We start from the raw sequence: 576716 nt of genomic DNA, 5'->3' as shown, positions 1-576716 counted from the left end.
AAAAAAACTGCCTCCTTTCGCGTATCCCTGACACTTATAACATTTGCGCCATAATTAAAATAGATCAAAATAATTACATACTTCTCTCTCTTGATTAATTTATATTATTACAGTAAAACGAACGTTTTATTGCTATCAGCTGTATTTATAACTGACAATAGAAACTTATATAAAAGTTTCTATTGTCAGTTAAGAGTTTCTATTAAACTGAAACCGATCGCTTCTTCTTTTCTCTGTATCTGAAACTGTAGAAGCCAAGTTTCCACATAGCATTGCGATCAAAGTATCATTGTAACTTTTAATCATATACAGCATGCTTGTCCTTCGATGTTTATTCCATGTATGTATAATTATATATAATATTTCTAATGTTTCAATAATATACCTATGGATTATTCCGACTGTTCATGATTCCCAAGGAAACGTGTGCAGCACGCAGAGTATTTTTTTAATAACTGACATGAGAATTGTAGTTAATGAGTCAGAGGTACTTAGGATATTGCAGAATTTAAATATAAATACTGCTGTGAGTTTGGACGGGAAATCAGCCCAGGTATTACGTGAGGAGTAAGATGCACTAACAATTTACTTGGCTGTTTAACTTAAATCTGAGTTCTGATAAGGGCCCTAGTTGCGTAGAAGGAGGATAAAATAGCTCCTTTGCACAAGGGAGGCTCTAAGACTACTGTAGAAAATTACAGACCAATCACCATCTCGGGTGGTGGTAAAAGTATTGGAAATTTGGGTTAAAGACGGAATTCGGAAATGGATGGATAAGAATATGATACGCTATGGGGACAACATGGTTGTGTTAAAGTTAGTCTTGCCTTAGTAATTTGTTAACTTTTTATAATAGAGTGACAGCTGAGTTGGACAAAGGGAATGGCTACACAGTACTACTGCTGGATTTTTGTAAGGCGTTTGACAGGATACCCTCCCATGGGATGCTGTTTACGAAAATTGGAACAAATGGGGATGGATATTAAACTGGTGATGTGGATACGAGAGTGGCTGATGGACAGATACCAAAACGTAGTGTATGGAGGAGCAGAGTCTAGAATAAAGCAGGTTACCAGTGGTGTACCATAAGCCTCTGTGCTGGGACCATTATTGTTTACTTTGTACATAAATAATTTCGAAATAATTTAAAGGGAGATATTCAGTTGTTTGCTGATGATGCAAAATTAGATAGCGTAATATTAATCAAACTGATGTAGAGTTTACAGGATGATTTTTAAATAAGCTGGCCATATGGGCAAAACATAATGCATATACCAGTTTAATAGGGGAAAGTGTAAAGTTGCGCATTTTGAGAATAAAAGATCAAGCTGTATACCACATTGATAGAACTGTACTTGGGAATGTTGGTGGATTGAGAGTTAACGTTCAGAAGACATATTGCTAAGGTGTCCAATGTAGCTCAAAGGATTATTAGTTGTTAAAGATCATGCAGAGATGAAGAAGTTATTATTCCTCTTTATAAAGAGTTGATATGTCCACATCTGGATTACTGCGCTCAGGTCTGGTCGCATGGATCCCTTGGAGATGAGGAAGTGGTAGAAAAGATTCAGAACAGAGTGATAAAGTCTGTGAGTGGTGTAAGGAATGTTCCCTACATTGATAGATTGAGAATTTTTGGATTACAAAAGTTGGTTGATTTCTGTAATCCACAGACTCCCCCTCTTCTTCTATCATTTCCCCTCATCGGAGAAGAGGGGAAATGATAGAAACATTTAATTTACTAAAAGGGTTTTATAGGATTAATGCAGAGTAAATATTTCAGCAGTTGGCTAATGGTGGAAGAATAAGAGGTCATCCCTCCTGGAAATTAACTAAGGGTAACAAGGTGTGAGGATTAGATTTTTGGTTGGAGAGTCTGAACGAGTGGAATGTGTTGTCTGACTCAGTTGTGAGTGCCTCGTCCATCAATGAGAGGTATGATAGATATTATGTGGATAGTTTGGGTCTCCCGCGTGAGTGTTCGGACTCCGTATAATTATAATAATAATAATTTAAATTAATTACAGATTGAACCAATATAGTTTCTTGCTTGGAATCAAGTAAAAAATTTCAGTATCAGTGGAAATTAGTCGGAAGCTTCAATAAAATAATCAAAATATTCCTTACATTTGAAAGGAAAGTTTTTTCAGTCGAATGCGACAGTCTCTGAAAGGACTGTGAATACCTAAAGAGGAGTTCTTACTTGTAGCACAAGAACACTTTGGCATTGCACTAACAAACTCAAGATCATTAATCAATGCAATTTTTTGATTCCTTTAACCGGATAGTAAAAATTAAGATGTATTAAATTCTCGACATATTATATTATATTATAATGATACATATATATAATCGAAAATTGATTTTGAAAATCAGCATTCGATTATTCTGACGCAAAGAGCATATCATTTCTCGAAGATCTGTAATTAATTGGCAGTCACGTTCTCTAGATCTCCCGGCTTCTTCCTATAGGGTTACCTGAAGGAAAATGTGTATGTGAACAAGCCCCAGACAATCCAACAGCTGAAAGAGAATATTCGTGAAGAAATTAGGGCACTGCAGCAAGAAACATTAACAGCTGTCATGGAACATGCTATAGAAAGAGCCTTTGTGATGCCGAAAATGGAAGGCGTTTAGGTTATGTCGTTTTTCATAACTAATGAAAAATTCTCCGGGTTCTGTATTTCTTTATAACAAAATAATTAATTATTTTATCTTTTGTTCATCAAAACCCCTTCGTGACTTATGTGCTACCTTGTGTGTGTGTGTGTGTGTGTGTGTATAAATGGAACATAGCATCCTCATTCATGTTTAGCTCGCAGAGCCTTAAGACTTTATGGTTGTATGATTGTTGGGTTTTGAGACTGTTGTGCCTCATTTTCCACAAGAGGATGTGTAATCTTTACTGCAAATAAATACGTTTTTAATCATTTTTATTTCAGAGGAGAGTTAAAGAGCCTTCCAAAGCCCATATTCCGGCAGTTTTTATGAAGCTTCTGTTCCTCCCTCTTGCGTAGAATGTCATAAGTATTTAAGCAAAGAAACGAAATTACAACATGCAGGAAGCCAACCTACACAAATAAACACACGCACGCACGCACGCACACACACACACACACACACACACACACACACACACACACACACACACACACACACACACACACACACACACACACACACACACACACACACACACACACACACACACACACACACACACACACACACCTTCTATTACAAAGCTCAAAGGCCAGAATTATATTAATATAAAAAGCACCAGCCCATAGTCTCATTAACGATGAAGAATAAGAATTAACCAAAGAATTCCGGTTTCTTCCAGACGAATGGCTCCGATAAAAGATATCTGGTCCACCTACAGGAAAGTTTCGAAATGCGTAATAGCAAGATGCAAGAATATATACCTCCCTTCATAATGAGTGACTTACAAGTAATTGAAAATTCTTGGGAATTTCAATATCAGAGCGATATTTATTCCCCCTCCCCCAACCAAATTATGAGAATATATGACAAATTAACAGAAAAGCCAAAACATGCTTTCCCCCCACTCCCCAAATAGAAGTTATCCTACTGTGTCTACCTTTCGTGACATTGATACCACCCAGTTCTCAGAAAATTCAGCCTCGAAATAAGCCACTCACCATAGCAATAGAATCTTGGCCTGTTGAATGCAATGTCTTGAAGCTTCTGCACACTGGAAAAGAAATCGACTTGTTATACTGTTATTATTTCCAAGTGGTTCCATAACAATTCTATTTAACCTAACAGAGAAAAGACATGCTTAATGATGTTCATTAAAATTTTTAATCACAATCTATTGAAAAGTCAACGATGTAGCATGAAAGAGATTGCAGAAATGTAGAAGAAAAACGCTCATGTGTTGCCAGGCAGGTTAGAACAGCAAAATATTTCGGCCTACCCGTATATGAAGTTGACTAGTCATATCAACTACCTTTGAAAAAAGTTAAGAACTACAGAGGCGAAATATTGCAAATATTCCACCTATATACCTTAAGTGTATACAGGATATTCTTCAAATAGATGAGACCCTGCAAATTGTATTATGCGATGCGATTAAGGGATAACAACATGTAATACTAATCAGTGGAGACTCATGGCTTGAAATCGTGGGGTGCTGCAACTTTCGAAATGTACATACACACTCTAAGTGCAGTGTGTTTGGATAAAATATCAAAATTATGGTAAAAATTTAAAAAAAAATTAAACATGAAAAAAATATTGTTTATTATCGATAAAATCATACAATTTGATATAATTCAAAATTACTTAAAAATAAAATATATTCTTCTTGTTTTGTTTCATGAAAAAATATTGTACGTAGTTAAATTGTTAATTGTAATTAAAGGAATGGATTTACAGTTTTTGGACATTACAATTAAATCCTTTAATTGTAATGTCCAAATATTTAAAGAGACGGAGTAAACACGATAAGCACTACGAACACTCTACTACTGGAAAACTGCATATAAACAATAGTGGAACTGCGCGACGGACAGTGCCGCATTACGCTAATAACTTGCATCTTACTATGACGTACATATGCTTGCGCGTACATATGCATAGCAAATACTAGCAATATGACACTGTGGTAAACACAGTGCTGCTGACGTCCTTCGCCCTCTTAAGTGCTACAAGAATTTTTATTATTTTTTATACAAAATAAGAAAATTGTATAGAATTGTTGATGATAAATTAAATATTACAAACAAATATTAATAATATATTTTTATAGCGAGAAAAATTGGGGGTACTGCAGTTCCGCAGTGCCTGTGCACAAAGTCGCCCCTGATTATAACTTTCCTGATAACGCGGATACAAAAACGCTTCATTTCCCTATATTTGTATATAACTGTAACGAACCTCCGTAGATCAGTTGGTATAATTGGGAAAAAAAAAAAAAAAAGACGTGTTTAAATCCCGTCTCTGATGTGAGGAACCTTTATCAAGTCTTTTCAACCAAATGGTGATTTACCAGTCTCATACGGTGGTAGAGGGTTTTATTCTTACCTGAAACTTGGGGTTTTCATCTCCCTCAGAATAGGCAAACCGGCCCCATGAATACAAAAATCTAGCAAAAGTGCGGGCTGCATTAATTCGTTTTGACCTCCTAGCAGGGGACTTCACCCGTCTAAGGGACCGACGCTAGAAAACAGATTATAGTAAATATTATATACTATACTATTATAGTAAATTCTTTTTTTAAAAAAGGGGGGAAATATTATATTAAAATGAGAATATTAAACTAATATTTAAAAAACGAGAATTTTCTTATTATATGTCACTTTCATGGCGTCCCATGATTAATCTCAGGAGGCTGCTCTATATTATACAACGACGCCACGCTACACTATACTACCCACTGCCAAACCGATACCAGCTATACTATACAATCCACTATCCATCCACACTGCATCTTTTACTACCTACATTTTTGTCTGTTTACCGAGTTTGTTCTCTGCTTGGGTTGCCTGTTTTGCGCAAGGAAAATATAATGATATATTATATTATATCAAATATTGAGAAGACAAGAATGTTATGTTATACTAAATACATAAAATAATCAAAATATATTTTATTTTTATTCAAAGAAACGATAACAGCAATTACTGAGAATAACACTAGCAGAAATACGGATGATTGATCGCGGTTACTGGAAGCATATTTATTAACTTTATAAAAAAAAAATTAAGATATAGTGGTAGTCAGTGCCTTTATCTTTAAACCCACCGCACAAAATTCAATATATAGAAAATAAGAAACATTAATGAACCAAATAAATATTTACCAATTTCTTCCTCCTCTAAAATTCTGGATCCAAGAGTGGCAGATGATCGTGAGTTAATAACAATAATAATACACGGCTATGGAATAAATGCCTAAATATTTTCCCTATCTCTGAAAACTTCAAAAAAGTTTGCCATCACAAGTTAACATTATTAAAATAATAAGTATTTTTTTCTCTGCTTGAAAATAATAATAAAAATTTGTTTCGCAAAACTTTCTCTTTCTTCATCTTCTTCCTCATTTTTTTTTAAGTTATTTTCAGTTTTGCTTTTAGATTTTTATACACTTGAGATGTTAAAATGTGTCATAAATTAGTTGCTTTGGGACATTTTTTTACAACTTCAAACAACAGAAAAGTTTCTTCTTATATCACACACTCATATATATTCGGAAATAAATTTCACAGTTATCACGTCATCGTGGGATTATAGCAAGATTAAACTCAATTATATACTGTATATTCTCCATTGATGGTGTATACACTTCGATTAATATATTCTGTGTCAAACGAAATGCGACCATTTTTATATTAAATACCAAAGTGGTGTATTCTCCATTGATGGTGTATACACTTCGATTAATGTATTCTGTGTCAAACGAAATGCGACCATTTTTATATTAAATACAAAAGTGGTGTATCCTCTCATTGATATTAATTGAAAGTTCAACAGTTGTTAAATTAAAAACTTATACTTCCCGAGAGGATTAACTTGTTTTTCCTCCCTCCCAGCTTCCATGCGTCACTCTGGCTCTCCATTCAGGAAGTGCAAGACGCTCTACTTGCTGTCAGTGAAGCACGTGAAACTCTGGCCTAACTTCATTTCTCTGTTTTGGCATCATGGCGTCTCCTGAACGGGGTGTATACGCCGGGGCGCGGACGTTTCAGCGATTTGCTGATTTTATTGGACTTCCTATTGATCAGGTGAGCAGTTATTAGTATATCATAAACTTCACAATAAATAACGCAATATGTCATTATGTAGAATCTCAAATATTGTGTTACCGTAACACGCGTACCGCGACTTGTTGCGTTTCATTCTAGTGTGTTTTACTTTTTAAAAGCTTGCAAACTTTCAAAACTAAATAAAAATTTAATGTAATCTGTTTTGGTAGTTATATATCATTGATATATGAAAATTGTGTAATTTTTTAAAATATATCTGAAAAGGGATCCGAAGTAGAAACCAATACGTTATCGTAATGTTCATTACCTTACTTTTAAAAACAGGATTTAATAACTTTGTTGCTATGTTTTGTTCTACTTATGATTACAATATTTTAATAATATTACTATACAATTATTAACGTGCAGCAAGTTTACGTACACACCTAAGACAACTATGCATTTCCAAACTTTAATAATATCGTATTTCACGAATATATTTTTCTCTGTTGAATATGCAAAATAAGCTTTCTGGACGCTCGTTTATAAATATTAATAGTAAGTTACGATATTTCCTAATAGTAGAAAATACAATCACCGAAATATTTTTATGCTTTGATACGTATTTATACCGAATGCTGTTAATCAATTTTTATATAGTTTTCTATCAGATTTAAAGAATATTTGATAAACTCAGTAGGCTGCCTGGTGTGTGGTGCCATAGGCTGGTAAACCGCAGGGGAAGGATTAGTAATCCTTGGGAATGATCACTAGGGGAGAAGGGTGTAAGAAGGAGTACCAGACTGCACACCTAAAGTCAGGAGAATAAATAAATAGGAATTAAATGGACGAATAGCATCATTAAACAGGAGTTGTAAAAAGAGAAAGAGAGAAGCTTGTGGAGTGAATTTAAAGACAAAGGCAATCAACAAGCTCTTGAGCAATATAAAGCACAAGCCGGAAGGGTGGCCAAATGGTAAGGAAGGCAAAAATCAGGGTACAAGAGGAAATTAGCTGATGAAAGCAAGGATAATCCGAAAGAGCTCTTTGGGTGTGTAATAAGTAAAAGAAAGAATGGCCGTGGTAGAATAATTTTGATGAATTATTCTACCACGTTTTGTAATGTTGATATTGTAATTCTGATAGTCAAAGGGACTGAAGCAGATGAAGTAGTTGAATTATTGAGTGATCATTTTGCAACAGTGTATCATCTAGATGAAGATATTGCAGTAATAGATGTGACATAGAGTTGATGTTGAAGTAGAGGTAATTGTAGCAGAGATGTATAGAATATTAATCCTATGTGAATACATATAGTTATGGATATCAGCAGGGCCATTGTAACCCACTAAGCAACTAAGGCAATGTCTAGAAGTGGCAAGTTCGGAGGGCAGCAAAATTGTATCTAAGCCTAGGAGTCACATATATCCTAACAGCATAACGGAAATAGTTTCCATTGCATAAAGGAGGCTCCAAGACAGAAGTAGCAAATTATCTACCGATCAGCATCTTCTCCAATACCTAGTGGCCAAGGTATTGGAGAAGTTGATTAAAGACAGAAATGAGGAATGGGGTGGATAGGAACAGGATACTGTATGGAGGGCAGAATGGTTTTGTGAAGGGTAGGTCATGCATCAGTAATTTACTCATTTTTTTATATAAAGTAATAGCTGAATTGTATAAGGAGAATAACTGCAAGATGATACTCAATGAGTCAAAGGACTCCATAAAGTTGCCCATGTAATAATAATATTGCTGAACATTGCAGAAGCATTTGACACGATACTGCATGGAACTCTTACATAAAGCAAATTGGTTTGGATATGAAGCTCGTGGCATTGATAATAGGGTGGCTAATAGATAGACATCAGAGAGTAATTTATGGAGGATTAGAGTCTAGGAGAAGATTCATTAACTAGTAGTGTTCCACAGGGTTCTGTACTCAGGCCACTGTTATTTAACTTGTACATTAATGATACTGGATATGATCTGAGGGAAAATAGTCAGTTATTTACTGATGTACAACTGAGTAGAGCAATAGTTAATAAGGATGATGTAGAGATGATCTTGCAGGATGATTTATATAGTACAGGCAAAGAAGAATAGCTGTCAGTTTAATGCAACAAAGTGTCAAGTTATGCATTTTGAGATGAAAATATTGCTAGCTGTGTATTATGTTGATCAAATTGGGCTGCAAAAAATTAATGAGGCTAAAGATTTGGGGGATACTAGTGGGCTCTTAAGTTTCAGAGGTCATATTGCAGAAGTAGCTAAAATAATGCATAGGATGATCTGGTCAGCAGCATAGCTAGGTTTTTGCTGCTGACCAGATGCGTAGCTATGTGCTGTTTTTCTTAGTGTGGTAAAATATCTTGTCACTGGTACCCTCTGAGACCGCTGCCTTTGGCAATTGCTCCAGTGCCATAGCACTGCTTCACGACGATATCTGGTTATTGAAGAACACACTGACGAGCAGAAATAAGAAGGTATTTCTTTATAAGGCCTTGGTAATGTCCCATCGATCGACTATTGACAATCTGAAGATGTGGAAAGGACCTAAAGGTGAGTGACAAGAGTGACAGATCTATGGTATGCTTCACATGAGGATAGACTGAAGGTTTGTGGATTATAGCAATTGGTTGATAGGTGGAAAAATGGTGGGGAGAGGAAATGTGATTGAGACATATAAGTTACTTAAAGTGTTTTATAGGATTGATATAGAGGAAATTTTTCAGTGTATGACCAGTTGGGGAGAAGCTAGGATCATCCCTGAAAATTAAGTAAGAATAGTTAAGAAGGGTGTGTGGACTTTTCGCTAGGAGTCCACTGAAGTCAAATGAAGCATGACAGATATTGTACAAAAATGGATATTCTTTTGTGAAAACATAACTGGACTTTCCATGATGTTAACAGACTAATATAATAATAATAACTAGATAAACTATTACTTAAAACATCAAATGCTTGCAGTGATATAGATTATCAGTAACACCATTTTATGACATCCAAAAACATTACTTTTAATACATATTAAACACATAAACTATTTTTTATTATAATTATATCCTAAATAAGGTAACCATTTAGCTGTCTTATTGTTCTTTCATCATACTTTCAGATTAGATAGACCTACCTGGGTTTGTTGATTAGATAATAAATAGCTTAGTTACTAATTACATTTGACTGCTAAGTAAATAGTCTTTAGGTTTGGATCTTGTCAGTAAAATGAAAAACTTTTACTGTTTTTTTCCCAGAATTAAGTAGTTTTTATTGCAGGTTATTGCCTGAGAATTAAGATTATTTACATCTTTTACAAGTTGCACTCATGAGGGCTACTTCACTGTTTTTTATTGATCTTGACCCTGTTATTATACTTTATACTAAAGTAGTTGGTTTCTGACAGATGGAGCAGAGTATCCACCGAGCATCTCTGGATGGCATCCTATATGCTAGACTATGTGCCTTTAAAAATGTTTATTTTTTTTACTTGCAACAAAGTAAATCTTGTCATTATTGCCTTAGTAGTTCTTGTTCAGAACTAATCCATAGACCGATTAATGATTTCAGAAATGTTTTCTCATTTGAAAATGTTTGCCAACTCTTTGAAAGATTGAACAACCTGCTCTTAAAGATGAAATAAGGGTCAAGAGGAATTTTTTAGAAATTTTAATTTTTTTAGAAGTCAAGGAAGAATATTCATTGATATTTTCTCAGGTATAGCTGAGGGACAAGCACAAATAATAGGTCTGCTTATTAGACACAGATATTCACAAGAATAAAGAATGATAATTTTTATTATTGCAAATATTTTAGCTAGAAATTAAAAGGCTATAATCAGTGCATAATCATAAGATGAAGTTAGAACAAAGAATGTTAATCCTATTTACAGAGCTGAGCCACATGCCAGAATGCTATGTGAGCAGTTACAAAATAAAATGAGATTACAATTAAAGCTAAAAACCGAAATGATTCAAAATACAAAAATTAACAAAATTTCAAAAAATAAAATGATTGAATGACATAGCATTATATTTAAAAAATGGGGGGGGGGGGGAGTAGCACATTATTGCTTGCCATTGCTATTTATAAGGATGAGACGCTCCCAAATCTTGGCAATGGGTAGACAGCATTCTGATATAATTTTGGGCAGTGTGGAAGTCCTTCAGCACTCTCTTTAAATAACTGCTCAAACTTAAATGTGCACTGATGTAAAAGGAGCGTATTGGAACAGAGGCTATTGTGATAAGTGTCCACTAAATGCTGAGCAAGACCAGATTTTTCAGGTTTATTATTGTTGATATAAGGTGGATGTTATAGGTGGTTTTCGACTGAACATTCTATTTATCTCAAGTATGAGTAGAGGCATGTTAAAGATACCAAGCAATTTTAAACCTGGTTTTTACTCCATTTTTCCCAAGTAAGCAAACAGACAAATGTCAAGTTTGCGCCTGCAATTTATGCAAGACTAGCTGATCCTACAGGTAGTGCAAGACCAAGGCAACTCGTGGTAAAGGTGGAGCAAGTTCTGATCACTAATCTTAATATTTACCCTTAATGCCAAAACACATCTCCAAGAAGGGGATGTATGATGTTTTGTATTAAAGGCAAGGGGCCACTACCCAGACCGGTTTCGACCTTTATTGAGGTCTCATCAGTGGGAGCCAAGCTAGAAATACCAAGATTTAGTAATGCAGAGCTTGTAAGTATTTTACCAAAACAAGTTACCATAAGGTGTTATAACCTTATTAAATAAAAATCTCAGGAGGAGATATAAATGTAGAAAGTATTTTTAACTTGGGTATAGTTATGTTAAAGATACCAAGCAATTTTAAACCTGGTTTTTACTCCATTTTTCCCAAGTAAGCAAACAGATAAAATGTCAAGTTTGCGCCTGCAATTTATGCAAGACTAGCTGATCCTACAGGTAGTGCAAGACCAAGGCAACTCGTGGTAAAGGTGGAGCAAGCTGTGATCAGAGCTTGTTTAATTTAAATGTTTCTATCATACCCCTCTTCTCTGCCTATCAGCCAATCTCTGCAATTCACAAGCTCTCAATCTATCAATGTAGGGAGCATTTTTTACATCACTTACCAACTTAGTCACTCTTCTCTGAACCCTCTCCACAGCCTCCTCTGGTCACCTGCACTCCAAGGAGTGCAGGTGACCATACCTGAGCACAGTAATCCAAATGTGGAAGTATCAACGCTTTATAAAGGAGAATAATAACTTCTTTATCTCTGGTTGTCAGTGTGTTCCTCAACGACCAAGTAATCCTATGTGCAATCTTGGACACCTTGGCAATGTGTCCTCTGAACTTTATCTCCCTATCTACCAACACCCCCTAAGTCTCTAGCCTCATCAATCTCTTGGAGTACTGTTCCATCAATGTAGTACACAGCTAGTAATCTTTTAATCCCAAAGTGCATGACTTTACACTTTTCCACATTGAACTGACATCCATTACCTTTTGCCCATTCTACCAGCTTATTTAAATCATCCTGCAAATGTTCAACATCAGCTTGCTTTTTTATTGTGCTACCCAACTTTGCATCATCAGCAAACAACTGAATATCTCCCTGTAAGCCATTTCCTATATCATTTATATAACAAATTAAACAACAATGGCTCAAGCAGAGAGCCCTGAGGCACACCACTGGTCACCTGCCTCATCCTGGACTCTGCTCCTCCATACACTACCTTCTGGTATCTCTCCCTGAGCTATTCTCCTATCCATATCACCAATCTAGTATCCATTCCCATCTGCTCCAATTTGCGTAACAGTGTTCCATGGGGTATCCTGTCAAAAGCCTTGGCAAAATCCAGAAGTACCACTGTGTAGCCAGTTCCTTTGTCCAACTCAGATGTCATTCTATTATGAAAAGTTAATAGATTGCTAAGGCAGGATCTACCTTTAACAAAACCATGTTGGCCTCTATAGAGTATCTTTTCCTGATCCACCCATTCTTGAATTTTGTCTTTAACCAACTTTTCCAATACTTTTACCACTACTTCTGAGATGGTGATTGGTCTGTAATCAACTACCGCAGTTTTAGAGCCACCTTTATGCAAAGGAACCACTTTGCCTAACTTCCACTGCCTAGGGACCATACCAGAGTTCAAACTTGAATTAAATATCCAAGTAAGAGGGGTTGACAATTCATTTGCACATTCATGCAACACCCGAGCTGATATTCCATCTAAGCCTACAGCAGTGTTTGCATTTAAATTTTGCAATATATTAAATACCTCTGATTTCTTAGCTTCAATTCTCACACATTAGTTATTGTGCAGAGATATCCTCACTTGGGTGATAGACTTTTGAAAAGTGATCACTTGGTAACTCGACTATTACATCTGATTTTGTCACCTCAGTACCATCAGCACCCACTAAAGTTATCCTTCCGAAGTCATTCTTCCTTTTACTTGCCACATAGCGGAAGAACTCTTTGGGATTACTCTTGATCTCTTTGGCTAAGGTCTTCTCATAATCTGATTTAGCTTTTCTTACTATGCTGGTAACCTTCCTAGCTTGAGCCTTGTACTGCTCATGGGTATACTGATTGCCTTTCTCCTTTTAAATTCTCCATAACATTTTCTTTTTTTTGTAGATCAAGCTTGATACTACTGCTCATCCATTTAACGCCTGCCTTGTTTGACTTCCTGACTATGGGGACACAATCTGATATTGCTTTCCTCAGATACCCGCTGATTTTATCCCATGCACTGCTAACATCTTTCCCCTGCAATATGTTCTGCCATGGGATGGCTGCAAGCTCACTCTGAAGCTTGTTATAATTGCCTAACCTGTAGTTCCGTATATTCCCCTTCTTAACAGAAAAATCCACAGATTTTGCAACCTCCCAAGTCAATACCACATGATCGCTTTCACCAATTGGAGGTAACGAGGACACCTTACTTATACATATATCCTCTGAACCAATAACCAGGTCCAACACTCTCTCACCACATGTCCCTTCAGTTATGTGCTGTTTCAAGTAATTATCTCGTAGAAGATGTATGAGCTCCATTTCCTTTTTGCTACGTGATATTTCCTCCTTCCAATTGATATCACCTTAATTAAAATCCCCCATAATAATCACTAAACCTGCATTCATTGCACTAATTTGCTGATGCATGAATTCAATATCTCCCCCTATACTCCCTGGCCTATAGCAGCATCCAACTGTACATTTGGTTGCATTGGTCACTATTTCGCACCAGACCGCCTCAAATGAATTCTCATTCACATGTCTATCATCTTGATATACTACTTTCTTTGGCTGCAACACATCAGCTATCATCAACAGTAGTACTCCTCCCCCTGTTCTATCTTCTCTATCCTCCCTGAAAATACTGTACCCATCACATTCAATTCCAGTGACCACATCTTCTACTGACAGCCAAGTTTCACTAATGCCTACAACTTTTGGTGAGATTGCACTGACTAATGCCAAAAATTCTTCTCTCTTATTTCGAATGCTTCTTGCATTGGTATACGAAGATTGCAGATTCCCTCTAGATCTTGTACTGGCTTTAGAACTGATATATAAGTCAGTAATTTCAGTAGTCCCCATGCCGATTTTTATCCCCTCTCTTCTGCAATTTATTCTGTGAATAAGGATCAATAAATATACAATCAGTGCTAAAGTTTCTCTCTCATACACTCAACCTTTTCAATATTAGTTTCCCTGCCCAATTACTTCAACTTGTTCAGTAACTTCTTCAATTACTTATGTCCTTCCATGTTCAGATGCAACCCATCTCTAGCATACAACTGTCTCTTTCCTTCATCAACCTTTCAGGATCTTTGCAATCACTTCCAAGATTCTTGTAATGTATGGAATATGGACTCACCATACAGGTTCAGGGTTCTTGGAGTCCAAGAAAACTTAACCTGTATGGCCAGGATGCACTTAAACTTCTTTGAGTGAAGCCATTCTGTAGTATGATGCAGGGTGTTTAGTATGGTATTTAGTTCTTGTTCAAGAGCTTGAGAATTGGAGCAGATAATATGTGCTCTGTTGAACAAAGATTCGAAGATGCTTATTTTTTGAGATGGACGATGGGCTGAATCTTGTTGTAGGTAGTGGCCTGTGAAGGTAGGTATGGCAAACAGATGTTGGAAAGGAGGATGTCGTGGAAGGCCTTTTCTTTTTTCATGGTAAACTTGATGTGTGGGTGTAGGCTATTGATTTTGGTTAATTTTGATCTTTGGTTAGAGATGCTTCTGAGTATGGCCAGATGATGATCGCATCATTCACATAGCATACCCAAATGTCTTCTTCTCTTCAATACAACAACCTCAATCTTCCTTTTGGTTACACTATGTGGATGATTTGTTGTTCCATAATCAGAAGCATGTCTATCGACTTTTTTAACCAAATTAATAGACCACACTCTCATCGCATTTTTATTTTGACCCCTCTTCACTGCCTTATTTGGTTACACTATGTGGATGATTTGTTGTTTCATAATCAGAAGCATGTCTATCGACTTTTTTAACCAAAATTAATAGACCACACTCTCATCGCATTTTTATTTTGACCTCTCTTCACTGCCTTAGTTATATTTTTTGGCATTCTCCTAGGAAAGGACTTCTCTAACATTCTATTCTGCACATTTCAAATCATTGAATCTATATATATTACATTCTCTATAGTTTTACCCACTCTTCTTATAGTGCTTTCTTTTTTTTTTTTTTCTTACGTTGGGCCCATATACGAGAGGTTGGCTGTTCAACCTATAGTACGTTAGTACCATATGTGGGTTGGGAGAGGAGAAACTTGTTTATTTGATTTAAAAGCCTGTATGTTGTATTCCTTGGGAAATACATCAGGAGGAAGACTGTTCCACAGTATCACTACTTTACTACTCGTGGCTTCTTCCTACTTCCATTCTCCTGTGACTTTCTCTCACTTCTGCTTTTGTTCTTCTTGCATTAACTAATGTTGGAAATATAACGAAGCAATTCTTCATTATATTTCCCTTTCCCCTCATCAGCTCAATCCTCATGTCTTCCATTTCCATATAAAGGAATTCATCTACCAGGAGTTCACTTATGATGAATATAACTTTCTGACATAGGATTGCTAAGATATTAAACAGAGAGCTTTTGCTCTTTAGGTTTCTGCCTGGTCTCTGATGGGAACTAGCAGTTCAAAACAGCTGCCAGGCCACAGGCTTTTGAGCATAGCAAATGAATAATTGCCACTTAAGACTCAACATATCAGACTTTACACCCACAAAGTTTGTACATGCAGTTCTCCAGACACTCATACACAAATAAGCTGGCAAACTATTTAGATATTTGCAGCCACCTTTTGAGCGGATATAACAAAGAAAGGTGGTTTCTTCCTAAGAACTATTGCAAATGGGACACATTGACAAAATGTAAATCCACTGCCAGAGAGAAAACAGCAGAGTTTAGAATAGAAACTCATGTATCCAAACTGCAGCCTTCAGCTAGATCTTCTGGGATTCATTCAGTCCTTGAACAAGGGCTGCGTGAATCTTAGTGGATGTAATATGTACAGTGTACACATTACTTCCATCCTCAGCTCACTGCCTTATCTCCAGAAACATGGGATGATTATCCCCAGGACTGGTGGGGGAGATTCTGGAATGAATTACGAACAAACACCTGATCACAGATCCAACTGTCCGACCTCCGGGATTCAATCTACCTTGACATCTTGGAGCCAGCTAAACAGATTTAGGAATGGACAAAGTTGCTGTGTTCACTTACTATATCTCTGTAGTAGTTCACAGTCACTCTTTTGCATGTATGGTGCTGTGCAGACTATACATCATATCACTGTTGACACTTCCCCTGGGGGCCTCTGGAACTTGCACTTACTCTCAAACAGTGCTATCAACTGACCTAAATGAACTACCAATCTGTATATAGTTTTGATCATTCATTTCTTATATTTACCCATACACTAAATAAATAAATAAATATAATACTTTTATTTATTTTATTTTATTTAAATCTTACTATTCTTTCATAGTTAATAGATAATCTAGCTGATCCCCTGTAGAAAATTTATTTCAAAAATTTTCTTAAATTTTATGTTGTGTATTTATTTAAAGATTGTGATAAAATTATTTCTCTAGACAACTACGTATATATATTTTACAAAAAGATGCTTAATCTGCTTATTTTCAAGGAACTGAAAGAAACTATTGTGACTCTGTTGCTGCAGAGATAGAAATCAGATTGTTTTTGAGAACTCCAGGCTTTATTTGTACAAATCTGAGTTAGTAAAAGTTTATAAAGGAAGAGGAAAATGCAAGATTCACTCAGAATCAGATTTATAAAGTTCAGCATGGATGGTTTTATTTTACATTACATGCCTGTTAGTATTTTATAAAGGATAACAAAGGTATTGGATGCAAGTTTCAGTTGCAGTCTGGTGTATCTAGATTTTGTGAAAGTATTTGATAGAGAATGACAGAAAATAGTGTGGTGGCACTATCAAATGTGGATATGCAATAGCAACATATAGCGTAGATTTGACAGGCATGGATAGTAAATTTGGTTAACAGATTTGTATGGTGGTATGTAATGGAATAATATCAGACAGAATGCAAGTGGCTAGTAAAGTATCAATGTCACTGATATTCTTATTTTTAATCAGTTTCTCCAAAAGCAGAAATAGCTTCCATTCAGTCAGATACAGGAATAGAGTACAATTCTTCAAACAACATTTATGACAGTCTTCATCCACTCGAACCAAACAGTGCAAAGAAGAAAATTTCCTATCTTATGCCTCTTGTCTCACTTCAGTCCTCTAATAGTTAATTTCACTTTTTTAAAGTTATTCCATAGTCTCCTTTGATAAAAATGTAACTTTTTTTTTTTAAATCTTCCAGTTCACTTATTAATTGCTTTTCAAAAAGTGATTTAAAAACTAAATTGAAAGTTGCATATTAAATATTCTTAAATTTTTAAAATTCTTTTGTAGGTAAATTATTTGATTGCACAAATGGCATGTTTAATTCTGGCAACATTCTATAGGAAAGTTCTCCACCCAAAACGAGTATCATGTGAAATACGTCACATAGTAACATTAGTAGCAGGAGTTGCAGTTGGATTCTTTCTATTTGGAGGGTATGAATATTACTGATTTTCCTGTTTGTTAATTTCTTGAATTATTTAAATTTCATTGAAATTTAAATCACTGAATTGAAATTGAAATCACTGAATATGACTCTTATATGATTGTTTAGCATCCCTAAGCAATCTTCCTTAAGAGCTACTGTCAGGTAGATATGATTAAGATGTAAGTTATAGCTGAGTATTAATGAGCAGTGGAATAACTGAATCATTGCATTGACACACACACACACACACCGTCAGTTACCATCTAACTTCAAACAGCAGAACCAATAAGGCAAATGATCAACCCTCATTAACTATGATCTCTCTTTCAAATTAGGCTTTTCTTCTATTATCCTTATTATATATATATATATATATATATATATATATATATATATAAAATTTGAAAGAGAGAGATCATAGTTAATGAGGTTGATCATTTGCCTTATTGGTTCTGCTGTTTGAAGTTTGGATGGTAAGAAAACAGTAATAAGAGTTCAAGTTGAGGAAAAACAATTTTGAATTTTGTTGATTTGAAATTGAATTTAAAATCTGTGCCAATATATAAATGGTGTAAATAGAAAAAAAACATAAGTTGATTATGGTTACATAAAATTGTGAAATAATGAATGGTAAATGACAATTGATAGAATTCATGTGAACAAATGGTATTTCTAAAACAGATGAGTAAACAGCTTGACTCAGAAGACTATATCGTATGGAATATGAAAGCGTATTTTTACAGAGGTTGGTAATCCACTTTCGTTTAGTAATCTGATTACTTATTACAATAAGGTGACGACTTCATTGGACAAAGGAGATGGATATACTTTGATTTTTCAAAGACATTTGATATATTACTGCATGATAAGTTGATAGTCAAACTAGAGCGAATGGGGTTGGATATTAGACTAGTGCATTGGATTGGAGATTGGCTATCTGATAGGTATCAGCAAATTATGTATGGGGGAGCAATATCCCAGAAGAAAAAAGTCACTAGTGGTGTGCCTCAGGGGTCTGTTTTAGAACCATTGCTGTTTAACTTGTATGTTAATGATATTGGGGAAGATTAGATAGGGATATTCAGTGGTTTGCAGATGATGCAAAGTTGGGATGAACTATGAGGAGTAGAGCAGATGTTCTGGCCTTACAAGAAGACTTGAATAGACTGAGTGAATGGGCACAAAAGTGGGGATGCCAGTTCATCCTTGCAAAATGTAAGGTTTTAAAATTTGGGAAACAAAGATAGGATGTAGAATTTATGCTTGGTGGAGATATATTGTTGGAGGTGGAGGAAATAAGAGATCTTGGGGTAAAGGTAGATAAGGATCTAAAATTTAGAGAACATATTGCAAAATTGTGAAGACAACACAATGAATTCTGGGAATGATGAGGACACTGACTTGTAGAAGTAAGGAGAGTCTTGTTCTATTGTATAGGGCCTTGATTTTAGGCCACATATAGACTACTGTGCACAGATTTGATCACCTGGTTTTCAAAAGGACGAGAAGATGTTGGAACAGGTCCAGAGGTGATTGACTAAGATAGTTTCTGATCTCTGGAATGTTGAATGGAGAATATGAGATGGTACAATTTACAGTCTAGTGGATAGGAAGAGGAGGGGTGATATGATAGAGATGTACGAGTTGGTAAGAAGTTGTTATAGGTTCAGTGTTGAAGAGGTTTTTCATAAAATTGTGGGAGATCAGGGCAGAATAAGAGGTCATTCCTGGAAGCTGTATAAAGAGGGCGACAAGGGAGTGAGAAGCAGATTTTTTGCATGTGGAGTTGTGAATGATTGAAATGCCTTGCCTGAGAGTGTGGTGTCTGCAGAGAATTTGAATGTGTTTAAGGCAAAGTATGATGAGCAAAGGGACCACCTAGATGAGTCACTGACTCCATCAGGTCTTAGGATAATAATAGTGGTAAATTATTTTAGATTACCTTAACCTTCACAGCCAGTTTTTTTTTTTTTTAACACTCTGGTTTAGCTTTCCATACAATATTCATAATTTTTCTAGCCTGTTCTTTATATATTTCATAACTCCTTTCATCCTTATTCTCACAATATTCCTTTCACTTCATCTCCTTGTTATGGATCAGTTGCTAAATAAGATTGTACATATATTTCACTCTCACCCTATTTGTTCATCAAACTCATCTTGATAGGTGGATAATTTCTAGTATAGTAATATAGACATATTTCAGAATGAGGAATTAAACAGTAAAACTGATTTGTGCTTGTGGTCCTTCAGAAGTTTCTATTTAGGAAAAAAAGTGGTGGAATTTTTTAAAGTCATTTGAGAACGCATTTGATATAAAGGAAAAGGTGGTCCTTGTTGCAGATTTAAAACAGCACAGTAGGAAATGAATCTCAGAACTCTATAGAAATGTTTTGGGAAAAGTTGAAGAAAAGGAAAAAGCTGATAATAATATAAACACCTGTTAGCAAAACAGGTGTTTTGATGCCAAAATGTCAGGAAAGAGACCCAGAGGAAGACCAAGATCTAGAGTTGGATTGATTTGGTCAGAAGTGTCTTAGAAGAACAAAATGGTAAATACAACAATATTAGAGTGCTGTCAAGTAATAGACTAATTTGGAAGAAAATTGTTGATAGGACATTAATAATAATGTAAACTTAATCATGCAGTGCTGTCATAGTAGCTTGAACACCCCTTGAGGGTACATCGGAAAATTGATGATGATGATTGCTCCTCTCTCTCTCTCTCTCTCTCTCTTCCTTTTCTTTATAATAATGATGTTCCTCTCCTCCCTCCCCCCAACAAAAAGACAAAAAAGAAGTCACCTGAGAAACCATTGAAATTTAGTATACCCATATCAGAACTGGAAATAAGTAAGGTCATCATCATCATCATCAAATTCCTGATATATATACCCTCAGGGGGGTGTGTACAGGATATGATAGTACTACATGAAAAATTTACATCATTACTAACTTCCTATCTGCAGTTTTCTTCCAAATCAGTCTGTTAAATGTCAAGACTCCAATATTATCAGGCTTTATATTTCTGTCTTCTAAGGCACTTTTTACTGTATCAATCCACCTATATCTTGGTCTTCCTCTGGGTCCTTTTCCTGCCAACCTGGCAGAGAACACTTGTTTTGCTAATCTTTCCTCTCCCATTCTGCTTAAGTGACCATACCACCTGAGATTAGCTCTGCTAATGCATTCCTCGATGCTAACAACATCAACTTCTTTCCTAATATCCTCGTTTTTAATATGATATTGCCATTGATGCCATCTGTTCACACCCCTAATTTTTCTCAGGACTCTCATATTTGCGGTGTCCAATCTTTGGTCAAGTGTTTTACTTCTGACCCAGCTCTAAGATCCATAAGTTAAAATTGGTTTAAACACTGTCTTGTATACAGCTAATTTAGTGTTTTGTCTAATTTCTCTCTTATTCCATATAAATTTATTCAGTTCACTTCCTACCATACCAGTCTTGTTGATTCTGTTGTCCATTTCCACATTTAACTTACCATCTTCACTAAAAATCGTGCCTAAGTAGATGAAATGTTTTACTTGTTGTATAAGTTCTCCATTCATAATGCAGTTGATATTTTCAATGTTTCTGCCTATTTTAATTGTCTTTGTCTTTTTAATGCTGACCTCCAATAAGTAAGGTTTATACCTATATTTCTGTAGAAGATTAGCAATCATCTTTCTACAGTGTTAACTGTTATCACCTTATGTTTATTTTTGGTTGTTGAGAGAAACAATGTTTTCATATAAGTCCTGCTGTCCACCATGCATATAAAACAGCCCACAAATGAGATCAAACAGAAAATGCACTTTACTTCACTTTATTATCCAGAAATGTTATTTCATTGCATTTAAGTATTTCTATTATTGTAAACCCTTGGAGGGTAATGGATGGCAATGTTTTTTTGAGCATGTGGCAGTGAATTTGAGCTGTGCAGAAGAAAGTGATTTTTAATCGTTGAACAGTTTGTTTCCTCCCCCCCCCCTTTTCTACGTTTTTGAGTGCTAAATTGTTTCTCAGAATACGAGTCTACTTCAGTGGTTGTTTTTTGGGAGTTAGTTGCTGTTACGATATAATATATTTTGGTTACCGTTGGAATCGAATGCATAATGGTGGAAGAAAACGAAGCTAAGTTTTCATTACTGTATTTAGTTATATTTCATTTTATTTAATTATATTTAGTGTACTTAAATGTTTTATTTTGCTTGTAATTGTTTGTACTTTTTTTTTCTTATTTATTTAATGGAATTTATTAATTGAATAATTATTAAAGATTACACTACTCGGCAGTAAGGAATGATGGCGGATTCAGTTGCAGTCACAAGTGTCGTATCGCCAAGTCCTCTGCCATCTAAGAACTCTATTATAAGCAATATCATAAGGGACTTTGTGGCATGCAGTACTTGCGGCATGTATGCATCTCAGGAATTGGATATGTGGCTTGTGAAGGAGAGCGTATGTGCGCAAAATGCAGGCAGTTGGAGGAAATAAGTGCATTAGAAATATCGATATCCGACCTTGTTGCTCCAGAAACGGGGAATGAATGTAGGAAGACAAGTAGTGTGATAGGAGAGAATGAAAAAATATATATATGAATGAGAAAATAATAGTTGATAGTGTGGAAGGTGTGAGTGACTGTGAAAGTTTAGGAGATGGTTTTGTTTGGGAGAGTGAATTTAGATTAAGAGTGACTGACTTGCAGAGGGAGATAGATGAGCTGAAAGAGGAGGTGGAATGCCTTGTGAATGAGAGCAGAAGTATGAAAGATAAGATTAGGATAATGGAAGAGATAAATGCAAGGCGAATCAGAGTAGGGGAGAGAGAGAGAATTTTGGGAGTGTTAGAAGAGGAGAGAAAGGAAACAGTAGAAGAGAGTGAGTGAGAGGTATGGGGGTGCTAGAAGAAGAGAGAATGGAAACAGTAGAAGAGAGGGAATGAGAGATAGGTATGGGAATGCTAGCAGACGAGAGGATGGAAACACTAGGAGAGATGGAATGAGAGAGAGGTATGGGAATGCTAGAAGATGAGAGGATGGAAACAGTAGGAGAGATGGAATGAGAGAGGGATATGGAAGTGCTAGAAGTGGAGAAAATGGAAACAGTAGGAGAGAGGGAATGAGAGAGATGTATGGGAGTGCTAGAAGAGGAGAGAATGGAAACAGTAGTAGGAGAGAGAGGTATGGGAATACTAAAAGAGAGAATAGCAGTAGAGGAGAGGGAATGAGAGACCTATGGGAATGAAAGAAGAGGAGAGAATGGAAACAATAAGAGAGAGGGAATGGTAAGAGGTATAATGTATGGCGACTCAATGATCCGTGGTGTTCAAGATAGGATGCGTGAGGAGTTTTTGCCAGGAGGAACAATAGAAAGGGTGGCTATGGCAATTAAGAGAGGTGAAAGGGTGGATGAGACGATTGTGATGGTAGGAACAAATGACTTGAGTGGTAATGTAAGTCGGGCAGCGAGAGATATGAGATTTTTGCTTGAGGCTGTACGGAAGAAGACAGAGAGAGAGAGAGGAAAAATAGTGTGCGTGTTGCCTAGGTATGATAATGACGAACTGAGCTGAAGAGCGGTAATATTGAATATAATAGCTAGAATGTGTGACAAGAGAGGACTGGTATATGTGGATGCTTGGAGTGTGTTTGAGGAAAGAGAGGAATTGTATTCGAGAGACCGCTTACATTTGAATGAGGAGGGACGTAGGCATCTGGAGAGATTGCTGTTCTGAACGAGTCAGTGTGTCCCAGGAAGGATGATAGCAGGGGTAGCCTCTTGTGGGAATGGATACTTGGGAGAAGGGAGACGACATCAGGTAACACTGAGCCCAGTGGAGTCTAGAGGGGATAATGCTGGGTATAGAAACAATGGCATTTATATGCTTTATACTAATGCCAGGAGTATCCGGAATAAGGGAGAGGAATTGATGGTGCAGATAGCATCAGCCTGGCCAAACATTATTGGGATCACTGAGACGTGGTTGACAGAAGAGGATATAATAACAGGAATAGAAGTCGCTGGGTACAGCATTTTTCTGCATGATAGGAGGGGAAAGCATGGTGGTGGGGTATTGCTTATGATAAGTTACAACCTATGTCCTCTAAGAGTGGAGGCTTCTTTGGAAGGCAGTGAGACAAATGATTTTGAGAGCATTTGGTGTGAGGTAGAGGTGGGCAAGACAGGATATTTAGTGGGGTGTTGCTACAGACCCAGGAGCACAGATGATGGGGACCAGGAGATGTTTAGACAGCTAAGTTTGGCAAGTGCAAGAAGAATGATTGTTATGGGAGATTTTAACTACAGTAGTATAAATTGGATCGAGGAAGATGCATTTAGCAATAGGGGAATGGAATTTCTAGAATTCTCGAGGGACAAATGTCTTAGGCAACATGTAACAGAGGGAACAAGAGGTTCAAGAGTTTTGGATTTGGTTATAGCATCAGAAGAGTTGATAATAACTGAGATGATATCTCTTCCACCAGTTGGAGAGAGAGTGACCATATGGTTTTGAATTTGAAAATGAATAGACATGCAGGAGTATCAAAGAGACAGGAACTTATGTGGAATTAAAACACAGGAGATTTAATAGTCTTAGACGTCAACTTCGGGAAGTTTCATGGAGGGAGAAATTGGAAGGCCAGGATATCATTAGTGCATGGGAAATTGTGAAAGAATATTTGTTAGCAGCAATGGTAAGTTGTATACCACAATTTGGAGTCAAGTGGATGACAAATAATATTAATCAGGAATTGCATGCAAAAAAGAGGCTATGGAAGAGATATAAGGAGACAGGTGAAGAGAAGATGCATGAAGAATATAAGACACAGGCCATAAGAGTGACTAGTGTGGTAAGGAAAGCGAAACTGGAATATGAGAGGAGATTGGCCCTAAGATCCAAAGAAAATCCTAGGGAATTTTTTAGCTATGTGGCCAGTAAGAGGAGAAATGACTGTGGAAGAATGATATTGTGGGATAAAAATGGGAATAGAGTGACTGATGCAGAGGACATAGTGGAATTGTTCAATGAACACTTTATTGGAGTATTTCATCCTACAGGAGTCAGTTTTAATGCTAGAGGGATAGGGCAGGCTCGAGGTTTAGAGGTACAGGAGGAGAGTGTGTTTGAGATACTGAGTACTCTGGATGTCAGTAAAGCTTAGGGACTGGATGCTATTTCACCACGAGTTTTGAGAGAATGTGCTAGAGAACTGATAGTGCCTTTAACCTGGCTTTTCAATGAAAGTCTGGCTGCGGGAAAGGTGCCCAGGGAATGGAAGGAAGATAAGATAATGCCATTGCATAAGGGTGGTAACAGACTGGAAGTGTCTAATTATAGGCCAATTTGTGTGTCATCAGTAGTTGTTAAGATCTTGGAGAAAGTAGTGAGGAACCGTATACAGCATTGGGCAGATGAGGGTAATGTTATCTGTGAGAGTCAACATGGATTTGTGAAAGGGCGCTTTTGTTTTAGCAATATGCTAGCCTTTTATAATAAAGTTACAAAAACATTAGATGAGGGAAAGGCATATACTGCAATTTTCTTAGACTTAGCAAAGGCATTTGACAGGGTGCCACATGATAAGCTGCATTTAAGTTGCAGCACATGGGTCTGGATGTCAGATTGGTCAACTGGATTCAGGATTGGCTGTCTGATAGGTATCAGAGAGTTGTGTATGGTGGAGCAGTTTCCAGGAGGCAGAGGGTTACAAGTGGGGTCCCACAGGGCTCAGTACTAGAACTTATATTGTTTAACCTTTATATCAATGACATTGCAAGGGGATATTCAGTTGTTTGCGGATGATGCGAAGCTGGGAAGGATTATTAGTAATAGTGCAGATGTGGTAGCCCTGCAAGAGGATTTGAATAAGCTAGATAGATGGGCAAATGAAAGGTGGTGTCAGTTTAATGCAACAAAATGTAAGGTCTTGAGGTTTGGGAAACATCGATGGGATGCTGCATACTTTATGGGAGGAGTTATACTGGAGGAAGTAGGGGAGAGAAGAGATCTGGGGTTGATGATTGACAGAAACCTGAAATTTAGGGGACATATTGCAAAGGTGGTGAAGGTAACACAGAGGATTGCTACGATTATGAGAAGGACACTGACCTGCAGAAATAAAAGGGTTATCATTCCATTGTATAAGTCTCTGATCAGACCACACTTCAACTATTGTTCTCAGATTTGGTCCCCAGGATTTGAAGGGGATAAATTAACTGTGGAAAGGGTACAAAGACAGGTGACAAAGATAGTTTCAGTACTGTACAATTTTGGTTATGAGGATCGGCTGAGGGAATGTGGACTGCAAAGTTTGGTGGATAGAAGAAGGAGAGGTGATATGATTGAGACTTTTAAACTGTTGAGAGGTGGTTACAGGGTTGACACTGGGGAGATCTTTCACTTGGTTGAACAGCGGGAAGGAGTGATGACAAGAGGCCATCCCTGGAAGTTACGAAAGGAAACTGTGAGCAAGAGGGTGAGGAGTGGTTTCTTTTCATGGAATGTGGTTGAACCGTGGAATGCATTGCCTGATGGAGTGGTGAGAGCGAGAATGGTGATAGACTTTGTGTTTCTTAGGGGGGCCTCCCCTCGATGAGTCTTGGCAGACTTTATGTTCTTAGGAAGGACCTCCCACGATGAGTCTTTTGACTCCATGGAGGCCTGAATAATAATAATAATAATAATAATAAAGACTCGGTTTTAATGGAACCTCTGACATCATTATTATTTAAATTATTGTTTTCCATTCCACTAAATACAGACTGCTCATTCATGCAAAGTACAAAAGACTATTAAATGAGAAGTTTGATGTTTAGCTGGCTCATAAATAAAAAAAATGCTTTATTAGCCAACTGCTCATGTGCAATTTGCATAATTTTTTAGAAGATTCTTTGCATAACACATGAAATTAAATTTAATATGACTTACTCAACATTATCAAAAGATACCACATACTATAAAATTTCACAGAACAGTTTATTCGGGATTGGCTAGAAAATATTTGTATGTAAAGCAGTTTGAAACAAGGTCATCACATTAAGAGATTGTGAGCTGTCATGTACTAAGTTACTTGATATGGGTAGCATTTTTTTTTTTTTTTCATTGCCAACAAATTTATTATATCTACCCTCAAAGGATATACAGGACCAATGCCAGTTTTTCTTCTATTTACATTAGTTTGCTATCTTCCTTAAAATTGTGATGCCTTAGCTGAAATATGTTAATATTTCTATAGGTTTCCCATTCAGGTCAGCTGAAGTTTTCAGTGCCTGTTTTTATATTATTATTATTATTATAATTCAGAACCTCCATGGAGTTACAAGACTCATCATGGGAAGCCCACCTAGAAAATACAAAGCCTGTCATACCGCTTCTTGAACTCAATTCCACAGTTCAACCACCCTCCATGCAAAGAAACCACTCCTTGCCCTCTTGCTCATGACTTCCTTTCATAACTTCCAGGGATGGCCCCCTTGTCCTCACTCCTTCCCTTTGTTCCATCAAATGTAAAAACTTCCCACACAACCTTGTAACTACCTCTCAACAGTGTAAACGTGTCAATCATATCACCTCTTCTTTTATATACCAAATTTTGCAATCCACATCCCCTCAGTCTATCCTCATAACAAACATTATAGTCCTGATATCATCTTTGTTATCTGCTTCTGCTCCCTTTCCAAAATTAATTTATCCCCTTCAAATCTTGGGGACCAAATTTGAGCACAGTATTCCAGATGTGGTCTGAACAGGATTTTATACAATGGAATGACAACTCTTTTATCTCTGCTGGTCAGTGTCCTTCTCAGTATTGAAGCAATCCTCCAGGTTACCTTCACTACCTTTGCAATATGTTCCCTGAATTTCAGGTTTCCATCAATTATCAATCCCCCCCCCAGCTCCCTTGCCTCCCCTGCTTCCTCCAGTACAGTTCCTCCAACAGAGTATGCAGCCTCCCATCAATGTATCCCAAACTTCAAGACTTTGCATTTAGTTGAATTAAACTAATACCTCATTCATTTGCCTGTCTATCAATTATTCAATTGACAGACAGGCAAATGTTATTCAATTTAGTTAACAAGCAGTTATTCAATTTAGTTAAGGAAACCTTCAGATTACTTGCACTTATTTATTTAGCAGTATAACATCATCTGACTTTCTTACATATTTTTCTTTTCCATATGATATTCCTTTTTATCTTGCTCATAACTAAATGCCAATCATATTTCTAATTCCCTCTATTCCCTGAACCTTTGTGAAAATATCTAACAACAATAACATAGCCAATTCAGACTTTTGTTATTTCTTACATCTTCTCTTCATGTGAATTTATGCATATCTTTATGCTGGGACGTGATGTTTTTTTATGTGGTTTGTATCCACAAAAAGTTATTAGTAAACTTATAATACATTTATAAATAAAAAGTGGTATATGGGGTATGTGGGTCTGCAAGATTTAAGGTAACCAGTGGTGTATCATAAGGATCAGTGCTTGTCCACTTTTATTCAAACTGTACATTAATGATATTGAGAAGGATTTGACAAGTGACATATAGCTTGCTGCTGATGCAAAGATAGGTGGGGTAATCACAAATGCTGCTGATATGCAGTACTAGCAGAATGATTTGAATAGGCTGTAATGGGCATGGGAAAATGGATATCAGTTCAGCGTCAGTAAATGTAAAGTCATTCACTTTGGTGTGATTAGATATCCAATGTCGTATTATATTGGTGGGATTATGCTAGAAGAAATTGATCAGGCTAGGGATCTTGGAGTGTTAGTAGATAAGAAGTCAAAGTTCAGGGGCCATGTTGCAAATACAATTCCGAAGATAAATGCAATGCTGAAAGGAATGTTCACATATAAAGATAAGAATGTCATTTTGCCTTTTTACAAGGCTTTGATAAGACCTTACTTGGACTATTTGTGTGCAGGTCTGGTCTCCTGGTTTCCGTTGTGATTCTGATATAGTGGAGAGAGAGAGAGAGAGAGAAAGAGTGTGCAAAGGAGAGTGTTGAAAATGATATCAGGATTATGGAATACTGATTATGAAGTCAGATTGAGAATTTGTAGACTGCAGACACTAGCACACAGGAGAAAGAGGGGTGATTTGATTGAGACTTACAAACTGCTGAAAGTCATACAGGATTTCAATTTATGGAGGGTGGGGAAAGGACAAGAGGACATCCTTGGAAGTTGAGAATGAATGATGCTAAGAAGGGGGGTAAGGGCTAGATTTTTCTCTCTTAGGCTGGTATGTGATTGGAATAGATTGCCATTGGATGTGGTATGTGCAAGCAGTGTGAATGAATTCAGAATAAGGATGATAACTGGTGCGTGTAGTATATGGCCTCCCTCGATGAGTCCCTGACTCTCTGGAGGACTTTCTTAATAATAATAATAATAATTTATACCGTGGGTGGGCTAAGTATTTTTTTTTCTCCATTTTTATTAATTTTATATATATTTTTTTTTGTTAAAAGAATTATTTATTTTTTACATAGTCTGAAAACTCTGCTCTAGAGACAAATCATGGAACTTTTTCAAGCCACTTCAGGCCTCCAATAATCAGGGTGGTGGTCTCATACTGGGCAGTGAAATTCATCTCCCACCTGAAGACAATCACAAACATCCATGCATGCAGCAGGATCTGAACCCACAACCTGTTGGTTGGAGAGTAGGTTTGCTAACTACTTGACTAAATAAGCTGGCAGTATAATGACTAATGCATGCTCTGAAAAATCCAGCAGGCACTTACATTATCAGCTTTTTCCTTTTCTCCAACTTTTCCTAAAACATTTGGCATCTCAATAAGGAGGATGTACTGGTAGTAGTGTTATGTTACCTGCTAGGATGATAGAGGGCAGTTTATTACAAATAAGAGTGAGAGACAGATTGTAATATTATGACTTATTTCATCCAAGAATAATTTTTTCATCTCAGGAAAGCTAAAGTTATCAATGTAAACCAGTTTAAATATGTTTACATTTATTTTCTTAGATTTTTGTTTTCTTTTGTATATACAATAGTTATATTAAATCTTATGAATGGCAGACTCTTTAAGAAATCAATATTATAATTATTAAGCAACTGGTCAGTTTTGGTATTGTCACCAGTATCATGAAGTTTTAATAAATACAGAATAAATAATATTTCCTAACTGCATTTTCACTCCTAAATAAAATCTTTTAGGCAAATATCTCATGTGATGGTGCAAGCAACATTAAGCTACATTATTATGAGTACTGCAAGTCCTCACACTGTACATGGGTAAGTATTCTTTTTTTAACTGTTCATATTTCAAGTGTTTTCATGAATCTTGTTGATTATGAACATGCACAGTGGGTGTCACAGAAATCCACAAATTTGGAGTTACATCTCTAACATTTGAAAGCTTTGAAAATTTTTTGTTTTTCCCATCTACTCATTTCCAATGATAATTAATTATTTTTCTTTTATATCACTCCCATACACAAGAGATTGCAAAGCCTATAGCATGTCAACATGTTAGCAGAGGAATGAAACTGTGACCAATTTCCTTCATCCCAAAAATTTAATTTATGACTTTCTTGTCATATATACAGTTATACAATTACTGATAATTCCTTGAAACAGCATGTTATAGAGTAGACCAGGGGTTTGCGAGTGCTGGATCAGGTAATAGCATCAGAAGATGTATCCATATCCATTTCCCACATTGGGGAAAGTGATCATACAATCTTATTCTGGGAGTTGCTAATTATGTGGAATTCTCATTTAAGAAAGGATTTATGTTTAACTACAAAGCTGGTAATTATGACAGACTTGAAAGGTAGTTTGGAGCAGTGCCATGACATATGAAACTATATGGAATGAATGTCATTAGTTCATGGGAAGTGGTCGAGGATTGTTTGAACAAGGCAGTATCAGAGTGCATACCCAAAGTCAGGAGGATAAACCAATTAGGGATCAGCATTACAAAGTGCAGACGAGAAGAGTGACTAGTATAATAAAGAAAGGTTAAATCAGATTATGAGAGAAATTAGCTAAGCAGGTCAAAGTAAATCAAAAAGATTTTTTTTCCTATGTAGTGAGTAAGAGAAAGAATGATTATGGAAGGATACCGTTCATTAATGCTGATGGTAGGAAAATGACAGAAGCAGAGGAAATAGTTGGATTACGAAGTGTCATCACCATGCAAGGGTATATCATCTAGGTGGAGATTTTGTAGTTGCTGATATGGACAGAGACTGATGTGAGAATTGGGGTAGATGAGCTAGAGGTGGTCAGCATATTGAAAAATATCAATACAACAGTGGGACTAGATAATATTTAGGCCTGTGTACTATGAGACTGTGTATGAGAATTGGCAGTGCCTCTGAAGTTGTCTAAGTTTCAGCTCTGGCAAGGTTCCAAAGGACTGGAACGAGGGTGTGATAGTTTCATTACATATAAAGGTGGCTCTAAGACAGAAGTAGTAAATTACAGACCAATAAGAATTTCATAGTGGTGGTTTAAGTAGTGGAAAAACTGGTTAAAGATAAAATCCAGGAATGGCTGGATAGGAACATGATACTCTATTGGAACATCATGACTTTGCAAAAGGTAGATCCTACCTTTTTGTAATTTACAGAGGCAGAATTTACTTTAAAGGTTTATTCACATTTTATAATACAGTGACAGCAGAATTAGAAAAGAAAGATGTGATACTACTGGACTTGGCAAAGGCACTTGACAGAATACCAGAAAACTATTACACAAGTTGGAGTAAATGTGACTGGATATGAAGGTGGGAGGGGCTGGTAGACAGACACCAAAGAGTAGTATGTGATAGATTCCACTCTACCATAAATTATTATTACGTGACACTTCCAAAGAGTCCAGCAGAATTAGAAAAGAAAGATGTGATACTACTGGACTTGGCAAAGGCACTTGACAGAATACCACATGGAAAACTATTACACAAGTTGGAGTAAATGTGACTGGATATGAAGGTGGGAGGGGCTGGTAGACAGACACCAAAGAGTAGTATGTGATAGATTCCACTCTACCATAAATTATTATTATTATTATTATTATTATTATTATTATTAAACAAGACCTCATGGAGTCAAAGACTCATCTAGGAGGTCCTTTTATCTTACACACACACATCTCATCATACCGTGTCTTAAACACATTCAAACTACTTGCAGACACCACGCTCTCAGGCAAGGCATTCCAACCACTCACAACTCTGCACGAAAAAAACCTGCCTCTCACTCCCTTACTCACACCCTCCTTATACAGTTTCCAGGGATGACCTCTGGTTCTCCCCTGATCTCCCACTATTCTCTGTAGAACTTCTCCACCATTGATCCTATAACAACCCCTTACCAACTTGTAGGTCTCTATCATATCTCCCCTCTTCCTTCTCTCCACGAGACTCTGCAAATTACATCTTTTCAATCTTTCCTCATACTCAACATTCCAGAGGTCAGAAACTACCTTAGTCAGTCACCTTTGGACCCTTTCCAACATCTCTTCATCCTTCTGAAAACCCGGTGACCAAATCTGGGCACAATAGTCCAAGTGTGGCCTAATCAAAGCCTTATACATTGGAACAAGTATCTCCCTACTTCTACATGTCAGTGTCCTCCGCATCATTCCCAGAAGTCTTTGTGTTGTCTTCACAATTTTGGCGATGTGTCCCCTAAATTTTAGATCCTTATCCACTATCACCCCCAGATCTCTTATTTCCTCTACTTCCAACAATATATTCTCACCAAGCATAAATTCTGCATCCCATCTTTGTTTTCCAAATTTTAAAACTTTACATTTTGCAACATTGAACTCACATCCCCATTTGCTTGCCCAATCACTCAATTTATTCAAGTCTTCTTGCAAGGCCACAACATCTTCACTACTCTTTATGGTTCGTCCCAACTTTGCATCATCTGCAAACAACTGAATATCTCCATCCAAATCTTCACCAATATCATTAATATATAAGTTAAATAGTAATGGCCCTAAAACAGACCCCTGAGGCACTCCACTAGTGACTTTCCTTTTCCTGGATATTGCACCCCCATACACAACTTGTTGATACCTATCAGATAGCCAGTCTCCAATCCAATGCACTAATCTAATATCCAACCCCATCTGCTCTAGTTTGACTGTCAACTTATCATGAGGTACTCTATCAAAAGCCTTTGCGAAATCCAAGTATATTACTGTGTATCCTTCTCCTCTGTCCAAGGAAGCAGTCACTTTATTGTAATAAGTAAGTAGATTACTAAAACATGACCTCCCTTTAGCAAACTTTAGCATGACCTCCCTTTAGCATTACGTGACACTTCCAAAGAGTCCAGCAGAATTAGAAAAGAAAGATGTGATACTACTGGACTTGGCAAAGGCACTTGACAGAATACCACATGGAAAACTATTACACAAGTTGGAGTAAATGTGACTGGATATGAAGGTGGTGGTGGGGGGGGGGACTGGCAGACAGACACCAAAGAGTAGTATGTGATAGATTCCACTCTACCATAAATTATTATTACATGACACTTCCAAGGAGTCCAAAGACTCATCAAGGGAGGGCAGCTACTCTACAGCGAATTGCATCATCTACACCAACAGCATGTACTGTCTGCCGCCACCACCACTAGTATTTTCACAGACAATGAGAAACATTCATGTCCATAGCAGAATTCGCAAACCCGCAGCCTTTTGGCTGGAGAGCAGATATGCTAACCAAGCTGGCATCAATAATGATATAATGAATGTTTTAAGGTGGGGGGATATTCAGTTGTTTAATGATTATGCAAAATTTAGAAGGACAATAGTTGATAAGTAATTATATATTTGTTGGTCAATTTAAATAAATTGGCATTGTGGGCAAAGGATAATGCTTGCAAATTTAATATAGTGAAATATAAGCTTATGCACTTCAGGTTGAAAAAATTACATACTGTATATCAAATCAATGATACTGGATTGCAGGAAATTGATAAGGCTAAGAATTTAAGGAGTGATTGGATAGAGAGTTGAAGTTCAGAAGACATAATGCAAAAGTTGCCAAACAATCTCAAAAGATTATTAGGATGTTGATAAACACACAAATAAAGATAGGGAGATTATCATCCCTCTTTATAAGGCTATGATTTGGCTGCATCTTGACTACTGTGCACAGATATAGTAATCTGGGTTTCTTGGGGATCAGGAGGTGGTGGAGAGGATTCAGAGATGAGTAACCAAGCTGGTGACAGGTCTGTTGACTGCTCCCTAAGAGTAAGGTTGAGGGTGTGTCTGGGTTGCAAAGTTTAGTTGATAGGTGCAAAAGAAGAGATATGATAGAAACTGTTAAGTTAAAAGGGTTCTATAAGATTGACACAAAGGAAATTTTTCAAACACATGATGAATTGAGAGATAACTAGTGATCACCCTTGGAAGTTATATAAGAGTGGGGTTAGTAAGGGTGTGCAGACTAAATTTTTTGTTTGGAAAGTGGTGAATACGTGGAATGAGTTGCCAGAATTAGTTTTGAGTTCCTTGACAGTGTATGAGTTTCAATAGAGGTATGATAGGTATTCTGCATATAAAGGTTAGTGGTGGTCTCCTGTGATGAGTCTTCTGACTCCATGGAGATACCCATATAATAATAATAATGATAAACATAAATATAATAATAATAATAAGTTATTTCTAAATATAATTAAAATTTTTTTCTACCTGTAGCAAATCAATACCATATGTTTTCAGAGGTATGATACTCTGACCAATTTCCTATCTCCTTCATTTTTCTTGAAATTTAAAACATGATTAAATATTTTCATTGTCATTTCTGAAAATGTCATAAGATTAGAACTATTTTAAAAATTTCACAATCTTAAATTATAACTAAATGATTTATTCTATCAGCATCATTGTTCTTAATTTCAGAATCCATTTTGTTATTTATCTGCTTGTTTTGAAATAAATATGGACCTGGAAATAACATATAGACTCTTAAAGTCAAAACCAATCCAGTCAATTGACCAGATTGGTTTTGACTTTAATATGCTGTTCCAGTTAACTCCTCATTTCTCTGTATCCAACCTATTATGTTAATAATCACTCATGATTATGGAGAGTGATTATTAACTATGAGATATGGAGAATAGGTTAAATATATATATATATTTTATTTATTGGTTAGGTTATTTCAGAATCATATTATGATGATCTATTGACTTCAAAATCAACATGTGGATGACAGAGGATCAGTCTCAATCTATAAAAATTAGATATTTACTGTGATTAAATATATATACACACACACACACACACACTGAGTTAGCTTTGCATTAGGAAACCCCCCCCCAAATTTACATATTCGATGCGATAATGAAGTACCATGTGGTATCAACATCATGTGCAGCCACTATAAATGGACACACCTATCCCTTGTACATAACGGGGAAATGTGGCAACGTTAGCCAATTTGACCATGGACAGATTGTTGGGGCCCAGAGGGCAGGTGCCAGTATTTTGGAAACAGCCACACTTGTTGGTTGCTCCCGTACTACTGTATCAAGGGTGTACTAGGACTGGATTAACCATGAACAGACATCCAGCAGAAGGACTCGCATTGGTCAGCCATGTGTGGTTGATCCTAGAGGTGAGCGTCAGGTGTCATGACTGGTATCTCAGCAATGATATACAGCATTCACACAGCTCACCCACCAGTACAATAGTGGGGCAGTTTGACCAATTTCCACATGCAATGTGTCATACCTTGCTTTGCCTAGAGTTCAACAACTGGAGACCAACAAGGTTACCCATGATGACAGCCAGGCATTGCAAACAATGCTTTGCATGGACCAAGGAATGTCAGCAATGGAACCTTGACAGATGGAAGATGGTTATCTGGAGTGATGAGTCCCATTTCCTGTTACATCATGCTGATGGCTGGGTTTGCATTTGCCGTAAACATCATGAAGCCCTCTCCCCTGGTTGCACAGTTAGGGTTGAACAGGCCAGTGGAGGTGGTGTTATGGTCTAGGGAGCTTTTTTCCTGGCATGCCCCTAGGCCCATTGGCTATCATCTCAAAAACACTAATGAAAACACTGAATAGTGAACTACAGGGACCTATTAGCCAACTGTATCCATCCATATCTGCAGGAAGTCATTGGGCTTGTACAACTACTGCATGGTTGGAGGAACACGACAATGAATTCACCACATTGCCTTGGACCTCAGACTCCCCTGACTGTAACCCAATTGAACATGTATGGAATATGCTAGAATGGGGCATGAGAACTGTTGATCCTCCTCTATGGAATGAGTGAGAACTTAGAGGTGCTGTAGCAGACACGGGTTGAGTTATGCGGTATGAGTTATGAGAGAGAGTTATGCGAATAATAGAAGAGGAGAGAATAGGAACAGTGGAAGAGAGGGAATGAGATAGAGTTATGGGAATGATCGAAGAGAGAATAGAAACAGTAGGAGAGAGGGAATGAGATGCGAGGGAGCACTGGAACCAGGGTTAGAGTGATGTCAGGAAGGCAGGTAAGTAGGGGAACACAGCTAACTTAGTGTATATATGTATTTTTGTATATGTACAAATACATACATTCTTGCATATTAAGTTATACTCTTTTAGACTTCTAAAGAAATTTGACAAAAAGTCATATTCTCTATAGAATTACAAATGGTAAATAATAAACTGGTCTGTGAGAAATCAGTGAGGCTAGAGATTTGCAATTGATGCATTTGAACTACAGAATTGTAGTTCAAATGACAAATTGTAAAGTTCTCTTTCTTTATAATGTTTTGGTATCACCTCATCTGGATTACTGTATACATAGATTAGGTCACCTAGGTTTCTTGGAATGCAGAAGTGGTGGACAGGATCTAGAGGCAAGTGACCCATTTTTTTTTTTGGTTTAGAATGTTTGGTTGATAGATAGAAAGAGAGAGAGATATGATAGACATAGGTGAGTTACTAAACATATTTTGTATCATAATTTTCTTATACAGTTAAACCTGTGGAGTATTCTTAACTAAAAAATCACACATATGCCATAGTAATTCCAAGACTGCTGTTGCAAATTACTGGCCGATCAGCATATCAGGAGTCGTTGTCAAAGTATTGGAGACGTTGGTCAAGAGCTAAATACAGGAATGGATAGATGGAAATGAGATACTGTATGGGGGGCAGTTTTCAGTTGAGACAGGGTATATGTGGAATTACCAGGCTGGTAAGTATGACAAGCTTAGGGGATTGCTTAGATCAGTGCCATGGCATGTAAAACTGCAAGGGCTGGATGTTGATAGTGCATGGGAAATGGTAAAGGAGTGTTTGAGGGGGGAGGTAATGGCTGACTGCATACCTAGAGTCAGGAGACTAAATCAATTGGGAGTTAAATGGATGAATAACACCATTAAGCTGGAGCCGCAAAAAAAAGAAACAATTGTGGAGGGAATTTAAGGAGAAAGGTGACCTGCAAGTACGTGAACAGTACAAGGCACAGGCCAGAAGGGTAACTAGTGTGGTAATAAAAGCAAAAGCAGATTATGAAAGGAGAATCCCAAACAGTTCTTTCAATATGCTGCAAGTAAATGAAAAAAAGTATATGGCAGAATGATTTTAAGGAATGCCGATGGTGGGAAGGTAACTGAATTAGTCAAAATAGTAGAATTACTAAGTGAACACTTTGCAAGACTATATCATCCAGGTGGTGATACTGCAGGAATGAGGAAGTCGATTGCTTATACGGGAACTGGGATGAATGAAATGAAGGTGAATAGCATATTACAGAACCTTAATGTGAATACATCTGTGGGATTGGATGGTGTTACATCCTGAATGAAGAACTTTTAAAAAGAAACAATTCATTCAGGATTTAACAAGTCAGAAAAATCAACTGAGAGAAAAAACTTGCACTCGAGCAGAAGAAATAAAGTACTAACTGTAAATAGAAATAGAATTACCTCCTTTTAGTAGAATTGTAATACCATGTAAAGAACTTTGTGTATAAATTAGTATTATATGAATGCATCATGTATACAATGAATGGGTAAATTAGATGTAAACAATAGTCCAAAGGTCACAGGTGGGCCTGAGGCATTGGCAATTTTGGAAAGCGATGCACATTCATTTCCCGGAAGACGCTGCTGGAGATCTCACGATGTGCTGAAATCCCCACGGATGAAGAAAATAGCGGGCGGGAAAAGATCGCAGAAAGTAAGAGGGTGCTATCGCAGCTAGTAACAGGGTGCTAAAAAGGGGGAAGTGAAGGGAGAATAAAAAAGGTTTGCACCCCTTTCTCGAGGCTTTTTTCACCTATTTTGCTGGATAATGATTCGACTTCTCCTGTGGACCGGAAGTTCCTGATGGTGTCTCTTGGCGATAGTACGATATTGGACAGTGAGCTTTTCTGCCGGTGTAAAGCGTGAGATGTCATCATATGCTGTCTTTGCTCCTTTGCTGAAAGTTCCAGTGGAATAATATCGCGGACGTATCCTATGAACCAGCAGTAGTAACGAGGATGGCCTGAAACTGATCCAGAATAGATGTGGGAACAATGCCAGGTACAGAGCATAGCATAATCTGATGACCATAGTGACTCACCACGTGGACGTAAGCTTATGGAAGTATCGAGAGGTAATTCAAACAAAGAAGGACAGTTCAGATGGACTTGGAGATCCTGCCCCAAGAAATGGTAAATTACAGATTTTGTTGTATAATTACCCAGTCAGTAAAAGGGAAAGATCATTGTAGTGTAATAATCGAGTATGGACAGTATTTAAGAACTTTAAGTGATTATTTAGCAGTGGCTAATGTCCATAAGACAAATTGTCTGGAATGATTGTAGATGATTCTGACTAGTTTAGCAAGACTAACATAGTAGGTAGAATATTGATTGGCAGTGTATAATGTGTATATTATGTGTTTAATCTCTAACTTAAAAGAAGGATTTATTGTTCATGCATTAGAGTATTAATCAGTTTGATTTAGCATGTCATTGAACTAATTGAAAGTGAGATTGGTCTAAGTGTATATGTCTTTAGATTCCAATAAATATGTTTTTTCTTCTAGACCTGAGTTATGCCTGTGATATGAATCAAAACTACCATTCATTAATCTGAACCATAGCAGGGGGGGGGGGATTGAAAGAAAAGTATAACATGTTGTTATAGAGGTTACGACTGCAAACCAGAATTTTCTTAGCCAGGAAAAGTCTTCCTGAATAAGAGTCCCCTCTAGTCTAAGATATTGGCTGGCGCAGCTTTAAAAAATAAATTTGTCAATATCTGAAGAGGAGATGGCCCCAGAAAGAAATTAGAGGATTCGTTTCTTTTAGCAAGGAATAACCTTTAACAGTCAGGGTAAGCATGTGAGTAAAATTAGAAATCGGCTAGAGATATAGAATTTGCTTTCCTTATAGAATGAACACGTAAGAAGTGATACATATATTAGAGTCAGGGAAATTTTGTAAGTCTTGTAGTCATTGTAGAGAGGTAAATTCATAAAGAAAGTAAATTATTTAAGGAAAAGTGATGACATAACAATGGTATACCTGCTCAAGTCTTAAGTGAAGTAGCAAAGGAATTTTCAGTACCCTTGACCATATTGTTTAATCTACCGTATATTATGTAGAAAGTATTTTTAACTTGGGTATAGTTATGTTAAAGATACCAAGCAATTTTAAACCTGGTTTTACTCCATTTTTTTCCCCAAGTAAGCAAACAGACAAAATGTCAAGTTTGCGCCTGCAATTTATGCAAGACTAGCTGATCCTACAGGTAGTGCAAGACCAAGGCAACTCGTGGTAAAAGTGGAGCAAGCTCTGATCACTAATCTTAATATTTACCCTTAATGCCAAAACACATCTCCAAGAAGGGGATGTATGATGTTTTGTATTAAAGGCAAGGGGCCACTACCTAGACCGGTTTCGACCTTTATTGAGGTCTCATCAGTGGGAGCCAGGCTAGAAATACCAAGATTTAGTAATGCAGAGTGCTTGTAAGTATTTTACCAAAACAAGTTACCATAAGGTGTTATAACCTTATTAAATAAAATCTCAGGAGGAGATATAAATGTAGAAAGTATTTTTAACTTGGGTATAGTTATGTTAAAGATACCAAGCAATTTTAAACCTGGTTTTACTCCATTTTTGCATATAATGCGAAAAATTTATGATAAAAAATACTGCTTAAAGTTAGGGGTTCGCATTATATACAGATCCTAAAAAATATAACCTCTTATTAGACTTGCACACACAATATATACTACCTAATGCCTATGCAACCAAATCTACTTGACCCACTTGCATTCGGCGACCGAGCACGCATCGTACCTGCGCATAAATGTGCGCTCAGTCGCCGAATGATAGAGCACAGTGAGATAGATAGAGCACAGTTAGGTATATCGGTTTAACCAGAGTTCATTTTAAATATTATTCGTTAAACAAACCTAGCCTGAAAATGAGCCAACAGAAACGTAAACGTTCATCTTTTGAAGCAGGATTTAAATTGCGTGTTCGTGCAGTTTGTAGAAGAACATAATAACAGTGTTGCTATGAGAGAATTTGGTGTAGCAGAGAGTAATATTAGACCCTGGCATAAGCAAACAGACAGTCTTGAAAAAATCCCCAAAACGAAACGTGCCCATCGTGGAGATGTAGCATCCTTTCCAGAACTCAAAGAAGAGCTAAATGAATAGATTTTGACGCAAGGACAAGATGGCATTATAGTAACAAGAAATGCAATTCGTTTTCGAGCTCTACAATTTCAAGAATGGTAAATTCAAGGACACACCAGGTATTTCATCTTTTCTTGTTTCATCTAGGTGGTGCAACAGATTTATGGAACATCAATTTAAGCATTAACATTACGACACCGAACAAAAATTGCGCAGAAGTTACCAAAGCAGCTTGAAGAAAAAGTTCAGTTCTTCCTTAAATTTATCATAAAATTACGGAAGTGTCACGGATATAAACTTTCCTAAATTGGCAGTATGGATGAGACGCCCATGTACTTTGATATGTCTGGAAATCGAATAGTAAACTCAGTTGGTGAAAAGGGTGTCTTCATAAAAACAACGGGACATGAAAAAAACCCATTTTACCATTGTTCTAGCCTGCATGGCAGACGGAACCAAATTAAAGCCGACAGTGATATTTAAAAGGAAGAAAATTCTGAAGCATATGAAATTTCCACCAGGTGTAATTGTTCGTGCCAATCAGAAAGGTTGGATGGATGAAGAAAGTGTACAATTATGGCTGGATCAAGTATGGAACATACGTCCAGGTAGCTTGTTATGTCAACAAAGCATGCTAGTCTGGGATATGTTCCGGGTGTATTTAACGGAGGCAAGCAAAGAGAAAGCATGTGAGCTACGTACAGACCTAGCAGTCATACCGGGTGGTCTAACTTCCGTTTTGCAGCAGCTTGATGTCAGCTTGAATAAGCTGTTTAAAGATCACTTACGTGAAAAATGGAGAGAATGGATGTCATCTGGTTTGGTGAAGATGACAAAGGGTGGGAATTTTCAGAAGCCTGAGATCACCCTAGCCACCAGCTGGGTTAAAGAAGCATGGGATTCGATATCATCTGAAATGATTCAATGCTCATTTCTTAAATGTGGAATAAATAATTCAATGGATGGATCTGACGATCATATACGAAAGCGAGGATGACGCACAACAAAATGGAGAGCATACAACTGCTACACTGATGACGCAATCCCTACAGATTAATTTATAAGTGAAATGTTTGATGACCCAAAAGATGAAGAAGAATTTAAAGGATTTTGACATTTTGTTTTAAAATAAATATTTCTTTCGTTAATTCGTATTGTATTATTTATAATGTTATGGAACAATATTAACAGATCGCATTATACGTGGACATGGCATTTTAGGGCAAGTTTTCAAACAAAATTTCTAGTTCGCATTATACGTGGATCGCATTATACGCGATAATATATGGTAATTCTCAGTTCTGCGTTAGTCCTGAGGGGTGGAAACAGGGGGGGGGGACAGTTCCATTGCATAAAGGAGGCTCAAAAGTATTGGAGAAGTTGGTCAAGAGCAAAATACAGGAATGGATAGATGGAAATGGGATACTGTAATGGGGGGGGGGGAAGCATGGTTTTGTGAAGGGTGTAGATCATGCCTCAGAGTAACTTGCTCATGTTTTATAATATAGCAATGGCTGAATTAGATAATAGTAATGGGTTTGCAGTGGTACTGCTGAACTTTGCAAAGGCCTTTGACAGGTTACCACATGGAGGATACTGTATGAGGGGGGGCAGCATGGTTTTGTGAAGGGTGTAGATCATGCCTCAATAACTTGCTCACGTTTTATAAAACGGTGATGACTGAATGAGATAATGCTAATGGGTTTACAGTGGTACTACTGAACTTTGCAAAGGCCTTTGACAGTGTTATATACTGCTTTTATGTGGTCTGTGTTCTGTGTGACTATTTGACTACCTTATTGTTATATCTCTAACTGTCTTTACTTTAACTTTACAGTTAACATTAATTTTTTTGTATCACTTAATATCAGATATTCGTTTGCCGACAAATTTGTATTGATTAAAGACTGTGCCAGCCGGCAACTAAACTCTGATACAATATCCAAGAGTACTTAAAGAAAATGTAGAGATCATGAGGCATGCAGTCCCGATTCTTATATCACTATTGGCTTCCCCCTTAACGCACGGTACGTAAGTTTTCAAACGGTAGCTCAATCCACAGAAAACATGATAAACTCATTTGATTGTATATAAAGAAACACATTTATTATGGCACAAAGACAAGTATACATGTTAATCAAATCCTTAATCTTAAAAGAGTCTGGGTTCCCTTTACTTAATTAATCACATCCAAAACTTCTATATTATAGTCCCTTACTTGACATAAATTTCTCACTTCTATACGTACATCTATTCTCAGACTCTTATAACTAAGTTACCTAATATTATCACACATGTAATATTGCATAGATACACAAGACAACTCAATAATTCTGACATGAACTTCTCTAGGGTAATACTTCTTATTCTTACTTAATCCTCCCTCCAAAATTTTAGCTAACATTTAATTACGTTCTGACCATATAACATTACTGTTCCTAAATTACACAAACAGTTCGGACCTCGGCCTCCTGTTCGCCTGGAGCCTAATATGCTTTCTTCTCAACCGCAGACAAAAGTGTCCAAATTGCAGACTGTTCTTATAGCACTACACAGAAATAGCATGTTTCCTTAACTTCTGCTTCCTTACTCCACGGTTACTTTAATCCAACATTTAACATAAGAAAATCTTACGCTTACCGTTCTTGCCTTGAACTGGATATTCTGGTCTGCTTACAGTATCTTCACTGATGGCGGCCTTGCTATTCCTTTGTTTCCATATGAACCGAAAACACTCACACACAGATTTGGACACTGACGTTGATCTCATCAGTGGCTCTTTCTTCTTATGGATCTGAATACATTGTAGATGCAGTCTTGGCCCACGTAGCATACATAGCAAGGGGGGATTCTTGCTACACTGGCGGCAAGCTCTACACAGCTCTCCGACAGGAAACTAGGTGCTGACGAAACCCAGAGACAAGAGAGTGATTCGAATCCCCGCCGAAACCTTTATACCTCAAAACAGCTCCCTCACTCGGCGGTGTCGTCACGCATACGGCGACTGCCGATTGGACGCCGTGGTCACGGACTGTTTTTACGTGGCTTAAAACATGCTCTAGCTTATACATATTTACTTTGCAATTTACACATGATTTTATATTCTAATTCATTTACAACTATTCTCTATTAAACTCATGGGCTATTTCAACATTGTTCAGAGCTTACACACTTGGATATTTACATGTTCTTGGGACATTAGTTGGTACATTTCCCATCCGGAGGCATAAGCATGTCCTTATCCACTCCTTCTGAGATAACTTAATGTTGGGTGGAAAAAAGGTGACTCATCATTTTTTTTCGACACAACAACAGGTTACCACATGGAATTCTAATCAGTACACTGCAGCACATAGCAATGGATATAGGGTTGGTGAAATGGATAGGTTGTGGTTGATGGAGAGATATCAGAGAGTAGTTTATTCAGGAGTAGAGTCCAAAAGAAGGCCTATGACTAGTGGTGTACTGCAAGGTTCTGTTCTTGGGCCACTGCTATTTAATTTGTTCATTAATGATATTGGAAAGGATCTGAGAGGAACTGTTCAGTTATTTGCCAATGATGCAAAGTTGGGTAGAGCAATAGTGAATAGACATGTCAAAATTTTGCGGGATGATTTGGATAGATTGGCAGACTGGGTTAAGGAGAATTAATGTTAGTTTAATGTGGCAAAGTGTACGGTTATGCATTTTGGGGTGAAAAGATTATCAGCGGTATACCACATTGGTGGAACTGTACTCTAGGAAATTGATGAAGCCAGAGACTTAGGAGTGTTAGTGAATAGGGGGTTAAAGTTTAGGGGGCAAATACCAAAAGTGGCTAAATCAGATCACTTGGTTACTGAAGAATACTTTGACGAGCAGAGACAAGCAGGTTATTGTTCCTCTTTATCGAGCCTTGATAATAATAATAATAATTATTATTATTATTTATTATTACGTAACATCTCCAGGGAGTCCAGAGACTCATCGAGGGAGGGCACCTACTGTACAACTCTCCATCTCCACCAACCACAACTACTTTCAGCATCTACACCAACACCATCTACTGCTGACCACCACCACCACTAGTATTTTCACAGACAATCGCAAACATCCATGCCCACGGCAGGATTCGAACCTGCATCCTTTTGGCTGGAGAGTGGATATGTTAACCACTTGGCCAACCAGGCTGGCATAAGACCCCCATCTACTGAGCACAGATCTGGACACCAGGGTTTCTTGTGATAGGGAGGAGGTAGAGAGGATCCAGAGGCGAGTGACCAAGATGGTAGCTGGTCTGTGGAATGAACCTTGCAAGAACAGGTTGAAGATTTGTGGGTTATAGAAACTGGTTGATATGTGGAAAAGGGGTGATTTGATGGGGATATGATTATATGATAAGAAATGATTGAGAAATTCAAATTACTGAGGGATTTTTACAAGATTAATTCAGAGGAAATTTTTCAGAACAGGTGTGATAGTGAGAGAACTACGGGCTGTCCATGGAAACTGAGCAAGAGTGTAATTAACAAGAGTGTTAGAACTAGGTTTTTTTACTTGGAGAGTGGTGAATGAGTGGGATAAGCTGCCAGAGTCTGTTGTGGGCTTCTTTCTATGAATGAGTTCAAAGCAATGTATGATAGGTACTGTTCAAATGCTAAATAGTTCTTGACACGATGTTTAGTACCTCCTTCGAAGAGTCTAAGGACTCCTCGGAGTTGCCTGTAATAATAATGATAATAATTAACTTTTTAATATATAAATATTTTGTCTTAAGTATCATAGGACATCATCAGCAGTTATTAAGCAACATGTTATGTAAACAACATTAGAAATTACATTCAAAAAATTAGTGCACATGCTTACATTGGATCCCTCTATGTATACAGTACTGTGTTTAAGGATTAAAAACTATTGGGCTGTAATTAAATGAAATTAAAATATAACTGATAAATTGTTATCCTCAGAAATTGAGGATAACAATTTCTGAGACCTTTGGGATAGTGAGACAGTCGTTCCTGTTAAGATTGGGTCTATGACATAAGGCTTCAGCACTTTCTTTATATAAATGCTCATGTTTACATGTGGATCTATGTAGTAACTTGGTGTTTTGCCATTGGATCCTGTGGTTATCATTTTCAACTAAATGTTGTGCGAGGCCAGTTTTGTGAGGTTTGATAAAATAGTTCACATGTGGTCTTGATCTTCAGAGATGCATTTATTTATAGATTTCCTGTTTGTCCATAGAAAGACAAGTTACAGGAACATGGCACTTCATATATGCCAGGTAGCATCATTAGTGAGAGTTTGTCTTTTGGAGAAGCTAACAAATTGTAAATTTGGTTGATTGGTTTATAGGTAGCAGCGAGTTTGTATTTCTTCATAATTTTTGACAAACATTCAGAGATGCCTTTGATATATGGTATAGGAATCCTATGTGCTTCTTTTTGTCTGGGTTGATGTGTAGGGGAGTGGCTAATAATTTTTTTTCCTTTTTTTTTTGAGGGGGGGGGGGATTATTGGATTATATCCATTTAGTAATGCTGTATCTTTAAAGATTCTTCAGAAGAACAAAAACCTGTGTGCTCTGGATACTAAAGATTTTATAATGCCATATTTTTGAGATGGTTGGTGAGCCAATGTATTGTGAATAAAACAACCTGAAGAAGTTGGTTTTCGATAGACAGAAGTGGAAATGGAACCATCTTGTTTACGTTGGATGTGTACATTGAGAAAGGAAATACCTTGTGATGATTCTTTTTCTAGTGTGAATTTGATGCGAGGATGTAGGTTGTTGATACTATTTAGAAATGAGTAGAGTTCTTGCTCTATATGACTCTAGACTGCAAAAACATCACCAACATATCGTAGCCATATTCTGTCTTCTAGGTGTTCAAGAAAAAATTGGCTAAGTTAGGTGATAAGAGTGAGCCCATTGCTGTTCTTTCCTGTTTATATATTTTATCTTTCCATATGAAATAACCTATGATTGTAAATTTGAATAATTTCACAATATCGGATGGAAATTTTTGGGTTAACAGTTATGTTTTCTCTTTGTGAGGGATATTAGTGAAAAGAGAGACAATGTCGAAGCTTACCAATATATGTGTATCTGACAGTTTAATGTCTTTTATTCTTGTATGAAATTGTGTGGAATTTTTTATTGAAGAACCTGAGTGGCCTATGAGGGGAATGAGGAAGGTTAGAGAGAAATCTTGATATTTTATATGTGGGACTGCTTATAGAATCCACAATAGGTCTAAGTGGACAGTTGCTTTTATGTAATTTAGGTAAACCACATATTCTAGGAGGTCTTGCATAGAATGTTTTGAGTCTTGTTTGATGGTTTCCTGATCTATGGATGTTGCTTCATCCAGTAACTTGTTGAGTTTTTTTAGCTGTTTTTTGTCTAGGATCATAATTAAGCAGGAGTATGTATTGCGATCTTGAAGCAATAAATTCATTTTCCAGTTATGTGATTTAGTACCTAAGACTACAGCGGTATTCCCCTTGTCGGCTTTGGTGATACCAATGTTACTTTTTCGTTTTAAAGAGTTCAGAGCTTTTAATTCTGATGGGGGGGGGGGGTATTCAATTCTGATGGTTTGGTATCTTAGGAAATCGATGACGTTTGGATGAAATGGCAAATTTATGACCTTGTGCTAATACATTCAGTTCATCTTCAGTTAGGGGATGGCCAAATAAGTTAACAACCCATTTGTCAGCAGGTAATAAGCACCTCTGTAGCACAATTGGAAGAATGAGGTGCATTGCACCCTTCGATTGGAAAAGGCCTAAGTTCGATTCTCATTGTGACAGGAGGAATCTTTATATGGGCTTCTTTCAATTGAAAGTGAGTTAGCCAATCTCATACACAGGTAGCAGGGTTTTTTCTCCCGGAAACTCGGATTTTTCATCCCGCATACAGACAAATCAGCCTTCAGGACATGCAATTTACAGACAAAAAATACTAGTGGTGGTGGTGGATGGTAGATGATGGTGACAGATGTAAGTATTGTTGAGTAGGTGCCCTCCCTTGATGAGTCTTTGGACTCCTTGGAGGTGTCATGAAATAATATTAATTTGGTTGTATTTTTCTTAGATCTTTCTAACAGTGTTAGGTATTTTTAGGGATTTCATGTATTTGACAGATCAGCTTCCAGTTCTGTTATTTTTATAATATTTAATGCTAATTCCTGTTTTGAAACTGATCACTGATTAAGCAACAAGGAATGGCTAGCTTTTTGATAAATTTTATGAATACCTGATTTAATAACTTCCTTTAATTTAATAAAGGTGGGAATAAGTTTATCACGTCTGCACTTCTTTAAAAATGAGATTCTGGCTTGCATCTTACCCTGTTTCAATTGAAGTTTTCCTAATGAGTTGCTCTTCTGTGCTGTTGGTCCTGAAGGAATAAGACTTTCTTATATAGTTAAAAATTGTCAAAAATTATGAAGAAATACAAACTCGCTGCTACCTATAAACCAGTCAACCAAATTCACAATTTTTTACCTTCTCCAAAAGACAAACTCTCACCAATGATGCTATCTGGCATGCATGAAGTGCCATGTTCATGTAACTTGTTACTATGGACAAACAGGAAATCTATAAATAAATGCATCTCTGAAGATCAAGACTAGATCCATTTTATCAAACCTCACAAATCTGGCTTTGCACAACATGCAGTTGAAAACGCTAACCACACGATCCAATGGCAAAATACTAAGCTACTACATATATCCATATATAAACATGATTATATATATTAAGAAAGTGCTGAAGCCTTATGTCATAGGCTCAGTCTTAACCAGAACAACTGTCTCGCTATTCCAAAAGTCTGGGAAATTGTTATCCTCAATTGTATAAAATAAATTTATCAGTTATATTTTAATTTCATTTAATTACAGTTCAATAGTTTTTAATCCTTAAACATGCTACTGTATACATAGAGAGATTCCAATGTATGCATGTGCACTAATGTTTTTTTTAATGTATTTCCTATTGTTGTTTAATAAATTGTACTGATGATGTCTTATGAAGACGAAATAATTACATATTAAAAATTTAATTACTGTGGTATGCGTGTGATTTTTTTAGTTATATCGTAAATGTATAAGAAATATTTTGATTCATGATGGGGGTGGGGAGGAGACAGTAGTCATTCATTGAAGTTGTAAAAGTGTAGATAAGATTTTTTTGTTTGAAGAGTGGTGAATGAATGAATGAATGAATGATTAGAGTAGACATTTGCTAGAGAAAGTCTTGCTTTCTTTGTTAATTCAATGAGTTTAAGTATGATAGTCATATATAATAGTCATAATATATTGAAAAATTATGCAAAAATAATTACTCAGAAGTAAACTTTTCTCTCACCATATTAAGTTTATAATCAGATTTACTGATATTAGACCACTCATCAGCTTACTAGAATTATGTATTTATTTATTTTTAAAGAAAATCAGAATTTTAAAAAATCAGAACTCCATGGTGGACACAGGAAGTTAAAGAGGCAGTGAAGGAAAAGAAGAAAGCATATCAAAAGTGCCTGGCAAATAAGTCAGCTTGTGCTCTTAGAGAATACAGAGACAAATGTAAGAAAGCTAAACACTGTGTAAAACTAGCTAAACAAAAGTCATGGGAGGACTTTGCCAAGAACATATAAAATAAATATCAAGAAGGTGGTAAGATATTCTGGAGGTTGTTGAAAGAGCTTAGAAATGGAGGAAAGAGTGCTGTAAAAGGAGTTAGAGATGATAAAGGTGACATAAAAATGGGAGAAAAAGATATACTTGAAGTATGGAGTAATTACTTTGAAAAATTGCTGAATGAAACAAGCAGTGATAGCACAGTGGTAAAAAACACTCAACAGGCATGCAATCAGGAATACATATCCATACTTGAAGTAGAAAAAGACATCAAAGGCTTGAAATGTGGAAAGGCAGCAGGAGTAGATGATATTCGAAAAGAGATGCTGAAGTATGGTGGTATAAAAGTCTCTCAGTGGCTGCACTGCATAGTTCAGAAGGCCTGGACAGAGGGGATGAATTCCTGATGATTGGAGTAGAGCTCTCATAGTACCCATATATAAAAAGGGAAATAAAACTGAATGTGAGAATTACAGAGGTATTTCCCTAATGAGTGTTCCTGGCAAGATTTATGCCAGTATACTTGAGAAACGGTTGAGAAGAATTGTGGAAGAAAAGGTTGGTGAAGAACAAGCTGGATTCAGGCCAAATAGAGGCTGGCAGGATCAGATCTTCACTTTGCGACAAATAGTTGAGAAAGCATGGGAATATAACAAAGATCTGTATTTAAGTTTTGTCGATCTGGAAAAGGCATATGACAAGGTGCCAAGAGAGAAGCTATTCAATACGCTACAGTTATATGGTGTCAATGGGGCATTATATCAAGCAATACTTGGACTTTATTTGAGTTGCAAGTCAGCAGTTAGAATTGAAGGAAGTACAGGAAGATGGTTTAATGTTAAATCTTTGTGTGAGACAAGGATGTACATTATCCCCTCTGTTACTCATTATCTATATGAATCACATTATTAAGGAAAGTGGTATTAAACATGATATCAGAATTGGAGATGTTAATATCAGCTCTTTGCTTTATGCAGGCGATGTTATACTTCTAAATAAATCTGCCACAAGCCTGCAAGATTCCCTAACTAAATTGAATAACTGTTGTAATGGATATGGCATGAAGGTCAGAAATAAAAAGACAACGACAGTGAAAATCGGTAGAATCGTTGAAAATGTCAACTGTGTTGTGAACGGAGAACCTGTGGAACAAGTAAAACATTTCAGCTACTTAGGCACAATTTTTAGTGAAGATGGTAAATTAAATATGGAAATAGACAATAGAATCAACAAAGCTGGTATAGTAGGAAGTCAATTGAATAAATTCATATGGAATAAGAGAGAAATTAGTCGGAACACTAAATTACTATATACAAGACAGTGTTCAAACCAGTTTTAACTTATGGATCTGAGAGCTGGGTCAGAAGTAAAACACTTGACCAACGACTAAAGACTGTAGATATGAGAGTCCTGAGAAAGATTAGAGGTGTGAACAGATGGCATCAATGGCAATATCATATTAAAAACGAGAATATTAGGAAAGAACTAGACATTGTCAGCATCAAGGAATGCGTTAGCAGAGCTAATCTCAAGTGGTATGGTCACTTAAACAGAATGGACGAGGAAAGATTAGCAAAACAAGTGTTTTCTGCCAGGTTGGCAGCAAAACGACCCAGAGGAAGACCAAGATATAGGTGGATTGATACGGTACAAAGTGCCTTAGATGATTGAAATATAAGATCTGATAATGTTGGAGTCTTGACAAGTATCAGACTGATTTGGAGGAAAATTGTAGATAGAAGTTAGTAATGATGTAGGTTTTTCATGTAGTACTATCATATCCTGTACACCCCTTGAGGGTACATGTCAGGAATTTGATGATGATGATGATCATTTTTAAAGTGAAATTGATTACTAAGACTAAAGAAGTGGCACAAAAAATAACATAAGACATTAGTGATGATTACTACAACACACTTATCTTAAGATCACATATAATTTTTAAATAACGTTTCTTAGCCATCTAATATAGATTTTTGTTGTCTATCTTCTCTTTCAGAAAAGTTTTAATGGTTTCTAATTGATTTGGCTCTATGGGTTTTGATTTAGAATTGTTTAGTAAATTATTATTTCGTTCTTTAAAACAGGCTTTTTGCCTTTTTTATAAAATCTTTATCAAGTAGCTTTATTTTTATCCTCCTACATGTTTCGCCAATCTGTTTCTATTGGCATCCTCAGGGAATACAAATCAGTTAGCACAAAATGAAGGTTACAGACTAGGTTTTAACCGATGGTTCTAAATCATACAAAAAATTGGTATTGTGCGTGTCTCGTTAATGTGATTTATTCGTGATGACTCATGACTTAATTGTTATGAAAGTTCATTTCTTTGATATTTAATGATCTGATAAAAGTTTTCCAAATTTCTGGTAAAATTAGACCTTGATTCTTGTTTAGGTTTTCAGTTTTACAGACGACTGTAGCTGCTTCTTTAAAGGTTCTTGAATGGTAGTTATCTTCTATGTATGGCATAAGGCTCTTATCCCACTCAATGTGATGGTTAGTAGAGGCAAAGTGGCATGAAAGGCCTGAAATGTCTTGTCTGTTATTTCTGACATATCTTATGTGTTCTTTCTTTCTCGTTTCGAAGCTTCTAGATGTCTGACCTACGTAACTAATACCACATGAGCAAGGAATATTATATACTCCAGAGTATTTGTAGAATGGGTGAGGATCTTTCGGTGATCTTAAAAATTTCCGAATAGTATTGATTGGTTTGAATGCCACTCTGATCTTGTGTGGTTTTAAAAGGTTAGCTAATTTTTTGGAAAGGTTGTTGACAAAAGGAATTGTAATTGTACTGATGTATTGGACGTCATCACGTTGTCGATGTGGTATATCAGTAAATAGAATCTTGTTATAGAGTCTTTTAGGGTAACCATTTAAAGAAAGTTCTCTGGATATTGTGGTTAATTCCGTTAGTAGGTCATCCTTGTCTGTCGTATACTGTATAGCTGTTTTCTTGAGACTATGGATAATGCTAAGTTTCTGAGCTATGTGATGAGTTGAGTTGAAATGGAGGTAACTTCCAGTATTTGTAGGTTTTCTGTATACAGATAGGTTGATACTATTATTGGATTGTTTCTTTATTAAAATGTCAAGGAATGGCAGTTTTTTATCTTTTTCCATTTCTAATGTGAATTTGATGGTATTGTGGAAACTATTGATTTGGTTGAGGTAATTCATTAGTTCTTCTTTCGTATGATCCCAAATGATAAAGATGTCATTTACATATCTGTACCAAATTTTCGGTTTTGGAAAGATCTGGGTTAAGATTTTTTTCTCTAGATCTTCCATAACTCAACACAAGGAGGTGATAGGGGGCTACCCATAGCTAATCCAGTGAGTTGTTTGTAGATCATTTCTTGCCAAATGAAATAGAAGTTAAACAGTGATTGAACAAAGTAGTGATGTTTCTTGGGAACAATTTGTCTAAGATGTTGATGACTTTAACCACTGGAATGTTAGTAAACAGAGATGTGATGTCCAAGCTTGCTAGTATATCCTCTTCAAAAATAGGGATGTTTTTTATTTTATCTATAAAATGTTTTGAGTTTTTAATATAAGTATCCGAAACGTGAATGTGTTGTTGTAAAATCTTCGCAAGATACTTGGATAGTTGGAGAATAGATTCCATCAACTATTGGACGTAATGGTATACCTTCTTTGTGAATTTTTGGAAGGCCATACAATCTAGGAGTAAGTGGGTGCATAGATTTTAATTTTTTTATAATTTCTATAGGCCAATTATTCATTCCACGTAATAATAGATAAAATAAAAAACATCCCTATTTTTGAAGAGGATATACTAGCAAGCCTGGACATCACATCTCTGTTTACTAACATTCCAGTGATTGAAGTCATCAACATCTTAGACAAATTGTTCCCAAGAAACATCACTACTTTGTTCAGTCACTGTTTAACTTCTATTTCATTTGGCAAGAAACGATCTACAAACAACTCACTTGATTAGCTATGGGTAGTCCCCTCTCACCTCCTTGTGCTGACTTATGGAAGATCTAGAGAAAAAAATCTTAACCCAGATCTTTCCAAAACCGAAAATTTGGTACAGATATGTAGATGACATCTTTATCATTTGGGATCATACGAAAGAAGAACTAATGAATTACCTCAACCAAATCAATAGTTTCCACAATACCATCAAATTCACATTAGAAATGGAAAAAGATAAAAAACTGCCATTCCTTGACATTTTAATAAAGAAACAATCCAATAATAGTATCAACCTATCTGTATACAGAAAACCTACAAATACTGGACGTTACCTCCATTTCAACTCAGCTCATCACATAGCTCAGAAACTTAGCATTATCCATAGTCTCAAGAAAAGAGCTATACAGTATACGACAGACAAGGATGACCTACTAACGGAATTAACCACAATATCCAGAGAACTTTCTTTAAATGGTTACCCTAAAAGACTCTATAACAAGATTCTATTTACTGATATACCACATCGACAACGTGATGACGTCCAATACATCAGTACAATTACAATTCCTTTTGTCAACAACCTTTCCAAAAAATTAGCTAACCTTTTAAAACCACACAAGATCAGAGTGGCATTCAAACCAATCAATACTATTCGGAAATTTTTAAGATCACCGAAAGATCCTCACCCATTCTACAAATACTCTGGAGTATATAATATTCCTTGCTCATGTGGTATTAGTTACGTAGGTCAGACATCTAGAAGCTTCGAAACGAGAAAGAAAGAACACATAAGATATGTCAGAAATAACAGACAAGACATTTCAGGCCTTTCATGCCACTTTGCCTCTACTAACCATCACATTGAGTGGGATAAGAGCCTTATGCCATACATAGAAGATAACTACCATTCAAGAACCTTTAAAGAAGCAGCTACAGTCGTCTGTAAAACTGAAAACCTAAACAAGAATCAAGGTCTAATTTTACCAGAAATTTGGAAAACTTTTATCAGATCATTAAATATCAAAGAAATGAACTTTCATAACAATTACATCATGAGTCATCACGAATAAATCACATTAACGAGACACGCACAATACCAATTTTTTGTATGATTTAGAACCATCGGTTATAACCTAGTCTGTAACCTTCATTTTGTGCTTACTGATTTGTATTCCCTGAGGATGCCAATAGAAACAGATTGGCAAAACATGTAGGAGGATAAAAATAAAGCTACTTGATAAAGATTTTATAAAAAAGTGTAATAGTCTTATGAATAATTGTCAAGAAAAAATTCAACATAATGAACAGGCTTTTTGCCTTTTTTACTGTTATACAAGTTTTTTTTTTTTTCCTTTTTTACTGTATCTACACGTGAAAGTGTAGATAAGATTGTTTATTTGAAGAGTGGTGAATGAATGAATGAATGAATAGAGTAGAGTTTTGCTAGAGGAAGTCTGCTTTCTTTGTTAGTCAGTGAGTTTAAGAAGTATGAATAGGCATTTTGTAAATGATGGTTAGTGTGGACTTCTCTCTATAACTCTTTGGAATCCATTGAGTTGCTTATGTATTAATGATAAAATTAAAATAACTGTGTGTGTATTATTTATTTATTTTTTCATTTTCAAAGTAGTATGTGAAGGCTGCCCCACAGAATTTTTGTAAGATAGTTATTCCATGACAATTTAGTGGGATACTATCACTTCTGTTTTATTGATTAATTAATTCTTTGATCATAACGAGTGCAATATCTGTTAGATGTCTGATATGTTATTTTGATTACTCATTGATACCACTATTGTAGAAGTATTAGAGGAGCATAAGGAAATTTAATCCTTTGCTTATGAAATATATTTATGGCACAGATTTGCTGTTGATGCTATGTGTGAAGTTCAAAGAATTTTTTTCTCTCTTTTTTCTTATATTAGGTTAGTTTTGCTTGTGTCCATGTTATATTTGTCTTCAGCTCATATGATGCGCCTTTTTCATCCTAGTGAATGGACATTGGATATTACTGGGTAGGCATAATTATTTGTTTTCACCATCTAAAATAAAAAAAAATTAACACAGCAGTTGTTTAATTTATAACCACTGTTAAAATAAAGAAAATAGTATATTTAGTATGTTACAAAAAATAAGAAATTATATTCTTCATTTTGTTGATATTATACTATAAATAAGCAAAATGGGGGATTCTTCTTAACTCTTATGGGGCTCTTGCATTATAGGATACTGCTTCCTCTTATTATGACATAAGGCTCTATGTAACTGTTTGGTTAGGTTAACTGAGCTCTGAAGACTCTCCATCGTTTAACCATGGAATTCACTGATATTGTTAGGTTGAGTTTAACAGATTATGGTTTCCTAATAAGGGAACCATAGATATTGTTCTTGAAGTAGTTAAGTGGAAAAAAAAATACATGATTTGCAGTGTCTAACTAGGCTAAAGCACTGATGGAATTGATATTCAAGCCATCTCAGTTTGAATACATGAAGAACTTCAACGAGTCAATCTGGAGTAACCAACTTTTCTACATACACCTTCATGTTGCTATGCCTTTAGTAGCCTGGATGTACCTTCCTCTCCTCCAGAAAGCAGGCATCAGTATTTGCTTTCCAAAAACCCATATAGATGAGAATTGGAGTGTGGTGACTACACTCCTTCAGAGGAAAGGCCATGCCCTTTTGGTATTAGCCAACACCAGGTAGTAGAGAAATTCATTATCTTGATAGGATAATGAACAGTACCACTAATTTGCTACCAGAGACTTTAAATAGGCAAAAACTCTGGACTGCAGTACAAAATCCTAGTTATGTTTACCTCATTTTTTCCAGGCATGCAGTATGAATAATGTTCTTAGAATTATGCTGGACATCGTGGAGAGACTCAACATTCATTCATTTTGAAGATACATTAAAATGGGTATTTTAGGGACCAATAGCTAAAACAGTATACTGGACTGAACCCAATAGTAATATTTTAAGAAGATTCCCAGGACACACTTGTGCAAACATCCTTGCATATACTAAATAAATCCAAACTGGAGGAGCACACAATCATCCTATCATGATAATCGCTTCTATGATTAAACACATTCACATCATTAACACAGTTGCATAACTTAGTTACTTTTATGTATTCAGTTTCACTATTTTACCCATAATGATCTAGTTTCCCTGACTCTGTAGGTCTTATACTATTAAATAATTTTTGTAGACTCCTAATATCAAGCACATTCAAGTGCAGTTCATCTTCTATAAATTCATTCTTCCCTCAAATTCACATCCATACATCAGAAAAGTAATAACCATTCCTTGTATGAAGACTATGCATAGAATCATTTGCCATCATAGCCCTTCTTTTTAATTCAGTACTGTCATATGATGGTTAAAAGATTAATAATTTCATTTCACTCTCTCACTTCCAGCAATCGTTTTTATGTCTTCTCTTATGTTGTGTTTATAGCTAGTTAAATTTATGTCCACGAACTATCTGTTTTACTTTTTGTTTGTTTTTCAATTGTATTTACTGTACTTTTGATTTTACTTTTGGAAAACTCAAGGTAGTAACACAGTCATCAATAGCATGTTTTATGAGTGAGTAACCAAACCATATAACATCATTCTTTATTTTTTATATTCTACTTTAGGTGATCCTTACTCAGTAATGTAGTACGTTTCAGTCTTTGTTGTCTGTACTTTCTTGTCTTTCCCATGCTTTTCTACTTCTAGATTTTTTGTAATTCCCACATAATCTGCCTAATAATTTGTTTTAGGCTTGAGATTTTGAAAATTAATTCATTTTCAGTATCCTAATTTGTTTCAGTATTGGCATTTCTCTGTTCAGTGGAACAAGCTTTCAAGTTAGCGTTTCATGTTGCTGGTCTGTTGTTCTTGTGCATTTTTGTCACCAGTTTACACTACTTTAATATTGTAATATCTTGATAATTATATTAGAAAATATACCAAATACAATAAAAATGTAAAAATCACCAGTGATATACTATAAAATACTCATAATAGTGCTTTACAGTGTAAACAACACCAAGAGAGGAAAAAATAAATTAATTTATTGAACATACTAATATTTCACTGGTTTTCTACCTAGCAGTATCTTCAGAGCACAAATTATAACTGTGACAAACACCCAACTAAATCACTGTAGAACAATTCAAGTTGTAACAGAAAATGAGTAATATCCTAATATGCTGCCCTCTATTTGCCGGATAACAATGAAGAATGAACAATGGCTATGAAGCACTTTTCTAACCTCAACAAGTTTAAAATAATGAGAGATTTATTATCCTCTTAACTTAATTTACGCCGCTGGAAAAATAGCCTCTTGGCCCTTTATCATAAAAATCATCTATTTTACCTGAATGTTAAACATTCAAAACTTGTTATATTTCAAATCCAATCTCCAACTTGAACCCAATTATGTTGAGATAGATTATATAGTAGAGAGAGAAAATAAAGAAGAGACTTATGAAGTTTTTTGTTTCTTTGTTTGGCTGTTAGAGATCTTCTGCTTTTGCATCTGAAGAAATTAGGGATCACTTGATAGGGATATCCACTTTTGACAGGAATACCTGTGACAGTCAAAGATAATATGCAGTAGAAGTACTAAATGTTCAGAAAAATTTGAGTTTTTAATTGTACTCTGTTGCCTGCCAGTTGACTGATATGATCAACCTCTTTATTTACACTCTAGAATTGATGGACATTCTTTTTTTTTATTGTAACATCTTTGTGTTACACGTTTTTACATTCCCCTTCAGTACAGAGTCATTACAGATAATGACTGTAGTGCAACTGGTGCTACATGTAAATCATTTCATATTGACAAACATTTGCAGTGATGTAAGAAATGTGATTGATGGCAGTCATTTCCCTATTTAAAACCACATATTTGCAACAAAAACCCATGTGGTATTGATTTACTAGTGGCCACTTTGCAAGCATATATCTTCTAGTGATGTTACTGCTTTAACACATGTGACAGATACTAATGTGGGAAAGCAGAGGTAGATGAATTGAAGATTCTTAGGATATTGCAGAATCTCAATGTAAATACAGCTGTGGGATTAGATGGGATATCAACTAGGGTTTTGCGAAAATGTGCAAGAGAACTGGCAGTGCCTTTGACTAAGTTGTTTATTTTAAGTCTCTGCTCTGGTAGAGTTCTAAGGGAGTAGAAAGAGGACAACATTATTCCTTTGCATAAGGGAGGTTCTAAGACTACAGTAGCAAATTATAGACCAATCAGTATCTCAGACATGATGATAAAAGTACTAGAAAAATTGGTAGAAAAGAATTCAAGAATGGGTAGATAAAAATATGATACTGTATGAGGGTCAACATGGCTTTGTGTGAAGTAATTTACTCATGCCTTAGTAATTTACTAACTTTTTATAATAGAGTAACAGCTGAGTTGGATAAAGGAAATGGCTACATGATGATTTTGCAAAGGTGTTATGGAACACTATATGCAAATTAGAACAAATGGGGATGGAATATGACACTGGTTAAGTGGATAAGAGGGTGACTGCTGGACAGATATCATAAAGTGGTAGGAGGGACAGAATCAAGGTGAAAACAAGTGATTAGTGGTGTGCCCCAAGGTTCAGTGGCCATTGCTGTTTAATTTGTACATAAATGATATAGGAAATAAACTGAAAGGAAATATTCAGTTGTTTGCTGATGATGCAAAGTAGAGTAATATTTAATCAAAGCACTGTGGAGAGCTTGCAGGAAGATTTAAATAGGCTGTCAGTATGGGCAAAATTAACGGGTGTCAGTTTAATGTCGAGAAATATAAAGTTATGCATTTTGGGATAAATTGATTACAAGCTGTGTGTCACATTGATGACACTGTACTCAAGGAAATAGATGAAGCTAGAGATTTAGGGGTGGTAGTAGACAGAGAGTTAAAGTTTAGAGGACATATTACTAAGATAATCCATAAGATTACTTGGCTATTGAAGAACACATTAGCCAAGTAATCTTAAGGAAGTTGTAATTCCTGTTTATCAGGCCTTGATATGCCCTCATCTGGATTATGTGTTCAAGTCTGGTCCCTGGGTTTCTTGGGGATGAGGAAGCGGAGAAGAGAATTCAGAGGCAAGTGACAAAGATGGTGAGTGGTCTGTGGAATGTTCCCTATGAGGGTAGATTAAAGGTGTGTGGATTGCAGAAGTTGGTTGATAGAAGAAAAAGAGGGGATATGATATAAACATTTAAGTTGCTTAAAGGATTTTATAGGATAGATGCAAGGAAAATATTTCAGCACTTGGCTAGAGGAACCAGAAAGGGGTCATCCCTGGAAGTTGAATAAAGGTGTGGTCAGTAGGGGTGTGAGGACTAGATTTTTTGCTTGGAGAGTGGTGAATGAGTGGAATGGGTTGCCAAAGTCAGTTGTGAGTGCTTTGTCTGTTAATGGGTTCAAGGAGAGGTATGATAGATTGTGTGAATAGATTGGGTCTCCCGTGATGAGTATTCGGACTCCATGGGAGGTGCCCATATAATAATAATAATAAGAAGAAAAAGCGATGCGATCAGATTGTTAAAACTTGAAAAAGAGTACTCTGTTCAGATGAATATAGACTCTTTTTCATGATAGATTGTTTGGAAACAACCACATGAGATAATTTGTCCTACATTGCACAACCTATAGGGAAATGGGATGACAGCAGATCATATTTACATAAAACCAGTTATTTAAAGAATATTCAGATTATGTACATCCTGCAGAGCATAGGGCCTCAACCACTGACTTCCATCTGACTCTATTCAATGCTTCTTTTTTGATCTCTTTCCAGGAACGTCCCAGCCGCCTTGCCACTATTTCTAGTTCTCTTCTCCATGTTATCCTGGGTCTGTCTCTTTTCCTCTTGCCTTGGGGATTCTATTCTACTGCAATTTTTGCTATTTCTTTATCTGGGTTCCTGATTGTGTGACCTATCCAGTTCCATTTTCTTTTAGTGATTTCATTTCTGATTTGGCCAGTATATTCCTAGTATCTTCCTCAAGCATTTGTTTATGTAGACCTATATTTTATTTATGTTTTCCTTTGTTAGTGACCATGTCTCAGCTCCGTATAGTAAAACTGGTTTAAGATTAGTGTTGAAGAGCCTAATTTTGGTTTTTAATTTTATTTCTTTGGACCCCCAAATTTTGTTCATCATATTGAATGCAATCTGTGCTTTCTATGCTATTTTATATATCCTGTTTGGTTCCTCCTTGTGTGCTGATCACTGTTCAGTGTTTTCCATAGTATTTCAAAGACTAATTCTTGTTTGGGGTTTATCTTCATTACTTAAGTCTTGTTATGATTTATTTTCAATCCACATTTATTTGCTTCCTGGTTTAAATTATCTATTTTTCTTTTGGAGGATGTTTTTGTGCCAAAAGGCATATATCGTCTGCAAAATCCAGGTCACTGATTTTATTTGACCATCCCCATTGAATGCCAATTCTTTCTTCAGATGTTTTCCTCACCACCCAATCAATGACAATCAGAAAGATGGTTGGGGAGAGTATACATCCTTGTCTTACTCCTATGTTTGTTGCAAATGGTTCTGATAGTTTGCCATTATTGATTATTTGGATTTTGTATTTTTCATGAGTTTTCTTTGTTATATTTATGATTTTATGAAGAATCCCATAATGCTTCATTAACTTCCATATAGTCTTTCTGTCTATGCTATCAAATGCACGTTCAATGTCAATGAATCCCAAATATAGGCTACTCTGCCACTCTATTGACTGTTCAACAATTATTCTTAATGTTATTATATGATCAATACAAGATCTGTTTGGTCTGAACCCAGCCTGTTCTTTCCTCAGTTTAGTTTCAATTTCTTGTTTCATTCTTTTTAGCAAAATTCTATAAATACTTTACTCACAACATTTAGAAGTGAAATCCCTCTTCAATTTTTACAAAGTGTTATATCTCCCTTTTTTGGCAGTTTAACCAGGAGTCCTGTATTCCAGTCTTCTGGCCATCCCTCCTTTTCCCATATTTGATTAAATAGCAGGTGTAGCATTTCAACAGTAGTGTTTATATCTGCTTTAAGTAGTTCAGCCTGTATATTGTCACTCCCAGCTGCTTTATTGTTTTTTGTTTTCTTTACTGCATGAGTTATTTATAGTTTAGTTATAGTTCCTGTATTTTTTTTAAAGTATTTCTTCTTCTGGTGTTTCTGGTATTTCTTGTTCTAGGTTATCTATTTCTCCATTTAAAATTTCTTGGAAATGTTCTACCCATCTTTTTTCTATGTCTGTTTCATTTGTGAGTAACTTTCCCTGTTTATTTTTTACAGGCCCTTCTCTTTTAAAACTCTTCCCAGCTAGCTTTCTTGTTATCTCAAGCAACCTCTTTGGGTCAAATTTACTTGCTGCTTCTTCAGCCTCTTTACACATTTCCTCCAGGAAAACTCTTTTATCTTTCCTTGCACTTTTTTTACCTGTCTGTTTTTAAGCCTGTATCTTTCATTTATCTTATTTCTTTTGTTTTCTTCTGTACTTTGCAGAAGTGTATTCCATAAAGCTTTCCTTTCTTCACATAATTTGATGGTTTCTTCAGAGATCCATTGTTTGTGATTCCTACTCTGCCCTCCCAGTTATTTTTTTTCTACTCTGCCCTCCTACTATCCTTGTTATCTCATATCATATCCTTGTTATCTCATATCATATCCTTATTATCTTGCTACCTCCTTGTTATCTCAAACAACATCTTTGGGTCAAATTTACTTGCTGCTTCTTCAGCCTCTTTACACATTTCGTCCAGGAAAACTCTTTTATCTTTCCTTGCACTTTTTTTACCTGTCTGTTTTTAAGCCTGTATCTTTCATTTATCCTATTTCTTTTGTTTTCTTCTGTACTTTGCAGAAGTGTATTCCATAAAGCTTTCCTTTCTTCACATAATTTGATGGTTTCTTCAGAGATCCATTGTTTGTGATTCCTACTCTGCCTTCCCAGAACTTCTTCAGAGGTACTATTAAATATATTCTTTATTTTTTCCCAGTTCTCTTCAATGTCTATTTCCTTATGTTGTTCTACAAAGCTTCCATATTTATTCCTTAATGTTACTTTATATTTGTCTTTTGTATCCTTGTTTTTCAGTTTGGATATATTATATTTAATTCTTTCGTTCTTGTCTTTAAATATTTTTCTTAGTTTCATTTTTATTTTTGCAATCAATAATAAGTGGTCTGTAAAGGCATCTGCACCTCTCCAAACTCTTACATCCATTCAAGAGGCTCTCCAAGGTCTGTTTATTAAAATATAGTCTATTTGGTTTTTGGATTTCTTATCAGGTGATATCCAAGTCTGTTTATGGATGTCTTTATGTTTAAATACGGTTCCTCCTATGATCATATCATTGAAAGTGCAAAAGTCTTTTAGGATTTCCCCATTTTTGTTACAGTTTCCTAAACCTTCTTTTCCCATTATTCGTTCATATCCCACATTGCTATTTCCTACTTTTGCATTCATGTCACCTATAATTAAAAGCATATCTTTACTTTTGACTTCATCTACTTCTTTTTGCAGCATGTCATAGAAGTCTTCTTTCTCTTCTGTTTTTGCATTGTTTGTTGGTCCATATATGTTTATTATTATTATTATCCAGGCCTCCATGGAGTCCAAAGACTCATCATGGGAGGTCCTTCTTATGAAACACAAAGTCTATCAAGACTCATCGAGGGGCGGTCCCTCCTAAGAAACACAGCCTGTCATACCACTCCTTAAACTCATTGACCATTCTCGCTCTCACCACTCCATCAGGCAATGCATTCCATGGTTCAACCACCCTCCATGCAAAGAAACCACTCCTCACCCTCTTGCTCACAGTTTCCTTTTGTATCTTCCAGGGATGGCCTCTTGTCATTACTCCTTCCTGCTGTTCAACCAAGCAAAAGAACTCCCCAATGTCAACCCTGTAACCACCTTTCAACAGTTTAAAAGTCTCAATCATATCACCTCTCCTTCTATCCACCAAACTCCGCAGTCCACATTCCCTCAGCCGATCCTCATAACTATCCTTGTACAGTCCTGAAACCATCTTTTTTATCTGCCTTTGTATACCCTTTCCACAGTTAATTTATCCCCTTCAAATCCTGGGGACCAAATCTGAGAACAATAGTCCAAGTGTGGTCTGATCAGAGACTTATACAACTGAATGATAACCCTCTTATCTCTATAGGTCAGTGTCCTTCTCATAATTGCAGCAATCCTCTGTGTTACCTTCACCACCTTTGCAATATGTCCCCCTAAATTTCAGGTTTCTATCAATCATCAATCCCAGATCTCTTGTCTCCAGTATAACTCCTCCCATAGAGTATGCAGCATCCCATCGATGTTTCCCAAACCTCAATACCTTACATTTTGCTGCATTAAACTGACACCCACATTCATTTGCCCATCTAGTCACATTTCTTTAGTTTTAAATCTAGCTTTGATGATTCTTTCAGAAACTGATTTCCATTCAATTAGTGCTCTTCTAGCATTGTTGTTAGCATGAAAACTACACCTTTGCTGTGTATGTCATCTTCATTCTGGTTTCCAGAATATAAAATGTATTTTGTTTATTGTTAGTTGGATTTCTCCGCTACCATTCCATCTTGTCTCGTTTATACCTAGTATTTCTATTTTGTATCTTTCCATTTCTCTAGTTAGTAAGTTAGCTTTTCCACTTTCGTACAAAGTCCTAATATTCCAGCATCCAATTTTGGTTAAAAGTTTTGGGCTAAAGAAGTTTTTTCTTGAAGTTTTCCTGTCAACTTCCCCAATGGGACTTTCACTGGCTTGCTTCTTTTCCCCAGCACTTCTCCCTCTTGGTTTTGTGTCGGTTTTCCAACAATGCTTGAGGTTTTTGTAGCAATATATTCTTTCCATATTATGGTTGCTAGCCACAAGTACAACCCTCCTCTTTTCTCATTCGGGGCTTGGGACCGGCAATGGCAGAGTTTATAATTATATAAGTATATAGATAAATTCCAAAACTGATTACAATCTTATAATAAAATGTTTTTTTCAATTTGTTTGTTGAGAAAGTAAAAAAAGGGTTCAGTTGAATATTACTGATTTTTACTAAAAGAGGTACTGATTGTACCTCTTTTAGTTCTAACTGCTGACTTAAAACTAAATATGGGCCATATAGTTGAGCTGTTTAATGAGCACTTCATTAAAGTATTCCATCCTCGTGATTGTAATACAGAACTTGAGAACAGTGGGAATGGAGGAGACAGACCTTCAGGTATGTAAGCCTACTTGTCATAGCCATTTAGTCACAATTTATTTGGATATCTGCGTATTTGTTGTTGATTGGAGCTGGCATGACATGTCAATTACATTTTGCTGTTATAACCAAATATCTCTCTTCATGCTTCATGGTATAGTGAGGGCGACCTCTTAGCAAATGTCTGGAACACATACCATTGATTAAAACACTGCCCAAGGCCTGGAATCACTTTGTGAGATTCCAAACTCTTTGTCAACATCAGTAATTCTGTGGCCTTCTTCAAGCTTTCCAATAATTTTTCTCCATGTGAATCATCTAGATGATGTCTTTGAGACATTACAAGACATCAAAGTTTGCAACTTGATTCCTTCATAAAAAGTGATTCCTTCGAACACAATTTGCTTAGTGTGGCCTTTTGCCTTTTAACCTTTTGAGTACTACCATGTAACCTTTGCATGCAATTCAAAATTTTGATTGTGTACCGGCTTTTTACTCATAATCATCAACTATACAAATTGCTGCATGCAAGCTGATTTGTCTTAATTTGCAGTTGTAATCTTCAGAAATAGGGTTCATCCTTGGACTTTGGAACCAGTGTATATAGTGTTAGGGTAAGGGACATGAAAAGACAGTAGTTGTTAGCTATATTTTTCCTGGGTGCCTTTGAAAATCCTTGATAGCCTTACTCCAGCTGTCAGTGATAGCTAAGAGTGGAGATTGTCTGCTTTCCAACATTCAGAAAAAATAGGACTTAATGGCCTTGCCTGCTACTACCTTTGGGAAATAAAAAGCATTTATTATGTATTTAAATCTAAATGATATTTTAAGAGGCTTATATAGTCAACTTCTCACTATAATGAACACTCTAATTTTGAAACTAGGATATTGTAACAAATAATCAAAAAAGTTCCAACTAAAGCTCTATAGCAGTGGGATTCTCTTGCCGGCCTGGTTGGCCAAGTAGTTAGCGTATTCACTCTCCAGCCAGAAGGCTGTGGGTTCAAATCCCGCCATAGGCATGGATGTTTGTGATTGTCTGTGAAAATACTAGGGGTGGTGGAGATGGGGAGCGGTAGAGTAGGTACCCTCCCCCGATGAGTCTTTGGACTCCCTGGAGATGTCACGTAATAATAATGATGATGAGTAAGCAGGAGATATATGAGGAATTGAGTAAACTTGATGTCAACAAAGCCATGGGACTTGATGGTATATACCACTGTTTGTCTTGAGGGAATGTTCCAGAGAGTTAACAACAGTTTTAACTTACATTTTTGACATGAGTTTTAGAATAGCCCAAGTTCAAAAGGAGTGGAAGGATGGCAAAATTGTACTGCTTCATAAACAGGGCGATAAGACTAAGGCTTTGAATTATAAGCCAGTCTGTTGTCTGGAGAAGCTAGTGAGGACTAGGATTCAGAACTGGGTTGAGAGCAGCAGTAGAATTCTCTTTAATGGACAGCATGGGTTGCTAAAGGAAGATTGTGTTTTAGCAATCTGCTTACTTATTATAACAAGGTGACAGATACATTGGACAAGGGGGATGCATATATACAGTAATGTATTTAGATTTTGCAAAGGCTTTCGATGGATTGCCACATGACAAACTAGTAGTTAAATTGGAACAGATGAGGGTTGGATTGGAGATCAGCAGGTTGGTTGTGTATGAGTGAATGATATCCAAGAAGAGGAAAGGGCTTAGATGTTGCAAAGTTGGGGAGCATTATGAGAAGTAGATCAGATGTAGCTTTGCAAGAGGACCTAAATAGACTGGCTGAATCAGCTAGCATATGGAGATGTCAGTTTAATGTTACAAAGTGTAAGGTTTTAAAATTTGGGAAGCAAAGATGTGATGCAGAGTATAGGATTGGTGGGGATATTTTAGAGGAGGTGGAGATGAAAGATCTGGAGTTGATGGTGGATAGGGACTTGAAATTTCATGGACATTTTATTAAAATTGTGAGGACAACACAGTGGATTATGGGAATGATATGAAAAACACTGACATTCAGAAGTAAGGATGTTTTGATTCCATTGTACAAGGCTTTGATCAGGCCACATATGGATTACTGTGTACAGATTTGGCCATCTGGTTTTCAAAAAGATGATGAGATGTTGGAGAGAGTTCAGAGATGATTGACTAAGTTGGTTTCTGCTTTCTGGAATGTGGAATATGAGGACAGATTGAGAGAATGCAAATTACAGAGCATGCTGGATAAAAGAAAGATAGGAGACATGATCTAGACATATAGGTTAGTAATGGGTAATTACCAGATTAATGTGGATGAGATTTTTCATAGAATATCTTGGAGATTATTATTATTATTACATGATGCCTCCAGTGAGCCCAAAGACTCATTGAGGAAGGGCACCTACTCTACAACTCTGTCTCCACCACTCAATTTACCATCTACAGCAACTACCACCATCATCTATACCCACGGCGGAATTAGAACCACCAGCCTTTTGGCTGGAGAGCAGATACGCTAACCACTCGGTCAACCAGGCTGACTTGATGGGGAGAATGAGAGGCCATCCCTGGAAGCTGTATAAGGTGAGTGTGAGCAAGGGGGATGAGGAATGGTTTTTTGCATGGAGAGTGGTGGGTGATTAGAATGCATTGCCTTAGAGTGTGGTGAGTGAAGGGACAGTGAGTGCATTTAAGTCAAGGTATCATAAGTTGTGCATTTGAGAGTGGGATCTCCCACGATGAGTCTCTGGACTCCATGGAGGTCTGTTGATAATAATAATAATAATAATGTCCTGCATAATATCCCAATTACACCATATAATTATTATTATTATTATTATTATTATTATTATTAAACAAGACCTCATGGAGTCAAAGACTCATCTAGGAGGTCCTTTTATCTCACACACATCTCATCATACCGGGTCTTAAACACATTCAAACTCCTTGCAGACACCACACTCTCAGGCAAGGCATTCCAATCATTCACAACTCTGCACGAAAAAAACCTGCCTCTCACTCCCCTACTCACACCCTCTTTATACAGTTTCCAGGAATGACCTCTGGTTCTCCCCTGATCTCCCACTATTCTCTGTAGAACTTCTCCACCATTGATCCTATAACAACCCCTTACCAACTTGTAGGTCTCTATCATATCTCCCCTCTTCCTTCTCTCCACTAGACTCTGCAAATTACATCTTTTCAATCTTTCCTCATACTTGACATTCCAGAGGTCAGAAACTACCTTAGTCAGTCGCCTTTGGACCCTTTCCAACATCTCTTCATCCTTCTGAAAACCAGGTGACCAAATCTGGGCACAATAGTCCATGTGTGGCCTAATCAAAGCCTTATACAATGGAACAAGAATCTCCCTACTTCTACACGTCAGTGTCCTCCGCATCATTCCCAGAAGTCTTTGTGTTGTCTTCACAATTTTGGCGATGTGTCCCCTAAATTTTAGATCCTTATCCACTATCACCCCCAGATCTCTTATTTCCTCTACTTCCAACAATATATTCTCACCAAGCATAAATTCTGCATCCCATCTTTGTTTTCCAAATTTTAAAACTTTACATTTTGCAACATTGAACTCACATCCCCATTTGCTTGCCCAATCACTCAATTTATTCAAGTCTTCTTGCAAGGCCAGAACATCTTCACTACTCTTTATGGTTCGTCCCAACTTTGCATCATCTGCAAACAACTGAATATCTCCATCCAAATCTTTGCCAATATCATTAATATACAAGTTAAATAGTAATGGCCCTAAAACAGATCCCTGAGGCACTCCACTAGTGACTTTCCTTTTCCTGGATATTGCACCCCCATACACAACTTGTTGATACCTATCAGATAGCCAGTCTCCAATCCAATGCACTAATCTAATATCCAACCCCATCTGCTCTAGTTTGACTGTCAACTTATCATGAGGTACTCTATCAAAAGCTTTTGCAAAATCCAAATATATTACTGTGTATCCTTCTCCTCTGTCCAAGGAAGCAGTCACTTTATTGTAATAAGTAAGTAGATTACTAAAACATGACCTCCCTTTAGCAAATCCATGCTGTCCATCAAAGATTATACCATTGTTGTCAACCCAACTCTGGATCCTAGTTCTCACAAGCTTCTACAACAACTTAACCACAACACCTGACACACAGATAGGCCTATAGTTTGATGTTTGAGTTCGATCACCTCCTTTATGAAGTGGCACAATCTTGCCCTCCTTCCACTCTTTAGGGATTTGACCAAGTGCAAGACTCGTATTAAAAAAATATGTCAAGGCAGGTGTCAACTCTCTGGCACATTCCTTCAGAATACGCGGTGATATATTATCAAGTCCCACAGCCTTATTTACATCTAGTTTACTCAACTCCCCAAACACCTCTTCCTCACTTACAGTCAGTCTCTCCTCCCCATCATCAACTGCTCTTAATCTCTCCATGAAGTCACATTCACAAGATTGAAAGATCTTTATGAACTGTTCATTAAGTATCTCCACCACACATTCTGCAACAGCTGTCTTTATACCATTTCCTCCAATCAATGTCATCCTTCCGTAATCATTCTTTCTTTTGCTGGCTACATATCGAAAGAACTCCCTAGGATTCTTTTTAGCTTCATTAGCTAACTGCTGTTCATACCTCTCTTTAGCTACTCTCACCAACCAAGTCACTCTCCTTGCCTGGTCTTTGTAGAACTCATGAAATTGGTTACTTCCACTTCTCTTATGCTGCCTCCACAATGCCCTTTTTCTCTGTATTGCATGCTTAATCTCTTTATTCATCCATCTCACACCTAACTTATTTAACCTTCTCACCCGTGGTATATATTTAGACATTGCATCCACTAAATATTTTTTGAAAATCCCCCAAGCTGCATTGATCTCTTTTCCAGCTAACTCCTCATTCCATGCTACACCTGCAAGCTGTCTCCTGAGCTCTTCATAATCACCCCCCTTGTAGTTCCACATATACCCTTTTTTCACTGGGGTCCTAGCACTGCTGGCAACCACCCAAGTAATCACCTCATGGTCACTTTCACCAATTGGTGGATGATTTGATACCTCATTGATAATTACATCCTCCGATGAGATGACCAAATCCAAGACCCTTAATCCTCGTGTGCCCTCTGTTACATACTGTCTGAGGTAGTTATCCCTCAAAAACTCAAGAAACTCATTTTCTTTACTTCCAGTTGCTATCTCTTCATTCCAGTCTATATTGCCATAATTAAAATCACCCATAATGATCACCCTTTTCTTATTTGCTTGGCTTATTTGACTATACATTTCACTATCACCACCATCCACATTACCAGGTCTATAACAACATCCCACCAAGTATTTGATTCTATTCACCTCTATCTCACACCATACTGCCTCAAAACCACTGGCCCCATTTCCCTCTTGCATCTCTACCTTGTATGGACATAACTCTTTCTCTGTCATCAATAGCACTTTTCCCTGCTCCTCTTGCACACCCATTCTCTCATTTTCTATACTCATACCACTCACTTCCACATTCATTTCCACTCCTTCAATCTCTCCTGTCTTACTCTCCTGCTCTTCCACATCACTCCCCTCTCGATCTGATTCATTCTCTCTATTCACTTCTCTACCTTCCAGCAGCAGTCTCTCCAAGCGACTCACACCATAACCACTCAAATGCAGTCCATCGCTCCCATACAGCTCACTTCGTCCCTCAAACTCATTCCACACATTAACAAACTCTACTCCCATCTCCTCACACATTTCAGCCAGAATATCATTCATAATCCTTGCTCTCCGCCTCATTTCACCACAATCATACCTAGGCAACACACTGACCACCCTTCCTGTCACACTATTCTCCTTTATCTTTCCAAGCAGTCTCCTGACATTCATTTTGACATGCTCTTTGTTCTCTCTCAAATCATTTGTACCAATTAATACAATTAACTCTTTTGCTCGTTCCCGCCTCATATTCAATGCCTCAATCACTCTACTCATTTTACCACCTGGAAAACATACCTTGTGCATTTTATCCTCTAGCACACCTTTAATAATGGAGTCGCCATACAGCGCCACTCGCTCATCTTTTGTTATCTCTTTCATGCCATCATGATTTATTTTAATAGTTTTGACCTAAATTCTCTTAATTTCATTCCGCATCCATTTCATTTCTTGCTTCATCCAATCCAATTCACCTTCTGAACCTCGCGACACATTCACTCTATCATTAAATCTTTCTAACTCTCGACCCCCTCTTCTCACTTTCCCTCTCATTCATCCTTCTTTGTTTCCGTACTTTCGGTCCAACATACGTCCAACTTTCACTATCATTCTTCTCACTCTCACATATCTTTCTTTGTTTCCGTACTTTCGGACTAACATGCGTCCAACTTTCGCTATCATTCTTCTCACTTTTACTGTCATTCATCTTTCTTTGGTTCAGTACTTTCGTTCCAACATGCGTCCAACTTTCGCCATCAGTCATTCTTTTTTCGCTATCATTCATTCTTTCGATTTTTTTTACTTGCGATTTCTGCACCACGCCATTTCTACTTTCATTCGTTCTCTCAATTTCGTTTCTTTCTGCCTTACTTTTAACATCCGTTACGGTTGTCAAATCGCTCTTTTTCTTTTTTCCTGATTTTTTAACATTTTTTCGCCTGTCTTTCCCGCCATCCTTCTCTTTCAAACGTGCACTCGCGACACTATCGGTACTAGCACTTTCTGTCATCAACTTCATATTCGCATTCATCAATTCCTCATTCAGGTCACATTTCGCACACACCCTTCTTCCATCCGCACTAAACATCCACAAATCATTTATGTAGTCGAAGGAATACATATAACAGACCTCACACTTAACGAACCGACTGAAATCCAAATTAAAATCATGGAATGACAATGCCGCCGCCATTTTTTTTTTCTCTGCAGGTTACTAGGTCTAATATTAACGTTTTCGTATTTAGTTTAAGCAAGAAAAAAACCCCACACTAATAATATCGGTAGCGTACAACGTTTACAGCCGCTCTTACTTAAACAATTACGCATATATACTTAATTATTCCTAGTAAAACTTATCTGAATCAGGAGCTCTTCAAAACATGTTCGTAGCGCTTGACCCACTAGCGCCCCTCTGATTCAATTACATAATTATGTAATTGAATGACTTTTTCATTTGCACACAGGGCTCTAGAAATCCACTGGCCATAGGTGAGTGATCAGAAAAAAGTGGTGAGCTTTTTTTTTCTTTTTTTTTTTTTTTTAATTTTTTGTGGACAGTAGATTTAAGTTGTATTTCTGGAGCCCTGTTTGCCCCTATCTATGAAACTTATATTTCCATGATTTATCAACTGCTTGTCTTAAAGAAAAAATCTAATCTTGTATTGACAACATTTGTTTGGTGTGAACACACAGCGGTTCTTCTCTAGAATTCTTTTCCAGCTTTCCTTAGTCTCTTTTCAGGTATGCTTGCATAAATATTGCTTATATATATAACACATGCATCTTTGCCAAAATGTGATGATAGTATTGTTGTCTTGTCTGGCTGCCTCATTTCTCTGATGTCAACCCACTTGAGAATCAGTGATCCTCAGTGCCTTAGAATGTGGTGTATGGAGATACTTTCAATCACTAATCACATGCTTGATACATCATATTCATTATGCTAATAGAAGGTACATTATGTTGGAGAATCTATTTGGCACTCAAGTAGGACTCTAATTTTCTGTATAGGTAGTTAAGTATATAAGTAAATTACAGAAGTGCTTATAATTTTATAATAAAATTATTATTTTTTTCATTATATTTATTTTTTTGTTATTATAGACCACTTATGTTGGCCACCCAAAAAGTGATTAGCTTGGCATTCAGTCTGCATGATGGCATGACAGAAAATATTGAAAAATTAACTTCAGAACAACAAAGACATGCTTGCAGGTAATAATAAAAGAGAGTGTAGTTATTTATTGGAATATTTTCTTTCACATATCTGTTATATTTTTCATATCAGTTGTGCTGATGTTACATTCACATTTTAAGTATCTCGCAATTTATTATAATGATTTTATAATATTATTATAAAATATATTATTAATTTTATATATTATTATTACTAATTCCATTTTATAATGATTTATAAAATGGAATTAGTAATATATTATTTATTTAGTCTAATATTTCATTATGATGCCTACCATAACTAAATCATAACAAAGACAGTTGTAACTGTTAGAAACAATTCAAAAACACAACTGGAATAAGTGGTGTTCAATAGTGATGATATTATCTAACAGTAAATATTAGATTTAAAAAAAAAAAGAGTAAATGTTTCTGTTTCAGATAACCACTTCCTATATTGAGATAGGCATAAAATCACTCTTATAAATTTCCATCTGCAGTGGAACTATATGATTTTGTTTCATTTTGATAAACTATGTCTACAAGTCTTGGTTAGGGTTTTTTAAGTTACAGTTAAGAGTATCACTCTACAACAACTCATAATACTATGTCTGCTGTTGATTTTTTCTGTCATTTAAATGTGTACGGTTATTCTGTCATTTAAACTGGAGATTTCTTTACCTAAGTAATCCATTATAAAAATAAATAAATAAATAAATAAATCTTATCAAGGTTAAGCACAGTTGAATCTCACTGTACCAATTATTGAGACATCTGACACTATAATAAAAAACTCACTCACTCACTATAAAAATAAAAAAAAAAAACTGCTGACAAGTCCTGACCATCATTATCAACATCAATTTCTTGATATGTTCCCCAAGGGCCATTCAGGATCCTGACCAATGATCTTAAATTAAATTAAGTTGCCAAAAAATTATATTCTGGTTTTAATCCTTTATCGAAGTGTAAGCAAACAAAGTTTGCATGTGAAGTATCTTTATGACTAGGCCACTTGTATATAGAGGCTAATGACCTCACATCAATTGTCTTACTATCCCAAAATTTTATAATGCAAAACACACTTTCTTTCAGAAGTGAATATTAGTATGCATTATGGGAAGGATCACCTTGTTATCACAAGCTGATCCTGAAGTGTATCACTTGTTATTAAAATACTCTGGATCACAGATATTTGCAGAAGGTTAGAAGTTGTACTAAGGCAATCGATGTGAAGTCATCCATCTTTATATACAAGTAGCCTAGTCATTACAATACTTAATGTACAAGGGAAAACTTTCTATGACCAATGATCCATAGATACAAAGCTATGCTAAAAAAAATTCACTTTAGCAAACCGTCTGCTTTCTGGGGTCCCACAAGTTTGCTATAGAGAGAGTCAGCTATAGTAACATTAAATATAATAGTGGCTATGAAAATTTCGAAAGGTTTCATTTAAATAATAAAGTTATTTGGTGTGTACAAAAAAAGTATTTTTTATGTAATCTGCATTTTCAGTTATTGATTTTTCTTTTGGTCATCATTAATGTGAAGAATTGGCATTCTTTATTGTTAAAAAAATCAATATGTATGGAACATAAGGCTTGTTAACTAATTCCATTCTTTTATTTGGTAATTGTTAGGTGAAGTTTTTCCAAGATCCAGTCTTTTTGTTTGTTTTTTCAGTACCAAAAATATTTATTTGGTTAATAAAGTTTTGGAAAATTTGGATCACACATAGTTGCCAAAATATTTTGCTATATGGATTGAATTAACTTACTTTATTTATAGACATAAACATTTCTGTTTCTACCAGGAAAAAGCCGTCTATGCTGGAATTCTATAGTTATTTGTTTCACTTTCAAGCAGTTGTGTGTGGTCCTTTAGTCTTTTACAATGATTACATGGATTTCATTGAAGGCACAAACTTTACTAAACACATGCTATCCACTGTAAGTATATTTTAATTATACTTGCTTTATTATTGAGATGCTTCTCTGTGTTATATGAATTTAGTTATTTTTAATCCTAATTTGCATTGTTTAATTTTAATGCATTGCATTATAAATGTGTTTATTATGATTTATATAATACTGTGCATACATGTTCTCTGAATATCTCCATTCTTAACATTGAGTTTTTAGCTGTTTTTCATTTCTTTATTTGAAAATAGCTGTTAATTTACAATACAAGTATAAAATTGTGTTATATTAATTTAGTTATTTTTAATCCTAATTTACATTGTTTAGCTTTAATACATTGTGTTGTAAATACGTTTATTATGATTTATGTAATACTGGATGTACATGTTTTCTGAACTATGCCCTCTCTATTCTTAACTTTGAGTTTTCAGTTGTTTCTCATTTTGAAAATATCTGTTAATTCACATACAAATGGCTATGCACTTCGCAACCATATGCCTGGGGAAGGAGTGTCCTAGGTCCTAGGTTCGATTCCCGTCGGTGACGTGAGGAGCTGAAGGATCTTCCTCAGCCATAGCCAAGTTAGCCAGTCTTGGGCGTGGACAGCAGGGTTTTGTCCCCAGTTTATTCTGGGGTTTTTCATCCCGCAAAGCAGGCAAACTGACCTTGAGAACTCAACACTACAGGCCATAGGATACACCGGGGCATAAGGCTTGACCACCTTATCCTGTAAACGGAGTGAGGTCCGATGATCAATGGACTCGACACCACAAGGTAAAAGAGGGTATAAGGAAGATGATGACATGATGATGATGATGACATGACACAAATGTAAAATGTTGCAGATTATTCCAGACTTAAAATACTTTCAATTCAGAATAAACCATGAAAAGTATTTCTTTTCCTGGCATTCTCCAAACCTTAAACAAAAAACCATGAAAAAGTTACCTCTTATTCATGGTGAAGTGGAATATATGCTGTTGATATCTTCAAAAATGATTTATACCTGGATATATTATATTTTGATATATCAAAGCTGAAATTGATACATTTTTCTGCTACTTACCAGAATATTGAAATCCTACACGAAATGTAACTGTACTTTTGGTTCATTCTTTATTTTTCTTATAAAATTGGATAGGAATGGATTTAAAACTGATTTTTGTAGAACATAATTACTTTCATTGTATCCGACACTATTCCAGCATACATTGATTTCTGATAACTGTCAGCCAACCAGTTAGGCTTCTCCTGAGCTTTCTGTTTGTTCCCAGTTCCACCAACCTAAAAACCATTCATTATTATTATTATCACTACATCATCTATACTCATTATGGGAGGCCTGCCATAACTGCCACAATATCCATCTTATCAGACTTTCACAGTCATGTGCCCATCTCTTTCTGCAATGCATTCAATGTCACTCTGGCAGATGCTATTGTGAAGTCCAGAGAGATCATGCTATAAATGAGGATAATCTTTTTTAAAATCCCACCTTTTTATTTTCTTTACAGAGTTACACTCAGAATCCATTCAGCTTGCTACAAGTAAATCTGCTACTCATCTTTGTGATGATGAATCTGTTTGATGCAGATACAAGACAAGAAACATTTTAAAAATCTCCCTTTTATCTATTATAAAATATTCCCATCGTTCATTGTTATGTATTGTTTGATATTCATTATAGAAGAATAATGGAGACTGTTACTATGTCAAAGTAATAATCATTTAAGTTATGATAAAATAAACTTAATTATTTGATATTTGAACATTCATGTTATGGTTATCTTCAGTACACATATGCATATATAGGAACACAATCTAAACTCACTTCCTACAATATACAGCGTTTGGCAAATTGTTCATCTTATTCTTATCTCTGGTTAGGGAAAATAAAAATTATTACATCAGTAGCTAATTGGCCAAGATTCATAAGATTTAATTAATTTGAGTCCTGTTATTTTTAGGTGGCTGGAGAACACATTAACATTTTATTTTATTTATTAGCAATTTCCAGTTTTGAACTATACTGGTTTAAAGATAGTGGCATTCCTTAGTTGTGATAGTTTGTAGCCTTATTCTTATTTTGATACCTGTACTCACAATATGGTTTGAAAAAGTAACCTACTTGGTGCCTAGAGCCCTGGAATCTACCACTCTAAGCATCAAGTAGATTAGTTCATGCTGTTGTCTATGTGGATAAAAACGTTTTGTTTGACATCTTAAGAACACTTGGCTTCCTGGGATAAACTTCAGTAATGAGTTGGATGTCTAGTTGAGGTTATGTTATAAGTCATATGCAGACTCCTCACATTTTGGAGATCTTGAACCATCATATCCATTGGGGTATTCTTAGTGCCTTACAGGATTTCTTAAATTTTCATTCATATAAAGTTTTGTAATGAACTAAGTAGTTCTACTGAAGTCAAGCATAAATGCTCAATTTCCTATATTCATTAAACACCGATATGCCATTTGTGTTCCTTTTGTATTGGTATTGTGCATGCATCCTGTTTTAACTATGTAAAAGCACGTTACACATATATTAGATTTGGTACATCCATGGGTAGACCTGGGGAGAAAAAGAATCCTTGTGATAGCTGAATAAGCATTTTATATTTAGGGGATTTAAAGGTAGTATTAAGATTATATTTTGAAGTTTATTTTTTCTTTCAGATATCCTTCATCATCATCAAATTTCTGAATTGTGCCCTCAAGGGGTGTACAGGATATGATAGAACTACATGAAAAATTTACATCATTAATAACTTCCTATCTACAATTTTCCTCCAAACCAGTCTGTTACTTGTCAAGACTCCAATATTATCAGATCTTATATTTCTATCGCCTAAGGCACGTTGTACCATGTCAATCCACCTATTTCTTGGTCTTCCTCTGGGTCATTTTCCTGCTAACCTGGCAGAGAACATTTGTTTTGCTAATCTTTCCTTGCCCATTCTGTTTAAGAGACCATACCACCTGAGTTAGCTCTGCTAATGCATTCCTGGATGCTTATAATGTCAAGTTCTTTCCTAATATCCTCGTTTTTAATATGATATTACCATAAATGCCATCTGTTCACCCCAAATCTTTCTCAGGACCTCTCATATCTGCAGTCTCTAGTCTTTGGTCAAGTGTTTTACTTCTGACCCAGCACTCAGATCCATAAGTTAAAACTAGTTTGAACACTGTCATACCAGTTTTTAGAAAATTGTATACAGCTAATTTAGTGCCGACTAATTTCTGTCTTATTCGATATGAATTTATTCAATTGATTCAATTGGCATGGTAGGAATTGAATGAAATCCTACCATGCCAGCTTTGTTGATTCTGTTGTCTATTTCCATATTTAATTTACCATCTTCACTAAAAATCGTGCCTAAGAAGCTGAAATGTTTTACTTGTTCCACAGGTTCTCCATTCACAACACAGTTGACATTTAAAACGATTCTGCCTATTTTCATTGTTTTTGGCTTTTTATTGCTGACCTTCATACAATATCTGTTACAACAGTTATTCAGGGAATCTTGCAAACTTGTAGCGGATTTATTTAGAAGTATAACATTGTCTGCATAAAGCAAAGAGCTGACACTAACATCTCCAATCCTGATATCATGTTTAATACCACTTTCCTTCATAATGTGATCCATATAAGATAATGAATAACAGAGGGGATAATGTACATCCTTGTCTCACACCAGATTTAACATTAAACCATCTTCCTGTACTTCCTTCAATTCTAACTGCTGATTTACAACTCAAATAAAGACTAAGAATTGCTTGATATAATGCCCCATTTACACCATATAACTGTAGCTTATTGAATAGCTTCTCTCTTGGCACCTTGTCATATGCCTTTTCCAAATCGACAAAACTTAAATACAGATCTTTGTTATATTCCCATGCTTTCTCAACTATTTGTCATAAAGTGAAGATCTGATCCTGCCAGCCTCTATTTCGCCTGAATCCAGCTTGTTCTTCACCAACCTTTTCTTCCACAATTCTTCTCATCCGTTTCTCAAATATACTGGCATAGATCTTGCCAGGAACACTCAGTAGAGAAATACCTCTGTAATTCTCACATTCGGTTTTATTTCCTTTTTTATATATGGGTACTATGAGAGCTCTACTCCAATCATCAGGAATTTGTCCCTCTGTCCAGGCTTTCTTAACTATGCAATGCAGACACTGTAAGACTTTTATACCACATTCTTCAGCATTTCTGGTCGAATATTATCTACTCCTGCTGCCTTTCCACATTTTAAGCCTTTGATGGCTTTTTCTACTTCAAGTATGGATATGTATTCCTGCCTATATGCAGTGTGAGTATTTTTTAACACTGTGCTATCACTGATTGTTTCGTTTAGCAATTTTTTGAAGTAATTACTCCATACTTCAAGCATATCTTTTTCTCCTGTTTTCATGTCACCTTTATCATCTCTAATTCCTATTACAACACTCTTTCCTCCATTTCTGAGCTTCTTTAACAACCTCCACAATATCTTACCATCTTCTTGATATTTATTTTTTTTATGTTCTTACCAAAGTCCTCCCATGACTTTCTTTAGCTAGTTTTACACAGTGTTTCACTTTCTTACATTTGTTTCTATATTCTCTAAGAGCACAAGCTGACTTATTTGTCAGGAACTTTTGATATGCTTTCTTCTTTTCCTTCACTGCCTCTTTAACTTCCTGTGTCCACCAGGGAGTTCTAATTTTTCTATCCTTGCAGACAACCTCACCACATGCCTCCCCTGCTGAATCAATCAGAGTTTTCTTCATGGCTTGCCACTGAATCTCCAAGGTTTTTGGTTCCTGTTCTCAAACTCTTTCATTTTTTCTTCAATAATCTTTGTGTATTTTAGTCTACAGGTCACATCTGAGAGCTGCTCAACTTTTATTCGCTTTAAAACTTTCTTACATTTTATTCTTTTCAATATGAAATTCAATTTTATCCTGCTCAAAACTAAATAGTGAACACTTCCAATTTCAAATCCTCTGTACACTCTGGTGTCCTGCACAAGGGAGAAAACATCACTATCAACAATAACATAGTCAATGAGACTTTTCTTATTCCTTGCCTCTTCTCTCCATGGAATTTGTGCACATTTTTATGTTGGAACATGTTGTTAGTAATAACCAGTCCATGTCCTTAGCAGAAATCCAACAGGTATTTGCCATTATTATTAGCTTTGCTCTTTTCTCCAAACTTTCCTAAAATATTTTTGTCTGTCTGACAATCATTTCCTACTCTGCTATTTAGATCCCCAACAAGGACCAACTTTTCCTTTTCATTGTGTCAGTTGCTTTCTCTAAAGCCTCAAAAAATTCTTCCACTTCTACCTTAGTAGAACCTTCTACTAAGATAGAAGCACAAATAAGTCTCATTGTCCAATTCCCATTCTGATATTTGCCCACATCACTTTACTTGAGACTGCCTGCCATTCAAGAAGATTAGCCTCGTATTTTGTGTTGAATATTACAGCTACTCCTTCTTTTCCTTGATTCTCTTTGCCTGAATATAACATTATGTATTTATTTCTTAGAAAGATCTCACCAGTTTTTGTCTTTTTTGTTTCAGTCACCGCTTCTATGTTGATCTGGTACTTATCTAATTCCTCAGTTATCTTCATTTCTTTTGCAATTCAGGCTTATGTTTCTAGTACCGATGTTTAAATCTGGTGATGTTGAGTTTGGGTGTGCTTTCAGATTTGTTCCAGTAGCTGACTTTTTGCTGTTCGCCCTGCTGATATTTTTATTTCCTTTTTCACTGCTTGCTCCTTACAGCAAATTTATTGCTCTTTTTATTTATTTATTTTTTTTTTTTTTGTGTGTTTGCTGGTTTAAGATACATCTATCTGTTAGTCTGTATGTGTAGGATTTTGACAGACATTGAAGGAAAGACAGCTGGAGGAACACATAATAATAATATAACACATAATTTGTGTGACAAAATAATGAATATATACCATCAACATATCTGGTATATTCATTTACTGAAATAAGAGCCAACAGGCTTACTTTCAAAATTAAATTCAAAATTTTGAATAATTTTACTTCAGCGAAGTAAAATTATTCAAAATTAAGTGGATATTGAATACCACATTATTTGTTAGCCGAGTAAGAAACTCAAAGATAAGAAATCTAATCTAAGAGTTTCATGCTGAATATAGAAAACTATATATATATATAAAGTTCGGCGAGTCCAAGCGTAAGCCAACACCTAGTAGTGCAATGTCAGAGCAACTCGTGGTAAAGGTGGAGCAAGCTCTGATCACTGTCCTTAATATTTTCCCATAATGTAAAACACAGCTTCTAGGGGATATATTACTGTTCAACATTATGAGAAAAGGTCTCGACCAGTTTCGACCTTTTTTGGGGTCTCATCAATGAGTAGGTAGACATAGATGTAAATATTAAAGTTTTAGTAGTCAGAGCTTATTTATTACTGTACAAGTTGCCAAAAAGGTGTACAAATACAATTACTGAAATAAGAGCCAACAGGCTTCACTTTGGCGAAGTAAAATTATTCAAAATTAAGTGGATATTGAATACCACATTATTTCTAACCTGAATAAGAAACTCAAAGATAGGAAATCTAATCTAAGAGTGGCATTGCACTACCAGGTATTGGCTTATGCATGGACTCGCCGAACTTTATATAGTGTTTTATATTCGGCATGAAACTCTTAGATTAGATTTCCTATCTTTGAGTTTCTGGGTGCTTAAGGGTCAAAGCTGTATAACTGAGAGGAGACCTTCACATAGCCTTTAAAGGAATGCGGAGAACCGACCAGGGCTTCTGACCTAATGTCCAATCCTCACCTTCTCGTGGTGCACCCTGTTGGGTATCTACTCAGATACTGAACGAACGAGGATAGGCTGGCAATTTGGGATTTAGCCGACCAAATTGTATTCTTATTGGTTAAACCAAAATAAAAAATGATGGTACAACATGACAAAATTTCATGCCGGCTGGGGCGTCGCCCGGTTAAACAAGGCCCCCGTTGTTTTCGCCAAGGAACCAGGGTGAACAGCGAAAAGTCAGCTACTGGAACAAATCTGAAAACACACCCCAACTCAACATTACCAGAGTTAAAGATCGGTACTATCAACATAAGAAGCCTGAATGGCAAAGAAATGGAGCTAGCTGAAGAATTAGATAAGTACCAGATCGACATAATAGGGGTGACTGAAACAAAAAAGACAAAACCTGGTGAGACCTTTCTGAGCAATGAATACAAAATGTTATATTCAGGCAATGACAATCAAGGAAAAGAAGGAGTAGCCATAGTATTCAACACAAAATATGAGGCTAATCTTCTTCAATGGCAGTCAGTCTCAAGTAGAGTAATGTGGGCAAATATGAGAATGGGGAACTGGACAGTGAGACTTATTTGTGCCTATGGTCCCACAGAAGGTAGAAGTGGAGGAATTTTTTGATGCTTTAGAAAAAGCAACTGACACAATGAAAAAAGGAAAAGTTGGTCCTTGTTGGGGATCTAAATAGCAGAGTAGGAAATGATTATGAGACATACAAAAATATTTTGGGAAAATTTGGAGAAAAGAGCAAAGCTAATAATAATGGCAAATATCTGTTGGATTTCTGCTCAGGACATGGACTGGTTATTACTAACACCATGTTCCAATATAAAAATGTTCACAAATTCACATGGAGAGAAGAGGCAAGGAATAAGAAAAGTCTCATTGACTATGTTATTGTTGATAGTGATGTTTTCTCCCTGGAGCAGGACACCAGAGTGTACAGAGGATTTGAAATTGAAGCGATCACTATTTAGTCTTGAGCAAGATAAAATTGAATTTCATATTGAAAAGAATAACATATAAGAAAGTTTTAAAGCGAATAAAAGTTGAGCAGCTCTCAGATGTGAACTGTAGACTAAAATACACAAAGATTATTGAAGAAAAAATGAAAGAGTTTGAAAACAGGAATCAAACCTTGGAGATTCAGTGGCAAGCCTTGAAGAAGGTACTGATTGATTCAGCTAGAGAGGCATGTGGTGAAGTTATCTGCAAGGATAGAAAAATTAGAACTCCATCGTGGACACAGGAAGTTAAAGAGGCAGTGAAGGAAAAGAAAAAAGCATATCAAAAGCCCCTGTCAGATAAGTCAGCTTGTGCTCTTAGAGAATACAGAGATAAATGCAAGAATGCTAAACACTGTGTAAAACTAGCTGAACAAAAGTCATGGGAGGACTTTGGCAAGAATATAGAAAATAAATATCAAGAAGGTAGCAAAATATTCTGGAGGTTGTTGAAGAAGCTTAGGAATGGTGGAAAGAGTGCTGTAAAAGGAATCAGAGATGATAAAGGTGATATGAAAATGGGAGAAAAAGATATCCTTGAAGTATGGAGTAATTACTTTGAAAAACTGCTAAATGAAACAAGCAGTGATGACAGCACAGTGGTAAAAAACACTGACCAGGCATGTAGTCAGGAATACATATCCATACTTGATGTAGAAAAAGCCATCAAATGCTTGAAATGTGGAAAAGCAGCAGGAGTAGATGATATTCGACCAGAAATGCTGAAGTATGGTGATATAAGAGTCTTACAGTGGTTGCACTGCATAGTTCAGAAAGCCTGGACAGAGGAACGAATTCCTGATGATTGGAGTAGAGCTCTCATAGTACCCATATATAAAAAGGGAAATAAAACTGAATGTGAGAATTACAGAGGTATTTCCCTACTGGGTGTTCCTGGCAAGATTTATACCAGTATACTTGAGAAACGGATGAGAAGAATTGTGGAAGAAAAGGTTGGTGAAGAACAAGCTGAATTCAGGCAAAATAGAGGCTGTCAGGATCAGATCTTCACTTTGCGACAAATAGTTGAAAAAGCATGGGAATATAACAAAGATCTGTATTTAAGTTTTGTCGATTTGGAAAAGGCATATGACAAGGTGCCAAGAGAAGCTATTCAATACACTACTGTTATATGGTGTCAATGGAGCCTTATATCAAGCAATACTTAGTCTTTATTTGAGTTGTAAGTCAGCAGTTAGAATTGAAGGAAGTACAGGAAGATGGTTTAATGTTAAATGTGGTGTGAGAAGGATGTACATTATCCCCTCTATTATTCATTATCTGTATGGATCACATTATGAAAGAAAGTGGTATTAAACATGATATCAAAATTGGAGATGTTAATGTCAGCTCTTTGCTTTATGCGGATGATGTTATACTTCTAAGTCCACTACAAGTCTGCAAGATTCTCTGACTAAATTGAATAACTATTGTAATAGATATGGTATGAGCCATGGGTTCACCACTCTCCCCACCCTTGGCCAATTTCTTTATGGAGACCTTGGAAGAAAAAGCCTTAGCCTCTGCCCCACAAAAACCAACCGTATGGCTTCGCTACGTTGATGATGTGGTCGCTATTTGGCCACATGGCTCTGAAACACTTCTCTCCTTCTTAACACACTTAAACAACCAACACCCCAGGATCAAATTCACTCTGGAAAAAGAGGAAAACAACAGCCTCCCTTTCCTAGACACACTAGTCACCCGCCAGACTAATGGATCCTTGGTTTTCTCAGTTTACAGAAAATCCACCCATACAGGCAGATACATTCACCAACAATCCCACCATCCCCCCTCACAACAATATGGAGTAGTGAAAACACTGTACAACAGGGCTAAACTAATCTGTTGAAACGACTTGGCCCTAAACACTGAACTAAATCACATCCTCAACACTTTCTCAGCCAATGGCTACCCCCCCCAAAAAATCCAAAATATATTAGAACCTACAAACCACAGATCCCCTCCCCCCCTCCACAACAATGATTACTCCAAATCCATCACTATTCCCTACATCTGAGGCACCTCAGAAAAGATTACCAAAATCTTAAAAAAACATGACCTGACCTCCTGTTACAAACCTTACAGAAAATTGGCATCCCTTATCCGCTCCATTAAAGACCAACCACTTCCCCTAGACCTACCTGGTGTTTACCAGGTCCCTTGCAGTTGTAAACTGTCTTACTTTGGCCAAACAGGCAGGACAGCAAATATCAGAATTTCGGAACACAAGGACTACATCCGTTTTCACAAATACAGTCATTTTGGACTTGCGGACCATGCTCTGGATACACGCCACAGAATATGGTGGAAGAAAGCTACAGTGATACACCGTAGCAAATACAAATTTGAAAGACTCTTTATGGAATCAGCCTCAGCTCTAAGAAATTCTTCAAACCTCAACAAATTTGGTTGTATGTGACTGCCCCAAATTTTGGAGGCCTACATCAGCAGACCTTCAGCCCAACAGCCAAGAACACCTACTTAGCCCGCTAGAAGACACCATCTGGACTGTTAGGAGAACAATAGCTTCATCTCTTCATTCCCAGTTTCTGTGTTGTAGTGCCTACGTGCACGTAACTTTTTTTGTAAGTTCCTTTAGAAGATGGCAACGTGACGTTGCCGAAATATCAGAAAATATTTATAAAAGTTTAATTTAATTTATATCCTTAACTACGTTGTTCAATTCCTTAAGTGTTTTAATAATGCATAACCAACGTATAAGCCTGTCTACGAGAAAGATATGGTATGAAGGTCAGCAATAAAAAGACAAAGACAGTGTAAAGAAGCAGAATCATTGAAAATGTCAACTGTGTTGTGAATGGAGAACCTGTGGAACAAGTAAAACATTTCAGCTACTTAGGCATGATTTTTACTGAAGATGGTAAATTAAATATAGAAATAGACAATGGAATCAGCAAATCTGGTATGGCGGGAAGTCATTTGAATAAATTCATATGGAATAAGAGAGAAATTAGTCGGAACACTAAATTAGCTGTATACAAGACAATGTTCAAGCCAGTTTTAACTTATGGATCTGAGAGCTGGGTCAGAAGTAAAACACTTGACCAAAGACTAGAGACCGCAGATATGAGAGTCCTGAGAAAGATTATAGGCATGAACAGATAGCATCAATGGCAATATCATATTAAAAATAAGGATACTAGGAAAGAACTTGACATTGTCAGCATCCAGGAATGCATTAGCAGAGCTAATCTCAGGTGGTATGGTCACTTAAACAGAATGGGCGAAGAAAATTAGCAAAACAAGTGTTCTCTGCCAGATTGGCAGCAAAACGACCCAGAGGAAGACCAAGATATAGGTGGATTGATACGGTACAAAGTGCCTTAGATGATAGAAATATAGGATCTGATAATGTTGGAATCTTGACAAGTAACAGACTGATTTGGAGGAAAATTGTAGATAGGAAGTTAGTAGTGATGTAATTTTTTTCATGTAGTACTATCATATCCTGTACACCCCTTTAGGGTACATGGCAGAAATTTGATGATGATGATCTTTGAGTTTCTTATTCGGCTTAGAAATAATGTGGTATTCAATATCCACTTAATTTTGAATAATTTTACTTCGCCGAAGTGAAGCCTGTTAGCTTTTATTTCAGTAATTGTATTTGTGCCTTTTTTGGAAACTCATACAGTAAAGAAATAAGCTCTGACCATTGAAACCTTAATATTTACATCTAGGTCTACTTACTCACTGATGAGACCTCAAAAAAGGTTGAAACTGGTCTCGGTAGTGACCCTGCACGTAGTGCAAGACCAAGGCAGCTCATGGTAAAAGTAGAATAAGCTCTGATCACTAATCTTAATATTTACCCTTAATGCAAAGCACATCTCCTGGAGGAGATGTATGATGCTTTGTATTAAAGGCAAGGGTAGAAAAGAGAAAATATAGGGAATATTTGTGTCTCTGTGGAGTGACCTTCTCTCTTATTGTAGAACAGTAATATATCTCCTAGGAGCTGTGTTTTACATTATGGGAAAATATTAAGGACGATGATCAGAGCTTGCTCCACCTTTACTACGAGTTGCCCTGGCATTGCCCTACGAGGTGTTAGCTTACTCTTGGACTCGACGAACTTTATATTTATATAGTTTTCTAGATTTGGCATGAAACTCTTAGATTAGATTTTCTTTCTTTGAGTTTCTTATTTGGCTAAGAAATAATGTGGTATTTAGTATCCACTTAATTTTGATATATTCATTATTTGGTCCCATATTGCGTTTTGAAGTAGTAGAGGCTATTGCTCAGTGCAGAGTTGTCTGTATAAAAGTTAGCAGTATGGGGGGATTGTGTTGAACTCATGATCTTGCTAAAAACACAGCTATGAATGATACTCCTCACCCACTAGTGTCAACACTTTTTTTAGCCACACTGAATTACAACCTGCCCAGCACTGCTCTCCCTCTATCATTGTCAACTTTTAAATGAAAACTTTTGAGCAGCGTTTTTATAAAAAAATTTTATAAATAAATTTCAAGACAGGTATATATATATATATATATATATATATATATATAAGTTAAAGATACCAAGCTATTTTAAACCTGGTTTTACTCCATTTCCCAAGTAAGGAAACAGACAAACAAGTCAAGTGTGCGCCTGCAAGTGTTGCAAGTCTAGCTGACCCTGCACGTAGTGCAAGACCAAGGTAGCTCATGGTAAAAGTGGAATAAGCTCTGATCACTAATCTTAATATTTACCCTTAATACAAAGCACATCTCCTGGAGGAGATGTATGATGCTTTGTATTAAAGGCAAGGGTAGAAAAGAGAAAATATAGGGAATATTTGTGTCTCTGTGGAGTTGATTGTTTCTAACATACCACGGGGCGTTCAGAGAATCATTCTCAAGCACTTGTTCTGCACTCGCTGTATTTTGATAATGTTAGCATTAGAGGTGTGGCTCCAGGCCGGAGAGGCATAGGTGATTATAGGACGAATCGTCATCTGGTATAGTTGCAATTTGATTCTGTTGCTGAGCTTGCTATTTCTATTAATTAGCGGACAGATCTGAGCTATGGCTTTAGATGCCTTTGCGCACACAGACTTGATGTGTTAGTTGAAAGATAGCTTTTTGTTGAGAATCACACCCAGGTAATTTGTTTCTGTCTGCCAGGGAATTTTAGTATTGAATAGTAACACATCTCCTGTAGGAAACATTGGTCTTTTTGAGAAAAGAACTGAGCTTTTCAGGGGGTTGACTTCCAGTCTCCATTTGGAGAACCAGCCCTCCAGCTTTAGAAGGTTTTCTTGAAGCTTTCTGTTAATGAAATGGGGTCTGAGAGATCTGGTTAGTATTGCCGTATCATCTGCATACAGGGCCAAAATGGAAGTGATTGGATTGTGCGGGATGTCTGACATGTATACAGAAAACAGCAATGGAGCCAGTACAGATCCCTGCAGCACTTCAGCTAAGATATGGCACTGGGGCGATGTAGAACCGTTGATTTTCACTTGCATTGATCTATTCTGAAGATATGAATGGATTAGATGAACCATTTTTAGTGATGTACCTGCTGAGATATGTTTCTGCAGGAGACCAAAATGCCAAATTTTGTCAAATGCTTTGGATAGGTCTAGGAAAACAGCTCCCGTACACTGGCGCCTGTTGTAGCTGGTGGTGATGTATTCGACAATTCTGTGGATTTGCTGATTAGTACTATGGTGTTGCCGAAAACCAAACTGTTCTTTAGGGAGGATGTTTAGGTCATTTACTGAGGTTTGGAGTCGTGAGAAGATGACCTTCTCTGCAACCTTACCCAGATTAGAGATAAGACTGATTGGACGATAATTTTGCGGTAGGTGTGGGTCTTTGTCTGGCTTATGAATAGGAATTACATCAGCCAGTTTCCAGGTGGAAGGAAAATAGTGAAATCTTAAGATTGCATTTATTATACTGGTCAGGTGCACTACAGCTTTCCGAGGCAGCAGCTTGATCACCCTGTTTGAGATGCCATCTGGTCCAGGAGCTTTTTTGTTCTTAAGTTTTTTAATAATATCATATAATTCAACAGGTGATGTGGGTGCAATATGGTCAGTGCTGGTATCTGGGAGATTTAAAGCATGTCTGACCTGTCTGTGGATTTTGTACAAGTGATTGAAATCTAAGTTGTTATAAGAGGGTTTGCACTGCTCTTTAAGAGACTTTAGTATGGCTTCTACCTTATCTACATCTGCGTGAACTAAGCCCTGGTTTGAGATTATGGGGGGGAGGGAACTGTTTTTATTTCTGATGTTTCTCAGTAACCCCCAGATAGAGTGATCAATAGGAGAGATGGCGGATAACTTTTTATCCCAAACATGGTTTCTATGAGTTTTAAGTGCATCTCTAACTGCCCCATTTATTCTGTTTAGAGCTGTTTTATCTTGTGGTGCACGCATGTTACGGAATCTTTTCCTAGCTCTGTTTTTGTCTCTGATCAAGTTCATGATGTCTTCAGGCAAACGATCTGGCGTGTGGGCAGATTTGTAGGAGGTAGCTACCTTTATAGCAGAATTAATTTGTTGTGTGAGATTTGTAACTACAGTTTCTACTTCTTCTTTTGTGTGTATGTGAGGAACAGGTCCAATATAACATCGAGTGCTGCTGACAGTCTTTCCCATGCAATGTAGGCGTGAAAAGGAGGACACAGGTATTCTTGATTTCCCAGCTGTAGTAGAATTGGATTGTGATCGGATGATAGTTCATCCATCTATATGATGCTGTATTGAAGTTTAATATCCTGCAGGATAGCTATATCCAGGATGTCAGCAGTGCCGAACGTACTGAGATGAGTTGGTTCGGTGGGGCCTGCCACAACAGCATTGCTTGATCCTAAGTAATTGGAAAGGATGCGCCCATTCTTGTTTGTGGTTGTACAATTCCATGCAGGATGCTTGGGATTCAGATCCCCTGCAATAATGGTGGGCTCTCTAATGCATAAGATGGCATTTAGGTCAGAGTGAAGTAGAGATTTTTGGGGAGGGTTGTAAGCTGAGTAGATTTTCAGTTTGCCAGTGGAGCTGGTGACTACTTCCATGCCTGTGATCTCAAGGTTAGTGGTTGAAGGATTGCTCACAGAGTGGTGCTTAATGTAGTTTTTAATGAAGATGGCAGTGCCACCGCCTCTGTAGAGTAGTCTGTCATTTCTGTATAGGGGTAGCCCTTGGTTGTAGGATTGTCTGAGGGTCATAAATGAGTTTCACTGATTAAAATAACATCTGGTTGATACCTATAAGTGAAATCTCGGAGTTCCAGAATTTTGTTTTTGAGGCCATTTGCGTTTCAAGCAACTATCTGAAGAGATGCTGGAATGAGTTTGTTACTATTCATTTATGAGAGCTGTGAGGATGACCTGCGTTTCACGAAGAAATCTTTTAGTGGCGCTAGCGTCGCCGTAGCACGTGGCAGTGAATTTGAGCTGTGCGAAGAAAGTGATTTTTAATCTGTGAATAGTCTGTTTTTTTCCCCCGTTTTTCTTCGTTTTTGAATGCTAAATTGTTTCTCAGAATACGAGTGTACTTCAGTGGTTGTTTTTTAGAAGTTAGTTGCTGTCGCGATATAATATATTTTGGTTACCGTCGGAATCGAATGCATAACGGTGGAAGACAAAATGAAGCTAAGTTTTCATTACTGTATTTAGTTATATTTCATTTTATTTACTTATATTTAGTGTACTTAAATGTTTTGTTTTGCTTGTAATTGTTTGTACTTTTTTTTTTTCTTATTTATTTAACGGAATTTATTAATTGAATAATTATTAAAGATTACGCTACTCGGCAGTAAGGAATGATGGCAGATTCAGCTGCAGTCGCAAGTGGCGTATCGCCAAGTCCTCCGCCATTTAAGAACTCTATTATAAGCAATATCATAAAGGACTTTGTGGCATGCAGTACTTGCGGCATGTATGCGTCTCGGGAATTGGATATGTGGCTTGTGAAGGAGAGCGTATGTGCGCAAAATGCAGGCAGTTGGAGAAAATAAGTGCATTAGAAATATCGATATCCGACCTTGTTGCTCCAGGAACGGGGAATGAATGTAGGAAGACAAGTAGTGTGATAGAAGAGAGTGAAAAAAATATATATATGAATGAGAAAATAATAGTTGATAGTGTGGAAGGTGTGAGTGACTGTGAAAGTTTAGGAGATGGTTTTGTTTGGGAGAGTGAATTTAGATTAAGAGTGACTGACCTGCAGAGGGAGATTGATGAGCTGAAAGAGGAGGTGGAATGTCTTGTGAATGAGAGCAGAAGTATGAAAGATAAGATTAGGATAATGGAAGAGATAAATGCAAGGTGAATCAGAGTAGAGGAGAGAGAGAATTTTGGGAGTGTTAGACGAGGAAAGAAAGGAAACAGTAGAAGAGAGGGAATGACTGAGATGTATGGGGATGCTAGAAGAGGAGAGAATGGAAACAGTAGAAGAGAGGGAATGAGAGAGAGGTATGGGAATGTTAGCAGACGAGAGGATGGAAACAGTAGGAGAGATGGAATGAGAGAGAGATATGGAAGTGCTAGAAGAGGAGAGATGGAATGAGAGAGAGGTATGGGAATGCTAGAAGACGAGAGGATGGAAACAGTAGGAGAGACAGAATGAGAGAGGGATATGGAAGTGCTAGAAGTGGAGAAAATGGAAACAGTAGAAGAGAGGGAATGAGAGAGATGTATGGGAGTGCTAGAAGAGGAGAGAATGGAAACAGTAGGAGAGAGAGGTATGGAAATGTTAGAAGAGAGGGAATAAGAGAGACCCATGGGAATGAAAGAAGAGGAGAGAATGGAAACAATAGGAGAGAGGGAATGGTAAGAGGTATAATGTATGGCGACTCAATGATCCATGGTGTTCAAGATAGGATGCGTGAGGAGTGTTTGCCAGGAGGAACAATAGAAAGGTTGGCTAAGGCAATTAAGAGAAGTGAAAGGGTGGATGAGATGATTGTGATGGTAGGAATGAATGACTTGAGTGGTAATGTAAGTCGGGCAGCGAGAGATATGAGATTTTTGCTTGAGGCTGTACGGAAGAAGACAGAGAGAGGAAAAATAGTGTGCATGTTGCCTAGGTATGATAATGATGAGCTGAGCAGAAGAGTGGTGATATTGAATGGCATAATAGCGAGAATGTGTGACAAGAGAGGACTGGTATATGTGGATGCTTGGAGTGCGTTTGAGGAAAGAGAGGAATTGTATGCGAGAGACCACTTACATTTGAATTAGGAAGGATGTAGGCATCTGGAGAGATTGCTGTTCTGAATGAGTCAGTGGTCCCAGGGAGGATGATAGCAGGGGTGGCCTCTTGTGGGAATGGATACTTGGGAGAAGGGAGACGATGTCAGGTAACACTGAGCCCAGTGGAGTCTAGAAAGGATAATGCTGAGTATAGAAACAATGGCATTTATATGCTTCATACTAATGCCAGGAGTATCCGGAATAAGGGAGAGGAATTGGTGGCACAGATAGCATCAGCCTGGCCAAAAATTATTGGGATCACTGAGACCTGGTTGACAGAAAGGGATATAACAACAGGAATATAAGTCACTGGTTATAGCATTTTTCATCAGGATAGGAGGGGAAAGTGTGGTGGTGGGGTACTGCTTATGATAAGTGATGACCTATGTCCTGTAAGAGTGGGGGCTTTGGAAGGAAGTGAGACAAATGATTTTGAGAGCGTATGGTGTGAAGTAGAGGTAGGCAAGACAGGATATTTAGTGGGGTGTTGCTACAGACCCAGGAGCACAGAGGATGAGGACCAGGAGATGTTTAGACAGCTAAGTTTGGCAAGTGCAAGAAGAATGATTGTTATGGGAGATTTTAACTACAGTAGCATAAATTGGATCGAGGAAGATGCATGTAGCAATAGAGAATGGAATTTCAAGAATTCTCGAGGGACAAATGTCTTAGGCAACATGTAACAGAGGGAACAAGAGGATCAAGAGTTTTGGATTTGGTTATAGCATCAGAAGAGTTGATAATAACTGAGTTGACATCTCTCCCACCAGTTGGAGAGAGTGACCATATAGTTTTGACTTTGAAAATGAATAGACATGCAGGAGTATCAAAGAGACGGGAACTTATGTGGAATTATAATGCAGGTGATTATAATAGTCTTAGACGTCAACTTCGGGAAGTTTCATGGAGGGAGGAATTCGAAGGCCGGGGTATCATTAGTGCATGGGAAATTGTGAAAGAATATTTGTTAGCAGCAATGGTAAGTAGTATACCATGAGTGAAGAAGAGGACACAATTTGGAGTAAAGTGGATGACAAACAATATTAAACAGGAATTGCATGCGAAAAAGAGGCTATGGAAGAGATATAAGGAGACAGGTGAAGAGAAGATGCATGAAGAATATAAGACACAGGCCAGAAGAGTGACTAGTGTGGTAAGGAAAGCAAAACTGGAATATGAGAGGAGATTGGCCCTTAGATCCAAAGAAAATCCTGGGGAATTTTTTAGCTATGTGGCCAGTAGGAGGAGAAATGACTGTGGAAGAATGATATTGTGGGATAAAAATGGGAATAGAGTGACTGATGCAGAGGACATAGTGGAATTGTCCAATCAACACTTTATTGGAGTATTTCATCCTAGAGTCAGTTTTAATGCTAGAGGGATAGGGCTGCTTCGAGGTTTAGATGTACAGGAGGAGAGTGTGTGTCAGATACTGAGTACTCTGTATGTCAGTAAAGCTTTGGGACTGGATGGTATTTCACCACGAGTTTTGAGAGAATGTGCTAGGGAACTGATAGTGCCGTTAACCTGGCTTTTCAATGAAAGTCTGGCTGTGGGAAAGGTGCCCATGGAATGGAAGGAAGGTAAGATAGTGCCAATGCATAAGGGTAGTAACAGACTGGAAGTGTCTAATTATAGGCCGGTCTGTGTGTCATCAGTAGTTGTTAAGATCTTGGAGAAAGTAGTGAGGGACTGTATACAGCATTGGGCATATGAGGGTAATGTTATCTTTGAGAGTCAACATGGATTTGTGAAAGGGCACTCTTGTTTTAGCAATATGCTAGCCTTTTATAATAAAGTTGCAAAAACATTAGATGAGGGAAAGGCATATACTGCAATTTTCTTAGACTTAGCAAAGGCATTTGACAGGGTGCCACATGATTAGCTGATATTTAAGTTGCAGCACATGGATCTGGATGTCAGATTGGTCAACTGGATTCAGGATTGGCTGTCTAATAGGTATCAGAGAGTTGTGTATGGTGGAGCAGTTTCAAGGAAGCAGAGGGTTACAAGTTGGGTCCCACAGGGCTCAGTATTAGAATCTATATTGTTTAACCTTTATATCAATGACATTGCCAGTGGATTGCAAGGGGATATTCAGTTGTTTGCCGATAATGCGAAGCTGGGAAGGATTATTAGTAATGGTGCAGATGTGGTAGCCCTGCAAAAGGATTTGAATAAGCTAGATAGATGGGCAAATGAAAGGTGGTGTCAGTTTAATGCAACAAAATGTAAGGTCTTGAGGTTTGGGAAACATCGATGGGATGCTGCATACTTTATGGGAGGATTTATACTGGAGGAAGTAGGGGAGACAAGGGATCTGGGGTTGATGATTGACAGAAACCTGAAGTTTAGGGGACATATTGCAAAGGTGTTGAAGGTAACACAGAGGATTGCTGCAATTATGAGAAGGACACTGACCTGCAGAGATAAGAGGGTTATCATTCCGTTGTATAAGTCTCTGATCAGACCACACTTCAACTATTGTTCTCAGATTTGGTCCCCAGGATTTGAAGGGGATAAATTAACTATGGAAAGGATACAAAGACGGATGACAAAGATAGTTTCAGTACTGTACAATTATAGTTATGAGGATCGGCTGAGGGAATGTGGACTGCAGAGTTTGGTGGATAGAAGAAGGAGAGGTGATATGATTGAGACTTTTAAACTGTTGAGAGGTGGTTACAGGGTTGACACTGGGGAGTTCTTTCGCTTGGTTGAATAGCAGGAAGGAGTGATGACAAGAGGCCATCCCTGGAAGTTACGAAAGGAAACTGTGAGCAAGATAGTAAGGAGTGGTTTCTTTGCGTGGAGGGTAGTTGAACCGTGGAATGCATTGCCTGATGGAGTGGTGGTAGCGAGAATGGCCAATGAGTTTAAAGAGTGGTATGATAGACTTTGTGTTTCTTGGGGAGGGGACCTCCCCACGTTGAGTGTTGACAGACTTTATGTTCTTAGGAAGGACCTCCCACGATGAGTCTTTTGACTCCATGGAGGCCTGAATAATAATAATAATAAATTTCAGTAGGATTTGATAGGCTGAAATTTTCTAGCATGTTTGCTAGTGAGGCCGTAATAACAGCTGTTAGATTTTTAGGTGCTGTTGGTTGATTTTGTTCCGGTATTGGCCTATTTGTACGGGTCACATCGGCATAACTTCTTGTTTGCTTTTGGGTGTCTCTATTTTTGGAGGTTTCCGACTGTGGTCGCTGAGTCTCCGGTTTTGATGCCTGGGCCTCTGTTGTTCTGATACTGTAGGAGTAGGGCTGATTAATTGCTTCCATCCGTCTATTCTTTGGGTGCTGAGTACATCCTTTGTAGTTCGCAGGATGAGGGCCACTGCAGTTGGGACATTTGGCCGAGGTGGTCCTGGGCTTTGTGCAGGTATTGGTTGGGTGGCTGTCCCCACATTTCAAACATCTATATTCTGCTCTACAAAGATTCTGAGCATGGCCAAATTTCTAACACCTGTGGCACTGCCCAGAAGATGATCTTTTCCGCAGTGGTTCTGGTGTGACGATGAGCCCACAAACTGTTTTTAAGTTGTAGATATCCCCGTATATTTATGAATCTCAACTAGGACTAATGCATGGGAGTCTTATCTGCTTTGTACATTCTGCTGACCTTGAGGTCAGCAGAATGTACAAAGCTTTCATGTCAGCAGCTATTTCTGCTGTGTCAATGTCTTCACAGACACCACAAGGACCACTTTTAAGTTTTTTTCGGAGCGCAAAGGTATGATACTGGATGCCTCTGCCGTCCAGTTCTTTGATCACCCTTCTATAATCTGTCACTGTTGCTGGCTGGATCTTTATGCCTTCATGCATGTTTTTGGACTTAATGAAACCAATGTGCAGATTGGACATTGTGGATCTTAAAACTGCCCACCTCTGCTTTTCTCTAAGGATGATTGGAGGCACCTTTTCTTTGGGAGAAATAGCGCCGTCCGAACCCTGAGAATCCTGTTCCATTTCATTATTGTCATTGTGTGGTTCTTCTGTTCTTCGCTTTTTGTGTGCTCGCACTTCTACAAAGTCTGAAGGAGTAGAAAGCATTGAATCTGACTGACCTGTGATAACGTCTGTGATGCTTTCTGGGGGAAATGTGTCGTACAGTTTCACTTTTCCCGGCCAATTGTTGTTAAGTAGTTCACCTACTCTTATAAATTCTTTATATACCTCCTCGAATATTGTCTCATTTAGTTGCTTTTCCATAACTATCGATGTGAAGTATCTATCTAAAAAAAAACAAAAAAAAACATGCTTACCGTGCAGTTGTAGTCTTACCGGCACTGCTACAGGACTCTGTACTGAGCTGGATCTCAAGGACTTCCATATAGTGTATAAACACAAAATACATCACACTAAAGGACTATCGTGAGACTGCAATCAACACTCAAAACACATTCGAATGACAATGAACAGCGTGACTTGGAAATATAGACTTTATGGCGAATTCTCATGAGAAACGAAGTCTTTACATGTTCATACCAAGGTTTTAGTAATACAGAGCCTTATCAACTTTACCTATACAAGTTGCTACAAGGTGTTTTTATTTTGAATAAGAATCTCTGGAGGGGATATTGATGTAAATAAGTTTTTTTACTTTGGGAATAATGTATATTAGGGTTACCAAGTAATTTTATAAACTTGGTTATTTTACTCCTAATCCCAAGTAAGCAAACAGTTTGAAACCGGTCTGGGTAGTGCCCCCACCCATAATATATTGCAGTATACATCTCTTAGTGAGATGTGCTTTACATTATGGAAAATACTAAGAATAGTGATCAGAGCTTTACCCACCTTTACAATGAGTTGCCTTGTGTTGCACCACCTTTAGACTTGAACTACATTCAGGTGCAAACTTAACTGTTTGCCTACTTGGGATTAGGAGTAAAATAACAAAGTTTATAAAATTACTTGGTAACCCTAATATACATTATTCCCAAGGTAAAAAAACTTATTTACATATATATATTAATTTCCATGTTGGAGAATCACGTCAGTTTCTAGATGGAAAATAACATTTTTTTAAAATAAATGTTTATTACTTGGAAATTATTTGTTTCTCTTATTGAGGTATTAAAAGCAATGCATTTTTTTTTTCATGTCAAAAGAAAAATATTTTTCTTTTGCTTGAAAATTTCCATTAGCTTTGTATAAATTTCTCCAGAATTAGTAATTATGAAAAAATAAATTATTATATTTTCACAGAAAGTTTGATACTGACTGGAATGGTTTTTCTGTTTTGTCCTTAGGAAAATAATACGAATAATCACTTCAAAAAAGTTTACCATCAGCCTTCTCCAAAAGTAAGTTACTGAAGAAATAATTCTAGTAGTTTGTATAAAAGGAATATCTAATTTATATTATATTAATATTTATATATCAATTTTACACATATTGCCTGTCTTCTAAAATTATAATGTTATGGATTGAAATTACATGGAGAAGTGTACTATCATCAAATTCCCCTCAAGGAGTGTATAGGATATTATAGTACTACATGAAAAATTTACATCACCACTAACTTCCTATCAACAATTTTCCTCCAAATCAATCTGTTACCTGTAAAGACTCCAACATTATCAGAGCTTATATTTCTGTCTTCTAAGGCACTTTTTACTGTATCAATCCACCTATATCTTGATCTTCCTCTGGGTCTTTTTTCTGCCAACTTGGCAGAGAACACTTGTTTTGCTACTCTTTCCTCTCCCGTTCTGTTTAAGTGACCATACCACCTGAGATTAGCTCTGCTAATACATTCCTGGATGTGATAGCAGAAGTGTACTATGCATTTGCCATTCTTCCCTCAGTGTTACTATGGTGAATTATGATTTATCAAATATTTTAGCTTTTTTTTTTTTTTTTTTTGCACCTGATTTTATACTGTTCAGTGTAATGTGTGTATTTTTAAATTAGATTCAGTTTACAAGAATGAAAAAAGAAATAATGAAACTGAAATCAAAATAATGAAACTAAAAATTTTCCATAATGACAACATGAATATCGAAAAAAAAAAATGAAAAAAGATAAGCATTTTTGGGAAGAAAAAAAAAATTGAAATATTACTGTCTAGTGATATTTGTAATCTTATACAGTTTTGGGTAACTGTCAGATACTAGAAAGCATATTTAAATTTTTTTCTTGCTTGACTGTAGTGGTGAACTACGGTTGGTTCTGTAGGATTGATTTGATTGTTAATTTCGAAAATTCTAGAGAATTTAGAGTTCTCTCGTGATACCCCGAAGTTATGCAGTATGTGGGACCACCGAAAAGCCCGTAAGTCGAATTCGTGTAACTCGGGGTATAATTTTGCATGTAATTTATGTATATACAAACATACAATTCGGAACAAAGGTTTACAAAAACACCTATATTTTTTAAGAAATATACAGTAATCATAATTGTAGTTTTTCGTACATAAAAAAAAGAAAGTTATTTTGATGTCAATGGTTTCATAAAATCTAATAGATTCATCTAATGGCATAATGTCTTTTTCTTATCACACAAAATTTCTTCATAGCAAGCCAGTGATTTTTTTATTCCTTGCCTTGTGGCTACAATTCGTTCCTCGTTAGAATCTATGTCCTCCAAAATCTGTAAACCTTTCTTAATTAAGCTGAGACCTTCTGTTAATTTTGCAATTGTCATGTGCTTTTCTGGTAAAACTGGATCTGAGGTTTTGATCTCTTCAGTAGTGCTTTGCTTATGCATCTCTATGAGCTCATCGATTGTAAGCTCCTTGTTATGTGAGTCTAACAGCTCCCTGACATCTTCACTGTCGACTTCTAAATCTAATTGCCTGGCAAGGTTGACAACTTCTTCTATTGCCTCAGCAACTTGATCAGTTTCTGGCAACATTTCCGTTTCGCATTTAAAAAAGGTTGGACAAAGTTTTTTCCAGACACCATTCAAGGTTTTTTGGGAAATTTCACTCCAAGAATCTCCAATAATCCTTACAGCATCTAAAACATTAAACTGTTTCCAAAACTCTTTAACAGACAGTTGCTCATTTTGCCTCATAACTTCTTTCAGACTTGCAAATGAACTTCATTCAGACTTGCGCGTGTAGTATGCTTTGAATATTTTGATAACTCCTTGGTCCATCGGTTGAAGTAAGCTGGTTATATTTGGAGGCAAGAAAACAACTTTTACACGTGGATCAAAATCAATTAAAGTTGCAGGAGGGTGACCAGGTGCATTATCAATAATGAGCATAACTTTAAACGGAATTTTTTTAAACTGGCAATAACATTCAACTTCAGGTATGAAGTGGTGACCAAACCAGTCTTCAAAAATAGAAGCTGTCACCCAAGCTTTAGAATTTGACTTCCAAATCACTGGCAAGCCGGCTTTAGATTTTTTTTTCAGAGCTCTTGGATTTTCGGAGTGTTAAATTAAGAGAGGTTTTAACTTGCAATCACCAGCTGCATTTCCACCAAGTATTACTGTCAACCAGTCTTTGGAAGCCTTAAAGCCAGGAAACGTTTTTTCTTCAAGTGCGATGAAAGTTCTCTTAGGCATCTTTTTCCAGAACAAGCCGGTCTCGTCTACATTAAATATGGTTTGACTGCTATATCTACCTTCCTCGATGATAGCCTTAAGTGTCTCAGGAAAAGCAGATGAAGCCTCTTTATCAGCGCTTGCCGCCTCTCCGCGATGCTGTGCCAGTTACAGCAATTTTTAAATCGGTTGAACCAACTATTACTGGCCACAAAATTTTCTTCTTAGGCCGCTTCTCCGGCTTCTACTTTTAGCCTCTCAAAAATCAGCTTGGCTACATATCATCATTTGATCAACTGGGCAGTTTTTTTACTCTCACTTGATTATCACACCATAATTTAAGCATCGTTTCCATCTCACCAATAATCCCATGACATTTACGAATTATGCTTGAATTCAATGATTGGGCACAGCAGCGAGAATTCTTTCTTTATCTTTCATGATTGTTCTTACTGTGGATTCATGTAGATCTAACTTCTTTGCTGGCTCACAAATTTTCATTCCTCTTCAAAATCCTTAATAATGTTGAGTTTTGTTTCCAAAGTCAATGTTTTTCTTTTCTTGCTAGCTGTAGAAGAATCAGACTTGCTTCTTTTGGATGACATTATTATTTTTTATGTGATTTTGTAGACTATAAAAATCGTGCATGAATGGAGACCACGCGAAACACGTCAGTGCTTGTTCACAGCATGTGCGACACTGGAAAATGCGGTCGGCACGGAAAGATACGACTAGTGGTGAGGCGTGACGGGAATACGTACATATAAGAAACCGTGTAACTCCGGATTCACGTAAGTCGGGGTATTACTGTAATTTGAATGAAAAAAAAAAAAAAGACAAAGCAAAACATTAGTTTAATTCCTGTTTTTGACATTAATCCTTCATAATCAGTGCAGATAAATGCACAATGTAAACATATGCAGGTATATGAAGAGGGGATAACTGAAAAATGTTTCATTAGAATAACACTAATCCTAATAGTGAAGTGCATTGATTCATTCATATACATTCAATTTAAATTTATATTCTTAAACATGTAGTAGTAGGAACAAGATTACAATATTTGTAACTTTTTATTATATTCTATTAAATTAATTGGTGACACTGATAGCATTAGCCTGGCCAAAGATTATTGGGATCTCTGAGACGTGGTTGACGGAAGATGATATAATAACAGGAATAGAAGTAGCATGGTACAGCATTTTTTGGCGGGATAGGAAGGGAAAACGCATTGATGCAGTACAGCTTATGATAAGTGATAACTTATGTCCTCTAAGAGTGGAGGCTTTGGAACGCAATGACATTAATGGTTTTGAAAGCATATAGTGTGAGGTAGAGGTGGGCAAGACAGGATATTTAGTGGGTGTTGCTACAAGCCAAGGAGCACAGAGTATGGAGAGCAGGAGATGTTTAGGCAGTTGAGCTTGGCAAGTGCAAAAAGAATGATTGTTATGGGAGATTTTAACAACAGCAGTATAAGTTGGGAAGAGGAAAATACATGTAGTAATAAGGGAATGGAATTTCTAGAATTCTTGAGGGACAGGTGTCTTAGGTAACATGTAATTGAGGGAACAAGAGATTCGAGAGTTTTGGATTTGGTCGTAGCATCAGAAGAGCTGATAATAACTGAGATGACATCTCTCTCTCCCCACAGTTGGAGAGAGTGACCATGTAGTTTTGACTTGGAAGATGAATAGACATGCAGGAGTATCAAAGAAAAGGGAACGTATGTGGAATTATAAGGCAGGTGATTATAATAGTCTTAGATATCAACCTTGGAAAAGTTCCATGGAGGAAGGAATTGGAACGACGAGATATCATTAGTGCTTGGGAAATTGTGAAGGAATATTATTATTATTATTATTACAGGCAACTCCAAGGAGTCCTTAGACTCATCGAGGGAGGCCCTAACATGTCAAGAACAACTATTTGACATTCATACAGTATCTATCATACCTCACCTTGTACTCATTCGTAGTCATGGCACTCACAACAGATTCTGGCAGCTTATTCCACTCATTCACCACTCTCCAAGTAAAAAACCTAGCTCTAACACCCTTGCTAACCACACTCTTGCCCAGCTTTCATGTATGACCCCTAGTCCTCCCACCACCAGTCCTATTCTCAAAAATATCTTCTGAATTAATCTTATAGAAACTCTTCAGTAAATTGAATGTCTCAATCATATCACCCCTTTTCCGCCTATCAACCAATTTCTGCAACCCACAAATCTTCAACCTGTTCTCATAAGGTTCGTTCCATAGACCTGCTATCATCTTGGTCATTCATCTCGTCTCTGGATCCCCTCCACCTCCTCCCCATCAAGAAGAAACCCTGGCACCCAAATTTGGGCACAGTAGTCTAGATGGAGTCTTATCAAGGCTCAATACAGAGGAACAATAACCTGTTTGTTTCTGCTTGTTAAAGTAATTTTCAGCAACCAAGTGATTTGATGAGCTGATTTTGCCACTTTTGCGATGTGCCCCCTAAACTTCAACTCCCTATCCACCAACACTCCCAAATCCCTGGCCTCGTCAATCTCCTGGAGTACGGTTCCACCAATGTGATATACTGCTGCTAATCTTTTCACCCCAAAATGCATAACCTTACACTTTGCCACATTAAATTGACATCCATTCTCCTTAGCCCAGTCCTCCAAACTATCCAAATCATCTTGCAAAATTTTGACATCCTATGCACTCACTATTGGTCTACCCAACTTTGCATCATCAGCAAACAAATGAACACTTCCTCTCAGATTTTTTCCTATATCATTAATGAACAAATTGAAAAGTAGTGGTCCAAGAACAGAACCCTGCTTCACACCACATTAGCAACAATAGTAAGCTATATTCCACAAGTGAAGAAGAGAACACAATTTGATGTAAAGTGGATGACAAACAATATCAAACAGGAACTGCAGGTGAAAAAGAGATTATGGAAGAGATATAAGGAGAGAGGTGGAGAGCAGATCCATGAAGAATATAAGACTCAGGCCAAGAGAGTAGCTAGTATGGTGAGGAAGGCAAAACTGGAATATTAGAAGCGATTGGCATTAAGATCCAAAGAAAATCCTAGGGAATTTTTTAGCTATGTGGCCAGTAGGAGAAGAAATGATTGTGGAAGAATGACATTGTGGGATAAAAATGGGAATAGCGTGACTGATGCAGAGGACATAGTGGAGTTGTTCAATGAACACATTGTTGGGTATTTCATCCTGGAGAAATATGTTTTAATACTATAGGGATAGGGCAGGTTTGAGGTTCAGAGGTGCAAGAGGAGAGTGTGTTCCAAATACTAAGTATAGGTAACCCTCATGTACCGTGGTATTTATACAACAAGGTTTTTATATAACGCGCTCTGTAAATTGTAGTAACCCTTGTTCAACACGGTGCTTATACATCGCGGTTCCGATATAACACGGTCTACAAATTGTAGTAATCCTTTATCTTTTCATATATATTTCACCGCAAGACTTAAAAATCTAATTTTATATTTCGTTGAATTTGCGTCTGCCAGTGTCGCGTATTTAGTTATAAGTCACGAATTTATATTAACGGGAAATACCCTTTTACCATGCATGTACGTCAATTGTTTACCGTATAAAGTGTTTGTTGTTGAAAATTGTCTTTGTTTTCTGCCAGGAAAGCACATTAAAAATCATAAGTGGGTTAATCTCAATCTGAGCACTTTATTTTCTGGTGAGTTACATACAATATGTAATGCTTTTTTTTATGTAAAAAAAATTGAATATTTCACGTGGCCACAATTTCGACCTAGTTCCTAAAAGAATACCTGCCGAGGAAATAATGATCCAAATAGAACGTGGGATTTGCAACCTTCCTAACCATATCGCCAACAATGTCAAACTGGATGTAGCTGGTGTTCTCACCAAAGCAAGACCTCCAAAAACCAATTTATCCAAAGACGAATATGCAGCTCTACTAGAAATGAAGAAAAACAAAAAAAAATAGTAATCACCAAAGCGGATAAGGGAAACGCCACAGTGGTTCTCAACCAAAAGGACTATACAAGTAAGCTGAAGACTTTATTATTAGACCGTACTACCTACCTCCCTATTGAATATAATCTTACCAGTTCTCAGATTAGAACTCTCCACAGACTCCTTAAGAAGGTCACTTCTTGGCCCGTGGAAGTTACTAACAAACTAAAACCTTTTAACTCTAGACCCCCCCCCCCCCCCCCGATTATATGGACTTCCAAAAACAAAATGTGCCATTACGTCCCATAGTGGATGGCATTGATTCCCCCACATATAAATTAGCCAAACATTTAGCCAAAACGCTCAAGCACTATACTGGCAACACACCATCACACATAAAAAACTCAGCTCACTTCAAAGCCGGTATAGAAAACCTCTCACTCCAACACACTGACATAATGGTCAGTTTTGACTTTTCCTCCCTATTCACAAATGTCCCACTCAAGGAAACCCTAGAGTTCATCCAAGCCAAATTTCTGCCTGATATCTCAGCCCTATTTCAGTTCACAATGCACTCAGGCTATTTCATTTGGCAAAGAAAATTCTACAAACAGATAGAGGGGACATCCATGGGTTCACCACTTTCCCCACCCTTGGCCAACTTCTTTATGGAGACTTTTGAAGAAAAAGCCTTAACTCTGCCCCACAAAAACCCACTATTTGGCTTCTGTACATGGACAATGTGTTTGCTATTTGGCCACATGGCTCAGATACACTCCACTCCTTCCTAATACACTTAAACAACCAACACCGCAGGGTACAGTTCACCTTGGAAAAAGAGGAAAACAACACCCTCCCCTTTCTAATCACTCGCCAACCTAATGGATCTTGGGTTTTCTCTGTTTATAGAAAACCCACTCATACAAGCAATTCCCCCCCCCCCCCACAACAATATGGGGTTATTAAAACACTATATAACAGGGCAAAATTAATCTTCTCAGATGATGATGCCCTAACCACTGAACTAAACCACATCCTCAACACTTTCTTAGCCAATGGCTACAACCCCCAAAAAGTACTAAAACCAGTAAACCACAACCCCCCTCCCCTTCGCAATAAAGATTACACTAAATCTATCACCATCCGCTACATCTGGGGCACCTCTGAAAAAATAACCAATATCCTCAAAAAATATGACCTAACTTCTTGTTATAGACCATATGAAAAGTTGGCATCCCTCCTCTGCTCTATCAAAGACCAACCACTTCCCCTAGACCTACCTTGGTGTATACCAGGTCCCTTGCAGCCTGTAAATTGTCTTACTTTGGCCAAACATTTGGGTGCATGAGACTGCCCCAAATTTGGGAGACTTACATCATGAAAACTTCAGCCCAACGGCCAAGACAACCCAATTAGCCTGCTAGGGGGGGGGGGGGGTACCATTAGGACTTTAGGAACAATATTAGTTTCTTGCCTTCTTTCTCATTTGCCTTTGTTAGTGCCTGCGTGCACATACCTTATTTGTATGTTCCTGAAGATGGCAACGTGACATTGCCGAAATATTGAAGGTTTTCATTAAAGTTTCCTTTAATTAATATCCGTTTTATATGTTGTAAATTCCTTAAGTTAATTACCAGTTAAAAAAAATTATTTTTATAGTAATGGCCACTTACAGAGCTTTTACAATATTTGTGAAAATGAAATTAGTGAATTAATTGCAGTACTGTCGACAGGGTGTAGCATAGAGGCAGCCTGTCTCACGGCACGGCTTAATAAGGGCGCTCGTTCAGCCATATTGTGGTAGGCATCATTGCTATGCTAACAATTCCTATTAGCGTAGCAAGTGTGGAAAAAAGTTTTTCCAAGCTTAAACTGATCAAAAATTATTTGTGAACAGCAATGACCCAAGAAAGATTGGTTGGTCTAGCAACTCGTATATTGATAGAGGTGGACATAGCTCATAATTTAAATTTAGAAGAGCTTGTAAACAGTTTTATTGTGTGATATCCTCATAGAGCAAATATTTAATTAATATTATTATATAATCGTTTTGCATTAATGTTTCTCTTGTAATAAAAACAAAATAGCAATTGGAGATTTTCTTATATTTTTGTCTTATAATCCATCAGGGGCGATAGTTAATTGTTTGCCTGAGGGTGGGATCTAATCTGGCAATGGCCCAGATTAATTGATTAGGAAATAGATTTAAATGAGGAGGAACTGGTACAATTAATAGATGATGTTGAACCAAATGCTGGGAAAAGTTCTGCCAAAGATTCTGATTGTGATGAATCCGTTAAAGAATTCAGTTTAAAGAAATTAGTAGAAGGATTGGACTTGGCAAGAAAGTTAGGAAGTTATTTTACCGATAATGATCCCTCAATGGAGCACTCTGGAAAATTCACGAGACAATTGGATATTTGTTTAGCTCCATGCTATATGAACTTAATAAAATATTGCAGCATAGTGGTAAGCAAGGTCTTATTACTGACTTCTTGATAACTAAACCAGCTGAAGTATGCAATGAGAATTATACAAATGATGTCCAAGAAATTTCAAGTGATGACATTGTCTGGGCACTCGTAAATAAAGAACATATATGAAATGTTATTTTTGTAGACAGTGGTGGCGATTAAAATGTACACTTTATTTTATTTTGACTAAAACATTTATGCATTTGTGCAATGAAGTTTACGTACAATTTGTAATTTTTATACTTTTATACTATGTATTTGTTTCATAGTTTGTATGTTTTCTTAACTTACATGAATTACCTGAATGAAATAAAAATATTTTTTTGTTGGATGAAAAAAAAGATTTCGGAACGTAACTCTACTTTTTTATGTGATCTGAGTCTCTCATAACGCGGCATTTCTATGGAACCTAACATCTGTGTTATATGAGGGTTACCTGTACTCTGGATGTCATTAAAGCTGTGGAACTGGATGGTATTTCACCACGTGTTTTGAGACAATGTGCTAAAGAACTGACAGCTCCGTTGACCTGGCTTTTCAATGAAAGTCTGGCTACGGGAAAGGTACCCAGGGAATGGAAGGAAGGTAAGATATTGCCATTGCATAAGGGTGGTAGCAGACCAGAAGTGTCTAATTATAGGCCAGTTTGTGTGTCATCAGTAGTTGTTAACATCTTGGACAAATTAGTGAGGGACCATATACAGCATTGGGCAGATGAGGGTAATGTTATCTGTGAGAATCAACGTGGATTTGTTAAGGGGAGCTCTTGCTTTAGTAATATGATTGCCTTTTATAATCAAGTGACAAGAGCAGTTGATGAAGGAAAGACATATACTGCCATTTTTTTTTTGGATTTTGCAAAGGCATTTCATAGGTTACCACATAATAAGCTGATACTTAAGTTGCAGCACATGGGTTTAGATTTCGGACTAGTCAACTGGATTCAGGATTAGCTGTCTGATAGGTATCAGAGAGTTGTGTGTGGTGGGGCAATATCAAGGAGGCAGAAGGTTACAAGTGGAATTCCACAGGACTCAGTACTGGGACCAGTATTGTTTAACCTTTATATCAATGACATTGATATAAAGGTTAAAGGTTAAAAGCTGTCAGCGAGAGGTTGAGGGGTGGTTTCTTTGCATGGAGGGTGGTGGAACCGTGGAATGCATTGCCTGATAGTGGTGAGAGCAAGAACGATCAATGAGTTCAAGGAGTGGTATGATAGACTTTGTGTTTCCTAGGAAGGATGAGTCTCTTGACTCCATGAAGGCCTGAATAATAATAATAAGAAGAAGAAGAAGAAAATAAGAAAATTAAAAAGGGCAAATGTAAATTCACATGAAATCTGAGGAAATTTTAGATGTCAAGTTTGGATTGGATCACGAATTGCATTTCACCAAAAATTGAGGTTGGTGTGTGTTAAAAAATAAATTATTAAAATGAAATCTCTGGTGGTTGTGCTACACAAATGAATTATTTCAGATTATATTAAAAAATCCTTTATATTAACTAAACAGGTAAAAAGTTGGAAAATTTATAGCAATGATATGTGATCGTCATCATTATCAATTTCCTGATATGTACTCTCAAGAGGTGTTCAGGGTACTATAACAGCACTACATGATTAAGTTTGCATTATTATTAATCTTTTGTCAACAATGTTTCTCCAAATTAGTCTATTGTGAGCATTCCAATATTGTCATTTCTAACATTTTATGCTTCTAAAGCACTTCTGACTGAATCCACAGACCTTGGTTTTCCTCTGGTTCTCTTTCCTGCCACCTTGGCATAAAATACATGTTTTAATAACCTTTCCTTACCTATTCTATTTAAGTGGCCCAACTTAGATTAACTCTGCTGACACATTTTTAAATGCTAAAAATGTTAAGTTCCTTTCTAATATCTTCATTTTTAATAGGATTCTGCCATTGGTTCACCCCCTAATTTTTCTCAGAACCCTCATATCTGCGATATCTAGTTTTTGATCCACTGTTTTATTTCTAACCCAGCTTTCAGATCCACAACTTAAAACTGGTTTGAACACTGTCTTATATACTGCTAGGTTTAGTTTGCCATCTTCTATAAAAACTTTGCCTAAATAGCTGAAATATTTTACTTGTTCTTTGTTCCTGTTCCTTTCACTTTCTTTCATAGTATTGGTATCTTTGTATTGCTGATTTTCATGCCAAATTTGTTACAGCTGTTATTCAATTTAGTTGAGAATTGTGGAGACTTGTATTAGATTTTTGTAGGAGTACAACATCATCTACATAAAGCAAAGAACTAAGTTTGACATGTCCAATTGTAATCAGGTCTAATGCTACTTTCTTTCATAAAGTGATCCATATAGATGATTGGATAAGAGTGGAGATAATGTGCATACTTGATTTTATATCAAACCATCTTGCTGTTTTCCTTCGATTCTAACTGACAACTTAAATATAGACTATGTATTGCTCTATATAATGTTACATTTACCCCATCTAATTGTAATATTTTGAAAAGCTTTTTCTCTGGGAACCTTGTCATATGGCTTTTCCAGATCTACAAAACTAAAGTAGATCCATGTCATATTCCCAGGATTTCTCAACTACTATTTGTCATAAAGTGAAAATCTGATCTTTCAGCCTCTATTTGACCTGAACCCAGCTTGTTCTTTTTCAAGTTTCTCTTCCACAATCTTTCTCAACCTCTTTTTAAGTATACTTTTATATAAATCTTACCTAGAACACTTAGTAGAGAAATGTGTAATTCCCACCTTCAGATTTATTCCCTTTTTTTATAGATGGGAACTATGAGAACTCTACTCCTATCATCTGGAATTTGACCTTCTTACCAGGTCCTCTGAATTATGCATTGTAGCCATTGCAAAGCTCTAATCTCGCTGCCTTTCCCCATTTTAAATTTTTTATGGCTTTTTCTACCTCAAGTATTGATATGTACTCCTCTTTGGATTCCTCTTGAAAATTTTCTAGTATGGTTCGTTCACTGCTTGTTTCATTTAACAGTCTCGAGACATCTAGGAATAAGGATATCCTAGATGTCTGGAGTAAATACTTCATGTCACCTTTATCATCTTTGATTCCTTTTACAGTAATCTTTCCTCCATTTTGCCACCTTCCTGATATTTATTTTCTGTATTCTTACCAGTTTTCCATGACTTTTGTTTAACTACTTTTACACAGCTTAGGTCTCTTACATTTTTCTCTATATTATTTTAGGGCATCTGCTGACTTATTTGCAAGGAACTTTTGGTATGCTTTCTTCTTCTTCTTCTTGACCTGGACTATTTCTTTAACTTCTTGTATACACAGTATATAAAAATGGGTTCTCATTTTTCTATACTTGCAGACAACTTCATCACATACCTCCCAAGCTGAATCATACCTCCCCTAGCTGAAACAAGAACAAAAACCTTAGAGTCTCAGTGACAAACTCTGAAGAAGAAGAAGAAGACATTGATTGATATGTGGACATGTAGTTAAAAAGAAAGTATATGAGGGAAACTATTTCAGAGAAGAGAGGTAGATGAAATGAAAGAAGACGATGAAAGTAAATTCACTGCATTTGAAACTGAACGATGAATGGATTACCAGCAGCTGCTTGTTTTTAGTCTCGGAAGAAAGTGGAGAATGATTGAAGCCAGTTCAGCAAATTGAATATACCTATATGAACAACATAAGGTAGGAACAGAATGTCTGTGACAAAATGATTGTAGTTAGTCTGTGAGAGAAAGAGTGGTTATCACTGACTAAATTGTCCTTCTGGATAGAATTAATGATGTTTAGAGAAGATTTTGGTCTACTACTCAAATGATAGAATAGTATTCTAAGTTGATGTGGATATGGAATAAGAACACCAAATCAGCTCAAAAAGAGAAACCTGATCTTGTCAGGGGATCTGAATATTATCAAAAGTAAGGAAAAATGAAGGATGGTGTTTTTTGTTAGAAATAAGACAAAATACTGTGTGTTTTGGTACCACAAGATTGTTCTTACCTGGAGAATGGCAAGGAGGTCAGGTTTTAAGTTCACTACATTCCGCTGTGGGCTTGGATGTTCGTGATTATCTTTAGGTGGGAGATGAATTTCATTGCCTCCAATAAGTAAGGTGGTGGTATCACTGTGATACCACCACCTTACTTATTGGAGGCCAGAAGTGGCTTGAAAAAGTTTGATGTTTGGTCTCTGGAATAGGGCTTTTGGATGACAAGAGAAGGTCTATGAGAGAAGCAAATATTTATAGACTAATCAGTATATTTGGTGTAGTTGAAGAGTGGCTAACTAACAGGTATCAGAGTGTACTGGTCACTCTGCTTCTCTCAGACTTGGCACTAGGATACCACAGGGCTCTCTACTTGATCCACTGTTGTTTGATTTGTATATTAATGAAATTAGGGTTGGTTTGAATAATAATATAGACTTATTCTTTTCTTTTAGAGTTACACTGTGATCAGCATTCATTTTAAAAATTTATGGAATTTACAACCATGTTAAAAAAAACTTTTTTATTATCCTGACGTTTCGATCTTCACATCAAGATCATCATCATCAATATACAAGACAAGCGAGTAACATTATTAACTGTAAGCTAAAGAAACAATGATTTGATCACATGTTATTCTACTGGCATGACCTCTAGTGAAAAAAAAAATTAAAAAATAAATAAATAAATAAAATAATAAAAATTACATCAAGCTAAATTCTGTTTACAATGACAGGAATAAACATTCTTTCAGATTGTTTTCTTTCAGAAACAATGAAAGGCATACATTTTGGCATATATTGATATATCAGATGGATAAAGTTACTTGTAGATTACCAGAAACATCAATAACTAAGAATATATTTGTCTACACATCGTGTTGTAATTCATTTACTATAAATAGTCCATTGGTTAAACTTTGCTAAATTTGTATAAATACTTGTATTTTGCTGAGAGAAGGCTAATCGGATTATGTACTGATAGCCAGGAGCAAAACACGTACGCCAAGTACACGTGCACGGTGGAAGGAGAGCACGCGGTCCCCCACCACCACCACCACCGAAGACCATGCTAGGGGAGATTATGGCACTAGGTGCTGGGAGATGTAAGACGTGAGCAAAGAGGGAGAAATTTAATGACGTAGTAAGGAAGTGTTGGGTGCGGGATTTAAAAAGCGAAGCAGCGCCAGCTCAGGGCTTTTTTTTGTTGTCCTCTTCGCTTGCCGATGTTCGTCCCCGTTCCTTGGAAGGATCATCGAAGCAGAAAGCATGGGAGAATGCCGAGGAGTCCTTGGGAGATCGCCAGCTAAGGAATTGTCCATCAGAGCTGAGTTCCTGATTAACATAGAGATAGCTAAGCCATGCTGAGGCAGATGACCAGTGAACGGCGAGCACCTGCCTTCGTCACCGGAGATATATCCAGTCCGGACCATTCAGTGGGGTAATGCTGACCAAGCAGAATGGAAAGTGGACCTGGAGGTAATGTTATATCGTGATATGTGTGATGTTCTAATAGTTCCCCAGCAATTGGTAAGGTAGAAACTTTAATCTGTTTAGTGAATGTATAAAAGAAGAAAGACTGTGATTATTAGTTGGACATTAAGCTTAGAAGGTTGTGAATTTTATGCAAGGACTTTAGAGATATAGTTTAAGAGGGCAGTGTAACTCTGAGGCATGAATAAAGAAATTAGGGTTGATTTTAATGTCAATGAATGAATAACCTTTAGTATTCTGGAGTTTAAGCTCATGATTTACCTTTGATAGAATGTTTTAACTGAACTGATACTTATACATGCTAAGGAAGAGTAAGAAGGGTTAGATAATTATGTTTTTCATTGAGATTGATATTGAAGCAAGCATGTGCCAAAGTTTATTTATGATATGTAATCTTACTAGAGTGTAATTAAATGTTTTCTTTAGATTCAATAGTTGACTTGCCTGATTTAATTTTCTATTGCACCGCTCACAAATAATCAAACCACGCGGGAGGTAATTTATAGAGGGAGGCTACGACTGCAAACTAAGTTAGAGATAGATGATGCTTGAACTCCTTCATGTAGTTCAAGAAATTAAAGATAGTATGCTATGCTTAGTTCTGGTTCTTTGATTTTCTTTGTTCAAAAATCTAGGATTCAGGGTGGTGCAGTATAATAGAAATTTTCCCTGAATCCGAAGATAGAACCAGCACCAGCAAAGAAACAAAGGAATTCCCATTGTCCATTGGAAATCTCTTTGTCTTCTGCCCACGTGCAATATCCTTAAAGTTGTTAATGGCCCAAAGTAAATGTTGAGACTCTATAAAATAAAGAGTTAATGAAGTATAATTAAGATTCTAACTGAAAGTGTTGAATTAAGGAATTAATAACGATATAGACATGAAGTAAATAATATAAGCAAAGTAAGAAGAATTATAAGGAAAGTGGGTACATAACAGTATAATATAGTGCAGAGATGATAAAGGACAGGTGCCAGTTGAGGAGTACAATTTGCAGGATACTATCAGAACCTGAAGCCTTTTATTGGTATCCAGGATACAGATTGTTAAAAATTCTTCTAATATCTTTTAATCTTTACAAGATTAATTCAGAGGAAATTTTTCAGAACAGGTCTGGTGGTGGGAGAACTAGAGGCAATCAATGGAAACTGAGTAAGTGTGTAGTTAGTGAGAGTGTTAGAACCAGGTTTTTTGCTTGGAGAGTAGTAAATGACTGGAATGGGTTGCCAGAGTCTGTTTTGGGTGCCATGACTGTGAATGAGTTCAAAGCAAAGTATGATTTTAAAGAATGAGTTCAAAGCAAAGTATGAAAGTATCATATCAAAAACTATCCAGCACAAATGCTGGATAGTTTTTGATATGATGTTTAGGGCTTCTCTTGATGAGTCTAAGGACTCCTTGGAGTAGACTGTAATAATTATAATCTAAGGCATGCGATGCAGTGTTTCAGATAAAGATGAAGGTAGTTTGCCTTGGTCATATATGCAAGAGCTGAATGAGAAAAATTATGTTGGAAAGTCAATGAGTCTATATTTATCCCTTTCAAAGTTAGACTTAGCCTTGTAAATAATGTTTTGCAAGTACCATGGGTTTCAGCATAGGCTGTGAATGAAGCTGGAGTTTTTGCCTCAAGCCACATAAAGTTTTTATTTCGGACCATCCTGTCACACTTTTTTTTTTGGAAAACCATGGCTTGAATATTAGGTGGAAATTTTGAACAGAGAAAGGAATAAAGCTCCTAATTTCAACATGAATCATTTCTGTAACAAGATCACAACAAATACCCAGATCTGGAGAATGGAAACAGTAGTATAATTGCAGAAAGGAGGAGCAAAAATGTTTTTTTTTTCCACCTTGTATAGTTGTATTGTCAAAGAACACAAGATTGTAAATGGCTGAAGGGAGAGTGTTCCATTAAAGATGAAATTTGGATGAGAAGTTACTTAAGAATAGTCACCTCAACAATGTATCTGAAAGAATAACTGCTTTAGAAAAGATCCAGAGTGCTGAGTGAGTTGAGAAGATTGTCAGGAATTCTGGTTGGGAGATAAACAACTTGCTTGCAGCAAACCTCAGCTTCACTTCCTGCTTGGTCACTGGAATTGGCAGTTGGAATTATTAACATTAAAGTCACCAAAGAAGATAAATTTACTGTCAAGTTTAATGATAAGAAATCAAAAGAGGTCTGAATAATACATAATAAGGCAAGGAAATTTTAAGTCACAGAACGTCTAAAGGGTTCAAGATTAGGCATCCATCCTTTGGCAAGGAACATTGGATCACACAAAAGCACAGTTATACTCTTGTGTTGGTAGGAATCTTATAGTTTGGACGGTTAAGATGGGCTATAGTCATAGTGGCATCAATTTAGGGTTCAGTCAAAAACAGATCAGATTTGGATGCTTGCAAGTGATGGTGCACATAATTTAGGTTGGTGTTTATACACGAATGTTGGTGAAGTGAATATGAAAAAAAAAAAATGTTTGTAAGGTTTTTTTTTTTTTTTTTAGTTTTTAATTGGGGGAAGAGATTTTTGAGGATGGTTTGTTTTTTATTTTAACCACAGTGATATATTTATTTAGGTATACTGTTAGTGTTTCAAATGTGAAAAGAAAAAGAGCAAGGGAACATACTTTTTTGGATTGTATAATAAAAGAAAATAGTGTATATAATAAAAAAAAATCATCATCATTTACTAGATGTACCTCAAGGGAAGTACAGAATACTATGTCAGTTCAAAAAATAAAATAAATAAATAAAATAGCCGAAATTGCTAATTTTTAAAACGTACAGTCATCACTTGCTATTGCAAACATAGCTATACCAAACTCACTCACTATAACAGATTATTAAAAAAAAGACCCAGCCTTCTATGCTCATTTCTATCCTGAAAGAAATTCACTATATCAGACTATTCCTGTGGTTCTTATGCATTGCTACAAAGACTATAAAAGGGAGGTCTGAAAAGTTCTCGGCCTAACAATGAAAAAACGAATTTATAATTTCAAAATTATTTTTATTTTTCAACATAATCTCCCTTAAGACTAATACATTTATTTCAGCGATGCTCCAGCACCATTATCCCATTCCTGTAGTGGTTCTTAGTAAGATCTGTGAAATACCCTTCTATAGCTGCAATCACCTCTTGATTCGAAGAAAAACTCTGACCAGCAATTAAGAGTTTTAGTTTTGGAAAGAGATAGAAGTCAGAGGGAGCCAAATCTAGGGAATATGGTGGATGTTCCAACAATTCATAGTGCAGATCCCTTAATTTTCCCATTGCCAAAACACCTTTGTGGGCAGGTGCATTGTCCTGATCAAAGATGATTTTTTTCTTCTGGAAACTGGGTATTTTCTCATGAATTTTTTCATCTAGTCTGGTTTAAACATTGGAATAATATTCCCCAGTTAGTGTTTTATCCTTTTCAAGATAATTAATAAAAAAAATGCCTTTAGCATCGCAAAACACCGATGCCATGACCTTTCCTGTTGATGGAACTGACTTTGTCTTCTTTGATGCTGAACAACCAACTTCTATCCACTGTTTTGACTGCTGTTTGGATTCTGATGTGTAATGGTGAATCCAAATCTCATCCATAGTAATAAATTGACACACAAAATCAGTTTTATTCTTGTTAAACCACTCAAAGCACTGTTCAGAGATTTTCATGCGAGTGCGTTTTTGATCTGCTGTGAGCAAGCGCAGCAACCATCTTGCACGCAAAGCTTTTTCATTTGAAATGCTTATAATCTCAGCAATTTCACGCACTTTAACTTGCCGGTCATCCAATACCACATCGTGCACTTGATCAATCATTTCGGTGTTGTTACACCCTTTTGGATGTCCTTCACGTGAATCATCTTCAAAGCTGGTACGGCCACATGTTTAAACTCGACAGCCCATTTCATAATTGTCAAAAACAAAGGAGAAGAGTGCTCGTAAACTTTTATGAACTTTGAATAAATTTCTTTTGGCGAATGAATTTGAATTTTATAACTGCACGATACTCAATTTTATTCATTTCAAGGGATACAAACAACAGTTTTGCTTCAGACAGCTGTATAAAACAAACTACGTGATAGAATGACTTGCAATTTCACATGGATACTTATGACAGATGTACCAACTTAGAAAAATAAAATCTTGCCGATAGTGTTGCCATCTATGGTCAAGGCCAGGAACTTTTCAGACCATCCTCGTATGTCATGTTTTCATTTACTGGATCTTTATTACAAGTTATTTATATTTTCCTGCAATGCATCTTTTTTTTTTTTTTTTTAATGCATATTCTATAAAGCAAAGGAAAAAATTAAGTTTTGAAACGTTTTAAATACTGGTTCCCCATAATGATATTTACAGTTGACACTCATAGGAAACTGCTATAAGAAATTTGCATGCTAAAAAATTGCAAAAATAAGAGCTCAGATGATCCACTGGTGCAATGAAGAAAATTCACTATATCAAATTCTTCCATATAACAAATTATTCCTGTGTTCCCTAAAAGTTTGCTGTAGTGAGAATTGACTGTATTGAACAAAATATTATTTTTTATAAGACATTTCATCTCATCTTCCTTTTTTCCCTCTTTTACCTTGCGGTGTTGAGGAACACAATTTTTTTAATGTCACTCCCACACATGAGAGGTTGCAAGATCTTTAGTAGATAAATATGCTGAAAGTAGACACAATCAGTTAGTCCCCTAATCAATAGCAATTTTTGAATAAGAAGAATAGTAATATAAAATACATTGGTTTTTCAGAAATAGCCAAATGGGATTGCACTGAGGAACAGATCTGTCCTGTGAACTGCTTGTTTTTGCCATTAATGAATTATAAATATATATAATGTTGTTAACATTATAATATAAATGATATCATTTGTCATAATTTCTCTATTTTAGGCTGCTGTGATAGCAAAGCTTGTGATGGGAATGCTGTGTGCTGTTATTGTTGTACATATTGTTCCTCATTTTCCTGTTAAATATCTAGCAGGTAAGTTAATGTTAATATGATTGAAATTTTCAATGCACAAATTCATATAAATGTTCATTCTTTTAAGGTTTTTGTTTACTAATATAGTGATTATTATGAATTACAGTAGTAACTTCAGTAATTATTATGTGCTGGATTAAAAGAGTTTGGACTATGGGATGGAGAATCTTTAGTATAATTTAGTTATATAATAAGAGAATTATTATTATGCAGGTATCTCCACGGAGTCCAAAGACTCATCATGGGAGGCAAAAATAACATCACTGATACAGTTATACCTCTCCTTAAAGTTGATCACTAACACAGCATCCATAATTGCCTCTGGAAACCCATTCTACTCATTTACTGTTTTTCATCATATGATAGCACAACATGAAAAATTTACATCATTACTAACTTCCTATCTACAATTTTCCTATCCAAATCAGTCTGCTACCTGTCAAGACTCCAACATTATCAGATCTTATATTTCTATCTTGGGGTGCTTAAGGGTCAAAGCTCTATGACTGAGAGGAGACCTCCACATCACCTTTAAAGGAATGCATAGAACCGACTAGGGCTTCAGACCTGATGTCCAATCCTCACCTTTTCATGGTACACCCTGTTAGGTATCTACCTGGATACTGAACGAATGAGGATGGGCTGGCAATTTGGGATTTAGCCAAACAAATTGTATTCTTATTGGCTTAAACCAAAATATAAAAATGACGACACAACATGACAGAATTTCATGCCGGCTGGGATGTCGCCCAGTTAAACATGGCTCCTGTTGTTTTTGCCAAAGAACTAGGGCAAATAGCGAAAAGTGTGCTACTGGAAGAACAAATTCTAAAAGACACCCGAACTCGTCACCAGAGTTCAAGATCAGTACTATCAACATAAGAAGGCTGAATGGCAAAGAAATGGAGCTAGCTGAGGAATTGGATAAGTACCAGACCAACATAATAGGGTTAACTCAAACTAAAAAGACAAAATCTGGTAACATTTTTCTGAGCAATAAATACAAAAGGTTATATTCAAGCAATGACAATCAAGGAAAAGAAGGTGTAGCTATAGTATTCAACAAAAAATACAAGGCTAATTTTCTTGAATGGCAAGCAATATCAAGTAGAGCGATGTGGGCAAATATCAGAATGAAATTGGATAATGAGACTTATTTGAGCCTATGGTCCCACAGAAAGTTCTGCTAAGGTAGAAGTTGAGGAAATTTTTGAGGCTTTAGAGAAAGCAACTGACACAATGAAAAGGAAAAGTTGGTCCTTGTTGGGGATCTAAATAGCAGAGTAGGAAATGATTGTCAGACATACAAAAATAATTTGGAGAAAAGAGCAAAGCTAATAATAATGGCAAATATTTGTTGGATTTCTCCTCAGGACATGGACTGGTCATTACTAACACAATGTTCCAAATGAACACAATGTTCATAAAAATATGCACAAATTTACATGGAGAGAAGAAGCAAGGAATAAGAAAAGTCTCATTGACTGTGTTCTTGTTGATAGTGATGTTTTCTCCCTGGTGCAGGACACCAGATAGTACAGAGGATTTGAAATTGGAAGTGATCACTATTTAGTCTGGAGCAGGATAAAATTGAATTTCATATTGAAAACAAGAACATGTAAGAAAGTTTTAAAGCAAATAAAAGTTGAGTAGCTCTAAGATATAAACTGTAGATTAAAATACACAAACATTATTCAGGAAAAAATGAAAGAGTTTGAGACCAGAAACCAAATCTTGAGAGGCAAGCCCTGAAAAAAACACTAATTGGTTCAGCCAGAGAGACGTGGTGAGGCTGTCTGCAAGGATAGAAAAATCAGAACTCCATGGTGGACATGGGAAGTTAAAGAGGCAGTGAAGGAAAAGAAGAAAGCATATCAAAAGTTCCTGGCAAATAAGTCAGCCTGTGCTCTTAGAGAATACAGAGACAAATGTAAGACAAACACTGTGTAAAACTAGCTAAACAAAAGTCATGGGAAGACTTTGGTAAGAACATAGAAAATAAATATCAAGAAGGTGACAAAATATTTTGGAGGCTGTTGAAAAAGCTCAGAAATGGAGGAAAGAGTGCTGTAAAAGGAATTAGAGATGATAAAGCTGACATGAAAACTGGTGAAAAAGATATCCTTGATGTTTGGAGTAATTACTTCGAAAAATTGCTAAATGAAACAAGCAATGATAGCACAGTGGTAAAAAACACTCAACAGGCATGCAATCAGGAATACATATCCATACTAGAAGTAGAAAAAGCCATCAAAGGCCTAAAATGTGGAAAGGCAGATGGAATAGATGATATTCGACCATAAATGCCCAAGTATGGAGATATATAAAAGTCTTACAGTGGCTGCACTGTATAGTTCAGAAGGCTTGAAAAGCTAGATTCAGGCCAAATAGAGGCTGTCAGGATCAGATCTTCACTTTCTGACATAGAGTTGAGAAATCATGAGAATATAACAAAGATCTGTATGTAAGTTTTGTAGATCTGGTAAAGGCATATGCCAGTTATATGGTGTCAATGGGGGCATTATATCAGCAATACTTAGTCTTTATTTGAGTTGTAAGTCAGCAGTTATAATTGAAGGAAGTACAGGAAGATTGTTTTATGTTAAATCTGGTGTCAGACAAGGATGTAGATTATTCCCTTTGTTATTTATTATCTATATGGATTGCATTATGAAGGAAAGTGGTATTAAACCTGATATCAAAATTGGATATGTTAATCTCAGCTCTTTACTCTATGCAGATGATGTTATACTTCTAAATAAATCTGTTACAAGTCTGCAAGATTCCCTGACTAAATTGAATAACTCTTGTAATAGATTTGGTATGAAGGTGTCAGCAATAACAAGACAATGAAAATAGTTAGAGAAGCATCGAAAATAACTGCATTTTAAACTGAGAACGTATAGAAATAGTAAAACATTTCAGCTGCTTAGGCACGATTTTTAGTGAAGATGGTAAATTAAATAATGAAATAGACAACAGAATCAACAAAGTTGGTATGCCTAGGAAGTCAACTGAATAAATTTATATGGAATAAGAGAGAAATTAGTCAAAACATTAAATGATCTGTGTACAAGACAGTGTTCAAACCAATTTTAACTTATGGATCTGAGAGCTGGGTTAGAAATAAAACTCTTGACCAAAGACTAGAGACCACAGATATGAGAATCCTGAGAAAGATTAGAAGGGTGAACAGATGGCATCATTGCCAATGTCATATTAAAAACGAGTATATTAGGAAAGAAGTTAATATAGTTAGCATCCAGGAATGTGTTAGCAGTTTCCTTCACTTTCCTTCATAATATGATCCATATAGATGATGAATAACAGAGGGGGATAATGTACATCCTTGTCTGACCAGATTTAATATTAAACCATCTTCCTGTACTTCCTTCAATTCTAACTGCTTGCTTACAACTCAAATAAAAAGTATTACTTGATATAATGCCCCATTGGCACCATATAACTGTTGAGTATTGAATAGCTTCTTTCTTGGCACCTTGTCATATGCCTTTTCCAAATCGACAAAACTTAAATACAGATCTTTGTTATATTCCCATGATTTCTAAACTATCTGTCGTAAAGTGAAAATCTGATCCTGACAGCCTCTGTTTGGCCTGAATCCAACTTGTTCTTCACCAAGCTTCTCTTCCACAATCCTTCTCAACCGTTTCTCAAGTACACTTGAATATCTCTTACCAGGAACTCTCAGTAGAGAAATACCTCTGTAATTCTCACAGTCAGTTTTATTTCACTTTTTATATATGGGTAATGAGAGCTCTAGTCCAGTCATCTGGAATTCGTCCCTCTGTCCAAGCCTTCTAAACTGTGCAGTGCAGCAACTGTAAGACCTTTATACCTCCATATTTGAGCATTTCTGGTAGAATATCATCTACTCCTGCTACCTTTCCATATTTTAAGCCTTTGGTGGCTGTTTCTACTTCAAGTAGGATATGTATTCCTGACTGCATGCCTGTTGAGTGTTTTTTACCACTGTGCCATCACTGCTTGTTTCATTTTGCAATTGTTTGAAGTAATTACTCCATACTTCAAGGATATCTTTTTCTCCAGTTTTCATGTGACCTTTATCATTCTCTTCTCTAATTCCTTTTACAGCACTCTTTCCTCCATTTCTGAGCTTCTTCAACAACCTTCAGAATATTTTGCCATCTTCTTGATATTTATTTTTCTATGTTCTTACCAAAGTCTATGTTCTATGTTCTTCCCATGACTTTTGTTTAGCTACTTTTACACAGTGTTTAGCTTTCTTACATTTGTCTCTGTATTCTCTAAGAGCATAAGCTGACTTATTTGCCAGGAACTTTTGATATGCTTTCTTCTTTTCCTTCACTGCCTCTTTAACTTCCCGTGTCCACCATGGAGTTCTGATTTTTCTATCCTTGCAGACAGCCTCACCACATGCCTCTCTGGCTGAATCAATCAGTGTTTTCTTCAGGGCTTGCCACTGAATCTCCAATGTTTGGTTCGTGTTCTCAAACTCTTTCATTTTTTCTTGAATAATGTTTGTGTATTTTAGTTTACAGTTCAAATCTGAAAGCTGCTCAACTTTTATTCGCTTTAAAACTTTCTTACATGTTCGTCTTTTCAATATGAAATTCAATTTTCTCCTGGTCAATACTAAATAGTGATCACTTCCAATTTCAAATCCTCTGTACATTCTGGTGTCCTGCACCAGTGAGAAAACATCGCTACCAACAATAACATAGTCAATGAGACTTTTCTTATTCCTTGCATCTTCTCTCCATGGGAATTTTTGCACATTTTTATGTTGGAACATGATGTTAGTAATAACCAGTCCATGTCCTTAGCAGAAATCCAACAGGTATTTGCTATTATTATTAGCTTTACTCTTTTCTTCAAATTATTTTTGTATGTCTGACAATCATTTCCTACTCTGCTATTTAGATCCCCAACAAGGACCAACTTTTCCTTTTTCACTGTGTCAGTTTCTTTCTCTAAAGCTTCAAAAAATTCCTCCACTTCTACCTTAGTAGAACCTTCTACTAAGGTAGAAGCACAAATAAGTTTCATTGTTCAGTTCCCCATTCAAGGAAATTAGCCTCGTATTTAGTGTTGAATACTATGGCTACTCCTTCTTTTCCTTGATTGTCATTGCCTGAATATAACATTTTGTATTTATTTCTTAGAAAGATCTCACCAGTTTTTGTCTTTTTTGTTTCAGTCACCACTTCTATGTCGATCTGGTACTTATCTAATTCCTCGGTTATCTCTATTTCTTTTGCCATTCATGCTTCTTATGTTGATAGTACCAATCCTGAACTCTAGTGATGTTGCATTGGTGTGTGTTTTAAGATTTATTCCAGTAGCTGACTTTACACTGTTTGCCCTGGTTCCCTGGCGAAAAAAAAGAAAGCGGGAGAGGGGGGGGGGGCTTGTTTAACCCGACAATGTTCCAGCCAGCATGAAATTCTCTCATATTGTACCATCATTTTTTATTTTGGTTGAAACCTATAAGAATACAATTTGTTCGGCTCAATCCAAAATTGCCAGCCCATCCTCGTTCGTTCAGTATCCAGATAAATGCTTCATGTAGTTTTTTATCTAAAATGTCAAAGCCATCAAGTTTTTTCATAGCTTGATGCTTTGACACATTGACTTGTCAGTCATTATCCTTGGACCAAACTACTGGTCTATTTAGATCATCCTTCTGAATTTCTACATCACCTTTATTAACTATTGCTTTCCCCAGTTTAGCATTGTCAGAAAATAACTGGATATTTCCCTTGAGGTTATTCCCAATATTATTAATGTACAATGAACAGCAGCAACCCAAGTCCAGAGTCCTATGGGACACCGCTGTCACTTGTTTTCTCTTTGATTGAGTTCTTCCATATACTACTCAGTGATGTCTATCCTTTAGCCACCTTATTATCCATGTCATTGTTCTCTGCTGTCCAGTCATATAATTGAGAAATTTTTAGCATCTACTCTGTAAAACCCCTTAAAAGTTTTTAAAGGATTTTTTTTTTAGAGTAAATGCTAATAACTTATGTGTTTTTATCATATCCCCTCTTTTCTGCTTATCAGCTAAACTTTGTAACCAATTTAGTCACTCGCCTCTGAATCGATCATAAGGGTAGCAAAAGTTTAATATGAGTAGCAGTTAGCTAATGAAATCAAAAAAATAAATAAATAAATAAATCCCAGGGAATTTTTTCATGTAGCCAGCAAAAATAAGAACAATTATGGTAGGATGGCATTGATTGGAAAAAAATTGTATAAGAACAACTGCTGTGGAGCATATTGTTGGGATATTTAATGAGCAGCTCATTAAGGTCTTTCATCCCTGTGATTATGACATCATGGAGAGTTTGGGAGCAATGGATGAGGAGGAGGAGGAGAGACTGACTGTGAGTGAGAAAGAGGTATATGAGGAATTAAGCAAACTTGATATTAATAAGGCTGTAAGATTGATGCTATATCACCATGTATTTTGAAGGAATGTGCCAGAGAGTTGATATCTGTCTTGACGTATTTGTTTAATATGAGTCTTACATTGGGTCAAGTTCCGAAGGAGTGGAAGAAGGCAAGATTATCCTGCTTCATAAAGGAGGTGACAGAATTCAAGCATCAAATTATAGGCCAATCTGTGTGTCAGGTGTTGTGTTTAAAGTGTTGGAAAGACTGGTGAGAATTGAGTTGACAACAAAGGTATTATCTTTGATGAATAGCACGGATTTGCTAAAGGAATCTCATATTTTAGTAATCTGCTTACTTATTGCAATAAGGTGACAGCAGCATTGGATGTGGGAGATGGATACACAAAATCTAATATATTTAGATTTTGCAAAGTCTTTTATAGATTACTGCATGATAAGTTGATAGCCAAACTAGAGTGGATGAGGTTGGATATTAGACTAGTGCATTGGATTGGAGATTGACTGTCTGATAGATATCAACAAGTTGTGTATGGGGGAGCAATTGCTGTTTAAACCTATATGTTAATGATATTGGGGAAGATTTGAATGGGGGATATTCAGTTGTTTGCAGATGATGCCAAGTTGGAACGAATTATGAGGGGTAGAGCAGATGTTCTGGCCTTACAAGAAGGCTTGAATAGATTGAATGAATAGGCATGGGAGTGGGGATGCCAATTCAATATTGCGAAGTGTAAGGTTTTAAAATTTGCAAAACAAAGATGGGATATACAGCAGCGAACAAATTAACCTGAACATTCGCATTTTAAAGAAAAAATTTAATTTCGCAAGAAAATAAGTACAAAATTAAACTCCACGCTTTATAATAATTTATGTGCTCTTCTGTTCCTAATAAGTTCATCAATTCGCTTAAGCATAGGCTCTACCAATTTTCTTATTTCTGCATCTCAAAACCATACTTCTAGAATGGATTGTATTAAGTTATCCTTTATATCACAATTTCATTTTCCAAGTCTCTTTTTCACAATGGCCCACAAATTTGATATTGAGTTAATGTCAGGAGAGTTACCTGGCCAATGAAGCAATTGTATGTTGTGATTTTTGAGGAACTCTTTCACTTTTTTTTTTGAAGTGTGGCATGGAGTGAGCTCCTGTTGGAAGATGATGAGGCTTGGTCTTTCTGGATCTGTGAGACCACTCTTTTTCTCCAATATTTTTATGTATTGGTCACTTTTCATCATGCTGTCAACTAGCACAAGTGATCCTGGAGATGTTGTGGGGTTGTTTTACAACCCCACAACATCTGAGTGACTTTGTAAAATCCAGCAATCTTATGGCATAGCAAAGTCAACTCCACCTTCCCATGATATGACCTCTTTCCTCAAATGGAGTTTTGGCAAGGTGAGTGTTACCACTTTGAAAGCATATCCTCTGTAGTCAGAGAAAATGCCAGCTAGAGTATGTGAAACAACATCACCCTGCATATTGAAAGTGTAATGTGGTTATTTTTATGTTTCATCTTCAGAGTAGGTCTCTGGCTTCTCACATCATTTCTTTACATATGCCGTATGAGCATGCTCTCATACGGTATATGTATGAGAGCATGCTCATACATATGCCGTATGAGAGTCTTCTGTTCGTTAATTAATTACAATGTAAACATCCATTTACATTGTAATTAATTAACTAGGGAGTCAGTATCTTCTACATTTGAGGGTACAATAGTAAAATGGTTTCTTCAGGCAGGCTGCTAGATATTATATAGGACTGAACCTGTTAATGCTTTGTGAGGCTTCTGCATATAGCATTGTGCAGGAGACACTGTTGAGACCACACTTGGAGTCTGGGCATTCTCTGTATGGACACCATGTCATAAGTCTTTCGCTCCTGCTGCAGTCTTGCTCTGTCGATGTTCTCAGGATTTCACTACCCTGAAATTTAGCATAACAAATGGTGGTATCACTGAGGTTAAAATAAAATTTTCCAAACGAAAAATTGTAAAAAGCAAATACATCCCAAAAATCCAACAAAGCAACAAAATTCCATGTTAAAAAACACCTCCACATCAACTTGACCAACATCCAGCATCTCAGTACTAACATCAGTGATATGTACCACCACCATCTACAATTATCCACTTTAATCCCTCTCACATAGATTCTGTTTCCATCTTATGTTTGTTTTATTGATACTTCCATAGATAGTGCTCTGCTGAATTGGCTGCTATCATTCCTCCAGAATAACAAGAGCAACTGCTAACCAACATCCATTTACAGTTCAGCTTGAAATTTAGCAAATCAGCTTCTCTGCCTCTTCTTTCATTCCATCTTCTTCTGTTCAGTGGAACAGTCTTCCCCACTTTGCCTTGTGCAAAGAATACAGCCTTCAGCTGTCCAAAAAAAAAAAAAAAAAAAAAAAAAAAAAAGATTCCTCCTTTCTTTCTATCCTCTTGCCCACATATGGCACTGATATGCTATAGGTCTTGTTCCCTTTCATGTGTGGGTCAGTTATTAAAAATAATTCTTTTATTTCTTCTTTCCATTCTGTTTAAGTATTTATTTGTTTTACTGATATACATTTTTTTTTCTGTTTGTAGTAATAGATTTAGTTTATATGCATGTTCATCATCATTTCATTTTCTATTTTTACCTTATTTGGTGTTATTCTTATATTTCCTATTACTAAAGGATGATCTGAATCATTATTGTAACATTTGTAAACGCTTACGCGATTTATCAAATTTAGTAGTTTGTATTTACTGCCAAGTAGATTGATTTTTGATTTCTAGCTGTCCAGGTAATTTTATGAGCATCTTTATGTCTAAAAAAACTATTCAGTATTCAAGGAGGGTGTGAACAAAGGAGTGAGGAGCAGGTTCTTTGCATGGAGAGTGGTTAGTGAGTGGAATGCATTGCATGAGTGTGTTGTCAATGTACACACGTTGAATCAGTTTAAAGCATAGTTGGATGAGCATTGTGTGCACATAGTGTATAGTGCACACAATGCATAGTGTATACCTCCCACAATGAGTCTCTGACTCCATGGAGGTTGGATGTTAATAATAATAATAATTATAATAATTATTATTTTATAAGTTGTAAGATGCCAAGTCTGTTAATCTTTCCCATTTTCATTAAAGATAATTTTCTCCACAATTTTCTATCACAGATAGTATTGATTCATTACCCATTCTTGTATTGATTAATTTGGATTTATTTTATCTAACGTAACTTGTAACAACTTATGAAATTTTTCACTTTCTTCATCTTTGCCTTCTATTGGGGTATATGTTCCTCTAACTGTTAGATGGGCCCTCTTTTTATTTTTATTCTGTTTCTAAGAAGCTTTCACTTCAAAAGTTATAACTTTGTGTATTTTCTTTCTTAGTCTTTGTTTATTCATATAATGTTTTTTGATTCTTTTATTCTGCTTAGTTTCTGTTTAGTTCTGGTTATTGCCAAATGTGGGCATTTCTGATTTTTCTATTTATTTGTTTTCAGTAACCATTTATTTGATCTGATGAAATTTCTTTGAAATTTTCAAGTAATATGACTTCCCTCAAGTTGATTACCAGCCAAAATGAGGTAAGTCTAGTAATTGGATTTGCCACTTTGAACTCCAGACTGTCACTAGAAATGGCATTTCTTCCATTCCAGGCATTATGGTTGTACTGCCAATGCTTGGTCATCAGAACCTTGTTTGTTTTTTTCCAGGCTGCATCATATATAACCAGGGTGATATGTGGTTGGGAGAGGTTATGTGTTGTACATTACCATTCTATTAGCAGCCCCCAACTCTAAAATCATCAATAAAGCCAAACTTTGTTGGCCAGGTAAAAATTAGTACAAAATACAAAAAAAATGTATTCAGGTTTGCAACCTTTCAAATCCAGTGTTACCAATTTTTTTTTTCTTTTCCTCAACTTTCCATCTATCCACAAACAACCTCTTATTTGATGGAATACACAACAAAAATAAATAAATAGAAATAAAATAAAAAGTCATAATCATCATAATGGAAATGACATCTTTAATGTGATAACAGATAACAAAAATTTTGTACTGATTCATATTATGAATTACAAAATTTATCTGAATATATATCCAGAGAACAGTAAAGTATAATACTAGGACAATGAAAAAATTTTAGAGCCTTCTATAGCCTGGTTGGTTGAATGATAATGTCTCCCTTTCCAGCATGCAAGCTGTGGATTGAAATCCCACTGTGGCATGGAAACTTGTAAAACACAGATTATACAAATTTCATATTATTTCATTATACAAAATGGCATAATATTGTTTATTAGACAAGTATTCACAAGAACATAATAGTTTTATCACTACAAAGTTTATTATAAATAGGATTAATATTCTTTGTTCTAGCTTCCCCTTGGGATTATTGTAATGCACTGATGATGACCAGTTAGTTTCTCGTCAAAATATTTGCAGTAATAAAATTATTACATTCTTGTGAATTACATGTGTCTAATAAACAGATTATACATCATTTTCATCACCCAGTTTGAATCACTGAGCTTCCCTTAGATGATTAGGCGTAGTTGTGAGCATAGTTCAGAGTTCTGTAGAGCAGAGTTCCTGGCCTATGCAATCCTCAGCCCTTAATAGGTTTACAATCTTTTTAAAGTGGGATTCATTAAAATAAAATATTTTTAAAGACACTCTTGCCATGAAATTTGAATCTCTGAAATGCAGATATGGTCTTGTGTATTCCAAAGCTGGGTAGCTGAAGAGTGACAATCAGATAGGTTATATCTAAGGTTAGTATTAAGATGGACCAGATTGAGGACAGTTTCTGTTGATTCTGCAATTCTTTTTTCCAGCTCATTGTAGCATCTAAAAATGTTTTCTGATTTGTTCCAGATCACTGGATGAGTGACAGAATCTTCATTTTTATGGTGAGCAGAATTAAGAACGTGATAGATAATGCCCTGGCTCTAGTTACTGCTTTGGCATACACAAGATCATGCCCATGTTAACATGTCTAACAATACTATGGCATCCCTAAAACCTTCAAATGTCAGCAATACATTTGCAAGTTAATTTATAGCTGTTGTTCTCTTGTAATGTATATTTTTATATTTCTCTTTTCATGTTATGCACCTGATGAAGTCTTCTAAGAAGATGAAACTAGTTGTGCATTTAAATAATAAATAGCTTTTTCTATTTTGGTATCTCTCAGTTTCTAGTCCTTAAATTTCTTTAATTATGTCATATAACCAAGTAAATCTGTTGCATCAAATATATATGTGTTGATGGATGACAGGATTGGAGTGTCATCCTTTATCTGGGCATGGATCACATTAATATAACTCTGTTAGTGTATACATATATTACATATATGTATATTACATGTCCGCGTGGTTAGTCTAGTGGCTATGCGCTTTGCAACCATATGCCTGGGGAAGGAGTGTCCTAGGTTCGATTCCCATCGACAATGTGAGGAGCTTAAGGATCTTCCTCAGCCATAGCCAAGTTAGCCGGTCTTGGGCATGGACAGCAGGGTTTTTCTCCCCAGTTTATATGGGGTTTTTCATCCCGCAAGTAGACAAACCTGTCCCGTGAACACACACACGGATTATAGTCATGAATATCGCCCTTAGGGGATGCAGCAGAGGAGTGGCGAACCAGCTGCATTAATATGCCAGTAACCCCTCATTAGGAGGGGACTCAACCTATCCAAGGACGGGCGAGAGGGATTTGATTGGTATATTACATATATGTATAATATATGTATATACATATATTACATATATATATATATATATATATATATTAGATTTAGTGGTCATCACCTGCTAAGTGCAACTATCAGTTGATTAACTCTTGTTAATTCATAATTGTTTTGCAGATTTTACAATTATTACAGACATTAATGGATTAACTTTGCTGATTACATTGTTTAAATCTTTCAGATGAAAATTTTATTAAAAATGTATCATGGCCATCCAAAGTTGTTTATTTAATTATTTCCACGTCTCTGGCAAGATCAAAATATTATGTTGCGTGGCTCTTAGGTAAGATTGCTAATATTAAAATAGTATTTGTTGTGGATACTGTGTTTTGTGATATATCTGATTAAAAATAAAGTATTGAGAAATATATCTATTTCATAAATCTTCATTGATTACATTCTCAGACTCCTTATAGAGTCTGAGAATGTAATCATTTCATCAATTGTATCAGTCATTACATAGCAACATTGTATCTATGTAACCATATAAGTGAAGGTAAAAGCTAGCTGTTTAACAGTGTAGAATAATGGTTATGAATCAAGATTGAACTTTTGAAGAGAATGCTCAAATACACATTATCATTTTATGCAAAGCTTGCAGCATGAGAGCATCCATATGGAAGTTCTGCTTGATGGGTGAAACCTTTTGAAGACATCATGCCAGTGTGCATGATCTCTAAGTGATGCATCTAATCCACTGTAATGATTGTTTTGAAAACTTCCACTCTGTAAATTTCACATACATCATATATAAATGTTTAATGGCATTACATTTCTACATGGTCTTCATCATCATAATACTAATTACAGGTATAGACCATATTGGTCTGTTCCAATAGACCATGTTGGTCTGAACCAAAATTCTTCTTTTATTCACTAAATGCTTATTGACAGTCTTAACTCTTCCAATTAGAAAAAAAACTTACAGTTCTACAATTCCCTTTTCGGAACCTACTATTAATCTTTCGATTAGCGTTTCCTCCAATATTCCTTTTAAAACGCCTATAGCAATATTTCCCTTTTATTTATTCACATACTTATTCCACAATAAAACTTAATAGTTCCACGATTCCTTTTTCGGAATATACTATTAATTTTCTTCCAACTGTCACATAAAAAAACTTAAGTTCCTCTGAACCTAAATATCTGCCGACCTGTGTTCTAAATTCCTCCCGAACGCTATCTTGTTTACTCTCCCGTTGCTTCGATACCGAACTTGTTAGCTGTCAATCACACATCAAACTTCTCGGCAAGCATGCACACTCCATGAAACTGGTAAACAAGAAGTTAGGTATAAATAATGGCTGACACTTTGTCTCCGTTAGCGTACAAGAGAGAATGTCTTCATAAAACACAATTTTAATAACTTTTGATAATTTTAAATTACAATAAAATTCTTGTAAGTAACACAAATATCAAATCTAGTAAGTACATCAATTTTTTAACTTCTTTACGTATCATTTTTGACAAAACAATTTCAATAATGGGCACATCGCAAGTGCCGACAATGCGTGTTATGAAACTAAAACTAATAAACATTTTAACATAAACAATTCGTAAAAATATTCAGAATTTTAATTGTGATTATATATATCAATTTCCTGATATATACCCCCAAGGGATGTTCAGGTTCACTTATATCATCAATCCATGGTGATTTAGGTCTGCATCATGGTCGTCTTTCCTATCATGGAATCCAATCTAGTACTTCTTTTCTTGATTGGCACCAAGTGGTTAGTGTATCCACTCTCCAGCCAAAAGACTGTGGGTTCAAATCCTGCCGTGGGCATAGATGTTTGTGATTGTCTGTGAAAATACTAATAGTGGTGGGCAGTAGATGCCGTTGGTGTAGATGATGATAGTAGTTGCAGTTCGCTGTAGTTGATGGATTGAGTGGTGGAGACAGAGTTGTAGAGTAGGTACCCTCCCTTGAGGTGTCATAATAATAATAAAAAAAACTTTCATTATGGTGACTCAGAGAGAGAGAGACAAAAGAAATAGTTTGTTGTAGTGGATGGTTTGCCGTGAATTTTAGCAGAAAAGTGATACTATGGGACTTTGGCTGGGATTTGTTTATTTGCTAGTTTTGTTTATTACAGTGAGTAAATTCACTATAATAGTGTTTACTATAAGAGGCGTACAAGTTGGTAAGGAGTTGTTATAGGCTTAACGTTGAAGAGGTTTTTCATAAAATGGTCGAAGATTTGGAGAGAATGAGAGGTCATCCCTGGAAGCTGTATAAGGAGAGTATGAGCAAGAGTGAGAAGTAGGTTTTTTGCATAGAGAGTTGTGAATAATTGGAATGCATTGCCCGAGAGTGTATCTGCAGAGAATTTGAATGTGTTTAAGGCACAGTATGATGAGCTGTGCATATGACAAAAAATACCTCCTAGATGAGTCTGTGACTTCATAAGATCTTAAGATAATAATAATAGTGAGAGTGAACTGAATACACAGTCTCACATTCCTGGAATTGGTAATTTATGGCAGTTTTGTCAATATTTTTCCTTAAGCTTCATATATTTGGGTTCTGTTCAGAGATGCAGTTTGTTTCTCTGTTTGAGTAGAACACAATTTATTTATTCTTATTTTGAAGTTCTAAAAGTATGTTCTAAAGGTTCCAAATGCTTTCCATCCAAGCATCGTGTGTCTTTTAATTTCATCCATAATATTGTGTTCTATTTCTGTTGTCCTAAGTATATGTGGTGATCTACTTGTTTAATTTCCTCATTATTGATTTTTATTATTTCTGGTTGAACATAACTTGGGTCTTCTTTAGGTTTATCTTTAGGCCAGCTGTTTTGCTAGCAAATTTGGAGGTCATGGATACAAGTGTGTTTCATACTCATTCAGTTTAAACTAATTTCATACTCATCCACCATACTTGATCCCCACTCTCTTGTTTATACATTCCTTAATCAGCTTCCAGAGATGTCCTCTTGTTCCTTCTACTCTATGAAAAATGAAAAAGCAATCTCCTTTTTTCTTACCCTTAAGAAAAGCATCATACTCTTCCATTTCTAACCAGTCATGCTTCACTTATTCCAACTATTTTCAAGCAAATATACTCGGCAAATGCAGTTGGTTAAGTTTATTTGCCTAATAATTCTTCATTCATAAATAAGAATCAATTTATTTCTTAGAACCAGTCCTACCCTTGTCATCCCCCATCTCTGACTTCTCCACATCTGCCCACCCTTATAGCTCTTAACCTCATTTATCTTCCCAGACTCTACTACTACTACTTATGCATTCCAGGCATCCCATTTCTATGCTGGCCATCCTCACACATGTATTCACTACTTCTAGAATCCACTTTCCTTACACTATCTCCCTAACCACCCTGAGTTTCCTGTTTTCACATCATATTCTCATCTCTTGCACTACTTTCCATTCTCAAGCATTTCAATATTCCTCCATTCTCCTGCTCATTCACATTACCTTTGACTTCCTCTGATTTCTTGTTCACATCACTTGTTACATTTCCTTCTAGCAAGAGCCTCTCTAGTTGATTCACACCAATCAATTTAAATGTAATTTTTTTCATGTATACAGTTCCATCTATCTCCTCAAATGCATTCTGCACATCAACAGACTGCACCTTTTTCATGTCACAATTCTGCTAGTGTACTGTTTATGATTTTTGCTTGCCATTTTAACTCATCATGATGCCTGAGAAGCACACTATCTACATTTCCTGCCTTTCATTCTCCTCAGTAATCTTGATATCAGTCCTCACATTCTCCCTATGTCCAGTGAAATTGTTCATTCTTATGACGATCACCACTAACTTCCTCATTTGTTTACATCTCTCCTATACAGGGCATCAATCATCCTATTCATTCTCCTTCCTAGAAAAAAAACTAACCTTGTGTACTCTCATCCACCACACTTTTAACACCCCAATCGGCCATTACGTTTGTAGACGTCCAGCTAAATCTGGATACAATTCTGTAACACCTGTTGAATAACATGGATAAGAAGTGTCTAGAAAAGCTTATGTGTTCATTGCACGTGTTGTTTAATTTTGACGGTATATATCAGAACATAGAATTATAAGTAAATAATTATTTATTGACTTATTGCTGATATTTCACTGGTGTTATAACCAGCATCTTCAGAGCACAAAAACACAATTTGTCACAGTATGCGAGACTACAACAACATGGTGTAACAAAGGGACTAGTTTAACAAAATTGTAGCAACAACACAAAGACTAAAGTCCTAATTAGGCACCCTCTATCTAAAAAAAGAAAAAAACAGAGAGAGAGAAAGCAGGTACTAGTTATGTCTTAAGATGACTGTCTCCCAAATCTTAGGCAAATTTATACAGCTATATTTGTTGAGATTCGTATGTTTCAAGTTTGTGTTGAAGTATGTTTCAAGGCTTGTGTTGCTTCTAAGAACAATCTCTCTGACTTTTAAAAGCTGTGCAGTACTTTTGTTTTCTTCCAGTTGATCCTATGTGCAGGGGTATCCAAAGAATGGTCTGCTAGGCCCGACTTGCCATAGTGATAGTGCCGGGTGTATCTTTTATGTTCACTGATGTGGATGTCTACAGTTATTCCTGTTTGACCATAGTAAGCTTGATCACACGATCAGGGTACTTCGTAGACTCCTGGATGTGATAAAGGAGGGATGTTGTCCTTGGGTGAATGGATGAGAGTTGCTGATTTGACACACAGTCTGAATACAGTGCATAGTTGATGTTTATTGAGAATTCTAGATATCTTTTCCGATGCCGTTAATGTATGGGATGGTGATTGTTTTGTTGTAGTTCTCTGTGGTGGATAGTGGGATGGGTTTCTTAGGAGCATTTAGTATTTTGTTTATCTTATGGGGATTATAGCCATTTGCCAAGAAGGTGTAGCATAAGTGAGCCAGTTCAGCATCAAGAGCATTGTCATTGGAACAGATTGCTCTCGCTCTGTGGGTTAGCGTTTTTAAGATACTATACTGTTGAGAAGGGTGATGGTGTGATTATTTGTGTAAATATCTCCCTGTATGTGTGGGTTTTCTAAAAACTGAGAATGATAAGGGACCATCTGGAAGATGTGTGATTAGTGTATCCAGGAAGGGCAGACAGTTATTAGTTTCCAGTTCCATTGTAAAGTGGATGTTGGCTATTTAAATGCATCAAGAATGTATCCAATGTGAGTGGCCAAATAGCAAGCACATCATTAACATAGCGTAGCCAAAGTGTTGGTTTGAGAGTGGCTGTATCGATAGCTAGTTTTTCAAGGTGTTCTATGTAGAAGGGGGAGGAGAAAGGGCTGGGGGGGAAAGGGGAGAGCCCATAGCTGTCCCATCTAATTGTTTGTATATTTTCCCTTTCCATGTGAAATATCCTGCATGTATTGTGAATTTAAACAGTTCAAATATATCAGGGGGAAAGTGTGACTTGAGCAGATTAAGGGTTTCAATTAGTGGTACATTTGTGAATAGTGAGGTGATATCAAAGCTCACCATTAAGTCTGAACTTTTTAAGGTATGGTGTTCTAAAATACTTTTTAGGTGGGCAGAATTTGACAAAGGACAGAGAATTGTTTGTGAGAGTGGCTAGTAGCTTAGCGAAATGTCTAGCCAGTTTGTATGTGGGATTTATATTTATATTATCTACAATAGGGCGTAAGGGTGAATTTTTGATGCTGCATATATCCTGGGTGTTTTAACATGGAAGGGCTTGAGATTTACTTATAATTCTGTGTTCTGATATATACCATCAAAATTAAACAACATGGAGAAATGCAATTTGGTCTCACTATTTCATCCACCTTGGATGGCAGGGAGGTTAATAATGGAATCTCCATACATTGATCTACATACTATCCATCAGTGGGGTGAGGACAACCTTGTTATGTTTAATGCCACCAAAATACAGTCTTGCCTTTTCTCACACAAAAGAGATCTCAGCTCACCTACCCTTATCCTCAGAAATGCACAAATCACCAGACAAGATCAGATCCCTTTGCTTGGATCATTTTACCTCTAGTCTTTCCTGGCTTAAACAAACCACACAACAATGTTCTCAGTATTTTAAAAAACAAGATATCTAAAAAGATTTTTGCTCTCCTCTCACACTGTATTAATTCAGGGTATTTTAAGTTTGAAGAGAAAATTTACAAACAGAACAAGGGACTAGCTATGGGTAGCCCCATAGCTAGTCCTTTGGGGAGAGAAAGGGCCTGTATTGTCTCCAATACTGGCCAACATTTTCTTCGAGGAAAAAGCCATCTCTAAAGAAACATTAAAACCTAGAACATGGCTCTGCTATCTAGATGATATATTCCTTATTTGGGAGCATGGTGTAGAGCAGGGGTTCCCAACTCTATGCCTGCGGGCACCATGGCGCCTGTCGACCAATTTGTGTGTGCCCCCCGCTGGTCAACTGTGTGCCGTATAGTTTGAAATAATCACGCAACAATTCATAGCATGCTATATGACACATGCGTTAGTGACACACGACGAATATTAAACTCATACAATGTAAAGTAAACATTGTGTGTATTCGAAGTTGTTCATTTCAATTTAAGAACTGGAATATCATCATATTCTCCTAATTATGAAGCAATGGCCAGTGAAATGCTATGCCAAAGATCACACTAACTTACATATATATATATACAGGGTGTTCGGGATAAATTTGACATATTTATAATTAATTATATTTTTCCGTAAGTTACATGTATTAACACACACTTCTCTTCATTTAAAAGTTTGGACCCTTCTTCATTCACATACAAGATGTCAGAAAGAATGGATAGCTGGAACCCACCTGAATCATGGAAGAGAATAACTTGTATCATGATGATTCGTGCCCGCCATCAAAATAAGGATATTACGACTGCTGCCCAATGCTCCCTGAATACAGTAAAAACAATCAGGAATGAACTAGAGACATGCAATGGTGACTACGAGGATGTAGCAAGAAGAAAGATCCCTAGCAGACGATCTGATTGCGTTCGTACAGCAGAATTCCTCGCAAATCTGCAGGAACAGGTGTTGAAGAACCCTGGCATTGGAATTCGGGCTTTGTTCGTGGAGTTGCTAACTGTAGTCAAGCCCTGGATAACAAGGGTAGCCAATGGTAGGTCGTATGTATGGCAGCAGGATTCGGCCCCTTGCCACACCTCTGGGAAAAGTCAAAAATGGTTGTCTGAAAATTTCTACGACTTCACCAGTCCAAATGTTTGGCCTCCAAACTCCCCAGACCTTAACCCCATGGATTATTTTGTATGGGGCGCAGTTGAAAAAGACACCAATCGCACTTCCAGTAATACAAAAGCCCAGTTAATGGATAAAATTAAAACAGTTTTTGCGGCCCTTCCCAGGGAGACTGTAGCATCAGCTTGTTCGAGGTTCCGAAGCAGAATTGAAGCTGTGATCGATGCTAATGGTGGTTATTTTGAGTAAATCTTGTTGATAGTATTGTAATTAACTCTGCCTGTAATGTTTTTTTGTCAATTCATTAAATTTAATAGATACAAAGAAGATTTTCTTTTTCCTTACGAAACTGTCAAATTTATCCCGAACACCCTGTATATATATTTAAATTTTTATATAATGTAAACTTTTGAGTAATAAAACATTTGATTATAATGTTAACTTTGTATGTATTCATTTAACAAAAGAATTCAAAAAATTTGCTTGAAAAAATAGATGGTGCCCATCGCCCTATCAGTATTTTAGAATGTGCTCTAGGAAACAAAAATGTTGGGAACCCCTGGTGTAGAGAATCTTCACATCTTCCTAAATCATTTAAACACGGATAGATACCTACATGCGTCCTCACATCACTATCCCACACAAAAGTTAGGTATCATTTCCACATTGGCTCACTGTACTCACTCAGTATTGTCCAATAAAGAATAACTAAAAAATGAGCTAACATATCCAGAAAGAACTTTCTTAAATAATGGATATTCTTCCAAAAACATTAAGAGGCAATTATGCCAGTGCCCTTGAAACAATACAGATCCCTAACAACCACAAGGGTTATATTTCTTTACCTTACATCAGCTCGTTCTCCCGGAAACTAGGAAGAATTTTGAAGAAATTTAATATTAAAATGTGTTCCAAACTTCCAAAACCAAGGTCAGTTCTAAGCCACCCAAAACAGGCTCATAACCATCTTCAGTTCCCTGGTGTATAAGGTAATATGTGATTGTCAGAGGCCATACTATGGCCAGACTGAGAAGTCAATCCTCCTACGGCTAGAGGAACACCAGAGAGACATTTCATATAATAGAGTCAGAGCAAGCGCACTCTCAAGTCGTGTCTTATTTTCAGTGAACACAAACGATGAAGGCTGCCAACATGGAGTAGATTGGGATGCAACATCAAACGTTTATATTTGTCACGATGAAGTAGAATGTCGCATAGTTGAATCCAAAGAAATTACCCTAGACTCGTCTCGTATCAACAGCAATCTTAGTTATAGTCTACCTGACTCACATAGTTCTGCCATTAGGTACCGGCATATGCAAGATCTCACATACGCTTGCATTTGCACAACAATAGAACTACAGAACGGACTATAACGGCATATTCAAACTTAACTTCAGTTCCAAGTCTGTTATTATAATGGCACAGTGTTTTTACTTTTTAATTTCTTTAAGTGTTATCACACCTGAAGAAGTCATTTTTGATGAACATGTTGTGTGCTCCATTAAATTAACTTGTTATCTATTTTCTCGGTTTCAGTCAGTCAAAAAAAGATGAACATATCCAATCACTGAGTCAATGTAACTTCTGATTTTATATATATATATATATTAATGAAATTAATTTTTTCTTTATTTTACTATTTGTTTTCTTTTCAGGAGATTGTGTTTGCAATGCATCAGGATTAGGATTTAATGGTTTTACGTCATATAAATGGGCTAAATGGGATTTGGTATCTAATATAGATATTTTTCATTTTGAAGTAAGTTTTTTTAATCCCTAGCAGAATGTGCTGCCATTTAATAAAAATAATCAGATGGAATTATTTGTATATTACATAATTTATTAAATTATAACTTTATTATTAGGTTTTAAATATATTTAGAAAGAAATCATTCTGAATTTCTTATATATGCCATTATTAAATTTATGCTAGCAATAGCATTCTCTTTTATTCAGTTTCGAATAAAAGTGTTTTATTCAGTTTCGAATCAAAATAATACATCATTCCCAATAATAAACCCTCTGTAGCACAATTGGAAGGAAGAACAACAGAAAATTGTGCTCCCTGATTGGAAAAATCTGGGTTCCATGGACGAATATTCTGGGTGTGCGGTGCTCATCTGCCAAATATCACTATCACTGATATTATATTTTTGCATTTATTCCCGTTAAAGGCTCCCCTAATTGTTTGCAGACTTCATGTGATTCCTAAAATTGAACACAATATACTAATGCTTTATTGTCCTCTTTACAAGGGTAATGAAGCATTAGTGCTTCATGAAGAGGGCACTTTTCGACGCATAAACATTGCATCACATTAGCGTAAATAGCCCAGGTGTGCTTTCAAAATGCATACACTTTTGAGCCCTTTGAAAAGATGTAAAGAGAGCACAGTGGGTCAAATTCTTAGCGTTCTAGTATTTTTAAACCTCTGAGAAGGCAACGCTGAGTGCTGGGAGCTCAAAATGTGAGCTCACCCAGCACCCAGCGGCTGTGATTGATTATTGTGTCAGCCAATCCAATTGAACATTGTCACTTGTCATGAGTTGAGCTCTTTCTGTATCCGATGGCTGTATTACAAACAGCTGCTACACATGTTTTCTGGAACTGAAAATTTGAAAGTGGATGTTAGGAGAAAAAAGCTAATTGTTTTTTTCTCTTGCTTGTGCAGTATAGCATCTGTTGAGGTTGCAAAGTTTTTTAACGGTATAGGTATTTTTAGTCTAGTCTTCAGAAACAACAGACAGTTAAAAAAAAATCTATCCCTGAATAAAAATGAATATTCTGTGTATTGTTATTATTACGGGCAATTCCAGGAAGTCCTTAGACTCATCGAGGGAAGCCCCAATCATGTCCATCACAGCTATTCGACATTCACACAATATCTATCATACCTTGCCTTAAACTCATTCACTGTCACAGCACCTACCACAGACTCTGACAGCTTATTCCACTCATTCACCGCTCTAAAAGTAAAGAACCCAGCTCTAACACCCTTACTAACCACATTCTTGCCCAGCTTCCATGGATGTCCCCTAGTCCTCCCACCACCAGCCCTGTTCTCGAAAATATCCTCTGAATTAATCCTATAGAAACCCTTCAGTAATTTGAATGTCTCAATCATATCTCCCCTCCTCCACCTATCAACCAATTTCTGCAACCCACAAATCCTCAACCTGTTCTCATAAGGTTCATTCCACAGACCTGCTATCATCTTGGTCACTTGCCTCTGGATCCTCTCAACCTCCTCCCCATCAAGAAGAAACCTTGGTGACCAAATTTGAGCACAGTAGTCGAGATGGAGTCTTATCAAGGCTAGATACAGAATAACATGCTTGTGTCTGCTCGTCAAAGTATTCTTCAGCAACCAAGTGATTTGATGAGCTGATTTGGCCACTTTTGCAATGTGCCCCCTAAACTTCAACTCCTTATCCACCAACACTCCCAAATCTCTGGCCTCATCAATTTCCTGGAGTACAGTTCCACCAATGTAGTACACTGCTGCTAATCTTTTCACCCCAAAATGTATAACCTTACATTTTGCCACATTAAATTGACATCCATTCTCCTTAGCCCAGACCTCAAATCTATCCAAATCATCCTGCAAAATTTTGACATCATCTGCATTCACTATTGCCCTACCCAACTTTGCATCATCCGCGAACAAATGAACTGTTCCTCTCAGATCCTTTCCTATATCGTTAATGAACAAATTAAACAGCAATGGTCCAAGAACAGATCCTTGCAGCACACCACTAGTCACAGGCTGTCTTTTGGACTCTACTCCTGAATAAACCACTCTCTGATATCTCTCCATCAACCAACCTCCTATCCAGCTCACCAATCCTCTATCCATCCCCATATGCTTCATTTTACTGATTAGAATTCCATGTGGTATCCTGTCAAAGACCTTAGCAAGGTCCAGTAGAATCACTGTAAACCCATTACCCTTATCCAGTTCAGCCATCACTGTGTTATAATACGTGAGCAAGTTACGAGGCATGACCTACCCTTCACAAAACCATGCTGTCCCCGATAGAGTATCCCATTTTTATCTATCCAATCTTGTATTTTCCTCTTGGCTATTTTCTCTAAGACCTTGATAACGATTCCTGTTATGCTGATCAGCTGGTAATTTTCACCAGCAGCCTTGGAACCACCTTTATGCAGCAGAACTATTTTCCCCTCTTTCCACCCCCTTGGGACTGACCCAGATCCGAGGCTCAAATTAAACAAAATGGTCAAGGGCACTGACAATTCTTTAGCTGCTTCTCATACTAGACGAGCTGATATACCATCCAATCCCACAGATGTATTGACATTGAGGTTCTGTAATAGACTATTTACCTCCACTTCATGATAAACTCTTGCAAAGTGCTCGCTCAGTAATTCCACTATTCAGTCTATAGTTGATTATAAGACGTTGTTGATCTACAAAAAAATACTAGCATATGTGAGATTGATAAGACAGAAGAACTGCTGATACTAAAAAAAAAAAAAAAAAAAATACTAATGAATGTAGGATTCCCAAAAGTGAATAATTCCAATGTTATGTATACTGAGTCTCAGTAAACAAAAGAAAATTCTTGGAAAACGGAGCAAAATATACACAAACCAACAAATTTTATGAGATGATTTGCTGCTCCATCAAACCATATTTATTCCTGCCATACTGTCTGTCTCTTCGTAAGTTTTTTTTTTAATTATGCCATCATAAATTCACTTATTCATGTCTAGACTTTATAGGATCGTGCTATTCATTCTACCCAGCAACTTATAGGACACACATATTACAAATGTTAATTATTAATAATTTGTTTACCTTTAATGAAAGTATTTCTACTCACACTTATTCTTTCCTTTCATTTCCTATTCTTATTGTCTTATAAATGATGATTCACATATTTTCATCTTTGAGTATTTCAAATATACCAACCAAATATAGCATTCTCCTTTATTGTTATTTTCTAATAAATCCTAAAACAAACAGATTGTTCCCCCACTATATGCAGAAGTATTCAAAGTTATCCTGCAATTAATTGCATTGGACTGCTGATGTGTTATGCACTCTCAAAACCTTCATACATCAATAAAAATGCGATCACACGGTCATGGCTGTCCGCAGAGATGGGGGGGGGGGGCAAATGGGGTACTCCTCCCCTGGGATAGAGTAAAAAATTCCACAAATTATAATCATAAAAGTGATCGAGATATGTAACCTTACACCCTTGACCATGGGACGTTTTATCTGTCTTAAAATTTTATTATGGTTTGGCCTATTTCGGCCCATGGTGGTAGCCATAGAACACGTGTTTTAGGTTCATCTTTTTCTGATTTGCGAAAAAAATGTTCATTACTGTTGAAAAAGCGACGAGTTCATTTGTCCTCTGTGTCTAGTTCAGTCACTGAGCGAAGTGTGAATTGTAAATTTATAGTGAAACGAATTTAAACAGAAAAGTACACTTTTAAAAGGTAAATGTATATAATTTAATATTATTTTACTTGTTAGTTTTATGATTTTTTGCTTTTAAACTGAAATAATTTAATTTAGGATTTTGGGATCAATTAATTAGTTGATTTTTAATAAAATATGCTAGTCAATATTTTTATATATGAAGTGCTAAAAACTGTATTAATTCCGAATACTTTTTTTCCAAGAATCGAAGATCATTAAAATCAATGTAAAATGAAAATAATGTATTTATAGTTTACATTGACAAATAATTACATCAAAAAATGCTAAAAGATGTTTATTAATGTAATTATTTGTCTCCAAGTCCCCCTCCCTCCCCCGGAAAATTTTCTGTGGACCCCCATGCATACGTTCAAATTGACGGTAAATTTGTATTGCGGGTTGCATAACCCACACGACAGTAGACAGTACAACCAACTGAAATGGGCACACAACGCCACTGCTGGGTTCAGTTCTCATCCTAACAAGAGAAATCCTTATACGGGCTTTTTCAGTTAAAGGTAAGCTAGCCGATCTTATACAGAAGTAGCAGGGTTTTTTCTCCTGGAAACTCAGGTTTTTTGTCCTGTGGACAGGCAAATCAGTCATGAGAACACATGCAATTTACAGACAAAAATACTGTTTTTGTTGATGATGGGTGATAGATGATGTTGATGGTAGTAGTAGTGCATTTTTATTTTATCTGTGTCTCCCCCTACTACTTAATTCTCCATCTATAGGTGGAGAATTAAGTAGCAGGGAGAGACAGAGAGAGAGAGAGATGTGTAGCTGAGTAGAGTGGAGTGCCTTACTGCAATGAGTCCTTGGACTCCTTGGAGGTATCTCGCAATAATAATAATAATACCATCTTCAAAGAGTAGTTACTTTATTATTATTATTATTATTACGTGACACCTCCAGGGAGTCCAAAGACTCATTTAGGGAGGGCACCAACTCTACAACTCTGTCCCCACCACTCAAATCCACCAACTACAACGAACCACAACTACACCAATGCCATCTACTGCCAACCGCCACCACCACCACTAGTATTTTCACAGACAATCACAAACATCCATGTCCACGGTGAGATTCGAACCCACAGTCTTTTGGCTGGAGAGCGGACATGCTACACACTTGGCCAACCAGGCCAGCAATTCCGGCTTTTATTGCTGTTGTATAATATTATTATTATTGTTACAGAAATCCATTATTTATCCATAAATATGTTGACAATTTCAAAAATGACCAGACAACTTAGAGAGTGAACCTTTGGTATTGCATTATCTAAATTATAACAAACTCTGCCCTGGCATGTCACCTATTTATACACTAAATTACAAAATACATTTATATAATATAATATTTATTTGGCACAAAAAAGTCATTGTGTTTCAGTCTCCCCCCCCCTCCCTTCTTCGGAAGAAATGTATTCTATGTATATGCCATGCTTCTGGATGTCCTAAGTGATTTTGCTATAGCCATATATTGTCAGCTGGGGGGGGGGGCAATAATGGGTTTTGTTCTCACTGCAAAAACAGTTTCTTTCTTGTGCTCTGGGAAGTTAAGAGCCTATAAAATACCTTGAAAATTTGGGGTTTTAATGTGACTTACATTTACCAAACTCAGCCCTTCATAGCATTTTGAAGATTTCGTGTCTCAATTTTTAAAATGGTGCAGATATAACTAAATCTTAAGTACTAGGTCATTCATTCAATTCATGCTAATAGTACATCCCAAGAAGGACCAATTGAAGGCATAAGTAGCTGTGTTGATTCTACACATATGGAGGTCCAGTTATCTTTGACTCCTATCAGAGTTTTTCCACATAGTTTCCTGGAAAAGTTCCAAATAGCCCTGTCCTTACACAGGTTCCAATATACCATCCATCACCACATATCTTTTCTACTAGAACAATGTCACCCTCTGCAACTTCTAGCTCATCCTTATTTTGTGGATTATATGCATATAGAGCTTGGTACCTAGGTAGTTTCTTTGTGTCGGGGAGAGCATCTGCATGATGATGGACTGGTTTCTTGCTTCGATGACATGATGTGGATCCATTAGACTGATCCTCATTTTTCCAATTTGCATTTGAATCTGGCATACCTTCTCCTGGTTCCTTCTGCACCTCTATATATGAGACAGGAAATATACCTTGCTTATTATCAATCTTTCCTTCGTACCAGTTAGCATCCACTCTCCTTAGTAGAATGACTTCATTACCCTTTTGTAGGGATAATTCTACAGAGGTCTGCGCATCAAAATCGTACTTGGCACAAGCTATTCCATCTGTTATCTTATTTGATTCTGGAATGGTATCTTCTAATGCAATAACCTCAACATAACTAGTAGGAAAAATTCCAACAGTGTTTTGGCATTCTCCTTTACCAATTCTTGTCTAACTGATGTATAATCTTTACTGTATCTCCTTTCTTTAAATTTATTTCTCTTTCACTCTGTGAATTGAAATTATATAACACTCTCGCTTTTGTATGATGTAGTGAAGAAACAGAATGTTTCGGAGTATTGTGCAAAATTTGACTTTGATAAAAGTGCTGCAATTGTCTCACGTTGTTTGGCTGTGGAAGACTAGAAGAGAGATCTTGGGGAGTTTTTCCTTGAGATGGTTCAGGCCACACAGTGATCTTAGTTGTATAAGACTTGCCATCATTTTCTGCAGGAGGTGGATCAGGTGGTCTCACCATTTCTGGTTCAGATAGTGTGTTCCTGTCATCAAATTTCACAAGTGGAGGTGGTGGGCCAATAACAGGATTACTGGGTTTTAGAGGTGCAGGTCTACCTAAGCCAGTTAAAGGTATATCTCCTCCTTGAAGAATCTGTCGATACAATGCCTTCTGTTGTTCAGAATCTAACTGATACTTCTGATTTGATTTTCGGATTAATGTTGAATCTGAATCATATCCATCACTATGATCATCTGTATATCTGCTTTCCTTGTTCAATGACTGTAGATATCTCTCAGACGTTCCTGAATTCCTATCTTGAACAGAAGAATTTTCTGTCCCACATTCAAAATCTGCTTTGTTTGTGGTTAAATGTTTAGGTCTAAGGTTGTTGCTTTGACAGTGTGATTCATCACCAATATAAGCTGAATGTTTAAAGCTCTGTTTGCTTTGTACATTACTTTGTACATCTCCTGATGAGTTACTTCTTCCCTCTGCTTGTCTGGAAACATCAATAGATTTGGAAGAAAATGCTCTTTCTCTTCTATTCATTTCTGGTTCAGACATGTATCCTTCAAAAGAAGGTCATCATATTTTGGAACCTTGTGTAAAGATCTGAACATGGACTTGTACCAATCACTAGCATATTCTTCTTTAATTCCTGATCTGAGACCAACAGGAATGCCCTTTTCAGTTGGGCCAATACTATTATATTTCTTCAATGATTCAACTTGAGCATTTTTAACTACAAAGTCTGATTCAACTTCTTTAACTGGCAATGCAAAATATTTATCTGTCTGGATAATATCATCTTCTGGAATAACCTTTTGACTTATGAATGTGGTACTTCTAGGAGTGGAATTATCTTGATCTTGTCTTTGAAACTAGCAGACATAGGTAAGAACAAATTGCTGTCTGTCCCAGTAGAAACACTCAAGTCATTATGTATCCATTCTTCTCAATCTTAATGTGAGAATGGTTCCAGAATGTTTGATTACTTGTTGTACATCGTAATGGGGAAAACCTTCCACGTTCTGACCATTTACAGCCACCAGAATGTCATTCTCTAGAATTCCTCTTTGAGCAGCTTTACCACCAGAACTCACATAAGCGTCTTTTTTTGCTTGTCCTATTATAATTATGTAATAGTAAAATATAGGGGGGTCAATAACAAGTCAAGAAACTCTTGAAGGGGTTGATGGGCAAATAACTTTGGCGACCCCTGCTCTAAGAGAAGGACTCTAGTTACCACTTCCTCTACATTTATGCAATAGCTCATGATGAAGATGCCAGGAATTAGCTACATATTCTCCTTTGCAATTATTCAGCTGTTCATATAGTTGAGCCACTAAGCACATAAACCTATACAATACAGTATGGTGGAAAAACTTTTTAATTAAGATCTATCAAGAGTTTCAGCAGTGACTTTTCAAGTCAAGTACTTTAGTGAACCATTGCCTGTTCTTATTACAAGAATCATTATCATCATCTGTTTCCTGATATGTACTCTCAAGGGGTGTAAAGGATACTATAACAGTGCTATGTGATTAATTTCCATTGTTACTAATACCCTGTCATCAATTTTCATCCAAATTATTCTATCACTTGTCACTTTGGTATTATCAGATCTTATTTTTTGTCTTCTAGTACATTTCCAACTACATCAATCCAATAAGATCTTGGAAAAAAAAATCAGGTCTTTACCCTGCCATCTTGGCATGAAACTCCTGTTTTGCTAAACTTTTCTCATCCATTCTGTTTTTAAGTGACCATACCACACCTTAGATTAGCTCTGCCCACACATTCTTGAATGCTAACAATGTAAAATTCCTTCCTAATGTCTCCATTTTTAATATGATTCTGCCACTGATGCCATTTGTTCATTCCCCTAATTTTTTCCCCCCAGAACTCTCATATCTGTGGTCATATCTTTGATTGGATGCTTTTTTTCCCAATTCTCAGATCCCTAAATTAAAATTTGTTTGAACATTGTTTTATATACTGCTAGTTTAGTGTTTTGGATAATTTCTCTCTTATTCCATATAAATTTATTCAACTCTCCCCATCATACCAGCTTTGTTTATTCTGTTGTCTATTTCCAAATTTTATTTACCATCATTTCAGCTATTTAGCTGAAGTATTACTTGTTCTATAGGTTCTCCATTGAGAATATTGCTGAAGATTTTTTTATTTTCATAGTTTTGGTCTTTCTATTACTAATTTTCATGCAAAATTTGTTATAACTGTTTAGTTAGAGAATCCTGGAGACTTGCACTGAATTTGTTTAGGAGTACATCATCTGCATAAAGCAGTGAGCTAAGTTTGATATCTCCGATTCTAATATGAGGAGCAGTGCCACTGTCTTTCTTAATCCAATCCATATAGATGAATAAGAGTGAAGATAATGTGCACCCTTATCTTACACCTGATTTATGCGAACATATTTTATGTGCATGTTTTGAACAATGCAAGTTGTGTGTATAAAAATTTCAGAGCATCTGTAAAAGCATGTATAAAAGTTCTGAGAATTTTGTGGCTCCAAGTTGCAAGTAGTTGAAGTAGAATCATTTCATTAGTGTAGAGCGAAGAGGTTGTTTTGTATGTTTTGTGTCATTCTTGTATCGAGAGCAAAGAGTTTGTATGAAATTGGCAAAAAAAAATCCTCAGAAACTTGTAAAATATGAAAGCAAGCATAAGGTATAAAGCTTGGTTAAACTAGATTTATAAATGGCACAAATATTTTAACAGTGGCTTAGAAAGCTTTGGGAATGAAACAGCAGTACAAATAACAACATTGCCCTTTTCAGGGATCTCATTCAAGATAAGATATTAACTTCTGACATAATAGACCACAGAAATGAAACAGCAGCAGTATTGGCTTGTTTCTCTACATCTGTTTGCATTACCTTGTCTGTGTATTTCTTGCAAAAAATCAGATAACTGTTCATCCAATCTATAGTACTTTTATGTTTTTTTTTATTTTATTTTGTTACTGAAAATGGAAATCAAGTTGAAGAGGCATTTGTTGGAAAAGCCTGGGTTTGATCCCATCTAAGATGTAAACTATTTCTAAAAGGGCACTTGAAGATTGAGGTAACAGATCTCATATGAAGGTGACAGGATTTTCCTCCCAGAATTTTTTTTCTTTAATCATGCAAGACTAAACTGGCCAGAGAATACATACAGTTTCCCCAAAAAGTCTATGCAAGTAGAATTAACTAACCTATCATTGACATTGATCAGGTTTCTGTGAAGCCAAGTTACTTAGCCATTACAGTCCATACTGCCTAATAGGAGAAGAAGAAGATGATAATGAAGGGATTCTGTTCTTTAAGTTACATGTTAATTATTGTAACAATTTAATGAATTACAGTGATAGAAAAAAGATTTATTGGAAAACTGTTTATTAATAAACTTTATTTTCCTATAAGGGTTTCTTGTAAACTCTGTTTCTCTCCATTTTAATTCATTAAAATAATGGAAGAGATTCATTGATAATCACTGACAGTACTTAAAGATGGTCCTCAGATAAATAAATAAATAAAATAAGAGGGGGGGGGAGCTCGAGCACCATTTTAGATGTCTAAGAATCAGTAAACTCACTGCATCAGCAATGGAAAAGACTGCTTTGAAATTTCATAGCATTTTGCATCTGCTACATATTTAATTCTATTCTTTTGTTGCCTATGATTATGTTGAATTTTTTTTTTGTTACTATTGTGGGAATTGCTGTTTCCCATTGTTAATAATAAAAGTCATTGTGGAATTTCGATGTATCTGTAATGTAGATGATCTTTTTAAAATTATATAATTTTTTAAATATGTTATTAGCAATTTCTATAATCAAGATACATATTTTTCCAGACAAGGGCAGTATTTTGTTTATAATCATACTAATGGACTGATGGACAATAAAATGATAGCAGTTTTTTAAATCTAATGGTATTGCAAGGGAGATTGCTTATATATATATATTAGCATGAATTGCCTTGGTTAGTTCTTGTGCTGCACTGCATGATCTAGTGGTGATGCACAACAAGCTAAATGTTGTGCATCACAAGTAAACAATCAGTACTCTAGCAGTACAGTAGTACTGTACTGTACTGCTAGAGTACAGCAATAAAATGGTTCTTCTGTATGATAAATGATGTTTTTGATAATGTAGGACTAAACCTGATGGTAATGCACATCAGGAGGCTTTCCAACTAGCTAACAAGGCTGACATAGACAGAAAAATGGGTGTTTTCTGTGTGGGAAACATGTTCTTGAAACATTCATCTCCTTGCTGCATATTTCTACTTTTTAATTAGTCCTTTCCATTATCAACATGAAAGACACATCATGAACAAATATACATTGGATGAAGAGTTAGAGGTTCATGAAAATGAGGTTGAAGAGCTGTTGCATAACCTGAATAAGAATTTGTCAATAGAGACAGATGGAATATTAGCCCATTTGTTAGAGGAATGTTCAGCTGAATTGATTAGACTGTTCACATGTTTGTTTAATTTGAGTCTCAGCTTCCATTCCTGATATCACAGGAATGTTGTGGAAGGAATGTATGATAGTTCCATTGTACAAAGGTGGTGCAGAAACTAATGTGTCTAACTACTGACCTATCAGTATCTCTGGTGTGATAGTGAAGATTTTAGAGAAGTTGGTAAGAACTTGCATATAGAACTGGGTTGACAAACAAGCTATACTCTGCAAGGAACAGTATTGGTTTACTAAAGGAAGGTCATGTTTTAGCAGTTTGCTCATATTTTTTAACAATGTTATGACTGAGTTGGATAAATGATAATGTTGGATTTTTCTAAGGCATTTGATAGGCTAGCACACAAAAGGCTGTTGCAACTGGAGAATATGGGATTGGAATATAAACTGTTGACTTGGATCAGGGGATGGGTGACAGACAGATATCAAAAAGTGGTATACAGTAGGTGTGAATCTAAAAGATTTAAGGTGACCAATGATAAACTTCAGGATTCAGTTCTTGGGCCATTATTGTTCAATCTATACATTAATGACATTAGGCAGGGTCTAACATCAGATGTGCAATTGTTTGCTGATGAAGATAGGCATGGCAATCAGAGCTGCTACTGATATTCAGCACTTACAAAATGATTTGAATAGGCTGGAAATTTGAGCAAACAAAAATGGCTCTCAGTTTAGTGTTAGAAGTGTAAAGTTATGCAATTTGGAGTGATAAGATTTCCGGCAGTAAGCAGGGTTATGCTACAAGAAACTGGGGCAAGGAATCTTGGCATATTGGAGGATAGGAATTTGAAGTTCAAAGGTCATATAGCAAAAGTTGCAAATACAACTCAGAGAATAATTGTGATGTTGAAGCAAACCTTGAGATCAAAGGATATGGAAATCATTTTGCCTGCTTTGATAAGATCACAACTTTATTGTGTGCAGATTTGGTCTCCTGGATTCCAAGCTGTGGAAAGAGTGCAAAGAAGAGTTACAAAGATTATATCCGAATTCTGGAATTTAGATTATGAGGACAGATTGTGAGTATGTGAATTACAGACTCTGATTAACAGGAGAAAGAGGGGTGATATGATAGAGGTCTATAAACTATAGGATATCGTCCAATGAAATTTTTCGTTATATGGAAGGCAGGGAGAGAACACCGGAGCATCCATGGAAGTTAAGTTTGTTCACAGTCAAGAAAGGGGTAAGAGCTAGGTTTTTCTCATACGGAGAAGTGAGTGGGTGGAATAGTTTGTCTTTAGGGGTAATTAGTGCATCTAGTGTGAATGAATTTAAGAGAAGGTATGATAGCTGGTTTGGGTAACTTATAGCCTTCCTTGATGAGTCCTTGACTACCCAGAGGCCTCAGATAATAATAATAATATTAATAATAGCACTTTAGATCAGAACCCCCATAAAAACAACAAAATTCCATACAAAAACTCGCTTCTGCATGCACTTGACCAATATTTGCAGCCTTAATATATGGAATTTTATTGTTTTTATGGAAGTTCTTCTGATCTACAGTGTTATTGTAGATTCCTTTATGATTCCTTCTTTCTTGAGAGATTGAAGGAATTATGCATTTGTGCATTAGTTATATATGATTTCCCATGTCAGAGAATGCCATAAGTAGATTCTCTGTTTCTTTATCTTCTCTACCTCTAGTATTTATCCCTCTTCTGCAGTTGTCAAAGATGTTTATGTAATTTGTCCCAGCTACAGTACTAAGGCATTTACTGATGGAAAATAAATTGCAAAATAATTGCATGGTGCACACTACTCTTTGGTTATTGCAAATTGCTTGCAGCCAGGTATTCCTTTAGTAAGTTTGAAGAGATAGAAATCACTCAGTGTAAGATCAAAACTGCACTGGATGGCTCACACCCTCCCACTGCATTCAGAAACGAGAGCACACTATGTACCTCTACATGTATTCATATTTTTATTTAATAATCCAGCTAATATATTTTTATACATTATATTGCTTATTTTAATCCTTTGCCCAAGCTTACTAAGCAAACAAAGTTCGTATTAAGTATTTCCACAGCTAGTCTACTTGTATATAGAGGCTATTGACTTTACATCAATTTCCTCTGTATCCCATAATGTTTTTGATTTGCTTGTTATATTGCATTTTTTGCAACACTTAAAGATTTTATTTATTAATACAGTATTGTTTTTAGCTGAACTTAATAATTAATGTAATTTTATTAGACAAAAAAATTACTATCAGTGTTAGTAGCTAAAATCGTTAAATAATTATGAAGATCAAGATTCAATATTTACTTAATGGTTAATTTGGAGGACAAAGGGACTAGTGTCCACTAAATGAGAATTATTTCATCTGTTTATACCAATTAAGATTTGGTTTAAAAGCTTTTGCGTGATTACCAAATGGTAATTTATAATTTTACGGCAAAAAGTGTAAACTAACTATAAAGCATCTCTTTTTTTTTTTTTTTTTCTTGTTAGAAAAGAAAATTATATGTATGTATAAAAGGAAATTTTAAAGTGTTGTATTTCTCATTCTAGTTCTCTCTTAATTTTCGTGAGACTTTAGAATCATGGAATAGATCCACACAGACATGGTTGCGATTAATAGTATATGATAGAATCCATTCTCACAAGACCCTGGCTACCTATGTTCTCTCTGCTTTCTGGCATGGCTTTTTCCCTGGCTATTATTTCACTTTTTTAACAGGAGCCCTTATGACAGTTGCTGCAAGAATTGTAAGTTCATTATTATCTGCATATCATCCACTTAAATTGTATTGTGAAATTAATTTCAAATTCTCTTACATTCTTTGTTGTTTTTTCACTTAAGATATATATGCCATATAGTCAGTCCAAAATAAGATTTATTTTGGACTGACTATATATATATTAAGTTTCAGTAAGGAAATACCGTGAGTAGACATATTACTAACTATTATAATAACGGAATTAACTCACATAAATTATTCTTTATTCGTAGAATTTTCACCTGAGTATCACAGGCATGATCAGTACAGGTACAAGGCTAATTAAACGATAATTGTTATATTCACAAAGTGCCACCTAAGTAGCTAAGGTTAAATTTCCTAAATTTATTTAATTATTATTATTATTATTTATTTATTTATTTTTAATTATTTAAAATACTAAATAATTAAAATAAATTTAATTATTTAGTTATTTAATTATTAAATAATAATTATTTAATTATTTCCTTTTTCATTGGGTCAGTTGCTTTTTCTAAAGCCTCAAAAAATCCCTCCACTTCTACCTTAGTAGAACCTTCTGTGGGACCATAGGCACAAATAGTCTCATTGTCCCAAACTGGACAATGAGACTTATTAGTCTCATTGTCCAGTTCCCCATTCTCATATTTGCCCACATTACTCTACTTGAGACTGACTGCCATTCAAGAAGATTAGCCTCGTATTTTGTGTTGAATACTATGGCTACTCCTTCTTTTCCTTGATTGTCATTGCCTGAATATAACATTTTGTATTTATTGCTCAGAAAGATCTCACCAGTTTTTTGTTTCACTCATCCCTATTATGTCGATTTGGTACTTATCTAATTCCTCAGCTAGCTCCATTTCTTTGCCATTCAGGCTTCTTATGTTGATAGTACCGATCTTTAACTCTGGTGATGTTGAGTTGGTGTGTGTTTTCAGATTTGTTCCAGTAGCTGAATTTTCGCTGTTCGCCCTGGTTCCCTGGCGAAAACAACGGGGCCTTGTTTAACCGGGCAACTTCCCAGCCGGCATGAAATTTTGTCATGTTGTACCATCATTTTTTATTTTGGTTTAACCAATAAGAATACAATTTGGTCAGCTAAATCCCAAATTGCCAGCCCATCCTTGTTCGTTCAGTATCCAAGTAGATACCCAACAGGGTGCACCACGAGAAGGTGAGGATTGGACATTAGGTCAGAAGTCCTGGTTGGTTCTCCGCATTCCTTTAAAGGCTATGTGGAGGTTTCCTCTCAGTTATACAGCTTTGACCCTTAAGCACCCCATATATATATATATATATATATATATATATATCTTGGTATTCCTCTGAATTATGAATTCTTTTCACATAAACACAAAGTAGAGGTAATAATTTATTATAAGGCCATATATTTCGGTCTGAAAATTGCAGACCATCTTCAGCAACAAAAAACAGTTAACACAAGGTAGAATGCAAACAATAGATTTATTTGAAATAGAATGAGCCATGTGATACTATATTTCCAGTAACATTATGTTCTAACTGAGGAAAGGTTAATCATAACAGTATTAAAAAAAAAACTAACGATGGGTTATTCTAATCAAACTTTCCCATATTTTTGATAACGATAGGCAATCATTCCAATTAAAGTTTGGGCAATGAAGCAAGGCTTCCGCACTCTCCTTAAATAAATGTTCAAATTTGTATTGAAAGCAATGTAGTAGGCATGTTTCAGACCAAAGAATGTTGTGGTCTGTTTACTCCGTGTTGAGCCAGTCCAGATTTATCAGATTTCCTTTAAAAAATATATGATTGAAGTTCTTGTAATCTCTTTTCTATTGATCTTCCAGTTTGTCCGAAGTAGTATAGATGGCAGTCACAAGGAACTTCGTATACACCTGAGAGAGACATCAGAGAACATTTATCTTTTGAAGAGGGGAAATAAGTTGAGAGTTTATTGATGAGTATAAAAGTAGCTACTAAATCATATTTCTTTAGAATTCTGGAAATCGGTTCTGAAATGCCAGAAATGTGTGGGATTAGAACTTGACTTACTGTTTCTTTATTGTTTAGGTTAGGTTTGTAGGAGAAACAGATGTTGTGCAGCCTTTCTGAGAAGCCATTTAATTTCATATATTGTTTGATATTTGAGAGTTCTTCCTGTAATTAATGAGTAGTCAAACAATTAGTCTTAGCTCGTCAAATTAAAGACTTTATGATTCCTGTCTTTTGAGAAGAATGGTGTGCAGATTGTTGAAGAATGTAGTGTCCAGTGAAAGTAGGCTTTCGATAAACAGATGTGGTTAAATCACCTGGTGGTGAATGGATGAGAAGGACGTCTAGAAAAGATAATTTGTTGTCTTTTTCAATTTCCATAGTGAATTTGATATGAGGATGTCCAGTATTTATAGCAGCTAAAAATGTTGATAGAGTTTCTTTATTGTGAGTTCACACAGCAAAAATGTCATCTATATATCGAACCCAAAATGAAGGTTGAGGGTGTATGGATGAAAAGAGGATGTTTTTTAGATGTTCTAATACAAGTTGGCTAGAGCAAGGGAGAGAGAGTGGACTTCCCATGGTAGTTCCTTCCACTTAGTTGTAGAATTCATTCTAACAAACAAAGTATCCAGAATATATCACACATTTGAATAGTTCTATTATATCTTGTGGGAATGTTTCAGAAAATAGTTGCAATGTCTCCTTGAGAGGTATGTTTGTAAATAGGGATTCTGTATCGAATCTCACCATAAGATCAGTGGGTTGTATGGAAACATTTTTCAATTTATGTATGAAATCCGAAAATTTTTTTTATAAACAAGCGAGACTTGCCAATATGTGGTTTGCTAACAATTTGGCTATGCGATATGTAGGTGATTCAACACAATCTATAGTTGGACAGAGTGGAGTGTCTTTTTTATGGATCTTTGGTAAACCATAGTTTAAGAAATTAAACTCCCCTCTAGACGAAGTTATAAGTTTAGATACAAACACCATAGAAAAGCTAAAAACTTATTTTGCAAGAACACCTAGGTTCTATGGTTTGCATTCTACCTTGTATTAACTGTTTTTTGCCACTGAAGATGATCTGTAATTTTCAGACTGAAATATATGGCCTTATAATAAATTATTGCCTTTACCTTGTGTTTACCTGTAAATAATTCATAAAACTATGGCACAAGTTTCTCTGAAAGAAAGAATTCCTCTGGGTTGTTTTCTTACCATTTGTATATAAACACTTGTTTTGTAATATCTTTCAACCTCAGTACTATTTAAGAGACTATATCATCTTATAGCTCTATTTATACATTCTTGAATATTAATAATAACAAGTCCTTTTATGATGTTTTCATTTGTAATATGATTTTGCTGTTGATGCTTGAAATATTCAATCCTGTAATTTTCCTCAGGACTTTCATGTGGTTTTCTTCAATTAGCATTGTCTTGTATAATGGAGCTTACTGATTTCTCTTTTGTTATCTGTATTATTTAACTAGTTCATTACTATACTGCTCCTGCTTATTCTACAGTCAACTCTCACTATAACAAACACATTAGGATCAAAAGAATGGTTTCTTATAGTAAATTTCATAGCATTGATGTTGTGTAGCCAAGGTTTTTGTTTTTGGTTCTAAGTGAATTTGCTATATCAGTAATGAACCATTGATTATATCACCTATATTTCATATATGTGATAATTAAGCAAATAATAAATCAGCAAATTAAGAAATGAAGGACATATACGAAGATGATGCATAAGGCTGAGTTATTATACACTATCTCCACTTTTATTTATAATGTATAATGGACTATATCATTAAGAAAAGTGATATCAATCCTGATATTCAAGTTTTTTTATGTGAATCCACCTACAAAACCTTATGCACAAAAAAAAGCTAGAATTAAAAAAAAAAAAAAACTAAGCTTAATATAACCAGTTGCCAGCTTCATTGACCAAGAGTGCATTGCATCTCTGTTATCCAACCAGCAGGTTAGGTTTGTGGGTTTGAATCTCACCATGGACATGGATGTTTGTGAATAGGTCTTAGATGAATGTCATTGCCTATTCAGTGAGTGTGAGACCACCAACACACTGATTATTAGAGATTTATTTATTTTCTAACTTTGCACTTTAGTGCAAAGTTAGAAAATCCATCTAGGCCACAACAATATCCTGTGCTATTCATCTCCAGACCTGGAGATTCTAGAACTGGTAAGTCCCCCATGCCCTCCAGTGTACCCTGCAAGGCACACAAAAAGAATATCTTTAAATCAACCCAAGAGAGTCCAAAGCTTAGTGGGTCATTTTAATGGGTCAGTGTTTTTCATACGTCCATATAACTCTGCATATAACACCTTTAAAAGATACAGTTGTAGAGGTAAATTTTGGTATGATGTGGTGTGGTGTTCTTCCTGAAGTAGCCATACCAAATCTTGGGTTTTAGCATAATAGGCAGTTTTTTCATTATGGAGGGTAGTGAGTGGTTTCCCATCACCCACAACGTGTACATCAATAAGGATTTAACTCATCTCTTCTCTAATATTATTGTACTATAGAGTTTTGTAGGTGGATTCACATAAAAAAACTCGAATATCAGGATTGATATCACTTTTCTTAATGATATAGTCCATTATACATTATAAATAAAAGTGGAGATAGTGTATAATAACTCTGCCTTATGCATCATTTTCATATATATCCTTCATTTCTTAATTTGCTGATTTTTAAGTCATTGTTATCATCATCATCAAATTTCTGATATGTACCTTCAAGGGTGCATACAGGATATTATGATAATACTACATGAAAAGTTTACACATTATTAATCATTTTCCATCAACAAACTTCCTCCAAATTAGTGTGTTATCTCTCAGGACTCCAATATCATCAGATCTTATTATCATTATTATTATTCAGGCCTCCATGGAGTTAAGAGACTCGTCGTGGGAGGTCCTTCCTAGGAAACACAAAGTCTATCATACCACTCCTTGAACTCATTGACCGTTCTTGCTCTCACCACTCTATCAAGCAATGTATTCCATGGTTCCACCACCCTCCATGCAAAGAAACCACTCTTCACCTTCTTGCTCACAGCTTCCTTTCATACTTTCCAGGGATGGCCCCTGTCATCGCTAATTCCTGCTTCTCCAACAAGTGAAAGAAATCCCCCTGTCCACCCTGTAATTGCCTCTCAACAGTTTAAAAGTCTCGATCATATCACCTCTCCTTCTTATATCCACCAAACTCTGCAGTTCCACATTTCCTAAGCCAATCCTCATAATTAACATTGTACAGTCCAGAAACCATCTTTGTTATCTGCCTCTGCACCCTTTCCACAGTTAATTTATCCCCTTCAAATCCTTGGGACCAAATTTGAGAGCAATAGTCTAAGTGCGGTCTGATCGGGGTCTTATACAACGGAATGATAATTTTTTTATCTCTGCAGGTCAGCATCCTTCTGAGTGGTGAAGGTAACCCACAGGATTGCAGCAATCCTGTGGGTTACCTTCACCACCTTTGCAATATGCCCGCTGAATTTCAGTTTTCTATCTATTATCACCCTCAGATCTCTTGTCTCCCCTACTTCCTCCAGTACAGCTCCTGCAAATGAATATACAGCCTCCCATCGATATATCCCAAACTTTAAGACTTTATATTTTGCTGCATTAAACCGACACCCCATTCATTTTTGTCTAGTTTATTCAAATCCTCTTGCAGGGCCGCTACATCTGTACTAATACTAATAACCCTTCCCAGCTTCACATCATCTGCAAACAACTGAATATCCCCTTGCAATCCATTGACAATGTCATTGATATAAAGGTTAAACAATACTGGTCCCAGAACTGAGCCCTGTGGAACTCCACTTGTAACCTTCTGCTTCCTTGATATTGCCCCACCATACACAACTCTCTGATACCTATCAGACAGCCAATCCTGAATGCAGTTGACTAACCCAAAATCTAAAACCATGTGCTGTAACTTAAATATCAGCTTATCATGTGGCATCCTGTCAAATGCCTTTGCAAAATCCAAAAAAATGGCAGTGTATACCTTTCCCTCATCAACTGCTTCTTCTTCTAGAACACAGAAACTAAGTAAATAATTAATTTATTCGACGAACACATAAGTCTGTCCACACATGCTTCTTCTTCTTCTTCTTTCACTATGCGTTATTCACACTTCCTATGCAGGTTTCGCGTGTTACTTAGATTAGAGAGAGGCTTCTTTTTACATGGATTCAAGATTGTAACCAAAAACGGATCCTGCTAAACACTGGCCTTATTAAATCAAAAGCATTGTCTCTTTGTAACATGGAAAGAAAGCGCTATCAATGATGGGAAAGAAGAAGAATTCTACATTAGTACTGGGTGATTTGAGTGTTTCAAAAAGAGAAATAAATAGCCTACATAATGTTCTAATCACAGACGAAGCTGCAAGTGCAGATAAGGATATATCCAGAGATTTTGAAGAAAATTGTGTAAGAAGGGGACTATTGTGATTGACAGATATTTAATGTCGATGAAGCCGGTCTTTTTTTTGGAAGCGAATCCCTTCCAAGGCTTTTCTAGCCAAATCAGAGAAATCTCAGCCTGGTTATAAAGTCGAATGAAATTGCTGCTAGCAATATGCGAGCCATTTGGAAGCACATTCTTCCACATTGTGCAAATGATTTTAGAGGCTTTCAAATTAATCTAAGTTAATTAAATCTCATTCCGAAAAGTTGAGTGATTCCAACCTACTAAATTTAGATGCACAACGGGAAAATCCTGAACAATATGAAGAAAATTTAATCACTGACAAGCCCAAAGAGGTTTCACAGAAACAAATTGAAAATGGTTTTCGTACAATCGAAGTTTTTAAGCAGAAATGCTTAGAGACTGACCCTGGTGAAGAGAGAGAACCAGTAAAATTTGCAGAAGAGGCAATAGGGCCATACCGTCAGTTGTATGAAAAAAAGAAATAGAATGCCCACCAAACTATGTTAGCTCAATTCTTTGTTAAGAAGCAGAATAATAAGTTTATATTCTGAATAATATGTTTTATTGTCTTTCAGCTTCATGGTTTTCTTTTAACTAGCCCTGAGACATACCCTAATTCTTTTATAAAAAAAATTAAGGGTCAAAAAAGAAATTTGAGGAACGAATTATACATTTTCCCATAGGTTATTATATTCGATTAGTGCATTTTCGATTAATGCGCCTGTTTTAAAGAACGCATTAGGCATTAATCGAGGGATTGCTGTATTGTTGTTCAATTTGTGTATTAATGATATTGGGATGGGTGTAATTGGTGATATGCAGAGTCAAGCAGATGTTATGGCCTTACAGGAGGACTTGAATAGATTGCATGAATGGGCAGGTAAGTTGAAATCTCAGCTCAATGTTGTAAAGTGTAAGCTTTTGAAATTTGGTAAGCAATGATGGAATGCAAAGTATACATTTGGTGAGGAATCTTTAAAGGAGGTAGATTAGATGAGAGATCTGGGAATGGTGGAGGATGACAAAGATCTGAAATTCAGGGGCCACATTGCAGGTTGTGAATATGTCACATCAGATAATGGGAATGATGCAGAAGACCTTGATGTGCAGAAATAAAGCGGTTATGAAGCCATTGTATAAGGCTTCAATCAGGCCTCGTATGGATTATTGTGTGCAGATTTGGTCACCGAGTTTTCATGGTGATAAGGATACATTAGAAAGGGTCCAGAGAAGATTTGCAGAAACGTATAGTGGTCTTTGAAATGTGAGTATGAGAGCAGATTGAGATAATGTAAATTGCAAAGCCTCGTGAATAGGAGGAGGGATATGATTGTGACACATAAGTTAGTTGGGGATTATTATCAGGTTGACATGGAAGAGATTTTTCATAGAATGGGAGATGGAGGTAGGACAAGAGACTATTCCTGGAAACCGTATAAGAGGGTGTGAGCAGAGGAATGAGGAGAAAGTGGCTGGTGAGTGGAATGCATTACCTGACTGTGTTGTGAAGTTGGATGAGCTTTGTGTGTGATAGTGTGCACTGCCCATGATGAGTCGCTGACTCCATAGAGGTCAGATAATAATAATAATAAAATGGTAATTGCTAAACTGTATAGTGTAGACCAGCGCTTCCCAAACTGTGGGCCGCAGCCCCCTTGGGAACCGTAAGTTTTGTTGAGGGGGCTGTGAAATAATGAAAACAAATTTAAAATGTTTTAAGACTAAGTAGATTTTTTTAATCTTAAAAGAAACATATTTAATTTTTATTGTTTATTATTTCTTTATTGTTCTTTTTGGATTTTAATGGAAAAAATCACATATTGGTGTTGGTTAACAAATTTTGTTTCTTGCGTATTTCGGCAATTAATGAATATTAGTAAATGTATGCTGATTCATATGTTTCATTTCGAAAGGTATTGATAAGAAACAAAAAAGATTACAAACCAAAATCTTGAATATAAATTGTATCGAATATAAATACAATAAATATTATAATAATATATGTCTGTATTACGATTTTTTTTATGGGGGAGGGGGATGAAATATTTTAATTTTTCCGAAGGAGGCCTTAGCATCCATAAGTTTGGGAAGCACTGGTGTAGACAGTGCTGGCAATCATTAACACACACTGAAACTCAATCTTCATAATAAATAGTATGAAACATATTGCAATACTAAGTTATTGTAAACATATTTTTCAGTAGTTATATAAAATAAAGTATATGAAATTTTACTTATTTTTTTCGATTTGGTTAGGTTCGTAGGTGCATGCGAAATCTGTTTCAGCATAACTTACAAATGAAAGTCTTATATGATGTGCTTACCTGTTTTGTTACCAGGATAGCAGTTGCTTATGCTGTTTTTCCTTTTGTTATTTTGGAGTATACTGCAACTATTGCTGTTTATAAGTAAGTATGTAATTTTTTTTTGTGTTTGTATATCATGTAAATTATGCTGAAGAAAGTATTTTAATTCTATATTCAGAGATGTGTGTATGTAGGCAGGGTGATCTGCTCTGGATTGTGATTGATGAAAGTCATATTGGTGATCTAATTAGTTATGAGTTCTCCAGGTGTTTGTGAGGTTGACTATTGATCATTTGCTAAATTACTGTAGACAGTACTAAGATGAGAGCAATTGTAGATTGATTAGTTTAATGTACCAATTTATTACTTTTTTTTTTTTTTTTTTTGGAATTGGCTGTATATGGGCTTGCTTCCGTGATGTAGGATCAGTGCCAGCTGAGTATAATATAGTGTAGATATAATAAAGAGAAAATGTTAGTTCAGGACACATTTCTTGAACACATTTAGTGGGACAATATGCTTTTTATTCATCAGGATAAGATGCTTTTTTTTTTTTTTTTTTTTGTTATCCAAGTTTTTCCAAGTTCTGTTGCAAGGTCACAGAAGCATGCAGTGCAATGTTCCAGATATAGAAGGAGATGATTTGGTCATCTATATAGGATTGGATGAGAAGAATGATGCTAGGAGGACAGATTTATCTTTTAGTGATGATGATGCAATACTACTATCTGGGTGAGAGCACAGATGGACAGAAGTTGTGTCCCCAATTAGCACAAGTGGCAGGGTTCCTACAATTTAGCCCTTTTAAAGTCAGACTTAGTTCTGTTACTGATGGGTTTACATTATTTGTTACTTTCAGGAGTTATGGTAAAAGGGTCAACATACAGCTTTACATCACATAAAAAATAAGAAATTATGCATTCATCTAAAACTAGCAGCCTGAAACTAAATCTAGATGGTGGATGTTTTGTTTAGTCAGAATTATAGCTAAAATAACTAAAGCTATGAGACTAGTATATTATATCTTTTAATTTTGTATGTGTTCTCTGGCCAGTTCTTGTTTTGCTGAATGAAAAATCAAGATTCAGGAGAACCTGCTCTCTCCAGCTTGAATGCATTCAAGAGAAGCTCAGATTTAAACTGTTTATGACTTATCTTATACTGAGATTTGTTTCTCATTAGATAGCAAGGTTTCCAGATTATCTAATCCTTAGTTTATCAGATTACAATCTTTCATGAGTGGGAGCATAAAAAAAAAAGAAACATCATCATCAAATTTCTGCCATGTATCCTCAAGGGATGTGCAGGATATCATATAATAAAATTAGTTTAATCCTTATTGAGGTCTCTTCAGTGGGAGCCAGGCCCAAGTGGAGATACCAGGCAGAAGCATTAGCAGGTCATCTCTACCTATAGGAGTTGCCAAATGGTGTGCCACCCTTTTTTAATAAATTACTCTGGATTTAGAGAAAGATGTTAAAAGTTTATTTTTCACTTGGTTAGAGTATAATAAAATTAGTTTAATCCTTTTTCCAAGTGTGAGCAAACTGTGGCAACTCCTATAGGTAGAGATGACCTGCTAATGCTTCTGCCTGGTATCTCCACTTGGGCCTGGCTCCCACTGAAGAGACCTCAATAAAGGTCGAAACTAGTCTGGGTAGTGGCCCTTCCCTTAATGCATAACATTAAACATATCCGCAAGGAGATGTGTTTTGCATTATAGGAGATACTGAGATAGGAGTATTGCTGGCTTGCTCCACCTTTGCAACAAGTTTCCCTGTTGTTGTACCACCTTACCCCGGCCATGAAGATACTTTCAGGCGCAAACTTTGTTTGCTCACACTTGGAAAAAGGATATCATAGTACTGCATGAAAAAAATTACATCATCATTACTAATTTCCTATCTACAATTTTCCTCCAAATTAGTCTGTTACTTGTCAAGACTCCAACATTATCAGATCTTATATTTCTATCGTCTAAGGAACTTTGTACAGTATCAATCTACCTATATCTTGGTCTTCCTCTGGGACGTTTCTCTACCAACCTAGCAGAGAACACTTGTTTTGCTAATCTTTCTTCACCCATTCTGTTTAAGTGATCATACCACCTGAGATTAGCTCTGCTAACACATTCCTTGATGCTGACAATGTCAAGTTCTTTCCTAATATCCTCGTTTTTAATATGATATTGCCATTGATGCCATCTGTTCACACCTCTAATCTTTCTCAGGACTCTCATATCTGCGGTCTCTATTCTTTGGTCAAGTGTTTTACTTCTGACCCAGCTCTCAGATGCATAAGTTAAAACTGGTTTGAACACTTTCTTTTATACAGCTAATTTAGTGTTCCGACTAATTTCTCTCTTATTCCATATGAATTTATTCAGTTGACTTCCCACCATACCAGCTTTGCTGATTCTGTTGTCTATTTCTATATTGAATTTACCATCTTCAGTAAAAATCGTGCCTAAATAGCTGAAATGTTTTACTTGTTCCACAGGTTCTCCATTCACAACACAGTTGACATTTTCAATGATTCTGTCTATTTTCATTGTCTTTGTCTTTTTATTGCTGACCTTCATACCATATCTATTACAACAGCTATTCAATTTAGTCAGAGAATCTTGCAGACTTGTAGTGGATTTATTTAGAAGTATAACGTCATCCGCATAAAGCAAAGAGCTGACATTAACATCTCCAATATTGATATCAGGTTTAATACCACTTTCCTTCATAATGTGATCCATATAGATAATGAATAACAGAGGGGATAATGTACATCCTTGTCTCACACCAGATTTAACATAAAACCATCTTCCTGTACTTCCTTCAATTCTAACTGCTGACTTACAACTCAAATAAAGACTAAGTATTGCTTGTTAAAATGCCCCATTGACACCATATAACTGTAGCGTATTGAATAGCTTCTATCTTGGCACCTTGTCATATGCCTTTTCCAAATCGACCAAATTCAGATCTTTGTTATATTTCCATGCTTTCTCGACTATTTGTCGCAAAGTGAAGATCTGATCCTCACAGCCTCTATTTGGCCTGAATCTAGCTTGTTCTTCACCAAGCTTTTCTTCTACAATTCTTCTCAATTGTTTCTCAAGTATATTTGCATAGATCTTGCCAGGAACACTTAGTAGGGAAATACCTCTGTAATTCTCACATTCAGTTTTATTTCCCTTTTTATATATGGGTACTATGAGAGCTCTACTCCAATCATCGGGAATTCGTTCCTCGGTCCAGGCTTTCTGAACTATGCAGTGCAGCCACTGTAAGACTTTTATACCACCATACTTCAGCATTTCTGGTCGAATATCATCTACTCCTGCTGCCTTTCCACATTTTAAACCTTTGATGCCTTTTTCTACTTCAAGTATGGATATGTATTCCTGACTGTATGCCTGGTCAGTGTTTCATTTAGCAGTTTTTCAAAGTAATTACTCCATACTTCAAGAATATCTTTTTCTTCCATTTTCATGTCACCTTTATCATCTCTAACTCCTTTTACAGCACTCTTTCCTCCATTCCTAAGCTTCTTCAACAACCTCCACAATATCTTACCATCTTCTTGATATTTATTTTCTATGTTCTTACCAAAGTCCTCCCATGACTTTTATTTAGCTAGTTTTACACAGTGTTTAGCATTCTTGTATTTGTCTCTGTATTCTCTAAGAGCACAAGCTGACTTATTTGCCAGGAACTTTTGATATGCTTTCTTCTTTTCCTTCACTGCCTCTTTAACTTCCTGTGTCCACGATGGAGTTCTAATTTTTCTATCCTTGCAGACAACTTCACCACATGCCTCTCTAGCTGAATCAATCAGTATACCTTCTTCAAGGCTTGCCACTGAATCTCCAAGGTTTGATTCCTGTTTTCAAACTGTTTCATTTTTTCTTCAATAATCTTTGTGTATCTTAGTCTACAGTTCACATCTGAGAGCTGCTCAAACTTTTATTTGCTTTAAAACTTTCTTACATGTTATTCTTTTCAATATGAAATTCAATTTTATCCTGCTCCAGACTAAATAGTGATCACTTCCAATTTCAAATCCTCTGTACTATCTGGTGTCCTGCACCAGGGAGAAAACATCACTATCAACAATAACATAGTCAATGAGACTTTTCTTATTCCTTGCCTCTTGTTTCCACGTGAATTTGTGCACATTTTTATGTTGGAACATGGTGTTAGTAATAACCAGTCCATGTCCTGAGCGGAAATCCAACAGATATTTGCCATTATTATTAGCTTTGCTCTTTTCTCCAAATTTTCCCAAAATATTTTTGTATGTCTCACAATCATTTCCTACTCTGCTATTTAGAACCTCAACAAGGACCAACTTTTCCTTTTTCATTGTGTCAGTTGCTTTTTGTAAAGCATCAAAAAATCCCTCCACTTCTACCTTAGTAGAACCTTCTGTGGGACCATAGCAAAAATAAGTCTCATTGTCCAGTTCCCCATTCTCATATTTGCCCACATTACTCTACTTGAGACTGACTGCCATTCAAGAAGATTAGCCTCGTATTTTGTGTTGAATACTATGGCTACTCCTTCTTTTCCTTGATTCATTGCCTGAATATAACATTTTATATTTATTGCTCAGAAAGATCTCACCAGTTTTTCTCTTTTTTGTTTCAGTCACCCCTATTATGTCGATCTGATACTTATCTAATTCCTCAGCTAGCTCCGTTTCTTTGCCATTCAGGCTTCTTATGTTAATATTACTGATCTTTAACTCTGGTGATGTTGAGTTGGGGTGTGTTTTCAGATTTGTTCCAGTAGCTGACTTTTCGCTGTTTGCTCTGGTTCTCTGGCGAAAACAACGAGGGCCCTGTTTAACTGGGCGACGCCCCAGCCGGCATGAAATTTTGTCATTTTGTACCATCATTTTTTATTTTGGTTTAACCAATAAGAATACAATTTGGTCGGTTAAATCCCAAATTGCCAGCCCATCCTCGTTCGTTCAGTATCCAAGTAGATACCCAACAGGGTGCACCACGAGAAGGTGAGGATTGGACATTAGGTCAGAAGGCCTGTTCGGTTCTCCGCATTCCTTTAAAGGCTATGTGGAGGTTTCCTCTCAGTTATACAGCTTTGACCCTAAAGAAACATGAAAATTAAAATTTACAAGAATAGTTCTTTTCATTCTCAGTGACGATGCAGAATTTATTTTACATCCTCAGTTAAATCACTGATCCAGTTTACAAGAGATCACCTTTGGAAGTTATGTAAGAGTATCATTAACACGGACATAGGGACTAATGAATTAGTGAAATGGTTTGTCAGAGGTGGCAAGGAATGCTTTGTCAGTGAATGAGTTTAAAAATAGATATGACTGGCATTGTGTGACTGGTATGTGCCTCCTGTAATGAGCGTTTGGTCTCCTTGAAAGTTCCCATATATAAATGATAATACGGTTGACCCTTGAACAAAGTGCGGTTTAGGGGCACTGATTCCTTCCCACCCTTGCATAGTCAAAAATCCACATATAACTTTTGACTCCCCAAAAACTAATGTCACACACACACACATGCCATTATCAAAGTTAAAATCAGAGATTTCTTCATAGGTAGGAATTCATGGTAAGGAGAAAACAAATTTCTTGCAAGAAAATCTGCCAGAAGCAAGGTAATGAAGCTAGTTTAATTTGCTGAAGTATTACTTAAAGATAAGATAAGTGGTATATGGGAAAGAAATTGAGTGCCTCAGCTAGGTACTACAATCATCAGAAGACAACTTATTTATACCAGTTGCAAAAAAAAAGAAGAGGAAAGCATAAAGCATTGCTGATGTGTCAAAGTTTAATTCTGTGAGATTTTAGATAAGATAATCTGCCTAGTCAGTGTATGTAATGTAAGTGTACCTAATGTAATTGTTTGACAGTAAGAAAAAAGAAGCATGAAATTGCAGTATTTTTTTAAACTGATTACTTATCTGTTTTCTAAGTTTATCCTTAGAACTTTATGGAAAGAAGTAAATGATTCTTCCCATTCAATACTATAAATAGGAGTTATATTAAAAAAATCAAGAACATAACTCTCTGAAATTTCTCTGAATTTTCAGAGAAAATTGCAAGACATCTTTGCTAGATTGACCTCCAAATTTCTTTCCATCCTTTTCGTAAACTAAATTCCTTATGTCTCTCTGAAAGACAAATGCTCTCCTCTTTCTTATCCTGGAGTTTACAGGATCTCTTGTTCTTGTGGCCTTTCTTATTATGGACAAATGAGTTGTTCAGCTCAGATTTGGCTGGAGGAACATCAAGAGTCTGATGTCTGGTTTAACCAGCCATGCCTTGTAAACTAGGCATAGAATTGGAATAAAGCTAAAATCCTACAAAGTTATTTTCTTCTGGAAAGATTATATATATAAAGAAAAGCCTGCATTTACAGTCCTAATCTCAACAGAACTCTCAATTTTGAGATGTCATCCTAAATAACACTCCTCATTCATGTGTTTCATAAAGCTGTAATTATAATTATTTATTTATTTGAATTCTGATAGTTGTAGATGGAGTTATCCTTCTGCAGTTGTTAGCATATATATTATCATTCACTTGCAATTTAATCCGGCACTGGTGAGGCGGGAAAATGTCACAAAAGTGGTAAGTGGGGTCCCACAGACCCACCCAAATAATGTAGTGTATTATAGAAATCCATATCTTTTTAATCAATATTAGATTACATATTGTTTAAGATTCTTCCTCACAGTCTTGTTCTGTATCAGACTCATGGTTACTGACTAATTCTAAATCGATTTCACTATCATCATCTCTGTTAATGGCTCCTCGTCTGTCAAAGCATCATCTATAAGTTGACATAACCTCTGTTCTTCCTGCTTGTAACTCATCTGGTAAAAAAAAGATATTCTCAAAATACCCTCTAAATTAATACATATATTAGTATAATCCCACCTACTAGTTTTGCTAGCGACTGTCTAGCTTTGTCAAGGCTCAAACGGTACATACAAAAAAAAATGAGAGAATACAGAAACGTTGCTAACTGTTAGGCAGTAAAGTTTGAACATATGCGTGCATGTGTTGAGAAGCTTCAGTCAGTATCATGGATGCGTGTTGAATGCAGATGTGTAACATGATTTTTCGCATTTTGTAGTTCCGTTAAACTGAGTGAGTTGATTAAGTTTTTCCATATATCTTTCAGTATGGCACCCTGATTTCTATTGAGGTTGTTTCCCATTCTTAATACCACTGCCACCTCCCCAAAAAATTCTCTAACCGTAATCATCATCTAAATATGGCATAGAGCTATTTTCCCAGTCAATTGCATGGTTGGAAGTAGAAAAGTGATGTGCTAAGCCTGAGGAGACTGTCCTGTTGTGATTGACATCCCCAACATGCTCCTTCTGTCTGATTTCCAGGCTTCTTGAAATTTGCCCAATATATGAAAGACCGCACGTACATGGGATTCTATAAACACCTGGATATTTGAAAAATAGTACACTGTCTTTAGGAGATCTTAATACTTGTCTGATGGTAGTAGTTGGCTTAAATACCATTCTGATGTTGTGAGATTTTAACATTCTCGCTAATCTTGAAGAGACTGAATTAACATAAGGGATGACTACTGTTGAAGCATACTGGGCAACTGTTCCTTGTTGTTGGTGGTTGTCTTTATAAAGAAATTTGTTGATGATGTTTGTACGAAAACCATTCTGCGATAGTGTTATAGCAATTTGAGAAAGTTCTGTCTATACCTCTTCTTCGTCTGAAATAAACGTTTTGGCTCTGTTCCATAACATGTGAATGATGCTATGTTTTTGTGATCTATGATGGTTAGAAGAATAACGTAAATAACGTCCAGTATCTGTAGGTTTTCTGTATATGGATATTTGAAAGTTCTGTCTATACCTCTTCTTCGTCTGAAATAAACGTTTTGGCTCTGTTCCATAACATGTGAATGATGCTATGTTTTTGTGATCTATGATGGTTAGAAGAATAACGTAAATAACGTCCAGTATCTGTAGGTTTTCTGTATATGGATATTTGAAAGTTCTGTCTATACCTCTTCTTCGTCTGAAATAAACGTTTTGGCTCTGTTCCATAACATGTGAATGATGCTATGTTTTTGTGATCTATGATGGTTAGAAGAATAACGTAAATAACGTCCAGTATCTGTAGGTTTTCTGTATATGGAAAGTTTAAAATTATTCTCCTGCCTTTTCACCAGTATGTCTAGGAAGGGGAGTTGTCTGTTTTTTTCAACTTCTAGAGTAAATTTAATTTTGTTGTGCAGTGAGTTTATTCTCTCTAAAAACACTTCTAGGTTTTCCATGTTTTCATTCCAAATGATGAAAATATCATCAACGTATCTCCACCATATCGATGGTTTAGGTGTAATTTGGTAAAAATTTCATTTTCCAACTTTTCATGAATAGGTCTGCACAAGATGGTGACAGTGGGCTACCCATTGCTAGACCTTCTAATTGTTGGTAAACTGTGTTGTTTACTTTGAAGAAATTTGATTTCAGGCAGTGATTGAACAACTGTGTAATGTCTGTAGGGAAGAGATCTTTAATAATGTTAATGACTTCCTCCACTGGAACATTCGTAAATAAGGAAACTACATCCAGGCTGGCCATTATGTCCATTTGTAATGTCTTAACATACTTCAGTTTCTCTACAAATTGTTGAGAGTTCTTAATATAGGACTCTGTTTGTCTAATTTTTCCTTATAGTAAGTTGGCAAGGTGTTTAGCCAATAGGTATGTAGGGGAGGATCTGCCATCCACAATCAGACGCAGTGGAATACCCTCCTTATGCACTTTGGGTGCACCATAAAGGCGAGGAGTTATGGGATATGCGGATTTGAGTTTTCATTTTAATTCCTCAGGCCAACCAGTTATATTTCTGATCAGCAGGTTTGTTTTGTGGTGGTTTGTCATGATAGGATTTTTCTTTAGTATTTTATATGTGGAACTGTCCGACAGGAGATTGTTTATCTTAGTGAAATAATCTTTTGAATTAAGAATGACTGTGGAGCTCCTCTTGTCAGCTTTAGTAATGATTATCTCTTTGTTGTTTCGTAAGTTACGAATGGCCTTCCTATCATATGGAGTGGTGTTCTGTTTGGGTTGTTTTGCTGTTGCAAGGATAATCGTGGTCTGGGATCTAATATCGTTAGCTGTAGCCTGGGAGTGGACGGAGGCCTTTTCAATTCCACAAATGAAGTCCATTTTTGGAATGAAATTAGGGGTGATGGAGAAGTTGAAACCTTTCTTTAGGATGTCGGATTCCTGTTTGGTAAGGCCGTGATCTGACATGTTGAAAATTACTTTGTCATCTGGGAGGTTGTTATAAGAATGGTATTTTTTCTTATACAGTTCTTCAAATTTTTTAATTTGGTTCACCTTGCTTAACTGGAAAGTTTTCTCATAGCTAAATTGTAACATGTGGTCTAAACTGTTTGAAATATCATCAAAATGGTTCCAGCAATTAATGTCAATAATATTCAGTTCATACCTGATGTGTTGTAGCCTTTCTCGAATTAGAACCAAAGAAGCTTTGTTGTAGATACTTTTGGCTCGTTTAGATTGAATATATCCTTTAATTATTAAGAACTTCGTGATTAAAATTGAAAAATCTCTGCATCTCTTAAGAAATGTAAGGTGGTTCAATAACTTAGCCTTCCTGCATTTCTCTTTTTCAAGGCACCGTACTTTGTGTTTCATCTGTCTATTTAAATTATACATATTTGATCATAAAATACTTTAAAAACGAGACTTTTGTGATTATGAGACCATAGGTTCTTTAATTAATACATATATTAGTATAATCCTGCCTACTAGCGACTGTCCAGCTTTGTCAAGGCTCGAACGGTACATACAAAAAAAATGAGAGAATACAGAAACGTTGCTAACTGTTAGGCAGTAAAGTTTGAACATATGTGTGACATATTCATTGTCACGCATGTGTTCAAACTTTACTGCCTAACCGTTAGCAACGTTTCTATATCTCTCATATTTTTTTGTATGTACCGTTTGAGCCTTGACAAAGCTGGACAGTCGCTAGCGAAACTAGTAGGCGGGATTATACTAATATATGTATTAATTGAAGAACCTATGTTCTCATAACCACAAAAAAGTCTCGTTTTTAAAATACCCTCTAAATATTTATGAAAACGTATTTGCTTATAGTTGGTATGTAAAAATATAGAAGAGACAGCAGTAACGATAATATTTTAGTAGAATATACATGAAAACAACTTACGTTTCGGAAGTAAATATGGTCACACTTTTGGTAAGATGCATCCCAGCACACTTTACACCTCTGCACCCTAAACTTACTTGCGTGCAACAGCTTGTCGTCTATGGTATCAGGAGCGGAAGCTATACTGAGGCATGCCACATGTTGTTAAAAAGTTATAGTAAATTTAAAATCTTTGGGGGTCTGTGACACCCCACCTTACTAATGCCAGGTTAAGTGTTGTTCTTATTGTTGTTTATCTCTTTTCAACTGTATTGCTAATGGCTAGGAAAAATAACTGAAAATATTAATTTTTTTTTTAACATGTCATCCATTATTTTAATTTTATTACTAAGAACAATGTTATTCCAAAGGAAATTCATTAGTGTTTATAGTTGTCCACTATACCAATTCCACCTGCAGTCCCTAAAAGAGTCCAGAAATAAAAGCCACTTCCTATTAATTTCCAAAAACATAACTACATAGAAAAATTATTTTTGCTTTTTTTAAATTATATAAAAGAAAATATTTAATATATAAATAAAGTTCATCATCATCAAATTCCTGACATGTACCCTCAAGGGGTGTACAGGATATGATAGTACTACATTAAAAATTTACATCATTACTAACTTCCTATCTACAATTTTCCTCCAAATCACTCTATTACTTGTCAAGACTCATTATCAGATCTTATATTTCTATCGTCTAAGGCACTTTGTACCGTATCCATCCACCTATATCTTGGTCTTCCTCTGGGTCGTTTTCCTGCCAACCTGGCAGAGAACACTTGTTTTGCTAATCTTTCCTCGCCCATTCTGTTTAAGTGACCATACCACCTGAGATTAGCTCTGCTAACGCATTCCTCAATGCTGACAATGTCAAGTTCTTTTCTAATATCCTCTTTTTTAATATGATATTGCCATTGATGCCATCTGTTCATGCCCCTAATCTTTCTCAGGACTCTCATATCTGTGGTCTCTATTCTTTGGTCAAGTGTTTTACTTCTGACCCAGCTCTCAGATCCATAAGTTAAAACTGGTTTGAACACTGTCTTGTATACAGCTAATTTAGTGTTCTGACTAATTTCTCTCTTATTCCATATGAATTTATTCAGTTGACTGCCTACCATACCAGCTTTGTTGATTGTTGTCTATTTCCGTATTTAATTTACCATCTTCAGTAAAAATCGTGCCTAAGTAGCTGAATTGTTTTACTTGTTCCACAGGTTCCATGTTCACAACACAGTTGAAATTTCCACAATTCTACCTATTTTCATTGTCTTTGTCTTTTTAATGCTGACCTTCATACCATATCTATTACAACAGTTATTCAATTTAGTCAGGGAATCGTGCAAACTTGTAGAAGATTTATTTAGAGGTATAACATTGTCCACATAAAGCAAAGAGCTGACATTAACATCTCCAATTCTGATATCATGTTTAATACCACTTTCCTTCATAATGTGATCCATATAGATAATGAATAACAGAGGGGATAATGTGCATTCTTGTCTCACACCAGATTTAACATTAAACCATCTTCCTGTACTTCCTTCAATTCTAGCTGCTGAGTTACAACTCAAATGAAGACTAAGTATTGTTTCATATAATGCCCCATTGACACCATATAACTGTATCGTAATGAATAGCTTCTCTCTTGGCACCTTGTCATATGCCTTTTCCAGATCGACAAAACTTAAATACAGATCTTTGTTATATTCCCATACTTTCTCAACTATTTGTTGTAAAGTGAAGATCTGATCCTGACAGCCTCTATTTGGCCTGAATCCAGCTTGTTCTTCACCAAGCTTTCTTTCCACAATTCTTCTCAACCGTTTCTCAAGTATACTTGCATAGATCGTCCTTGCACTCAGTAGGTATTTCCCTACTGAGTGCCCAGAACACTCAGTAGGGAAATACCTCTGTAATTCTCACATTCAGTTTTATTTCCCTTTTTATATATGGGTACTATGAGAGCTCTACTCCAATCATCGGGAATTCATCCCTCTGTCCAGGCTTTCTGAACTATGCAGTGCAGCCACTGTAAGACTTTTATTTCACCATACTTCAGCATTTCTGGTCGAATATCATCTACTCCTACTGCCTCTCCACATTTCAAGCCTTTGATGGCTTTTTCTACTTCAGGTATGGATATGTATTCCTGACTGTATTTTTTTTTTTTTTAATACTGTGCTCTCACTGCTTGTTTTATTTTGCAATTTTTCGAAGTAATTACTCCATACTTCAAGGATATCTTTTTCTTCCCTTTTCATGTCACTTTAATCATCTCTAACTCCTTTTACAACACTCTTCCTTCTATTCCTAAGCTTCTTCAACAACCTCCAGAATATCTTACTATTTTTGATATTATTTGATATGAAATAAATTCTTGATATTTATTTTCTATGTTCTTGCCAAAGTCCTCCCATTATTTGTTTAGCTAGTTTTACACAGTGTTTCGCTTTCTTACATTTGTCTCTGTATTCTCTAAGAGCAAAAACTGACTTATTTGCCAGGAACTTTTGATATGCTTTCTTCTTTTCCTTCACTGCCTCTTTAACTTCCTGTGTCCACCATGGAGTTCTGATTTTTCTATCCTTGCGGACAATCTCACCACATGCCTCTCTGGCTGAATCAATCAGGGTTTTCTTCAAGGCTTGCCACTGAATCTCCAAGGTTTGGTTCCTGTTCTCAAACTCTTTCATTTTTTCTTCAATAATCTTTGTGTATTTTAGTCTACAGTTCACATCTGAGAGCTGCTCAACTTTTATTTGCTTTAAAACTTTCTTTTAAAACTGGGGGTGCTTAAGGGTCAAAGCTGTATAACTGAGAGGAGACCTCCACATAGCCTTTAAAGGAATGCGGAGAACCGACCAGGGCTTCTGACCTAATGTCCAATCCTCACCTTCTCGTGGTGCACCCTGTTGGGTATCTACTTGGATACTGAACGGATGAGGATGGGCTGGCAATTTGGGATTTAGCTGACCAAATTGTATTCTTATTGGTTAAACCAAAATATAGAATGATGGTACAACATGACAAAATTTCATGCCGGCTGGGGCATCGCCCGGTTAAACAAGGCCCCTGTTGTTTTCTCCAGGGAACCAGGGCGAACAGCGAAAAGTCAGCTACTGGAACAAATCTGAAAATAAACCCCAACTCAACATCACCAGAGTTAAAGATCGGTACTATCAACGTAAGAAGCCTGAATGGCAAAGAAATGGAGCTAGCTGAGGAATTGAATAGGTATCAGATCGACATAATAGGGGTGACTGAAACAAAAAAGACCAAAACTGGTGAAATCTTTCTGAGCAATAAATACAAAATGTTATATTCAGGCAATGATAATCAAGGAAAAGAAGGAGTAGCCATAGTATTCAACACAAAATACGAGGCTAATTTTCTTGAATGGCAGTCAGTCTCAAGTAGAGTAATGTGGACAAATATGAGAATGGGGAACTGGACAATGAGACTTATTTGTGCCTATGGTCCCACAGAAGGTTTTCTACTAAGGTAGAAGTGGAGGAATTTTTTGAGGCTTTAGAAAAAGCAACTGACACAATGAAAAAGGAAAAGTTGGTCCTTGTTGGGGATCTAAATAGCAGAGTAAAAAATGATTGTGAGACATACAAAAATATTTTGGGAAAATTTGGAGAAAAGAGCAAAGCTAATAATAATGGCAAATATCTGTTGGATTTCTGCTCAGGAAATGGACTGGTTATTACTAACAGCATGTTCCAACATAAAAATGTGCACAAATTCACATGGAGAGAAGAGGCTAGGAATAAGAAAAGTCTCATTGACTATATGAGGGCGCTAGTGGGTCAAGCGCTACGAATGTGCTTTGAAGAGCTCCTGATTCAGATAAGTTTTACTAGGAATAATTAAGTATAGATGCGTAATTGTTTAAGTAAGAGCGGCTGTAAACGTTGTACGCTACCGATATTATTAGTGTGGGGTTTTTTTTCTTGCTTAAACTAAATACGAAAACGTTAATATTAGACCTAGTAACCTGCAGAGAGAAAAAAATGGCGGCTGCATTGTCATTCCATGATTTTAATTTGGATTTCAGTAGGTTCGTTAAGTGTGAGGTCTGTTATATGTATTCCTTCGATTACATAAATGATTTGTGGATGTTTAGTGCGGATGGAAGAAGGGTGTGTGCGAAATGTGACCTGAACGAGGAATTGATGAATGCGAATATGAAGTTGATAACAGAAAGTGCTAGTACCGATTGTGTCGTGAGTGCACGTTTGAAAGAGGATGGCGGGAAAGACAGGCGAAAAAGTGTTAAAAAATCAGGAAAAAAGAAAAAGAGCGATTTGACAACCGTAACGGATGTTAAAAGGGACGAAAGTGAGGCGGAAAGAAACGAAATTGAGAGAACGAATGAAAGTAGAAATGGCGTGGTGCAGAAATCGCAAGTAAAAAAAATCGAAAGAATGAATGATTGCGAAAAAAGAATGACTGATGGCGAAAGTTGGACGCATGTTGGAACGAAAGTACTGAACCAAAGAAAGATGAATGACAGTAAAAGTGAGAAGAATGATAGCGAAAGTTGGACGCATGTTAGTCCGAAAGTACGGAAACAAAGAAAGATATGTGACAGTGAAAGTGAGAAGAATGACAGTGAAAGTTGGACGTATGTTGGACCGAAAGTACGGAAACAAAGAAGGATGAATGAGAGGGAAAGTGAGAAGAGAGGGTCGAGAGTTAGAAAGTTAGAAAGATTTAATGATAGAGTGAATGTGTCGCGAGGTTCAGAAGGTGAATTGGATTGGATGAAGCAAGAAATGAAATGGATGCGGAATGAAATTAAGAGAATGCAGGTCAAAACTATTAAAATAAATCATGATGGCATGAAAGAGTTAACAAAAGATGAGCGAGTGGCATTGTATGGTGACTCCATTATTAAAGGTGTGCTAGAGGATAAAATGCACAAGGTATGTTTTCCAGGCGGTAAAATGAGTAGAGTGATTGAGGCATTGAATATGAGGCGGGAACGAGCAAAAGAGTTAATTGTATTAATTGGTACGAATGATTTGAGAGAGAACAAGGAGCATGTCAGAATGAATGTCAGGAGACTGCTTGGAAAGATAAAGGAGAATAGTGTGACAGGAAGGGTGGTCAGTGTGTTGCCTAGGTATGATTGTGGTGAAATGAGGCGGAGAGCAAGGATTATGAATGATATTCTGGCTGAAATGTGTGAGGAGATGGGAGTACAGTTTGTTAATGTGTGGAATGAGTTTGAGGGACGAAGTGAGCTGTATGGGAGCGATGGACTGCATTTGAGTGGTTATGGTGTGAGTCGCTTGGAGAGACTGCTGCTGGAAGGTAGAGAAGTGAATAGAGAGAATGAATCAGATCGAGAGGGGAGTGATGTGGAAGAGCAGGAGAGTAAGACAGGAGAGATTGAAGGAGTGGAAATGAATGTGGAAGTGAGTGGTATGAGTATAGATAATGAGAGAATGGGTGTGCAAGAGGAACAGGGAAACGGGGAGGCTCAGGGTGGACAGGGATACACAGCGTGAGAAAGGTGGATGCTCCAAGAGGAGGTGAGAGAATGTGTAGGCAGGAAAGTAATGGGATGATCAGGGATCAAAAGGAAACAGATGGAATTGCAAAGGGTTCTAAAATGAAGAAGCAGAAAGGGAAATGGCCCCAGTCCAGCATGGAGAGATCACATCGAGTGAGTGGTATCAGTGGAACTAGCTGTAGATCCAGAAATGAGTTGTTGTGTTTGTATACCAATGCTAGAAGTATAAGAAACAAGGCGGATGAAATGGTTGCACTAATTGCGTCTGTGCACCCAGAGATTGTCGGAATAAGTGAGACATGGTTAGATGAGGATGACATCCTGACAGGAATAGAGATGGAAAGGTATGATGTGTTTCGTGAGGATAGAAGGGGTAAAAAGGGAGGGGGAGTGCTATTGATGATAGAGAAAGAGTTATGTCCATACAAGGTAGAGATGCAAGGGGGAAATGGGGCCAGTGGTTTTGAGGCAGTATGGTGTGAGATAGAGGTGAATAGATTCAAATACTTGGTGGGATGTTGTTATAGACCTGGTAATGTGGATGGTGGTGATAGTGAAATGTATAGTCAAATAAGCCAAACAAATAAGAAAAGGATGATCATTATGGGTGATTTTAATTATGGCAATATAGATTGGAATGAAGAGATAGCAACTGGAAGTAAAGAAAATGAGTTTCTTGAGTTTTTGAGGGATAACTACCTCAGACAGTATGTAACAGAGGGCACAAGAGGATTAAGGGTCTTGGATTTGGTCATCTCATCGGAGGATGTAATTATCAATGAGGTATCAAATCATCCACCAATTGGCGAAAGTGACCATGAGGTGATTACTTGGGTGGTTGCCAGCAGTGCAAGGACCCCTGTGAAAAAAGGGTATATGTGGAACTACAAGGGGGGTGATTATGAAGAGCTCAGGAGACAGCTTGCAGGTGTAGCATGGAATGAGGAGTTAGCTGGAAAAGAGATCAATGCAGCTTGGGGGATTTTCAAAAAATATTTAGTGGATGCAATGTCTAAATGTATACCACGGGTGAGAAGGTTAAATAAGTTAGGTGTGAGATGGATGAATAAAGAGATTAAGCATGCAATACAGAGAAAAAGGGCATTGTGGAGGCAGCATAAGAGAAGTGGAAGTAACCAATTTCATGAGTTCTACAAAGACCAGGCAAGGAGAGTGACTTGGTTGGTGAGAGTAGCTAAAGAGAGGTATGAACAGCAGTTAGCTAATGAAGCTAAAAAGAATCCTAGGGAGTTCTTTCGATATGTAGCCAGCAAAAGAAAGAATGATTATGGAAGGATGACATTGATTGGAGGAAATGGTATAAAGACAGCTGTTGCAGAATGTGTGGTGGAGATACTTAATGAGCAGTTCATAAAGATCTTTCAATCTTGTGAATGTGACTTCATGGAGAGATTAAGAGCAGTTGATGATGGGGAGGAGAGACTGACTGTAAGTGAACAAGAGGTGTTTGGGGAGTTGAGTAAACTAGATGTAAATAAGGCTGTGGGACTTCATAATATATCACCGCGTATTCTGAAGGAATGTGCCAGAGAGTTGACACCTGCCTTGACATATTTTTTTAATACGAGTCTTGCACTTGGTCATGTCCCTAAAGAGTGGAAGGAGGGCAAGATTGTGCCACTTTATAAAGGAGGTGATCGAACTCAAGCATCAAACTATAGGCCTATCTGTGTGTCAGGTGTTGTGGTTAAGTTGTTGGAGAAGCTTGTGAGAATTAGGATCCAGAGTTGGGTTGACAACAATGGTATAATCTTTGATGGACAGCATGGATTTGCTAAAGGGAGGTCGTGTTTTAGTAATCTACTTACTTATTACAATAAAGTGACTGCTTCCTTGGACAGAGGAGAAGGATACACAGTAATATACTTGGATTTCGCAAAAGCTTTTGATAGAGTGCCTCATGATAAGTTGACAGTCAAACTAGAGCAGATGGGGTTGGATATTAGATTAGTGCATTGGATTGGAGACTGGCTATCTGATAGGTATCAACAAGTTGTGTATGGGGGTGCAATATCCAGGAAAAGGAAAGTCACTAGTGGAGTGCCTCAGGGATCTGTTTTAGGGCCATTACTATTTAACTTGTATATTAATGATATTGGCGAAGATTTGGATGGAGATATTCAGTTGTTTGCAGATGATGCAAAGTTGGGACGAACCATAAAGAGTAGTGAAGATGTTGTGGCCTTGCAAGAAGACTTGAATAAATTGAGTGATTGGGCAAGCAAATGGGGATGTGAGTTCAATGTTGCAAAATGTAAGGTTTTAAAATTTGGAAAACAAAGATGGGATGCAGAATTTATGCTTGGTGAAAATATATTGTTGGAAGTAGAGGAAATAAGAGATCTGGGAGTGATAGTGGATAAGGATCTAAAATTTAGGGGTCACATCGCCAAAATTGTGAAGACAACACAAAGACTTCTGGGAATGATGAGGAGGACACTGACATGTAGAAGTAGGGAGATTCTTGTTCCATTGTATAAGGCTTTGATTAGGCCACACATGGACTATTGTGCCCAGATTTGGTCACCTGGTTTTCAGAAGGATGAAGAGATGTTGGAAAGGGTCCAAAGGCGACTGACTAAGGTAGTTTCTGACCTCTGGAATGTCGAGTATGAGGAAAGATTGAAAAGATGTAATTTGCAGAGACTAGTGGTGAGAAGGAAGAGGGGAGATATGTTAGAGACCTACAAGTTGGTAAGGGGTTGCTATAGGATCAATGGTGGAGAAGTTCTACAGCGAATAGTGGGAGATCAGGGGAGAACCAGAGGTCATCCCTGGAAACTGTATAAAGAGGGTGTGAGTAGGGGAGTGAGAGGCAGGTTTTTTTCGTGCAGAGTTGTGAATGATTGGAATGCCTTGCCTGAGAGTGTGGTGTCTGCAGGGAGTTTGAATGTGTTTAAGACCCGGTATGATGAGATGTGTGTGAGATAAAAGGACCTCCTAGATGAGTCTTTGACTCCATGAGGTCTTGTTTAATAATAATAATAATATATTATTGTTGATGGTGATGTTTTCTCCCTGGTGCGGACACCAGAGTGTACAGAGGATTTGAAATTGGAAGTGATCACTATTTAGTCTTCAGCAGGACAAAATTGAATTTCATATTGAAAAGAATAACATGTAAGAAAGTTTTAAAGCGAATAAAAGTTGAGCAGCTCTCAGATGTGAACTGTAGGCTAAAATACACAAAGATTATTGAAGAAAAAATGAAAGAGTTTGAGAACAGGAATCAAACCTTGGAGATTCAGTGGCAAACTCTGAAGAAAACATTGATTGATTCTGCCAGAGAGGCATGTGGTGAGGTTATCTGTAAGGATAAAAAAATCAGAACTCCCTGGTGGACACAGGAAGTTAAAGAGGCAGTGAAGGAAAAGAAGAAAGCATACCAAAAGTTCCTGTCAAATAAGTCAGCTTGTGCTCTTAGAGAATATAGAGACAAATGCAAGAATGCTAAACACTGTAAAACTAGTTAAACAAAAGTCATGGGAAGACTTTGGCAAGAATATAGAAAATAAATATCAAGAAGGTGGAAAAATATTCTGGAGGTTGTTGAAGAAGCTTAAGTATGGAAGAAAGAGTGCTGTAAAAGGAATTAGAGATGATAAAGTTGACATGAAAACGGGAGAAAAAGATATCCTTGAAGTATGGAGTAATTACTTTGAAAAACTGCTAAATGAAACAAGCAGTGATGACAGCACAGTGCTAAAACACACTGACCAGGCATGCAGTCAGGAATACATATCCATACTAGAAGTAGAAAAAGCCATCAAAGGCTTGAAATGTGGAAAGGCAGCAGGAGTAGATGATATTCGACCAGAAATGCTGAAGTATGGTGGTATAAGAGTCTTACAGTGGCTGCACTGCATAGTTCAGAAAGCCTGGACAGAGGGATGAATTCCCGATGATTGGAGTAGAGCTCTCATAGTACCCATATATAAAAAGGGAAATAAAACTGCATGTGAGAATTACAGAGGTATTTCCCTACTGAGTGTTCCTGGCAAGATCTATGCAAGTATACTTGAGAAACGGTTGAGAAGAATTGTGGAAGAAAAGCTTGGTGAAGAACAAGCTGGATTCAGGCCAAATAGAGGCTGTCAGGATCAGATCTTCACTTTACGACAAATAGTCGAGAAAGCATGGGAATATAACAAAGATCTGTATTTAAGTTTTGTCGATTTGGAAAAGGCATATGACAAGGTGCCAAGAGAGAAGCTATTTCATACGCTGCAGTTATATAGTGTCAATGGGGCACTATATCAAGCAATACTTAGTCTTTATTTGAGTTGTAAGTGAGCAGTTAGAATTGAAGGAAGTACAGGAAGATGGTTTAATGTTAAATCTGGTGTGAGACAAGGATGTACATTATCCCCTCTGTTATTCATTATCTATATGGATCACATTATGAAGGAAAGTGGTATTAAACCTGATATCAATATTGGAGATGTTAATGTCAGCTCTTTGCTTTATGCGGATGACGTTATACTTCTAAATAAATCCGCTACAAGTCTGCAAGATTCTCTGACTAAATTGAATAGCTGTTGTAATAGATATGGTATGAAGGTCAGCAATAAAAAGACAAAGACAATGAAAATAGACAGAATCATTGAAAATGTCAACTGTGTTGTGAATGGAGAACCTGTGGAACAAGTAAAACATTTCAGCTATTTAGGCACGATTTTTACTGAAGACAGTAAATTAAATATAGAAATAGACAACAGAATCAGCAAAGCTGGTATGGTGGGAAGTCAATTGAATAAATTCATATGGAATAAGAGAGAAATTAGTCGGAACACTAAATTAGCTGTATACAAGACAGTGTTCAAACCAGTTTTAACTTATGGATCTGAGAGCTGGGTCAGACGTAAAACACTTGACCAAAGACTAGAGACCACAGATATGAGAGTCCTGAGAAAGATTATAGGCGTGAACAGATGGCATCAATGGCAATATCATATTAAAAACGAGGATATTAGGAAAGAACTTTACATTGTCAGCATCCAGGAATGTGTTGACAGAGCTAATCTCAGGTGGTATGGTCACTTAAACAGAATGGGCGAGGAAAGATTAGCAAAACAAGTGTTCTCTGCCAGGTTGGCAGGAAAACGACCCAGAGGAAGACCAAGATATAGGTGGATTGATACAGTACAAAGTGCTTTAGATGATAGAAATATAAGATCTGATAATGTTGGAGTCTTGACAAGTAACAGACTGATTTGGAGGAAAATTGTAGATAGGAAATTAATAATGATGTAATTTTTTTCATGTAGTACTATCATATCCTGTACACCCCTTGAGGGTACATGGCAGGAATTTGATGATGATGATGATGATAAAACTTTCTTACATGTTATTCTTTTCAATATGAAATTCAATTTTATACTGCTCAATACTAAATAGTGGTCACTTCCAATTTCAAATCCTCTGTACTATCTGGTGTCCTGCACCAGGGAGAAAACATTACTATCAACAATAACATAGTCAGTGAGACTTTTCTTATTCCTTGCCTCTTCTCTCCATGTGAATTTGTGCATATTTTTATGTTGAAACATGGTGTTAGTAATAACCAGTACATGTCCTGAGCAGAAATCCAACAGGTATTTGCCATTATTATTAGTTTTGCTCTTTTCTCCAAACTTTCCTAAAATATTTTTGTCTGTCTGACAATCATTTCATACTCTGCTATTTAGATCCCCAACAAGGACCAACTTTTCCTTTTTCGTTGTGTCAGTTGCTTTTTCTAAAGCATCAAAAAATCCCTCCACTTCTACCTTAGTAGAACCTTCTTTTGGAAGGTTCTACCATAGGCACAAATAAGTCTCATTGTCCAGTTCCCCATTCTGATATTTGCCCACATCACTCTACTTGAGACTGCCTGCCATTCAAGAAGATTAGCCTTGTATTTTGTGTTGATTACTATGGCTACTCCTTCTTTCCCTTGATTGTCATTTCCTGAATATAACATTTTGTATTATATATAATGAGAGTATTAGAACGCACAAACAGAGGGTGAAAGAATTGATAGTTGTGGCAGGTACGAATGAATTGAAAGGAGATAAATTTTCTATGAGAGAGGACTTGAAAGTATTGTTAAAGGTAGCGAAAGAAAAGAGTGACCGAGTGAGAATCGTGAGTTTGTTGCCGCGGTATGACAGAGAGGAGTTTTGAAGGAGGGCCATAATCGCAAATGACATTATGCGCAGGTTATGCAGACAGTGTGGTGTGGAATGAATTTGATGGGTGAAAGGATTTATACAAGATGGTTGGCCTGCATTTGAATGGATTTGGTGTGCAGAGACTGGAAAAAGTGTTGCTGAATGAAGTAAAAATGGATGTGCATAACCAGGAAAACTAGAACTACCAAGGAGGGGGAGTGGATATGCAGACATCAGTGAGACAGTTGAGTGTAAGAATGTATATAATGTACCCGAGCCAGTACTAAGGATAAAAAATCGGAATGGGATAGTTAGAATATCGCATCAAGATAGGGGTGGGACAAAGGGATCACTGCATTTCATGTATACTAATGCTAGGAGTATTAGGAACAAGAAGGAAGAATTTTTGGCTTTGATTGGCTCTTCCTGGCCTCAGGTTATTAGCATTAGTGAAACATGGCTGACGGAAGATGATATAGTTAGTGGGTTAGAATGTGTAGGTTATAGTGTGTTTAGAAGGGACAGAGAGATTAAAATGTGGTGAGGGGTGTTATTGATGATAGCTGATGAACTTCAGCCAAGGAAAATTGAAGTTCTATCGCAGGATAGTGAAAAGAGCTCATTTGAGGCTATTTGGTGTGAGATTGAGACGGGTAGAATAAAATATACAGTTGGGTGCTGCTATAGACCAGGTGATGGAATAGATGGTGAGATAGTATGCATAAACAAATTGATGAAATGAGTGGAAGGAGGGTAATTATTATGGGGATTTCAACTATGGTAACATTGATTGGAAAGAGGAGAGGACACATGTGAGGAAGGAAATAGATCTGAGACATGCATGTAATTGAATGAGAATTTGATGGTAATGAATATGACCATGTTGCCACCTATCGGTGAGAGTGATCATAAGGTCTTATGTCACCTATTATCTTTAACCACCTGGGAGGTGGCTAAAGGTGTCGAATTTTCGATTAAGACAGGGTATATGTGGAATTACCATGCTGGCAAGTATGACAAGCTTAGGAGATTGCTTGGATCAGTGCCATGGCATGTACAACTGCAAGGGCTGGATGTCGATAGAGCATGGGAAGTGGTCAAGGAGCATTTACAGGAGGTTATGGCTGATTGTATACTTAGGGTCCAAATAGTAAAACAAGTAGGGATTAAATGGATAAATAACACCATTAAGCTTGAGCTGCAAAAAAAGAAACAACTGTGGAGGGAATTTAAAGAAAGAGGTGACCTGCAGGCACATGAACGGTATAAAGTGCAGGCCAGAAGGGCAACGAGTGGTAAAAAAAGCAAAAGCGGATTATGAAAGGAAACTAGCTATGCAAGCCAAAGAGAATCCCAAACAGTTCTTTCAATATGCTGCAAGCAAGAAAAAACTGTACACGGCAAAATGATTTTAAGGAATGACAATGGTAAGGAGGTCACTGAATCAGTCGATATAGTGGAGTTACTGAGTGAGCACTTCGCAAAAGTATATCATCCAGGTGGTGACATTGAAAAAATGAAGGAACCATTAGTTTATATGCGAATTGTGATGAATGAAGTGGAAGTGAATAGTCTATTACAGAACCTTAATGTGAATACATCTGTGGGATTGGATGGTATACTGGCACGGGTCTTGCGTGAAGTGGCTAAAGAATTATCAGTGCCCATGACCATGTTGTTTAATCTGAGTCTCGGGTCTGGTTTAGTCCCGAAGATGTGGAAAGAGGGGAAAATAGTTCCACTGCATAAAGGAGGATCCAAGACTACGGTTGCAAATTACCGACCGATCAGCATATCAGGTGTCATTGTCAAGGTCTTGGAGAAAGTAGTCAATGGAAAAATACAGGAATGGATTGATGGAAATGAGATATTGTACAGGGGACAGCATGGCTTTGTGAAGGGTAGATCATGCTTCAGTAACTTGCTCAAGTTTTATAACACGGTGACGGCTGAACTGGATAATGTAATGGATTTACAGTGAAACTGCTGGACCTGGCAAAGGCATTTGACAAGATACCACATGGAATTCTAATCCATAAACTACAACATATGGGAATGGATATAGGGTTGGTGAGATGGATAGGTGGCTGGTTGATAGAGAGATATCAAAGAGTAGTTTATTCAGGAGTAGAGTCCAAAAGATGGCCTGTGACTAGTGGTGTGCCACAGGGTTCTGTTCTTGGACCACTGCTGTTTAACGATATAGGGAGGGATCTAAGAGGAACAGTTCATTTGTTCGCAATAGTGAATGCAGAAGATGTTAAAATCTTGCAGGACGACTTGGATAGATTGGAGTTCTGGGCTAAGCAGAATGGATGTCAATTTAATGTGACAAAATGTAAGGTTATGCATTTTGGGGTGAAAAGATTAGCAGCAGTATACCACATTGGTGGAACTCTACTCCAGGAGATTGATGAGGCCAGGGACTTGGGAGTGTTGGTGGATAGGGAGATGAAGTTTAGGGGACACATTGCAAAAGTAGCTAAATCAGCTCATCAACTCACTTGGTTGTTGAAAAATACCTTGACGAGCACAGACAAGCAAGTTATTGTACCTCTGTACTAAGCCTTAATAAGACCTCCATCTCAACTACTGTGCCCAGATTTGGTCACCTAGGTTCCTTCTTGATGGGGAAGAGGTGGAGAGAATCCAGAGGTGAGTGACTAAGATGATAGCAGGTCTATGGAATGAACCATATGAGAACAGTTTGAAGATTTGTGGGTTGCAGAAATTAGTTGATAGGCAGAAAAGGGGAGATATGATTGAGACATTCAAATTGCTAAAGGGTTTCTACAGGATTAATTCAGAGGATATTTTCGAGAACAGGGCTGGTGGTGTGAGAACTAGGGGACACCTATGGAAGCTGTGGTTAGCAAGGGTGTTAGAGCTGGCTTCTTTACTTTTAGAGTGGTAAATGAGTGGAATAAGCTGCCAGAGTCTGTTGTGGGTGCTATGACGGTGAGTGTGTTCAAGGCAAGGTATGATAGATACTGTGAGAATGTCGTATAGTTGTGTGGACATGATGTTTAGGGCCTCCCTCGATGAGTCTAAGAACTCCCTAGAGTCACCCGTAATAATAATAATAATAATATTTATTACTCAGAAAGATCTCACCACTTTTTGTCTTTTTTGTTTCAGTCACCCCTATTATGTCAATCTGGTACTTATCTAATTGTTCAGCTAGCTCCATTTTTTTGCCATTCAGGCTTCTTATGTTGATAGTACCGATCTTTAACTCTGGAGATGTTGAGTTGGGATGTGTTTTATGATACGAATGATACCACGGGTACGAATGAATTGAAAGGTGATAAATTTTTTATGAGAGAGGACTTGAAAGTATTGTTAAAGGTAGCGAAAGAAAAGAGTGACAGAGTTAGAATGGTTAGTCTGTTGCCGCGGTATGACAGAGAGGAGTTTAGGAGGAGGACCATAATCGCAAATGACATTATGCGCAGGTTATGCAGACGGTGTGGTGTGGAATTCGTGGACGTGTGGAATGAGTTTGAAGGGCAAAAGGACTTATACAAGATGGATGGCCTGCATTTAAATGGACTTGGTCTGCGGAGACTGGAAAGAGTGTTGCTGAATGAAGTGAAAATGGATGTGCAAAACCAGGGAAACTAGAACTACCAAGGGGGGGGGGGAGGGAGGAATGGATATGCAGACATCAGTGAGACAGATGAGTGTAAGAATGTATATAATGTACCCGAGCCAGCACTAAGGACAAAAAATGGGAATGGGTCATTTAGAATAACGCATCAATATGGGGGTGAGACTAAGGGATCACTGCATTTCATGTATACTAATGCCAGGAGTATTAGGAACAAGAAGGTAGAATTTTTGGCCTTGATTGGCTCTTCATTGGCACAGGTTATTGGCATTAGTGAAACATGGCTGACGGAAGATGATATAGTTAGTGGGATAGAATGTGTAGGTTTTAGTGTGTTTAGGAGGGACAGAGAGAATAAAATGGGGGAGGGGTATTATTGATGATAGCTGATGAACTGCAGCCAAGGAGAATTGAAGTTGTATCGCAGGATAGTGAAAGGAGCTCATTTGAGGCTATTTGGTGTGAGATTGAGACTGGCAGAATAAAATATACAGTTGGGTGCTGCTATAGACCAAGTGATGGAATAGATGGTGGAGATAGTATGCATAGGGAAATTGATGAAATGAGTGGAAGGAGGGTAATTATTATGGGGGATTTCAACTATGGTAACATTGATTGGAAGGAGGAGAAGAGACACATGTGAGGAAGGAAAAGGATTTTATTCAATTATTAAGGGATAACTATCTGAGACAGCATGTAATTGAAAATACTAGGGGTGTGAGAGTGCTTGACCTGGTAATAGCATCTGAGAATTTGATTGTAATGAATATGACCATGTTGCCACCTATTGGTGAGAGTGATCATAATAAGGTCTTGACCTGGGAGGTGGCTAAAGGTGTCGAATTTTCAATTAAGACAGGGTATATGTGGAATTACCGTGCTGGCAAGTATGACAAGCTTAGGAGATTGCTTGGATCGGTGCCATGTCATGTACAACTGCAAGGGCTGGGTGTCGATAGAGCATGGGAAGTGGTCAAGGAGCATTTACAGGAGGTTATGGCTGATTGTATACCTAGGGTCCGAATAGTAAAACAAGTAGGGGTTAAATGGATGAATAACACCATTAAGCTTGAGCTGCAAATAAAGAAACAACTGTGGAGGGAATTTAAAGAAAGGGGTGACCTGCAGGCACACGAACGGTATAAAGTGCAGGCCAGAAAGGTAACGAGTGTGGTAAAAAAAAGCAAAAACGGATTATGAAAGGAAACTAGCTATGCAAGCAAAAGAGAATCCCAAACAGTTCTTTCAATATGCTGCAAGCAAGAAAAAAAACTGTACACGGCAAAATGATTTTAAGGAATGACAATAGTAAGGAGGTCACTGAATCAGTCGATATAGTGGAGTTACTGAGTGCCCACTTTGCAAAAGCATATCATCCAGGTGGTGACATTGAAAAAATGAAGGAACCATTAGTTTATACGGGAATAGTGATGAATGAAGTGGAGGTGAATAGTCTATTACAGAACCTTAATGTGAACACATCTGTGGGATTGGATGGTATACCGGCACGGGTCTTGCGTGAAGCGGCTAAGGAATTATCAGTGCCCTTCACCATGTTGTTTAATCTGAGTCTCCGGTCTGGTTTAGTCCCGAAGGTGTGGAAAGAAGGGAAAATAGTTTCACTGCATAAAGGAGGATCCAAGACTACGGTTGCAAATTACCGACCGATCAGCATATCAGGTGTCATTGTCAAGGTCTTGGAGAAAGTAGTCAATGGAAAAATACAGGAATGGATTGATGGAAATGAGATACTGTACAGGGGACAGCATGGCTTTGTGAAGGGTAGATCATGCTTCAGTAACTTGCTCAAGTTTTATAACAAGGTGACGGCTGAACTGGATAAGGGAAATGGGTTTACAGTGATACTGCTGGACCTGGCAAAGGCATTTGACAGGATACCACATGGAATACTAATCCGTAAACTACAACATATGGGAATGGATATATAGGGTTGGTGAGATGGAGAGATATCAAAGAGTAGTTTATTCAGGAGTAGAGTCCAAAAGATGGCCTGTGACTAGTGGTGTGCCGCAGGGTTCTGTTCTTGGACCACTGCTGTTTAATCTGTTCATTAACGATATAGGTAAGGATCTAAGTGGAACAATTCATTTGTTTGCTGATGATGCAAAGTTGGGTAGGGCAATAGTGAATGCAGAAGATGTCAAAGTCTTGCAGGATGACTTAGATAGATTGGAGTTCTGGGCTAAGGAGAATGGATATCAATTTAATGTGACAAAATGTAAGGTTATGCATTTTGGGGTGAAAAGATTAGCAGCAGTATACCACATTGGTGGAACTGTACTCCAAGAGATTGATGAGGCCAGGGACTTGGGAGTGTTGGTGGATAGGGAGATGAAGTTTAGGGGGCACATTGCAAAAGTAGCTAAATCAGCTCATCAACTCACTTGGTTGTTGAAAAATACCTTGACGAGCACAGACAAGCAAGTTATTGTGCCTCTGTACTAAGCCTTAATAAGACCTCATCTCGACTACTGTGCCCAGATTTGGTCACCTTGGTTCCTTCTTGATGGGGAGGAGGTGGAGAGGATCCAGAGGCGAGTGACTAAGATGATAGCAGGTCTATGGAATGAGCCATATGAGAACAGGTTGAAGATTTGTGGGTTGCAGAAACTAGTTGATAGGCAGAAAAGGGGAGATATGATTGAGACATTCAAATTGCTAAAGGGATTCTATAAGATTAATTCAGAGGATATTTTTGAGATCAGGACTGGTGGTGGGAGAACTAGGGGACACCTATGGGAGCTGGGCAAGAGTGTGGTTAGCAGGGGTGTTAGAGCTGGGTTCTTTACTTTTAGAGTGGTAAATGAGTGGAATAAGCTGCCAGAGTCTGTTTTGGGTGCTATGACGGTGAACGAGTTCAAGGCAAGGTATGATAGATACTGTGAGAATGTAATCGCATAGTTGTGTGGACATGATGTTTAGGGCCTCCCTCGATGAGTCTAAGGACTCCTGGAGTTGCCCGAAATAATAATAATAATAATAATGATTTGTTCCAGTAGCTGACTTTTTGCTGTTTGCCCTGGTTCTCTGGCGAAAACAACGGGGGCCTTGTTTAACCGGGCAACGCCCCAGCCGGCATGAAATTTTGTCATGTTGTACCATCATTTTTTATTTTGGTTTAACTAATAAGAATACAATTTGGTCGGCTAAATCCCAAATTGCCAGTCCATCCTCGTTCGTTCAGTATCCAAGTAGATACCCAACAGGGTGCACCACGAGAAGGTGAGGATTGGACATTAGGTCAGAAGCTCAATAGTTAAGCTGTAATAGTACTAATAGTATTCTGTTCAGCTGCTGCAGGGGCAAGTTAATATTATAAAAATAAAAATTGGCATTAGCAGTGAATCAGTTTTGCACTTGTTTGAAATAGTAAAACATGCAAAAATCTTAGGATTTTAAGTTAAAGGGAGATGGTAAATCCCGTTTTATTTTATAGCTGGGTACGAAACTCGGATCGAAATCCATAGAGTTTCATGCCGAAAAAACTATCGGCGAGCCCAAGTGTAAGTTGTCCTGGTGTTGTACTAACCAAGTGATCTCTTACACTCGGGCTCGCCGATAGTTTTTTCGGCATTGAAACTCTGTGGATTCGATGGATTTCAATCCGAGTTTCGTACCCAGCTATAAAATTAAACGGGATTTACCATCTCCCTTTACCTTAACTTATGTCACCGATAAAATAGCCTTTGGCTTATTATCTTAGGATTTTGTTATGACCATAATGTAATTTTCCTTTCTTTTTAATAGAAGGTAAATTTTTACATAAATTTAAATTGTACTCTTTAATAATGCCTTTACTTTTACAGGAGTTTATATTTCTTTGGTCATATAATTGTCTTGGGTGCCATGTATCTCTTGCCTGTGATCTTTCCACCAAACCAACATTCAAGTAACGAGTTACATCAGACAAGTACAAAGAATTCACTTATGTCATGCAAAGATATAAGCTGAGATACCTGAGAAATGCAGCTGCTCCTTTTCCTGTACAGCATATCCAAGTGATATGATATATATATATATGGTGCTCTTTAGTTGAGTGTATAAATGCTCATTTTTTTTTTAAAGCAAGGTTTATTTTTAAACTGTTATTAGTCCTTCAGATTTTTAACCAGTTTCTAAAAGCGTGCTGCTTATGTAAAAAGTATGTTCGGATCACTTTGTTAATTTTAATTGATGAAAAACAAAATATTGCAAATTGTGCTTTGTAAAGAAGATATTTTTAAAAAAAATAGTGATTTGTATCAAAATTGGTAGTTCACAACTTACGGGCTGTGCCTGACTGGTGAAACCTGACAATTTCATAGTTTGAATGCATTATTATTTATTTTTATTATCATAATTTTTTTTTTCTTTGCATAAATTATTTTTACCTCATAATTGAAATAGAACCTATTTCATCATCGAACAAGCTATTTTTATTTCATTGATATTGGATGGTTTAAAGGTAACAGCACAGACTTTTTTAATGACAAAATCACAAGAGTCCTGAAATATTGTACAGATTACAAAATAAGATGTAGCAAAAATGCCTAGTTTTAAATATTCACAAGTTTAGAATGCGATAACAGCTATTTTTGTTTAGAGACGGAGAGCAATAGAAAGCTTAAAATTATTTTTACACTCTTACATAAACTATTTATTTCTTTTATTTTCTGTATATATATACTGTCCTTATACTGGGTTGTGAATGACTGAAATTTAGTTTTGAATTTTATTTAAAATTGTACTCTTATTTAAATATAGCTATAAATTTTTCTCTCTCTCCTAAGAATGAATATCTTAACTTGTACATTAAACAACATAAGTTTTTGTTCGTAATTAAAGACTTTATGATTTATGTTCATTGCAAAAATCATAATGATTTGTTAAGATCCTCATGTATTTTTAAAAATACATTAGTGTATTTCACGTGTTTGATAATATCATTATATATATATTCCCAGCAAAGCAATTAATTAAAAAACATTTTATATTTTTAAAAATTGTTTTTAAATCTAGCTTGATCAAAACTGTCAATTTTCTAAATATTTGTAATTCAAATTGATATAGAACCTGTTTCATCATTGAACAAGCTATTTTTATCTTATTGATACTGGATGGTTTAAAGGTAACACCAAATATTTTTATACACACACAAAATTATATTTGATATCTTTATTAAGAAATGTTTCTTCTTTAAAATTAAAAAAAAAGTTTTTCTGTGAAAAGGCCCAGTATTTGTGAAATGCTTGCAGATAGGTAATGTTACACCATGTTATGTAAAAATCTACAATTTAAAATTTTTGTTACATTTGTTATTTAGTAAACTTAAATTTTATTAGAAAATCCAGTTTTATTAATATTGCTCAACCCTTTAAGAGTTTGGCATACTACGTACATTTTATTTTTAAAATGTACGTAGTATGCCAAAGAATTTACATTACAGATACTAATTCACTTTAACATTCAATTAGCAAAATACAATCACATGGTATCTGAAAATAGAATGTTTAACTATTCCAATTAAACAAAAGATGGATCTCGTCAGTAGTTCTTGGGCGTTACCAGATAAATGAAGTTCATGGCTCGCTCCTTTGGACAGCATATGGTTTCTCAAAAAACATCTCTTTGCTTCCAATATGATTTTTTTTTTTAAATCTGAAAGGATCTTTTTATTAAAATTTAGAAAAAATACAATTGTTGCATTTTTGTTATTTATTGTGTTATCGAATGATAATACAATATATACAGCAACATTCTATTTGGCTTTTATTTCAAATAAAAAGGTCAGATTATGTATAATGTGTTTTTAAAGGCCATAATATTTTATTTATTTTTAAAGACTAAAAACCTGCTAATCTTCATTTTCAAAGATTTAGCAGAGTGGATAATCCAAGTTTGCACCTTCTGCAATTCTGATTTATGCTCACACTTCACTGTGCAGGTATTCGAAACCAAATATGACAGAATAAGTTGGTTAATCCTTATTCCTGAAGTGTCTTTATATCTGTATGTTGTGCATTCTTCTGGCCAGTTTGCCTGTTTTGAAGGATGAAAAAAGCAGAGGTTCCAGGAGGAAAAAACCCTCCACCTCCATAAGAGACTAACCTACCATTTGACTGAAAACACCTGATAAAAGTTCTTCTCATCACAGACAAGATTCAAACCTAACTCTTTCCCATCAAAGAGCTCATCTAAACCAACTGAGCTACAGAATCTCACGCAATTCTATAAAAGCTAAAATGCAAGGGATAAAAACTTATCGAATTTCAGAGTTTAAAAAAAAAAAGTATTGTATGCCCACAGTTCAGAGAACCATGGCTAGAAATGTGCCAAGAAGAGTCAATTCATGAAATTCAGAAAAGAATAAGGCGATGTATGAATTCGTCATGAACATGCAAAATCACGTGCTTACGTAAAATTTTCAAGCTGTTATACATACAAGCAAAATAGTTACCACTTTAAAAATTAGAATTTTTGTAAAAGAAAAGCTAATTTTCGATGTGTAATAATATACCCATCCCACAAAATGCATTGATTACCCTATTATCAGAATGGATTTGCCTTCTGCTATATGCTGAAGTGTCGACAGATCTCACATCCAGTGGTCGAGCAATAATATTTTAAATTTCATGGGGCATTATCACTTTTTTAAAATTTTATTTTAAGATTTTAACATGGTTTCAACTTCTCAAACATCATTACAAAAAACAGCTTGTTAGCATTAATGAAAGTTTTAAATCTCACTTGTTCACTCTCTCCTACGTTTGGTATTGAAATACTTTAGCGCACAAAATATTAGGTTTTTTTAAAAGTTAAAAATATATTTTTTATACTATACCTTCCTTTTTTTATATATAGGAGGAAGAAAGCCTGTTTCCAAAAAATAAACATTTCATGATTATAATGTAGTATGAATTCTTTTAACTCAGTATGTCGTGTTTTAAAAAAAAAATATAGACTGGATAATTTGAATTATCCTCTATGCATAAGAAGAGGGGAAAACATTTAAAAGCCATTATTTTCCAGAGCATCTCCATGGAACCTGAAGACTCATTGCAGGAGGCACACACTGCTCTTTAGTCACACAATATCTATCCTCACTCTTTCACTATTTTCCAAGCAAAAAAAAAAAAAAAAAATCCAGCTCTCATAACCTTTACAGTTCTCTTTATTATTTTCTGTAGCTAGTTTTGCTTGGTTTAGAAAAGTATATATTTGACAAGAAATTATATTCTTGTTTTTATCCACTAGCCAAATGTGGAAAAGTAACTTACAACTGGGCTGCTTGTATATGACAGCAAATGATTTTACATCAAAATTGCCCTAGTATCCCATAGTGCACAGCACACTTCCTTTCAGACGTGTACAGTATTGCCAAAGGTTGAAACCATTAATTAATAAAAAGTTGAAACTCATCCCATAATGTATGCCAATGTACATATCCAAAAGAAATTGAAGCTCTGTATTATGGAATCTAGGGCAATTTCATGTGAGGTCATCTGCTTCTGTATACAAGTGACCTAGTCATAAAGGAAATATTTGTTTGTTCATGCTTGGCTAATGGATAAAAAATATAATTTCTTGTTAAGTATAATTACAGTATTATTTTTATCATATATATAGATTTTGTAACACACTTACACTCATTTTCATAGAGAGCATCCCACAGATCTGTTTTCATCTTGGTCATTTGCCTCCTGATCCTCTCCATTATTTATTCTTTCCCAGAAGACCAAAATCTCTGCACAGTAGACTAGATGTAGCTGTTTCAAGAGGGATAATAATAATAATAATCTTTTTATCTCAGCTTATCAAGTGTGATCAAAATCCATAATCTCTGACCTATTCTGTCAAAGTTTGCAGATGCTTTCTGAACTCGCTTTCCATGATCAATCCGAAATCCCTAGCCATGTCAGTTTTCTAGTCTAATTCCATAAATGTAATGCATAGTTTGTAATGTTTTTCATCCCAAAGTTTCACCTTATACTTTGTCCCATTAAACTAATAACCTTTATTCACACTGTCGGTCTATTTAAATCACCCTGCAGCTTTGCAACACAATGCTACAGCCTATTAAGTCCGTTCCTGTTTAATATTGTGATGGAGGTGGTGACGGAGGAGGTGAGCGAAGACGTGCCTTGGACTATGTTGTATGCAGATAACATCATGCTGTGTGCAGAATCAAGAGAAGAAGTGGCAGCTAAACTGGAAAGTTGGAGGAAAGTACTGGAAGAGAGAGGTATGAGACTGAGCAGAAGTAAGACAGAGTATATGTGTTGCAAAATGGATGGTAGCCAGGAGAGACAGATCTGGAGCTGGAAGGTCAGTGACTTTAGATACTTAGGTTCAACAATGAAAGAGGATGGCGAGGCTGAGAAGGAAGTGGGACACAGGATACATGCAGGATGGAGGAACTGGAGAGAGAGAGAGATGGCTGGAGTGCTATGCAATAAGAGGGTGCCAATCAATCTAAAAGGCAAAATCTACAGGACAGTAGTGAGACCAGCTAATGACGTATGCTATGGAAACTGTGGCCCTGAGGAAAAATAACATCAGCAGGAGATGGAGGTAGCAGAGGTGAGAATGCTTAGGTGGATGGGTGTTGTGACCAGAAAGGATCGTCTGAGAAATGACTATGTAAGGGGAACGGTGAAAGTTATGAACTTAGAAGCAAAGATGCAGGAGGCAAGTTTGAGATGGTTTGGTCATGTGATGAGGGAGGGAGTATGTGGGAAGAAAGGTCGTGCAGATGGATGTGCGGAGGAGGAGGAGGAAGCGTGGGCGGTCAAAGAAGAGATGGAGGAGGACTTGAGGATGAAGAATTTGGATGCGGCTACAGCCCAAGACAGGAGGTTGTGGAGGCGACTCACTACAAACAGCAACCCTACTTAAGTGGGAAAAGCTGCAGAAGAAGAAGATTGCTATCGTGGTGTAGACATTTCCTTTATCCGAATCAACTGCTATTTCATTATACAGCTGACTCTCACTATAGCAAACTCAAAGGGTCCATGGGGAGAGTTTTTACATGGATAACTTAGTATTTGTTGTACCTATGAGCTTTATTTCAGGGTTTTTCAGTAATTTGTTATAGTTGTGGCTTGTTATAGCGAGTCAGATGTAGAAAGTAAGTAAATTACCAGGGCAAGACCTAACTTACAAAGTGATATCCCTTCCCCTATACACACATTCATGTTCCTGTCTGTCTTATGCTTAGAGATCTCAGAAATATATCTTGTTGTAAATACAAGATTGATGATAACTGCATCTTTTATAAATCCAAAACTTGTAAAACCATTCATTAAAAAAAAAAGGGAAAATAAGCAACCAAGCTTCTTGTAAAAATAATTTTTAATAGCTTTAGATGCATGTGATTGTACCTTCCATTATGACCTTCATCTCCTCATATTTGTCATGCCAAGAGCTGTAGGGGAAAGAAAGGAGATGAACTTACTTAATTACAAGCAAGTAGTCCAGTTTCCAGTATGTATGCAAATCTCAAAACCTCAAATCAATTGAACATGAAGAGCAACCAATCCAATCAGGAATATTGAAATTTGAAGTACTCTAAGAAAATTCCATAATGGTGGGAAATTGAGAAATTTTTTTTATTATTAATAATAAGTAATTGATAAGACATTTCATCAGTAATAAACATGATAGTCTTTACTTAACAGAACCATTCTAGATACATATTGCAAATAAGTATACTCAGAAACTACAAAATTAACCTACTCTATTTTTTCAATCTGAAAGTGATATGCTATTACATCTCGTGTAAATAAATTGTCAGATATCTTAAATTCAATGTAAAGTGTTTGTGGTAAGGAGGTACAATACCACATAGGAACTTCAGTATAATATTGTCAATAACTAATGTTCTTCTTGCTCAATATTCATTTCCCAAGTGTTTGGTAATTAGCATTCAAATAATTTTACTATTTGAAATTTTCGTGAAATTAAAAATTTTCACGAAATTATTAACATGGATAGCTCAGGTAATGAAGCAATGTGTTAGCCTGCTAAGTGTTTACTAATTTGTTCTATTTGCGCCACAGATGCTGCATACATGTCAAAAGAAATCATCGTAGACAAATCTTAATCTCTATGTAATACATAAAATGTATCACATATTTTACAATATCCTTCACCCCTTAATTAAAGAAAATATACTGAATGTTTATTTAAACATGCACTCTCAAAGGAATGCAGAATTCACCTATTACATTTTTTAAGCAAAGGTTGAAATGCTTTTGACATTATTCTTAACTTTCAGATATCTTTTTTTCTTTTAAGAGCCAATAGCCTGTTATAGCAAAGTATACTTGATTTCTTGTACACTTAATTCCAGTAATCCTATTGATTACAGTTTGCTGTGTTAGGGCACACGTTCTCAGGCCAGCTTTTTTTTTTTTTTAGTATATAATAGGGTATGAAAAAAACTTTTCAAATAGTTTTGTTAATTAGTTTTATAGTTAAAAATATCTGCAAACCTAAACAAATGACAAAAATAGTTTACCTTCCTGGAAACAATGAAAATAATAATTAAGTGCCATAATTTTGTCTATAGTTGCCTTATAGACAAATTTTCCTATAGATATAATTTTGTCTACAGTTATATGTATGGTCACCAATTTTATATTGCACTACAATTTAACTTACTTTTAGAGATTTTTTTTGTTTCACAACAAAACTGATAAGTAACAAACATGCCAAAAACACTGAAACGTTGTCAGGAGGCAATACTATCTAGTGAGATACCTATCTTGTGATCCTCTTATCTAAAATTTTTAAGGCATATATTATAATGTGATACAGTATGTGATTAGTGTGTTGTTTGTGGCTTGCTAACACAGCCTAATTTTTAAAAAACAAATTTTTTAACACTTATTTTTGTAAAACAAAGCCATTGCAGAGCTAAATAATTTCACCGATTTGTCACAAAGGAGTAACTTGAGGATACCTACCTTCCCTTTGATATTAAGTCCCTACCTCAAAAATGGACCATTGGGATTGTGAAACTCGTCTTAATGTGAAGAAAGACAAAATAATTCTCATAGGAAGGATACTATTTATTATTTATTTATAGTGCAATACCAAGGCAAATTTGTTATGATGTTATGCCCTTTGCTAAGTAGTATGGGTACTATTGTCTAAATCTTTTGTCATTTTTCTTGCTTGGTTGTAGTAAAGGATTTTTATCTAGCATAGTAACCATACGTGTAATAATACTAATGAAAAGTACTAAATTTTGAGTTTGAGTTTTCAATAACATGGCTATAAGTTAACTTTGCTGAAGTATTCCAATAAGGAATGCAATTAATTGTCTGAAGAAAACAAAAGTGAAATAAAAAACTACAAAGACTAACAAGTTATATAAATCAATAGTGTGGGATAAACTTATATTTATTTAGAAGAATTTAACATAAGACTGACATGTTTCATCAAAAAAAAAAATTTTTTTTTTTTTCATATTAGGGAACATACAAAATCCAATGAAACAATATACATTCTGGCCTAAGAATTTCTAGCAGATGTGGTGAACCTATTTACGTGAAAAGAACTGCTAAGAATTCACCACTATCACCTAACCTAGCAAATTTTTATCTGTAACATCTCAAAGTAAGAATCTTTGTTCTTGACCCAAAGCCATTTATTTGGCTACAATACATGGATAACATATTTATAGTATGGAATCACGCAGAGTCAAAACTCCATTTTTACAAAAAATCAACAGTCTACATCCTTGAATTAAATTCACGTTAAAAAAAGAAACATCAAGTGGAATTTCCTATTTGGATGCTCATATCCTATGTAAGCCTGATGGATCACTTTCTACTTCTATCTACTGAAAATGACCTTTATAGGATGGTTGTAGTAAAGGATTTTTATCTAGCATAGTAAACCATATGTGTAATAATACTAATGAATTATCTCCTTAGAGCACACATGATTTGTCCTTCTGAAGGAATTGAAAACCATTAAACAAACAGCTCTACTAAATGGATTCAATCCAAGAACATAAAAAATAGTTAACCACTCCAAGATAACATCCAAGAGAAGAACTACTCAGGACTCCCATACCTTACAGCAAAGATATCTCTAAATGAGAAGCAAAGTTTATAAAAAAAATACCAACTTATCACTACCTTCGAACCCAAATGCACAGTCTGTTACTTTCTCCAAAAGAGAAACTCTCAACAATGATACCACCTGGAGTATACCAAGTCCCATGTTCATGTAGTCTGTCATGCTACAGGGAAACAGGAAGGCCAGTTTATAAATTTATTTCTGAACATAAGACCATATCCAGCTCATCAAACTACACAAATCAGGCCTGGCACAGCATGGAATTGAAAATGCAAAACTTTTACACAGTTCTATGAAAGGCTATTCAAAGAAAGTACTGAGGCTCTACTTCGTAGATCAAACCTTAATTGAAATGACTGCTTTACCATCCCAAAAGTTTGGGAAATTATTATACTCAATTGTGTTAAATAGATTATATTATAATATTTATCATTTCAGCTCAATAGTTTTAACTTAACAAACATATTTGTACAGAGAGATTCAAATTTGGCACATGTGCTGTACTGTTTTATTGTTCAAATTCCTTGCCATTGTTCTTCGCTTTCGCTGATGAAATATTTGTAAAATATTTTTTACTGTGGTACACGTAGGAATGTTTAATTATACAAGATCTAAAACTTCTAACAGCAGCCTGGCTGGCCAAGTGGTTAGTGTGTCTGCTCTCCAGTCAAGAGGCTGCAGGTTCGAATCTCACCATGGGCATGGATGTTTGTGATTGTCTGTGAAAATACTAGTGGTGGTGTTTGGCAGTAGATGGCAGTTCGTTGTAGTTAGTAGAGACAGAAAGTTGTAGAGTAGGTGCCCTCCCTTGATGAGTCTTTGGACTCCCTGGAGGTGTCATGTAATAATTTTTTTTTAATCCAAGCATTTGCAAATAAAGTAGCTAATCACATGTATCATTTTATATCATGTTCTGCCTGTAGGTATTTTTGGCAGAATAATGATCTTGTAAGAAGATAAACAAATTAAGGAATCCCCAAACATGAAGTAAAAGGCCCTAGTTTCTGCTTAAAGTGCCTTGTGAATGAATCAATTCAGAAGAATCTTTAAACTCCCTGATAAAAAATGTCTTTTAGTTATGACACATCAATGCAGAGGACCAATCCATTTTATGTGATTCAGAGGTAGACCAGTTTTTTTCTTTCCTTTTATATTCCACATCACTTAGGTATTATTTTTTATGATTTCAAAACCTTTTCCAGTGTGGGCAATGTAAATCCTGTCACATGAGCATGGAATCTTATATATCCTAAGGCAGGGATTCTCAACCTATGGTACGTGAGCCACTGCCTTACTGGTACATCTAATATCTTGAATTAAATATAGTGGTATGCCACTGGAAAAGGTTGAGAACCCCTGTCCTAAGGTATTTTTCAAACAGAACACTGTCTTTGGTTGGAGCAGGATGTTAACTGGCTTGAATTTTTTTTTTTTTAAATAATAATAGTGCTGTCTTGAAATCCTGCCTATATAGGGTAAAAAAATGGTACCTTTGTAACTATTTTTTTTACTTAAATACAAATAGGCTTCATTTTGGCAATATAAACATTATTTAAATTAAGGAGATATTAAATCCCACATTGTTTTAAAATGAAGCCTATTTGGCTCTTTATATTTAAGTAACTTAATGGGTGCACCTTTTTGACAACTCGTATAGCAGAATATATAAGTTCTTTTTGCTATACCTTTTGGTATTAATTTGGTGTAGCTACTCACTGATGAAGCCTCAATAAAGGCTGAAACTGGTCTGGGTAGTGACCTCCCACCATAATGTAATAACAGTATACATTTCCTAGGAAATGTGTTTTTACATTATGGAAAATACCAAGAATAGCGATCAGAACTTTACCACCTTTGCTGCGAGTTGCCCGAGTTTGTACTACGTACTTGGACTACTTGCATTAGCTCACACTAGTAGTCGCCGATACTTTTATAGTTTATTATACTATATTCGGCATGAAACTCTCTGATTCCAATCTTTGAGTTTCTTATTCGGTTTTAAAACAATGTGGGATTTAATATCCCCTTAATTTAAATAATATATATATTTTTTTAATTTTTGTAGTTTCACAAATTCCTTAACAATCACCAACCCAAAATTAAGATTACCCTGAACAATGAAAAGGATGGCAAACTACCACTTTTGGGATGCCCTTATATAAAAAAATAAAATTAAAATTAAAAATGGTGAGGCTTTATTATTAGATGTCTATAGGAAATCAATTTATACGGGAAGATACCACCATCCTCAACAAAAGTTAGGTATCATCACTATCTTAGAAAGGTGATTTAAAGAGGAACTTACATTTCTGTTCAGCCAATTCCTTTTGGATCACTACATTACATATGTAGGATTTAAAGACAAAGCACTATTAGTAAAAAAAAAAAAAAAAAAGTCAGCATGAGAACAGCATTCATGCCAGTTAATATCTCACAGTTGCCCAAAGATAGCATTCCATTTGAAAAATAAAAATACCCCTGAGGTATATAAGATTCCAAGCTCATGCAGAACTGAACAGACAAGAAGTTTTGAAATCCACAAGAAAGAATATCAAAGCCAACATGGAATATAAAAGGAAAGAAAACAAAAAGTGGTCTCCATGAACATGTCTTCTCTGAATGATATAAAATGGATTAGCCAGCTTCAATATCTTCATTAGGATGTTTAAGGAATCTTCTGAGGTGATTCTTTCACAAGGCACCTTAAACAGAAACCAGGACCTTATACTTCATATTTGGAAGTTCTTAATTCATGTATGCAACTTATAAGACCTTTATTATGCTAACAACTACCTAAAGATATCACACAGCAATGCACATGATGTATTGAATGATATCTATGATTAGCTACTTTATTAAGAATAGTTTATTAAAAAACAATGACTGTTAAAAGTTTTCGAATTTTGTTGTATGTTCTCATTTTTTTTTTTTTTTTTAAATAAGAGGTGATATGATAGAGACATTTAAGCTAGTGAAAAAATTTTATTGGCTTAATCTAGATGAGATTATTCAAAGAGAAGAAGGGAAAAACCAGAGGTCACCCCTGGAAGTTATGTAAGAATGTGGTGAAGAGGGGTGTGAGGAGTAGATTTTTACATGGAGAATTGTCAGTGAATGAAATGCATTGTTAATGCAAGGACATTAAGGATTTTAAGATTCAGTATGATAAATATGTTGTCAGTTGAATGAACCTCCCACAATGAGTCTGCCATCTCCATGGAGGGTGCAATAATAATAATAAAATTCCTGATGTTAGCCTTTAATCTCACAACAGCAAAACAAACTGAAGTTTTATGTTAAATTCTTCTAATTAAATTTAAACGTTTATCCTGCATTGTTTATTTGAAGAAAACAAAATAAACAAGTTAAAATGAAATGTGGTAAAACATTTAAGAACTTATTTAGTCAAATAATTGCACTCCTTTAAAAATATGCTAATATGTATATAAAGAATGAAGATAAAAATAAATAAAAAATATGAGAATGCCTGTTATATGATATTTACTCAAGTGTCTGAAGAAAAAAAATAGTCTTTAAAATAACTTGAGCTTGTTGTAATTGTTGTAACCAATGTTATCTAAATCAAGTTTATAATTAATACACATGCTTAAAATGCAACATTATTTTTGATAATAATTTTTAATAAAGTTTTCATTTTATGATCAACAAGAATAATAAAGCAGAAATATAACAAGAATTGTTATATGTACAAAAATTATCATAAGAATAAAAATACATAAAAAATGTTTGTGGCTGATTAAAAAAAAATACAAGTTGTACATAATATTAATCATTCATAATCAGAATGGATCTCTCCAAGTTTCATGGAAGATCCACATCTATATGGATGGAATACCATACAGTCAACTCACAATATCAAACTTATAGAGAGCACAGAAATAGTTTGCTATGGTGAATTCCTTTAGAACAGCATTATGAATAAGAGCCTTTGGTTAGGACTCTGTTGGTAGTTTGTTATATTGAGCAAATTTGTTAAAGTGTGAGTCGGCTGCATAAAATTAATATTTCTCTGAATCACATAAGCATTATTATACATTAGCAGATAAAGTGTGGCCAACAGATACTTTTTCAGTGTTAACAAAAATGAAATCAAATGATTATGCAGTTATAAAAACAGCTGGCAGAAAGATTGTTGATTACCAATATTCCCCTAAATGAATCTACTGTCTTATTTCATTCTGTTTATTCTCATTTTTCTTCTCTCTCCAGTTATTATTACTGACAAAAAGTGAAAGGCCTCAAATCGTATTTTAGTTGGTGGTTTTATGGAATTACAACTGACACAGCTAAGATTATGCAGACAATGTATTAAATCTGGTAATTGTGTTCTGGCTGGTTTGTCTGTATTGTGGAATGAAAAAAACTCAAGTTTCTAAGAGAAAAAAAATTTGCCAATTTTCATTATGGATTAGCTATCTCGCCTTCAGTATTTTTATGGCAATAACATTTCACACCTTCATTTCTAAAACCGATTATATTCTACATAAACCACTTGCAGGTTTTGAGTGCAAGAACAAAAGAAGCTTTCTATATCAAGAGAAAGAACGGCATATAAAATTATTGAAAGTTTATTTTTCACTTGGTTAGACTATAATAAATTTAGTTTAATCCTTTATCCAAGTGTGAGCAAACAAAGTTTGCGCCTGAAAATATCTTCAGGACTGGGGTAAGGTAGTACAACACCGGGAAACTCAGCAAAGGTGGACCAAGCTAATGCTTGGTCCACCTTTGCTGAGTTTCCCGGTGTTGTACTACCTTACCCCAGTCCTGAAGATATTTTCAGGCGTAAACTTTGTTTGCTCACACACTTGGATAAAGGATTAAATTAAATTTATTATTGTATATAAAATTATGTTTATCTGAATATATGTGCTTTTCTAGAGTCATACAAGATTATAAGCATAGAACTGGAACTATGTTGAGGATATTTAGAATCAATATGAAGGCATATTTTATTATGTTTGCAAAATTATTTTCACCAACTAATTTTTTTTTTTCTAAGACAAAATCAGCTTTTGGGAAGAAAAGCTTGTCATACCTGTCCACATCAGATAAGTTTTGATTAAAAAGGGCTGAATGGGTTGCCAAGGTCATGAGAGCAAAATTGTATCCCACATGTCCATCAGTAACTAACTCAGATTCAGTTGAAAAGGCTTAGAATATATACTTTTTTTTTAATATCTGTCATAGCACCTTCTGCTGATTTGACTATTACCATTAAATGTGACTAATTCCTTCATAAATTGGACAGTAATATTTAGCTTTTGCTTCTTTCGGATTCCTTTGAACAGCCTTTTCAGATTTGTGGGAGAGAGGGAAATAGTGGATAAACAGATATCAGAAAGAAATACTGGCCTCAAATGAAACTAGAAAATTAGTGTTCGATTGGTAAAATAAAAAAATTTCCCCACAAATTACATCCATTCTGTTCATTTAATAACAAAAATGAGTAGCCCTATCACTTACATTTTTTAAGCTAAACAAAAGATCTGTTTTTAAGACCTGTATCAAGTGAGAATTGCTTGAATATCCAGTAGCTTCATTATCATGTATGTTCACAACAGAAGCAATGGGAATGATGGTTTATGATATAAGTTGAGTGCTTCAGTAGATAAAGTTCATTTGAAAAGAGCTATACTGCACACTATACACTGGCTATAGATATATATTATAAGTAACCTTATGGATACAAGGACTATCATTATGAGCATATAGAATGGATGGAGGAGGAAGCATGTAAAAAAAGGAAGGAAAAAGAATTTAGAGAGTTAATGAAGAAACACTTAGAACATCATGGGACCTGCACTGTAAGAATATGTAATAGTAATCCAAGAATCTGTCTGTAAACTTGATGAAAATGATCGTGCAGTTTTAACTTGGGTGGTAACAAATCATATGGACATTTTGTTTCAAAAGTGTGGCAGCTAATTATAATAAACTGAGAAGATAACATGAAGCCATACCTTTCATGACTATGTTCTGTTTATAAAAGCTACATCACAAAACAGTTTCACTACCAAAGAAAATTGATGCATATAGAAACATATCTCAACTACTGTTGCCATTCCACCAGTATAGCTATCTGCATTACAATAAAATCAATCTTATTAAAAACTTTTAAATATTATTGTTTCAATATTTTCATGAAAGAGCAATGAATACAAGTAAATGATAAAAGAATCCCCCCCCCCAAGATATGGACACTTGCTCTAAATATTTATTATTATTAGATTCATAGACTCATCATTTCAAATTCAGTAACCGGCAAAATTATATTTGTCATTTCTCATTTTATATGTACTGCTAATAACACTTATTTATAAAATTAAGAGGAGCCTCCACAATTCACCAGTATCACATCACTTTGGTTAGAAAGACTGGGATGTGAATCCATCTAGGATGCAAAGAACCTTTACAAGGCTTCATGATGGAGATTTAATGGGATATTATCAGCACTGAGAAAGGATTAAAACTAATTTTAATGCTTCCAGTATTTCGTTTCAGTCACAGAGACATCTTCAGGGATTACAAAGAACTTTTTGTAACAACACACACAAATACAATACAATGATAAGTAAAATAAGTGAGTGAAACTAAAGTCCTATCTAGGTGGTGCACCCTCTATGGGTGTTTGCAGGTGGCCTAGGATGTAAAGAGGGATCTCTGATAATGTTTCCCAAATTTTGGAAAGTTTTATGCAACCATATTTGTTTAAATTAGGTTGATTCCCGAATGCAGATTTGAAAAACAGTTTCTTTTTTGAATTTACTATAGTGGAGCATGGTGGTTTTTTCCCAGGAGATCCTGTGGGTTATATCCAAAACATGGTCTGCAAGGCCAGATTGACCATAATCATGATTGCAGATGTATGACTTGTGTTCTTCTAACCAGATAGTTGCTAATCTGCCTGTCTGTCCAAAGTAAGCCAGCTTACAGGAACAAGATACTCTGTATAGGCCAAGCACTGAGAGAGGAGGGAGCTGATCTTTGGTGGAATGGATAAGGGTAGTAAGTTTACAGCGGGGCTTAAAAGCTGTATTGTATGGAGGTTGTACTTTTTTAAACGATCTGGCTATTTTTTCTGATGTGCCATGGATATAAGGTATAGTGATGGCATTTCTGAAGAGGGGGAAAGGACTTGATTATTTTTTAATTCTGTAATCACTGTAGCCATTGGAAAGGAAGGTGTTGTGTATGTGTTTGAGTTCGGTTGAAAAGGTGGTTTCACTGAAACAAAGATTGTGGGCTCTACTGGTTAGAGTTTTAATAATGCCATATTGTTGAGCGGGATGGTGGTGGGAGAGTTTGTGAATGTATCTGCTTGTATGAGGTTTTCTACATACAGAGAAAGAACGGTTACCATTAGGAAGGTGTGTTACTAAGGTGTCTAAGGAAAGGTAAACTATTGTTATTTTCCTTTTCCATCGTAAAGTGGATTCTTGGATGTAGGCTATTGAGGTGAATGAGGAAGGAGTCTAATGTGTCTGGGCCATGAGGCCAAATAGAGAGCACATCATCTACATATGTTAGCCAGACAGAAGGTTTTAGAGGGGAAGAGTGTATGACTCGTTTTTCAAAATTTTCCATGTAAAAATTGGTGGTGGTGGTGGGGACCCATGGCAGTTCCCTCTATCTGTTTGTAGATTTCATTCTTCCAAGAAAAATAACCAGAATTGATGGCAAAGGAAAAGAGCTCTAAGATATCAGAAGGAAAAACGTTTTTTTAAGGTGTCATTTAGTGGAATATTGGTAAACAATGAGATGATGTCAAAGCTGACCAATATGTCTGTATTATTTAAAGTAAGATTTTCAATTAAGTTTTTAAAGTGAGTACATAAGATGTGGTAAGACCAGTGAAGGGGTCAGAGAGTTAGCTAGCTGCTTTGACAATTTGTAGCAAGGTGCATTACTGGCATCTACTATGGGTCTTAGGGGAGAATTAGGTTTGTGGATTTTAGGTAAACCATATATCTGGGGGTAGGAACGAGAACCAAAAGGTTTGAGTTTTTTTGTAATGTCAGGAGGACACTTTTTTAAGTAGATTTTTTTTTTAATTTGAGTCTGTGGGATCATGTTCCAGCGGTATGTAGGTAGCACGATCCTGGAGAATAATATCCATTTTTCAATTATATTCTGAGGTGTTAAGAACAATCCGACAGACAGGCAGATCAGCAACCATCCGGTTTGAAGAACACAAGTCATATATCTGCAATCACGATTATGGTCAATCTGGCCTTGCAGACCATGTTTTGGATACAACCCACAGGATCTCCTGGGGAAAAACCACCATGCTCCACTATAGTAAATTCAAAAAAGAAAGACTGTTTTTTGAATCTGCATTCAGGAATCAACCTAATTTAAACAAATACGGTTGCATAAAACTTCCCAAAATTTGAGAAACATTAATTATCAGAGATCCCTCTTTACATCCTAGGCCACCTGCAAACGCCCATAGAGGGCACACCACCTAAATAGGACTTTAGTTTCACTTACCTGTTTTATTTATCATTGTATTGTATTTGTGTGTGTTGTTACAAAAAGTTTTTTGTAATCCCTGAAGATGTCACTGTGACTGAGACAAAATATTGGAAGCATTCAAATTAGTTTCAATCCTTTCTCAGTGCTGATAATATTTCATTAAATCTTCAACATGAATTCTTCACAGCACTTAAGCCTTAACACACAGAACCTTTACAAGGCTTTTCAGTTGAAAAGTTGTTCCAAGTTTAAAAAAAAAGTAATCCAAATGAAAGTTACAGTTTTTCCTCTGAAAATTGAAAATACTGGTTGTTTTTCACCTGCAAAATAGGCAAATATCAGAGAATACATGTAACTGACAGGCATGGAGACTAAACATATAGGATTAACTGCTTAATAATGACATTAGGTTTATACAAAGACAAGTTACTTGGTTGTGGGAGGCTATTGAATCTAGCATGTTAAGGGGAAGGTGTTGAAGAAAAAGAAACATGCACTTCAGTTTCAAAAGATGCTAAGATAAAATTAAAAAGTATAATTATAATCAGTATGTTTTTGTTCATTTCAAATGGTAAGATGAGTTATTTCTGTTGAAAGAGAATTTTTTTTTCATAAAAAAAATGCCTTTTTTTTTTAAACTTTTCAACACTATCTAGACAATACAAGATTTTCTCCACTAACCCAGATTATTTCACAACCTAGCTAGATTATGAAATAATCTTTCATATAAGTGATAAAAGCACCTTATCTTAAATTTTTCTGACAAGTTCTTACTTATTGAGCTAATTTTTCTTGGGAAAAAAAAAAATTACCTGATTGGTGGTTATATAATGCAGTTCTATCTATATGCAGCATAAACAGTTAAAGGTTGTGTATTATAAAATTTTTCAAGTTTATGGAGCAATACAGTACTGCTAAGTTTCCATTTCTTACACAGTTTACCATACCCGTATAAATATTATATCCAAAGCTGTGATCAGAATTAAAGGGAAAAAAAAATGATGAATAGAGTACATTATTTAAAATATGCATTAATAACTTGCAAAATAAAGCAAATCAATTTTATTTGAAAACATAATTTTCAAAAGCAAAATCATACATTAACAGTAATTAATTTTAGTCTGCAACCATGGAAAAAAGACTATCACAATAAGTTTACATTTTAAGTCCTGATGTATATATTTTTCAGTATAATTATAATGATTAGGCTACTCACTGATCTAATTATAAATTTTTTTTAAAAAATCAAGATTCAGTAAATAAACATATACATTCACTGCAATAATATTCACATCTGAATTAAACTGTTTTGGCACATTATTCTGTAAGTGATTTTTCCTTTGGAAGCCTAAAAATAAACTAATTGGAACCAATCTAGATCTTTATAATTTTTTTTCTCTCCTGATTATAATCTGAAAATAATTTCCTTCCCCTTTTCTCAAGAATTTCTCTATTTTCTCTCCTTTCCTCAGGATGCTCAGACTTTGTTTTTATTATTCTCGTAGCAAGGCTTATACGTCGGTCATACATAACTAGTAATTAGTTTACAGAATTAACAATGCATATAAAGTATATTAATTAAAGGTAACTTTAATAAATAACTTCTATATTTCGGCAACGTCACGTTGCCATCTTCAGGAACATAAAGATATGGTATGTGCACGCAGGCACTAACAAAAGCAAATGAGGAAGAAAGCAAGAAACTAATATTGTTCCTAAAGTCCAACGCCACTGTGGTGCTAAATCAAAAGGACTACAAAGGTAAGCTTAATGCTTTAGTACTAGACCGTACTGCTTACCTCCCTATTGAATATAATCCTACCAGCTCTCAGATTAGAACTCTCCACAGACTCATTAAGAAAGTCACTTCTTGGCCTGTGGAAGTCACTAACAAACTAAAACCTTATAACTCTAGACCCCCCCCCCCCCCGATTATATGGACTCCCAAAAATACATAAACAAAATGTGCCATTACGTCCCATAGTGGATGGCATTGATTCCCCCACATATAAATTAGCCAAACATTTAGCCAAAACGCTCACACACTATACTGGCAACACACCATCACACATAAAAAAACTCAGCCTACTTTAAAGCCAGTGTAGAAAACCTCTCACCCTAACACACTGACATAATGGTCAGTTTTAACGTCTCCTCCCTATTCACTAATGTCCCACTCAAAGAAACCCTAGAGCTCATCCAAGCCAAGTTTCCTCCCGATATCTCAGCCCTATTTCAGTTCACAATGAACTCAGGCTATTTCGTTTGGCAAGGAAAGTTCTACAAACAGATAGAGGGGACAGCCATGGGTTCACCACTTTCCCCACCCTTGGCCAATTTCTTTATGGAGACCTTTGAAGCCTTAAACTCTGCCCCACAAAAACCCACTATTTGGCTTCGTTACGTGGATGATGTGTTCGCTATTTGGCCACATGGCTCAGACTCACTCCACTCCTTCCTAACACACTTAAACAACCAACACCCCAGACTCCAGTTCACCTTAGAAAAAGAGGAAAACAACACCCTCCCCTTCCTAGACACTTTAATCACCTGCCAGCTTGATGGATCTTTGGTTTTCTCTGTTTACAGAAAACCCACCCATACTGGCAGATACATTCACCAGTAATCCACCCCCACCCTCACAACAATATGGGGTTATAAAAACACTATATAACAGGGCAAAATTAATCTGCTCAGATGACAAGGCCCTAACTACTGAACTAAACCACATCCACAACACTTTCTTAGCCAATGGCTATAACCCCAAAAAAATCCAAAAAATACTCAAACCCGTAAACCACAACCCCCCTCCACAATAAAGATTACACCAAATCTATCACCATCCCCTACATCCAGGGCACCTCTGAGAAAATAACCAATATCCTCAGAAAATATGACCTTACTTCCTGTTACAGACTATATAAAAAGTTGGCATCCCTTATCTGCTCTACCAAAGACCAACCACTTCCCCTAGACCTACCTGGTGTATACCAGGTCCCTTGCAGCTGCAAATTGTCCTACTCTTGCCAAACAGGCAGAACAACAAATATCAGGATTTCAGAACACAAAGACTACCTCTGGTTCCACCAGTACAGTCGCTCTGGGCTGGCAGACTATGCCTTAGATACCCACTATAGAATTTGTTGGAAGAAATCAAAAATAATACACCGCAGCAAGTTTAAATACGAGAGATTATTCAAGGAATCTTCAGCAGCTCTAAAAAACGTTCCTAATCTCAACAAATTTGGGTGCATGAAACTACCCCAAATTTGGGAGACTTACATTTTGAGAACTTCAGTGCAACTGCCAAGTCAACCAAATTAGCCAACCAGAGGGTACCATTAGGACTTTAGGAACAATATTAGTTTCTTGCTTTCTTCCTCATTTGCTTTTGTTAGTGCCTGCATGCACATACCATATCTTTATGTTCCTGAAGATGGCAACGTGACGTTGCCGAAATATAGAAGTTATTTATTAAAGTTACCTTTAATTAATATACTTTATATGCATTGTTAATTCCGTAAACTAATTACCAGTTTTGTTTTTATTAATATCAGATCACTACCTGTCTTTTGAAAATTATGAGCTCCACTAGCCAAAATATTTAATTAAATGCATTAATGTAGATTAGCAGAGATCACACTTTTTCAAATGGTGCCATTCTGAAATTGAAGTTTTGACCACTAAACAAAATTAGTTTTTAATTAGAGCCTTTTCCTCGCCTTCAAAAAAGTCACAGCAACTGGAACAATATTTAAGATTTCTAATATAAAAAATTATATAATCAGTTTTAAACAAATATTAAACACAATAAATAAAAATGAAGTACAAAAAATAATAATAATATATAAGAACACCACTTTATTTCAAAGTACAGTATGTGCAAAATAAGATTATATTGGAAGTACTGCTTTCAATTCATCATGCATAACGTTCAAAGTATTAAGAGGAACCAGATATTTTCAATGCTCTAGCATTTGTCCAATAGAAGAATAAAAGCATTTTCTTGCAACTAACATCAACATCTCCTTTTGGACAATCTTGCAGAGGTAGTTAACAGTTGATCAAAGAACTTAACGAATAAATATGCCTTATAACTACTGATAAAAGTTCCTTTTGTGAAGTAAAAAGGAAACTGGATATAAGAGAAACAATAAAAAATAGATTTTTAATGGCCTTTATGGAGATAGGAGAAAGAATATAGGATTTGTGGACATTCACTGCATTTATTGTTTTTGTTGCAGAAGCTTCTAAAAAAAAAAAAAATTTAATGCAACTATTTTTGCTGAATATTAATATAATAATGATTAAGGTATACTGAATTTTTAAATATGTTTAAAGGTTGTGGTGCATGTTGATTGTTGTGGCATGTTTTATGATTCATGTAAATTTTTGGATTCCAACGTTTTCCCCTCTAAATTTTAAGTACGTTTTATAACAATGTTTAAATGCCTATTAGACCACTTTCTCCATCTGTCTGTCTGCACATACATAACAGCACCATTATTGATGGATAGATTAATGTGAAATATATATTTGGAATCATTGCTCAATTTCACATTTTCACTTTTAATTAAAAATCACACAGTTTAGTATCTAAATTTAATCTCTAAGGCATTTATACTAGCCTAGTTAGTTGGGAGGATAGCATAATTTTTCCAACTTACAGGACATGAGTTCAAATACAAGAGATTTTTGTTATCCAGTGTGAGAAGACCATGATAAGGGCTACCAGATTCCTAATCCTAAGCAATCAATAGTACCTCTGGCAATCGGTTCAACATTAAAATGATTCTAAGCAATACTGCATTCAAATATATATTATTAAAATATCACTAAGTAAACTATCTTGTTATTTTCATTCACCTCATAATTTCTGAAAATCTGAGTTATTAAGCAATTAGGCATTTCATCTCTGACATTTCTTTGCAATAAACAATCTAAATATGCCCAAGTTTGATTTATCTGCATTTTTCTGCAGAATTTCATAAATTTCTTCATTTTATTATTGAAGCAAAAATAATTTTGAATGTAATCTTAAGTAGCTACAAGCTATATAAACTAAACTTGTGTACTAATGCCTATACAGCTTAGCAATCCATACTTTGTTGTATCCACTTCACCAAAATGTGTAATGATTGTGGTCAAGTTTATATTTAATGGCAATTTTCTACAAATAATTTAAGAATTAACAGTCTTAGCAGGTTAGAGAAACTAAATTATTCAGATTCAGATGTATTACATGCACTGACAGAAAAAAAAATGTATATATATATATGTTCCTTCTTCACAGCTGCTAAATATTAAAACAAAGTATTTATGAAACAAATCACATAAGCCAATTAGCAAAAATTATGACTAAAAACTTATGGTCATATATATAATATTTGGACATAAGACAATTAATCATAGCTGGTAAACTGAAAATATTACACATTATAAAATGCTAATACACTTTTAAAGATGAGAATAGTTGCAATTTACTATACATTACAAATACAAACAACTATTATGGCCAATTACTGTTATTATCATCAGCAATTTTCTTATGATTTATGCAACACTGCACAAGTAAGAAAATCTTCATAGTTAATCTTAATTATTCCAGACATATCTGTGTCCTTAGCACGGAAAGCATCAGTAAGGAGGCGCAACTGGACACAGAAAACTATAAAATCATCAAATTGGAGACACCGTCTTGTCTGATCATATTTTGCAATAACACCAGCAATGAACTGTGGAGACAAGCGATAACCCATTTCAGCTAATGCTGGTGGAAAAAATGAGAAAAAAAAAAGATCAGATATGTTAAATACACACATATATGTAATATGTAATATAAGTACATTAATAAATATAAAGCAAATTCAGAAATCTTTGAAAGAAATATATAATCCAAGAAAAGCATAATGCCAGTTGGGGCATTATTAGTAACAAAATTAAAAAAAACTGTATGCCTCTTTCATTAGAAAGAGGCATACAAAACAAAGTTTTGTATGCCTCTTTAATATATCTATATAATATATATTATACAGATGTTACATCATATGCATAAAGCAAAGAGCTTAATTTTGATATCTCTGATTTATCAGGTTTAATGTCACTTTCTTTCATAATATGATCCATATAGTTGATGAATAAGAGTGGAAATGATATGCATCCTTGTCCTACCCCTGATTTCACATCAAACCATCTTCCTGTAAAAATCTAATTCCTGATCTAGTTGATCAAGTAGAATAGCACTTCTCGCCCGTCAACAAATAGGTCATTAGTTTGAATTTCCCTCAGGAAGCGTGGATGTTTGTGAATTATTTTAAGATGTTAGATGCATTTTTCGCTGGGTGTAAGAATAATACCCTGTTTACCAGAGGTCTAAAGTGACATGAAAAAAATTCCATTGTGGTTTATATATTGAAACCAAATATGGAATTTTTGTTAGATAACTGGGGCCTACTCTAATAAAATTTCTGATTATCTAACCATTATCCTACCCACAGTACAAATATACTAGAGCAGTGTTTCCCAAAGTATGGTAGGCATACTCCCAGAGGGATGTGAAAGGTCTTTAGGAAGTACAAGGTGCTTTTTTTTTTATTTTGATTACCCTTTTTTCTACTATGTTTGTTTGTACTATAGCAGATAAATGCAGGTCTATCTATAACTAATTTTTCAATGACTAAAAAAAATCTAAAGCAAGTTTTCTCTTGGCATGTATCAACTGATTTCTGCATCTAGTTGATGGTATGATCACATTCCAACCACATGGGACGAACAGTTTGAATGAAAAGTTGAAATTCAAATAGTTCAAAACATACGGTAGAACTCTCCACTAAATTTTGGAATTATTCATATCTTAAATTGTAATAATCCTCCCCAAAAATTCTTTCACCACTCATGCATGATCTCTACATGTTTACTTGTGTTTGATGTCACAAATTGTCTTCTTGGCATGGAGCCTCATCTACAACTAAACATAAAAGAGAATCGGACTTCATCAAATTTATTCCCAACAGAAACAATTTCATTTGTCTTATGAAACTTTTTTTTATTATTGTTAAATTAAATTTTTTTGTTTCTACTGTATATATACACTGATTTGTATAACTAAATATGTATTTAATAATTTTTTTAAAAAATTGTTTTGCATCATCATCAGATTTTTGTAATTTATTATAGCACAAATGCTAAGATATAAATACTTTTATAATTATTTGTGTCTGAATGAAATATCATTATAACTGCTTCCAAATTGCCTTTGCCTAAGAGGGGGGGGGGTATGTCGGTGTTACTAATATTTTAAAAGGGATACATGAGTGCTGAAAGTTTGGGAAACACTATAATAGAAATTTAATTTTTTTTTTTTTTCTTCTTAAAGCTTCCATAACTCAAATTGAAATGATAAAGCCCTTTGGCTGGAAACACCTAAACTCAAATCTCATTCAGGATGCAAAAGAATCTTTATTAGGTCTTTATAAGTGAAGCTCAGTTAGCTAGTCTTATATGAAGCCAGCAAGTTCTTTTCTCCCAGAAATTTGTTATAACACACACACAAGTAACAGACAAAAATATGTTTGAAAGGTAAAAAGATTATTGTAGAGCAGCTATAAAAGCTATATTAGAGAAGTGTGAAAAGGCCTCCTATAGTGAGTCCTCAGATTCCATGGAAATAATAATAATAATACAATCTTTAATGTGATTATCTATTGCTTTGCAGCAAAAGTGTTCTGTGATCTATTTATACATAAATTCTCAAGTCATTCACTTAATAAACTACCAAAAAAACTCTCCTGATGTAAACACCATACAAGTGCCTCCATACGCACATGTAAAAACAACCAGACATTGTGCCTTTCGACTGAACTTCAATAATCGACTCAAGTTCAATTCTCATCATGAAAAGAGGAATCTTTATATGGGCTTTTTTCAATTAAAGGTGAGTTAGCTGATCTCATACAGCAGTAGTAGTTTTTTTTTTTTCCTCCTAGAAACTCAGGTTTTTCATCCTGCATGCAGGCAAATCAACCATGAGAACATAAGCAATTTACAGACAAAAATACTGTTGTTGACAGTAGTGTTGTTTTTGTGGTAGTAGTTGGAGGATTAAGTAGGGGAGATGGTGAGTTGTGCAAGATGGATTAGTGTCCTCCTGTGATGAATCCTAAGACTACATAACAATAATATATAGGTACAATGCTATGCTAAAAATAGTCACTATATAAAACTATCAATTATAACAAACTGTTCGTGATCCTTATGAGTTTGCTAGTAAGAATTTATTGTAACGTATATATTTTAGGTATTATTTCTGGGAAAACTCCCATGTTACTCCTCTTAAAAAGTATTATTTTTACGGCTATTTTGCCTGCTTTTGTTTAGGAGTGCCCCTAATTAGCTTTTTACTCAAGAATTCTTAGGGCAATGCAGGTGTATTAGACATATATATGTAGCATAATAGAAGAAAATTCACACGTACCTTTCCTTGGATGTTGTTGCCTGTCTTCTTTCTGCGATCTGCGCATACTTCTGCTGTTATGGTGTTGAAAGAGGAGTGGGGGGGGGGGGGGGTAGGCAATGTGGGAGAATTAATTTGAAAAAAAAAAAAAACAGGTTTTTTTGTATAATATATACATATTATTTTTAAGGGTGGGCGGAGCGTTTTTTTTGTAGGGTGGGAAAAATATGAAAAAGTGGGCTGAAAATAGCAACTGTTTTTCAGAGGAAGGGTTTATGGGAAAAGGGGGCCGGGGTGCGAGTCGTTTAGACCGTGTGGGTCGTCATCCCGCACAACTAATAAATTTTGCAAACAGGACAGCAAAAACCCATCAAAACAACCCAACAACCAAAACAAACTTCCCAACACAAAAAGTTATCAAACTGGCATACATCCAGAACACATACAAAGCCTACATATACATCTTCAAACATACGGACTACAAACTGGTATTCACCACAAACCAAAAATTGGCAAATCTTCTAAAACTCACTAAATCTCACACACACACACACACACACACACACACACACACACACACAAAGAAATGTTAGAACACCACAAAGTAGTCTACAAATTTCCCTGCCAAAAAGACTGTGATATCACCTACACAGGTTCTACCATCAGTTATGGGCAAGACTACAAGAACACTTCTGTGACTGTAACATCCCTATTTCAGAACGTTTAAACACAAAAAAATGCAACTTCAAAAAGAAAAATAGAATACAAAGTACAGGGAAAACAGAAATAGCAGTTCATGCCCTTGAACAAAGACATACCCTGCAAATCGACAAGGCCATCATAACAGACAGACAAGACAACAAAACAATGCTTAGAATATTGGAAATGATAGCTATAAAATGTGACGAGAACTCTATCAACGCCCTCCGACCCCTACATAATCTCCGAGTGTTGGAAGCTTCACAACATAAAAATCAGGTCTCAACTCTGACCAATAGGTGATAACACAAACACTTCGAAGACAGAAACACCAAGCCAACACGACATAGCATCCACTTCCTCCATGAGTTCAGACGATGACTCACACGGTCGAAACGACTTGCACCCCGTCAACCCTCTCCCCGGCCCCCTTTTCCCATAAACTCTTCCCCCTTCCTCTAAAAAACGGTTGTTATTTTCAGCTCACTTTTCATATTTTTCCCACCCTACAAAAAAAGCGCTCCACCCACCCTTAAAAATAATATATGTATATATTATACAAAAAAAAACGATTTTTTCAAATTAATTCTCCCACATTGCCTAAGCCCCCTCCCATTCCCCTTTCAACACCATAACAGCAGAAGTATGCACATTGCAGAAAGAAGACAAGCAACAACTCCAAGAAAAGGTATGTGCGAATTTTCTTCTATCATACTACATATATTTGTCTCTAAAATACATCTGCAATGCCCTAAGAATTCTTGAGTAAAAAAACCAATGACATAAAAACAGGGGCAATCCTAAACAAAAGCAGGCAAAACAGCCGTATATATTTTACTTTTTCTATATGTTCTCCATTGAGAATGCAGTAATGTTTTCCATGACCCTGCCATTTTCATGGCTGAATTTCATAACAAGCTTGTGAAAGCTTGTGTTGATTCAAATTTGTTATTACGGAATCCTGAAAATTTATAATGGATTTATTTAAGAGTATAATATTATCTGCATAAAGTAAAGAGTTGACTCGAATAGCACCAATTTTGATATGAGGTTTAATATTATTTTCCTTCATGTGATCCATACAGATATTAAATAACAGTGAAGATAGTGTACACGCTTGTCTTACACCAATTTATTAGGTTTAGGTCAAGTGTGCTGGAACATATGGGCAAGGTGTGTAGGTGTAAGACATAAAATCATCTTCCTTGTACCTCCTTCAAGTCTATCAGTTGACTAATATTTTATTTTATAAATCTTTGCACTGAAATGCAGTGCTACATACTATGGCTACGCATGGCTAGTGTTACATACTACATACTTAAGTATAAGATATTTATTACATCATATAGTTGTAGGATTTTGAAAACAGTTTTTCACTTTGTACCTTATCATACACCTTTCCAGATCTGCAAAACTTAAAAACAGATCCTTGTTTATATTCCTATTATTCCTTGATTGTTTGATAAAATAAAAATTTGATCCTGACAACCCTTATTTGGACTGAATCCACAGCTTACTCATCATCAGTAATTCCTTTGTTCATGCAATAAGTTGCATGAACAAGAGACGCCATTGTACACACCTGGAACAGATGGAAGAAGTTGATCTTGGGAGAGTGGATAAGGGCAGTCTGCTTCATATGAAATGGAAAGTAGTGCAAAGATTATATTTCTTTAAAGTTCTGGCTATTTTATCTGAGGTTCCCCAGATATAGGAAATAGTAATGGTGTTACTATAATCTGTATGTTGAGAGGGATGGAGGGAATTATTATTGTTTATTATTTATTTATTTTCATTGTAGCCATTGGATAGGAGGATATAGCAAATAAAGGAAAGTTCAACTGTGAGACATGCCTGGTGAGAGACTTTATTAACAAGGGTTTTTATGATACCATGTTGTTGTTCTGGGGGGGGGGGGGGTATGTATATGTATCTTATCTGGAATACTCATTAGAGAAATTTCTCTATAATTCTCACATTTTATTTTTAAACCCCCCCCTTTTTTTTGAGTAACATGATAACTCCACTTTCATCACCAGGATGACTTTCTGACTAGATCTTCTGAATTATACAGTGGAACTACTCTAAATCTTTTTATACCTTAATATTTGACTTTTCTGGTTGAACATTTGGTCAAACATCCTTTCTAGGCACAGATCTACTCTAGCAGTTTTTTGTTCTTGATAGATTTTTTTCTACATGAAGTGATTACATGATTACATTTCTCTTAAATATTTTGTACCACTACAACTGTTCTGTTACTGCTTCCTTCAATTAGCAATCTCAAAGTAATTTCACCAAACATCGAGATCTTTTTCTTCAGTTGTGAAATAGTACTGCAAAAAGGAATTTGCATTTCTTTTTGCAGTACTATTTCTTCCATTTCTAAACTTTTCCAAAAGATCTTAGAACATTTTGGTGTCTTGGTGATATTTATCTTTATATTTTTCCCAAAGATTTTCCATGACTTATTTGAATGTCTTACATTTCACTTTGTATTGTCTCAGAGTATCTAATTGGATTTCTTCTCTTCCAAGACTGTCACTTTAACTTCTTTAGTTCACTGTGAAGTATTGATTTTTCTTTGTTGTCAACTTCACCTGCCTCCCTTTCTAAATTAATTTTTTTCGCAGATTTTGCTATGAGATCTCAAGGCTTGGTTTTTGTTTTCAAACTCTTTCATTTTTTCTCCTATATTATTTTCATATTTGAGTCTGCAGTTCACCTCTAAAAACTGCTCAACTCTGATTCTTTTCAAAACTTTTGTACATATTTAAGTTAAGGGATATTACATCCCATATTATTTCATAGCCGAATAAGAAACTTGGGGGGGGGGGTGGGGGGGGGGGGGGGTGGGGGGGGGGGGGGGTGGGGGGGGGGGGGGGTGGGGGGGGGGGGGGGTGGGGGGGGGGGGGGGTGGGGGGGGGGGGGGGTGGGGGGGGGGGGGGGTGGGGGGGGGGGGGGGTGGGGGGGGGGGGGGGTGGGGGGGGGGGGGGGTGGGGGGGGGGGGGGGTGGGGGGGGGGGGGGGTGGGGGGGGGGGGGGGTGGGGGGGGGGGGGGGTGGGGGGGGGGGGGGGTGGGGGGGGGGGGGGGTGGGGGGGGGGGGGGGTGGGGGGGGGGGGGGGTGGGGGGGGGGGGGGGTGGGGGGGGGGGGGGGTGGGGGGGGGGGGGGGTGGGGGGGGGGGGGGGTGGGGGGGGGGGGGGGTGGGGGGGGGGGGGGGTGGGGGGGGGGGGGGGTGGGGGGGGGGGGGGGTGGGGGGGGGGGGGGGTGGGGGGGGGGGGGGGTGGGGGGGGGGGGGGGTGGGGGGGGGGGGGGGTGGGGGGGATAAAGACCCTGCCAATTACAAATGCTTATATTACCATAATGCTGCTTTGGAGGTTGTAACACATTATACATAGCAGAGGAAATAATAAGTTTCCATTAAAGCAGCAATTCTCGTTTCAGCTGGAGATCGGTGCTCTATTTGCATGCTAAACAAAAATGATTGCTCCTCAAGAAAAGGAACAATCTTCTTCTTCTTCAAGAATTTCTGCATGCAAATGTGTACATGTGTGCATGGGAATATTTTTTTTTTTTTTTTTTTTTATGTAGCTCCCACCCACAAAAGGTTTTTGTAAAACCTATAGTGCATTTGTATCGTGGGTGGAATAAGGATTTTTTCCCTATTTTTATTAGTTTTATATATATATATATATATATATATATTGTATTTTTTACTTTTTTTTTTTTTTAAAGTGCAGAAACACTGCTCTAGAGATCAAACATGGAACTTTTCCAAGCCACTTCAGGCTTCCTATAAGCAGGATAGTGGTCTCAACTGGGTGTGAAATTTATCTTCCACTTAAAAACAATCACAAATATCCATGCACACAGTGGGATTCAAATCTGCAGCCTGTTGGAGAGCAGATATGCTAATCACTTGGCCAACCAGGCTGGTCACATCAGGCATGTTTACATTCTGCCACTAGTAAGACCACTTAATGAAATAAAGAATGCATTTGCAAAGCCACTGCATCAGTTTGAATATGATTGAACATTACAAGGATTCAATAGCAACATAGTTGTGATTGTATCCTTATAACTTGCAATAAAAAGTTTGTACTCGCCTCAGCTTAACTGTTTCCTCTCATAAAGTAGCATTAAAGGCATAAGTATTTGTAATCAATTAAAGCTTGATGAAGCACTCAATATAATAGTAAACAGAGCTTAATTTAAAGTATCTTTGAAGAAATTTCTCACATGTTTTCAATGTATAAACAAAACTACCAGAAGAAAAGTCTCAAATTACTGTATGTATGCTGCATTTTTTTTATTTTTTAAATCTTGGTTTTTTAATAGATAGTGTATAAATTTCTAGATTTCATTAAGATATCTGAGTATATTGCTATGCAAATATATATACTGGATAAATACCAGCAATAATGATAATTAAATGAATTTTAATGCTGATAAAATCTTTTTGGTATATTAAAATATATATATACATATTTCATTCAGCTGATGAAACTGAGTACCATGTGTATGCAAAGCCCATCAAAATATAAACAGGATCTCAGTAACTTTGTTAATTGTTCCATCTAATAGTGAATGAATTGTTCAGCTAGTGGAAGACTTGTAAACTACAATGGTCCTTTATAAAAAGAGAAAGATACTAGTAATTTGCCAGTGGCAATATATAACCAATATATACAAATTACAATTTAATATAGAATCTTTTTAATAAGCAAACTTAAATGTGGAAAAAAAAAAAAACCACGAGCCTAAAAGATAATTAAAAGAAAAACAGAAGAGAGAAAATAAGAATGTTCCACATATGTCTAAATTCCAATGCTAATACTGCATTACTTCCTTCCAAATGCAGTTGACATTTTATTACTACAATAAAATATTTTGCCATGCAAAATAAACCTTTGGATGTACAGATTTATACCATTTTAAAGAAAACGAGTGTTTTCACCATTCAGAAAAAGCCGAGGATCAATAAATATTTCAATGAATTTTCAGTAATAAACACGACCATTCTTTATTTATAATACATTTAGCAGTCATTTCGAAATACAACTTCTAGTATTATCCAGTCATCACAAATGATTTGTCATATATAATGCTATGTTTTAGATTTTTAGAACTTTCTTCAAAAATTGAGTAATAAATAGGTAATACACTTTTTTGAAATAACAAGTTTCAAAAAGTGAATAATGTTTCAATATCTTCGGTTTCTACATGTCATCTCCATATGTACAAGAATTATAGGGATTACGGGACACTATTGATAGTACTGTGCAATTAACTTTACATTATTCCTCATTTCCTATCAACAATTTTCTTCCAAATTATTCTGCTATTTATCAAATTTTCAATATTATCAGATCTTATTTGCCACTTCAATCTACCTAGATTTTCGATTTTGAATAAAAAATTTTCTGTATTACAAATTGGTGGAAAAATGCTCTTCATTCACTATGAATTTATTTCTAATAACAGTTTTCTTTATTTTCTCCATAATTTATAAGAAGATTCTTCCATGATTATACTGTAACTCTAGATAAATCACATTATAAACAGTAAAACAAAATAATGTATATGTGTCCAATATTAATTTGATATTATTACTACATGCCAGCCATAAATTCTTAATTTATTTTTTTAAGAGACTGCTTTTAGAGCCATCATTTTCTCAATTTATCTCTCTTGGGTCAAATCTTTAAATGTTCATCCAAATTTGCTTTTTCAGCTTCTGTTATTTTGGCTACTTTATTTTCCTTTCCCCAGTGCCTCACCTTGCCTTCAAACTTTCATGAAACAATTATTGATTCTTCACCGCTCCAGATTATTTTTTGAATTTTTGCATTTAATACCTTTATTTCTACTTAATTCCTCATATTTTGATTTTACTTCTCTTTAAAATGTCAGGTTCATATTTTAGAATTATTTATATCCGAGATGTCCAGCTTTTAGTCTTTCCAAATGATACTAATCAAAATTAAACATTTTATAAATATAACCACAAAAAAAAAAAAAAACTTGTTTATGATTAAGTTTTACTTCAATATTCAGAATAATCTTCACTAACCTAATCATAGATATTACATACAATTTTCTTTTTAAGCCATAAGGTGGAAATTGTTTTGTTAGTGTGAGAAAGAGAGAGAGAGAAACCAATTCTGGAAGAGTAGGGATCATTTTGTGGAAACTCATTTCACTAGGAACTATGAAGGTTCCAATTCTGGTATCCATTATAAATCTAACCATTGCGTTTTTCATCAGAAGAATATATATAATGAATATAACAAGTACCAATAAGTTAGTTATGATATTTAAGGGAGCCTCTGTAGCTCAGTCGGTATAGACAAAACCCTTTGGTTGGAAAAACGTTGATTCCCGTCCATGACGTGAGGAACCTTTATCTGGTCTCTTTCGACTAAACCCTCTGTCTCAAATGGAGGCAGAGGGTTTTTTTCTCCCAGTAACTCGGGTTTTTCATCTCTCAAACCGGGCAAACTAGTCCCGTGAACACACAGCTACAGTCATAAATACTTATGGCAAGGAAAGCAATGGGAAACCACCTTGCATCATATCTCCCTAGCAACCCTCTCAAAGAGAGGCCGCCTCTGGATTAGGATATTTAAGGATACATATTTTGGATCAACTCTTACAGTCCATCCTCAGTTTTGAAATGCAATTCAAACAAAGCAAAACATTTAAAAATGAACTGTTTAAGTTATTATATATGCAGGTACTATATGCCTTATAGTACCTGCTGTTAATTTCCTGGGATGGATGATTTGCTGAATCCTTGTTTATGTAGCTACTGCTGAAGATATATTTCCAATAAGCACAGCTGGAAAAAGTGCCATAAGGAGTTTGAAGCATAATGTCCAAGAAAGGCAAACTGGATTCCAGTCTCCTTTTCAACAGTAACTTTAATCCATGGATGAAGGCTAAGCCTTCACATACATATCAAGTTTACTATCAAAAAAGTAGATAGACAATTTTGCCTTTTCCTTACATTTATACTGCTTAACAGACTGTTTAGTTTTCTGTCATCTCTCTCTCTTTCTTCACTGTCTTTACTTGGTGTTTATCAGGTAGATCCTGTGAACACCAGGTATAACCGGCACTCTGTGGAGAAGAGAATTAATGAGTACTAAATTTACATATGATATAGGGAGTCTCACACGCTTGGTTTTGCAAAATATAGAGATGATGTGGAACCTAGAATACATGGCTAATGCACATAAGTTGTTTTAACATGAACTTAGTCAAGGAGAGTGCCTAGGGCTTTCATTGTACTAATTTCAATCATAACGATGCTTATCAATGCCAAAAGTTTGAAAGATGTTTAGCCTAAGCAACTGCGATTAGAACTTTATTTTTTTATTTCTTTCTTTGTGTCAAATAAATTAGTCAAATTTCCACAGCTTTTATGTTTATTTTAATTTCTCTACCATGCAACAACTGTCTAAAACAGTCAGCCAAGTCAATTGACCTGACTAACTGTTTGCATTATACTGAATATTGACAATAAGATTCAGTCTAAAAAAATCGACAATTCTTTAAGTATTCTTGAAATAACTTGTTACTGTTTTTTTGATTCTGAATAAAAAATTTTCTGTATTACAAAATACAGAAAACATTTATTTACTTAATGTTACATTTTTAGAGATTTCTTTAAAAGTTTCCTGTAATTTCATTTCAATATTTATCTTTCATATTTGCAATAATTTTTTATTCCAATAATGTATAATATTTTTCTATAAAGGTGCAGGTTTGCCAGGAAATAAACTGTTTTAAGCTAAGAAGATCAAACTTGCAGTATTGAAATTATCAATCAGATAAAAATCTGAAAGTATACACTTGAAAATTCACAATTAAACTGCTATCAAAGTTTTAAGAGTTGAATAATGCTTTAATCAATAAAAAAAATACTCTTAATTTTATAATGCACACTCATTTTCTTAAAAAAGAAAGTAAAAAAATGAAGATACATTTGTAAACAATACTAGTTATTGCTCACAGTACTCTTGTTTAGAAAACGTATTATAAACACTAACATACAAAATAATTTTAATATTTTGAAAAATGAGAGAAAAATTTTTCTTAGCAAATCATTTTAGAACTTCTTTCTTGCCACTCCCAATATCAAACATAATCACAACACCTCCCTCTTCTTTCCAAGAGTTTAACATAATTTATGGATGGCCCAAGTAGAAAAATCCTCCCCCCTTCCCTCTTGCTCTAATCATTATGGATATAGTGAACCTTATATTTATTTCTGGAAATTCATTGAAACATTGCAATGACCAAGTTTGAGTAATTTCTTTTTGTAATGAAAAGGGAAAATTTACTACTTGATCAAAAAATAGTTATACTCTTTATTTAATTGAATTTGTAAAGTTATATTCTTTAGTACAGATATGAAAAGAATGAAGATGCAGAAAATATTACATGATTACAATGTAAATCTCCAAATACTACTTTATAGGTCTAGAGTTTTGCACAGCCATGCATGTATATTTAATTTTTTAATATTAACATTCAGTGGAACTCATGACGAGCCAGAAGAAAACAAATTTCGACAGAAAGGGAATTCTGGATCATCTAGAAATAGAGAAAATAATCCTCCGGATAAATCTCATAATGAACAATAAATTCTATTATCCAAAATTAAATTGATATACACCAGGCACTTTAGAATGAAGCTATTGGAACAACTTGAAAGTGGCAAAACTCTGAATAGTTATCTTATATAATGGGAGTTCATAACTTCTAGATTTATATACTAACATGCAAACTTCTTTTGAGAATGTTCTTATAACTGCTGCTTGACTGTGGTATGCAGAAAGATTTCATAATTCATTCTATACTCTTAATTTCTTTATATGGAGATGGGTTTTATGTTAATGTCACTATGGCAGAGTCAGTAAGGCAAATACCTCTTGAATGGAAAGAACTAGATTCAAATCCTATCAAGAATGAGAAGAATTTTCTAAGTCTTTTTTCAAAGGCTTAGTTTGCTGGTCTCAACACAGAGGTGTGGCAGGATTATTATTATTATTATTATTTTGCTGAAAATTGGTCTAAACCATACAATTAACAGACAGTAATACACACTGGCTACTATATTTTGAAGTGTTTATATAGTATTAGCCTCAATGTAGTATCATACTGAACATCAACAAACAAAAGTGTTGTTGCACACTTTCAATATTGAGATGTTTCTTAAGAAGCAATAATTGGGATAATATATTCATATTAGCTTTGAGATTTCCCACTTAATTCATGGTGTTTTTATTAAGGTACATCTGATGTGTAACACTGCACTAAATAATTACTTATGTGTTGAAAAGCATTTATAATAATGTTCGCTTATTACTTATTTTACTGCATAATATCAATCAAGAAAATAACAAAAAAAATTCTTGTGATATTTTGCTATAAAAGCAAGACTCTTATATAATGGGAGTTCATAAATTGATTCCTACATTGAGCAAAGCTATAATGTGACGATGATGGGGAAACAAAGAGATGGAAAAAGACAATGAATCTAATGTAAGAAAACAATGGATTATTAGAGATTCACGTGAAACGCCAGTTCTCCAAAATATGAGTGACAGTTCATATATGTAAAGACTATGCTGTTTATGAAAGACTTATTTGTTACATTGCAAGTTAAAATGTTCAACTCAACGTCTCACTATATGGGAAGTAACAGGTACATATTACAAAATAAAAAGAGAAATTGAATATTACCCATAACTATTAAAATTGGCATGCGTACACATTTTTAGTGTGGATTTAAAATTTTTCATTAACAAAAATGTACAAAATAATTATGCAGCTGTATATCTAAACACATACTATATATCCTTTATGAACTGATCATATATATATTATAGTTCATAGATAGTTCATAGATATTATAGTTCATTTCTGGTATAATTTCAAGTCATGAAATTAAGAATAATATGCTACATAATTTATTGAAGCTAAATTATGTCATAATAAAAATTAAATGAATGGTCACCTACACTGAAGACATCTTACATTGATATATCTCAGCAGATAAAATCCACTTTATTGCTTAAAAATGTATCATTATTTGCTATAGTTGAGCTAATATTTTGTTTTCTTCAAAAAAAAACAAACTAATTCTTGTGAAATAAAAAGTCAGAGAATATGAGATATTTCAAGGATATAATTGTTTTTTTATGAATTAAAATGTGTGTGTTTGAGAATTGTGTAGTACATAGACCTTTGGCTTAATTACTGATGAAATAAATGTAAAAATGTTTCTTTTAAGGAAGAACTAAATGGAATACATTTCACAACAGCAATTACAAAATGGGCTCTCATGACTAGGTTGTGCATAAAACAAGAATAAAGTTAATTTCAAAAAATATACATAAGTTATCATGTACATTTTCTAACTATAAATTAATAGCTATATATAAAGTAATACTTTTTTGGAATGTGCTATCTTAACTAAAGTACCAAAACAGCTAATTATAAGAGTGACATGATTTAAGTGCAGTTACCTGGAAATTACTGCCAATTTTTAACTTATTTCTATAAAAAATAAAAGAAAAAATTCTATAAAAGCTGTGTACAAACTAGAAACTGGTACCAACTGTGAATCATTAAATGACCAAATGAAGCTATATTACATCAATGCTACAATTAATTACATCAAAAAGCATTCTCTTAAATTCTGTTCCCAAGAAAGTGTGCTCACAGAACTGAAAAGGTTCAGTGGACAATTTCAATAATCTTGAAATTCAAATCAAGTAAAATTGGCACAAGTAATTTGTAATTCTTTATAAGCTTGATATGCATATAAATATCAAATCAAGCTTAAATGCCATAACCAATGACGACATAAGAAACATAACACAATAATTATGAACTGTATAAAATTAACTTGAAAGTTTGTTTCTGACAATTAAGAACTAAGTAAACAAAATTTTTTTTTTTTTGTGGACATTATTAGAATATAGTAAAGCATAACCTGCTACTGAGATCAAAATATAAAACTCTGAACTTAATATGACCATAAAAAATTGCTTTTCATGTGACAATAAAAACCTTCTCATAAAGAAATTGTAATCATGCAACTTAAAATAGATAAATATTAAGAATTTTGCTTTTTTTTTTTTTATCAACTTTTAATATTTATGTTGAACATGATTACATATCACAACTTCATTTTCATATGTGTGCTTTTACATACACTTTTATAGTAACAGCTATCTTTATCTCAATTCCTACTGTGGACAGTATCCATTTGTTAATTTAGGCCTTCTTTTACGTAATATTTCTCCTTTTTTTTGGTTAGAAGGTAAGAAATCTGGAATTTCTCGTGAACCTTTAATTGGCTGACCTTTAAGATTCTGTACTGTGGATATTTCTCCATCTGAGTATGAATGCTTTTTTACATCATAATCTCTATAATCACATCGTTTATTACAGTGGTGCTTCTGTTGAGAAAAAAAAATTATAACTTTAGTTTCAATTTATCATCTGGTTCAACATAAATATATAGCAGAATATAGTTCCATAATCAATTCATAAAAAGTCCCATTAGTTAACATTTTATCAAGAAAAATAATGACTTTATTTTCCACTTTATAAATCACTTTACTATTTCCTTATTGATTTTATTTGTTATTTGTAAGCAAACTTCTCTCCTAATGAATTTGATATTAATCAGACTCATAATCGGACTATGTGCTTTCATAAAAACAATTTCGACGGGGTAATTTGCTTTTTAAATGAAATATCTACTTAATTGCTTGGCTACAAGAATAAGGAATGTCATTCATGTGTCCAATTAATATAAATAATTTATTTCACTTAATTAAGGAATATGTACATTCATATGTGTATATATAATCAGGAGTTGGAATTTTTTTTGGAAGTTTCTTTTTTTAATATTAATCTTTATTAATTTTTTAAAATTTTTTTAATTATTAATTAATTTTTTATTAATTTTAATAAAGATATTAATTTTTATTATAATCAGGAACATGTATTCAGGGGTGTGTAGTGCACACCCACAGAACAGCAATATCACTGATATTATATTTTTGCATTTATTACTGTTAAAGACTCTAATTGTTTCCTGGCTTCATGTGATTCCTAAAATTAAGTACAATAACTAATGCATAATGAAGAGAACACTTTTTAATGCGTAAACACTGCATCACATTCACGTTAATAGACTGGGTGTGCAGTCACAAATACATCTTTGACACCTTTGAGCTCTTTGAACAGATGTAGAGATGGCACAGCAGGTCAAACTCTTAGTGTTCCAGTGGTTTTAAACAACCCAGAAGGCAAGGCATGTGTGCACTGAGAGAATAGTACCAAGAGACAATAGTAACAAGAAATCAGTGGCTGTGATTGGTTATTGTGACAACCAATCTAATTCAAAGTTGTTCTTTATCATGAGTTGCTGTTTTTGTTTTCTGAGTAACATCTCTTTTGCATGCATGAAGTGTGAACTGTGTGTAGGACACCGATATAGACAAGTTTTCTATAAATAATTTATAACTTTTTTTGCCTATATTTATAATGGAAGCAGTGTTGATGATCTAATGAATGTCCTGTTTTCTTCCAGATCTTTCACAGATTCTGTGATTATATTCAAAGAAGGTTGGAACTTGTGTATAAATAAATAAAATAAGTTATTTCAGCCTTTCTTAGTTCAATCCAGAAAAATAATAATTTCCCAAGTGATTACTTTTTTTAATTTCTGTGTGTATTATATGGCTGTATTTAAAAAATAGTATCATCATCAAATTTCTGACATGTACCCTCAAGGTATGGGATATGATAGTACTGCACATGAAAAACTTATATCATTACTAACTTCAATTTTCCTCCAAATTAATCTGTTACTTGTCAATAGTCCAACAATTATCAGATCTTATATTTCTGTCTTTTAAGCCACTTTTACCTGTATCAATCCCTCTATATCTTGGTCTTCCTCTTGGTCTTTTTCCTGGCAACCAGGCAGAGAACACTTTTTGCTATCTTTCCTCTTCCATTCTGTTTAAGTGACCATACCATCTGAAATTAGCTCTGCTAACACATCCCTGGATGCTAACAATGTCAAGTTCTTTCCTAATATCCTCATTTTTAATATGATATGCCATCTGTTCATGCCCCTAATCATTCTCTAGTCTTTGGTCAGGTGTTTTAGTTCTAACCCAGCTCTCAGAACCATAAGTTAAAATCGGTTTGAACACCATCTTGTATACAGCTAATTTAGTGTTTTGACAAATTTCTCTCTTATTCCATATAAATTTATTCAGTTTTGGTTTTTCTATCCTTTGCAGACAACCTCACCACATGCCTCTCTAGCTGATTCAATCAATGTTTTCTTCAGGATTTGCCACTAATCTCTAAGGTTTGATTCCTGTTCTCAAACTCTTTCATTTTTTCTTCAATAATGTTTGTGTATTTTAGTCTACAGTTCTCATCTGAGAGATGCTCAACTTTTATTTGCTTTAAAACTTTCTTACATGTTCTTCTTTTCAATACTAAATTCAATTTTATCCTGCTCAAGACTAAATGGTGATCACTTCCAATTTCAAATATTCTGTACACTCTAGCGTGCTGCACCAGTGAAAAAACATCACTATCACTAATATATCAGAATTCAAATTATCCATGTCTCACTCTAGTATTTGCCAATGATAATCTAATCTCACCACGAAAAATAAACCCTTTGTGCTTCTTACATAAATGGAGTGCGTGAAGCATTGCTATTGTTCACTTGACCTTTATGCTTTCACGATTTGAAATTATACTACTTGATACATTAAATTATTCAAAGTTATCCTACAATTAATTGAAATGGACCAATTAAGATGAGCACTGATGCACTATGCAATCTTAAAATTTTCATGCATCAATAAAAAGGCAATCATACAGTCAAACTGACATGAATTTGTACAGTGAATTGCATAAGTCACATGACAGCACATCCAACTTAAATGGGCATGCGATGCCACTGATATATATACACACATGCACAACAGTTAAAACACTAACCTAGCATGCACACACAGTAGTGCTTAAGGGTCACAGCTACATAACTGGAAGGAGACCTCCACATAGCCTTTTAAGGAATGTGGAGAACCGACCAGGGCTTCTGACCTAATGTCCAATCCTCATCTTCTCATAGCGCATCCAGTTAGGTATCTATCCGGATACTGAACAAACAAGGATGAGTTGGCAATTTGAGATTTAGCTGACCAAATTGTATTCTTATTAGCTTAAAACCACAATATAAAATGATGGTAAAATATGACAGAATTTCATTTAAACAGGTGATGCCAGGTGGGGGCATCACCTGGTTAAACAAGGTCCCCATTGTGTTTGTCAGGGAACCAGGATAAGCAGCACTAAGTCAGTTACTGGAACAAATCCTGGAATACATCCCAACTCAATATCAGAAGAGTTGATCATTTTTGTGACCAACTCTGGTACTATCAGAAGTACCATCAATGGAAAAGAGATGGAACTAGCAGAGGAATTGGATAAGTACCAGATCAACATAATAGAAGTGACTGAAACGAAGTAGACAAAAACAGGTGGGAGGATCTTTCTAAGCAACAAATACAAAATGTTATATTCAGGCAAGAAGAATTAGGGAAAAGTGGGAGTAGCTATATATATATATATATATATATATATATATACACTAAATATGAGGATAATCTTCTTGCAGGCAATAACAAGTAGAGTGATGTGGGCAAATATCAGAATGAGACTTATTTGTGCTTATGGTTCCACAGCTGGTTCTACCAAGGAAAAAATGGAGGAATTTTTTGAGGCAATAGAGAAGGCAGCTGGCACAATGAAAAAAAAAAGGAAAAGTTGGTCCTTGTTAGAGATCTAAAATGTATTGGGAAAATTTTGAGAAAAGTGCAATGTTAATAATAATAAGTAAATACCTGCTGGATTTCTTTTCAAGATGTTGGAACACTATGTTCCAACATAAAAATGTGCATGAATTCACATGGAGAGAGAGAGAAGATGCAAAAAATAAGAAAAGTCTCATTGACCATGTTATAGTTGATAGTGATGTTTATCCACTGGTTCATGACACACAAATATACAGAGGATCTAAAATAGGAGGTGATAATTATTTAATTTTGAGCAGGATAAAATTGAATTTCATATTGAAAAGAAGAGTGTGTAAGAAAGTTTTAAAATGAATCAAAGTCGAGCAGCTTTCAGAGGTGAACTGTAGACTGAAAAAAAAAAAAAAAAAAACCATCACTGAAGAAAAAATGCAAGTTTGAAAACAAGAACGAACCCTTGGAGATTCAATGGCAAACCTTGAAGAAAACATTGATTGATTCAGACAGACAAGCATGTGGTGAGGTTATTTGTAAGGATAAAAAAAATCAGAACTCCATGGTGGAATCAGGAAGTTAAAGAGGCAGTCTAGGAAAAGAAAAAAAGCATATTGAAAGTTCTTGGCAAGTAAGTCAACTTGTGCTCTTTGAGAATACAGAGAAAAATGTAAGAAAGTGAAGCATTGTGTAAAATAAAACTGGCTGAAAAAAGATATGGGAAGACTTTAGTAAGAATATAGATAATACATATCAGGAAGGTGGCAAAATATTCTGGAGGCTATTGAAAAGCTTATAAATGGAGGAAAAATACTGTAAAAGGAATCAGAAATGACAAAGGTGACATTAAAACTGAATATATTCATGCGTTTCGCTATCATTCAGAATGAATAATAGCGAAACTGGTAGGCAAGAATGTACAAGATTTTTTTGTACATATTAAATAAGTATGGTCAGTTTTAACAAAGTAGTCTTTATTATTTTTTAACTTTAACTTAAGTTATGAACAGAAAGAAGCGTAACTTAATCTATATTCAATTTTTGCATTACACAACATTAGCAATTTCCTTAGAACTCTATATACTACTTATTCACATTCAAATAGAAGTACAGCTTTCCAACTTCTCTAATATTTTCTATGTTTCTGACAATGGAACCAACATTCATCACTTAAATTTCACAATCTAGAAATTTTACATAAAGCATCTTACTTACTTGCCAGCTTATTACATATAGTCCTAGATCCTAAGACATACGGGCACATTCCACTTCTTCTGAAAACTTTCCAATGGTACTAGTTTACGACAGCAATTATACAGCACACACGTAGATCATATGGTAGGACATCTCGAAAGGACTGTCTCCGCTGCTATCTAACTTCCCATCATCATCAGAACTCTTGATCACAGAATGCGACTCTCCCCGTCCTCGGAAAAGACTTGGCACATGAAAAAACTTCAAAGCAAGCGCCCTTTGGCCCCTCAAATTCTGCCTTTTATCTCACTCTCCTGCCCTTGGTCCTTCTTCAAATTAAGTTCCCCGGATTTACTGAAGAATTTTTCTCTGCCACCCATGCAATCATTGAGTTATGGTGGGAAAACTCGTAATCCGGTGACTTTGTCACTAGCCTTAGGTCTATTTGTCTAATCCTGTCTGAGCTTACTTTTTTTTTTGTCTTTACAATTTTAGTGGTTCTTATAAAATTATTCTAACATTTGTTACCAGATTTAATACATCAAAGTGAGTTATTACATTCATTTAATTACAAGTATTTTATGTATATTTAATTTCCCATAGAAAAAATTTACTTCTAAATTTTTTCTATACAAGATTTTACACCACTGTTATTTATTATCTATATGGATTATATTATGAATGAAAATGGTATTAAATCTGATTTAAAGATTGGCAATGTTAATCTTAGTTCTTTACTTTATGCAGATGATGTTATACTTCTGAATAAATCCAGTACAAGTCTGCAAGATTCCCTGACTAACAACTGTTGTAATAAATTTGGTATGAAAATAAGCAATAAAAAGACAAAGGTAATGCAAATAGGCAGAAATACTGAAACATCAACTGTATCCTGTATGATGAACCTACAGAACAAGTAAAACATTTCAGCTATTTTGCCACAATTTTTAGTGAAGATGGTAAATTAAACATGGAAATAGACAGCAGAATTAGTAAAGCTGGTATAGTAGGAAGTCAGCTGAATAAATTTGTATGGAAGAAGAAAGAAATTAGTCAAAAACACTAAATTAGCTGTATATAAGACAGTGTTCAAACTAATTTTAACTTATGGATATGAGAGCTGGGTTAGAAAAGACTGACGACCTCTAATATGAAAGTTCTGAGAAAGATTAGTGGAGTGAACAGATGGCATCAATGGCAGTGTCACATTAAAAATGAGGATATTAGGAAAGAACCTGTCATTGTTAGCATTTAGGGATACGTTAGTAGGGCTAATCTAAGGTGGTATGGTCACTTAAACAGAATGGAGAGAGAGAAGAAAGATTAGCAAAACAAGTGTTCTTTGCTGATTGGCAGGAAAAAGACTCAGAGTTAGACCAAGATGTTGGACTGTTATAGTAAAAAGTACATTAAGATAGAAATATAAGATCCGATAATGTTGGAGTCTGGACAGATAACAGATTAATCTGGAGGAAAATTGCTAACCATAAGTTAGTAGTTTTTTCATGCAGTACTATCAGAAATATAATGTACCCCCTCCCCCACCCGAGGGTACATATCAGGAATTAGATTAAGACACACAAACGCACAAAATGCAATTTCTGAAAAAATTAGGGGACAGCAGATGACATCAATGACAGAATTATATTAAAAACGAAGATATTATAAAGGAACATGATGCTGTTAGCATTCAAGTGTGTGTGAGCAGCAAAGCTAATCTAAGTATCTTTTTTTTTCTTTATCAAAAACTGCTTCAACAAAAGACACTGTTAGGCCAGGTGAATCAAAGAGATCCATTTCTTTTTATCCTTCAGTATCATTTCTTCATGAACAATGTTCCAGCTTAAATTTCTTTTTTCTAAATTCTTATGTGGTCTCTCCACCTTTTGTGCCTCTTCCTCTTAGTCTTCCCCCACCCCACATTCTTATTAATTTTTTTTTTTTTTTTTTTTTTTTTGCCCAACACTGTCCTCAAATCCTTCTCCAATGCTTGTATACTACTGTTTTTGAAAAGAAAAAATGGGTTTAAAATTTAAAAGAAGTTACTTTTGATCAAAAGTAACTTCTTTTAATCAAAAGCTTAAGTAGAACATCACTATTCCAAAGTAAACAATTTATCTTAAAAAAGCATTGGCCAAGTGAAATCCTCCTTGATTATCTCCTGATCTAAATTTCCATCATTAGTAAGTATCCTATCCAAATATAAAGGTTTCACTACGTTTCAAAACTTGTTCACCGAGTCTAACACCATTAATATGCACATTTTCTCTGATTTAAAACCATGCTTACTATTATATGCAGCCCACAGTTCTATGTTACACTATTCCATTTGTCCAGTTTCTTCTACAGCTCTTATGAATACACCAAATCACATCATCTGCAAATACAGCTACTTCTCCTTTCTGATTGTCAAATGTATCTAGGACACTATTTACTACCACAATGAATAGAAATGGAGATAAGACACTTATCATAGTCCATTATTATGTGTAAACTACTCTGCACAAATTTAGTCTTCATGCAGCCCTTATATTTAACATACATATTTTTGATCATAACTATTTCTTCATTTTGTATGCCTATGTCAGTGGTGTTCAACCTTTTTTACTATGCGAGCTACTCTCTTCTTTACGGCGATCTACTCAAGTTTTTCTTTACTTGAATAATCTTGGGGTCATTCCTCTTTAAATGCAAAACGTAGCATATCAGGCAATTTCTTACCTTTTGATAATAACAATGCAACTCATAAAAATTGGTGCTCATTATTGATTTTTTCCAAAAATCCATTTCCAAAATCAGACTCTTTCCCTTCCAACGGGGGGGGGGGGGGTTCGTTAACATGGCAGTCCACAGGAGACCGGTGCTGACACATTTTTACGTGAGAGGTATCCCATTTTCCCGCCAGCGACTATTAGGTTAGGTAGGTTAAGTTAGTTAGGTTAGTTTTTGAATTAACTGATATTTTGATAGGAACTCTTTCCTGGTCGTTCTGTTGCAGACTTACTGATGGAACTCTTTCCTGGTCATTCCATTGCAGACTTACTGATGGAACTCTTTCCTGGTCATTCCATTGCAGACTTACCAATGGAACTCTTTCCTGGTCATTCCGCTGCAGACTTACCGATGTGTGAATAGGCACCTCATGAATGACTTCAAGTAAATTATAACCGCAAAGTAAAAAAGCCTTTTACTGACAGAGAGTTAATAAAAGAATCATTTCTTGCAGCAGCAGAATCTCTTTATTTTCTGATTTTAAAAATAAAAATGAAATCATTTTGAATATTAAAGATTCATAGCTTTCCAGAACAACAGTTATGAGAAGAGTTGAATGTGTCCGCACCGGTCTCCTGTAGACTGCCATGTTAATGAACCGACCATTGGAAGGGAAAGAGTCTGATTTTGGAAATGGATTTTTGGAAAAAATCAATAATGAGCGCCAATTTTTATGAGTTGCGTTGTTATTCAAATTTTGCATTGATCCAAATTAATTCATTTACCCGGACTTATAAGAAAATTACAGATTTGACAATTTTAATGAAAAATAAATAAACAATAGTAATACACTTAAAGAAAATTAAAAAATAATACAAAATAATGATAAATAAAATATTATGTTTTCAGTTTTAATTAAATTTATAAGTAAGGAGGAATAAACAAGAGATCGACCAAAAATCGCTCCACGATCGACGGGTTGAACACCACTTGCCTATATTTTCCAAACTGTCCCTATTTCCCATTGAATCCAATGGGAAATAGGGAAAGTTTGGACAACTTTCTTTTTTGGAAAACACAGGCTTTTTACAAATTAAGAAACACTATAAATGGGCTTTTTCCAAATTCCTAGTGTCTCTCCATCATTTTTCTTACAACAAAAATCAAATCAACAGTTGATTCCCTATTCTAAAGTCAAACTGCTCTTCTCTTAGATCATCTTCTATGTTATCCTTTATTGTATTGTCCTTTCATAATTTTTTGCACAGTGATGCAATGTTATTCCTTTGTTGGTAAGACACTCAGTCCTTGAGCTTCCTTTATATATCAGAACAGCAATCTCCTTGGTCCAATCCTTGGGTATCATCTTCTTATTCCAGACTAGTCTAAAGATGTCACACAATCATTCTTGAAATACCAGAAGCTATGATCAATTCAACAGGCAAATCACCTATTCTGGGGATTTTCCATTTTTTGTCTTCCTTAATGCTTCTTCAATCTTGCCAGACCTATTTCCCTATTGTCTCTCTCATTGTTACATTCATTCCAGTTTATTTCACTATAACTTTAATCTTTATTTAACAGATATCTAAAATAATGTTGCCACTTCATCCTTATCTGTCTTTTGATAGTTACAAGATTTCCATCTCCATTCATTAAAAACCTGGTTCCTCATTGCTTCTATACTTCATTAATCCAAGTAACATTTTTATCTTGTCCTCTTTAAAATATACAATTCTATCATCATTTGATCTAGTCTTTATGGATTTCCCAACCCCCCCCCCCCCCCACTTAACTGCTTCTCTAATTCTCTTATTTTGCCAGCATATTTCTTTTTTCTTTTCTGCTTCCAAATATTCTTCCACCTACCTCTTCTGTTACTCCTACCATTACTTCTTTAAAAATTCCCCCATTGCTCATCTGCATTATTTGTAATTAAGATATAGGCCTTAAATCCAATCCAAGACTCAAATTCTTGCCATATTTATTTTCCATACACAGATCAACTTCAGATGGCAAAATTTTGATATCCATGACTTGTCTGTTCCATTCTTTATCAAGAATGAAATAATCTATTATCAATTTTTGCTCAATATCTCAGCTATATTTTGTAATCCTGAGGCTTTATCTTTTCTCAAACCAGCTGTTTTCAAATTTGAGATAATTTCTAATGCAAAAATCTAATAACCCCTTTCCTTCCTCATTTCTTTGACAAAGTCTGCACTAAGGCAACTAGTGAATGTATCCCCATAAGCTCTCTGGTCAACTTATTTTTATGAAACTTTCATAGTTTCTACATTTGGCTTTGAAATAATGCTGGATCTAATATCCACTTCACTTATATACATATATATAAAAATTCTTTCTATTCCTGTTCTATCATCTATAATATGTGCATTAATGTCTCCTAAGATAATTACACTCTTATTTTGAATACCAACTTTTAACTGCTCCTCAAGTAACGTCCTTTCCTCCATATCTTAACCTTGTTGTAATGTATAATACCCACTTAAATAAGATTTGTTTTCCCCATTACATTCAAAGGCAAGTCCATTATCCTATCACTAATTCATCACACTTTATAAGTCTGTCATTTACTTCTTTACTGATGATGAAGTGCTTTTCAACCAAAGGTGAGTTAGTCAGTCTCATATGAAGTTTTTACCTCCCAAAAACTTAGCTTTATCATATCATAAAACAAACAAACTAGACATAAGAAGATACACAACAGACATGATACACTAGCCTCAGAGCTATTTCAGATGTAAATCCAAAACAAAAACAAAATGATGATCAAATCAACACCATTTTTTGACTGGTCAGATGCTCTTTTCCAAAACAAAACAGTAGTCTTATTTTAAATTATTCATCATTCCTTGTTTTTTTCCCATTTTATCTCATTCAAGCTAAAAACATCTAATTTTTGGTCTATCATAACATAGCCACTAACTCACCTTTATTTGTAATTTTTCTTCCAAATAACATTAATTTGGAAGAAAAATTTTAATAGGAACCTAGGATGTTAACCGGAAATCATGGTAATTATGAAATAAGTACAAGTTTTATTCACTTCTTTAAGGATTGAAGCTCAACAATGAGTGTAATTTAACATTTTTACTATTATTTAGGTATCTCAATTAATTTGGATTCCCACAATATTTGGATTGTGGAAGTTCCACACTAACCATTCACAATGCTACATTCTTCTTTATTTTATTTTATTTTTTAATATGAAAATAAACCTATGGTACATTAATACCATGGGGTTGACCAAGAGTTTCTAAAAACTTTGTTTTAGAAAACATCTACTTTTAAATATATAATAGATATGCTGGTCAGCTCTCTCACCACTGGCAAATCATTCATGCCACAGTGGGATTTGAATCCAACTGATGATTGGCCAGCAGATAGCCTATTAACTCTTTCAGTGGTAATGCACTCAACTTCTGGCATCAAAATACACTTCAAGTTAAAAAAAAAAAAAAATCAGTCTTGCACACTTACTCAACTTCTGGTGATGAGTTCTCTTAACTCCTGCCATATATTGAAAAAAAAAAAAAAAAAAAAAAAAAAATTCTGCATCCATCCTATAAAACTTCCTTAAGTAACTTATATGTTTCAATGCAATCAACTCATCATCAATTTATAGCTTATATGTACCTTGAAGAGATGTATGCAATACTATGATCTTACATGATTAAAATACTCTGGATTAATTTATTGGAAGTTTTTCCACTTGGTTATAGTATAAATTAAAGATACCAAGAAATTATATACTTGGTTTAATCCTTTATCCAAGTATAAGTTTGCACCTGAACCATTTTCAGGACTTGAGAAACTCATATAAAGAAGCTAATGACTTCTCATCAGTTACTTTAGTATATCATTATGCAAAGCACATATCCTTGCAGACATGAATAATTATTATTATTAAGAGAGGTCTCCAGGAAGTCAGAGACTCATCGAGGGAGGCCTCATACTATACACACCAGCTATCATACTTATGAATTCGCACTGCTTACACTCACAATATCCAATGGCAATCCATTCCAATCATGCACCACCCTCTGAGAGAAAAATCTAACCTTGACCCCCTACTTAGTGGCCATTCTCAACTTCCAAGGGTGCCCTCTTGTCCTTTCCCAACCCTTCATAAGTTGAAATCCTGTATGACCCTTTCAGAAGTTTGTAATTCTCAATCATCACTCCTCTTTCTCGTGCTTGTTAGTGTCTGCAGTCTACAAATTCTCAATCTGTCTTCATAATTAGTATTTCACAATCCTGATATCATTTTTAAGTACCAGATTGACATAATAGGGATAAATGAAACAAAAAAGACAAAAACTGGTGAGATCTTTCTGAGCAATAAATACAAAATGTTATATTCAGGCAATGACAATCAAGGAAAAGAAGGAGTAGCCATTGTATTCAACACTAAATATGAGGCTAATCTTCTTGAATGGCAGGCAGTCTCAAGTAGAGTGATGTGGGCAAAAATCAGAATGGGGAACTGAACAATGAGACTTATTTGTGCCTATGGTCCCACAGAAGGTTCTAAGGTAGAAGTGGAGGAATTTTTTTGAGGATTTAGAGAAAGCATCTGACAATGAAAAAGGAAAAGTTGGTCCTTGTTGGGGATCTAAATAGAAGAGTACGAAATGATTGTCAGATATACAAAAATATATTGGGAAAATTTGGAGAAAAGAGTAAAGTTAATAATAATGGCAAATATTTGTTGGATTTCTGCTCAGAACATGGACTGGTTATTAATAACACCATGTTCCAACATAAAAATGTGCACAAATTCACATGGAGAGAATAGTCAAGAAATAAGAAAAGTCTCATTGACTGTTATTATTGATAGTGATGTTTTCTCCTTTGTGCAGGACACCAGAGTGTGCAGAGGATTTGAAATTGGAAGTGATGACTATTTAGTCTTGAACAGGACAAAATTGAATTTCATATTGAAAAGAATAACACATAAGAAAGTTTTAAAGTGAATGAAAGTTGAGCAGCTCTCAGATGTGAACTGTAGACTAAAATACACAAAAATTATTGACGAAAAAATGAAAGAGTTTGAGAACAGGAACCAAACTTTAGAGATTCAGTGGCAAGCCTTGAAGAAAACCTTGATTGATTCAGACAGAGTGGCATGTGGTGAGGTTGTCTGCAAGGATAGAAAAATCAGAACTCCATGGTGAACACAGGAAGTTAAAGAGGCAGTGAAGGAAATGAAGAAGAAAGCATATCAAAAGTTCCTGGCAAATAAGTCAGCTTGTACTCTTAGAGAATACAGAGACAAATGCAAGAATGCTAAACACTGTGTAAAACTAGCTAAACAAAAGTCATGGGAGGACTTTGGAGAATATAGAAAATAAATATCAAGAAGGTAGCAAAATATTCTGGAGGTTGTTGAAGAAGCTTAGGAATGGAGGAAAGAGTGCTGTAAAATGAGTTAGAGATGATAAAGGTGACATGAAAATGGAAGAAAAAAGATATCCATGAAGTATGGAGTAATTACCTTGAAAAACTGCTAAATGAAACAAGCAGTGATGACAGCACAGTGATAAAAAACAATGACCAGGCATGCAGTCAGGAATACATATCCAAACTTGAAGTGGAAAAAGCCATCAAAGGCTTAAAATGTGGAAAGGCAGCAGGAGTAGATGATATTCGACCAGAAATGCTGAAGTATGGTGGTATAAGAGTCTTACAGTGGCTGCACTGCATAGTTCAGAAAGCCTGACAGAGGGACGAATTCCTGATGATTGGAGTAGAGCTCTCATTGTACCCATATATAAAAAGGGAAATAAAACTGAATGTGAGAATTACAGGCACATTTCATTACTGAGTGTTCCTGGTAAGATATATGCAAGTATACTTGAGAAATGGTTAAGAAGGATTGTGGAAGAGAAGCTTGGGGAAGATTAAACTGGATTCAGGCCAAATAGAGGCTGTCAGGATTAGATTTTCACTTTAGACAGATAGTTGAGAAATCAAGGGAATATAACAAAGATCTCTACTTGAGTTTTGTAGATCTGGAAAATGGGAAATAAAACTGAATGTGAGAATTACAGGCACATTTCATTACTGAGTGTTCCTGGTAAGATATATGCAAGTATACTTGAGAAATGGTTAAGAAGGATTGTGGAAGAGAAGCTTGGGGAAGATTAAACTGGATTCAGGCCAAATAGAGGCTGTCAGGATTAGATTTTCACTTTAGACAGATAGTTGAGAAATCAAGGGAATATAACAAAGATCTCTACTTGAGTTTTGTAGATCTGGAAAAGGCATATGATAAGATGCCAAGAGAGAAGCTATTCAATACGCTACTGTTATATGGTATCAATGGGGCATTATATCAAGTAATACTTGGTCTTTATTTGAGTTGTAAGTCAGCAGTTAGAATTGAAGGAAGTACAGGAAGATGGCTTAATGTTAAATCTGGCAGACAAGGATGTACATCAAGCATGTCAAACTCAAAGGCTAACACGGGTCAAATAAACGAGGTTTAAGTTTACGTGGGCCACAAAAAACAAAAACTTGAATTTTCATAAAAACACAGGTTTATTTTGAAAAGTACAGTATAAAAAAAGAACAAGAACAATGATAAACTTAATGTTTTCTCCCTGACACTTGGCATCTCTTCTCTGCTACTATCTTTCCTACTTCGGGGGAAATCTTGTTCGCAGTGATTACTTTCAAAACTGATCCAAAGTGAATGTCAGTAATTCTGGATCTGACAGGAGACTTATTTTCCTTCATAATTGTAAATAACTGCTCACACCGATAAATACTTCCAAACATGGATATAATTTCATATGCGAATTTTCAAGTATTTTTAAACCTGGCAAGTAAATATTTGTAAAATCCAGGCATGCCACCTTCACTGAATTTTGCCTTCAAATCTGAATTGCACTGGATCTCAATCACCTCCATTTGCATTTGATTAGGTACTGATTCAATATTATTGAAAAAAATCAAAGAAAACAAAGAAAACTTGTCTTCCAAAAATTTAAAATCTGCATGCCTTGTTTTAAATTCAGTTCTAAGGCTTACAATTTTTTCTGTGTATTTTTGAAACGATGCAGTTTCACTTAAACTTGATTTGTTCATGTTGCATGTCGGAAAGTATGTTAAATCTTCATTTTTCAACTGCTTTTCCCAAAGAACTAGTTTACATTTGAATGCCTTAACTTGGCCACACATGTTCCTAATGATCTCATCTTTTCCTTACAGTTTTAAATTTAAATTATATAAGTGTTTTGTTATATCAACATTATGAAGGATAAATCTTGTAACCACACTGTGTCAAAAAACAGGCTTGTGTCTTGATTTTTAGTTATTAAGAACTGACATCTTTCTTCTTTCAAATCCCAGAATTATTTAAGAATACTGGAGCAGGATAGCCAATGTACCTCGGTATAGTAGGACAAACCAGAATATTCTCTGTCTAATTCACTTAAGAAAGCAGAGAACTGTCGCTGATTTAAGCCTCGAGATTTTATGAAATTAATGATTTTTTTGATAGATGTCAACACATTTTCCATGTTTATTACTTTTGCTCATAATACTTCTTGATGTATAATGCAATGCGTATGATGAATCTTGGATCCGTCATAAATTTAACTTTGTTTTTTTTTGGTAATGCCACGAAACCATTGTTTTTTCCAGTCATAGAAGGAGCTCCATCTGTAGCTACAGAAGTTAATTTTGACAGAGGTAGATTGTATTTTTGCAGAATATTGATGTATAATGCAATGCGTATGATGAATCTTGGATCCGTCATAAATTTAACTTTGTTTTTTTTTGGTAATGCCACGAAACCATTGTTTTTTCCAGTCATAGAAGGAGCTCCATCTGTAGCTACAGAAGTTAATTTTGACAGAGGTAGATTGTATTTTTGCAGAAGTTCAAAAACACAATTAAATATATCTTGTCCTGTACTAGTGTTATGTATTGGTACTAGTTCCAATAATTCCTCAAAATGTTGAAATCTGTGTCACAAGCACAAATAAACACAGCTAATTGAGCTACGTCCCCAATGTCTGTACTCTCGTCACAGGCAATGGAAAACGCTTTGAAACTAGATGATTTTGCTTTGATCTGAACACTTAAATTGTCGGCCAAATCAGTAATTCTTTCCACAACTGTATTTCAAGACAAAGAGATTGTTTGAAAATCCTTCATATTTTCAGGACAAATAATTTCTGCAGCTTTAATTAGACATTCCTTAATGAAATCACCTTCAGTAAAAGGTTTTGAGTGTTTAGCTATCAACTCCAACAAGACATAGCTTGCATGCACCACCACTTCACTTTCTGGTGATACTTTAGTAAACATGAACTGTTGTTTTTTCAGTCCCGACTTGAGCTCTTTCAACTTTTCTTGTCTCATTATTCCCTCGTAATTATGATATTTTGATTTATGTTCATAGTGACAATTAATGTTGTATAACTTTGGTACACTGATAACATTATTACATATTAAGCAGATTATTTTATTTTAATTTCACTTCACAGCAAAAATATTCCAATTCCCACTTTTCTTGGAAATTTCGATGTTCGTCAGCAATTTTTCGTTTATTACTATCAGTTGGTTTCGATAGAGACATGCTGAATACAAAGGATTGATAAAAATTAATAATCGTTAACATAAAATAATAGAATATTTTAATAAAAAGTGATATTTTTTCTTGGACATCAACATACCGGTCACTAAATAACTGCACATATTAATAAGCATAATGTAAATAAACTTATTTTTCTTGTTCACCGAAAGCAAAATATTTCCTGTTATGCACACCAAACAAGTCAGTTCAAACAAGACTGACGACTAGACGTGGGCGTGGCACCGGAACGTGATAGTAGGTATATAATCGGCTGATAGAATTAGTGGGGGAAATGGTTTTCCTGCGTATAAAGGAAATGCATGCAACAAATCTATATGTAGTAATCACTTTCATTGGCAAACGTTTGGCTGGGTCGCAAAAATATTCGGCATGGGACTGCATGCGGCTCGCGGTTATGACACCAATGATTTATGTTATCCCCTCTGTTATTCATTATCTATATGGATCACGTTATGAAGGAAAGTGGTATTAAACATGATATCAAAATTGGCGATGTTAAGGTCAGCTCTTTGCTTTATGCGGATGATGTTATACTTCTAAATAAATTCGCTACAAGTCTGCAAGATTCCTTGACTAAATTGAATAACTGTTGTAACGGATATGGTATGAAGGTCAGCAATAAAAAGACAAAGACAATGAAAATAGGCAGAATTATTGAAAATGTCAACTGTGTTGTGAATGGAGAACCTGTGGAACAAGTAAAACATTTCAGCTACTTAGGCATGATTTTTACTGAAGATGGCAAATTAAATATAGAAATAGACAACAGAATCAGCAAAGCTGGTATGGTGGGAAGTCAATTGAATAAATTCATAAGGAATAAGAGAGAAATTAGTCGGAACACTAAATTAGCTGTATACGAGACAGTGTTCAAACCAGTTTTAACTTATGGATCTGAGAGCTGGGTCAGAAGTAAAACACTCGACCAAAGACTAGAGGCCACGGATATGAGAATCCTGAGAAAGATTAGTGGTGTGAACAGATGGCATCAATGGCAAAACAAGGATATTAGGAAACATTGATTGATTCTGCCAGAGAGGCATGTGGTGAGGTTGTGTGCAAGGATAAAAAAATCAGAACTCCCTGGTGGACACAGGAAGTTAAAGAGGCAGTGAAGGAAAAGAAGAAAGCATATCAAAAGTTCCTGGCAAATAAGTCAGCTTTTACTCTTACAGAATACAGAGATAAATGTAAGAAAGCTAAAGAGTGTGTAAAACTAGCTAAACAAAAGTCATGGGAGGACTTTGGCAAGAATATAGAAAATAAATATCAAGAGGTTGGCAAAATATTCTGTAGGTTGTTGAAGAAGCTTAGGAATGGAGGAAAGAGTGCTGTAAAAGGAATTAGAGATGATAAAGGTGAAATGAAAACAGGAGAAAAAGATATCCTTGAAGTATGGAGTAATTACTTTGAAAAACTGCTAAATGAAACAAGCAGTGATAACAGCACAGTGATAAAAAACACTGCCCAGGCATGCAGTCAGGAATACATATCCATACTTGAAGTCGAAAAAGCCATCAAAGGCTTGAAATGTGGAAAGGCAGCAGGAGTAGATGATATTCGACCAGAAATGCTGAAGTATGGTGGTATAAGAGTCTTACAGTGACTGCACTGCATAGTTCAGAAAGCCTGGACAGAGGGACGAATTCCTGATGATTGGAGTAGAGCTCTATAGTACCCATATATAAAAATGGAAATAAAACTGAATGTGAGAATTACAGAGGTATTTCCCTACTGAGTGTTCCTGGCAAGATCAATGCAAGTATACTTGAGAAACGGTTGAGAAGAATTGTGGAAGAAAAGCTTGGTGAAGAACAAGCTGGATTCAGGCCAAATAGAGGCTGTCAGGATCAGATCTTCACTTTACGACAAATAGTCGAGAAAGCATGGGAATATAACAAAGATCTGAATTTAAGTTTTGTCGATTTGGAAAAGGCATATGACAAGATGCCAAGAGAGAAGCTATTCAATACGCTGCCGTTATATGGTGTCAATGGGGCATTATATCAAGCAATACTTAGTCTTTATTTGAGTTGTGAGTCAGCAGTTAGAATTGAAGGAAGTACAGGAAGATGGTTTAATGTTAAATCTGGTGTGAGACAAGGATGTACATTATCCCCTCTGTTATTCATTATCTATATGGATCACATTATGAAGGAATGTGGTATTAAACCTGATATCAAAATTGGAGATGTTAATGTCAGCTCTTTGCTTTATGCGGATGATGTTATACTTCTAAATAAATCCGCTACAAGTCTGCAAGATTCTCTGACTAAATTTAATAGCTGTTGTAATAGATATGGTATGAAGGTCAGCAATAAAAAGACAAAGACAATGAAAATAGGCAGAATCATTGAAAATGTCAACTGTGTTGTGAATGGAGAACCTGTGGAACAAGTAAAACGTTTCAGCTACTTAGGCACAATTTTTACTGAAGATGGTAAACTAAATATAGAAATAGACAACAGAATCAGCAAAGCTGGTATCGTGGGAAGTCAATTGAATAAATTCATATGGAATAAGAAAGAAATTAGTCGGAACACTAAATTAGCTGTATACAAGACTGTGTTCAAACCAATTTTAACTTATGGATCTGAGAGCTGGGTCAGAAGTAAAACACTTGACAAAAGACTAGAGACCGCAGATATGAGAGTCCTGAGAAAGATTAGAGGCGTGAACAGATGGCATCAATGGCAATATCATATTAAAAATGAGGATATTAGGAAAGAACTTGACATTGTCAGCATCCAGGAATGCGTTAACAGAGCTAATCTCAGATGGTATGGTCACTTAAATAGAATGGGAGAGGAAAGATTAGCAAAACAAGTGTTCTCTGCCAGGTTGGCAGGAAAATGACCCAGAGGAAGACCAAGATATAGGTGGATTGATACGGTACAAAGTGCCTTAGACGATAGAAATATAAGATCTGATAATGTTGGAGTCTTGACAAGTAACAGACTGATTTGGAGGAAAATTGTAGATAGGAAGTTAGTAATGATGTAGTTTTTTCATGTAGTACTGTCATATCCTGTACACCCCTTGAGGGTACATGGCAGGAATTTGATGATGATGATGGATATTAGGAAAGAACTTGACATTGTCAGCATCCAGGAATGCGTTAGCAGAGCTAATCTCAGGTGGTATGGTCATTTAAACAGAATGGGTGAGGAAAGATAGGCAAAACAAGTGTTCTCTGCCTGGTTGGCAGGAAAACGACCCAGAGGAAGAACAAGATAGTGGTGTATTGATAATATTGGAGTCTTGACAAGTAACAGACTGATCTTGAGGAAAATTGTAGGCAGGAAGTTAGTAATGATGTAAGTTTTTCATGTAGTACTATCATATCCTGTACACCCCTTGGCGATACATGGCAGGAATTTGATGATGATATCATTTTTAACACTCTAATTTGTACTCTCTCCAATATATCAGAATCACAACTGAAACCAGAGCTGTGCACAATAGTCTGAGGTCTTATCAAGGCCTTGTAAAGAGGCAAAATGACATCCTTATCTTTACATGGGGCGTTTGTTTCAGCATTGCAATTATCTTTTGAGTTTTATGGTGCCTGAACTTCAATTTCCTATTTACTAACACTCCAAGATCCCAAGCCTCATCGGTTTCTTCATGCATAATCCCACCAATATAATACGACACTGGATATCTAATCACGCCGAAGTGAATGACTTTACATTTACTGACATTGAACTAAAACCCATTTTTCCAGCCTATTCAAATCATTCTGCAAGTACTGCATATCAGCAGCATTCCTGATTACCTATCATTGATGTACAGATTGAATAACAGTCACCCAAGCACTGATCCTTGTGGTACAACACTTGTTACCTTAAATCTTGCAGACCCCCCCTCCTATCTCCATATACCACTTTCTGATATCTGTCAGTCATGTATTCTGTCAAAAGTCTTAGCAAAATCCAAAAGTATCATGGTGTATCCATTCCCCTTGTCCAGTTCAATGGTAACATTGTTATAGAATGAGCAAATCACTAAAACATGACCTTCCCTTAGTAAATCCATGTTGTTCATTGCAAAGTAGAGATTCACTGTCAATCCATTTCTGAATGCAAGCGCTAACCAATTTTTACAAAATCGTCACTACAACTCCTGAGATTTGGTTGATAGTTGGATATATTGGTCTTTGCACCACCCTTGTGCAATGGAATTACCATACATTCCTTCCATTCCTGCAGAATCTTCCCTGTTCTGAGACTCATATTAAACATCCTGGGAAAAGGAACAACCAGTTCAGCTGAACACTCTTTTAGCACATGTGCTGATATCTCGCTATGATGTATAATGCTATGTATTATCGGAAGGGTCACTACCCAGACCAGTTTCAATGTTTATTGAGATCTCATCAGTGGGATACTAAGGTTGAAGTCATGCAGAAGTCATAATTTCATATACAAGTAACCAAAAAGTGTCATCACACCTTATTATTAAAATACTCTGGATTCGAGAAAGGTGTAGGAATTTTTTCTACTTGGTTATGTTATAAATTAAAGATACCAAGAAATAATATACTTGGTTTAATCCTTTATCCAAGTGTAAGCAAACTTGAAATAGTTCAAGCTTGCACTTGAACTATTTTCAAGACTGTAGCAACTCGTATAAAGATGCTAACTCGTATATGAAAATATGACTTCTGCATTACTTCAACCTTAGTATTACCTCAGGGTCTGGCTCCCACTGATGAGACCTCAATAAAGGTTGAAACCAGTCTGGGCAGTAACTCTTCCCATAACGCATACCATTATACATGTCCACAAGGAGATATGCTTTGCATAATGGGATTCTAAGGCAAGTGATGAGAAGTTATTAGCTTCTTTATACGAGTTACTCCAGTCCTGAAAATAGTTCAGGTGCAAACTTGTTTGCTTACACTTGGATAAAGAATTAAACCAAGTATATGATTTCTTGGTATCTTTAATTTATTACATGTTTAAGTTAACATTATTACCAATCTCAGATCAACAATTATCTTCCAAATTAGTCTGCCACTTTTTAAGACTCTCCATATTGTGATATCTATATTTGTCTTCTAGGACACTTCTGGCTGAATCAATCCATCTAGCTCTTGGTCTTCTTCTGAGTCTTTAACCTCACATCAAACACCTGTTTTGCTAACCTTTCCTTTCCTCTCCTATTCTGTTTATGGGAACACTGAGATTAGCTCTGCTCACACATTCCTGAATGCTAACAAGGCCAAGTTCCTTACTAAAAGCTTTGTTTTTAATATGATATTGCCACTTATGTCATCTGTTCATTCCCCTAATTTTTCTTAGAACTCTCATATCTGTGATCTCTAATAATTAATTTTGTGCTATATTTCTAACCCAACTCTCAAATCCATAAATGGTTTGAACACTGTCTTGTAAACTGCTAGTTTAGCGTTTTTGCTAATTTCTCTCTTATTCTGTAAAATTTTATTCAACCAGCTTTTGAATAAATTTATTAAAAGCTGGTATGTCCTCACCATACCAGATTTGCTTATTCTGTTGTGAACTTCCATGTTTAATTTGTTACAATCAAAACTGTGCCAAAATAGCTAAAATATCCCAAAATTATTTGTTCTATAACTTCTCCATCGAGAAAGCAGCTGAAATTTTTATTTCCTATCTAGTTTCATAGTTTTGGTCATTTTATCACTGTTTTTCATGCAAAATTTGTTACAGCTGTTATTCAGTTATTAGAGAATTCTTGACACTTGCATTTGTTTATTAGTATGACAGCATCTGCATAAAGCAAAGAGCTAAGTCTGACATCTTTGATTGTAATATCAGGTTTAATGCCACTTTCTATCACAATGCAATCCATTTAGATAATGAATAAGAGTCAAGATAGTGTGTAGCCTTGTCTCACACCTGATTATATATCAAACCACTTTCCTATACTTCCTTCAATTGTTTAACAATCATACTTACTGATTTAAAATAGCAACTTTGTATTGTTCTATAGATTGTTCTATTTAACCCTCATAACTGTAACATTCTGAATAGATTTTTTCTTGGCGCCCTTTATCATATGCTTTTCCAGACATAAAATACAAAACTTATATACAGATCCTTGTTGTATAACTATTTGGCCTGCATCCTGCTTGTTCTTCTCCAAGTTTCTCTTTCACAATTTTTCTTAACCTCTTCTCAAGTAGAGAAGAGAAATTTTTCTGTAATTCACACATTCAATTTTATTCCTCTATTTACAGATGGGAACTATGAGTTCACAAGAATAAAGAATAATAATTTTTATATTATTTTCCTTCATCTTTTTCTTTGGCCAGAAATTAATGGGTCATCATCAGTGCATCAGAATAATAACAAGGTAAAGTTAAAACAAAGAAAGTTAATCCTATTTACAGAGAGTCAGGGAAATTAGATTATGATGGGAGGAAACGGTGCAAATCTGTGTGTAAGAGCTAGGCAATGCATCTATATCAACAACATAAATATGATCAATAATGGAAGCAATTTTGAGAATAAGATTATTGTGTGTTCATCCAGTTCAGACTTATAAGTATGGTTACGGATGTCTGCATAAGCGAAACATTAGATATGAACAGGAATCTGAAAGCTGTCCAACTGCGTAATACAGACTACAGAGGAGAGTATAAAAGAAAGCATGGAGGTGACTTATGCTTGTACACAATTGCCAAGAGTATAATGAACAAAGGGGTTGAGTTTGTTGGCTTAGTAAATACTTTGTCACAGATTACTGGAATTAATGAGACAAGGTTCTCAGAGAGAGATGTTCTAACTGGTATTGAATGTAAAGAGTACAGCAGTTTTAGCAAGAATAGGCAAGATATGAGAGGAGAGGATGTGATACTAATGATATCAGATGATTTGAATCCAGTTAGAATAAATAGCTATGACTTCAATATTATTAAAAGTTTTATATTTAGCACTGAGTTTGAAGCTATTTGGTGTGGAGTGATGTTTAACAAGAGAGGTATCATCCTTATGCATATCGTATTTCTTCCACATCTTTTTCTCAAGAATCACTTGTTATATAAGACTGCATATCAGTTTCACTTTTTCAATCTGTTTATTCTTTGAACTCTAGGAAAACGTTCCAATATTGCATCATTGATGTATTTTTTAAATACTTTCCATGCACTGTCAACATCTTCCCCATCTAGTAACTGGTACTGTGTAATCAAATCAACCAGTCTCCTCAGTTGGTCATAATTTTCTTGCTTTGAAGTTCAGAATGTAACTGTTTCTAAATGGAAAATCCATAGGCTTAGCTACAGCAGGACAGGATGATCACTGTCATAAACTGGAGGCAGAATAGTCATGTCTTTTACTGAAATCTCCTCTAACACTACAATGAGGTCGGTCTAATATTCTGTGACTTCAAGTTCCTTCTGTCATATGCTGCTTAAGGAAGTTGTTACACAACAGCTCAATAAATTCAGCTTTATTCTTTTCATGTCATTTCACTACTACTCAATCAATGTTCAGATAATTAAAGTTAATCATGATGATTTGTTATACTGCAAATAAAACAAAGAATGAATGCAAAACATAACTCTTATGAATGTGGCTAGCATGCAGAAGAGATCATCCAACTAATGAGTGTCCATTTTGCAACAAGCTATCAACCTAGTGTATGCAACACTGAGCTGAATGTTACCTGTACATTGGATGAAAAAACTCAGATGTATGAAGAGGAGGTACTAGAACTGTTGCATAAACCAAATGCCAATTTAGCAATAGAGACTGATGTGATATCAGCACATGGATGCTATAAAAGTGCTGAGCTGAACTGTCTGTTCATCTGACCTGCCTGTATAATTTGACTCACAGTACAATGAAGATTCCACAGGAGTTGAAAGAATGTAAGAAAATCCATTGCACAAGGGTAGCACAAAGACTGATGTGTCTAGCTATCAACCTATCAGTATCTTTGGAGTGATAGCGAAGAATCTGGAAAAGATGGTAAGAAATCACATACAAAGAAGTTGACAGAAAGTTGACTTTGTAATGCCAGTATCGTCGTACTACGGAAGGTCATGTTTGAGTAACTTGCTCACATTTTATAATGTGACAGATGAGTTAGACAAGAGATATGCATACATCATGATACTTTTGGACTCTGCTAAGCTTCTACCAGGATTCAGCATGGAAGGTTGTTGTGCATAAGTTGGAGGATATGGAACTGGACTATAAATTCTTAATTTGGTTCAGAGGATGGCTGACTGATAGATATCAAAAAAGTGGAGTATGATGGCCGAATCTGGTTATGGAGTTACATATTTGGAGAAAGTGTTGTTTAGTAAGACTGCGGTAGTGCAAAAGACACACTGGAGCCATTAGGGAGGATGAAATCTAGCATGTGCCTGGCTACCCTTGTGATAAATGAGCATGGGTACAGTAATGATTATACAATACCAAACAGGATTTCACAGGTCTCCAATTTAAATGGATTGGTAATGACATTACATGAAGGCAACTATGGCTACAAAGGGATGTTCTGTATAACTGAGAGGAGACCTCCCTTTAAAGGCATGTGGAGAACCGACCAGGGCTTCTGACCTAATGTCCAATCCTCACCTTCTCGTGGTGCACCCTGTTGGGTATCTACTTGGATACTGAACGAACGAGGATGGGCTGGCAATTTGGAATTTAGCAGTCCAAATGGTATTCTTATTGGTTAAACCAAAATAAAAAATGATGGCACAACATGACAAAATTTCATGCCAGCTGGGGCTTCGCCCGGTTAAACAAGGCCCCCCGTTGTTTTCGCCACGGAACCAGGGCAAACAGTGAAAAGTCAGCTACTAGAACAAATCTGAAAACAAACCCCAACTCAACATCACCAGAGTTAAAGATCAGTACTATCAACATAAGAAGCCTGAATGGCAAAGAAATGCAGCTAGTTGAGGAATTAGATAAGTACCAGATCGACATAATAGGGGTGACTGAAACAAAAAAGACAAAAACTGGTGAGATCTTTCTGAGTAATAGATACAAAATGTTATATTCAGGCAATGATGGAAAAGAAGGGGTAGCCATACTATTCAACACAAAAGACGAGGCTAATCTTGAATGGCAGTCAGTCTCAAGTAGAGTAATGTGGGCAAATATGAGAATGGGGAACAGCAAATGAGACTTATTTGTGCCTATGGTCCCACAGAAGGTTCTACTAAGGTAGAAGTGGAGCAATTTTTTGAGACTCTTGAGAAAGCTACTGACACAACGAAAAAGGAAAAGTTGGTCCTTGTTGGGGATCTAAATAGCAGAGTAGGAAATGATTGTGAGACATACAAAAATATTTTGGGAAAATTTGGAGAAAAGAGCAAAGATAATAATAATGGCAAATATCTATTCGATTTCTGCTCAGGACATGGACTGGTTATTACTAACTCCATGTTCCAACATAAAAATGTGCACAAATTCACATAGAGAGAAGAGGCTAGGAATAAGAAAAGTCTCATTGACTATATTATTGTTGATAGTGATGTTTTCTCCCTGATGCAGGACACCAGAGTGTACAGAGGATTTGAAATTGGAAGTGATCACTATTTAGTCTTGAGCAGGATAAAATTGAATTTCATATTGAAAAGAATAACATGTAAGAAAGTTTTAAAGCGAATAAAAGTTGAGCAGCTCTCAGATGTGAGCTGTAGACTAAAATACACAAAGATTATTGAAGGAAAAATGAAAGAGTTTGAGAACAGGAATCAAACCTTGGAGATTCAGTGGCAAACTCTGAACAAAACATTGATTGATTCTGCCAGAGAGGCATGTGGTGAGGTTGTTTGTAAGGATAAAAAAAATCAGAACTCCCTGGTGGACACAGGAGGTTAAAGAGGCAGTGAAGGAAAAGAAGAAAGCATACCAAAAGTTCCTGTCAAATAAGTCAGCTTGTGCTCTTAGAGAATATAGAGACAAATGCAACAATGCTAAACACTGTGTAAAACTAGCTAAACAAAAGAGTCATGGGAGAACTTTGGCAAGAATATAGAAAATAAATATCAAGAAGATGGCAAAATATTCTGGAGGTTGTTGAAGAAGCTTAGAAATGGAGGAAAGAGTGCTGTAAAATGAGTTAGAGATGATAAAGGTGACATGAAAATGGAAGAAAAAAGATATCCTTGAAGTATGGAGTAATTACTTTGAAAAACTGCTAAATGAAACAAGCAGTGATGACAGCACAGTGATAAAAAACACTGACCAGGCATGCAGTCAGGAATACATATCCAAACTTGAAGTGGAAAAAGCTATCAAAGGCTTAAAATGTGGAAAGGCAGCAGGAGTAGATGATATTCGACCAGAAATGCTGAAGTATGGTGGTATAAGAGTCTTACAGTGGCTGCACTGCATAGTTCAGAAAGCCTGACAGAGGGACAAATTCCCGATGATTGGAGTAGAGCTCTAATAGTACCCATACATAAAAAGGGAAATAAAACTGAATGTGAGAATTACAGAGGTATTTCATTACTGAGTGTTCCTGGCAAGATCTATGCAAGTATACTTGAGAAACGGTTGAGAAGAATTGTGGAAAAAAAGCTTGGTGAAGAACAAGCTGGATTCAGGCCAAATAGAGGCTGTCAGGATCAGATCTTCACTTTACGACAAATAGTCGAGAAAGCATGGGAATATAACAGAGATCTGCATTTAAGTTTTGTCAATTTGGAAAAGGCATATGACAAGGTGCCAAGAGATAAGCTATTCAATACACTACAGTTATATGGTATCAATGGGGCATTATATCAAGCAATACTTAGTCTTTATTTGAGTTGTAAATCAGCAGTTAGAATTGAAGGAAGTACAGGAAGATGGTTTAATGTTAAATCTGGTGTGAGACAAGGATGTACATTATCCCCTCTGTTATTCATTATCTATATGGATCACATTATGAAGGAAAGTGATATCAAAATTGGAGATGTTAATGTCAGCTCTTTGCTTTATGCGGATGATGTTATACTTCTAAATAAATCCGCTACAAGTCTGCAAGATTCCTTGACTAAATTGAATAACTGTTGTAACAGATAAGGTAGGAAGGTCAGCAATAAAAAGACAAAGACAATGAAAATAGGCAGAATCATTGAAAATGTCAACTGTGTTGTGAATGGAGAACCTGTGGAACAAGTAAAACATTTCAGCTACTTAGGCACGATTTTTACTGAAGATGGTAAATTAAATATAGAAATAGACAACAGAATCAGCAAAGCTGGTATGGTGGGAAGTCAATTGAATAAATTCATATGGAATAAGAGAGAAATTAGTTGGAACACTAAATTAGCTGTATACAAGACAGCGTTCGAACCAGTTTTAACTTATGGATCTGAGGGCTGGGGTCAGAAGTAAAACACTTGACCAAAGACTAGAGACCACAGATATGAGAGTCCTGAGAAAGATTATAGGCATGATCAGATTTCATCAATGGCAATATCATATTACAAACAGGATATTAGGAAAGAACTTGACATTGTCAGCATCTAGGAATGCATTAGCAGAGCTAATCTGAGGTGGTATGGTCACTTAAACAGAATGGGCGAAGAAAGATTAGCAAAACAAGTGTTCTCTGCCAGGTTGGCAGGAAAACAACCCAGAGGAAGACCAAGATATAGGTGGATTGATATGGTACAAAGTGCCTTAGACGATAGAAATATAAGATCTGATAATGTTGGAGTTTTGACAAGTAACAGACTGATTTGGAGGAAAATTGTAGATAGGAAGTTAGTAATGATGTAATTTTTTTCATGTAGTACTATCGTATCCTGTACACCCTTTGAGGGTACATGGCAGGAATTTGATGATGATGATGATGATGATGAGTTTTTGTCATTGGTAAACTCAACTTGGTCAAAAACTATAGACATTACTGAGACCTGGTTGACTGAAAATTATATAGTTACAGGGATAGAATGTAAAGGGTACTGTATTTTCAGGAAAGATGGAAGGAACAGGTCAGGAGGTTGGGTATTGCTAATTATAGCTGCAGAATTACAACCAAGAAAATTAGAAGTTAAAGAGGATATGAGGTCTGAGGGAGATGGTTCATTTGAGACTGTCTGGTGTGAGATAGAGGCAAATAGGACTAAATTATTGTTGGGTGCTGCTATAGACCCCGGGGGGGGGGGTTTCCACAAGAATATGTAGATGCCATGTATCAGCAAATTAGCACAAAAGTGTAGGCCAAACAATTACTATGGGAGACTTTAACTATAGTGGATCTGATAATAGCATCAGAAGATGTATCCATAACCAAGGTAGACACTCTGCCTCCAATTGGGGAGAGTGACCATGTGGTCTTGTTCTGGGTAGTTGCCAAACACGTCGTTGAGTTCTCTGTCAAGAAGGGGTTTATGTTCAATTATAAGGCTGGTGATTATGAGAGACTCAGGAATCATCTTTGAACAGTGGCTTGAGAAACTACAAGGAAAGAAATGTAGTGCAAGGCAAGTGATCAGAGATTGCTTAAGGGTAGCAGTATCAGATTGTATACCCAAGGTAAGGAGAATAAACCAAGTTGAAATTAAGTGGATGAATGGGGATATAAAACAAGAGATGCAAAAAAAAAAGAAAAAACACTGTGGAGGAAATAAAAAGAAAAAAGTGATTAGCATACTCATGAGCAGTACAAAGTGCAAGCAAATGACTTTAAACGATCCTCATGGTAGGAAGGTGACTGAACCAAAAGAAATAGTTCAGTTGATGAGTGATCATTTTGCAAAGGTGCATCATCAAGGTGGTGATTTTACAGTTGTTGATGTTACACAGATGCATATCAACATTGAAGAAGATGAACAAGAGGTGTTCAGCATAATAAAAAATATCAATGTGAACATGGGATAATATGCCATCCAGTGGGACTGGATAGCATATTATCCCATGTACTATGTGAATGTGCAAGAGAATTGGCATTGCCTCTGGCAAAGTTGTTCAGTCCAAGTCTCATCTTTGGCAGGATTCCAAGGGAATGGAAAGAGGGTAAGATAGTACTATTGCATAAAGGTGGCTCCAAGAAAGAAGTAGCAAACTACAGACCAATTAATATATCGGAAGTGGTTGTTAAAGTATTGGAAAAGTAGGTCAAAGGTAAAATACAAGGGTGGGTGGATACTCTACAGTGGGCAGCATGGCTTTGTAAATGGTAGGTCCTGTCTTAGTAACTTATTCACATTTTATAATAAAATGACAGCAGAACTGGATAAAGGTAATGGCTACATCATGATACTTCTCTACTTTGTCAAGGCATTTGACAGAATATCACATGAGAAACTATCACATAAACTGGAACAAATGGGAATGGATATGAGACTTGTACCATGGATAGGAAAGCGGATGACAGACAGACACCAGAGAATGGTATATGGTGGAGTGGAATCTAGGAGAATGATCATGACTAGTGGAGTACCTCAAAGTTCAGTACTAGGATCACTGCTCTTTAATTTGTATATCAGTGACATAGAGAAAGATTTAAGAGGGGATATTCAGTTGTTTGCTGATGATGCAGAACTGGGAAGAGCAATAATTGATAAAGGTGATTTAAATAAATTGGCATTATGGGCAGAGGATAATGATTGTCAATTTAATGTTAAAAATGTAAGGTATAGCGTATCGTATTGATGGTATTCATTTGGAGGAAATTGATGATGCTATGGACTTGGGGAAAATGGTGGACAAAGAGTTAAAGTTCAGAAGGCATATTGCAGAAGTTGGTAAAATAGCTCAACGAATTACTTGGATGTTGAAAAACATGCTAACAAGTAAAGATAAGAAAGTTATCATCCCTCTCTATAAGGCTTTCATACAGCCACATCTTGACTACTGCACACAGATTTGGTCATCTGGGTTTCTTGGGGACCCGGAGGTGGTCAAAAAGATTCAGAGATGAGCGACCAAGATGGTGACAGGACTGTGGAATATTCCCTAAGAGGATATGTTGAAGGTTTGTGGGTTACAAAGTTTAGGTGATAGGCAGAAAAAAAAAAGGGGAGAGGAGACATGATAGAAACTTTTAAGATATTAAAGGGGTTTTATAAAATTGATGCAAGTGAAAATTTTCAATATATGAAAATAGTCAAGAGAACTAGGGGGCCATCCATGGAAGTTGTGTAAGAGTGAAGTTAGTAAGGGTGTAATAATAAATTTAGTTTAATCCTTTATCCAAGTGTGACCAAACAAAGTTTGCACCTGAAAATGAAAATATCTTCAGGACTAAGGTAAGGTAGTAAAACACCAGGCAACTCATAGCAAAGGTAAGGCAAGCTATCAGCACTTCTATCTCAGTATCTCCCATAATGCAAAACACATCTTGCGGATATGTATAATGTTATGCATTAAGGAAGGGCACTACCCAGACTGGGGTTTCGACCTTTATTGAGGTCTCGTCAGTGGGAGCCAGGCACAGAGTGGAGATACCAAGGCAGAAGTACTGTAGAGGTCATCTTTACCTATAAGAGTTGCCAAAGGGTGTGCCACCTTTTTATTAATTTACTCTGGATTTAGAGAAAGATGTTGTAAGTTTATTTTTCACTTGGTCTTAGTTTAATCCTTTATCCAAGTGTGAGCAAACAAAGTTTGCACGAGAAAATATCTTCAGGACTAAGGTAAGGTAGTACAACACCAGGCAACCTGTAGCAAAGGTGAAGCAAGCTATCAGCACTTCTATCACCTTTGCTACGAGTTGCCTGGTGTACTACCTTACCTTAGTCCTGAAGATATTTTCAGGCGCAAACTTTGTTTGCTCACACTTGGATAAAGGATTAAACTAAATTTATTATAGTCTGACCAAGTGAAAAATAAACTTACAACATAGTAAGGGTGTGCAGATCGGATTTTTTACATGGAGAGTGGTGAGTGAGTGGAATGGATTCTAAATTGGTTGCAAGTTCCCTGATGGTGAATGGATTCAAGGAGAGGTATGATAGGATTTGTGTGTGTGTGATAGTTGGTTTGAGTCTCCTGTGATGAATCTCCAGACACTATGGAGATCACGTAAATAATAATAATAATAAAAATAATTAGATATCCAGTGCCGCATTACTATATAATAGCATAATTATGCTAGAAGAACCTGACCAGGCAAGTGTCATACTAGAAAATTTTCAAGAGGAATGCAAAGAGGCATAGATATCATTACTCAAGATAGAAAAGCTATCAAAAACTTGAGATATGGAAAGGCAGCTAGAGTAGATTATATTTGACTTTCTAGAAATGAAGTATGAATGAATAAAAGTTTTTTTCTGCATAATCCAGAGGGCCTGGTCAGAAGGTCGAATTTTAGATGACTGGAGTACAGCTCTAATAGTTCCCAGCTATAAAAAAAAAAGGGAAAAAGCTGAATGTGAGAATTACAGAGGAATTTCTTTATTAAGTGTTTTCCAGGTAAGATTTATACTAGCATAATTGAAAAGAAGTTGAGAAAGATTGTGAGAGAAGATCAATCTGACAGGCTTAATAGAGATTGTCAAGATCAGCTTGATGATTTTATAACAAATCTTATGTATTAGATTTGCTAATAAAATAAAAGTATTGCTAATAACTTTTAATTCGTGCTTAAGTGCTTGTTCATTGGAGCAAATCTTAAAGCACTATTTTTAGCATGTTAATGACACCTAGTCTTCCTTCACTGTTTACTGCAAGTGTACACATACTGACCAATATATTAATAATTAAAATATTAATAATAAAAACAATACAATAAACTCTTACCACCACTCAACACAAAAACCAGGTTATTAACACACTAAAAAACAGGGCTTTAAAGATTTGCACCAATGAACAAGAACTTAAGCATGAATTAAAAATTATCAGCAATACTGTCCTAAAAATGGCTATAGCAAAAGCACTATCAAAAAATTCTTCACAAGACTGCAGCTAATAATAAACTAGATTACAATAAAACTGTAGCTATTCCATATATTAGAGAGATATCTGATAAAATAACAGAATACTATACAATTATAACCTTAATGCCATCTTTAAACCTCTGCAAAATTAAAGAACTCATTCCTCTCCTCCAAGGATCCCCTACTTCCCCTGGTCCACAATGGAATATATCGTATTCAATGCAACTGTAACTTGCCTTGTACAGATAAAACTCTATGCACGATTCCAATCCGGAAAAAGGAACATAGATGACACATTAAATTTAATAACTATGGTAAATCTGGCCTTTCTGATCATGCCCTGAATACTTCACACAGAACTAATTGGAAAGATGCCTGTTCATTATATCACACCAAAATGTGGTATGAGCAGAAATTTATGCAATGTGAAATTTTAATCAACCACCCTAAGTATAACAATAATGATGGGCTAAAAATCTCAAGAACATGGATGGCAGGCATATATTCTGCCCACATAATTTTTTGTTCTAAGAGTTCATTATAAATTATAATTAACTCTATAGTATTCCATTATCTTAGTCTTAATATAACAAACACTTATTTTAAATTATTGATTAGCCCATTATTATTGCTGTACTAAAAATAAAGCTGTATAACTGAGAGGAGACCTCCACATAGCCTTTAAAGGAATGCGGAGAACCGACCAGGGCTTCTGACCTAATGTCCAATTCTCACCTTGTGGTGCACCCTGTTGGGTATCTACTTGGATACTGAACAAACGAGAATGGGCTGGCAATTTGGGATTTAGCCATCCAAATTGTATTCTTATTGGTTAAAACAAAATAAAAAATGATGGTACAACATGACAAAATTTCATGCCGGCTGGGGGGTTGCCTGGTTAAAAAAGGCCCCCCCTCCTTGTTTTCGCCAGGGAACCAGGGTGAACAGTGAAAAGTCAGCTACTGGAAGAAATCTGAAAACACACCCCAACTCAACATCACCAGAGTTAAAGATCGGTACTATCAACATAAGAAGCCTGAATGGCAAAGAAATGGAGCTAGCTGAGGAATTAGATAAGTACCAGATCGACATAATAGGGGTGACTAAAACAAAAAAGACAAAAACTGGTGAGATCTTTCTGGGCAATAAATATAAAATGTTATATTCAGGCAATGACAATCAAGGAAAAGAAGGAGTAGCCATAGTATTCAACACAAAATATGAGATTAATCTTCTTGAATGGCAGTCAGTCAAGTAGAGTAATGTGGGCAAATATGAGAATTGGAAACTGGACAATGAGACTTATTTGTGCCTATGGTCTCACAGAAGGTAGGGGTTTTCTAAAGCCTCAAAAAATTCCTCTACCTCTACAAATAGAGGTAGAGGAATTTTTTGAGGCTTTAGAAAAAGCAAAAGACACAACGAAAAAGGAAAAGTTGGTCCTTGTTGGGGATCTAAATAGCAGAGTAGGAAATGATTGTGAGACATATAAAAATATTTTGGGAAAATTTGGAGACAAGAGCAAAGCTAATAATAATGGCAAATATCTGTTGGATTTCTGCTCAGGACATAGACTGGTTATTACTAACACCATGTTCCAACATAAACATGTGCATAAATTCACATGGAGAGAATAGGCAAGGAATAAGAAAAGTCTCATTGACTATGTTATTGGTGATAGTGATGTTTTCTCTCTGGTGCAGGACACCAGAGTGTACAGAGGATTTGAAATTAGAAATGATCACTATTTAGTCTTGAGCAGGATAAAATTGAATTTCATATTGAAAAGAATAACATGTAAGAAAGTTTTAAAGTGAATCAAAGTTGAGCAGCTCTCAGATGTGCTGTAGACTAAAATACACAAAGATTATTGAAGAAAAAATGAAAGAGTTTGAGAACAGGAATCAAACCTTGGAGATTCAGTGGCAAGCCTTGAAGAAAATCCTGATTGATTCAGCTAGAGAGGCATGTGGTGAAGTCTGAAAGGATAGAAAAATTACAACTCCATGGTGGACACCGGACGTTAAAGAGGCAGTGAAGGAAAAGAAGAAAGCATATCAAAAGTTCCTGGCAAATAAGTCAGCTTGTGCTCTTAGAGAATACAGAGACAAACACAAGAATGCTAAACACTGTGTAAAACTAGCTAAACAAAAGTCATGGGAGGACTTTGGCAAGAATATAGAAAATAAATATCAAGAAGGTAACAAAATATTCTGGAGGTTATTGAAGAAGCTTAGGAATGGAGGAAAGAGTGCTGTAAAAGGAGTTAGAGATGATAAAGGTGACATGAAAATGGAAGAAAAAAGATATCCTTGAAGTATGGAGTAATTACTTTGAAAAACTGTTAATGAAACAAGCAGTGATGATAGCACAGTGATAAAAAACACTGACCAGGCGTGCAGTCAGGAATACATATCCAAACTTGAAGTGGAAAAAGCCATCAAAGGCTTAAAATGTGGAAAGGCAGCAGGAGTAGATGATATTCGACCAGAAATGCTGAATTTTAGTGGTATAAGAGTCTTACAGTGGCTGCACTGCATAGTTCAGAAAGCCTGGACAGAGGGATGAATTCCCGATGATTGGTGTAGAGCTCTCATAGTACCCATATATAAAAAGGGAAATAAAACTGCATGTGAGAATTACAGAGGTATTTCCTTACTGAGTGTTCCTGGCAGATCTATGCAAGTATACTTGAGAAGCGATTGAGGAGAATTGTGGAAGACAAGCTTGGTGTAGAACAAGCTGGATTCAGGCCAAATAGAGGCTGTCAAGATCAGATCTTCACTTTACGACAAATAGTCGAGAAAGCATGGGAATATAACAAAGATCTGTATTTAAGTTTTGTCAATTTGGAAAAGGTATATGACAAGGTGCCAAGAGAGAAGCTATTCAATACGCTGCAGTTATATGGTGTCAATGGGGCATTATATCAAGCAATACTTAGTCTTTATTTGAGTTGTAAGTCAGCAGTTAGAATTGAAGTAGAGGAAGATGGTTTAATGTTAAATCTGGTGTGAGACAAGGATGAACATTATTCCCTCTGTTATTCATTATCTATATGGATCGCATTATGAATGAAAGTGGTATTAAACATGATATCAAAATTGGAGATGTTAATGTCAGTTCTTTGCTTTATGCTGATGATGTTATACTTCTAAATAAATCCACTAAAAGTCTGAATTGAATAACTGTTGTAATAGATATGGTATATGAGGGTCAGCAATAAAAACACAAAGACAATAAAAATAGGCAGAATCATTGAAAATGTCAACTGGGTTGTGAATGGAGAACCTGTGGAACAAGCAAAACACTTCAGCTACTTAGGCATGATTTTTTGTGAAGATGGTAAATTAAATATAGAAATAGACAACAGAATCAGCATAGCTGGTATGGTGGGAAGTTAATTGAATAAATTCTTATGGAATAAGAGAAATTAGTCGGAACACTAAATTAGCTGTATACAAGACAGTGTTCAAACCAGTTTTAACTTATGGATCTTAGAGCTGGGTCAGAAGTAAAACACTTGACCAAAGACTAGAGACTGCAGATATGTGAGTTCTGAGAAAGATTATAGGAGTGAACAGATGGCATCAATGGCAATATCATATTAAAAACGAGGATATTAGGAAAGAACTTGACATTGTCAGCATCCAGGTATGCGTTAGCAGAGCTAATCTCAGGTGGTATGGTCACTTAAACAGAATGGGCGAAGAAAGATTAGCAAAACAAGTGTTCTCTGCCAGGTTGGCACAAAAACGACCCAGAGGAAGACCAAGATATAGGTGGATTGATACGGTACAAAGTGCCTTAGACGATAGAAATATAAGATCTGATAATGTCGGAGTCTTGACAAGTAACAGACTGATTTGGAGGAAAATTGTAGATAGGAAGTTAGTAATGATGTAAGTTTTTTCATGTAGTACTATCATATGCTGTGCATCCCTTGAGGGTACATGGCAGGAATTTGAGATGATGATGATGATAGTATTCCAGGATCTTAGCCTTAATATAACAAACACTTATTTTAAATTATTGATTAGGCCACTTCTTTTGCAGTATTAAAAATAATTAAAGATAATATGAATTTATTCTCTGACCATGTTACAAAAAAAATAGGATATAGCTTTAATGTAGTTTTTTCCTGTTATTAATTTTTTTTCCCTGTTATTCTACTGGCCTGACTAGAAGTCAGGCCAGTAGAATAACAGTTGATCAAATCATTGTCACTTTGGCATACTGTTTGAAATGTAAAGTAACTCTTCTCTGTATGTGTGTGTACTCCAGATGATAACCTTAATATGAAGGTCAAAATGTTGGGAAATTAAAGTAATTATTCTTAACATGGTAGAAGTCACCATAATTTATCAAAATGAATGCTGTTCACAGTGTAAAATTAAAAGAAAAAAATAATAAAACTTCATATAATGCAAAACTTACTTTCTGTTGGTATTTTGCATACAGGACACAGCAATATACACACAGGACACTAAGAATCATCTGTAAAAAAAAACAAAACAGTATTTTGAGTTTATGCTGCAAAAGAGTGAATATATACGATTAGCAATTTCTTTTGTAAACAGCTCAAACAAAAACAGTTGTGATGACAGTCACATCTCTGGTGTGACCTAATGGAATGTCAGAAACAGAAAAATGAAAATTTAAAAAAAATGGTAAATGTGTATGTGTGTGCACGTGTGTATTCACTTTTTAATGCAATTCTTTTTAAAATTTTTACCTTGTTATTTAACTTGTTCAGTTTCTAATTTTATTTAAAATTTATTTCAACATGTAAAGCAATGGTCATCCACAAAATTTCCAAGTTTGATATGCAATATAACTCAAACCATCATTTTCAATTTTGTGATATGTATCCTCAAAGGATAAACTGAATAGTCTAGTATTATGTACAACATTATTACTGAAGTCTTGTCAAGAATTTTCCTACAAATTAGTTGACTCGTGTGATCTTATATTTCTGTCTTCTAGGACATGTCTGACTGCATCAATCCATCTAGATCATAGGTTCCCAAAGTGGGCAGTACTGCTCCCCAGTGGGCGCTTAAGCCTTCTAGGGGGGGGGGGTATAGTGGGATCAGAAGCATTTGGGGGCGTTCAGGCGGTCAGTGGCTCTTTATAGAAGAAATTAATAATATATATTTAAAAATTAATTATTTTCGTGATTTTGTGATTAGATAATCATTTAACATTTAAATATTGCATTTTAATTCATCTTATGCCTGTCTTACATGATCAATTTTTTTTATCAATTTTCTATGTCAATGAGAAAATAGAGCATGTATATATGTGTGTATAATAGGTTATGTTTACAGTAGCAAATATATTCGTTATATTTCATTTCAAAATATATATAAAATATATAAAACCACTTTTCTAATTGATTTGTACAAAAATAAACCCAATTTTATATAATTTATATAATGGGGAGGGGGGCATTACGAAGTTTGTCTTGCAAAGTGGGCGGTGGCCCGAAAATTTTGCTAGCCTTTCCCATTCTGATTAAGTTTCTATACCACCTAATATTAGCTCTAGACAAATTCTCGAATGCTAACAAATGTGAAGTTCCTTTCTACTATCTTCATTTATAATATGATTCTCCACTGATGCCAACTGATCACTCCTTAATTTTTCTCAGAAATCTCCTACAAATTTTTCCTACAAATCAGTTGACTCGTGTGATCTTATATTTCTGTCTTCTAGGACATGTCTGACTGCATCAATCCATCTAGATCTTGGTCTATTTCTGGATCTATTCCCTCACAGCCTGGCATCAAACAGTCATTTTGCTAGCCTTTCCCATTCTGATTAAGTTTCTATACCACCTAACATTAGCTCTAGACAAATTCTTGAATGCTAACAAATGTCAAGTTCCTTTCTACTATCTTCATTTATAATATGATTCTCCACTGATGCCAAATGATCACTCCTTAATTTTTCTCAGAAATCTCATATCAGTGGTCTTCAATCTTTGTTCATCATCATCATCAATTTCTGATATTTACTCCCATTGGGGAAGGGGAAATGTATAGGATATTATGATAGTACTACATGAAAAAGTTAGTTACATCATTACTGACTTCTTTTCAATGATTTTCCTCTAAATCAATGTAATATACAGGCAGTCCTCAGATTACGAACAAGATATGTTCCTGAGAACGTCTTTAAGTCAGATTTGTATGTAACTCGGATTCCTGATAAAACAAACTCATACAAAATGTTTAGATAGGAGATAGGAGAAATTTCAAAAAAGAATGTTAAAGGTTGCATCAATGTATTGCTCATTGGAAGGGACATTTCTGAGGCAAGACAGTAGGCTAACATTCATCGGAAGATGATGATGGAGATAGCGCTAGAGAGGATGCACCTGGTGCTGGAGAATTAGGATTTGATTCAGTTTCTGGAGGAAGGGTGCTTACCACTGAAGTTGGTTTCTTGAAAAAAGTATCTAGGATTGTTTGCACAGTCTTTATCTTTTTTTTTTCATCATAAATGGCCTTGTAGCAGCTGATGTTCTTACTAATGGTAAACCTTTGTAAACCACTGAAAGTTAGGATCTTATTTCTCAGGCTTAGCAAATCCTGCTTCAATGAGACAAAAGGCTTCAGCTAATTCATTTGTTGTAAACTTTCTTGGCTCTGGATCTTCTGATTCTTGTGTTTCTATCAGCTGCTTCTCAATCTCCATAAGGTCTTCATCGGTTAATTCTTTTGAATGGGACTCCAGTAAGTCAATGACATCATTTTCACTGATGTCCAATTGCAGTGCATTGCCATTATCCACCACAGCTTTTCTGGCTTTGGCGATGTCTTCTGTGAAGTCACGAAAATCATCACAGAACTGAGGGCACAGTTTATTCCACATCCCTTTAATTGTTGATTGCTTCACTTCCTTCCAAGAATCAGTACTATTTTTGATAGCATCATGGATGTTATAATTCTTTCAGAACTATCTCAACGGAAGATGATGTGATGACCTTGAGATAGTTCTGAAAGAATTATAACATCCATGATGCCATCAAAAACATTACTGATTCTTGGAAGGAAGTGAAGCAATTAACAATTAAAGGGATGTGGAATAAACTGTGCCCTCAGTTCTGTGATGATTTTCGTGACTTCACAGAAGACATTGCCAAAGCCAGAAAAGCTGTGGTGGATAGTGGCAATGCACTGCAATTGGATCAATGAAAATGATGTCCTTGACCTACTGGAGTCCCATTCAAAAGAATTAGCCAATGAAGACCTTATGGAGATCGAGAAGCATCTGATAGAAACACAAGAATCAGAAGATCCAGAGCCAAGAAAGTTTACAACAAATGAATTAGCTGAAGCTTTTCGTCTCATTGAAGCAGGATTTGCTAAGCCTGAGGAGTAAGATCCTATCTTTCAGTGGTTTACAAAGGTTTACCATTAGTTAGAACATCAGCTGCTACTGTAAAATGTTTTGTCTGGATACATTGTACTTATTGCTCTTATCTCAATTACTTTAATTAATTTCTCTTACTTTAATTATCAATTATACTTTATATTTCAATCAATCTCAATATTCTCTCAGGGCAGTTATTCACTCTTAGGAATGGTGCATGTGGTTAGAAGACAAAGGGATTGCCAAATGGACAATACCAATTCCTTTGTTTCAATACTGGATCTGGTTCCTGTTTCAGATTCAGTGAAAATTTCTATTATACTGCACCACCCTGAATCCTAGATTATGGAACAGTGCAAAATCAAGGAACCAGAACACAGTTTAGCATACTATCTGAATTCACTTAAATTTATTTTGCAGTCGTAGCCTTCCTATTAATTTATCTCCTGCCGTGGTCCGAATTTAATGAGAAGGTGCAATAGAAAAAAAAAAAAATCAGGCAAGTCATCAATTAAATTTAAAGAAAAAAAAAACATTTAATTACAAATCAGACATCTTACACTTTATGAACATACACTGATATAATACTTCACTAATTCTAAATATCAAAAAACTCTCTACTTTTATCACAGCATAAATTCAACAAACATAAATTCAAGTAAACAAATTCTAATTATGATCAATCATGATCTTTTATGCACCTCAATGATAAAGGATATTCACTTACTGAATTACAAAGTTAGCTCCACGTGCTTCCGCACTAATTCCTTCACTCTAATCTCATAATTACATTACTTTAAAAGAAAACAATCTCTGAAGTCCTTATCATAAATTATAACCTTAAAGTTTACTTATTGTCCTTCCTATAATTACAGACTTTCTTCTTAAACACAGTTATTTATCAAAACAAAGACTGTACATTACCAACTGCTGGGGAACTATTTGGCCATCACACACATCATGACTGAACATTTGTTTCTCGAATCCAGGTTCATTCTTTCTTATCTGTATTATTCTACAGAGAGACTGGACTGGATTGGACTTATCTCTGCCACCAAAAGTAAGTGCTCGTCGTCCTCTGGTCAACTGACTCATCATGGTTTGGCTATCTCCGGGGAAATTGGAGGTTCCTTCCATTGGGCTGATTGTTGACCGGCAAACTTTCATGGACATCATGACATGCTCCCTCAGTCTTTGTCTCGATGACCTCGTCGAGGCAGGGGGACGAGAAGGTGCCACAAGGAGGTTCCAAAAAACAAGAGCAAGAGAGTTTTGCTAGGCGCTGCTATGCGTTTTAAATCGCACGCCATCCTTCCTTTCTACGTCATTGCTTTTCTCCTCTCCTTTGCCCGTGCCACCCTACATCTCCCAGTACTTAGCGCCACACTCTCCCCTAGCATGCTCTTCGACGTGTGTGTGTGTGTGTGGGGGGTAAACTGCATGCTTGTCTAACTTGGTGCATGTGTACTTGTAGCATGTGTTTAATTTCTGGCCATCTGCACTTAATCCGGTTAACCTTTCTCCCAGCAATATACAAGTATTTACACAAAAGTAGCAAAGCTTAAACTATAGACAATTTACAACATTTATATCACAACAACATGAAGTATAGAAAAATATCCTCAATTTAGTAATGTTTCTGGTAAGTCACAAGTAATTTAGTACATCTGATATGTCAATATATGTTTCAAAATGCAAATTCGTGTTAAGTCTGAAGGAAACATGAATTAATTAAATTTCAGTTTCATTCAGAACTTAACACTACAAGGTCATTTATGATGAAAAAAAGATGAACACTGTGCAAACAATCCTAGATACTTTTCATGGCCCTGACTACTTGCAGGAATGTACGCCATAAGTAATAAGTGTTAAATGCAGAAATGACTCCCTGATCCATTGGCTGTAGTAACAATGTAGTGTTGGATGATAAAAATACAACTTTTATTTTTAGGGTGAAGGTCATCTGAAGATGTTGGATGTCCAGCACAAGCAGAATTTTAAAGGGAATATTTCTACAAACAATAATGTTCCACAGCAGGAATAAAACAGTTCAAGAACCAATCTTCAAACATGGCAAGTGTGACCCAGGCCCTTAAATTTGACTTCCAAATAACGGGAAGAGCTGCTTTAATAATGTGGCAAAGTGCAGGTATGTTTACATGTGCAAAAAAAAATAGTTCCTGAATTATTAATTATCCTTATTGGGAGCCTGTTCGTAAGTATGGAACACCATAAGTCGGGTCGTCCGTAACTCAGGGAACACCTGTATCTCTGTCTTCTAGATACTACATCAACCCACCCAGATCCACACCTTCCTCTTGGTCTTGTTCCTACCATCTTGCTTTGCTAACCATCCTCTCCAATTCTGTTTAAGTGGCCATACCATCTTCGATTAGCTCTACTAACACATTCCTGAATGCTAACAATGTCACGTTCTCTCTTTTGTTTTTTAATATGATACTGCCATAAATATCATTTGTCCACTACCCTAATCATTCTAAGAACTATCATATCTGTGGTCTCAGTCTCTGATGAAGTGTTTTGAAGTATCTTCTATGGTTTAGGTTTGACTAATTTCTTTCTTATTCCATATAAATTCATTCAGTTGACTTCCTATCATACCAGCTTTGCTACTTCAGTTTTCGAGATCTGATTTGACATCTTCACTAAAAATTGTGCTTATATATATCTGAAACATCTTACTTTTCTATAAGTTCTCTATTCAGGATGTGGTTGATTTTGTCAATGTTTCTGCCCATTTTCAGTCTTTGTCTTTCCTTTTTATTGCTTCTTTTCATATATAAAATTTATTATAGCAGTTATTCAATTTAATCAATGAATCCTGAAGACTCATACTAGATTTATTTAAGATTATAACATCACCAATTTTGCTATCAGGTTTAATGCCATTTTCCTTCATAAATGTGATCCATATAGATGATGAATAACATTGGAAACAATGTGCATCCTTGTCTAACACCTGATTTAAACAAAGCCATCTTCCTGTACCTCATTCAATTCTATGTACTGCTCAATATGTTCCATTAACATCATAGAACTGTAGCATTTTGAAAGGCTTTTCTCTTGGCACATTGTCATATGTCTTTTCCAGATCTACAAAACTTAAATACAAATCCTTGTTATATTCTCATGATTTCTCAACCTAACCTAACCTTGACTTAAGGAAAAATAGTTGAGAAATCATGGGAATTTGATCCTGACAACTTCTATGTGGCTTGAACTCAGTTTGTTCTTCTCCACACTTCCTTATACAAGTTTCTTAACTTTTTTTCAAGCATACTTCCATAAATCTTACCAGAAATACACAGAGGGAATTCCTCTGTAAATTGGTTTGTAAACTGTCTTATAATATACTGCTAGTTTAGTGTTTTGGCTAATTTCCTCTTATTCCATATAAATTTATTCAACTGGCACCTCATCATATCAGCTTTAGCTGGGAGATTTATCATTAGGTGTGAGACCACTGCCTCACTTACTGGTAGCTTGAAAAAATTCCATAATTGGTCTCTAGAGCTTAGCTTCCAGACTGCATAAAAAATATTGTCATTATCATTATTACTAAATGAGATCCATAGGGAGTCAGGGACTCATTGAGGGAAGACCACATACTACCACACCTGCCATACCTTTTCTTGAATTCATTCACACACTCTCTGCACTTACCACTTCCAAAATCAATCCATTTCAATCACACACCACTCTGAGAGGAAAAATCTAGCTCTGATCCCTTTCTTGAGTGAATTCATTCTCAAATTCCATGTATGCCCTCTTGCTCTCTAACTGGCATAAAATGAAAAATTCCATCTATTGTGGTATCTTGTATGATCCTTTCAGAAATTTTTAAGTCTCAATTATATCACCACCCATTCTTTCTCCTGTTTGACAATCCTGATATCATCTTTAAAAATGTCCATTGTGCTTTCTCCACTCTATCAGCTTCTCCATGGAAACCAGGACACCAAAACTGTGCGCAACAGTCCAAGCAAAGGCATATCAAGGTGTTGTAAAGCAACAAAATGACTTTATTATCCTTACATGTCAACACTTCATGTCAATATAATGGATATTTCTTTCCTCTTTCTTTTAGCAGTTTTTCATTGCCAAACAAACCATTTCATGTTCATTTCTTTTATACTTAATATATTCTTATTTTGATTTTTTTTTTTTAAAAAAAAAAAAAAAAGGGAATATTTCTTAAACATTGCATTACCAACCAACCTGGTAATGATTATTTCTCGGATATTTCCAATCTATATGCATTATACCATGTTTTGTAAAGTATGCTTAACAGCAACCAGAAAGCATCAAAGTGATAGCATATGGCAGGGATAGTCAGAGTTTTTGCAGCAAGAGCCATAGTTACCTACCAGAAATTGTTAAGAGCCACAAATTTACTTTTTGTTAATCATTAAGAGCCACAAATTTACTTTTTGGAACATTTTTAAGGGCAACATCAAAAGCTTCCTTAATATCAACGCCACGAGTACTATCTTTTAATGCTATTAAGTCTAATAATTCTTCTCGCGTCACTCCATCCTCAAGAACAAAACGAATAAAAATTGCTAATTGTGGTTGGTCTGTAATGTCAGTTGATTCTTTTGTATCTTTCAATGTATCTTTTTAAATTTTCTGACAAGGTAATATAAATATAACTACATTGCCAAACAGCAGTTAATTGAAAAATTAAATTAAAAACAACAGAAAATTAAGAAAAATTATAAATATTTTTTATTTGTTAGTTGAGCCGCAATAAAACTTAAGAAGAGCAGCTCGCGAACTGCAGTTTGGCCACCGTGGGCATATGGTATAGAACAGCTAAGCGGGGATATTATGCTTACTGTCAAGCAGAAGTCTTACACACACACACACACATACAAAAAAAATGCTTTGCATAGAATATACTTACAGGTATATTCTGTTCAATATATGTGAGCAGGTAATGTTTAAAACCCTGAAATGAATATATATTAGACTGTTAATGCTATAGAGCTGCTTAAATTTCAATCTGTGGATCCATTCATGTATGTGTGGTTTTGTGATCTGACATTGTATAAATGAATGAAACCTAGACAATAAAATGATAATAAAAAGGTTATATACCTGCACCAACAGCCACAGCAAGATATTCTGAATCTGAGTCTGGGCAAAAAGTTCTGAGCCAAATTTCACACAAATAATAGCTTCTGTCATCATTATAGCACTGCAAATTAAAAAGTCAGTTTAAGAAAAATTATTTTCAAGAAAAAACAGATTTAAAGCACAACTCATTCAAAGTAGATCAGAAATTAGATATTACAGAATATTTATTAAGTAGAAAGGACATCTACTATTCCAGACAAAGATAAACAATTTTATAAACCACTGTTGAAAGCCATTCCACATATTTTCTACTTGAACGGTAAAAACGAACTTTGTATAATTGTTCTAACTTTCTTCTTCACTAAATCTAATTCAGTCAACTGCAGCAAATTCCTGGTATTTATCGTATGTATGACCTGAATTAACTATTAAACTTCAATTAAATCTCCTCTCCATCTCTTGTTAGATAAATTCATAAAACTAAAATTAGCTAATTCTCATAATCATCATGATTTTATTTGTTTAGCAATGATGTGCATATATGAAGTGATAAGAGAAGAAACAGAAAAGGCATCATAGTTTAACAGAGTATGAATCCACAATAAAGATCCAGGTTTAACAAAAAAAAAAAAAAAAAAAAAAAAAAACAGGTTTAGTGTACAGACCTGAACCTGTCACAATAATGAGTCAGGAAGCTTCTTGGTCAACTGGTGCGGTGCATCCCACTGCCAAATACTTTGCCATGTCATGGCTTGGAGAGGAAGTTCAAGCAGTGGTATATGTGTGTGTGTGTGGGTGGGGGGGGGGGGGAAGCACTGTCAAGATCAAGTCGTGGCATAGTAACTGAGTAACTGGTTTCTCTCTGTATGGATGTCATGTTCAAGAGTCCATCTTCTCTCACTGCATGTTAGATAGAGGAATACATAACACTATATTCCTCTATCTAATTATGATTCAACTTATGAAAGCTCTTACAAACCATGACCAACATTGCAACAAAAATGAATCTCCCTCATAAACTGATCCAAAGAAAAGTCACATCACAACCAATCACAACATACAAACAAAGCTAGAATTTCCTTGCTAAAAACCCACTTTCACATCCATTTTTTACTAACATCCATGACATTAATAAATTTAGTTTAATCCTCTATCCAAGTGTGAGCAAACAAAGTTTGTGCCTGAAAGTATCTTCAGGACTGGAGGTAAAGTGGTAACAACACCAGGCAACTGTTGCAAAGGTGGAGCAAGCTAACATCACTCCTATCTCAGTATCTGCCATAATGCAAAACACATCTCCTTGCAGATATGTATAATGTTATGCATTAAGGGAAGGGCCACTACCTGCATAACATTATACATATCCGCAAGGAGAAGTGTTTTGCATTATGGGAGATACTGAGATAGGAGTGATGTTAGCTTGCTCCACCTTTGCAACGAGTCGCCCAGTGTTGTACCACCTTACCCGAGTCCTGAAGATACTTTCAGGAGCAAACTTTGTTTGCTCACACTTGGATAAAGGAGTAAACTAAATTTATTATAGTCTAACCAAGTGAAAAATAAACTTTCAACATATATGACATTCACTGCCACTTGCAGTCTTCCAGACCAGACATATTACTCCTGACAGAAACCCAAGTCACAGCTACTCCTGTCCACCTCCAATGCCCAAACCACTTCAAGATTACTTTCGTCACAAAGGTGGCACCAGTGCCTTTGTGAAACTTGACATAGCCTGCCAGAGAATGGCTAATTTAGAATCCCTTGCTTTTGACCTTCTCTGGCTCATGTTTTCCTGCCCCATTTAGTAACATTCCTTTGTTTCATTTACCAGTCTCCAAACACTGACAAACCAATCAGGCTTCTTTACATTTCTTTCCATAAAACTTGACTATCTGCAATCTAGCTAACAAAAGTGAGATCATCTGCCTAGGTGACTTCAATGTCCACAATCCCAAATGGCTTCCATTTTTCAACACCAGTGATCATGCTTTGGATGAGAAGCAGAATTCTTTGCTCTAAGTAATGACCTAATGCAAATTGTGCATCTACCTACTTTCGAATTCCTGATAACCCTCTTCATTCTCCAAATACTCTGGATCTCTTTTTGATCAGTTCTTCTTCCAGACACAACATGGAGATCATCTCTCCTCTTGGCAACTCAGACCACAATCTTGTACAAGTCTCCTCTCTTACAGAATGCCCTTCCTCTAACCACTCCTTAACTTGCATCCTCCTCTGGCACTACAAAGGTGCCAATGGATTTGATCTCCAGAATTTCTATTCCTCCTTTCTATGGTCAGACTACTGCTTCCACTCATCTGACCCTAACACCTGCTCTGGCATGAAGGCCTTCATCTCCTATTCAACCCAAACTCCTTGTCCACTTTCCAAGCCCTGATTCAACAGAAAGTGTATTAGAACAGTTAAAGAAAAAATTCGGCTTGCTGCAGGTGGCTTGCATCAAGAACCCCAGCTTCATACTCTGCCTACATGAAAGCATGCATCACATGCAAAATAGTCATCAGAAGACTGAAGTTACTTTATCAAGGCCAACAGCAGAACATTTGCCTCTCCTATAAAAATGAAAGCAGTGCCTTCTGGTTCCTGCTATGACTAATGGATGCAATTTCAATTTCTCTCACCTGCAATTCCACCTCTCTCTCATCCTGATGTTACTTCACCCAAAAATAAAGCTAACCTCCTGGCATTGCTCATTTCCTCAAATTTCTGCATAGATAACTGACGGAAATCACCTCCTATGATACCAGAATCCAAGCACCATATGGCTCCAGTAGTTTTCCCAACAAAAAGACATCAGAAAACTATTATTACTTGAATACTAAAGGTCATCTGGTCTTGATGGCATCTCTCCAATTGTTCTTAAATACTGTACTCCAGAGCTGACATCTGTCCTGAATCATCGCTATAATCTTTTATGCACAGCTGGTCTTATTGCAATGCATAAAAGCAATCTCACATCCATCCTATTCCAAAAAAGGGAGATAGAAGTCTAACATCAAATTACTCAATTGCCATTACCTCTGTCCTCTCCAAAATAATGGATAAAGTCATCAATAACCAACTTCTCTACTGCTTAGAGGACCACCAATTAATCAGCGACCACTAGTATGGATTCTGCCATTCAAGATCCACAGCTGACATTGTAGGGTACATCATCCACCACTGCACACATTCCATGGAAGGGTTCGGAGAAACTTGTACAGTCACCCTTGACAATTCCAGGGTTTTCAACTGTGTCTGGCATTGAGGCTTACTAAAGAAATTGCCATCATTTAGTCTCCTTGTGAAAACTGGGTAGCCAGTTTTCTGTCTGGTTGTTGTCTGCAAGTCATGGTAGATGACTCCCTCTCTGAGCTTCGCTGTCAATGATGGAGTGCCTCAAGGCTCTGCCCTATCACCTACTCTCTTTTTCCTGTGCATAAATGACCCCCAATCACACAATCACCGCTAATCTTATTCACAACTTTACAGATGAAAGTACTCTTTATTCAACTTACTCATTTGGCAAACCATGCAGTACCCTGACATCCCAGGCTACAAGATCATCTATAACAAATACCTTAAACATTGATTATACACTTTTCTTCAATGGGGCAAGGCCAACCTTGTTAGGTTCAATGCCACCAAAACACAGTCTTATCTTTTTCTCTTGCAAAAGAGATCTTAGCTTACCTACCTTTACCCTGAGTAATACACAAATCACCAGACAAGATCAGACCAGTCTCTTCTAGCATAAACACATCACACGTCAATGCTTCCTCAACATCTAAAAAACTAGGCATTTTCTTTCATTCAAGATGTTATTTTACACCCAACCAACTCTTAACTATATACAAATCCCAAATCTGCCAATGTTTAGACCACTGCTCACATATTTGGGATGGTGTGCTAAAATCTTCCCTAAAAAATCCTTGATGCTGTCTCGAGGAAATCAATTTGGCTCATAGATGATTCCTTTTTTATAGATTCACTTCAACCTCTATCTCACAGATGCAGTGTTTCAGCACTATGTCTATTCTACGGGTACTTCAGCGATGATTGCTTAGCTGAACTGGCAAACCATCATTCCTTCACCAAACCTACTTCTCTTCTCTTCTTCTGTCCTCTGGAACAGTCTTTCTTATGAAGTATTCCCAAACAACTACAATCTGCAACTTAAAAAAAACTTCTATCTCAGTCTTCATCTACACTCCACACATGCTGCTGATGTGCTTATACTTCCTTTGATCTCTTGTGCATGGGATCAATAAGTTCCAGGATAAAAGAACACAGGGCAGTCACTAAAAATATGGTTAATGGACTGGGCTAAATTGCCATAATCAAAGTATGGAGAGGTCAGTCCATTTCCATTTATGGAGCATGTTTGCACCTCCCATGTCCTATCCTGATTATAGATGTCTTGGAAGGTCACACCCATTAGTCTAGTACAGTGGTTCTCAAACTGGGTTTGAAAAAAGCAAAATATTCAGTTGCCACAAATAACTAAATCAAAAACAAAAAAATTATATATTTTGATTTTAATGGATGAAGTGTATATAAAAATTATCATTTTTTGTATCACTCTTATATTATATCCTGGGATTTCATTAGATCACCGCGTGTCGTAGTAACTAGATATGTGACGGCACATAAATACTGGGGAAAATGAACTAATGAATGGTTAGTTGTCCTGCTGTCTGTTTGAGTATTTCTCTGTTCAGTGTGACAAGCATTATACATGATCATTTCCCCTAAACAAAAATCATGAGTCTTTTGTCATCGGTGAGAATAAACAAAGTATGATATTAAAGTCGTTAAATTCAGTGAGTAGAGGTTTTTCTTATTGTTATATATTCCAACTATAACGAGAGACATCGTAAAAAAATGATTTTCCTTTTTCCATCCAGAAAAAAAATTATTTACTTGAAATAAAATTTAAAATAAAATATTAAAATTACATATGCCCTTCAAAATCATGAATAATTTTTTCCTTAAAAAAAGAAGAAGTGAAGATTCTGACGATCAAGAAATGTCTACTTGTAGCAAAGCTAACGAACCAATTTGCACTAATAAATTATCAAAAACTGATACTTGCATTAATGAAGATTTGACCATTTTTAACATTCAGCAACAAAAAAAGCGCTAATGAAATAACAGAAACAGAAAGAATAAGTTCATGTAAAAAGGGAACAATGAAAAAGAATGTAAAAACTCGTTTATATCAAGAGAGCTATCTAAAAATGGGATTTACGTGGTGTGGTGATAAATTAATTCCCAGACGTAAGTGTATTTTGTGTGGTTTGGTTCATCAAATGAGGCTATGATTCCTAGCAAATTATTGCGACATTTCTCCACAAAACATGACAACTTGTCGAATAAAAATCCTGAATATTTCAAAGAGTTAATAAGATTACAAGAAAAACAAAGTAAAAGTTTTGTAAGAAAGTTTACAATTTCTGACCGAGTTCAAGAAGCAAGTTATTTAGTCGCTGAAATAATTGCGAAGGAAATGAAGCCTCATACTATCAGCGAAACCTTGATTCGTCCGGTCTGTTCAGCAATTGTGAGAACAATTTTTGGTACTGAGGCAGAAGAAGAAATAAAGAAGATTCCCTTATCAAATGATAATGAGTAGACATATTAATGATCTGTCAGTCAATATTGAAAAGTCAGTTATAACCAAAATAATCGAATCAAAATTTTTCAGTTTGCAGTTAGATGAGTCAACTGATATCGGTGGTAAAGCACACTTACTTGTTTTTACTCGATTCATTGAAGATGATAAAATTATTGAAGAATTTCTATGCTGCAAGGAATTTTAAAAAACTATGACGGGAAAAGATGTTTTTGATATAATGAACACATATTTTAATACAAATGGTCTATCTTGGAAAACTTGTGTAGGTATATGTACAGATGGTGCACCTTCTATGGTTGGAATTACAAAAGGGTTTGTTTCCTTTGCTAGAAAAGAAAATGAGAACATTATAACGACTCATTGCTTCATTCATCGTGAATCATTGGTGGCAAAGACAATAGGCTTGGAATTAAAAAGTGTATTAGAAGAAATCATTCAGATGGTTAATTATATCAAGGCCAGAATTAAAATCTAGAATATTTGCAGGACTATGTGAAGAGATGCAATCTCATTACAAGAATCTTCTTTTTCATACCGAAGTAAGATGGCTTTCAAAAGGTCGGTATTGGATCATTTTTTTGAACTTAAAGAAGAAATATTAATGTTTTTCCAAAATGAAGACAAACCAGAATTCTATAAATTATTACAAGATGATTTTTGGTGTTCCAAACTAGCCTATTTAACAGACATATTCGATCATCTGAACAAACTGAACTCCAACATGCAAGGAAGAAATGAGAATATTTTGACATCTACAGATAAAATTAAAGCTTTTAAAGATAAAATAAAAATGTGGAAGATAAAATTAAGCACCAACAATGTAGAAATGTTCCTTAAAGTTGCCTCCAGAAAATGTAAGAACACTGATCTGCAAAAGCTTATTTACAGTCATTTAACATCGTTAGAAGAAAAAAATTGACCATTATTTTCCAGACATTTCAGTCAATTTATACGATTGGATTCGAAATCCATTTATAGAGTCAACATCAGCAATGAGTGAGATAAGTCTTATAGAAGCCGAAGAATTAATTGATATAAGTAACGATCGTACGTTGAAATTGAAGCATTCAGAAATGTGTCTGAATTCATTTTGGATAACAACTATGGAGTATCCCAATATAGGATTCAAAGCACTTAACATGTTATTGAAATTTTCTACATCTTATTTGTGTGAACTGGGTTTTTCTGCACTCGTAAATATTAAAACAAAGAAGAGAGAAAGACTAAAGGCCCTTGAAAATGAGATGAGAATATGTCTCTCAAAAACAAGGCCTAATATCAAAGAAATATGCAAACAACACCATGCACATGTTTCACATTAAGTTCATATTTTATTATCTGAACCTTTATAATAGCTTTTGTTTTGTATGTTTTTGGGTTGTTTGAAAATAAACCAATTTAGTTTAAAAAAAATCTGTTTTCTTTTAAACATGCTTTCTTTCATATCTTTAGTACCTGTAATATCAATTTATTTATGGGTTATATATTCGAGTCTTTCGGAATCAATTAATCGGCACTTTACTCTCTATAAAAAGCAAATAATACTAGGGGTGCCGTGAAATTTATTTATTGATTTTAGTGTGCCGCCAGACAAAAAAGTTTGAGAACCACTGGTCTAGTAGTTGGATCAGGAATAGCAACATGTAAGTTAGAGAGAGATGTTTCTGCCAGTATAGTTTCCAGGCTGATGTGATATCAAAGGTTCATGCTTATGCAACATCTGCACGGCAGTTCTCCAGGTAAGTCATCTAGATTTCAGTCTTGGAATAGCTGTGTGGGAGAAGTCTTCATGTATGGGTAAGTCACTGTCCTCAATAAGTTTATTCCATAGATTGACTAAAGCCCATTTCCTCTGTAATGGAGGAGGAGGAGTAGCAATATTACTAAGAGTTGGAAGCTAGTAAGCTAGTGTTGATTTTATTGTTCCAGATATAAATCTCATGGCTTGGTTAAGATTGACATCAATCAGGGAGGTGTGAGCACTGTTAAGCCACACTGGGACAAAGTATTCTGCTGTGGGATATGCTAATGCCAAAACTGTTGTGCATATTATCTAGCATCTACAATGCATGAAGATGCCTGCTAGTTTTTGCAAGATATTGTGAGGTTTTAATATGAGAGCAAGAGTTTTCAAGAGTTACTTCACGATACTTGGGGATTCTACTGTATTTTACCATGCTATTTCTAAAATAGACTTTAAGAGTAAAATTTGATTGGCTGTTATTTAAATGGAAAGCAGTGACCAGATTTCTGATGACTGGGTTTTAAGCATCACTGTTTGAAATAGTTGTCAAATTTTGATCCTCTGTCGGTGTATTCTTTGTAACACGAGTTATAAAGAATACACTGTTCTCCACTGCCACACCTGTTCTGAAAAATTTCTTCTGAATTAATCTTGTAAAAACCCCTCATTAATTTGAATGTTTCAATCATATCACTCCTTTTCTGCCTATCAACCAGTTTCTGTAACCCACAAATCTTCAACCTGTTCTCGTAAGGTTCATTCCATAGACCAGATACCATCTTGGTAACTTGCCTCTGGATCCTCTCTACCTCCTCCCCATCACCAAGAAACCCTGACACCCAGATCTGCACACAGTAGTCAACATGGGGTCTTATCAAGGCTCAATAAAGAGGAACAATAACCTGCTTTTCTCTGCTCATCAAAGTATTCTTCAGTAACCAAGTGATCTGATGAGCTGATTTAGCCACTTTTGCAATGTGCTCCTTAAACTTTGACTCTTTATCCAATAACACACTCAAGTCTCTGGCTTTGTCAATTTCCTGGAGTACGGTTCCACCAATGTTGATTATCAGCAATGATATTGCTGATAATCTTTTCATCCTAAAATGCATAATCTTACACTTTGCCACATTAAACTGACATCCATTCTCCTTTGACCAGTCTGCCAATCTATCCAAATCATCTTGCAAAATTTTGACGTCATGTGTATTCAATACTGCTCTACCCAACTTTGCATCATTGGCAAATAACTGAACAGTTCCTCTCAGATCCTTTCCTATATCATTAATGAAAAAATTAAATAGCAGTGGCCCAAGAACAGAACCCTGTGGCACACCACTAGTCACAGGCATTATTTTGGACTCTACTCCTGAATAAACTACTCTCTGACATCTCTCCATCTCATCACCTCCTATCCATCTCACCAACCCCTTTTGTGAAGAGTAGATCATGCCTCAGGCATGATCTACTCTTCACAAAACCATGCTGTCCCCATACGGTATCCCATTTCTATCTATCCATTCCTGTATTTTTCTCTTCACCAACTTCTCCAATACTTTGACAACTCCTGATATGCCTGATTGGTTAGTAATTTGAAACAGCAGTCCTGGAACCTCCATTATGCAATGGAACTATTTTTCCCTCTTTCCACCTTCTCGGGACTAACCCAGAGTTGAGACTTAGATTAAACAATATGGTCAAGGGCACTGACAATTCCTTTGCGGCTTCACCTAAGACTCGAGCTGGTATACCATCCAATCCCACAGGTGTATTCACATTAAGGTTCTGTAATATGCTATTCACCTCAGTTCCCATACAAGCCATCGGCTACCTCATTTCTGCAATATCACTGCCTGGATGATATACTCTTGCAAAGTGTTCACTTAGCAATTCTCTACTATTTCAACTGATTCAGTTACCTTCCTACCATCGGCATTTCTAAAAATCATTCTGCGTATACATATTTTCTTTTACTTGCAGCATATCGAAAGAATTGTCTTGGATTCTCTTTAGCCTGCATTACTAACTTCCTTTCATAATCTGCTTTTGCTTTTCTTACCACACTAGTTACCCTTCTGGCCTGTGCCTGCAGGTCACCTTTCTCCTTAAATTCTCTCTCCACAATTTTCTTTTTTTTTGCAGCTCCAGCTTAATGGTGTTATTCATCCATTTAACTCTCACTTGATTTACTCTCCTGACTAAGTGTGCAGTCAGTCATTACCTCCCTCAAACACTCCTTAACCACTTCCCATGCACTATCAACATCCAGCCCTTGCGGTTTTACATGCCATGGCACTAATCTAAACAATCTCCTTAGCTTGTCATACTTACCAGCCCAGTAATTCCACATATACCCTGTCTTAACTGAAAATTCCACACATTTAACCACCTCCCAGGTCAAGACCACATGATCACTCTTACCAATTGGTAGCAACGTGGTCAGATTCGTTTTAGCAGTGGTCCAAGAACAGGACCCTGCAGCACATCACTAGTCATTGGCCTTCTTTTGGACTCTACTCTCTGATTTCTCTCCATCAACCACCCTCCTATCTATCTACCCACCAACTCTATATCCATCCCCCATGTGCTACAGTTCACTGATTAGAATTCCATGTGATATCCTATCAAAGGCCTTTTGAAAAGTCCAGCAGTATCACTGTAAACCCATTATCCTTTTTTCCTTCCTATCCTGGCATCAAATACTTGTTTTGTTAAACTGTATCAGCTGAGATAGATCAGCTCTATTCACGTGTTTCCTGAATGCTAACAATGTCAAGTTCCTTTCTAATATCTTTGTTTTTAATATGATTCTGCAATTCATGCCATTTTTTAAATTTATTTTTTAATGTGACTTCCACATACAAAAACTGCAAGTCTATTGTACATTAGTAACATGAGTGGACTAATGATTTTTCTATTTATTTTTTAAATTAAAATTTTTTATTTCGATTTTTTTTTTTATAAAAATGTATAAAATTACACATTGTTTGTATTTTTATATAGCCCAAACCAAACATGGAACTTTTTCAAACCACTTAAGATCATCTGTTCACTTTCCTAATTTTTTTTAGCACTCTTATATCTGGTCTTCAGTCTTTGACAAATTATCAAATTATTTTATGTCTAACTTAACTCTCCAGTCCATAAATTAAAACTGGTTTGAACACTGTTATGTATATAACTACCTGAATATTTCTAATTTCTCTCTTATTCATTATAAATCTATTCTATACCAGCTCTGTTTATTCTATTTCCATATTTAATTTGCCATCTTCACAAAAAATTGTGCCTAAATAGCCAACATATGTTTTACTTGTTTAGGTTAACAAGTAAAAAATAGTATGCACTCTTGTTTTACAACTGATTACATCAAACTATCTTTTTATATCTCCTTCAATTCAAAGATAGACTATGTATTTCTCTATATAATGCCCCATTCACAGAATATATAACTGTTGCAATTTAAATAGTATTTCTCTTTGTACCTGGACCTTGTCATATTCCTTTACCAGAATATACAAAACTTAAATACTTATAATTTACTATTACTTTGCCAATTCCTGTAGAGAAGTTGAACATAATTATCTTACCCTTCATGTTATAACTTCTGTCAAAGTGTTCTACAAGAACATTCACCTCACCTGGAGAAAAGTTACTCTGCCAGTCTGGTTGGCAGAGTGGTTAGTGTATCAGCTCTCCAGTCAAAGAGCTGCAGGTTTGAATCCTGCAGTGGGCATGGATGTTTGTGATAGTCTGTGAAATTACTAGTGGTGGTGGTGGTTGGCAGTAGATGGCATTGGTGTAGATGTAGTTGGTGGATTGGAGACAGAGAGTTGTAGAGTAGGTGTCCTCCCTCGATGAGTCCGCGTAATAATAATAATAATAATAATGTCGGCCTGGTTGGCCAAGTGGTTAGTGTATCCGCTCTCAAGCCAAAAGGCTGCAGATTCGAATCCTGCTGTGGGCATGGATATTTGTGATTATCTGTGAAAATACTAGTAGTGATGATGGGCAGTAGATGCTGTTGGTGTAGTTGTTTGTTGTAGTTGGTGGATTGAGTGGTGGAGACAGAGCGTTGTAGAGTAGGTTCTCTCCCTTGATGAGTCTTTGGAGGTGTCACGTAATAATAATAATAAATACAGATCCTTGACATATTTTTACAATTTCTCAACTACCTGACAAAGTGAAAATCTGATCCTGAATCTCTATTTGGCACAAACCCAGTTTGCTAGCCCCCAAGTTTCTCTTCCACAAGTTTTCTCAGCCTGTACTAAAGTATGTTTACATAAAACGTACATGGAACACTCAGTAAGGAAACTCCAGTTTTATTTCTCTTTACATGAATGATTACCACGAAAGCTCTATTTCTTCCAGAACTTGATTTTCTGAATAGGCTATTTAAATTATACAGCACAACATTGTAAAACTTTGATACCTCCATATTTGAGCATTTTTGGTTGAATATCATCTTCTCCAGTAGCCTATCCACATTCAAAAATATTCATATGTACTATTGATTACACTCCTCTTGAATATTTTCTACCACTTATTTCAATGCTTGTTTATTTAACATTCGAGGTTTTTTTTTTTTTTTTTTTTTTTTTTTTTTATGTGGCTGCCACCCACGAATGGTTTATTTGTAAACCTATAATACATTTATACTGTGGGCAGGAAAAGGATTTTTTTTCCTTCTATTTTCTTATTTCTTACAATCCTGAACCCTGCTCTAGAGACCAAACATGGAACTTTTTCAAGTCACTTCAGGCCTTCAATAAATAGGATGGTGGTTTCACACTATATTATGAAATTTATCTCCAGCCTAAAGACAATCACAGTCATCCATTCCTACAGCAGTATTTGAACCCAAAGTTGACAGCGGAAATGATAACCACTCAGCCCAACATACTCCAGATATCCACAATATTTTTAGTTACAGTTTTCACCTTTATCATCTCTGATTCCTTTTACTGCATTCTTTCCTCCATTTATAAGCTTTTTTCAATAAAAAATTTTTGCTATTTTCCTGATATTTATCTTCTATATTATTACCCATGAACAAAATGTTAAATATGACAATACTGGATTGCTGACAAGTAATAGGCTAATTTGGAGGAAACTTGTTGATAGGAAATTATTAATAAAGTAAACCTAATCAAGTAGTGCTGTCATAGTAGCCTAAAACCCACTGAAGGTACACATTAGGAAATTAATGATGATATGATTCTCACCCAAGCCCTCCCATACATAACGTAATCTTCTCTGTAATCTCTAACAGCACATGATAACTTGCTAGAAACTTTTGACATACTTTTTTCTTCTTCTTTTCCAAGACTGGCTGTGTCCTCTTGAGCACCACTGAGTTCTGATTTTTCTATCCTTGCATATTATTACAGAACATGCTTCTCTGGCTGAATCAATGACTATTTTCTTCAGTTTGTCAGGAAGTTTGTAAGGTTTGATTACTGTTTTCAGTCTTTCATTTTTTCTTGAATAATATTTGTTTATTTTAGTATACAGTTCACCTTTGAAAAGCAGCTCAAGTTTTGATTCTTTTAAAAACTTTCTTACATACTTTTGTTCTCAATATAATATTCAATTTTATTCTGCTCAAAATTAAATGGTGATTACTTTCTATTTATATTCCCTGTAAAAACCAGCATGAAGATATTATTTTCAACAATAACACAATCAATGAGACTTTTCTTATGACTTATGTCTTCTCTCTCTATGTAAATTTGTGCATGTCTTTATTTGGGAGCATAGTTATAGTAATGACCAGTCTATGTCTTCAACAAAAATCCAGCAGGTGTTTATGTTAGTCATCAACTTTGCGCTTTTCTCCACATTTTCCCCAAAACATTTCTATATCTGGTATTCATTTCCTAAGTCGCTGCTTGAACCTCCAACCAAGACTATTTTTTTCCTTTTTCTTTAATGTCAGCTTCTCTAATGATTCAAAAAAAAAACTCATTATCCAATTCTCCATTTTAATGTCAGCTACAATTCATCATCATCAATATAATCAAATTTCTGACATGCAATTTCAAGGGGGGTGTACAGGATATTATAACACTACTATATGAAAAAGTTACATCATTACTAGCTTCCCATCAACCATTTGACTCAAATTAATCTCGTACTTATCGGATGTTATATTTCTCTCTTCTAAAGCACTTTTTAGTGCAACAATCCACCAACAACGTGGTCTTTCCCTGGAGAGTTTTTTTTTGCCCTCTTGGCAAAGAACATTTGTTTTGCTAACCTTTCCTCTCCCATTTTGTTTAAGTGGCCATACCACCTAAGATTAAGCTGATAACAAATTCCTGAATGCCAACAATGTCAAATTCTTTCCTAATATAATTAGTTTTAATACAATATCAACTAACCTTTTTCAGAATTCTCACATCTGTAGTCTCCAGTCTATGATCAAGTGTTTTATTTGTAACCTAGCACTCGACCCATAAGTTAAAATTTGGATGAACACTGTCATGTATACAGCTAATTTAGTGTTTTGACTAATTTCTCTTTTATTCCACACAAATTAATTCAGTGACTTCTTAGCATACCATCATTATCATCATCAAATACCTGCCATTTACCCTCAAGGGGTGTACAGGATATGATAGACTTGAAAAACTTACATCATTACTAACTTCCTATCTACAATTTTCCTCCAGATCAGTCTGTTACTTGTCAAGACTCCAACATTATCAGATCTTATATTTCTGTCGCCTAATGCACTTTGTGCCGTATCAATCCACCTATATCTTGGTCTTCCTCTGGGTCGTTTTCCTGCCAACCCGGCAGAGAACACTTGTTTTGCCAATCTTTCCTCTCCCATTCTGTTTCAATGACCATATCACCTGATATTAGCTCTGTTAATGCATTCCTGGATGCTGACAATGTCAAGTTCTTTCCTCATATCCTTGTTTTTAATATGATATTGCCATTGATGCCATCTGTTCACACCACTAATCTTTCCCAGGATTCTCATATCTGTGGCCTCTAGTCTTTGGTCAAGTGTTTTACTTCTGACCCAGCTCTCAGATCCATAAGTTAAAACTGGGTTGAACACTGTCTTCTATACAGCTAATTTAGTGTTATGACTAATTTCTCTCTTATTCCATATGAATTTATTCAGTTGACTTCCTACCATACCAGCTTTATTGATTCTGTTGTCAATTTCCATATTTAATTTACGATCTTAACTAAAAATCGCGCCTAAGTAGGTGAAATGTTTTACTTGTTCCACAGGTTCTCCGTTCACAACGCAGTTGACATTATCAACGATTCTGCCTATTTTCATTGTCTTTGTCTTTCTATTGCTGACCTTCCTACCTTATCTGTTACAACAGTTATTCAATTTAGTCAAGGAATCTTGCAGACTCGTAGCAGATTTATTGATAAGTATAACATCGTCCACATAAAGCAAAGAGCTGACATTAACATCTCCAATTCTGATATCATGTTTAATACCACTTTCCTTCATAATGTGATCCATATAGATAATGAATAACAGATGGAATAATGTACATCCTTGTCTCACAGCAGATTTAACATTAAACCATCTCCTTGTACTTCCTTCAATTTTAACTGCTGACTTACAATTCAAATAAAGATTAAGTATTGCTTGATATAATGCCCCATTGACACCATATAATTGTAGCATATTGTATAGCTTCTCTCTTCTCTCTACAAAACTCAAATAGAGATCTTTGTTATATAACCATGATTTCTCCACTATTTGTCGTAAAGTGAAGATCTGGTCCTGACAGCCTCTATTTGCCCTGAATCCAGCTTGTTCTTCAACAACCTTTTCTTCCACAATTCTTCTCAACCGTTTCTCAAGTATACTTGCATAGATCTTACCAGGAATACTCAGTAGGGAAATACCTCTGCAATTCTCACATTAAGTTTTATTTCCCTTTTTATATATGGTTACTATGAGAACTCTACTCCAATCATCGGAAATTCGTCCCTTTGTCGAGGCCTCCTGAACTATGCAGTTCAGCCACTGTAAGACTTTTATACAACCATACCTCAGCATTTATGGCCGAATATCATCTGTCCTGCTGCCTTTCCACATTCCAAGACTTTGATGGCTTTTTCTACTTCGAGTATGGATATGTCTTCCTGACTGATATTTTTTACCACTGTGCTATCACTGGTTGTTTCATTTAGCAATTTCTCAAAGTAATTACTCATTATTCAAGGATATCTTTTTCTCCCATTTCCATGTCACCTAACTCCATTTACAGTACTCTTTCCTCCATTTCTAAGCTTCTTTAACAACCTCCAGAATATTTTGCTACCTTCTTGATATTTATTTTCTATGTTCTTGCCAAAGTCCTCCCATGACTTTTGTTTAGCTAGTTTTACACAGTGTTTAGCTTTCTTACATTTGTCTCTGTATGCTCTAAGAGCACAAGCTGACTTATTTGCAGGAACTTTTGATATGCTTTCTTCTTCTTTTCCTTCACTGCCTCTTAAACTTCCTGTGTCCACCATGGAGTTCTGATTTTTCTATCCTTGCAGACAACCTCACCCCATGACTCTCTGGCTGAATCAATCAAGGTTTTCTTGAAGGCTTGCCACTGAATCTCCAAGGTTTGGTTCTGTTCTCAAACTCTTTAATTTTTTTTTAAATAAGTATTTTAGTCTGAGAACTGCTCATCTTTAATTCGCTTTAAAACTTTCGTATGTAGTTATTCTTTTCGATATGAAATTCAATTTTATCCAGCTCAAGACTAAATAGTCATCACTTCCAATTTCAAATTCTCTGTATACTCTCGTGTCCTGCACAAGGGAGAAAACATCACTATCAACAATAACATAACCAATGAGACTTTTCTTATTTCTTGCCTCTTCTCTCCATGTGAATTTGTGTACATTTTTATATTGGAACATGGTATAAGTAATAACCAGTCCAGATCCTGAGCAGAAATCCAACAAATAATTGCCATTATTATTAGCTTTGCTCTTTTCTCCAAATTTTCCCAATATATTTTTGTATGTGTGACAATCATTTCCGTACTCTGTTATTTAGATCCCCAACAAGGACAAAATATTCCTTTTTCATTGTGTCAGATGCTTTCTCTAAATCCTCAAAAAAATTCCTCCACTTCTACCTCAGTAGAACCTTCTGTAGGACCATAGGCACAAATAAGTTTCATTGTGCAGTTCCCCATCGTGATGTTTGCCCACATCACTCTACTTGAGACTGCCTGCCATTCAAGAAGATTAGCCTCGTATTTAGTGTTGAATACGATGGCTACTCCTTCTTTTCCTTGATTGTCATTGCCCGAATATAACATTTTGCAATTATTGCTCAGAAAGATCTCACCAGTGTTTGTCTTTTTTGTTTCAGTCACCCCTATTATGTCAATCTGGTACTTATCTAATTCCTCAGCTAGCTCAATTTCTTTGCCATTCAGGCTTCTTATGTTAATAGTACTGATCTTTAACTCTGGTGATGTTGAGTTGGGGTGTTTTTTCAGATTTGTTCCAGTAGCTGACTTTTTGCTGTTCACCCTGGTTCCCTGTTGAAAACAAAGGTGGCCTTGTTTAACTGGGCGACACCCCAGCCGGATTGAAATTTTTTCATGTTGAACCACCATTTTGTATTTTGGTTTAAGGCAATAAGAATTACAATTTGGTCCCCTAAATACAAAATTGCCACCCCATCCTCGTTTGTTCAGTATCCAGGAAGATACCCAACAGGGTGCACCATGATATCTATTTCTTCCGTTTTCATGTCACATTTATTATCTCTAATTCCGTTTATAGCACTCTTTCTTCCATTTCTGAGCTTGTTCAACAACGTTCAGAATATCTTGCCAACCTCCTGATATTTATTTTCTATGTTCTTACCAAACTCTTCCAATGACTTTTGTTTAGCTAGTTTGACACAGTGTTTAGCTTTCTTACATTTATCTCTATAGTCTTTAAGAGCACAAACTGACTTATTTGTCAGGAACTTTTGATATGCTTACTTTTCCTTTACTGCCTCTTTAACTTACTTCCTGTGTTCACCATAGAGTTCTGATTTTTCTATCCTTATAGAAAACCTCACCACATGCCTCTCTGGCTGAATCAATCAGTATTTTCTTCAGGGCTTGTCACTGAATCTCCAAGGTTTGGTTCCTGTTCACAAACTCTTTAATTTTTTCTTGAATGATGTTTGTGTATTTTAGTCTACAGTTCACATCTTAGAACTGCTCAACTTTTATTTGCTTTAAAACTTTCTTACATGTTCTTCTTTTCAATATGAAATTCAATTTTATCCTACTCAAGACTAAATGGTGATCACTTCCAATTTCAAATTCTCTGTACATTCTGGTGTCCTGCACTAATGGGAAAACATTACTATCAACAATAACATAGTCACCGAGACTTTTCTTATTCCTTGCCTCTTCTCTCCATGTGAATTTGTGCACATTCTTATGTTGGAACATTGTGTTAGTAATAACCAATCCATGCTGAGCAGAAATCCAACAGGTATTTGCCATTATTACTATTATTGGTTTTCTCTTTTCTCCAAATTTTCCCAAAATATTTTTGTATGCCTGACAATCATTTTCTACTCTGCTATTTAGATCCCCAACAAGGACCCTGTACACCCCTTGAGAGTACATGGCAGGAATTTGATTATGATGACGACAAGAAAAAAACTTTTCCTTTTTCATTATGTCAGATGCTTTCTCTAAATCCTCAAAACATTCCTCCACTTCTATCTTAGTAGAACCTTCTCTGGGACCATAGGCACAAATAAGTCTCATTGTCCAGTTCCTCATTCTCATATTTGCCCACATTACTCTACTCGAGACTGCCTGCATTCAAGAATATTAGCCTCGTATTAATACTATGGGTACTCCTTTTCCTTGATTGTCATTGCCTGAATATAACATTTTGTATTTATTACTCAGAAAAATCTCACTAGATTTTGTGAGATTTTTTTTGTTTCAGTCACCCCTATTATGTCGATCTGGTACTTATTATCCAGTTCCTCGGCTAGCTCCATTTCTTTGCCATTGAGGCTTATTACGTTGATAGTACCGATCTTGACCTCTGGTGATATTGAGTTGGTTGGGTTTTTGGATTTGTTCCAGTAGCTGACTGTTTACTGTTTGCCCTAGTTCCTTGACGAAAATAATGGTGGGGGGGCATTGTTTAACTGGGTGACGCCCCAGCCGGCATAAAATTCTGTCATGTTGTACCATCATTTGAAATTTTGGTTTAAGCCAATAAAAATACAATTTGGTCAGCTAAATCCAAAATTGCCAGTCCTTGTTCATTGTAGATACCCACAGGGTGCACCATGAGAAGGTGAGGATAGGACATTAGGTCAGAAGCCCTGGTTGGTTCTTCACATTCCTTTAAAGGCTATGTGGAGGTCTCCTCTCAGTTATACAGCTTTGACCCTTAAGCACCCCCTGTACCTAAATAGCTGAAATGTTTTACTTGTTCTACAAGTTTTCCATTCAGATGCAGTTGATGTTTTCAATGTTTCTACTTTTTTCACTGTCTTTGTTATTTCTGATATTCATACCAAATTTATTACAACAGTTATTCAACTGAGTCAGGGAATCCTAAGGATTTGTACTTGAGGTATATAGAAGTATAACATCATCTGCAGAAAGCAAAGAGCTAAGTTTGTTATCTCTGATTCTAATATCACTTTTAATATCATTTTCTTTCATAATGTTATGAATAAAGATGATGAATAAGACAAAGATAATGTGCACCTTTGTCTTACACCTATTTTACATCACATATTTCCTTCAATTCTAACTGTTGATTTACAACTTAAATATAGACTATGTACTGCTCTGTATGTTCCAATTAATCGACATAATTGCAGCACCATGAAAAGCTTTTCTCTGAACACCTTGTCATATGCCTTTCCCAATTCTACAAAAGTTAAAGAACGATCCTTGTCTTGTTATATTCCCATGATTTCTCAACTATTTGTCATATCTTGAGAACACTTAATAGAGAAATTCCTCTGTAATTCTCACATTCGCTTTATTCTCCTTTTTATAGATGGAAACTGTGAAAATTCTACTTCAATCATCTGGAATTTGACCTTTTGACTAGGTCAAAGGTCAAATTTCCACATTTCATGCTTTTGATAGATAACATATTTTTCTATGTCAAGTAATAATTTGTACTCTGTTTACTTCCTTTTGAACATTTTCTACTACTGTAGCAGTTTTTTCTATGTACATGTTTGTTTTCTGCAAGAGTACATTGTGGCCAGTGGAAGTAGTATGGAAAGCTAGACCTGATTTGTGTTCTCTTCTGTTTTGCACATCCTTTTGGTGTTCGATCAAGCGTATTTCCCCAGATCTTCCTGTCTGTCCTACGTAGCAGATGCCGCAAGAACAATAAATTTTATAAACACCTGGTTTTTTTTAAAGGATGGTGAGGAGGTTTCGGGCAATGTAGAAATCTCGAAATTTTTTCCAGCGGCAGAAAGGCTACTTTGATGTTACATTTGTTTAGTAATTTAGCCATCTTGTCTGTAACATTTTTGATATATGAAAGAATGATAGTATTTTTGAAATCTTGTTACTGCGAGATGCTTGTAGGAGGTGTGTGGAGAATTTTTTTGATAGTCTTAAGTTCATAACCATTCTTTTGAAGGATCTGTGTTAAATATTCTAATTCATTATTTCTCTATTTCTTTCTCGATTTTTCATTTCTTTCTGAATTTATAGAAAATCTACCAACACAGGAAGATTTCTTAATGCGGCCTCACACCACCATCCTTCATAAAAAATAGGCCTAATAAAAACCCTAAGGGACCAATATTTCCAATATGACCAATATATAATATTTCCAGCACAGAAAAACAGAGAAATGAAGAATTAGAATATTTAACACAGATCCTTCAAAAGAATGGTTATGAACCTAAGACTATCAAATTAAGGGTCAAAGCTGTATAACTGAGAGGAGACCTCCACATAGCCTTTAAAGGAATGCAGAGACCCGACCAGGGCTTCTGACCTAGTGTCCAATCCTCACCTTCTCGTGGTGCACCGTTGGGTATCTACTTTGATACTGAACAAAGGAGGATGGGCTGGCAATTTGGGATTTAGCTGACCAAATTGTATTCTTATTGGTTAAACCAAACTAAAAAAAAAAATGATGGTACAACATGACAAAATTTCATGCCAGCTGGGGCGTCGCCCGGTTAAACAAGGCCCCCGTTGTTTTCGCCAGGGAACCAGGGCGAACAGCGAAAAGTCAGCTACTGGAACAAATCTGAAAACACACCCCAACTCAACATCACCAGAGTTAAAGATTGGTACTATCAACGTAAGAAGCCTGAATGGCAAAGAAATGGAGCTAGCTGAGGAATTAGATGAGTACCAGATCGACATAATAGGGGTGACTGAAACAAAAAAGACAAAAACTGGTGAGATCTTTCTGAGCAATAAATACAAAATGTTATATTCAGGCAATGACAATCAAGGAAAAGAAGGAGTAGCCATAGTATTCAACACAAAATACGAGGCTAATCTTCTTGAATGGCAGTCAGTCTCAAGAAGAGTAATGTGGGCAAATATGAGAATGGGGAACTGGACAATGAGACTTATTTGTGCCTATGGTCCCACAGAAGGTTCTACTAAGGTAGAAGTGGAGGAATTTTTTGAGGCTTTAGAAAAAGCAACTGACACAATGAAAAAGGAAAAGTTGGTCCTTGTTGGGGATCTAAATAGCAGAGTAGGAAATGATTGTGAGACATATAAAAATATTTTGGGAAAATTTGGAGAAAAGAGCAAAGCTAATAATAATGGCAAATATCTGTTAGATTTCTGGTCAGGACATGGACTGGTTATTACTAACACCATGTTCCAACATAAAAATGTGCACAAATTCACATGGAGAGAAGAGGCTAGGAATAAGAAAAGTCTCATTGACTATGTTATTGTTGATAGTGATGTGTTTCTGCCTGGTGCAGGACACCAGAGTGTACAGAGGATTTGAAATTGGAAGTGATCACTATATAGTCTTGAGCAGGATAAAATTGAATTTAATATTAAAAAGAATAACATGTAAGAAAGTTTTAAAGTGAATAAAAGTTGAGCAGCTCTCAGATGTGAACTGTAGACTAAAATACACAAAGATTATTGAAGAAAAAATGAAAGAGTTTGAGAACAGGAATCAAACTTTGGAGATTCAGTGGCAAACTCTGAAGAAAACATTGATTGATTCTGCCAGAGAGGCATGTGGTGAAGTTGTTGTAAGGATAAAAAAAATCAGAACTCCCTGGTGGACACAGGAAGTTAAAGAGGCAGTGAAGGAAAAGAAGAAAGCATATCAAAAGTTCCTGGCAAATAAGTCAGCTTTTACTCTTACAGAATACAGAGACAAATGTAAGAAATCTAAACAGTGTGTAAAACTAGCTAAACAAAAGTCATGGGAGGACTTTGGCAAGAATATAGAAAATAAATATCAAGAAGGTGGCAAAATATTCTGGAGGTTGTTTAAGAAGCTTAGGAATGGAGGAAAGAGCTGTAAAAGGAGTTAGAGATGATAAAGGTGACATGAAAACAGGAGAAAAAGATATCCTTGAAGTATGGAGTAATTACTTTGAAAAACTGTGAAATGAAACAAGCAGTGATGACAGCACAGTGATAAAAAACACTGACCAGGCATGCAGTCAGGAATACATATCCATACTTGAAGTAGAAAAAGCCATCAAAGGCTTGAAATGTGGAAAGGCAGCAGGAGTAGATGATATTCGACCAGAAATGCTGAAGTATGGTGGTATAAGAGTCTTACAGTGGCTGCACTGCATAGTTCAGAAAGCCTGGACAGAGGGACGAATTCCCGATGATTGGAGTAGAGCTCTCATAGTACCCATATATAAAAAGGGAAATAAAACTGAATGTGAGAATTGCAGAGGTATTTCCCTACTGAGTATTCCTGGTAAGATGTATGCAAGTATTCTTGAGAAACGGTTGAGAAGAATTGTGGAAGGTTGGTGAAGAACAAGCTGGATTCAGGCCAAATAGAGGCTGTCAGGATCAGATCTTCACTTTACGACAAATAGTCGAGAAAGCATGGGAATATAACAAAGATCTGTATTTAAGTTTTGTCGATTTGGAAAAGGCATATGACAAGGTGCCAAGAGAGAAGCTATTTCATACGCTGCAGTTATATGGTGTCAATGGGGCATTATATCAAGCAATACTTAGTCTTTATTTGAGTTGTAAGTCAGCAGTTAGAATTGAAGGAAGTACAGGAAGATGGTTTAATGTTAAATCTGGTGTGAGACAAGGATGTACATTATCCCCTCTGTTATTCATTATCTATATGGATCACATTATGAAGGAAAGTGGTATTAAACCTGATATCAAAATTGGAGATGTTAATGTTAGCTCTTTGCTTTATGCGGATGATGTTATACTTCTAAATAAATCCGCTACAAGTCTGCAAGATTCTCTGACTAAATTGAATAGCTGTTATAATAGATATGGTATGAAAGTCAGCAATAAAAAGACAAAGACAATAAAAATAGGCAGAATCATTGAAAATGTCAACTGCGTTGTGAACGGAGAACCTGTGGAACAAGTAAAACGTTTCACCTACTTAGGCGCGATTTTTAGTTAAGATCGTAAATTAAATATGGAAATTGACAACAGAATCAATAAAGCTGGTATGGTAGGAAGTCAACTGAATAAATTCATATGGAATAAGAGAGAAATTAGTCGGAACACTAAATTAGCTGTATAGAAGACAGTGTTCAACCCAGTTTTAACTTATGGATCTGAGAGCTGGGTCAGAAGTAAAACACTTGACCAAAGACTAGAGACCGCAGATATGAGAGTCCTGAGAAAGATTAGAGGCGTGAACAGATGGCATCAATGGCAATATCATATTAAAAATGAGGATATTAGGAAAGAACTTGACATTGTCAGCATCCAGGAATGCATTAGCAGAGCTAATCTCAGGTGGTATGGTCACTTAAATAGAATGGGAGAGGAAAGATTAGCAAAACAAGCGTTCTCTTCCAGGTTGGCAGGAAAACGACCCAGAGGAAGACCAAGATATAGGTGGATTGATACGGTACAAAGTGTCTTAGATGATAGAAATATAAGATCTGATAATGTTGGAGTCTTGACAAGTAACAGACTGATTTGGAGGAAAATTGTAGATAGGAAGTTAGTAATGATGTAATTTTTTCATGTAGTACTATCATATCCTGTACACCCCTTGAGGGTACATGGCAGGAATTTGATGATGATGATGATGACTATCAAAAAAAATCCATATGGGCAATATGGATATGGAGAAAGTAATGAAAGAGGAAGAAAGAATTCTTGAGTTTTTCTTGAAACAGGACATGGTGGTCATCTGATGGAAGAATAAAGAACAGGCTAGACATGACATATGCAAGAGATGGGCCGCATCAGTCCAGCAGTGTTGAATGTTTCAAGGAGCAGACTGGAAGAGGATCATAGCTCAGTGATTGTCAACATCAGGATGAAACCCAAACAAGATGTGAAGACACAATTCCAAAGCAGGAGAGATATAAGGACACTGAGAAAGGAAATCATAAGTAAAATGTACATGAAAGTGTATGAAGAAGAAGAACTGCAATCCATTATGCAAAAGGAGCTGGAAGATATGAACAAGAAAGTGATGTCTTCAATCAAGACAGAAGTGCAAGAAATAGTCTCAAAGACAGAGAGGCAAAAGAAGTAGTGGATCTCACAAGAAACATTAAAGCTAATTAAAGAGAGAAAAAAAAGAGCATTAAAGATAAGATGAGATATTTCTGCAGAAATGGAAGAACAGTATACAGTGAAATGTAGTAAAGTAAAGAAGGTGGTTAGAGGAACAATGTGAGAATATCAATAAATACTATGGTGATATAAAACAAGAGAAGTATACAAGATGATTAGAAACATCAACAAGAAATAGAGACCAAAGCAGAGAATCATAAAAGATGAAAAGAGTGAAATTTTGATGAACACAGAAGAAATAAGAGAGAAATGCACAAGATACTGCTCAGAGTTATATAAGAGTTATATAGGGAGATGTTGAGGTCCAAAAGAGGTTAATGTTGAACTGAAGGAAATACCACCACCAAGCACAGAGGAAGAGAAATATATACTGAGGGATGAGGTTGTAAAGGCAGTAAAGCATTTGAAGAACCATAAAAGCCTAGGAAATGATATCACCGGAGAGATGCTGAAATATGGTTGTGACGTGATGATAGATAAACTACACCAATTGTGTAATAATGCATGGGAAGAAGAGAAAAATGGACAAGATCAATTCTAATACATATTAAAAAAAAAAAAAAAAAAAAAAGGAAAATGGACTGTAAAAAGTATAGAACAATTGCTCTAACGAGTCACGTGGGAAAAGTACTTATGATGATATTAAACAGAAAGGATAAGGAAACTAATGGATAATCCACAAGATGAGCAAGCAGAATTCAGAAGAGACAGGAGTACTGTGCATCAAATATTAATGTTATGATTAATTGTAGAGAAATCTCTATGTAAAAATATATTTATCAAAATTTTATATTTTGGCACTGGAAGAAAACACTTAGATCTGCACAAGTACATTAGTGTTCTTCCTTTCATTTTTCTTGTGATTTTGTTTTGTTTGTCTTCATTTTTCTCCTGCTTTTGTTGACTTTCAGATAGTATTTGACAGCATAAATCAGAAAGAGGCATGATGGGTTGTATGATTAAAAAACAAATAAAGGTCAGGAGACATGAGTTGGAGGAGGAGTTTCACATACCTAAGTTGCAACAATGCATAAAAGAGACAAGATCTCAGATAACAAAAGGAAAAGTAAAACAGTTAGCCTTGCCTAAAGCTGAGACTGCTGGAAACATGCATATTTGCAAGTGTTCTCTATGTTTGTGAAACATGGGTAATGGTCAAAATACAAATATTGGAAAGATTACATGAACTGGATGGATGCAAAAGATAACAAATGGAGAACTGTATAAAAAAAAAGTAACCTGCAAAGAGAATCTAATGCAAAAAAAAAGTTTGAAGGACCAGGATGGATAACAGTAGAAAGATCAAACTCTTGATATTTGGCTCATATGGTATAAACAGAAGAGGATGCCTGAGATGAGAATGGGCAGATAATGTTAAGGAGTGGTGTGGAAAGAGTTGACAGAATTTGAGTCACCTGGCAATGAACAAAGAGAATGGCAAAGAATGGTGTAAAGAATATCAGACACCAATAGGCACTGGACCTACAGACAATGATAATAATGATGATGACTTACAATTATTATTAATCTTGCTGTTTTCTCCAAATTTCCTCAAAACATTTCTATATGTATGGGATTCATTTCTTGCTCTGCTGTTTAGATTTGCAACTAGGACCAGCTTTTCCTCTCTCTCTCTCTCTCTTTTTTTTTTTTTAATAAAAACTACTTTCTTTAGTGACTTGAAAAATTACACCACTTCTTCCTTAAGAGAACCTTCTGTGGGGCCATAGATACAAATACATTTAATTGTATTTGTACCTATGGCCATATTTGTACTAATGCCACTATCTTTCATAATGTGGTTCATATAGATGATGAATAAGAGTGGAGATAATGTGCATCCTTGTCTTAAACTTAATTTTACATGAAGCCATCTTCCTGTATTTCCTTCAATTCTAACTGCAAATTTACAGCTTAAATAAAGACTGTGTATTGCTCTGTACAATGTTACATTTATCCCATATGATTATAATGTTTTGAAAAGCTTTTCTCTAGGCACTTTGCCATATGGCTTTTCTAGATCTAAAATGTAAATACAGATCCTTATGGGCAAATTAATAAACAGAATTATTGTATCTTGGGAATGGGTAATCCACATCTCACACAGTCCAAAAGTTTAATGTTTGGTGGATATTATAATGACATTCTTCTTTGAACAAAAATATGTAAGAGGTCAATACTTCGACATGCTTCAGCTGTTTATGGCAGTTACTGCCAGCTTCTCATATATTTTAGTAGCAAAGACTTCTATTTACTAGTCTCATGCCACTGACTTCTTTCTTTCTTGTTACTTAGGTGCTATGTTGCTAGATGAAGAGGTGCTTACCCAACTGGACTCAATTTTTTCTGTGGAGTTATGTGAAAAGCGAAGTGTACTCTACAGAGGTATAAAAGACTCTTCAGTTAAAAAAGCACATCAACAGTGGCCTCTGTATTCTCTGATATGTTAAACAATGTGTGTGTTGGGGGGGGGGGGGGGGGAGACGAGAAATTGCATACTGTTGTGACTTAATGTTCATGCTAAAAATAGTTCACATAGTGAGTGAGCAACTGTGATTCTGAACCATCGTAGATGTTACAGATGCTAATATACCTAGATGTTATGTTCTTATACATCAAACTCAAGAATACTATGACCTGTGTGAATATTCTTCAATGTAGACGCCCTGTATAAAATAAATATACCTATATTCCAACCAGAGAATTCTTTATGTCACTACAAAAAAAAAAAAAATTCATAGTCCTTAAATATTATATACATATTAATTATATATTAAGAAAAAATTACATTACCCAAATACCCAGCATTGAGTTCCTACTCTCTTGCATCTGGTATCAGTAACATAGCTATAATACTGCCTGTAAGCAAATAAATTAGCACTCACTTAATGAAGTTTAATATATAAAAATAATTTAACTCTTTTTTTTTTTTTTTTTAAATATGATTTTTGTGGAACTGTCTATGAAAACAAATATAATACAACTGAAAGTGAATGATATAGCTTTTGGATCAACATAAAAAATTGTTGATCATATTTAAATCTAAAGTTTAATTGTAATAAGAATATTACAGATTGGAATAAATAGGAATTATTACCAATATTTCACCACAGTCACTACAGAATCAAGGCACAGAGCTATATCTAAGATGAAACACATAAATGGGCAAAAACATGTTAGAAGTCCAATTTTGAATTTAGGTGCAATTTAAGGGGGGGGGGGGTGCATGACAATTAATAATGGTAATCAATGACATGCTGCTTATTGTATCACATTTTGGATGGTGTTACTTCCAGAATGAGCTGCTTTTAGGTGATCTAGTTAGGGAAGGACTGTGCAGCCCTTGTGGAAGTGGTGTTTGCACTCATAGTGCTAAGCTGACCAAAGAAAGCAATTCTTAGTTCCAATCTAGTTGCTGACTAGAGGAACTATTCCTTTCTCTGAACAGTTTCTGAGTTATTCAATCTCTGGCATAGGCAAATGGTTTTATTCTCCCTGGAACCTGTTTTTTTTTGTTTTTTTCCCCCTGTAAAAGAAAGAAAATTGATCATCCCTGAATGCACCTATTTCTGACAATATATATACAGCATATATTCTGTTATGTTAGAGTTAGGGACCATGCGATGGCAAAACTGCCTACTGTCTCTTCACTGAACAGTATTTATAATTAGTATTAGTCTTGGACCAGCTATCGCTGAATGGCTATCAGTGAAGACTGAACTGTCCCCTCAGTCACCAAAATTTTAGATAGGGCTAAAGGGCCTTGCTTACTCCCTATAGAAGCAGATTGATCTGATTAGGAATTTCCACATGTCATGCAGAATTAAGAATTAATTTATCTTCTTGAGTTAGAATAAATGCTAATTAGACTGACTACCTATGCAGTAGATAACTTTCATTATCTAGCCTAACTCCCATTTTCATTGCTGAATGGAGGTCCGAATTAGATGTTGCCATGTCTGGTCTCCACAGCTGGCAAAACTGCCTACTGTCTCTTCACTGAACAGTATTTATAATTAGTATTAGTCTTGGACCAGCTATTGCTGAATGGCTATCAGTGAAGACTTAACTGTCCTCTCAGTCACCAAAATTTTAGATAGGGCTAAAGGGCCTTGCTTACTCCCTATAGAAGCAGATTGATCTGATTAGGAATTTCCACATGTCATGCAGAATTAAGAATTAATTTATCTTCTTGAGTTAGAATAAATGCTAATTAGACTGACTACCTATGCAGTAGATAACTTTCATTATCTAGCCTAACTCCCATTTTCATCGCTGAATGGAGGTCCGAATTAGATGTTGCCATGTCTGGTCTCCAGAGCAAGCCCCCCCTCCAAAAGTTCCAGAAGTTCCTTATTCAAGGATACAAACAGTAAATCAAGTATAAGTTGGCAGCTACTGTGAGTGATATTCTTCTCCAAGGGAAGGCCAAATCACTGAAGGAACCCAGAAGTCCCCTTGAGAGTATCACAGTAAAGAAGTTCTACAAGCTTGTAACTAGTGTTGTTGGGCTAAACCTGATGTAATGCATCACAAGGCTTCCTGACCAGCTAGCAAACAATCCTTTTACATTTATAACTGCTTCTGGAATCAGCCACGATGTAAATTTTTTACTTCCAGTTATTTTTATCAAATCTGCACAATTAGAGCTTAATTTAGATCCTAACATTCAACTGAATGAAATTAAAGCAGTAAAATCACTGTGAAAATAAACTGTGCATCCTAATAATATACAAATTTTATAATTAATTGCTGAAGGGCTTCCACAGCTCAATTGGTATTAAATATGCTCTTTGATTGGAAACTCCTATAATAAAAGAATTGCAAATGTATTAATATTATCATTCAAGCATCTTTAGAACCTGAAACCACATCACAGGAAGGTAACAGTCTCTATTTATACAATATTATTCATACCTCTCCTTGAATTCATTCAACAACAAAGCACTTACAGGAGACTATAGCAATCTATTCCACTCATTTGTCGCTATCCAAGTAAAAAATCTAGTTCCTAACATTCTTACTCAATTTTCAAGAATGACCACTCTAGTCATGTACTGAAAAATCTCTGCATCATGCATAAAAAACCCTTTTAGTAACTTACTTCTATCGTATCCTCTCTTTTCCATCTACCAACTTCTGCAACCCAAAAATCCAAGTCTATCCTTAGAGGAGGCATTCCAAAGACTCTCACCATTTGGTCACTTGCTCTGGATCCTCCTCACTACTCTTTCATCCTTAAGAAACTGAGGTAGCCATGTCTGGACACAGTGATCCAGGTGCAATCATATATCAAAGCCTTATAAAAAGGAAGAATAGCTTCGTTATCTCTGCTTGACTGCATTTATCAGTAACCAAGTAATCCTATGAGCTACTATGGCCATATTGCAATATGTCCACTGAACTTCAACCCCCCGAGCCATCACTCTTACATCCCCAGTCTCCCATCAATTTCCTGAAGGATAGTTCCATGAATGTAGTTAAAATTTGTAATCTTTTCATCTCAAATTGCATAACCTTAAATTTCTGGATTTTAAAGTGGTACCCCATTATCCTTTACCATAGCTAGTAATCTATTTAAATCATTCTGTAGGATCTCTACATCACCTTGATTAACTGTTACTCTACCTAGGTTTTACAACACCAATGAACAACTGAATGTTTCCTATATCAATAATGAATAAATTCAATAATGTAACAATAGAAATTACAGAGCTCAATAATTTCCAATTAGAGAACTCTGTGACACCATGCATCTCCTATCTTTTCCTTGATTCTAAGCCTTCATATACTACTCCTTGGTATCTGTTTGCCAACATTCTCATATCCACATCATCTCATCAACTTTGTATCTATCTTCAACTGCTCCACTTTGTATAACAGTTCTATGCAGTATCCTATTAAATGGCTTTGCAAAGTACAGCAGTACTACTACGAAATGTTTCCCTTCATTTAATTTAACTGTCACTCCATTTTATAATAGAGTAACAGTTGAATTAAATAAAGGGAAATATTTTGCAGTGATAATGATATACTTTGCAAAGTCATTTAATAGGATATAGGATGGCAATCCCTTATAAAATAGTGAGTAAATTACTAAGGAATGATATATCCTGTGCCCCAAAGAGCATCAAATCCCATCAAATCATTCCTGATTTTTTTTTTTTTTTTTTTTTCCCTATGACCAACTTCACCAATACTTTTACAGCTCCTGACTAAGGGTGTGTCGGCCAGTCTCAGGACTAGAAACTCAAACTATTCATCCTACAAAACAAACAAACAACACTGGCCAGAAGATGCGTGCTTTGATAGATACGTTAATTATTTACAGACTATGTAGATAATTAACCATCCTATTATGAAATTAATTAGTGTGACCATGACAAGCTATCACATGAAGACACTGTTTTGAAATGGAATGAAGCATTAAAATGCTTCATGCAATTTCAAACATGGAACATAACAATTCTTCAATTGATATGACAGTTAATTGACAACTGTTCATATTTATTTCAACTACATAAGGTAAGATAGATTAATCAAGTGCATAAAAAAAGGAAGTTAGGACAAGGGTAAAGTTTTTTTCAGGTTAATATTATTGTATCTTTTAGGGGTGCTTAAGGGTGAAAGCTGTATAAGTGAGAGGAGACCTCCACATAGCCTTTAAAGGAATGCGGAGAACCGACCAGGACTTCTGACCTAACATACAATCCTAACCTTCTTATCGTGCACCTTGTTAGGTATCTACCAGGATACTGAATGAATGAGGATGGGCTGGCAATTTGGGATTTAGCCGAACAAATTATATTCTTATTAGTTAAACCGCAATGCATTACCATCATTATACATTGCAGTTTGACTAATAAGAATACAATTTATATTATTATTATTATTATTCGTGACACCACCAAGGAGTCCGAAGACTCATCGTGGGAGGACACCTATTGTATAACTCTACGTCTCCACCAATCCTCTACATCAGCGCCATCCACTGCCCACCACAGTTAGTAATTTTTGTCTGTAAATTGGGCGTATTCTGAAGGGCAGATTTGTCTGTATGTGGGATGAAAAACCTCAGTTTCCGGGAGTAAAAACTCTACCTCTGTATGAGATCGGCTAACTCACCTTCGATTGAAAAAGTCCATATAAAGATTCCTCCCATCATGATGAGAATCGAACTTAGGCCTTTTCCAACTGAATGGCGCAATGTACCATCGTTCTTTCAATTGCGCTACAGAGGCACTTAAATTTGGTCAGCTAAATTCCAAATTGCCAGTCAATCCTTATTCATTCAGTATCCAGACAGATACCTAACAAAGTGCACAACGAGAAGGTGAAGATTGGATGTTAGGTCAGAAGTCCCAATCGGTTCTCTGCTTTCCTCCAAAGGCTATGTGACAGAATATCACATAGCCTTTGGAGGAAACATGACAGAATTTCATGGCAACATGACAGAATTTCATGCGGTTTGGGGCATCGCCCGGCTAAACAAGGCCGCCATTCTTTTCGCAAGAGAACCAAGGTGAACAGCAAAGCGACAGCTACTGGAACAAATCCTGAAGCACATACCAACTGAACATCACCAGAGTTTAAGATTAGTACTATCAACATTAGAAGCCTGCATGGTAATGAAATGGAGCTGAGGAACTGGATAGGTACCAGATCGACATAATAGGGGTGATTGAAACAAAAAAGGCAAAATCTGGCAAGATTTTTCTGAGCAAAAAATACAAAATGTTATATTCAGGCAATGACAATCAAGGAAAAGAAGGAGTAACCATAGTATTAATACGATGCTAATCTTCTTGAATAGCAGGCAGTCTCAAGTAGAGTGATGTGGGCAAATATCAGAATGGGGAACTGGACAATGAGACTTATTTGTGTCTATGGTCCAACAGAAGGTTCTACTATGGTAAAAGTGAATGAATTTTTTGAGGCTTTAGAGAAAGCAACTGACACAACGAAAAAGGAAAAGTTGGTCCTTGTTGCGGATTTAAATAGCAGAGTAGGAAATTATTGTCAGTCATACAAAAATATTCTGGGAAAATTTGGAAAAAAGAACAAAGCCTAATAATAATAGCAAATACCTGTTGGATTTCTGCTCAGCATGGACTGGTTATTACTAATACAATGTTCCAACATAAAAATGTGGAGAAGAGGCAAGGAATAAGAAAAGTCTCAGTGACTATGTTATTGTTGATAGTGATGTTTTCTCCCTTGTGCAGGACACCAGAGTGTACAGAGGATTTGAAATTGGAAGTGATCACCATTTAGCCTTGAGCAGGATAAAATTGAATTTCATATTGAAATGAAGAACTTGTAAGAAGATTTTAAAGTGAATAAAAATTGAGCAGTTCTCAGATGTGAACCGTAGACTAAAATACACAAAGATTATCCAAGAGAAAATGAAAGAGTTTGAGAACAGGAACCAAACCTTGGAGATTCAGAGGAAAATCCTGAAGAAAACACTGATTGATTCAGCCAGAGAGGTATGTGGTGAGGTTGTCTGCAAGGATAGAAAAATCAGAATGGTGGTTAACTTCCATGGTGGACACAGGAAGTTAAAGAGGCAGTGAAGGAAAAGAAGAAAGAGTATCAAAAGTTATCGGCAAATAAGCCAGCTTGTGCTCTCAGAGAATACAGCGACAAATGTAAGAGAGCTAAACACTGTGTAAAACTAGCTAAACAAAAGTCGTGGGAAGCCTTTGATAAAAACATAGAAAAGAAATATCAAGAAGGTGGCAAAATATTCTGAAGGCTGTTGAAAAAGCTCAACAATGGAGGAAATAGTGCTGTAAAACGAATTAGATATGATAAAGGTGACATGAAAACCAATGAAAAAGAAATCCTTGATATATGGAGTAATTATTTCGAAAAATTGCTAAACGAAACAATCAGTAACAGCACAGTAATAAAAAAAAACAGGCATGTAATCAGGAATACATATCCATACTTGAAATAGAAAAAGCCATCAAAAGCCTGAAATTGGAAAGGCAACAGGAAGATGTATTCAACCAGAAATACTCAAGCATGGAGGTATAAAGGTCTTACAGTAGCTGCACTGCAAGTATAGATGCAAGTATACTTGCAACTATTACAACAGTTATTCAATTTAGTTAGGAATCTTGCAGACTTGTACTAGATTGATTTAGAAGTATAACATCATCCACATAAAGTAGAGAGCGGAGATTAATTAGGAAGGGAAGCTTGATGAAAAACAAGGTGGATTGACCAAATAGAGGCTGTAAGGATCAGATTTTCACTTTATGACAAATAGTTGAGAAATCTGTTTTGTAGATCTGGAAAAGGCATATGACAAGGTGCCAAGAGAAAAGCTATTCAAAATGCTACAGTTTTTATGGTATCAATGGGTCAATTCAAAGGGAGCATTATATCAAGCAATACTTAAGTCTTTATTTAAGTTGTAAATCAGCAATTAGAATTGAAGGACATACAGGAAGACGGTATAATGTTAAGTCTGGTGTCAGACAAGGATGTACATTATCCCCTCTGTTATTCATTATCTATATGGATCATATTATGGGGAAAGTGGTACTATTATTATTACGTGACACCTCCAGAGAGCCCAAAGACTCAGAGTATTAAACCTAATATCAAAATTGGAAATGTTAATCTCAGCTCTCTACTTTATGCAGATGATGTTATACTTCTAAATAAATCCAGCACAATTCTACAAGATTCCAAGATTAAATTGAATAATTATTGTAATAGATTTTGATATGAAGGTCATGGTACATATCAGGAATTTTATGATGATGACATCTTTTAGGGTTGGGAGGAATTATGACCGAAACAACTAAAGCTGTAAGGCCAAGGCAAAGACAATGAAAACAGGCAGATGCACTGAAAATATCAATTGCACTGTGAATGGAGAACCTATAGAACATGTTAAACATTTCAGCTACTTAGGCACGATTTTTAATGAAAATGGTGAATTAAATATGGAAATGGACAACAGAATCAATAAAGCTGGTATGGTAGGAGGTCAACTGAATAAATTTATATGGAAGAGAGAAATTAGTTAAAACACTAAATTAGTTGTATATGTTCAAACCAACTTTAACTTATGGATCTGAGAGCTGGGTTAGAAATAAAACACTTGACCAAAGACTAGAGACCACAGACATGAGAAAGATTAGAGGCGTGAACAGATGGCATCAGTGGCAATATCATATTAAAAACAAGGATATTAAGAAAGAACTTAACATTGTTAGCATTTAGGAATGTGTTAGCAGAGCTAATCTCAGATGGTATGGTCACTTAAACAGAATGGGAAAGGAAAAATTAGCAAAACAAGTGTTCTCTGCAAGGTTAGCAGGAAAAAGACCCAGAGGAAGAACAAGATATAGGTGGATTGATATAGTAAAAGGTGCCTTAGAAGATAGAAATATAAGATCTGATAATGTTGGAGTCTTGACAGGTAACACATTGATTTGGAGAAAAATTGTTGATAAGAAGTTAATAACGATGTAAGTTCTTCAAGTAGTACTATCATATCCTGTACACCCGTTGAGGGTACATATCAGGAATTTGATGATGATGATTATCTTTTAGGGTTGGGTTGGGAGGAATTATGAACAAAACAACTAAAGCTATAAGGCCCGTATTATGGCTATCAAATGGATCTTAACTGGCTGGTTTGCAAGATGAAATATCTGAGTATCTGGGAGGGAAAACTTTACTATTTTCAAACGAGACCGGTTAACTCACCTTCAGTATGCAAGCCAGTTTCATATAAAAGTAGCAGGGTTTTTCTACATTTAAAGAGGACAAATATTGTAATATAATTGAAATACATAATATAATTTAATAAACCGTAATAAATTAAAACATTTGTTGTGCTGCAGGTGGGAGTGAGAACAACATGCTGTTTTGGTATTTGGACTAGGTCATCATCATCATCATCATCATCATCATCAAATTCCTGCCATGTACCCTCAAGGGGTGTACAGGATATGACAGTACTACATGAAAAAACTACATCATTACTAACTTCCTATCTACAATTTTCCTCCAAATCAGTCTGTTACTTGTCAAGACTCCAACATTATCAGATCTTATATTTCTATCGTCTAAGGCATTTTGTACCGTATCAATCCACCTATATCTTGGTCTTCCTCTGGGTCGTTTTCCTGCCAACCTGGCAGAGAACACTTGTTTTGCTAATCTTTCCTCTCCCATTCTATTTAAGTGACCATACCATCTGAGATTAGCTCTGCTAACGCATTCCTGGATGCTGACAATGTCAAGTTCTTTCCTAATATCCTCATTTTTAAAATGATATTGCCATTGATGCCATCTGTTCACACCTCTAATCTTTCTCAGGACTCTCATATCTGCAGTAACTAGTCTTTGGTCAAGTGTTTTACTTCTGACGCAGCTCTCAGATCCATAAGTTAAAATTGGTTTGAACACAGTCTTGTATACAGCTAATTTAGTGTTATGACTAATTTCTTTCTTATTCCATATGAATTTATTCAATTGACTTCCCACGATACCAGCTTTGCTGATTCTGTTGTCTATTTCTATATTTAGTTTACCATCTTCAGTAAAAATTGTGCCTAAGTAGCTGAAATGTTTTACTTGTTCCACAGGTTCTCCATTCACAACACAGTTGACATTTTCAATGATTCTGCCTATTTTCATTGTCTTTGTCTTTTTATTGCTGACCTTCATACCATATCTATTACAACAGCTATTCAATTTAGTCAGAGAATCTTGCAGACTTGTAGCGGATTTATTTAGAAGTATAACATCATCCGCATAAAGCAAAGAGCTGACATTAACATCTCCAATTTTGATATCAGGTTTAATACCACATTCCTTCATAATGTGATCCATATAGATAATGAATAACAGAGGGGATAATGTACATCCTTGTCTCACCCCAGATTTAACATTAAACCATCTTCCTGTACTTCCTTCAATTCTAACTGCTGACTCACAACTCAAATAAAGACTAAGTATTGCTTGATATAATGCCCCATTGACACCATATAACTGCAGCGTATTGAATAGCTTCTCTCTTGGCACCTTGTCATATGCCTTTTCCAAATCGACAAAACTTAAATACAGATCTTTGTTATATTCCCATGCTTTCTCGACTATTTGTCGTAAAGTGAAGATCTGAACCTGACAGCCTCTATTTGGCCTGAATCCAGCTTGTTCTTCACCAAGCTTTTCTTCCACAATTCTTCTCAACCGTTTCTCAAGTATACTTGCATAGATCTTGCCAGGAACACTCAGTAGGGAAATACCTCTGTAATTCTCACATTCAGTTTTATTTCCCTTTTTATATATGGGTACTATGAGAGCTCTACTCCAATCATCGGGAATTCGTCCCTCTGTCCAGGCTTTCTGAACTATGCAGTGCAGCCACTGTAAGACTCTTATACCACCATACTTCAGCATTTCTGGTCGAATATCATCTACTCCTGCTGCCTTTCCACATTTCAAGCCTTTGATGGCTTTTTCTACTTCAAGTATGGATATGTATTCCTGACTGCATGCCTGGTCAGTGTTTTTTATCACTGTGCTGTCATCACTGCTTGTTTCATTTAGCAGTTTTTCAAAGTAATTACTCCATACTTCAAGGATATCTTTTTCTCCTGTTTTCATTTCACCTTTATCATCTCTAATTCCTTTTACAGCACTCTTTCCTCCATTCCTAAGCTTCTTCAACAACCTCCAGAATATTTTGCCACCTTCTTGATATTTATTTTCTATATTCTTGCCAAAGTCCTCCCATGACTTTTGTTTAGCTAGTTTTACACACTGTTTAGCTTTCTTACATTTGTCTCTGTATTCTGTAAGAGTAAAAGCTGACTTATTTGCCAGGAACTTTTGATATGCTTTCTTCTTTTCCTTCACTGCCTCTTTAACTTCCTGTGTCCACCAGGGAGTTCTGATTTTTTTATCCTTGCACACAACCTCACCACATGCCTCTCTGGCAGAATCAATCAATGTTTCCTTCAGAGTTTGCCACTGAATCTCCAAGGTTTGATTCCTGTTCTCAAACTCTTTCATTTTCTTTTCAATAATATTTCTGTATTTTAGTCTACAGTTCACATCTGAGAGCTGCTCAACTTTTATTCGCTTTAAAACTTTCTTACATGTTATTCTTTTCAATATGAAATTCAATTTTATCCTGCTCAAGACTAAATAGTGATCACTTCCAATTTCAAATCCTCTGTACACTCTGGTGTCCTGCACCAGGGAGAAAACATCACTATCAACAATAACATAGACAATGAGACTTTTCTTATTCCTAGCCTCTTCTCTCCATGTGAATTTGTGCACATTTTTATGTTGGAACATGGTGTTAGTAATAACCAGTCCATGTCCTGAGCAGAAATCCAACAGATATTTGCCATTATTATTAGCTTTGCTCTTTTCTCCAAATTTTCCCGAAATATTTTTGTATGTCTCACAATCATTTCCTACTCTACTATTTAGATTCCCAACAAGGACCAACTTTTCCTTTTTCATTGTGTCAGTTGCTTTTTCTAAAGCCTCAAAAAATTCCTCCACTTCTACCTTAGTAGAACCTTCTGTGGGACCATAGGCACAAATAAGTCTCATTGTCCAGTTCCCCATTCTCATATTTGCCCACATTACTCTACTTGAGACTGACTGCCATTCAAGAAGATTAGCCTCGTATTTTGTGTTGAATACTATGGCTACTCCTTCTTTTCCTTGATTGTCATTGCCTGAATATAACATTTTGTATTTATTACTCAGAAAGATCTCACCAGTTTTGGTCTTTTTTGTTTCAGTGACCCCTATTATGTCGATCTGGTACTTATCTAATTCCTCAGCTAGCTCCATTTCTTTGCCATTCAGGCTTCATATGTTGATAGTACCGATTTTTAACTCTGGTGATGTTGAGTTGGGGTGTGTTTTCAGATTTGTTCCAGTAGCTGACTTTTCGCTGTTCGCCCTGGTTCCCTGGCGAAAACAACGGGGGCCTTGTTTAACCGGGCGACGCCCCAGCCGGCATGAAATTTTGTCATGTTGTACCATCATTTTTTTTTTTAGTTTGGTTTAACCAATAAGAATACAATTTGGTCGGCTAAATCCCAAATTGCCAGCCCATCCTCGTTCGTTCAGTATCAAAGTAGATACCCAACAGGGTGCACCACGAGAAGGTGAGGATTGGACATTAGGTCAGAAGCCCTGGTCGGTTCTCCGCATTCCTTTAAAGGCTATGTGGAGGTCTCCTCTCAGTTATACAGCTTTGACCCTTAAGCACCCCTTTGGACTAGGTTTTAACTCATTTTGATTGAGGACTATTTCTATTAATCATAATTGAGCTGGTCAACAAAAAAAAGTGCTCTTTCAAGTACTGGTTTTTGGAAGTAATCCAAGTATTCCTTATCTCTAAACCATTATCCAGTACGTGAACCAAAATCACTGGAGTAATTTTTGTCTGGGTCTGATTAAAGTCATTGAATATATAATATTGTAAGATTTTCTTTTTCAGAAAACATGATGTGGAATAATGATATAAAAATTAAAATAAGAAACTCAGAAAAACAACACCAAGTAAAACATCTCTTAGTTCTCTTACAGACACATGCATTCCATAAAATCCTAAAAATATTAACCCTTATTAACATGTCACATTAATATAGCCTATAACATGGCATAACATCAAGCTGTTGTGTATATTAAAGAATGACTTGATTTTGAGAAGAGTGTAAAAGTAATTCTTTTACCTCAAAGAAAAGGCTTGAAAGAAAAGATGAGGCTTGTAAATATTATGAATATTTCAGCTAAGAATGTTAACAAGGATAAATAATTTTATACTTAACCAAATAAAGGCAAAAAAACAGCAATGAGCAGTTTGCTGATGATAGCAACTGGCATACACCACTTTAATTTTTCACCACACATTCTTTTGGCTTTGCTTGAATGAGAAATATATATGAATATGAAGGTTTTTTGTGGTTTAGCAGTTCTTCAGTTTAATATTAACAGTTTAATAAAATAAACAACATAACTTAACAAGTTGTCAGATTTGCATCATCAAGGGTATCGAAACTTATATAAAATAAACAGACTAGAAAAAAAATTACACATTATAGATGTTATCAGAACTTTGCAATTAGTACATACAAACAAGTGACCACAAAAAAAAAAAAAAAAAAAAAAAAAAAATCTGCAGGAATTGCAATAGGTTTTTTTCCTATCACCAGCCTTAGCAAATCTCTTTATAATTTCAAAATGCATACTACTGAAAATTATTACGAAAAAATCAATAATTTCGTTGTCATATAGATGACATTGTTTGTTGTTTGGTCAAGAAAAACAGACTTAACTCAGTTTAAAGATTATGTGAATGTTTTGCACCCAAACATAAATTGCATTCTTGAACTAGAAGATCGCAAAAAATTACCATTCCTTGACATCTTTCTTGAAGTAAATGAAGAAGAAAAAAGACCAATCTTTTTAGTATGCAGAAAAGCTACTGCAACTGGAAAGCTTTTTACATGCTGATTCACACCATAATTTATAATCATATTACAAAAGAAAGACATGATTAAAACATTACAAGATAGAGCTGACAACATTTCCAGTGGACCGAAAAGACAGAGTGAAGAACTTCACTATCTTGCTCTCAATGGTTACAAACCAAAAGCAATCAACAAAATGTTTAATATGTCTCTGACAGCTCCTTTACCTAAACACAATTTGAAGAATGCTATCATATTACCTTACATCAAGTATCTTGCAAAAGTGGCCTTTTTTTTTTTTTTTTTTTTTTGACAATAGAAGATTTCTAGGTTCTTACATCCACCAAAATCTCCATATCATCCTATGAAAAAAAAAAAGAGAAAAAAAAACAAAAAAAAACAGGAGTTTACAAAATTCATTGCTCTTCTGGCATTTGCTATGTAGGTCAGAAAAAAGGCAGAAAGGTCTTGGGAGATTTGCATATCTGAAATATATACGGAAAAGGCATTGAAAAAAGAAGACAAAACAGAAATGCAATATACTGATCATAATTGTGTTACAAGAAAGTTTAAAGAAGTCTCAGAAATGCTCTGGATTCCCACACCATGTAATAAAAACCAAGGCTTAATTTTAACCAAACTTGGTCTGTTTCTTTCAAAAATCTAACCGTGGACCTGGGATGTAGCACACATCATGCCACAGAACTAGCACTGTTCCAATGCATGCATAATACAACTTTTTTTTTTCGGATCATCTTTACATTTGTACTAGTTTTGAAGTTATGATAACATCTGCCATGTGTAATTCATCTGTTTTTTTAAGTCTTTTATACAAGTTTTGTACTCCTGATGATGTAAGTCTGACAACTTACGAAACTTGTTGGGTTACAATGTTTATTTTATTAAACCTGTTAATGTTTAGAAACATGTGGCATCAATAACAAAAATTAACTGAATATATATTTTTTATCTTTCTTGACTAAATATAAATAATTATTTATATTTCAAATTCTCATAAATATATACAGGTATCCCTCGATTAACACGGTTAATTAATCCCTCAATGTTACCGCGTATATCAAAATCGCATTAATCAAATCTAATAATCAATGGTAAAAATTACAATTCGTCCATGATCGATTACTGTATTAATAATTTGTTTTATGTGGTACTCTTTTAGGAAAGATAAAAAATGAATGCAAAGTAAATGTTTAATAAATGCTTGTACCTACATTATTTACTGCAATTTTTTATCAAAAGAAGTTATCAAGAGTCGTTTGAACAGTTTTAGTTTTTTTCTTATCGGCATAAATTCTATGATAACAAGCAAAATGACTCTCCAGACTTTGGCAAAAAAGCAATAAAACAAAGAAAAAACACTGGAAATATAATATATGATGGTACAAATTAAGTGGATATTGAATCCAACATTATTTCATAGCCGAATATATAGAAGCTAAAAGTTTCGGCAGATGCAAGCATAACCAACCTTATGGGCAACCGTAGTAAAGGCGGAGTAAGCTCCAGATCATTTTTGCTTAGTATTTTCCATAAATGTAAAAGCACATCTCCTAGAGGAGATGTATGATAAATAAGTCTTTGGTTCTCTATTGTAATACATGGTGGTTTATTTATTTTCAGTTACAATCTAAAAATTATTGAACAAAGAATTAAAAAAAATAAATAAATAAACCTACTATACTGACATCGGAGGTTGTGTCTGAGATACAGTTTATCTCAGATAAACTGTATCTCTCAGATACAGTTTACTGTCAAATATCACAAACCTTTACATAACATGTGTTAAACCAAACTGACAGCAAAAAACAGTGCGGAATATCAATCGTAACATATGAATGCACAGCTACTCATGACCTCCAAGCTATACACTAAATTGTGTGAGAATATTTATATTAAGCATTTTGCTTGAATCTGTCAGATCAGCTGCGAGCTCCTCAGGGTTAAAGGCACGTTGATTAAAACTCTTGCCATGTATATCAAGGGATTGTTGCAATGAATATCAAATATTCATTGATATTCATTGAATATCAATGAATCAAATATATAATCAATAAATTTGATTATATATAATGAAATCCACGATAATCAAATCCGCGTTAAGCAAAACCATGTTAAGCAAGGGATACCTGTAATTATAGATAACTGCAGAATTTCAGAAGTTCATGTAGATAGGTAGCTAAGTGTGGAGGAATGCACTGCAATGACAAGCAGGTTACTTGATTTAGTTTACTGCAGTTTAATAATAATGTTTTGGAGTTAATATCTATTTGCACTTTAATAGAGTTTCAATAATTTTTCAGTTCACCAAATATGGTTTAATTTCTTATCTGTAATAATAAAGCACTTAAATGAAAAATTCTATACTTACCTTAAAGTTGGTGCTACAATAATGCCAATTAAAATAATCCTTCCTATGCTTAATGAATGACCAGGGGGAACTTCAAAAATATGTTTCAAGAAGAATGTATTGAGCTCAGTGATCTAAAAATGAAAAAAGTCCACCTTAGAGATTAAAACATCAATGAACTATTAAACATTTGTTCTTTTCATGAAATCATGATTTTCATTGTAATGAAAAATATTAAAAATTTTAATAACAATATAATAACCTACACTAGCAGCCAAAATTCTAGAAACCTTTTGGACAAAGTGTATTTTTGAGGTTTGATGGCTCATAACACCACTTTTTTTTTTGTGTAATATCATAAAATTATATGTCAATGGAAAGATAATTTAATCAAGAATGTAATGTAACAAAGTTTGTTCAATTATCTGTATTCTATGAAAAGTTATAGTCATATAACCAGAAAAAAGAAGCACAACTTGCTTAGGTTGATATGAAGTAGCTTTCCTTCATTTGAATGTAGCCAATGAGTATGAGTGTTTAGAGAGCCAATCAGGTGTTATCTTGTTTTGGCAATGGGCCAATAAGATCACAGCAGGATTCAGCTATTGATGTCATGTATTGGAGCTGAGAGGAGGACATTTATCAGTGTGTTATGTGATTGCTATCAAGTTGGTTGGCTTTTTTTGTGTTCTTTCATTTAGTGAGCTTGTAAAACATAATAAAATTAAAGAAATGGCACAAAGAGTTGATTGGTCACCCAGAAAGCGATGTAATATAGTACTATTAAGTGAAAAAGGCTACAGTTATGAGAAATTAGAAGAAAATTTGGTGGAAACTTAACCAAAGGGTGGCATTTCTAAATTTTTGAAGAGGTATAAGGAGACTCAGTCACTACAAAACCAGACTGGTAAAGGCAGGAAAAGGTGCACAACAGCAAGTAATGATAGAAGAATTGAGAGACTGTGCCTACGGGACAGAAGAAAATCATCTGGGTGTATACAAGATGAAATGGTGCAATACAATGTGAAGTTGAGTGCAAGGACTGTTCGGCACAGACTGCAGGAATTTGGTCTAAATGCTAGAATTCCATTTTTATAAAAAATGTTTGTTTGAGAGATAAAAAAGCCATTTTTATCTCTCAAACAAAGGTTGAAAAGATTAAACTGGGCTAAAACCCATGTTAACTGCACAGCAGAACAATGGGACAGTGTTATTTGGAGTGATGAGACCAAAATCTCCCTGTCTGGTAGAGATGGCATAGAAGATGTAAGGAGAAGAATCGGAGAAGATTTGCATCATGATTGCATTACACCTGCCATGAAACACCCACTTAGTGTTATGATTTGGAGTTGTATGACATCAAAAGGTGTGGGCAGAATTTGCGTGATTAATGGGAACATAAATGCCCAAAAATACATAAATGAAATATTTGAGCCCAAACTGAAGCCTTCCGCACATGATCTTTTCCAAGATAATGAAGCATTTATATTTCAACAGGATTCAGCTCCATGTCATGTTGCTGCTGTGTGCAAAAAGTAGTTTCAAGATAATCATATTCCACTGCCAGAATGGCCTGGGAATAGCCCAGACCTTAACCCAATCGAAAATCTACGTAGCTGACTAAAGAAACTTGTTAGTCATAAGCAACCCAGCAATAAAACCCAATTAATAGAAGCAATAATTCAATCTTGGTTTCACATTATAACAGCTTTAGAACTAAAAAAACTTGGTTCCCTCCATGAGAAGGCATTGTAAGGCCATAATTAACGCTAAAGGTTACCCAACTAAGTATTAACTCACATCGTGAGAATTTTTCGAATCTTCAAAATTCGAGTCATTAGAATTCAAGGAGAACTGGCCAACCAGTCTGGAACTCTGGGGAGGGCGCAACCCCCCCCTTTCGATTCTTCAAAATTTGAGTCATCAGAATTCAAGGAAAACCGGCCCACAAGTCATGAACTCGGGGGTTAGGCACCAGAGGTGCCAGGGGGGGGAGGTGACCCCCTAGTGTGTGTGTATATATATATATATATAGAGAGAGAGATTGATAGACAGATATGCAAAAAACTTATTTTTTATATTCAAAAACATAGAAGTTTTTTTGATAAGTTCATTGTAAAATTCCCAAATGTTATATACATGCTTTTAATTTCTTTATGGCAAACAGCTGCCATAATCAGAGGAATTAAATTTGCAAGGGTTGCACTGAGTTAGAACTATATATAATTCCACCATATCTTATGCATACAATTTAACAATGTTCAAGAATTATTTTTGGTGCAAATGAAATAATGTTCATCATCGTATATTATGCTTTCACGCAGGCTTACACATTTTACCACGTAAGCTTCCGTAACTGATAATCCTGCGGAATAGGTTGGTTGCTCCTTATTTCCAATAGTATCCCATGTCTGTCGAATCGTGTGTTCGTGGAGTCAGTTTGCCTACTTTGCAGGAGAAAAACCCCCAGGATAAACTGGGGAAAAAACCCTACTGTCCATGCCCAAGACAGCTAACTTGGCTATGGCTGAGGAAGATCCTTAAGCTCCTCACGTCCCGGATGGGAAATGAACTTAGGACACTCCTTTGGTGTGCATGAAATTAAGGAAGAAATTTGTTTGAGCACAATGCCAAAATTGTATTCCTTAGTGTGAATCTGATCTCAACAGATGTTAATGAGCATCCATACATATGTTCACCACTCATTTGTCAGCTGTGGTGGAGGGTGAGGGGAAATCTAAATAGATCTCTGCTTAAAAAATGAGACACCAAATTTTTGATTAAGTCCTCTTAATTAGATCCACTTATTCTTCTCAAGTAACTATGCTAAAAATTACTTCAAGGTACATAGTATGATTTCAAACAGCTCAGAATTAAGTTTCAGAAATTACCTGTTCTATTCAGTGATGGCTTGAATACTATATACAGCTAAACCAATACACTATATATGACTAAATAAGAACAGAAAGTTTTGTCTAGCTGTACATAGTTGCTCTAGTATAGTTACTATAACCACAAATTAAATGAGCTCCAGAGAACTTGATCTCTTTGATTCTAGTGAACACAGCATCCCTTTAGTCCCACCTTTACTTCCTGAAATGAGTACCCTATTCAATATTTTTGCTTGAGAGAGATTAGATTCAACACTTGGGTCATTTTCACACTCACTCACTCGCCTCATGGATGGCTTCACACAAACTCATTTGCTTCAACCCTAATTGCTTAAGTTTTCCTGAATTTGCACTTCAGCATGCTCAGTGAGCAAAACTCTCTCCAGACACCTAACACCACCATTTAGATGCAGTCCATCAGCATTCCTTCTGCACAATCTACATATAGATTCATTGGTTACCAATGCCCTCCTCCTCCTCAGTTTGCTTCTGTTATAGTGCGGTAGGGAACTTACAATCTTCACCTTCTCATTCCTCAGTTTTGTCTCTTCTAACAACTCCTTACTGATAGTATTATATAAATCCTGAAACCACCCAACTTTGAATGCAATACTATTTCTACCAAAAAAAACTTTCCTTAAAATGTCTGATGCTATATAGAAGAAGGTAATTTTCTTTCTTTCCTCCTCCTCTCTCTCTTTCACTCCAATCACCTTCTCACAGATACTGTTTCAGTTTCATGCCTATTCTACAGGTATCTTCACAAGAATGTTAAAGTGGACTGAACCATTATTCACTACTTTATTTTAAACCTGTAAAAACATGAGCAATATTCATTACTTTATTTTAAACCTGTAAAAGCATGAGCAACATTCATTTACTGTCTAGTTTGAAAACTATGAAATCAACTTATCTTTTCCCGAAATCGTCGTATGTCAAATTGTAATGTCCTCAGTGATTGTTTCACCTCTAATGTGTATGCATCTACTGGGTTTTCTGTGCTTAAAAGAATGTCTTCTTGACATGGAACCACATTTACAGCTAAAATAACAAAAAGAACCAGATTTCACCAAACTAATCTCTTCCCAACAAAAACAATCTCATAATTCCATAATAATTGGAGTAGAGCTTTCATAGTTCCCTTTTTATAGATGGGAACTCTGAAAGCGCTACTCCAATCACCTGGAATTTGATCTTCTGACCAGGCCCTCTGAACAATGCAGTGTAGCTGTTACAAAATTTTTATATCTCCAGATTTGAGCATTTCTCATCAAACATGATTAATGAGATTCCCTTTCCACATTTCAGGCTGTTGATAACTTATTTCTACTACAAGTATTAATATCTACTCCTGTTCACATTCCTCTTGAATATTTGCTATTACTGTTCTGTTATAATTTGGAAAGTGCCCGCTAGAGGGCTACATGGACGGTTGTGTTTTCAGAGAGCTCCCGAAAGCTAAGTATAATTTTGAGTGAAAATTAGAATATAAGTTAAAATCATAACTTAATATTGTCTAATTTTGGTAGCTTGTTGTGTCTGTGTGATTTTGATGTGAATTCCGTTATCTAATTTAGTACTTAACGATACGTTTCATAGATTTGAATATGGCACCAATGCGATGTAAGATAATGGCGTCCAAAAATACGACGCCATTGTTCAAAAACTATAATGCGAGAGAGTTTGTCCAATGTGATGTGTGTGGGATGTATGCATTCCCGAATGAGGCTGGAGTTTGGATTGAAAGTGATAGTGGTGGGAGAATGTGCAGAAAGTGTAAGCAAAGTGAGGAGTTGAAGCATGTGTCAGGTTGTGAGACAGTTATGGTTGAAAGAAAGCCAGAATGTGAGTGAAAATAGTGGCTTGACAGGGAATTGTGATGTACAAGATGGCAATGAGAGCGATGATCAAAGAAAGAGTGAAAGCAACTATACAGAGAAAGAAAATGGTTTAAATGATAAAAAAAAAAAATGAGGAATTATTTGTAGGAAGTGAGATCGCTAGGTTGCGCGCAGTGATATAAAATGCACATCAGCAATTAGAGCACTTGCAAAACTCTTTCCAGAGTGATTGAGCTAACGTAAATAAACAGCGTAAGAGTGGGAGAGTTTCTGAAATGAAGGAAAGAATATTGTATGGTGACTCGTTATTAAGAGGAGTGATAGATGGGAGTTTAACCAAATCGTATTTACTGGGTGCGAAATTTAAGGATGTAAGTGAGAGTATTAGAGTGCAAAAACAAAGGACGAAAGAATTGATAGTTGGCACAGTATGACAGAGAGGAGCTTAGAAGGAGGGCCATAATCGAATGACATTATGCGTAGGTTATGCAGACGGTGTGGTGTGGAACGAGTTTGATCGGCAAAAGTATTTATACAAGATGGATGGCCTGCATTTGAATGGACTTGGTGTGCGGAGACTGGAAAAAGTGTTGCTGAATGAAGTGAAAATGGATGTGCAGAACCAGGGAAACTAGAACTACCAAGGAGGGGGGGGGGAGTGGATATGCAGACATCAGTGAGACAGTTGAGTGTAAGAATGTATATAATGTACCCGAGCCAGTACTAAGGACAAAAGATTGGAATGGGATAGTTAGAATATCGCATCAAGATAGGAGTGGGACAAAGGGACCACTGGATTTCATGTATACTAATGCCAGGAGTATTAGGAACAAGATGGAAGAATTTTTGGCCTTGATTGGCTCTTCCTGGCCGCAGGTTATTGGCATTAGTGAAACATGGCTGATGGAAGATGATATAGTTAGCGGGATAGAATGTGTAGGTTATAGTGTGTTTAGGAGGGACAGAGAGAATAAAATGGGGTGACAGTTGTTATTGATGATAGCTGATGAGCTGCAGCCAAGGAGAATTGAAGTTGTATCGCAGGATAGTGAAAGGAGAGCTCATTTGAGGCTATTTGGTGTGAGATTGAGACTGGCAGAATAAAATATACAGTTGGGTGCTGCTATAGACCAGGTGATGGAATAGATGGTGGTGATAGTATGCATAAACAAATTGATGAAATGAGTGGGAGGGTAATTATTATGGGGGATTTCAACTATGGTAACATTGATTGGAAGGAGGAGAGGACACAGGTGAGGAAGGAAATGGATTTTATTCAATTATTAAGGGATAACTATCTGAGACAGCATGTAATTGAAAATACTTGTGAGAATGCTTGACCTGGTAATAGCATCTCAGAATTTGACTGTAATGAATATGACCATATTGCCACCTATTGGTGAGAGTGATCATAAGGTCTTGACTTGGGAGGTGGCTAAAGGTGTGGAATTTTCGATTAATACAGGGCATATGTGGAATTACCGTGCTGGCAAGTATGACAAGCTTAGGAGATTGCTTGGATCAGTGCCACAGCATGTATAACTGCAAGGGCTGGACGTCGATAGAGCATAGAGCAGGTCAAGGAGCATTTACAGGAGGTTATGACTGATTGTATACCTAGGGTCTGAATAGTAAAACAAGTAGGGGTTAAATGGATGAATGATACCATTAAGCTTGAGCTGCAAAAAAAGAAACAACTGTGGAGGGAATTTAAAGAAAGGGTGACCTGCAGGCACATGAACGGTATAAAGTGCAGGCCAGAAGGGTAGGAAGTGGTAAAGCAAAAGCAGATTATGAAAGGAAACTAACTATGCAAGCTAAAGCAAATCCCAAACAGTTCTTTCAATATGTGGCAAGCAAGAAAAAACTGTACACGGCAAAATGATCTTAAGGAATGACGATGGTAAGGTGGTCACTGAATCAGTCGATATAGTGGGGTTACTGAGTGAGCACTTTGCAAAAGTATATCATCCAGGTGGTGACATAGAAAAAATGAAGGAACCATTTGTTTATACGGGAATTGTGACGAATGAAGTGGAGGTGAATAGTCTATTACAGAACCTAAATGTGAATACATCTGTGGGATTGGATGGTATACCGGCACGGGTCTTGCGTGAAGCGGCTAAGAAATCATCTTGACCATGTTGTTGCGACTAAGAAATCAAAGTGCCCTTGACCATGTTGTTTAATCTAAGTCTTGGATCTGGTTTAGTTCCGAAGGTGTGGAAAGAGGGGAAAATAGTTTCACTGCATAAAGGAGGATGCAAGACTACGGTTGCAAATTACCAACTGATCAGCATATCAGGAGTTGTTGTCAAAGTCTTGGAGAAAGTAGTCAAGGGAAAAATACAGGAATGGACTGATGAAAATGAGATACTGTACAGGGGACAGCATAGCTTTGTGAAGGGTAGATCATGCCTCAGTAACTTGCTCAAGTTTTATAACAAGGTGACGGCTGAACTGGATAGGGGCAATGGATTTATAGTGATACTGCTGGACCTGGCTAAGGCATTTGACAGGATACCACATGGAATTCTAATCCGTAAACTACAACATATGGGAATGGATATAGGGTTGGTGAGATGGATAGGTGGGTGGTTGATGGAGAGATATCATAGAGTAGTTTATTCAGGAGTAGAGTCCAAAAGACGGCCTGTAACTAATGGTGTGCCGCAGGGTTCTGTTCTTGAACCACTGCTGTTTAATTTGTTCATTAACGACATAGGGAAGGATCTAAGAGGAACAGTTCATTTGTTCGCTGATGATGCAAAGTTAGGTAGGGCAATAGTGAATGCAGAAGATGTCAAAATCTTGCAGGAAGACTTGGATACATTGGAGTTCTGGGCTAAGGAGAATGGATGTCAATTTAATGTGACAAAATGTAAGGTTATGCATTTTGGGGTGAAAAGATTAGCAGCAGTATACCACATTGCTGGAATTGTACTCCATGAGATTGATGATAGCAGGTCTATGGAATGAACCTTATGAGAACAGGTTGAAGAGTTGTGGGTTGTAGAAATTAGTTGATAGGCAGAAAAGGGGAGATATGATTGAGACATTCAAATTGCTAAAGGGTTTCTATAGGATTAATTCAGAGGATATTTTTGAGATCAGGACTGGTGGTGGGAGAACTAGGGGACATCTGTGGAAGCTGGGCAAGAGTGTGGTTAGCAGGGGTATTAGAACTGGGTTCTTTACTTTTAGAGTGGTAAATGAGTGGAATAAGCTGCCAGAGTCTGTTGTGGGTGCTATGATGGTGAGTGAGTTCAAGGCAAGATATGATAGATACTGCGAGAATGCCATATAGTTGTGTGGACATGATGTTTAGGGCCTCCCTCGATGAGTCTAAGGACTCCCTGGAGTCACCCGAAATAATAATAATAATAATAAATAATAATTACTTGTTTTATTTAACAGTCTTTCAAATTTTTAATTGCATGATGATACACAGTCTTGTGTCCCCTTTACAGGGAGGTACTGCACCATCTCAGTCTCCCCAAATTTTATCCAGGCATAACTGACGAATCAGACCTTTGGCTGGGTCAGTATTCCTGACTGTAATCTGTGTGTGTTCACTGGACTGGTTTGCCTGCTTGCAGGATGAAAAACCCCAGATAAACTGGTGGAAAAAACCCTGCTGTCCACGCCCAAGACCTGCTAACTTGGCTATGGCTGAGGAAGATCCTTAGGCTCCTCGCATCGTCGACGGGAATCGAACCTAGGACACTCCTTCCCCAGGCATATGGTTGCAAAGTACATAGCCACTAGGCTAACCGTCTTTCAAAGTAATTACTCCAGACATCTAGAATATCCTTAAGTTTTCATGTCATTCTATCAACTTTGATTGCTTTTTAAAATGCTCTTTCCTCCATTTCAAAGCTTTTTCAATACCCTTAAGAACAGTTTGCCTCCTTCCTAATATTTATTTATTGTATTTTTACCAAAATTTTGCCATTACTTCTGTTTAGCTATTTTTACACATAGCTTAGCTCTTACTCTTTTTTTAACTAGCAGAGGGAACTGCATCACTAACTGGAAGAACCCTGTCCCCAGTCTATCTTTCAGCCCACCTTCCAGTTTTCTCTGTATTCTTTTAGGGCATCTGGTGAATTATTTGCTGGGAACTTTCAGTATGCTTTCTTCTTCTTTTCCAGAACTGCTTCTTTAATTTGTTGTATCCACCATAGTGTTCTTATTTTTCTATCCTTGTAGACAACTTCACTATGCCTCCCTAGCTGAATCAATCAATGTTTTCCTCATAGTTTGTCAACAAGACTCCAAGGTGTGGTTCTTGTTTTCAAACCATTTCATTATTTCTTTAATAACGTTTGTATAGTTGGGTCTACACTTCACCTGTAAAAGCAACTCAAATTTAATTCAATTTAAAACTTTTTACATACTGTTCTTTTCAATGTGATACTTCACTCTGGTCTACTTAAAGCTAAGTGATAGTCACTTCCAATATCGAATCCTCTGTACACTCTTGTATCCTGAATCAGAATGAAGATGTCACTATCCACAAAGACATAAGTCAATGAATCTTTTCTTATTTCTTGTCTTCTCTTCACATGAACTTGTGCACCTTTATGTTGGAACTTAGTAATGACTAGTCAATATCCTGAGCAGAAATCAGCAGATACTTACCATTACTAAGTTCTGAAACACGCTTGTTCTTTTCTCCAAATTTTCTCAAAACAATTCTATATGCCTGTTTAGATCTCCAACAGAGACCACTTTTTTTCACTTTTTTTATGTTAGTTGCCTGCTGTAATAATGACTCAAAAAATTCCTCCACTTCATTAGGAGAATATTCTGTGGGATCATAAGCACAAATAAGTTTCATTGTCCATTTCCTCATTTTGAAGTGTGCCCACATAACTCTACTTGAAATTGCTTTCCAATCAAGAAGTTTATCTTCATGTTTAGTGTTGAATGATATTGCTACTCCTTTTTATTGATCGTTATTGCCCAAATACAGCATTGTATACTTATTATAGAAAGCAAATTGTGTGTGTTTAAGTTATGCCAAATTTTGGTGTTTTGGATGCATAAAACCAAACAAAATCTCATTTTAATTATAAATTGTAATATAAACTTCCTACAAAAATCATATTTTAATTTATATTTAAATTTTATTACAGTCCAACCAAGTGCAAAATAAACTTCCAACATCTTTCTCTTAATCCAGAGTAATAGAATAATAAGGTAGTACACCTGTTGGCAACTCATATAGGTAAATACGACCTCTCCTATTGCTTCTACCTTAATATCACCACTTCTAGATCTGCCTCCCACTGACGAGACCTCAATAAAGGTCGAAACTGGTCTGGGTAGTGGTCCTCACCTTAATGCATGTCTGCAAGGATATGTGCTTTGCATTATGGGAGATACTGAGACAAGGAGTGATGAGAACTTGGTCCACCTTTCCTGCGAGTTGCACCACCTTACTTCAGTCCTGAAGATATTTTCAGGCACAAACTTTGTTTGCTTACACTTGGATAAAAGGTTAAACTAAATTTATTATAATCTAACCAAGTGCAAAATAAACTTCCAACAATCATATTTTAAATTTTGAACTAAAAGTAAAATAATTTTTTTGTAATTTTCCTTAGTAGTGGTTTGTGTCATTTTTAATTGATTACCACAAATTCAAAAAAATGAATAACATGTAAACCAAAACTTATAGCAAAGAAATACAGCTATTACAGCCTAATGCAGAATCAAACATCTGGTTCATAGATAAGTTGATAAGAAATCTATACTATCCAAGAAACACTTATTAAAATCAGTTAAACTGCAACAGAAATGTGCCAATGAATCAAGGGAAGCAATTCTTTTGTCTTAATTATGTAACAGTTTTTTGACATAGGTGAAACACCTGTTCTGAACATGTCAATGAATGAAGAAAATTAATACATTCGATCATATTTAATAAATCATTTAATATTTTTTTCAAAAAAAATTTTTTTTTAAATAATACTCTGAAAACTAGATGCTTACTTGCCAAAAGATGACAAGTTCTGAAACAGCCAAGAATCTCATATATGTGCAGTTAGGATCCAACCACCTCACATGAGTCCAGCTAAATTAGTAAATATAATGTAGTATTATTTCATCATATTATCAAGCAATTAAAAAAAAAGTGATTATCTATGCTTATTAAGTCATTTAAAAATAAAATAATTATGATTACCATGATAAAATGTAAAATATAAAACTAAAAAACAATTCACAAATAGAAGAGAGAGAGAGAGAGAGCGCAAAAACAACATTTAAAAAGAACATTTAAAATATGCTCTTTTTGCTCTATTTTCTATTTGTGAAATGTTATTTTTAATGTTTTATTTTTAAAATAGATAAGCAACTTATTCAAAAATAGAACTTGAAAAACATTCTGCCACTCCCGATAAAATTTTACTTTTAACATGAAGCCAATCTATATGATATTTTAACGCTATGCATAAGTCAAAGGGTGCTTAAGGGTCAAAGCTGTATAACTGAGAGGAGACCTCCACATAGCCTTTAAAGGAATGCAGAGAACTGACTAGGGCTTCTGACCTAATGTCCAATCCTCACCTTCTCGTGGTACACCCTGTTGGGTATCTACTTGGATACTGAACAAACGAGGATGGGCTGGTAATCTGGAATTTAACCGACCAAAATTGTATTCTTATTGGTTAAACCAAAATAAAAAATGATGGTACAACATGACAAAATTTCATGCCAGCTGGGGCATCACCCGATTAAAAAAGGCCCCTGTTGTTTTCGCCAGGGAACCAGGGCGAACAGCGAAAAGTCAGCTACTGGAACAAATCTGAAAACAAACCCCAACTCAACATCACCAGAGTTAAAGATCGGAACTATCAACATAAGAAGCCTGAATTGCAAACAAATGGAGCTAGCTGAGGAATTAGATAAGTACCAGATCAACATAATAGGGGTGACTGAAACAAAAAAGACAAAAACTGGTGAATCTTTCTGAGCAATAAATATAAAATATTATATTCAGGCAACAACAATAATTGAAAAAAAGGGTAGCCATAGTATTCAACACAAAATACGAGGCTAATCTTCTTGAATGGTAGTCAGTCTCAAGTAGAGTAACGTGGGCAAATATAAGAATGGGGAACTGCACAATGAGACTTATTTCTGCCTATGGTCCCATAGAAGGTTCTACTAAGGTAGAAGTGGAGGAATTTTTTTGAGGCTTTAGAAAAAGCAACTGACACAATGAAAAAGGAAAAGTTGGTCCTTGTTGGGGATCTAAATAGCAGAGTAGGAAATGATTGTGAGACATACAGAAATATTTTGGGAAAATTTGGAGAAAAGAGCAAAGCTAATAATAATGGCAAATATCTGTTGGATTTCTGCTCAGGACATGGACTGGTTATTACTAACACCATGTTCCAACATATAAACGTGCACAAATTCACATGGAGAGAAGAGGCAAGGAATAAGAAAAGTCTCATTGACTATGTTATTGTTGATAGTGATGTTTTCTCCCTGGTGCAGGACACCAGAGTGTACAGAGGATTTAAAATTAGAAATGATCACTATTTAGTCTTGAGCAGGATAAAATTGAATTTCATATTGAAAAGAATAACATGTAAGAAAGTTTTAAAGCGAATAAAAGTTGAGCAGCTCTCAGATGTAAACTGTAGACTAAAATACAGAAATATTATTGAAAAGAAAATGAAAGAGTTTGAGAACAGGAATCAAACCTTGGAGATTCAGTGGCAAACTCTGAAGAAAACATTGATTGATTCTGTCAGAGAGGCATGTGGTGAGGTTGTCTGCAAAGATAAAAAGAATCAGAACTCCCTGGTGGACACAGGAAGTTAAAGAGGCAGTGAAGGAAAAGAAGAAAGCATATCAAAAGTTCCTGTTAAATAAGTCAGCTTGTGCTCTTAGAGAATACAGAGACAAATGCAAGAATGCTAAACACTGTAATAAAACTAGCTAAACAAAAGACATGGGAGGACTTTGGCAAGAATATAGAAAATAAATATCAAGAAGGTGGTAAGATATTCTGGAGGTTGTTGAAGAAGCTTTGGAGGAAAGAGTGCTGTAAAAGGAATTAGAGATGATAAAGGTGACATGAAAACAGGAGAAAAAGATATCCTTGAAGTATGGAGTAATTACTTTGAAAAACCTCTAAATGAAAGAAGCAGTGATAACAGCATTGTGGTAAAAAACACTGACCTGGCATGCAGTCAGGAATACATATCCATACTTGAAGTAGAGAAAGCCATCAAAGGCTTGCAATGTGGAAAGGCAGCAGGAGTAGATGATATTCGACCAGAAATGCTGAAGTATGGTGGTGTGAGAGTCTTACAGTGGCTGCACTGCATAGTTCAGAAGGCCTGGACAGAGGGACGAATTCCCAGTGATTGGAGTAGAGCTTTCATAGTACCCATATATAAAAAGGGAAATAAAACTGCATGTGAGAATTACAGAGGTATTTCCCTACTGAGCGTTCCTGGCAAGATCTATGCAAGTATACTTGAGAAACGGTTGAGAAGAACTGTGGAAGACAAGCTTGGTGAAGAACAAGCTGGATTCAGGCCAAATAGAGGCTGTCAGGTTCAGATCTTCACTTTACGACAAATAGTCGAGAAAGCATGGGAATATAACGGAGATCCGTATTTAAGTTTTGTCAATTAGGAAAAGGCATATGACAAGGTGCCAAGAGAGAAGCTATTCAATATGCTAGTTATATGGTATCAATGGGGCATTATATCAAGCAATATTTAGTCTTTATTTGAGTTGTAAGTCAGCAGTTAGAATTCAAGGAAGTACAGGAAGATTGTTTAATCTTAAATCTGGTGTGAGACAAGGATGTACATCATCCCCTCTGTTATTCATTATCTATATGGATCACATTATGAAGGAAAGTGGTATTAAACATCAAAATTGGAGATGTTAATATCAGCTCTTTGCTTTATGTGGATAATGTTATGCTTCTAAATAAATCCGCTACAAGCCTGCAAGATTTTCTGACTAAATTGAATAGCTGTTGTATTAGATACGGTATGATGGTCAGCAATAAAAAGACAAAGACAATGAAAATAAGCAGAATCATTGAAAATGTCAACTGTGTTGTGAACGGAGAACCTGTGGAACAAGTGAAACATTTCAGCTACTTATGCACGATTTTTACTGAAGATGGTAAATTAAATACAGAAATAGACAACAGAATCAGCAAATTTGGTATATGGTGGGAAGTCAATTGATTTCTTATTCATATGGAATAAGAGAGAAATTAGTCAGAACATTAAATTAGCTGTATACAAGACAGTGCTCAAACCAGTTTTAACTTATGGATCTGAGAGCTGGGTCAGAAGTAAAACACTTGAACAAAGACTAGGGACTGCAGATATGAGAGTCCTAAGAAAGATTATAGGTGTGAACAGATGGCATCAATGGCAATAGCATATTAAAAACGATTATATTAGGAAAGAACTTGACACTGTCAACATCCAGGAATGCGTTAGCAGAGCTAATCTCAGGTGGTATGGTCACTTAAACAGAATGGGCAAAGAAAGATTAGCAAAACAAGTGTTCTCTGCCAGGTTGGCAGCAAAACGACCCAGAGGAAGACCAAGATATAGGTAGATTGATATGGTACAAAGTGCCTTAGACGATAGAAATATAAGATCCTATAATGTTGGAGTCTTGACAAGTAACAGACTGATTTGGAGGAAAATTGTAGATAGGAAGTTAGTAATGATGTAATTTTTTTCATGTAGTACTATCATATCCTGTACACCCCTTGAGGGTACATGGCAGGAATTTGATGATGATGATGCATAAGTCAAGGATTAGAAGCCTTATTCTGGAAGGACTTGAGGTCTTTAATTAGGAGGATGATAGTTGCATTTAATAAGACCACCATCCTGCTTACTGGCAAAACAAAGGCAATAAAATCATCTAAATCCTACTGACTTATTATCTATTTTAAAAATAAATCATTAACAATCACAAATGAAAAACATTTATCAATTTTTAATAAAAAAATGTTTGACTATAGGAAACACAATAAACATTGTACACAAATTATATATATGTATATCAGGATTGTTTAAGAATCAAAACTAGATAACACAGCTTAAGGAATACAGAATACTGACTGGGGCTTCTGACCCAATGTCTAATCCTCACCTTTCTATTATGTAATTCATTACCAAATATCCATTTTAATGCTGAAAACTCACAATGACTGGAACATTGCCTAGTTTGGTCAGGGCATCACTGATTTTATCAGCTCTTACATTTTGGTCTTCCAAAGAATTCTAATCCACCTATGTTCTATCTTTCTCTAAGGGTTTACTGCTATTTTTGCTTCAAACACTTGTTCTTCTTATAATCTTTCATCCCCTTTCTTTTAAGTAATCATACAATCTTATATGATCTGATTTGTGCATAATTAAATATTAATAATGTTCAGTTCTTTTCTAATATCATCACTTAAAGTTAAGCGATGATAAACACAAGTTTTTTCAAATGATGCCAAAATTCTTATATTGTATGCCAAAATTCTTATATTGTAAGCTCTAATGTGATCAACTGATTTATTTCTAATGGTTTCTGTAAACACATGCCACAGCAGTCCCCTTCTCAAAATTCATCTCACAATAAATAAAATTACTAAAAAATGTCAAAATTTATTATTAAAAATTCAAAACACTCTTTATGTACATTAAACAAGTGACCCTATCACCTGGCAATATTCTTTCTCATTTGATGCTTCTTTTCTATATACAATGTGCCCAACATTCTGGATTAGGCGCTGCTCAATAAATGACCATCGCCTAACAGAACAAGCAAAATTATCCTCTTTGATATCTTTTCACTAATTAAAGTAAAAACCTCAGAAAATTTCTTTAAATATAATAATATATTTACATAATATATAATAATGACAATATTTACAAACAGAATTTGGTCTTTACATGGGCTAAAGCATTGGCATTCAATTTGCTGATCTTTTTTTTTACAGAAAATAGAAGAATTGTTGAAATTCTTCACTGAATATGAAGACAATAAATCTACAACTTTCTTAAATCTGATCCTCACTATATCAGATTATCATTTTAGTACTAAAGTATATCACAATTGCACCCTACACCGGAAATTACTTGCATTTCTCCTCCTACCACCTTACTGTATCAAAAGACTGGTCATATTAACATAATTCATTAACACTAACAAATACCATATTTTCCAGTGTATAAGATGCTCCTATGTATAAGACGCACCCAAGAAATTTAATACAATTTTCTGGAAAAAACCTAAAACCTAACACAAAATATCTCAACACGTCAACTCAATACGGATAAACATCGGTAGCTGATTACTCGGATAAGATATTATGAAACTTGAATAGGGACTCCCCGTTCTTAGCCAATGACGTACTAGAAGTCACATGAAGGTCATGCATCAATTTGATTGCACCATCAACTGCCTACAAAGATTGCGGAACATAAAAGGGAGTGCATATGACTTTGAAAAGAGGAAACAATCTTTACCCTCATTATATAAGATGCATTTTATAATGAATTTTTAAGTAAAAAAGTGCGTCTTATACACGAAAATATGGTACTCATCTTCAATGACTGCTGTATACCAAAAAATTAAAGAAATTGCATTCCTAAAAATATCTTCCATTCTCACCAATATCTTCAGTAACTAAATTCACTCATATTTACTCAGTCCAAAACCATATAACTTCTTCTTCCCAAAGCACTTTATCCAAATCCTATACTGTCTTAAAATTTCTATATATATCCTAAACATCCACAAAGCAATCAAATGCATCTTCAAATATTCCAAGTACAAAACTGTATTTACACTAGCAACAAGCTTTATATAAAACTTACTAAAACATAAAACCACAATAGCTCATGATGTAGTTTGCAAGTCTAAATGTTCAATCTGGCTGTGATACCTGTTACATTGCCCCCAACTATTCTTTAAGATCACATATAACTGAACATAACCAAGACTGCAATATTCCCATGCTATGGTAGACATCTATCTACATTTCACCACAAAGAAAAAAACACAACAGCACATTAATAACATCAATAAAAATCAAACTACTGAAATATCATTATATGTAATACAATTAAAACACATAATTAAAATTGAAACCAAATTATGTTGCTTTCAATTTGCACTGAATTTCTAGCAACCAACTAATATGCAATAAACATGAAATGATCCTACTAATCTCAACCTCTTGACAATTAAGTCAGATAAATTACTCCCTATTACTCTCAAACAAATCTGACTCATCTTAATACATCATTTCTTGAATCAAGTGGCAAGTTCATATAGTCAGTTTAAAATATGATGATAATTTACGAGAAAGAGCCAGCACACCATTATGCCGTTGATTGACTTCGTTGCAAGCATCTTTGTTCCTTTTTTTGTTCTTTAATTTTTTTTTAGTTATTAAACTTTTAAATTCTTAACTTTAAAAATCTATAGTTCATTTGATTCATTATCTCCTTTGTTACTAGTTTTATTCATGCCACATTTCAGTTAATGGATATATATTTTTATGCTCATGTTTGCTCTTCATCCCAACATTTTCCCAAATTTTACATTTTTGTCTCAATCAAGCCTCGCATTAAATACTGTCATCATTTCTTTTAAAAAACGTTTTCCCAAGCATTTCTTTTTTAATATATAAACATTTTAATTAGCTAGGACATTATTTTAGCTTTAGATCAGAACATAGGGCAAGGCAATTTTCCAAATTTTACATTTTTGTCTCAATCAAGCCTCACATTAAATACTGTCATCATTTCCTTCAAAAAATGCTTTCCCAAGTATGTTTTTTTAATATGTAAACATTTTAATTAGCTAGGATATTATTTCAGCTTTAGATTGGAACATAGGGTAGCTCCATTACTATAAAGCTTTGCTATTTTTTGTGAACTGTCTAGAATACATGAAAAAATTCAGAAAGTATGCTATACATTTTTACTTAATACTTGATACATATATTAAGTAATCTAAGTATTTAATACATGTCATGTATTAAGTAATTTTCAATTTAGCCTTATCTTCAATTTTTATATGATCTTTGTCTCATCTATGACTCTTTTTGTCTTCCCCCCAGAGCTTTTTTTAATATAGTACAAAACATTTTGCCACCATCATGACAGTTCTTTGCTATATTCTTTCCAAAATACTTTCATGACTTTTGTTTAGTTACTTTTATAAACAACCTAGCTTCCCTACAGAATTTTTCTCCATATTCACAATGAATACATGCTAACTTACTAGCTAGGAACTTTCTGGACATAGATATTTAACTTCCTATGCCTACCATGGCCTACTCTATGTTAATCATTATTTTCTTCAGATTCTGCCACTCCATCTCAAATAAACTCCAGTAATATTTGCATATTTGAATCTACAGAGTTTTTCACCTTTGTTTCTTTCTGAAACTACAGTATACTTTATCTTCAATGGGATACTCCTTTATATCCTGCTCAACACTGGATGGAGGTTACTTTTGATTTCAAATCCATTGTACATTCTTGTGTTCAATCTGAAGATATTCAACTATCAAAAATAACATGATAAATAAGTTTCTTGTCTTATTGGTGTTATCTTCACATGTGAGAAAAATGAGACTCATTTGTGTCTATGATCCCAGAAAATTTCTGGTAGGATGGAGGTGGAGAAATTTTTCAAGTAAATAAAGAGATCATCTGACAAAGAAAGAAGAAAAGCTGATTTTTATTATAAACCTAAACATGAGAGTAGGAAATAAATCCAGGATATATAAAAATGTTTTGAGAAATTTCGGAAAAATGATCTCTCTCTCTCTCTCTCAGATCTCATGTCTCAGGACTCGTGACCTTCCTGATGATGCCTTGCCATTTCTTTCTCTTCTGTGCCTCTCTTATTGCTTGTTCTAGTTTAAGTTCAGTGATTCTTGATATTTGGTCAAACCACCTGTTGGGGGGGGGGGTCTTCTTTTTCTTTTCCCACACGGTTTACCCTGGATGATTACTTTTTCTAGGCAGTTGCCTTCCCTTCTAGATATGTGTCCAAAATATTGCAGTATTCTCTTTTCAATTATGTTTATCAGTCTTGTGTGGATATTCAGTTCTAGAAAACTTTTGTTTGTTCTCTTTTCTGTAGATACTCTTAACAATCTTCTCCAGCACCAGAACTCAAACATCCCAATTCTTCTTCTGACATATCATGGTTCAAGACTCAGAAGCATAGAAAAAGATTGAAAAACCTAAGGTTTCTACATGCTTAATTTTTGTCTTTTTGGAGATGTGCCCGTCTTTCCAGATATTGACTAAATTGGTCATTGCTTTTTTAGCTAGTGCTTTCTTCTTCTTATCTTTTTTTTCAAATTCATTGTACATTCTTGTGTCTTGGCTCAATCTGAAGGTATTCAACTATCAAAAATAACATAAATAAACCTTTTCTTGTCTTATTGGTGTTCTCTTCACATGTGAGAAAAATGAGACTTATTTGTGCCTACGATCCTAGAAAATTTCTGGTGGGATGGAGGTGGAGAAATTTTTCATGAAGAGCAGTTAATACTTAAATTAAGTGGATAAAAATCTGTTATTGTTTTTCAGCCAGTATGCAAACTCTAAGATCGAAAACTACAATCTAAGCGTTTCATGCCGACGAACTATCGGCGAATCCAAGCGTAAGTGACCACTTGGTAGTACCACATCGAGTTGCCTTGGCGTGGGGACAGCAAACACCCACAACCTCAACAAGTTGAAAAAAACTACAAAAGCCAAAAAGCCTTGAACTAGTGTCGCCAAAACTTTTATATGCTCCTAATCTGGTCTCCCTAATATGTATTGATTTTTGCAGGATGGCTGACTGACAGATATCAAAAAGTGGTTGGTATACGGGGGATGTGAGTCTGCAAGGTTTAAGGTAACAAGTGGTGTACCACAAGGATCAGCTTGGTCCACTGTTATTCAACTTGTAAATTAATGATATTGGGAAGGATTTGACAAATGACATACAGCCATTTGCTGATGATGCAAAGATAGGTAGGGTAACGTTGCTGATATGCAGACTTTGTGGAATGATTTGAATAGGCTGGAATTGTGGGCATAGGAAAATGGATGTCAGTTCAGTGTCAGTAAATGTAGTCATTCACTTTGGTGTGATTAGATATCCAATGTCATATTACATTGGTGGGATTAGGCTAGAAGAAATTAATGAGGCCAGCGATCTTGGAGTGTTAATAGATGGTAAGTTGAAGTTCAGGGGCCTATGTGGCAAAGATTGCAAATACAACTCAAAAGATAATTGCAATGCTGAAATGAACATTCACATGTAAAGATAAGGATGTTATTTTGCCTCTTTGCAAGGCCTTGATAAGACCTCACTTGGACTATTGTGTGCAGGTCTGGTCTCCTGGTTTCCATTGTGATTCTGATATATCGGAGAGAGTACAAAGGAGAGTGTTATAAATGATATCAGGATTGTGGAATACTGATTATGAAGACAGATTGAGAATTTGCAGACTGCATACACTAGCAAACAGGAGAAAGAGGGGGTGATATGATTGAAACTTACAAACTTCTGAAAGGGTCATACAGGATTTCAACTAATGGAATGTTTCGATTTATGGAAGGTGGGGAAAGGATGAGAGGGTATCCTTGGAAACTGAGAATGAAGGGTGGGGGCTAGATTTTTCTCCCAGATGGTAGTTGAAATGAATTGGCTTTGGATGTTGTGAGTGCAAGCAGTATGAATGAATTCAAGAATAAGTATGATAGCTGGTGTGTGTAATATGTGACCTCCCTTGATGAGTCTCTGACTCCCTGGAGGTCTATTTTAATAATAATAATAATAATATTCCAGCAAAATCTTAAGTCTAAAATAATCATAAGCTAACCTATAATCTGGAAATCGAATATCTGGTGGGGGGGAAAATAAATTAATTTGAGTATTTTTGTCAAGTAGTCTATAATAGTCTTCGTAGGCTTTAGAGAATTGCTATTTAGAGCGAGCGCGCACGCGCGCGCGAGAGAGAGAGAAATCAGAAAATTATTATACATCATGTATAATAATTTCACATTGGCATCTGAGAAGGTTCCGAGTACCTGGAAATAATCACAAATAGTCAAAATTCTCCCCGAAAAAAGTGATCTTGCAGACTGCATCAAATGGAGAGGAATCAGCCTATTTTCAATAAATAGAATAAAAAATAGCACTGAGAAAATACTGAGAATAGAGCAAGCAGGTTTTAGAAATGGAAGAAGTACAATGAATCAAATTTTTATTCTTAGAAACATAACTGAACAGAGTATTGAACTAAATTCAACTATATATCTCAATTTTATTGATTTTGAAAAAGTAAAGGACAGCATAGACAGATAATATCTATGGAAAATCCTGAAAATTTATGGATTCCCTGACAAAATAATAAATATCATAAAAGATTTGTATGATGGAAGTAAAGGAATTAAATTAAATTCTATTAAATGGAACAACTTCCAAAAGTTTTGACATCAAAACTGGTGTTAAGCAAGGCTGTGTCATGTCAAGGCCATGACAATGATGTTTTTTTGTTTTTTTTTCCCCACTATATTATTTCAGGAAATTACAACGTACTAGGATATACATTAAATAAATTTTAATATATTTCTATATTTTGGCAACGTCACGCTGCCATTTTCAAGAACTTAGGTACAAGATACGTGCAAACAGGCACAGCAAAACAATAAATGAGCAAGAAGTATGAAGCTATTATTTCTCCTAAAGTCCTGATGGTGCCCTCTAGCTGGCAATGTTGGTATTCTTGGGCGATTGGGCTGAAGGTCTTCTGATGTAGGTTTCCCAAATTTGAGGAAGTCTCATGCAGCCAAATTTGTTGAGGTTTGGCTCGTTTCTTAAGGTTGAAGCTGATTCTATGAAAAGCCTTTCATATCTGTATTTGCTACGGTGTATTATCCTGGCTTTTTTCCACCGTATTCTATGGCAGGTATCCAGAGCATGGTCAGCAAGACCAGAGTGGCTGTATTGGTGAAACCGGATGTAGTCCTTGTGTTCTGAAATTCTGATATTTGCTGTCCTGCCTGTTTGGCCGAAGTAGGACAGCTTACAGCTGCAAGGGACCTGGTACACACCAGGTAGGTCTAGGGGGGCAGGTTGGTCTTTTGTTGAGCGGATAAGGGATGCCAATTTTTTATAAGGTTTGTAACAAGAAGTTAAGTTATGTTTTTTTAAGATTTTTGTGATTTTTTCTGAGGTGCCTCGGATATAGAGTATGGTGATGGATTTAGAGTAATCCTTGTTGTGAGGGGAAAGGGGGGGTTGTGGTTTACTGGTTTTAATATTTTTTGGATTTTTTTTGGGGGAGGGTAGCCATTGGCTGAGAACGTGTTGAGGATGTGGTTTTAGTTCTGTGGTTAGGGCATTGTCATTCGAGCAGATAAATTTAGCCCTGTTGTGTAGTGTCTTAATGACTCCATATTGTTGTGAGGGCAGGGGGGAGGGGGGGGGGAATTGCTGGTGAATGTATCTGCCTGTATGGGTGGGTTTTCTATATACTGAGAAAACCTAGGTTCCATCAGGCTGGTGGGTGACTAGTGTGTCTAAGAACGGAATGCAGTTGCTTTTTCTTCTTCCAGGGTGAATTTCATTCTGGGGTGTTGGTTGTTTAAGTGTGTTAAGGAGAGGAGTGCATCGGAGCCATGTGGCCAAATAGCGAATACATCATCTACATAGCAAAGCCAAATGGTTGGTTTTTGTGGGGCAGAGTTCAAGGCTTGCTCTTCAAAAGTCTCCATATAAAAGTTGGCCAAGGGTGGGGAGAGTGGAGAACCCATGGCTGTCCCCTCTATTTGTTTGTAGAATTTTCCTTGCCAAACAAAACAGCCTGAGTTCATTGTGAACTGAAATAGGGCTGTGATATCGGGAGGAAATTTAGCTTGGATTAGCTCTAAGGATTCTTTGAGTGGGACATTCGTAAATAAGGAGGAGAAATCAAAACTGACCATTATGTCAGTGTGTTTGAGTGTAAGGTTTTCTATGCTGGCTTTGAAGTGGGCTGAGTTTTTTTTATGTATGAAGGTGTGTTGCCAATATAGTGTGAGAGAGAGCTTTGGCCAAATGTTTTGCTAGTTTGTATGTGGGGGAATCAATGCCATCCACTATGGGATGTAATGGCACATTTTCCTTGTGAATTTTTGGGAGTCCATAAATACAGGGGGGGGGGGGGTATGGAGTTATATTGTTTTAGTTTGTTGGTGATTTTCACTGTCCAAGAAGTGACCTTCTTAAGGAGCCTGTGGAGTTTTCTAATTTGTGAGTTGGTGGGATTGTATTCGATAGGGAGGTAAGTGGCACGATCTAACAATAAAGATTTCAGCTTACCTGTAATCTTTTTGGTTCAGCAATACTGTGGCATTCCCTTTGTCAGCTTTGGTGATTATTATTTTCTTGTTTTTCTTTAATTCTAATAGAGATTTAATTTCTTTACTGGGCATGTTGGTTTTAGGTGGTTTGGCTTTGGTCAGAACACAAGCTACATCCAGTCTAATATCATTGGCGACGTGGCTTGGGAGGTGTCGGATCCCACGTTCAATCCGTATCATGATATTCTCAGCAGGTATTCTTTTGGGCGCAATGGCGAAGTTGTGGCCACGTGCGAGGGTGTCAAGTGCTTCAGGTTTCACACTTAGTGACGACAGATTTACTACCATATTGGTAGGAAGTTGCGGTTTCGAAATCGCGACCTTTTTTAAATTTTCGAATTTTTTGATGTGTCAATATCGGACTAATCTAAACTCTTTCTCCGCTGCAGTGCACGAGATGTCGTGTAAAATCGACCAAATTTCGTGGGTTAAGGTGCTTGAAAGAGCTGGATGTAGCTTGTGTTCTGACCAAAGCCAAACCACCTAAAACCAACTTGCCCAGTAAAGAAATTAAATCTCTATTAGAATTAAAGAGAAACAAGAAAATAATAATCACCAAAGCTGACAAAAGGAATGCCACAGTATTGCTGAACCAAAAAGATTACAGGTAAGCTGAAATCTTTATTGTTAGATCGTGCCACTTACCTCCCTATCGAATACAATCCCACCAACTCACAAATTAGAAAACTCCACAGGCTCCTTAAGAAGGTCACTTCTTGGACAGTGGAAATCACCAACAAACTAAAACAATATAACTCCATACCCCCCCCCCCCCCTGTATTTATGGACTCCCAAAAATTCACAAGGAAAATGTGCCATTACATCCCATAGTGGATGGCATTGATTCCCCCACATACAAACTAGCAAAACATTTGGCCAAAGCTCTCTCTCACACTATATTGGCAACACACCTTCATACATAAAAAACTCAGCCCACTTCAAAGCCAGCATAGAAAACCTTACACTCAAACACACTGACATAATGGTCAGTTTTGATGTCTCCTCCTTATTTACGAATGTCCCACTTAAAGAATCCTTAGAGCTAATCCAAGCTAAATTTCCTCCTGATATCACAGCCCTATTTCAGTTCACAATGAACTCAGGCTATTTTGTTTGGCAAGGAAAATTCTACAAACAAATAGAGGGGACAGCCATGGGTTCTCCACTCTCCCCACCCTTGGCCAACTTTTATATGGAAACTTTTGAAGAGCAAGCCTTGAACTCTGCCCCACAAAAACCAACCATTTGGCTTCACTATGTAGATGATGTATTCGCTATTTGGCCACATGGCTCCGATGCACTCCTCTCCTTCTTAACACACTTAAACAACCAACATCCCAGAATGAAATTCACCCTGGAAGAAGAAAAAACAACTGCATTCCGTTCTTAGACACACTAGTCACCCGCCAGCCTGATGGAACCTAGGTTTTCTCAGTATATAGAAAACCCACACATACAGGCAGATACATTCACCAACAATTCCCCCCCCCCCGCCCTCACAACAATATGGAGTCATTAAGACACTACACAACAGGGCTAAACTTATCTGCTCGAATGACAATGCCCTAACCACAGAACTAAACCACATCCTCAACACGTTCTCAGCCAATGGCTACCCCCCCAAAAAAATATTAAACCAGTAAACCACAACCCCACCCTTCCCTCTCACAACAAGGATTACTCTAAATCCATCACCATACCCTATATCTGAGGCACCTCAGAAAAAAATCACAAAAATCTTAAAAAAACATAACTTCTTGTTACAAACCTTATAAAAAAAATTGGCATCCCTTATCCGCTCAACAAAAGACCAACCTGCCCCCCTAGACCTACCTGGTGTTTACCAGGTCTCTTGCAGCTGCAAGCGGTCCTACTTCGGCCAAACAGGCAGGACAGCAAATATCAGAATTTCAGAACACAAGGACTACATCCGGTTTCACCAATACAGCCACTCTGGTCTTGCTGACCATGCTCTGGATACCTGCCATAGAATACGGTGGAAAAAAGCCAGGATAATACACCATAGCAAATACAGATATGAAAGGCTTTTCATAGAATCAGCTTCAGCCTTAAGAAACGAGCCAAACCTCAACAAATTTGGCTGCATGAGACTTCCTCAAATTTGGGAAACCTACATCAGAAGACCTTCAGCCCAATCGCCCAAGAATACCAACATTGCCCGCTAGAGGGCACCATCAGGACTTTAGGAGAAATAATAGCTTCATACTTCTTGCTCATTTATTGTTTTGCTGTGCCTGCGTGCACGTATCTTGTACCTAAGTTCTTGAAAATGGCAGCGTGATGTTGCCGAAATATAGAAATATATTAAAATTTATTTAATGTATATCCTAGTACGTTGTAATTTCCTGAAATAATATAGTGAAAATGCAAAACCAACGTCTAAGCCTTTCCACGAGAATGACAATGATGAACGTTTTTCATCATTGTCATAGATTGGATAATGCGGCACACTCTGAAAAACTTCAAAACTGGAATAAGATGGAATACTGACACACATTAGAAGATTTGATCTATGCTGATGACACTGTACGACTATCATCTAGATAGGAAGACATGAAAATTATGACTAAAAAGTTAGAGGAAACTGCTAAACAAATAAGCTTATACATCAATGAGAAGAAAACCAAAATATTAAAAAATCAACAGTAAAAAGAATGACCCAATCCTTATAAATGGAAATCAAGTAGAAGTGACAAACACCTTTAATTACTTTGGAGGAAACCATCAACATGGAAGGTGGTACCAATGAAGAAGACATTGCAATAAGAATAAAAAAATCTTGCTACACATTTAAAATTTTACAGAAAATTTGAAAATCATCCAATATAAAAACAAACTTAAAGGTGCAAATTTTTAATTCAACTGTTAAATCTGTACTACTTTATGGAGTGAATCATGGATATTAAAAACTTCAAACAACAAGAAAATAAAATTGATGCCTTCCAAACAAAATGTCTTCACAGAATTCTTAAAATTTACTGGCCAAATAAAATCTCAAATATTGAAATACACAACAAAACAAAAACCAAACCCATTACAATAGAATTAAAGAAATGCAGATGGATAGGCCATGTATTGAAAATACCAACATGAGAACACACAAGAACAGCATTGGCATGGGCACCTGATGATAAAAGGAAGAGGGGAAGATCCAAAATGACATAGTGCCAGATGGTAATTAAAGAATAAAACAGACCAGGATGGTCGAGCTGGGGGAGAGCAAGAGAAGCAGCACTGGATCGAAGAAGATGACATGCTAAATTTGTGGGCTTATGCACCTTATAGGTTGTTCAGATAAGTCAATATGCATCAGTTTCTTTAACAAATATTAAATGATAACAAACAACCTAGCATTTCTTTTATAATTAATGACATTACTGAACATAGTGTGGGCATCATATTCTTATTATATATAGTTTTACATATATACACATAAATAAACCGAACCTTAGCAAATTTTGTATTACAAAAATAAGATGATAAAATCATTACTGGAAAAGACACAATAACATGACATGAAAAAATGATTTAAAAAAGTGATATTAATCTTGTTACTCATCTATTGTTATTAATTTACAAATTTATTATGCGTACCTTGCTGGAGTAAACTGTAATACTGCTCTTCTAATTTTGCCTGTAGTGGTCTGTATGTCTCTATAATTATATAAGAAAATGTGAAAGAATGGAAATACAAGTGAGAAATAAATGGGTTAAAAAAGTAAACATGGTCATATGAATAAACATCAAGTTTATTTGTATGAATAGTAATTATTTCCATTGCAGATTGAAAGAATATTAACCAAAAGAAAATAAAAATGGCAAGAACAAAGCAAATGGTACATCAAAGTAAGTAACCAAATTCATTATTCATTTAAATTATTAGGAAAAAATTATCTTAACTTTTTTTCATTCCCATTCTCTTTTGTGTGTTAGGCTCAATAGCCTGTCAAAGTCAAGTAAATTACCTTCTTTGAAACTTAATGATTGGATAGGACAGTTAATCCTATTTACATATTGTATTATGGCTGTCATTTGCTGTGTTCTAGTCAGTTTGCTTGTTTTGTGAAATGAAAAATGTGAGAAAAGCTCTGATAAAGATTCTTTGTACCCTAGATAGGATTCAAACCCAGATCTTTCCAATCAAAAGGCATCGTCAAAACTGACTGATTTATAGAGGCTCCCTCAAATTTTTCTATAAATTCATTTTTTTAAAAAATTTAATGACATTTTATGAATTAATTTATGATTAACTGATAAAAATGAGTATACCAATGAAACTAGTATACTGTTTGTTGAAGATACCAAGCAATTTTATATTAAATTAAACTTGGTTTTAATCCTATTTCCCAAGTAAGCAAACAGACAAATAAGTCAAGTTTGCGCCTGCACGTAGTTCAAGTCAGGGCGACTCCGTAAGTAGTGCAAGTCAGGGTGACTCTGCACGTACTGCAAGTCTGCAGCAACTCGTGGTAAAAGTGGAATAAGCTTTGATCACTAATCTTGGTATTTACCCTTAATGCAAAGCACATTCCCTTTCGGAGATATATGATTGTATACATTAAAGGCCGGGGCCACAACCCAGACCGTTTTTTTTTATATATACATATTTGCAAAATATCTATCTAATGTTAACCAAAGGAAGAAAATTGAATTTACCAGCATGGAGATGGCTCTGAATAGACTCTGCTTTGCTGTCAATACATTGCAGGTTCGAATTCCAATATAGCACAGATGTTTATAAGAGTTTTTAGATGGAAGATGAGATTGAATGGTTGGTTAGAATAACAACTGAAGTAATTAAAGATATGAGATCAGATTATTAAATTGCATAAATTCTCTGACTGGTCTATCCATTTTATTTTATATTATTATTATGTAACACCTCCAGGGAGTCCAAAGACTCATAGAGGGAGAGTGTGCCAACAGCATTGAACAATTGATCCCCTTCCAACTACTAAACACGCTCAAACTTGCTTAACTTTTTTCTTGATTGGTAGAGCAGAGGCTCTACCAATCGAATGAAAAATCCCAAATTCAAGGTAGCTAACTTACTGTCTAATGAAAAGCTCTTCTATAAATTCCTCATATGCTAGACAGCATTCTTCAGAACTGGATTTATGAAGTTTATGAACCTCTTAACTCATATACAGTCCTAATGTGCTACTACATTTCCACCTTTTTATGGAGGGAGTTTATCATAAAACAAATAAGAAATTTATTGCAGACTATATATATATATAATATAATAAAACAACAAAACATAAACAACATATCTTTTAACAAAGATACATACTTAATACTTTCCCAATTGTATGTTCTCATTTCCAGCTTCTTACAGATAAACATGCCTAACCAAATCCCAAGCCCGTTACATAGCAAAACATCAAGGACAAGAGCATCCCACCAGCATTCTATAAAGTTCGGCAAAAGATGAGCAAAAGCCACCTGTTATAAAATAAAAATACATTATATTAACAAGGGAAAAAAAAAACTTTGCAAACACAGATATATGAAATATCATGTTTGAAATATGCATGATATTTCATATATCAGTAAACAACTGGTGCTTTTCCAGTCAATTCTATGTAAAGTGTTCGGGGCATGATGAGAAAGGCCAGATATCACGGTACTGTTTGCACATGTATCACATTCCGGTTATTTTGCATCATAACGCTTCCTACCTACAAAAAGAAGGCACAGCCATGGGCTCGCCATTATCCTCCCCTGTTACTAACTTTTGTATGGAACATTTTGAGCAACATGCTCTAGATTTCTCTCCTTTAAAACCAAAAGTCTGGCTTAGATACATTGATGTTTTCGCAATCTGGTCCCATGGCCACTAGAAACTTTCCTTAGCCACCTAAACAAACAATACAAATGCATACAGTTCACAATTGAGATCGAAAAACAGAATGCACTTCTGTTTCTAGATACACTTGCCACGTCTTCCTTCTGGCAGTCTTTCCTTCACTGTTTACCGAAAACCGACGCATACTAGTGAATATATACACATAAACTCCTACCACCACCCAACACAAAAATTAGGTGTCATTAATACTCTAAAAAACAGGACTTTAAGATCTGCTCCAATGAACAAGTACTGAATGACGAATTTAAATTTTTAAGCAATACTTTTCTAAAAATTGGTTACAGCCAAAACACTATTAACAAAATTCTCTACAAAAACTCTCAATAAAAAACAAAGATAAACCAGACTACAATAAAACTATAACCATTCCTTACATTAAAGGGACATCAGATAAAATAAACAGAATACTACAGAAATACCACCTCAAAGCCACTTTTAAATCTCCTGCAAAATTAAAAACCTTACTCAACTTATCCAAAGACCCATTCCCTCCATTGGCCCATCCTGGAGTATGCCATATTTATTGCACCTGTAATGTACCATGTATAGGGGAAACAGGATGCACAAACATAAACGACACATTAAATATAATAATTATAGTGAAGCTGGCCTTTCTGATCATGCCCTGAGCACTTTACATAGAATTGACTGGAAAAGCACCAGTTGTTTACATCATGCCAGAACATGGTATGAATGCAAATTTACAGAAGCCTGTGAGATTCTTATCAACCACCCCAATCTGAACAATAATGATGGTTTAAAAATCCCAAGCATATGGAAGGCACATATTCTACCCACGGAACCTTTCTCCCTAAGAGTTAACTATAAACAGGACTTTAGATAATCCAGAATCCTAAATCTAATATAACATTTGTAATGTTAAAAATAGGACATCATTGTTACTGTAAGAAAACTATCTATAAGAAAGAATATTTCTCTCATGTTATCTTAAATAGAATTTAGCTTTGATGTAGTTTATAAATAATTAATTAATTTGTAGTTTTATCTGTATTTTATTTTATTTTTTCTCATTAGAGGTCATGCCAGAAGTCAGCTCAGTAGAATAACCAGTGATCAAATCATTGTTTTTTTAGACTGTGTGAAATATAACTCAGCTTGTCCTTGTATATTTGTATATACTCCAGATGATGACCTTAATGTGAAGGTCGAAACGTCGGGAAATTTAAATATTTATAACACGGTTGTAAAGTCCATAATTTCTAAAATGAATGCTGATCACCATGCAACACTAAAAGAAAGGACTAATCATTTTATAGTCAGCATCAAAGTAATGTTTTAATAACTGTGCAGTGGCATAGGACTGTTAATATTTTATCTGCTATTGCTCTAATGCAGATGACGTCAGCATCAACTTTTTGCTCTAAAAAGATCAGCATTTATACTGCAGTGATATTAATCTCTACTTTATAGTCTGTATATAGGTGCATTGTATATAGGTGATTTTATGTAAATGAACTAAGTCTTTCAGTCTGTATAGGTTGCTTTCTATTATCTGGAGTTTGCTTTGTGGGTTGAGATAACACAAATTTTTTTTTTAAAAAGATATCAATATTTTACATAATGAATAAAAGAAACTTTCACAATAAATGCTTCATTGTTCTAAGTGATCACTTAGAACAATCCATATATTTAATCATAGTTGTATAATAATAATCATCATCATCACTATTATTATTATAAAAATTATTATTAAAAATATATGACTTCCTCAGTATTCACTTAGAACTATTAAGCCCTTACCGCAAAGGTTTTTTTTTTTTATTCATTATATAAGACATGGATATCTTTATAAACATTTTGTGTTATCTTAATCTGCTTAGGTTTCTTTTTTTTAATATGGACTATTACTTTACTCCAGCTTTTATGTTGTCTGCAATATTGTTTTTAGATGCAGATTAAGCACTTTAAAGTATTTGCAAAATTTCCAAATCCAATGTTGCTTGTTGAGTGAAAAAGGCTGCAGGTTCAAATCCCACATAAATCATGAATGTCTGCTCTGGATGAACTTGTATAGCTCTTTTAAGCTAATTATCATTCTTATATGTTTTTTTCTTTTTTTTAAATCAGATGTTTTTGTAGGCTTATAAAAAAAGCAGGAAAAAATTACACTATAAATGTGACTGTTTGCAACTGCTTTTATAGTCAAAAATCTGCATTTGCTGCAACAAAACTTGATAGCAAACATTTAATTTTTATTTATTTACTTATTTTTACTTTATGTGATCTGGTACCTTAATAGGTATTGATACTTAACTGTATTTTGCTGCACAAGACATTTATTGAAGTGAAAAAAAAAAGTAGGAAATGAACCTGTTTGTTGAACAACCATTGACACGAAAAAATCAGCTATTTTGAAGTTGTAAATGTTTCCTATGTAACTGAAAGCAATATAACTCTATGAGAATAATCAAATGATAATCAAACAATAGCTGCAGTGAGCAGCTTGTGAAGTTACCTCAAGAAGTCATTATATCTTCTGATTACACATAAAAAAATGGCAAAGTGTTTTTCAAGTTTAAACCTTAAATGTAATGCCATATTAAAAAAACAAACAATTTAACCAATACAAAACAGGTAACATACACTTCACTCTAAGCAAAAATAAAGTAAATTTAAAATTATAACATAATATAAAATACAGCATTAAGATAAAATATACAATTTAAAAAGCATTCTTACCTCTGTAATCTCCCAAGTTACACTTATAGTCCAAAGAATGCCATAATGTCTTACTAGCACAGCTTTCATTGCCCAACCAAAAAAATGTCCATATGCAAATACATCCATATGGCTCCAAACTCTCTCGAAGGTGATATCAGAGCAGTTAACGCCATACTCCTAAGTATACAATAAGAAAAATATAATTTAAGTTTTCAAGTCTGTCAATTTTTTTTTTAAATAAAAAAGATAGCAGGAATATAAATCTTGTCTTTTTTTATGCAAATACCATCACCCATGAAGGATTTTAATTGTGTTGGGTCCTATCCTGCTCTTTTCTTTTATATCGTCTTATAACTCTCACATGTTTGTATTTAACTAGCTAAATGTAGGTTGACATATCATTCAAACATAAAGAAAATTTATATTATACTGTGCCACTTTATGTTCTGAATTGCATGAGCAACTTTGATAAATCAATCTTCAACTGTACTAGGTTTAATAAGCTGATTTCAGGCCGAAGTTCTCTGTTATGCAAGCTCCCACTTTTGGTTCGAATATTAAATGAGCGGTTCAGTGAAAGAAAATTAGGCAAACACTAGATTGATCCTAGATAATAAAATAACATTTAATACAATGTCATGTATATTTACATCAAAACACAATATTCTAATAGGGATAATGTTAGTGAGCTAGTATAAAGCTCTCATTGAGATACTAGTAAACTACTCAGCTGAGCTTAAGAATTAAGTTTAAATTTATGTTTACAGATCTTATTCCTCTTACTATAAAAAATTTCTGTCACAACTTCACTTTGACCAAGGTTACAACTCAAATCATTTAAATATCAATTCAGTTCAAAATATTCTGAACAATTATAACACATGAAACATCAGACATTCAATTGAAGCTTTCCAAGTTCAGTCAACCAAACGAAAGTAGTTCTTAAAGTTCGGGATTCCAAAATTACAATAAATATTCTTACAATAAGCTTCTTTATATTCACTTTCAGTTAATGAACACTAATTTAACAACATAACATTTGTCACTTCAAGGGGGAAACATCTCAGCACATCACACAATCAAGTTTGAATAGCTGAATACAGCAACTAGGATTAAATTATGTTCACTGGAATTAATTTCGTTCCTTCACACTGGGCATAAAAAAAGATGGTCTTACCAGAATATAGCTTCTTCTCATCAATAATCATATAAACTCACTTAAAGTCCTTGTTGACGTTTACTTTGTAGCAACACAAACTTAAAAGAATCTTCTATTTCCGCAACTGATTTACAGACTCGGGAGATTATATCCTCTAGCACTTGGTTTAATTTAACTACATTTCTTTCTTTTCTTATTTGTATTATCCTTCGACTTGCACTCTTCCACTGCTAGGCACCAGGAAATCTTGGTAAAATTAGAACTTCGAAAAAATAGGTATATCAAAAGCCAAGTGATTCCCGGTCTTTTTTTATTCTGGTTACGGCACGTCAAAATTCCCCTTCCGTTACTAGCGGCCGATCTCTATGCTATCCTAATCGCTACTCCTTTTTACTTTCGTTTTCCGTGTCACTGTGTTCCTTTTTCCCACCAATATCTGGTTCTGACTGGTTTTGCTTATATCACACTCGCTTCAGCTTTCGTATACATCAGTTCACTCAGACACGTGCTAGGATAAATTTGCATAATTTCTCACAACAACCAATCAAATGTTATTACAAGAAATCTTCTGGATACATTAATAATCACATATATTACAGTTTATTACATTATTATTAAAGGAATAAAGTAAATAAAATAAATGATATTTTAATACAGAGCTTTTTTGTATCTATAATACATCCAAAATTATATAAATAAATATTAATTAACAAAACTCAAAAAGAAATACATGAATATTTTATAAGCAAGAGACTAACAAAATAAAGATTAAATGAGTCTTGCTTATGATATGGTAGATTATGTTAATTATGAATGAAGTATCATTAATTATAATTATCTTCATTCACAATTTAACAAAGGCTCACTCTTTCTCTGAAAAACTTTTTTTTAAAGAAAAATTTTTCTGCACAAATCTCTTCAGTGGAGGATTCAGACTCTTTATTTCTTTCTTGAGGTCTCAAATAGTGCCTATTTTGAATAAAACTTAATTTCTCATTACAGTCTGTGTATCTGTTTCTCTCCTCTTCTCCACTTGGATTTTTGTTGTTCTTATCATAGGGAAAAATTTGTTTCCTATACTTATAGTGAGATAATGTCTTTTCAGAGCAAAAATCTTGTTCTCTGTTACTAGAATCGAGTCTTAGCCATCTCATGACTGGGAGATTTGTTCCATTGGTATTCCTCTTGTGATCACTCATTCCTTTGTAATTCCTTCCTCTCCTCATATTGCTAGTTCTGTCATGTAAAGCAGTTACTTTAGCAAAATTAATTTCAACTGACAGCTGATTTCCAGTATCAATTTCTTGTTCAGGTTTGGACACTTGATGTTGTGATGTCATGTCAGTGTTAAGTTGTGTTTCAGGCTGATCAAGTATATTAGAGTTTGTATCACTATTATTTACAGTTGGTTTACTTACAAACGATTGCATTCTATTAGGAGGTTCTTCTTTTTAAGATATATAAAATCTTCCTGTTAGTCGCCTCTCTCCTGTGCATACAGTCTCATTGTTTCTTCTGACATTTATTTTTCTGTTCATCAGGGATATTTCACCTTTCGAAAAGTTACAAGAGAAGTGATGCTTCTCCATAAAATTTGTTCCTAAGATTATGTGAGAACCCAAGCTAGGTGTGAAAGGGACAATAAATAAGTCTTGGTAGACACATAGTCTAACATCTGGTAGATAAATTTTAGTGCGAACCTTCTCTAATGCTGTAGCGTTCGAGTTTGAGAGGGTGGTAATCCTTAACTTGGCAATGTTTTTCCACAACCTATCTCTTATTTTCAAGAAATACTGCTTACTTATGGTCGAGGCATTACAACCTGTATCAAATAGAATGTGTATCGAATTAAAACCTGTATCGAATAGAATCTCACTGACCATAGAGGGCAGTCCCCTCTATGGTCAGTGAGATATTCTCTCCTTGTCTGAGGTTGAGAGACAATGGACATCTGTTGTTTAACATTCTCTAGTGCTTGCACTACCTTATCCAGATTAGCCAAAATAGGTTGATTTTGTCTTTCCACTTCTTGTTTGATCGTTTTGCTGATTTTATCTGCTGTGGGGTTGTAGTCTTCTTGAGATTTTACCGTGATTTCTGCTAATTGTTTTATCACTTGATCAAGACTATTCATTATTGGTTGTTGCAACCTCTTTACTTCCAGGTTTATACATCTTCCATTAACTTCTTGTTGGATTGTTCCTTACTCTCAGATAAGTGGTTATAATTTATGGAATTCTCTTCATTAATTTTCTTTCCTCTCTCTTTCTTTTTATTGTCCTTTGAGGTTTCATTTAAGCCTAGGGAACAATCAATCTTTGTATGATGTTTACATGACCTACATTGGATGAGGGACAAAGGTCTCCTTATCATCTGTTCTTTTTCCTTGACAGCTATAAGGCACTCCTCTAGTGTGGTGATTTTCTTCTTATAGGCTGTTTCCCTCAGTTCTGGTTTAACACCTTGTTTAAACTGTTAATATACTGCCCAATCTAAATGAGGTTTATCTGTGCTGGAGACATACAGACTATTAGAAATAGTTAACAAGCGATTGTAGAATTCTGCAACACTTTCTTTATCCTTCTGTGTGATCCTTTGCAGCTTCCACGGATTTGGTCCAACACTTCTAGTTCTTTGCCTGATCTGCTTTACAACCTGCTCACTGTGATTCACTTACCTCTACTATTAATTGAGTTTATCATTTCACTTAAGGTTGCCAGCAATGAATGACGAAAATTGTCCATCACATAAAAACTTTTGCAAAAATCCATGCTGTAGCAGATTCAAACTAGAAGTCTATTGGCTGGAGAGTGGATATGCATTCCATCATACCAACTGTTGAGTTGGCAGGGTGAATTACAATTATAATTGCATTGATAAATACATTGAGTTAGCAGAGATACATATTATTAGTCACATTTAGCAACCATTTATTGAGGATAAATTTTACAGCTCTATACAGTATATACTAGCATGTATGGAAAGAAAGTTAAGGGGAAGAAACTTGTTTACTGAATTTGAAGACCTGCAGATTGTACTTTTAAGATATACATACAAGAGGGAATAATGCTCCAAAAGACAACGTTAGAAGGAATGAATGAAGAGGAAGAAAAATTTTCTTTGAATGTGCAGTTGAACTATGAAAAAAATGTTCAATAATTGTTGCACATTTTAACAGATTTAGTGGGAGAATGCAGGTGGAAGATACAGAAGACATTATTCAGATAATTAGTAAGTGCTTTTCTAAGTGCTATCAACCTGAAGTTGATAATGCTTAGAAAAGACCATAAGACTCTCCACCCGTGGAATAGTCTTACATATCACTTGTAATCATTCAGATTACAAGTGATATGTAATCTGAAATGATGGAACCCGGGTGTATGAGGAGGTACTAGAGCTGTTGTACACAATACATAAGAATTCAGCTATAGGTGCTGATATTTTAGTGCATATGCTAAAGAAGTGATTAGCACAAGTAACTGTGTCCTTGACCTGGCTGGCTGTATAATTTGAGTCTCAGCATAAGGATGGTGCAAAGGCTGGTACATCTAACAATTGAACTATCATAGCTTCTATTTTTTTTTTTTTAGGAAATGACAACATAAACTAGATTATTAATTATAAAAACCTTAATTAACAACTACCTATATTTCAGCAATGTTACACTGCCATCTTCAGCAATCACAAAACAATGTTATGTGCATGCAGGCATTCACAGTAAGCAAATGAGCTTAAGAAAAGCAACAGAAGTAAGTCCTAGATTCCAAAATGATATCCCCCCCCCCCACTAGTGGGCTAAATTGGGTTGTCTTGGCCATTGTGCTGATGATCTTAGAATGTATGCTTCCCAAATTTGGGGCAGTCTCATGTTCCCAAATTTGTTGAGGTTTGGAAAGTTTTTCAGAGCTGAGGCATGTTCAAGGAATAGTCTTTCATACTTGTATTTCCTGCAGGGTAATAAAGTTACCTTCTTCCAGCGTAACCTGTGGTGGGTGTCCAAAGCATGGTCAGCAAGTCCTGAGTGACTGTATTGGTGAAACTGGATAATGGTCAGTTTTGATGTCTCCTCCTTATTGACCAATTTCCCACTCAAAGACACCTTGGATCTCATCCAAGCCAAATTTTCTCTCAATATCTGCCCTATTCAGTTTACCATGAACACAAACTATTTCATTTGACAAGGAAAATTCTACAAATAGATAGAGGGGACTGCCATCATGGGTTCTCTACTCTCTCCAGTCATGGCCAACTTCTTTATAGAGACCTTTGGAGAAAAAGCCTTAAACTCTGCCCCACATAAACCTGCTGTCTGGCTATGCTATGTCAATGATGTGTTCTCCATTAGGCTGCATGACCCGGATATGCTCCACAATTTCTTATCACACCTAAACAATCGACACCCCATGATCCAGTTTATTTTTGAAAAGGAAAACAACAACAGTCTCCCATTCCTAGATACTCTGATTACATGCCAGCCTAGGATCCCTGGCATTCTCCATTTACAGAAAACCTACACATACAGATAGATACATTTACCAGCAATCACCCCCCCTCCTCTTTCCAATAATATGGGATTATAAAAACCCTATAAAATTAATCAGTTCAGACAACAATGCCCTAACTACTGAACTCGACCATATCCTTAACACTTTCAACCCCTAAAAATACTGAAACCATAACCACAATCCCCTCTTCCTTCAAAGCAGATATTACACTAAACCTATCACCATTCTATATATACAAGGTACATCCGAAAAACTACAAAAATCCTAAGGAAATATGACCTCACAGCCAGTTACAAACCACATAAGAAATTGGTCTCTTATCTGCTCCACCAAACAACAGCCACTTCCTCTACACCAACCTGTAGTATAGCAGGTCCCTTGCAGTTGTAAACTGTCCTACTACAGCCACACAGCCAAGACACTCAATATCAAGATATCCAAACACAAGGACTACATCCGGCTCCACCAATAGAGCCACTCAGGACTTGCTGACCATGCTTTGGACACCCACCACAGGATACACTGGAATAAACCTCAACAAATTTGGGTGCATGAGATTGCCCTAAATTTGGGAAGCATACATTCTAAGATCGTCAACCCAATGGCCAAGACAACCCAATTTAGTTCACTAGGTGGCACCATTTAGGACTCTAAGACCAACTTCTTCTTCTACTTTTCTTCGGCCTCATGCACATATCATTGTTTTGTGATCCCTGAAGATGGCAATGTAACATTGCCGAAATATAGGTAGTTATTAATTACATTTTTATAATTAATAATCTAGTTTGCATTGTCATTTCCTAAAAAAGTTAGAAGCTATGTCTAATAAGCTTATCTAAAAGTCAACATATAAGCTTATCTAAAAGAATACTGAACTGTCAGTATCTCCAAGTAGTAGTAGTAGTAGAAGATATTGGAAAAGTTGATGAGACTTGCATTCAGAAATGGGTTGACAGAAAATCTATACTTTGAAATGAACTGCACGAGTTTACTAAAGGAAGACCATGCTTAGGTAACTTAATTTTACAATAATCACAACATTAAGTTAGACCCGGGAATGGATATACAGTGATATTACTGGACTTTGCTAAGCTTTGGATGGAATACAGCAAGGAAGGCCATTGCATAAGTTGGAGGATATGGGATTAGGTTATCAACTATTAGTTGGAATAAGAGAATGGCTGACTGAGGTATCAAAAAGGGATGTGTTTGCAAGATTTAAGGTGACAAGTGATGTACCCCAGGGATAAGTCCTTGGTCCTTTGTTATTCAAGCTATACATTAATGACACTGGGAAGGATTTAATGAAATACAGCTGTTTGCTAACAGTGCAAAGATAGTCAGGGGAATTAGGTAAGTAACTGACATGCAGCACTTGAAAAACGGGTGTCAATTCAATTTAGTAAATGTAAAGTTATGCACTTTTGTTATAATGAAATCTCGAATGGTGTATTACACTGGTGGGGATCAACCTAGAAGAAATTTATTAGGCTAATTGATCTTGGTGTTTTGACAAATAGGAATCAAAAACTGAAGGATCACATGGCAAAAATTGTAAATCAACCCAGAGAATAACAGCAATGCTGAAATGAATACTGGCTTGTGTGGATAAAAAAATCTTTTTGCCTCTTTATAAAGGACTTAATGCAAGCCTACCTGGAATATGTGAAGATCTGTTCCCCTGGTGTTTGGGGGTGATGTAGATATAGTGAAGAGAGTGCAAAGAAGGATGTTAAAGATGATATCAAGATGGTAGAACATAGATTACGAAGAGACAGAATGTGTGGACTGCAGATACTGGCAGACAGGAGAAAGAATATTTACAAACTTCTGAAAGGGTGACAGTATACTGGTAAACAGAATTTTTTATTTTATAGGTGGGGGAGAGAACCAGAGAGAATCCTTGGAAGTTGAGAAAATGCAGGTTTTTATTTAACAGAGTGGAGCATGACTGAATGGCTTACTTTTTTTTGAGGTGGAGTGCATGTACTTTGAATGAAGTGTAGCCTTCCTCTGAGTTCCCAGCTCCAAATAGGTCTCTAATAATAATAATAATTACTGATACCGTTTCTAATGAACAGTGACTAAGGAAATATTTGTAGAAAATGCAAGCAGCAGAATGAACATTTGTGTGAAAGAGAATGAAGTGAATTGATGGGTATTAATGACTCAAAATTCTCTTATTAATTAATAAATTATATGGAAGAGATGAGTCATTAATAAATAATTGCTCTCTTCTGCACCCAGTTAAGTATTTTTTTGGAAGTTCTTAGGGACCTAATCCCAAATGCAAGAACAGTGAATTTGCCAGAACAGTAATCTGCCATTCAATGATTGGATAGATCTGAGATTGGTATACAGTTAATAGCTATTTAGAAGTAAAGTAATGCACTGAGTGAAGAAGAAAAATCTAATTTCTTGGATACTGAGGAGGAAAAAATTAGTAATATGTTAGTGCCATGACAGACTGGATGTTAGAACCTGGGTTAGATGTTTAATAGAATAAAACAGCACAACGAATGAATTAAACATTTAACGTTTAATGCTTCCAGTATTTTGTATCTGTCATAGAGAGACATCTTCAGGGATACAATATAAATTGCAACAAACATAAAGTAAAATGAAACTTAAACAAGATTTAAAGTTAGAATCCTAATTAGTAACAGCTGCTGCTATATGCACTACAAAGAAAGAAGTCTTGATTGCAAAAAGATGCTTAAGAATTAAAGTTTTCCATATCTTGGGGAGTTTTTCACATCATATATATTTAAATTAGGTGGGTTTTAAAGGCATCTATATTCTAAAAAAAAGCCTCTCACATTTTAACATAGTAGTTTTTTCCCATTGATTTTGTAGGTGCTATTCAAGACATGGTCTGCTGGATAATAATAATAACAGGACTATCCACAGTAGTCACAGATTTTCTGTCAATCCATTTCTATATGCAATCTCTTATCAACTTTTCCAAAATCTTCATCACTCCAGAGATACTAATACATCAGCATAGAAAAATAATTAAATACAAGTTCAACAGATCCAATATTTCATCTCTGTCATAGCAACATCATCGGAGATACAATCTTAAAATTATAAAGCATGCAAGCAAGCACTGACTATGACTTCTGCATTACTTCAACCTTGGTATCATTTCTGGGTCTATCTCCCACTGATGAGATCTCAATAAAGGTTGAAACTGGTCTGGGTAGTGGCCCTCCCCATAATGCATAGCATTATACATGTCCGTAAGGATATGTGCATTGCATTATGGGATACTAATGTAAAGTCAAAACAATAGGTGGAAAAAGTCATACTGGAAGCTTTAAGTCCAATAAGGGGAAGTTTAGAATTAAAATTTACCAAATCCTGCAAAAAAAAAGTTTAACACGAATATATTTATTTAGATTAGGTTGGTTTATTAAATTTGCTCATTCTAAAAAAAAGTCTTTCAAGTTTGTGTTTCTTGCAGTGAAGCATAGTATTTTTTTGATTCCATGATGCAGAAGTCATATTTCCATATACAAGTAGTCAAAAGGTGTCACACCTTATTTCTAAAATACTCTGGATTAGAGATAGATGTTGAATATGACTTCTGCATTACTTCAACCTTGGTATCATTTCTGGATCTGGCTCCCACTGATGAGACCTCGATAAAGGTTGAAACTGGTCTGGGTAGTGGCCCTCCCATAATGCACAGCATTATACATGTCCATAAGGATATGTGCATTACATTATGGGATACCATCATGACTCCACATTAATTGCCTTAATGTGAAGTCATTAACCTCTATATACAAGTAGCCCAGTCATGAAGTGACTTGACACACAAACTTAGCTTGCTTACACTTGGATAAAGGATGAAACCAAGAATACAATTTCTTGGCATCTTTAATTTATAGTATAACCAAGTAAAAAGGAAAAAAAAAAAACTTTCATAATCTGTTAGGACTCGAATACTGTCAGATCTTATATTTTGATCTTTTAAGGCGCTTCTGACTGCACTGATCCACTTAGATCTTGGTTTTCCTCAGTATTTTTTCTGTCATGAAAACATCTGTTTTGCTAACTATTCATTTCCTTTCCCATTCTGTTTAAGTGGTCATAACAAGCCTGAGATTAGCTCTGCTTACACATTCCTGAATGCCAATAATGGCAAGTTTCTTCCTAATATCCTTATTTTTAATATGATTCTGCCACTGATGATCTGTTCACTACCTATTCTTTCTTAGAACTCTCATATTTGTGGACTTGTCTTTGATCAATCTTTTTTTTTTTTTTATTATTTCTAACCCAGCTCTCAGATTCATAAATTTAATTGGTTTGAACATTATGTTGTATACAGCTGTGTTAGTGTTTTGGCTAATTTCTCTTTTATTAATTTATTCATTGACTCTACCATATTAGCTTTCTTATTCTATTGTCTATTCCCATATTTAATTTGCCATCATCACTAAAACTGCCTAATATCTGAAATATCTTGTTCTACACTTTTCCCATTCAAGATATAGCCAATGTTTTAATTATTCCTGCCTATTTTCATAATATTTTTTTTATTGCTAATTTTGATATCAAATTTGTTACAGCAGTTATACAGTTTATTTAATGAATTCTACAGACTTGTACAGGATTTAATTAAGAGTATAACATTATCTGCATAATATAAAAAGCTGATATTATTACGTTAAATTTTAATATCAATGACAAAGACTATATTTGTTATATTCCTAAATAAATCTAATACAATAATACAAGTCTTCTGGGTTGAGCTGTTTTGAATTACAGCCGAAGGAACTATCAAGCATAAGTATTATATATATGTGTGTGTGTTCTGTTCACTTGGCCTGTTTGCAGGATGAAAAATCTTTTAAACTCTGTAGAATGACTAACTCATCTTCAGTTGATAAATCCTTACAAAGATTCATGTCGCAGATAGTATTTGAATCAAGGTCTTTTCACACAAAGGCACTGTAGATTACTGAGCTATGGAATCCTCTTCAAAATTCTTCCTTTAACTAAACTGAACAACTGTTGTAATGAGTTAAGTATAAAAATCAGCAATATAAAGACAAGAACTATGAAAATGGGTAGGATTATGGAAATACCAACTTTACTCTCAATGAAAAACCTACAAAATAAATATAAATACTTCCATTATTTTGGTACAATTTTTAGTGAAGATGATAAATTACCTAAGGAAACAGATAAAAGTAATAAGGAAAACTAATATTGCAAGGAGCTAGTTGAATGAATTAATATGGAATAAGAGAGTCATTAGTGAAGACAGTAAACTAATTGTATACAATACAATTCAAACCATTTTTAACTTATGGATCTGAAGGTTGAGTTTTAAAAAAATACAATAGATCAAAAACTTGACACCACATCAAGAAAAATTACTGCAAGCAGTAAACAGCATTAGAAAGGTGATATTGTTAGCATTCAAGAATTTTTTAGCAGAACTAATCCAAAATGATGTAGTCACTTAATTGAATGGGAAAAGGAAAAGTTAGCAAAACAGGGGTATAACTAAGATATATGTGGATTGATGCAACTAAAATTACTTTAAAAAACAAAATATTCATAGTGTCTATATTGGACAGATTAATATGGGAGAATATTGTTAATAGCAAGCTAGTATAATGTAAATTTAATCACACGGTATTATTATTGTTTTCCAGTACACTCCTTGAGGAAACATTTCAAGAATTTGATGATGATGGAACCATATATATTATTGATAAAGTGAGGTTAGCATGCAACCTTACTTTGTTATTCTATTCTATTCCCTCAGCCATACAGCTGGTGGGGATAGCTATATGCTATCATACTAGGGAAATGATTATGAGCAAGGTGGTTTCCCATTGTCTTCCTTGCTGTACTATATCCTATGACTGTAGCCTGTGTGGTAACGGGGCCAGTTTGTCTGCTTGTGGGATGAAAAACCCTACTGTCCATGCCCAAGACTGGCTAACTTGGCTATGGCTGAGGAAGATCCTTAAGCTCCTCACATCGACAGGAATCGAACTTAGGACACTCCCTTCCCCAGGCATATGGTAGTGAAGCACACAGCCACTAGGCTAACTGCATGGACTTGCTTTGTATCTGATATGAAATCAGATCATCTTGTACCTCCTTCAACTCTAACTGCTGAGTTACAACTAAAGTATATTTACATATTTCTCTGCATTATGTTCCATTTTCACTACATAACTGTATTGCTTTGAACAGCTTTTCTCCTGGCACCTTATCTTTTCCAGTTCTACAAAACTTAAATCCAGATTTTTGTTGCACTCTCATGATTTTCAGCTATTTATCTTAAAGTAAAAAAATCAAGTCCTGATAAATTCCCTTGTTATGTGAATTCTGCTGTAGATTGTACACATGTTGTATGTATTACTAAGGATTAGATAACTGGGAAATCTTGTTCTGGAGACCAAGTATGGAACTTCTTTTCCATCTATTTCAGGCTTCCAATAAGCAGGGTGGTAGTTGTGCACCAAATAATGAGATTCACCTACCACCTAAAATCATTCACAAATATTCACACTAGCAGCAATATTCAAATTTCTGGCTGAATGGTTGGAGAGTGGTAGTGCTATCTACTCACAAGGCCAGCATTTGACCTGACCACTGATTGTTCTTCCCCCAATTTTCCTTAGCCTCATCTCAAACATGCTTGTGCATAAATCTTACCTAGAACATTCAGCAAGGAAATTGCTCTGTAACAATTCAAGCATTCATTTTAATTTCCCTTTTTCAGAGATAAACATATATATATATATGCATGCAGTGGTGAGCTATGGAAATTTTAACAAAAGGCTCGCATCATCGACAAAAATAAAAGCTGTATTTCACACAAAAACTTTTATTAATACAGCTTGTGTACAAATTCCAACCAAAAAGTATGAGAGGAACAATCAACCTGTACAGGCTATCAATTTTAAACAAATATTTCATGATCTAAACATGAAATATTTGCCCACAATCAAGTGTGTTAATTTATCTTACATAAGAAAAACATTTTTTAACTATCAAAATATAATAAGAATGAAATCTTTTGTAATCTTTTATAAAACATTTGATTGGCTACTGGTTTTACCATACAATTGGCGCTACCAGAAGGGAGAAGGGTAAAGATAGCGCATGCACTTATTTTATTTTCAAATTTGGGTGCATTTGTTATAGAGGAGTTGAAATAATAATTCCAAATAATCTATACACTGCTGAATAGACTAATTTTTGTAAGGTTACCGTATGAGTTTGTTGCTTAATATGTTTCAAAAAAAAATTTTTTTTTGAAAAAATAAAGTAAACAACAAGAACAAGGGCTTGCAAATTTGAGAAAAATTTAACAAAGGGTTCATGCGAGTCCCTTATAGCTCATCACTGTGTGTGTGTATATATATATATATATATTATAGCTTCTATTCACTCGGCTTGTAAACATTTTAAAAATGTCTACAAGCCGAGTGACATTAACTTGAGAGACGTATACTTGAATCAAAATAAATAGTTCTGGATCCATCTCACATGAACAATAATTTAAGTTACAACCTGCCAGACTCTCACAGCACAGCGATTCAGTGTTCTGGAGCTCTCAAGTCAGTGGTCACTCACTTATGCCTCACGCTAGACCTGCCACGCAGACACCAGTTCAAATTTGACTTGCTATTTCCAATTTGTTTATATGAGAAGTCCATGTTTTTTAACCTGTTATTTTTTCCAGTTTTTTTGTAAAAATTTATACACCTGAAGAAGTCGGCGTTCCAACAAAACTAGTCGTGTTTTATTAAAGTTTTCATCATACCTTTCTCGGTGTTTTTAGCCAATATATATGTATGTATATGAAATCATCATCATCAAGAATCTGAACTTCTGAACTATGCACTGTTGCCACTGTAAAATCTTCAATTTTTATGATACTTTTATCTTCTCAGATTACTTTTTTAATACTTTTTTCTTCTCTTCAGCATTTTTTAAATACCTTCTCGAATATTTTGCTACTTACAAATTATTTATATTCTGTATGCTTCAAGTCTTCCATTTCTGTTTAACAATTTTTACACACAGTTTAGTTGTCCTATATACTTCCATATAACAAAAGCTAAGCTTAGTGAAAACAGAGCAATCCAAGCATAACTAATTGTCTAAAGGATGACAGATCAAATATTTGACCCATTAGCATTTAGGGAATTGGTTACATTGTTTACATCAATTTTAAAAACTTCATGAAACTTAGTTTTAGAGATTTATCTATCTTTATACTACTATATTACAGATTTTTGCATTGATGCTTCTATACAGGGTCGCCCCTAGGAATTCTGCCACCCCGTGTAGTAGCATATTTCCTGACCCTTCCCCCTTATTTTTCGTATAGTTTATGCCAATTTTGCTGCCCCTCCCCCAAAAAAGTCACCCTGTGCAAATGCACATTTTGCACTGTCGGCCCTGCTTCCATATTAAAGATTTTTGTATGGAAATAGCATATAACCCTGCCTGATTTAACATCAAACTATTTTCCTGTACATCCTTCAATTTTAAACTGCTGATGGCAAACTTTGAAAAACATAATCAGGCATTTATTAATAATAATATGTGCATTGAAATGATTAAAAAAATTACTCTCACCTTTTCATGGTCAATTTTAAATGCAATGAGATCAGGATAGAACCAATACATAATAGATTTTACTGTTTGATAGTTCTGAAACAGGATAAACAGGAGTCCCATTTGATAGAGTACACATAAGCCTAAAAGAAAGCAAAAATTGAGAGTTGCCAAATAAAAATAATATATATAGTTATGATTAGGATATATATATATATATCAGGTGTGTCAAGGTCGATTTACAAACTATACACAGACCTATGATACTTTTCTGCACTTGCAACATTTTAACTTTTCTAACCTTATAATTCAAAGTCAGGTCAGGCAAATTTATAGCCGGAACTGTCAATACTATTAACTATGATCTTTGACTATCCCATCATCTTCGTTTCAGTCTTACTCTGTTTCTCTTTGGCATCTAGGTGTTTGTTTCTTTTTTTTTTTTTTCTCTTATGCATTCTTTCTATTACAACTTTTCCATTATTTTCACTTTTGGATCCAATCATTTATTGGCTGTATTTTACAATTTTCTGGGCTGCTAATGGGTTGGTAATGCACAACATATAGCCTCTCCCAAACAAATGTCATCCCCTACCTACACGTGGTGCAGCCTGGAGTAAACAAACAGGGCTCTGATGATTGAGTATTGGCAGTATAACATCTGGATTGGAGGAAATGCCTTTCCTAGGGCTAGTTTGAAGGCCAAGGTGGCAATCCTACCAACAGCCTTACCTCATTTTGGCTGGTAACTATCTTGAGGGAAATCATGTTACTTGAAAGTCTCCAAAGAAATTTCATTGGACAGCCCTGGCTAATGAACTAGGAACAAATAATGGTTTCTGAAAATGAATAAATGGAAAATCACAATTGTTACTTGGAATGTTAGAGTACATACAAAGAAGAACTAGATGTAGAACTAAAGAGACAAAAGTCAATTTAGCAATAACCACTGAAACAAAAAAGAAATTAAGAGGAAGTCAAGAATCAGAACATTATATACAAATATATTAGAGTTGGAAGAGAAGGGAAAGCCAGATCTGGATTAATGATTATTGATAAGACTGGAAAGAAAATATACAAAATTACAGCTACTGGAGTGAAAGATTATTAGAAACAAGAAAAAAGAGGTCATCTAACAATTATAGAAGCATATGCCTCAGTAGTAGGTGAAGACAAAGAAAGTGGAGAATTTAATAATTCATTACAGGATATATTACATAAAAAAAACTCAAATGATTTTATATTAAAAGCAGGTGACATAAATGGAAGAATAGGTAACAAATCAATACCATCTGTGATGAGTAACTGAGGAGAAAACTGTCTTAATGAAAATGGAAAAAGATTAATAGAATTTGCATCTTACAATAACTTAAAAATTATGAATAGTTGCTTGAGACATAAAGATGCTCATAAATGTATATGGTTAGCTAGAGATAATCAATCAATAATTGATTACTTGATAACCAATAATAAATCAGCAAATCAGAAATATAACAATGCCACTAAACTGGGAAACGAAGAGAAATCAAATGACAATGAAAAGTGTATAAAATAAATCTCTTACTACAAACAGAAAAAAAAAGAATGCATGCCAAGAATGGAAAGAAGATATAGAAGAAGAAGAGAAAAATTTGGCGCTGATTATACTGATTATAAGCCAGGGGGTGGAACCCCCCTTTCAAGTCATCAGAATTCAAGGAGAACCGGCCTACCAGCCTGGAACTCGAGGGGGATCGAGTCTTCAAAATTCGAGTCATCAGAATTCAAGGAGAACCGGCCTAGAAGCCAGGAACTCGGAACTCGGGGGGGGGGGGGGGGCACCAGAGGAGCGGAGTCCCCTAGTAGAATATAAGAGAAAAAACAGCAATAGCAAAAAGATAGACAAGAAAACTTCACAGAAAAAGTCAGGATAATTATATTAGTAAATTAGAAAAAGACAAACTGCGATCCAAAATCTAAAATTAAAAGAAAACAAAAGAAGCAATAGATATTGGGAAGATAGATCCGATCACTCATTTGTAGATTCTTATTTTTGTTTCTTTACTTATGTTCATATTCTTCTTTCACATGACGCTGTTGAGATATCTAGATCCATTATTCTGACATAATCATCTCTCCTTTTACTTGTTACCCAAAGAGAGAATCTCTTGGATTTCATCTGACCTGGTCATATAATTTCTTCTCATTATATGTTTTTGCCTTCTTGATTTACAATGCCTGTCATTCTTCTAATCTATGCTTTATACTGTCATGTATACATCATGTTTCTTCTGAAACACGCTCCTCAATACTGTTTTTAATGCAGTTGCCTTTTCTGTTGTTTTACATACACTCCTAAATTAAACTTTCACATGCCTAGCCACTGCCCAGGCCAGAAATGCATGGTCTCTCTCTCTCTCTCTAACTAGAAGCCAAGTGGTCACCTCATGATATGCCATATTTTAAACTTTGAGTCTACTCATCATTCTGTCAAAGGTAATTATTACTCAGTTATGCTAGTATAACCTGGTTCCTTGAGTTAATCATATGTACTATTTCCTCCTTCCAAATCTATGTCCTTATATTAAAATATCAACATACAGGGCATCCCATAATTCTTAGTGCAGTTTTAAACTTTAAATAGGTCCAACATTATAAAAGTTACAGATTTATAGTATATAATAGCTTAAAGAGTATGTAATTAAGTTTTATCTACAATGATTTGTTTCTTATTAGTGCTCAACATATATGATCACCATCTTGTGAGATGCATGTCACTAGGCAATTTTCGAAGTTCCGGAAAATGTTTAGTAGTTGCTGAGCAGTGACTGCATTGATTGCATTTGTAATTTTAGTCTTAAGGTCATCAAGAGAAGCAGGTTTTGAATCATACATGACTGTTTTGATGTGACCCCATAAGAAAAAGTCTAATGGAGTCAGGCCAGGTGACCACCTCCTCTACCAATCCACCTGTCTGTGAAAGTGTCATCCAGAAACTTTTGTACCTGTGTTGCATAGTGACTGGGTGTCCCATCCTGTTGGCAAATGGTTTTATTCATAGGATTTAATCTCTTTAATTTGGGAATAAAAAAAATTCTGTAGCATTGCTAAATAAGATTCACCCCTGACAGTGGACTCATTGAAAAAGAATGGCCCGATAATGCAACACTTTCTAACCACGTGCCACACATTAACTTTTGGTGAGTCTCTTTCTTGTTACCACATTTCCTGAGGCCTTCTCTGTACCCCAAATGTGGCAATTGTGACAGTTAACTATCCCACTTATGTCGAATGTGCTTCATCTAAAAAAGTCAACATGTTAATAGCATCTATGTCATTTTCCATTTGTGTCTTCATCAGTTGACAGAAATCCACCACCCCTGCATGATAACCCTCTTCTTGTAGCATTTGAACAGTCGTAATTTTGTAAGCATGTTAATGGAGTTGTCTAGTTAGAATTCTATGCACTGTGGTTTTTGGTATATTTAAGTCAGCAGCAGCACGTCGAATGATTTCTTGGGACGCTTATCAAATGCCCTTTTGATTCTGACTACATTCGCTTTCCTTGATGAATGCCTCCCTGATCTGGGTTTGTCATGAACTGATCCAGTTTCTTTGATTTCATCCAGTTATTAATTAAATTTCTGTGGAGAGCCTCCTTGTTATAATGGTAGAGAATTTTATTCTTACTGCTGTTATGGACTTGAATTCAGCAAGCCACAGGATGCAATTGACTTTATTATTCAACATTTGTCATCTTCAATCACACCACTCTAAAAAGTAATAAGAGAAATATAATGAAATAATAACATTCATGCATGAAGTCCCACCACCCCTGCACCAGTGACTCCAATTTTTCCACCAATAAAACCCACAAACCAACCTGTGAAAAGTGTGTAGTTTTCTCGAAGGAAAAATCTGAGCCACTGGGAGGGGAAAAACAAAAAGTTATGATCTCTGTCTGTGATACAGGATTAATTCTCTTACTCCAATAACATCAAGATTAATAATGAATCTTCTGCATCTTTAAGTGATACTAAAAGGTTTAATGAAAATGAGGATCCTCAATTTCCATGTACCCTCAAAGTGGTGCTCAGGCTTCTCTGACAGCACTACATGATTAAGTTTACATTATTATTAATTTCAGCATCGTGTTGTTTAAAGAGGTTAACATAAACTAGATAATAACTAAATCTATTTAATTATTACTTCCTATATTTTGCTGAAGTTAAATGGGCATCTTCAGGGATTAATACACTGGTATTAAACAAATGTGTATTCAGGTAAAAATCACACTTCAGTAACAAAGAAGAAACTGGAGAGATACAGGGAGACCTAAAGTCCTACAATTAAGCCACCTATTGGCTTTGAATGGATATTCTTGACTGTCGGGCTGACTGTTGGGAAAGCCTCATCACAGCCTTTTTTTCAAGAATGCTTGCATAAATCTTACTTGGAACATTTAGTAGAGAAATTCCTATGTAATTCTGGTATTCAACTTTATTCCCTTTTTTATATATGGGTAGTATGAGAGCTCTACTCCAATCATCAGGAAATCAACCCTCTAACCAGGTCTCCTGAACTATGCAGTAGCCATTGGAAAACTTTTATACATTCATATTTGAATATTTCTGGTCAAATATCATCTATTCCAGCTGCCTTTCCATATTTCAAGTTTTTGATGGCTTTTTCTATTTCAAGTATTGATATGTACTTCTGTTTGCATTCCTCTTGAAAATTTTCTGCTACTGTTCTGTTAATGCTTGTTTAATGGTTTTTCAAAATAATTACTCGAGACATCTAGGATACCCTTATCTTCAGTTTTCATGTCATTTATTATATTTTATTCCTTTTACAGTACTCTTTCTCAATTCCTAACATTTTTCAATAGCCTCCAGAGCATTTTGTCACCTTCCTGACATTTATCTTCTATATTCTTTCCAAAGTCCTCTCATGACTTTTGTTTAGCTACTTTTGCACATAGTTTAGCTCTTTTACAGTTTTCTCTGTATTCTTTTAGGAAATCTGCCACCTTATTTTCAAGAAACTTTTGGTATGCTTTCTTCTTTTCCAGGAGTACTTCTTTATCTTCTTGTGTTCACCATGGTATTCTTATTTTTCTATCCTTGCAGATACTTCCTCACATGCCTCCATCACTGAATCAATCAATGTTTACTTCAGTCTGCTGCTGATACTCCATGGTTTGGTTCTTGTTTTTGAGCTGTTTCATTTTTTCTTCAATAATGTTTGTACAGTTTACCTGTAAAAGCTGCTCAACTTTAATTCTTTTTAAAACTTTCTTACATACTGTTCTTTGCAATGTGATATTCTTTTTTTTTATACTATTTAGGGCTAAATGATGGTTACTTACAATTTAAATCCTCTTTACACTTTTGTATCCTGAACTAGCATGAAGATATCATTACCAACAATGACAGAGTCAATAAGGCTTTTCTTATTTTTTTTGTCTTCTCTCCTTGTGACATCATGCACAGCATTAGTTATAACATGGCTTTAGTAATGACTACATTAGTAATGACTAGTCCATGTCCTGAGAAGAAGTCCAGCAGACACTTGTCATTATTATTAGCCTTGTCCTTTTCTCCAAATTTTCCCAAAATGTTCCTATACCTGGTGGGATTCATTTCCTACTCTGCTGTTTAGATCTCCAAGAAGGACCACTTTATTTTTTTCCAAGAAGGACCACTTTTTTGTCAGCTGCTCTGCTCTAATGACTCAAAAAATTCTTCCACTTCTTTAGAGAACCTTCTGTGGAACCATAGGCACAGATAAATTTCATTCTCTATTTCCCCATTTTGAAGTCTGCTCACATAACTCTACACGAAACTGCATTCCAATCAAGAAGTTCATCTTCGTATTTTGTGTTGAATGCTATCACTACTCCTTCCATGGATTCTTGTCATGTTGTATTTGTGGTTTAAGCCAATAGAGTACAATTTGATCTGCTAAGTTCTAAACTGTCAGTCCATCCCCATTCATTCAATACCCAGTGGATACCTACTAAGAAGCACACTATGTAAAGATGAGAATAGGTCAGAAGTCCCAATCAGTTTCTGTATTCCTCAAAGGTGATGTAGAGATGTACTTGTTCCAGTTATTTAGCCTCGACTCTTATGCAATCCCATAAGATAGGATATTTAAAATAAAAATTAATTTTCTATTCTTTGTTAATATCCTTCAAAAGGAGAGAAAATATAGCATGTAAAGATAAGCTAACCATTTTTGATTTTAATCAAGAAAAGTTGGTTTCTGGTTTAAAGGAAGCAAGTCCCTTCCTGACTTCATGCCAGCATGATTTCTGGACTGATGTAAATACTCAGGCACCTATACTTTTCACTAAACCACAATTAAATATTATATTAGTATGAAACAAAACTGGTGGGCATTATTTATTTTGCATGGCATTTCCCATTTAGCATTTAGTAAAAATCCCTCACCAGAAAGCTGTTAAATTAGCATCTGGCTGTAAAAAGCTCAATCATTCACAGATGATTTGCTCACATGGAAATATGTAATATTTATTGCTTATATGATTTTTTTTCATATATGTTTAAGAATACTTTTTTTTCCCATTAAAATTTATATAAAAGCAGCTATAAAATGCGCAAAAAAAAAACATACAGAGTGCATCATGTAATAGACTCATATACAGTAAACATAAACATCTCTAACTTTATTTCCATAAATGCATGCACCTTCATCTACAATCTTCAACAGTTTTTTACAACAAAACTGTACTAATTTCTGACCTGATCTGGTTGCCCACATGATTAGTATACCTGTTCTTCCTACCAGGCTGTTGGTTGAAAACCTGGATTTGAATCTACAGCCTGTTCAATAAAGAACAAGTGTGTTTTTTTTTAATGTCTTGAAGGTGGTAAATGAATTTCATCTCCTAGTGTGAGACCATCATTCTACTTATTAGAGAAATTATTTCAAAAAGTTTCAAGGTGGATCACCAAGAGTAAGGTTTCTGGTTTATCTAACCCAAAGCCCATTCTGTAGCACTAATACTAATGTACTATAAGTAATAACAGCAGTTGGAAAATTATCTCAATTAAAGTCCATCTGTGATGAGAAGAATTTTGTAGTTTTCAGGCAAGGCTGTCACAGTTGGTCTTAAATAAAAGTGGTAAGGATTATTCTAGTAACACAAGAGCTCTTCTTCCTTGCAAAAACTTCTATAATACATTACATCTGACAGAGAAATACAAAACTCACTACCTCAGCATATAAAATTAGGTTTTAACAAGTCAAACAAACCTTGGCTAACAAACCATTAGACTTATACTGGAAAGGTAAATAACAGTGATTACTCAAAATATATAATAATGTTACTATTTTATTCCATATACCAACAATTTTACTACAATTATTAGATGTTTAACATCTATAATTGAAATACACTTATGATAATAACATATTAAATCATTATTAAATAGAGCATAACAAATTATTATTATAATTAATATAATTATTTATAATTTATAATTAACTCCACAAATTACTAATAATATAACAAACATGATGGTACATCGATATTTTAATTTTCAATATATACTTGCATGAAATTGATGCAAAATAGCATTTTAAATAGTGCAAACATACCAAAGACCATTCTCCATACTGCTGGGTGTGGTCTTGTAAATGGACCTGCAAGAATGCAAAATGAGCATTATAAAGATATAATTTAATTAGAGTACTTTTTATAAAATACACTAATTCTTTATTGAAAATAATATGCTCTGATGATATAGTAATGCATTATTTTATTATTTAAACACTAGTCATGAAGAGCTAAAGAATATAACTAACATTAAAAAATAAACCGAGATTCACTTCTGATTAAAGTCTGGGTCAGTTCAAGTAGTCTTAAGTTAGCCATAACATTAAGAATCCTCAATTCTGTTTTTGATAAATCCCTAACAACATCGATTAAATTTAAGCATGGAGGTGACTATATGCATTTAAACAACTAGATCCTAGAATACTTCATCACAGAAAAAGAATTAAATATTCTTCTCTTTACTTGGACACATGAATCAGATTTTATTCAAATGGCTTATTATCTTGCTCTGTTTACAGAAAGTATGCATGCACGCACGCGCACACGACCAGATTAGTTATTCTAATGACACAGTATTTGCTACACTTTTTAGACAATGTGAACATCCCCTTTAAAACATGTAAAATTACTACATGTCCCCATCTCCCCTCTCCAGCTTTTGAACACACCAATATATCTGAGGTAGATATGACAAGAGAGCTAAGGTACTAAATAAATATAATCTTCAGACTACTTTTAAACAACACATCAATTGGATAAATTGTTAAAAGTTATCCATGTACCTGTGTTTGCTTAAACAGAGCAGACTTGCAAGGTGACCTGCCATGGTGCATCGATTACATTTTGCTGTTATAACTACCAAAAATCTGTCTTCGTGCTTGATGGTCAAGCAAGGCAGACCTCTTAGCAAACATCTGGAACACATTCCATTGGTTTGACATGCTGCCCAGAGACTGGATGCAAAATGAAGTGAGATTCCAAACTCTCTGGCAATATCAGTAATTCTGCAGCCTTCTTGAAGCTTTCCAATAATTCTTCCCAGGGTGAAATCATCTAGATGATGTCTTTGAAATATTACAAGACATGCAAATTTGCAACTTTATTCCTTCACGAAAAGAGCTTCCTTCAAATACAATATGCTTAGTTCAGCCTTTTGCCTTGTATCCTGTTGAGTGGTACCACGTGACTCCTTTGCATGTCATTCATATGAATGTATACCCACTTTCTACTTGAAACCATCAGTTACACAAATTGCCACAAGCTGATTTGTCTGAATTCGCAGCTGTAATCTTCAGAAATAGTATTCATCCTTAGGTTTAATAACTATCTAGTAGAAGCAATGTCTAAATGTATTCCAAAGTTCAAAAGGTTAAATAAGGTAAGTGTGAAAGTGATGAATGAAAAGATTAAGCATGCAATACAAAGAAAGAAGACATTATGGAGGCAGCATAATATTAGTGGTAATACTCAACTGAGTACAAAGAAAAGGCAAAAGGAGGGTTACTTAAAGAGTGTAGTCAAGGGCATTGCCAGTTACTTTGCACATTCCCACAAAACCCTAGCTGATATCCCATCTAATTCCACAACTGTATTTACATTGAGATTCTGCAATATCCTAAGAACCTCCAATTCATCCACCTCTATCCCCACATTAATGCCTGTCACATATGTTAAAGTAATTATTCAGTAACTCGACTATTTTATCTGCTTCTGTCACCTCGTGACCACCATCACTCATTAAGGTTAATCTTCCACAGTCATTACTTGCCACATAACGAAAAAACTCTTTGGGATTTCCTTTAGTCTGCTCGGCTAGATTCTTCTCATAATCTGATTTTGCCTTCCTTGCCATGCTGGTCACTTTTCTTACCCAAGCCTTATACTGTTTGTGAGTTTGCTAGTCATCTTTCTCTTTATATATATATATATCCTCGACAGCATTTTGTTTTTCTGCAGTTCATGCTTAATGATATTACTCAGCCATCTAACTCCTAGCTGATTAATATTCCTTACCGTAAGTATACAATTTAATACTGCTTCCTCTAGATGATCGTTAGCTATATCCCATGCACTACTAACATCCTTATCCTGCAGTACTTTATGCTATGGCCCAGATTTAAGTTTCTTCCTAAGCTTGTCATAATCACCTGCCTTGTAATTTCACATATATCCCTTTCTTGGCAGAATATTCCATATATTGTACAATCTCCCGAGTCAAGACCGCATGGTCACTTTCACCAATCGGAGGCAATGTGGCCACCTTGGTTATGGATAGCTCTTCTGATACTATGACCAGGTCCAATACTCTCATACCCCTAGTCCCCTCCATCACATGCTTCCTCAAGTAATTATCTCTCAGTAGGTGTATAAATTCCATTTCTGTCCTGCCATGTGATCTTTCTTCCTTCCAGTCTATATCTCCATTGTTGAAGTCCCCCATAATAATCACTCGACCTGTACTCATTGTACTAATTTGCCCATGCACTTTTCATTTTTGTTTCGTATTTCGTCACTAAAACATTAAAACTTGAGCTTTTTCTTGGTTTTATTCATTTGAAAATCAACAGACACTGGAGAAGTTACCTGCACTTCAAATCATCTCACCATATTGCGCAAAAACTCAGCATAATACATATGCTTAAAAATAGAGCGACCAATATTATCTCAGAAGAAAAAGATCTCCTTGATGAACTCACTCTCATATCTCAAACCCTCAAGAAATATAATCAAAAAGATTCTTCATAGAAACCCTCCACAGCAGCAACCTCCTGTCGCACAATATACATCGTGCATCATCATCCCTTATGCAGGCTCAGTGTCAACAAAAATAGCCACACTCCTTAAGCTTTTCAACATCAGAGTTGCTCTCAAACCTATCAATACAATACGCCACATTTTAAGATCTCCAAAGGTCATTAATGCCTTCTTCAAATACGCAGGTGTATACAACATTCCATGTTCCTGTGGATTAAATTATAGGCCAAAGATCAAGAAGCCTGGAAATTCGAAAAAAATAACATATAGGGGACGTGAACAACAACAGAACAGATACTTCAGGATTAGACCATTACTTCTCGATCTTTAACCACACCATCGATCAGGATAACAGCTCCATGCCTTATATAGAAGAAGATTTTCGATGTAGAAACTTCAAAGAAGCCGCGGTAGTACTCCGCTCTGGAGAAAATCTAAACAGAAATCAAGGAATGATTCTGAAAGACATCTGGAAAAGCCTAATAAGTTCACTCAGCTTACCAGAATTTCATTTTGCTAAAAACGATATAACGCGCTCAATAAACAATGGCTGATACACCACATTCTATGCTTATGATGTTACGCATCAGTTTTAATTTATTTGACTGTGTTACTCCATTCTTCTTTTTTACTAGTAAAAATTAATGTGTACTGTTATACTTGTCCTGAAGAAGCTAGACAGAACAGCTGGTGAAACTTGTTGACAATTCATGTATATCATTTACAAATATCTGGTCAATGAATAAAACCAAGAAAAAGCTCAAGTTTTATTGCCTATGCACTGTTTTCCAGATCATCCATGGAACTCCCTAGCCTATAGCAACAACCAACTGTATATTTTGTCTTACTGGCCTTAATCTCACACCAGACTACTTCAAATGAACAGCCACCATTCTGCCTATGTCCTATTCTTTTTGACTGCAATTCATCCACTATCATCAGTAGTATCCCCTACTTCTGCCATCCTATCTTCTATATCTTACCTTAAAAAGCTAAATCCTTCACATTCTATCCCCGTATATACATTATCTGCTGTTAACCAAGTCTCACTAATGCCTATAACGTTTGGCGAGGATGCACTAATGAAAGCCCACCTCCTGATACTTCCTGGCATTAGTATATAGAAACTGCAGCATCCCTTTAGGTGCCAACCCATCTTCACTTCCTTAAGTAAATACCTATTCAATACTTTTGCTTGAGAGACCAGATTCAGCACTTGGTCATTCTCACACTTGCCTCATGGGTGCCTTCACACAAACTCCCTTGCTTCCACCATAATTGCTTAAGTTTTCGTGAATTTGCATTTCAGTATGCTCAGTGAACAAAGCTCTCTCTAGACATCTAACACCAAAACATTTAGATGGAGTCCATCAGCACTGTATACATCCTTCTTTCCTTCAGACACAGACCACAGATCTTACATCATTCCTTCTGCACAACTTATGTATAAACTCAGCAGCTAGCAATGTCCTCCTCCTTCTCTGTTCGCCTCTATCACAGCGTGGTAGGAGACTCCCAATCCGCACCTTCTCACTTTTTCATTTTGCCTCTTCTAACAATCCCTTTACATAGTCCCTTATAGAATACTTCTGACTTCTCAAATCATTTGTGCCAAACAAGACAATCATTTCCTTTGACTTACCTTTTTACATCTTTGATAGACAGCATGGAACTGCTAAAGGGAGGTCATGTTTTAGTAATCTGCTTACAATAAGTTTAGTTTAATCCTTTATCCAAGTGTGAGCAAACAAAGTTTGCACCTGAAAGTATCTTCAGGACTGGGGTAAGGTAGTGCAACACCAGGCAACTCGTTGCAAAGGTGGAGAAAGCTCTCATCACTCCTATCTCAGTATCTCCCATAATGCAAAGCACATCTCCTTGCGGATATGTGTAATGCTATGCATTAAGGCAAGGGCCACTACCCATACCGGTTTCGACCTTTATTGAGGTCTCGTCAGTGGGAGCCAGGCCCAGTAGTGGAGATACACAGGCAGAAGCAATGAGAGGTCATCCTAACCTATAGGAGTTGCCAAAGGGTGTGCAACCTTATTATTAAATTACTCCGGATTCAGAGAAAGATGTTGAGAGTTTATTTTTCACTTGGTTAGACTATAATAAGTTTAGTTTAATCCTTTATCCAAGTGTGAGCAAACAAAGTTTGCGCCTGAAAGTATCTTCAGGACTGGGGTAAGGTAGTGCAACACCAGGTAACTCGTTGCAAAGGTGGAGAAAGATCTCATCACTCCTATCTCAGTATCTCCCATAATGCAAAGCACATCTCCTTGCGGATATGTGTAATGCTATGCATTAAGGCAAGGGCCACTACCCATACCGGTTTCGACCTTCATTGAGGTCTCATCAGCGGGAGCCAGGCCCAGTAGTGGAGATACACAGGCAGAAGCAATGAGAGGTCATCTATGCCATCTATGCGGATATGTGTAATGCTATGCCTTAATGCATAGCATTACACATATCCGAAGAGATGTGCTTTGCATTATGGGAGATACTGAGATAGGAGTGATGAGAGCTTTCTCCATCACCATTCCCTACATCCGAGGCACCTCTGAAAAAATCAACAAAATCTTAAGAAAACACGACTTAACCACTTGTTATAGACCACATAGAAAATTGGCATCCCTTATCCGCTCCACTAAAGACCAACCACTTCCCCTAGACCTACCTGGTGTGTACCAGGTCCCTTGCAGCTGTAAATTGTCTTACTTTGGCCAAACAGGCAGGACAGCAAATATCAGAATCTCAGAACACAAGGATTACATCCGATTTCACCAGTACAGTCACTCTGGGCTTGCAGACCATACACCGTCATACACCGCAGCAAGTTCAAGTATGAAAGACTATTCATGGAATCAGCCTCAGCCCTTAGGAACATGCCCAACCTCAACAAATTTGGATGCATGAGACTGCCCCAAATTTGGGAAACAATTATCAGAAGAACTTCAGCCCAAAGGCCAAGAACCACCAATATAGCCCGCCAGGGGGCACCACCAGGACTTTAGGAAAACATTAGCTTCCTAGCTTCAGTTCTCATTTGCTGTTATGTAGTACTTGTGTGCACGTGCCTTTGTATTAAGTTCCCAAGAAGATGGCAATGTGACGTTTGCCGAAATACCGGAAAGTATATATTAAAGTTTATTTAATTTATATTTCTAGTATACGCTGTCAATTCCTTAAATATTAGTTATCATGTTTAACCAGCATATAAGCCTCTCAACAAGGTACCTTTACTCTTGACAGAAAAGGAAAATGTTTGCAAAAAAAGAAAACTATACTTACTCAAGATTGTTTATTAGTTAGGAAAAGCAAAATGAAACCACGACTGCCTGCTGTAGACTTAAATAGAGACACTTGGCAGCTAGTGGGATTAATGTTGCTGACAAGACAGGCCATCGAAGATTGTTGAAAGCAGGGAGGGCTGGCTATAGACCAAAAAAAAAAAAGAAACAACTGTTGAAGGCTATGCAGAAAAAGAGGCTCCACTGGGCAAAAGTGTAAAATGATTGGAATGTTGAAAAGTGAAAGAAGGTCATATTCTCATATGAGAGCCATTTCTTTTATCCAAGGAGAGCGAGAACCCTATGTTTGCAAACAAGCTGGTGAGAAGACTTCTCCCTCCCACCTTAAACAAGCTCCTATAAACACCAAGCTAAAAAGATTTTCTGGGGTTGTTTTAACATGATGGTCCAGGATCACTTGTGCATGCTGACAGTGAACAATACTTAAAAATATTGGAGAAAAGAGTGGCCCCACAGATTCTGAAAGACAAAGAACTTATCTTCCAACAGGATCTTGCCCATGCCACACTTCAACAAAAGTGAAAAAGTTCCTCGAAAATCACAACGTCCAATTGCTTCAGTGGCTAGGTAACTCTCTTGAAATTAACTCAATAGAAAATTTGTGGGTCATAGTGAAAAAAAGACTTGGAAAATGAAATTGTGATACAAAGGATAATGTAATACAATCCATTATAAAAGTATGGTTTCGAGATGCAGAAATAAGAAAAATGTATTCTACATTGGCAGAGTGTTTGGATTAACTTGTTCACTACTGTACTTATTAAAATAAGTTGACAACTGCATTGGACGAGGAAGATGGATACACAGTATTACACTTAGATTTTGTAGAGGAATTTTATAGATTACCACATAAGTTGAGAGTCAAACTAGAGCAGACGGGGTTAGTTATTAGCCTAGTGAATTGAATTGGCAATCTGATAGGTATCAGCAAGTTGTGTATGGAGGAGAAATATCCCAAAAGAGGAAAAATCACTATTGGTATGCCTTGGGGGTCCGTGTTAGGGCTATTGTTGTTTAACCTGAATGTCAACGATACTGGGAAGATTTGATTGGGGATATTCAGTTGTTTGCCAATGATGCAAAGTTGGGTAGAACTATGAGGAGCAGAGCAGATGTTGTGGCATAACAAGAAGACTTGAATAGGCTAAGTGAATGGGCATGGGAGTGGGGATGCCAGTTCACTATTGCAAAATGTAATGTTTTAAATTTTGGGAAACAAAAATGGGATGTAGAATTTACTCTAGTTGGTGATATATTGTTGGAGCTGGAGGAAATTAGATATCTTACAGTGATGGAGGATAAGGATCTAAAATTTAGAGGACACATTGCCAAAATTGTGAGGACAACACAATGAATTCTGGTAATGATACAGAGGACAATGACTTGTAGAAGTAAGGAGATTCTTGTTCCATTGCATAAGACCTTGATTATGCCACATATGGACAACTGTGCTCAGATTTGGTCACCTGGTTTTCAACAGGATGAAGAGAGATTGAAAAGGGTTCAGAGGCGATTGACTAAGGTAGTTTCTGGTCTCTGGAATATTCAGTGTGAAGAAAGGATAATACAATAGAGACGTATAGGTTGGTAAGGGGTTGTTATAGGACTAACATTTTTCATAAAATGGTGGGAGATGGGGACAGAACAAGAAATCATCCCTGGAAGCTATATAAGGAGGGTGTGAGAAAGAGAGTAAGAAGTAGGATTTTGCATGGAGAGTTGTAAATGATTGGAATGCATTGCCTGAGAGCGTGGTGTCTGTAAATAATTTGAATGTTTATTCTTGTAGAGGAATTTGCTAGATTACCACATAAGTTGATAGTCAAACTAGAACAGATGGGGTTAGTTATTAGTCTAGCAAATTGGATTGGCATCCTTGTAGATAAGCTTATACATAGGTTACATGTAGCTTTTAAATTTTCAGGAAATGACAACATACACTAGCATATTAAGTAAAAAAAAAAAAAATTAATACTTTCCTATATTCTCCTCATTCACCAATGTTCCAATGAAAGATACTTAGACCACATTCAAGCCATATTTCCTCCCGATATCTCAGCCCTATTTCAGTTCACCATGAACTCATGCCACTTAGTTTGGCAAGGAAAAATTCTACAAACAGATATAGGGGACTGCCATCAAGAGTTCTCCACTCTCTCCACCCATGGCCAACTTCTTTATGGAGACTTTGAAGAAAAAGCCTTAAACTCTGCCTCACAAAAACCCACTGTCTGGTTACACTACGTGGATGATGTGTTCTGCATTTGGTCACATTGCCTGGATACAATCCACAATTTCTCAACACACCTAAACAATCAACACCCCAAGATCCAGTTTACTTTGGAAAAGGAAAACAACAACAGTCTCCCATTCCTAGATACTCTGATTACATGCCAGGTTAAAGGATCCCTGGTATTCTCCATTTACAGACCCCCCCCACACACACACAGGTAGATACATTCATCCTCCAACCCTCCAACAATATAGGATTATAAAAATCCTAAATAACATGGCAAAATTAATCTTTGGATAATAGATACCTAACTACTGAATTCAACCATATCCTTAACACTTTCTTAGCCAATGGCTACAAGTGAGGAAATATGACCTCACAACTAGGCATCTCTTATTGGCATGGAGAGAGATCCAATTGGAAAAAAAGTTCTTTGTCTTTCAGAATCTGTGGGACCACTCTTTTCTTAAATATTTTTATGTATTGGTCACTTTTCATCATACTTTCAACAGGCACAAGTGATCCTGGACTGTCACATGTGTAAAACAGCTCCACAACATCTTTTTAAATAGGTGTTCAGGAGCTTTTTGAAGGTGGGCAGGTGAAGTCTTCTCAGTCACTGATTTGTGAACACAAAGTACTCGCTCTCCTTGGACAAAGAAATGGCTCTCATCTGAGAACATGACCTTCTTCCACTTCTCAATGGTCCAATTATTGTATTCAACAGTTGTTTTTTTTTTGGTCTGTAGGCTTCCCCTGCTTCCAACAATCTTTGACAGGCTGTCATGTCAGAAACATTAATCCCATTAGCTGCTAAGTGTCTCTATTTAAGTCTGCAGCAGACAATCTTGGATTAATTTTGCTTTTCCTAACTAATAAACAATCTTAAGTGTAATTTTCCTTTTTTGTCTACATTTTCCTTTTCTGTGAAGAGTAAAGGTACATGTTTCTCTAAACATCTTTGAAATCACATTAGCAGTACAATACAACACTCATTGGCAATTTGTCTTTGAATAATGGATGTGTGCTGAGAAAGAGTAAATATTTTTGAATGCTTTCATGGAGATGTATCCACTTTATATCTACAGAAAATGAATAAAACACTCCAAATGTCAACTATTAAAACCATAGAGATAATTTACAGTTAAAACACGAAGCACTCAGCCAGAATAGTGAACTAAAATCAAAACCGAAAATAGTAAACTTAAACTGCAACCAAAATTATTGTAGACTGAAACAAAAAACCAAACCAAAATCAAATATTTGACAAAAATTTGGCTTGTTTGGATTAATTTGTTCACTACTGTATTTTGTGAATTGCTGGACAAAAAAAAAAGCTGTCATAGCAGAACAAAAGAACAAGGATATTTTGCTAGTAAGTCTGAAAACGGTTTGTGAATCCTGAGCAATTATGTCAATGCATTCTGAAGTACTTTTAGTGTAGAGAATGGTGATACATTAAAATGTTTCAAATAAAATGAAAATGATTGTCTGCATTTTTTTCAGATCACTTTTTACATAACTATGCTAATTTATCTCCAGTTTGCCTTTAACCTACATCATTTTATGCATAAAAAATTTTATAACTGAAATAAATGAAGATAACAAGGGATTTTTTTTATTAGTCACTGCAAACTTATACAAGCTAATTTTTCTTATATCCAACAGGTGCTTCCTCAGGGTTATCATCTGTTTTTATGTGCTTTTTGTGTACTTTTTATACATTCTCAAGAGATACCAGTTGGCACAAGTTTTTAAATTTGCAACACTAATTAAAAAAACTTTGTTATCCTTATTTATGCAATTGTTCGTTCTTCTATATAAAGAATTTCGTTGCAGCCACATTTGTGACAATTTTTTCATTGCTCAATGTGATATGACAGTACCATGCAATATGAAATCATGTCATGAAGTAAAAAATAGTTCCCTTGCATAGCAATACAGCGCTCCCAGTGTTCCTTCCACTTCTGGAAAATGTCCTGGAAGGCTTCTTTTCGAAGTGTGTCAAGCAGCTTCTGCGATTCGCAATGGATCTCTGCAATGGTGTCAAAACAGCGACCTTTGAGCTGGATCTTCATCTTCAGGAAGAGGGCGAAGTCCGCAGGAGCCAAATCTGTGGACTTCGCCCTCTTCCTGAAGTAGGGTGGGTGCAGAAGAGAGATAGTATTGTTTCTGGCAAGAAACTCACGTGTGAAGAGAGCTCGGCAACAGGGTGCATTGTCGTTGTAGAGCATCCAGTTTTTTTGTGCAACACAGATCCGGTCGCTTTCGTCGAATGTCCTCCCTCAGACGCCTTAAAACCTGGCAGTAGAACTCGCTATTGACGGTCTGGACCCTGGGGACGAATTCTTAATGCACAATGCCGCGAATGTCGGAAAAGGAGCTGCGAACCTGCCTTGCCTTTTTTTGGTTGTGGAGATGATAGGCTCTTCCACTGTGAAGACTGTTGCTTTGTCTCAGGGTCGTACCCGTACACCCAAGTTTCGTCACTGGTAATGATCCTCGACATGAAGGATAGGTCATCCACGGCATGCTGACGGAGCTTTTGGCAGACTTCAATGTGGTGTTCCTTCTGCTCCTGGGTTAGCAGCCTGGGTATGAACTTGGCAGCAACAAGGTGCATATTCAAATCACACGTGAGGATTCCCTGGACTGTTCCGTATGACACACCGACAATGGCAGCAATGTTGTGGAGTGTTCTCTGACAACCTCATGCACAAGTTGCCAAATGGTTTCAACATTTTCGGGGGTTGAGCTCGTTGAAGGTCGTCCTGATCTCTCGTCATCTTTCAGCGATGTTCTTCCGTTCTTGAAGCGCGCATGCCACTCAAAACACCTCAAACGACCCATTGCAGCATCGCCGTAAACTTGCCAAATCATGCCAAATGTCTCTGTGGCAGATTTGCCCAGTTTCATGCAAAATTTCATGTTTGCTCTTTGTTCTAACTTGCTGTCCATGATGAAATCGCAGACGTGGTAACGCACAATGTCAGAATAGCACTAGTTGCACAGCTCCCGATGTACACAGGACGATCTCTTTTGGCACACTGACTTATGAAGGTCGGTGCTCCCTGTGACTGCAGCCTTGTGCTGCCATCTGTTGGCATGTTATACAACTAGCCTCGAAACTTTTTGATACCACCTTGCATATAACAGAACTGACAAAAAACATTTTCGACCTTTTGTTAGTGGAGTTGTTATAAAAAATAAAAGTAAATGTGATTGTCAGTATATTCATTTCACTCTGAGGAGAGCACCATCATGTCAATGAGAAGAAAGCTAAAGTTAATTTTGTTGATTGAATGGACAGAGCATCATCTCTACCCAAAAGGTCGTAAGTTTGAATCCCACTGCAGACATTGATGTCTGTGAATGTCTTTAAGTAGAAAACGAATTTCATTACTTAGCGTGAGACTATCAACCACCCTATTTATTAGAGGCCTGAATAGTGGCCAGAACAGGATATATAAATTACGTAATCCTTATGCACCCATGGTATTAAATGATAGTTTTGCAACTTTTCATGAATGGAATTCACATAAATAAATGAGTGAATGATTAAATTGAATTCATATTTAATTTAATTAAATCTAATTTATATGCTGCATCTTGAAAAAATCTATTGTTATATCATTCATACTCTTTTAATGATATAAATGATATACATGAAAAATTATGGCTAAATACTGGGTTCTTCAGATCTGCGTATGTTGAAATTGATAATTTCAACTATGACTGGCCTTCAATGCATCATTCATCAAAAGAACAGTCACTGAACATAATACTATCTATCTGATATTAAGTGAATTTTTTAGCTGTGTAATATCTAAAACATAATAAAAAAATATAATAATAAAAATAAATGAAGAAAAAAAAAACAGCTAACGGCTTTTACATAGGGAGTAGGTGAGGCCATTTTAGCCCTATCTAACTTTTTTGGAGACTGAGTGGGCAGTTCAATCTCCACTGGTAGCCAACCACAGATAGCTGGCCCAAAGCTATCACTAATTTAAGCAGCCCTCAGTGAAGAAACAGCTCAACAAGTGCCACCATCTCATGGTCCTTAACCCTAACACGATATATTTAATGTCTGAAATAGTGTCTACTGTCAATTTCTTGAGTTTCCAGAAGAAAAAGCAAGAAGGTTGCTTGCCCGTGCCAGAGATTGACTTGGGAATTGGTCGAAAAAAAACTTAGAATAAGTTCCTCTAGTCAGCAACTAGACTTGAACTTAAGTTTACCTTGGGGGCGGTTTAGCGTTGAGAAATACAAACACCACTTCCACTGAGTTATACTGGACTCTAAACTCTCTCTACACAGGCTCTAAAGCATAATAAATTTATTCAATACTGATCAGATGTCATACCAAGCATTCCAGCAAATAAGTCAGCAGATGCCTTAAAAGAATAAGAGCTAAGCTATGTGTAAAAGTAGTTAAACAAAAGTCATGGGAAGACTTTGGTAAGAATATGGAAAATAAATATCAGGAAGGTGGCAAAATGTTCTAGAGGCTATTGAAAAAGCTTCAGAAATGAATGGAGAAAGAGTACTGTAAAAGGTATCAAAGATGATAAAGGTGACATGAAAACTGAAAATAAGGATATCCTAGATTTTGGAGTAATTACTTTGAACCAAGTTAAATGAACCAAGAAGTGTCAGAACTGCACTAGAAATTTTTCAAGAGGAATGCCAAGAGGAGTACATATCAATACTTGAGGTAGAAAAAGCCATCAAAAACTTGAAATGTAGAAACATAGTTGGAGTAGATGCTATTCAACCAGAAATACTCAAATATGGAGGTATAAAAGTTTTCCGATGGCTACTGCATAATTCAGAGGGCCTGGTCAGAAGGTCAAATTGCTGATGATTGGAGTAGAGCTCTCATAGTACAAATCTATAAAAAAGGGAATAAAGAATAAATTTAACCTATAGTACCATGGATAGGCAGTGACACTGTTTGTTATTCTGTTTGTGGTTGATTTTGGTGATCAGCCAAAAGAAAGAGAAATATATCGAGAAGGAGAAAAATCTTGGATATGCCACCATGACTATCTGATTACATTTGGAATAGCACCTTCCAAATAAGTTCTCATACAGAGTATTGTAAATGAAAGGTGTCTTCACAATTCAGTTACCAGTTTTCTCTATGGTTGCTCACTATATGTGATAACAAGTAGCTCTTTATTTTCTAACTCTGCCCAGTAATAATGGAATGTTTCAAAATGCTGTTCGTTTTGCTTATTTTTCTTCTGTTCCTTTTAATTTATATATCAATGACTTTTTTGAATTGACTGAATATCCAATGGATGTATATCTAATTAGTTTTGGCTGATGATATCGTTCTACACCACTCTCCTCTTTTTTTTTTTTTTTCCAAACCAACAAAACTCCTTGGATATTTGCCCCAAGGCATCTTAAACTGCTGATCTGCAAAATCATCTGCAAGTAATATATAACCCAATAAATTTCATTATTAGCAAAAGTTACCTTGTTTCTTACAAAAAATAACTATTGTCATCTATTTCCAATTCTGATAAATCATCATCATCACTTTCTGGCATCCCTCAAGGAATGTACTATACTATTATGAGTCAAACAGAATCAATATTTCATTATTAGTTTCCACTACCTAAGGTATTCTTCCAAAATAGTCTCTCTGTCAGGTACCTGATTTGATAAGCTCTTATATTTCAATCTTCTGAAGTTCACTTAACTTCATCAAGCTATACCTGTATATCTCTGGTTTTTCTCCAGATCTTTTTCCTGACTAATACCTCATACAGATGATAAAAATCTATTGAATACATATCAAAGAGCATCGGAGATATATAGTATTGAAGCATATTAAAGAAATAATATTGATGCCACAGTTCTCTCAAAATGTTATTGCATCCAACCTGAATGATAACTTAGCCATAGATGCTAAGCAATTTTAGCATACTTCGAAAACCAGACATCATTGTTACTATAAAACAGAAAGATTATTAATCTTTCTGAATTGGTACTCTATTCACTCTCCTAATTTTCAGAAATCTCACTCTCATAACGAAATATGTTTACATCTGATGATATGAGCATCCACAACTATCAGTGGAATCCTGGTTGAATAAAACATTAACCACAGTAGATTATGTACTTGAAATTGACACTTGTCTTTCAAGACAGGTTTTGTAGAGAATGCAAAGGTTTTCTGTCATATTGGAGAACAAGGGCTAGAATCTTAGTTCATCAAGGTTTGAAGGCATGGTGGAATACCCTTTTCCTTCAAAATACCCCAAAATGAAGGCATCAAGCAATGTGAGACCAGGAGAATATGAAGGACACGGGAATTTTCTGTGAACCTCAAAATTCCAGGGAAATGTTCTGATAAATAGGCTCTACAACTGTATGATGCGTGAAAGGTTGCTCTGTCCTGTTGGAATACCTGTGCTTGAAATGGAATGTTTTTTTGCACAACACATACTATGAAAATCCTGGGGAAATGAAACCAACATATTTTCGATGTAGCATTTGCTATTCAAGGTCACTGTTACACACCCCTCTTCAATGAAGTAGGGCTCACTATGACCAGAAACTGCACACCATGCGGTGACCTTCCCGCTGTGAAGAGGTATCCCTTGGATAAATTCAGGTCTCAAGAAACCTGTAGGTTTGTCTGTTTACATGACCACTCAGATGAAAATGTGCATTGTACAAGAACCGGTATACTGGAATTTTAACTGGAATATTGCTGTTAAACACTGACCCACCTGAATGACATACAAAAAGACACCCAGCTCCTTAAGGACTCTGCAGTGATCCCCTTGGTATCTCAAGTTTTACCGCTGTTCGGCACTGACTGCGTTTCAGAGAGTGTAACTTACTCCAGCACATGTTAGTGATTCTCATTTTGTTAACAGTTCGTGGTTTCCCCAACTGTCCTTAGCATTGTAGCAGAACACTCCCAGTATACTGGAACCTCTCAATTAAGGCAATGATGATACTATTGCTTGAGGCACACCTATGGAAATGACGAACAAACTGCTCACAAAACAAACGTGTCGTAGGCTTGGTCCATTTGCTCTACCAACTCTGTATGAATGAAAATAATGTCAACACTAAACGTCTTTTCTTCCAACATCAACACCATTGCTACAGCTAAATGTAATGCCGTAGACTCTACACGTGCTCTTCTATTAATGTGCATGCAGTCAAATGGCATATCTCATACCATGCACTGAAGGAGGTGTCGAAGTTCAGTACTGTTTTTTTTTTTTGCACCATACCATATAAGATACATATCAATCTGTATGAGATTACATTTACACCAAACACCTAAGGACTCCATTTCCTTACTAATATCTTCTAACAAAGCTGGTATGATCAGGCGACCATCCTGAAAGTTCTCTACCATCATTAAAAAACTGCACACCTAATGAAGAAATTAGAGGATATTTTTCCTCTCTCCTTTCATTACTCTCAAACTGGCTAGAATTCTCAAAGAGAATGAAATCAAACCATCATTCACCTACCATCATCAAATGACAATACTTACTTCAGTCTGTTAAGACCAAATATGGGCTTATTCCACTAAAATTCCTTCTAGTTTATTGCTTATGGTGTGACAATACCTCATACAGATGATAAAAATCTATTGAATACATATCAAAGAGCATATCAGAGATATATAGCATTGAAGCATATTAAAGAAACAATATTGATGACACAGTTCTCTCAAAATGTTACTGCATCCAACCTGAATGATGACCTAGCCACAGATGCCAAGCACTTTTAGCATACTTTGAAAACCAGACATCATTGTTACTATAAGACAAAAAGAAGATCATTAATCATTCTGAATGCTATAAGGCAACGATCCAACTGCTTTGTAAGTAAAAGCACAAACAGGCATATACACAAAATGTATTTTAAATGACCAGAATTCTAAACGATACTATTAAATCTCTCTATAAAAGAGACTGTGCCAATTTGTTTATCTCTTTAAAGAACCGAGTGTTAGGTAAATATACAAGAGTTCAATCCGACTGGTGCAATTTTTAAACTTCATTCCTTTTTGAAGCCAGGAATTGATTAACTCAAGACCAAATAAAAAAATATCTATTTAATATTTGGATCAAATGCCTTCTAAATCAAAAACTATACTCTGAGATCTCCTTTATCTTTTACAGATAAATTCGTTCTCTCTCTGACTCATTCTATTAATAATTTGTTTTGCATGTAGTTAATCACTCTACTAGACTGAATATTTTGTTTTTCACAACAAATTCCTACAAACAACAAAGCAAAGCAAACAAAACAAACACTGCATCAAGGGACTACACAGTGTTTGGTTATTTAGCATATATTTTTCCATTCATCCTCACTGTTTCACTGGAGTATACATATTCTTCCTCAAGCAATTTTATTACAAGAAACACAAATTCCTTACCAGAGAAAAACAGTTTTTTTCTTACTTTATAACCAAAATATATCAAAGTAGACCCTCTTTATTAAAGCCACTTTACAGTTTCAGATTGCACTAATTCCCTCAAGACCAAATAAAAATTATATATTTAATTTATTTATTCATATGGAGTTTCCTCCCCTCCTGGTGGGGGTTAAGTATTTATGGCTGTAGATTCGTGTGTGTTCACAGGGCCGGTTTGCCTGCTTGTGGGATGAAAAACCTCATATAAACTGGGAGGAAAACCCTGCTGTCCACACCCAAGACCGGCTAACTTGGCTATGGCTGAGGAAGATCCTTAAGCTCGTCACGTCGGCAACGGGAATCGAACCCAGGACACTCCTTCCCCAGCTATGCGTTTCGCAACTATATGGCTGGGGAAGGAGCGTCCTGGGTTCGATTACTAGGCTAACCATGCAGACATATATTTTTAATGAAATACAAGTACTCTGTCCTTGAGACAGAAGACAAAACTTTCCATTTTGTGTTTCTTCTAATGATGAAATAAAACATCTATTTCATATCTCCTTTTATGTACTATTTACTTGCTGACAATCTTACTTTTCTAGTCTAAAGATTCACCTAACTAAGATTCTTTTTTTGGAATCCTCTATTAATATATTCCAAGTTTTCAAAAAATTTTTTAAATAAAATTCTCTGGTCTGCATTTTCAAACTTTCATTCTCTCTCTTGTTGTTTCCTTCATTATCTCAGTACTGAATGCTCTCTCTGTCAGCTGTCAATCACCCATCAATCTCCTAGGTAAGAATGTGCATTTGTTCTACTAAGCAGAAATCAAGAAGTTGGTAATGGCTGATATGTTATTGTCATTAACGAAAAGAGAATGTCTTTACAATGAGTGACAGATATCACAAAATGTAACAATTATGAATTATATTAAAGAATCATTGAAATTATACAGCTATCAAAATCTATTAAGTACATCAATCTCAAATACTTTACATTTCATTTTAATATACATATCAATATCAGGCACATCACAAGTGCCGATTATACGTGGTTATGAAACCATAACAATAAAATCTTTAGTAAAATACTAACATAGAGAAACAAAGGTAAAAAAATTCATCATTATAAATATTTTTACAATACCATTTTTTGTGAACGCTACTGCTATTTATCTAGTCTTTCATAAACTTATTATGAAAACCTTCATACAAAAGTAGCCATGTTTATATTAGTATATACACTGTGTGTATATACTGCTAGTTTAGTGCTTTGGCTGAATTTCTTTCTTATTCCATATAAATTTATTCAACTGGCTCTCCACCATACCAGCTTTGTTTATTCTATTGTTTATTTCAAATTTAATATGCTATCTTCAGTAAAAACTGTGCCTAAATAGCTGAAATATTTTACTTGTCCTTTAGAACAAGAATGCAGCTGAAGTTTTCTATGTTCCTGCCTAATTTCATAGTTTTGACATTTTTATTGCTGATTTTCATGCCAAATTTGTTACAGCTGTTATTCAATTTAGTTAGAGAATCCTGAAAACTTACAATGGATGTGATTAGGAATACATCATCATCATCTGCAGGGGCCAGATCCCACCTATATTTGTATAACTAGCCCAATAATTGTAGTTTTAAAAAATATGTTTCTTGTAATTATTATTTTTTGATCTATTTCCAACACATTTTATTGTTTAATAAAAAAATTTCTGTAGTATTTTGTGGCAATATTGTATAATGCGACTTAGTACGGTCTCTGGGGCCAGCCACAGCTGGCCCTATTTTGTATGTGTAGAACACAGGGCATGTATGAGACACATGCACAGCGATTGTGTGTTTGGTTGGCACATACAATCATAGCGTGCGATTCTTTGATTGTGAAGCACGTGCACTAGCAAGCGTGTTTGTTTACCAGGCACAATGCTTATTTTGGGGCCCGTTTAATCTGGCCCAATCACTGTGTTTGTACGTAAATAGCATGCGATTCTTTCATTGTCTTATTATTTATTCTTGTTGTTGATCTGTTTTATTGTTTTTAGTGTGTTTAATTACACAGCTCAACACAATTTTTGCTGACTTTTATATGAGACTTGTTTTTTTTTTACTAATTTGGGTGCGCTGATTTCAAATATCAAACCCATTTTTCTCTATCACGTCAGGTTTTTCCTCTATGGCATTTTCTTTTTGCGAATTTGTAAGTTTTTGATAGTTTTAAGGAGGCAGTATTATTTAGAGGATCAAAAAAATCGATTTTTTAATATTATTTTCTGAAAGCATGTACTTTTAAAAATCTGTTCCTAACTTTTTATCAAGAAATTCGAAAAATTCCCGAAGATATAGCCTATTATTCAAAGCGGTGTGCAGATCAGAATCAGAGAGCTCACCGCTCTCGCTTGTTAGTAAACGAATAGTGAGCTATGCCCGAATAGTGAGCTATGCCCGCAACTGCAAATCTTTTGAATTTTTGTGTTATTAATACGTTGAGCCCGTATATGTTACGTCCTAACAATTTTAAAAAATTAATAGCTCAATGCATCAGTGAATTCTGACTAAACATTATTGTAATAGAAATAATAACTATAAATCAATAATAGAACCCACTATATAAATATAAAAAAATTAAGTTGTTTTTGGCCCCTGGCCCCACCTTTCTATTGTCATCAGCTGCCACTGGTTACAACTATTGTACAGAAAGATAGGTATGAGTATGGAAAAAAAGTAACTCAGCAGCTAAAGATAACCAAAAAGAATTCTATTGTTATGTTGCAAGTAAAAGAAAGAATGAGTATGAGAGTTTAAAATATTTTTTAATAACTGTCTCAAATGTTTTCTATACCTCTTTCTTATTTCAATTTAAGGGGTAACAAGAAGACTTCTTTATTAAATGTTTTGTAGTCTGCAATTAGTGTCCAAATTCTAAGCACCACAGAAAAACGAGCGTGTTACCCCAAATATGAGAGCAGTATTCCCCCAACCCCCTTTCGAGTCTTCGAAATTCAAGGAGAACTGGCCTACCAGTCCGGAATTTGGGGGTTGGATGCCGTAGGTGCCGGACCACTTTCGAGTTTTCAAAATTCGAGTCATCAGAATTCAAGGCGAACCGGCATACCAGTCTGGAACTCGGAGGTTTGGTCGCCGTAGGTGCCTGGGGGACCCCTTTCGAGTCACCAGAATTCAAGGAGAACTGGCCTACCAGTCCGGAACACGGGGGAGGGAGCCCCCTAGTATGTGTATGTATATATATATATACACACACACAGTGGAACCTCGGTTGTCGAACTTAATTCATTCCTGAAGGCTGTTCGGAAACCGAATTGTTCGAAAACTGAAACCATTTTCCCATAAGAATTAATGTAAAATGAATTAATCCATTCCCGAACCCCAGATGATTGCTTATTTAAACCTTTACAACAGTACTTCATGCATAAGATCGTATACAAACATAATGAAAATGCATAAAATCTTATATAAAAAGAATAAACACAATAAATAGATAAAATATAGACGAAAATTGATTGCCTCTTTATTTTTGAGTATTGTACAGATCATGATTTCGCCATACCGAACTGCATAGCAAGATCCAAGACACGAACGCCATTTTCATGTTTGGATATGATTTCTTTTTTCATCTCTATCATAGTTCTAACAACTTTTCTTTTCGCTTTGCTGCTATCACTATTCTTCTGCGATCCCATGGTGGCTTAATTAATAATAATTTATAATAAAAAAAAAAAAACACAAAGAAAGTCAAATAAACTCACTACAAATTCGAGCAGGTATCTGTACTGAATGAAGGCTGCCATGTAACTGACGCTTTCCTGCATTAGAGCTCAGCACGCAAAGCACGTGGTTGCCATTTGCCTGTTTGGGACCCGAAATTCTGTTCGGAAACTGGGGCGTTTTCTGTTCGGAAAATATGTTCGGGAACTGAATTGTTCAAGAACAGAGCTGTTCAACAACCGAGGTACCACTGTATATATATCAGGAGCATATATTCAGGGTGTGCCAGGTGTGCAGTGTACACTCACGGAATAGTAACACCGACATTATCTTTTTGCATTTATTGCTGTTAAAGACTCCCCTAATTGTTTCCTGGCTTTGCATGATTCCTAAAATTAAACAAAATATACTAATGCTTCACGAAGAGTAAACATTGCATCAAATTTGCATTAATAGCTCAGATGCGCTTTCACAAATACGGAAGAGCTTTTCACTTTTGAGCCCTTTGAACAGATGTACAGATGCACAGCAGGTCAAATTCTTAGCATCCCAGGGTGTGCGCTGAGACAATAGTACCCAGAAATCAGTGGCTGTGATTGGTTGTGTCAACCAATCCAGTTAAACTGGTTGTCTTTGTCATGAGTTGCTGTTTTTGTTTTCTGAGTTAACTCTGTTTTGTGTGCATGAAGTATGAACTGACATGTTTAGGACACTGATAATCTAATCTCACCACGAAGCGTAAACCCTTTGTGCTTCTTGCATGAATGGTGTGCGTGAAGCACAGCACAGCTATTGTTCATTTGACCTTTATGTTCTTTATGACCTTTCAAATACAGTTGCTGATTATCATAAACAGCAAATGAAATATTTTTTTCTTCTCACTACCACAATAAATCACATTTTACTTACCATTTGGAAATGCCAATACACTGATAATGAGAAAGAAAACTACAACACAACATATTCCACTCCATATGTTGTCTTCTGCACTACTCTCATCATCCCTATAAAATTAAAATTACAACAAATTATTTGATAAGTGGTTTAAATTATTACATAACATTTTAATGAAATGCCATATTTTTAAAGAAGCTAATTAATTTATTCTTACTATTATTGTTATTAATATATATATATATATATATATATATGAGAGAGAGATTAAAATAAATTTTGTTCAGAGTCTGATTATCGTTATTATTACATCCTGCATGCAGTCGGCAGACTCATTGTGGAAGGATCATTTAACTGACAACATATTTACTATACTAGATCTTAAAATCCTTAACACTCCCTGCATTAACAACATATCCTGGTAATGAGTTCCATTTACTCACAATTCTCCACATAAAAAACTTCACCACATTCTTACATAACTTCCAGAGATGACCTTTGGTTCCACCCCCTCTCATCTTATACTCCTTTTATAATTCCCTCTGGATTGGATTAATCTGATAAAATCTCCTCACTAACTTAGACATCTCTATCATATCACCTCCTTTCCTCCTATTCACCACTTTGCAATCCAATTCCTTCAAACTCTCTCCACAGCCAACATTCCAGAGTCCTGATATTGTCTCAGTCACTCACCTCTCTAATGTTTCAACATCACAATGAAAACCAGGTGACCAAATCTGGACACCACACTAAATCTGTGGTATGGCCAGTGCTATATGTAGTAGCACAACCACCTCCTTATCTCTACATGTTAGTGTACTTGTTATCATAGCAGCACTGCAATGTGCAGTCTTTGCAACATGCCTCCTAAGCTTATTATAAACTAAATTACATTTTATATAATGTTAAACACACACACACACGTTATGAGACAACTTAAGGACCAAAACTTTTTTTTCCCCTAAAAGGCAGACAGAAGAAAATATGAACAATCAAAAAAAAAAAAAAAAAAAAAAAAAAAAAAAAAAAAAAAAAAACGTAGAATTGTGACCTTCAAAGGCCAAAATTAAGTTATTATTTCTTAATTTCAAAACTAGAAACATATTATATGCTTGTATTAATAGTTGTAAAACAAAACTTTTCTATTTATACCATAACATCAGAATAATGGCAATTGATTTCTGCAGTTCTCCTCCTGTTATTTTATGAGGGACATCATAACCTTGTTAAATTAAGATGTTTAACACAACAAACTAATAAAATACCAATCGAGGCTAGCTGGTGAACGGACGTGCTATCAGAGAGCTCCTGAGAGATGTGTTTTTTGTTGATTTATTGGTGTTTTGGATTCAATTTAATGGACTTAAGTGTTTAATTTTGGTATATTATTGGAGCTTTATTAGCGTGGTTAGTGTACTAAAGTGCTTTATAACATAATCTATGTCGGGAAGTCGCCGCTAGATGAATTCGTAATGTGTAGTGTTCGTGCAAGCTCCAGATAAGATAAGTATCATTTTCAGTTATCGATACAAATTACTTAATATTGTGTAGTTTTGTTTTGTTTGCCTTGCGTATTTTAGTGCGTCTATTTTTGGTGTGTTATAACGTATAATTTGACAAAACACGTTACAGATAAGTATGGCACCTGTGCGAAGGAAAATGGGGGCCAGTAATGAAGGTTCGCCATCGTTATCAAAGAACGGTAGCATAAAAGAAATGAGTCAGTGTACTAGCTGTGAAATGTACGCTTTGCGGAGTGCGGTTAGATGATAATAAAGGATTGAATGTGTGTAGAAAATGTAGGGAGAATGCGGAATTGAAGTGTATTTCGGATCGTGATATTTTTGTCAACCTTCAGAATGAAGGAAATAGGGATATGACAAGAAACGGCAAGGTTGTACATGAAAATTGTGAGAGTGTGAATGATAGTATAAATGGTTTCTCAGAGAACAAAAAAGATGAGATAGATGCATTGAGTGAGATCGCGTTGTTGAATAGTGCGATAGAAAGAGCAAAACAGCAGCTAGAGTGCATGAACAAAAGTAGACTGAATGAACCAACCAATAATAAAAGGTATGACAGGAAAAATAGACGTATGAATGTGAACATGAACAAAATGAAGGATAGAGTGCTGTATGGAGACTCGTTAGTACGAGGTGTGTTAGTAGAGGATTTGACAAAATCGTACCAACCTGGTGCGACCATAAAGGACGTAACTGGGTCTATTAGAGAGCAAAAGGAAAGGGTGAAAGAAATGATTGTTGTGGCAGGTACGAATGATTTGAAAGGAGATAAAATGGAAATGATAGAAGACCTGAATGAATTTTTTGAGGTAGCAAAAGAAAAGAGTGAGAGAGTTAGAATGATTAGTCTTTTACCAAGGTATGACAGTGAAATGTTTAAAAGGAGGGCTATAATTGCAAATGACTTTATGCGTGGGTTATGTATGACGAGTGGTGTGGAATTTGTGGATGTGTGGAGTGAGTTTGATGGGCGAAAGGATCTATATAAGATGGATGGCTTGCATTTGAATGGTTACGGTGTAAGAAGACTTGAGAAAGTGTTGCTGAATGTAGTGGATGTGCAAATTCAGGGAAACTAGATTTGTTAGGGGGGGGGGGGGAGTAGAGATACAGTCCTTATGGAGGCAGTTGAATGTAAGAATGAATATAATATGCCAGTGCAAATAAGGACAACAAATCTGAGTGGGATAGTTAATATAAGGCATCAAGGTAGGGTTGGGGCTAATGGGGGTCTTAAATTCATGTACACTAATACTAGGAGTATTAGGAACAAGAAGGAAGAGTTTTTGGCCATGGTTGGCACTTCCAGACCACAGGTTATAGGTATTAGTGAAACATGGCTGACTGTAGATGATATAACTAGTGGGATTGAATGTGATGGGTATAGCGTGTTCAGGAATGACAGAGAGAATAAAATGGGGGGAGGAGTATTGTTGATGATAGCTGATGAGCTCCAGCCAAGGAGAAGAGAAGTTGAATTGCAGGATAGAGAAAAGAGCACATTTGAGGCCATTTGGTGTGAGATTGTGGCTAGCAGAACTAAATATACAATTGGGTGCTGCTATAGACCAGGTGATGGAAAAGATGGTGGTGACAGTATGCACAAGCAAATAGAAGAAATGGGTGGAAGGAGGGTGATTATTATGGGAGATTTCAACTATGGTCGCATTGATTGGAGTGAGGAGAGGACACACGGGAGGAAGGAACTGGATTTTATGCGGTTGCTAAGGGATAACTATCTGCAACAGCATGTAATGGAAAATACTAGGGGTCAGAGAGTGCTTGACCTAGTAATTACATCTGAGCATTTGGCTGTAACAAATATGACCACATTGCCACCAATCGGTGAGAGTGATCATAGGGTCTTAACTTGGGAGGTGGCTAAAGGTGTAGAATTTTCAATTAAGACAGGGTACATGTGGAATTATCGGGCTGGAAAGTATGACAAGCTTAGGAGTTTGATTGGTTCAGTGCCATGGCATGTACAACTGCAAGGACTAGAGGTTGATAGTGCATGGGAGGTAGTTAAGAAGTGCTTGCATGAAGCAATGGCTGACTGTATACCTAGAGTCCGAATAATAAATCAAGTAGGAGTTAAATGGATGAATAACACCATTAAGCTTGAGTTGCAAAAAAAGAAACAACTATGGAGGGAATTTAAGGAGAAGGGTGACCGGCAGGCACATGAATGGTATAAAGCGCGGGCCAGAAGGGTGACGAGTGTGGTAAGAAAAGCAAAAAAGGATTACGAAAGAACATTGGCCATGCAGGCTAAAGAGAATCCTAAACAGTTTTTTAGATATGTAGCAAGTAAAAGGAAAAATGTACATGGCAGATTGATTTTAAAGAATGCCGATGGTAGGGAGGTAACTGAATCAGTTGAGATAGTTGAGCTGAGTGAGCACTTTGCAAAAGTATATCATCCAGCTGGTGACATTGCAGAAACGAATAAACCAGTAGATTATACGGGAATTGTGGTTAATGAAGTGGAGGTGAGTAGTCTATTGCATAACCTCAATGTCAATACATCTGTGGGATTGGATGGTATACCAGCTCGTGTTGTACGAGAAGCAGCTAAAGAATTGTCAGTACCCTTGACCATTTTGTTTAATTTGAGTCTCGGGTCTGGGTTAGTCCCGAGCGGGTGGAAAGAGGGGAAAATAGTTCCACTGCATAAAGGTGGTTCCAAGACTGCTGTTGTAAATTACCGACCGATTAGCATATCAGGAATCATTGTCAAGGTCTTAGAGAAAATAGTCAAGAGGAAAATACAAGATTGGATAGAAGAAAATGGGATACTGTATCGGGGACAGCATGGTTTTGTGAAGGGTAGGTCATGCCTCAGTAACTTGCTCACGTATTATAACACAGTGACGGCTGAACTGGATAAGGGTAATGGGTTTACGGTGATTCTACTGGACCTTGCCAAGGCCTTTGACAGGATTCCACATGGAATTCTAATCAGTAAATTGCAGCATATGGGAATGGACATAGGGTTGGTGAGATGGATAGGAGGGTGGTTGACGGAGAGATATCAGAGAGTGGTTTACTCAGGAGTAGAGTCCACTAGACGGCCTGTGACTAGTGGTGTGCCACAAGGATCTGTTCTTGGACCACTGCTGTTTAATTTGTTCATAAATGATATAGGAAATGATCTGAGAGGAACAGTTCATTTGTTTGCGGATGATGCGAAGTTGGGTAGGGCAATAGTGAATGCAGATGACGTCAAAATTTTGCAGGATGATTTGGATAGATTGGAGGTCTGGGCTAAGGAGAATGGCTGTCAGTTTAATGTGGCAAAATGTAAGGTTATGCATTTTGGGGTGAAAAGATTGGCGGCAGTTTACTGCATTGGTGGAACCCTGCTCCAGGAAACTGATGAGGCACGAGATTTAGGAGTGTTGGTAGATAAGGAATTGAAATTTAGGGGACACATTGCAAAAGTGACCTAAACAGCTCATCAAATCACTTGGTTGCTGAAGAATACGTTGACAAGCAGAGACAAGCAGGTTATTGTTCCTCTCTATCGAGCCTTGATAAGACCCCATCTAGACTACTGTGCTCAGATTTGGTCACCTAGGTTTCTTTTTGATGGGGAGGAGGTGGAGAGGATCCAGAGGCGAGTGACCAAGATGATAGCAGGTCTGTGGAATGAACCGTATGAGAACAGGTTGAGGATTTGTGGGTTGCAAAAATTGGTTGATAGGCAGAGGAGGGGAGATATGATTGAGACATTCAAATTACTGAAGGGTTTCTATAAAATTAATTCAGAAGATATTTTTGAGAACAGGGCTGGTTGTGGGAGGACTAGGGGACATCCATGGAAACTGGGCAAAAGTGTGGTTAGTAAAGGTGTTAGAGCTGGGTTCTTTACTTTTAGAGTAGTGAATGAGTGGAATGCGCTCCCTGAGTCTGTGGTGGATGCTGTGACAGTGAATGAGTTTAAGGCGAGGTATGATAGATACTGTATGAATGTCAAATAGTTGTGATGAATATGATTTGGGGCCTCCCTCGATGAGTCTAATGACTCCCTGGAGTTGCCCGTAATAATAGTAATAATAATAATAGTAATATAAATGCACAGCTCTGCTAACAACATATTCATTATTCAAATTTTATGGTATAAAGGGGAGGGAAGCAAACAGAAATCTCCATATACAGAACTGGTTGCATGCTTTATAACACAAATTCAAATTTTGAAAAATAAAATTTTTGGATGGCAAGTAAAAATTTATTAAAGAGATGGATGCTCTTTAATAGAAATCCAAATTGTGAAAATTTTTGGGTGCAATGGTAATTGGGTGTTTTGGATCTGCCAACTCGCATTTATTCTTTTTATTATTACATGGGCATCTCCGTGGAGTTCAAAGAACCATCACAGGAGGGTTACTAAATACTTCAAACCAAGCATTATCATTCACGTAATACTTGTCATACTTCTCTTTGAACTCATTCATTGACAAACCACTCACAAATGACTCTGGTAATCGAATCTGTTCATTCACCACTATCAAAGCAAAATATCGTCCTCCCATCTTTACTAACCACACCGTTACTAAATTTCAGTGGATAATTTCTTGTTCTATCCATTCCAGTTATGTAGGGAAAAATTTCCTCTGTATCAATGCTATATAAAACCCTTTTAGTAACATTTTTCTATCATCTCTTTCTCTCCCTTTTCTGTCTATCAAGCAATTCCTATGACCCCCATAAGAAAAGAATAGCGGAACATTGCGCCCTTCGATTGGAAAAGACCTGGGTTCGATTCTCATTGTAACGAGAGGAATCCTTATATGAGGCTTTTTCAGTTGAAAGTGAGTTAGACGATCTCATATGGTGGTAGCAAGGTTTTTTCTCCTGGAAACTCAGGTTTTTCATCTCACATACAGACAAATCGGCCTTTAGAACACACGCAATTTACAGACAAAAAATACTGTTGATGGGTGATAGATGCTGTTGATGGTAGTAGTATCACAGTTGGAGAATTAAGTAGTAGTAGAGAGGATGAGATGTATTTAGCAAAGTAGTGTCCTTGACTCCCTGGAGGTGTCACGTAATAATAATAATAATAAATTTTCAATCTATTACTCATAGGGAACATTTCACAGACTTGCCACCATCTCAGTTTTCTGCCTCTGGATCCTCTCCGCTTTCTCATCCCCAAGAAACCTAGGTAATGATGTGTGCACAGTAATTCAAATGTGACTACATTAAAGCCTTACAAAGAGGAATAATAACTTATCTCTTTCCTTTAGTGTTACAGTGATCAGCATTCATTTTGGTAAATTATGAAACTGCAACCATGTTAGGAATAATTACTATAATTTCGTGACATTTCACCTTCATATTAAGGTCATCATCTGGAGCACACACACAGTCATTGTCAAATCATTGTCTTATACATAGTTAAGTATGTATAAGACAATGATCTGATCAACTGTTATTCTACTGGCCTGACCTCTAATGGAGAAAAAGAAAGATTATTTGCCTTATATAGATGAACCAGGACACAGGACCTATCTGAAAAAAATAATCATAAATGGCACATTAAATTTAACAATTTTGGTAAATCTAACCTTTCTGATCATGCCCTGAATACTCTACATAGAATTGACTGGAAAGCCACTTGTTGTTTACATCATACTAAAACATGGTATGAGCATAAATTTAAAGAGGCCTGTGAAATTCTTATCAACTGCCCTAATCTTAACAATAATGGTGGTCTAAAAATTCCAAGAATATGGATGTCACGTATTCTACCCACATAACCTTTTGGTCCAAGAGTTAATTATAATTAGTAGCAATCGAGACTGTAGTAATTAGATTACTAGATCCTAGATTATTAGACTATAGTAATCTAGTATCTTAGATTAAATGTAACAAACGCTTATGTTAAATTATTGATTAGGCCACCAATTTTGTGGTATTAAAGATATTTATACAAATTTGTTCTCTGATGATGTTATAAATAGGATACAGCTTTGATGTAGTTTTTTCTCTACTAGAGGTCAGGCCAGCAGAATAATGGTTGATCAAATCATTGCACTTTGGCATACTGTTTGAAATGTAATACAGCTTGTCTTTGTATATATTGTACATGTTTATACTCCAGATGATGAGCTTAATATGAAGGTCGAAACATCGGGAAATTAAAGTAATTATTCCTAACAGTTGTAGTCTCCATAATTTACTGAAATGAACCTCCTTATCTCTGTTTGTTGCACTCTTCAATTACCAGATAATCCTATGAGCTATTTTAGCAACCTCTGTACACAGCTGGTGATTTTTTCATCCAAAAACGGCACATTAAGCTGACAACCATTCTTCTTTGCTCATAATACCAGTCTAATCAATCTATTTAAATCAACCTGAAAGTTAAATTAACTACTGCTCTACTCAGTTTGGCATCATCAACAAACAACAGAATACTTCCCCTGAGATCATTTCCTATGTACAAATTAACAGCAGCTGAAGTCAAGAGATTTGCATAAACTACTCCTGAATGTCTATCCATCTGCACTCTCATATGACAAATTCATATCCATCCCCATTTGCTTGAATTTATGTACTGGGATTTCTCAAATGCCTTTGTCAAGTACAACAGCATAGCTATTCCGTTTATTCAACTTGGCTGTCACTTTCATTTTTTTATTCTAAAAACTAAGTAAACAACTGAGAAAACCTACACTTCACAAAATCATGTTACTTCCCATATCCACCCATTCCTGAATTTGACGTTACCTAACTTCTCCAATATCTTGACCACCACTTCTGAGATACTGATTGATTTATAATGCTACTTCTTGTCTTAGGGCCTTCTTAATACAATGGAAGCTTTTTTCCCATCCTTCCACTCTCTTGAGATCCTACCAGAGCCAAGACTTAAGGTAAACAGTCATTCAGAGATGCAGAGCCAATTCCATGGCACATTCAAATATTATTATTATTATTATTATTATCAAATGTTATTCTAAGAAGTTCGAGGACTCATCAAGGGAAGGCCCATTTAGACAATCATACTTAAATAAAATACCAATTATATCTCTCTCCTAATATATGCAATGTGGAAAGATAATAAATAAAGAAAATTACAAAATATAATATAGGTGAATACAGTTTTGAAGTTGTAGATAGTTTTAAATATTTAGGTTCATTAATAACAACAAACAATAATATATCTGATGAAATTAATAGTAGAATCATGGCTGGAAATAAGTGTTATTATATTTATAAAAAAGTTAATGAGTAATAAGATTTTTAATTGTAATTCTAAATTAAAACTTTATAAAACAATGATAAGACCTGTAACAACATATGGATGTGAAACGTGGCCATTAACACAAAAAGATATAGATAGATTGAGAATCTTTGAAAGGAAAATATTAAGGAAAATATATGGACTAATAAAAGAAGAAAGTGGAATATGGAGAATTAGAACAAATAATGAACTTGAACAACTAATTAATGGTGAAGATATAGTAAGATATATAAAGGCACAAGGAATAGCATGGTTGAGGCATATAGAAAGAATGGAAAAAGATAGAGGGGTTAAAAAAATATTTGAATGGAAACCATTACAACAAAGGAAGAAAGGTAGACCAAGAAAAAGATGGATTGACGATGTACAAAAAGATCTTGCAACTTTAAAAGTTAAGAATTGGAAGAATATTGCACAGAAAAGAAAGGCTAAAAATTGTTTTGCAAGCTAAAATTCATAAAGAGTTGTAAAGCTAGAAGAAGAATATCTCTCTCTTTGAACATATTTATTGATGATGAATTCAACACACTCACAGCATGTAACGAGATATATGAACCTGCCACCATCTTCCAGGAATGGCCTGAATTCTATCTCTATCATTCATAAGCTACAAAATCTCACTCAGGTCTATACTACGAAACCCTAACAAACTTGCACATTTTTATCATGCCTCAAATATGAAGCTCACTCAATCTGTCCTTATTAGTGTTCATAAGTTAGATATCATTTTGGTCACATGCTGTTAAATCTTTCCAATTGTCTTCTTATCTCCTTGGAACCCAAGTGACCATCTTTATATATATATATATATATGCTAGGGCTCCACACACACCCCAGCGCCTATGGCACCCCCCCCCCCGAGTTCCAGGCTGGTAAGACAAAAAATATGACATAAAAACATTTTGAATTTCGGCTTATCTTTTCATATATACAGAGTATATATAGTTTTATTCACAATATGAAAAGGGAAAAGAGATTTACATTAAAATTTAAAGATTGCAAATTATGGTCATCCAAGTGTATTGCCAAAATTGTTTGCATGGTTTTTCTCTACTGCAATTGTCATCTTCTTGGTTTGTACAGGATGAGGGATTCCAAAAAGGGTTTAACTTCAAGATGTCTAAGCTGATGTTCAAGCCATCTGAATTGTAGTTTTTTCACTATATTGACAAGTGGTTCTTGCTTAGCCAGATTTAGCACAGCAGATTTTTTTTTTTTTTAAATAACGAAACCTGTGGTGTGTTCATAATTAGAAGAAACACACGTATAAACCACAGTGAAAATTATTTAATTGTAAATATTTCATCCTAAGTATCTTAGGACATCATCAGTAGTATTTAAAAAAAATTAGGAATAACATTTGTCTTCTTAAACCACAGAAATCTGGCCTCTCTCAACACGGAATTGAAAATCCAAACTATAGGATCCATTGGGAAAAGGCTAAACTTTTACATAGATCTTTATTTAAACATGAACGTTTATACAAAGAAAGTTCTGAAGCCCTACCACACAGACCAAACCTAAACCACAACGACGTTCTTACTATTCCTAAAGTATGGGAAATTATCATACAAAACTGTGTTAAATAATTAACGTTTTTTTTTTTTTTTTTTGTACTACTTTAGCATGATATGCACGTTTTCATGAGATTCTATTGTAATCATGCGCCCTAACTGTATGTTATTCCTAATTTTTGTTTAAATACTGTACTGATGATGTCCTAAGATACTTAGGATGAAATATTTACAATTAAATAATTTTCACTGTGGTTTATACGTGTGTTTCTTCTAATTAGCACAGCAGAGTAACATAGTCCATCCAAGGATCGGTCTGAGACATGTAGTTCCAAAGGAGTTAATGAGATCTGTAGTTTTTTTGGGCTTATCTTTTTATATATTGTCCAGGTTTGTGAACCATACAAGATGGATCTACTGGTTGCATGGTATAATATCTTAATATCTATATAATCTTAATGTTTCCTTACTGAAACAGGTATTATTATTGCAGTTTTTAAAGAATACAATTTAAGAAAAGCTTTTAGCTCAGATTACTGCTACTACTGAAATCAGAACACCCTCAGAGCTGTTGGAAGGAATAATATTTTGCATTTTGCAGATGCAGCATGGAGTGAGATAACAGCAGCATATGAATGATGTTTGGAAGAAGCCGCTGGAAATATATTCACAGGATTCGACAAAGATTGGTGACAAGATAGTCAAGTGAGCCAAAGAGTTCACGGTTGATAATGAAGATGCAAAGACTTTGTTGGATAATGTGGAAGAAGAATTGCCAAATAAAGACTTCATAAAGTTAAAAGCACAAAAAAAAAAAGAAGAGTAAAAAAACATTTTTTTAGGAGAGGAAACTGTCCTAAAAAATGTTTAGAGTGAAAAATTGGCAGAAACATTTGCCTCTGTTAATATGGCAATTCGGTTGTATGAGGAAATGGATACTAACACTAAGAAATTTAGCAAAACAGACTGATACAAACTGCCATTGCCTACTATAGAGAAATTTATGCAGAAAAGAAAAAGAAACATGTGTGCAGATAAAATTGGAAATAATGTAGCAATTTTTAAGCTAAACTTAACTGAAGTTCAGTCTAGACCTTCCAGAAGTTAAACATTGGGCAAATAATCCTCAGAAAGCTTTGTTGGTTGCTGATTATTTAGTCTCTTCTGATGAATTGTCCAATTAATAAAGAAGCAGTTCAAAAAAAATTACTCTCCCTCCATGTTATTCTATCTGATTATTTTACACAGAACAGTACCCTTGTTTCATTATTTTACTACAGTAACATATACAGAAATTTGGCTATAATTTGTACACTGCATTACTTTGGTATAAAAGAAGTAAAATTAATTAAAAATATAACAAAACAGGCCTACACATTTTGGCATTCGGGCATATTAACATATCCTTATAATTCATACATATATTAGTGATTTCCAACTTATGATCTTTTGAACTTACAACAGGATTGTTGGAATGGAGCCCTGTCGAGGACCACCTTTATATATATCACTCTGCGGTATGCCACAGGTCACTGTCCTCCACATAAACTTAGTACTACAATATCCATCACTTTTTGATATCTGTTGGTCAGCCAGTCTCTAATCCATGTCACAAGTTTATTTTTCAAACCCAGCCTTCTGAGTACATATAATAACCACAGTTCAGAATCCTGTCAAAAGCCTTGGCAAAATCAAGAGGTATTGTAGTATGCATATCAATTCCCCTTATCCAACTTAGCTGTGATTCTATTATAGAACATGAGCAAGACTTACCATTAAAAAAAATTATAGCCATCCTCTATAGAGGATCTCAAGTGTTTCCTATCTACCTTTGGATGTGATTCCTGAACAGCCCTTCCAATATCTTGATAAGCAGAGATATTAATTGGTCTCTACTTTTCTGCATCAATTTTAGCTCCACCCTTGTACACTGGTGTCCAAAATCTAAGGATGAACACTACTCCTGAAGATTACAGCTGCAAATTCAGATGAATCAGCTTGTAGCAATTTGTATAACTGACGATTTTAAGTAGAAAGCGGGTATACATTCAAATTTTTGAATCATATGCAAAGGGATCATGTAGTAACACTCAATAAGATAAAGACAAATGGTTGCATTAAGCAAATTGTGTTTAAAGAAAGTTCTTTTCATGAAGGAATAAAGTTGCAAACTTGGATGTTTTGTAATGTCTCAAAGACATCATCTAGATGATTTCACGTGGGAAGAATTATTGGAAATCTTAAAGAAAACTGCAGAACTACTGATATTGCCAGAGAGTTTGGAACACTTCACTTCACGTTGCATCCAGGCTCTGGGTAGCATTTCAAACCAATGGAACATGTTCCAGACGTTTGCTAAGAAGTTACCCTTGACACCCTATCTCAGCAAACTGTAGCAAGACGTCTTCAACAGGTAGGCCTATATGCTCAGAGTCCTCTAGTCTGCATCTCTTTATTCGCTGCTCATTGTAGAGCATGTTTTCAGGGGTAATGCATCCATAAAAATTGGACAACACACCAATTGGCTAATGTACTCATTACAGATGAAAGACATTTTAGTCTTTCCTCCAATTCTAGATGACTTGATCTGGTGTGAAAGTAGTAATGCTTACCATTGCGAGAATGTTCTTGAAAGAGACAGATATGGCAGTGCTAGAATCATGGTGTGGGGAGGCATAATGCTTAATGAATGCACCAAGCTGTAAGTGCTGGAAAAAAAGACTATGACTGGTGAACGATACTGCAATAAAGTTCTTCAATGTCATGTTCAATTTTTTCATAGTGCACTGTAGGTGAAGAATTCATTTTTACGGATAACAATGCCACATCACATTGTACACGAGCAGTGGAGATACTTCTGAAGACCAAGGATATTAATCGAATTGAGTGACCATGCTCCTAAGATCTCAATCCCATAGAACATGTTTGGGATCCAATAAGAGACACATTGCTGCTAAAATTCCCCTTCAGAAAACAAATAAGGCTTTATCCTAGCTCTGAAGGAGAAGTGGGCCAATTGGCCTCAAGAACTCCTGAATTCTCCTTCAGCACCTTTGCTGATATCACATTCAATCCAACTGCTGTATTTAAGTCAAGCTCCTGTAACAGCTTTAATATGTCTAACTCACCTACTTCTATTCTTTCACCATATTCCTCCTTGGCATATAAAGAGCTAATGTATTGGCCTGGAATATAAACATTACTAAAATCAACATTTCACAACGACTATTTCTTGTATATCTGACTTTCCTACCACTGCATTCTCTAAAGTTATTCTACCACAGTCATTCTTCTGTTTACTTGCTACACACAAAACTTTCTCTCTCATTCTTTTTCAGATTTCTTTTAGCCTGTTCAGCTAACTTCTTTTAATCTAATTTCACCATCCTCACAAAGCCAGTCATCCTCCTAGCTTGCCTGTTACAGTGCTCCAAAGTTTCATCATAATTCTTCTCACATTCTTATTATTATACATTATCTCCAAATTAACTATTATGGATATAATACCTATCATACCTCTCCTGAAACTCATTCACCACTTACCATGCAAAAAATTGGCCCACACACCCCTAAGGATGGTCCTGGTTCGCTGACTACTTGTCACATATTGAAAAATTTCCTTTGCATCAATTTTATAAATCCCTTTATTATTATTATTATTATCTGAGACCTCCAGGAAATCAAGGACTCATCAAAAGAGGCTATATAAATCACCCAAACCAGCTGTCATACCTTCCCTTAAATTCATTCACACTAGATACACTCACTACCCCTAAAGACAAACTATCCCGCCTACTCCTGCTCTGCGAGAGAAAAACATAGCTCTTATCCCTTTCTTGACTGCAAACAAACTTAACTTCCATGGATACCCTCATCTTCCCTTCCCACTTTCCATATAATGAAAAATATCATCAGATGATATCCTATAACACCTATTCAGAAATTTATAGACCTCTATCATATCACTCATCTTTCTCCTGTTAACCAGAGTCTGTAATCCACTTACTCATAATCTGAATCCCATAATCCAGATAGAATCTTTGTAACTCTTCTTTGCACCCTTTCCACAGCTTTTTTCCCTCCTGTTATCCTTTTGCTTGGAATCTGGGTGACCAAATCTGTGCACAATAATCCAGGTATTAAGGCCTTATAAAGAGGCAAAATGACTTCCTTTTGCTTACATGTTAAGGTTTACTTCAACATCACAATTATCCTCTGAGCTGTATTTGCAACTTTTGCTATGTGACCTTTGAACTTCAAATTCCTATCCGATATTATGCCATGATCACCAGCCTCATCAGTTTCTTGTAGCATAATCTCACTAATATAATATGCTGCTGGAAATCTCATCACACCAAAGAGCATAACTTTACACTTACTAACATTAAACTGACAGCCATTTTTGTTTGCTCAAATTTCCAGCCTATTCAAATCATTTTGTAAGTGCTGGATATCAGTAGCATCCCTAATTACCATTTTTCACCATATTCGCATCATCGGCAAACAATTGCACATCTGATGATAAATTCTTCCTGATGTCATTAATGCATAAATTGAACAATAATGCTCCAATGACTGAACCCACCACTGGTCATTTTATTTTATTAAACTTCATACTGAGAGTGCAGTATTACACTTACAAATCTTACTAGGCCGAAGCCTTTACAAGAGATCACCCAATTCTGGTATGAGGCATCCTAACGGTCATATGCTGATGCCAGCGCCAAGCCACCAGTGTACACTGCAGAGCATATAGAGACAAAATTTTAAAGTTTCCATATGACAGTCCTAATAAAGAGAGGTCTTTATAACTAGCAGAGGACCAAACCCCGTAAAAAGAAATAGTAGCACTGCACTTTGTTAAGATGGCTAGAGGTGAGTGGGCACCCATGCTTCTTTTTCTTTCTTTATTATCAAACCTGGTTTCCTTATGCTTACCTCTGTATGGAAGTGAAGTTCTACCATGGTCTCCCAACATTTATTTCTTCAATGGTTATTTAATATGGAGACCACGGCATGGTGTCGTGATGTGTTCTCTTTCTCTTTTGACGTTCGAATCCGCCATCTTGCTAAAAGTCACTTTCATAAAATAAAGGAAAACTAATTGCAAATTAATCACTGATCTAAGGGTAGAGAAATTTCTATTATACTGCGCCACTCTATCCTTAGATAAGTCTATATGAATTAGTAGGATTAATTCAAAATTAGTTAGCAGTCTTTTCACTCATTCAGGCCGATGGTATTTATTTTCTTTCTGGGATTCCCGCTAGACTCGAATTTTTGTGAACGGTGCAGTAAAAAGAAATTCAGGCAAACACAATATTTAAATTAACAAACAAAACATTTAATATATGGTTATATAACAATTACATAAATTCCACTTCTAAATATGACAAACCAGTCAAGTTAGCATATCAAGTCAAGTCATTCATATTAATCCAATCTTCCAAACTTTCACATACAAATTCACAGTTTCAGAATCACAAAGTTCCTATACCCAACTTATTACAATAGAAATTCTTAATTAATCAGTTTCTTTGTATCTCTCAACTACACTCTACGATTGACTCATAACAGGCACTAACCACGGCAGATATCATTTCAATGTCTATATTTTCAACTCTCAGCCTCGATGGTATGCTACAGTTAATGTTAGAAACAGCGCAACGGAACTAATACTTAAATCTTCATACGCTGAAATAAACTAATATGACTGTCCTTACCAGAAATAATCTTCAGTACTTCCAATATTTTGTGAGCACACTTTCAAATTGTATTTATCACACTTGCGAAACACTAAATAACTAAAACATTACTAATCGCGCTTCAAAAACTCTAGATAACAACTATAAGGTACATTAATTATTCTTATTTTTCATTCATCAACTAGTTTAACTCCGTACAATTCCCTTTCATGGTAGTACAGAAATAAGTCGTAATTGTAGACTGACTGGATTTATTCAGTATTCTTCTTTGAATGTCCAGTTCTCTAATTATCCGATTACGGCAATAATTTCTTTTTATTACTACGGCTGGTTTTGCTTTCAGCCAACTATAAGATTCACTTATATAAAAAAATATCTACTCAACTCCTATCCTTAGGAATCTTTTAATTACTTCTACTTCTTTAGTTTACTTCCTTGCTACCTTATAGTTCCAAAGTTCCGTTCCGACTCCCTACTTACTACTACGTATCTATTTTTTCTTCTCCTCTACAAACGCTCCCTTCACACGCACTCGTTTATTTCCACGCGTCTCTATGACAACCGATAGATGTAAACATTCTCGCGAATGTTAAATTAGGTTATATAACTACATTCAGTTATTACATAACATTAACTTTCATGAAAAGAATAAATAGAATATTTGCATTTCAATAAGTGCGTAGTTAAATCACAAATATAAGTTCTTACAATATTGACAAAACAATAAACAAAACAGCTTAATAATATTTAATACAGAATCTATTTACCATTAAAACATTTCTTTGATTAAGCAATTAAATATTTGACATAATTAAGGTAGTTATATGATATTAATTTATAATATATGTTATTTACATCAAATAATATTCACAAATATAGTTCTTGTGATGGAAAGTCATGTTGGATTCTGAATCAAACAACATTTATTCTATTTTCTACATAATTAGAATCCAACAATGGCATCATGCCTCTCTATACGGATTCCAGGTGTTCTAAAACAACACTGAGATATGATATGGAGTTTCACTGTAGCAGCCAGCCTTACAGTTAATGCCATCTCTAGCCCAGTGAGATGTAAGAGCCTTGGTAGACGGGGCATTAATTCTAGTCCTAATAAGGTCTACATACTCATATCCTGGTGGTAATCTGGCACCATCCCTAATCCACTGATTTTGAGGGGGGCATCTTGTGAGAATCACAAAGAAAAGAGCTATCGACAGAGCCATGAAGTAGAGATACCCATGTCTTATGCTTGCAGATGCTGTCACTATCTGGTACTGAATCCAACCACTAGTGCTTCTGTAATCATCTTGAATAATAGGACTATGGAAAGCCTCCCTGCAAATGGGTGAGGAGAAAGCTTCAAACTTTGCTAACTGGATGAAATGCAGTCGTGGAATAAACAAGCAGAGAGATGGAATAATGGAATAGTGCCACGTGACACGTGTTAGGGATGTCGTCAGACCTTGTACTGACCATCTGAGTAATAGTCGAGCACAGAATGGGGAAGACTCAAGATCTCAGTGAATTCAATCGCGGCCAGATAGTTGGAGCCAGACAAATGAGGAATCCCATCTCCGAAATCGTGCAGGCAGTGAGCTTTTCAGGGGCCACTGTGTCAAGTGTACTGTGAGTACATGGAATCGGTTAAAACCACCGCCAGGGAAAACTGTCATGGTGTACAACATGTCAATGACGGGGGATGTCATCAGCTAGCTCGGATGGTAACAGTGGATAGACGGGCCACAGTGCCAAAGATCACTCGCCAATGCATGCTGGACAACAACAACGTGTGAGCAGCCACACCATCTCCTTGCTATGGGGTACAAAAGCCACCACCCAACTAGGGTACCTCTGCTCACCGCATGTCACAAGGCACAACGATTAGCATGGATGCAGGAACACCACCATTGGACCCTCGACGGATGGAAAAAGGTCGCCTGGACTGATGAGTCGAGGTACATGCCAACGGCAGGGTACAAGTGCATCGCTAAGCACATGAAGTGATGAATCCCTCTTGCCAGCAGAGTACAGTTCAGGCCGGTGGGGACTTTTTAAGTGGGATGAAATGGGTCCCCTGGTACATCTACCATCGTCCCTCACTGGTGAACGATACAGGGACCTGCTGTCAGATCATGTGCACCCATTTCTGCACCTACAGCAAGACAATGCACTGCCCCACCGCTCCCGAATTGTGGCTGAATGGGTGAATGAACACTTCACGGACATGAGGATGCTTGGCTGGACCCCGAGGTCCCCTGACCTCAATCCTATTGAACACGTCTGGAATGCTGTCGAGAGAGATATATGCACCCTGGACCCTCCTCCGACCAATCTCCATGCATTGTGAGAGGCTGTGCAGTGGTCATGGATCAGTTTGGTTCCCCGTGCCACGCTACATCGCCGCTGCCATCAAGGCAAAAGGAGGTGCTACCCACTACTAGGCGGGTATCTCTAATTCAACTGCTCATGAGTGTATTAATTGGTGTGTAGTTTGCTAATTTTGTCTTGGAATCATCTTAATGCAATGAAACTATCTTACTCTCTCTTTCCACTCTGCTGGAATCCAGCCAGAGTTGAGACTCGGATTGAACAACTTCATCAGATGCAATAGCAATTCTCTTACATATTCATGCAATAAACGGGCTGACATGTCATTGAGTTCCACTGCTGTGTTCATATTCATATTTTTCAATATGCTGAGCATCTCATCTTCTTTATTTACCTCAATATTGATATGCATCTCTATCACATCAGCAACTACAAAATCTCCAAAATGGTTGCTTTGCAAAATGATCACTCACCAACTAAACTATTTCTTTTGTCTCTGTCACCTTCCTACCATGAGCATTGTTTAAAGTCATCCTACCATAGTCATTTTCCCTCTTACGTGCCAAATAATGAAAAACTCATTTGCATTTACTTTGGCCTGTTTAGCTAATCTTCTCTCATAATCTGATTTGGCTTTTCTTACCAAACTAGTCACCCTTCTTGCTTGCACTTTGTACTGCTCATGAGTATACTGATCACTTTTTTCTTTATATTTCCTCCACAGTGTTTTCTTTTCTTTTTCTGATCTTGCTTTATATCACCACTCATCCACTTAATTACCACTTGGTTTATTCTACTGACATTGGGTATGCAGTCTTATACAGCTTCTCTCAAACAATCTCAGACCACTTCCCATGCATATTGGCATGCTTTCTCTGTAGTTTCTCAAGCCATGGCACTGCTCCAAGATGACTTCTAAGTCTATTATAATTACTAAGTTCATAGTTCAACATAAACCCTTTCTTGACATAGAATTCCACATTTTGCAACTTCCCAGCACAAGACTGCATAGTCACTCTTCTCAGTTGGAGGCAGAGTGTCTACCTTGGTTATATCTTCTGATGCTATATCAGATACAACAATCTCACATCCCTTGTCCCCTCTATAGCATGTTGTTTCATATGATTATCTCTTAGCAACTGGATAAATTCCACTCCCATCTTGCCCCCTTTCCTCTCTTCAATCTATGTCCCCATAATTTCCCATAATGATTGTTTGGCCTGCACTCATTAGGCAAATTTGCCAATACACAGTATCTAAATCTTCCTGTGGACCCCCTTAATCATAGCAGCACTCAACATATTGTGTCCAACTGCCCTCTATCTCACACCAGACAGCCTGAAATGAACCATCTCCCCCAGGCCTAAAATCCTCTTTGATTCCATAATATCCTGTTTTATGCAGCTCTTGCTTTAAAGTGTAATTCATCCATTTACCTCCAATGTGATTAATTCTCCTGACTCTGGGATGCAGTCATATATAGCTTCCTTTAGGGACCTTTGACTAATTCCCCATGCAATGTAAATTCCTGTGCCTGTATGAATGAAGTTGAGACTGGGCATTTCAAGATCAAACATTTCCAGAAAGACAGACTGGTTGAGATGGAGTACAATTACTTCCTTAGTCATATGACCTAAATGCAATGGGCTTAGGTCAGATTTGTGGGATGATTGGAAATCACTGGTGTTATTACTCTACTCCAGTGGAGACTGTTGATGAAATTCAGGTAAGTGCTGTACATAGATACACTGCCATTAAACACCTGTCAGGAACTTTCAAATGTGCGAAGCTGTCAGTGAACATTTCAAGTTATGTGTAGGCAATGAGATCATTTTGAATACCTGCTCTGTGTGTTTTCATCTCACAGGGTTTCTTTTGCCAATTACCGATTTATGCTTATTTCTTGATAAGCCTTCTATCTGCATAAATGAGCTTCATTTATGCAGATAGAAGCACCTTTAAAGCTTAAGCATGAAAGGGATGTGAAATCATTCTATATCATATAGTATATGATTATTATATGGGTATCTCCATGAAGTCAAACAGCTATTATACCTCTCCATAAACCAACAGGGCATTCACATCTACCTCTGGCAATCTATTTCACTTAATCACCACTCTCCAAGTAAAAAAATCTAGTCTGTACACCCTTATTAACCACAGTCTTATACAATTTCCAGGGATAACTCTTGTCCTCTTTCTTCTTGTCATGTACTGAAAATTTCTTTTGTATCAATCTTATAGAATCCCTATAGTAACTTATAAGTTTCTATCATGCCCCTCTCTTCCATCTGTCAACTCAACTATGCAAACTATACCTTTAATCTATTCTCATAGGAAGCATTCCACAGACATATCACCAGATTGGTCACTTTTCTCTGAATCATTTCCATATCTTTCCAATTCCCAAGAAACCCAAGTGACCAAATCTGTGCACATTAATCAACATGGCCGAATCATACTCTTATAAAGAGAGAGAGAGAGAGAGATAATCACCTTCCTTTCTTTATTTGTCAATGTGTTCTTCAGCATCCAAGGAATTCTTGGAGCTTTTTTTTGCCAACATTTGTAATATGACCTCTGAACTTCCACTCTCCAGAGAGTCCATCATTATCCCCAAATCCCTAGCCTTGTCAATTTTCTGTAATCCCACACCATCAATATGACACAATGTATGCAATCTTTTCACCCCAAAGTGTACTCATTACTTTACATTTCACAAGATTAAATTGACAACATTGTCCTTTGTCTGTAATGCCAGTTTGAAAGTTAACAAATTGGCATTGTAAACACAAGGAACAATAATAATATTTTATTTACAAATATTTCTGCTTGAAACTAACAAGCCATCCTCAGTATAGGACTGACAGAACAAGGTAGAATGTTAACAATGGATTATTTCAAAAAAGATATTAGTGTCATGTGAACACATGATGTGACTAGAGATTCGAATACGATACTTCAACTAGTGATGACTAAGGAAAATGAGTCTCACATGTTTTTGATAAAGACATGCAATCATTTTGATTCAGGTTCAGGCAGTTCAATAAGGCTTTGGCACTTTCCTTAAATAAATATTTCCATTTAGAGCTACATCCATGAAGTAATTGGGTTCATGACAAGAAGATTCTATGTTCGGTATCAACCCATGCTAAGCCAAGCCAAACTTTTCAGGTTTAACATAAGCGATATAAGGATGATGCTCAATTATTCATTTTTCACACAGAACAATCAGTATGTTCAAAATAAAGAAGAGTACACTCTCATGCAACTTGGTACATGCCTATTTTAAATTTATTTTTTAAAGTATCATATTTGTATCTTGATGTAGTCATATCAAGTGTTCACACAGATCTAATATCTTTTAAAATAATCCATTTTTAATATTCTACCTTGTTCAATCTGTTCCTACACAGAGAATGGCTGGTTAGTTTCAAGCTGAAATATTTGTAAATAAAATATTATCCTTTCTTGTGTTTACGTATTACAAGTATATTCGTTATGGCACAAGTTCCTCTGAAAACTCACCCTGCAGAATGTGTACAATGCCTTTATTAGATTTTTTGTCTTCTACCTGCATAAAGGAGCCTCCTTTATGTAATGGAACTCTTATCCATACCCTTGGAACCTTGCCAGGTGAGACTGTTTTGTAACAACTTTATCAGAGGCACTGAAAGTTCTCTTGCAAATCTTGTAACATATGGACTGACATGCCATTCAATCCCACTGCTGTATTCACACTGATTAATTTTCAATATGCTGAGCACCACCTTCGGTTTGTCTACCTGAATTCTCACATTAGTAACTGCAGTTATTACTTAAATGATATACCTTGGCAAAGTGATCATTTAGTATCATTTAGGGGATGTATGATGTTTTGCAAAACATCATACATCCCCTTCTTGGAGATGTGTTTTGGCATTAAGGGTAAATATTAAGATTAGTGATCAGAGCTTGCTCCACCTTTACCACGAGTTGCCTTGGTCTTGCACTACCTGTAGGATCAGCTAGTCTTGCATAAATTGCAGGCGCAAACTTGACATTTTGTCTGTTTGCTTATTTGGGAAAAATAAAGTAAAACCAGGTTTAAAATTGCTTGGTATCTTTAACATTATCTTTCCATAATCATTCCTTCCCTTACTTCTTACATAGTAAAAAACTTTTTTGGATTTATTTGGTTTGCATAGCTAATTTTCTCTCATAATCTGATTTAGCCTTCCTTATCATACTAAACACTCTATTTACCCTGTGCTCTGTATTCCTCATGAACATACTGATCACCTTTTAGTTTATATTTCCTCCATAATATTTTCTTTTTTTGCAGCTTCTGCTTTATATTACTACTCATCCATTTAAATCCTACTTGGTTCATCCTCTTAGCCCTGGTTATGCAGTCTGCTACTGCCTCTCTCAAACAATCCCTACCACTTCCCTTGCACCATTGACATTCTTCCTGTGAAGCTTCTTATGTTATGGCACTGTTCTAAGCTGCCACCAAAGTTTGTCATAATCAACAGATTTGTAGTTTTACAAACTGTCTTTCATGATTGAAAATTTACACGTTGAGCAATCTCCCAGAATAACACTACATGGTCACTTTCCCCCAATCAGAGGTAGAGTTGCAAGCATGATTATGGATAATCTTCTGATGCTATTCCAGATCCAAAACTCTCACACTCTTGGTCCTTCCCCTCCCCCTCCTCTATCACATGCTGTTTCAGGTAGTTATCCCTTAGTAACCATATGAATTCCATGTTTATCTTGCCACATACCCATTCCTACTTCCAATATATAATCCCATAGTTGAACCCCCAAGATAATTGATCGGCTTGCATTCAGAGTACTAACCTACCAATACATGGCATACACATCTTCCTCTGGACCTCCTGGTCTATAGCAGCAAGCAACAATACATTTTGTCCCATTAGCTTCTATCTCACAGCATAGTCTCAAACAAACCATTTACCTCAGATCTAAAATCCTCTGCAACTTCTATTTTTGTTGGTTAAAGTTATTCAATAATCAGTAATATCTCTCCTCCTGTCCCACTTCATCTATTCTCTCTAAAAAAACAATGGCTCTTACATTCTATCCCTGTAACTATATCATTTTCTGTCAATCAGGTCTCACTGATGCTGATAATTTTTGGCCAAGTTGAGTTGACAAATGCTAAAAACTTCTTTCCTTTATTTCTGACTTCTGGCAGACTTATTCTCTTTACTTCTAGCATTCTGCACATGCATTTCAATAATCCCCTGGGGCACACAGTTACCCTGGTATAATGTGATTACCAACATATTCAGATTCAAAACTTAGAAACTGTATTCAACTGTTCACAATCATTTCTAGACTCACAGTCATTTGTCCCAGGGGTGGCTAACACCTCTAGTTTCACTGAATTTGCACTTCCAAACTCTCAATGAACAGCACTTTCTCCCAACATCTAACTCCAAAACCATTTAAATGGAGTGTATCAGGCACATACATTCATTCATCAATCAAATTCATTCCGTACATCTATAAACTGCACAATTTTCTCATTGCCTCATTAGCAATCATGGCTCTTCTCAATTCTATCTTATTCCTACTGAGACAGTAGACTCACAATCTTTACTTTCTCATTCTTCATTTTCACTTCTTTCTATAACTATTTCACTGGGAGGACCTCCCAGTGATGGTACTGGCCCTTATCATTCTTCCTCTTTTTCTTTACTTTTCTTCCCACGTTGTAATAGGTTTCACGGTATAATAAGAACACAGATGGTTAAGAAAATAACTATTTATTAACTTAAAAGCTAATATTTCGCTGGTATTATATCCAGCATCTTCAGAGCATACAACACAAAGTTTGTTACAAATGTAAGACGACCACAATCCGGTGTAACAGTGGGGGCTAGTATAAGTGATTGCAGCATGCAACACAAGACTAAAGTCCTAATATGGCGCCATCTAGGTTAAAAAAAAAAAAAAAATCAAAGTTTTGAAATAGTAGTCAAAAAAAAAAATTCAAACATATATTCAAAAAATACTGTTACACCGGATTGTGGTTGTCTTACATTTGTAACAAACTTTGTGTTGTGTGCTCTGAAGATGCTGGATATAATACTAGCAAAATATTAGCTTTAAGTTAATAAATAGTTATTTTCTTAACCATCTATGTTCTTATTATACCGTGAAACCTATTACAACATGTCTGATGAACACATAAGCCTATCTACGCGTATAAATTTTCTTCCCATATTCTTTGCTCAACTTCTTCTGAGTCATTTTTACTATACTTTCTTCTAGGCCACCATCACTGGGATCCAATGCCCTACTGCTGTGTTTGCCATACAGTGAGACCCGTAGACATCTGGAAAGGGGGATCCTGGTAGTCTTGCACTACTTTGGCAAGACAGGCAGTCCTGGATGGCCCAGCCAGGATCAAATGTCTAGTGGGTTTGCCTGCAAGGGTCAATGATGTTGCTGTAAGTGTTTCATCATATGGACTGGGGTTGGGATCCAAGGTTTGCTGTGGTGCTGGTATAGCATCTGGGAGTAACCCTGGCATTCCACTACCAAGTGTAGTCATTGCTTGCTAGTCAGTGAGTGTCCATGTGTGGCTCCGTGATAGGTAGGGAGCTCTGGCACTGAACCAAAAACTCTTTGAGAATGAATTTGGGGCCCTAACAAAGTCCCAACCAAATATTGATACTGTAGACAGCATTTGGTAACAGAAGTAAAGTAAGAAACAAAAGATATATGATACTAATATAAATGTACCAGTATTTTTGATCATCTATGCAACAAGTAAAAACACAAAAGGGAAACTGTCACTCTTTTTTATTCAAAAGGGTTTAGAAGGACTGGTAGACTTCCCAAGACTGTTAAAAAATCATATCCTGGTGATATTCTTGTGAAAACATCGTGTCAACAACATTCCAAGAAACTAGTGGGAGCAACATCAATGGGTGGAATACCATTCATAAAACACAATTCATACAGAGGAGTGATATCAGAATGGGTTCTCCTGGATGTTTCTGATGAGGAGATATGTTCAGAGCTTAAAGATCAGGGAGTGACAGGTATGAGGTGCATCATGATACAAATAGATAGTCACCTAGTTCCAAATAGGAATATCATCCTTACTTTTGACACACTTAAGCCTCCAACATCTGTAAAAGCAGGTTATCTCAGCTGTCCTGTTAGAGTGTATATCAGGATGATATAGTTGCCCTGGTGTTGTACCACCTTACCCCAGTCCTGAAGATACTTTCAGGCACAAACATTGTTTGCTCACACTTGGATAAAGGATTAAACTGAATTTATTATACTCTAACCAAGTGAAAAATAAACTTTCAACATCTTTCTCTAAATCCAGAGTAATTTATTAAAAAAGGGTGGCACACCATTTGGCAACTCCTATAGGCAGAGATGACCTGCTAATACTTCTGCCTGGTATCTCCACTTGGGCCTGGCTCCCACTGAAGAGACCTCAATAAAGGTCAAAACTAGTCTGGGTAGTGGCCCTTCCCTTAATGCATAACATTAGACATATCTGCAAGGAGATGTGTTTTGCATTATAGGAGATACTGAGATAGGACTGTTGGTAGCTTGCTCCACCTTTGAGGAGTTGCCCTGGTGTTGTACCACCTTACCCCAGTCCTGAAGATATTTTCAGGCGCAAACTTTGTTTGCTCACACTTGGATAAAGGATTAAACTAAATTTATTATATTAGATGGAAACAGTTGTCTCTTAATTATGCCCTAAAGATAAAGTCTCTTCTAGATCATCCTACATGGACTAATCTCTTTTCTCTGTGTTGGGAAGCTCAATATCACACACATCAGACTGCCATATGTCCTTTTGATATGCATGGTAAAAAGATTATGCAAGCTGTTGGCATGAATGTTGACAACATTGCCTACACCAAACATAACAGCATCCATCCAAGGCAAGTTTGCACCCCATCCTGCAACTTCTCATTTTGTCAGCTATAGAAGTCTCGTACTCAATAATCTGTCTATCTGCAATTGTTTAGTTCACTCTGATTTCTTGCCCATCTATACTGATGGCTCAAGGACTAATACCTGTGTTGGTTGTGTGGCTGTGTTTCCTGACATTACTATTTCCAACCAGATCCCACATGATTACAGTAATTACACAGCAGGGAGTGCAAGCTGCATACCATGCAGCTTGCACTCCTGCATATAAAAGAAAACCGCTACCAAAAGTATGTAATTTATAACTCATTGAGCTCTTTACAGACTATCTCCTCTCCAACGTATAATCCACATTCAGTGCTGTATGAGGTGTTACACCTCATACAAATGAAACAAATGCATCAGTAGCTATCTGTTGTACAAATGGAAACCCTTAATTTTGATGTTCAGTTGCGCTGGATTCTCAGCCACATTGGAATTAAGGAAAAAAAGACTGCAGATGCAGCTGTTAGATCAGCTCATACTTTCTCCATGTACTGTTTGACACAGACTACAGACAGTTTATAAGATCAAAGCTAATTGCTCAATGGCAGTCATCATGATAAACAAATTATATGACATAAGCTTGAAATTAAGCACTGGCATCCTCTTCGACATAGAAAGAGAACAGAGAAAGTTGTTCTTGCTAAGCTCTACATAGGTCACAGTCATCTTACACATTCTTATTTACTAAGGGCTGATGACCCTCCCATCTATGAAAAATGCAATATGCATCTTACTATTTGTCATATTCTGGTGGAGTGCCAGCACTTTACACAAGAGAGAAATTAAATTTTTACCCATCTAGCCATGCCATATGCACTCAGGCAGATGTTATCAGCCTCAGACAGAGAAGATTGCATGATGTTTTTAAATTTCTACAAAGAATTAAATTTTGTTTATATGTACATATTGCATTGCTTAACTTTTGTTCATATATATTATTTAATAGTTTCTCTTTGACTGTTTATGTACTGTTGTAACCTTTGCTGTAATTTTATTTATATGTAGATACAACATTGTTTAACTTCATTTTGGTACATACATATTATTTACTAGTTTATTTTCGACTATTTATGTACTGCTGTAGCCTTATGTATTGGTGTAACCTTGCTGTAATTTTGTTTATATGTAGATACTGCATTGCTAAACTTAATTTTTGTGCAGGTATATTGTTTACAAATTTCAATTTGTCTATTTATGTACAGCTGTAATTTTATTTATATGCTGCATTGCTTGGCTTGATTTTTGTACATGCATATTGTTTACTAGTTTGTCTTTGACTGTTGCTGTTGATGTATTGCTGTAACTTTTGCTATGGCAAAGTATGACCTTTGCCGTTCTTGCACCAATAAGCTATAAACCAACCAACCATCTTCCAGAAACTTAGATATTTCATCCCACATACAGGTAAATTGGACATTAGAACACATGCAATTTACAGACAAAATATAGTTGTTGTTGGTGGTGGTGGTATAGTTGGAGAATTAAGCAGTCGTGGAGATAAGTGTAGGGAAGTAGTGCTCTCCCGCGGTGAGTTGTCGAAGGTGTCACTTGTAATAATAATGGAATCTCCATACAATGCATGGTGAAATCTCTATGGAATCAATCGCAACTTTTTCATTTTAGCTAATTTGTGTTTATTATCATCATCAAAAGGCATTTTCTGATACCACAAAGTCTTTCATACAACTCCTTAAAATCATTCATTCATGACATATGATCATTACTCTCAGGCAATGCATTTCATGGGTACTCAGGTTTCACTGCTGTTTGATGCTCACATTTTCTGGTTTAATGGAATGAAGATATCATATAGGAATTAATTAATAAATTAAATAATTAACAGTATTTCATCTCTGTCAGAGATATGATTGGGGTACAATATATAAAAAAATGTAACTTGTACATACGCAATATAAAACAAAAATTAACATAAAGTGGAAATGATTAAAGGATACTCTCTACGAGTACTAGTAGGAATTGTTGAAGAGGCCTAAGAATTGCAATTTGTAATATCTTGGGAAATTTCACACAATCATATTTATTGAGATTAGATTATGATGGTTTTTTTAAGATCAACTACAAATTCCAAAAACTCTCATATTTGAACTTGTTGCAAATGAAACACACTAGTTTTCTCAATTTAATTCTGTGGGTGGTGACAACTAGACATGGCCATCCATAATTGTAGCAGAACAGTTCATGCACCCACCACTCCATGCAAAAGCACTTCCTCTCACTCAAAACTTCCAAAGACCAGAGATGACTTTTAGTTCTACTTGCATAAAAAATCTCTTCAGAGTCCATCCAGTCAATATCACTTAACATCTTGTATGTTTTAATCACATCATTCCATTCATTTTCTTTGAAACCCTTCAGATTATATGTCCTTAATCTATCTCCACAGACCATAATTCACAGTGCAATATCATTTTTGTTATCTATCTTAGTATGGCTAAGGCAGTGATAGATCTGTGGAATGTTATACATTGAAGAAATGTTATCTGCAGTATCTGATAGATAAGAGTAATAGGGAGAATAAGACTGAGACATAATTTGGTGAGAGATTTATACTAAGTGAATGCAAAAGAGACTTTTCAAGACATATGAAAAGAGAGATGCAATTCATATACATTTATAATAAGTAGTATTATTTCCATGTATACATAGAGTCAGACGGGTCATCATGGGATATGATACTAGGAAAAGCTTATGTAATTTTTTTTTTATTACAAGCAAAATTTTCAATAATTTTTTTGTCCATTTTCATTAAAATTTTAAAGGTTAAAAAGAGAATACCAATATGAGAAAAACAACAAAGTCCATATTACAAACACAAGCAGAGCTATCTCATGACTGCGATATCATTACAGTCCATGCAAAAAGTAAATTCCACTAAGAGGAGCTTATATGAAAAAGCAAAAAATGTTACGTGTGTCTGGGGGGGAGCATTATTATTATTACCCTGAGACCCCATCGAGTCAAAGATTGATTTAGGAGGTCACACGCAGCTCATCATACCACGCCTTAAACATATTCAAATTCTCTGCAAACTGTCAGGCAAGGCATTACAATCATTCATAGCTCTGCATGCAAAAAACCTGCTTTTCACTAACTTGTTCACACTCTCCTTATGCAGATTGAAGGGATGACTTATGCAGATTTGTTCTTGACTGCTCTCCCACCATTTTATGAAAAACCTCTTCAACACTGATCCAATAACAACCCCATACCAACTTGTACATCTCTATCATTGTACCCCTCTTCCTCCTATCTACTAGACTGTAAATTGTTATTTTTAGAGGGACCTGTGGCATAGTATAATTATTAAAAACAACACGTAAGTACACAGTAATAACTTTAATTAATAAATAAGGTAGATATTTTGTACTAAAAATAATAGTACATCTTCAGTGTTACAAACAGATAGGAATAGAATAGAAGTAACGAATAGTCGGTGTATTTCATTTTATGTAATCATTAAAAAACTAATTATCTTAAATATTAATTATTTATTAATTTCTTTCATTTACTAGCTCACGATAACATTGTATTTTAATAGGTGATCCACCGAATATTCGTTACTTGTATTCTATTCCTATCTGTTTGTAACAATATTTGTCCAATAGTTGATGGAAGATCATCACCAACCCACCTTTTGGCAAAGCATCTTACAAACTTATTAAATAATAAAATAAGATGAACAGAATCCTATATCAAGAATAGTCAACATTTTGTAAATAAACTCCAAGCCATTAAGATTGCACCAACAGACATGCTAGCCAGTCTAGATGTTGTATCCCTTTTCACCAATGTACCAGTAGAAGAGGTAATAAACATCATCCAAGATCTCTTTCCTCTAGACATCACACAGATGTTTAGACACTGCCTTCAATCTAATTTCTTCAAGGTTAACAACACCATATACCAACAATTAGAAGGCCTAGCAATGGGAAGCCCACTATCAAAATCTTGTGCAGACCTTTTCATGGAAAAACTTGAAAAAGAAATTCTCTCCACAATCTCCACCAGACCATCAACATGGTGGAGATATGTTGACGATATCTTCATCATATGGCAAGACAGCTTAGAAAACCTAAAATCGTTTGTGGATAAAATCAACTCAATACATAGCAAGATAAAATTCACTCTGGAAGTGGAAAACAACAACCAACTGCATTTTTTAGATATCTCAACAAAAAAACAACCAAACAGTGTCAAATTATCCATTTACAGAAAGCCCAAAGATACTGGAAGATATCTTCATCATACTTCAAACCATCACAAGACACACAAACTGAGCCTTATCCACATGTTGAAATATAGAGTCAAAAAGTTTATTTCAGAAGAGGAGGATACACAGACTGAACTCTCACTAATAGCCAACACATTATCACAAAATGGATATCCTCTAAACATCAACAAAAAATATCTATACAATGAACAACCCCAGACAATAAGAATCCCACTGTCAGCACATTTCTACTGTAGTGATCGCTTTCATCAAGTCAATTTCTTATCAAATAGCAAGAATACTAAGAGCCTACAACATCAGAATGGTCTTCAAACCAACTACCAGTATCAGACAAGTTTTAGGATCCCCAAAAGATAAAGTGCCGTTCTACAAATATCCAGGAGTATATTACATTCCCTGCTCCTGTGGTCTTGCCTACATCAGACAAACTTCACGAAGTTTAGAAATTAGACAAAAAGAACATGTTGGTGATGTAAACCACAACAGAAGCATCTCTTCCGGTTTAGCACATCATTTCTGTACGTCTAACCACACAATAAATTGGCAAAACAGCTCCATGCCATATCTCGATTACTGACTACTGACATCGTTTATTCAAGGAAGCCACAATAGTGTCAATAACTGGCGGAAACCTCAACAGAAATCAGGGTATAATTCTAAACAGTTCATGGAAAAGCCTGATCCTCTCTCTCAATCAATCTGAACTACAGCTAGCCAGTAATCACATTACACGTTTGCAACAAACACACATGCGTAATAATGAATAAGAACAATAAGTCCTATCTGTCACGCAAACGTGTAACCTTAGCTACTAGTTGGTTTACAACGTTTTTTATGTTCCTTTCAATTTGCATTTACTAGGTTTCATGTCTTTCTATAAACATCTTGAAAAAGCCAGACAGCATGCTGGCGAAACTGGTAGGCTTTAATATAAGTTTTATTTTAAAATGGTCTGTATTAATAAAATTGTATTTCTATTAAATTAAAGTTGTCAAGAAATTCTATTTTTGTTTAATCCTTCATCCAAGTGTAAGCAAACAGAGTTTGCGAGTGATTTTTTCACTATTAGGCTACTTGTATATAGAAGCTAATGACTTCACATTAATTTCCTTAGTATCCATAATGCAAAACACACATCCTTCTGGGTATGTACAAATGGTGAAACTGGGTCTTGTTCCCACTGATGAGACCACAATAAAAGGTCCAAACTAGTCTGGATAGTATTCCTTCCCACAATACATAGTATTGTTAGATCCTGAATGGGAAAATTTTGAAAGGAAATTGTTAATAATTGGTTTTATTTTTTATATATAGAAAGGATATTCATAGATATTTTCTTAATATTTAATCTTACCATAGAGATGATCTCTTTTCAACAATTATTTTTTTTATTTATTTCCGAGTGTACTTATATGTTATTATATGCAGAAGTGTTCACTCCAATTGGTGCAATGACCTTAACTCTTTCAGAATCCAAATAATCACTGACACAAGACCAAAATACAAAATAAACACATTTAATATAACAAAAGCAATATATATATATATATATATATATATATATATATATATATATATACACTTCAAACAAATATTACATAACAAAACTACAAAATTAATTGGTCCAAGGCCTTTTAAAAATAAACTTACACTTAAGACTAGACTAAACACTTTGTTTGCACAATCACAAAATGCTCATAGCCAGTTTCCTTCTCTGTCAAGGCCCTTTTCTGAGATATATGACTCTATTCTTCATTTTTACAGGATCCTTTCTCATCACTTATGTAGCACACATTGATTCTTCTGAACTTAATTCTATCTCTTTTCTTCAGTAGAAATAACAGTCAGATCCGGCGTCCTTAATACAGATGAAACTTCCTAATCAGAGTTTTCTCAAACATTCCTTTAGAACGTAAATAACAATTTCTTTTATTCATTAATTCTTATTAACAGTCTTGACTCTTCCACTTTAAAAAAAACTTATAGTTCTACGATTTCCTTTTCGGAATCTACTATAAATCTTTCAATTAGTGTTTCCTCCAATATTCCTTTTAAAACGATTTATAGCAATATTTCCCTTTTATTTATCAATACTTATTCCACATTAAAACTTAATAGTTCCATGATTCCTTATTCAGAATATACTATTAATTTTCCTCCGACTGTCACATAGAAAAACTTAAGTTCCTCTGAACCTAAATATCTGCCGGCCTGTGTTCTAAAATCCTTCCGAACGCTATCTTGTTTACAGCAGTTATTCAGATACCGAACACTTTCCTTGTCAGCTGTCAATCACAGATCAAACTTCTCGGCGAGCATGCGCACTCCTTCAAAATGGCAAGCGAGAAACTAGGTGTAATGGCTGGCACGTTGTCTCCATTAGCGACAAGAGAATGTCTTCATAAAAACACAAAACTTAATATTTTAAATTACAATAAAATTCCTGTAAGTAATACAAATATCAAATCCAGTAAGTACATCAATTTTTTTAACTTCTTTACATATCACTTTTGACAAAACAATTTCCATAACGGGCACATCACAAGTGCCGACAATGCGTGTTATGAAAACAAAACTAATAAACACCCTAACATAAACAATACTAAAAATATTCAGAATTTTAAATTATGATTATTTTTACAAAATTATTCATTCAGGATTTAACATGCAAAAACTAACAACTTAAGGAGATGCCTGCACTTCAGCAGAAAATAAAGAAAAGCTGTTTACTATATTTGAAAATATATATTTCTTTGTACATAATTTACTTAGATCTTATTGTTGTTTAACCAGAAATCAAAGAAATTCTCACTTTGATTTCACCAGAACAACACAAATACATAATTCCTTACACAAATACATAATATAGTATTTGTGTACGGAAAATATTTAGTTCATTAAGATATCCAGTGGGTTGTAAGTCTCCAGACAATTTATAAGTAGCAGTCCAAAGGTCGCGTGTTAGTCACCCAGATTGGCGTAATACCTGAGGCAATAACTTACTCGGAAGATCAACTTGGGGGCATAAATGAAGAGGGTCATGTGAAAAAGATACAGTGAAAAAAGAAGGCACACGAAGTGAGAATATAAGGCGATGCGTGCCATATTACAGACTCTCTTTTTCCTGGTTCCTGCTTGGTGATTTTGACTGGTGGTTCGAGAGAGACGTGCGTAGGTGTTGCGATATCGGACAGCGGGCCTTTTCCTGGAGATGCCCAAGAAATTCCACGCGGAGCCGTTCGTGAATTATCAATCTTGCCGAATCGTGCCAATCACTGGATATCCCATCAGAAGGAGCAGAGAAAGTCCCCTTAGACGCAGCAGAAACACGTACATGTCCGACAGCAGAATTCAAGGACAGTGTAAGCCCAACGCCAGGCGCAGAGATGGAATAATCAGAAGGTAACCAGACCACGTGGAAGCGACATATTGTCCAGGGAACAGAATCGGTAATGTAGAAAATTTTATTGTATGTTTCAGAAATGTTAGAGGATGGAAAAACGTGTGTAAGCATTAAGTATGGACAATTATTAGAGGACTTTAGTGAGAATTCCCTTTTGGAAATAACTAGTTTCCTTTAGCAAAGATAATTGTCTGGAGGCAGTTATATTATTGAATGAGATTGAACTGATAAAATGAAATGGGTAAAGCTGAGAGCTTTTAATTGAAAACCTTGAGAATGTGTAAATGTGTAACTTAAGAATAACTTGTGGAAAGAGATTACAGGTTATGTAATGTTGTATAGCATTTTTGAACTAACTTAGCATGAACTGATTTTACTTAGCATGTACTGATTTCTTTAGCATTGAAGATATGTTGCATCTTAACTGTACATGTTTTGAATTCCCAATAAACATGTCTTATTACATATGCCTGATTGTGAGATCAAATTACTGTTATAAAATAGAACCTTAGCGGGAAGAATTTAGAAGGTATATAATGATAGATTACAAGTCACGACTGCAAAGTACCATTAGTCTATATAACCATAACGAAGTGCTAAATGATATGTGTATGCCTTAAGATCTAGGAGTGTTTCTCTGAGCAAGAATCTTTTCTGTTATAGGATACTGGCTGGTGCAGCATAATAAAAATTTTGACAGTATCTGAAGAGGAAATAACCCTAGATAGAAATAAGATAGGCTAGACAATAGAATAGCTAATAGCAATTATTGAGATAATAAAAATAGAAAAATAGAAGAAAGTAATGACGTAACAATGGCGCAACGGATGTGATTAGGGTCCCTAAAATTAAGGTTAATAGATCTATAATCACTGTAAGTTGGTTTTAACCTCAGATCAGGGATTCAGGCATTTATTGGGATAGCAGAAATTTAATAATAGGTTTGTGTTAGACTGTAAGCTAAGGTGCAAGTATGTCTCTCCCATCGAGCTCTGAATTAAATGATTCGGAGTTTTTCTGAACAATTAACCCTCAGCAAGTATTGCCACAGTTCTCGGAGGGAAGAGACCGATGATGTGATCACATTTTTCAACTTTATAGAAGAACTGAGAAGGATTGGCAGATGGTCTAACTTCCAACTTCTTGTGCTGCTACGCAGTAAATTGGTAGGGAAGGGCAAAACCTATTTTCACTCATCGCCAATCCTGAAAGAAACCCATGATTACTGTGAGTTTAAAGAGATCCTAATCTCACAATTCTCCAAAGTAAAGAATGTAATGCCGAACTCCTAGAGCTTCTGGAAGCTCCAGAAGATGGTACAAGGGGATAGGGAGAGTGTTTCTGATTTCCACAACAGATTACTGACTCTCACGAATACCTTTAATGTCTCCAGTGAAGACAAATCACTTGGACTGGGCAGTCTTCCAAAATTTCAGGATAGGTTTGAGGCAAGAGTTAAGAGAAACAGCATTTGGAAAGGGCATAACCAATTTAGCAGAGTGTTATAAGGCTGTAACAGAAAGAGAACAGCTGCTAGGAGACATCAGTCCCGCAGCTGCTTCAGGGTTTGTCAATGTAATTAAGGAAGAGAAAGGGAATAGTAATGACCCAAGTACTGTGAAAAGATGTAAAGAAAAGGGTGAGCAACAGAAAACACAAAAGCGGAGCGAGAAATGTAGGGCTGAATCGGTCTGTCAGATTACAACTAGCAATTCCCAATCAAATTGAGATCTCTTCCATGATTAAACAGGAAGTCGAAAGACTACAACAGTCTGTCATGGAATGCCTCGATGCAGTGCTAGACCAACTGAGAGAATTCTTACTCCCAAGATGAGAGAACCACTGAGTTAATACATAGAGAAGTTGAAAGAATGCAGTGACCATTATTAGACAAACTGGATACAGTGATGGAAAGGTTAGCAGAGTTATCTGTTAGTGACACTGCAGGATCTCCTTTGTCTTTGGATGCAGATAATTAGAGAAGTAACTGTTGAAAACCTCCAAGATGCTACAATTGCAATAAAATTGGGCATCTTGCCTGCAATTGCTTTATCAGAAAGGGAAACTCCAGAAATGAATCAAGGTCACACTTTTGTACCAAACAAGCCTGGAGAAAGGAAATCAGGGACAATTACGTGGAATTTCGGTAGAGGGGAGGATATGCGGAAAAGAATTCAAGGCGTTAGTTGACACAGGTTCCCAAACTTCCATCATATCTGAAAATTACTTCAGGGAACTAGAACCACTTTTGAGAAAAAGAGTCACTCACCTTAAAAGACCAGTTAAACTATTAAAAATACCCCCCCCCCCCAAAAAAAAATTCACATGTCAAAGTCGGTGAGATTGAAGGTTAAACTTCCTGATTATAACGTGTGTTTGGCATGAGTTTATGGTTCTGCCAAGAACCTCTCTCCCACACTTGAAGTTAATTCTAGGAAATGATTTCTTAATAAAGTACAATTTCTCATGTGACTACTCAAGGAGGGAAGTATGTTTTTTTAGGGAGAAGAAGGTTTACTAGGACTAATCAGAGGTCACAGGCTCAGAGTATAAGACACATCCAAATAAACAACAAGTCTCAGTCTGAAACTAAGGTAGAAATGACTGAGAGAAATATTGGCCATGTGGCCAACAGTCAACCTAAATCAGATGAGATCTCCTCATCGAAGGAAAAGGAATGCCCTGATGTGGACGCTAAGATCTTAAGATGTCTGTAGATAATGAAATTTCAAACGAAGAACAGAATACTGCCTTCAAAGAGACCCTGGGAGTCAACTATGTAGGCATCAAAATTAAAAGAAGGGGAACTTATAGAGAAGGTAAGGGTGACACGTTCATATTTAGGAAAGAGCACGAGCATAAAAGGTCAATTTGTATAAACAAGACAATTAAGGATGACTCTGAGTATATGTTTTTACCCAGACATAAATTTGAATTGAGTCCAAGCGAAATAGAAAGGTTTTCCCCAGAGAACCGAGGGAGGTATAAAAGAAGTTTATCTGAAGAAACAGGAAAACTTTTTTATTTGAAGGGGGGTTCATTTGTTAGATCCTGAATGGGAAAATTTTGAAAGGAAATTATTCATTCAGGATTTAACATGCAAAAGCTAACAACTTAAGGAGATGCCTACACTTCAGCAGAAAATAAAGAAAACTTGTTTACTATATGTGAAAATATATATTTCTTTGTATGTAATTTACTAAGATCTTATTCTTGTTTAACCAGAAATCAAAGTGAGAATTTGTATCATAATATAGTATTTGTGTAAGGAAAATATTTAGTTCATTAAGATATCCAGTGGGTTGTAAGTCTCAAACAATTTATAAGTAGCAGTCCAAAGGTTGCGTGCTAGCCACCAAGACTGGCATAATGACAGAGGCAATAACTTACTCGGAAGGTGACGTTAGCACGCTTTCCACAAAAACAGCACCCTAACAGCACGGGATCAACTTGGGGGCATAAATGAAGAGGATAGTGCTGAAAAGATAGTGAAAAAAGAGGGCAATGCGCACCCATATTACGGACTCTTTTTCCTGGTTCCTGCTTGGTGATTTTGACTGGCGGTTCGAGAGAGACGTGCATAGGAGATGCATAACAGCGTGGGAGAGTTTCCGAAATGAAGGAGAGAGTGTTATATGGTGACTCGTTATTAAGAGGAGTAATAGATGGGAGTGTAACTAAATCGTACTTACCGGGTGCGAAATTTAAGGATGTAAGTGAGAGCATTAGAGTGCAAAAACAGAGGGTGAAAGAATTAACAATTGTGGCGGGTACGAATGAATTGAAAGGTGATAAATTTTTTATGAGAGAGGACTTGAAAGTATTGTTAAAGGTAGCGAAAGAAAAGAGTGACAGAGTTAGAATGGCGAGTCTGTTACCGCGGTATGACAGAGAGGAGTTTAGAAGGAGGGCCATAATCGCAAATGACATTATGCGCAGGTTATGCGGACGGTGTGGTGTGGAATTCGTGGACATGTGGAATGAGTTTGATGGGCGAAAGGACTTATACAAGATGGATGGCCTGCATTTGAATGGACTTGGTGTGCGGAGACTGGAAAAAGTGTTGCTGAATGAAGTGAAAATGGATGTGCAGAACCAGGGAAACTAGAACTACCGAGGAGGGGGGGGGGAGTGGATATGCAGACATCAGTGAGACAGTTGAGTGTAAGAATGTATATAACGTACCCGAGCCAGTACTAAGGACAAAAAATTGGAATGGGATATTTAGAATAACGCATCAAGATAGGGGTGGGACAAAGGGAACACTGCAATTCATGTATACTAATGCCAGGAGTATTAGGAACAAGAAGGAAGAATTTTTGGCCTTGATTGGCTCTTCCTGGCCACAGGTTATTGGCATTAGTGAAACATGGCTGACGGAAGATGATATAGTTAGTGGGATAGAATGTGTAGGTTATAGTATGTTTAGGAGGGACAGAGAGAATAAAATTGGGGGAGGGGTGTTATTGATGATAGCTGATGAACTGCAGCCAAGGAGAATTGAAGTATTGCAGGATAGTGAAAGGAGCTCATTTGAGGCTATTTGGTGTGAGATTGACACTGGCAGAATAAAATATACAGTTGGGTGCTGCTATAGACCAGGTGATGGAATAGATGGTGGAGATGGTATGCATAAACAAATTGATGAAATGAGTGGAAGGAGGGTAATTATTATGGGGGATTTCAACTATGGTAACATTGATTGGAAGGAGGAGATGTGAGGAAGGAAATGGATTTTATTCAATTATTAAGGGATAACTATCTGAAACAGCATGTAATTGAAAATACTAGGGGTGTGAGAGTGCTTGACCTGGTAATAGTATCTGAGAATTTGACTGTAATGAATATGACCATGTTGCCACCTATTGGTGAGAGTGATCATAAGGTCTTGACCTGGGAGGTGGCTAAAGGTGTGAAATTTGTGATTAAGACAGGGTATATGTGGAATTACCGTACTGGCAAGTATGACAAGCTTAGGAGATTGCTTGGATCAGTGCCATGGCATGTACAACTGCAAGGGCTGGACGTCGATAGAGCATGGGAAGTGATCAAAGAGCATTTACAGGAGGTTATGGCTGATTGTATACCTAAGGTCCGAATAGTGAAACAAGGAGGGGTTAAATGGATGAATAACACCATTAAGCTTGAGCTGCAAAAAAAGAAACAACTATGGAGGGAATTTAAAGAAAGGTGTGACCTGCAGGCACACGAACGGTATAAAGTACAGGCCAGAAGGGTAACGAGTGTGGTAAAAACAGCAAAAGCCGATTATGAAAGGAAACTAGCTATGCAAGCAAAAGAGAATCCCAAACAGTTCTTTCAATATGCTGCAAGCAAGAAAAAAACTGTACATGGCAAAATGATTTTAAGGAATGACGATGGTAAAGAATTCACTGAACCAGTCGATATAGTGGAGTTACTGAGTGCGCACTTTGCAAAAGTATATCATCCAGGTGGTGACGTTGAAAAAATGAAGGAAAACCATTAGTTTATATGGGAATTGTGATGAATGAAGTGGAGGTGAATAGTCTATTACAGAACCTTAATGTGAATACATCTGTGGGATTGGATGGTATACCGGCACGGGTCTTGCATGAAGCGGCTAATGAATTATCAGTGCCCTTGACCATGTTGTTTAATCTGAGTCTCGGGTCTGGCTTAGTCCCGAAGGCGTGGAAAGAGGAGAAAATAGTTTCACTGCATAAAGGAGGATCCAAGACTATGGTTGCAAATTACCGACCGATCAGCATATCAGGAGTCGTTGTCAAGGTCTTGGAGAAAGTAGTCAAGGGAAAAATACAGGAATGGATTGATGAAAATGAGATACTGTACAGAGGACAGCATGGCTTTGTGAAGGGTAGATCATGCCTCAGTAACTTGCTAAGTTTTATAACAAGGTGACGGCTGAACTGGATAAGGGAAATGGATTTACAGTGATACTGCTGGACCTGGCAAAGGCGTTTGACAGGATACCACATGGAATTCTAATCCGTAAACTACAACATATGGGAATGGATATAGGGATGGTGAGATGGATAGCTGGGTGGTTGATGGAGAGATATCAAAGAGTAGTTTATTCAGGAGTAGAGTCCAAAAAACGGCCTGTGACTAGTGGTGTGCCACAGGGTTCTGTTCTTGGACCACTGCTGTTTAATCTGTTCATTAACGATATAGGGAAGGGTCTAAGTGGGACAGTTCATTTGTTCGCTGATGATGCAAAGTTGGGTAGGGCGATAGTGAATGCAGAAGATGTCAAAGTCTTGCAAGATGACTTAGATAGATTGGAGTTCTGGACTAAGGAGAATGGATGACAATTTAATGTGACAAAATGTAAGGTTATGCATTTCGGAGTGAAAAGATTAGCAGCAGTATACCACATTGGTGGAACTGTACTCCAAGAGATTGATGAGGCCAGGGACTTGGGAGTGTTGGTGGATAGGGAGATGAAGTTTAGGGGGCACATTGCGAAAGTAGCTAAATCAGCTCATCAACTCACTTGGTTGTTGAAAAATACCTTGACGAGCAGAGAAAAACAAGTTATTGTACCTCTGTACCGAGCCTTGATAAGACCTCATCTCGACTACTGTGCCCAGATTTGGTCACCTCGGTTCCTCTTTGATGGGGAGGAGGTTGAGAGGATCCAGAGGCGAGTGACTAAGATGATAGCAGGTCTATGGAATGAACCATATGAGAACAGGTTGAAGATTTGTGGCTTGCAGAAACTAGTTGATAGGCAGACAAGGGGAGATATGATTGAGACATTCAAATTGCTAAAAGGATTCTATAGGATTAATTCAGATGATATTTTTGAGATCAGGACTGGTGGTGGGAGAACTAGGGGACACCCATGGAAGCTGGGCAAGAGCGTGGTTAGCAGGGGTGTTAGAGCTGGGTTCTTTACTTTTAGAGTGGTAAATGAGTGGAATAAGCTGCTAGAGTCTGTTGTGGGTGCTATGACAGTGAGCGAGTTCAAGGCAAGGTATGATAGATACTGTGAGAATGTTGAACAGTTGTGTGAACATGATGTTTAAGGCCTCCCTTGATGAGTCTAAGGACTCCTGGAGTAGCCCGTAGTAATAATAATAATAATAGGTGTTGCAATGTCGGACAGCAGGCCTTATCTTGGAGATGCCTAAGAAATTCCACGCAGAGCTGTTCTGAATTATCGGCCTTGGAGAATCATGCCAATCGCTGGATGTTCCATCAGGAGTGGAGGAAGTCCCCTTAGACGCAGCAGAAACACATACATGTCTGGCAGAAGAATTCAAGGACAGCAAAAATCCAATGCCAGGCACAGAAATGGAATAATTAGAAGGTAACCAGACCACGTGGAAGCGACATATTGTCCAGGGAACAGAATCGGTAATGTAGAAAATTTTATTGTATGTTTCAGAAATGTTAGAGGAAGGAAAAACATGTGTAAGCATAAAGAATGGACAATTATTAGATGACTTTAGTGAGAATTCCCTTTTGAAAATAACTAGTTTCCTTTTGCAAAGATTGTCTGGAGGCAGTTATATTATTGAATGAGACTGAACCTGATAAAATGAAACGGGTATTGCTGAGAGCTTTTAATTGAAAACTTTGAGAATGTGTAAATGTGTAACTTAAGAATAACTTGTGGAAAGAGATTACAGGTTATGTAATGTTGTATAGCATTTTTGAACTAACTGAGCATGAACTGATCTCCTTAGCATTGAATATATGTTGCATCTTAACTGTACATGTTTTGAATTCCCAATAAACATATCTTATTACATATGCCCGAGTCATGCCTGATTGTGAGATCATATTACCACTTATAAAACAGAACCTTAGCAGGAAGAATTTAGAAGGTATATATAATGATAGATTACAGGTCACGACTGCAAAGTACCAGAAGTCTATATAATCGTACACATATATAAAAAGGGAAATAAAACTGCATGTGAGAATTACAGAGGTATTTCCCTACTGAGTGTTCTTGGCAAGATCTATGCAAGTATACTTGAGAAACGGTTGAGAAGAATTGTGGAAGAAAAGCTTGGTGAAGAACAAGCTGGATTCAGGCCAAATAGAGGCTGTCAGGATCAGATCTTCACTTTATGACAAACAGTCGAGAAAGCATGGGAATATAACAAAGATCTATGTTTAAGTTTTGTCGATTTGGAAAAGGCATATGACAAGGTGCCAAGAGAGAAGCTATTCAATACGCTGCAGTTATATGGTGTCAATGGGGAATTATATCAAGTCATACTTAGTCTTTATTTGAGTTGTAAGTCAGCAGTTAGAATTGAAGGAAGTACAGGAAGATGGTTTAATGTTAAATCTGGTGTGAGACAAGGATGTACATTATCCCCTCTGTTATTCATTATCTATATGGATCACATTATGAAGGAAAGTGGTATTAAACATGATATCAAAATTGGAGATGTTAATGTCAGCTCTTTGCTTTATGCGGATGATGTTATACTTCTAAATAAATCCGCTACAAGTCTGCAAGATTCTCTGACTAAATTGAATAGCTGTTGTAATAGATATGGTATGAAGGTCAGCAATAAAAAGACAAAGACAACGAAAATAGGCAGAGTCGTTGAAAATATCAACTGCGTTATGAATGGAGAACATGTGGAACAAGTAAAACATTTCAGCTGCTTACGCACGATTTTTACTGAAGATGGTAAATTAAATATAGAAATAGACAACAGAATCAGCAAAGCTGGTACGGTGGGAAGTCAATTGAATAAATTCATATGGAATAAGAGAGAAATTAGTAGGAACACTAAATTAGCTGTATACAAGACAGTGTTCAAACCAGTTTTAACTTATGAATCTGAGAGCTGGGTCAGAAGTAAAACACTTGACCAAAGACTAGAGATCACAGATATGAGAGTCCTGAGAAAGATTGTAGGCGTGAAGAGATGGCATCAATGGCAATATCATATTAAAAACGAGGATATTAGGAAAGAACTTGGCATTGTCAGCATCCAGGAATGCGTTAGCAGAGCTAATCTCAGGCGGTATAGTCACTTAAACAGAATGGGCAAGGAAAGATTAGCAAAACAAGTGTTCTCTGCCAGGTTGGCAGGAAAACGACCCAGAGGAAGACCAAGATATAGGTGGATTGATACAGTACAAAGTGACTTAGACGATAGAAATATAAGATCTGATAATGTTGGAGTCTTGACAAGTAACAGACTGATTTGGAGGAAAATTGTAGATAGGAAATTAATAATGATGTAATTTTTTTCATGTAGTACTATCATATCCTGTACACCCCTTGAGGGTACATAGCAGGAATTTGATGATGATGATGATTGGATAAAGGATTAAACAAGAATCTAATTTCTTGACATCTTTAATTTTAAGGTAACTACAGTGTTTATATATATATATATATATATATATATACTCTTCAACCAAATTTACTTTTTTGCTTTGGAATGTAATGATGCTGCATACAGAGCTTCTCTTGTACATGAAACACCTCGTTTTTCCTGAAAATCTCAAGAACATTGGGATAAGTGATTTTGGTGAAACCAACTGGTTATTAAAATGTTTGTACACTAATGGCAGTATCAGGAACAAGTATGAGGAATTTTTATCTTTCATTTGTAGATCTTGGCCAGAAAATATAAGTATTAGTGAGACTTGGTTAACAAAGGATGATATAGTTACAAGAATAGAAGACAGGGAGAACAAAATGGGAGATGGGGAGCTGTAAACAACCAAGTTAGAGGTTTGGCAAAAAAGTAATGATATGATGTAAAAGGCAGTACATCAGAATCTACTTGGATTTGTTAGAAGGGCAGTGATATGACTATGAGAAAGGGCGAGATAATACAGGCTGGAAATGACAATAGTAAATGAAAGAGATACAGAGATCTTTCAGGATGACATCAATAAGCTTACTCTGTGGATGATCATTTTTCTTCATCATCATCAAATTCCTGATATGTACCCTCAGGGGGTGTACAGAATATTATGATAGTACTACATGAAAAAGTTACACCATTACTAACATCCAATCAACAATTTTCCTCCAAATTAATCTGTTATCATCAAGACTCCAACATTATCAGATTTTATATTTCTGTCTTCTAAATCACTTTTTCACTGTATTAATCCACATACATCTTGGTCTTCCTCAGGGTCTTTTTCCTGCCAACCTGGCAAAGAATACTTGTTTGCTAATGTTTCCTCTCCCATTCTATTGAAGTGATCATACCATCTGAGAATGCCTCTGCTAACATATTCCTGGATGCTAACAATGTCAAGTTTTTTCCTAAATCCTCGTTTTTCATATGATATTGACATTGATGCCATCTGTTAACTCTCTAATCTTTCGCAGAACTCTGATATCTGTGGTCTCCAATCTTTGATCAAGTATTTTAGAAATAAAATACTTGATCAAGTATTTTATTTCCAACCCAGCTGTCAGATGTAATAAGTTAAAACTGGTTTAAGCACTTCTTCTTCTTCTTCTGCAGCTTTCCCCACTTAAGTAGGGTCACTGTTTGTAGTGAGTCTCCTCCACAACCTCCTGTCTTGGGCTGTAGCCAAATCCAAGTTCTTCATCCTCAAGTCCTCCTCCACCATCTCTTCTTTGGCCACCAGTGCTTCCTCCTAACCTTGCCTCCTGTATCTTTGCTCCTAAGTTCGTACCTTTCACCATTTCCCTTACACAGTCATTTCTCAGACGATCCCTTCTGGTCACACTGCACATCCACCTAAGCATTCTCATGTCCGATACCTTCATCCTGCTGATGTTATTTTTCCTCAGGGCCACAGTTTCCATAGCTGGTCTCACTACTGTCCTGTAGATTTTGCCTTTAGATTGATCAGCAACCTCTTATCGCATAGCACTCCAGCCATCTCTCTCCAGTTCCTCCATCCTGCATCCCACTTCCTTCTCAGCCTCACTATCCTCTTTCATTGTTGAACCTAAGTATCTAAAGTCACTGACCTTCCTGATGACATTTCCTTCCAGAGCTGTCTCATGGATGCCATCCACTTTGCAACACAAATACTCTGTCTTACTTCTGCTGAGTCTCATACCTCTCTCTTCCAGTACTTTCCAGTTTAGCTGTCACTTCTTCTCTTGATTCTGCACATAACATAGTCCAAGCCGCATCTTCTCTCACCTCCTCCATCACAATATTAAATAGGAACAAACTTAATGCTGACTCTTGATGCAAGCCAATTGTCACTGGAAAACTTTCTGTCTCTCCCAGGCATGTTCGAATTCTTGTCTTTACATTTCTGTACATTTCCTGCACCAGCCTGACACATTTCTCTAGTACCTTCTTCTCCCTCAGACACCTCCAGACTTCTTGCCTTGGCACTCTATCATACACTTTCTCCAGATCAATAAGTACCAGATGTAGCTCCCGTTGCTTCTCTCGAACCTTTTCCATCATTTGTGGTAACCGAAAGATAGCATCTGTCGTCGATCGACCAGGCATGAAGCCAAATTGTTCCTTTGCAATCTCCACTTCCTTCCTTAGTCTTCCATCAAGAATCCTCGCTAGGATTTTCATTGCGTGGGATATCAACTTTATTCCTCTGTAATTCTTAGTCTTGTGCATTCCCTTTACTCTTGTAGATGGGGACAAGAGTACTTTCCCTCCATTCCTTAGGTATATTTTCCTGTTGACAAACTTCCATTAAGTCCCACAGCAGGTCAATTCCTTTTCACCCCAATGTCTTCCATGCCTCCACTGGGATCCAGTCAGGGCCCACCGATTTTCCATTCTTCATCCTCTTTATGGGCTCTTTCACTTCCACTCTACTAATGTTCTGCACCATCTTCTCTGTGAGTCCTTGCATTTTCTTCATTCAAAAGCCCTTCAAAGTATATTCTCCATCTGTTTCTTATATCTACATGTAAAATCTCACGAGAAATTATTTTTTTAAGAGAATTTTCGCTAAGGATTTTCCAATTTTTTTGTCTAAAAATATAAGAAAAAAATGTGCTTAGTGAGATGTAGAAATATAAAAGAATAAATTACTGTTAGAATGCACCTGCACTTTAGAATTGTTTGTAAAAGCTTAACAGCTTAAAGTTAAGCCGGATTAGCGCAGAATACCACCAAAATCGTAACATCAAGCGACCAGTGATGGCGTCAATTCTTTCAATACTTCTGGCTAATCCAGGAATATTCTTACTTAAGAACAAAGGAAGGAAAATGGAATAAAAGGCAATGCAGCACTTGGTTCTGGGCTTTTTGGTCCTTGACTCTTCACCTACAAGGTCTACGGGGGCTCCTTCCCTAGTTCCAGGATGATCACTCTTCCCACCGCCGATGCCAGATGTTTCTCTGCCAGCAGCTCGCTCTAGGCTCCCAGTAGCTACAGCAGAACCCCAGTGTGTCCGATGAAGGAAAACTTTCGAGGATTGACCAGACAGAAGTCTCTATGTGTGATACGGAATAAATCGGAGTTTCCTCTCAAGTTTGTTAGCAAGTAAGCGATTATTTTGTTTGTACTATGTTATATGATTATAACTCAAAATCGTAAAGGATTGAGAGAGGTTACTTATTAACTGGCAGTTATATTGAATTTTGAATAAGGGAAGAACTTGTATTGTAAAGTATGTCTAATTAATTAGTTGATTGTGATAGTGTCTGAATTAGTATAAATTAAGTATTGGATGTGTTGGAAGAAAGTTAATGTAATCCTTCCTGGAATATTTATGCGTGCTTGTAAGCCAAGTTGTGTCAAAGAAGATACTTTTATATTAAGGCACAATAGGTTTTTTCTGATAGTGAAAGCACTATAGTTTTTGTTGCTCAGATAGCAAGTAAATGTGTGTGTTAAAGTGCTTTTGATTAAGTTAATCTTTTCTTAACGTTTATGTGCTTTGTATCATGTCCTTTAGTTTGATAATAAACATATTTTTGTTTTGTAATTACCTGGTTCTCATTCCTTAGCCAATGCACTATCCCGAAAATATTAACAAACCTGCAGGAATAAAATATAGAAACGAGCAACGACTTGCACATAAAGAATTTGTATAGAAGTGTTAAATTAATTTTGTCATCTTCTCGCCCTGACCCTCAAATATAAAAAGATCAATTAAGTGGCACAGTCGTTAAGATCAAATAAATTTCTTTTGATATTGTGCAATTATTGCTCAGGGACTGTTATTACGTTAGATAGACTTATTATACGAGGTCTATCTAGCTACAGAAAAAAAAAGGGGGGGGGGCAAGAATAAATTTAAGTAAGGATGTAAACAGATAGATAGAATAGATAAAAGGAAAAGTAAAGAAAGTAAATATTTTACAAAGGCACAGCAGACAAAGATTTAATAATACAGACAGATAAAAGAATAGGATTTAATAAAACTAATATAATAGTAAGATAATAAAGTAGAAGAGATATAAAATTTACACACATCCCTCCTTAATACCCTTCCTCAAGAGTCTTTGATCTGCCTCACATGTACGATGTCCTTTGATGCTTTATTTCTACATTTTTCCAATCGATAAATCTTTTTCTGTCCCTCATAAAGGTCTTGATATGACATAGCCTTCACCTGTGCAACAACTCTCTTAGCTTCTCGCTTTTTCTCTCTGTACTCCTCTCTGTTCTCTTCCATTCTTGACTCGTCCCACTTCTGCTTTGCCTTCCTCTTAGCCGTCACTGCTTCTTGTACATTATTATTCCACCACCAACCCTCCTTCTGCTCTCTAATCTTTCCGGATGTTTCACCAAGCACCTCAATTGCATAGCTTAGAATTATTATTGAATTATGTCTCCACCAATCTTGTACACTTTCTAGTCCATCTGAAATCCTCTCTAACACCTTCTCCCTAAAATGGTTCCTTGCACTCTCTTCTTTTAAGCGAAACCACTTAATTGTCTTCCTCCCATGGCTTCCAGAGGTTCTTATCTTCAACTTTATTTTAAAGTCTGCACACCGCAGTCGGTGTTGCTGTGCCACTTGATCAGTTGGGATTACCTTACAATTTGTTACTGCCTTAAGATGTTTTCTTCTAGTCAACATGTAGTCAATCTGTGAACTGTTGTTGCCACTTCTAAATGTTATCAAATGCTCTTCCCTCTTACAGAAAAAGGAGGGTTCACAATTGCCAGATCAAATGCTACTGCAAAGTCCAAAATTCTCTCTCCTTCCTGGTTCATCATTCCCACTCCATGGCCACCCTTTCACAGTCCCTATTCTGCCTCCCTATGTGTCAGTTCAAGTCTCCTCTGACAATCACCATCTCGTTTTCTTCCAGTTCCCTCATTTCTTCATCTAGCACGTTCCAGAATTATTTCTTTCTTATTCCATATAAATTTATTCAGTTGACTTCCTACCATACCAGCTTTAATGGTTTTTCTTCAATGTGCAAAATGTAAAGCTATGTGCTTCATGAAATTGATGAGGCCAGGGATTTGAGGTTAGCCTATGGTTGCGAAGTGCATAGCCACTAGACTAACTGCGCGGTTAGCCTAGTGGCTATGCGCTTCGCAACCATATGCCTGGGGAAGAAGTGTCCTAGGTTCGATTCCCATCGGTGATGTGAGGAGCTGAAGGATCTTCCTCAGCCATAGCCAAGTTAGCCAGTCTTGGGCGTGGACAGCAGGGTTTTTCATCCCGCAAAGCAGGTAAACTGGCCTTGAGAACTCAACACCAAGGCCATAGGATACACCGGGGCATAAGGCTGACCACCTTATCCTGTAAATGGAGTGAGGTCCGATGATCAATGGACCCTTGGCACCGCAAGGTAAAAGAGGGTATAAGGAAGATGAGATGAGGGATTTGAGGATCTGGGTTGATGGGTTGAAGTTCAGAGAAAATGTTGAAAAATTACCTGGATGTTTAAAAACATGCTTACTAGTAGGACAAAGAAATCATTATCCCTCTTTATAAGAACTGATACATTGCATCTGGACTACTATGTTCAGATTTGATTGCCTGGGTTTCTAAGGGATGTGGATGAGAGGATTCAGAAGCAGGACGACCAAGATGGTTTCAGATCATGAAATGCTTCCTATGAAGATAGACTAGAGATATGTGGATTATAAAATTGGATGGCAGACAGAAAAGGGAATATGATAGAAACATACAAGCTGCTAAAAAGGTTTTATAGAAAGAATATAGGAGTAATTTTTCAATATATTATAGGAGGGGAAAGAACATGAGGACATCATATTAGAAACTGAGCAAAAGTGTAAGTCCTCCAACTTAATTTATGCCAGCAAAGGTTGGTCGATTGGTAGAGTCTCTGCTACTAATGGCTCATGCAAAACGTTAAGCAAGTTTAAGTGTGGTTAGTAGTTGGAAGGGGTTCGATCGTTCGATGCTGTTGACACACTCTCTCGATGATGAGTCTTTGGACTCCCTGGAGGTGTCACATGATAATAATATGTGATGATGTGATTTTTTACAACATTGGTGGTGAATGAGCGAAATGGGTTGTCTGAGATTGTTGTCAGCGTTTTGTCATGGAATGAGTTTAAGGAGAAATATACAAGGCAGTGTGTAAATAATGGTTAGGTTAAGTCTCCTGCAGGAAGTCTTTTGAAGAACTGAGAAAGGAACAAGGGATATGACAGGTATGTTGTGAATAATGGTTAGTATGAGACTCTTGGGATAAATCTTGGACTTCATGGAGATACCCAGTTAATAATAATATGGAGGTCTGGTGGTGATAATAACTTCCATTTTCTTTGTATCTCTTACTGACTTCATTCTTATTCTTTTTTCCCCCCCCTTCTTCTTTCCTGAGTTTCTTTTTTTTTATAATTACAGGCTACTCTAAGGTGTTCTTAGATTCCTTAAAGTAACCTGTAATCTTAACCTTGATGAGTCTACAGACTCAGTGGAGGTGCGGTGCTTGTATATATATATATAATAATCTCTCTCTTACTAAAGGTTTTTTTTTTTTTTTTTTTTTTTTTTGAAGATAGCATATTTGCAGCAGTGTAACAATGAATGAATGATATTTAAATTTGCCACTGATATAGATTGCACAGGATTAAAAACAGGGCACACAATCAAGAGTGCAGAAAGTAAGAGGTTAAGATTACAGGTTACTTTAATCTTAACCTGTAATCTTAACCTCTTAAGAGGTTAAGATTACAGGTTAAGATTAAAGTAACCTGTAATCTTAACCTCTTACTTTCTGCACTCTTGATTGTGTGCCCTGTTTTTAATCCTGTGCAATCTATATCAGTGGCAAATTTAAATATCATTCATTCATTGTTACACTGCTGCAAATATGCTATCTTCAAAAAAAAAAAAAAAAAAAAAAAAAAAAAAACCTTTAGTAAGAGAGAGATTATTATATATATATATACAAGCACCGCACCTCCACTGAGTCTGTAGACTCATCAAGATTGGTTCAAAGACACAAAATCACTCATGTAGCAACTTATGATGGAACCAATTTCTGCAAACTTGAAGTTTAAAAATCTTTATTTTTATTATTATGTTTTTCCTAAGTAAGAGAGAGAGAGAAAATAAAGGAAATCTTACTGCAATTCATTATTATTATTATTATTCAGGCCTCCATGGAGTCAAAAGACTCATCGTGGGAGGTCCTTCCTAAGAACATAAAGTCTGTCAAGACTCATCGAGGGGAGGTTCCCCCTAAGAAACACAGAGTCTATCATACCACTCCTTAAACTCATTGACCATTCTCACCCTCACCACTCTATCAGGCAATGCATTCCACGGCTCAACCACCCTCCATGCAAAGAAACCACTCCTCACCCTCTTGCTCACAGTTTCCTTTCGTAACTTCCAGGGATGGCCTCTTGTCATCACTCCTTCCCGCTGTTCAACCAAGTGAAAGAACTCCCCAGTGTCAACCCTGTAACCACATCTCAACAGTTTAAAAGTCTCAATCATATCACTCTCCTTCTTCTACACGCCAAACTCTGCAGTCCACATTCCCTCAGCCGATTCTCATAACTATCTTTGTACAGTCCTGAGACCATCTTTGTCATCCGTCTTTGTATCTTTTCCACAGTTAATTTATCCCCTTCAAATCCTGGGGACCAAATCTGAGAACAATGAACAATAATCCAAATGTGGTCTGATCAGAGACTTATACAACGGAATGATAACCCTCTTATCTCTGCAGGTCAGTGTCCTTCTCATAATTGCAGCAATCCTCTGTGTTACCTTCACTACCTTTGCAATATGTCCCCTAAACTTCAGGTTTCTATCAATCATCACCCCAGATCTCTTGTCTCCCCAACTTCCTCCAGTATAACTCCTCCCATAGAGTATGCAGCATCCCATCGATGATTCCCAAACCTCAAGACCTTACATTTTGCTGCATTAAACTGACACCCCCATTCATTTACCCATCTATCTAGCTTATTCAAATCCTCTTGCAGAGCTACCACATCTGCACTATTACTAATAATCCTTCCCAGCTTCGCATCATCTGCAAACAACTGAATATCCCCTTGCAATGTCATTGATATAAAGGTTAAACTATATAGGTCCTAGTACTGAGCCCTGTGGGACCCCACTTGTAACCTTCTGTCTCCTTGAAACTGCTCAACCATACACAACTCTTTGATACCTATCAGACACCCAGTCCTAAATCCAGTTGACCAATCTGACATCCAGACCCATGTGTTGCAACTTAAATATCAGCTTATCATGTGGAACCCTGTCAAATGCCTTTGCTAAGTCTAAGAAAAATGCAGTATATGCCTTTCCCTCATCTAATGTTCTTGTAACTTTATTATAAAAGGCTAGCATATTGCTAAAACAAGAGCGCCCTTTCACAAATCCTTGTTGATTCTTACAGATAACACTACCCTCATCTGCCCAATGCTGTATATACGGCCTCACTACTTTCTCCAAGATCTTAACAACTACTGATGACACACAGACCGGCCTATAATTAGACACTTCCAGTCTATTACCACCCTTATGCAATGGCACTATCTTACCTTCCATCCATTCCCTGGGCACCTTTGCCGAAGCCAGACTTTCATTGAAAAGCCAGGTTAAAGGCACTGTCAGTTCCCTAGCACATTCTCTCAAAACTCGTGGTGAAATACCATCCAGTCCAAAAGCTTTATTGACATCCAGAGTTCTCAGTATCTGAAACACACTCTCCTCCTGTACCTCTAAACCTTGAACCTGCCCTATCCCTCTAGCATTAAAACTGACTCCTCTAGGATGAAATAATCCAACAAAGTGTTCATTGAACAATTCTACTATGTCCTCTGCATCAGTCACTCTATTCCCATTTTTATCCCACAATATCATTCTTCCACAGTCATTTCTCCTCCTACTGGCCACATGGCTAAAAAATTCCCTAGGATTTTCTTTGGATCTTAGGGCCAATCTCCTCTCATATTCCAGTTTCGCTTTCCTTACCACGCTAGTTACTCTTCTGGCCTGTGTCTTATATTCTTCACGCATCCTCTCTTCACCTGTCTCCTTATATCTCTTCCATAGCCTCTTTTTCACATGCAATTCCTGTTTAATATTGTTTGTCATCCACTTTACTCCAAATTGTGTCCTCTTCTTCACTCGTGGTATACAACTTACCATTGCTGCTAACAAATATTCTTTCACAATTTCCCACGCACTAACGATATCCCACCCTTCCAAATCCTCCCTCCATGAAACTTCCCGAAGTTGACGTCTAAGACTATTATAATCACCTGCATTATAATTCCTTACCACATAAGTTCCTGTCTCTTTGATACTCCTGCATGTCTATTCATTTTCCAAGTCAAAACCATATGGTCACTCTCTCCAACTGGTGGGAGAGATGTCATCTCAGTTATTGTCAACTCTTCTGATGCTATAACCAAATCTAAAACTCTTGAACCTCTTGTTCCCTCTGTTACATGTTGCCTAAGACATTTGTCCCTCAAGAATTCTAGAAATTCCATTCCACTATTGCTACATGCATCTTCCTCTCTCCAATTTATATTACTCTAGTTAAAATCTCCCATAACAAGCATTCTTCTTGCACTTGCCAAACTTAACTGTCTAAACATCTCCTGGTCCCCATCCTCCGTGCTCCTGGGTCTGTAGCAACACCCCACTAAATATCCTGTCTTGCCTACCTCTACCTCACACCATATGCTCTCAAAATCATTTGTCTCACTTCCTTCCAAAGCCTCCACTCTTAGAGGACATAGGTCATCACTTATCATAAGCCGTACCCCACCACCACGCTTTCCCCTCCTATCCTGACGAAATCGCTATACCCAGCGATTTCTATTCCTGTTATTATATTTCATCTGCTCACTATTTGTTTATTATTATCATTAGATTTTAGTTATATCAAAATTATGTTGTTGTTTTTTTTTTCATATTGATTATTAGCACTGCATACTTGAAGACTGAAATTTACCAGATTTAGTCTATTATGTTTAAGAATAGGCCAAGAGGATATGATAGTTATACAAACTGATGGGAGACCATTACCAAATTAATTATGATACAATTATCTGTAAGCGAGAAAGCGAAAACCTTGCGATATTTATATCAAATATATCAAAGACGGCTTAGATCTTTTGCATGTTTTTGACAAACTGTGATAATATCTAAGATTGTACTTTATTTTTTCCTAAGTAGACCTCATTCCAAGGAGGGTGCTATAATAATAATCAAAGTGATTTGCTAAAGATATCCTACAGAAGATATCAACGAAATGTCATTATGCATGATATTTCTATTCGGTAAATGGCACTTACGTCCTTGGTATGACCTGCATACATTATTCTATTGCTCGAAAAGGCAATATTCCCTTGGTATGAGATATGAGCTAGTTCTTTAAAAAGAGCACAGGCGCAAAAATGCGATACCGGTTTGGTTCGGCAAAATCAATTGATAATATAATAACAATTCGATCACATGATGAGATATATGTGGATATTTTGAATAACCTTAGATCAAATAACAAAATCTAAATAATACATCAGTCCTCAAATTTAAATTACAAATTCTTTAATTATTTTATCAATATACCAATGAAAATCGCAAGATGCTAGGATAAAAATTATCTAATAACATTTCTCACATTTACCTTGTAAAGGCGGAATATAATAAAGCTGCAATCAAAATTGTTAATAAAGTAATAGTGTGTGGCTTGTAGAAGAACTGCAAGGAAATATCATCCACCGATCTTTCATTAATAGTATAGAAATGATCAGGTATATCGGATGGTGTACTTGATGTCCTACACCTCTGCATAATGCTTCGTTTTCTTTTCCTATTTTAAAAACAAACTTGAAGTATATATTGAAAGTAGAGTATTGATTGACACGCAATGCCGCACATTCCACCAAATCTAGCTATTCTTTTTAATAGTGCTTATGAGGCTTACTACATGATGACATCTAGTGGAATCCTTAGTTATTGTAGAAAAGTCGATAAACGTGTAAGATAACTAAAATTTGAGAAACTCTCCTAAAATACTAGCTTTTCACATAACAAAAAATACTAAATATTCACGAAATAAATGACATCTTACAAGCATTAGTTCTCTAAACATAATACGACACGGAAGCACAACAAACTTAGGTAAATCTTCACATCAAGCACGTGCGCGCCAGGTTTATTGCTAACCAGAGCTTTGTTTCTGTACGTTAAGTAGAATGGCATTACTGAAGCGTGGTTGTATTAATAAGAACAGTAAGTTTTCGTTACTTTAAGCTTCTGCATCTTCAATGCTAGTAGTCTGTTTTCTGCTTTGCACATTTGTTATGAAACTGAAAACATTAATAAGTGAGTTTTCTTGCGGACATGGGATAGATTAAGCTTGATTTGTAAATTTTGCTTTGTTTCTCATATTATATTTTATTTATTAACCATGATTATTAAGGACTTGACAGCATGAAATTATGTTATAACTTATAAACATAAGATATTAGTGAAAATTTTTTCAGTTTGGTTTTTGAACCGACCCAAACGTTTAATCATGTTTAATAATAATTAAGTCTTTGGACTACTTAGAGATGTCAAATAATAATAATTAACTATCCATCGACGAATTCTTTTTAAGTGGAAAGATCTGGGTTCAAATTACTTCTAGGACTCGAGAAACCTTTAATAAAGGTTGTTTAATTTTAAAATTCCAAATCTAAAGACTAATCGAAGGTGGCGTTTCTTCCTGTGCTTACGGTGAAAAATATTAGTAAATAAAACCATTTTGAAATAACAGTTGTTTAAGATTAAACTTTTTTTCCCCCTTGTGCGTAAAGTCAAGTGTAATTATTTGGTATACATAATTGCTCACTCTTCACGGAATATTTTCTAATTATAATAAAGTTAGCTCTCCATTTTAATCTTTCAGAACCATATGTCTATATCTGTTGCAAATCCTCCCCCCCGTAAATAGTATATATAGTATAACATGGGAGACCCATGATATACCCTCAGCACCATTCACAATATTAATGTTAATAAATAATGTCACGAATAATGATTGTTGTAGTATATTGCAGAATATACTATAGTTCTGAATACTCTTGTAAGATGTGGATGTCTTGGTAAGCAATTGTTAATCAAAATAAAAGCTAAATGAATGACCTTCTTTTCAGCCATTTTCTGTTCACTGCTGGACAAAGGCCTCCTCCAATTCTTTCCACCTTTCTCTGTTCTTGGCAATGGTTGACTAATTTTTCCCAACAAAATTTGACAGTTCATCACTCCATCTTCTTTTAGGACGTCCTCAGCCTCGTTTCCCTTCTTTTGGAATCCAGTTTGTTAGTATGGTGGTCCATCGCTCATCTTCTCTTCTGGATAGATGTCTGACCCATTTCCATTTTAGTCGCTTATGGTGAAGAATGAGGTCAGTGATGTGAGTCTGGCTTCTTATAGAGGTGTTTCGCTTCTTATCTTTTAATGCGATGCCTATCATCAACCTCTCCATTTTTCTTTGAGTTGTTGTTAGTTTATTTGCCAGTGCTTTTGTTAGCGACCAAGTTTCACAACCATATGTGATGACTAGAAGTATACACAGGTTAAATGTCTTCCTTTTTAAACAGAGTGGGACATAATTGTTTTGAAAAATATTTTTCAATTTTCTGAATGCACCCCAGGTTAGTTGAATGCTATTTATTTCCTTTTGGAGTCCACAGTTTAGATCAGTGAAATTACCTAGGTATGTATGTGAGAGACTCTTTCCAAGAAACGGTTTTCTATTATGTTTTTTGGTGTTACAAAATGATTAAACATGATTTTAGTTTTTTCTCTGTTTAGTTTTAGACTGACTTTTCTGTTTTCATGATATAGGTCTTCTATCATTATATTAAGGTCTTCTGGAGTGTTTGCAAAAATTGTGATAATCATCTGCATATCTTAGGTGTGTTTAAGTTTCTGTTATTAATTTTTATACCAAGGTTTGTCCTGTTTATATTATTAAATATTTCTTGAAGTGCTGTAAAGATTTTGGTTGATAGAGTGTCTCCTTGTTGATCATCTTTTTCGATTGATATTTTATTGCTACTTGTGTGAAGTTGGATTGTTGCTGTTGCAGTGTGGTATATTTCCAAAAAGCATACTGCAACAGGAGCTCCCTTATTCTGGAGTGCTTTGATTATTGTATTAGTTTTGATGGAATCAAATGCTTTTTCATACTCAATAAAGGCTAAACAGAGAGGCAATTGGTTTTCTTCTGCTTTTTCTATTATTTGTTTCGCTGCATGAATATGATCAATTGTGTGTTAAAGCTGTTACGGAATCCTGCTTGTTCTACTGGTTGATTTGAGTCTAGAAGAGGGGCTAACCTGTTTGTTATTACTTTTGTGATATTTTGTACAGATTGAAGAGAATACCTATCTGGATAGGTATATAGATATTAGGATAACTATCTGCGACAGCATGTAATGGAAAATACTAGTGGTCAGAGAATGCTTGACCTAGTAATTGCATCTGAGGATTTGACTGTAACGAATATGACCATATTGCCACAATTGGTGAGAGTGATCATAGGGTCTTGACTTGGGAGGTGGCTAAAGGTGTGCAATTTACAATTAAGACAGGGTACATGTGGAATTATCGGGCTGGTAAGTATGACAAGCCTAGGAGTTTGATTGGTTCAGTGCCATGGCATGTAAAACTGCAAGGGCTGGATGTTGATAGTGCATGGGAGGCGGTTGAGCAGTGTTTGCAGGAGGCAATGGCTGACTGTATACCTAGATTCCGAATAATAAATCAAGTAGGGATTAAATGGATGAATAACACCATTAAGCTTGAGCTGGAAAAAAGAAACAACTGTGGAGGAATTTAAGGAGAAAGGTGACCTGCAGGCACATGAATGGTATAAAGCTCAGGCCAGAAGGGTAACAACTGTGGTAAGAAAAGCAAAAGCGGATTATGAAAGAACATTAGCCATGCAGGCTAAAGAGAATCCCAAACAGTTTTTTTGATATGTTGCAAGTAAAAGAAAAAAATGTATACGGCAGATTGATTTTAAAGAATGCCGATGGTAGGGAGGTAATCGAATCAGTTGATATAGTAGAATTACTGAGTCAGCACTTTGCAAGAGTATATCATCCAGGTGGTGACATTGCAGAAATGGAAGAACCAACGGCTTATACGGGAATTGTGGTGAATGAAGTGGAGGTGAATAGACTATTACAAAACCTCAATGTCAATTCATCTGCAGGATTGGATGGTATACCAGCTCGTGTTGTACGAAAAGCGGCTAAAGAATTGTCAGTGCCTTTGACCATTTTGTTTAATTTGAATCTCGGGTCTTGGTTAGTCCCAAGGGGTGGAAAGAGGGGGAAATAGTTCCACTGCATAAAGGAGGTTCCAAGACTGCTGTTGAAAATTTCCGGCCGATCAGCATATCAGGAATTGTTGTCAAAGTCTTGGAGAAAATAGTCAAGAGGAAAATACAATATTGAATAAATGAAAATGGGATACTTTATGGGGGACAGCATGGTTTTGTGAAGGGTAGATCACACCTCAGTAACTTGCTTACGTTCTATAACACAGTGACGGCTGAACTGGATAAGGGTAACAGATTTACAATGATTCTACTGGACCTTGCTAAAGCCTTTGATAGGATACCACATGGAATTCTAATCAGTAAACTGCAGCATATCAGAATGGATATAGGGTTGGTGAGATGGATAGGAGGATGGTTGATAGAGAGATATCAGAGAGTGGTTTATTCAGGAGTAGAGTCCAAAAGACGGCCTGTGACTAGTTGTGTGGTGCAGGGTTCTGTTCTTGGACCACTACTGTTTAATTTGTTTATTAACAGTATAGGAAAAGATCTGAGAGGAACTGTGCATCTGTTTGCAGATGATGCAAAGTTAGGTAGAGCAATAGTGAATGCTCAGGATTTCAAAATTTTGCAGGATGATTTGGATAGTTTGGAGGACTGGCTTAAGGAGAATGGATGTCAATTTAATGTGGAAAAATGTAAGGTTTTGCATTTTGGGGTGAAAAGATTAGTAACAGTATATCACATTGGTGGAACTGTACTCCAGGAGATTGATGGGGCCAGGGATTTGGGAGTGTTGGTGGATAGGGAGTTGAAGTTTAGGGGACAAATCGCAAAAGTGGCAAAATCAGCTCATTCAAATCACTTGGTTGCTGAAAAACACTTTAACGAGCAGAGACAAACTGACTATTGTTCCTCTGTATTGAGCCTTGATAATACCCCATCTAGACTACTGTGCCCAGATATGGGCGCTAGGGTTTCTTCTCGATGGAGAGGATCCAGAGACGAGTGACCAAGATAATAGCAGGACTATGGAATGAACCTTATGAGAACAGGTTGAAGATTTGTGGGCTGCAGAAATTGTTGATAGACAGAAAAGGGGTGATATGATTGAGACATTCAAATTACTGAAGGGTTTCTATAAGATTAATTCAGAAGATATTTTTGAGAATAGGACTGGTAGTGGGAGGACTAGAGGCCATCCATGGAAGCTTGGTAAGAGTGTGGTTAGCAAGGGTGTTAGAGCTAGGTTTTTTACTTGGAGAGTGGTAAATGAGTGGAATAAGCTGCCAGAGTCTGTTGTGGGTGCCATGACTGTAAATGAGTTCAAGGTGAAGTATGATAGTTACTGTGTGAATGTTGAATAGTTGTTCTTGACATGATGTTGGGCCTCCCTCAATGAGTCTAAGGACTCCTTGGAGCTGCCCATAATAATATTAATAATAATTGGGGAAGATAACAGTTTTCTGATATCTTCCCTTCTTCTAGGCATAGATTTAGTAAGTTTCTGACATGGTGAATTATATTGTTTCCTCTCCATTTGATTATTCTATGTGAATTAGGTCTTCACCAGGACATTTTACATTTTTCATTTGTTTTAATGCTTGTTTTATTTCATCTGAAGTGAATGGAGGGATGAATTTTATATGCAATGGAGAAGAGTTATTTATATTTGATTTATCTATTGAGGATCACTATAGAGTTCTTTATAAAATTCTTCTAGTACTGTTCTTGGTTCCTTATTATAGTTCCATTCTTATCTTTTATTGCATTTATTTATGTTAGCAAAGTGTTTTGCCAACTGATAAATGTTTTCTTAGTATTTTCATATTTTTGTTGTTTTCAATTGTTTCTTTTATTTCTTTATAATAAGGTGACGGCTGAACTGGATAAGGGAAATGAGTTTACAGTGATACTGCTAGACCTGGCAAAGGCGTTTGACAGGATACCGCATGGAATACTAATCCGTAAACTACAACATATGGGAATGGATATAGGGTTGGTGAGATGGATAGGTGGTTGGTTGATGGAGAGATATCAAAGAGTAGTTTATTCAGGAGTAGAGTCCAAAAGACGGCCTGTGACTAGTGGTGTGCCGAAGGGTTCTGTTCTTGGACCACTGCTGTTTAATCTGTTTATTAACGATATAGGGAAGGATGTAAGTGGAACAATTCATTTGTTCGCTGATGATGCAAAGTTGGGTAGGGCAATAGTGAATGCAGAAGATATCAAAGTCTTGCAGGATGACTTAGATAGATTGGAGTTCTGGGCTAAGGAGAATGGATGTCAATTTAATGTGACAAAATGTAAGGTTATGCATTTTGGGGTGAAAAGATTAGCAGCAGTATACCACATTGTTGGAACTGTACTCCAAGAGATTGATGAGGCCAGGGACTTGGGAGTGTTGGTGGATAGGGAGATGAAGTTTAGGGGGCACATTGCAAAAGTAGCTAAATCAGCTCATCAACTCACTTGGTTGTTGAAAAATACCTTGACAAGCAAGTTATTGAACCTCTGTACCGAGCCTTGATAAGACCTCATCTCGACTACTGTGCCCAGATTTGGTCACCTCGGTTCCTTCTTGATGGGGAGGAGGTGGAGAGGATCCAGAGGCGAGTGACTAAGATGATAACAGGTCTATGGAATGAACCATATGAGAACAGGTTGAAGATTTGTGGGTTGCAGAAACTAGTTGATAGGCGGAGGAGGGGAGATATGATTGAGACATTCAAATTGCTAAAGGGATTCTATAGGATTAATTCAGAGGATATTTTTGAGATCAGGACTGGTGGTGGGAGAACTAGGGGACACCTATGGAAGCTGGGCAAGAGTGTGGTTAGCAGGGGTGTTAGAGCTGGGTTCTTTACTTTTAGAGTGGTAAATGAGTGGAATAAGCTGCCAGAGTCTGTTGTGGGTGCTATGATGGTGAACGAGTTCAAGGCAAGGTATGATAGATACTGTGAGAATGTAATCGCATAGTTGTGTGGACATGATGTTTAGGGCCTCCCTCGATGAGTCTAAGGACCCGAAATAATAATAATAATAATAATTCTGTAGTGTTATAAGATCTTATTTCATTTCTCATATTTTTCCTTATTGTTTTTCATAGTTATGCATATTCTATTTTAGAATTTAAGTTTTTGTCTTGTTTCATATTTCGTCTCTTTTTTTAGCAGTTGTAAGGTTTCCTCTGAAAGTTTATCGTCTTTTTGTTGTTTGTTGCTTTTGAATTTGGCTGCTGAGATTATTACTTCCGTTAGGTTTCTGCTCATTTTATTTATGTCTTCATCTTCTTCAAATATATTTATTAAGTCTAGTTTTGGATTGAGTTTTTCTTCCTACTCCTTGTTTTCAATAGGTTTTAAGCCAAAACTTCTTGATTTTTTGTTGTTTAGCCATTTTATTCTTTCCAATTTGGGGTTTATTTTAATTTTGGCTCTAACCAGTTGGTAGTCTCTTTCTGTTTTTACTTGATTTAGTACTGAGGTATCTAGAACTGTTTCTTTATTATTACACAGTATATAATCTATTTCATTTTTTATTTTTCCATTTGGACTTGTCCATGTCCATTTTCTTTTGAGGGCTTTCTTAAAATATGTATTCATAATGTAAAGCTTGCTACTGATAGAGAATTCTTTAAAAGCCATTCCTGAGTTGCTGCTTTACCATATTCGTATGGCCCTATTATGTCTGTTGGTGAATATGATGACCTACTTTGGCGTTAAAATCGCCCATTGCTATAGTAAAGTTTTGATTGCTATTTCTTTCTTTTGTCTAGAGTGTGCTGCAGTGAGTCATAAAATGCTTCTATCTCTTCATCAGTGTGGGATGAGGTGGCAGCATATATTTGGATGATCCTGATTTTAAGTTTGGAGTTTATTTTAAGTGTGATTTCTATTATTCTTCTATAAGGTGGGCAATTGTTTTCTTAATTAGAAATCCAACTCCGTATTGTCCTTTAGTTTTTCCATAATAGTATAAGTAGTCTCCATTTTTTAGTTTTATTAAATGTTCATCTTGCCTGCGAACTTCACTTAAACCTATGATGTCCCATTTAATATGTTTTAGTTCTTGCTGTAAGATGCTAAGGTCTTCCTCTTCTTTAAGTGTTCAACAATTAAATGTTCCTATATAAAGGAAAAGAGGATTGTATTGATTACTGTTATTATTATTACATGACACCTCCAAGGAGTCCAAAGACTCATCAAGGGAGGACACCTACTCTACAATTCTCCATCTCCACCACTCAGTCCACCAACTACAGTGAACCACATCATCTACACCAATGCCATCTACTGTATATTCATGAATTCTTTGGGCTATTCCAGTATTTTTCTGCATTATCAATAACAGGCTCAAAGTGGGAATGAGATACATAATTAAAAGCACACAGGTATATGGAATTCCAGGCCTAGCAGTAGAACTTAATCTGTTTCTGCTACATGATCTAATCTGCTTAGTTAATATGAAAAAGCAGTCGAAAGGGATGCCAGACTTTATCAAGCATTTGATAATGTCTGGCATCCCTTTATCTGGCATAAACTCAAAAGAGCTTATGCCAATTCAGCTACCTGCCTCTGAGTTAAAATTTGAAAAGAAAGGAGTCAAGCAAGGCTGCCCTCTTTGCACTGGTTTTTGAACCTTTCTTACAGGAAATTGACAACATGCATGCTGTGCGAGGAATAACAGTTCCTTCAACTATGAAGGAAAATGAGGTATTAGCATATGATATGTCGATGATAGTGGGCACTTTGAAGGATAATGATTCCATATACATCTGTTTGAGTATTTTGGAAAAATTCAGCAAGATCAGTGGATTAACTACTAATGCAGACAAGACCAAATTAAAAGTTTTTGGAAAGTGGGATCTTAGAGACATTTCTTTTGGACCTTTAAGAGAGAACTCCTCATTATACTTGGAAATCCCTTCTCCACTTACCCAATATTACCAGTTCAAGAACTTATATACAAGAACTTTGAAACCTTAGAAGACTGGAAAATAGGGCCACTTTCCTTTTCTTCTAAAGCCATAGTATTCAAAATCACAATCTTTCCTGCTCAGTTGTACATAATAAATATTACAGACATCACAGAAGCTGAAGAAAAGCAATTATATAGTAAGCCTGTGCAATTTTTTTGGTCTATCTAATACCAAGAAGTTGAAAGGAATTTCTTCAAAAAGAAGCATGGAGGATTTGTGCTTCCAGTCTTAAAATTCTGCTATTTTGCAATACAGCTTCATAAATCCATAAAATATTGCAGACCAATCACACATGTGCAGACTTCCAGTACTATGTGGGTTTTCATCTTCCCCTGTTTAGAGTAAATGATTATAAAGGTCCAAAAGCTGAGATTGTTCCTGAATACTACAACACTCTGTGCTTAACTCTAAGACTGCTACAACACTCTGGCATTGACATTCTTAAAAAAAAGTAAAATTTGGTATAAAGAAATCTTCAATCTTTTTGCTGTGAACTTCCACAGTTGGGTACTGACAACAACACTTTGTTTCATAACTTATTGACGTTCTAAGGATACCCTAACAGGAGGGATCTTGCTTAGAGAATTGCATATGGCTGTTTTCCAGTCAATACCATCAAATGGAGGTACTTTAACATCGCAGATCCAATCTGTGACATCTGTTACCAATTGGAAACAGTAGAACATGCATTCTACAGCTGCCCTCTTGCCCTGCGTATTTGGAATAGATTATGTAATGTGTTAGGCATTCCATTACTTACAATGGAACAGGTTATTTTTTTTGCAGTACCCACCACCTGTCAGCAATGGGAAGAGAATTTTGATTTTTATAATTAATGAATTAAAATACCATTTATGGAAGGTTAGAAACAAACATGGATTTGAAAACCAGCAATATGACATCCAAATGCTTTATAATATTAGAGCTTTGTAATTTATAATCTTAGAGCTCTTTTCCTTTGCCATCAACTCTGGTTATTTCTCTTGGAAGAACAAAATCTACAAACAGATAGAGGGAACTGCTATGGGTTCCCCCCCCCCCCCCTCTTGCTAATTATTACATGGAAAATTTTGAAAAACGAGCCATTGACTCTTCCCCTCTAAAACCTTCTATCTGGCTAAGATATGTAGATGATGTGTTCTCTATTTGGCCTCATGGCCCAGACACATTAGATTCCTTCCTCGGTCACCTCAATAATCTACATCCAAGAATCCAGTTTACGATAGAAAAGGAAAATAACAATAGTTTACCCTTCCTAGACACCTTAGTAACAAGCCTTCCTAATGGTAACCTTTCTTTCTCTGTATATAGAAAACCTACTCATACAGGCAGATACATTCACAAACTCTCCCACCACCACCCCCTCCCAGCAATATGGCATTATTAAAACTCTGTCCAATAGGGCCCACAATCTTTGTTCCAGTAAAACTGCCCTTTCAACCGAACTCAAACACATACACAACAACTTCCTTTCCAATGGCTATAATGACTACAGAATTAAAAAAATAATCAAGTCCTTCCCCATTCCCCAACCATCTCTTCAGAAGGACTTCAGAAATGCCATCACCATTCCTTACATCCATGGTACTTCAGAAAAAATAGCCAGATCATTAAAAAAGTACAACCTCCATACAGCTTTTAAGCCCCACCGTAAACTTGCTACCCTTATCGGCTCCACCAAAGACCAGCTCCCTCCTCTTTCAGTGGCTGGTGTATATAGAGCACCCTGTTCCTGTAAACTTGCCTACTTCGGACAAAGGCAGGTCAGCATCCATCCGGTTAGAAGAACACAGTTCTTACATCTGCAAACACGATTATGGTCAATCTGGCCATGCAGGCCATGTTTTGGATACATCCCACAGGATATCCTGGAAAAAAACTACCATGCTCCACCATAGTAAATTCAAAAAAGAAAGACTATTCTTTGCATCTGCACTCAGGAATCAACCTAATTTAAACAAATACGGTTGCATCAAACTTCCCAAAATTTGGGAAACTTTAATTATCAGAGATCCCTCTTTACATCCCAGGCTGCAAATGCCCATAGAGGGTGCACCACCTAGATAGGACTTTAGTTTCACTTTGTATTGTATTTGTGTGTGTGTTGTTACAAAAAGTTTTTGTAATCCTCGAAGATGTCTCTGTGACAGAGATGAAATATTGGAAGTATTAAAATTAGTTTTAATCCTTTTTCAGTGATGTTAATATTCCATTAAACCTCTAACATGAGCTTTATAATATTGTATTGTGTTAATTTTATTGTTCAGTCAGATGATTTTTGTACTTAGAAAGAAGCATTCTAGGAGATATTAAATTTTTGACTAGGTGGTGTAGACCAGTGCTTCCCAAACTTTTGAATGTCAGGGCTCCCTTTGGAAAAATCAAAATATTTCACGGCCCCCCTCGAAAAAAAATTGTAATATATAGACATATATTATTATGATATTTATTGTATTTATATTCAATACAAAACATATACAGCGAATATCGCAAAAATCAAATGCAAATATTACGTTTTTAGCATCTTACATGGCACATTATCTCATATTTTTATATAGATAGATATATTGTTATTATACATTTGCAGTACAAGCATATGAAACATAAAACGATTAGTAATAAGGAAAAAATTAAAAACATAGAAGTTTAATAACAATTTAATGTGATGAATGTGTTTCAATACTGCTACACCAATATCAGGTGAAATATTTGAAACTGCAATTCTTAGATTTCTGCTTTGAGAATAAGCATATATTTACTAATATTCATTAAACGCCAAAATATGCAGGAAGCAAAATTTGTGAACCAGCACCAATGTGTGATTTTTTTCCCATTAAAATATAAAAAATAACAAAAAAGAAATAATAAAAATTAAATGTGTTTCTTTGAAGATAAAAAAAATCTACTTAGTCTTAAAAGATTTTAAATTTGTTTTCATTATTTCATGCCCCCCCTCCCTCAACAAAACCTACTGCCCCCAATTATAGTCAATTGCAGGGATGACTGGAGAGCAGTCCTGGGCCGAGAAGGCCAACTGAAGGCTGTTAACTCAGATAAGGCTAACCACCTGGGTATCAGTCATCTTTGCGCTTTAGTTTCAGTTGGTCTTTTGGTCGTTCATCTATATGAAATTGGTGAAAAAGGAAAACTGATTGCTTTGGCTATATGATGATATAAAAGCAGCTGAGACCTTTTCTCTCTCTCTCATACTATCTATCTATCTGTCTTTTCTTTCTCTTAATACTATGAGGCTCTCTTTTATCGCTTTACTTTTTAACCTCAATAAAGATTGAAACTGATCTGTTTCGATCTTTATTGAGATTCAAAACATGTGAAGTGATGTGAAGTCATTAGCCTCTATATACGAGTTTCCCAGTCATGAAGTTACTTCACGTGCAAACTTTGTTTGCTTACACTTGGATAAAGGATTAAACCAAGAATATAATTTTTTGGCATCTTTAATTTATTTGTAGTAATCTGGAGTTTCTGTCAGCAATCCCAGGATGTTTTTTACACATAACAGAATGCAACTTCATCTTCATAGCACAAACACTCAAATTCCTTGAGCCATTTGTCTTGAGAGCCTGTCTTGATTGTTTTTAGTTGATGACACAACAGAACTCTTTTGTGCATTGTTTTTAATATTTTCTGGTCCCTTACCTTGAGTTTTGCACTTTACAAAATTAAAATGTGTACTTTTCATTTCCTTTCATTTATTGTCAATAATGAAAGGTGAATTTATGTAAATTATCCCTAAAAATAATTCAACAGGAAAGACAAATAACACAATTTACCAAAACAACAGAAAATTGTCAACATTAACAATGGAGCCAGACTAACTTTTCATAATGTAATGTTAGTAATGTAATCCAGTCTCTGACTCATCTTTGCTAGATAATTGTGTTTTTTTAAATAACAGTATTAAAAAGCCTTTTTCAGCATGCATGTTCAATTATATAATTACTTTAAGCTAATTCATGTTGTGATGAAAATAAGCTTGTGATACTACATTACAACTGTATACCTACTTAAGTTAAAGAGGTGTTGGAGAATTACAGTTAACTGTGAAATAAACATAATTTGGTCTTATTAAATGAATTTTTAAGGGTATCTCCGATTTTTATGATGATGATGACTTGCAAGTTATGCAAAATAAGATGTTGTTTCAGAATCCTTAACTATTTATTTAAAAATTAATCACAAATGCATGGTGTGCTTTAGTTTATAACAGAGTTTGAGAGATAAATAGTGCCACATAGATTGGAATTACTTCACATTTGGGGAACATTAGCAAGGTATCTTTGTGCAAACTAACTTTCGGAAGGGACAAACAGTCTGTGAAGGAATTAACTTATTACATTAATTACATGAGATACTATCTCTTGGTTGAAAACAAAACTGTATTATATCCATTGGAGGCCACTTCTGATCAATAACTTGAGAGCGAATGAGGTGATGTTTTAAATTTAAAAAAAAAAAAAAAATGTAAATTATGTGCAGAAAATAAGGCAATGCATTTAGAACAAGGCTGAAAATTTACTTGCCACATGTCTCTGGTAACTCACTTGTAGCGAGTGGATTTCTGGAGCCTGCTATGACTACAGTCTATGTCATTTATTGTATAAATGACGTAGACTCATAAAAATAGATAAAGAAGAATTGGAGGACTAAGAAAGCAATGGCACATGCATGAATAGTTGGAAGAAGGAAAGACATTTGAAGTGCATAGTTCTAGTATTTGCATGACAAATAGAATTCATTAACTACTTTAAGATTTTTTTTTCCCTCAAGAAAGTTAAGCCCAGTCAGCTATAATAAAAGGCATGCATGTTATTGAATTCTTTCAGAAATATTAAATAATGTTTATTACATTAGGACAGAAGAAACTGTTAGAAGGGGAGAGGAATGAGTTTTAGTCATCTGTGGAATATTTCTGAATTTAAATACTGTATTTAAATGACTGTAATTCAAATAACTGCTTCCTTTGAAATGCATATTCAAACCATTTGCTATGTTGAAAAATTGAATGCAACTCCACTGGAATATTCTATAAGCAGAAAATTTTAAATATTGTAATTCAAGGTAGAAATCAGAAAAAATTTTAATATATATTCAAAATATTAATTTGGCATAATTTTTTATTAACTAAAAAAAAAAATAAACTACTTCAGCCATTTGATTTTTCTTAATAATATTTTATTGAAAACCTTTTCAGCTTTGTACAGCATCGATGTTTAGACATTTTTGGAATTATTCATGGCTTTCCAATTTGGTTCACGTGTGTTTAAAAGAGGAATAAGCCTTCTCTACAGATTAGAAGCTGTTACTCCTGTTAATCTTATGAGTTGTCACCATAAGATTTATTCCTTTCATAATTATTGTTGTAACAAATATAACACTTCTTCAGAAAGGTAAGCAATAAAATTGTTTGTGCCAAAATGTGATATGCATAATATCTAGGATTTTTTTTATACTAAATTAACTATTTGTTTCTTACTGCATTGTTTTGTTCTTTCAGAAAAATGGTTTTGATGTTTTTAAAATCTAGTAAATTTATTTCATCCCCAAACAATACTAATGTACTAGAGGATTTTGTAAACTATGGTGGAGTTCACTATACAAGGTGCTGCCCAAAAGTTTTGGAAATTTGACCATAAAAAAAACTTACCCTAGCTTCTAGTTTCTACCGTTTCCTTTGAAGTAGTTGTTATTGTGTTGAGTCTTGTGCGATTCTGACTGGATCTCCTCAGTCATATCAAAACAATGTCCTTTCGGCTGGAATTTCATCTTGGGGAAACAGGAAAAGTCACAGGGGACGAGGTCAGGTGAATGGGAGGAATGACTCATGTTTTTGGAAGCTAGGAACTATCAAACGGTGAGTGATTTGAGGGCAGCCATGTTATCATTTTAAAAACCCAGTTGTTATTCTTCCACTTGTGTGGATGTTTGTGCTGAATGCTCCCCCTGTAGCCACTTTAAAACCTCACACTAAAACTTGCTGTTGACAATTTGACTGGAGAGGAGGAGGATTACTTGTGGACATACCTTGGATGTCAAAAAAAAAAAACAATTAACATTGACATTGCTGTGAACTTGTTGTGCTTTTTTCATGCTCGGTGAATTTGGTGACTTCCAAATTCTTTCTTAAGCAGTCAGTGAATTTCTGCAACAATTTTTTTTAAAGGTGAAGCAAAATTTGATGCAGATTCTTTGCTCCTTAAAATCTGCCATTTCATTTGGAGAAGAAAAATCGCTGAACCACTAAAACATGTTGTTACAAAAACGCACATAACCCAAGAACATGGCCTTTCAGCTTGTTGGTTGTTGGTATACTGCCATATCACAACCGATTTGCATGCACTATTCAGATTCTCTGAACTACTGAGTAGCACTGTGCGTGTGTGTGTGTGTGTGCACGTGCGCGCGCGCACGCTCATGTACAACCAGGTGACAGACAGATTCCATACATCCCTGTCATAAACTCCAAAGGCATATTCTACACCTCAGAACTAATGAAAAGATCCTAGCCTGTTCACAAATATGCAAACATGCATGACTAGGAAAAATTGTGAAAGAAACTTGAAGAACAAGCTAGGTTCAGCCAAAGAGGAGTTGGCATGATCATATTTTCATTTTATGATAAATAATTGAGAAACCATAGAAATACAACAGGGATCTGTATTTAAGATGTATAGAACTGGAGAAAAGGTTAATGACAAAGTACAAAGAGTATAATAATTAAATTTAATGATTTAAGTAGTGATAAATATAGTATTGAAGGAGGATATGAAAGGGTTGATGGAAGAAGCAAGCAAGAAATGTGAGAAAGTAAAAATTGTTTTGTTTATTACTGAGATATGATAGTAATGAGTTGAAAAGAAGGACTGTAATAGCAAATGATGCAATGTGCACGCTGTGTAAAAAAAATTGTCATTAGTTTTTAGATGTGTGGACTGAGTTTGATGGTAGAAGTTATATTCATAAGAGCAATGGTCTTCACTTGAATGGATTTGGCATCAGATGTTTATTGAAATAATTTGACATTGAGTTCTAATGCAGAGAGTTGGGGAAACTAGATCATCTTTAGAAGAATGCTGATAATGTGTATGTAAATTCATCTAGGATGTGCAGATGTAATAATGTTACAAATATCAGTGAGCATAGTTATAAATCTGCTGATAGGATGGACTATGCTTTGGATTCAGGCATTTCGAGTGTATCTTGAAAGGAAGGAAAGAGAAAGTTGCCCAACTGGGTCAAACAGAGTGTGGATTTGAGTATTAATAGGTAACTTAACATATTCATATCTGGAAGTGTTTTGCATGTTTATTGTACCCATAGGAGTTCTCCATACCATTTGTGTGCTGCTCCCACATTGGGTGGGTGGGCTCACTTACACAAAGTTTATAAATTTCAAATGCAATCAATCAAATACTTATTTCATGTAATTGAAATTTTGGACAAATGTTATGACAATTACTTTTAGTTGGATACTGTGATTGACTGTACAACAAACTGTTTTGCTTGAGTCTGTGCAGCATAGTTTCTGTGGGAGGGGATGTATGAGGGTGGTCTGAAAAGTTCTTGGCCTCGACCATAGATGGCAACACTATCGGCAAGATTTTTTTTTTCTAAATTGGTACATCTGTCATAAGCATCGGTGTGCAATTACAAGTCATTCTATCAAGTAATTTGTTTTATACGGCTGTCTGAAGCAAAAGTGTTGTCTTATCCCTTGAAATGGATAAAATTGAGTATTGTGTGGTTATAAAATTCTTTGTAAAAGAAGGTTTAATGCCAAAAGAAATGCATTTGAAGTTCATAAAAGCTTATGGGCACTCTTCTCCTTCATTTTCGACAATTGAGAAATGAGCTGCCGAGTTTAAACGTGGCCGTACCAGCCTTGAAGATGATCCATGTGAATGATCTCCAAAAAGTGTAACAACACCAGAAATCATTGATCAAGTGCACGATATGGTATTGGATGACTGGCGAATCAAAGTGCGTGAAATTGCTGAGATTATAGGCATTTCAAAAGAACGTGTAGGATATATTTTGCATGAAGAATTGAATATGAAAAAGCTTTGTGCGAGATCGATTATGCACTCGCATGAAAATCTCTGAACAGTGCTTGGACAGCTTGAAAATATGCTTAAACGATTCAGTATTTGAATGTGTCCCTAAGGTCTGAAGTACAAATAGGATGGGAGTAGAATTGATGTCCAAACTTATTAAACAAGAGATCCATAATAAGATGGTGTGGAAAGAATATTGGAAGAATAAGAGTGAAAGTAGATATGAAGTATATAAAGTGCAGGCCAGAAAAGTTATGAGTATCATAGGGAAAGCTGAGTTGGAGTATGAAAAAATTGGTTGTACAGGCTGAAGGCATCCTGAAAGAATTTTATCATTATGCTGCAAGTAAAAGAAAGAATGAATGCAGAAGAGTTACTTCATTGACAGTACTTTTGTATCAGAAGCAGATGCGATGTTTAAATAATGAGTGCTCACTTCACGAACATCTATCAATCTGGTGTATGCACCAATGCTACCATAACGTTGGATGAAGAGATAGAGGTGCAGAGAAAGAGTTTTTAGAACTGTTGTATAACCTGTATAGAATTCAGCAGTAAGGGTAGATGAGATATCAGCACATATGCTAAAGGAATGTTCAGCAGTACTGACTAGGCCCTTGATTTGTTTGTATAATTTGAGTTGGCTCAAAAAAAAAAACAAGAAAACTTCCCATAGGAATGGAAAGAATGCATGATAATCCCATCACACAAGATTGGTGCAAAGACTGGTGTATCTAACTATCGACTTATCAACACCTCGGGAGTGATTGCGAAGATTTTAGAAAAGTTGGTAAGAACTTGCATACAGAAATAGATTGACAAACAAACTATACTTAGCAAAGAACAGCATGGGTTTACTAAAGGGAGTTCATATCTGAGCAATTTCTTCATATTTTATAATAATAATATGGCTGAATTGGATAAAAGGAATGAATACACTATGATGCTGTTGGACTTTGTTAAGGCATTTGATTGGATACTACCTGAAAGGTTGTTGCATAAACTGGAGAATGTAGAATTGACACTAGTCAATCCTACATTAGACTAGTGGTGTGCTGCAGGGATAAGCTCTTAGATCATCATTATTTAATCTATATATTAATGATATTGGATGATGTTGGATAATGATATCCAACATTATGTTGGATAATAATATCCAACATAATATTATATTGGTGGTATTATGCTTGGAGTAATTGATGAGGATAGAAATCTTAGAGTTATAGCAGATAAAATGTTTAAGTTAAAGGTTCATATGGCAAAAATTGCAAATACAACTCAGAGGTTGGACGTTTATTTTGCACTTGGTTAGACTATAATAAATTTAGTTTAATCCTTTATCCAAGTGTAAGCAAACAAGGTTTGCACCTGAAAATATCTTCAGGACTGAGATAAGGTGGTACATCCCTTGGCAACTCGTAGCAAAGGTGGACTAAGCTCTCGGTCCTGGTAGTGGCCCTTCCCTTAATGCATAGCAGTATACATGTCTGCAAGGAGATGTGCTTTGCATCATGGGAGATACTGAGACAAGGAGTGGTGAGAGCTTAGTCCACCTTTGCTACGAGTTGCCAAGGGATGTACCACTTTACTTCAGTCCTGAAGATATTTTCAGGTGCAAACCTCGTTTGCTTACACTTAGATAAAGGATTAAACTAAATTTATTGTAGTCTAATCAAGTGCAAAATAAACTTCCAACATCTTTCTCTAAATCCAGAGTAATTTAATAATAAGGCAGTACACCAGTTGGCAACTCGTATAGGTAAATATGACCTCTCCATTGCTTCTGCCTTAGTATCAGCACTCTGGGTCTGCCTCCCACTGACAAGACCTCAATAAAGGTCGAAACCGGTCTGGGTAGTGGCCCTTCCCTTAATGCATAGCAGTATACATCTATGCAAGGAGATGTGCTTTGCATTATGGGAGATACTGAGACAAGGAATGATGAGAGCTTAGTCCACCTTTGCTATGAGTTGTCAAGGGATGTACCATCTCCTTGCAATACATGTATGCAAGGAGATGTGCTTTGCATTATGGGAGATACTGAGACAAGGAATGATGAGAGCTTAGTCCACCTTTGCTGTGAGTTGTCAAGGGATGTACCACCTTACCTCAGTTCTGAAGATATTTTCAGGTGCAAACCTTGTTTGCTTACACTTGAATAAAGGATTAAACTAAATTTATTATAGTCTAACCAAGAGGATAATTGTGATGTTGTAATGAACATTGACATGTAAGGATATGGAAGTCATTTTGTCTCATTCACATGCCTCGATATGACTGCACCTGGACTACTGTGTGCAGATTTGGTCTCCTGGTTTCCAGATTGATAAAGAAACTGTGGCAAGGCGGCAAAGAAGAGTTACAAAAATGATATTGTGATTATTGAATGTAGATTACAAGGATAGATTGAGAGTATGTGGATTGTAGATGCTGGTACATGGAGAAAGAAGGGTGATATGATACAGGTCTATAAACTTTTAAGAGGGTATTACAGGATATCAGCTGATAAAATTTTTCATTATATGGAATGGGGAGTATTTGTGGATGTTAAATTTTTGTATAGTTAAGAAAGGGGGTTACAGCTAAATTTTTTTCTCACAGGACTGTGAGTGAGTGGAACAGCTTGCCTTTTGATGTAGTGAATGAGATTTAGAGAGATGACAGCTGGTGTGGGTGATGTGTGGCCTCCCTCAATGAATTCTTTACTCCCTGGAGGTTTACTAATAATAATTTCCATATACCACGTGAAAAATTATACAGAGCAGTGCATTGCATAAACAACTTATGTTTCTAGTCAGCTTTAAGTATTAAAGGAGGTACAAGAAGAAAGTTGTAAAATCAGATGTAAGACAAGAATGCACACTATCTCTTCTATAATTCTTTATCAGTGTGGATTACATTATGAATGAAAGTGGCATGAAACCTGATAACGGACTTAGGGATATCCAACCCAGTTCTTTACTTTATGCAGATGATGCTATTAAATAAATCCATTGTAAGTCTTTAGGCTTCTTTGACTAGATTGAATGAGTGCTAAATAAATTTGGTATGAAAATTAGAAAGAAATAAAAAGACAAAAACTATGAAGATAATAGGAACAATGAAAATCTGTATTATCAGTGGATAACTTATAGAAAACTGAGCTCTATAGGCATAATCTATAAGCATTGTACGCTATAGGTGTAGTGTACAATGCTACCATTACATTGGATGAAGAGATAGAGGTGCAGAGAAAGAGTTTTTAGAACTGTTATATAACCTAGATAAGAATTCAACAGTAAGGGTAGATGGGATATCAGCACATATGCTAAAGGAATGTTCAGCAGTACTGACTAGGCATTTCATTTGTTTGTATAATTTGAATCATCTTAGAAAAAAAAAGTTCCCATAGGAATGAAAAAAATGTATGATAATCCCATTATCCCATTGCACAGGGGTGGTGCAAAGACATGTCTAAATATTGAAATAGATCACAGAATAAGCAAAGCTAGTATTGTGGGATGTAAACTGGATAAATATACACTATCTACCAATAATTGCCTGGACACTTTAGCAATTTACAGTTGATACCAGCAGACAAATCTTAATGTCGGGTATGTCCACCTTTGACTTGGATCACCTCCTACATCCTTTGAGGGAGACTTTCCACCAATGTGCAGCAGACATCAGGTAAAATTTGTCTCCATTCCTCCATCAAAGCAGTGCTGAGTTCAGTGACAAATTGAGGACATGCTGCTCTGGACCTCAATCAGCACTGCAATTCATCCCACAGGTAGTCGTTTAACGCCATCCCTTCATACCATTCCATAACAGCTGCAGCTTTGTGGCATGAGGCATTATCATCTTGATAGTAATAAAACTCCACAGTGTAGGCAGCACCTGTTATCCAGAATATCAAGGTACTGAGCTGCCTTCATGGAACCACGGACAACAACCAGTGGTCCCACTCCAAACCAGCTGAATACACCCCACACCATTACTTTACTGTGGGTACAACACACTGGTAACAAGTGTTCACTATGCTGCCTCCACACTCACACCCTGCCATCAGACTGGAAACAGGTGAACCTTGATTCACCTCTCTCCAGAGTACCATTTTCCACTGGTCAATTGTCCAGTTCACATGCTCTTCGCACTAGGCAAGATGATCCACCTTGTTCATTGTTGTGATGTTCGGCTTGTGTGTCGCTGCTCTTCCATGGAAACCCAGTAAATGGTTTTCTTTTCGTACAGTATTAGTGCTCACCATGGTGTTATTGGCACTCTGCAACTCATCACGGATGGTCTGTGCCAATTGTAGCCAGTTTTTGTGCCACCCTAGGTGTTTTCCCATTAGTGATGCCAGAATGTCTCCATTTCTTGATCACATCGCCAACCACTGATTTTGGATGCTCCATTTGAGCGGCAATGATATGTATGGACATGCCACCAATGTGACAGCCCATAATGATACCTCTCTCTCTCTCTCTCTCTCTCTCTTTCTCTTGAAGTCACTGAGTTCACATCACAAGTTGCCATACCACCTGTATTCAACTGCTGCAATGAAATACTGCTTCCTACTATCTGTGCACCAGTTTTTATGTTATTAACAAACCTGGAATGTTCCATAACTTCAAATAACAGGTGTATATCTGGACTGTTATTGGTAGACAATGTACATTGAATACGAGAGTATACATGACAGCATTGATGTTGTTAGCATTTAAGAATGTCTCAGAAAAGCTAATTTCAGGTAGTTTGGTCACTTAAACAATGGGAGAGGAAAGGTTAGCAAAGTAAGTATTTGTTTGCCAGGATTGTAGGTAAAGATCCAGAGGAAAAACATTTTTTATTTTATTTCATTTATTTATTTTTTATGTGGCTCCCACTCACAAAAATGCTAATAGCACATTAGAACTGTGAGTGAGCTGTGGATTTTTTTATTATATTTTTATTACTTTTATATAGTTTTTTGCCTTTTTTTGTTTAATTTTTACATAGTCTGTAAACTCTGCTCAAGAGACCAAACATGGAACTTTTTCCAGCAACTTCAGGCTTCCAATAAGCAGGGCAGTGGTCTCACACTAGGCGACTAAATTCATCTCCAAACTAAAGACAATCACAAACATCCATGCCCATAGTGGGATTCGAACCCATAATTTATTGGTTGGAGAGCATCATCAAATTCCTGACATGTACCCTCAAGGGGTGTACAGGATATGATAGTACTACATGAAAAATTTACATCATTACTAACTTCCTATCTACAATTTTCCTCCAAATCAGTCTGGTACTTGTCAAGACTCCAACATTATCAGATCTTATATTTCTATCGTCTAAGGCACTTTGTACCATATCAATCCACCTATATCTTGGTCTTCCTCTGGGTTGTTTTCCTGTCAACCTGGCAGAGAACACTTGTTTTGCTAATCTTTCCTTGCCCATTCTGTTTAAGTGACCATACCACCTGAGATTAGCTCTGCTAACGCATTCCTGGATGCTGACAATGTCAAGTTCTTTCCAAATATCCTTGTTTTTAATATGATATTGCCATTGATGCCATCTGTTCATGCCTATAATCTTTCTCAGGACTCTCATATCTGTGGTCTCTTGTCTTTGGTCAAGTGTTTTACTTCTGACCCAGCTCTCAAATCCATAGGTTGAAACTGGTTTGAACACTGTCTTGTATACAGCTAATTTAGTGTTCTGACTAATTTCTCTCTTATTCCATATGAATTTATTCAATTGACTGCCTACCATACCAGCTTTGTTGATTCTGTTGTCTATTTCCATATTTAATTTACCATCTTCAGTAAAAATCGTGCCTAAGTAGCTGAAATGTTTTACTTGTTCCATAGGTTCCCTGTTCACAACACAGTTGACATTTTCAACAATTCTACCTATTTTCATTGTCTTTGTCATTTTAATGCTGACCTTCATACCATATCTATTACATCAGTTATTCAATTTAGCCAGGGAATCTTGCAAACTTGTAGCGGATTTATTTAGAAGTACAACATCGTCCGCATAAAGCAAAGAGCTGACATTAACATCTCCAATTCTGATATCATGTTTAATACCACTTTCCTTCATAATGTGATCCATGTAGATAATGTACATCCTTGTCTCACACCAGATTTAACATTAAACCATCGTCCTGTACTTCCTTCAATTCTAACTGCTGACTTACTACTCAAATAAAGACTAAGTATTGCTTGATATAATGCCCCATTGAAACCATATAACTGTAGCTTCTTGAATAGCTTCTCTCTTGGTACCTTGTCATATACCTTTTCCAGATTGACAAAACTTAAATACAGATCTTTGTTATATTCCCATGCTTTCTTGACTATTTGTTGTAAAGTGGAGATCTGATCCTGACAGCCTCTATTTGGCCTGAATCCAGCTTGTTCTCCACCAAGCTTTTCTTCTACAATTCTTCTCAACCGTTTCCCAAGTATACTTGCATAGATCTTGCCAGGAACACTTAGTAGGGAAATACCTCTGTAATTCTCACATTGTTTTATTTCCCTTTTTATATATGGGTACTATTAGAGCTCTACTCCAATCATCGGGAATTCGTTCCTCTGTCCAGCCTCTCTGAACTATGCAGTGCAGCCACTGTAAGACTTTTATACCACCTATCATCTATTCAGCATTTTTGGTCGAATATCATCTGTCATCTTTTCCTGCTGCCTTTCGATATTTCAAGCCTTTGATAGCTTTTTCTACTTCAAGTATGGATATGTATTCCTGACTGTATACCTGTTGAGTGTTTTTTACCACTTTGCTATCATTGCTTGTTTCATTTAGCAATTTTTCGAAGTAATTACTCCGTACTTCAAGGATATCTTTTCCCCCTGTTTTCATGTCACCTTTATCATCTCTAACTTGTTTTACAGCACTCTTTCCTCCATTTCTAAGCTTCTTCAACAACCTCCAGAATAACTACTCAGTTAACCAGGCTGACAATCTAGGTGGATTGATATAGTAAGAAGTGCCTTAGAAGACCAAAATATCAGATCCTACAATTCTGTGGGAATTTAAATCTTTCAATATTGAAGTCCTGACACATAATAGATTAATTTTGCAGCAAATTGTTGCTTTTTTTCCTAAAAAAAAAGGTGCCGTACTCACCATGAAGATGTTATTACAGTAACTTCCACACTTTTAACATATCCTCTGATAAACTCGTCGTCTCTAGATCACTTCTTGCATTTGGTATCAACTGCAGTATGACGACCTCGGAGTAGCCATGAGTCCACATATGTGCTAGGATTGAACTGAGTGAGAGGAGGTCCTACTATCCTGATGAACATCAGTGCAGAAGTTGTCCATACAAGCAGAGATGACCTAGATGAAGTTATTATAAAAGTCATCTAAGAGAAATCCCTTTCACATTCACTGGAAGATATTGCAATTGTGCCCAAAGTGTGCTTTAGAGGAAGTAGTATGTCCGGGACTTTATTTTCTTGAAGATATTCATGGAAACCACGAACTGCTTCTCTTTCATTTAAGGGAAATTTGCATGCTAACTTTTTAATTTTAGCTTCCCAGGATTTACTGGCCAATACTTGGAATCTAAAATCTTATCACATTCAGGCAAATCAGCATCATCTCCTTCAAGCAGATGCTTTCCAACAGCTTCTTTCAGACTTTTATAGAAAGCAGATGAACTTATTGCAGGACTGTGTCTTTCATTTTTGTGGAGCTCAATCCCTTTGAACTTCATGGTTTTTTTACTGTGAAGAGAAATACTGTAGTATGGACCAGGATTTTCAATTCTTTCTTCAAAAAGTTGAACTGTATTCTTTATCTTCCTGTCGGCTTTGTACAAGTCAATATTTCTCTCTTGTAAATCTAGACTTAGTTCACTAAGTTTTTGGAAAGCATCACACATAAGGCCCAAATCAAGAACAAACTCGCATGACGTTATTTTTCTTAAAAGGCTCTCATAAAGAAAGCGATCTGTTTTGCTTCTTTTGCCTCCAGAAAGTGATAGACGAGGGCTTCAAAATCTTGCCACACTGCAAAAACAATGTGAAAGCTAGATGCAACCCAGCGAGTGCTTAAAATTCTGTCAGTTTTAAGAAGTTGAAGTTCTAGAGTCACTGCACATTCCTGTAGTTCTCTAGCATTCTTAGTGAAGCATGATAAGTCATATAAAGTTTGTCCCTGAAACTCTTAAAGTGATTCACACCTACCACATTGTTCACTCTGTCACTAATTGTCTGTTAGTGAAACATTGTTCACTGTGTCACTAACAGACAATTCAAGGCGATGGCTAGCACAATGCCAGAAAATAACACTAGAAAACTTCTCTTACATTGGCCTCCTTACACCATTTCACACACCAAACAACATGGCTGTACCATCACAAGTTACAGACAATAAATACTCTTTTAAGTAATCTCAGATCATCCTAAACACTCAAGATGACTAATTAAAGAGTTTAGAATTCCTCTAGCAGTTACATCTGATAAGTTGAACAAATCTAGGAAAAGACTCACAGGTGCCGAAAGTTCAGGAAGAACTACACGAACAATAACAATCAATGTTGTTGTGTTACAGTTGTCGATTCATCAATAAGTAACGATATTTTGTTCTTGGAGTTCACTATATTGTTGGTTAATGTTTTTCTCATTTAATTTGCGATATGGCTACAATGTTAATGCAGGCATTTGCAGAATGAAGAATATATCCCATGTCTAGGCCATTAAGTTCCTGTAAATTTATTTTGTCTTCAAAGTTGTTAAATGATTGCTTTCTCTTCTCAACTTTGTAAGCGGTGCGAAATACTTTCCCTGTTACGTTTTTATTATGAGACATAGCATTAACTGTTGTTTGTGAGATTCTCCAAAATAACTGATTTTACCATTTGCCTCCTCCGCTGAAATTTTCGTTCCCATGTGTTTATCAACGGCAAGACTTCTGACATCACGACACACTTTACACCCCGCCATTTTATTCTTGACATACAGCCATCGTTTCTCTCGCTGAAGTCATTTTTCTGCAGAAGTGTCCAACATTCAGGCCAATCATTATCAGAATCTGCTTCTTTTTGACCACATGGATCTTCGGTCTTGGTTTCACGATCCTCTCTGCTCCAGCCTTCCTATTTTTACTCATTTTGAACAATGATTGCACTGATTTAACTTAGATTAATTTAAAACTCATGTGAACACCTGCCTGTTGCAGAGTGAATATAGAACTGATAAACTGATATCAGAAGCAATCAGAAGTGAACACAATTTCCTGTTTCCAGTTGCATACCAACCTGTGAAACAGGAAAGCAGGGTACCAACTTATGAGTAATCAAACTGAAAATTCAATTTGTGAACACTGTACCATCTACCGGAATATTTATAATTAATACATTTGGCTGTCAATAAATCGCAAATTTTTTAAAACTTAAGAAAAAAAGGTGCCGGTACTGCGTACCATTGCTTACTGCCAGATAAAAAACGGTGTATATCATTAATTTTGGACTGTCATTATTTATTTTCTATATCTTCAGCTAAACCAATCCAAATATTAATGATATTTGGATTGGTTTAGCTGAAGATATGTAGTTTTTTGCAGGTGATTCAAAATTGTAGAGAACAGTGAGGAGCGAAACAGATATTGTGGTCTTACAGGAGGATGGGCAAGTAAGCAGAACTTCCGGTTCAGTATTGCAAAGTGTAAGTTTCTGAAATTGGTAGGCAAGGATGGGATGCAATTTTGAAGGAGGTAAAAGGGTTGAGAGAGCTGGCAGTGGTAGTGGATAGGGACATGAAGTTTAGGGATCACACCGCACTAGCTGTGAAGTCATCATGTTGGATTATGATGCAGAGGATCTTGACGTGAAGAAATAAAGAGGTTTATGATTCTATTGCATCAAGTCTTGATCAGGACTTGTATGGATTATCATGCACAGATCTGATCACCTGGTTTTAATGGGTATGAAGGTAAATTAGAAAGGATTCAGAGAAGTTTGACTAAAATATCTTGTCTTTGGAATATAGAGCATGAAGATAGATTTAGGGAATGCAGTTTGCAGTGCTTGTGAATAGGGGAAGAGAGATATGATGGAGATATATATAAGTTGGCAAGGGATTGTTAGTAGAAAAAAATTCTTTAGAAACTGGGAGGTGGATAATACAAGAGCCCGTAGCTGAAAATTTATAAGGAGGTTGTGAGCAAAGGAGTGAGGAGTAGTTGGTGAGTGAAATGCAATGTCTGAAAGTGTAGTTAATGCAGACACATTGAATGATTTTAAGCATCGTTTGATGATACACATTGTGACAGTGTGTATATCCAATTAATCTTTTGGCTCCATGGAGGTGTAATTTTAATAATAATATATATATACATATAAAGGACTTATCAAAGAAATACGCGACGAATTCTCACTATCAATCGCTTCAAAACTTCGAAATAAAACTCACCATTGACTGTTTGGCAAGGCGGAACGAATTCTTTGTGGATAATGCCCTTGGAATCATAGAAACAAATCAGCATTGTCTTTATTTTTGACTTCTCCAAGCGACTTTTTTTTTGGATGCTCCCCTTCTGGTGGTCTCCACTCATCACTCTGGTGCTTTGTTTTGGGCTCATACTCAAAACACCAGTTTCGTCACCAGTAACAATCATTTCAAGGAAGTCCTTACGAGCAGTTTTAATGAGGTCCTCGCAGTATTCAATTCGATACATTTTTTTGGTCGTCGGTCAACTTGTGGGGAAACAATTTCAAAACGCGAATACAATTTACGAAGGCCCAAACTCTCGGTCAAAATGTTGTGCACAGTTGATTTTGGAATCTACAATTCATCTTCAATCAATCTCATGGACGCTTTCTGGTTTTCTTTGATGAAATCGTGCACTTTTTGGGTGTTAACTTCACTCAGTCCAGTCTTTGGACAGCCTGGCTTTTTGTCATCCTCAGGCATCTCACGACCACTTTTATATCACTTGAACCACTCGTAAACTTGAGTATGGGATAAGCATTCATCACCGTATGCTTTTTGAAGCATTTGATGCGTTTCGGTAAAACTTTTGCCAAGTTTAACACAAAAGTCGATCGCAGCTCTCTGTTTGAATCTCGTTTTCCCACTGTTCATCAAAACTCACTGTCACTCTTGGCACTATAACTCGGCTTCTAATGAAACAAATGTCATAAACAGTTGACACAACACTGTTTTTTTTTTTCGACAACAAAAGGATACAACAGGTGGCACCACTAGTTTCTTCTATATTCGAAAAGTTCGGTTTCTTTTTGGACAGAGGGTGTATGTTGTAACCTTCTCTTTGTATTTACTTAATTTTGATGGGTTTATAGTTTTTCTGACATTTACTCAATTAATGCTGCTAATTTTCTTTAGTTCATTTCCAGTGCATGAAGAAAAAGAAGAAAAAAAGAAAGCCAATGGACAATACTTCCTTGATATTTTACATGCAACTCATACCAGGCTGCAAGAGCCTTCCCTTCAGAATTTATCAAATACTTCTGATTTAGAGGATTCATCTCTGCTGAATGATGATGATTCAGATGAACAAATAGCTTTGCCCAAGAAACCTAATCATGGAGAATGCTTGAGTCAGTCAGAAACGCTTCAGAAATTAGTAGAACTCGGAATAGACTTATCAAAAATTGAAAAGCAGGCTGATGCTATAGAATATATAAAGCAGTTAGATTTTGAGAAAAATATTAAAGAACATGTTCAGTTTCTTTGTGATGTTGGTGTGCCATCAGATAAACTTGGAAAATTCTTAACAAAAAATCCCATGATATTCAAAGTATCATTAGATAAGCTTCAGGCTCGTGTAAAGTATTTAGAATCCAAAAATTTTGCTTCAGATGCTATTGCAAAAATTATAGTTACTGCACCATATTTTCTGATGTTTTCAACCCAAAGAGTTGACGAAAGACTAGGATATTTTCAGAAGCAGTTTTCTTTGAGTGGTGAGGATATCAGGTCATTAACCACAAGATTACCAAAACTTGTGTTATGGAATATCCAGCATATTAAGGTAAGCTTTTATTATATTTTTATATAAATACTGCATGTATAGATTCATATATGGTTTCATAAGCTCTTTTTAATGATGGTTTTTGTTATTTTTATTTGTTTTACTGCTATTCTTCATACAAATAAGCTACACTGAGCTGTATTTGTTATCTAACTCATACTACCGTTATTAATGTTTACTGCATGTTCTTGCTCATGTGGTATTGTACGACAGATTCATATCTGATGATGCTGACAATTTTGAAATGTGAAAAAAAAAAAAAAAAAAAAAACTAATGTAAATTTAACACCAAAAAACAAATGCTAAAATAATGAAATTTCTTCTGCTTTGTGGAAATTTTTTTGAAATCTAAAGTTTTTCTTATTCTGAGACAAAGTATGTTTGAATCAATTTATTCTGTCTTTCTCTCTCTCTCTCGCATCCCTCCATGTAGAAGACTTGCTTGTCGTGAAGGGGATCTCCCAGTGCATGATGCTAATTTATTTCATTCTTACTATTTCTTTTCTTCTTGTATTCTTTGTTCTTTTTCTTTTGAAGTTTTTCATCTTTTTTTTTATTCTCCTGATCCCATCATTTTGATGCAGCATTCTGCTGCCATGTTTATTACATGTAGTGTGACACATGAATGTTGGAAACAGGATCTGATGATGTGTATACACTGCTTTGATAAGATGGGTGGTTCTGGATGGCCAAGTCATGATCATTCAGCTACTGAGCCTATTTGCAAGTGTCAGTGGTGTTTCCTTTCCCATAGTCTGGGAACAGGGCTCAAGGCTTGTTGTAATGCTGGTATAGTGCCTAGAGCAGCGTTTCCCAAATTTTTCCTACGATGGAACACTTCACAAATCCTGAAATTTTAACGAAACACCTTGGTTAGAGTCGAGTATCATCGGTCTCGTGTTCAATGTAAAGCTAAGCTCACACAATCGCCGAAACAGCTGTATCGCATCGCAAAAATGCAACAGCGCACACTAGAGGCGTGCTGGGCCGCATCGCATTGACCTTGTTTGTGACCGCACGTTTCCTAGAATAGATACCTCCGTACTTCATTTGAGTTGGAGATGTCGACAACTGCAGGTGGCTGAGTCAATAGCACAATCCACATGCAAAGTGAGGAGCACCTGATTTTCAAACATGTTTGAACTTGTTGCAGCATTTAAAACCATTCCAGGCTCATATCGATTTTGATAATTTTTCACGGAACACTTATTCACGTTCTGCAAAACACAAGTATTCTACAGAACACAGTTTGGGAAACCCTGGCCTAGAGTAACCTTGGTGATGTTCTGCTTGAGTGCATTCATTTTTTTCTGGATAGTGGGCAGGTAGGATCTCTGGTGTTGTACCAAAAATTCCTTTATCCTCACATTTTTCAGGTACCCTGATAAGATCCAATCCAAGTATAGAAACTGTACTTATGAGGGTGTGATAATCACCTTGAAGGAATTGAGGTAAAACCATGGTAATGACCTGCTGTCATTTGCATTCCTCTGAGATTGATGATGTTGATGATTTATAATAATGTTTTACAGTATAAACAATATGAATAGAGGAAAATAATATAATTAAACTCACTAATATTTTGCTAATTTTCTAACCAGCCTCATCAGAGTACAGTTATAACAGTAATAGGCACACAACACTAAACTACATAATTGAGATAAAACAATTTAAATTGTAACTGACAACAGAACTAATGTCCCCAAACAATTCCTTACAAGGTACCTTCTATGGGTTGGATAACTACAAAATTAATTTAGAGAACTCAGGCTACTGAGTCTTAAAATGATAGTCTCTCAGATCTTTGATAAATTAATGCAACAATACTTGTTGAGGTTAGGACAGCACTTCATAGCTGATGCTGATTCTAAAAATAGTTAATCAGATCTGTAATGAGTTCTATGTAATAAAGATGTTTTCTCCATCTGATCCTATGTGAAGGAGTATCTAGAGCATAGCCTGGATACTCCTGACTTGCCATATAGATAATCATGAATGTAATTTTTGTGTTCTTCAAAGCAGATGTTAACTGATTTACCAGTCTGTCCAAAGCAAGCTAAACTGTAGGCACAAGGAACTTTATACATTCCATTATGTTCAAGAGGATGCAGTTGATCTTTAGGAGAGCATATGAAGGTAGCTAACCAAATGAAAGGTTTGAAAATGGCATGGAGATTATATTTGCAGACTTCTGTTTTTTCTGATATACCCTTAACATATGAGATGGAAATGGTTTTGTTATGATCTTGTGTATTGGTGGGATAGGGGATATATGCAATATTTTATCCACTTTATATGGGCTATAGCCATTGGCTAAAAAGGTGTTGCAAAGGTTCCTGAGCTCAGTTTCAAAGGCCATGTCATTTTAACAAACAGTCTTGGCTTTGTAAGTGTTTTGAGAATGCCATACTGTTGGAAAGGTGTAATTGTTTATGTCAGGGTTGTCCAAAGCACTGCCTGCAGGCTGCGTGTGGCCTTTAGGGCAATTTTGTGTGGCCCTCCTGTGGGCTTTGATTTTCACAAGCAAAAAAATAAAATAACAATTTGAATTGAATGTGTATTAGATATTTTAATTCTATCACTAATCGATAATCTCGATGTTGGTAATTTTATTTGGTGTTTTTGCATCACTATAAAATACCCACATATTTTTCAAATATTTGATTTGTCAAAGAAGCATTCTTACACTTTTTGTTCCAAAGCCCATGCTCCGGGTGCTCACGGGGAACGTGAGCATGTGATTATTGCATAATTAATGTTGTTCATTTGTTCATCTTTTGAGGTTGTGTCACTGCTGCTCACCAAATTACTAGATACACATTGTGATGTGTCCCTTGGATAAATTTTTTTTTTCTAATGCAGCCTTCGGATTACCTAAGGTTGGATAGCTCTGGTTTATGTAAATACCTTCCCCTATCATCAGTGGGTTTTCTGTAAATGGAGAAGGAGAATGAGCCATTAGGAAGTCATGTCACTATAGTTCGCCCACAGATTAGAGACCCTTCGACACTTCTGCACCTGTTCCAAAAAGGAGAATCCATTCTGATAATAGGGTAATCAATCAGTCTTCTGGGATGAGTTGTTTATTATTACAGGTTGGAAAATTTATCTTCTCATTTACGAACATTGTAGTTTTTAAAGTGTAACTATTTTGTTTGTATAACAGTTGAAAAAATGTATGTAGAGTATTAACAAAATTAAAAAAAGGTATAGCATAAAAAAAATTTAACGAAATTTATTTTTAAGAAAGTTTTCTATAAAATAAAAATAATTATACAGAAAAACAGAAATTTTTTTCAAATGAACTTAGATATTCTAAACTTACAGTTGAGAGAACTGAGACACTTTAATGTCCTAAACCGTTTAATTAATTATGACTTGTTGTGACTCTTTTAACGAACCCATGCATAAAAAAAAGGTTTGGAAAAAAATACCATTATCAAATCCTTTTAATCTTTATAGTCATCTGAATTGGTGTCCGAATCACCATCACTTTCACTTAAACTGATCACCTAAGGTTTGCATAATCCTTCGATAATTCCGTCTCTGCCCCAATACATATTTTCCAATGAGGTGACATGAGAGCAATATTTTCCCCAGTTTTAAACTGTAATACTTTCAATCACCTGTTCTGAAAGCTTAAAAAGTTTCAGCATGTCAATATCCCCAGTTACGTTGCGATGCCGAATGAAACTTTTCACTTCTGCCTAAACATACTCAATAGCATTAATATAGCAATAGCATTAAAACAAAATCCGATTTCATGAAGTATTTTCCTTAAAGTTTCTCTTTTCCAAGGAAAATTAATTTTTTCTTTAAGCACAGGAATCAATTTCGGAGCAATTGGCACTCTTTTCTCGACCACGTAAAATTCGTGACTAGTTCTTCTTATAACGTCTACATCAGAATCATTCAGAGCTAGGTTTCGATGGTTTTCTTTCTCTGGTGCTTTTTTTAGGAGATTTAAATTTTGGCTTACCTTCACTTTTTGATTCCCTACGAATTCTTTTAACAGTCGACCCCAATACGCCCCCACTTGCATGTTTTATGACTTGAGAAAGGGGAACAAGGAGACTGCCTTTTAATGATTCTGTTTCGCAGAATATCAGCACATTATTCAATATTTTTTTGCAAGAGTTACTGAAACGTTTAACAACAGAACTTGCTGACTGTACTGGATCCATCATACAAAGTAATAATAAAAAAAAAAAATGCAAAAAAACTACAACAAAAATCAAGCTACTACTAGTACAGCGACAGACAAGAAAGCATGTGATTTCGCATGTTGGTGACCAATTCGTACATCCCTCATTTCTTTCTCCCCTTCAGTATGAATCGACTATTCTTGGCAAAACGCCAAGCAGAGATCTACAAACGGTGGGCGTACTATAGTGTATCTAAAAAGGGAAAACATTGTTACTTTATATTTTTCTTTGATGAAGCTTATTTTAGGGTGTTAGCTATTAAGTTGTGCCAAAAGTGTATCTAATGCGTCTGAACTATGGGGCCAAACAGCAAACACATCATCAACATAATGCAGCCAAACTATTGGTTTAAGTGTGGCTGTGTTGAGTGCTTGATTTTCAAAATGTTCCATATAGAAGTTAGCTAGAGGGGAGAAAGGGGAAAACTCATAGCAGTCCCATCCAGTTGTTTGTATATTTTTTCTTTTTTTAGTATCCTTTTGTAGCACCATTTATCCAGTGCATATATATCTTTTTTTTTTTTTTTTTTTAAGTGATTGCCCATGACTCTCAGCCAAACAAGAAGACAGACCACATTAGCATTCAAGAGGTTCTTTCTTTTATAGTTATATTCTGTCTTATCTGCTCTTTGCCTATAGAAATGTTATTGCATGTATTATTCCTCTTTTAATTTCTTGACCTATCATTGAGCAGGTGTTTGGATCAGAAGAACTGAAGCAGTAGTTGGTCCATGGGAAGCAAGAATAGACGTCATGGTCTTCCTAGTCTAGTGTCAAAGGACAGGAGACTGCGAACTTGTAGGTGAAGGTTGTAGGAAGAGGTCAAGTTTGTTGGCAAATTGGAGGAGGTTGTCAGGTATTCTAGTAGGAAGATTTTGATGATCTGAGATAGGTCAAGAAATTAAAAGAAATCAAACACATCATCAACATAGTGTAGCCAAACTATTGGTTTAAGTGTGGCTGTGTTGAGTGCTTGATTTTCAAAATGTTCCATATAGAAGTTAGCTAGAGGGGAGAAAGGGGAAAACTCATAGCAGTCCCATCCGGTTGTTTATATATTTTTTCTTTTTTTAGTATCCTTTTGTAGCACCATTTATCCTTTTTTTTTTTTTTTAAGTGATTGCCCATGACTCTCAGCCAAACAAGAAGACAGACGACATTAGCATTAAAGAGGTTCTTTCTTTTATAGATAGTTATATTCTGTCTTATCTGCTCTTTGCCTATAGAAATGTTATTGCATGTATTATTCCTCTTTTAATTTCTTGAGGTTGTAATAATAATGCTCTTTGATTGAAAAGACCTTGGTTCAAATCCTACTTTTAATACAGTGAACCTTTATGGGCTTTTCAGCTGAATGTGAGTTAGCTAACCTCATACAAAAGTGGCAGAGTTTTTCATTTGCACAACCACATTTCAACTATAGGTTCTGCAGTTGCCAAAAATCTTGGTGTATTTTTTTCACACAAGACACTACTTCACACTTTCACAATAAAGAACCTAAATAAAGAACAGCGAGCTACTTTTAGGATATATGGTGAAATTACTAAATGAATAGGTATATATTTTAGTAAAACAAGATACTGTATGTATGTGTATGATATAGATCTGATTACAGGAAACAGAAAGTGATGATTAAAATACAGATGCCTGGACAAGGACATAGAATAAGACTGAAAAAGATTCCTCACTGAAGCAACTAAGGCTATGAGGAGAGTTTATTATGTCTGCATTCAGTGATGTTTATTACTTGTGCATTCAGTGATGAATGCACAAGTACTGCCCCTTGTGGCAAAAAAAACTGTGCAATGTGTAGTTTGGCAGTTGAGGCAGATAGTGGGCCCTGTTTGTGGTTCTTTCTGATAGGAATAGTAATTCTGGTTTTGACTATAGGTGGTGGTACACATCGTTGTAAAATCATGTATAGAAGGATTTTTATACAAAAATACCTCGTATACTGATTTTACTGGTAAACAAAATTCACTAAAATACTTGTGGGTTAATAGAGAAATTTTCATATTTTTTAATTTGGAAATAATATTTTTTGTATATTACTGAATATTGTCACCTCAAAGGGTTTTTGTAAAAGAACAAAGAAATATAAGTGTAAGATAAATTGTCTAAAGAAACCTCTTAGTCACCAGTAATTCTAGACGGATTAAGGTATTAACTAATGACCTGGAGCAATGGCAACCTCGAGGGTCAACATTGCAAGGGGGTTTCCCACCTTAATGCAATGACCGAAAAAAAGGTGGCGGTGCAGAACAACGTAATACCCAGGATTAATACGTAGCAGAACCCAAGGTCATTGGAGAGATATAAGAGGGGGTTTGCTACGCCGATAAGGGACTTTTAAGTGGTTCCTTGGTCAGCGAGAAGTTACGGACTTGAGAAAGTGACGAGGTCAGCGAGGGTCGAGCAGTTACCGGGATAAGATGTACATTACGGTGACGGAGTTTTGCTAATCATCGTAGAAGATGATTCGCAATTGCCAACAGCACCTGCGTTCCAGCCATTAGATGCCAGAAGTGCGAAACAACTAATTTAAGTTGTTCCTAGAAGAAATTAGATACCGGAGTTCAATGCCGCCAAGTTCCTGACACTCGAAAAAAGTAAGAGGAGATCTCAAAAATCCTGGAGAAAGTACCCGTGTTCGTTGCTTGAGGTCGGAAGGTAATAGAAGGAAGTGATTTTAGGGATCATTCAGAAAAGACCAGACATCTTTTTAAAGTAAGATCTTTCTATTGTTTTAGCTATAGACAGAATTGTGACGGTGACTTGTAAAGTTTGTTTGTTATGATACTTGAGGACTTTAGGCTTTATTCTAACCTTTGAATGGTCTTGTTAATTTATATGTGAGAGAAAACTTAGCTAATTTTAAGGGAAATTATCGTGTGTTTAATATTATTGCTAGTAGCTATGCCTGAGTTTGTTTAAGTGAGATTGCTCTAAGTGTGATAAGGTGTTAACCACAGAAATATAGACACGTGGTCTTGCAAGAATTGTCTTTATAAGAGCAGTAATTGTAATTTGTAGAGAATTGTCATTGAAGCATAGAACCTGATTTACTTGGAATTTAGTATTGACCTTTTGTACATTTCTTTGATGATAAATAAATTGTTTTCATGTTTTAAATAACTTGCCTGATTTCTATTTCCATTGCACTACTCATTAATTCAAATCTGTGAGCCTTAAGGTAGATATTGTCACGACTGCATAACAGAAAATTTAAGTTGCTAGATTTACTTAGAATTAAGAGAGAACAGTTCCGTGTGGTTTACTGTGTGTTATTTTTCGGAGGAAGATTCAACTCCCACCCACAAATTTGGTAGTGCAGCTAGAAACTAAATAAATTTTCCAAATTCAGTTGAAAATAAACACCAGTGGGTCAGACAAAGAGATTGGCTCTGGCCTGAGGCTATTTCTTTGTTCTGTAAGTTTTGCACATGTGAACTTTATATTATTTGCAACAATAAGTCAGAAGTATAGTAAAGGTTAAGAAGAAAGGTTTAAACGAGATAACTATAGTTTTTACAAAGGCGCAGAAGACAAGATATATTTGAAGATTTGATAACATATTTAAAATAACAACAGTTTAACATCATTTATAATGCTGTTTAGGTTACAGATGTTGGTGAAGTGGATGTGGATTTTTTTTTTTTTTTTTTTTTTGGTAAGAATTAATGTTGGTGGGTTGTTTGGTTGGATTTCTGTTTTTTTATGATTTTTTTTTTCTACTTTTTTTAGCTGTCTTTTTGTGGGAGAATTTTTAAGATCTGTGAGAAAATCACATTGCTTTGGGTTGTGGTCCATTGTATTTGGTGAGGAAGAGATAAAAAGGAAATGGGGCATGCCATGAGAGGAGACAGACTTGCAAACATGCTGCCCACCCAGAGAGAACTCGGTGCCCTCTCTTTATATGGCCTCAACAATTCTCCCTCCAGCCACAGTATTTGACCACCCTCCAGTCGAACTGGCAAAATATGTGTTGCAGGATTTGATGCTAGCTGTTTGGGAAGCCTCCAGATTCATTACTAACTAGTTCGGTCCCATGTACTAACCAGCAACTGGACTGCAGAGCTGTTTTACTGCTGTATCCTTGAATGGGGAGGGTTCCAGCTCCCTACAGTGAGATTGGTATGTCATTGAGAGTATCACTCTCTACATGTATTGGGGGAGGTGGGATAGAAACCAGAATCCTAACTCTAGTGACCAAACATGGCTGCAGTCACTTCAGGTCTCTAATGAGCAAGGTGGTGGTGTTTCACTGGCTGATGAAAGATATTTACCACATAGAGGTCTAGTTGGCATTCCTCTAACTAAGGAAGATATACTTTTGCGGTCGCAATGCTTGCCAGGTTCGCCAGAGCCCTGTTTGTGGAAACAAGCTATACCACAGGAAGGTGGGAATGACTTGACTGCAAAAGGCTATATATTGTGCATCAACAGCCCTTTAGTAAGCTTTAGTAATGCCATTATTGAATATGATTTAGCCTTAAAAAAGAAAGCTAGTCGATATTCAACTTTATTGTTGCTCATATTGTCCCTCCCTGTACTTCCTTCATTTAAAGACTAATATTCATTTTTATTTAGTTATTTATTGACACAGAAATTATTTTCATTTCAGAAAATAACATTCTGCATGACACAGAAGATGGGATTTTCAAAAGATGAAGTAAAAGTTTTACTGCTTTGTAAACCAAAAATCTGGTTATTGGGTAAGTTCACTTTTAATCCACTTTTAGTTTTTTTACCTGAATCAAGACAAATGATTATTTAACTTCATATAAATGCTGTTATTATTATGACAAGCACCTGCTAGATTTCATGTATTATAATCATGACGTGTTATTCACTACTAACACCATATCTTAACATAAAAATGTGCATTTGAACATTCACAAAGGAACACAAAAGAAATACGAAAAGTCTTACTGATTATGTTTTGTTCACGGTGATATCTTCAAAATGATTCAGGGGATTTGAAATAGTAGGCAATCACTATTCAGTGAGCAGGATAAAAATGAATATCATATTGAAAAGAAAAATATGCATGAAAGTCATAAAAAAGAATCAGTCGAGCATCTTTCAGAAGGGAAATGTGCTCAAATATACAAATTTTATTGGAGATTTTTTTGGAGAAAGTGAAGCAAACCTTAGCAATCCAGAGGCAAAATCTGAATCCAATTCTCATTTGCCCAGTACGAGTTGAGTCCCCTCATTTTTTTTTTTTTTTTTTAAAGATGAGCCTAATAAATTCAAGGAGCTAGACAAGCTTGTCCAGAGCAAGCAAACATCCATGCCCATGGTGGGATATGAACCCACAACCTGTTGGTAGGAGAGCAGATATGCTATCCATTCAGCCAACCAGGCCAGCTTGCCATTCCTCTTCCACATCCCTCTAAGGCTAAGTATTTTATGCCTGTAGATATGTGTGTTCATGAGACCAGTTTGCCTGTTTGTGTGATGAAAAGCCCATGTTTCTGGGAATCCATGCAACCTCCATATGAGACCAACTAACCCTTCATTTGAAAAGTCGTGATAAAGGTTTTTTGCTTCCTAGATGGATTGAAACCCAGGTCTTTCAATCTGAGTCATGAAGGCTCTCTTTTGCTAGAGAATACAAATAGAAAATTTTAAGAACACTAAATTATATGTAAAAATAACCATACAAAAGGCATGGGAAGAATATAAGATATAAATATCATGGGGGGGGGGTGCTTAAGGGTCAAAGCTGTATAACTGAGAGGAGACCTCCACATAGCCTTTAAAGGAATGCGGAGAACCGACCAGGGCTTCTGACCTAATGTCCAATCCTCACCTTCTCGTGGTGCACCCTGTTGGGTATCTACTTGGATACTGAACGGACGAGGATGGGCTGGCAATTTGGGATTTAGCCGACCAAATTGTAATTCTTATTGGTTAAACCAAAATATAGAATGATGGTACAACATGACAAAATTTCATGCCGGCTGGGGCGTCGCCCGGTTAAACAAGGCCCCCGTTGTTTTCGCCAGGGAACCAGGGCGAACAGCGAAAAGTCAGCTACTGGAACAAATCTGAAAATAAACCCCAACTCAACATCACCAGAGTTAAAGATCGGTACTATCAACATAAGAAGCCTGAATGGCAAAGAAATGGAGCTAGCTGAGGAATTAGATAAGTACCAGATCGACATAATAGGGGTGACTGAAACAAAAAAGACCAAAACTGGTGAGATCTTTCTGAGCAATAAATACAAAATGTTATATTCAGGCAATGACAATCAAGGAAAAGAAGGAGTAGCCATAGTATTCAACACAAAATACGAGGCTAATCTTCTTAAATGGCAGGCAGTCTCAAGTAGAGTAATGTGGGCAAATATGAGAATGGGGAACTGGACAATGAGACTTATTTGTGCCTATGGTCCCACAGAAGGTTCTACTAAGGTAGAAGTGGAGGAATTTTTTGAGGCTTTAGAAAAAGCAACTGACAATGAAAAATGAAAAGTTGGTCCTTGTTGGGGATCTAAATAGCAGAGTAGGAAATGATTGTGAGACATACAAAAATATTTTGGGAAAATTTGGAGAAAAGAGCAAAGCTAATAATAATGGCAAATATCTGGTGGATTTCTGCTCAGGACATGGACTGGTTATTACTAACACCATGTTCCAACATAAAAATGTGCACAAATTCACATGGAGAGAAGAGGCTAGGAATAAGAAAAGTCTCATTGACTATGTTATTGTTGATAGTGATGTTTTCTCCCTGGTGCAGGACACCAGAGTGTACAGAGGATTTGAAATTGGAAGTGATCACTATTTAGTCTTGAGCAGGATAAAATTGAATTTAATATTGAAAAGAATAACATGTAAGAAAGTTTTAAAGTGAATAAAAGTTGAGCAGCTCTCAGATGTGAGCTGTAGACTAAAATACACAAAGATTATTGAAGAAAAAATGAAAGAGTTTGAGAACAGGAATCAAACCTTGGAGATTCAGTGGCAAACTCTGAAGAAAACATTGATTGATTCTGCCAGAGAGGCATGTGGTGAGGTTGTCTGTAAGGATAAAAAAATCAGAACTCCCTGGTGGACACAGGAAGTTAAAGAGGCAGTGAAGGAAAAGAAGAAAGCATACCAAAAGTTCCTGTCAAATAAGTCAGCTTGTGCTCTTAGAGAATATAGAGACAAATGCAAGAATGCTAAACACTGTGTAAAACTAGCTAAACAAAAGTCATGGTAGGACTTTGGCAAGAATATAGAAAATAAATATCAAGAAGGTGGCAAAATATTCTGGAGGTTGTTGAAGAAGCTCAAGAATGGAGGAAAGTGTGCTATAAAAGGAATTAGAGATGATAAAGGTGACATGAAAACGGGAGAAAAAGATATCCTTGAAGTATGGAGTAATTACTTAGAAAAACTGCTAAATGAAACAAGCAGTGATGACAGCACAGTGGTAAAAAACACTGACCAGGCATGTAGTCAGGAATACATATCCATACTTGAAGTAGAAAAAGCCATCAAAGGCTTGAAATGTGGAAAGGCAGCAGGAGTAGATGATATTCGACCAGAAATGCTGAAGTATGGTCGTATAAGAGTCTTACAGTGACTGCACTGTAAGACTGCATAGTTCAGAAAGCCTGGACAGAGGGACGAATTCCCGATGATTGGAGTAGAGCTCTCATAGTACCCATATATAAAAAGGGAAATAAAACTGCCTGTGAGAATTTCAGAGGTATTTCCCTACTGAGTGTTCCTGGCAAGATCTATGCAAGTATACTTGAGAAACGGTTGAGAAGAATTGTGGAAGAAAAGCTTGGTGAAGAACAAGCTGGATTCAGGCCAAATAGAGGCTGTCGGGATCAGATCTTCACTTTACGACAAATAGTCGAGAAAGCATGGGAATATAACAAAGATCTGTATTTAAGTTTTGTCGATCTGGAAAAGGCATATGACAAGGTGCCAAGAGAGAAGCTCTTCAATACGCTGCAGTTATATGGTGTCAATGGGGCATTATATCAAGCAATACTTAGTCTTTATTTGTGTTGTAAGTCAGCAGTTAGAATTGAAGGAAGTACAGGAAGATGGTTTAATGTTAAATCTGGTGTGAGACAAGGATGTACATTATCCCCTCTGTTATTCATTATCTATATGGATCACATTATGAAGGAAAGTGGTATTAAACATGATATCAAAATTGGAGATGTTAATGTCAGCTCTTTGCTTTATGCGGATGATGTTATACTTCTAAATAAATCCGCTACAAGTCTGCAAGATTCTCTGACTAAATTGAATAGCTGTTGTAATAGATATGGTATGAAGGTCAGCAATAAAAAGACAAAGACAATGAAAATAGGCAGAATCATCGAAAATGTCAACTGTGTTGTGAATGGAAAACCTGTGGAACAAGTAAAACATTTCAGCTATTTAGGCACGATTTTTACTGAAGATGGTAAATTAAATATAGAAATAGACAACAGAATCAGCAAAGCTGGTATGGTGGGAAGTCAATTGAATAAATTCATATGGAATAAGAGAGAAATTAGTCGGAACACTAAATTAGCTGTATACAAGACAGTGTTCAAACCAGTTTTAACTTATGGATCTGAGAGCTGGGTCAGAAGTAAAACACTTGACCAAAGACTAGAGACCACAGATATGAGAGTCCTGAGAAAGATTATAGGCGTGAACAGATGGCATCAATGGCAGTATCATATTAAAAATGAGGATATTAGGAAAGAACTTGACATTGTCAGCATTCAGGAATGCGTTAGCAGAGCTAATCTCAGGTGGTATGGTCACTTAAACAGAATGGGCAAAGAAAGATTAGCAAAACAAGTGTTCTCTGCCAGGTTGGCAGCAAAACGACCCAGAGGAAGACCAAGATATAGGTGGATTGATAAGGTACAAAGTGCTTTAGACGATAGAAATATAAGATCTGATGATGTTGGAGTGTTGACAATAACAGACTGATTTGGAGGAAAATTGTAGATAGGAAATTAATAGTGATGTAATTTTTTTCATGTAGTACTGTCATATCCTGTACACCCCTTGAGGGTACATGGCAGGAATTTGATGATGATGATGATATCATGAGGGATAAAATATTTCACTGACTGTTGAAAATGCTTAGAAATGATTATTATTATACTGTATCTCCATAGAGTCTGGAGATCCACACTAAACAAACACACAAAATCTATCATATTTTACTTAAATTCATTTACTGTCAAGGCACTCAAAACTAATTCGGGCAATCCATTCCACTCGTTCACCACTCTTCATGCAAAAAATGTAGGTCTTCACACCTTGCTAACCACACTCTTACACAATTTCCATGGATAACACTTAGTTCTCTATTGGTCATATATTGAAAAATTTCCTTTGCATCGATATGTTATAAATAAGTTTTTATCATGTTTCCTCTTATCTGCATATCAACTACACTTTGTAACCCACACATTCTCAACCGATCCTTATAGGGAGCATTCCCAGACACGTTACTAGCTTGGCCACCCTTCTGTGAATCCTCTCTACCACTTCCCGGTCCCCACAGGTGAACAAATTTGTGCACAGGTCAAGATGCAGCTGAATCATAGCCTTATAAAGAGGGATAATAGCTTTCCTATCTCTATTTGCTAGTATGGTTTTCAACAACAAAGTAATCCTTTGAGCTATTTTACCTTTTGCAATATGCCTTCTGAAATTCTCTGTCCACTATTATCTCCAAGTACCTAGCTACATCAATTTTTTGCAATCCATACATCACATTGATAGAATGGATTGCAAAAAATTGGAGGTTCTTTACACAGTATACAAATTTCAACCCAAAGTGCATAGTCTTACATTTTTCAACATTAAATTGACAATCATTATCTTTTGCCCACAATGACAATTTTTTAAATCATCCTGCAGGATATCTACATGACCTTTATCAACTATTGTTCTTCCCAGTTTTGCATCATCATCAGCAAATGACTGAATACCTCCCTTTATCATTGATATGCAAATTAAATACTGACCGTAATACAGAACCCTGAGGTACTATACTAGTCACCTCCATTTTTCTAGGTTCCACTCCACCATATACTACTCTCTGGTGGCTGTTTGTCAGCCATCCCCTATCTCTGCTACTATAGTTTGCCCACCGTTTGTAGGTCCCTGCTTCACGTCTTTCCAAGAATAGTCGATTCATGCTGAAGGGGAGAAAGAAATGAAGAACGTCTGAATTGGTCGCCAACACGCGAAATCACGTGCTTTATAGGTAAAATTTTCCAACTGTTATACAAGCAACATAGTTCACTACAATAATCATAAAAGAGAAGTTAATTTTCCGACGTGTAATAATAAACAACTCATCCCACAATACGGACTGATTACCCTATTATCGGAATGGATTCTCCTTTTTCTAAGATGCGCAGAAGTGTCGAAGGATCTCTAATCGGTGGGCGAACTATAGCATCATATCCATTCCTTTTGCTCCAAATTTTGTAATAATTTTCCATGTAGTATTCTGTCAAATGCCTTTGCAAAGTCCAACAGTATCATGGTGTAGCCAGTTCCGCTGTTCACTTTATTGTCACTTTAAATATGGATGTGTTCACATTCATATTTTTCAATATGCTGAGCACTTCCTGTTCATCTATCTCAATTTTGATATGCATCTCTGTAGCATCAGCAATTGCGCTATCTCCACCTGGATGTATTACATATTTGCAATACATCCAGGTGGAGATAGCGCATGTAGGAGAGAAAATTAGCTAAGCAGGCCAAAGTAAAACGTTTTTCTAGCAGCTTAACTATTTCTCTCTGCTAGAAAAACGTTTTACTTTGGCCTGCTTAGCTAATTTTCTCTCATAATTTGATTTGGCCTTTCTTACCAAACTAATCGCCCTTCTTGCTTGCACTTTGTACAGCTCGTGAGTATGCTGATCACCTTTCTCTTTTATATTCCCTTACTTTTTTTAAAAAAAGTAACATTGTTACTTTTTTTTTCCCCAGCTCTTGCTTTATATCTCTACTCACCTGTTTAATCTCCACTGGTTCCTCCTGGCCTTCGGTATACAGTCTTATACTGCTTCTCTCAAACAATCTCTGACCACTTCCAATGCATGACTGACATTCTTTCCTTGTAGCTTCTCAAGCCATAGCATTGCTCCAAGATACTTCCTAAGTATGTCTTAATTATCAGTTTATTAATAATAATAATAATAATCGTATGATGATACACGGCTGCGAGTCCCCTTTACGGGGAGATATGGCACCATCTCAGTCCCCCAAAATTTATCCGTGCTCCGGAACCGGCATAGCTGACAAATCAGACCTATGGCTGGGTCAGTATTCCTGACTGTAATCCGTGTGTGTTCACTGGACCGATTTGCCTGCTTGCGGGATTAAAAACCCCAGATAAAACTGGTGGGAAAAAACCCTGCCGTCCACGCCCAAGACCGGCTAACTTGCCTATGGCTGAGGAAGATCCTTAAGCTCCTCGTGTTGTCGACAAAATTTGAACCTAGGACACTCCTTCCCCAGGTATATGGTTGTGAAGCGCACAGCCACTAGGCTATCCGTGCAGACATCAGCTTATTAGTTCAACATAAACTCTCTCTTGACAGGCAATTCCATATGTTTAGCAACTTCCCAGAACATGACTGTATGGTCACTCGTTGTGTTTGGAGATAGAATGTCTGCTTTGTTATGGACATATCTGTTGATGCTATTACCAAATACAGTGATCTCAAACTCAGAGTTCCTTCTATAACATTTTGTTTCATGTAATTATCCCTAGCAACTGTATAAATTCTACTTCCATCTTGTCATGCTCCCTTTTCTCCCACCCCATAGTTGTCTCCCATAATAATTTTTTGGCCTACACTCATTGTTCTAATTTGTCAATACATGGCATCTACATTCTCCTGTGGACCTCCTGGTCTCAGTAACCACCAATATATTTTATCCTATTGGCCTCTCTCTCTCACACACACACACACCAGACAGCTCAAATGAACTCTCTCTCAGATGTAAAATCCTCTTTAAATTCTAATTCTGTTGATGGTTGTTCTTCATCTATCATCAGCAATACCCACCCTCCTGTTCTATTCCCTTATCCTCCATGAAAATACATTACCCTTTACATTCTATCCCTGAGCTATATCATGTTCTGTCAACCAAGTCTCACTAATGCATATAATTTTTGGCCAAGTTGAGCTTACCAATTCCAAAAATTCCTTTCCCTTATTTCTGATACTTCTGACATTCGTGTCCATACATTTTAACATCCCCTTGTACCCACAATTACCCTTGTGTAATGTCATTACCAACCCATTCAAATCTGAAACCTCTGAAATTTCATTCAGCATTGCATATTCATTTATTTACTCACACTTGTTTATTATTGGTATGGCCAGACACATGCTTGATACTTATGTAATGTAATTGATTCTTATGGCTATTTTGCCTATTTTCATAATGAGTACCCCTTGCATTATATCATTGACTTTTTTCACTCCAGTTGTCTGTGCGGTTAGCCTAGTGGCTATGCGCTTCGCAACCATATGCCTGGGGAAGGAGTGTCTTAGGTTCGATTCCCGTTGACGACACAAAGAGCTTAAGAATCTTCCTCGGCCATAGCCAAGTTAGCCAGTCTTGGGTGTGGACAGCAGGGTTTTTCCCCACCAGTTTATCTGGTGTTTTTCATCTTGCAAGCAGGCAAAACCGGTCCAGTGAACACACACGGATTATAGTCAGGAATACTGACCTGGCCATATGTCTGATTCGTCAGCTATGCCGGTTCCTGAGCCCGGATAAAATTTGGGGGGACTGAGATGGTGCCATACCTCCCCATAAAGGGGACTCACGGTTGTGTATCATCATATGATTATTATTACTCACTCCAGTTAAATTAAAACATTGATTATGTGTATTTTAAAAACATAAAGGAAAGTAATATAAAAGGAATAATTTTTGACATACCTTTATAGATTCCTCAAGATTAAGTTTTTATGGAACAGCATCAGAAATATAAAAGTGTGTGTGTGTGTGTAACTGAACTTTAAACCATTAAAATGAACTATAAACCATTTGTTTTATCTTCCCTTTTTTTAAATTTTGTAGTTCATCCTTGATAGGAGACCATTATGAAATCACTATTTTTTGGGTTTTAGTCCACATATTTTAATTTCCACGTTATTACCCTCCATATATATTTATCTCTATTTTGACCCCCTTTTTTAAAAAAAGTTCTAATGTATTTATTCAAATAATAGTCCTAAATGGTTTATAGTTCATTATTCATAGTTCATTTTAATGGTTTATTAAAGTTCAGGTATTGATGGTAGTTGTAGCCGGGGGGATCAAGTAGGGGAGATGGTGAGTTGAGTGCAGTGGAGTAGTGTGCCCTCCATGATAAGTCCTTGGACTCCTTGGAGGGATCGTGTAATAATAATAAATTAGGCAAAATGCTAAAGTAGCAACACGGTATACAAGTCAGTTTTAACTTATAGATCAGAGAATTGGGTTTAGAAATAAAGAATGTATCATAGTCTACAGACCACACACATACACACACAAGGTTTGTCTGAGAAATTTGCAAACTTTTGAATTATTGCACTTACTAGCTGCGTGCTTCATATGCTGCAATCTAGCAGTAACATTGGGAAATAGCTTAGAAAATCACAGCATGATATTTTGCTTAGTTATTGTATTATGTCTGTTTGTGTCAAATGTGTGTGGTTCATCTGGCAATTTTTTGTTTTGTTTAAAATGAGCAATTTTCATGATCACTGAATTTGCATGAAGTTTTGCATCAAATTGGGAAAATCTTTCACAGAAACATTTGAAATGTTAAAAAGAGCATTTAGGAATGAGGCTTTGGGCTGGACTCAAACGTTCAAGTGTTGGAAATGTTTCAAGGATGGCAGAACTTCAGTCGACAATGATCCCCATTCAGGATGACTGTAAACATCAAAAATTGATGAAAATGTTGCAAAAGTTTGTGAAGTCATTTGTTCTAATCACTATTTAACTGTTCATAAGATGGCTGAAGAAGTAAACATTTCAAAAACTGTCTGACATGAGATTCTTAAGCAAAATTTAGGCATGCACACATTGGAGCCGAATTTTTGTCTTGCGTTTTGACTCATTATCAAAAACAAATTCAAGTTGATGTGAGCCAAGAGCTTTTCATTCAAGCTTACAAATACAAAAACTTTTTAAATATAGCCATCACAGCTGTAAACCCATGAGACATGGATTTACAGTTGTGACATCAAAACAAAAGCTCAGTCGTCACAGTGGGTGTCAAAAGGGTCACAACAACCGAAAAAATTGAGACAAATGTGGTCAAACATCACAGTGATGATGACAGTTTTCTTCGATTCTGAGGGCATTTGTTCACCATGAATTTCTTCCACAAAGCAAGACATTGAACAAGGAGTATCTTGAGGTAATGCAACAGCTTCGTGAGACTATCAGGAAAAAAAAAAGGCCTAATGCTTGGAGGGAAAACTGATGGATGTTCCATCATGATAAAGTACCTGCACACTCATCATTACTAACCCATAATTTTTTGGCAAAACTTGAAACATTGGTTGTTCCACAGCCTGCTTACTCACTTGATCTTGCACCAGCATACTTCTTTTTATTCCCCAAATTGAAATTGACATTGAAAGGGTAACGTTTTGAGTTGATTAACTTGATAAATAAAAAATTGCTAGCAGAACTGTGCAGTATCCCGAAAGAAGCATTCCAGAAATGTTTTAAAGGATGGAAGAAATGCTGGCAGCAGTATATTCAAAGTGGAAGAGAGTACTTTGAAGGCAACAATGCTGAATCGCTTCTATGTTAGACAGGAAAATTTTTATTTAAAAAGTTCTGGAATTTCCTGGACAAACCTTGTATGAGAGTTCTGAGAAAAATGAGAGGAGTGAACAGATGGTATTAATGGCAGAATCATATTAAAAATGAAGATATTTGAAAATAACTTTGTTTTTGTTAGCATTCAGGAATGTTGAGCAGAGGGAATTTAAGGTGGTGTGGTCACATAAACAAAATGGGAAAGGAAAGGTAAGCAAAGCATGTGTTTGATTCGAGAGAAAGGCACTGGAAAAGACTAAGATGTGTGTAGAATCAGTTAACAGTGCTTTAGAATATTGTAGTATATGGCCTGATAATATTGAGTCATAGCATTTCGAGCAAAATTGTTTTTGGTAGGAAGTTAGTAACAATGTACGTTATTTCTGTTGTGCTATTATTGCATCCTGTACATCCCTGGATGTATGTATCAGGCATTTGATGATGATAATAACAGGATTTAAGAAACAGAAATTGATGGCATAAAATTAAAAAAAAAAAAAGAGAGAATTTAAACTTGGTTGCATGTACAGTTGATATAGTATTACTTGCAAGAAATGAAGATGATCTTCAAGATCAGTTATTTAAATCACAACAGATATGCAGTAATTTTAATATGGTACAGTTAATAGAGAAAACAAAAAACAATCGTTAAGTGCAAGAGAAGGTCAAATAAGATGTAAATTGGAACTGAACAGAAAAATATTAATATTATTACATTACACTTTTGAGGAGTCCAAGGATTCATCATTTTCTCCACCACACACATTTCACCGTTTATCCTCCTACTAATTCTCCAATGCCATTACCTACCACCACCCCAGGGCTGCATTTACCATTAGGCGCAAGATGGGGGGCCTCATTTTAAAACCTTACTCCTCACAAAGAACAATAAAAAAAACAGCATAGTTATAGTTGCAAAATAAAATACTTCTTTTTAAATATTAAATTCATAATATAAAAACTAGAGGCCGCTGAAAAATTTGTGAGGCTTCCCACTTCCATTTGAAATACATTGTTCTTTCTTTAGTTTTATATTCTAACAGGAACTCTGTATTCCATAAAATTCATGTATGTAAGCGTACCATTTTTTTGCTGGACGTATGTACATCCAGCAAACCTGGATAATATTCTGTCGTCCAACTGCTGAAAGAACATGGATAAGAAGTGTAGTTTGACCGTCATGTCCATTAGAAGGTGCGATAATCCTTCACGCTGAAAAGAACACTTAACTACATTACCTGGCATACGTAGTAGCTACGTTCCGAGGCCTACAGCAAGAAACGCAGTTGCTTGCCATTTGCTCGGTAACCGGAATCTAAGTTATATCAGACTAAATACCTATGAGTTATATTCATTTTGCTGCTTGTTTTTATCATATATTTGTAGTTTTTAATGCCAGCGTAAAATAAGAAATCCTTTCATATTTTTTTCACTTCATATTGTATCACTTTGGAAGATCAATGTCACTATCAATTTTTTGGCTAATTATTTTAATCGCCAATACATTTTAAAATTCTCCAAGAACTTGATTGAAGATAATTATTTTTGTCAAACAGTTATTTTATAAATTCATGAAAATCCGAATCTAAAAATGAATACAGCTTCCATCTGTTCCAAATTAAGTTTCCTATTTTATTCATAATCTTAGTTCGAAAGTTAGTTATCATACGTAAATCTTGAATCATATCATGTAATGCATAATTTTTATAACGTAATCTGTAATCTGTTGGTTTTTGCATTTCAACTTTCTTGTTCCCCCCCCCCCTCCCCCCCCCCCCCCCAATCACTCACTACAAATCAAAATAAACATAGTTATGATGAAGTCAACTGTTATGTACATATTTTCGGCTAATTTCGATATTATGCGGCAGTTGTGAAGTAACGATATTTTCTCTACAGTTTATCTTTTGAAACATATCTAGGTGCATGTGTCAAAATGAAGTTTTATTTCCATAATTTTCATAACAGAATTAATTCACCTTTAATGGCTAACTCCCCCCTCCCCAAATTATCACCACACGTGCACACACAAATACTGCTAGATAACATCCGCACACTTTCTTTTTGTTTGAATTTGTTATTTTTCCAAAGTAATTGTACTGTTGCAATTTTAAGCAAAAGACAAAGGTGTAGAAACTCTGATAAAATACCATTGGATATAAATTAAAAAGACTCATAATCGGAAACCCTGAGTAATGCAGTTTAACACCATTTGTTCATAAGAATAAATAATAAAAAAAAATCAATAAATAAAAAAATCGTTCCTAAAATTGAAATGTGCGACCCATATAATCTTATTTTGCAAGGAAAGGAAGCAAAATGTCATATTTATTTCAATAAATGTTATTTAAAAAATATAAATATTTGACATATTTCTAATGCAAACAAACACTTTGATTATTTATTTTCGCACATGTGAAATTCGTTTTTATTTGGGAAGAGACACAATAAGTAAATTGTGCAGCAAAAAAGGGTCAATCCAAGAAACACAGTGAACATAACTACAATAATCCGTTAACGGTAGGGGGGAGGGGTAATTGCATTTTAACAGATAGAATTCTGCCTTAGATTGGAGTTCTGGGGTAAGGAGAATGGATGTCAATTTAATGTGACAAAATGTAAGGTTATGCATTTTGGGGTGAAAAGATTAGCAGCAGTATACCACATTGCTGGAACTGTACTCCATGAGATTGATGAGGCCAGGGACTTGGGAGTGTTGGTGGATAGGGAGATGAAGTTTAGGGGGCATATTGCAATAGTGGCTAAATCAGCTCAACTCACTTGGTTGTTGAAAAATACTTTGATGAGCAGAGACAAGCAAGTTATTGTACATTTTTACCGAGCCTTGATAAGACCTCATCTCGACTGCTGTGCCCAGATTTGGTCACCAAGGTTTCTTCTTGATGGGGAGGAGATGGAGAGGATCCAGAGGCGAGTGACCAAGATGATAGCAGGTCTACGGAATGAACCTTATGAGAACAGGTTGGAGATATGTGGGTTGCAGAAATTAGGTGATAGACGGAAAAGGGGAGATACGATTGAGACATTCAAATTGCTAAAGGGTTTCTATAGGATAAATTCAGAGGATATTTTTGAGATCAGGACTGGTGGTGGGAGAACTAGGGGACATCTCTGGAAGCTGGGCAAGACTGTGGTTAGCAAGGGTGTTAGAGCTGGGTTCTTTACTTTTAGAGTGGTAAATGAGTGGAATAAGCTGCCAGAGTCTGTTGTGGGTGCTATGACGGTGAGTGTGTTCAAGGCAAGATATGATAGATACTGTGAGAATGTCAAGTAGTTGTGTGGACATGATGTTTAGGGCCTCCCTCGATGAGTCTAAGGACTACCTGGAGTCGCCCGTAATAATAGTGATGTCTTCCCCCTGGTGCAGGACACCACAGTGTACAGAGGATTTGAAATTGGAAGTGATCACTATTTAGTCTTGAGCAGGATAAAATTGAATATCATATTGAAAAGAATAACATGTAAGAAAGTTTTAAAGCAAATAAAAGTTGAGCAGCTCTCAGATGTGAACTGTAGACTAAAATACACAAAGATTATTGAAGAAAAAATGAAAGAGTTTGAGAACAGCAACCAAACCTTGGAGATTCGGTGGCAAGCCTTGAAGGAAACACTGATTGATTCAGCCAGAGAGGCATGTGGTGAGGTTGTCTGCAAGGATAGAAAAATCAGAACTCCATGGCGGACATAGGAAGTTAAAGAGGCAGTGAAGGAAAAGAAGAAAGCATATCAAAAGTTCCTGGCAAATAAGTCAGCTTGTGCTCTTAGAGAATACAGAGACAAATGTAAGAAAGCGAAACACTGTGTAAAACTAGCTAAACAAAATTCATGGGAGGACTTCGGCAAGAATATAGAAAATAAATATCAAGAAGGTGGCAAAATATTATGGAAGTTGTTGAAGAAGCTTAGAAATGGAGGAAAGAGTGGTGTAAAAGGAGTTAGAGATGATAAAGGTGACATGAAAACGGGAGAAAAAGATATCCGTGAAGTATGGAGTAATTACTTTGAAAAACTGCTAAATGAAACGAGCAGTGATAGTACAGTGGTAAAAAATACTCAACAGGAATACATATCCATACTTGAAGTAGAAAAAGCCATCAAAGGCCAGAAATGTGGAAAGGCAGCAGGAGTAGATGATATTCGACCAGAAATGCTGAAGTATGGTGGTCTAAAAGTGTTACAGTGGCTGCACTGCATAGTTCAGAAAGCCTGGATAGAGTAACGAATTTCCGATGATTGGAGTAGAGCTCTCATTTTACCCATATATAAAATGGGAAATAAAGCTGAATGTGAGAATTACAGGCACATTTCATTACTGAGTGTTCCTGGTAAGATCTATGCAAGTATACTTGAGAAACAGTTGAGAAGAATTGTGGAAGAAAAGCTTGGTGAAGAACAAGCTGGATTCAGGCCAAATAGAGGCTGTCAGGATCAGATCTTCACTTTACGACAAATAGTCGAGAAAGCATGGGAATATGACAAAGATCTGTATTTAAGTTTTGTCGATTTGGAAAAGGCATATGACAAGGTGCCAAGAGAGAAGCTGTTCAATACGCTGCAGTTATATGGTGTCAATGGGGCATTATATCAAGCAATACTTAGTCTTTATTTGAGTTGTAAGTCAACAGTTAGAATTGAAGGAAGTACAGGAAGATGGTTTAATGTTAAATCTGGTGTGAGACAAGGATGTACATTATCCCCTCTGTTATTCATTATCTATATGGATCACATTATGAAGGAAAGTGGTATTCACCATGATATCAGAATTGGATATGTTAATGTCAGCTCTTTGCTTTATGCGGACAATGTTATATTTCTAAATAAATCTGCTACAAGTCTGCAAGATTCCCTGAGTAAATTGAGTAACTGTTGTAATGGATATGGAATGAAGGTCAGCAATAAAAAGACAAAGACAATGAAAATAGGCAGAATCGTTGAAAATATCAACTGCGTTATGAACGGAGAACATGTGGAACAAGTAAAACATTTCAGCTGCTTACGCACGATTTTTAGTGAAGATGGTAAATTGAATTTGGAAATAGACAACAGAATCACCAAAGCTGGTATGGTAGGAAGTCAATTGAATAAATTCATATGGAATAAGAGAGAAATTAGTCAGAACACTAAATTAGCTGTATACAAGACAGTGTTCGAACCACTTTTAACTTATGGATCTGAGAGCTGGTTCAGAAGTGAAACACTTGACCAGAGACTAGAGACCACAGATATGAGAGTGCTGAGAAAGATTAGAGGTGTGAACAGATGGCATCAATGGCAATATCATATTAAAATCGAGGATATTAGGAAAGAACTTGACATTGTCAGCATCCAGGAATGCGTTAGCAGAGCTAATCTCAGGTGGTATGGTCACCTAAACAGAATGGGCAAGGAAAGATTAGCAAAACAAGTGTTCTCTGCCAGGTTGGTAGGAAAATGACCCATAGGAAGACCAAAATATAGGTGGATTGATACAGTACAAAGTGCCTTAGACGATAGAAATATAGGATCTGATAATTTTGGAGTCTTGACAAGTACCAGACTGATTTGGAGGAAAATTGTTGATAGGAAGTTAGTAATGATGTAAATTTTTGATGTAGTACTATCATATCCTGTACACCCCTTGAGGGTACATGTCAGGAATTTGATGATGAAGAATTATCGTTGGATATAAAAATGTGCACAGGGCATAGCTATGATAACGCTGCCAGAAACAGCAATTTTAACAGTTATGTGGGACAAAATTTTACAATGAATAAATGCTACTAGTAAATCTCTAAAGGTATCTATACAGGTTTACAAGCTAGGCTGGAAAAACCTAGTCCCTCTGCACTTTATATACCGTGCTCTAGTCATTTTTAAAATTTAATTGGCAACTATGCCGCGGAATCTTGTCCGGAAGCAGTGCAATATTTTTGTTTTATTCAAAATGTATATAAATACTTTTCATTTTCAACAAGAAGATGGGATATACTCCTTAAACATTTAGAAAAAAAATCTTTAACAGTTAAAAGACTAAGTGAAACGAGGTGGTTTGCAAGACCTGACGCTATATTGGCTTTGAAACGTGGATATAAACAATTAAAGATGCATTACCTGAATTATCCATTTCTCTCATGAAAAACCTATTTCTAAATTAGAGAGCTCATCATTGGCTTAACATTTTGACAAACCAGAAACAGCAATTTTAACAGTTATGTGGGACAAAATTTTACAACGAATAAATGCTACTAGTAAATCTCTACAAGATCCTGATATGGATTTGTTTTTAGCTAATAATTTATTACACTCTTTAGTTGGTTTTATTTTAGATATAAGAAATAGTTTTGCTGCTGTAAATGAAGAAGCGAATTTATTAACAGATGAGACAAAATTTAAAGATGAAAAGGAAAGAGTTAAAAAACGAAAAAAATGAGTGACGAAGTTTCATAATCTAACATGAGATTATATTACATGGGAAAGAAAATTTCGCTGTGAACACTTTTAATGTCATTTGCGATAAGCTAATTTTGGACATTAATGAAAGAACAAAAAGCTATTTTGACATATTAGATATGTTTGAAATTTTTTTGAAGAAAGATATAGATCAAGACAAGTACAAGACTAGTATTGATAAAATTTGATGAAGTTAAGCAATTTTTAATAATGAAAAGTTTCTACTTTTCCGAACGTAGAAACAATTTTAGAAATATTTTTGACGATGTCTATTTTAAATGCAAGTGCTGAATGCTCATTTTCAGTGTTGAAACAAATAAAAAATTATTTAAGCAACTTGCACCAAAATAAAACAAGTGACCTGTTGTTATTATGCATTTAATCAGATGTAATGGACTCGATCAATTATGATGACATTATAGATATATTTGCTAAAACGAAAGCCAGAAAAAAAAACTTTTAGTTATTAATTTTTTTATTTAAATTTCAACTGATTTATTTTTAAATTTTTTTTTAAAATGCAAATATAGGTATACCAAAGTTGTATTGTGTTATTAAAATTAGTTATTATGGAAATGTTGACTTATTTTCAATTAACTAAAAAAATGCTTATTTTTGAGTACCTCATAATGATGTTGCACCTAGGGCCTCCAAAAGTATAACTGTGGCCCTGACCACCACCATTAACAGTAGTATTCTTCGTCTCATAAATTGTTAATAGTTGCCTCTTAAGAATCAAGAAATTCATTTTCTTTTTTACGAGATTACATGTGAAATGAAAACATAAAAGAAAGAGTTAATAAAACTGAATTTGATAATTTTGTCGAATATGAATTAAAAATTTACAATGAATATCAGTCATCATCGTCAAATTCCTACCATGTACTCTCAAGGAGTGTATAGGATATGATAGTACTGTATAAAAAATTTCCATCATTACTAACTTCCTATCTACAAGTTTCCTCCAAATCAGTCTGTTAACTGTCAAGACTCCAACATTATCAGATCTTATATTTCTATCTTCTAAGGCACTTTTTATTGAATTAATCCATCTATATCTTGGTCTTCCTCTAGGTGTTTTTCCTGCCAACCTGCAAAAGAACAGTTGTTTGCTAATGTTTCCTCTCCCATTCTGTTGAAGTGATCATACCATCTGAGAATATTTCTGCTAACAATGTCAAGTTCTTTCCTAATATCTTCATTTTTAATATGATATTGCCATTGATATCATCTGTTCACTCCCCTAATCTTTCTCAGAACTTTGATCTGTGTTCTCCAGTCTTTGATCAAGTCTTTTATTTCTAACCCAGCTCTCAGATCCATCATCATCAAATTCCTGCCATGTACCCTCAAGGGGTGTACAGGATGTGATAGTACTACATGAAAAATTTACATCATTACTAACTTCCTATCTACAATTTTCCTCCAAATCAGTCTGGTACTTGTCAAGACTCCAACATTATCAGATCTTATATTTCTATCGTCTAAGGCACTTTGTACCGTATCAATCCACCTATATTTTGGTCTTCCTATGGGCCGTTTTCCTGCCAGCCTGGCAGAGAACACTTGTTTTGCTAATCTTTCCTCGCCCATTCTGTTTAGGTGACCATACCACCTGAGATTAGCTCTGCTAATGCATTCCTGGATACATACAATGTCAAGTTTTTTCCTAATATCCTCATTTTTAATGTGATATTGCCATTGTTGCCATTTGTTCATGTTTCTAATCTTTCTCAGGACTCTCATATCAGCGGTCTCTAGTCTTCGGTCAAGTGTTTAATTTCTTACCCAGCTCTCAGATCTATAAGTTAAAACTGGTTTGAACACTGTCTTGTATACAGCTAATTTAGTGTTTTGACTAATTTATCTTTTATTCCATATGAATTTATTCAATTGTCTTCCCACCATACCAGCTTTGTTGATTCTGTTGTCTATTTCCATATTTAATTTTACCATCTTCACAAAAAATCATGCCTAAGTAGCTGAAATGTCTTACTTGTTCCACAGGTTCTCCGTTCGCAACGCAGTTGACCTTTTCAACGATTCTGCCTATTTTCATTATCTTTGTCTTTTTATTGCTGACCTTCATACCATATCTATTACAACAGTTATTCAATTTAGTCAGGGAATCTTGCAGACTTGTAGTGGGTTTATTTAGAAGTATAACATCGTCTGCAGAAAGCAAAGAGCTGACATTAACATCTTCAATTTTGATATCTGGTTTAATACCACTTTCCTTCATAATAGGAGCCATATAGATAATGAATCACAGAGGGGATAATGTACATCCTTGTCTCACACCAGATTTAACATTAAACCATCTTCCTGTACTTCCTTCAATTCTGACTGCTGACTTTCAACTCAAATATAGACTAAGCATTGCTTGATATAATGCCCCATTGACACCGTATAACTGTCGCATATTGAATAGCTTCTCTCTTGGCACCTTGTCATATGCCTTTTCCAGATCTACAAAACTTAAATACAGATCTCTGTTATATTCTCATGATTTCTCAACTATTTTTCGTAAAGTGAAGATGTGATCCTGACAGCCTCTATTTGTCCTGAATCTTGGTTTTGCTTCAGCAAGCTTTTCTTCCACAATTCTTATTGTTAGGTCGTTGTTTCTCTCTAATTTCTTAACTTATATGCTTCTTTAACCCCTATTATCTTCTCTTGTGTGTAGCCTAACTAGATTCTACCTAGGGATATTTCCTTTTCAAATACTGGCAAATTTGTATTTATACCACCAGCCAGTATCCTATAACAGGAATTTATTCAAGTTCAGGGAAATATTCCTAGATTCATTGTCATACACTCTAGCACACACTTTAATAGATATCGGTACTTTGCAGTCGTGACCAATGATCTATTACTTAAATTCAGGGCTCTCTGAATGATAGTCAAGTATGATGATGTTCACATCTAAAAACCACGCAGTTACACAGCACCCTTATGACATGGTGCATTGTTCAGGATGTTCAGATACCTTTCAGAGTTCCATGTTCGTGCATCACAAACACAGGTCTGAGGCTAAACCTAGAAACACAAGACTATACCTTCACACCGCCATCTCCAAATTTTGTAGTTGGGCATTATGCACTCTGAAAAGAGATGTTCACCATGCATCAACCACACCCATCCATCTGTTTGGTAGATGGTGTAGCACGATTCATCACTCCATAGCACAGCTTCCCACATCCCGTTGTACATGCTCTTTGCACCACTGAAGATGACACTTCATGTTGGTTTGGATAATGTGGGGCTTGCATATTGTGATCCTCACTTCTGAATGTGTTTTGTGCAGATTCATATTCCAGTCGAACTCTGCATTCAATGTGTCGGCCGACAAATGGTGGTTTTTTACATATCATTCTTCATAGTACCTATAGTCGTGTTCATTGAGTGTAGTGGGATGTCCACTAAGGGTGAATACTTGCAATCGACTCCCTGTGCATCCATCTCTGTATGGTATCACTGATTGTTGACCTGAGACGGGGCCAATTTGTTGAACAGATAGGTCTGCAACATAGCATCCTTTCATAACACTTCTTTCAAACTCATTCAGTTCTCTTCTCCCAGACATTTCACCTGGACACAGTTGCACATAAGGGTGTCTGTCAACTTTTTTCCAAGTGATGTACCTAAAGTATCTTATTTTGGTTTGAATGGTTGTCAGTTCTGGCTAACAATCTTTTAAACCAAGAAGTGAAGGAAACAGGTGGTACTCAGTTACTGACCTTTTCCACTTCACATTTTGGGGGACTTGAGGAGAAAGGTGAGGAACACTTTCACTTTATTTGCAATTGCTTCATCAGTCCTTTAATTGAAATGGAAGGCGTAAGTCATATTCTATATTCTCTTTTACTTCATTATTCAAGAGACCTCATAGTTCAGTCAGTATAGATGAAGCCTTTTGGTCAGAGAGGACCTGAGTTTGATTCGTGTCTGTGGCTTGAGGAACCTTTATCTGGTCTCTTTCAACTAAATGTCAGTTAGCTGGTCTCATATGGAGGTAGAGGGTTTTTTTGCTCCCAGAAACTCGTGTGTTTTATCCCTCAGAACAGGCAAATTGGCCCTGTGAACACACACAAGGATCAAAAATACATACTTAGAAGGTCCCTCATAGGAGGGCACAATCTCAGCTGGTCCTAAGGGATAGATGAGGAAAATTGGGGGTGGGGGGGTAACCCCACACAACAACAACTTCATTATTCTAAATTCTTCTCGATATCTTCGGTTCCACTTTTCTTATTTTCTCTCTTTCCCAAAAAGAAATCTCATCCCTGCATATAATCAAAAACCATCCAAACCAGGGGAAGATACAACATCTGCTTAGATTTTCCTTTTAAATTGTTGAATGTAGTGTTTATGCTAACCATTCTGAGAACACAGCATTGCTAATTAATGAAAATTATCAGTATAATTGCAGATATATAACTTTAATTTTGCTTTTTAATTTAATTATGAAATAATAAACACAATATGCATCATCCAGAAAAATTTTATTAAGCGCTATTAATTGACTGTGTATTGTGCATTTAATCTTTATTTTAGTATAACTGTTTTTCTAATATTTCAGATCCATCTACGCTATACAAGAGATTTAACTTTCTTCACTTTGAATTAAAGTTGTCAAAAGAAAGCATTATTCAGTGTCCTGGTTCTCTTTTGATAAATACCAAAACTGTGAAACAGCGCCACTTATATTTGGACAAGATTGGAAAAGCCCAATATAATGATGCCTATCCTGGTTATATCTCTCTCAAAGATATTGTTTTAGGCTGTGACTCTGAATTTTGCAATAATGTTACCAAGACACCTCTCAGCCACTTCAGGCAATTTTTAAATTCACCTTGTTAATTCGTAAATTGTATATCTTGTGTGCTTAATTTATTCTTTGTTTTTTTTTACCTTACTTTCCTTTTAATGTGTTATGATCACTGGCCTCATGACCAAGTAACTTGGTTTCATAGAAACGTAATAATGCCGTGCTGGCTAGTTTTGTTCTTCCTCCCAAAAACCTGAGTTTCTGAGAGGAGGACTGTTTAATTACCTTCATTTGAAAATTCTTATGAAGGATTTTTGCCGTCCCATATGGGATTCAGATCCAGGTTTCTCCAGCCATTCTCACAACAGACTACATGGGCTCCATTAATTTGTTGGTGTAAAAATTCTTCACATGCTGTCATATCCCTCTGAAAATTTCCTAGAAAATACTACATTTTTTAACACATTTGCTCTAGGATGGTTTTGTACTATACTGGTGACAGAATGCATGATGCACGCACACAGCCAGACATGACTGTGTTAATGAATGGTATCAATAGGCCGGTCTGGATGGCTGAGTGGTTAGCGTACTCGCTTTCCAACCAAAAGGCTGTGGGTTCGAATCTCGCTGTGTCATGGATGTTTGTGATAGTCTGTGAAAATACTAGTGGTGGTGGTAGGCGGTAGATGTTGTTGGTGTAGTTGGTTCGTTTGTGGATTGAGTGGTGTAGACAGAGAGCTGTAGAGTAGGTGCCCTCCCTCGATGAGTCTTTGGGCTCTCTTCAGGTGCCAGGAAATAATATTAGTTAGATAGAATTTTATTTATTTTTTTTTTTTTAAATTCTAATTTATCTCATCTTACTCTATATATTAGGCTCATTGCTCTTGCTCTTCACAGCCAGTAATAACTTGGCTTTATAGGAACCTAACTGTATATTCTGCTGCGTGCGTACGTATGTACATACTTATTTGCAAGTACAGTTGACCCTTGAAGAACGCGGGTTTGATCTGCATGGTTCCACTTATACGCAGGTTTTTTTTTTTTTTTTTTTTTTTTTTTTTTTTTTTTTTTTTTTTTTTTTTTTTGAGATTTGTAACAATTTTAGAAAACTCGCAGGCGAACTGCATAACCTAGAAATAATTAAGAAAACATTAGTTATGTCACGAATGCATAAAATATATGTAGATACTAGTCTATTTTATGATTTACTACCATAAGGTGTACACAAATCTATTACAAAAAGTTAAAATTTATCAAAACTTATGCACACAAACACTTACAAAATACATGGCCATTTGCAGTTGGGAGAAATATAAACAAACATAAAGATACAATATTAAATCATGATTGCACAAAATTAACTGTTATCAATTAGTTAAATTAATTAATTAGCATGAAATAAACATTTTATGATTCATTCATTAGTGTATAAGCTAGGCTACCATAAAGTAATCATATTGCTGCACCTTCATTATCGGTGCATGAATCGTTATATCTGTAAATAAATATGAATTTCTTTTTTAGATTACATACGATTCATCTTGTAAATAGACGACATAAACTTATGGTGTCAATAAATACAGTACAGCACTGTAAATGTATTTTCTCTTCGTTATAATTTTCTTCATAACATTTTATTTTCTCTAGCTTACTTTATCGTAAGAATATAGTAATAACACATACATACCATACAAAATATGTGTTGATTGACCATTTATCAGTAAGGCTTCTGGTCAACAGAAAGCTATTAGTAGTTAAGTTTTTGGGGAGTCAAAAGTTATACATGGATTTTCAAACAATGGGAGGAGTTGGTTCCCGTAATGCCTGTGTTGTTCAAGGGTCAATTGTATTCTCTTATGATTTGTCTGTCTTATAGGATGAAAAATCTTTCCACCTTCATATGAGAGCAGCTCACTTCTGTCAATGAAATGCCCTTATAAAGATCAGTTCCTTCCTAGGTGGGATTCAAACCTAGGTCTTTCTAACCAGATATTATCAATACTGGCATAGCCCAATAGACTGCTATTTTAATTTAAAATACAAAAAAAAAAAAAAAAAAAAGTTGGCAGATGTCATCATCATCATTATCAAATTCCATTGTGTCAGTTGCTTTTTCTAAAGCCTCAAAAAATTCCTTCACTTCTACCTTAGTAGAACCTTCGGTGGGACCATAGGCACAAATAAGTTTCATTGTCCAGTTCCCCATTCTCATATTTGCCCACATTACTCTACTTGAGACTGACTGCCATTCAAGTAGATTAGCCTCGTATTTTGTGTTGATTACTATGGCTACTCCTTATTTTTCTTGATTGTCATTGCCTGAATATAACATTTTGTATTTATTGCACCAGTTTTTGTCTTTATTGTTTCAGTGACCCCCTATTATGTCGATCTGGTACTTATCTAATTCCTCAGCTAGCTCCATTTCTTTGCCATTCAGGCTTCTTATGTTGATAGTACCGATCTTTAACTCTGGTGATGTTGAGTTGGGGTTTATTTTCAGATTTGTTCCAGTAGCTGACTTTTTGCTGTTCGCCCTTTGTTCCTGGCGAAAACAACGGGGGCCTTTAACCGGACGACACCCCAGCCGGCATGGAATTTTGTCATGTTGTACCATCATTTTTTTATTTTGGTTTAACCAATAAGAATACAATTTGGTTGGCTAAATCCCAAATTGCCAACCCATCCTCGTTCGTTCAGTATCCAAGTAGATACTCAACAGGGTGCACCACGAGAAGGTGAGGATTGGATATTAGGTCAGTAGCCCTGGTCGGTTCTCCGCATTCCTTTAAAGGCTATGTGAAGGTCTCCTCTCAGTTATACAGCTTTGAACATTAAGCACGCCGTTGGCAGATGTAAGGTTGTTTTTTTTTTATAGTATCTTTTTAGCAAGTGTTATATTAAGCTATAAGAAAAATTTTTTATAATGACATGCAATACTGCTGTTTTGGCATTAGGTGCAAAAGTTTGCAAACATCTGTGTTTTTTAAACTTATTTCTGTATAGAAAAAAAAAGTCATACTTCTGTGCACATTTATTATCTATTGCTGTGTACAGTTCTCAGTTTATTTTAAAAGTACTGCTGTAGAGAACACTGCAGTATGATACCGTGCCATGTATTTATATACAGGTACTGATACTATAACAAGATATATGATGAAACAAAGAATACATTAACATGTAAATACTAAAAATTTTTTGTATGTACTTAATATATTTATATATTGAATTAATACCATGAATAAAATATTTTTAAAAGTTTTATTTTAAGATTTTTTCATTGTGTTTTGAACAGACAAATTACTGTATAAATTTTGGGCATTTTACAAGGTGGAGAAGAGGGAAGTTGTGACACCCATGCTATATTCGAATCTGTGGTACATGTGCGTGTGTGATAATATTAAACCAAGGAGCATAGAAATACAATTTATGTATTAGGTGAAGAGAGACCAGATAAATTTTAAAAAACTGTAATTGATTTTTTATATAAAAATGCACATCAAGTAAATAAAGAAAAGTTAACTATGGAGTGTAAATTCATCCTTTCTTATCGATGCAATAGAGAAGACCATTCAGTCACAAGTTAGTACGTTATAATCTGATTATGTAAATATATAGAGATTTTAAAGCTTCGGTGTCGACATTTCTGAAAACAGTTCGCACTTATGTGAAATGTATAAATTTTCAGGGAAAAAAAGTAAACTGATTTAAAAACAACAAGAAGCAATATAATAAAGTAATAATTGCTAGCTTAATTTCATCCAGAATGACATGAAACACGGCTAAATTAAATTTCTAGCATTTATCTTGACAAAACTTTTAGCAAAAGTACTAAGCCTGTTTTTTTTTTTAAATAGTATCAAACGTGCGTGAAACACGTATCACGTGTACAAGATTAGCTAGCTGTTGCTAAGGTACTTTCTGTAGTTTGTATTAAAGTACATTTCTTTTGTTTTTAAAGATTTGATTAGGATTTTCCATATTTCTGGGAGTATTAGGCCTTGATTTCTGTTAGGGTTGACAGTAGAACGGGTGACTGTGGCTGCTTCTTTGAAAATTCTTGAATGGTAATCTTCCTCTAAGTAAGGGGAACAACTTTTGTCCCACTCGATGACATGGTTAGTTGCAGAGAAATGAGACGATAGGCCAGAAATGTCCTGTCTGTTGTTTTTGACATAGCCAATGTGCTCTTTTTGCCTGATTTCAAGGCTTCTCGAAGTCTGTCCGATGTAACTAGAGCCACACGAGCATGGAATATTATAAACTCCAGCATATTTATAGAAAGGGTGGTTGTCTTTTGGAGATCTTAGTAGTTTACGAATGGATTCTATTGGTTTAAATGTTACTCTTATTTTGTGTTGTTTGAGGAGGTTGGCGTGCTTGTAGAAGATGCCACTTACAAACGTAATTGCAACAGTTTTTATATATTGAATATCTTCTTGTTCTTTTTGTGGTGGTTCAGAGAAAAGGACTTTATTGACTAGTCTTCTTGGATATCCATTCAAGTACAGATTGTTGGAAATTAATGTTAACTCATCTTGAAGGGTCTCGTCTGTTGTGATGTGAATCGCTCTCTTCTTTAACATGTGTACAATGCTGAGTTTATGTGAGATGTGGTGAGAGGAGCTGAAATATAGGTAGCGACCTGTATTGGTTGGTTTTCTGTACACCGATAGATTTATACTGCCATCAATTTGTTTTTTGATTAAGATGTCTTAAAACTGTAGTTTTTCTGTTTCAAGTTCCAGAGTAAATTTAATAGAATGATGGAAGGAGTTGATCTTTTTGAGAAAATCATATAGGTCATCTTTGTTGTTGTTCCACACGATGAAGATATCGTCCACATATCTGAACCAACTTTTAGGTTTGGGAATAATTTGAGTTAGGATTTTATTTTCTAAGTCTTCTATAAAGAGGTCAGCACATGAAGGTGAGAGTGGGCTCCACATCGCCAAGCCTGTTAATTGTTCGTAGATCTTATTTTTCCACGAAAAGTAGTTAGAATTTAGGCAGTGAGTAAACAATGAGGTTATATCTTGTGGGAACAAGGTACTTAAGATGTCAATGACCTCCTCTACAGGAACGTTTGTAAAGAGAGAGGTGACATCTAGACTGGCTAGAAGATCATTATCTGATATGTTTGTTTTTTAGCTTTTCCACAAAATGTTTGGAGTTTTTAATGTAACTCTCTTAGTTGTGGATGTGTTGTTGTAAGAGTTTCGAGAGATGTTTTGACAATAAGCAGGTAGGAGAGTTTATTGCATCAACGATGGGCGTAAAGGAATACCATCTTTGTGCACTTTTGGAACGCCATAGTCTCGGAGTTAAAGGATGCATGGATTTTAGTTTTTTAATCAAGTCTGTTGGCCAGTTGGATAAATTGCATGATAATGCATTGGTATCATGGTGGTTTTTTAATGCCAATGAGGACCTCATTGCCAGGATTTCTGTTGCCACTGTACGATAAATGCCTGGTGTTTTCGCCAATCACTATGTCGAAGGTGTCAAGCCTGCATTAATGTTGGCGGTCGCTCTTTTGGGCAGTTTCTGTAATTTGTTCAATAAAATTCTTTATGTTCTGTAATTTTTGCAATTGTTTCAAATCTCCTCTGTCATTCTTGTGTTTCTTCATTTCCTGACACAGTAGTTGCTAACCTCTACCGCTTCACCGCTTGAGTTCAGACCATGCATTATATGACGAAAAGTGCTTGTTTAGGTGTGTTCTATCACCCCCTTCAAGTTTGGCCCAAGAGTTCTGAATCACCCTGTATAATACAAAAGACTCCTCCTCAATAGTATTTCTACCTTGATGCAGTAAAGAGGCCTGAATGCACCAATGACCTCAAGAACTAGGTCAGCAGTAATAAGCTACTGGTAGAGCTTCCCTAGCTGGACATGTCAAGAAGTAGGGGTCAGATTAAGAGATAACCTGGTCCTCGTGGTTGGGGATTTTGCATAAGGCTGGTTGGTTACTTACCAAGTAAGACTTTCTACAACTCAGATGCTTCAACTGGAAAATGACCAAGAAAGAAAGCCAGTGAAGCTTCAACAGGAAAATGCCTAACCCTTTTATAATGTTATGAAATAAAGTGCCTTATTTCATACAGTTAATATTTTTAGTAAATTTTTTTCCTAGATAAATCGAAATAACTGGAACGCTAAATAAACTTGGAAATAACCAGCATGCTGAATAAGAGGATTTGAGTAATCAAAAATTGATCAATACCTTTCAGAATTTAGAAGTATAAAGGAATGTAAGAACTTAAAAATGATAGAAAAGAACCAATTATAAATTTCATTTGAAAAAATAATTTTGATGAGTCATAAATACCCAGCATTGTTTTTGTAACTGTTTCACTGAACTTTTTTTTTTCTGTTTGTTCAGGTACGATTTTGCAGTCTCCCCCAATGTCTGTGCTGTGCTCATCTGAGTGATATATTAGGTGGTGGTGGTTTTGTTTCACGAAAAGCCAGATTTCAATTTAAAGGTTTTTACAAATATGTATTTATATAAGCACACACACACATATATATATTTAAATACATACTTTTCTGTTCAGCATGTAGAAGCGAGTACACGTCCACAGACAAACACTGTATGTGGACGATTTAATATTTTGAAGGTGGGTGGAGGAGGAGAAGGCATGTTTTTGTTCTTGTATTAATGTTTGACAGCATTTTTTTTTTATAATTTCATCTGACTATAATATTTATATAGCACCTGTTTCAGTTCTCTGTAGGTCACTGGGTTTCTCTTATCAAATAAGTTTCTTGATCGTCACATTTGTAGAAGCTCCAGTGGTTTTTGTAATCATTATATTTATAATAATAATCTGCATTAGTTGCTGGTCTTTAATGCCTATAACTTGTTCTGAGTTTCTTTTGGGACCATAATTTTAGGAATATGTCGTGAATTGTGTACGCAGATATATGCCATCCTGGTTGGCTGAGTGGCTAGTGTATCTGCTCTCCATCCTAGAGGCTGCAGGTTCGAATCCTGCCTAGACATGGATGTTGTGATTGTCTTCTGTCTTCATACATTCATTCATACAAATAAACACACTCGCAAGATGGAGTGGGCTACCATGGGAGACGTGCACCTGACCCTCCCCCACTGAGAAAGACCTTTACCCCAACAGTGGGGAAAAGTTAGACTGGGAAAAAAAAATAAAAATATATATTTATATACGTAGGCTGTTCAATAAGTAATAAGACTATATTTATACAGAAAACAGATTACCTTTAATTGTCATCATTTACATGGTATTTTTCGAAGTAACTACTGTGAGACGCGATGCATTTGTCCCAACGTTGCGTCCACCGCTTCGCAGCTTTTACACGTGCTATGTTGCTTTCGAAATGGCAGCCTCTTAGTGGTTTCTTGATCTGAGGAAACAGCCAGAAATTGCACGGTGCGAGATCAGGACTGTATGGAGGGTGTGGTAGGATATCTGTGTTGTTCTTCTGCAAAACGTCCACTACACAATCAGCAATATGTGGCCTTGCATTATCGTGGTACAATAAGAAGCCATTCTTCAGCAATGGACGCTTCCTTTGACGTGCTTGATGATAATCACTGCGGTGTTGATCATTGTCTCCGTGATGGAGACGTTGAAGGTCTTCCCTCACGTTCAAGATCTTCCACATTTTGCCTTCCTTCCTTAAAAGTTTTATGCCAGTGAAAAACACTTGCCCTCGACATTGCTTCATATTGGAAAGCTTTGCGTATCATGTTAAAAGTGTCCGATGCTGATTTTTGCAAACGCACACAAAATTTAATTGCATAACGCTGTTCCAAGGACGCTTCCATTTCGAAGGCTGGTCGCACCTCGTAGGCACGCGATGAGCACATGCGTTTATTCATGTGACACTGGCACATCAGCCCGTATACGGCATCTGTCAACCTCTTTTGTTAATAAATACAGCAACATTTCTTTATTCCACAGAAATTAATATTGTGATGAGTGGTTTTGCCACAGTAAAATTAGTCATTACTTATTGAACAGCCCACGTATATATATATATATATACACACACACACACACACACACACACACACACACTATCAATAATTTCCAGCCACTTGAGCAATTTACAATTGACAAAATCAGGCGAACTCTAATATCGGGTATGTCCACCTTTAGCTTTGATCACCTCTGCACCCTTTGAGGGCGGCAGATATCTATTGTAAAGTGAAAATCTGATCCTGACAGCCTCTATTTGGCCTGAATCCAGCTTGTTCTTCACCATGCTTCTCTTCCACAATTCTTCTCAACTGTTTCTCTAGTATGTATACTGACATAAATCTGACCAGGAACGCTCAGTAGAGAAATACCTCAGTAATTCTCACATTTAGTTTTATTTCCCTTTTTATATAATGGGTACTGTGAGTACACATATTTTATACTGATAATAATTCCGTGTTGACAGAATATAAAGAAAATTTGTGTAGAATATTAAAAATAATAAATTTCGATACTCCTTTTATTTTCCAAAAGTAATAAGAAATTCGCATTCAATCGTAAAATTTTGGAAACGATGTAGAGTCCAGATCATTATACGTTTAGCCAGTGATGATTACATATATGCTTAGCTATCACCAAAGCTTAGACCATATTAATCAATCATTTTAGAGAATTGAGGGAAAGAGTACAGCAGACAACTGCTACCATATCATGATTAAAACAATCCTAAGGTCGAATTTTCTACAATAACAAGGCGACTTCTTGTGAGGAGAAACGTATTTGCTTCCCTGGAGATTAACTTAGAACCAGGCTGTAAGATGGCATATAAAATCAACTAATGAGTGATTACGCTGAACCTATTAATATTTTTCTTCACGATCTCGGATAATTGCACACACCATCTTCACAACTATATAGGCACCTGTATCAAATTACATATATATATTATTTCATATTCTTTCCAGTGGCGCACTCAGGATTTAATCTTGGAGGGGGCCAAGCACTCATGGTTTAAACTTGGGTGTGGGGGGGACGATTTGAGAATACACACTACGGCATTGCATAGGACCTATGACTGAGCACCTGTAGTGATCGCCAGTACATGATACCTGTGATCTCCTCTGGCCCAGCTCAGACAAACGAAGTAGCGCTCAGTCCTTCCGAGCACTGCTTCGTTCAGCTTGCATTCACAGCGGCAATGATTCCCAAGCGCTATAGGGTATTCCAACCTTATGTGACCGCTAATTCATAAGTTCATAATAGAAGACACGACACGACATAAATAAAAAAATGAATTTTAGTAAGGAAAAGATTTTTAAAAAATTTTCTAGTATTTTCTTTCCTTTTTTGGGGGGAGGGAGGGGACAGGGCTCCCTGATCCCCTCCCTGGGTGCTCCACTGATTTCATCTCTCTCTACTACACGGGCAACTCGCTTGATGCTGTAGGCTAATCGCCACCTTGGCCGTGTGCATGTTCTTGTCATAGGTCGCTCCATCGACAAGACAAAATCTCAATCTCCTGCATCCTACTAGAGGACCTCTGTATAGCTCAGTGGATATGGCTTTTACACACCACAGTGCTTGACTGCATGAAGGAAGACTTGCTTTCGAATCTAGTCAGAGACTAGAGGAATTTTTTTAAGCCTTTTTTCGATTGGTTTCCGAGTTAGTCGATCTCTGGCACGGGCAAGCGGGTTTTTTCTCCAGGAAACTCGGGTTTTTCGTCCCGTAAACTCTAGAAAATCGATAGAACCTAGAACCCACATTATTTTAGACATTAAATATATTGTGTTAGGGATCATGAGATGGCACATGTTGAGCTGTCTCTCTTCACTCTGTGCCGCTTGATTAGTGATAGCCTTGGGCCATCTATCTCTGATTGGGTGCCAATGGAGATTGAACTGCCCACTCAGTCTCCAAAAGTTAGATAGGGCTAAATGAACTCGCATACTCCCTATACGGGAATAAAAATGCATTAGCTGATTTATATATATTAGAATTTTTGAAATGCGGAATTCACGCTATTTGAGATGTAATGCACACCTATCAAGTTAGTGAAATGAGAGGGCAGCATTTGTCTGCTGTAATCTTTTGCTTTGAAAGCGTTGATTTATTGACAGCTTAAACTTACTATCAGTGATAGCTAAAGGGATACTGTCCGCTCACAATTTTCAAAAAAAATAAGTCTAATGGACCTGATCTGTTCCCATAAAAGTGTAAGCAATGCCATTTAATTATAATTTCTGAAGACAGAGTGACCAACCTCCACCCTTAGTTGCCAGCACAGTTGGCCCAATGCTATCAGTAATTTTAATAGGCTACTCAAGAGAAGGGTATATGGAATAGAACTGCCGCCATTACGTCTTCTTTTAACCATAAGATTATATACTAATGTCCAAAAGTGTCAATTGTGGATTCTGTAATCTTGAGTTGTGTGGTTAAAACCCTTGAGAAATTTACCACAGGAAAGTCAATTTTTGATCACATTATGGGGGTGATCACGTCATAAATAAATATTTATATAGGTGTATAAAAGGCGTTGACTGATGTGTATATATTCTTGTTATGTTCCATTGAACATAACAATCGAGTCGTTTTCGACTCGTGGTGATTCTATGAACGTACATTCTCCATTCAGATCTGTCCCTGGCCATATTCAGAATGTGTGTGCATATATATATATATATATATATATATATATATATACACACACACACACACACACCGTGCTCTCTTTCAGTAAGTGAATTTACTTTTACGTGCTCATTAAAACAGCCCTTAACATTATAGTAGAAGCAAGTAAAGATTTATCTTTTCAAGAAAAGCAAAGAATTTTGGAGTGATACGATAAGTTGCCCAAAGTAAGTCAGTCTAGAGTGGCATTCATTTAAACATTTTACAACGACTTGTGTAAGATCTTAAAAAAACAGATCCAACATTGAAACTTCAGCTCTTGCTAATAAGAACATAGATGGGAAGAGAGCCCGATCTGGTAAGGATACTCAAGTTGAATCAGATGGTTTAGTAATGTTCGTGAAAAGAATGCTTTGATCAATGGGCCTTTGATGCATCAAAAAGCAAAAGAACTTGCAAAAATAAGGGGTATAGAAAATTTCACGCAACTGATGGATGATTTAACAGGTGGAAAAAGAATATTTTGTACGAGCGTATTCATGGTAAAGGAAAATGTGACGATTTTTTTATCAGCTGATATGTGGATTAAGACCGAGTGGCCAAAAATTATTGCTGAATATTCTCCCGAGGATATTTACAATGCAGTCGAAACTGGACTCTATTTTCGTGCAATGCTTGAGCATATTTATTTGTTTAAAAATGGATTTAAATCTTCAAATGAGAGAGTGACAATTCTTTGTTGTGTTAATATGAAAGGTGAGAAATAATAGCTCCTAGTTATTGGAAAAAGTAAAAATCCTCGGTGTTTAAAAGGTGCCAAAAGTTTGTCTGTTGAATACTGTTCTAGTGCAAATGTTTGAATGACTAATGACATTTTCAACAACTGGTTAGTTAAGTGGAATCATAAAGTAAAGCGAAAAATTGTCTTGTTAGTAGACAACTGCACCACACACACAAATTATCGTTAAAGAACATTAAAGTAATCTACTTGCCTCTGAACACTACATCATTAATTGAACCATGTGAGCAAGGCATCATGCAAGTTTTAAAGCTTATTATCGCAGTGAAGTTCGTGTTAGAATTATAGCTGAACTCGATTATATAAAAGACCAATCTGATGTAATTGCAAAAAAGATTTTCCTTTCTTGATGCATTGCAGTTGGAGGCAGTGGCATGGAAGCAAATATCTGAGAAGACTATTGCAAACTGCTTCCAAAAAAGATGGATTTTTTAAGATAAACTCTGAAACTCCTTCCGAAGAATTTGAATAAGTTATAAAGGAAATTTTTGATAAAACCCCAGACGGTATGTCAAAAGAAGAATTTGAAAATAATTTGAAATATATATTGGTTGGATATTGATAACAACTTTGAAGTGGTGGCTACAATGACTGTGTCGGAAATATGTCAAGCTGCTTTCGATGAGAACTGTAAACTAATAGAAGAAAGTGAATCTAATACAATTATAGAAGAACAGATTTTAGAAACTCCTCCAACCAATACCCAGATGCAAGAAGATTTACGAATACTTCGAGGTGTGAAACATACTGCGACAAACTTCGAAAGGCATTATGAATATGAGCAATTTATTCATGAACTGCTATATTCAAAGACACGACAAACAACACTAGATAAGTTTTTAAAATAAATTTTATGTTGGTGGTTATTAAAAAGTTGTTTATAACAATAAATTGAAATAAATGATGCAATTTTTTATATTCTTTGCTTAATATTATCAGTCGGTTATTGTTATCGAAAAGCGACTATCCCAAAGTGATCACAATAAGCGGCGTCTATTATATTTGCAAATGATGCATGTGGTACAGCGTCCTCTATCGGTGAAAATTGCATGTAATTTTTTCTTTAAAAAAATCAGCTAACGTCTTTTTATTCCCGTATACGGGGAGTAGGCGAGGCCATTTAGCCTTATCTATCCGCCAAAAAAATCCCCCTCCTGACGATTCACTTTGGTGCAAACGGCACTCTATTATAACAATTTTTCTAATTTTTATGAATTATTGAAATATCTAGGAACTTATGGGAACCCTGTATATATCAGATACTGCCTTTTTATCCACTTGGAAATAGTCAAGTGCGTTTGTGTTTGTGTATATATATATAATATATTAAAAAATTCAGCTAACGTCTTTTTATTCCCGTATAGGGAGTAGGCAAGGCCGATTTAGCCCTCTTAACTTTTGAAGACTGAGTGGGCAGTTCAGTCGCCACTGGTACCCAATCAGAGATAGCTGGAACAAGGCTATCACTAATTAAGTGGCACACAGTGAAGAGATGGCTCAACAAGTGCAGCCATCACGTGGTCCCTAACGCTATATTTAATGTCTGAAATAGTGTGGGTTCTACGGTCGATTTTCTTCAGTTTAAGGGACGGTAAATACGAGTTCCGGGAGAAAAAACCCACTTGCTGTGCCAGAGATCGACTAACTCGGAACTAGTTGAAAAAAGGCTTAGAAAAATTTCCTCTAGTTGCCGACTAGATTTAAAACGAAGTTTTCCTTCGTTATGTACATTCAGTGTATTAAGAAAAGTATTTGGAGACCTTACATGCCATTAAAATTTCGGATCCTACCACATGCAAATATCCAGGCAGTTTCTGCATAGGTCTGGTAATAAAAGGTTGAATGTGCTGTCAGGTGTCTTCAGGTAGGTGTATCAAATGCAGTTTCCGACATTTTGTTTTCTCAAATGATTTCTTCCTATTGCACTGTATTCGATGTCAAGATACGGCGCTCAGCTGACTCACACACACACTTCCAGCCTGGGATGATAGTTGGGTGTCACATCTGTCGTCTTTCTGCCCTTAGCATTGCAACTTCTCTCAGTTGAGCATCAGTTGCCTATTAGAATGAAAGTTGATGGTGCTACTGGAAAATGGAAAATGCCTTGGTAGGCCATCTTATTATTATTATTATTATTTCGGGCGACTCCAGGAGTCCTTAGACTCATGTCCACACAACTATGCAATTACATTCTCACAGTATCTATCATACCTTGTCTTGAACTCGTTCACCGTCATAGCACCCACAACAGACTCTGGCAGCTTATTCCACTCATTTACCACTCTAAAAGTAAAGAACCCAGCTCTAACACCCCTGCTAACCACACTCTTGTCCAGCTTCCATAGGTGTCCCCTAGTTCTCCCACCACCAGTCCTGATCTCAAAAATATCCTCTGAATTAATCCTATAGAATCCCTTTAGCAATTTGAATGTCTCAATCATTCTAGTTTCTGAACTAGTTTCTGCAACCCACAAATCCTCAACCTGTTCTCATACGGTTCATTCCACAGACCTGTTATCATCTTAGTCACTCGCCTCTGGATCCTCTCCACCTCCTCCCCATCAAGAAGGAACCGAGGTGACCAAATCTGGGCACAGTAGTCGAGATGAGGTCTTATCAAGGCTCAGTACAGAGGTACAATAACTTGCTTGTCTTTGCTCGTCAAGGTATTTTTTAACAACCAAGTGAGTTGATGAGCTGTCCAAGATCTTCACTCACTGTCCAAGATCGACGAGCTCTAACTCGGAATGTTCAAGCATCGCGCACGTCATCAGCAGCGGACCTCGCAGTCAACTTGAAAAATGCTGCAGGACATCAGTCAGCATTAGAGCTATCTACAGAAAGCTGCATGCATTAGGCTACCACGACAGAGCTGCTGTGAAAAGTCGCACATCACCGCACCTTCAGCACCAGATGACGCTTGAGGTTTTGCTCTTCACTCCGTTCCTGGACCATAGATGATTGAAAAAATTTCTCTGTGGAGCGAGAAATCACGATTCGAAATATTTCAGTCTGATGGTCTTGTTTTGATCTAGAGAAAACCTTGGGGAACGGTTCCAGCAGTACATCATACAACTGTCAAGTCGGGTAGAGGTTCAGTAAAGGTATGCGGGTGATTCAGTTAGATGGGACTTGGTCCATTGGTACACATGCCTAAAACCATTGCATCTGATGGCTACCTACTTTTGCATCTTGGACAACTTCATGCATTCGACGCTGTGGAAGTACTTCGGGAAGCACGAAAATGCTCCATGCCATACTACACTGCATGTCTTAGACTGTTTTCCACAAAACACAAGTGTTAACTACAAGAATCAGATTCAGACCTCAACCCTAACGAACAACTCTGGGACGAATTAGACTGAAATCGCTCCACACTACAGAGATCGTCATGAGCATCAGCCATCGCGATAGTTTAAGCAAGGAATGGAAGACGTTTTCCTGTTGCAACGTATCAGAAATTGGTTGAAAACATGTCTGAAGGGTAATTGATGTCATTCCTGCAAAAAAGGTGGTCTTATTCAGTACTAGAAATGTAATTATTTTTACATATCTGTTCAAACACACGAAATGCCACTTGACCTATAGCACATTAGTGCGGCGTGTAGGCAAGAGGAAAAGAAAAAAAGGAGGAATCTGAATCTGTTCAGATTCAGATTTTCTTAGATGTTCAAGGTTCGCTTGAACATCTAAGAATTGTAATCTTTGGGGAAAGGACAGAGTAGAGCAGTCTGTTCCAAGGATATAAGTAGAATGAAACAGACTGTTCCAAGGATATAAGTAGAATGAAACAGACTGTTCCAAGGATATAAGTAGAATGAAACAGTGATGTTGGTTCGACGAGTTTCAATATCTGTGTTAAAAGAGCTTTGGTCAGTAATGACACTTGTTTTAATGATTTTGGAGAAGAGTAGAGAATAATAGTGGCCAATTCAGCAGATCACGGTCCATGAAAGTATCTGTAGAAGAGTCACAAGGCAGAATTTGAACGCATGATGAGAGAGGGATTGAAGCGGGTATGTGAGAGAGGAGTAATTAATTGGTCTGATTATCCCTTTGTGGATAGAGTCGAGCAATCATAGAGATAGGCTGACCATATTTCCTTGAGATAACAACGGGAGACATTGGGATGGCAAAAACGTGCCAGGGGTTAAGTAATATTCTTCATACTTGAAAACGTAAGACGATAAAAAAAGTTTTATTACATAAACATATTATTTTTGCCAAGTTTTTTGCAACCACCAAAATTGGTGTTAGTGTTATCTGCACAGAAAGCAACAATTTTGTTTTGAAAGGCAAATTTGTCATTTACTTCATTCAACATAGCACACTGTATTATTTTTTTATTTTATTATTTGACACCTCAGAGTCCAAAGACTCATCGAGGGAGAGTGTGCCAACAGCATCGAACGATTGGTTCCCTTCCAACTACTAACCGCGTTCAAACTTACTTAACTGAGCCATTAGTAGCAGAGGCTCTACTAATCGACTAACGTTTGCCGGCATAGCGGATGTTTCACGAAGTAAGGAAATAAACTCTATAATTTTGTCTTGAACACCACAATTTGGGATAAAGTACCACACAGCGATTCGAAAAAGTTTGATGTGTTTTTAGTTTGATGCATCTAAACTAACTAATCCTCTATATTACTTCGCCCAGTATGTGTTATGATAAAACGTTGGTAATTCCTGCTTCTGATTTGGTACGTGCTGAAGAAAATTTTGCTACATAAATTTTATTTATCAATGTTGACAAACAGTCATTTGCGTGAAAACTTTGTCCGTGACGCACAGTATAATAAGCAACAAGAGCGTCACTTACAATTTTATCGCTATCACTATCACGTCTCACCATAAACGAGCTGATGTTTTTATCTGAAGCCAGTCTTTTCAGCATCCTTATGTTTCTGGCTACGTAAATGTTGGTTGATGTCACTTCTGCCTCCATGAGCAACGGAAAAATGGACATTACAATGTTGGCATACCACTTTTGTTTCATCACTACACAGCTTGTCCAGCTTAATAAATTTGAATTCTTTCTGGAGATCGTCATTAAAACTGCAGTTTTGCCTCTTTGACATTGCAAGGATAGACTTAAAGCTTTAAAAAATAAGACTTAAAACTTTAAAAAAAAATATGAAATTTAAACCACCAGCATTGAATAACAAAGCCCCCGGTTAGCATACAGGCAAAATAAAAACTAACGCTACTGCAGAAGAGACGCCGCGTCTGAGACGCGCAAGTGTTGCCAACGTGCTTTTTTTTCCTCTCAATAAATTTCTGCAGATATCGATATTTAGTATCGAACAACGATTCCATGGTTATACAAATTACTGATATCCATGATATTGATATACGATCATAGGTTATGAATAGTAATTTATGATTGACTAATATTAAAGTATATTTATAGTTTTTATTAAAAACGAGTCAAATTTCACATTTTTATTAAAATGACTGGACGGCCGGGAAATATGAAAAAAAAAACGGTCCAGTCCCTTTCAAAACGGTACGTATGGTCAGCCTACATAGAAAGGATTTTGGTGCTCCACTCAAATAGGGAGCAATATTCGATGGCTGGGCGTATTTGGGCTTTGCATAGAGTTAGCAACTGTGAAGGTGTGAAGAAGTGTCTTGTGCAAAAAAGAACAAGTTTTTAGTGGCTGCAGAAGCTACAGTTGAAATGTTCTCCTTCCAGGAAAGATCTGAGGTGCAGGTCAGTTCTAGAAGAGAAATCTGATTTCGATTAGATATCTCAGTATTACTGAAGGTAAGGGAAAAATGGACAAAAATCCTCGAGTTCTTTCTTGCAAGAGCTTAGAAGGGACTGAGTTTCTATGGTATTGAAGTTTACAAGGTTGTCCTTTCTCAATTGAGATATATATCTAGAATATATGAGGTCAGGTCTCTGGTCTTGATAGATCTTGAGTATTCTGATTCTTGAATACTGCAAAGTTTGTCGAATGAAAAGGATGAATGCAGTATGGACATGATTGGTAGGCTCAGAGAGAGAGAGAGAGCAGGTCATTCATATACAAGAGGAAGAGAGTGGTGAAACAATAGAACCCTGGAATGTTCTGCATTGTTGAATAAATCTGAGGAAAGCAAACCGTCCATCGTAACAAGTAGAGAGGAAGTTGGCGATCCATTTGCAGACCATAGGATGACTTATCAGTTGGTGTGATTTTAGGTGGTGCAGTTAGAATTCATAGCAACTGGACAGTAATTTCTTGGTTGACTTTTATCATCCTTTTATGGGATGGGCTGGATGTGAACCTGTTTCCATTTTGTAGGGTATATGCTAATCGAATCGCAGAGATTGAAAAGGCTTTACAGGGTAGATGTTAATTCTGGATCGCAATTTTTTACGACCATAGGTGGGATACCATCAGGACCAGATGCATTGTTTATGTCCAGGTTATTTAGGATTCTTTTGATTTCTTTTTCTAGAAAGACCATGGGCGACATGAAGGGAACCATTCTTGGTTGAATGGATGAACATTGCAAGAGAAAAGTGATGCTAGTAATTTGGCCTTTTCTTTAGATGAAAGTATAGTATCAACCGGATGTGAGAGTGGTGGAAACCTGTGTGGGCAGAAGTTGCACCCAATGGCATTGCCAAGGGACCAGAAGGAACGACTGCCATTTGGGCAGGAAGCGAGTTTATGGCATTTGGCCCTTGCAAAGTCTATCTTCGTGATGGTTCTTTTACAACTCTTACGAGCTGCAGAGTGGGCGGATGGAGTTTTTGTCTTCAGCCATTCGTGTTAAATAGACTTGTTTTCTTTTACTTACAGCATTGGCACTTTTTGATTACCAAGGCTTGGATGGTAGCTGAAAGTTTGGAATGGAATGAAGGATGAAAGACTTCATTCCCGTGAGGATGAGTTCTGTTATTCGGACTAAGTGTTTGGATCAGAAGAGCTGAAGCAGTAGTCCCATCATGGGAAGAAGGAAAAGAAGTCATGGAGGTCCTACCAGTTGGTACCTTTGTAGTGCCAAAGGACACGAGACTGTGAACTAGTCAATCAAGGTAGTTTTGTGGTAAAAGAGATTTGTATAAGGTTGTGGTCTAAGTTGCCAAGAGTTGCCAACAACATTATATCTGGAAAGGGATTTTGTTATGAAGAGGTAAAATGTATTGGCAATTTGAAGGGGGTTTTCAGGTATTCTGGTAAGAAGATTGACAATCTGAAATTGGTCGTTGCTGAATGCAAACATCTCAGCATCCCTGCCCGCTTGATCAGTGAAACTGGAGAAGGGGTACCAATGTGAGTTGTGGACATTGAAGTCCCCAAGAAGGATGACCTCACTATTGGGGAGTATTTCGACTGCAGGAAGTCGAACTTTAAAGAGAGATAGTTGGAGGAGTCAGAGTTGTTGGTGGATTTTGGAGAGCGATATAGAGAGCATTTGAAAATGGTTCATTGGTTTGGTAGAAACATTGCGAACCAAAGTACATGAAACGGTGGGAATACAAGGGATTGTAGTCTCTGGAATGGTATGTCGGTTCTGATGAATGCACAAGTGCTGCCCTTCTGGCGAAAAGAGCTCGGTCATGTGTAATTTGGGAGTTGATGTAAAAAGTGGCTGTTGACATTGCCAGTTGGAGTTCTAATAAGAATACTAATTCTGGTTTAGATAATTGTAGGAGGTGGTGGTGCATGTCGTGTTTATTGCTGTTAAGACCACAGATGTTAGTGTAGTGGATGTGGAAACTTTTTTTTTGGTAAGAATTAATATTGATAGGTTGTTTCATTGGATTTCTGTTGTTGTTTTTTTAACATTCTTTTGGTTGGATTTTTGATCTTTTCTATGGTTGGATTTTTCAATGAGAATTTTTAACTATTTTTGTTGGAAAAATTTTGACGTACGACCACGTATTGTGTCAATTCGTAACTTGATGGAAGTCATCCCTCAAGTTACGAATTGGCACAATACGTGGTCGTAGGATTTCACGCTGGCTGATTGGGCAGCCTTCAAATATTCGTTACAAACTGGTTCGGTCCCGTGTACTGCCCACCGGCCAGTCTGTGGAATTGTTTTACAGCTGTACCTCGAATAAGGAAGGGCCTGATCCCCTACAGTGAGATTAATATATCATTGAGGGTATCTCTCACTGCATGTGGGAAGAGTGGGTGGGTCAGAATTAAAATGCATTTTTTCGAGAACTTGAACAACTTCATGCTTCTGATTATGGGGGAGTACTTTTTACTCTTCCCAAATACACAAATAGAGGGCCAAATATTTTTCTCAAATTACTGTGTGTGTGTGTGTGTTGTGGAAATACTTTGTATTTCCACAACTCATAGACACAAAAACGTTGTATTTTTCAAGTTGTTCTATCTAACGTTCTATATAACTTGAAAAATACAACAATTATGTATTGAATTTTTTGCCTGTAATTCTCAGTTTTTTGTAACTTCAGTTTTTATTACTGTGTTCTAGCTTTAGTGGATACCTGAAGAAGGCTGTAAAAGGTTGAAACTAGTTGTATCATTTTCATTAAAACTTCATATTTTATCTCGATTTAAGTCATTAAATATTCATTCTTTAAAAAAAGAAAAAATTATATATATATATATTAGCGTATCCGCTCTCCAGCCTAAAGGCTATGGGCTAGAATCCCACCGCGGGAATGGATGTTTGTGATTGTCTGTGAAAGCGGTGGTGGTCGGCGGTAGATGGCATTAGTGTAGTTGGTGGATTAAGTGAATGGTAGAAACAAAGTTGCCTTCCCTCGATGTATGTTTGGACTCCCCTCCCTGGAGGTTTCACGTAATAATAATAATAATAATACAGTGGCGTATATTTGCGGAGGGGAGTCTCTCTCCCCCCCCTGGCGGCACTTGGCTTTTAAGAAATCTTGCTATACTGTCTACTGAACAGCAACTGAGTGATGAAAGAGACTTCAACAATGTCATCGACAATTTTGCTAAAACAACATTCTAAAAATAACATTTTAGAATGTTGGAATTAAAGTTTTATTTCAACAATAAACATAGTGTTTTAGTTTATTTTCCTATACATCGTTTTGACTTTTTTGTAGTGTTTTTGATGTGTTTTTGAGAGGGGTGGCAAAAGCTGTAGCTACGGCACTGTGTGTGTGTGTGTGTGTGTGTGTGTGTGTGTGTGTGTGTGTGTGTGTGTGTGTGTGTGTGTGTGTGTGTGTGTGTGTGTGTGTGTGTGTGTCTAAAGTTTTTTACCTTGGGGCGGCTGCACATAGTTCAGCTGCAAGCTTGACTTTCTTGTCTGTTTGCTTACTTGGGAAAAAGGATTAAAAAACCTAGCTTATAAAATTGCTTGGTATCTTTAATATATATATATATATATATATATATATATATATATATATATATATATATATATATATATATATATATATATATATATATATATATATATATATATATATATATATATATATATATATGTGTGTGTGTGTGTGTGTGTGTGTGTGTGTGTGTGATCACTAATTAAGTGGCATGCAGGTGAAGAGACGGCTCAATAGTATCGCCATCTCGTAGTCCCTAACCCTAAGACAATATTTTTAATTTCTGAAAATAGTGTAGTTTCGACGGCCGACTTTCTTGATTTTATATGACGATAAACCCGAATCTCCGGGAGAAAAAACCTGCTTGCGCATGTCGGCAACTAGATTCGAACACCTTTCGTGTTCGAATCTTGTTGCCGACATGCGCAAGCAGGTTCAGAATATATATACCGAATATAACGGTATATATATATATATATATATATATATATATATATATACACCGTTATATTAAAAATCAATGATTGCCTTTGGAAAGCATTCTGTAATGTTTAATGGTGGAGGTTTTTCTTTCCTTTCGGTCTTGAAGTTATTTAGTAAAACAGCCTTGTGTGTCCCCTTTGGGAAATGAAAAGGGTTGCAGATTTATTTTTAAAGAAAATAAAAATAAATACAACTATTTATATATAGACAAATGCTAGGTGGTGTTGTGTGTTGTCGAATTATTAAAGCGTTATTAAATGGAAGATCAAGTAGTTTAGAAGTGCAGACTGACTTCCCTCTCGCTATGATTCTTTAGACTCCTTGGAGATGTCACGTAATAACAATACTTTGTGTGCGTGCGTGCGTGCGTGTGTGTGTGTGTGTGTGCGTGCGTGCGCGCACGGGCGTGAATTTCTGAATCATAGATTTCATAGCTTACCAACACAGCAAACCAATAAGTAATAACCAACTGGTATCATCCTCAGATAAGTTTAGAAATAAGCTTAGAGGATGAAAGCTGAGAAATTACATCTCATCCAAGACCAAAAAAAAAAAAAAAGCATGTATCATATGTAACCAAATGCATGTAAAGTACGTATTACATGAAAACCAATGTATGTAATGTATGAATTATATGTAAACAAATGTAAGTAATGTTGTATCATATGTAATCAAATAAAATAAAACGTAATGTATGTAATAACTGTAACAAATGTATGTAATGTAATAAAAAAAGTAAAAAAAATTATTATTATTATTTGTTGTTGTTAATTTTGAAATATAAATGTAACAGATAAAATGTAGGAAAAATAAACTAGTATATATATTTATACAAATTTAGTCCATAACCAATATTGTCAAAATGAAAGAGATTACTCTTAGCATATATTAATCGTTGTAAATATGTATGTGAAAAAACGTAAAATACAGTGTTATTATTAATAAAAAAATATTATTAATATTATTTTCAATTTTTAAATAGCATTGTGAAAAAGTGAAATAAATCCATTCACCATTCCCTGCTGATACCAAAAAAGAAACTATGAATATAATTTGAGAATTAATTGAACTGCAGATGAAAATATAAATGTAAATGACAAAGTGCTGAAAAAAATTACGTATATTATTATTATTATTATTCCTGACCCCTCCAAGGAGTCCGAAGACTCATCGCGGGAGGGCACCTACAACTGTCTCAAACACTATACCGAACCTCTACTGCGAATTATCTCCATCAACGCCATCTACTGCCCACCTCTTCCACCACCACCACCACCACAACTAGTATGCTATGTCTGTAAATTGCGTGTTTTCTGAAGGGCAGATTTGTCTGTATGCGGGATGAAAAATCCGAGTTTCCGGGAGAAAAACCCTGCTACATCCGTACGAGATCGGCTAACTCACCATCGATTGAAAAAGTCCATATAAAGATTCCTCCCGTCATGACGAGAACCGAATTTAGGCATTTTCCAATTGAAGGTCACAACGTACCATCGTTCTTCCAATTGCGCTATGGTGGCGCTTAATTTTAAGGCTTCGAACAGCATAACTTCGAATAACTAAATAATTATTATAACTTTTATAATATAATTATGAAATTTTAATATGCCTTAAAAACATGTTTACAGTTTGACCTTGAAGTAATTAGTTGGTGTTGATTCAATGAACAACGTGTTAGGCACAGATAATATTATAAAAATAACAAACTATTTATAGGGCTACTTTTAATACTAGCAGTGTTACTAGTCTGTCTATCTGGAAAGGACTTTATGTAATGTCTAATTAAACGGTTTTCAAAGTGTGGAATGCGTCAGTTTAGGAACATGAGAGTACATTTCTATAGTAGAGGAGGGGATGCAAAACAATGATCAATGTTATTGTTTCTTTTCGAGCATAACTTCCACATATATACTCAATAATTCATCTACTTAGTTCAACATAACACAGCATTAAAACTCTTCATTCACCTGTGATTAATATACTAAGTTAGAAATTTACGAGCTGTTATTTTTCAAGTAGCATCTTTCTGTTGAAGGCCTGTGTAGTTGAATGGAAATGACGCTTGCGTCTTCTGCGCTACGCCACCCAAAGATCAATTTTAGTTCAAGTCTAGCCGCCGACTGACTTTGTTAAGCCCTTTTTTTCGACCGGTTCCCGAGTTAGTCGATCTCTGGCACAGGAAGGCAAGTTTTTTCTCCCGTCAAACTCGAGTTTTTCTTCCCGGAAACTCAAGAAAATGGACCGCAGAATCCCTGTTTTTCAGATAGGGATATATCCTGTTAGGGTTAGATACCAAGGGATGGCAGTACTTGTTTGCCACTTATAAAATTAGTTATAGTTTTGGGCGAGCTACCTTTGATTGGCTACCGCTGAAGATTGAACTGCCCACTCAGTTTCTAAAAGCTAGATAGGGTTAAAAGGCCTCGCCTCCTCCCTGTAAAGGAATAAAAGGCGTTTTCTGCTTCATTTTTTTCTTTCTGATATTTACTTTTAATTTGGTTTGAATATAATTGTGTACTATCAAAAAAACTCTAGGAACATTTTCGTTTTACTAGAATAAAATGCATACTAAGAACATCATAAGTCAATATTGTTGTATGGAAAGTGTACCATGAGCAAATAATCAGTCATCTATGTGAACCATAAAAAAGCAGGGAGATTATACGCCGCAATTGCGCAATTGTAACAATAGCTGAAGATTGCGTCATTCGATTGGAAAACTCCTGTGTTCGATTCTTGTCGAGGTGAATTCTTACATGGACTTTTTCGGTTGAAGGTGAGTTAGCCGATCTCATATGGTGGTAGCAGGGTTTTTTCTTCCAGAAACTCGGGTTTTTCATCTCGCGAACAGACAAATCTGCCCTCAGAACGCACGCAATTTATAGACAAAAATTAGTGTTGTTGGTTCTAATAGACGATAGATGGCGTTGATGGTAGTAGTGTCGTGCTTGGAGAATTAAATTGTGGTGGAGAGGATAAGATATATTTAGCGAAATAGAGTAGTGTGCCCTCCCACGATGAGTTCTTCGGCTCTGTGGAGGTGTGACGTAATAATAATAATAATCTTCTTCTTCTTCTTTTTCTCTTCCATCTAAGACAGGTTGAGTTTTCTCTTAAGCATGATCTTCCAATCTTTTCTATTCCTTGCCGTTCGAAAAATTTCCTTATATGTTCTGCATCCCGAGATGTTCTTTATTAATTTCAGCCAGATAATTCTTGGCTACCGGGTCTTCTTTTTTCAGTTGGAAAAGTATTGATTAGGACGTTAGGAAGTTTGTCTGCGTCCATGCATACAATGTGGCCAAACCATCTCAGTTGTTGTTTTCTAATTTTTTCTATTATTGTCTTTTTATACAATAATTCTTCCCTGACTGTGCTGTTTGTTTTCTTTTCTATCCAATTTGTTCTATTTATTTTTGCTTAAGCATTTCATTTCAAATAGAGCAGTTTTTTCTTCTCTCCTTTCTTAACTTTCCACGCTTCTGCTCCATAGATGACAGTTGGTATAATTATTGATTCATATAATTTGATTTTGGCTTGCTTAGATATCCTGTTTGTTTTCCAGATTTTCTGTAATTTTCCCATGTTGGTCCATCCTATCACTATTCTGTGTTTGATTGTTTTGAATTCATCTCTTGTTTCTGTTAGTTTTGATCCAAGATATATATAGTTGTCTACTTGTTCTATTTGTTCTCCATTTAGGGTGGCTGAGATGGTAGTTCTGTTCTTCCCTATTTTAGACAAGATAAATGAAGTTGTCTACTTGTTCTATTTGTTCTCCATTTAGGGTGGCTGAGCTTATAGTTCTGTTCCTCCCTATTTTCATCACTTTCTCTTTTGTATATTTATTGTCATATCATATGTTTTACAAGTTTCGTTTAGCTTGTTATCAACCTTTGTAGTTCATTTGGGGTTCTTGCAATAAGGACGAGATCATCCACATATTTTATATTATGTTTAAACCATTGACATTGATTCCAGGCTCATTGTCTATTGCCTTCTTTACACCTTCGTCTAGATATATGTGGAATAGGCATGGGGATAATGAGCATCCTTGCATTACTCCTTTTTGGATCTCTATGGATTCTGTTGTGAGTGTGTCCTTTTTAAGTATGCATTTGTCTTGAGTAATATTTCATCAGAACTGTATCATATCTTTGTCTTTTCCTTACTTTAAGAAGGGATTTCTCTGTTGATGCTATCGAAAGCTTGTTTAAGGTCTACAAAACAACAATATAGTTCTTTATGGTCTTCACAGGTGAGTTCTGCTAGTTGGTGCAATGTGAAAATCTGGTCTATAGTTGAATAGTTTCCTCAGAAACCAGCTTGTTTTACGCCTATCAGTTCTTCATAGGTGTTTTTTAATCTATTTTTATAATTCTTACGAATATTTTATAGGTATGGGAGAGTAAATTGATTAGTCTGTAATTTCTGCAGTTTCTTTTGTCTACTTTCTTGTATATTGAGATAATCTTTCTTCAGTCACCTGGGATATCTCCTGTTTGTAGTATTTTATTGAATAGGGTTGTTAAATATTCTATTCATGTGCTGCCACCATATGATCACAGTTCAGTAGGGATAGTATCAATGACTGGTGCTTTAATGTTTTAGTCTGTTTTATTGCATATCTAACTTCTTCTTGTAAAATATCTGGGTGGTCATTATTTTCTTCTATTGCTTGCATTACGGTTTTGTTTCCTTGGCGAAAGATAGTCTTAAAATGGTTTGACCAGATTGTTCTTATATCTTCAATATTCCCGGTTTCAGTCATCTTGTTGTTTATCATTGTTACTGCTTTTGCAATTCCTTCGTAATTTCTCTCATAGTGTCATGGAAGACTTTTAGGTTATTTTGTTAGTATGTTTTTTGGCATTTCTTACCTTTTTCTTCTACCCATTTTTATTTGGCTTTTTTCAGAGGTTATCAACTTTATAATTTAGTGCTCTGTATTTTCTCTATTCTCTTCATTGTTTTGTTGGTTTACAAGAATCTTGGCTTCTCTTTTCTATTCTATTCTAATTATGATTTCTTGGGATATTATTATTATTATTATTATTATTATTATTATTATTATTATTATTATTATTATTATTATTATTATTATTATTATTATTAACGAGATGGCGGCACATTTGAGCCGTCTCTCTTCACTGAGTACCACTTAATTAGTGATAGCCTTGGGCCATCTATCTCTGATTGGTACCAGTGGAGATTGAACTGCCCACTCAGTCTCCAAAAGTTAGATAGGGCTAAATGGCCTCGCCTACTCCCCGTTATACGGGAATAAAAAGGCGTTAGCTGATTTTTTTTTAAATTATTATTATTATTATTATTATTATTATTATTATTATTATTATTATTATTATTATTATTATTATTATTATTACGGGCAGCTCCAAGGACTCGACAGACTCATCGAGGGAGGCCTTAACATCATGTCAAGAACAAATATTCGTCTTTCACACGGTATCTATCATACCTCGCCTTAAACTCATTCACGGTCATAGCACCCTGAAGAGACTCTGGAGCTTATTCCACTCATTTATCACTCTCCAAGTAAAGGACCTAGCTCTAACACCCCAGTTAACCACATTTTTTCCCAGCTTCCATGTATGGCCCCTAGTCCTCCCACCACCAGCCCTATTCTCAAAAATATCTTCTGGATTAATCTTATAGAAACCCTCCAGTAATTTGAATGTTTTAAGCATATCACCACTTTTCCGCCTATCAACCAATTTTTGCAATCCACAAATCTTCAATCTGTTCTCATAAGGTTCATTCCACAGACCTGTAACCATCTTAGTCACTCGTCTCTGGATCCTCACCACCTCCTCCCCCATCAAGGAGAAACACTGGCACCCATATCTGGGCACAGTAGTCCAGATGGGGTCTTATCAGGGCTCGAATAGAAGAACAATAACTTGTTTGTCTCTGCTCGTTAAAGTATTTTTCAGTTACCAAGTGATTTGATGATCTGTTTTAGCCACTTTTGCCAAGTGTTCCCTAAACTTCAACTCCCTCTCCACCAACACCAAAAATCCCTGGCATCATCAATCTCCTGGAGTACGGTTCTACCAATGTGATATACTGCTGCTAATCTTTTCACTCCAAAATGCATTACCTTACACTTTTCCATATTACATCGACATCCATTTTCCTTATCTCAGTCCTCCAAACTATCCAAATCATCCTGCAAAATTTTGACATCCTATGCACTCACATTTGCTCTACCCAACTTTGCATCATCAGCAAACAAGTGAACATTTCCACTCAGATCCTTTCCTATATCGTTAATGAACAAATTGAAAAGCAGTGGTCCAAGAACAGAACCCTGCGGCACACCACTAATCAACAGCCGTCTTTTGGACTTCACTCCTGAATAAACCACTCTCTGATATCTCTCCACCAACCACCCTCCTATCCATCTCACCAACCTTATATCCATCTCCATCTGCTCCAGTTTACTGATTAGAGTTCCATGTGGTATCCTATCAAAGGCCTTGGCAAGGTCCAGTAGAATCACTGAAAACTCATTACCCTTATCCAGTTCAGTCGTTACTGTGTTATAAAACGTGAGCAAGTTACTGAGGCATGACCTACCCTTCACAAAACTATGCTGTCCCTGATAGAGTATCTCATTTTCCTCTATTCAATCCTGTATTCTTCTCTTGGCTAGTTTCTCCAAGACCTAGACAACGATTCCTGATATGCTAATCGGTCGGTAATTTACAATAGCAGTCTTGGAACCTCCTTTATGCAGTGGAACTATTTTCCCCTTCTTTCCACCCTAGGGACTAACCCAGACCCGAGGCTCAGATTAAACAGAATGGTCAAGGGTACTGGCAATTCTTTAGCCGCTTCACGTGCGACACGAGCTGGTATACCATCCAATCCCACAGATGTATTGACATTGAGGTTTTGTAATAGACTACTCACCTCCACCGCATTCACCACAATTCCAGTATAAACTTTTGGTTCATTCATTTCTGCAATGTCACCACGCGGATGATATATTCTTGCAAGGTGCTTGCTCAGTAATTCAATTATATCAACTGATTCAATTAACTCCGTACCATCAGCATTCTTTAAAATCATTCTGCCATATACATTTTTTCTTCTACTTGCAACATATCGAAAAAACTGTTTAGGATTGCCTTTAGCCTGCATGGCCAGTGTTCTTTCGTAATTCTTTTTTTGCTTTTCTTACCACACTCGTTACCCTTCTGGCCTGCGCTTTATACCGTTCATGTGCCTGTCGGTCACCTTTCTCCTTAAATTCCCTCCATAGTTGTTTCTTTTTTGTAGCTCAATCTTAATGGTGTTATTCATCCATTTAACTCTTACTTGATTTATTATTCGGACTCTAGGTATACAGTCAGCCATTTCTTCATGCAAACTTCTTTACCGCCTCCCATGCACTGTCAACTTCTAGCCCTTGCAGTTTTACATGCCATGGCACTGTACTACTCAATCTCCTAAGCTTGTCATACTTACCAGCCCGATAATTCCACATGTACCCTGTCTTAATTGTAAATTCCACACCTTTAGCCACCTCCCAAGTCAAGACCCGATGATCGCTGGCACCAATTTGTGGCAACGTGGTCATATTCGTTACAGCCAAATTCTCAGATGCAATTACTAGGTAAAGCACTCTCTGACCACTAGTATTTTCCAGTACATGCTGTCGCGGATAGTTATCCCTTAATTACTGCATAAAATCCAATTCCTTCCTCCCATGTGTCCTCTCCTCCTTCCAATCAATGTTACCATAGTTGAAATCTCCCATAATAATAATTACCCTCCTTCCACTCATTTCTTCTATTTGCTTATGCATACTATCTCCACCATCTATTCCATCACCTGATCTATAGCAGCACCCAACTGTATATTTTGTTCCTATAGTTTCAATCTCACACCAAATAGCCTCAAATGTGCTCTTATTTCTATCCTGCGGTTCCACTTCTATTTTCCTTGGCTGTAGCTTATCCGCTATCATCAATAACACACCTTGTCCCATTTTATTCCCCCATATCTCTTGAACACACCATACCCCTCACATTCAATCCCACTAGCTGTGTCATCTTCTGTCAGCCATGGTTCACTAATGCCAATAACCTGTGGTCTGGAAGTGCCAACCAAGGCCAAAAATTCTTCCTTCTTGTTCCTAATACTTCTGGCATTTGTATACATGACAGTGAAGAAGCCAATTTGTCCCATCCCTATTTTGATGCCTTATACTAACTATCCTATTCTGATTTGTGGTCTTTCCTACTCGCTTGGGCATATTATATGCATTCACACTCAACTGTCTTCCTAAAATCTGCATATCTACTCCCCCACTTAATAACTCTAGTTTCCTGGGTTCTGTACATTCACTTCCACCACATTAGACAACACATTTTCAACTCTCCGCACACCAAATCCATTCAAATGTATCCATCCATTTTATATAAATCCTTTCGCCCATCGAACACATTCCACACATCCACAAATTCCACACCACTCATCAAACATAATTCACGCATAAAGTCATTAGCAATTATGGCCCTCCTTCTATACTCTTTACTGTCATGCTGTGGCAACAGACTCGCCATCCTAACTCTCTCACTCTTTTCTTTTGCTACCTCAAGCAATTTCTTCGTATCCTCATTCATAGCCTTTTTGTTTCCTTTCAAATCATTTGTACTCACTACCACTATCAGTTCCTTCACCCGCTGTTTTTGCATTCTAATTGAACTCGCTTACATTCTTTACGGCTGCACCTGGTTGGTACGATTTTGTTAAACTCTCAACTAACATACCTCTTACTAGGGAATCTCCATACAACACACGCTTTTTCATTTTGTTTACACTCACTATCATACCCTTATTTTTTCTATCATACTTTTGCCGATTATTAGTCGGTACGCTTGTTAAAGATTTTTGCCAACGTTCCAGTTGCGGGTTTACTCCATGTATCGCTCCGCGTAATAGAGCTCTTTCACTCATGCGTCAGTGTCATCATTTTTATTTTCCGATGATTCATTCAATCGTTCTGTATGCTTAACTTCATTCTCTCTTACAACACCACTCTCACAGCTCACAGGTAATACCTCGCGAATAGTATTATTATTATTATTATTATTATTATTATTATTATTATTATTATTATTATTATTATTATTAGAGCCTGTATAGCTCAGTGGATGTGGCGTTTGCACACCACGGCGCTTGACCGCACGAAGGAAGATTTGGTTTCGAGTTTAGTCGACGACTAGAGGAAATTTTTCTAAGCCGTTTTTCGACCGGTTCCCGAGTTAGTCGATCTCTGGCACGGGCAAGCGGGTTTTTCCTCCCGGAAACTCGGGTTTTTCGTCCTGTAAACTCAAGTAAATCGACCGTAGAACTCACATTATTTCAGACATTAAATATATTGTGTTAGGGTTAAGGACCACGAGATGGCGGCACATTTGAGCCGTCTCTCTTCACTGTGTACCGCGTAATTAGTAATAGCCTTGGGCCATCGTTAGCTGATTTTTTTAAAATTATTATTATTATTATTATTATTATTATTCCTGATACCTCCAAAGAGTCCGAAGACTCATCGCGGGAGGACACCTACAACTGTCTCAACCACTACACCGAACCTCTACTACAAATCAACGCCATCTACCACTACCTCCACCACAACTGGTATTCTATGTCTGTAAATTGCGTGTGTTCTGAATGGCCGATTTGCCTGTAACCTGATACATCCGTCTGAGATCGGCTAACTCACCTTCGATTGAATATCGTCCAGATAAAGATTCCTCCCGTCGGGACGAGAATCGAACTTAGGCCTATTCCAATCGAAGGGCGCAATCTACCGTTGTTCTTCCAATTGCGCTACGGAGGCAATTTCCTCATTTACCGCTAATATCGCTGTTATCTAGATTCTCACTTTCGACAATGTTATCACTCATACGACCTGAAACACTCTTTAAATCCTCATATTCTTTACACTTTTTGCACACATTCACTCCACAATCGTTGTTTAACCAGACTCCAACCGCTCTTCTCTATGTACATTTTGCAAACGGTACACTGAATCAAGTCTTTCAAGTTAAGATTTTCAGCCAGATATGGCGAACTGGGCGCCATCTTTGTATTCCTCTTATCCACTGGTTATTTCGGGTTTGATACCTAGAGTGTCTTTTGAAATTGATAACGCTGTTTCTTATCCTTCTTTCCAGTATTTTCCGCTGTTCTGGAAGATGGGTTTTATAATAATGATAACTGTGAAATAAAACCTCTGCAAGTAATATAGGTGGCGCTGTATAATATAAATGTATACATGGTGTAACTACTAGCAGAAAGAAAATGTGCTTCATTAAATTGTTGTGGCTTTTTAACGTTGGTACAAATCAGATGAAATTCTCGTAACAACTTCAAAACGAATTTTAAAAAAATAGTTAAACTATGTATTTTTGTCGAACGATAATTTTCTCGTATACTAAAATTTATTTCAGATGATGCAATGGTATGTAGAATGATTCCAGTTGTGGAGTCATATGTGAGTTGTGTTTCATTGACAAGATAAAAGACTGATGGCCTCTCATTTATTTTGGCACGTATTTAGAAGGGGAAGAAAGATGCTACTCATCCGAGATAATGTAATTAAGATTTCGCAAGGAGGCTGTGTAACAAATACTTTAATTCCTCTATGCCATAGCAGATACAGGTTTTCTTTAGAATGGTAAGATTATGGATTTAGTAGCAATTATCATTACAAATAATAATTACTACTACTAATTATTAATTTTGTAATACGAACATCTCCATTCAGGCACAGGAAAATTTCGTGGAGAATGAAGCAACGCGGATATTGTAACCAGATGACAGTATGTATGATCACGTATTGATTTTGAAAAAGCATTCACTAAGGTCAAAAGGAACACTATTTAAGAGCTGTTATACATATATGGGAATAATGAAATACAGACACCATTAAACTCTGAACATCTTGTATAGAACAAGATGTTCAGAGTTTAATGGTGTCTGTATTTCATTATTCATCTCTGTCTCGCTCCTTGTATAAAACAAGGAGTTAGACAGAGATGATCCCCTATTTTCAACTCTATTTAATATTTATTTAAATTAAATAATAATGGAATAGAAAAAAAAATTAAGGTGTTAAAATGTCCTCTAATCGGGATTTAAACGCACTCCGATGTAATAACTATCTGGTAATTACAGATTCTGCGATAACCTTCAGAAAGCTATTCTCAACTTAAAAGAAACAGCAAAAGATTTTGGAATGATAATCTCAAAAAATCAAAATCAATCTCAGAAAAATCGAAAACAGTGGCTTTTAAAGGTCAAGATCCAACTATAAGTAAAATAGTAATAAATAGCAAAATTTTAGAACAAGTTAAATCTTGGAAGTTTTTTTTTTTTCCACTTGGTTAGACTATAATAAATTTAGTTTAATCCTTTATCCAAGTGTAAGCAAACAAGGTTTGCAACTGAAGTATCTTCAGGACTAAGGAAAATCATGGTAAAGGTGGACCAAGCTCTCATCACTTGTCTTAGTATCTCCCATAATGCAAAGCACATTTCCTTGCGGACATGTATAATGCTGTGCATTAAGGGAAGAGCCACTACCCAGACTGGTTTTGGCCTTTATTGAAGTCTCGTCAGTGGGAGCCAGACGCCCAGAGGTGGTGATACTAAGGTGGAAGTAACTGAGAAGTCACATTTACATATATGAGTTGCCAAAAGGTGTCTCACCTTATTATTAAATTACACTTGGATAAAGGATTAAACTAAATTTATTATAGTCTAACCAGGGGAAAAAACTTCCAACATCTTTCTCTAAATCCAGAGTAATTTAATAATAATGCGAGATACCTTTTGGCAACTCGTATAGGTAAATATGACTTCTCCATTACTTCCACCTTGGTATCACCGCCTCTGGGTCTGGCTCCCACTGATGAGACCTATATAAAGGTCGAAACCGATCTGGGTAGTGGCCCTTCCCTTAATGCATAGCATTTTATGTGTCTGCATGGAGATGTGCTTTGCATTATGGGAGATATTGAGACAAGGAGCGATGAGAGCTTGGTCCACCTTTACCTACAAGTTGCCTCAGTCCTGAAGATACTTCAGGTGCAAACTTTGTTTGCTTACACTTGGATAAAGGATTAAACTAAAGTTATTAAAGTTAAATCTCAGTATGCGTGATTTCACGTGCAGGTGTAATGAATTCTGTGCTTAAAATTAACCTGGTACAAATCTGGACTCAACTAAAAGTTTATAATATACTGGATTTACCATCTGCTATATTATTATTATGTTACATCTCTAAGGGGTCCAAAAATTCATCATAGGAGAACACACTACTCCCTCTACAATTTACCATCCCCCCTTACTTAATCCTCCAACTGTAAATTGTGTTTTTTCTTTCATGGCTGATTTGCCTGTATTCAGGATGATAAAAACTTGAGTTTCTGGAAGGAAAAAAAACCCTGTTACCTATGTATATAATTGGCTAACTCACCTTTAATTAAAAAAGTCCATATAATGATCATTATTTCATAGTGAAGAATTTATGCAGACACAACACACATAGTAATTACTTAACATTAATCAAGTAACAATCAACGTCTCGACCTCTGTATTAAAGTCATCATCAGGAAAAGATACATATGTACAAGATACAAGCTACATGACGTTGCACTATACAAAAGTAAAATGATCTAAATGTTATTATTATTATGTGGCACCTCCAGGGAATCCAAAGACTCATCAAGGGAGGGCACCTACTCTACAACTCTCTGTTTCCACCACTCATTCTACCAACTACAACTAACTGCAATGACAATGCCATCTACCAACACTAGTATTTCCACAGACAATCACAAACATCCATGTCCACTGTAGGATTCAAACCTGCAGCCTTTTGGCTGGAGAGTGGATATGCTAACCATTTAGCCAACCAGGCCAGCCAAATGTTTGTTAGTCCCGAGCGGGTGGAAGGAGGGGAAAATAGTTCCACTGCATAAAGGTGGTTCCAAGACTGCTGTTGTAAATTACCGACCGATTAGCATATCAGGAATCATTGTCAAGGTCTTAGAGAAATTAGTCAAGAAAAGAATACAGGATTGGATAGATGAAAATGGGATATTTTATGGGGGACAACATGGTTTTGTGAAGGGTAGATCATGCCTCAGTAACTTGCTCACGTTTTATAACACAGTGACAGCTGAACTGGATAGGGGTAATGGGTTTACAGTGATACTACTGGACCTTGCCAAGGCCTTTGACAGGATACCACATGGAACCCTAATCAGTAAACTGGAGCAGATGGGGATAGATATAGGGTTGGTAAGATGGATAGGAGGGTGGTTGAAGGAGATACCAGAGAGTGGTTTATTCAGGAGTGGAGTGAAAAAGACGTCTTGTGACTAGTGGAGTGCCGCAGGGCTCTGTTCTTGGACCACTGCTTTTCAATTTGTTCATCAATGATATTGGAAAGGATTTGAGAGGAAGTGTTCACTTGTTTGCTGATGATGCAAAGTTGGGTAGAGCAATTGTGAGTGCACAGGATGTTAAAATTTTACAGGATGATTTGGATAGTTTGAAGGACTGGGCTAGGAAAAATGGATGTCAGTTTAATGTGGCAAAGTGTAAGGTTATGCACTTTGGGGTGAAAAGAATAGCAGCAGTATATCGCATAGGTGGAACCGTACTCCAGGAGATTGATGAGGCCAGGGATTTGGGAGTGCTGGTGAATAGGGAGTTGAAGTTTAGGGGGCACATTGCAAAAGTAACTAAAACAGCTCACCAAATCACTTGGCTTATGAAAAATACTTTAACATGCAGAGAGAAGCAAGTTGTTGTTCCTCTGTATCGAGCCTTGATAAGACCCCATCTGGACTTCTGTGCCCAGTTACGGGCACCAGGGTTTCTTCGTGATGGGGAGGAAGTGGAGAGGGTCCAGAGACGAGTGACCAAGATGATAGCAGGTCTGTGGAATGAACCTTATGAGAATATGTTGAGGATTTGTGGGTTGCAGAAATTGGACGATAGGCGAAAGAGGGGTGATATGATTGAGACATTCGAATTACTGAAGTGTTTTTATAAGATTGATCCAGAAGATATTTTGACTGGTGATGGGAGGACTAGGGGCCATGCATGGAAGCTGGGCAAGAGCGTGGTTGACAAGGGTGTTAGAGCTAGGTTTTTTACTTGGAGAGTGGTGAATGAGTGGAATAAGCTTCCAAAGTCCGTTGTGGGTGCTACAACCGTGAATGAGTTCAAGGCAAGATATGATAGATACTGTGTGAATGTTGAATAGTTGTTCCAGACATGATGTTAGGGCCTCCCTCAATGAGTCTGTCGACTCCTTGGAGTTTCCCGGAACAATAATAATAATAATCGTTTACCCTAGCCTGACATCTGATGAGAAAAAAAAAAATCTGGAATTATATTAAACAATTTCTAAAGACCTTTCATATTGAGATTTTCTTCCGTCTGAGATTGTTCTGGTTGCTATATGGGTTGAAGTTGGATCCTCCACATTCTTGGAATAATTAATCCATCATTTTTGTTCAGATTTGGATGATGTTTCAGCATTTCACAAGCTTCTTTGAATTTTCTTTCAAACCAGGTTTTGGTGCAGTGTAGGGAGTTAGTGCCTTTCCAGTCAATTCTGTGGCATGTTTGGAGTGCATGGTCTGATAGGCTTGTTTTACCATAGTGGAGGTATTTATGTTCATCTTTTTTGATTGGGATGGTGTGTCCTGTTTTCCCTATGTAAGTTAGGTTACGAGTACATTGAATTTTGTAAACCCCTGGGTGGGCAAGGTATGGAAGAGGATCTTTGTAGGAGCTAAGTAAATTTCTTAATTTTTGCTGGGGGTTTGAAGGCTGTTTTAATGTTGCATTCAAGTAGTGTTCTATCTATTTTTTCTGAAATGCCCCTAATGTAGGGTGTGGCTATGACATTCTTGTAAATTTTTTTTGCTTTTAATGGAATTTTTATGGAGGATCTTGTGAACTATTTTTTTTTTAAATGTAGCCATTTTTTACAAATGTTTAGTTAATGATTTCAAATTCTTGGCTCAGAGCTTGTTCATTGGATCAGATTGTAGGACTCTGTGTTTGAGGGTGCTGATGACTCCTAGTTTTTGTGTTGGATGGTGGTATGAATTTTTATGTATATATTAGCCTGTATGTGTAGGTTTGCAGTAAACACTGAAGGAGAGGCAGCCTGAGGGAAGACATGTGACAAGTGTGTCTAGAAAAGGAAGAGAGTTGTTTTCAATTTGGATTGTGAATTGGATATGTTTGTGTTGTTTATTCAGGTGACTTAGGAATGTATTTAATGTTTCGCTGCTGTGTGGCCAAATGGTGAAAACATCATCCACATATCTGAGCCAGACTTTGGGCTTTAGGCTGGCTGAATCTAGATCTCATTGCTTGAAATCTTCCATCCTTTTCTTGACACACTCGTCACATATCTTCCCTCAGGCTGCCTCTCCTTCACTGTCTACCACAAACCTACACATCATACATAAAAATTAATACCACCATCCAACACAAAAACTAGGAGTTATCAGCACCCTCAAACACAGAGCCCTAACAATTTGCTCCAATGAACAAGCTCTAAACCAAGAATTTGAAATCATTAACCAAACATTTGTAAAAAAAAAAAAAAAAAAAAAATGGCTACAATAAGAAAACAGTTCACAAGCTCCTCCATAAAAATATCATTAAAAGCAAAAAGATTACAACAATGCCATGGCCATACCTTACATTAGGAGCATTTCAGAAAAATAAATAGAACACTACTTAAATACAACATTAAGACAACCTTCAAACCCCTGGAAAAATTAAGAAATTTACTTAACTCTTACAAAGATCCTCTTCAATACCTTGCCCACCCAAGGGTTTACAAAATTCAGTGTACCTATAGCCTACCTTACATAAGGGGAAACAGGACGCACCATCCCAATCAGAAAAGATGAACACAAACAGCATATTAAATACTTCCACTATGGTAAAACAATCCTATCAGACCATGCACTCCAAACATGCCACAGAATTGACTGGAAAGGCACTAAGTCCTTACAGCGCACCAAAACCTGGTTTGCAAGAAAATGCAAAGAAGCTTGTGAAATGCTGAAACATCATCCAAATCTGAACAAAAATGATGGATTAATTATTCCAAGAATTTGGAGGACCCAACTTCAACCCATATAGCAACCAGAACAACCCCAGACAGAAGAAAATTTCACTATGAAAAGACTTTAGAAATTGTTTAATGGAGTTCTGTTTTTTTTTTCTCTCTTTCTCTCTCTCTCTCACCAAAGGTCAGGTTAGGATAAATGATTAACAAACATTTAGATCATTTTACTTTTGTATAGTGCAAGTCGTGTAGCTTGTATCTTGTACATATTTAAATTTTCCTGATGATCACCTTAATACAGAGGTCTAAACGTTGATTGTTACTTGCTTAATGTTAAGTAAAGTAATTATTCTAACACGTGTTGTCTCCATAAATTCTTCACTATGAATGCTAACCACTGTGTAACCTTAAAAGAAAGATTCCTATTGTTGTGACTGAATTGAACTTAGTTCTTGTCCAATTGAAGGGTGTAATGTTTGGACGATAAAACAAAAGGATAAGGAGTAATAGCTATTGAAATAAAATTTATGAAAAAAACTAGCAAAATATATTCAATTTGGTTATAAAAGAAATGAAGAAATAATGAAAGAATTAAATTTGGAACAAATAATTCTTCTTCTTTCACTATGCCTTATCCCATGTTAAACGGGGTCGGCACACTGATCTTTAATCCTCCTGTTCCAAGTTCTCCAGTCCAGGGCGTCCTTCAGACTCCATCCTTTCTCCCTAAGATCCTCTGTCACCTTATCCCTCCACCTGAGCTTGGGCCTGCCTCTTTTCCTCCTTCCCTCTAACTCCATATACTCCATTTGTTTACCAACATACTCCTCACCCTTCCTCTCTACATGTCCGAACCACCTCAGCCTACTTTCTTGTATCTTTTTTGCCAATTGGTCCCACCTTAACCGTCCCTCTGATGTAGTCATTCCTTATCCTGTCCTTTGTCACACCACTCATCCATCTCAACATCCGCATCTCCTCTACCTCCATCTTCCTCTCCTGTGCCTTTGTTATAGGCCACGTCTCCACGCCATGAAGCATCGCCGGCCTCACCACCATCTTATACAGCTTTCTTTTCCTCTTACAACTCGCTCTCTTGTCGCACAGGACCCCGCTCATCTTCCTCCAGTTCATCCAGCCACATGTTATTCGGTGCTGTATTTCCTCATCCAGGTCACCATTCTTCTTGATGACTGACCCAAGGTACTTGAATTTCTTCCCTGAAATTAGCCTTTCACCCTGAAGTTATATGATCATATCCTCGTCACTCCCCGTTGACATATATTCAGTCTTCTCCCGGTTAATTTTCATACCTCTCTCCTCCAATACCTTTCTCCACTCTTCCAGGGTATTTTTAAGCTTCCCTCGGGATGATTCGCATAGAACAATGTCGTCGGCAAACAGCATGCTCCATGGTGCCTCCTTCTTGACATTCTCCACTAGTACATCCATGACCAGGTCAAAGAGGTAGGGGCTCAGAACTGACCCTTGGTGTAGCCCTACGACAATGGGGAACCCTTCTGTCATGCTGACACTAGACTTGACCTGAGTTTCTGTTCCCTCATACACCTCCATACCTCCTGCCTGGCCACTCTGTCGTATGCCTTTTCCAGGTCTGTAAACACCATGTGCAGCTCCACTTGCATCTCTCTATATTTCTCCATCAATCGCCTTAGTGCAAATATCGCATCCGTTGTCCCTCTTTCTGGCATAAATCCAAACTGCTCCTCACCAATTTTCGTTTCCTGCTGTATCCTCCCTTCAATTACTCTTTCCCATATCTTCAATGTGTGTGACATCAGCTTGATTCCTCTATAGTTGCCACAGTCTTGAACATCTCCTCTTCCTTTGTAGAATGGGACGAGAATACTTTTCCTCCATTCCTCTGGTATCTTTTCCTGTTGGGCTATTTTCCTCATCAGATCCCATAACATATCCACGCCCTCACTGCCCAAACTTTTCCACACTTCCCCAGGTATCTGGTCACCCCCACAGCCTTTCCATTCTTCATTTTTCTCAGTACCCAATCCACTTCCTCTCTACTTATGTCTTGCACCAGTCTCTCGTTTGCCTCTCCATCCTCACACCTCTCTCTCGGATTCTTCTCATTTAGTAGTTTATGGAAATATTCTTTCCATCTACCTCTGATTTTGTCCTCCTCTTGTAATACTACTCCTGAGGCATCCTTTATCTGCTTGACTGATGTTATGTCTTTCGAGGCCTTATCTCTGGCTTTCGCTATTCTCAACAACTGGGCTTCACCACCGTTTCTCTCCAGTTCTTCATAAACCTCATCAACTGCCCTTGCTTTCGCCCTTGTCACAGCTCTCTTTGCATTTTTCTTCGTTAATCTATATGCCTCCTTGTCTGCTCTAGTTCCAGTCATGTCCCATTTTTTCTTTACCTCTTTCCTTGATCTCCAACTGCACCTCCTCATTCCACCACCATGCCTCCTTATCTTCAGGCGGTCCCTTTCCTGATGTTATACCAAGCACCTCTTCTCCAATTTTTCTAATATTCCGACTATTAACGTCTCACCATTCTTCCACATCCTCTGGTAACTTCATTTCTTTCAATACCTTTTCTTTAAACTTATTCCTTGGGCCTTCCTCTTCCAATTTCCACCACTTTATTCTCCTCTGTATCTGCCACTTCCACCTATTCTTCTTTTCCCCTTTTATATCACAGTCTACCACAACCAACCTGTGCTGTGCCACTACACTTTCTCCATTAACCACTTTACAGTTTTTCACCTCCTTCAGATGTTTCCTACGGCACATAATATAGTCAATCTGACTCATTCTATCCCCGCTTTTATAGGTTATCAGATGTCCAACTCTCTTCTTGAATCACGTGTTAGCTATAGCCAGATCGAAGGCCACAGCATATTCTATGATTCTTTTACCTTTTTCATTTATTTCACCACTACTCCAACCCCCATGTACCCTTTCTTCACCGCTTCGTCGCCTTCCTACATGCCCATTCAGATCTGCTCCGACGATCACTCTCTCACCATCAGAGATTCCCATTACTACTTGGTCAAGTTCTCTCCAGAATGTCTCTTTCTCCTCCTCATCACAACCTATTTGTGGGGGCGTAGCCACACTTCCTCCCATCTCAAGCTTAACGCTCATAATCTGATCATTCTTCTGGTACACCTCACAGACTCCACCCTTCAGCTCCTTATCGATGATAATTCCAACTCCGTTTCTTCCCTTCTCATTCTTTATTATTATTATTTGGAACAAATAATAAAGAATTTGGAGAGAGCATGTTAAAAGAATGCAAACTGAAAGACTACCCAAACAGTTTCTTCATTATAAACCATCAGGAAAAAGAAACCTGGATCATCCAATGAAGAGACTTGCTGAGGGCTCTTCTCCACAGCAGGTTTAATAGAAATAAACCCTTGAATTGCATGATATTATTATTATTATTAGTCACCTCCAGGGAGTCCAAGGACTCATTGAGGGAGGGCATCTACTCTACAACTCCGTTTCTACTACTCAAATCTACAAACTGCAATAAACCATATCATCATCTACACCAACACCATCTACCACCTGCCACCACCATCAATAGTATTTTCACAATTACAAACATCCATGCCCATGGTGGGATTTGAACCCGCAGCCTTTTGAACTCAGCCAACCAGGCTGAATGGTTAATATTGTGTGATAATTGCTACTCTTATGATTTTGTCTGTTCCCCCCCCCCCTTGGTTAGTAATTCATGTTGGAAGAATGGAAAAAGAAACTATTTAAGCTGAAAACATAGGTTCTCTTGACAATTTCCAGTTAATTAAAGTGTCTCCTCTAATAACTTATATTTGGATCATCAACATTTCCCTGTTTTATCTCCCTTTCTAATATGTTCACACATTTGTTATGTATCCATGTGGTATTGAGGTGTGTGTGGACTGCCCTTCCATGGTGAGTTTTTGAATTCCTTGGATATGCTGCATGTTAATAATACATATCATGGGACTTTCGTCTTCCTATGGTTGTCTACTTCAGTATCTGGCACTTTTATTTCACCTAAGACTTTTTTTTTTTCTTCTCTCACTCACCAATTTACTCCTAGTAACATAAAATTTCAAATTCTTCACTTATTTTCTAATCTTCCACTGTAAATAGTTCAACCTAAATCTTCCACTGTAAATAGTCACAATCACATAGCAATTACTCTGTACAAATAAATAATTTTATAAACATTTTCCTTTCCAATATTGCTATGCATATGGGAAGGGTCACTACCCAGATTAGCTTTGATCTTTTTGGAGATCTCATCAGTGGGAACTAAACCCAGAAAGATACCAAGATTAAATTAATGCAGAAGTCATATATTTTTTTTTTGATATATAAGTAGTAAAAAGGTGTATCATCTTATCATTAACATACTCCGGAGAAAAGATTGTTGTAGAAAGGTTTATTATTAACATCTGACCTTGGAGTCAAAGGACTCGTCACAGGAGGTCTGTGTGCTCTCATGCCAGAAGATCATCAAATTGTGCCTTAAACCCATTCACAGTTTTTGAACTTGCCACACTTTCAGGCAATGCATTCCACTCATCAATCACTCTCCATGCAAAGAACCTGCTTCTCACTCCCCTGCTCACATTTTCCTTTATACAGCTTCCATAGATGGCCTCTAGTTCTACCCCTGCTTTCCTCTACTCGTGTGAATTATCTTCTGCATGTTAATCTGGTAGCTCCTCACCAACTTATATGTCTTGATCATATCCCTTCTTCTATTCACAAGGCTTTGTAAATTGCATTCCCTTAATCTCTCCTCGTATCTGACATTCCACCTATATAAGGCTGTAAATCCTTGGTTATAGTACAGGGTGTCCATATTGGACCTCCCTAGTTTCAGCATGTTCCTACTACTTAATTGTATGGACCATGGTGTCGAAATCACCAAGTTTTTGTAAAAAAAAAATTCTGGATGAAACTTGTAGTCTCTGGAATGTTTGAAACTCTAACCTTATATATTTCTGCATTTCGATTTTTTTAGCATTCTTTGAAACTAGGAAGGTCCAATGTGGACACCCTATACATTTAATACCATGGGTGAGCTGAGAGTTAAATAATTCATGAACCTTAGAGACCAAACATGGGACTATTTTCAAACCACTTCAGGGCCCCAGTAAGCAGGGTGATGGTGGTGTACATGAAGATGATGAAATATATTTCTCATCTAAAGATACACAAATATCCATGCCCATGGTAGATTTGGATTCAAACTTGCAACCACTTGGTTAGATACGTTGATCTAATTTCTCTGTATTTATCACTGTGCCCAGATCTAAGCCTCTAATTTTCAAAGGGAGAGCAAGCATATAGAGGCATATCATGAAAGGATAGAGAATTATGAAACACCCTTACATGGGAGTGTGCAGTTGGATTTATAGGTTGAAGGGGATGATGCAATTAAAGTGTACAAGGTTCATTGGGTAAGGAGTATCCAAATCTTTCTCTAAGAATCTTTACACTTCGTGGATGATAATACGTTTTCCCTTGTTGCTTAAGATATGTTAGGACTGATAGGCAAATTATTTAAGAATAAACTTCATTAGGCAAAGGTTATTTTAAGCTAGATCTCTTGTGATAAATCTAACATTATGGAAATCTTAATACCAAAATAACAATGACATTATAATTTTAATTAAAAAAATGTATAAATGATTGATTTATTACAAAAATGTATACTCTGTTGTTTATCATTTATATAATTTATTATTATTATTATCATGAGAGACCTGCAGGAAGTCAAAGACTCATTTAGAGAGGCCATACATCACTCACACCAACTAGTCATATTTTCTGTTAAACTCATTCACATTAGATGCATTCACCATTTCAATATGCAAACTGTTCTGCTTACTACAGAGAAAAATCTGGTGACTAGTGGTCTCACCCTGGTTGGCTGAGTGGTTAATGTATCCCTCTCTCTAAACAGCAGGCTACAGCTTCGAATCCCACTGTGGACTTATGTTTGTGATTGTCTTTAGGTGGTAGATGAATTTCGTCACATAGTGTGAGACCACCCTGCTTATTAGATGCCTGAATTAGATTGAAAAGTTCAATGTATTTGACTTCTAGATCAAGTTTCCAGACCATGGAAAAAATAAATACATAAAATTAAAAAAATCCTTGACCTACCCACATGACCAGCATACTATAGGTTTGCAGCTCTCATGGATGGGTGACAAAAAAAAATGTCATGCTATTTTGGTAAGCATGCCTGTTTATTATCAGAGATGCATCGTCTGTTAACTATGTTCTCCCTTATGTGTAGTTTTTATGAATTGATATTTTTCAAATTGGTATTCATTTGAAAATTCCACAATGGTCTTTGGTGTGGGATGAAAGACAGTTTAGGATACCTCCCCCCCTCTCCCAAATGAGGATGTATATCTTTCATGCATTCATCCAAAATTATGGATGGTGTGCATCAACTTATAACTTATTTTGGTGGTACAAAAAAAAAAAAACTGATATTGAACTTTTGTTGTTAATTGATGACATTGTTAGATAATAGTACAACAGTTATTTAATTAACAAATGTGTACCTTTCCCAAATTTTAGGAAGATCATATTCCACAGACCACCTTCCCACTTTAGAAAACTCTTGAGGTGCACCATTACTGTGTAAAATATAGAATTTTTCTATATTTTCTAGAATATAGAATATATTTTATGAATTATAGAATTTATTTTTAACATATAACTCCTCTTTTATTTTCTTTTCTTTTATGGAATTAACCTTTTTTCTCCCTTATCTTTTCAGTAATTTTGCAGCAGAAGAAAGTCCAGTTAAAAAGGAAATTAATGAATGGTGCAGCCTTGGTGTTTATCGTGGTTTTCATTCTGAAACAAAGAACTCAGAAAAAACATCATCTGATGCCCTTCACCAGCACTCTAATGACCAACAAGTAAAACCACTTATTCTTTCAGAAACAGGCTCTAAAGCAGATACCTACAAATCAGATGATTATACAAGTGATAGTAAAAATCAACATAAAATATTAAAGTCATCTCTTAATGAAGAAAATATTGAAAATGAGCAGACATCATCCATTTTTGAAGAGTCTAGTTTGAGTAGTGTAATGGTAACAAATGATAGTTTTAAGCCAGGGCACATCGGTTTAATGAGAGATGAAACATTACCACCTGATTTTAATAATCCAAATTGTCCATTGTCTCCAGGATTAACTGAGTTTTTGGATACTGTGGCCCCTGCTCCTCAAAAATCTTTTACACTTGCAGCATATGCTAATAAGTCAGAAACACTCCAAAAGTTGATTGACTTAGGTGTTGATTTGTTTCAGATTGAAAAGAAACCTGATGTTGCAGAATATATTTTGCAGCTTGACTTTGAAAAGAATATTAAAGAATATATAATATTTCTTCATCATGTTGGTGTGTCAGCTGATAAGTTGGGTTACTATCTAACAAGAAATCCATTAATATTCAAAGAACATTTAGATGACCTTCAGGTTCGTATAAACTACTTAGAATCAAAGAAGTTTTCTGTAGATGATATTGCAAGAATTGTTATTGCTGCCCCATCTTTTCTTCGATTTACTGTCAAAGAAGTTGATAAAAGGTTAGGCTACTTTCAAAAACAGTTTTGGTTATCTGGAGATGAAACTAGAATGCTAATGACAAAAGCACCAAAAGTTGTATTGTACAAATTGCAACATATCAGGGTAAATATTTTACTTTTGTATTTTTTTTAAATTTGCAAAAAAATTGTGTCATACCAGAGAGAGAGAGAGAGATAGCATATATATATATATATATATATATGGATGAGGAGAGAATTCAGCAATGATCTGAAAATTCCTATTAAATAAATTTTTCTTTTGTATTCCCAAATTATCATTTGGGAATACTGCAGAAAAAAGGCTACTTCAATGAATAAATGTGGAGAACAGAAAGCTCTGTTTTCAAAACAGTATTAGTGTGATTTGTAGTACCTTGCATTGGCAAAAGAAAAATTTGTGTAATAGGAATTTTCAGGTCATTGCTGGATTCTCTCCCCATCTCCATTTCCTCATGTTGTTTTGGGTTCTTATAATTTATTTGAGCATTTAATAGTGCTCCCATTTCACATAAATACAGAACTTTTTAATCACTTGCTCACATACAGTTCCATAATAAATGTAGTTTAATCCTTTATCCAAGTGTAAGCAAACAAAGTTTGTACCTGAAAATATCTTCAGGACTTAGGTAAAGTAGTGCAACTCCGAGCAAAGGTGGACCGAGCTCTCATCACTCCTTGTCTCAGTATCTCCCATAATGCAAAGCACATCTCCTTCTGGACATGTATACTGCTATGCATTAAGGGAAGGGCCACTACCCAGACTGGTTTCAACCTTTATTGAGGTCTCATCAGTGGGAGGCAGACCCAACCGTGGAGATACCAAGGCAGAAGCAATAGGAGAGGCCATATTTATCTATAGTAGTTGCCAACAGCTGTACCACCTTATTATTGAATTACTCTGGATTTAGAGAAAGATGTTGGGAGTTTATTTTTCACTTGGTTAGATTATAATAAATTTAGTTTAATCCTTTATCAAGTGTAAGCAAACAAAGTTTGCGCCTGAAAATATCTTCAGGACTTGGGTAAGGTAGTGCAACACCACTAGTGCCTGGTGTTGCACTACCTTACCTAAGTCCTGAAGATATTTTCAGGCACAAACTTTGTTTGCTTACACTTGATAAAGGATTAAACTAAATTTATTATAATCTAACCAAGTGAAAAATAAACTCCCAACATCTTTCTCTAAATCCAGAGTAATTCAATAATAAGGTGGTACACCTGTTGACAACTCCTATAAATAAATATGACCTCTCCTATTGCTTCTGCCTTGGTATCTCCACGGTTGGGTCTGCCTCCCACTGACGAGACCTCAATAAAGGTTGAAACCGGTCTGGGTAGTGGCCCTTCCCTTAATGCATAGCAGTATACATGTCCACAAGGAGATGTGCTTTGCATTATGGGAGATACTGAGACAAGGAGTGATTGAGAGCTCGGTCCACCTTTGCTCGGAGTTTCCTGGTGTTGCACTACCTTACCCGAGTCCTGAAGATATTTTCAGGTGCAAACTTTGTTTGTTTACACTTGGATAAAGGATTAAACTAAATTTATTATAGTCTAACCAAGTGAAAAATAAACTTCCAACACATACAATACCATTATGTAACAAGAGGTTAAGGGAAAAGAAAGAACCTGTTAAATGCATTTCTTTATCATCTGGAAGTTGTTGTGTTCTAGGAAAATGCTGTGAGGAAGGCTGTTCAAAGAAATAGTCGGAATGGAAGGATTAGAAATCAATTCGATAAGTTTGAAGTCTTATGTATGAATTTCAGTCTCTAGATGCTTGTGCTTTTAAGGAATGATGGCTGCCAGTTCCACGAGCAGTACTGAAAATACCCATAGAAAAGACAGAAAAACAGAATGTAGTGAGAAAATGAATGGAGTAAGTCTGAAAGAGAAGTAATTTGTTGACAGCTGCTCTCTTTTTGATAGCATCAAGCATTTAGGGAGATTTTTGATGCATCATTATAAATGTGAGAACAGTATTCCAAGTTTGGAAAATTTGGGATTTATATATTGTTAGGAGTTGTGCAGTTAGAAGTAATCTTGGGAAAAAAAAAAGCTTGGCTTTATATGGTGATTCAGTCATTAAAGGTGTGGTAAATAATAAAGACATGTTTTCCAGATGGTACAATGAAATGAACATCAGATGCTTTTGCATAGAAGGAATGGTTGTCAGAATTAGTGGTAGTGATGGGCACAAATGACTTGGATAGTGAGCCAAAGAATGTGAGAAGGGATTTGAAGAAGTTGTTGCAGGAGGTGAAGGATAATAGCGTCGTTGGGAAAGTGGTTAGTTTGTTGTTCAGATATGATAGTAGTGAACTGAGAAGGAGAACAATGGTACTGGATGAAAAGATGGCTGAATTGTGTCAGGCAAAAGAGTGTTCAATTTGTGAATATATGGAATGAATTTGAAGGGAAGTCAGAATGATTCAAAGCTGATGGAATGCATTTGAATCAGTATGGTGTTGGGCATTTGGAGTGATTGTTGTTTACTAAGAGTGCACATTTCTCATATAAAATTAGTGTTGCTAAGGGCAACAGAGAGACTGAGTAGCAGGTTGTGGAAGGACAGGAAGAAGTGATTATGGCAGGGTACAGTGCCAAAAGATGGAGATGATAAGGATATGAATGAAAATCAGAGTCAGGATCAGGGAAATGGGGATTGTCAGAATGAAGAGAGAGAGAGGTGATTATGGCAAGAGGTGAAGGATAGTACTCTATAGAGTACTATCCTTCACCTCCTGCTCCTAGTACTACAGTAAAGAGAGTATGGAGTGATGGTGTTGATGGTATGGATCTCAGAATGGAGAATTGTTATGCTTGTATACTAATATATATACAAAGTATCAGAAATAAAGAGGCTGAGTTTGTGGCATTGATTGAATCAGTATGCCCAAAGATAATTGGTATAAGTGAAACTTGATTGAAGATAATATACTGTCAGAACTAGAAATGGTAAGATAGAATTTTTGCAGAAGGATAGGAAGGTGAAGGGGGGGGGGGGAGAATACTATTAATGATAGCAGAGAAATTACATTCTTCAAGAGTAGAAGTGGAAAATAGTAGTATATATAAAGATTTTGAAGCTATTTGGTGTGAAGTTGAGATCAGTAGAATAATATATCTAATAGGATATTGTTATAGGCCAGGGAATGTGGAGTGCACGGATTGTGAAATGTTTAGACAAATAATTTGTCTAAACATTTCAGTGATTTTAATTATAGGAATGTTGATTGGAAAGAAGAGATAGTGTATGGTGACAAGTGAGTGAATTTGTTGAGTTTCTGCTGGATAACTATCTAAACAGCATGTGATGAAAGCAATGCGAGAATTATCAGTGTTGGATTTAGTGACATCACAGGATGTGGTTGTGAATGAGGTATTAACACTCTATCTATTGATGAGAGTGATCATGAGGTATTGGTTTGAAGATATTCAGACATTAAAAAGTTATTACCAAGAAGGCCTACATGTGTAACTATAACGTGGGTGGTTATGAGAAGCTCTGTATTCAACTAGCATCAGTACATTGTTGTTTAAAAGATACTTGTGAAATGAGAGATTTCTTCAATTAGCATGGAAAAAAAAGGAAAAAGAAACAACAAATTGCCCTTTTTAGATATTCTACTCCTTTGTTTGTCATCAGATGAATTAATCACTTCTATTTATTGAAAGGTTACTTTTGCTGGATGCTAGTTTCAACAGCAATCAGCTCGCTGTCCATCACAGAAGACTGGAATTGTAAAACTCTATTGTGATGTGCTCATACTATTTGTTCTACACCTCAACTATTACAGCAGGAACTCTTAAACATAAAAGGATATATGAAACTCAGTGGCTTCTCATAAAGGACTATGCAACAGCTTTTTTTAATTCCTATTATTGAAATGCTTTTCAGGTATATTGGATAGCAAGTGAACTTCATTGCCCAAAGACACATCACCACCTTGGATGCCTGCAGAACAAGCATTCCAGCTTCTATCCCTCCTCTATTTGAGGATAAAGCTGATCTAGATTATGTACCCACAGGACCAAATCTGGTAATAATGTTTCAAGAAGCATCTCATTCACATACTCTGCCAGGTCATTCCTGAAGGAGCATAATTAACATTGTGTGTGTGTGTGTGGGGGGGCAAACAGTGAAGCCAAAGAGGCTGGATGCTCTTGTATAGGCAAGTGTTGATCTCCTTTCACTGTTTTTGCTGTAGTTAACTGTTCACTAAAAATTCTCTCAAAAAAAACAAAGCAGCCACAACAACCACTGTATTCCAAATTACACACTGTGTGCACCAAAGCATAAGTGCCACAACAAGGATGGCACTTATGCTTTGTGCAATCCAATATTTCATGCCAAAAAATGTCCAATTTAGAATACTTTTGTTTTTTTAACTTCTTTGAGCTCAATGTTTCCTTTCTCAATGTTTCTCAGTAATATTTATCTAATTTATTTACTGCTTTTCAAATTCTAAAACTTTCCATTGTCTTCTTTAGCTTCTTATCTTAGAAGATTGATTTTTCTGCAGTCAAACTACCCAAATGGGGAAGTTATCTTCCAGGTGACAATAATATGTACAATTCTAGCAGGCTTTCAATTTTCAATTCTACCAATCAAGATGAAAGAGATATGAAAGCATTGCTGTAAGCAGATCTAATGCAAATCATTTATCTCTTAACCAGACACCTTTGATATTTTCTTAACCAGTTCTCCTTTCAGATATACCATAGAAGTCAACTCTCTTGTTGATAACTTGGACCCTAACCTTGTGAGATTTCCTCTTCTTTGATATGTAATATTCATCTGTCTTTTGACAATCACCACAGCACTAAGTGTGATGGCCTTCAGGAATTACTCTTTCTTTCTTTCCATCACGGGTGGGAAGCTTTTGAAAAGAGCTCCAGGTTAAATCTCAGTCTGGAACCATGCAATGAATGCAAAACAACTGTCTGCAGATCCATATCTGACTTTGAAAGGGCTAATTGTAGAACACATGCTTCATGTATAGATGGCAGTTGTGCTTTCTGGTCCCTTCTGTCAAAAACTGTTGGCACATTTAAAGCTCACTGTCCAAACCATGGTTTAACAACAGGCATGCCGAGGATTCAAGAGAAAAAACGTATTCTGTTATAAATGGCTTGTGATAAGTTTAATGCTCAGCCTAGAATAAAGCATGTAACATATGTAAATAATCATCAGTAGATCCAAATCTGACTTTGAAAGCACCAATTGTAGAAAACTTATCTTATGTATAAATGATCATTTTGCCTTCTGGCCCCTGGCAAAAGCCTTAGGTGAAATTTCTGTTCATCTGTGCTATCCTTACTCATCCAAAGAAAGGGGCTGATGCTGCTCCAGTGAACTGACCACTGTCATCCCTCTGATCAGCATCCTCTGATCTTTAGGTGGTGTTATGGTATTGTCATAACACCTAAAGACAAAGCTGACCTTCTGGCAACATGATTCTTCTCTCTCTAACTGATGTCTGGATGACAAAGACAAATCACCTCCTACCATACCAGAAACAGTACTAACATGATCTCAGTGATCTTTTGCTAGAAAGATATCAGAAGAATCTTAACCTCTTAAAATTGATGGCAGATCTCCAGTTATACTCAAAAGATGTGCTCTGAAACTAACATCCATCCTGTGTTATTGCTACACACTTTTATAACCAGCTGAATCTGTTGTACATCATAGCAACATGTGTATATTTAGCATATCCTTAAAAAAAATAAAAATAAATAAATAAATAACAAAAAAAAGCAAAATCATCAAGCTATCGATTCATTGTCTTTTCTCCAGTTCTCTAAAATAACGGTGAAGGCTATTAACAGCAACTGCTTTATCATCTGGAAACCCAAAGCCCATCAAGTAATCATTGACAACCAATATCGATTCTCACTATAGATCCATGGCAGTTCTCAGCCTATAATAGCTACCTTTCTTTGTGTCCCATGGAACATGGCTTGTTAAGGTTTTCAGAAACCTCTACTCTCACTCTTTGACATATTCTCATTGTCTGAGGATTTGATCAGGAATGGTATAGAGGGCCCACTTATCAGGTTGCCATATTATTGGTGCCTTTCATGTTTTTTCAGTTGGGTGGCCAGTTTTCTCCTAAATTGTTGACTTGCATATCATGGTAGATTGATTCTTCTCTTCAGAATTCTCTAGCAATGCAGGCTTGCCCTAGCTCTGTTCTATCACATAACCTCTCTAATACCTAAGTAACTTTCACTTACCTGTATTTGTAGTTTTGGTGGATAGAATCACAGGTAAGTGTACAAACATTTGTATCTTCAAGATCTTCTACATATGTCATAAACACAGGTCTCCAAAATATTGTTTAATGGGATGAGGATAACTTGGTCAGTTAACTTGCTAAAAAAACATTCCTGCCTTTTTTTTCCCCTCTCCTCAAATTCAACTTTCCATAATATTTGGGTTGCCAGACAACATCAGATTTCTCTAGTGGAGTGATCTGATGTGGTCTGTAGCTTCTTGGGTCTCTGGAAACTTTGCATCCTTTTTCTGCTAAAGCCACTATTTTTCACCTGTGCTAATAATCCTGTATATTTCAATTCTATTCAACCATAGAATACTATTCTCATGTTGATGCAGGGAGAGCACACCAAAATTTCTTGAAGCTGTCCAGAAGTAAGGACAATTTGGCAAATTGATTATTTTTTGTCACCCGCTAAAAGAGAGTGACAGAAATCATCTTATCTCACAGACAATTTTTTTTTTTTTTTGTAGGTATTTTATTTCATGCTGTTCCACTGAACTGGCATCCATCATATTTCTGTTGTAACATGAGCAGCAGCTTTCACTAACTTTTTTTTTTTCCTCTTCCTCCTCCCTTACGTGTCTATTCTTTGGATCAGCCTTCATTGTGAATTCGCCCTCCATCCTCCAATGGCTGCAGCAACCAGCAGTTTAAGAAGAATATTAGTTAATTCCTTCTCCCCTTGATACACACATACAGCATTACTGTGCCATAAGTATAAACTAAAATATTAGAACATGCTGATTCATTTAACTTATTCTTAGACAGGTAGGTAGATAGATGGATAAGACATTTATTTTGCTCTAGTAAATTGTTATAAAACTATTATTATTATTTTAACTAGAACATGATCTTTCTTTGCAGGAAGCCACATTTTCTATAAAAGAGATAATGGGATTTTCGAAAGAAGAAATTAAACTTTTGTTGCTTCGCAAACCAAAAATATGGCAAATCAGTGAGTAATTTTGGGATTCATTTGAGATTATGCTTATTCCAAGTAATGTAACTTATAAAACATTCTATTTCATTTACTAAGTCATCATCATCATCATCAAATTCCTGCCATGTACCCTCAAGGGGTGTACAGGATATGACAGTACTACATGAAAAAATTACATCATTACTATCTTCCTATCTACAATTTTCCTCCAAATCAGTCTGTTACTTGTCAAGACTCCAACATTATCAGATCTTATATTTCTATCGTCTAAGGCACTTTGTACCGTATCAATCCACCTATATCTTGGTCTTCCTCTGGGTCGTTTTCCTCCCAACCTGGCAGAGAACACTTGTTTTGCTAATCTTTCCTCTCCCATTCTATTTAAGTGACCATACCATCTGAGATTAGCTCTGCTAACGCATTCCTGGATGCTGACAATGTCAAGTTCTTTCCTAATATCCTCATTTTTAATATGATATTGCCATTGATGCCATCTGTTCACGCCTCTAATCTTTCTCAGGACTCTCATATCTGCGGTCTCTAGTCTTCGGTCAAGTGTTTTACTTCTGACCCAGCTCTCAGATCCATAAGTTAAAATTGGTTGGAACACAGTCTTGTATACAGCTAATTTAGTGTTCCGACTAATTTCTTTCTTATTCCATATGAATTTATTCAATTGACTTCCCACGATACAAGCTTTGCTGATTCTGTTGTCTATTTCTATATTTAGTTTACCATCTTCAGTAAAAATTGTGCCTAAGTAGCTGAAATGTTTTACTTGTTCCACAGGTTCTCCGTTCACAACACAGTTGACATTTTCAATGATTCTGCCTATTTTCATTGTCTTTGTCTTTTTATTGCTGACCTTCATACCATATCTATTACAACAGCTATTCAATTTAGTCAGAGAATCTTGCAGACTTGTAGCAGATTTATTTAGAAGTATAACATCATCTGCATAAAGCAAAGAGCTGACATTAACATCTCCAATTTTGATATCAGGTTTAATACCACATTCCTTCATAATGTGATCCATATAGATAATGAATAACAGAGGGGATAATGTACATCCTTGTCTCACACCAGATTTAACATTAAACCATCTTCCTGTACTTCCTTCAATTCTAACTGCTGACTCACAACTCAAATAAAGACTAAGTATTGCTTGATATAATGCCCCATTGACACCATATAACTGCAGCGTATTGAATAGCTTCTCTCTTGGCACCTTGTCATATGCCTTTTCCAAATCGACAAAACTTAAATACAGATCTTTGTTATATTCCCATGCTTTCTCGACTATTTGTCGTAAAGTGAAGATCTGATCCTGACAGCCTCTATTTGGCCTGAATCCAGCTTGTTCTTCACCAAGCTTTTCTTCCACAATTCTTCTCAACCGTTTCTCAAGTATACTTGCATAGATCTTGCCAGGAACACTCAGTAGGGAAATACCTCTGTAATTCCCACATTCAGTTTTATTTCCCTTTTTATATATGGGTACTATCACAGCTCTACTCCAATCATTGGGAATTCGTCCCTCTGTCCAGGCTTTCTGAACTATGCAGTGCAGCCACTGTAAGACTTTTATACCACCATACTTCAGCATTTCTGGTCGAATATCATCTACTCCTGCTGCCTTTCCACATTTCAAGCCTTTGATGGCTTTTTCTACTTCAAGTATGGATATGTATTCCTGACTGCATTCCTGGTCAGTGTTTTTTATCACTGTGCTGTCATCACTGCTTGTTTCATTTAGCAGTTTTTCAAAGTAATTACTCCATACTTCAAGGATATCTTTTTCTCCTGTTTTCATTTCACCTTTATCATCTCTAATTCCTTTTACAGCACTCTTTCCTCCATTCCTAAGCTTCTTCAACAACCTCCAGAATATTTTGCCACCTTCTTGATATTTATTTTCTATATTCTTGCCAAAGTCCTCCCATGACTTTTGTTTAGCTAGTTTTACACACTGTTTAGCTTTCTTACATTTGTCTCTGTATTCTGTAAGAGTAAAAGCTGACTTATTTGCCAGGAACTTTTGATATGCTTTCTTCTTTTCCTTCACTGCCTCTTTAACTTCCTGTGTCCACCAGGGAGTTCTGATTTTTTTATCTTTGCACACAACCTCACCACATGCCTCTCTGGCAGAATCAATCAATGTTTCCTTCAGAGTTTGCCACTGAATCTCCGAGGTTTGATTCCTGTTCTCAAACTCTTTCATTTTCTTTTCAATAATATTTCTGTATTTTAGTCTACAGTTTACATCTGAGAGCTGCTCAACTTTTATTCGCTTTAAAACTTTCTTACATGTTATTCTTTTCAATATGAAATTCAATTTTTTTTATTTTTTTATTATTATTATTTTTTTTTAAATAAAAAATGATGGTACAACATGACATTTACCAAGTATGAACTGGAATAATGACCAGGCTGTAGACACAATGTACAGTGTGTTTCAAAAGGGGATATACAACTTTGAATGACAATAGAAGTAAATAGCGGTAGATGAACAATTTATATTACTGTGCAAATGTAGTGTAATACTTGAAGTTTCACCACAGATGGTTAAAGTTCAATATGAGTATAGATATTATTTCTGGGAAATTCCCATGTTACTCCTCTTAAAAACTATTATTTTTATGGCTATTTTTGCTGTTTCGTTTAGAAGTGTCCCTTATTTTAAAAACATTGGCTTTTTACTCAAGAATTCTTAGGGCATTATAGGTGTATTTTAAAGATAAATATATGCAGACAAGTAAAGGAAGAAAATTTGCACATACCTTATTTGGATGTTAGGTTCGTTCTGCTGTTAGGCTGTTAAAACGGGAGGGGGTAGGAAAACGTGTGTGTGTGGGGGTGTTTTGAGGCAAGGTAGGAAATTAATTAGAAAACCCTGTTTTTTTTAAAAAAATAATATATATATATATATATATATATATATATATATATATATTAGGATAACCAAGCAATTTTATATGCTTGGTTATTTTAGCTCCTAATCCCAAGTGTGCAAACAATTAAGTTTGCGCCTGAAACAAAGTTCAAGTCTAAAGATGGTACAACACCAGGGCAGCTCATTGTAAAGGTGGTTAAAGCTTTGATCACTATTCTTAGTATTTTCCCATAATGTAAAGCACATCTCACTAGAAGATGTATACTGCAATGCATTATGGGTGGGGTCACTACCCAGACCGGTTTCGACCTTTTTTGAGGTCTCCTCAGTGAGTAGCTAGACCCTAAATACCAAGGTTTTAGTAATACAAAGCCTTATCAACTTTAATTATATAAGTTGCAACAAGGTGTATTAAGTTTTAATAAAAATCTCTGGAGGAGATATTGATGGGAATAAATTTTTAACTTGGGTATATTGTATATTAGGATAACCAAGCAATTTTATATGCTTGGTTATTTTAGCTCCTAATCCCAAGTGTGCGAACAATTAAGTTTGCGCCTGAAACAAAGTTCAAGTCTAAAGATGGTACAACACCAGGGCAGCTCATTGTAAAGGTGGTTAAAGCTTTGATCACTATTCTTAGTATTTTCCCATAATGTAAAGCACATCTCACTAGAAGATGTATACTGCAATGCATTATGGGTGGGGTCACTACCCAGACCGGTTTCGACCTTTTTTGAGGTCTCCTCAGTGAGTAGCTAGACCCTAAATACCAAGGTTTTAGTAATACAAAGCCTTATCAACTTTAATTATATAAGTTGCAAGAAGGTGTATTAAGTTTTAATAAAAATTTAGGGTCTAGGTATTTAGGTATTTAGGTATTTAGGGTCTAGCTACTCACTGAGGAGACCTCAAAAAAGGTCGAAACCGGTCTGGGTAGTGACCCCACCCATAATGCATTGCAGTATACATCTTCTAGTGAGATGTGCTTTACATTATGGGAAAATACTAAGAATAGTGATCAAAGCTTTAACCACCTTTACAATGAGCTGCCCTGGTGTTGTACCATCTTTAGACTTGAACTTTGTTTCAGGCGCAAACTTAATTGTTTGCACACTTGGGATTAGGAGCTAAAATAACCAAGCATATAAAATTGCTTGGTTATCCTAATATACAATATACCCAAGTTAAAAATTTATTCCCATCAATATCTCCTCCAGAGATTTTTATTAAAACTTAATACACCTTGTTGCAACTTATATAATTAAAGTTGATAAGGCTTTGTATTACTAAAACCTTGGTATTTAGGGTCTAGCTACTCACTGAGGAGACCTCAAAAAAGGTCTAAACCGGTCTGGGTAGTGACCCCACCCATAATGCATTGCAGTATACATCTTCTAGTGAGATGTGCTTTACATTATGGGAAAATACTAAGAATAGTGATCAAAGCTTTAACCACCTTTACAATGAGCTGCCCTGGTGTTGTACCATCTTTAGACTTGAACTTTGTTTCAGGCGCAAACTTAATTGTTTGCACACTTGGGATTAGGAGCTAAAATAACCAAGCATATAAAATTGCTTGGTTATCCTAATATACAATATACCCAAGTTAAAAATTTATTCCCATATATATATATATATATATACATTATTATATTTAAAGGTGCTTCTTTGAGGAAGGGTTTTATGGGAAACAGGGGCAGGGGAGAGCATTAATGGGGTACAAGCCATTTTGATCCTACTATCGTCATTGGAACATTTCAGGATAAGTGTTTAGCACACTTACTCCGAAATGTTCCGATGAGGATAGCACGATCGAAATGGCTTGCACCCCATTAACGATTTCCCCGTCCCTGTTTCCCATAAAACCCTCCCCCTTCCCCAAAGAAGCACCCTTAAATATAATAATATATATTATTTAAAAAACAAACAAACAGGTTTTCTAATTAATTTCCCACCTTGCCTCAAAACACCCCCCACGTTTTCCTAACACCCCCTCCCCTTTTAACAGCAGAAGTATGCATGCAGAACGAAGACAACCTAACATCCAAACAAGGTATGTGCAAATTTTCTTCTTCTACTTGTCTGCATATATTTATCTTTAAAAAATACATCTATAATGCCCTAAGAATTCTTGAGTAAAAAGCCCAATATTTTTAAAATAAGGGACACTCCTAAACGAAAACAGGCAAAAAATAGCCGTAAAAATAATAATTCAATATGAGTGCTTCCAGTAATTCTACAGACATCCCATCTGAAATCAATTTCCTGCCATACATGGCAGAGCATATCAGGCATAACTTTAGCAATGGTGGCAGTAATTCTGAACATAGCTCATCCAAATTCGGCTGGTAGTGATGGTACAAACACTTGCTCTTTCACAAAGCCCCACAAGAAAAAATCTAATGGTGTAAGATTGGAGAAATGCAGTGGCCATGCTACAGGTGCCCCTCTACCAATCCATATGCCTGGGTAAACGGGTGTCGAGGTACGACCTTATGTCTGTCAGGTAATGAGGAGATGCTCCGGCTTGTTGAAAATGTAAGTGTTCGTCATATTTATCGTCATCTAATTGTGGTATTAGGTACCCAAGTAGCATGTCCAGATACATGCCACCAGTAATGGTAGACTCCAAAAAAAAAAAAAAAAAGAAGGGTCCATACACTTTCTTCTTGCTTATGGTGCAAAAAAAAGCTAGCTTTTGGGGTGCCATGAACATGTCTTACAATGGCGTGTGGATTTTTGCTTGCCCAAATTCTGCAGTTCTGAGTGTTTACTTGCTGACTTACATGAAAAGTGCACGTCACTGAAAATAATCATGTCCAAAAAGTCCTCGTTTTGTTCTATCCTATTGATCATTTCCATACAAAAATCCTGGTATATCTTATCATCTTTCTTCAAATGTTGTACAAGGGTAAATTTGTAGGGACTTAAGTGTAGATGCTGTAATAAAACATGCCACACAGTCACATGCGGAATGCCAATTTGCGAGACTCCCGTTTGGTTGACTTTCCAGGTCTTCTCTGGAAACTTTCTTGAACTTCTTCCACAACAGCATCTGCAGCACGCAGCCATCCTGTTGACCTTGGATGATGCGCAGAACAGCCTGTTTCCACAAAATTCTTGTGTCACATGTAAATTGTGCACCTGCTAGGAGGTTCTTAACCATATTGTGTGCAGAAATTCCTCTGAACTTGTGTTGCAGACTTTGTTTTCTCAAACCAAAACATGCAACATGCCTCATTCTGTACTATTGAAAGTTGCCATTTTCAAATGGTGTGATATCACGCCATCTGGTGTTGTCATTTGGTAATAAAGTTACATGACCAAAAATCAATGTGTTCACTACATTATGATACTCACTCAGCTTTTGTGCAAGTGTCTTCTGAGTTATTCTCTGTTCTTCTGCAAAGTTGTATATACCCTTTTGAAAGACCCCGTACAGGCATAACTGGGTGATATGACACGTTAGGTTTCAGACCACCATCATATAGAGAATTTTGTTGTATAGCAAATCCCTAACTTTTTTTTTTAATTTGTACATGCAAGTAATGGTTTAATGTTTGTAAGCAGTCATATGTGCATTGATGATGTAAATAAGGCATTTATTTATGTAAATAAGACAGATACTCAAACGAAAAATTTTAAATAATCTTCACAATTGTACGAGTTATTCTGAATAGTGTGGCTTAAGAGAACATGCCAACCAGTTTGGTCATCAGTCTACACCATTAAAAGTTTTTTTTTTTCCAGTGATAAGATTGTTCCATTTATGGATAACTGTAATATTAACTAGAGTAGCACTTTTCACTTTACAAAGAACTTTATCTTTGTAACCACTTTGTTGCAGTAAGTTTGATCACATCCTATCTCAGTGTTCGATACACCATCGTCACTAAATTTAATCATTTAACCTTAGCATGTAATGTAATAGGTTTACACATCTTCTTTTCATCAGAAGCAACAGCACTTTTACTTTCAATTTTATCTGCCATTATTAACAGCAATAAAATAAAATTAGAATTGGAAACAGTTTATAATTCACAGTGAAACTCCAAACCTAGAGATGTAGTGAGCAACAATGTCATTAAACTTTTAGTCAACAAAAACTGCATAGCATTTGATTCATGAGAGCACCATGTCGCTAAAAGTGTCATATGAATGAATGCACTATTGTATGAGCAGATCATTGTAATGTGGAACATTACTATATTAATTTTATAGACCAGCAGTCGGCAATCTTTCAAGATGAGCCCCATCCCCTACATAATCAGAATATATTAACATATTTTTTTTTAAAACAAAATATAATGTAATTCTCATTTTATGTGAGGTAGAGCAAAAGTGACTGAATTTCAAAAAAAGCAAGTCTTATTTTGATAACGTGGAATGCAACATCATTTTGGCTTACATTTTCATTGTAAATTCGTTTTTTATTGACATAGATTACATTAGTCCACAGAATAAAAATTTATTAATAAACTATTACACTCGCAGCTCCAGCCTCCACGTTGAAGCTTCTTCAAGAGTATATATGTATATCATCATTAAGTAACTGATGTGTACCCCAGGGGGTGTTCAGATTACTATCACAGCATTACATGATTAAGTTTACATTATTATTAATCTCCTATCCACAATTTTCCTACAAATTAGTGTATTACTCTAAGCACTCCAGTATTGTCATATCTCTAACATTTCATTTTTCTTAGGCAGTTCTGATCAAATCAATCCATCCAGATCTTGGTCTTCCACTAGACCTCTTTCCTGCCATCAAACACGTTTTTTTTTGCTAACCTTTCCCTCACCCATTCCATTTAAGTGGCCCTATCACTTGAGATTATCTCTGCCTACACATTCTTGAATGCTAATATTGTCATAATATCTCCATTTTTAACATGATTTTACCATTGATGCCATCAGTTCGCTCTCCTAATTTTTCTCAGAACCCTCATATCTGTAGTCTGCAGTCTTTGATCAATTGCTTTATTTCTAACCTGACTCTCAAATCCATAACGTAAAACTGGTTTTGAACACTGTCTTGTATACTGCTAGTTTGGTGTTTTGGCTAATTTCTCTCTTATTTTATATAAATTTATTCAGCTAGCTACCCATCATACCATCTTTGCTCATTCTGTTGTCTATTTCCAGATTTAACATGTCATCTTCACTAAAACCTGTGCCTAAATAGCTGAAATATTTTAATTGTGCCGTAGGATCTCCATTCAGAACGCAGCTGAAGTTTTATGTGTTCCTGCCTACTTTCATTGCTGATTTTCATGCAAAATTTGTTACAGCTGTTATTCAATTTAGCCAGAGAATCCTGGAGACTTGCACTAGATGTGTTTAGTACAGCATCCATCTACATAAAGCAAAGAACTGAGTTTAACATCTCCAATTCCAATGACAGGCCTAATGAGATGCTCTTTAATAATGTGATCCATATAGATTATGAATAAGAGTGGAGATAATGTGCATCCTTGTCTTATCTCTGATTTTACATCAAACCATCTTCCTGTACTTATTTCAATTCTAACTGCTGACTAACAACTTAAATATAGACTGTGTATTGCTCTGTATAATGTTTCATTCACCCCATTATAATTGTAGTGTTTTGAAACTTTTCTTTGGGTGTACATTGTCATGTACCTTTTCCAGATCTAAAATCTTAAGTAAAGATCCTTGTTATATTTCCACGATTTCTCAACTATTTAGCCTGAACCCAGCTTGTTCTTCTCTAAGTTTCTCTTCCACCATCTTTCTCAACCTCTTTTCAAGTATGCTTGCATAAATCTTACCTGGAACAGTCAGCAGAGAAATCCTTCTGTAATTCTCACATTCAGCTTTATTCCCTTTTTTTTATAGATGGGTACTACAAGAGCTCTACTCCAATCATTGGAAATTCAATCTTCTGAAAAGGCCCTCTGAATTATGCAGTGTAGCCACTGCAAAACTTTTAAACCCTCCATACTTAAGCATTTCTGATCAAATATCGTCTACTTCAGGCTGTCTTTCCACATTTCAAGTTTTTGATGGCTTTCTCTACCTCAAGTATTGATATGCACTCATCTTTGCATTCCACTTGAAGATTTTCTAGCACGGTTCTATCACTGCTGATGATAAGATAAAAGACTGATGTCCATTTTAGGTGTGAGTGGGGGGGTCTTGTAAGATCTCAACCACGTTCAGAAATTGTAGCAAATAAGAACAAGAAACTATGTTGTAATAGATTTCACTACCCAGAAATCCCCTCTATCTACCACAAAAGACTACAACAAAACTATCACCATCCCATACATTAAAGGCACATCTGAAAAGATATCTAGGGTGCTTAACAAACACCAACTATGCACAGTATTCAAACCTTATGTAAAATTAGCAACTCTCATCCGTTCACCTAAGGACAAATGCACCCCTTTATCACATCCAGGAGTCTATGAAGTGCCCTGTTCTTGCCATCAAGCCTACTATGGACAGACAGGAAGAACTGTGGACATCCGCCTCAGTGAACACAAAAAATATATCCGACACTTTCACTATGGCAAGTCGGGTCTGGCAGACCATGCTTTGGATACCCCTGCATACAGGATCAATTGGAAAGAAACAAAAGTAATGCATAGAAGCTTCTACAAGTTCAGAGAGGTTGTTCCTGGAATCAACAGAAGCCTTAAAACATACTCCAAATCTTAAGTATGGTTGTATAAATCTACCAAAGATTTGGGAGACAGTCATCCTAAGACCAAAATAATATTTATTACTTTTATTTTATTTAATTTTTAAAACTTTCTAAGACTATCATTTGGACTACTATTTCAAAACTTTTTTTTTTTTTTTTACCTAGATGGCGCCACATTAGGACTTTAGTCTTGTGTTGCATGCTGCAATTACTTATACTATCCCCACTGTTACACCAGATTGTGGTTGTCTTGCTTTTGTAGCAAACTTTGTGTTGTGTGCTCTGAAAGATGCTGGATATAATACCAGTGAAATATTAGCTTCTAAGTTAATAAATAGTTATTTCCTTATCCATCTGTGTTGATATCATACCGTGAAATCTATTACAACATGTCTGACGAACACATAAGCCTATCCACGCGTAAGAAACAGAAAATATCAGAAGCATATGCTGGTATACCACTGCATTTAGGATATCCTTTTCTTCAGTTTTCACATCATTATTATCTTTGATTCCTTTTACAGTCTTCTTTCTTCCATTTCTAAGCTTCTTCAATAGCCTCCATAACATTTTGCCACCTTTCTGATGTTTACCTTCTATGTTCTTACCAAAGTCTTCCCATGACTTTTGTTTAGTGACTTTCACACATAGCTTAGTTCGCTTACATTTTTTTCAATATTCTTTTAGGGCATCTGCCAACTTATTTGCTAGGAAGGAACTTTTAGTATGCTTTCTTCTTTTCCAGGTCTGCTTCTTGTGTCCACCATGGTGTTTTTATTTTTCTATCCTTGCACAGACAACTTTACCACATATCTGCCTAGCTGAATCAGTCAATGTATTCTTCAGAGTTTGCCACTGAGACTAATTTTTGGTAATTGTTTTCCAACTGTTTTACATTTTCTTCAGTAATGTTTGCATGGTTGAATCTATAATCTACTTGTGAAAGATGCTCAACTTTAATTCTTTTAAAAATTTTCTTACATACTATTTTTTTTTCAATGTGATGTTCATTTTTATCCTGCTTAGTACTAAGTAATATTCACTTCCAGTTTTGAATTCTTTGTACATTCTTGTATCTTGAACCATGTTATGATATCACTATCAACAGTGATGTAGTCAATGAGGCTCTTCTTATTTCTCATGTCTTCTCTTCATGTGAATTTGCACATATTTATGTTGAAACACGGTGTTAGTAATGACAAATCCATTTCCTGAGTAGAAGTCAAGTAAATACTTATCATTATTTATTACCTTTGCCCATTTTCTCCAAATTTTCTCAAAATGTTGTTATATATACCTGGTGGGATTCATTTCTTACTCTGCTGTTCAGGTCTCCAACAAGGACCACTTTTTCCATTTTCTTTATGCCAGCTGATGACTCTTCTAATGACAAAAAATTCCTCCACTTCTTCCTTAGAAGAACCTTTTGTGGGACCATAAGTACAAATAAGTTTCATTGTCCATCTTCCCATTTTTATATTCAGGCAATGACAATCAAGGAAAAGAAGGAGTAGCCATAGTATTCAACACTAAATACGAGGCTAATGTTCTTGAATGGCAGGCAATTTCAAGTAGAGTGATGTGGGCAAATATCAGAATGGGGAAAACTGGACAGTGAGACTTATTTGTGCCTATGGTCCCACAGAAGATTCTCCTAAGGTAGAAGTGGAGAAATTTTTTGAGGCTTTAGCAAAAGCAACTGACACAATGAAAAATAAAAAGTTGGTCCATGTTGGGGATCTAAATAGCAAAGTAGGAAATGATTGTCAGACATACAAAAATATTTTGGGAAAATTTGGAGAAAAGAGCAAAGCTAATAATAATGGCAAATACTTGTTGGATTTCTGCTCAGGACATGGACTGGTTATTACTAACACCATGTTCCAATATGAAAATGTGCACAAATTCACATGGATAGAAGAGGCAAGGAATAAGAAAAGTTTCATTGACTATATTATTGTTGATAGTGATGTTTTCTCTCTTGTGCAGGACATTAGAGTGTACAGAAGATTTGAAATTGGAAGTGATCACCATTTAGTCTTAAACAGGATAAAATTGAATTTCATATTGAAAAGAATAACATGTAAGAAAGTTTTAAAATGAATAAAAGTTGAGCAGCTCTCAGATGTGAACTGTAGACTAAAATATACAAACATTATTCAAGAAAAAATGAAAGAGTTTGAGAACAGGAATCAAACCTTGGAGATTCAGTGGCAAGCTCTGAAGAAAACATTGATTGATTCTGCCAGAGAGGCATGTGGTGAAGTTGTCTGCAAGGAGATAGAAAAATCAGAACTCTCTGGTGGACACAGGAAGTTAAAGAGGCAGTGAAGGAAAAGAAGAAAGCATATCAAAAGCTCCTGCAAATAAGTCAGCTTGTGCTCTTAGAGAATACAGAGACAAATGTAAAGAAAGCTAAACACTGTGTAAAACTAGCTAAACAAAAGTCATGGGAAGACTTTGGTAAGAGCATAGAAAATGAATATCAAGAAGGTGGCAAGATATTCTGGAAGTTGTTGAAGAAGACTCTTTCCTCTCAGAAATGGGAGGAAGGAGTGCTGTAAAAGGAATTAGAGATGATAAAGGTGATATGAAAACTGGAGAAAAAAGATATCCTTGAAGTATGGAGTAATGACTTCGAAAAATTGCTAAATGAAACTAGCGGTGATGACAGCACAGTGAATAAAAAAACACTGACCAGGCATACATACAGTCAGGAATACATATCTATGCTTGAAGTAGAAAAAGCCGTCAAAAGTCTGAAATGTGGAAAGGCAGCTGGAGTAGATGATATTAGACCAGAAATGCTCAAGTATGGAGGTATAAAAGTTTTACAGTGGCTATATTGCATAGTTCAGAGGGCCTGGACAGAAGGATGAATTCCAGATGATTGGAGTATAGCTCTCATAGTATCCATATATAAAAAAGGGAAATAAAACTGATTGTGAGAATTACAGAGGTATTTCTCTACTGAGTATTCCTGGTAAGATTTATTATTACTATTACTATTACTATTATTACGGGCAACTCCAGGGAGTCATAGACTCATCGAGGGAGGCCCCAAATCATATTCATCACAACTATTTGACATTCATACAGTATATATCATACCTCGCCTTAAACTCATTCACTGTTACAGCATCCACCACAGACACAGGGAGCGCATTCCACTCATTCACTACTCTAAAAGTAAAGAACCCAGCTCTAACACCTTTACTAACCACACTTTTGCCCAGTTTCCATGGATGTCCCCTAGTTCTCCCACAACCAGCCCTGTTCTCAAAAATATCTTCTGAATTAATTTTATAGAAACCCTTCAGTAATTGAATGTCTCAATCATATCTCCCCTCCTCTGCCTATCAACCAATTTTTGCAACCCACAAATCCTCAACCTGTTCTTATACGGTTCATTCCACAGACCTGCTATCATCTTGGTCACTCACCTCTGGATCCTCTCCACCTCCTCCCCATCAAGAAGAAACCTAGGTGACCAAATCTGAGCACAGTAGTCTAGATGGGGTTTTATCAAGGCTCAATACAGAGGAACAATAACCTGCTTGTCAACGTATTCTTCAGCAACCAAGTGATTTGATGAGCTGATTTGGCCACTTTTGCAATGTGTCCCCTAAATTTCAATTCCTTATCTACCAACACTCCTAAATCTCGTGCCTCATCAATTTCCTGGAGCACGGTTCCACCAATGCAGTAAACTGCCGCCAATCTTTTCACCCCAAAATGCATAACCTTACATTTTGCCACATTAAACTGACATCCATTCTCCTTAGCCCAGACCTCCAATCTATCCAAATCATCCTGCAAAATTTTGACGTCATCTGCATTCACTATTGCCCTACCCACCTGGATGATATACTCTTGCAAAGTGCTCGCTCAGTAATTCCACAATATTGACTGATTCGGTTACCTCCCTACCCTCAGCATTTTTTAAGATCATTCTACCATGAGCATTTTTCCTTTTACTTGCAACATATTGAAAAAACTGTTTGGGATTCTCTTTAGCCTGCGTGGCCAATTTCCTTTCGTAATCTGCTTTTGCTTTTCTTACCACCCTTGTTACCATCCTGGCCTGAGCTTTATACTGTTCCTGCGCCTGGTCACCCTTCTCCTTAAATTCCCTCCACAATTGTTTCTTTTTTTGCAGCTCAAGCTTAATAGTGTTATTCATCCATTTAACCCCTACTTCATTTATTATTTGGACTCTTGGTATACAGTCAACCATTGCCTCCTGCAAACAGTTCTTAACCACCTCCCATGCACTATCAACATCCAGCCCTTGCAGTTTTACATGCCATGGCATTGAGCCAAGCACATACCTAAGCTTGTGATACTTACCAGCCCGGTAATTCCACATGTACCCTGTCTTAATTGTAAATTCGACTCCTTTAGCCACTTCCCAAGTCATGACCTTATGGTCACTCTCACCAATTGGTGGCAACATGGTCATGTTCGTTACAGCCACATTCTCGGTTGCAATTACTAGGTCCAGCACTCTCTGCCCCCTGGTATTTTCCAATACATGTTGCCGTAGATAGTTGTCCCTTAATAACTGCATAAAATCCAATTCCTTCCTCCCATGTGCCCTCTCCTCTTTCCAGTCAATGTTACCATAATTGAAATCACCCATAATAATTACCCTCCTTCCACTCATTTCTTCTATTTGCTTATGCATACTATCCTCACCATCCACTCCATCACCCGGTCTATAGCAGCACCCAATTGTATATTTTGTTCTGCTGGATTCTATCTCACACCAAACAGCCTCAAATGTGCTTTTTTCCCCATCATGCAGTTCAACTTCTATACTCCTTCGCTGAAGATCATCAGCTATCATCAATAACACTCCTCCCCCCTTTTTATTCACCCTGTCACTCCTGAACACGCTATACCCGTCGCATTCAATCCCAAAATTTATGCATATACTTGAGAAACGGTTGAGAAGGATTGTGGAAGAGAAGCTTGGTGAGGAACAAGCTGGATTCAGGCCAAATAGAGGCTGTCAGGATCAGATATTCACTTTATGACAAATAGTTGAAAAGTCATGGGAATATAACAAAGATCTGTATTTAAGTTTTGTAGATCTTGAAAAAGCATATAACGAGGTGCCAAGAGAGAAGCTATTCAAAACGTTACAGTTGTATGGCGTCAGTAGATCATTATATCAAGCAATAATTCATTTTTATTTGAGTTGTAAGCAGTTAGAATTGAAGGAAGTACAGGGAGATTATTTAATGTTAAATCTGGTGTCAGACAAGGATGCACATTATCACCTCTGTTATTCATTATCTATATGGATTACATTATGAAGGAAAGTGGTATTAAACCTGATATCAAAATTGGAGATGTTAATGTCAGCTCCTTGCTTTATGCAGATGATGTTATACAGTCATCCCTCGACTTACGTCTGTGATCCCATAAGGGAATAAATAACATTTTCGACTATACTTTCGAACAAGATGCGAATGTAAGCTAAAGCATGCACAGTGGCAACCTGAGTCGGCACGTGTCTTCAACCGTTCCTCTGTTGATTTTGTGTTTATCGTTAAATATTTCGCGATATTTTGTGCAACATCGCTCCTGCACACCCAATTAAAAAGCTTAGTGAAGAATCACAGAAAAAGTTCCGAGTAATTGATCCTGAAACGAAGTTTCAAGTTATAAAGCAACATGAAGCTGGTAAGCCTGTCAATGTGATCACATATGACTTCGGATGGTCTCTTTCTACAGTGATGGCCATTTTAAAAAATAAGGATAAAATTGTAGAGGCTGTGGAAGGATCTGCTTCCATTAAATCGATGAGAGTGATGAAGCAAAGACAAGGTTCTATGAGTGATATGGAGAAGCTACTTGCATCATGCATAGAGTACCTGAACCAAATGCGATTGTCCCTTAGCACTGTGACCATAACCGCCAAGGAACTAAGTCTCTTCAACACGTCGAAAGAGAAAGCAGGGCCCGATTATGACTACGAATTCAATACTTCTTCCGGTTGGTTCATGAAATTCAAGCAGCATTTTGTGCTCATAATGTGAAAATGTATGGGAATCTGCTTAGGCTGCCAAGGAGTTTGTGTAGGATAAAATTATTACGTAGGAAAACTATTTGCCCCAGCAAATATTTAATATGGATGAGACGTCCTTGTTTCGGAAAAAAATGTCCGAGCGGACATTCATCCACAAAAAGCTACAATCTATACCTAATTTTAAAGCTCTTAATGCCCGTATTACAATTCTGTTATGGGTAATGTGGGTGGATATAAACTGAAACCCTTTGTGATATGGCACAGTGAGAATCCACGAATCTTCAAAAACATTAGGAAGCATACTCCCAGTTCATTATCGGAGCAATAAGAAGTCGTGGGATGACTCAAAAGTTGTTTGAGGATGCCTTAATCAACTGTTATGCAAGTGAAATGGAAAGTTATTGTGTGAAAGAAAATTAGAATTTAAAATTTTATTAATTCTAGATAATGCTCCAGGTCATCAGTCTTAAAGCGGTGATCTTCACCAACTTCATGGTCATGTTTTTCCCTCCAAACACTACTTCATTGATCCACCCGATGAATCAGGGAGTTCTTTCAGTGTTTAAGGTTTATTATCTACGGAGAACTTTTTCACCAGCCATTTCTGCTACTGAAGGAAATGACCAGACTCTCATGTAATTCTGGAATGCATTCAATATTTATTATGCTATTAAAAATATTGCTGTGGCTTGGGATGAAATGACCTCTGAATGTATGAGTGGCATATGGACATAGACATTTAAAAGGTTTGTGCATGATTTTGGAAGTTTGTAGAGTGAGCCTAGCAAACAATCTGAATCTCGAAGTGAATGATGACAACATAATTAAACTCATAGAAAGTCCCCCACCCCCACCCCCCACGAAGAGTTGACCAATGAAGGATTGGTCGAACTGGAGGGACAACTGTTGCAGAAGAGGAAAAACGAAAAAAGGAAGAGGGAAAATAGAAACAGGAAAAGGTAGTTAAACAATGTACAGTGAAGGGTCTTGTAGAAATGTTCTTTGGAGTTAGCGATGTTCTCAAAATGGACCCCAATGTTGAATGCTACTTAATAGAAACGAAAGTACATGATGCATTTGCTTGCTATGAACAAATTTATGATGAAAAGAAGAAGAGAAATAAACAAAGCACATTGGACATTTTCATCATAAAAACAAAGGCTATACCAGAAGAGTGACAGCCTGGTCCTTCACACAGGGAAGGTAATGAAGATGTGATTGTGGAGGAAGATTTGGATGATTATTCTCCTGTTTTATAGTGGCAGTAACACATAGTACAGTTTTATAATAAGGTTTAAAAATTAAAATGGCAATATATATTAGGGTTAAGTCCCTAACCCCTATTGATTTAATGTATCAACTTACGTCCTGCTGGATGGAACGGAACCCGGACGTAAGTCGAGGGATGACTGTACTTCTAAATAAATCCACTACGAGTCTGCAAGATTCCCTGACTAAATTGAATAACTGTTGTGATAGATATGGTATGAAGGTCAGCAATAACAAGACAAAGATAATGAAAATAGGCAGAAGCATGGAAGATATCAACTGCATTGTGAATGGAGACCCTATAGAACAAGTAAAACATTTCAGCTACTTACGCACGATTTTTAGTGAAGATGGTAAACTAAATATGGAAATAGACAATAGAATCAACAAAACTTGTATGGCAGGAAGTCAACTGAATAAATTTACATGGAATAAAAGATAATTTAGTCAAAACACTAAATTAGCTGTATACAAGACAATGTTCAAACCAGTTTTAACTTATGGATCTGAGAGCTGGGTCAGAAGTAAAACACTTGACCAGAGACAGCAGATATGAGAGTCCTGAGAAAGATTAGGGGCATGAACAGATGGCATCAATGTCAATATATTAGGAAAGAACTTGACATTGTCAGCATCCAGGAATGTGTTAGTAGAGCTAATCTCAGGTGGTATGGTCACTTAAACAGAATGGGCGAGGAAAGATTAGCCGAACAAGTGTTCTCTGCCCAGGTTGGCAAGAAAAAGACCCAGAGGAAGGCCAAGATATAGGTGGATTGATATGGTAAAAAGGACCTTAGAAAATAGATATATAAATATAAGATCTGACAATGTTGTAGCTTTGACAAGTAACAGATTGATTTGGCAGAAAATTGTAGGTAGGAAGTTATCATATCCTGTATGATGATCTTCCCATTTTGAACTTTGTCCACATAACCCTACTTGAAACTGCCTTCCAATCAAGAAGTTTATCTTCATGTTTGGTGTTGATTGTAAGCATGTGTGTGTATACACACACACAAGCTTACAACATTGTGATGGGGTCATTCCTAGTGAAATCATTGGGAGCAGGGGTAGAGAAGCTGCATAATTTTGGATTTTAAAAGCTAGTAATTTTGCCAATCCTGGCCTTTAAATAGATTTCTTTTTTAAAGATTTTTCCTAGATATATTAAATAAGGTGGGCAATTTTATTTGGTGAATCCTCAGAATTTTCACAATTACAGAGGATTTTAAAATTAATCACAGTTTATTTCCAGTTGCTCAATTTCTGATTTTTACTGCAATATTAATGCTCATCGTGTGTAATTTTTTTTTAATTTCTTATTTGCCTTTTTCAGACAATTTTTTTTTTAAATATGGTAGTCATTGATATAGGTGTTTCCTAATTTGTACCCTACTCTACTCCTTGCTGGCCTTGGGGGAAATACACAAGCCTGAGTTTTTTGCATGTAGTAGAATATGAATGCTTCAAATCACCTTCATTTTTTCAGAGGTGAGTTAAAAAAAAAAGACTTCAGTTTGCAAAAAAATTTGAGCAGACTTCCCACTGACAGTACTTGTTCTTTCATTCTTCCTCTCTTTTTTTTTCCCCCTTTCCCATATTCTTTGCTCTATTTCTTTTTTTTTATTCTCCAGACCACCACTAGAACCTTATGTCTTGCTGCTTGGATGCAATCTGTGGACATCAAATTCTGTTGGTGTGATTGCACTGCTTTGGTTGTGGATGATCCATCTCACCAAAGATTAGGTTCGTGGACTTGTGTGCAGTTGTCATTATTGCAGGTTTCAGGGCTTGGTGTTATGGCATTACAGCATATATGGAAAGATTGATGTCCATTTTAGGTGTGAGTGGGGGGGATCTTGCAAGGTCTCAACCATGTTCAGAAATTATAGCAAATAAGAACAAGAAACAGAAAATATCAGAAACATATGCTTGTATACCATTGCTAATTGAAATATCCAGTTTGAAAATGTCAGTAACTCTATTCAGGTGATATTCTTAGGGTTAAGTAACACCCTCCCCTAAAAAAAAAAAATACTTGCATAGAAGAAGGGAGAGGAATTTTCCCTACCAATTATTCTAGGTAATACTTACGCAACATACTGGAGAAGGTGCTAAAAATACTGTGTAAGAGACACTTGAGGGAGAATTGGATTCAGGCTAAACTGGTGTTGTCAGGACCAGATTTTTACTTTATTATATATATATATATATATATATATATATATAGTTGAGAATATAACAAGGATCTTTTTTGTATTTCTGGAAAAACATATGTAAAGTGTTAAGAGAAAACCTGTTTAAATACTGTAGTATAAATAGGACATTTAATGTAAAATCAGGTATGAACATGGATGCATACTGCCTACTGTTCATCTATATCAGTGGTATCTTTCTCACCCCCCCACACACATTTGTCACAGTAGGTTCTGCTATAAAATGTATTCACCATATATGCAATCAGATATCAAATTCTTTTTTCTTTTTGAAAGAGGGATCATTTTTATATGGGTGAATATCAATGGTAGTAATTTTTGTAATAAAAATTACTGCCATTGATATTCCATATACTACCATTTTTGTATTATTATTACATACAAATATAAATTATATTTGTACGTAATAAAACCTACAAATATTTTAATTCACAGTATTCTATGTTCTCTCTTTTAAAAAAGAAAATCATATGTAACACTTGTATCATTAATGTGATAATTAGCATTGTTTTCTGGAAATCAGATTTAAATTTGGCATGGAATTAGGTAGTAAGCATAGTGTAGAGAGCCATGGCTACCTCAAGTGAGCATTCAAAATGATACAGCCCACGACCAGCAACAATGGCAGACCCACTAGTAATAAAACTGTAGGTCTGCCATTATTTTTATATGCAAAATTTTCATATAGATATGAAATATATATATACACAAATGGACAAAATCAGCAATAAAAGGCCAAACTAGCTAGCATCTTCAGAGCACAAATATATTTGTTAGTGCACAAGACACCTAATCAGGTCATTGCAGCAACAGTTCAGATTATAATGGAAAGAGAATTTATTCATATAATGTTAGAGATCTTAAATGTTTTATCCAGGTTAGGAGGAAGAATACTTCACAGTTGATAATGACTAAAATAGTTTCTCAAACTCGTAGTGACTTCTATATGGAAGATGACCAGCATTGTTGCTTCCATGTAGTCCTGTATGAAGAGGTATTCAAAACCCAGTTCTTTTGTTCTTGACTTACCATAATGTAGCGTTTGGAGTTAGACGTTAACAGATCTTTCTCTGTTAATGGGATCACAAAACTATTTCCATTCCTCTATATATATATATATATATATACACACACACACACACACACACACACACACACACACATATACAAGGTATATTTGAAAAGATAGCCAAAGCATGTAACAAATTTAATCTCCATACACATTAAATAAATATACATGGTGGGATTCAAGCCTATAGCTCGTTGGTTAGAAGGCAGATACACTAACTGTTTGGCAAACCTGGCCAGCTTTACCCACATTTGTCCTCTTGTTGCCAACCTCAAATGATATCCAGTTTTGCTGATGACAATACACTCCACTCCTTCATTCGAAAAATCTTGCAATACTCAAATGATTCACGATCTATAATCAGTGCCTTAAACAAATTCCCAAGTGGAGGGAAGATAACAAATTTCATTGCTATCAAAACACCATCCCGTCTTATTACTTTTTTCTTCTTGGGCTGTGACATACACTACTTATCTCCCACACCAATCCTAACTCCTTATATATATATATACACACACACACACACACTGCTCAGAAAGAAGTCGACGGACACCCCTATGGGCAAGGTGCATCATGCCACGTAACAAGTCACGTGTTTGTGGTCGGTATTAATTGGAGGAGAGATGACTGTGAGAAGAGAACTAATGGAGTTTGAAAGAGGCATTGTGATAGGATGCCATGTTGCAGACTTATCTGTTCAGCAAATAGTATACAAATTAGGCCATCCCAAGTCAACAGTCATTGATACCATACAGAGATGGAAGCACAGGGAGTCAACTGTAAGTGTTATGCAGTGGATGATCCACCACACTCACCGAAAGTGACCGTCGGGGTGCTACAAAAATATGCAAAAACAACTCGTTGACTGATATGTTAAATGCAGAGTTCTGGGCATCGACTAGAACATGCACAAAATCAGATCTGCATAAAAAACATTCAGAACCAAGCTCACAACATGGATTTCCATGGTATATGCAAGTCCCCACATTGCTTGAAACAAGATGCAGCAACATCTTCAGTGGTGCAAAGAGCATGTACAGTGGGACATGGAAGCTTGGAAAGCTATGTTATGGAGCAACAAATCATGCTACACCCTCTACTGAGCAGATGGACAGTTAGGGTGTGATGAATGCTTCTTACCAGAGTGCATAACTCCAACAAAGAAATTGGGAGGTGGTGGTATGGTCCTGGACTTTTGTGGTATCTTGGAGTTGTGTTGAACTCCAAGAAGTATCTGAACATTCTGGACAGAGCAATGCTTCCTATGTGGCATTTCTACAGAACTGACCATTTTCTCTTTCAGCAAGACAATGCACTGTGTCATAAGGCTGCATATATATATATGTAGACATGAATTTCACCACACTTGACTGGCCTCCACAGAGCCTTAATCTCAACCCTGTTGAACATGTCACACTATGATGTCTGTTAACTTCTTTCCAAGCACTGTGTGTGTTCATACACCCACACAATTCCTTTTACCAATTTGTATATCTGATACCCCCCCCCATTTCTCCAAAATATTTCTTGGATCTATCCAGATGATTAGATCTGTGCATTAGTGGCATCGTGGCTTATGCAACCCGTACTACAAAATTCACATCAGTTTGACCATATGATTGCATTTTTATCATGTATGAAAGTTTTAAAAATGTATAGCACATCGGTGCTCATCTTAATTGGTCCAATGCATTTAATTATGGAATACTTTAATTTATCAATTAATTGTAAGCAAATCTGCACAGTGGGGACAACGTGTTTTATGATATTGTATATTAGAAAACAATAATGAAGGCAAATGCTATATTTGAATTACTCAAAGGTGTAAAATTTGGGAGAGGAGGACGAGGCTTACCTCCTTAGACTACAATACTGTTTCCCATTGTAAATATGGGCAACATGATTATAAATTTATTGAAAATTATATATAAATACTTGCCTACCACATCAGTTTGCACTTTGCAGACGCAAAACAGATTAAACTCAGAAAACAAAAACAGCAACTCATGACAAACGACAACTGAATGTTCAATTGGCTTGATTGACACAATAATCAATCACAGCTTAGCTTTTAGGTGCTGTTGTTTCAGAGCTTACCCTACTTTGGTGTCTTCTGAGCAGCTTAAAATTACTAGAATGCTAAGAATTTGACCCACTGCACTATCTGTACATCATTTCAAAGGTGTATGTATTTTGAACACACACACACCTGGGCTATTAACGTGAATGTGATGCAATGTTTATGCGTCAAAAAGTGTTCTCTTCATGAAGTAGTAATATATTGTGTTTACTTTAAATGCAAAAATATATCTGTGATATCCTGTGGATGAGCACCACACACCCGGAATATTTGCACCTGCTGTGCACGTTTCTTTTTCCCAGATGCACCGTATAACTTTTGTTTCTGTTAGCACTGAATTAGCATTCCCCACTTGTCTAAATCAAATTCAGAACAAATTTGACACACTTTGTATTGTGTAGATATATGGAGGGAGGGGGGGGAGAAGCAGAGAATGCTGAGGGTTTTTAAGTTAGTCATCTTTCCAGATTCTATTTCCTGTAGATGAGTATCATAGATATTGTAGTGTGGCATTAGAAACAATGCTGTGGAGTAGTCTTTTCCTGGATGTGGATATATTGACAGTATGATGTAGTGCAATTGTGAGGATGTCATATTTGCTCTTCAGCTGGAAAGACCTAGGTGCAAATCCCATGTTTATAATTTCTAATTTTAAAAAGTTCTATAAAGGATTCTAGCTGAATAAGCCAGACTTGCATGGTTCATGATTTTCCTTCTTGGAAGCTTGAGTTTTCATCCTACTGAAAAAGTAATATGTTGACTGCCCTTGTAGCTCCAGTTGGAATTCAAATCTAACTCAGCCATTCTGTGGCTGAAAGGAGAATTATTGTTTTAGTGGGATGCTTAATTCTTCTGATTTAGTATTAGTTCTAAAATGGCATTACAAAACCGAATATCTAGTATTATGTCATAGCATTTTAATGTATAAGAAAATTGGTTTTTATTTTAGTAATAGGATGTATATGGTAGTATGGAGTATTTTCTTTTAGGTGTTTTTTTTCCTTTCTTAACAAGTAATTTCCAAAAAACTAGATAATACTCATTGTATTAAAAGGTTCGACTTCATTATTTAAGTTTTTTGACATTAGTTCTACATTGGCACCAGAATAGTTAACGTAATGCTGTTTGTGACAGGGTTGGTCACAATTTAAAACTGGATTTAATTTTAAGTTTAATATAGCATATATACTCCCATTGCATAAATGCATTTGCTACAGCCAGCTACTATTAATGTTGTAATATGAATTTATTATTAAAGATACTTTTTTTATTTTTGAAAGTGAGTAATTTGATTATTTCAGATCATACTAATCGCATTGAAAGATTTGACTTCATTCACAATACAATGAAGATACCTCACGAACAAATTGTGAATTTTCCTGGAGCTCTGATGTCAAGGCAGTTTATCCTGAAACAGCGTCATTACTATCTGCAACACCTTGATAAAGCACAGTATAATCCTACATTACCTGGTTACATTTCTCTCAGAGCTTTGGTTTCTGGGAATGACTCTTACTTTTGCGAAAATGTTACAAGAACTTCTGTGATGCATTTCAACCAATTTCTGAAGACACTTTGAAAGGGCAAGCTATTAAGAATTGTATGTTGTGCATATTTTTTTTTAAATATGTAAATAAAGTGATGTACAGAGTGCAGCAGTTAAACAGCAATTATTACATGCATCCAAATATATAAAGTTCTTTGATATGAAACATGTTAATTATTCATTTCAAAGTTTCACTTCATCCATGAGACACAAAACCTGTTTTCTGAAGTATTTTTTGTCTGATATCAATGCAATGATAAAATATGACATCATACAGAATGAAATCTGTGGTCTCCAGTCTTAAATAAGCAAGTGCTTTATTTTTAACCCAACTCTCAGATCTGTAACTTAAAACTGGTTTGAAGACTATTTTGTACACTGCTAGTTTAGTGTTTGGGCCAATTTTTTCCTTTATTCCATAGCTGGCCATACCAGATTTGTTTATTCTTTCTGTCGATTTCCAAAATTTAATTTGCCATCTTCACTAAACACTGTCTAAATAGCTGGAATATTTTATTTTACTCATCGTATAGGTTCCTCTATTGAAAATGCAGCTGAAGTTTTCTATCTTTTTGCCTATTTTCATGCCAAATTTGTTACAGCATGTTTTTAGAAATACATCATCTGCATAAAGCAGAGCTAAGTTTCATCCCAGATTTTATTTTTTTTTGCCTTATATTATCTACTCCAGCTTCCTTTTCACATTTTTAATGATTTTTTCTACTTCAAGTATTGATATATCTTCCTGTTGAAAATTTTCTGCTACTATTCTGTCACTGTTTTGTTTAAGTCTTTCAAAGTAATTACTCCAAACATCCATATCAGTTTTCATTACATCTTTGATTTTTTTTGTCTGGGATGGCTTCTTTTTTGGGTCTTGTTTTTCAGCTTTTTCATTTTTTTCTTCAATGTTTGTATGGCCAAGTATACAGTTTACCTTGTAAACACTACAACTTTAATTATTTTCAAAACTTTTTTTATTCTACTTAAAACTAAGTGATGGTCACTTACAATTTCAAATAATCTAGACACTTGTATCTAGATTATTTGAATATGTTGATA

General features: G+C 36.1%; 5 protein-coding genes across 12 annotated transcripts in view; 3 read left to right on the top strand and 2 right to left on the bottom strand.

Annotated features, from left to right (window-relative positions):
* LOC150106921 (lysophospholipid acyltransferase 6-like) overlaps positions 1 to 189823 on the top strand; it is a 219177-nt gene extending 29354 nt beyond the window's left edge. For 3 of the 4 annotated variants that reach the window (XM_090393380.1, XM_090393378.1, XM_090393379.1), the window contains 13 exons: positions 6557 to 6748; positions 17677 to 17822; positions 30010 to 30087; positions 54973 to 55062; positions 72071 to 72181; positions 73959 to 74094; positions 96370 to 96423; positions 115411 to 115501; positions 127853 to 127954; positions 136494 to 136597; positions 149992 to 150189; positions 158901 to 159052; positions 188305 to 189823. In XM_090393380.1, coding sequence (XP_090249506.1) covers positions 6665 to 6748; positions 17677 to 17822; positions 30010 to 30087; positions 54973 to 55062; positions 72071 to 72181; positions 73959 to 74094; positions 96370 to 96423; positions 115411 to 115501; positions 127853 to 127954; positions 136494 to 136597; positions 149992 to 150189; positions 158901 to 159052; positions 188305 to 188449 — 1491 coding nt within the window. In that variant the 5' untranslated portion in view covers positions 6557 to 6664 and the 3' untranslated portion in view covers positions 188450 to 189823. The remainder of the gene's footprint in view (positions 1 to 6556; positions 6749 to 17676; positions 17823 to 30009; positions 30088 to 54972; positions 55063 to 72070; positions 72182 to 73958; positions 74095 to 96369; positions 96424 to 115410; positions 115502 to 127852; positions 127955 to 136493; positions 136598 to 149991; positions 150190 to 158900; positions 159053 to 188304) is intronic. The other variant, XM_090393381.1, reaches the window with a different exon arrangement.
* Positions 142010 to 144256, bottom strand: LOC150106922 (uncharacterized). The gene is given in 4 exon segments (XM_090392946.1): positions 142010 to 142680; positions 142682 to 143534; positions 143537 to 143861; positions 144227 to 144256. Coding segments are annotated over 4 exon segments (1785 nt in total). The 3' UTR covers positions 142010 to 142103.
* Positions 189824 to 225345: 35522 nt separating the features above from the next.
* LOC150106920 (phosphatidylserine synthase-like) lies at positions 225346 to 441102 on the bottom strand. The gene is made up of 13 exons (XM_090392822.1): positions 440773 to 441102; positions 386828 to 386922; positions 365524 to 365568; positions 357937 to 358058; positions 343666 to 343824; positions 340390 to 340541; positions 338691 to 338750; positions 322648 to 322729; positions 311937 to 312049; positions 296865 to 296930; positions 269951 to 270050; positions 261887 to 261946; positions 225346 to 225695 (listed from the first exon to the last, which is right to left on the bottom strand). The coding sequence occupies exons 1-13, from the start codon at positions 440937 to 440939 to the stop codon at positions 225483 to 225485; spliced, it is 1434 nt and encodes a 477-aa protein (XP_090248948.1). The 5' UTR covers positions 440940 to 441102; the 3' UTR covers positions 225346 to 225482.
* On the top strand, positions 441066 to 506241 carry LOC150106919 (transcription termination factor 3, mitochondrial-like). 5 transcript variants are annotated; one of them, XM_090392826.1, is made up of 5 exons: positions 441066 to 441126; positions 454623 to 454818; positions 468825 to 469473; positions 478302 to 478392; positions 499538 to 500746. In XM_090392826.1, the coding sequence occupies exons 2-5, from the start codon at positions 454664 to 454666 to the stop codon at positions 499816 to 499818; spliced, it is 1176 nt and encodes a 391-aa protein (XP_090248952.1). In that variant the 5' UTR covers positions 441066 to 441126; positions 454623 to 454663; the 3' UTR covers positions 499819 to 500746. The 5 variants fall into 5 exon arrangements, with proteins under 5 accessions (XP_090248952.1, XP_090248953.1, XP_090248949.1 ...); XM_090392827.1 differs by lacking the exons at positions 441066 to 441126; positions 499538 to 500746 and adding exons at positions 441300 to 441380; positions 506112 to 506241; XM_090392823.1 differs by lacking the exon at positions 441066 to 441126 and adding an exon at positions 441300 to 441380.
* Positions 506242 to 531200: 24959 nt separating this feature from the next.
* Positions 531201 to 575763, top strand: LOC150106918 (transcription termination factor 3, mitochondrial-like). The gene is made up of 4 exons (XM_090392821.1): positions 531201 to 531594; positions 543823 to 544744; positions 551793 to 551883; positions 575410 to 575763. The coding sequence occupies exons 1-4, from the start codon at positions 531446 to 531448 to the stop codon at positions 575685 to 575687; spliced, it is 1440 nt and encodes a 479-aa protein (XP_090248947.1). The 5' UTR covers positions 531201 to 531445; the 3' UTR covers positions 575688 to 575763.
* The last annotated feature ends 953 nt before the right edge of the window (positions 575764 to 576716 follow it).

This window comes from Typopeltis vanoorti, chromosome 5 (genome assembly GCF_054136105.1).
Source record: "Typopeltis vanoorti isolate ZY-2024b chromosome 5, IOZ_Tvanoo_1.0, whole genome shotgun sequence".
NCBI classification, from domain to species: domain Eukaryota; kingdom Metazoa; phylum Arthropoda; class Arachnida; order Uropygi; family Thelyphonidae; genus Typopeltis; species Typopeltis vanoorti.
This window is presented reverse-complemented; position numbering and strand designations above follow the sequence as displayed.

Bases quoted from the DNA above. Each gene is read 5' to 3' on its own strand.
- LOC150106920 (XM_090392822.1), bottom strand. From the start codon at position 440,939: ATGCAGAGGTGTAGGACATCAAGTACACCATCCGATATACCTGATCAT. The intron at 322,730-338,690 runs GTACGCATAATA...TTACTAATTTAG, and splicing joins TTACAGTTTACTCCAGCAAG to CTGGACTCATGTGAGGTGGT. The intron at 296,931-311,936 runs GTAAGTATAGAA...ATTTGCTTACAG, and splicing joins ATTGTAGCACCAACTTTAAG to GCAGTATTATAGCTATGTTA.
- LOC150106918 (XM_090392821.1), top strand. From the start codon at position 531,446: ATGGCCTCTCATTTATTTTGGCACGTATTTAGAAGGGGAAGAAAGATG. The intron at 531,595-543,822 runs GTAAGATTATGG...TTATCTTTTCAG, and splicing joins TACAGGTTTTCTTTAGAATG to TAATTTTGCAGCAGAAGAAA. The intron at 544,745-551,792 runs GTAAATATTTTA...CTTTCTTTGCAG, and splicing joins ACAAATTGCAACATATCAGG to GAAGCCACATTTTCTATAAA.
- LOC150106919 (XM_090392826.1), top strand. From the start codon at position 454,664: ATGGCTTTCCAATTTGGTTCACGTGTGTTTAAAAGAGGAATAAGCCTT. The intron at 454,819-468,824 runs GTAAGCAATAAA...AATTTTCTTTAG, and splicing joins TATAACACTTCTTCAGAAAG to TTCATTTCCAGTGCATGAAG. The intron at 478,393-499,537 runs GTAAGTTCACTT...CTAATATTTCAG, and splicing joins ACCAAAAATCTGGTTATTGG to ATCCATCTACGCTATACAAG.